The following is a 513,992-nucleotide window of genomic DNA, read 5'->3' on the forward strand; positions in this document are numbered from 1 at the left end:
GACATCTGGTCCCATCACTTCATGGCAAATAGATGGGGGAACAATGGAAACAGTGACAGACTTTATTTTCCTGGGCTCCAAAATCACTGCAGATGGTGATTGCAGCCATGAAATTAAAAGATGCTTGCTCCTTGGAAGAAAAGCTATGGTCAACCTACACAGCATATTAAAAAGCAGAGACATTTCTTTGTCTGCAAATGTCCGTCTAGTCAAAGCTATGGTTTTTCCAGTGGTCATGTATGGATGGGAGTGTTGGACTATAAAGAAAGCTGAGTTCTGAAGAATTGTTGCTTTGAACTGTGGTGTTGGAGAAGACTCTTGAGAGTCCCTTGGACTGCAAGGAGATCCAACCAGTCCATCCAAAGAAAATCAGTCCTGGATATTCATTGGAAGGACTGATGCTGAAGCTAAATATAATAATTTGGCCACCTGATGCAAAGAACTGACTCCTTGGAAAAGACCCTGATGCTGGGAGAGATTGAAGGCAGAAGGAGAAGGGGACAACAGAGGACGAGATGGTTGGATGACATCACCGATTCAGTGGACATGAGTTTGAGTGGGGTCTGGGAGATGGTGATGGACAGAGAGGCCTGGTGTGCTGCAGCCACGGGGTCGCAGAGTCAGACACGATGGAGCAACTGAAGAACAAAGAGAATAAATGTTCTCTCCTTCCTTCTTGCTGTTATTTTCTAATTATTTTAAACTTGGAAGCATCTGATTTGGGGAGACTTTTGTTATGTTTTTTAAGTCATCTAATAAAAAAGTAGTGATTTCTTTTTGTCTTCTCCTTCCTGGGTAAAATCGAACTATTTTTCTGACTCCTTTAGATGTTCTTTGAAATGGAGTCCTTTCAATTGAGCTGTTTACAATTGAAGCTGTTCCCTTCCATATTGAATAATGACCATACATTTTGATTTTAGGTCAGGATTGGCTTCCAGAAATTTCATTAGGCTTCCTAACCCCCACAAACAGCCCCCTCATTATATTATACTGAAATAGTCTGGCTCTTGGAAAAGATATTTAACATATTACAATTTATTTCATTATTCCAGGGTGTATATTCCCACAAAGTTTGCAGTAAAAAATGAAAAATGTATAAAATTACCCAGTAATAATCATAAGATAGAAGACTGTAATTTTACGGGTCTGGCACATCTACTATATCTATACTTGATCTTAGACCATGAATACAAAATCAGTCCAAAATCGAATTGCTTCACTTGGTTCTGATTACAACGACTTTAGCTATGATAAAGCCTTTATCCTGTAGGCAAACTGCTTCTGAAATATGGAACTATAAAGGCTAAGTGTTGAAAAGTACTGTATATGTGTTTGGCATAAGATTCTATAATTAATATGTTGTTTTCAGCATATTTGACTTTGCTTGTAACACAAAATTTTGCGACTTGTGAACTCAAGCAGAAACATACAATGTGTGAGGCAAATAGAAAAGGTAGTAAGATGTTAAATTTTAACCAAATATTCCAATAATTACACTAAAATTTTAAAGCAAATATTGTAACTAAAAGACAGAGGTGCTGATTCCTGTTGATGTATGGCAGAGGCCATCACAATACGCAATTATCCTCCAATTAATACAAACAAATATCTTTTAAAGAAAGGTAAAAGTTGCTAGACTGAATAACAAAAAAAGCTTAAGCATATGCCACTTAAAAAGAACGGTTTACTTTGAAAGTAAAACCACAGATAATTTTAAGGTAAAGTACACCCCTATGTTTTCAAGTGTCATTATATCGAATAAAAGAAACCTGATCTCCAAGAAACATCATTAGAAATAAAGGTGAATGTTTCATATTGAAAAAAGACATATACACACCAGAATGATAGAATAATTCTGAATTTGTTTGTACTTCAATTTATAGGCTTAAAAACATTATAGGAAACATTGACAAAATGAAAATTTCCAATCATAGTGGGAGATTTTAACATGCTTTCTTTCCAAAACTAATGAAACTGACAAAATACATAATAAGTATATAGATGATTTCAATAGCACTGTTAAGAAACTGGATCTTATAAACATAGGGGACCATGTCACCTAACAACTGCCAAGTATATATTCTTTTCAAATGACATGGGACACCACCCCCAGTGGCCACATGCTAGGGTTTAAAGAGACTGGAATCATATCAACTATACTCTTTGATGGGTATGAAATTAAGGAGAACTTAATAGTAAATAGGTAACTAGAAACTCCGTCTAGAGAAAGGAGAAAAATTAGGGAGATGGAACAAGAAGCAAGAGAGACGGGCAGAATCTAGATTATAAGAAGGCTTAAGTCATCCTAAGGTGTTCATATCCTAACAGCTTTGGGAGAGCAATAAAGGATATATATCTTGGGATTGATGTAATCAAGTTTGCATTTTAAAATGATCATTCTGGTTATGGCTGTGTTGATGGGAGATGAGGAGAGTTAGATTGAACAACGGTTTGGGGTAAAGAAATGCTAGAGGCTAGGAGGCCTGTGCGGGGGTGCTTGCTATACTATATTTAGACGAGGCTGCTTTTCTGAACTAGAACTGTGGCCTGGGACACCTCTCAGCATGACACCTTGGACCTTTGATGCTGCTTGCTTTCAGCCTCACAAGCATTTGCCCTGACCACTTGTGTGAGCACATCTTCTTGATGTTAGATTTCTCTAAGATGCTTGCTGTTACTCTTCACTGAGACGAATTTGTTCTCTACACTTCCCGATCTCCTTGTCCTCTTCCGGGTACCTGGGTTTTCTTTGCATCTCTGCCCATAAGCCTGTTTCCACTCCCAGGGTTTCTAAGCTTTGATACTTCATTGCTGCCAGATGAGCTATTCTCAGCCCTTTCTTCTGGCTCCGGACGCCTCACACCTGTATACACACTATCTTTTCCAGAATTGAATCAGACAGGAGTCCCCTTCTGAAGCACAAGTACTATTCAACAGGTATTAGGACTCATGAGCCAGCTTACAACCAGCTGAATTATAACAGAGCTCGAAACTAAGACACTGAACAGTGGACATTAGGGAAAAAGTCTTTCAATTTATTTAATGTTTAAGATGTGATCAGATGATTATGTTACTAGAGCAACAGACTATAGTAAAATATAGCCAGAAAAACTAACCAGACCATTTCACAGACTACTAGAGCAGAAAGAACTTTTAAAATTATCTACGTGGATTCACTGTGTTCTGCTCCAATATTCCTTTAATGATTACACAGCAGTCATTGTGTTGTATACTCACAAAGGAAATATGATAAGCAATAAGGAAACAACATTTTTTTAGTATAAGTAACTAATCAATTGAAATATTGGCTCATTTCCCCCACACCACTTATTGTGGTGAAATTATCAGGCATCACCATATTATCATCACCAGATGGTCAATACCAAAATCAGACATTATTTTCTTTGCAACCAAAGATGGAGTAGCTCTATACAGTCAGCAAAAACAAGACAGGGAGCTGACTGTGGCTCAGATCATGAATTCCTTATTGCCAAATTCAGACTTGAATTGAAGAAAGTAGGAAAACCACTAGATCATTCAGGTATGACCTGAATCAAACCCCTTATGATTACACAGTGGAAGAGATAAATAGATTCAGGAGATTAGATCTGATAGACAGAGTTGCTGAAGAACTATGGCTGGGGGTTTATGACATTGTACAGGAGGCAGAGATCAAGACCATCCCCAAGAAAAAGAAATGCAAAAAGGCAAAATGGCTGTCTGAGGAGGCCTTACAAATTGCTGTGAAAAGAAGAGAAGTGAAAGGCAAAGGAGAAAAGGAAAGATATATGCATTTGAATGCAGAGTTCCAAAGAATATCCAGGAGAGGTAAGAAAGCCTTCCTCAGTGATCAACGCAAAGAAATAGAGGAAAACAATAGAATGGGAAAGACTAGAGATCTCTTCAAGAAAATTAGAGATACCAAAGGAACATTTCATGCAAAGATGGGCACAATAAAGGACAGAAATGGTACAGACCTAACAGAAGCAGAAGATATTAAGAAGAGGTGGTAAGAATACACAGAAGAACTATACAAAAAAGATCTTCACTACCCAGATAATCACGATGGTGTGATCACTCACTTAGAGCCAGGCATCCTGGAATGTGAGGTCAAGTGGGCAAGGAAGCCATACTACAAACAAAGCTAGTGGAGGTGATGGAATTCCAGTTGAGCTATTTCAAATCCTGAAAGATGATGCTGTGAAAGTGCTGCACTCAATACGCCAGCAAATTTGGAAAACTCAGCAGTGGCCAGACGACTGGAAAACGTCAGTTTTCATTCCAATCCCAAAGAAAGGCAATGCCAAAGAATGCTCAAACTACTGCACAATTGCACTCATCTCACACACTAGCAAAGTAATGCTCAAGATTCTCCAAGCCAGGCTTCAACAGTACATGAACCGTGAACTTCCAGACATTCAAGCTGGATTTAGAGAAGGCAGAGGAACCAGAGATCAAATTGCCAATGTCTGTTAGATCATCAAAAAGGCAAGAGAGTTCCAGAGAAACATCTACTTCTGCTTTATGAACTATGCCAAAGCCTTTGTGTGGATCACAACAAACTGTGGAAACTTCTTAAAGAGCTGGGACTACCAGTCCACCTGACCTGCCTCCTGAGAGATCTGTATGCAGGTCAAGAAGCAACAGTTAGAACTGGACATGCAAAAACAGACTGGTTCCAAATCAGTAAAGGAATACATCAATATATTGTCACCCTGCTTATGTAACTTATATGCACAGCACATCATGAGAAATGCTGGACTGGATGAAGCACAAGGTGGAATCAAGATAGCTGGGAGAAATATTAATAATCTCAGATATGCTGATGATAATATCCTTATGGCAGAAAGTGAAGAAGAACTGAAGAGCCTCTTGATGAAAGCAAAAGAGGAAAGTGGAAAAAGTTGGCTTAAAACTCAACATTCATAAAACTAATATCATGGCATCCAGTCTCATCACTTCATGACAAATAGATGGGGAAACAATGGAAAGAGTGACAGACTATTTTCGGGGGCTCCAAAATCACTGCAGATGGTGACTGCAGCCATGAAATTAAAAGATGCTCGCTCCTTGGAAGAAAAGCTATGATCAACTTAGCATATTGAAAAGCAGAGACATTACTTTGCCAACAAAGGTCCGTCTAGTCAAGGCTATGGTTTTTCTAGTGGTCATGTATGGATGTGAGAGTTGGACTGTGAAGAAAGCTGAGCACCCAAAAATTGATGGTTTTGAACTGTGGTGCTGGAGAAGACTCTTGAGAATCCCTTAGACAGCAAGGAGATCCAACCAGTCTGTCCAAAGAAAATCAGTCCTGAATATTCATTAGAAGGACTGATACTGAAGCTGAAACTCCAATACTTTGGCCACCTGATGCGAAGAACTGACTCCTTGGAAAAGACCCTGATGCTGGGAAAGATTGAAGGTGGAGGATAAGGGGACAGCAGAGGATGAGATGGTTGGATGGCATCACCGACTCAGTGGACATGAGTTTGAGTAAACTCTGGGAGTTGGTGATGGACAGGGAGGCCTGGCGTGCTGCAGTCCATGGAGTCGCAAAGAATCAGACACGACTGAGAGACTGAACTGAACTGAACTGAACCACATTTTACTTTTTTTTTTTCATTTATTTTTATTAGTTGGAGGCTAATTACTTTACAATATTGTAGTGGTTTTTGTCATACATTGACATGAATCAGCCATGGATTTACATGTATTCCCCATCCCGATCCCCTCTCCCACCTCCCTCTCTACCCAATCCCTCTGGATCTTCCCAGTGCACCAGGCCCAAGCTCTTGTCTCATGCATCCAGCCTGGGCTGATGATCTGTTTCACCCTTGATAATATACATGTTTCGATGCTGATCTCTTGAAACATCCCACCCTTGCCTTCTCCCACAGAGTCCAAAAGTCTGTTCTGTACATCTGTGTCTCTTTTTACCTTTTATGTAGCAAAGTTCCTGTTTCTTCTTCCCCAAAGCTGGAATATTGTTATCTGGTATTTTCTAATCTTGACTCCTCCATTACCTAAAAGTTTGACCTTGGGAACTTTGCTTCACTACTCTTGGCTTCATACTCATCATTTGCAAAATAAGGACAATGACTGTACCTATTTTATTGCTAACAAGGATTAAATGTGTTCAGTTCAGTTCAGCCGCTCAGTCGTGTCCAACTGTTTGTGACCCCATGAATCACAGCACGCAGGCCTCCCTGTCCACCACCAACTCCCAGAGTTTACTCAAACTCATGTCCATTGAGTCGATGATGCCATCCAGCCATCTCATCCTCTGTCGTACCCTTCTTCTCCTGCCCCCAATCCCTCCCAGCATCAGGGTCTTTTCCAGTGAGTCAACTCTTCACATAAGGTGGCCAAAGAATTGGAGTTTCAGCTTCAGCATCAGTCCTTATGTGTTAATACATGTTAAAACAATTCAAAGAGTGCCTGGAACATAACACTAACAAAGTGTTAGCTATATTAATAACTAACATATTTGATTTTTGAAAATGACAGTTTTTTTTTTTTTTAACTCATTGCCACTGATGGAGAGAAAGTCTTTCTACAGCTAGAGGTCAAAAGCTTAAAAGTGTTAAAGCATTAGGGCGTTAACACATTGGTGTGAATAAGTTTTAGTCAAAGTGAAAATGAGGGCCTTAGTCAGTTTGCGGTTTCAATGGTATATGGAGTTCAAAGGTGGCTGAGGCACCTACAAAATGAAAGGAAATGAAACTGGGTGGGAAACGTTTGGAAAAGAGGACGCAGGAGGCTCAGGCAAACTTCAAAGAATTTCCAGTTTTTTTGGAGGTCATGGAGGGGACAGGACTGCCAGCTGACCCAGGCTCCTGACACCCTCCCTATCCTTGAAATGGACATTCTGCTCACCATGCCCACACTGGGAACTGTTTCAAGGACATAGCCTTGAGAGAGTAAGGGGCTGTTGAGACCTTTTGGAAGGAATATGTGACTGAACCCCATTAAGAACTCTATATAAAGCTTTAAGATTCTCGGGGAGGGGGGTAGTGCCTTGTATGGAAATCTACTCATTTTGCAGCCTGACAAGTTTTGCAGCTAAGTCCCCTGCTTATTCACACTGTCGTCTACCAATCTGGGGTGGTCAGCATTTTCTGCAGTCTCTCCTCGCCCTCCCTGTATGGGGGCCATGAACCAACAGGACTGTGTTCATTGCTGCTGCAGGAATAAACCAGGAGGTGTGACTGAGGCTTTATTATGAAAACACACCAAGCCTGCAACTTTGGTCCTGCCCTGGATCTGAGAAGGCTGAGACAGACGTTCAGCCCAGCGGTGAACTGTCTGGGCAGCATATACTAAGAAAACTGGCAGCAAGACAGATGTGGCGCTGAGCCAAGGATATCTGTGTAGTGTGCTGCTGCCCGGGGCTAAAAGCTCGGTGCAGGAATGGGTGTGCGTAGGTTCTAGATAAGACCAGATGGTCAAGCTTGACTGGAAAGCAGAGATGTCCCAGACACTGGGGCCACACTGTTCCCAGGCAAATCTGTCTGGGGCACGCAAAACTCTCCTCGGTGGTGAATGTGTTCCAATAACATGTGCTGGTTTATGAATTTGACTCAGGTTTGCTTCACTTTGTATTTTCAAACTGTTCTAACTCTGAGGCAGCTCACAGGTGTGTATTTAATTTCTAAGTAAAATACATTTCTCAGAAAAGGGAAAAGACATTGCTTTTTCAGGTTTTTTTGCTTAGACCTAATTTTACATGTTTGATGAATATGTGAAGATTTTCTCCCCAACTATTTATGATTTATAGACTTCTGTCTAAATACCTCACAATCATTACATGTTGATTTTTTGATGTTTCAAAATACAGGGGAAAAATTCACCAAAAAGTAGTATAACAACATCTACTGTACTCAGCTCTATTCTAGCATTTTGTCAAAATTGATTCAGATCTTATAAAATAAAAACAAAATATTACAGAAACAATCAGAATTTCCTGAGTACTCCACCACAGTAGTTCTTCCATTTTTTAAATGCAGTCATCTTTCCACGAATATTTGTGTATTGTTATATATGTATACAAAATAACTATTATGCTTTTAAAATGTTATATATAGTAAATTCTATATATAAATTTCCTTTTATACTAACATTATGTCTTGGAAATTACTCATTTTTATACATTGTTATGGTAATTAACCCGAGTTTCAATACTCAGCATAATAAGATAAAAGTTTATTTCTCCCTCAGGTAAGGTCCAATGTTGTTTACTCATTTAAACTCTGAGTAGATTTTCTCCAAGGACTGACAGGGATCAGAGCTTCTTCCATCATGTGACAACTCTATATTTTACTTCTGCTTTCTCTAGCTTCCCTGAAGTGGGAGAAAGAAAAAGAATGAAAAGCACACAGTTTATCTAGCCAACTTGGCCAAAAAGTGACCCCAAACTGTCTTCTTGACATTCTATTGCTCTGAACATGTCACAGTCACACTAACTTGAAGGGAGATACTGAGTTGCAAAAATGACAACAAATGGTTTCAGAGCATGAGTCAGGAAATGTTGCTGTTAATCATGTGCTTTAATTTGTAGAGGTCCCTCTGCTATTTATCAACATACTATTATTAGGCATTGGTTAGTTTTGCATTTTTACTCTCTCTGATGAACAAGACAGTGCTTGAGCTTTTCTACTTTATTGATTCATTCCAGTCTTCATTTGATCTCCTGCAATCTACCAGGATGTTTTTGCCATGTTCTATCACAGATAATTTTCCTGAAGGACACAACGTAGCAGAGAAATTTGTATCCAGCTACTTATGGAACTATGGGGAAAATGTTCCAATAGAGGTTTCAAGCACTGCTAAAAAACCTGGAGTATTAGGGAGAATTACATCTTGACTTTTTCAAGGATGAGATAGACAGAGAAGTGCTGCAGTGATAGAATCCAGCATGAAAGTCTTGCTTCTGTTTATACAGAAAATGGGAACAGTTCGGCGTTAATTAAATATCAAGTACAGGGTGATGAAGTGCAATGAAAGTAAAACAATTAATATAATATAGGTAAGAAGGTTGTGCATGCAGATATAGCATGTGGCCTTCAATGAAATATGATCTAGGTTGCAAAAGTCAAAGATTCTTTTAAAACACTTCACATTTTGTCCTATAAAAATTCGTATTCCTGACTACTGAGTGACAAGCCAAGCCTATTATTTCTATTATTATTCTACATTGTTAAAAATGTTCAAACTCTTTAATAATGGTTTAATAGAACTTTTTGGAAAATCATGATCAATTCAAGCCACTTTAATTGACCACTAAGATAACATAGTGACACTTAGTGAATTACAAAACTGCTTAATGGTTTTCTGAAGAAAAGGAAAGCTGAATTCAGAAATTTACCTTTTTCTAGGTGACAAACTTTCTATTATGCAGACAATTTGATGAACCAAAAGATGTTTCTTGATTGATGTGAGAACAGAATCAGTTTTAAAACCAGGTGTTAAAATATCTGATATGTTATTATTAGAAAATTTAAATCTTAATAAATAGCATGTTCAGTTTTAAAAGCAAGATTGAGAAATACCAGAATTAGTACAATTTTTGACTAGAAGAACATGTTTGGAAAGAGTGATGATTGAAGTTAACTCATCTTGAATGAAATTCTAGGTCTACAATTTACTAGATGTGTGGTCTTCTGCATGTCATATAGCTTCTATATATTTCACTATTTTTCACCTTAAAATGAGAGTGTTAGGTCAGACTCTTAAATTCCCTGCTGGTGTTAACCTCCAGTGAATCTAAAAGGAGTATTTGGCATCATGCTCTAGATATGACATAACAGTCAGAGAAAAGTTTTATGACTGTGGCAACTATTCAATATTATACACATCTTCAGTGAGACTTTCATAACTATGATGCTTTGCTGATGGTTGCATTATTCATGCATTTATTCAAAATCCTAGGAGAATTGTATTGTGAAAACCACTGTCAGAATATACCTAAGGGCTAAATACAAAGAAATAAATAAGAAGCAACTAGATACAAAGAGTAATGTGAATATGTAAAATAGGAAAGAATAAATATAAATAGCACAAAATAAAAAGCTCTCAGTTCAGTTCAGTCTCTCAGTCGTGTCTGACTCTGTGACCCCATGGACCGCAGCACGCCAGGCCTCCCTGTCCATCACCAACTCCCGGAGTTTACTCAAACTCATGTCCATGGAGTCGGTGACGCCATCCAGCCATCTCATCCTCTGTCATCCCCTTCTCCTCCTGCCTTCAATCTTTCCCAGCATCAGGGTCTTTTCCAAGGAGTCAGCTCTTCGCATCAGGTGGCCAAAGTATTGGGGTTTCAACTTCAGTTATCAGTCCTTCCAACAAACACCCAGGACTGATCTCCTTTGGAATGGACTGGTTCGATCTCCCTGCAGTCCAAGGGACTCTCAAGAGTCTTCTCCAACACCACAGTTCAAAGGCATCAATTCTTCGGCGCTCAGCTCTCTTTATAGTCCAACTCTCACATCCATACATGACCACTGGAAAAACCATAGCTTTATCTAGATGGACCTTTGTTGGCAAAGTAATGTCTCTGCTTTTTAATATGCTGTGTAGGTTGATCATAACTTTTCTTCCAAGGAGCAAGTGTCTTTTAATTTCATGGCTGCAATCACTATCGGCAGTGATTTTCGAGCCCAGGAAAATAAAGTCTGTCACTGTTTCCATTGTTTCCCCATCTATTTGCCATGAAGTGATGGGACCAGATGCCATGATCTTAGTTTTTTGAATGATCTAATTTAGTCTTTCCCAAATCAACTTATGACAAAACACCCATTCCCAAATTATCCTTACACACCTTCCGTGTCTTGGATAATGGCAACTCTCCCATCCTCTCAGCTCAGAGACTTTGGAGTCCTCCTTAATTCCTCTCTTTCCCTCACACAACGTATCCAGTCTGTCAGAAAGTTCTGTTAACTCTAGCTTCAAAATGTGTCCAGAATATGACCACCTCTCATCACCACCACCACTACCATATATTTCCCACCTGGATTAGTGATGCAATTCCTTCCACCCTTGCCCACCAGATATCTACATTACAGAGTAGCTAGAGTGATTTTGTTAAAAAGCAATTCAGACTACGTTATTCTCCACATCAGAGTCTTCCACTGACTTTCTGCCTTACTTAGAATACACTCTGTAATTCTATAACTCATCTCCTGTTGCTTTGTCTGCGTCTCACTCTGCTGTAACAGCTCTGGCCTCCTTAAACATACCCGATACTTTTTCACTTCAGTATCTTTACACTTGCTATCCTCTGTTGGAAATGTTTCTCCTCTCTAGATTTACATCTGGCTCACTCCATCTCTATCTACAGCTCTCTACCCAATAGTCATCTTTTCAATGTGATCTTCCTTGACCACCATTTCTCAAGTCTCAGCAAACACTCCCCCTCCAAAATTTTCATTTCCTAGTTTACTGTTTTTCCCCCTATAACTAACTGTCTAAATATACAGTATACTGTTCCTTTTTACTTTGCTTATGGTCCATTTTCCTCACCAGAATATAAACACTAAAATAGCTAAGACCTTTTTTTATCTATTCGGAGTTGTACACCCTGTACTTAGAATAATACTCTTGGATCATATTACACAGTCAAGAAATATTATTGAATTTATTTATTTATCCATTCCTTAGCAACTATGAATTCAAGAAATATGTATATATATTTCATGCAGACAAGATTCTAGATAAGAGGTATACATTGATGAATTAAAGAGAAAGCTTCTTTTCCTCAGAGAGCTGTATTGTGAGAAGGGACACCGTGGAGATGAACACAGAAGTCTCAGCCATGATACTGGGCCATGTGAGCGTACGGGAGATGTTGAAATCCACTGGTAATAGCAGATACCATAATGAAGCTGGAAATGGAAAGAGTTCATGGCAGCTCACACGTACGGCAGTATTTTCCGTTCCTCTGCAGCTGTGTAGATCATCAAACATGTGCAGGCTTATCTCACCGTGTCTTACCCTCACTAGACTCGACTACTGTCTCAGGTACTGCTCATCTTTTAGGGGAATTCTTCGTTATTCGTCTACCAACTTCTGGATGTTTCACTACCTAAGCCCCACATTTTCTCCATCAAAAGCAGGGTAGAATAGTAGCAAATGATACTGGTTTTGAATTTTGACTGTATAAGCTTGAATCCTGGCTCTGTCATACCTAAGCTATGTGACCAACAGCAAGTTGCTTTTCCCGTCAAAAAGTCTGAAAATTGAAGAGAGTTTTACCAGAGTTTAAAGATTTCAGGCATAAATGACTTAATAAAAGATTTGCTGGACACATAGTAAGCATTAAATACATTGTAAGTTGATTATAATTCATAATTTTTTAAAATGAAGCTTATTCAAAATATCTACTCCTTCCTATTTCATCACAACCAGTCAATGTCACAGCACCTTCTCAAATTCATGAGTGTTTAATTTCTGTACCTTTTGCCTATAGTTTCATAATAATTTCTTAACAATTACTTTCAATTTCACTGCATTTAACTTAAAATTTAAATAATTTTATTCCTTTATTTGCATATTGCTTAATTTTATGTCTTAATTGCCTCATCTTATATTGATGTTTTTGTTTTGCTGTAGTAATCCTTAGGTAATTTTTGCCTAAAGGATTTGTAGGGGACAAACTTATCAGTCTTTTTATGTCTAAAAACAAATTTATATTCTCAACACAACTGAATGCTAGTTTGTGAGAGTACAGAATTAGCACTTGAAAATCATTTTTGTTCAAAATTGTAAAAACATTGCTTCATTGATTTCTGGTACTAAATTTGTTGATAATAATTTCAGATGTGCAGGTTAATAAACTTCATTTTTATCTTATTAATAAAGAATATCTGGTACTAAATTTGTTAATAAGAATGACTAGTTATTCTCTTTTCTATGAAAATAATATTGCTTTTCTTAAGACAGTTTTGAATTTATCCAAGATGTTCTGAAAATTCACCAGAATATGACTAATTAATACTGTTTAACATTTAATAAGCTTGTCCAACAAGTAATTTTTGTCACTTCTAGGACATTGCTATTTCTTTAACTATTTGTTGCTCTCCTTTTTCTCTATTCATTTCTTATGTAACTTCTGACTCTCTTTTCAATGAGTCTTTTGTCTTTTTGCAAGGCAGTCTTGATAATTACCTGATTCTATTATCTAGTTCACTAACAAAATCTTCAGTTGTGTCATTCATCTATCAAATTTTCTTTTAAAATTTGAAATTACATTTTAAATTCCTAGAACCTCAGTTTTTGTTGTTGTTGTTATCATTGTTATTGTAGACCTTTGTTTTCACCTAACAGTTTATTCATTTTATTGGGTATTCTGTCTATACTTAAAACTTCTCAAGCTATTATAGTATAGTCTTACTGTCCACTAGGATTTAGTTTTCTGCTTATGGAATTTATTCCTTTTCCTTCATGATATTGATTTCTTTAAAGACGGGCTGCCTTTTGATTATCTGTCCACAGTTATATGTGAGGGTCCATATTAAACAGTCTGTCATTTCTGAAACCAACATAGAACTGTTTCGTGTATATGGTTAGCACGTTTCTGATTACAGGAAGTGAAGCAGCCCTGCAACCTTCAAATACCCATCCTACATTCATTCAGTTTTAGCATAAAGTTCAAGAGACTTTTTGACTCAAGAAATCATTTTGTTGCTTAAAATGTTGAATGATTTAGACTTTATCGCCAAGAGGGAAGGAGTGAAAGTGAAAGTGAAAGTCACTCAGTGGTGTCCGACACTTTGTGACCCCATGGACTATACAGTCCATGGAATTCTCCAGGCCAGAATACTGGAGTGGCTAGCCATTCCCTTCTCCAGGGGATCTTCCCAACCCAGGGATCAAACCCAGGTCTCCCACACTGCAGGCAGATTCTTTACCAGCTGAGCCACAAGGGAAGCCCAAGGTGGAGGGAGGTGTGTTGTAAATTGTTTTTGTTTTTGTTTTTTTTTACTCAGAAAATGATCCTTTAATTCACAAATGACACAGTCTCTATATCATTTGATGATTAGTCCAAATGTCTAGATTTTCCCAATTTTCCTTCAAATTCCTCTTAAAATAATTGGAAGAATCTTGATAGTAACAAAATAAAAATGATAGCTTAGTTATGTTTTAATCTCCATTTAGTAATGGCGAGTATATTTAATATGGGGCAGAAAAATAGTTTTATTTTCTAACCATATCTCCTTTTATTTCTGGTCTCTTCTTCCTTGCTTCATTATTCCTCCTGTCACTCTACTCACTCCACTCAGTGTTCAAATTATCCCTGAAATACCACCAGTTCCTTTACGGCCATAAGTTGTGTAACTTCAAGCCTTTGCTTTTGTTTCCCACCTGCCCTAACTTCTCCCAAGTGCTAAACTCTGTGAATTCAAGGTCTAGCAGAAAGCTTCAACTTCTTTGAAGTGTCTTCCCTAACACTACAGGGTATTATGAAATGCTCTTTTCTCAGTTATTGCATTTTTGATATTCAGTTCAGTTGTGTCCGACTCTTTGTGACCCCATGAACCGCAGCACACCAGGCCTCCCTGTCCATCACCAACACCCGGAGTTTACCCAAACCCATATCCATGGAGTCGGTGATGCCATCCAGCCATCTCATCCTCTGTCATCCCCTTCTCCTCCTGCCCCCAATCCCTCCCAGCATCAGGGTCTTTTCCAATGAGACAGCTCTTCCCATGAGGTGGCCAAAGTACTAGAGTTTCAGTCTCAGCATCAGTCCTTCCAACAAACACCCAGGACTGATCTCCTTTAGGATGGACTGGTTGGATCTCCTTGCAGTCCAGGGGACTCTCAAGAGTCTTCTCCAACACCACAGTTCAAAAGCATCAATTCTTCGGCACTCAGCTTTCTTTATAGTCCAACTCTCACATCCATACATGACCCCTGGAAAAACCATAGCCTTGACTAGACGGACCTTTGTTGGCAAAGTAATGTCTCTGCTTTTTAATATGCTGTCTAGGTTGGTCATAACTCTCTTTCCAAGGAGTAAGCGTCTTTTAATTTCATGTCTGCAATCACCAGCTGCAGTGATTTTGGAGCCCCCCCAAAATAAAGTCTAACACTGTTTCCACTGTTTCCCCATCTATTTGCCATGAAGTGATGGGACCAGACGCCATGATCTTAGTTTTCTTAATGTTGAGTTTTAAGCCAAATTTTTCACTCTCCTCTTTCAACTTTCATCAAGAGGCTCTTTAGTTCCTCTTCACTTTGTGCCATAAGGGTGGTGTCATCTGCATATCTGAGGTTATTGGTATTTCTCCCGGCAATCTTGATTCCAGCTTGTGCTTCTTCCAGCCCAGCATTTCTCTTGATGTACTCTATATAAGTTAAATAAGCAGGGTGACAATATACAGCCTTGACGTACACCTTTTCCTATTTGGAACCAGTCTGACTAGTAATTCATATGTGTTTACCTGGCTAGTTTCTTTTTAATCTTGTATTGTTTTATAATTCTCAAAATATTTTTTGTGTAAATGAATGAATCCTAACACTATACATTTAGGTAGAAAATTGTTCACCTGGATAATAACCTCACTATTTATAACCCTTTTGTCCTTCAGTTAATTCCAGATACATTTAACCTATGAAATAAGTAAGATGAAAAATATAAATAGTTCCTACTAAAAAAAAACCTGTAAAATCTCTACATATAGCAGAGTTATGAATGGCAACATTTTAAAATCATAGTTTAGTACAAGGCAATATCTCCCTGGTAACAACTTAATAGTAATTCTCTTTGATCTTCTTCTACCCACAGGTCCACATTAGTTAGTCAGAGGTCACAACATGCCAAGCACTTCCAGCTGACACTTTACAACATACCACTTGGGGAACACAGGTCTGTGGTGCTTAAAGAGAAAAATGTCTCTAATTCTGGCTTGTTCTAAAAATGTAAATCACTCATAACATAGAATAAACCCAAAGTGCATTTAATTGCATAGCAGAATTTGCAAAAAAAATAATCATGTAATTATATCAACAGAGGTTTAAAAAGCATTTTACAGTGGCAACATTTTTTCATAGTTAATGGTGTACTGGTGAAAAGTAGTATGGAGGGCTTCCCAGGTAACACAGTGGTGAAGAATCCGACTGCCAATACAGGAGACACAAGAGATGTGGGTTCAGTCCCTGGGTTCAGAAGGTCCCCTGGAGAAAGAAATGGCAACCCCCTGCAGTATTCTTGCCTAGAGAATCCCACGGACAGAGGAGCCTGGTGGGCTGCGGTTCGTCGAGTTGCAGAGTAGACACGACTGAGGGGCTGAGCAGGCGGAGTAGTGTGGGCTGTCATCAGACTTCCTAAATTTGAATTCTCTATCGTTTCATTGTGTGACCTTGGATGTACTGTTTGACCTTGGATATATTAATGAACTTTCTCTGTCTCAGTTACTTTATCTGTAAAATAGAGCTAATCACAGTATCACTGCCTCAGAAGAATACCTAAAATCACGAAAAATGTCCAGTGTTTAAAATAGGACTGGTAAGTAATAAGTCTATAAAAATGTTTAGCTATTCTTATTAAGCATATAAAATTAGTGTTTTTAACAAAATCAGTAACTTGGAATAGCTCTAATAATAAGATCTTTTAAAATAAGAAGTAATATATTTGAGTAGAATTCCTTTTAAGACAAGAAAGGAATACCCTTAGAGTATTCCACTTTCACTACTGGAAATAGTAGAAATATTGGAAATAGCAATCTGAGAAGAAATTTTAAAAAAGTATAAATGTAATAAAAGGGTAAAATATTAATTTATTTGCAATAGCATAATTTATAAAATTGTTAGGACATGATTAAAAAGTAAAATGAAAAAGATAAAAATATACCTGACTGTATCACATGATAGAAGATTTATTCTCAGAAGTCCACATTATAATATATGAATAAGAAGAGTGAAAAATACAAAGTAGAAAAAAAGACATTTTTCATATTAACAGCTAGAAATCTGGTAAATAACTGGCTACTAATATAGGCTGAAACACAAGACATTTTTATAAGACAATAATAAACTTTTAAAGAATAAATTCCTATGCAAAAATGAAATGAAACTATTATTAGCACAGATAAAAATGATACTTGTTAGTTAATAGATTTATTGTAATAACAAAGTTACACAGATTTTATAATCTTAATAAATTAATGTTAATCTACAAAATAAAGCGTGAATGCATAACAAGGGATATGTATTTCATTAATAGTGTGACTACCTTATAATTGTTGTTCAGTCACTAAATCGTGTCCAGCTCTCTGCAGTCCCGAGGACTGCGACATGCCAAGCTTCCTTGTCCTTGACTGCCATTCAGGGTTTGCTCAAACTTATGTCCATTGAGTCTGTGATGCCATGTAATCATCCTCTGGAGCGTGATGTGCTCTGCATCTAAGTTAAACAAGCGGGGTGACAATATACAGCCTTGTCGCACTCCTTCCCCAAATTTGAACCAGTCTGTTGTTGCATGTCTGGTTCTACGTGTTGGTTTTTGACTTGCCTACAGGTTTCTTAGGAGACAGCTAAGGTGGATGGTCTGGTATTCCCATCTCTTTAAGGACTTTCTACAGTTTGTGATGGACCACACATACAAAGGCTTCAGCATAATAACAAAGTAAAACATTTTATAATCTTAATAAATTAATGTTACTTAATCTACAAAATAAAGCGTGAAAGCATAAAAAGGATATATATTTCAAAGATAGTATGTCTACCTTAGCAAAATTCAAGCCTTACTAATAATGATTGTGATAAAACAGATCATAAATGAACATTTGGACCCTTTCACCAGTTGTAAGATGAGAAGAATCTGGGAGTACAATGTACATCATGGTGATTTGCTGTTGTTACTCTTCAGTTGCGTAGTTGCGTCCACCTCTTAGCGAACCCGCAGACTGCAGCACACCAGGCTTCTCTTGTCCTTCACTATATTCTGGAGTTTGCTCAAACTCATATCCACTGAGTCAGTGATGACATCCAACCATCTCATCCCATGTTACCCCCTTCTCCTCCCGCCCTCAGTGTTTCCTAGCATCAGAGTCTTTTCCAACGAGTTGGCTCTTTGCATCAGGTGGCCAAATTATTGGAGCTTCCCCCTCAGCATCAGTTCCAATGAATGTTCAGGGTTGATCTCCTTTAGGATGGACTGGTTTGATCTCCTTGCTGTCCAAGGGACTCTCAAGAGTCTTTTCCAGCACTGCAGTTCAAAAGCATCAATTTTTTGGTGCTCAGCCTTCTTTGTAGTTCAACTCTCACAACCATACATAACTACTGAAAAAACCATAGCTTTGACTATAAGGACTTTTTTCAGCAAAGTGATGTCTCTGCTTTTTATTTTGCTGCCTAGGTTTGTCATAGCTTTTTTTCCAAGGAGGAAGTGTCTTTTAATTTCATGGCTGCATTATAGATAATAATCATTGCATATATAATAATAATCATTATAGATGATCATTCAATAATCATTGAAATCTAAGAGAGTATATTTTAAGTGCTTTCATTGCACCTACACACAAAAAGGTCACTATGAGAGGTGATGGCTATATTAACTTGGTTGTGGTAAGCATTTCACAATGTAGACATATTTTAAATAATTATTAAATATAATTGAATGTGATATATACATAATACATTAATATAATATATATGATATATGTCTGTGTTTGTGATTAGTCACTCAGTCATGTCTGACTCTTGGCAACCCCATGGACTGTAGCCCGCCAGACTCCTTTGTTCATGGGATTCTCTAGGCAAGAATACAGGAGTGTGCTAATAATAGTTTCATTTCATTTTTGCATAGAATACAGGAATACGTACACATTAGGTTAAATCAGAAACACTGATCAATTAAACAGAATGCAAATTCCACAGGTAGATTCAGAAAATTGCATATTCCATGACAATATTACAAACTGTCCTTTAAGATAGATTGTGGTAATTTATCCTGCCCCCAAAGTGTATGAAATTATCTTTCTCCAAAACATTCATGATACTTGAGGCTAAATTTTTTTAAAATAGCAAACTAGTGAATAAAAATAGTACTTCATATATTTTTAAAAATTGTATTAATTAATTAATTTATTTATTCCCAAGGTTGATGTTTTTAATATTATTTTTAAAACTTTCTTTTGTGAGAGTCCTGTTAAAATCATTTGCCCATTTACTTATTAGGTTTATTTCTTTCCCTTATTGATGTGTTTCAATATTTTAATAATAGATATTACAGATCTATCTTCCCAATTCGTTACTTATTAGTCTTAATGAATTTTTATAAAATATTTTAAATACCTAGAAATATAGAGAGAGCAGAATCATATCTATATATATCACATGTTTTGATTAATTTGCTTGAGTTTTTTTTCTTGGATTAAGTATATATAGAGTTGAAGCATGTTTTATATCCTAAAACCTAGTACCCTTCTTATTTTGTTATTTATCTTTACAGTATCTATTATCCAAAATCTGTATTATATGCATCAAGTAATATATATTCTGATTTTTTCACTTAATGTTTTTAACTTTACTTAATGCTGCCAATTTGTTTCATTCCATGCCTAGTTCTTTTTATTTTGTTTTGTTTTTGTTTAATGTTTTATGCTGGGATTTATCTGTGTAAAAGCATATAGAATTTTTTATATATTTAGGTTTTTATTCTATTATATAACTATATATTTATTCCCAATAGATAAATATTTAGGTTGCTGCCAATTTTGTACTATTAAAAGCCACACTGCAAACAACATTCTTAGATTGCATGAATATGTCTCTAGGGTATGTTCCTGGTGCTGGAAATTCTGAGCCAAATGGTGTGTGCATCTTTGACTTTATCAGACATGCACAAATTTCTTTATAAAGTATTCAGATCCATTTATATCCCTCCTGAAAGTACTTATATGAGCATCTCTAACCAATATTTGACATCCTTAAATTTTTCATATCTGATATATTTGGAATGGTATATCATTGTTTTAGGGCTTCCCTGGTGGCTCAGTTGGTAAAGAATCCACTCGCAATGCAGGAGACCCTGGTTGGATCCCTGGATCAGGAAGATCCCCTGGAGAAGGAAATGGCAACTCACTCCAATATTCTTGCCTGGAGAATCACATGGACAGAGGGGCCCGGTGGGCTACAGTCTATTGGGTCACAAAGAGTCAGACAACACTTAGACACTAAACAACCACCACCACATTATTGTTTTAATTAGCAATCCCTCACTTAGAGAGGCTCATTGTCTTTTTTCTTTCTCACTCTTTTATTGACTTCTAGAAAATTGTTATTTTTTTTGATAATTTCTTCATACTAATATTTTGGCAGTTAAATTTGCTGAAAACACCTTTTGGTTGACTTTTCACTATATTAAAGGATCTTTTGATTTAAAGGTTATATTTTCTGTAGTTATCACTACTAGAGTTTCCTTTTATAATTTATATTAATACTTTCATTTATCTTTAAATCTTTGTGCTCAAGTGCTCAGTCATTAGCACTCTTCGTGACCCATGGACAATAGCCTTCTGGGTTCTGCTGTCCATGGAATTTTCCAGGCCAGAATACTGGAGTGAGTTGCCATTTTCTCCTCCAGGAGATCTTCCCAACCTAGGGATCAAAGCCATGTCTCCTGAGTCCCTTGCACTGGCAGGCAGATTCTTTTACCACTGAGCCAACCTGGGAAGCCCCTTGTAAGTCTTTCCCTGAACCAAAATCATAAATATATTTCTTACAAGATTTTTCTAAAGTTTTGGTTTTATATTTCAGTTATGTGTCCACCTGTAATACATTTTTGTGCAGGCAACAATGTAAAGGCTTACTTTGTTCCCCCTTTATGAATAATAAATTGTCCCCTCAGCATTTACTGAATATCTTATCCTTTCCTATCTTTCCTAAAATAGAAGAATATTTTTATGCTGTTTATTTGGCTGTGCTATTTTCTTTACTATATCTAAATGAATTTCACACTAAACAGAAACTGTTTTAATTTCAATGTCTCAAAAATCTTGATATCTCAAAGTCAAGTGCTCCCATATACTTTTTATCTTCCAAATCTTATCTTTTTTTTCATTCTTTCTGCATTTTTCACTCTTTACTCTTGCATTTATATTTTAGAACTGGTCTTAATTTTCACAATAAATGTAGAAATTTTAATTCAAATTGATTATATTTCTTATATTGGATAGAATTAATATCTTTATAATATTGACTCTCCCAAGCCACATAGTTTTCATTTAGCTAGGTCTTATGTCCTTCAAAAATATTATATAGATTCTCTAAAAGCTCTTACACTTTTTTCTGTTATTCCTAGATACATTAGAATTTTTGCTATTATTGTAATAGAATGTTTTCCATTTTATGTGTTTTTGTATGAGTTATGTACAGGAATACTACTAATATGTACTTAATGTTATTTGCTTTTGAAGTTAGAAGTCTGGTTTAACTCACTGTATTCTTATATGTTTGGAGACTTCATTGGATTTTTCTCTCTAGATAAATTTAACATATGGATATAAGGATAGCTTAATTTCTTCCTTTTTTACTCTTTTTTAAAAATTATTGTCTCATTGCAATATCACACTTCTACTATAATTAGATTGCAATATCATACCTCTATTTAATTAAGTAGTCCTATACTTCAATTGAAGTGCCTCTTAAGTATCGTGATTAATTACTTTACAAGCATATGTTTTAAAAATAACTCTAAAATGATATATTCAGCTCTATCAACATTTTCTTTTAATTGTTCAGTTTTTGTAAGCATACATCAAGAGAAAAGATGTTTAGTAATCATTCTGTAAATGCTGAATGATTATATTATAGGTACTTATCCATTATTTTTGACCTTTTGGCTAATACTGCTAAATAAAATCCTAGTTATTATTCAAAAATAATGATTGAGGTTTATAATCAACTGGAAAACATATATCCCAGTAAAAGCTATATAAACTTAAAAAATATAGCAAACACCTAACAAATAACATCTTTTACAAACTGAATTTGACTACCAAGGATAACAATTTGCAACTTCCAATAGATGGGTCAATTAACAAATTCCATGTGGAAGGAGACTCTGTATGCTTTCTTTTCCGCTGTTGTACCACCAGTATAGAGTCTGACATTTAGTAAATGTTCAATAAATATTTGAGGAATAAGTGAGTGAAATAAACTCTCCATGTATTTTATTTTCTCCAGTGCAGCTTTTGCAGCGTTGTGCAGCACAGAGGGGTTCTATGCTTCAACAAGGACCTGTAGCATAAACAAATCCTCTCACTCATTAAAAGCAGATCCACATGAATTAAAAAAGGTAGACGACATACTTTTAAGTCAATTAAGAAAATTGATTGAGTTAATGCTGGTGCCAGAAGAAAAGGCCATAGTGTTTATACTTGTCATGAGCCTCAAAGAAAAAATGAAATTAATATATACATAGAATGTCAAGATCTACACATGTGTAAATGTATGTATAATTGTTTAGGCCGCTTTCAAAAGTCTGCAAATCCTGACCTTCACAACTACTTGATGATTCTATTTCTGAAAACTTGTACTGGTCTATCACCTCCTCTCCATGCTCAACACTATCTGACTTCATTTCTTTTTGCTTGGTGTTACCGTAATAATTCTTCTTCCTTGTTTTCAGCATCTCTGGTTCTTCCTCTTGGGATCTATGCTTCATAGAATACAGCAGATAGGTCCATGGATTCTGAGTTAAAATGCTGATTTCATCATTTATTAGCAGTTTGGTATTAAACTAGTTACATTACCTTGATTTGTTCTTAGTATCATCATCTATAAAATTATAATAATAGTAATAGTAATAACATTTGGATTACTACCAGGTGTAAATGAGATCATCTATGTAATATACATGATAACCAGCAAATAGTCCACAGCTGATGAAGGTTAATCATTCTTACCATGTTTATTCTATCAGAACATTTTAAAACCTAAATCTGACCCTGACCATCGTTACTTAAAGCTGTGAGTGATTTCCAGAAGCTTAAAAGTGCATAGTGGAGAATGGAGCTTTCCTTCTGGTCTAGCCTTGGTTTCCTTTTGCTCCCTCCCTCACTCCTTTCAGCCTTTTATATTCTGCTCGGTCATTTCCAGGGTTCAGCTATTTAAGCAGACCACGGGCTTTCAAGTCTCATAGTCTGTCAAAGTCTCTTTCAAGTCTCTGGCATATTCTCTTCCCTCCTTCTGGAATTACCCTCCCTCTCTGCTCTGGCAAAAAACTTCTTTCTCCAGAATCCCTGTCTACTTCACTGTGGTAGAATTAACAACCCTCTTGCCACTATGTAAGCTATATAGAGATATATTGAATTTACATATATTTACATCCATCTTTCCCAAGAGCCTGTGAATTTCCCAGTCAGAAATCCTTTTTGTCTTTGAGTCCCAGAATTCCTAGAACATAGTAAAAGATTTAATCTATGAACAAATGCCTAGCAAAGGGATTCCTGCTTGATACATGCTCAGTGACTTTTATCGAATTGTATTGACTGAACTGAATTCAAATAGCTTTTGTTCCTCCAGAACCCCAATCTACCAGTAAACAGAGGTTAGACCCTCTCGGTGTTTCAGGGTCCTATTTTGGGTTACTGACACAAGCTTAACACTTGGCAATAAAAAAGACATTTTCTTTGCTATAACCTAGAAGAAAATGAGACCAATGACTCGAGAAAAAGAACTGCCTGTCCGAGGTGCGGGTTCATGGCTGGCTTCTCTCACCTCTCTTGCCTGGAGAGACACGAAACGGGGAGGGAAGACAGCGGGGGGGCGGGAGAGCAGCTGCGAAAGTCGACCAGCTCCTCTTCCTCCTCCTGGAAGAGAGAAAGGACACCACGCCAGACACCCTTTCAGGAGAGCCTGAACAAATAAGCCTGAGTTTCTCTGGCTCTCGCTCTCCACTCACTTCGTCCCCTCACTCCCCTCACCGCATCACTCACACACACACGCACGCACAGAACCACCTCGCCTCCAGACGCCCAGTTCAAAGATTACCGTGACTGTCAACGAAATATGCCAATCACAGACAGCCTAAACCAGATCCCTGGGAATTGAGTACAAAAATCGGTTTGGAGGCAGAAAGGAAATGAACATAGCCACCTCCAATGCACAAAGAGAGATTCGTATTCATATGCACGTAGCATCCGAAGCAAAGAAACAGCAGGATATCTTTGCTATCGGAGAACGCGGAGCACCACAGACAGGAACTTGGAAGGAACTGAAATCTGTTGCCTGCTCCACTAGGAATATTGTTTGCAAGACACCAGGTGTCTTTCGGGAGTCAGCGCCCTCTGCGCATGCGCAGGTCCATTCGGGAATCACTGCCCTGCCGCCGACTAAGTTGCATTCCTTGAATCTTCGCAGAAAAGACAATTCTTTAATCAGAGTTAGTAATGTGGACAGTACAAAATCGAGAGAGCTTGGGGCTCCTCTCTTTCCCTGTGATGATTGCCATGGTCTGTTGTGCACACAGGTGAGCAGGGGCTGTTGAATGTCTCTTTTTTCCCCCCAGGTGTTTCCTTTTTACGGGCTTGCTGGCTCATGTAGCTCGTTATTTGGGGGGTAGGTGTGCCTGTCTGTTCTTATGTCCGCTTGCAGTTCGTGCTCATTCTGAATCCGGTCCCTACTTCTTCCCTTCAGCGCCAACGAGCCCAGCAACATGTCATACGTGAAAGAGACAGTGGACAGACTGCTCAAAGGATATGACATTCGCTTGCGGCCGGACTTCGGAGGTAATGCTTCATCTTTTGTTTTGTTTTTTTTTTCAACCTGTAACCCATATCTCGTTCTCCTTTCCTGGCGAAGATAAATGTAAAAAAAAAAAAAAAAAAAAAATTAGGAGAAGCGTGTCATTTTCGTCAGCGTGCACTACGCCCTATGCTCTGGCCAAACACGCGCGCGCGCTCACACACACTCACAGACGCCGGACCCCCAGGCTCAGGTGGATGAAGCCCAGGCAGAGCCGGCCTCCCCCCGGCTCGGCATACCCTCTGCATAGTCACTGCATCACGCGGTGCCCACACCTGTTCTCGGAGGCTGCCCCCTGCAGCGGGGTGCAGGGACGGGGTGGTGGGAGCCCGCTCGGAACGTAGTAAGCGCCGGGAAGCCCTCTTCCCCTCCCCAGCCTGTGGCCGCTCTGAGCTTATGTCCACAATGTGCCCCTGTCCCCCGCAGGGCCCCCCGTGGACGTCGGGATGAGGATCGATGTCGCCAGCATAGACATGGTCTCCGAAGTGAACATGGTGAGTGGCCTCGCGACTGGCCCGGCGGCCGCGCTTACGCAGATGCGAAATGCACCGGTCCCCGCGCCCTCTGCGTTTGGTTGGCGGCCACCTCGCCCCGGCCCCGGGATCCCGCTCCAAGCGCGCTCCCTGCTCTGGCACACACGCCCTGCCGGCCCCGGTTTGTATTTTGAACACACACACGGGCTACTGCAGTGTTCAGGCGGAAACGTGCTCGGCACTATTTGGGGAAGGACGGGTGACTGGCGCCGGCGGAGCGGGTGGGGCGGAGTCAGCGGCACTTTCGCAGGGTTTCCGCGGGTGTCGCGCGGCGCAGGGCACCATCTGCCGGCGGCCGGGTGGCCTGCACCCGCGGGCCCCCGCACCTTGGCCCGCAGCAACCTCCTCGCCAGTCGCGATCCCCGCAGCGAACAAGCCGGACCCAGTCAGGGCCCGGCATCACGCACCCAAGCCCACCGGAGGTTTCCCGGCGTCCTCGCCCTTCCCAGGCCCCGGCACCCCGGGCGGCAGGTGCAACAGGCTGGGGCCGCGGCCCCTGCTGGCCTGCTAGCACGGAAGTACAAGCCGGCTTCTGGGGAGAGGCTTGCATTGCTCCCACGTGAGGGCTGATGGATTTGTCTTGCTGCATCTTGAGAGTTTAAGTTGAACCAAGCTTGGGTTTGCGTTAGACGCCGAAGCATGCGGAGGAAAGCCTGATGATCAGTGACGGCGGAACAGGGAGCGCAAGGCAGAGGGCGACAGTAACGTGTAGGGAACACAGCGCAATTTTGCATCGCGAAGAGTTAACATTCTTTTATTTCATATTGCCTCCTTCCTTCTGAAGCTGTTTCAACATCGATCGAAATCATAATGTCTCTTTCTCTATTGGCTGTTTCCAACCACTGTGGGGTAGCAGTTTTCTAGTTAGAGTTTCTAACTGTTGCTTCTTATAAGGCAGGGGGAAAAGCCTGTTGCTTTTCTAGAACAAACCACCCAGCGAACAGCTAGATCTACCTGAGAAAAATGCCATTTTCATTCCACTTACGGGAAAAAAAAATGTATTGCGGCAGTGGAAATTTAGATAGCCTTAACAATTTAAAGACTAAAGCCTTTGGGAATTTTATCACTGTGTAGCTGTAAACGCTATAGAATGATAGGCTAAATGAATTGTCAGTTCATTTCACTTCATTACTAGTGTGTCATTTTATTTTAGCATGTTAAGGCTTAAGAATTTTTTTTTTAGGGTATGTCAGGGAACAAATACATATATTTAAAATATATTGAGTTGGAGTAGATTAAAAAGTGTGACTATGACATTTTGTATTTTATAGTTGTACCTTCCCCTGCTTTAAGTAACTTGTTTTAAACAGTATTTTAATCTGATGGGGGTATTAGAAAAGCAGTTTTGAAATATCAATGCACAATGAATATTCTCTGACTTGGAAAAGGTTTTTAATAGACTCATTTATAGTATTCTCTCATATACATGTCCCTGCTACAAAGCACCCCAAATGAGCTATTTACAGACACTGGGGAATGTAATAACATGGGCACATATACAAACCATACCCAATCCATGTCATGTGACTGGATAAATTAGGCAATGAATTAGTTTAACAAGCTGTTTCTATCAGGTAGATAAATGATGAAAATATTTTCCTTTTCAGTCATTTATTTGGCACCTTGTAAGTACCCACACAGATAATTTATAAAATAGGAGAAGATTGGGAAAGCTCAATGTATTTGCTAGTGGTCTGCTTTTCAGAGTACTATGCTTTTCAGAATTTTTAAAATGAGTACTTTTGTTAACTATGTTTACAAACAACTTTTCAGTTTAAAAACCTAAACAAAACTGAACTGAATAGGAAGTTGCTATTTAACCAAAACAACCACCATAACAAAAAAGGTCTGTATAATCAGTTCAGTGGAATTTGTACAGAGGCTCAGGAAAAAAAATATATATATTGAATTTAATTGCTTTACCGTTGGAAATAGCTCTTTATTATGGAATAATATTTTAAGAAAATCGATTTATTCACTGTACCAGGTATGTACTTGACTTTTTAAAAATATTCGCCCAACGGATAAACCCTTAAAAAATATGTTCTACCAGATTACCCGTTACCTTTCCACAATGGTGTTAGAGACATGATAGGAAAATAGAAGCCACTGAACATAGAAAAATAAACCTTCATTTACTTAATTTTTCTTCTGTCATCAATGACAAAGCATTGAAATGCATAGATTGCAAATAACTCCAAAAAAAAAAAAAAAAAAAAAAATGGAAACAAGGAGGACTTCAGGATCAAGCGTTCTATAGAAACACAATCTGGATAGTTAGCCCTGATTAAGAGCACTGTCTATGACGTGCTTTGATTTTTAGACAAGACAGTAGAGTTGAAAAGTCAATGAGAAATAAGACTTATTGCTTTTATATTGAGCATATTTCAGAACCCTGATAGGCAATAATTTCTGAGATTATTTAATAGGGAATTTTCAACAAAATTAACAACAAATAAGAATGGATATTGCACATAATAAAAGTAGTTTTAAAGAAAATTTAGATTAAAATCTATTGCTAAAACATTACTCATTTTTACATTTTTTATTCATTACCATTATTACCCACCCATTTCCACAACTGGGAAAATGACATAACTATGCATTACATTAATGCTTTTGAAAACTACGTTCTGTTTGGAAACTAGGTTCTTTTAACTTTTATTCTTTTCTTATGCTATGCTAAGTGAAATATAATTCCAGATTGGTTTTTAACATTGTCTGTTTTATTAAAGACTAACGTCACATCAGGAGTATTTTTGATTCATGTCCTTCAGGATTTAAAAATATTTTTCCTAAATTTAAAAAAGAGAGAGAGAGCTCTGTTAGTCAAGAATCTCTATAATCAAGAATTGTTGGTTTTGAACAGTAAATGGAAAACCTCTGAAGAATAATTCTGATGCAGGGAAAAAAATCTATACTTGAGAGCAGGACTTTTCTTTTCAGGCAAAAATATTATTCATTAAATCAGGAAGGACTTTTTCTTTTGGCATCATGGGATAGATTGTGCTTGTGATGGCAACTACAATACTGTTATTTCTAAACAGTCATCTTTAAAAAGCTACTGATTTCCATGTGTTTTAAATTAAATCTCTCAAACCTATTTTTTTAACAATCTCTGTGAAATTGTATACCTACACACATACACAAACATATACACAAAAGGCTGATCAAAGAGGAATAAAGAGCAGTAGGAACAAGAAGAGACAGGAGCCCTCAGAACCTGCCTTGAAGTAACCACTGACATCTGCTGATAAAAGCCCAGTAAAACACAGATAATAAGCAAGTCTTAGAGTAATTGATTGGAAGGAACATGATTAAATACCTGTAACAAAAGGTTGAACCCTTGTATTTGGTTCCAATGACTAGCTGTTCCTTCTTATTAAAGAGGTAGCTCCTAATCATCAAAGGGGAGCTCAACCACGCAACTCTCTGTCTCCCATCGAAAGACATGGTGGTCTGCGAGTGGCCACCCCCAGAAGATTTGACGTCTATTTAAGCGCTAATCCAATGTAGGTCTCAACCCAAGCTGTTCCCAGGATTGGATACCTGTCGTGTGTTCATTGCTTCCTTCCTTCATACATTCATAGATGCCACAGTGACTGCTCTTATAGGCATTAAAATTGATATTAAGAACACCTCCTCAAAAAACTAAAATGAGTTTAATTGTCTAAATAATACCCCAGAGAAAAACAAATCTTATTTATGAAATACCCTCTATTGTCAAAATCCCACTCTTATTTTAATAGTTGATTCCAGACGTTTCTGGTATCCACTTCATTTGTGTCTCACTTATGTCTAGTTACCACCCTCCTGATGACACCAAACAGTAACCACCTGTCCGAAATCTCTCTCTCCCGTTTCTCTAAGCCAGTGCTTCTCATTCTTCAGTGTTTATCTGAACCAGTGTGGGATCTCAAAATGTTAAAATGCAGTTTCTTATTCAGAGGTCTGGGGTGAGGTCTGATATCCTGCATTGTTAGCAACTCCTAGATGCTGTTAATTGCTCAAACGTAGACAGCACCAGGACTGCCTGCTGGCTCAGACGGTAAAGCGTCTGCCTGCAATGCGGGAGACCTGGGTTCGATCCCTGGGTCGGGAAGATCCTCTGGAGAAGGAAATGGCAACCCATTCCAGTACCCTTGCCTGGAAAATCCCGTGGACAGAGGAGCGTGGTAGGCTACAGCCCATGGGGTCGCAGAGTCAGGCACGACTGAGCAACTTCACTTTCACTTTCAGACAGCCCTTTGAGAAGCAAGATTGCAGTACATTTTTCCAAGGCCTAGAATTATTAAGAAATGAACCTTTTATTTTCTCTTAAATTTCTCTAAGGATGGTATTTTTCCAAGGTTTCAAGTTTCAAATTAACTTCTGGGTAGTCAAACAGGTAGCTGTGCTCAAAAGCAAAAATTAGTGTAGTAATTGATGATAAGGAACAGGATAAAGACAAGAGCCTTGTTGGTAGGGCTCACTTAAAACTGATACTCAGTCCTGTGTCAGTACTTGTGAGTCATCCAACCTTAAATGATGGCTATGAAAGTGCTTCCAAGCAGAGCAACTTGCACAACACTCTCCTGCGACTTTACAGAGCACCAAGGACTCTTCCTTTTCAGAATAAAGAATACTGCAAACTGGGTTTCTCCTACTAAGAGCCTGCAATAGCTTTATAAAATAGCCTGAACATACTCTTGCTGCCGTCGGTAAATTTTCCGAGGTTATAACAGAATTCCTTTGCAAATAGAATAAATAGGTCAGTACTATTTAAAGGCATGAACAGATATCAGCAGTTAAAGATATAAATATGTTTTTCTCTTATTAACGAGGTCTCCCTTTTAGGTGCTGGGTTGCAATATTGTACCATCTAGAGAAGTTCAAAGAGGAAAAACTTCCCTTTACCTTTCCATTTGGAGATAATAGATCTTTGTATACTCTAAGCCACATCAAAGCAAACATATCCAGATTTTTTAAAGTTTGAAGTTACATTTGAAATACTATATTCCTAGGGTTACATGGCCAGACTAGGAATTAAAGTGCGTAGTACAATGAAAATAAACAGTGGCATTTATTGAATGCCGTTTGTTGAATATCCTATGTAGAAGACATGGTTATCAAATCCTTTTATCAGTAACTCATTTTGTTGTTTGTTGTTCAAAGGCTAATCCATGTCCCAGTCTTTGCGACCCCTTGGGCTGCAGCTGTCAGGCTTCCCTGTCCTTCGCTGTCTCCTAGAGTTTGCTCAAACTTGTGTCTATTGAAGGCTCTGTAATCACCATCCCCCATTATAGATGGAGAAACTGAGGTTGAGAGAGGGAGAAAGTTAGGTTGAAAGAGGTTAAATAACTTGCTCAGAAGTTACAGATCTAGTCACTGGCAGAGCCAGGAACCCAGGCAGCCTGGTTCCAGAACCTGGCTCCTATCTGTGAGGCAAGTAAGAAAACACTGCTGGTATTTAGCTTTGGGACTTTGAGTAAGTCACTTAACTTCTCCAGTTCTCAAGTTTTTCTTCTATAAAATGAAGGTAAATGACCCAGTTACTAAATCTTTTCCAGTTCAAATATCTACTGTAGAAACTTAGACTCTGTCAAAATGCAGATTCTTCCTCTCCACTGTACTCTCCTGTCAGATCTCATCTTATTCCATTCTGTTCGTCTGTTAGATGTGTCAGTCAACAAGCATTTATTGAATTACACTGAGTGCAAACTCCTGGTGTCTCCTGGGAACATTGCTGTAATGATTGTGTGCAATCTGGGGCCCCTTGGATTACTGTTTTAATTGGTCATGGCATAATAATCCATTTTTCCCTAGTTAAACACATTCCCAAGGACAACAACAAGAAATGTTGAATCAATGGTATTCAAAAGGAGATTTGAATGATGCTGGGTTTATATTGTATTGCACTTTGGAGCCAAGAGTGTATTTGAAGTGTTTCCATCCTGTGCTGTCCATCGTATTCATAAGGGGAACTTTGCTCAGCTGTTGCCAAACTAACAAATATTTCAGCACAATGTGAAACAGAAGGAGAGCTTTAGTTTCCAAGATCTGGGTATCCCAAACGATTTACCCAAATCACCTAAAATCTTTCCATCAGGTGGTCTGGGAACAAGAGGTAAAGCCAAGATGTCACCTGAACTGAACATCAATTCTATAAATATTTGGTGTTTTTGTCATGGCAGACCCCCTAAGTTCTTGATAGCACTCTCAAAACACACATGAATCAAGTGTTGCATTATCAGGGAAGGTAAAACATGTCAAAAGAAAAGTAAATGATATTAAATGTTTTTAATTGATTTGAGTTTTAACAACTCAAATGACCATTATCATACTTGAGGATAGTGGAAAGATAAATGCTATACCCTTGCAGTTGATTAAATGTTAATACAATTTCCCCATGAACTTTTCAAAACACTGAATCCTGTTTTTCATAATAGCAGGATTGACTTTTTGCATTTTAGAATACTTCTGTTTTCAGAAGATTATGCGTTTCATGAAGTCTCTTGACTTCTGGTTGTTGAGAGTAGTTATAGTCAGTAGCATAAAACAATCTATTACTCAGCACTTGACAGAAATGATCAAGAAAGGTTTTAAATTAATTCCTATCAGTGGTGATAACTTAGGAAAAAAGAGACTGGTCCTAAGATGAGTGAAAGATGAATAGGTTTTCTTTAGGGAGCTCAGTATCCCCTTCTTAAATCCTCATATTCCTCTCTGTTTTTCTGCTAGTAGTTTTTTTTTCTTCTACCCCTCCATTAAGTACTGAGTGTATTTTGTCTCTTACAATCCCAATAAAACTGTCATTGTTTTGCATATTTAAGATTAAAGGCCTTTTCCCAAAAGCACGCATTCAACCATTTTAGTGATTAAAGCACTTTAGTGATAAGGTCTCTGTCTTTATGGAGTTTATAGTCTTTAAAAAACAAACAAAGATCTCTATGCTTGAAGTAATTTTTTTTTCCTTTTTGGAAGATTTTGAAACACTCATAGTTACCTTGATTGGGGGCTGTTTTGGTTCGGCACATACTGAACAATTAGTCTTTTATCATGTCATGAACTCGGTATTAGGAATGGAAAAATGACTAGGATGTGTTCCATATCTTCAAATATTTTATGGTGTAGAGAAAAATGCAGAAATAGTGATTTTAAAACAATGTGGTAGGGGCTGTGATAGAGATTTGCATGTCCGTGTCCTGTGGAAGCATGGAGAAGTAGTTTCTAAGGAATGGTGAAGGGTTAATACTTGGGGTAAATCCTAAAGAGGACTAGTAGTGAGAGCCCTGTGTAGGCTGCAAATGAGAAGAAATAGTTTCCAAGCAAAAGGAAGGGCATAAGCATTGGCAAGTGTGCCCGCACACAGCATGGGAACTGCAGGCCGTTCACTCTTGTGAGAACCTGAAGGGCACAGGGAAGACTGTCTCAAGATCAAACAGGATGCTCAAAGCAAGATGTAGGACAGTGTTACTGAGTGTTCTTGCTTATGTAAAAAGAAGCCTCTTTAGAAGCGTGTGTGTGTGTGTGTGTGTGTGTGTGTGTGTGTGTGTGTGTGTGTGTGTAGTATATGCACTGACCACTTCTGCAAGAAGGCTCAGGAGATGAGTAACAGTGACTGCCTCTTGGAAGTAGAACCAGCACTAGGAGTGTGACTTGGAGGGATACTTAACATTCTTTATAGGCCCCTTTGAATCGTTTGATTTTTAAAACTTTTACACATTTTGCATTTTCACTTTAAAAACAAAGTTAGAGAGGCAGAGAAACAGAAAGAAATGATGGCATGTGTGCATTAAGGAAATGAGTCCTAATTCTGAAACACAGGAAACCTGCTGTGGATTTAACAGGTAGCTACATTTTATTTTTCAGATAGACCATTCTGATGGCTTCATGGAGAGTGAAGTAGAGAGGCTAAAGCAGGGGCAAACATTTCCAGTTAAGAAGCATGAGAGGGTGTGTGACACTTCATATGGATGATAAATGCCTCAAGTGGAACAGTAGCTCTAGGAATGGAAAGGAAGAGAAAAAAAGATTCAAACAGAAGTCAATCAGAGGGGTTTTGTGACTGGTCAGATATTGGAAGTTAGAGAGGCAGTGAGCCTAAGATACCCTATGGCTTCCATATTGAATGATGGGCATAGATGGCACCATCTGCCCAGGGCGGGAAACAGGAAAGGAAGTACCAGCCATCTTGTCACCACTAAAGGAGATGTCTTTACAGATTTTTTTAGGAAAAAAATCTCAGAGCATGTTGTTACAAGACTGTGGGAAGGTGCTCAGTCACTAAGTCGTATCTCCCTCTTGGCAGCTTCACGGACTGTAGCCCGCCAGACTCCTCTGTCCTTGGGATTTCTCAGGCAAGAATTTTGGAGTGGGTTGCATTTCCTCTTCTGGGGATCTTTCCGACCCAGAGATCAAACTCGGGTCTCCTGCATCTCCTTCCTTGGCTGTCTGCCTCTCTACTGAGTCACCTGTGAAGTCCCTCTTGTGGAAATACAGAGGTAGCATATTTTGGAGGTTGGCCTATCCTGAAAAAAACTAGTTTCTTGGTGACCCTTCCAGTTCAGTTCACAAATAAGGCAAGTTCTACATGGAAAAATTCTGAGCCCATACATGTGGTGGCTGAAATGACCTGGTTAGAGATTTGGAGAAATGGTGCTGGCCAAAGACAGAGAACATTCAGTGCAGTCAACTTTAATCTGTAGCAACACTGTTCTTTATCTAGGAGGACCCAGACCCTGATAAGATTGAGAACCTACTTTTCAAAATGCCCCAGAGAGGTGACCTTTGTATGCTGTTTCGTTTGCTTTTATAAAACCCTATAGGTGGGGGGAAAAAAGATTTGTGTGGAACTCACTTACACAGCATCTGCTGTCTTCTCCGTCGAGTCCCTAAAATGATTCAGAGTCCTTCTGGAACACTGTGTTTCCATGGGAAATCATATGAAAGCAGTGTGAGTCCTTGTAGAAAGTGCATTTGGCTCTGAAATGAGACGGGGTATAATAGACAGCACAAGTGGGGCCAGCAGAAGTGAAGCTTAGCTGCCAGAAAATTCAAAAGTGACTCCCAGGAGCTTTACAGAAGAGCAAAAACATTTGAATGGTTTAGTGGGGTTGATTTTAAACAACCTTGTTGAAACAAGGTTTCAACAGAGCCCTACCCCCACAAATGGTCTCCTGGCAAGTGGATACCTATTTAAGCAAAGGCGTATTTATAGATTGTGTCATTGAGTTCAGAGAAAGAAGGCAGAGAAGCAGATAGAGAAATAGACTTAAACAGAAGGGTTCAGACAGAAGGTAGCTGTTAGCAATCCCTACCGCAGTGGAAAGAGTATGCGTTAAGGTCCTTGGGATGCAACCAGGAAATTAGAGGCCTGGAGTCTTGTTCTGGTTGCTGAATGGATTCATCAGGGAAGTTGCTAAGAGAGAATCCTGTTTGAATGAGAAGGTTTATTTGGGAACCTTCCTGAAGGTAGAAGAATAGATTTATTGAAAGTTCAGGATCTCTGCCTACTCTAACCCTCTGTGACTCATGGGGAGGTTGCTTTTTTTTTTTTTTCTTTTGATCTATTATTTTCAAGAGAATGCTATTCGATTCTCTAGTCAAGAGAAATCCCTTTGTGGTTTCCATAGAGACAGTTCAATGACATTTATTTGAAATCCTACCTGTGCCTAGAACATTTTCCCATGTCAGAAGCCATCATTTCTCCCTTCTCCCACCTGTAATCTCTTTCCACCCAAATGCATCTAGATCTACTTCAAAATCCACAAGAAATCATCTTTCTTCTATAGTCTTGTCTGTAGCCACATAGAAGAGGAATCTGCTGGAGGAAGAATGTCTAGGGCATAGAAGCAAACCTCTGAAAAGTCTAAGACTCTGAAAAGACAAAAGACCCAATATAACATAATGATTTTCTTTAAGTTCATATAAAGTTTTTATTAGCCTTGTCTTCCGCCTCCTACCCCAGCACTATGTTAGCTACAGGAAGTTCAGGATTATACTCTATGCTCTGTATGTAGTTCTTAGCATATTATAGAGACTTAATAACATTTATTAGGATTATAAAAGAATTTTCCTAGACATAAAAAAGTGTTAGTAATAATGGCATTTAAAATTTCTAATTCAGAAATTAATAGTTCCTCTGTCAGGCCTACCTTATACTTTCATAAGCAATTTTCTTTTATGTTGATCGTGAATCATGAGCCATTTCCATAGAAACAACTCTATCAGGTGGCACAGCCAGTTTTAGAGACACAAAATCATTTCATGACAAATCTCAAAGTATAAATATATGCATATATATGTATACACATTTAAGTATTCATTGTCTTTAAAAATTAGTGAATTCATTTCATTTTTCAAAATGTAATCTGTGTGTTGGTACCTGGACTTTCAATATTTCTGGAAACATTTAAGAAATTACAAAGAATAACTGGATTGATGACTACAAAGTGAATAGCATTTAAATAGAAGAAAAGTAAAACATAAAAGGAAGCACACGAAAAAGGTTTTCTCAGGCATTTGGGGTGATTTTGGAGGAGCCAAGTTAAATTTTAAATGATAACCAAGGAATTTAATCAAATTTGAAAATATAAAGCAAGTGATATACCTAATTCAGAAATACATATTTACTATGGAAGCATATAATATCTATTATATCTGTCTTATCTACTTATAGCTGCTGTAAATGTATCCTTACCTCAAACATGAATGTTTGCTTTGAAACATCAACTTTTGTCTGAAACTTCCACACCCACACAGTCATTTGTCATAACCAGTAAATGTGTTAAATCAACTACCACATTAAATGGAGATAAGAGATTTTTTTTCCACTGACATCACCACTTCTCTGCTCCCCCCGCCTGCAACACACACACACACACACACACACACACACACACACACACAATTCAGCACATCCCAAAGGAACAGTCTAAGAACAAAGATCCCGGTTCAAACTGACCATGGAGTTGAGGCTGATGAGAGGAGACAGAGAAGATTCACTATGAAGATTCACGTTAGTCAACTGAAAACTTTTGGCTAAATGTGGTGGGAACTGATTCTCAGACGTTTCAGAGCTGGAAACAGAAGGAGGAGGGCAGGATGAAAAATTTGAAGAGTGAAAGGTACTCACAAAACTGGAAAGTCATATCCAGTTTGTGTGGGTTATTGGTGCATACCTCCTACATCCCTGTCTACCCTACTTTGGGAAACACCCCTACAAGCTGCGCTGTCATGAAGTGTGAAGAGAACTTCATAACCTGGTTCTCTGAAATTGTGGAAGGGAAAGACTTCCGAGACCTTACAGACGTCTGCCCTGCTGTGCCCGAAACCCCTGTCGTAGGACACAGCGTGACGTGGTGAATGGGTTTTGCCTCATTCACTTTCAGTTCAGTGCTCAGTCGTGTCCGACTTTTTCAGCCCCGTGGACCGCAGCACGCCAGGCCTCCCTGCCCATCACAACTCCCGGAGTTTACTCAAACTCATGTCCATCGAGTCGGTGATGCCATCCAGCCATCTCATCCTCTGTTGTCCCCTTCTCATCCTGCCCTCAGTCTTTCCCTGCATCAGGGTCTTTTCAAATAAGTCAACTCTTCCCATCAGGTGGTCAAAGTACTGGAGTTTCAGCTTCAGCATCAGTCCTTCCAGTGAACACCCAGGACTGATCTCCTTTAGGATGGACTGGTTGGATCTCCTTGCAGTCCAAGGGACTCTCGAGAGTCTTCTCCAACACCACAGTTCAAAAGCATCAATTCTTTGGCACTCAGCTTTCTTTACAGTCCAACTCTCACATCCACACGTGACCACTGGAAAAACCATAGCCTTGACTAGACGGAACTTTGTTGGCAAAGTAATGTCTCTGCTTTTTAATATGCTATCTAGGTTGGTCACAACTTTCCTTCCAAGGAATATGCATCTTTTAATTTCATGGCTGCAATCACCGTCTGCAGTGATTTTGGAGCCCAGAAAAATAAAGTCAGCCACTGTTTCTGCATCTGTTTACCATGAAGTGATGGGACCGGATGCCATGATCTTAGTTTTCTGGATGTTGAGCTTTAAGCCAACTTTTTCACTCTCCTCTTTCACTTTCATCAAGAGGTTCTTTAATTCTTCTTCACTTTCTGCCATAAGGGTGGTGTTATCTGCATATTAGGACTTCCCTGCTGGCTCAGAGGGTAAAGTGTCTGCCTACAATGCGGGAGACTTGAGTTTGATCTCTGGAGAAGGAAGATCCCCTGGAGAAGGAAATGGCAACCCACTCCAGTACACTTGCCTGGAAAATCCCATGGACAGAGAAGCCTGGTAGGCTACAGTCCATGGGGTCGCAAAGAGTCAGACATGACTGAACAACTTCACTTTCACTTATCTGCATATCTGAGGTTATTGATATTTCTCCCGGCAATCTTGATTCCAGCTTGTCATTCATCGAGCCCAGCGTTTCTCATGTTGTACTCTGCCTATAAGTTAAATAAGCAGGGTGACAATATACAGACTTGACGTACTCCTTTTCCTACTTGGAACCAGTCTGTTGTTCCATGTCCAGTTCTAACTGTTGCTTCCTTCATACAGGTTTCTCAAGAGTCAGGTCAGGTGGTCTGGTATTCCCATCTTTTGAAGAATTTTCCACAGTTTATTGTGATCCACACAGTCAAAGACTTTGGCATAGTCAATAAAGCAGAAATAGATGTTTTTCTGGAACTCTCTTGCTTTTTCGATGATCCAATGGATGTTGGCAATTTGATCTCTGATTCCTCTGCCTTTTCTAAAACCAACTTGAACATCTGGAAGTTCATGGTTCATGTATTGCTGAAGCCTGGCTTGGAGAATTCTGAGCTTTACTTTGCTAGCATGTGAGATGAGTGCAATTGTGCGGTAGTTTTAGCATTCTTTGGCATTGCCTTTGTTTGTGACTGGAATGAAAACTGACCTTTTCCAGTCCTGAGGCCACTGCTGAGTTTTCCAAATTTGCTGGCATATTGAGTGCAGCACTTTCACAGCATCATCTTTTAGGATTTGAAATAGCTCAACTGGAATTCCATCACATCCACTAGCTTTGTTTGTAGTGATGCTTCCTAAGGCCCACTTGACTTCACATTCCAGGATGTCTGGCTCTAGGTGAGTGGTCACACCATCGTGATTATCTGGGTCATGAAGATCTTTTTTGCCTCATTACCATTGAGCTTTCACACATTTTAAAGGATTTGTACTTTGGCTTTTGCAGAATGGACAGAGATATGTGAGCCCAACCTCAAACCAAACAAATTCCACTATTCTTTTTCAATACTATTCAATCTGACCGAGCGGAGGTTTAGTTTTGAGCAGAAATGTGGGGCCCTTTCAGTAGTTGGTTGGGGAACACCTATGGAAGATGGATTCAGAAGCTGCCTGCTTGAAATACCGTCATCAGATCTCAATAGCCTCTGTTCTGATTCCTGGTGAAAGGCAAATAACTCCCAGAGAGGCACTAATCATGCTAGTTTTTATTTCTTGTATTTGCACCAATGTGTGAATGAATGATTGAATGACAGAACAGGTTTGCTTAAGAGAAGACTAGAAAAGAATAGGAGAAAAGTGAGGAAACAGAACTTACGTCATACTTTCTCAGAATCAGCAGTTTCCTTACTTTGGGAACCAATACAAAAGAGGTCAACACAGTTGCAGAGTGAGATGTGCTGACCCAGCATTTGTGCTGTCCGCTCTCCACTCAGAAAGAATTGTGCTTTATCTGACAGTGATACTCAACATTCTGGAGCCCAAGATGGGAAATCAACAAATTCACTCCCGTTGTCTGAAAGCATAGTATCTATGCTGACGGGGCCAGGTGGCAATAATATCCCACAGTTTTAATAACCTGATGAATTGCATAGTTAAAATCAGTGTCTAATGGGCAACACACTGGCAATTTTTTAAGTCCAGACACTCCCCATCTGGTGAACACAATTTTGGTTTTTCTCCTTAAGTACATTCCCCTTGAATATGCTTCTGTCAAGTTATATTTAAATAATTTAAATCACTTTAAAATGTCAGGATGAGATTGTATTCTAATTTATACTCTCAAGTATGAATCTCATGACGTACTTAAGCCCTTTGATTCTCAGTTCCATGTAAAATGGAAATAATAGTGTCTGTTCTACTTATTTCAGGGAGTGGGAAGAATCAAAAGAGGTTAAATCATATACAAATATGTGCTCTGTATATGTGATGTAAAACTGTAAACTACTATGGATATTAAATACTGGTGTTTTTATTGTTTTACTGTTATCTCCTAGACTGGTAATGAATTTCTCCTGCTTTAATGCTAGGATATCAGGAATAACATTAATTCACATCTTGCATAATCAAACATAATGATATTTTTGTTCAGTGCTGGGATTTTCATCAGGCAGTTGAAATTCACAGTACTACTTCTCATTGTGAAACTATTCTGTGACATCTGACAGAAAAAAAAAAATGAAAAGAGTTTCTCACACCTTTCCTCCTGACCATTTTCTCTTGGTGCTCACTCTGAGACCTCTCACATTTTAAAATTTCAACCTGTGTATGGCCCCCCCATACCTCTCTAACGTTCACATTTTGTGTTACTTCCTGGTCAGTGAAAGAAATGGGTTGTGTGGTTTTCCATGGGCTTAGCCGGGGGAATGAGGGCTCTGAAGGTAACATTATTTTAATTGCAGCCCCTGTACCTACAGGCCCTGTTGCCTTAGTATTTTTTAACTCTAGAATAATAATATAATTGATTGTCCAAACATGAACCATTGAGGATGAAAAGGAGCACTACTAATAATACCTGGATCAAGAAGTGTAAACCAACACTGTCGGGAAAGCCAGGGTTTATGATCACCCCGTGCTACTCAAAACCTGAATTTCCTCATCTTTATTTATTTATCTTTTTCTTCATCTTTAAAATGGGGATAAATTATATTTTCTTCTTAAGTCATTGAAGGCTTAATGATCTATTATGTTGTCCGATTTGGGGGAAATATCAGTTATTTTCTTCTTTCTTGTTTTCCTTTTCCTCCCTCTCCTCTTCTCCTTCCCCTTCCTTCACTGAACACATATTAAGTACCAGTCACTGTTACGAGCACCTTATATGAACTTCAACAATGGACATAAGGTAGAGTAGATAACCTAATAAGAGTTTTTATACTAAAATTTGAGATAATCAAACAGATAAAAATATCATCTATCAGCTCACCTTTGTTTATCAAGAGTATTATAAGAGCAAAGAGATTTGCTAGGAATTGGGAAGTGTTATTAAAAATTGTAGGATTTACTTTATTCATTCAAGGAACAGCCAAGAATATAATTGAGAGAATAGGTTATTAAAAGATAACAATCTTTATGGGGTCATTATTGACCACAATTAACACTAAAAAAGGGCCCTAATGAAGAGATCTTAACTTATGACATCACAGAGAAAGCACTACCAAGCTGAGATGTTCAAGAGGAAAATAATCTAGGTAGGAAGGTGATGGATATTCCACATAGGGAAAATAGTACAAAGAAGTTTGTAAAGATAGTATTACCAAGACTAATCAGATGTGAATCTTAAGGCCTAGAAAATCATCTTGGAGTCTTAGTAATAATAATAATAATAATACTTACTGAGTACTTCTAAGCAAGTACCATTCTAAGCGTTTTACAAATATTAACCCTGCAGCTGCTGCTAAGTCGCTTCAGCCGTGTCCGACTCTGTGTGACCCTGTAGACGGCAGCCCACCAGGCTCCCCCGTCCCTGGGATTCTCCAGGCAAGAACACTGGAGTGGGTTGCCATTTCCTTCTCCAATGCATGGAAGTGAAAAGTGAAAGTGAATAACCCACTTAATCCAAAATGCAGCCATATAAGGGATGTCTCATTATTATCTCAGTTTTACAGGTAAAGAAACTGAGGCATAGATAGAAAAGTTAAAAAAAAAAATACTTGCCCAAAGTTGTACAACTAGTAAATGATAGAGCTGTGATTTGCACCCAGCTATCCTGGCTTCAGGGTCTATGTGTGGTAGTTAGGTCACTAAATCAAGATCATAACACACTGTTATTTCTGACAACATTTAAACTAGAGAAGTTTTGAAGATTAGGAGGCATTAATACTTGACAAAATGGGTCCTAGGATGAAATGTATTAGCAATTAATATTATTTAGTCCAGAGTTAAACTTTGTAAAGGTTAAGGAGTAGCTTGATTAATGTCTTCAGGTTTACAAAAGCATTTTAATCTGTTAACTGATTTAAATCACATTCAACCTATTTGCATGCAAGATATTACTTAAAGTGCAGTGTTAGGTGCTCATTGAAAATAAAATGAGAGCATGGATTTTATGCCTCTTCTGAGAAACTCTTAACTTGAAGAAAGAAGCAAAGTTTAAATTGGACATAAGGAAGAACATCTTGACTGAAATGAGTGAGAAGATGCTGGAAGCAGCTATAGAGAGTATCTGGGAAGTGTCCATCCTTAGAAAGCTTCAGAACAAGAAAAGATAATTATATCTGTCCTAGTTGGCTTATAGAGCTCTTCTATCCAAAGGCAAGAGGGTGACCAGAGAAATAATGCTTCGCTAAGAACCTTCCCAATTGAGGGATTTGAACTTCTAAGAGTTTTACTTGATATTAACAATCTATTGTAAGATCTTCAAAAATCCTCACATTTTGATCACCTGCTTCCCTCTTGGCTCAGATGGTAAAGCGTCTGCCTGCAGTGTGGAGGACCTGGGTTCAATCCCCGGGTCAGGAAGATTCCTGGAGAAGGGAATGGCAACCCACTCCAGTACTCTTGCTGGAAAATCCCATGGACAGAGGAGCCTGGTGGGCTGCAGTCCCTGGGGTCGCGGAGTCGGACGTGACTGAAGCAACTTCACACACAGAGTATATATAATTCAAGAAGAAGACTACAACCATACACTTAGAGGTAGTGATGGGGCACTTGACTGGGCTATCATTAATTCAGTGGCTCTTTCTGGAGCAACTAAATTATTGACTGGGCTTCCCCTTGGCTCAGCGGTAAAGATTCCACCTGCCAGTGTAGAAGACAGAGGAGACTCGTGTTTGATTCCTGGGTTAAGAAAATCTCCTGGTGGAGGGCATGACAGCACACTCCAGTATTCCTGCCTGGAGAATCCCATGGACAGAGGAGCCTGGGGGCTATTCCCTGGAGTCGCAGAGTTGGACACGACTGAAGTGACTGAGCACACACATTGACCTTATCCTACTCACATTTATATCTCAGAAAAATTTGCCTTGTCACTGACCTTCATGCTGGTTAGTGAAGGGGAGATTCAGGAGACGTTAAATCCTCAAATGCCAAGGGTGTTCTATAATGGGAGTGTCTTGAAGACTTTGCCTGATAAGTGCATTTTGCGTGGGGTAGGCTGTGTAAAATCATGTTGAACTGAATTTAAATGTAATGCATTCAAGTCTCTGTATACTTCTGTACTTTGTACAGGAAAAAAATCCTTTAATGTCAAAAATAGAAATAGTTATTAAAATGTAATGAGGGGGCTCCTCCGCTCGGCTGGCCCGAGCGCTAGGTGCCCACCCTAAAAAAAAAAAAAAAAAAAGAAAAGAAAAAAAAAGTGTAATGAAATGTATTATGTATCAGGTTCCAAAATAAATACGTGACATCAGTTTTTACAAGAGCCACCTGGGATAGGAATATTTAATATCTCTGTTCCACAGATGGGGCTTCCTTGGTGGCTCAGATGGTAAAGAATCTGCCTGCAATGCAGGAGACCCAGGTTTGATCTCTGAGTAGGGAAGATCCCTGGAGAAGGGAATGGCAACCCACTTCAGTATTCTTGCCTGGAGAATCCCTTGGACAGAGGAGCCTGGTGGGCTACAGTCCACGGGGTCAGATAAAGAATTGAGAACAGGAAAACTGATTTATTGTTTTTAGAGATCAAGCCTGTTTAAGAACCACACATCTAACCCCCTCTTTTGGGTCCTGGGACTTAATTCCAATGTGTGTGTATGGGAGGAGGGGACTGGGAGGCTCCCCAACACATACAACAAGCAATATTCTGGACACCAGCTGAGTGTGCTACAACACAACTCAATTCTGACACTCCTTATCCAGAGACAGCATCAGATTCCACAGGTTAAGTGTTCAGGTCTATAAGATGTCCCCTTCCCCACTTCAGATGCCAGCTGCAAGACCAGGTTGTTACCTGTACTCATGACTAACTGGCTGTAAATCAGAGGTTCCCACAATCTCCACCTTGGGTTTGATTATATTTTGTTAGAGCAGCTCACAGAACTCAGAGAAACATTTTACTGACTAGAGCACCAATTATTATAAAAGGATATATCTCAGGAGCAACCAGACGGGAGACATGCATGGAGCAAGGTGTGGGGAGTGGCCACAGGTTGTCCACACTCTTTCCAGGTCCAGCCCCTCCCCCATTTCCAAGTGTTCACCAACTGGAAAGCTTTGAATCCCTTTCCTCTTGGATCTTTATGGAAGCTTCATTACGTAGGAAGGATTGATTAGATCACTGGCCGTTGTAGATTGAACTCGATCTCCAGCGCCTCTCCTCTCCTGGAGGTCAGGGGAGGGGACTAGAAGTTCCAGTCCTCTAGTCACTCAGCTGGCTGTGCTGGCCATCAGTCCCCATCTTTAGGCGCTTTCCCAAAGTCATCTCATTAACATAACAAAAGACATTGTCCTCCCACCCCTCCTTGGCTTCCTTGATGGCTCAGATGGTAAACAATCTGCCTGCAAACAGGAAATCCAGGTTTGATTCCTGCCTGGGTCAGGAATATCCCCTGGAGAAGGGAATGGCAACCCACTCCAATATTCTTGCCTAGAGAATTCCATGGATAGAGGAGCTTAACGGACTACGGTCCATGGGGTCGCAAAGAGTCGGATATGACTAAGCGACTAATACTTTCACCCTTCACTTAGAAATTTGAAGGATTTTTTTTTTTTTTATGAGTTGTTTGATAAAAGTTGAGGGAGGGGTGGGGAATAGGAGGACCAAGTATATATTTCTTATTATAAATCGTAATATCACACTTCTCTTTTATATATATCTATATTTGGCATGTGGGGTCTTATTAGTTGTTCCCCAACAAGGGTTGGAACCTGCGCCCCCTGCAGTGGAAGCCTGGAGTCTTAACCACTGGATCCCCAGGGAAGTCCCTCCCCTTATCATTTTATCCAGCAATCATTTCTTTCCATTTCAGCGTTTACTCTGGTCTGAATTGTGCTGTTAAGAGACATCTCCTATTTCTTTTGGGAAGAATTCCACCAAAAAGAATCAAATTTTGAATTTCAGGCCTCAAAACAAGCAGGAGCATGAGGGGTAGTTGGTATTCTTACTCCAGTTTTGTGGAATTACTTCCCTGGACAGAACTTTACCTCTTCATTTTTTTGTGACGGAAGATGAAAGAAAAAAAAAACCACTCCCAGCAGAGGAGAGGGCTGCTTGGGGGGAGCCCAGGTCCCATTTCTCCCTCCATCGCTCTTCTTGTCACAGCCCATAAAACAGGCAACACAGCATCTCTCCTGTCAGGTTTGCTTGCAGAGGGGATTTGTTTGTTGGAGTCCAAGACAAAGACTCAGAAAATCTAAAATCTGTTACTTTTCAATTTACGAGATTTCCTGCCAGTGAAAAGAAAGAATTGCCCTCCACTTCAGATTTCTCTAAGGGGGCAGGCATCAACTGTAGGAAGGGGGAAGCATGCCGGTTGTTTCTTGGGGGAGAGTAGGGAAGCTAATTAGACAATGCGTTTCTGGGTAGAAAAGACAGAAGAGGCTCAGGTATATTTAGCTTTTCTTATTTTTCCAACTGAACACTGAGAGAGAAATCAAACAGGAATGTGCAAAGGTCACATCATTTCATCACTGTCCTTTCAGAACTGGGGAATTACATTATGAAATGCAGATGGCATCTTGAGGTTAAAATAGCAAGTTATTATTATCACATCACTTACAGGAGAGATTTTTCATTTTTCTGTCTCCTGAAGGAATATACATTTTAAAACTTTATTTAAAAAAAATTAAAGGCATGTATTAAAAAATTTTAAACTTCTGTTTCTTCCGGCTTGGTTGGAATGATGGCAAGATAACAATCACTTAGCTTGCTTCCCTATGGCTCAAACGGTAAAGAATCTGCCTGTGAGGCAGGACACAAGGGTTCGATCCCTGGGCTGGGAAGTTCCTCTGGAGAAGGGAATGGCAATCCACTCCAGTGTTCTTGCCTGGAGAATTCCATGGACAGAGAAGCCTGGCAGGCTACAGTCCATGGGGTTGCAAAGAGTTGGACACGACTGAGTGACTAACACACAGCTTGCTTCTATAGAAATATAAAGCAAAGGATTTACTGCTGAAGGACAGTATATTTATAAAGTAGAAGACATTCATGGGACATAGTTTAGGGAGAAGCAACTTGCTTGAAATAAACTATCTGGCTGTATTTAAAAAAATGCAAAGTGAGGCTGAGAGACCACTGAATTCTGCTAAAGCCATTACGGGCTTTGATTTTTTTTTTTTTCTTGGTGTATACTACATAAGGCATGGTACTGCTGATCACCAATATAGATCTTGCTGCGTTTGTTCATCCCTGGGGCTTCCCTGGTAGCTCAGACAGTAAAATAATCTGCCTGCAATGCAGGAGACAGGGTTTGATCCCTGGGTTAGGGAGAGGCCCTGGAGAAGGGAATGACTACCCACTCCAGGATTCTTGCCTGGGAAATCCCATGAACAGAGGAGCCTGGTGGGCTGCAGTCCATGGGTCACAAAGACTTGGACATGACTGGGTGACTTTCATTTGCTTCACAGGTAAAGAATAATCTGCTTTTCCACCTCAGTGGGGAGCTGAGCAGTTAACTGTCTGTGCTGTCACTAAAGACTGGGTCCCACACGGGCTCAGCCACACACGGGTCAGGTCAAGTCAGAACTTTATTGTCTTTGTTTAAGGATAAGACCAAGTTCTGGACGTAGAGGGGTGAGTGCATTACAAAGTGGGCTTCAAGAAAAGCTGTGATTTAGCTTCATGTATGCGGGGTTTACTGAGATCTGAAAATATGTAATTTCAGAGTGGCTTTCATAATTGAAATCATCAGACCAATACATTGTTCTGTAACTTCTCAACACCTTGAACTTCTGATTTTATTGGAGATTTTGTAGAAAAGAAAGATTCCTTTGTCTGTTTCTTCATTTGCTATTATTTTCTCCCAATTAAAAAGGATTAATCTCAAAAATATACAAGCAACTCCTGAAGCTCAATTCCAGAAAAATAAATGACCCAATCAAAAAATGGGCCAAAGAACTAAACAGACATTTCTCCAAAGAAGACATACAGATGGCTAACAAACACATGAAAAGATGCTCAACATCACTCATTATTAGAGAAATGCAAATCAAAACCACAATGAGGTACCATTACACGCCAGTCAGGATGGCTGCTATCCAAAAGTCTACAAGCAATAAATGCTGGAGAGGGTGTGGAGAAAAGGGAACCCTCTTACACTGTTGGTGGGAATGCAAACTAGTACAGCCGCTTTGGAAAACAGTGTGGAGATTTCTTAAAAAACTGGACATAGAACTGCCATATGACCCAGCAATCCCACTTCTGGGCATACACACTGAGGAAACCAGATCTGAAAGAGACACGTGCACCCCAATGTTCATCGCAGCACTGTTTATAATAGCCAGGACATGGAAGCAACCTAGATGCCCATCAGCAGATGAATGGATAAGGAAGCTGTGGTACATATACACCATGGAATATTACTCAGCCATTAAAAAGAATTCATTTGAACCAGTCCTAATGAGATGGATGAAGCTGGAGCCCCTTATACAGAGTGAAGTAAGCCAGAAAGATAAAGAACATTACAGCATACTGACACATGTATATGGAATTTAGAAAGGTGATAACGATAACCCTATATGCAGAACAGAAAAAGAGACACAGAAATACAGAACAGACTTTTGAACTTTGTGGGAGAATGTGAGGGTGGGATATTTCAAAAGAACAGCATGTATACTATCTATGGTGAAACAGATCACCAGCCCAGGTGGGATGCACGAGACAAGTGCTCTGGCCTGGTGCACTGGGAAGACCCAGAGGAATCGGGTGGAGAGGGAGGTGGGAGGGGGGATCGGGATTGGGAATACATGTAAATCCATGGCTGATTCATATCAATGTATGACAAAACCCACTGGGAAAAAAAATAATAATAATAATAAAAAAAAAAAAAAAGAAAAAAAAAAAAAAAAGAAAAGAAAGATTCATGTTAGGCAGTAAATATATGTATTTTTAAAAAGATGCTAATCAGAAAACCCCAAGAGGTTGGTTGGTTGGTTTGTTATGAAAATGCAGATACAAAGGGAGAAATGAAGGCCAATGAAAAAAAGTTCAGGGAAGCAAAAATAATTTTGATGAAATTTGATTTCAAGAAGAATCTAGAGACACTTGCCTGTCCTCATTGTTGGAAAGCGGCTTTGGAAATGCCTTACCAAAAGTAGAAAACCACTGGGATAAAGACTGTATTCCCCCAAATTGGCTCTTTTATGTTGAGGAACAAATTAACAGCAAATGCACCATTCTATCTCCTGACTCCTCACATTCTCTGCTTCTTATTATACATTTAAAAAATTAACATTTCCATCACAAACTCAATTTCAAGATTGTTGATAATTCCTCTTCCTTCTTCTACCTTTTCTTCTCTTCTATGCTCTTTTACCCCATATTTCCTTAATTTAGCAGTGAATAGAGACTCCTCTGGCTACCATCTGTTCTGGAAAAGCAACATGGTGGAAAAGGGATGGGTCACTACTTGGCATGCCCTGATATGAATGCTGTCTCTGTTAATATCCTTATCTCTGATGTTGGATCAAGAAAAAAGAAAAAGCATTCACACTTGCAAGCCACCTTCTTTCTCAAGCAGGGAGGCATAGTTTATGTTGGTAGGACAAAAGTCTTTGGGCCGCCCTTTGCACTTGCTGAGAGTGGGGGGGGGGAGGGGGGAAGAGAGACTGGGGTTTGAAGGTTCTACCAGTTACTCCCTGGCAGCTCAGATCATACAGAATCTACCTGCAATGCAGCAGACCCGGGTTCAATCCCTGGGTTGGGAAGATTCTCTGGAGAAAGGAATGGCAACCCATTTCAGTATTCTTGCCTAGAGAATTCCATGGACAGAGGAGCCTGGTGGGCTACGGTCCATGGGATCACACAGAGTTGAACATGACTGAGCAACTAATACCAATTGCTCTGTGATGCTAAAGGATAAAACCCAGAATAACTGACTCTTTGTTTAGGGGAAATATTAATGACTTTTAGGAATATATCAGATGTCTAGATTCAAGAAGGGAAAAAGAGCTAAAATTCTTGGAGTAATAAGTAATACAAAGAGAGTTGAGGACAGAATAGATAATAGAGGACTTGGATGAAGAGGAAGATCGGAACCAAAAATGCTGAGAAACTAGACAAAAAGTGGAAGTTCTTAGCTAATAATTCCAAGTGTTAGCGTGCCTGAGGGTCTCAAAAACAGAGATTTATTATTCAATATTATACTATTTTTCATTATTTTGATAGAAAATATCATTGCTTCTTCACTTTTTTGAAAAAATCCTATTATTTGTAGAAATATATTGTTGGAGGAGTTTATTGTGCCGAGTTCCGCATCTGGGTCATCATGGGATACAGGGGAGAGAAGAGCCAGGTGCGTAATAGCAGAATGATGGTAAGAGTTCAGAGGAAATGAGATCTGAGCCAGAGGTCACCATGAAAATGTACCTGGGCATGTACAGAAAACCCAGGGAAAACATTGGGCTTTGAATAGTACAAGGATAAAGGGCTTGGGTTAATTGATTTCATTCTCAAAGGATGCCAGCTGACATCTAGCTATACAGAAAATATCATTAAAACCACCATATGGAAAGCAGAAAATCTGGTATCTAGTGGGGGCTGAATAAACCTGAGGCCCCTTCTTTTCACAGAAACAGTATGGAAACCATGTCACCGTGGGGAAGGAATAGGGAAGACTTGAATTCAGGGCGAAGAAGGACAAGAGCGTGGTAGTAAAGCATGATCATTGTTTCTTCCTCCGGCTTCCTACCTGAACTCCCACGAAGGCTGCAGACTCGTGGGTGAATATGGATGTGCCTATTCGGATGTGGGGCTGAAGGGTTAGGGAGAGGGGCTATCCAGCAATTCAAACCCTGTAGCATATGCACAATTCATTCAAAACATATGGACCACCAATTAAAGTTGTTATACGTAATTCTCAGAAGCATAGAGCTTCTATTCCCACAATATGCCTTAAGACCCAGGGGCTTCCCAGATGGCGCTAGTGGTGAAGAACTCACCTGCCAATGCAAGAGACGTAAGAGACCTGGGTTTGATCTCTGGGTCAGGAAGACCCCCTGGAGGAGGGCACGGCAGCCCACTCCAGTATTCTTGCCTGGAGAGCCCCATGGACAGAGGAGCCTGGCGTGTTATAGTCCGTAGGGTCGCAAACGGTTGGATATGACTGAAGCGACTTAGCAGGGCATGACGTGGCCTTAAGACCCAGCTTTGCTGTGGTCTTGTACTTAAAAAAGGACCAGAGGTGGTGAAGCAGAGGAACTCTGAACCAGCCAGTGCTTTGAACGCATCAGAGGCACGAACCCTGTCCCGGGCGCCTCCTGCTGGTTCTGCTGATCCTTCTGATTGTATTCTCTGCTTTCTCGTGTTCAGCTCAGCTCCCTCACTCTCTTCTCTGACTTTATCACAGCATTAGGACTCTTCCTATCGGTGTGTTTGTCCCTTCATGGATTAGCTTCCAAAGCAGTCAGTGGACTTAAATACCATGTGATTAAAATTAGCTGTCCTGGTGGAAAGATAGCCGCTGCCCTGTGCCAAGTTTGTTGCTGAGCGCTGAGTCCCCTAGCCAGACAGACCCTATTTGACAAAGTGTTTAGGATAAAACATCTTGCATCATTCACTAGGGGATACACATGTGGACAGGAAGATGCAAAACGTTAAGATAAATCAAGGGCAGCAAGTGAGAGCTAGACAGAACACTTCCGCGTATAAACTGAACTAAGTTGAGATGTCGAGAGAAGGCAAAAGAAGGGGAGGCAGAGAGAAATTTGGGACCAGGGTGAGTTTAGAGGGTGCAGTTAACTCTGGTGGAAATCAGAAGAAATTTAAATATGAGAACAAGAAGAATGAGAGGAATAGAATGTCACCCTGGTGCAGGTTGGGTTCTCCTGAAACAAGGAAATAGAAACTTCTGCTAATGGGATATATTGAAGAGTGCTCCCAGGAACTACTTCTGTTGGGGAGTGAGGGCAGTAGGGTTGATCAAAGGGAGAGATAAAACCTAGAATTGAATGAAGATGTCATTGCTACAAATGGGTAACCAACCCCGAGGAGAACTTGGGGGCTAGGATTGTCCTTCCGAAAGATCTAGAATTGAGGTATGTGGCCTGGGTCTTCATATCCTACCCCCAACCATCCACTCCAACATCAACCAGCCATATGATATGGGCTGTCCGTGAAAAAGAGACGCGACTGACGGTGAGAAGGGCCAGTCTCCAGCTGGGAGACTGCTGAAGAGGGCCTCAGCTAAGCACATCAGCCGCCACTCCTGGAAGCTGGAAGGAGTGTGTCAGCCCCGAAAGGGATGTGAAATCTAAGCTGAGTCTCCCAGCGTCTCTCTCACAGCCCTCGAGTCAGAACGCAACTGAAAAGGCTGACCTAAAGTGACTCCCCTCTGAGACTCCATGGGACTTATTCTTGTGCTGTTCACTGATTGTTTCATGTGCACTGGTCTTGTCTTTTTACCGAAACTCTGAGCATCTGAGTGCCAGTAGCACATTTAATAGAAGGACTTGATGGGAATTGATAGATAATGCCTGCCTTGTAGGTTTGATGCCTAAAAAGCTGTTCAAAAGGAGCTTCATTTTTTTTTTTTCAGTAATTACCTTTTTATTTCTAGTTCAGTTCAGTTTAGTTCAGTCGTTCAGTTGGGTCTGACTCTTTGCTACCCCATGAACTGCAGCACGCCAGGCCTCCCTGCCCATCACCAACTCCCGGAGTTTACCCAAACCCATGTCCATCGAGTCGGTGATGCCATCCAACCATCTCATCCTCTGTCATCCCCTTCTCCTCCTGCCCTCAATCTTTCCCAGCATCAGGGTCCTTTCCAATGAGTCAGCTCTTTGCATGAGGTGCACAAAGTATTGGAGTTTCAGCTTCAGCATCAGTCCTTCCAATGCACACTCGGGACTGATCTCCCCTAGGATGGACTGGTTGGATCTCCTTTCAGTCTAGGGGACTCTCAAGAGTCTTCTCCAACACCACAGTTCAAAAGCATCAATTCTTCGGCGCTCAGCTTTCTTCACAGTTCAACTCTCACATCCATACATGACCCCTGGAAAAACCATAGCCTTGACTAGATGGACCTTTGTTGACAAAGTAATGTCTCTGCCTTTTAATATGCTGTCTAGGTTGGTCACAGCTTTCCTTCCAAGGAGTAAGCATCTTTTAATTTCATGGCTGAAATCACCATCTGCAGTGATTTTGGAGCCCAGAGAAATAAAGTCAGCCACTGTTTCCACTGTTTCCCCATCTATTTGCCATGGAGTGATGGGACCAGATGCCATGATCTTAGTTTTCTGAATGTTGAGCTTTAAGCCAACTTTTTCACTCTCCTCTTTCACTGTCATCAAGAGGCTCTTTAGTTCCTCTTCACTTTCTGCCATAAGGGTGGTGTCATCTGCATATCTGAGGTTATTGGTATTTCTCCCGGCAATCTTGATTCCAGCTTGTGCTTCCTCCAGCTCAGCATTTCTCATGATGTACTCTGCATATAAGTTAAATAAGCAGGGTGACAATATACAGCCTTGATGTAATCCTTTTCCTATTTGGAACCAGTCTGTTGGTCCATGTCCAGTTCTAACTGTTGCTTCCTGACCTGCATACAGGTTTCTCAAGAGGCAGGTCAGGTGGTCTGGTATTCCCATCTCTTTCAGAATTTTCTACAGTTTATTGTGATCCACACAGTCAAAGGCTTTGGCATAGTCAATAAAGCAGAAATAGATGTTTTTCTGGAACTCTCTTGCTTTTTCGATGATCCAGCAGATGTTGGCAATTTGATCTCTGGTTCCTCTGCCTTTTCTAAAACCAGTTTGAACATCTGGAAGTTCATGGTTCACGTATTTTTATTTCTAGTACATTTTTATTATTAGCAGTTTATAGATGACATTTCTAAAATTTGTTTCACACATTGTATTGTATTAGGTGATTTGGTTTTTTTTTAATCAATGACTATAATAGAAGAAATATACATAATTCATAATGGTTGACTCTGAACTGTTACACTGGCTTTTAGATTCTTCATTTCTATAGTGAAGGGTGGGGTGACTAAGATGATCTCATATATATTTGGTTTCTAAACTTCTTAAACATACGTTTTCAAAACTGATGTTCCCACCCATCAACTAGGGGAAATGAAATATTGATACTTCTTGTGTCTGTTTAACAAAGTGATTTGTTTTTTGGGGAAAAAGTATTACAGATGAATATGAAGCATAGAATCTGGAACAGAGATGTTTTGGAAGAATTTCAAAATGTTCAAGGAAGAAAGGCTAACCTCAACTAATTTCAGGCTGCCAAACTTAATTATGGGTTGGAATTAAATGTTCTCCATTAATGCAGTTATCCATCAGTTGATATTGAAGAAGCTCAGTAGTGGGCTTTTTAATGACCTGTTTTGGTATAGAAGGCACTCAAGTGGTAACCAAAGAGACACCATTTACATGGGCATGTACTTTCTTTAAATATTGTTTAGAATACTAGTTACTTTCCCAAAATGGAATAACTTTTTTTTTTGCTGATATTAAGTTAAAATACCCCCCCTCCCCACATTCACATACCCCATAGCAAAAGCAGAGATGCAGTGTGGAAGGTGACAGTCTCATGGTGGCAGAGCTGGGCATCATTGTTAGCATCCTAACAGATACCATTTGCCACAAGTCAGGAAAATTACCAGCTAGAAATCAGGTGACCCTTGAGCACAATTCTCTTTTTATTCCTACTTTCTGTTATCTGAGCTTACCCTTCCCATCATTTTGCAGGCACCCAGAGTTTTCATATTTTTATACCCAGTCTTCTATTAAAGACAAAATAAAAGCCTGCCTCCAAGACTGGATATGAAACTAATTTATGACCATATTCAACCCACAGAGAAGGTTTATTCTATGAGTCTTCCTAAGGGCATTTGGCTCTGACACAATGAAGAGGCTGAAGTCCTAGCATGGGTTTTTAATAGTGAAATTTCTAATATTATTGAATTGTAGGCCAAAGAATTCAAATCACTGATGAACACATCTTAAGTATCTTCCAAGGGGATGGCATTGACTATGATCTGTTGACACATGTAGATTCCATCTCTTATTCCATCCATGACTAAGTCTGGGAAACAATGGTGGCATTTTAAAAAAATTCTAATCCCTGCTCTTATTGAAAAATAGAGTTTACATTGATTGGAAACAAAGCCATAGAAACATAGGGAGAACCATTCCCTCAGAGGTCTTCAAGTCTGTCTCCTTTATTTTGTTGAAGAAAATTTAAAATCAATAAATTTATTTGTGTTCTTTTGGGAAGTTACCCTCTAACTCTTTTTAGAAAGAATTTCTTCAAAATCAGTGTTTTTACTTCACTTGAGTCCAGTTGGACTAATCGATACCGTATTTCCCAACCTTTCACAGCTGGGTTTCTGCAAGACTCCTGAGACCCTAACATGTCAGGGGATTGAGTCAGGAAGGGTGGGGTCTCTGATCACAGACGAAGATATACATGCCAACCAATTCCTTTCTCCTCACTTTAATCTTCCAAGTCAAACATGATGAGAAAGAAAACCAGAGGAAGACACATTCAAAATGGACATATTACTTGGGATCGGTGCCCAGGACACTCAAGCTTCAGTATAAACTGATAAGAAGGAAGGTTGCTGCTTAAAATAATTCACAGAAGGACTGAAAGGAAAGAAAAAGATTTGGGCTGGTATCCTAGTGTGGTCTGAACCAGTTCTGAGCTGTCTGAAATGAAGGCAGAAAGGGGACAGAGGGAGATGGAGTAGAGACTGAGAGATGGTTTATGAGTGTAAGGCGTGGTCCAGAACATGATTCTTTACTTTTATCTCCAGTCACAGTAAGAGAGAGATGAAATGAACTAAGGAACGTCATTCTCTCCCATTGTGTGTCTGATGAGTGTTCAACCTGCGAAGAAAGGATATGATTCCTTAATGACTCCAGCCCACAGGTTTTTCTTTTAAATAGTGGTCATTTTTTGGACTTTTGAAAATACCATGCAATTCATTGAAGAAAGTTATTTGTTTGTGGGGAAGAGGTAATATAGATGAATATGAAGCACAGAATCTGAAAAAGAGATGTTTTCAAAGAATTTCAAAATGTTCAGGGAAGAAAGATTAGCCTCAAATAATTATTAAGATCATGATTATTACCACTTAAAATGATTTCTCTAGAATGTTGAGGTTAGATGCAAAACAAAGGATTAAATATGAACATCTTACATAAACTTAAAACCATGAGAAAAGAACCTAGATAGGACAATTCTAGCACATTTAATGTTTGGGCTAATGATGAATTCCTTTGCATAGTAACATAATTGGAATTTTTCTGAGAAAGTAGCATACACAGTGCACATCCAGTACAATTGAAACCCAATAAATAATAAGTTTAGATATACAATTTGTCAACATCTTGCACAACCACCCTGGCTAACTGCATCATAATTAAATTTCCAGAATCCATCTGCATTCTGTCCTCATCTCTATGATGAGCTGAGAGTCTGAGGCCACTCCTGAGAGAAGTGGGTACCCTTTGTGCAAATCAGGTCAGCAGTGCGGTGATGGTCTCACCCAGCAAGTGCAATCACCAAGAGGGAAGTTATGCGTGGTGTTTTTACCCAGCAGCGTACCACCTGCTGGAGGTCGTGTGCAGAATACCAAGGACTGAAGTAGGTTCCTGATAGGTGTGACTAGCTCCGGTGGGAAAGTGACAAGGTAATGATCAAAGGCAAAAACCTGAGCAAGAGACAGGAGTCTGGAACCCACAGAATGCACAGCACAGATGTTTCATGAAAACAGGCAGCAGTAAATGCTACCAGCTGAGAAAACTGCACAGACCCGTAGGCAGGTGACTCGTGTAGGACAGAGCCTGTGAGGACAGAGAAGGCTGGAGATTCGTGAGACATAACATGCCGATAGGCTCTAGAGTTTCCATTTAGAAAACAAAACATTCACTTCTGTGCAGAAGAGTTCATCATCACTCAGGAAGCTCTTATTAATCACTGACCTGTACATAGAAGCAGGTCATTGAACAAATGAGCAAATAAGAATCTATCAGGAAAAAGTCTGTACAGTTTCTATAAGCAGAAATCACACCTGACTGAAAAACCTGAATTTTTCTCAGGCATAAGCAGATCTTTTAAAAAAAATAAACAGATGCCTTGGAGACAAGGAACTACCAGTGGAAGTAATTTAATTAGACACATAGAGCCTTTGGCAAGGTAGACCTTGAGAGATACGTCACTAGAGGGACTTTCAAAATGTTGGCTGTTCATGCATCCATGCTGGGGGATGATTCACATGTCCAGTAGAAGGTAATATTACCTAAGAATGTTCAAACTACATCCTTTGAATTTTCATGGATTTTCCCTGTGGGCCATGGATGGCCAAGGAAGGTAATGGTGGATGCTACTTCAAAAGGGCAGTTCTAGGCTTACTTTATACATTCCAATTTCTACTAAGCTTTCATTCCAGTGGCTTGAAAACAACTATCAGATTACCTTTGAAATCTCTTCTACTTTTATGAATAATCTGTAATTGTCATTTTTATCTATCCCAGTGGATATACATTTTTATTCACCAAGGAACTTGGATACATTTTTGAAACAGAAAGCTATATTTAAAGCAGGAAACAAAGCGTAGTAATAAGTGGCATATTTTCTGGGTAGAAAATAAATAAATGGTGGAGCCTCCTTAAGACCAGTGCTGAGGTCCCTCTTCTTAATTGATTAATCAGTTGTTTGTTGTATAGTTGCTAAGTTGTGTCTGAATTTTGTGACCCCCATGGACTTTCTGTCCATGGGATTTTCCAGGCAAGAATACTGGGGTGGGTTGCCATTTTCTTCTCCAGAGGATCTTCCTGACTCAGGGATCAAACCTGTGTTTCCTGCATTGCCAGGAGGAGTCTTTACCTCTGAGCCACCAGGGAAGCCCAGATTAATCAATTCACTGTATTCAAAGTGAAGATTGCAATATTCAGTTTTGAAAGTGAAAAAATGACCCCATGGGCTATATAGTCCATGGAATTCTCCAGGCCAGAATACTGGAGTGGGTAGCCTTTCCCTTCTCCAGGGGATCTTCCCAACCCAGGTCTCCTGCATTGCAGGTGGATTCTTTACCAGCTGAGCCACAAAGGAAGCCCAAGAATACTGGAGTGGGTAGCCTATCCCTTCTCCAGATGATCTTGCCGACCCAGGAATTGAACCAGGGTCTCCTGCATTGCAGGCAGATTCTTTACCAACTGAACTATCAGGGAAGCCCAATTCAGTTTTGAAGCTGAGTTTAATTTATCTTGGAGAAAAGTGTCAGTTCAGTCCCAAATATTAATGCCACTTTAATATTTATGGCTAAGCAAAATCAAGGAAGAGTGCTAGGAGATAATTAGTACTGTAGGGCTTAAAGTTCCCTACATTATGGAAGATTTAGGACTACTCTAAATAGGAATCACTTCCTAGTCCTTCCACAGTGCAGTTTTATTCACCTGAGGCTGACTGGGGTGAGAGAGCGTACTATTGACCCCTAAGTTTGCTTTGCAATATCTGACATCCTGCATTAAGATTGAACCTTTTCTCTATTTTGTGTGGTAAGTTCCTAATGTGTATGTGCGTGCTAAGTCACTTCAGCCTATCTGACTCTGTGTGACCCTATAGACTGTAGCCTGCCAGGCTCCTCTGTCCCTGGGATTTTCCAGACAAGAGTACTGGAGCGGCTTGCCATGCCCTCCTCCAGGGGATCTTCCTGACTCAGGAATCTAACCCAGGTCTCCTGCATTGCAGGCAGCTTCTTTATTGTCTGAGCCACTACAGAAGCCTAAGTTACTAGATTTTACTTCTACTAGTATAGTTTCCTGCTGTTTTAGATCTAAAAGCTATCTAAGTGTAGACCCTTTTGTGTTGTTCTAAAAATATTTTCTCAGTGCAACATAAAAACCCAAGAAAACATATAAGAAATATCATGTCAAATAAAATCTATGATGCATCGAGCCCAGTTTTCTGTCTCTGATAGCCAAAGATAAGTTGTAGAAGGCTAAGTCATCCCTCTGAAATATTCATTTTAGTTATCATATCCAATTGAAAACTTACAATAAAATCTGTGTGCTGGTGACTTACAGTTATGTAGCTCTCACCCTGACCCATCTTTCACATATCTAGTCCTTTTTTCAGTTCTCTGCTAGTCATTTCCAATTGTAAAAATGACCAATCCTCAAGTGCGCTCTTCCACAAATGGACTTAGAAGCCTTCTTTTCCAAATCAGCATTTCCAGTATTCTCGGTTTTTGTTAATGGCACTGATCAAGCCCCAAAGTGTGGGCTCAGTACCGATTGCTCACGTACGTTTTTTCTACTATCTTCTGCTATCTTCCAATAAATACACTTCAACGAAAACTCTCCGGGGTCAGCCCCTTAGGAAATGGTTCACCAACTCTGTGCTCTATAATTCATGAATTTATATTTGCCAGAGCTGTCTTTGAGAAATAAATATGACCTCAGTGGTAAACCTATATTCTACATAAGTGACAATCCATAAACCAAATAGAACATCATGCAGAAAATAAGGGAACTGGAATATAAATACAGGCCCACCAGACTCTGAATGTAAGACTGCCCCTAAAGTCATCATCACATGCTGAATCTCAGAGCAAATAAACTGTTGTTTAGTTATCCAGAAGTGAAAAGAAAAAAAAAAAAAAAAAAAAGACCCACAGGAATATCTCAGCTTCCAGGGGTTTGCCTTATAATTACAGAATGAAATCAACCCTTTGAACATTTCTGCATATACATTGGTGAGGATTATTTGTTTTTCTCTCAGTGGAATTAAATTCCACATGTCATTTTCAGTTATTGTAAATACAAGAATTATAAAGAGGGTTTGCAGTTTGGTAGAATGCATTTCTTCTTTTGATTTTTAGGTCTCTCCTGAAGCCAGTGGCATGCTTGTGACCCTTCAGAATTTCCCACCTTAACACTCATCTCTACAGGGGGCAGATTGCCAGGCTGGCGTTAGTGGATTCAGCACCTTCAATTAATTTCCAATATGGAAATGCCTTAGAATGGGTCGTGTAAACTGCACTTTAAAATGAACGTCCATGGTTAGCCCTCACCATTTCCCCATTTGTCCTTCATTACATTATTCATAGTTGGTTGGATAAATCATACTATTATTCATCTTAAGCATTTTGCTGTTAAAAGTAAATGTCCAATTCCAGGATTTTATGGTTTCAATCGAAGAATTAATGTCCCATGGTGAATCTACAATAAACATATTTAATCTTGTCTCCCATCATTATGAAACACAGATCACTAAAACATAGCTATAAATCCATTTATTCAAAAATATTTTGCTAACAATATAGTAATGCTTCATATATGCCTATTTTTCAAAAGGCTCTGACATGTGATTTGAATTTCCCTTTGGGCTGGAACTCTGTCCATCTGTAATTGAACTGTCAATTCTCCAGGGTAAAACTCGATTCTGAAAAAAATGACTTTTCCCTTATTTTTCCCTATTCCATTCATTCTAAAGCAACTAACAAGTGAACTACATGTATAGAGCTTTATTTGTTGCCTTATTGGCCTCTCCTATGAAAATAATTCAAAGGTTTAAGAAGTCTTATAGGCAAGATAAAGAGTTGACTAAAATTGTTACTTTTTGTTTGCTAGACACAAACTGTAATGGAAAAGGGAACAGGCTGGAATTTGGAAGCAGTTGGGCTTTCTTGGTAGATCCTACCAAGAAAATAAGTTGTTTTTCTGCTACTAGCTGGGTGGATTATCTGCAGTTCCTCAAGCAGTTTTGATGAATAAACTGAACTAAAAGAAACGTCATGTCTTGAGCGATGCATGCATGCTAAGTCGCTGCAGTCGCGTCCCACTCTTTGCGACCCTATGGGCTGTAGCTTGCCGGGCTCCTCTCAAGACCAAGTATAAAATGCCTTTTCTTCATTCATTCAGGAGCTACATAGAAAGCATTTAACCCAATTCTGGAAAACACCTCATCTTTCAGAGTAATTCCTCTGGGGAGGTGGTCTTCTTAGAATCTAATCTATAAACCCATGGCTTCTCCCCAAAATGGTCATCAGTCTGTGACTATGTTGCAGATAATTTCTTCTGATTCATTTTGTAATGTGCATTCAGTGGAATTTGTCGCAGGAGACTGGTTTCAGTTTAGCCCCTCTCAACTCTCAAATGGTAATACCCATTCTTATTTTTCTTTCCCACATTGAATTCTGCATTCTGTAATAGTGACAGATACGATGCTGCCAAGGTAGATCAGAGTCATATTTATCTTCTCCTTGGAGACCTTATTGCATTAGTATTATGAGGTCTTTTCATTTCTGCTGCTTTGCCCCTTATTGGGTCTCAAAGTCCAGGCCAGTTCACCCGCATCTGATGTGACACAGCTGATAACACTTGAACTGCATCACATTAAGGGGCACTCATAAGCCATTTATACCAAATTCCACTAAGAAAGGAGCAAAACCCAGACAGGGTCATTTTCGCAAAAGGATTTTTCCCTGAGCTATTCCCATCAGATTTCCATTGACTCCTTCAGGTCAAGCTTAAAGCAATGTCTTTTTTTGACAAGCCAGAGATTAATTTAGTGCTTGGTGTTTTTGCTGACATGATGGAAACCTGTTTCCACCAGAAAAATACAAAGGCTTTCTTTGGAAATTTGGCCTACCTAGAAAGTTCTCTGATGGCATGTATATTTTAAATGTCAATTTATGAAAGTAGATGAAACAATTTATTATAAATTAATTATGTGACATGTGTGGTCAGTCCGACTCTGTGATCCCATGGACTGTAGTCTGCCAGGCTCTTCTGTCCATGGGATTTCCCAGGCAAGAATACTGAAGTATTGGCATTTCCTCCTCCAGGGGATCTTCCTGACCCAGGGATCAAACGCATGTCTCCTATGTCTCGCGCATTGGCAGGCAGATTCTTTACCAGCAAGTCACCTAGGGAACCCAGATATATGACATAACTTGATTTAAATATTCAAGCATTGTATATCCTAGGAAGAGTATAATATTTTACTTTTCTTCCTCTAGAGCAAGATATTCTCTTTCCATAATATTCAGGAAATTTCCTTTTTATCTTTCTAATTATCATAGAAATTGTGTATAGAAAGAGTACTCTGCTTGAAGTCAGGAGACTTGGTGTTCTCCTAGTAAGCAATGAGTCCATGCCATATTTCTTCAACTCTGTATAGGTTTCATCACCTACCGATAGTCTTATCCAGTCCATGTCTTGAAATATCAACAGTAGTACATTGATGACAAAATTTATGAAACCAATATCTTTTGGGTGTATGGAGAACATTTCAAATTTTATATACACAAAATCTTGAGTTTACTCCAACTTCTTCCTTCCTTACTTCAACTTTTTCAATTTGAAATTGTTTTCAGTTTCAAAATATGGAACCACCATTGGCTTTGTGACCTAGGCCAAAAATCTTGGAGTAATCTATGACTCTCTCATACTTCACATCCAACCTGTCAACAAATTCTGTCAGGTATGCTTTCAGATATATCTCAGATTTGCCAACTTTCACCACATTCATGACTACCACTCATATCAAAGCTATATCATGTCCTTCCTGAATCATTGCAAAGTCGTTTAACTGGTCTCCCAGCTGCCAATCTTGCCACCCTCAAATTCATTCTCTATATAGAATCCAGAGGGCCATTTCCAAAACACCATTCATCATATTTCCCTTCTATCTATTTTTTGGGAGTATTTTTTTTTATTAAATGAAAGACTTTAAATTCTATACTGCTTTACAGTTTTCAAAAGTTTCACACACATGATTTCTTATAATCCCATAATAACCCGTTTTACATCCACCCTTACACTGCCCGTCCCCCTTCCCTCTCCCCACTGGTAATCGCTGGTTTGTTCTCTATATCTGTGTCCGCTTCCCTTTGGTTTATTGTAAAAAGAAGGCAATGTTGCCTTTTGCAGCAACATGGATGCTCTTGGGGGGCATTAGGAAGAGAGAGACAAATACTGTAAAATGACATCACACAACAAGTGAAAGTCACTCAGTCATGGCCAACTCTTGGTGACCTCATGGACCATGCAGTCCTTGGAATTCTCCAGGCCAGAATACTGGAGTGGGTAGCTGTTACCTTCTCCAGGGCATCTTCCCAACCTAGGGATTGAACCCAGGTCTCCCACATTGCAGGCGGATTCTTTACCAGCTGAGCCACCAGGAAGCCCAGTATTTAAAGACAAATACTGTGGAATAGCATCACTTATGTGTGCAATCAAAACAGTATCACTTCCCTATTTAAAACCCTCTAGTGGCTTACTCTCTTACTCAAACCAAAACCCAGAAGTTTTATACTACTTTCTGAGACCCTAAAAGGACTCTCCCTGGCAACCTCTCTCACCTCTCATCTTTCTCCCTCTCACTTTTCTCTAGCCCTGTTGATCTCTGTCTATGTAGGTGTTCAATGTGCCGAGCACACTCCCCATTCAGGGTCTAACACGTGCTGTGGGCCTGACACAATTGGGGTGATGCTTTTTACATACTTTTTGTTTAAGAAAAAGCAAAAATTAGACAAAAAAGGGAATATTTGGAATAAAAAATAAATCACTGCAATTTACAAATTTGGGTAATCTGACAAACACCCTACCAGTGTTTTTATTAAGTAACTGGCTGCCACCCCTCAGTACAATGGATGTAGGCCTTAACTTGGATTCCTACAGGGGGAAGTTAAATATAGCTTAAATCAATAACTTAAGTCAAAAGTGACTGCAGACCACACGATCCCACTAAAATCAGGCTAAAGTAGTCTCCTCAGGACCCCATCGATGCTACTGGCTACTCCAACTCTACGTGACAGGGAGGAGGGAAGGTAGAAGGAGAGGCGGGATCCAGGAGGCAGCAGACACAACCCACGGGGCCCGCATTCTGCATTGCGCAAATCTGGTAGGAAATACGCGACCCCGTGGACAGCAGGCTCGGGCCCTGCAGCAGACACAATCCACCGGGCCCGCATTCTGCGTTTGCGCAAATCTGGTAAGAATCACGCGACCCCGTGAACAGCAGGCTCGGGCCCTTCCCGAAGCGTTGGCAGCAGGATGAAGTCTTAGTCGCTCAGCAGGCCCACGCGCTAAGTCGCTTCAGTCGTGGCCGACTCTGCGACCGTCGGGACGGGCTCCGCCGCTCACAGGATCCGCCGGGCAGGAATGCTGGAGTGGGTCGCCAGTCCCGTCTCCATAATGGTACCTTAGTGAGTAAAGAGCCGCTCAGTCATGCCTGACTCTGCGACCCCGCGGACTGTAGCCTACCAGGCTCCTCGGTCCACGGAATTTTCCAGGCAAGAGCACCGGAGTCGGTTGCCATTTCCTTCTCCAATTAGTCGCTCAGTCGTGTCCAACTCTGCGACCCCGTGGACTGCAGCCCGCCAGGCTCCTCTGTCCATGGGATTCTCCAGGCAAAAATACTGGAGTGGGTTGCCATTTCCTCCTCCAGGGGACCGTCCCAGCTGTACATACAGGAGGCGTCACTAATGTGCATTAGAGGACACCCCAGGTTAACCTGTCATAGAAAACTGTCTCCTGAGTCTTTAGATTTTATGTCAGTTCTGCACCTCTGGTTGGCCTATTGTTTGTTCCTTTATTTAGGTTTTAAGGTGAATGACCTGGGGCTGTTTGTTTCCATCACCCTGATTGTGAGTCTAAAGAAACAGTGGAAATGTCTATTTTTCTTGCTGTCCTCAGAAGAGATTTGCTGCATATCTACTCTATGATTCTCATTCTTTTCAGTTTACAATACAAATAGCTTATTATTTTTTGCAACCTATGTGTTGTAATGAAGCAGTGCTGAAAAATTAAATAGAAGAAAGTTCAGTTGCCATATAGGCTATAAAAATGATTTGCTGTGGTGATTTTTAAGTTTGATTCTAAATAGATATATGAAGAAGGGCACTTGGAAGACGTGGTTCAAATTTTGCTATTTAAAGTATCTTGAAATTATAGGCTCACTCTCCCTAAAATTTCAAAAAAGTGTAGAGCTTAGGCTCTTAAGGGTATAGCAGTGATAAAAGTTTTCATAGTGATTTCTAAAAAGCAGCACTTCATAGTTTTGTCTCTCCAATGGTTCTCTAATATACTTGTAGAAGGAAGGCAACAGAAAGCCAAGAATAAAATGAGGGGTCTTAAAGCTTCAGCTCATTAGCTGAAGGTGGGCCTCTGCATTTGCTTTTTCCCTTCTTGGAATGGAATGCCTTCATTTAGTTCTCTCTTTAAATTGTCCTCGTTAAATGAGGACTTTCCATCTTCTAAATAAAGCAGCAAGCCCTGTCAGTGTCTCTTCTCTTCCCTTCCTCTTCTTCATGGCGGTCACGACGGCGGCGGTCCTACTGTGTGCCTGCTTGTTCACTCACTCACAGTTGCCTCCCCACTAGAACGGGAGCGCCAAGACTGCAAAGGCATGCTTTGGCTCGCAGATGCATCCCTGAGTCTAGGACAGTGTTTGGTATGTAATAGGTGTTCACTAAACATCTATTGAATGAAATAATGGATGCATTATCTTTCAAAATGCTTGTGAAGACCGATGGGATTAGGGTATTTGAAAATGGTATGAGAACAGAAAGGTCTCATTGTTATAAAGACGTTAGTGATTCAGTTTTGGCATTGCCGGAAGCCTGCTTCCTCCCAGAAAGGATATTTAATTGGGAAATACACAAGGAGGACTTTGGCAGTGCAAGCAAAGATTTGGCTGAGTTTTAATTATGAATTTGTTAAAATTGGCTTGTACTCTGTGAAGTGGTTAGAATGCCGTTCCCATGGTTTTACCTAGCCACTGGGAAAAACTGGTGACATTTTAAATGGCAGTAGATGTTGGAAAGACAAAATGCACATTAAAACCCACAGGCCAGTGAGCCTGCTGCCTCCAACCAATGACAACCCTTGGTGAAAACAATGTTTCATCTCTTGCATAGTGATGCTTTCTTTCCCCTTGCACTCAAATGGACACTGTCTAGTTCAGGCAGACATGTGGTTTTTTTGTCCCTTGAGCAATAGTTGGAAAACTGCCTCCTTGTTGAAGCTATTTAATTTCTCAGTTCTCCTAGGATAGCTAGGCAGCTCGTCACTCATGATGATACCTCCATTCACAAACTGACATCATAAAAACATGAAGGAAGATAAAGAAAGTATTGGGCAAAGAACTTTAAGCCAAGAGAAAAATAAACCCCTTGGATATTTCAAAATAGAATCCCAATGTACAGTGAAAGACAGTGTCTCAAAGTGAGATTCTCCTGTTTTAAACTCCTATTGATGTGAGGAATCCAAATTGTTGGGTTCACTCAAAGTCTGCCAGTCTTCCAGTTAGCCAAATACTGAATGACTCTTGCAAACAAAATATCTGAGGGTTGTTCTGCTTTGTTAGCTCTAGGCTAGAAATGACGGAGGAAAGGCTGGTCCCGTTAAATTACCTGGAAGAATGAAACCATTAATGAACCAGGGATTACAGAGTCATTTAGGCTTTTAAAACTAGGTTAACAAAATTGACACTGAAAAAGTTATTTGTTAAGTAACTTTTGTAGGGAAAACCACTAGACCATTCAGGTATGACCTAAATCAAATCCCTTACAATTATACAGTGGAAGTGACAAATAGATTCAAGGGATTAGATCTGATAGACAGAGTGCCTGAAGAACTATGGCCGGAGGTTTGTGACACTGTACAGGAGGCAGTGATCAAGACCATCCTCAGGAAAAAGAAATGCAAAAAGGCAAAATGGTTGTCAGAGGAAGCCTTTCAAATAACTGTGTAAAGAAGAGAAGCAAAAGGCAGAGGAGAGATATTCCCATTTGAATGCAGAGTTCCAAAGAATAGCAAGGAAAGATAAGAAAGCTTTCCTCAGTGATCAGTGCAAAGAAATAGAGGAAAACAATAGAATGGGAAAGACTAGAGATCTCTTCAAGAAAATTAGAGATACCAAGGGAACATTTCATGCAAAGATGGGCTCAATAAGGGACAGAAATGGTGGGGACATAACAGAAGCAGAACATATTAAGAAGAGGTGGCAAGAATACGAAGAAGAACTGTACAAAAAAGATCTTCATGACTCAGATAACCATGATGGTGTGATCACTTACCTAGAGCCAGATATCTGGAGTGCGAGGTCAAGTGGGCCTTAGGAAGCATCACTAGGAACAAAGCTAGTGGAGGTGATGGAATTCCAGTTGAGCTATTTCAAATCCTAAAAGATGATGCTGTGAAAGTGCTGCACTCAATACGTCAGCAAATTTGGAAAACTCAGCAGTGGCCACAGGACTGGAAAAGGTCAGTTTTCATTCCAATCCCCAAAAAAGGCAATGCTGAAGAGTGATCAAACTACCACACAATTGCACTCATCTCACAGGCTAGCAAAGTGTTAATGCTCAAAATTCTCCAAGCCAAGCTTCAACAGTACATGGACCATGAACTTCCAGATGTTCAAGCTGAATTTAGAAAAGGCAGAGGAACCAGAGATCAAATTGCCAACATCCGCTGGATCATCAAAAAAGCAAGAGAGTTCCAGAAAAACATCTACTTCTGTTTTATTGACTAAGCCAAAGCCTCTGAATGTGTGGGTCGTAAAAAACTGTGGAAAATTCTTAAAGATTTGGGACTACCAGACCACCTGACCTATCTCCTGAGAAATTAATATGCAGGTCAAGAAGCAACAGTTAGAACCGGACATGGAAAAGCAGTCTGGTTCCAAATCAGGAAAGGAGTACGCCAAGGCTGTATATTGTCACCCTGCGTATTTAACTTATATGGAGAGTACATCATGAGAAACACTGGGCTGGATGAACCACAAGCTGGAATGAAGATTGCCAGGAGAAATATCAAACACCTCAGATATGCAGATGACACCACCCTTATGGCAGAAGATGAAGAAGAACTAAAGAGCCTCTTGATGAAAGTTAAAAAAGAGAGTTAATATTTTGGCTCAAAACTCAACATTCAGAAAATGAAGATCATAGTATCTGGTCCCATCACTTCATGGCAAACAGATGGGGAAACAGTGGAAACCATGACAGATTTTATTTTCTTGGGCTCCAAAATCACTGCAGATGATGACTGCAGCCATGAAATTAAAAGAGGTTTGCTCCTTGGGAGAAAAGTTATGACCAACCTAGACAGCATATTAAAAAGCAGAGACATTACTTTGACAACAAGATTCATCTAGTCAAAGCTATGGTTTTTCCAGTAGTTATGTATGGATGTGAGAGTTGGACTATAAAGAAAGCTGAGTGCCGAAGAATTGATGTTTTTGAGCTGTGGTGTTGGAGAAGACTCTTGAGCATCCCTTGGACTGCAAAGAGATCCAACCAGTCCATCCTGAAGGAGATCAGTCCTGAGTATATACTGGAAGGACTGATGTTGAAGCTGAAATTCCAATACTTTGGCCACCTGATGAGAAGAACTGACTCATTTGAAAAGACCCTGATACTGGGAAAGATTGAAGGCAGGAAGAGAAGGGGATGACAGGGGATGAGATGGTTGGATGGCATCACTGACTGAATGGACATGAGTTTGAGTAGGCTCCAGGAGTTGGTGATGGACAAGGAAGCCTGGCATGCTGCAGTCCTTGGGGTTGCAAAGAGTCAGACACGGCTGAGTGACTGAACTGAACTGAACATTTAGTTATCTTTTAAAAGGGGGATTTTGTTTGGGGAGGGAAATACAATAGGTTCCAAATCATTTCTTAGTTGTGTGTCTCTACTCTGTGTTAGGGTAAGCATGTTAAGTGGTTGATATTTGTATCTCAGCAGAGTGCCTTCTATTTCTAGTCACCCTATGTAATAAATCAGCTCTAAGATTTATGGGTCAGCTGTCAAGGCTCTGCAAGCTGTTACTTACACTCCCATAACAAAGAAACCCTACATTTGGGAAGGTGAAGCAATTAACAACAGAGAGAGATGCTGAGCCTGGCTTTCTTTAAAAAAAAAAAAAAAATCACAAAGATTTCTCCAAGTTTGCCTTTTTATCCCTCTGAATTTTTGTGTCAATCTATCTCTTTTCTAATGTTGTCTTCTTTCCTCTCATCTCTATTTTTGGAGTATGCATATAATCTCCCTATGTAAGATTAATTTAGATCAGCTTTGAACTAGGAAACCTGGCATGAAATAGAATTCCAGTCTTCTCAAACCCATATTTTCCTCTTCTGTTACCCAAGTTAGAAGCATTATCAGTCTTCCTAAACCCTACAGAAACTTTGGTCTTGTCATCAAACTCCTTCTCCTCTCAAACTCTGCTTTCTAAAATTTTCTCAGATCTGTCCTATTCCTGTCTCCTAATTAAGGCTTCCATTCCTCCTCTTCAAAAATGAAGTCATTTTCTAATTATTTCCACACATCCTATTCATTCCTCCTATGTACCTTCCAATCCAAATAGTCTTTCAGAGTCACCATTAAAAATGCATACCTGTTGAAAAATCTCTGCGAAGATTTTTCTGATGTAATGCGGAGTCACATTACATCACTTATATGCTAAATTCCTCAGCCAAGATTCAGTTGTTTCTACAATTTGACCCTCACCTACTTTCTCGGTGTTATTTTTTCTTCACCCCAGTTCATATCCCCAGGAACCACGCTCTCGAGACATGTATGTTGGGATGTTCCTATTTTTGTGCTTTAAAGATGCTCTTCTGACTAGAAAGTTCGTCTTCCCAAGCCTGTCCATCATGATTCTTCATGCTGGGACTTCCCTGGCAGTCTGGTGATTGGTGATTAAGACAGGGAGCACAGGTTAGATCCGTGGCCTGGGAGCTAAGATCCCCCATGCCTCATGGCAGGGCTGAAATAAATAAATGAATAAACACACAATCCTTTGCATTGTCACCTTTTTAGAATCTTCCATTTTTACTCTCAGGCGGGGGGTGGGGGGTGGGGGGAGGGACGGGGAACTTCCCTTCCACTATTTTCCATGTAAATTTTATCTCTAATATAGTCCCACATCTCCCTTTCTCTTTTCAACAAAAATTCTTAAATATATTTACTATACCCACTACCTCCAATTTCTCCCCCAAACATTCCCTTTTGAAGCTGTTGAAATTGCTCTGCTATTCCAAGATAATTCATATCTGGATCAAGAAAAACACCCACCCTGCTGTACCTAAGCATAAGTTCCAGGACATCTTACTCAGCAAGAACATTGCATTTGCCCTTCTTCTTGAAATATTTTGCCCATCTGCCTTCCAGGATAACACTCAGCCTAGGTCCCTACCTTGTCAACTACTTCTTTTCAGTTCCCTTTGGTGTTATTCATTGTCTGCCATTTTTCAGATCTTTGCTCTTTTTAGCCTACTTCACGTAGTCTAATAGCTTTAAATATCAACTTCACTCTAAGGACTCTCGAAGTCAGAGATCTTAAGCATGAATTCCAGACCTTTGACTCAACTACCACTTGATATCTCCATATAGAAGTCTCATGTGCATCTCAAATTTAACATCCAAAAACAATCAAGATCCCCAACCCCTATTGTGACCTAGACTTCTACTCCTGCATGAGGCTGAAGCTCCAGTACTTTGGTCACTTGATGCAAAGAGCCAACTCTTTGGAAAAGACCCTGATGCTGGGAAAGATTGAAGGCAGGAGGAGAAGGGGATGACGGAGAATGATATTGTTGGATTGCATCACTGACTCAGTGGACATGAGTTTGAGCAAGCTTCAGGATATGGTGAAAGACAGGGAAGCCTGGAATGCTGCAGTCCTTGCAGTCACAAAGAGTTGGATATGATTGAGTGACTGAACAACATTTTTTAATCTCGGAAAGAAGCAATGCCATTCTGAGAAATTCAAGCAATTGCTCAGATCATCCATGGAATGGGATCATCCTTTCTTCCACATCCCATATCAGATCCACCTGCAAGTCCTAAATGCTCTGCTTTCCTACTGTGTTCAGAATCTGATTAGTTCTTATATCTGCTATTATTGTGAGTCCTGGACTATGACAAAAACTCCTGAACTAATTTCACTGCTTCTATACTAAACCTACTGATAGGTAGGTTGGTAAAGAACAGCTGATAGCTCAGTTGGTAAAGAATCCGCCTTCAATACAGGAAAGCCCGATTCGATTCCTGGGTCAGGAAGATCCCCTGGAGAAGGGATAGGCAGCCCACTCCAGCATTCTTGGGCTTCCCTTGTGGCTCAGCTGGTAAAGAATCCACCTGCAATGTGGGAAACCTGGGTTTGATCCCTAGGTTGGGAAGATCTCCTGGAGAAGGGAAAAGCTACCCACTCCAGTACCCTGGCCTAGAGAATTCCATGGACTGTATAGTCTGTGGAGTCGCAGAGAGTTGGACACAGCTAAGCAACTTTCACATACTAAACTTCCACAATCCATAGTCCTACACAAAGCAGCCAGAGCTATCCTCTTAAACCCCATGTCAGGTGATTCTCCTCTTCTGCTCCCACATTTCAGTGATTTCCCTTTTCATTAAAAATAAAATCCCAAACTGTAAGGCAGCCAACAACCTCACTCTGGCCTCACCTGATTCCCTAGTACCATGTTCCCCACTGCTCCGTGAACCCTGTGGCCCCAGGCACACCTGCCTCCGTTCTGCGCCTCAGGCATCCCATGTGCCCCTTCACAGGGCCTTTGTACTGGTTTCTCTGTCAGAAATATGTGTATCTGCATTCTTCAGTGATTTTCTCTCTCTTTTACTTCAGGCTTCTGTTCAAATCTCATTTTCTCAGTGAGGCTTTCCCTAAGTGCCCTGTATAAAATAGCACATGCTCCCCACCCAGCACCCTCCGAGCCCACCCAGCACTCCTTATCCTCATTATCTTGTTTTTACGATATCAGTGGAACTTACCATCACCTGAAATTGTTATGTATTTGCATCATTTACCTGTTTTCTTTTCCCATCTCTCCTCAGTAGACAATGCTAGCTCCAAGAGGGCAGGAATTTGTGTCTATTTTGTTCTTTGTTGTATTCCCAGTGCCTAGAACAGAGCAAAACATATGGGTGGTACTTACTAGATATGCATTAAATGAGCTCTTTTCCATTTTTAAATTCTTAGTTTTCAAGCCAACTAGTAGAAACATTATACATATATAACTGATTTTTCAACAAAGCATAAAATTCCTATTCTATTTTAATTGGGGATGATGAAGATGAGGTTAGACTATCTTGACAACCACTGAGAGATTTTAAATTACCTTAAACAGTTCTATGATGTATACAGGAAGTGAAGTCATAATTTCTCAGTCATGAGTATTTTATTTTAAAAAGCAAGTTGAAGTAATACAATATAAAATGTCATCTTGACTGGATAGAAATAGAACATGCTTTCCTGCTTTGAAAAAGATTCAAATTTCTTTTTGAAGTTGTACCCTCTCAAACAAACTTTGACTCTCAAGTATATTTATTCAATCAAAAAGGTTGCTATTACATTGTAGTACTTAAGGGTAGTATCTTCCTGTGGGTTTACCACTTTAAGTAGCTGATGACATTTACTGTAGAGATTGCACATGCACCACAGTTCTGGAAAATAGATTGTTGAGGGTTTCTTTGGTACCACAGTCTCAGGAGGAAAGTTAACAGTTTAATATTTTATAGCTCACAGTAGGTTACATGGTCGAGCTAAGCTTGTTTTAGTAACAGCGCTTCAAGCTACCAAAGGTTATTGCTATCAGAGAAAAAGAAAATGTTAGTTTGCTACTGTGACTCCCAGTAGAGTCTACCCTATAAAAGCAGCATCATAGAGGAATGTGTTATTTTATTCCTATAATATTTAGCTAAGTAAAATCTGACTCTTTGGGACCCCATGGCCTGCAGCACCCCAGGCTTCCCTGTCCTTCACTATTTCCTGGAGTTTGCTCAAACTCATGTCCATTGAGTCAGTTATGCCATCTAACTATCTCATCCTCCGTCACTCCCTTCTCCTCCTACCCTCAATCTTTCCCAGCATCTGGGTATTTCCCAATGAATCGACTTCTTTAATCAAGTGGCCAAAGTATTGAAGCTTCAGCTTTAGCATCAGTCCTTTCAATGAATAATCAGAGTTGATTTCCTTTAGGATTGACTGGTTTGATCTCCTTGCTGTTCAAGGGACTCTCAAGAGTCTTCTCCAGCACCACACTTCGAAAGCATCAATACAACTTTTGTTATGTGATATCATATTTGATATTTCTCTAATGTCTACCTGAAAATACAAGTCTACATAATGATCAGGCAATGCCATAAATTTTAATCTACTCATAAATTGGTTTCTAAGAATGGTATTTCTGCAGCACTTGGTTGTATACTGTATCACATAAAAAAAAAAGAAGATGGATTTAGTACGCTGGTTTCTGCTTTCTCTTGTGGTAGGTTTCTTGAAATCTGTGTTATTTATGTGTTGTCACCAATTTAATTAAATTAACATTCAGAAATTATACAGCCAATTTGGCAGTACTATAAGTTGATGTAAAAATTTATCTGGCGTTGTTAATGTGCTTTTAAATGCTGACATGGCACCATTACTGAATATTTGCTAAACATTTCTGTTGTTTAGCACATTTACAACATCTTGTCTTTTTAATGTAGACAGTTTTTATTGTAAACCTATACACTATGACTTATCAGAACGTATTAAAACACAGATATATACAGTTAATCTCAAGTGTCCAGAATTGAATTAAACGCATGCCCTTGACGGCAGCAGCTGTTTTAACCACCTAGACTGCTTCTTTTATCCTTGTTTGCTTTGAAAATAGGTATCTCTGACTCTCTTTTATTTTGAGATTATTATTAATTTTAAGTTATCATTGGATTATTTCCAAATTACATAGACTATGTGTAAGATAAAACTTTCTTCAGATATAATTTTATAAACAATATTGTTCTTGTCAAAGATTTTTTAATGGTATTTCAACAACAGTTTTTCCTGCAAAAATCAGACAATGAATACATTTCACATAGAAATGCATCTTTACAAGCAATATGCTAATAGTTTATTTCTTAAAACAATAGTGTATTTTTTAAAATGCTGGTATAAAAAAACCAAATTAAAGAACATATACAGTATGCTCAAATGTATCGTTGAAGCTTGTGTCTAAAAGTGGCACAAATTAAAAAGCTTAAAGTATTTTGAAGCTCCTGGAAAATAGATCCTCCATGTAGCATGCAAGGCTAATGTTGGATTTCCTCACATTAAATTTTATAAAATACTTCCTGAAAGATATCAAATAAGGAGTCATGGACTGCCAGGGCAGAGAAGTTGAAGGCAAAGCATTTTCTATAAATTAACGCTCCTAACACCACATTTCTCATAGAATTCTTGTGAAGATTAAGGCATATCATGGCTGTAAAGTGCTTAGTATGGCTCTTGGTGCATAAGAAGTGCTCAATAAATGTTAGTGATTGTTATTATTGGGCTTCTTAGGTGGCTCAGTGGTAAAGAATCTGCCTGCCAATACAGGAGATGTGAGTTTGATCCTTGGGTCAGGAAGATCCTCTGGAGAAGGAAATGGCAACCCACTCCAGAATTCTTGCTGGGATATTCCCATGGACAGAGGAGCCTGGCAGACTACAGTCCACAGAATCACAAAAGAGTCACAAATGAGTTAGCAACTAAACAACAGACAACAAGCGTCATTATTGGTACTGTTACCAGGACACATACAGCATGCAAAGAAGTCTGTGAGGCAGGAGTAGCTAATGGAAAGAGGACTTCAGAAAAGGCGACCTCCAAGTCTCATCCATAACATGAATATATACAGCTATCATGCAAAGGTGGAAAGGAGCTAATGCTGGAAGAATTGTAATTACCAAAGAGGATGCAATTGTTAATTGAATTTTGAACCACTTATCTTTTCTGTGCATTGTACCTAAAGTAACCAAGTGGCAGATGTAGCACTGGGAAAATCTCAGGATTATCTCAGCATTTAAGGGCAAATCACTTAAAATAGCTACCTTACTGAAATGGAGGAATTTCCTTCCTCTCTTGCCAAGGTCTGGTGAGGAAGAGCTGTTTTTAGATAAAGTTTCTTCCAAAATTAACAATGGCTTCCATGAGGATTTTTGCTGCCAATATGAGGCTATATAAGTCGTTTCTGTTTCACCGAGGAGCCACTAGCTCGCGGAGTGAAATTGGTTGAAATCAGAGAGCAGGGAAAGCTACTTGGGAATGTTCCTCTTGTGGCAGCAAATCAGATGCTCCTCTGATTTTTTTTCTCCCTCTGTTTCAACCACAGCAACACCCAGATTCCACAGGTACCAGCTGAATTAACTTTTACAAATGTCATGAGAATTTAACCTTAACTCTGAAACACACAGAAATGGAGACAATATGTGCTACTGTAATAGTCATTAATTTAGTGGTACAATGGGAAATAAAGCCTGCAATCCAAGTAGAGTTGTTTTCATGAATGCCAGGGGTCTATGGTTGGTCTTTCTGTCTGTCACAACAGGTGACTCAAACAAGGGAATCATGTGTTAAGTCTCTCCAAATTAATCAAGGAAGGTATGAAGCTTGCACCCCATAATCTGACCAGCATGTTTGTGATATATAGACATTTCTTTTGGGTGTTATATTTTATGGCCATTTCAGTAACAAGGGAGTTTATTTTTTGAAAGATGTTTGTTCACGGAAATCCCTATGTGCCACGCCAACATGGGGTCCTATGCAACATTAGGAAGTAATGTGAAAACAGCCTGAGTTAAAATGGAGGGGAAAGTCAGCACTTCCATGGAGGCATCTACTGGCAGAGGATACGTAATAATATTGGGATTGGGACTTCCAAGGGTTTGTCATCTCCCTTTCAAAAAATGCAGGAGTCACTGACCTGGCAGCCTGTTCCCCATGGAGCCTGCCTGGGTCAGTCCAGAAACTGTAGCTGCAGATAAAAATCCAGAAGCCAGTGAGGTCTGAAACGAGTTTTAACTTCTTTAGTCTGTGTGTGGAGGGAGGAGCTAACTCCATGTTCTTGAGTGTCCCCCAAGCCGTAAATTTGTCCTCGTCTTTATTCTGTTTCCTTGATGAGATGCAGCCTTGCATTGCTTGCTGCATTCCGATGCTCCAGGCGGGACTGCCTGTCTGCTCCAACTGACTCCAGCAATGTAATGGACCCTGACCTCCTGCCTGGGGCTGGTCCTCCCTTCCCTACTCAAAGGCACGTGTCGGTCCTTGCTCCTTCAGCCACTGGTGGAAGTTCCTAAGAAGCTCTTGACCCAGTGACCCACTTGTCTGGAAATTCCCACTGCTTTGTCTCCTAATTTAGACTGACTAGATGCCCCTTGAATACAAACCAGTTTAGATCAAATAGGAGTTCCATATGTTCTTTGAAATATGAACCCAGGCTGCTCCCTTTGGGATTCATTCCTACAACTGGATTGGTTTACCAGCCCCGGTTTAGGCTGTTGTCCAGCCTAGACCACTTGTTGGGGTGCTGGTGGATTCACTCCCAAGCAGCCGTGAATGCTGCTGTGAAGGCTCGCAGCACCTCCTTTCTCTCGAGACGTGCCCTTGCTCCAGAGGGATCCTTGCTCGAGAGGTTACCCACCACCCTCCCTGAAGCCAGCAGTCCACAGGTTTTAAAGAGGAAATTTCCTGGCCTCAAGGTGGGACCACATGTCTGGTGCAGTTTGTGTTCCAGGGTATGGGGCCGACTAAGGCTCTTCTCCACCAGAGATAACACATTTGCTTAGCTGTTCTTTTTATCAGTTCCCTGTTTTCATTGCTTCCCTTGTCTTAAAAATGTTTCTTTCCAAGAAGCCCCATTTTAGGTTCTTCGCTTTGGAAGCAGACCAAAGACCACTTCCCCTTCTGTTGGGCCGGTGCTGGGATCCCAGGCTTGAGATCAAATCATGAGTTAGCCACCTCTCAGGTCATAAGATAGGCTTATAAAATTATCTCATTGTGGCATACCACCTGCCAAGCCCACCCAGCCTATTCTTTTTCTCTCTAAATATCACCTCCTCTTTACCCACTCCTCAAGCAAACCTTGCACAACATGAAGCTTGTTGTATAAACCTAGAAGTACAATGGAATTCTATCAGAAATTGAAATGTATCCAGCTCCAAAAACTGTCTCTTACCATAGGCATCACTGGATCCTCGTTTAAAGAACGGAGTTTCTGGAGTTGATATTGGCTCACTTATTCCTTAGCTTGTCAGGAGCTGGATTTGTTTTTTGAATAGACTGGTCCTTGAAAGACTTTAGGCCACCAATTGTTCTAAGAAGTTTTACACATAAGGTGCATTAATCTATCCACATTGCAAGGGTGAGCTCCTTACCACCCACCTGGAACAGGGAACATGAACTAATGAACTAAAGTAGAACATAAATAAAATATCCATCAGTTCAGTTCAGTCGGTCAGTCGTGTCCGACTCTTTGCGACCCCATGGACTGCAGCAGGCCAGGCTTCCCTGTCCATCACCAACTCCTGGAGCCTACTCAAACTCATGTCCATCACATTGGTGATGCCATCCAATCATCTCATCCATATAATAGCTATTTTCTTATTCTATGTCATCTCTATTATGTCCCTTTGAGGCAAATATATTTTGAGTAGAATGTACAATCAGCAAGTTTTCTATTATTTACAAATTGCTGAATATATCCTGTCAAAACACTCACTAAAAATACTTCACATTCTCTCAATCATGCTAAGAAAAACACAATCACTCAAGGAAGAGTTTGCCTACAGAATATCACACCCTTTGAAATAAATTTTTAGAGAAACCATGTGAGATACTTCACTCTACTTTCTCCCTTTGTTAAAAATTAGCTTATCAAAGACCTGCAGAGCAGTTTTTTTTCAAAGTCTTATTAGCTCATGGTTTTATTAATGATGAGACATATTGCTGTATTATCAGTCACTGGAAAAAGTTAAGAGATGTTTGACTAATTGCACATAAAGATGGCTCTTTACCTTTTTTTTCTTTCACATTTTTTCTCTTATCTCATATTTTTACTCTCTCCTATCAACTGGCACTTCCACAGCCTAACTTTTCACTATTTACATAGAAAATGATCTTAATTTAAATCGTTTCTAAAATGCCATCCTTGAGCAAAGTTGTAAGGTGGGTGAAAGAGGGCAATATGTCAAGCTGGGAAGCCTGGTTTTTATTTTGGCTCTTCTTTCCTTCCTGCCTGTCATCTGGTTTGCTCCTTAGTCTTTCTTACAGCCCTCACTTGGATCATCTGTAAAATGAATCGGTAAGACTAGGGAGCCTGAGAATACCTTCCAGCTCTAACACCCTAGGATACTATAATTTCATCTCCGGATTCTCCTCAGAGAGGAGAAGACTCTTGAGAGTCCTTTGGACTGCAAGGAGATCCAACCAGTCCATCCTAAAGGAAATCAGCCCTGAATATTCATTGGAAGGACCGATGTTGAAGCTGAAACTCCAATACTTTGGCCACCTGATGCGAAGAGCTGACTCATTGGAAAAGACCCTGATGCTTGAAAGATTGAGGGCAGGAGGAGAAGGGGACGACAGAGGATGAGATGACTGGATGGCGTTACCGACTCAATGGGCATGAGTTTGAGTAAACTCCGGGAGTTGATGATGGACAGGGAGGCCTGGCATGCTGCAGTTTGTGGGGTCATAAAGAGCCGGACACGACTGAGCGACTGAACTGAACTGAACTGGACCTCTCCTCCTTGTCATCCTAGATCCAGCTTTTCTTTGTCAGTGACTTATCAGCCACTTGCTCTGGCCCAAAGTCTCTGCATGTTTTTATCCTCCAGCTCATCTTTTCCATCCTAAGTGTCCAGAGTTCTATTTCTTCAGGGTACCTACTCTCTGCACAGAAAGAGACATGATCTCTCAATAGAGATCTCGGGCCCTGATGAGCTCCGCACACATGGCAAATGGCAGACACATCCTGCTCCCATGTGTGAAATGAAATTAATAATAGTATCCTGTCAATTTTGAAATGTTAGGAGTTCAGACGATGAGAGAGAGAGGTGAGTGTGAAGTATTGAAGTGTCATAGAAATGCAGGGTATCCTGAAAAATGAACACACTAGCAGAGCCTACTGTGAAATCTCTCCTAGGTAACTCTTGTTTTTTTTTTTTTTTTTTAATAAGACCTTCAAGAGACAAATTTCTTAATCAAAACCAATGACCCTGAAGGTCTTGTGAGTACTCTACCATTCTGGAGGAGGAGGTGTTTAGGCTACTGGAGGAGCTGGAGACACCTCTCCATGGGAGTTATACTCCAATTTACAGTTTTGTGGTTAAACACAAAGGAATTTGCCTAGATGTCTGTCTTTATGGATCAAACTGCTCTAGCTATACTTAAAGTGTGAAACCCACTCAAAATGCAAAATCAGCACATCAGGTGGGCATATCATCATAGTTTGGACTGTATCCAAAAGCCAGGATGAAAGAGAAGAGGATTTAGCTTTAATCCTTAAGATTATGTTTTACAATGAATGGTGATCCTAAGGAGTGAAATATTGTGAATTAAAAATCATCCCAGCTTAGATGACATAAGGCAGCCTTTGATACCTCTGAAAAACTGTCCAGAATTAAGACCCAAAGTATTTAATGGATCAACCATAGCCAAAAAAATCAGATTTTTCTTTCTTCAGATCATTATGGAGATAAAGCCATGGGGCCATGTTCCTGCAAATATTGAGGCACTATTCAATAGATCTTAGGCCTGGCATTTAAATTCATTTTCTTCATTTGCAGAATTAAGATAACCTTCAATGAGGGAATGCATGTTAAAGAAGCTTGTAAAACTTGACACAAGGCAGGTGATTAGTCCAATTCACACACTTATTGTCACATATAAATACTTTACATTTTATTTATTTATTTTGGGTATGCTGGGTCTTGGCTGCACGAGATCTTTTCTGGCTGTGGTGAGTGGTTGGTACTCTCTAGTTGCGGTGCCCAGGCTTCTCGTTGCAGCGGCTTCTCGTTGCACAGGCTCCAGGGCGCGTGGGCTTCAGTGGGCGAGGCTACCGGACTCTAGAGCACAGGCCCGATGGTTATTGTGGACGGGCTTTCTTCTCCTGGGCATGTGGGATCCTCCTGGACCAGGGATCATACCTGTGTCTCCTACATTGGCAGGTGAATTCTTTACCACTGAGCCACCAGGGAAGCCCTATTATTATATTTGTTTCTATCTATTCTCTAAATTTTATGCAATATATTTTCTCTGTGCAGTTCTATAAATATTCCAATAAAGTGCATGGTTTTTGTGGTCAACAATCATAGGGTGAAAGCCGCTCTTATTATCCCAGAAGTTGTGCTGACATAGTCTCACTGACCCCAGAAGTTGGTCAGCATCAAACTTCTCCTGTGTGGGGTACGTTCACCTTCCAGAAACCAAGCAAATAAACAAACCCAAATAAAGCTGCCCATGATGTCATGGTCAAAAAAGAAAAGAATCATGCAATACTTTAAAAAAATATGGAATATACCTGTTATTTAATCTCCCTCTTACTCAGTGGTTGATGAATCTCATTTTCAACCCATTAAAATCCAATTTTATGGATTATTTCAGACAGAATGTACTGTAATGGCTTTTTCCTGGTATTAGATATTAGAACACATGAAAATTCAAACAATAGCTACTGGCTCTTTTGTATAACAAACTTCCCATTTTCATTGAGTGATGGGACAAGAGACCCTTTGCTGCAAGAGTGGGCTGAGTGCCAGGCAGAGTAACCTCTGGAGTAAATGAATTTAACTTTTCTTGGGGCTCTCTCATTTATTTGTTTTGTGATCATATATAGGTTGTTTTGTTTATATTTCTTTATAAAATAGAGATGCTAATGTTTGCTTATTTTACAAAATTATTAAATAGATGCAAATAACTTTAGATAGTATATGAAGTTATTAAAATACAATAATTTATAAATTTAGAGTTAGCAGTATAAATGATATTGACGTATATGGTTTCACTCAAGTCATCTGATGTCACTTTCATGATTTTTGCAGTGGCTGAGGATCATTTAAGCTATTATTTACATAATATTTTATATCAACTCTATTTTCTTATCAAAATTAATTTATTTTTAAAAAGAGACTTTCTATTAATATTACCATTGTAAATGGAAAACACCACTTTGAGAAATAGAAGTTGACTTCAAAAATAAATTCAATAAAAAATAATGTCATTAAGTTCTAGCTAGATGCTGCTGCCTACTGTGCCTCTGGGGCTGCCCTGACAGCTCAGCTGGTAAAGAATCCACCTGCAATGCAGGAGACCCCAGTTCGACTCCTGGGTCAGGAAGATCCCCTGGAGAAGGGACAGGCTACCCACTCCAGTATTCTTTGGCTTCCCTGGTGGTTCAGATGGTAAAGAATCCACCTGCAATGCGGGAGACCTGCGTTCGCTCCTTGGTTTGGGAGGCTCTCCTGGAGGAGGGCATGGCAACTCCCTCCAGAATTCTTGCCTGGAGAATCCCCGTGGACAGAGGAGCCTGGTGGGCTACATACAGTCCATGGGGTCGCAGAGTCAGACATGACTGAGTGACTAAACTCAGCCCGCATACTATGCCTCTGACCTATTCTCTTTGTTAAAATTAGCTCTCACATAGCATTAAAATTACACTCGTTTTATACAGAGGCTTTCTACTAGATGTAAACCAGAAGTATTGCAGACTATTTAAAAAGAGTAATTTTCTGTGTCATTCTCTGCTGTTTCTTAAATGACTTAAAATGATCTTACCACCCATCTGTATGGCAGGCCCCTCATTTGGAGGGAAATTAGTGCAGCAGGAAGTGTAATGAGCAACAGCCGTCTGTGCTCTGCCCCAGACCTTGGCGTGTCACTAATATCCGGGAGCTTATTTCCTGAATTTCAAATACAGGTGTTGAGATAGAGTATTTCTAATTTCTTTCCCTAAAATACTGTGCAATATCCTTCATTTGTACATGCAGAATAGATAGCGCATCATTTAGTAAATACCTGAGAATGCCTAGATTCTCATTACTAAAAGAAAGATCTTGTTCATCACAATGTTCTATCTTTATAACTAAGGTCAGTCTGAACTTCTGTCGACATCACCAATTCAAAAGATGGTCAAGCTTATGGGGAAATCAGGGAATTCACTTTAATATTGCCTGTAATGGAAGATTAGGTGAATAGAGTAAGTGAAATTATCAGATATTCATGAATAATAGGCTACTCTGATCTCTCCTGCTAAAGTGCTACAGAAAAGTCTTGATTGATAGTACACTGTTACAAAGGAAAAGAAAAAAAAATACAGATATTCCTGCTTCCTACAAGTCTTTTGAAAGCACACCTGAATAAATACAGCCCTAGATGAAGTGAGGAGACCATTAGTCTTGCAATAGATGGATTCTCAATGATTTAATGACGACCCAGGCCATGATCCCTGGAGAAGGAAATGGTGACCCACTGCAGCATTCTTGCCTGGAGAATCCCCATGGACAGAGGAGCCCGGGCTACAGTCCACGGGGTCACAAGAGTCGGACTTGACTTAGCGACTGAACCACCACAGGTCATGATACTGTCTTCAGCTCTGCACAGCGTGGTGGGCAACACCAACTACGCGTCCCGTCGCAGGTTTGACACTTTACGTTGTGAAGGCTGTCGTTAATTATGCACATGAACACACACACATGAATTATGTATAGCTACAAAGGAGTCGTAACTTGTGATTTGTAACTTCCAGCGTTTCTTAATGTCTTGTCTTGTGAAATGTGTGCTCTTCTAAAGCTGATGATTATATATGTCACCTGATTTTCCCAGTGAGTATCATAATAAAGTAATGAATGTGCATCAAAAGCTTCACATTCAGTCCTGAGATTGGAGGCTTACCCAGGCCAGTTGGTCAGGAGCTAAAGTGGGGCTGTCCTCTCTCAGATCTTCACCGTGTCTTTGGTCACCCACTCCAGAGTTGGCCAGCACGGCTTCATCACATTGCTAGCTACCCATCCCTACCCAGGATTCTTCATCTTCTTGCTTGACACCAGGACTTACTAAGAGCTGGCTTACTTGTCCTTTGGAATTTTGGATCCCACCCTGGGAATCTTGCGCCCTGTGCTCACTCTTACTACTTACCACTCAATAATTGTTCTGGATTTTCCCTAGGCCTCTATCCGTCTAGTCTTATTTTTTGATCAGAGATATACCTCAGTAGAGAGTCCGCACAGCCAGCCACCTGCATTAGGTCTCCAGCCAATTCACTCTCGTCTCCCAAGCCCAGAGTATGGACTGTAACAATGTATTGTCTCACAGGAAAAAAATACCAGCTGTAAAGGAGAAAAAAAAATTAGAAAAGGAATACAGTTTGATTCCTTTAAATTAAAACTGATTATTTTTTAATTAAAAGGAATTCTTAGAGTAAGTTATCAATGTGAATGTAAAGCAACTAAGTTTTCTTTCATGGAGGATAAATTAGATTAAAAGTCTCAAGGGCAAACATCAATAACAGCTTAAATAAATAGAATGTGTTGGACTGAAATGTCATGCCGTTTCTATTTCAGTTTTCTGTGGGAATATTTCTGCCAATATGTGGTTTTGGCTTTATAAGGCAAATACAGGGAGGCTGTTTTTTGTTTTCTAGATCTTTAACTGGTTATAAGTATAACCTAGCACCACTGAAACCTGATCACTGTCTATTTTCACATATGCCTTCAAACTAGACGTCCCTATTTCTGCATTTCAAGGTCAACATCCCATAAAAGTAAACGCAAGATACCAAAACATCTCTGATGCCTGTTCTCTTTCTCTCTCTCGATGTGTTTTAATGAACTGAATAACCAGATCTGACATCAATAATCTTTCCCTAGAGTCAGTTTATACAATTCATGGAAGCATTTAGCATAGCACTTGGCACAAAATAGAATTTTGTAATGGTAGCTATGATTAGTTTGGGGCTTCTCACACTGCCTGATTCTGAGCCTCTCATCCCTCAGGCTTAACTGTTTTCTTGTACTAAGGGATTTAGAATGAGTCATAAATAGCATAGCTCAGACACCCAGAGTGTTCCCTGGCAGAGCCAGGAAAAGTCCCCTTCAAGATGACGCAGGACAGTGACCCTCCATTTGCATCTTTAAACTGGCCTCTGTGCCCTTGGGTTCTAAATGGACAAAACTGATTTCAGCTGGCATTGCCAATTGCTAGCTTTGGGCAATTTATAAACAGTGGGTAATTTATAAACCCGTGAGTCTCTGCTTCTCTTCATTTGAGATGGCTATAGTAACTTATTAGATGACCTGGGGTGAGATGCCTAGCTGACTCTTCCTCACTTTCCTCATCACTAAAATGGAGTTGGACTTGTCACTATTAAATAATCTCTAAATTTCCATCTAGATCTAAAATTTTGTTTAATTTTTATTCACTGCCAGATGATTAAAAATACCTGTAATAAAAGTCTGTCAACCACTTATATAATATTTTCCCCCTCTTGAGATTGGAAGTTTAATGAAAATAATCTATGGTAATATTCTGTATTAGATTTTGTGGCTTTTGTATATATTTTAATCTATGAACACATTTTTGGCTTCCAAAACAAGTGAAAATAAGATTCACAAGTAGACAAAATTCACTCTGTATTAACGCAACACTTAATTTTCTGTGTTCCTTGATTCACAGATCTCTTATGATAATAAAAGCACTTTCCATATTGGCACTTGAGAGAGATGGAAACAGTATATTGAACTAGTGTAAATAACAAATTTAGAATAGCAGATTCTTTGCAAAAAAGAAAAAAAATTCTCACTTCTCAGATCTTATTTTCCAAGAGAAGGACAGATTATATTGAATTATTTTAGTTATCATTGCTGCATAACTGTCCAAAATTTGGTGTCTTAAAACAATAGTTCTTTTTCTCAAGGTTCTCTGGTGGGTTGGTGATCTGGGTAACTCTTTGGCTGATCTAATCTGGAGTCACTCCCTTGGCTGCAGTTATCTGATAACCGAATTGAAGGCTTTATCCACATTTGCAATTTGAGTTGGCTCTACCTGTCACCTCTAGCTGGCCTGTCACCTCCACAACCTGGTAATCCAGGGTTCTGAGAAAGCTAGAGCAGATGCTGGAAGCTCTCTTAAGGCCCAGGAGAGCTTGCACTATGGCTTCTGACACATCCTATTGGTCAAAGCAAGTCACAAAACTAGCATGCCAGATACAAGAAAGTGAAGAAACAGACTCCAGATCTTGATGGGAGGAGTAGCAAGTCACACTGTCAGAGGATGGGACACAAGGAGGAGTCATTTACTGTAACAATCTGTCATGACAATATGCTGTTTCCATAAAGACAATTTGGAAAGAACTCTTTTATCCCCATGGTCTTAATACCCTTGATTTTACATACCATGTTAAATGAACAAGAGTTTTTATCATTAGCGAAACTCAACTCTCAGACCACCTTATCTGACCACCTTACCTGCCTCCTGAGAAACCTGTATGCAAGTCAAGAAGCAACAGTTAGAACTGGACATGGAAAAACAGACTGGTTCCAAATCGGGAAAGGAGTACGTCAAGCCTGTACAGTGTCACCCTGCTTAATTAACTTATATACGGAGAACATCATGCAAAACGCCATGCTGGATGAAGCACAGCTGGAGTCAAGGTTGCTGGGAGAAATATCAATAACCTCAGATGTGCAGATGACACCACCCTTATGGCAGAAACCAAAGAGGAACTAGAGTCTCTAGATGAAGGTGAAAGAAGAGAGTGAAAAAGTTGTCTTAAAACTCAACATTCAGAAAACTAAGATCATGGCATCCAGTCCCATCACTTCATGGCAAATAGATGAGGAAACAGTGGAAACAGTGACAGACTTTATTTTCTTGGGCCCCAAAATCACTGCAGATGGTGACTGCAGTCATGAGATTAAAAGACACTTGTTCCTTGGAAGAAAAGCTATGACCAACCTAGACAGCATATTAAAAAGCAGAGACACTACTTTGCCGACAAAGGTCCATATAATCAAAGCTATGGTTTTTCCAGTAGTCATGTATGGATGTGAGAGGTGGACCATAAAGAAAGCTGAGCATCGAAGAACTGATGCTTTTGAACTGTGGTGTTGGAGAAGACTCTTGAGAGTCCCTTGGAAATCAACCCTGAATATTCATTGGAAGGACCGATGCTGAATCAAGCTCTAATACTTTGGGCCACCTGATGTGAAGAACTGACTCATTAGAAAAGCCCTGATGCTGGGAGAGACTGAAGGCAGGAGGAGGAGGGGACGACAGAGGATGAGACGGTTGGATGGCATCACTGACTCAATGGACATGAGTTTGAGCAAGCTCCAGGAGACGGTGAAGGACAGGGAAGCCTGGCGTGCTGCAGTCTGGGGTTGCAGAGTTGGGCACGGCTGAGTGACTGAACAACAACAACATATTCGGATAACAATACAGAGACATATTAAAGATAACTACTTTCCATTTTTCAGATGTTGAGGATTCTTAGTCAGACATTTAGTTGCTTCAAGATAAATTTGTGGTCTTTGGGAATTGGCTAGTTGTTCTCTTGTATTGCAAAGGGAATTTCCTTCCCCCAAATCTTGTTTAGTTTCCTTCAGGAAAGTCATTAGTTACATAATTCTTAAGCTGTGTTATCAAAAACAGCCCATATTTGAAAAAGAAAATTAAACCTTTAATGCATTCTTTTGTATTAGAAGACTTTTTGTGCCGTGTGCTATATGCTTAGTTGCTCAGTTGTGTCTGACTCTCTGTGACCCCTTGGACTGTAGCCCTCCAGCCTCCTCTGTCCATGGGGATACTTCAGGCAAGAATACTGCAGAGGGTTGCCATGACTCCTCCAAGGGATCTTCCCAGGCCAGAGTTCGAACCCAGGTCTCCCGCATTGTAGGTGGATTCTTTACCATCTGAACCACAAGGGAAGCCCCAGAAGGCTTTTATTTTTTTAAACACATATTTAAAAATACAGAAAGGATAGTATTGTTGAAAATGATTAGTTTATAAAGGGAAATTACAAGCATGCAGCTAATCAGAGCTCTGAACGCCATCAATGAAGAAGTTAAAAGTCACTGAAGTATCAATAATGGATGTGCTAAGCCAGCCTGAAAACTAGGGCAGAAATTCATAGCGCAGGTTTATGGATTGATACGAACGCTCCTGTACCTGTCAGATTATACCGCGCTTAATTCTCCAGCTCATTACCCACCTCTGTCTTGTGTGATGACCTGCGGTCCGCGGGGGTGTCTCACGTCATCACTCAAATAGGTTCTTATTTCTTTCAAGACAGACCTCTTAGTGATCTTTTCAGGAAGGGAGACTTTTCCCCTCTATTTCTTGCTTTCTTGTGACTGGACTAATAATAGAATTGACATATGACAGATTAAAAGAAACAAATTGTAATATGTGTGCATGGCGGTCTCATAGACATGGGAGCAAAGAAGTGGGCAAAGCAGGCAGCTTTTATATTTTCCAGACAAAGGGACAGTATGGTTGTAGGGAACTGACGGAAAAGAAAGCTGAGTTTGGGGAAGTTAATTTGTGAAGAATGCAAACAGTATTTGGGCTTAGGGTAGTAAACTGCAGGAGTAACAAATTCAGCCCCCAGCCCCCTATTTGTGGTGGTTAGAGTGTCCTTCTGCCTCCACATGCAGGAAGCGCGCCTTTCAGTGGGAGACTTATTTCCTGCTTTTAAGGAGACAGGAAGGAGGGTGAGAGTGTCCCTCTTGCATTGGCTCCTGGAGTAACTAATTCAGAGTAATCAATAGCCCCTGAGGCGCATTTTGGTGGGCAGCCTGCTCTGGGTCCTACGGTCCTCATGCCTGGGAGCCTGCTGCACTAGCCTCAGTCCTGCTTCTGACACCTCCACGGCTCTCGTGTGCAAAGTGCCCAAGTGTTCCGAGGTTTCCCTTTGTCCTCATGGTGCTGGGACCATGCCTGACCCCACGTGGAAGTGCGCAAATGCTGCTTGCATAGCCCATAAAACACTTTAGGGATTTTCAGAGTCACTTCAATTTTGGTTGTATTAATTCTCTCCGAGGGGTTTATACTTAATCCATGAGGATGGCGTAGGGTCATTGTGCTAGTCATGGCTCTCCAGAGAAACAAAGGAAAGAGGATGTACACACATAAAAGTGTGGGAGACTTCTCATAGGGATTGACTTGCACATCTGTGGAGGCCAGGAAGTGCCACAGTCTGTTGTCTGCACGCTGGTCTGGAGACCCATGGAAGCTGGTAGCAGCGTAACTCAGTCTAAAGGCCTGAGAACCAGGGGAGAGCCTTGTGCATGTCCCACAGCTCCAAGGCTCAAGAACCAGGAGCGCAGATATCCCAGGGTCGGCGGTAGACAGGGCAGCTCAAGAAGAGAGAGAATCCTCCCTTTGCCTGTTTGTTTTCTTGGGGCCCCCGTGTATTGGATGGTGCCGACCCACATTTGAAAGGGCAGATCTCTTTACTCAGTCTACTAAATCGAATGCTAACCTCTTCCAGAAACTCCTTCTCAGACACACCTAGATATTAATATAACACCTACCAGCGCTCCAGGCATCATGAGCCCAATCAATTGGACACTGAAAAGTAACCATCACAGTAATGAAACCAGGCTCTTGTTCCCACTGGCCATTTTAATCTTTGTTTAAGGAAGCACAAGAAACCCCTCTTCACACAAGTGAATTTCTTTACTAGAAAAAAGCAGGTAGATTCTCCATAAGAAAAGAGACATTGAGGAAAAATGATTACTGGTGACCTCACCAACCCATGAGAGATGCCAGAGTTTATCTGAAGTTCATTCAGTTTAGGCTCAGCTAGAACACCAGACATATGACATAATAAAACATGTTAGCATTAATACTTGATCTTCAGGGTTTCCCAGACAGGAAGGTCAAATTCTAGAATGTCCTGTTTTAAACACTGTGATTATTAATCCCACATTATCCCATAATATTATAAAACTTTCCATTGAATAAACTTTTTGAAAGTGGCTTGGAGAAACAGCATAGTATGGTGAAAAGAGCCTGCAGTCAGACAGATCTTTACAGACAAGCATTCTCTCAAATTAGCATCATGTTTTAAGGCTTGTTTTCCTCATCTGAAAAATGAGGATAATAAAATTTAATGTAGGCTTATTTGAGGGACTGAAGAAGAAAATGTGTGTGAAGCATTTAGCATAATATCCAATAGGAAATAGCTGACTTTGTCACAAAGAGCGTATCATTGTTTTTGCAACGTAGAAACCTACTTAGGGACTGGGAGAAAGAGGTCCTTTCTTGATTTTCAGTTCAATTCAGTCGGTCAGTCGTGTCTGATTCTTTGTGACCCCATGAATCGCAGCACACCAGGCCTCCCTGTCCATCACAACTCCCGGAGTCCACCCAAACCCATGTCCATCGAGTCAGTGATGCCATCCAGCCATCTCATCCTCTGTCGTCCCCTTCTCCTCCTGCCCCCAATCCCTCCCAGCATCAGGGTCTTTTCCAATGAGTCAATTCTTCACATGAGGTGGCCCAAGTACTGGAGTTTCAGCTTCAGCATCAGTCCTTCCAATGAACACCCAGGACTGATCTCCTTTAGGATGGACTGGTTGGATCTCCTTGCAGTCCAAGGGACTCTCAAGAGTCTTCTCTAACACCACAGTTCAAAAGCATCAATTCTTCAGCGCTCAGCTTTCTTCACAATCCAACTCTCACATCCATACATGACTACTGGAAAAAACCATAGCCTTGACTAGATGGGCCTTTGTTGGCAAAGTAATGTCTCTGCTTTTTAATATGCTATCTAGGTTGGTCATAACTTTCCTTCCAAGGAGTAAGCATCTTTTAATTTCATGGCTGTAATCACCATCTGCAGTGATTTTGGACCCCCCAAAAATAAAGTCTGACGCTGTTTCCACTGTTTCCCCATCTATTTCCCATGAAGTGATGGGACCGGATGCCATGATCTTAGTTTTCTGAATGTTGAGTTTTAAGCCAACTTTTTCACTCTCCTCTTTCACTGTCATCAAGAGGTTCTTTAGTTCTTCTTCACTTTCTGCCATAAGGGTGGTGTCATCTGCATATCTGAGGTTATTGATATTTCTCCCGGCAATCTTGATTCCAGCTTGTGCTTCTTCCAGCCCAGAGTTTCTCATGATGTACTCTGCATATAAGTTAAATAAGCAGGGTGACAATATACAGCCTTGATGTACTCCTTTTCCTATTTGGAACCAGTCTGTTGTTCCATGTCCAGTTCTAACTGTTGCTTCCTGACCTGCATACAGGTTTCTCAAGAGGCAGGTCAGGTGGTCTGGTATTCCCATCTCTTTCAGAATTTTCTACAGTTTATTGTGATCCACACAGTCAAAGGCTTTGGCATAGTCAATAAAGCAGAAATAGATGTTTTCTTGGAACTCTCTTGCTTTTTTGATGATCCAATGGATGTTGGCAATTTAAGCTCTGGTTCCTCTGCCTTTTCTAAAACCAGCTTGAATATCTGGAAGTTCGTGGTTCACGGATTGCTGAAGCCTAGATTGGAGAATTTTGAGCATTACCTTACTAGCGTGTGAGATGAGTGCAACTGTGCGGTAGTTTGAGCATTCTTTGGGATTGCCTTTATTTGGGGTTGGAATGAAAACTGACCTTTTCCAGTCCTGTGGCCACTGCTGAGTTTTCCAAATTTGCTCGCATATTGAGTGCAGCACTTTCACAGCATCATTTTTAGTCTTTGAAATAGCTCAACTGGAATTCCATCACCTCCACTAGCTTTGTTCATACTGATACTTCCTAAGGCCCACTTGACTTCACATTCCAGGATGTCTGGCCCTAGGTGAGTGATGATATCATTGTGATGATCTGGGTCGTGAAGATCTTTTATGTACAGTTCTTCTATGTATTCTTGCCACCTCTTCTTAATATCTTCTGCTTCTCTTAGGTCCATACCATTTCTATCCTTTATTGAGCCCATCTTTGAATGAAATGTTCCCTTAGTATCTCTAACTTTCTTGAAGAGATCTCTAGTCTTTCCCATTCTGTTGTTTTCCTCTATTTCTTTGCATTGATCGCTGAGGAAGGCTTTCTTATCTCTCCTGGCTATTCTTTGGAACTCTGCCTTCAAATGCATACATCTTTCCTTTTCTCCTTTGCATCTCACTTCTTTTCTTTTCACAGCTATTTGTAAGGCCTCCTCAGACAGCCATTTTGCTTTTTTGCATTTCTTTTTCTTCGGGATGGTTTTGATTCCTGTCTCCTGTACAATGTCATGAACCTCCGTCCATAGTTCACCAGGCACTCTATCAGATCTAGTCCCTTAAATCTATTTCTCACTTCCATTGTATAATTGTAAGGGATTTGATTTAGGTGATACCTGAATGGTGTAGTGGTTTTCCCCACTTTCTTCAATTTAAGTCTGAATTTGACAATAAAGAGTTCATGATCTGAGCCACAGTCAGCTCCAGGTCTTGTTTTTGCTGAGTGTGTAGAGCTTCTCCATCTTTGGTTGCAAAGAATATAATCAATCTGGTTATACATATATTAAAATGTTAATTTCTATATGTCATGATATTATATAGGAATATTAATATGGGTATCATTTTAATTCTTCTTTACTAGGGTTGTTAGAGGGAAGATGGAGGACAAGAAATATGAAATTGCATAAGATATCCACTCCATGAATGCACTCAAAATTCAGAAGTACTACTTTTTCTACTTTCATAAAAACTTGAGACTTAGAATTCCTTCAGCAGACAGTGTTGAGCACTAAGGGAGCATAACCCCTGCTCTCAGGGGAGGACAAACATGAACAAATGCAGTACTGCACATGGGAGGCCACGATAGGAGCGTCCAAGTCAAAGGAGATAACTGGGGAGATGGGGGCGTCTCTCTAAGGAAGTGCCTCACACTGAGATCGGGAGAAGGACTCGGTGGGAATGCCGTACATATGACATATTCATACAACCTAGCAATGTAAAGACATATGGCATATGATCATACGCATATGATCCAGAAATGTACCGATCAGGGGTGCCAGCTAGGAGAATATCCAGTGACAGATCGAAGTGGAAGAACCCGGCATGTCTGCACGGCCAGGCTTGGGAAGAAGAGAAGTGGAAGGGATGAGGCTGGCAAAGCAAAAACAGCTGTGGAAGAACGGCGTGGGCCTAGACTTGAACCCCAAAGAAGAGCTTGTTGCTTTTCTTTGCAGCCTATGTCATTAGGAAGGTCGGTTGATATTACAAGGACCCATAGCATGTGGAATTCTTATTGCATTTGGTATTTAACAAGTGATGCATTAACCACAGAAGCACCAACTGCTATTGCCCATCCAAAGGCTAAGCTGCTGACCATCATTCCATCAGCCTGCATGATTTTGAAATGAGCAATTAATTAACCATAATCTTTCCTAGCTGTAGCCAATGTTTGCAGAATCTGTCTTGGTAAAAAAAAAATAAGATTTTTGTATTTCAAGAAAGAGAAGGCAATATGGTTATCCCTGCAAAGCACAGAAATCTCTCTCTGCTCCTCCGCCTGCCAGTCCTTGCCCAGACCTCAGCTGACTTCATTGCCTCGTGTGAAAACCAGAGACGCCATCCTCTGTTCTGCTTTTCCTTTCTCCCTCTAGTTCCCAATTACCAGGTTTTGTTCTGTTTTGTATTTTTGCCGGCAGTGCTGGCTGGTAATCTTTCTTTTCAAGCCTAGATGATGAATATGGTCTTCTCCAACTTCTCTAGCTTTCTTCACTTAGTATGACAGCCTCTGGGTCCATCCAGGTGGCTGCAAATGGTATTATTTCTTCCCTTTTACATCTGAAATATATATACGTAATTATAACTATATGTGTGTGTGTGTGTGTGTGTGTGTATCTTTTGAATTAGAGTTTTTGGTTTTACTAAGTGTATTCCTAGGAATGGGATTGGTAGATGATATGGTAACTGTATTTTTTTTTTTTTTTAAAGAGCCTTTATTCTGTTCTCCACAGTGGCTGAACCAATTTCCATTCCCTCCAACAGTGTAGGGAGGATCCCTTTTCTTCATACCCTCTTCAGCATCTATAATTTGTAGACTTTTTGATAATAGCCATTCTGACCAATATAAGATGAAACCTCATTGTAGTTTTGTTTTGCATTTCTTTAACAATTAGCAGTATTGAGCATCTTTTTGTGTGCCTATTGGTCAATCTGTCTATCTTCTTTGGAGAAATGTCAATTTAGGGTCTTCTGCCAATTTTTTGATTGGGTTATTTGTGTTTTTGATATTGAGTTTTCTGAGCTGTTTGTATATTTTGGGAATTAGGCTCTTGTTGATCACGTTGTTGGCAAATATTTTCTTCGTCTTTTCATTTAGTTTATGGTCTCCTTTGCTGTGAAAAAGCTTGTAAATTTGGTTAGGTCCTATTTATTTATGCTTGCTTTTATTTCTTTTGCTTTGGGAGACTGACCTAAGAAAACACTGCTATGACTTACATCAAAGAATGTTTTGCTTATGTTCTCTTCTAGGAGTTTTATAGTTTCATGTCTTGTATTTAAGTGTTTAATCTTATATTTAAGTCTTTAATACTCCAGCTTTTCTTTCTGAGGCACAAAGAAATTTGCATGTGATTGATTCACTGCTAATCACACTGATTGACAAACGCTGGGATGGGGAAGAGGTAAAGGAAAGGTCTTTAAAAACAGATGGTTTTACCCTCCGGGGTCTCTGGTCTCCAGCTGCTTTTGTGCTACTGAGGTTCTGAGATGATTCAGTGGGCTGTGTACTTAGATTTTATTTCTGAAAGTTGAGCTCACCATTCTCCCTTCCTGCCTTAATAAGTCTCCATAATCTTACGCAGGAAAGCTCTGCCTTAGGAACCAAAGAGCTGGGTTCCAATCCAGCTTCACGTCAAAGTGCCAGTCTAAAGTGGGCTATGTGTACCTATCTGAGACTACTTTCTCATTAAAAAGTGAGAACAGTAATCCCTAATCTTTCATAAAGTTTGGAAGGAGACTATATGAAAATTATATATATATATAATTATATATATATGTTAAAAATATATAGCATTAAGAGGTTTTAAACAGAAGGTCTGAAGCATGCAATATTTTATAAATAAAGGAAAGAATTATAAATTAAGAATTTACTTATAATCAGATAGTCAACAATGAGATACATGATCAATTTTGTCTGATGGATAAAAAAGAATTATTACTATATATACTATGGTTTTTTTTAATACTATTACAATCTGGGAGGATGACAGAAACTATATGGAAGTAGGTAGTATAAAAATAAAACTGTATTAGTAATTATAGTTAAAAAATATATCCTAGGCTCTTTTCAATCATAATAAGAACAATTGAAAATATCCCAATTGTTATCAAGTTATTTGCAAGTAGTGAATTGAGAGAAGAAACCACACTTCCTCCTTTGATAATTCTAAAGAATAATTTCTGCCTAATGTCATTTTAGTTCTATCATATTTGTGAATGTTATTCCTTCAGTACATTTTTTCTCAGGAAACTGCTAATGTTATCAGACTTCTTAGTTGAACATAAAAACAATTACTGTTATGACTGGGAAAGTTATTAATGCCATACATGACCCATCTGAGGATAGGAAATTGAAAATAAGTTGTTTATTTTTATATCCTGTTAGCAAAGAAGTTTGAATGACATGCTATTAATTTTATGAAATAGAAAATGTCTAATACAATCAATTGTAACCAGCCTTTCCCACAATAGACTTATCCCATCCCATCTATTTTAAATTACAAAATTGCATAAAATTTATCATGCAGTGTCATTTTACAGTGTTTCCTTTTAGTCATCTGAAACAGTAAAAGCCAGGGATTGTGCAGAACTGGAATCTGATGGTAGGAAGACAAGGTAAAGTGAAGAAGCTGGGTGAAAATCAAACTGATGGGTATTTCTTGCAGCTGATCTGGGCAGACACAACACTGGGCAAATTATTGAGGCATCATACATCCCCAGCGGCTCAACTGTAAACAACCCGCCTGCAATGCCGGGGATGTGGCGAGAGACGCAGGGTCCACTCCTGAACTGGGAAGATGCCCTGGAGTAACACACGGCTCAGTAAACTAACAACAACAAATTATACAGCCATTGCGTATTGAAATATTTTGGAGTTGGTGTGACCCTGATTATCTTTTCTCTCCCTCAAGAATTAAGGACAGAAACATTGGCTCGTGCTGACCCTTTCTATTTTTTTAAAGTTTCTTTTTCATTAAATTTTTAATTTTTTAAGAAAAGTTTTTCGGCCTTGCCAAGCAGCACGTGGGATCTTCGTTCCCCAACCAGGGACTGAACCCATGCTCACGCATTAGGAGCATGGGGTACCAACGACTAGACCACCAGGAAAGTCCTTGGCCCTTTCTATTCATCTCAAGCCTTCAGGGAAATAGAAAGTTCTGTCTCAGTAACTATTAAAAATTGGAGAATTTAATACAATAAAAGTGTGGATATAAGCAGACTTTACCAGGGAACTTCCAAAAGATGAGTGGATGGAATAGAAAGTATGGACCAGCGACTACTCACCCCTGTGTAGTCAAGCATTGTAAATCAACCATTGATGTTGTTGTTTGGTCACAAATTTGTGTTCAACCCTTTTGTGACCCCACGGATGGCAGCCCACCAAGTTTCTCTATCCATGGGATTCACCAGGCAAGAATATTGGAGTGGGTTGCCATTTCCTTCTCCAGGGGATCTTCCAGACCCAGGGATCAAACCCAAGTCTCCTGCATTGGCAGGCGGATTCTTTACTACTGAGCCATCAGGAAAGTCCATATGTCAACTATACCCCAATATAATGTAAAAGCTTTTAAAGAGAAATCTTTCTTGTGATTCTCTCCTCTAACTAGGCTCTCGGCCTCGTAAGTGGCGCCGCTGTCCGTTCCTTCTGCCCTCAGGACCACGTCTAGTCACTGTGGGCTCCTCCCATTTCCCTATTTCTAGTTCAGCACCAAGCCCTGCAGATGTGTCCTGCTTGCCTGACATCCTCCCTTCTAGGCATAAATTATTTTTTTCCTCTGGATTTTGGCTGCGTTTAGGATAAAAGACTAAATTCTCCCGAGGCATTTCACGGCCTCTTCATGCTCCTCCCCTGCTCCTCCCCTGGGCCCACTGGGCCCCACGCTCTCCCTGGTCTCTCTGCCCGCCAACCACACAAGCCTGCCGTTGGCTTCCTGGGCTGGCATTTCCCACCTCTCGGCCTTCCTCCACACTCCAGTCTCAGTCTGAGCTTTATTTCCTTTCCCTTTTTTCCCTGATTCAATCTCACTCATCATACCTGTCTCTGTTCAGTTATTTCTTCCTCTGGTCACACTGAGTCTGTTCTCCCCATAGTCCCTCAGAATCCCTTTCTTTGTAGCACTTGTCACTGTAATTACACCTTAATTTGCATGATTATATTTGCTTTTGCTCACCATTAATCTCCAGAAATTTGGAAGGGCCTGGGATGTCTTCAGAATTTATTAAACTTCTGTTGAATGAACAAATAAATAAAGAAAATAATGTGTGAATCTGAGGTCATTTTATAGATATCAGTTGGCAAAACCAGTTTTTGACTTTACTCACAGTTTAACTGTATTCATTGCCCTGTTATTTCCAGTAATAATTGAGCAACACAAAAGGAGATCCGTGATCCACCACAGGTCTTACCATTATCTTAAACAACCGGTTTTATAGAGAATTGTTCTCTTTTGAAAACTTAATTCATAATGCACATGCTGAAGTTTGTGGAGAACTTTTTCTTAAAAAGATGCATGTTTCAACTCCATTGTAGAGAAGCTGAATTTTTTCTCATTTCTGGTGTTAAAGAAGATGTGTAATAATTTACTTGCCTTACTTTAGAGACATGTTAGTAAGAAACCTCTGAAATAGATTCCACACAGTCATCTATTTCTTAATCAAAACCCCCTTTAAATAAGAAACAAAAATACTTCTTAGAGTGCCTCCTGCATAAAACACTAAAAGTTAAGTCATTTTTATTTATTATATTTTGCTATGGCTGCCCATTATTTTCACATTACTTTTCAGGTCATCAGTTGACAATGTTCCTCATAATCAGTACTACCATCTCCCCAGTGCAAAAAACAACAGTAACAACAGACGGCTGTAAGCGTGACCTTTAGTTTTAATTCCACATGCTTCCATTTGCTAATTGTGGGAAATTACAAAGTTGTAGGCAGTAATTATTTGCACCACCATTTTTTCATGTGTACAAAAGAAAAAAAATATCTCATGTGTTATTACTTATCACAGTTCCAAATTATCCCTTAATTGCAAGGGAGTCTAAGACTCAAACATGACTTCCTTATCAAAAAGTAGGAAAACTGGAGGAAAGATAATTTGTCTTTTAATGTGTATATTAGAACCTTAAGAATTGATAATCCTTTGTAGTGTCACAAATGTGCATTAATGATTATGGTAAAATTTCTCTTAAGATACAGATGAAATAATTCTATGAGACAATTTTATGTCCTAAAATTTCTAATGGTAATAAAAAGATTTTCATGTAATCTTTTTTTAAGAATGGATACATTCCAATGAAAGAACAGCTTTATACACTTGCCACCATTTCTACCTTGATTCAGAAGCTATTGAAAAGTAACAGTCAAACTGCCTTCCATCTGTCCCTAGAGTTCTGCGGTGTGCCCTGGGGGGATGCAGGTCTGGGAGGGAGAGTGGGTGGACGCATCAAGCAGGCGAGATCTCTGTCGCAGCCCTCCCTCAACCGGAGGAGCCCAGTGCACTGTGGCTGAAAAACCTGCTGGAAACAAAGCAATTTTCAAACACTGTTTTGAAAAAGTAGGAATGAAAAAATGTTTTGTTCTAACCCCATCAGTGTTAAGACTTCACAGTTTAATTAATCTAGGTCTTTTGCACGTATACAGGTCCACGCTTTAGCCTAAGCTGTAGCTCCTAGTAGGACTGAAGGTCTGGCGTGCCTCTGCTGAGCTGGTCAAACCACGCCTGCTCCTTCAGTTCAGAGCGACCCATGGACTGCAGCACATCAGGCTTCCCTGTCTGTGGCCAGCTCCTGGAGCTTGTTCAGATCATGTCCATCGAGTCGGTGATGCCATCCAAGAATACCTGCTAGAGGCCACCTTGAATGAGGATTTGAGAAAATGCTTCAAGGAAAAAGAATATTAAACAGAAAAACTTAGCCTAGAAAAAAAAGTCCCTGATAGATCACAGGGGTTTGGTAAAGAATGGGTTTGCTAAATGTAAATTTTAAAGTCATTCCACTAATCGAAGTAAGATGTGGGGCACACTACTGTGGAACCCCTGCAAAAGACTATTTAACGGAGTTTACATAAAAAGGAGGACTAAATTCAACTTCTCGTTTTGGTAGAACTTCAAGCAGCTCTGGGAACCTGACTGTCCCGGAAGCGATGGTGGGGCTAGGCAGGGGCCAGCAGAAACACCACAGGATACTGGTGGCCGTACCTGGCGAGGGTGACAGCGATCTGGGACGGGGCAACACGTGAGCAGTTCTACAGTCCCACAGTCCCGGAAAGAGGCCAGAGCAAGAAAAAAGGAGAAGCGCTGTGCTTAATAAATGAAGACTACAGCTGGGAGGCCTGGTTCAAGTGTAAGTGTGAAAACTATTTAAGGGAGGGGGTGTCACATACATGCAAACAGGGGGCCTTTGGAACATGATGACTGCTATGAGCCATCTATACCTGCAGGCTGGCAAGGCCTGTGGGAAACACTGTGAACATTTATGAGTCATGAAATTCATAAACTGATTCTTGATTCATACTTATCTTTTAATCTTCACATTCTTCAGTCACTTTCATTAGCTGTCACTGTTGAGTTACCCTCTCTTGAAATATCACAGATGTGGATATTAATGTATTCTTTGCAAATTATGCTTAGTCTTCAGTGGAAGTGACTATTATCTTTGATAACTTAATGAGAACTTTCATTTCAAAGATCAATCACATGCATCAAATTCCATAAGCCATGGGTCATCCGAATCTGGAATTTAAATGAGAGTCCTTACTTTATATAAAACTTTATCCTGGGGAAATAAAAACATCTGATAGACTAACCATATGTTTGAGGAACAATGAAAAATCTTTGAAAGTATAAAATGTTTAGAATCGACTAGTGACTAGTATTTTACTTTGTTTTTATTGAGCCCATTTTTATTCTCTTTAAGGGACTTGTGTCATGGAGTCATAGAGCTGGAAACATATCTCCATATGCCATATAGTCGGTCCTCCTGCCTTCACACAGATGGTGGTCTAGCAGACATTCAGATATCTTCAGGGATACCTTTTTATGCTCATGCCAGTGTGAATATAAAAGTTCCTATGCATGGAGAGTAAATATAGTCTCTTATATTGATTTTAGGCCCTAGAAGTCTTTGTGGTAGCAGTGGTTTAGTCATTAAGTCATGTCCAATGCTTGCGACCCCATGGACTGCAGCCTGCCAGGCTCCTCTGTCCACGGGATCTCCCAGGCAGGAATACTGGCGTGGGCCGCCATGCCCTTCTGTAGGGGATCTTTCTGACCCAGAGGCTGAACCTGAATCTCCTGCATTGCAGGTGGCTTCTTTACTGCTGAACCACCAGGGAAACCCAGAAGTCTTTGAGATTCCATTCTTATCCTTGTTATTATTATCCATTGTTTTCTCTTCCCACTGATTAGAATGGAAACTCCAAGCTAAGTAACAGTGAGACAGGCTGGCCAAGAAGGGACAAGGCATTGGAAACAAGACATGGATCCTGAGGTGAGATAGACCCACCAAGTCTAACCCCGCAGAGAGTGAGCGGTTTTGTACAGGGAACAAAGTCCATGCACACATAAGAATAATATAAGCAAAAAGTAGATTGTGGTAAATGTCTGTGACAGGCAGAATCATGTCTCTCCACCGTTTCCTAAGATGGTGAAGTTTGAATCCTTAGAGGCTGCAGATATGTTACCTTAGGTGGCAAAAAGGATTTAGCAGATTAAGTTAAGGACCTTGAGATGGGGACATGATCCTGAATTACCCAGGAAATGCAAGCTAATCACTGGATCCTTAAAACTGTAGAACAAGAATGATCAGAGTGAGCTATCAAGAGAGATACAGCTTTGCAGGCTTTGAACGTGGAGGAAAGGTCCATGAGCCAAGGAATGAGGGCAGCCACTCGAAATTGGAAAAGACCAAGAAATGGATTCTCCCCTAGAGCTTCAGAAAAGAACCAGCCCCCCTGACAACTTGAGTTTAACCCAGGGAAATGGATGCAGATTTCTAACCTACAGAACTGTAAGATAATAAAACTGTACTATGTTAAGCTATTAAGTTTCTTGCCATCCATTTAGCAGCAGTGAAAAACCAATATGACTAATAAGTTTAGGTCTCCCTTATTCTGCCCTTGATTGCTTACATTCTGTTCTCAAAACAGCATCCAGAGTGACCCTATTAAAACAAACAACAGAGCAAGTCTCTTTTCTGATCAGAATCCTCCAGTGGCTTCCAGTCTCGATCAGAGTGAAAACAAAAACCCCCGTCATGGCCTCCAAGGCCCCATGCCTTCTGTCCCATCATGTGCTCTGACTTCATCCCCACTGTTCTCCCTCTCGCTCGACCGACCACCTTGCTCTTCCCGGAGCTCACCTGGCATACTTCTGCTTTAGGACTTCAGGACTTGGAACTTGGCATCCCAGTGATTGAAAATCTCCTTTGATAGCCACATGACTCACTTCTATACCTTGTTTAGGCCTTTGTTCCAATGCAACCCATTGAGAGAACATTCTATGATCACAAATAAATTGGATTTGAAACCTCCCACCTTCACCCATTTCCATTTTCTTGCTTTATTCTTTGTCACATCACTTTTACATATAATATACAAAACCATTCTACATAAATTGTACTTATTTACATGGTTCATCACCTATCTCTTTCCATTAGAACTGAAGACCTATTAGTTCATGGAGTTTTTTCTATTGTATTCACTGGTGATCCTCCGGTGCCTAGGATCTTGTCTGGCACAGAGTTGTTGCTTAATACATATTTATTAAATAAATGAATGAAAATAATATTAGAATTAAAAAAAAGGAATAACTTTAGATGTCTATTCTCTTCTTGATCTCATAGTGACATTTATATTCGATGGAACCCAGATAAAAGATTTTTAAAAACCACTTTTAACTCTGTACACAAATCAAGAATTTTATAGTTTATCTTGGGTTACTTAGATTTAGGATTAGTCTTTATCTAATCCAAGATATCTCAGTACTTCCAGCTTAATTCTCAAACTTAGCAATGCACTAGTGACTGTGATTATGAAATCTGCCTTGGCACACTGTTTGTATCACTCATTTGGTTTTGTCAAATTGGGATATACTTAGTGGTACATGTTCTGTATTTCCACAGCCTCTTCTTAAATTAAAATACATTGGACACAACTGCTGTAACTCACGTCTCCATCACTAGAAATTAGCATAGTAATCTGGAATGCAGTTTGTCAGCACACACATGCACATAGAATTGTTTTTCACATGAATTTATTTGTTCCTTCTATCTTTATTTTCATGTAAGCTTCATTAAAATTTTCCAAGCCTTTCCTGGAGTTGTCTCCCTGCCTCACCCCAAATCAATAATAGGTATCATTTACTTTGGAGGGCGGGCTTATTGATTCACTGAACCTAGTTCAAAGAATTTATTACTAGGTTGGCATTTTATCATAAAACTTTGCTTAAGTGAGTGTTGTCATCCTCACAGAGGAATAACCCCAAACTTCTCTGCTATCTGCCATTTGGAACTGTTTCTTTCCCTAATTAGGTTTTCTACCAAATGTTATTTTATTGCTTTGTTTATTTTTTTCCAAGTGAGAGTCCTAACAAGGTATTGATACTGATTTTGTAACATAAGGTTGAAGATGCATTTTATTTTTTTTTAATTTTTTTCTCTTTTGGCCACACCACCCAGCATGAAGGCATGTGGGGTCTTAGTTACCCAACCAGGGATGGAACCCGTATGGCCTGCCTTGGAGACATGAAGTCTTAACCACTGGGCCACTAATGCATTATATTACATAGCATCCAATGGGACCAGCTTCCAAAATGGACATTAATATTCATGATCTCACACTGTACAGGCATTGTTGTTGTTGTTCAGTCATTAAGTCGTATCCAACTCTTCTATCCCATGGGCTGCAGCACGCCGGGGATCCCTATCCTTCACTATCTCATGGAGTTCACTCAGACTCATGTCCACTGAGTCAGTGATGCCATCCAACCATCTCATCCTCTGCCATCCCCTTCTCCTCCCACCTGCAATCTTTCCCAGCATCAGGGTCTTTTCCAGTAAGTCAGCTCTTTGCATCAGGTGGCCAAAGTATTGAAGCTTCAGCTTCAGCATCAGTCCCTCCAGTAAACATTCAGGGTCAATTTCCTTTAGGACTGACTTGTTTGATCTCCTTGCAGTCCAAGGGACTCTCTCTCTAGACTCTTCTCCAGCACCACTTTGAAAGCACCAATTCTTTGGCACTCAGCCTTCTTTATGGTCCAACTCTCCATCCATACATGACTATTGGAAAAACCATAGTTTTGACTATACAGACCTTTGTCCACAAAGTAGTGTCTCTGCTTTTTGATATACTGTCTAGGTTTGTCATAGGTTTTCTTCCAAGGAGTGAGCATCTTTTAATTTCATGGCTGCAGTCACCTTCTGCAGTGATTTTGTCCAAGAAAATAAAGTCTCTCACTGTTTCCATTTCCCCCCATTCATTTGCCATGAAGTGATGGGACTGGATGCCATGATCTTAGTTTTTTTTAATGTTGAGTTTTAAGCCAGCTTTTCCACTCTTCTCTTTCACTTCATCAAGAGGCTCTTTAGTTCCTCTTCACTTTCTGACGTTAGGGTGGTGTCATCTACATATCCGAGGTTATTGATATTTCTGCCAGCAATCTTGATTCCAGTTTGAGCTTCGTCCAGTCAAGCATTTCGCATGATGTCCTCTGCATATAAGTTAAATTAGCAGGGTGACAATATACAGCCTTGACATATTCCTTTCCCAGTTTGGAACCGGTCTGTTGTTCCATGTCCAGTTCTGTTGCTTCTTGACCTACAGGCAGGTTTCTCACGAGGCAAGTAAGGCGGTCTGGTAGTCCCATCACAGGACTATACAAGCATGTATAGGTTAAAAATTGACGGACTCACTGTGAGTCAGGTTTATTTAAATTGACTAAGGTTTAACAGGGCTTCCCTGATAGTTCAGTAGTAAAGAATCCTCTTGCCAATGCAAGAAACACGAGTTTGATCCCTGGGTTGGGAAGATCCCCTGGAGAAGGCAACAACAACCCACTCCATTATTCTTGCCTGGTAAACACCATGGACAGAGGAGCCTGGCGGGCTACAGTCCATTGGGTTGCAAGAGAGCCAGACATGACTTGGTGACTAAACAACTAAACAACAACAACAACTAGGTTAAAAGATTGTTGAAGAATTTGATGTGACGGTGAGGGAGGCGAGGCACTGTGATGTACCGTATCGTGGCACTTGGTATCGTGAGACCAGTCTGGAGTTTCCCCACAAGCCGTGTTCTTTCTCTATAATTACCCCAGGCAGATGTCACGTAGTATCTTCCTATACATTTTCATTGACAGAAGCACTTCTTTCCATTATTGGCTGGTCTTATTGTTGAGCAGCTTTGTATATTCACAGGGCGAAAATCTAAGTTCCAGTGCTTTTCATTGACTGGTTCTAGTTCTGGCTTCTGGGGCAACCCAAAGTATTAATACTTCCTACTCTCCTTCACATTTGACATCAGTAAAAAGACCATATAGGTACAGCTATGTTAAATAATCTCCATCATGGTGTGACAAGTCCATCAAAGAAGAAAACATTTAAGTAAACTATAGAACGGTGTTTCTCAAGTAGTAGGAACATGCCAACATCATGATCTCAAGCCACTCTGCTAATGTGCTCGGTCCTGGCCGACTCTTTGCAACCCCAGGGACGGTAGCCCACCAGGTCCCTCTGTCCGTGGAATTTTCCAGGCAAGAATACTGGAGTGGGTTGCCATTTCCTGTACCTGGTGGGAAAGAGTTTGGTCATATTCCTCGGGTGTATTAAATAGAAGAAAGAGTGAGCGTCGCTGCTATAGGGAATGATTTCTATCTCTCCAAGGACAGAAGATGACCTATATTGGAATCTCATTACTCTGCTTTTGAGGGCTGGCAGACATGTGTTTGAAATGCTCCCGATGGCAAGGTATTGCTACCCAGGTCCTTGCTCTTTCCTAGAATTCGACAAAGACATTTACCTGCTGATGGAAGTTCGTAAGAATCAGTAACACTGTACTTCTCCTCTTTTGTTTTTATTCTTATTTATGTTTTTGGCTGTGCTGGGCCTTCGTTGCAGTGCGCGGGCTCTCCACCGCAGCGGGCGGGCTCTCCACCGCAGCGCGCGGGCTCTCCACCGCAGCTCGCGGGCTCTTCACGCAGCTCGCGGGCTCTTCAGGCAGCTCGCGGGCTCTCCACCACAGCGCGCGGGCTCTCCACCGCAGCGCGCGGGCTCTTCAGGCAGCTCGCGGGCTCTTCACGCGGCACGCGGGCTCTTCACGCAGCTCGCGGGCTCTTCACGCAGCTTGCGGGCTCTTCAGGCAGCTCGCGGGCTCTCCACCGCAGCTCGCGGGCTCTTCAGGCAGCGCGCGGGCTCTCCACCGCAGCATGCGAGCTCTTCACGCAGCTCGCGGTCTCTTCAGGCAGCTCGCGGGCTCTCCACCGCAGCTCGCGGGCTCTCCACCGCAGCGCGCGGGCTCTCCACCGCAGCGCGCGGGCTCTCCACCGCAGCGCGCGGGCTCTTCACGCAGCTCGCGGGCTCTCCACCGCAGCTCGCGGGCTCTTCACGCAGCTCGCGGGCTCTTCAGGCAGCTCGCGGGCTCTCCACCGCAGCTCGCGGGCTCTTCAGGCAGCGCGCGGGCTCTCCACGCAGCGCGCGGGCTCTTCACGCAGCTCGCGGGCTCTCCACGCAGCGCGCGGGCTCTCCACGCAGCGCGCGGGCTCTCCACCGCAGCGCGCGGGCTCTTCACGCAGCTCGCGGGCTCTTCACGCAGCTCGCGGGCTCTCCACCGCAGCGCGCGGGCTCTCCACCGCAGCGCGCGGGCTCTCCACCGCAGCGCGCGGGCTCTTCACGCAGCTCGCGGGCTCTCCACCGCAGCGCGCGGGCTCTCCACCGCAGCGCGCGGGGTCTTCACGCAGCTCGCGGGGTCTTCACGCAGCGCGCGGGCTCTCCACGCAGCTCGCGGGCTCTCCACTGCAGCGCGCGGGCTCTCCACCGCAGCGCGCGGGCTCTTCACGCAGCTCGCGGGCTCTCCACCGCAGCGCGCGGGCTCTCCACCGCAGCGCGCGGGCTCTCCACCACAGCTCGCGGGCTCTTCACGCAGCGCGCGGGCTCTCCACCGCAGCGCGCGGGCTCTTCACGCAGCGCGCAGGCTCTTCACGCAGCGCGCGGGCTCTCCACCGCAGCGCGCGGGCTCTTCACGCAGCGCGCGGGCTCTCCACCGCAGCTCGCGGGCTCTTCAGGCAGCTCGCGGGCTCTTCAGGCAGCTCGCGGGCTCTCCACCGCAGCGCGCGGGCTCTTCACGCAGCGCGCGGGCTCTTCACGCAGCGCGCAGGCTCTCCACCGCAGCGCGCGGGCTCTTCACGCAGCGCGCGGGCTCTCCACCGCAGCTCGCGGGCTCTTCAGGCCGCTCGCGGGCTCTTCAGGCAGCTCGCGGGCTCTCCACCGCAGCGCACGGGCTCTCCACCGCAGCGCGCGGGCTCTTCACGCAGCGCGCGGGCTCTCCACCGCAGCTCGCGGGCTCTTCAGGCCGCTCGCGGGCTCTTCAGGCAGCTCGCGGGCTCTCCACCGCAGCGCGCGGGCTCTTCACGCAGCGCGCGGGCTCTCCACCGCAGCTCGCGGGCTCTCCACCGCAGCGCGCAGACTCTTCAGGCAGCTCGCGGGCTCTTCAGGCAGCTCGCGGGCTCTCCACCGCAGCGCGCGGGCTCTTCACGCAGCGCGCGGGCTCTTCACGCAGCGCGCAGGCTCTCCACCGCAGCTCGCGGGCTCTTCACGCAGCGCGCGGGCTCTCCACCGCAGCTCGCGGGCTCTTCAGGCAGCTCGCGGGCTCTCCACCGCAGCTCGCGGGCTCTTCACGCAGCGCGCGGGCTCTTCACGCAGCACGCAGTCTTCTCTAGCCGCACAGTGTAGCCTCCTCCACTTGTGGCGCTCGGGCTTAGTTGCCACGGGGCGTGTGGGATCTTCGTTTCCCAACCAGAAATCAAACCTGAGTTCCCTTCCTTGGAATGCAGATTCTTTGCCACTGGACCACGAGGGATGTACCCACACGTCTCCTCTTAAATACAAAGTTCATGATAAAAATAGACTCAAAAACGTTTTTTGAGTGAATGGATTGTTCCTTGTCTGAGGCTCTCAAAAACCTTTATCCTTTAGATGCTGCAGAAGCAAGAAATATTTCAGAGCTAGATTAAAAAAAAACAAAAACTTTCACTCACCACACCTGCAGAGACATTTCTTAGGGTTTCTGGGCAGTTTTCGAGTAAGAAACTTGAGGAAATCACTACAGGATGAAGAAAGAACTGTGCGCACCTCTGCAAGTGCGTCCAAGACTCAGATACCTAGTGCTGCCAACACTCTGTATTTATTTTTAAAAAGTCAACCAAACACTTTTATGTAAATAAAATTCTAAGTTACGTGCCTTATTTCAGTTCAGTCAGTTCAGTTCAGTCGCTCAGTCGTGTCCGACTCCTTGCGACCCCACGAACCACAGCACGCCAGGCCTCCCTGTCCATCACCAACTCCCGGAGTTACTCAAACTCATGTCCATCAAGTCGGTGATGCCATCCGGCCATCTCATCCTCTGTCGTCCCCTTCTCCTCCTGCCCCCAATCCCTCCCAGCATCAGGGTCTTTTCCAATGAGTCAACTCTTCGCCTTATTTAGTGATTACAAAAAAAGCATTTAGTTCTAAGTTCACCTATATGGTTTGGTTTAATAATATTTACATTCTATTTGGCTAAACAGCGACAGCAACAAACAGCATTCTAGTTTACTCTGGAAACCACATTTGGAGATTGTGAAAAGATGAATCTGTTAAAGCAAGCGGATTGTAGAGATTTATTTCTGTAATATTTTGTATTAAGGTCATATGCTCAGTTTCAAAGACTTAAGAGGCCATTCAAGAGACTGCTATTTATATTTTGTTTTCTAATTTCAGGGAATGGGGACTTATTTCTAATTCAAGTGCAGTAAAATCAAATAACAATAAAATTATTTCTAGATGATTTTTTATTAAATAAGACATTTATTTAATAACATTTTAAAGATAACTCATGCAGGATCATGTCTAGTGTCTATTATTAATTTATAAAATATATCTAAGAGCCTAAACCCACTGATATAGGTTTCAAATATATTCTTATTTCAGGAGATTGTTTGGCTCTTTAAAATACAGGGTCTGAGCAGAAAAACATCAACAAAGAAATGCTGGTTCATGAGGAAAAGGGAAAATACAGTGTCATTTCCCTGGTCTTTTAATTAACATCATAAAGGAGTCTGAAATGTTTTGATTACCTTTGTATACAAATAATTTTTGATTTATTTAAAAATTTTGGTGCAATTTTATGTGAAATAGGTCCCTTCCTCTTTGAAGTATTTATTAATTCTTCTTCTAGAATCAATTATTCAGTTCTATGCCCCTGTAGCGTTTCATTGATTTTAGTTAGCTCTGCACTTTGTTTTTGCACCATATGTTATGGAAATCAGGGATGGGAAGAGTAAGGGAAAGAATCAATTAAAAACATATATTAAAGAATATACATATAAATAATTATTTGTGTATATATAAATAATTACATATATATAAATGTAATATATATATATAGTATATATATAAAATTACTTAAAGTATAGTAAAGGATAAAAGAGAATCAAGTAAATATTTATTATAGTGTGTATATAAATATATGTGCATATTACAGTATTTATGGTAAAAATAAATAGTAGAAAGATGAAAGTGAAAGAGGATAGTGAAAAAGGTGGCTTAAAACTCAACATTCAGGAAACTAAGATCATGGCATCTTGTCCCATCACTTCATGGCAAACAGATGGGGAAACAGTGGAAACAGTGACATACTTTATTTTGGGGGGCTCCAAAATCACTGCAGATGGTGACTGCAGCCATGAAATTAAAAGACACTTGCTTCTTGGAAGAAAAGTTATGACCGACCTAGACAGCATATTAAAATGCAGAGATATTACTTTGCCATCAAGGTCCGTCTAGTCAAAGCTGTGGTTTTTCCAGTAATCCTGTAAGGATATGTGAGTTGGACTATAAAGAAAGCTGAGCACTGAAAAATTGATGCTTTTGAACTTCGGTGTTGGAGAAGACTCGAGAATCCCTTGGACTGCAAGGAGATCCAATCAATCCATCCTAAAGGAAAGCAGTCCTGAATGTTCATTGGAAGGACTGATGCTGAAGCTGAAGCTCCAATACTTTGGTCACCTGATGTGAAGAACTGACTCATTGGAAAAGACCCTGATGCTGGGAAATATTGCAGGCGGAAAGAGAAGCGGACGACAGAAGATGAGATGGTTGGATGGCATCACCGACTCAATGGACATGAGTTTGAGTAGGCTCTGGGAGTTGGTGATGGACAGGGAGGCCTGGCGTGCTGCAGTCCATGGGGTCGCAAAGAGTCAGACACTACTGAGTGACTGAACTGATAGCAAAAGTGAATAGTAGAAAGTGTCAACTCTTAGCTAGGGGAATGCTCAACCACTCATGGCCTCTCGAGGGCAAATCTACCTAAAGATCAAAATCAAAAAAAGAAACCTTAAAAGAGTTGACACTAAGTTCAGTTTAGTGTCATATTTCAGATCTTAGTTTTCTGACTGTTGAGCTGTAAGCCAACTTTTTCACTCTCCTCTTTCACTTTCATCAAGAGGCTATTTAGTCCTTCTTCGCTTTCTGCCATAAGAGTGGTGTCGTCTGCATGTCTGAGGTTATTGATATTTCTCCCATAAATCTTGACTCCAGCTTGTGCTTCATCCAGCATGGCATTTCGCGTGATGTATTCTGCATGTAAGTTAAATAAGCAGGGTGACAATATACAGCCTTGACCTACTCCTTTCCCAATTTGGAACCAGTCTGTTTTTCCATGTCCAGTTCTAACTATTGCTTCTTGACTTGTATACAGATTTCTCAAGAGGCAGGTCAGGTGTTCTGGTATTCCCGTCTCTTTAAGAATTTTCCACAGTTTGTTGTGATCCACTCAGTCAAAGGCTTTGGTGTAGTCAATAAAGCAAAAGTAGATGTTTTTCTGGAACTCTCTTGCTTTTTTGATGATCCAGCAATTTGATCTCTGGTTCCTCTGCCTTTTCTAAATTGAGCTATGTAGGTATTATTGTGGACACAGCAGGGAAAAGCGATGATGGGATGAATTGAGAGAGGAGCCCTGAGATACATACACGCTACCATGTGTGAAATAAAGAGCTGGCGGGAAGCCGCTGTCTGCGCAGGGGGCTCAGGTCAGTCTCTGTGACGACCTGGAGGGGCAGAGTGTGGGGGGGCAAGGCTCGGGAGGGAGGGGGTGCATTTATACTTACGGTGGACTCCCACTGATGTGCAGCAGGAACTAGCACCCTGTAAAGCAATTATCCTCCAAATCAAATACTACCACTACAAATGAAGAAATAGGTCTTAAAATATCACACAGGGGTCTTGCAAGTGTTTCTGAGACACGTCAGATTGCATAAAGTTATAGAAGCATATACATATGAGGGGTTCTAAACATTGGACACTGTATCTGTAACATAGATGCATACAGAGATGGGGTTAACTGAGGCTCAAAAGTTAGGTTGCAGTGAAGTTGTTCGCAATTTCACACCCCATGCTCAGAAGTTTAGATTTATTTAATCCTGCATGTAAGGAAAGTTGTACATGGTCTTCACCTCCAGTAGAGTCCCTGAGGGTGGAGACTGCCTGAACTCACATGTTTTTGAGATCAGCACCATGTCCCAGCATATAACTCAATGCCCAGCACATGGTTAACATCCTGTAAATATTTGAATGTGTGAATCGTGCACAAAACTAGATTATTACATAGAGTTAAAGGCGAGATTGCAGGAGCCCAGAACAGGAGGAATAAAAATGCAGAGTTAAAAGAAGTTTTGCTTCGTAGATGATTTTTATTTGGAAAAAGGGGGTGATTAGAAAAGGAACTTTATATGGAAATTACCACTACTTTGTTACATTTTGGTGGAATATGTAAAATATACAGGGGCTTCCCAAGTGGCCTGGTAAAGAACCCACTTGCCAATGCAGGAGATGTAAGAGACGTGGGTTTGATCCCTGGGTTGGGAAGATCCCCTGGAGGAGGGCACGGCAGCCCACTCCAGTACTCTTGCCTGGAGAATCCCATGGACAGAGGAAGCTGGCAGGCTGCAGTCCACAGGCTTGGACAGAGTTGGACATGACTGAAGCTACTTAGTATGCATGCACACACATACAATATACAATTTCTGTAAGCCGTATTTAATTAAGATGAATAATACCTTTATTTCAACCTCCTTTCTTTGGGCTAAATTCCTCACTGCCACGGAAACCAACAGCTTCATTTAACAGTAGAACTAAAGAAAAAAAATCACTTCTGACTGAGATTATCTCTGTTCACCCCTATCTGCGATGTTTAGAAGCTATTGTTTGGTTCTCTCTAAATGCTGTATGTGAAAACCCATGCAGATGTCATGGCAGCAAGCATTGCAGCAAAATGAAGACACATTTCTATTTTAAGAGCCAAAATAACCAATCAAATGATGGGGAAACGTCCAGGTATAGAGTGTTTTATATTCTGGTCTTCAAAATTTGGTCCTTATATGTGGAATGCTTATTTCTGAAAGAGAGTGAAATAGCAGATGGGTAAACTTTTTTTTTCCTTTGAAGTTAGGAAGGAATTTTCACAAAAGCACCTCCTTCATCTCTGAGGTGTATTTCTAGACAGGAAGAGGAAGAGTGCCATTCTTTGTAGGAACTGCAAATAAACTCCAGTCTGCCATCTTAATTAACAGAGAACCAAACTTTTACTGCAGAAATGGAAAAAATAAAATTCTCGAGAGACAACCAACATTTGACAAGTTGTTACAAGGACTTGGCTATGAAGGTACATGATAAAAGAACTCCACATTTTCACAAACCTTGCTAATGCAAATTGGGAGGGAGAATTTGGGATTTTAAGTCAAAGTATAAAATTTTGCTTCTTTTGTGTGTTATTCAACCACAAACCATTAATAACAATTAACCACGTGGTATTTACCCTTAAGGATACTCTTCCAAGAGATATAAATCTAAGAATGAACAAGGTTTCACCCCTGCCCTCAGGAAATTTAAGAGATTCTTGTGGAGATGAACACGTTAATAGGTAAATTAGATTGCAGAGTGAATTACAATAAGAGTAAGATTATAGAGAGCCATAGGAGTCTCTATAAAGAGTCAAGTTATCTCAGCCAATCTCGGGTTAAAGAGTTAGGGGAAGATGCCAGAGAAGTGAAGTCTAAGGTGAGTCCTAAGGATGGGTTGGGATTATCCATTTGAGGAAGGGGAATGATGGAATAGCAGAGACAAGTGAGAAAATGGCAAGCTCTGAGAACTTCAAACTGTAGAAATGTGGCAGAAACATAAATGGTCAGAAAATGCCAAGAGATGAGAGTCAAGGAAAAAGCCGTGCATGGAGGACAAGCAGCTTAAAACATCAGAGTGGAAGAGTCACGTTTGTACTTAGCTCTACTCCTGAGACTGGAGTGAAAAAGGCCAAGACCAGGGTCAAGGAGGGTCGAGAGATTATTGCAGTAGCTTAAAGGAAGAATGATGACTCTCACTCACATCCATGGTGGGGAGATCTGCAAAAATATAAAGGAGGTACCTTGAGGCAAGGGAGAGTAGAAATTCAGGATGACTTCTAGTTTTCCTTCTTGGCAACTGGGTGAGTGGTTGTACGTTCTTAGAGATCTGGAACAAGGCGGATGAGCGTGGAGGCTAGTGTGTGGAGGTGGACGGAGATGAGGAGGGAGGGGATTAGCTGAATTTGTGAAATCTGTGGGATATCTGATGAAGAAATTCAAGACAATGAGTTTAATGTAAATAGTTTATACAGACATATGACTAAATACGTAGAAACAGATGAGGGAAAGGGGATTCTGCTTTTTTCTGAAGTTAATTCATGTGTTTTTGGCTGCACTGGTCTTGGTGTGAGTGGGCTTCCCCCAGTTGTGCTGAGCAGGGGCTACTCCGTTGCCCTGTGTGGGCTTCTCGTTGCCGTGACTTCTCTGGTCTCAGTCCATGGGCTCCTGGGAGCGTGGGCTTCAGTAACTGTGGCCTGTGGGCTTAGCTACCCCATGGCATGTGGAATCTTCCCAGACCAGGGAGCAAGGCTGTGTGCCCCGCATTGGCAGGTGGATTCTTACCCACTGGACCACCAGGGAACTCCAGGGTCCCGATATTCTAGAGTAATTATTATTACTTGTCTGTCAGTATCAAATGTGAAAACAAACCTATGGTTTCCGGGAATATTAAAGAGGTATTTTACAGTCTTTCGGTGCAAATCTTTTCCAAAGCAGTAGCTTTCTACCGGTATCGTGAAAAACTATGATGCAACTTTATTTCAACCCAGATTATCTTATTGAACTCATTTTCTTGTGTTGAATCTGTTGTGCAGTGAGTTGAATACTTATGCTCAAAAATAATTTTATTAGATTATTTTGTTACTCTATTTAGCTATATCATTGTATGTGTGGTTAAAGCAATTATCTTTGTATGATACTGTTTTTCTTCAACACAAGACAGTTTACTAGTTCATGCTGTTTACTGTAAAATTCAAATCATATTTTATATTTCTATATAGAAACTCGTCAATGGTTATGACCAAAAATCATACAAATTAAATTGGAGTAGTAATAGAAGTGTTTAAAAATATAACTTGTTTGGGGTATAAAAGAAAGCTTGAAGGAATTATACATAATTACCTTTGCAACTTCCCTGATGACTCAGATGGTAAAGAATCCTCCTGCAATGCGGGAGACCTGGGTTCTGTCCCTGGGTTGGGAAGATGCCCTGGAGGAGGGCATAGCAACTCACTCCAGTATTCTTACCTGGAGAGTCCCCATGGACAGAAGAGCCTGGTGGGCTACAGTCTATGGGGTTGCAAAGAGTTGGATACGACTGAGTGAGTAACACACACCTTTGCAACTATAACACGTAGCACATGTGCAGAGAAATAAGCCAAACTTCGGACTAGTGGTCATCCCATCCCTTGTTATGTCTTCTATTCTCTGTCACACAATGGTGATTGGTTGCTTTTTAGTAGTCAAAAGACCCTCCTGCTGGAATATTACTGAGAAAAATCCTCCCTGGGGCAGAAAAGTAAACTGTTGTTTACAAGCTAAAGAGCATGTGCCGAACTGTAAGCTTTTCAAGGCAGCCCATTGTATGTACCCCACAAAATTTGGCCCGAGAACATCAGCTCACAGAGAGATAGAATATTCCCTATTTCTTTTACTTGTGATGAATTCTTTATGCAGCTGACCATCATCAAAATTTAGTGATATACTCAGAATCTTAGTTTCTCAGAGTTAGATAGAGCCCCTAGGACCCTAACTATACCAGTTCTCAAGAGTTGATGTCTAGCATCTACCTGATGCCTCTCTCAACTACTCATCGACTTGATTACTCACCTCTGGACAAGTTCCAGTGTATTTGTTCCACTGAGATTATCAAAATATCAATTGCACTCATTTAAATTGAGAAAATTAATAAGGAATAGTATTTTCAATGGGTTCATTGTTTTCAGCTTAACTATAATGACATCTTGACTACAGTACTTTCTAGTGGTGTGACATTAGGAAAATTACTTAACCTGTGTTTATTCATCTATGAAATGAGTCAATAATATTAGTTTAATTCTTATAGTAATATTTTAGGTTTGCTGTAGGAAATACATGAGTTAACATAAATCAAGCCTTTAGAACAATGTTTGGACATAGTGATTTAAAAGAATCAGCTAATGTTTGTGGAGTAGGATGCAAATCAGTCTGGAGAAAAGACAGAAGGAACTTTCTATCAGTGATTCCAAATATCCACAGATTTTTTTCTTAAAGCTTAGAATTTTCAAAAAACTGGAAAGACACCAAATTTCATAGAAGAATAGCTTTTGGGTAGTATTGTTTTATCTTTGAAAATAACAGAGGCAACTAGAAGAAAATTAATTAAAGCTGCTAAAGGTCGAGATGCTTTTGATCAGTAAGATTTTGTTTTTGTTCTTATTTTCCACTATCTGGAAACCAGAAATTGTGTTTACAATAACCCAAATCTCCTCTTCTTTCCAATTTAAATGTACCCACTTTGAATCCACTTCAGATGCATGGTTTTATAATTTTATATTCACGACATGCTATTCATCTTCTCTGAACTTGCCTCACTACTTCTGACAATCAGAATCCCCTCAGATGAATTTCACAGACACTTGGAAATTAATTCTGCAAAAAGGTTAAGGAGGCCATTGAATTTTTTAAAGAATACTTTTAACTTAGATCTCAGTAGTCATCTGAATAATATCCAGGCTTCTTTCCCACTTTTTGAATAATAAGTGTATCCATGAAAGAGATGGGAAAGCATCAATAGAGAAGAAACTTTGAAAAACCTCTGGAGTAGATGCCTCATGGTTTTATGTTGAAATAATTCTAAAGCCATAAGCTAAATACAAATCTTACAAGAATCACATTGACATAAATAGTAGGCTATGGATTTTTGACATTTCATTGCTTCTTTAATAAAAAAAGCATTTATGTTTCTGGCTATGATTTCAGAGATTCATCCACAGTTATAATTATTAATTACAAAGAAAAAACTAAGAAAATTTTCCATCTAGTAAAATTTTAACAAATAATCGGTTACTCTTCAGCCATACTGTCATATTAATTAGTTTAGAATTACATGTTATAATCATTGTGATTATTGCTTTTGGCTTGGATGAGGGACCTTTTTATTAAGTATTAGTTTTGTTTTTTTTGTTTTTTTTTTTTTACAGGAAGTAATGAAACAATGGCATCATTTCCTTTCAGGTGTTACCTTAACAGTCTTATTTTTGGACAAGTTAATTTCTGACAAAATGGATGCATTCCTATAGTCAGGACACTAAAGGGGATTGTGTGAAAAATAAACATCATTTCCCACAGAGCTCACATGGTCTGTCTTCTCTGCTATCTGGAGAGATTAACTTAGCGGCTGGAGTCAAGTCTGATTGGCTTTTCAAACAGCATCTGCTCTCCGATGTGTCAAGTGTGAAGAAACTGTGTCTTTGAGCAGCTTTGAGTATCAAGATTGCTGAGTGAAGATTCCAATGAAATAATATGTGAAAGCTCTTTGTAAATATTAATGCACTCGAAAATGCAGTTTTTGTTGGCTTATGGTATATCATTAATATTTTTAGCAAAATGGTGATAAAATCAGATTTATTTTGGGATTTATATGAATGTAGGTTAAAGGATGTCCTATAGTGAGGGAAGACTACAGTCTGGGTGATGAGATAGAAAATTATTTGTAATAAAAACTATTGGCTTGTGAGCAACTCAATGGCAACAGAAAGGATAGGACAAATAGCATGGAGGTAGGGCGCTCAGGTGGACATTAAATTTCCTTTTAACGTTAGCATTCAGTTAGAATTTGATAAAAAAGATGAAAGAATGGATGCCTTGCCATCCATATACACATAATCTTATATGATTTTATCTGAAGCTTACAAACACCTAAACTTCAAGTAGAATTGGAGAGAGGGAAATAGTGGATGACTGAGAAGTTTAATTGCAGGTTGCTTTGGAAAAATGATGTCTCAATAAAAATAGGGATTTACATTTCTCAGAAAACAAAAAATAGAGCTACCATATAGTAGTTCTATGTGGTATAATTCAGCTATTATATTATCCAGCTATTCCACTTCTGGGTATATATTGAAAAAAAGCCCAAGGACACTAATTTGAAAAGATACACGCACCCTGGTGTTCATAGCAACATTATTTATAATTGCCAGGACAGGAAGCCACATCCACACATCTGTTAAGTGTCCACTAGCAGGTGAATGGATGAAGATGTGGCATATATATATAACAGAATGCTACTCAGACGTAAGAAATGAGATTTTGTAGCAACATGGATGGGCTTGCAGGGTATCATGCTGGGTGAAGTAAGTCAGAAAGACAGGTCCTCTGTGCTATTACTTATATGTGAGCTCTAAAAAATTACAACAAACTAGTGAATATAAAAAAATAAGAAATACACGCACAGATATTGAAAACAAAGTGGTTACCAGTTGAGAGAGGGAAGAGAGTGTTAGGGGACTATACTATACTAGCAGTATAGTGTTAGGGGAATAAAAGGCACAAACTATTAGGTATAGAATAAACTATGAGAATATATTGTAAATATTGAGAATATATCCAATATTTTACAATAACTATAATAAAGCATAACCTTTAAAAATTTTGAATAAGCTATATTGTGTACCTATAACTTACATAATATTGTGTCAACTATACTTCAGTAAAAAATAAAAATTAAAAATAGAGACTTACAAGGAGAGTTTGGGGTGTAATATAGGGAAAATGTGATAAATAAGATTTCAGGTTTTTTTTTTAACATTAGAGACTAAAAGGATATAAAAAGGTGAATATCTATCAGGCATCTTGTTCGGGGCCCTAAAGCTTATGAAGGTGGTAGATTTAGAGTGAACTCTAACTTTTAGAGTTGTCTGCCTACAGAAGATGAAAGTTGGGATTTGAAATCTTCTGGATTATTTCATGTCTGATCTTTTGAGAATTTTCTTTCTTTCAAAACCAAGAATAAAACTGGGGCTTTGTGCATTTCTAGGCCCTTATTATCAGTGGCATACTAGTTTCCAGAGCTCGTGTTGACGTGCAAGGCCCTGTGAGCTGAATCAGAGCTGCCGGAAGCGACAGAGGAGCCTGCAGTGGGAGAAGGAAGCAGGAAATCAGAGGCTGAGACCAACAGAGAGATTCGAAGTGTCAAGAAAAAAGCTGCTAGTTAAGATATAAAAATGAAATTAATTAGTTCAGGAATAGATGGGAACCCAAGGGGTCTGTAGGTTGAGGTTAATGATTCTGGACTACATCTGGGAACACAGCAGGTTGCTAGGAATCACTTTTTAAAGATAGTGGGCCAAGTCTAATAGTATAAAATATTTACTCAGATAATCAGCCAATTTTCCATCTTCCCTATTCCTTTTCAGTGTATCCCTTAAATACATTGTGAATTATGTACAAATTTCAAGAGACACTGCTAACCTTACCTACTCTTATCTCAAAGCCTTTTTCCAAAAGTAGTGGATTCATTTTCCTGAATTCATTTTCCTAAATTCATTTTCCTGAACTCAGACTATGCTCTTTTCTTTTGTTAACTGAATTATAATACAACAGTAAAGATGTACAAGGCCTAAGTGTACATATTTCAAATAATATTAGTTTTGATACGTCTTTGTCAAATCTTTGCTTAACCAAAATTATTTTAAAATATTGTGTTAATTAAACAAGTTTATTATAGTCAGTTGTAATAAACCATAGTGATATATTTTGTCCCAAAAGGCATTAAAGTGAATCTGTTTTATAAGTGAGAAATATTTTTGTTCATTGTAAATAAGATTTAATGTTCATTCAATAAAAAAATATTCTAAAGTATTAATGAAAGACAAATTTGGGAAGTCATATCTGCTTAGATATTGGTAGAGTGATGGTTTATTAAATATAATCAGTTTTATCAGTGGAATCTAAAAGATGAAACAACATTAATTCCTTATTTAGAGAAACAATTGCCAAAATATGAAAGTACGTGAGTTTCAATTTATTCAACAAATATTTGCTGAGCTCTCACCATATGTTAGGGACTTTTTAACCTATATTTCTCTATGGAAGCTGGGTGAGTTTCAATTATGAGGCAAATGAATTCTGACTACAAATGCAAATAAGGTTTACAATAAAAGATACTATAACATGAAGCAAAAATCTTTTATTCTAATAAGAACAAAAATAGATTGGATCTAGTTACAGATATTTCTCACTATGATTTTAAAAAAATGATATATTTATTTCCAGTTGTTCCTCAAAAGATTGTATGTCTGAATACTGAACTAGAATTTCTAGGTAAAAATTAGTTTTTCATTTAGTGTGTGATCTTATAGCTCTATGACTTAAATTGTGGTGGTTTAGTGTTAGAAGCTCAGTCAAATGGGCCAAAGAACTAAACAGACATTTCTCCAAAGAAGACATACAGATGGCTAACAAACACATGAAAAGATGCTCAACATCACTCATTATTAGAGAAATGTAAATCAAAACCACAATGAGGTACCATTACACGCCAGTCAGGATGGCTGCTATCCAAAAGTCTATAAGCAATAAATGCTGGAGAGGGTGTGGAGAAAAGGGAACCCTCTTACACTGTTGGTGGGAATGCAAACTAGTACAGCCGCTATGGAAAACAGTGTGGAGATTTCTTAAAAAACTGGAAATAGAACTGCCATATGACCCAGCAATCCCACTTCTGGGCATACACACTGAGGAAACCAGATCTGAAAGAGACACGTGCACCCCAATGTTCATCGCAGCACTGTTTATAATAGCCAGGACATGGAAGCAACCTAGATGCCCATCAGCAGATGAATGGATAAGGAAGCTGTGGTACATATACACCATGGAATATTACTCAGCCGTTAAAAAGAATTCATTTGAATCAGTCCTAATAAGATGGATGAAACTGGAGCCCCTTATACAGAGTGAAGTAAGCCAGAAAGATAAAGAACATTACAGCATACTAACACATATATATGGAATTTAGAAAGATGGTAACGATAACCCTATATGCAAAACAGAAAAAGAGACACAGAAATACAGAACAGACTTTTGAACTCTGTGGGAGAAGGTGAGGGTGGGATGTTTTGAAAGAACAGCATGTATATTATCTCTGGTGAAACAGATCACCAGCCCAGGTGGGATGCATGAGACAAGTGCTCGGGCCTGGTGCACTGGGAAGACCCAGAGGAATCGGGTGGAGAGGGAGGTGGGAGGGGGGATTGGGATGGGGAATACGTGTAAATCTATGGCTGATTCATATCAATGTATGACAAAACCCACTGAAATGTTGTCAAGTAATTAGCCTCCAACTAATAAAAAAAAAAAAATTGATACAAAAAAAAAAAAAGAAGAAGCTCAGTCATGTCCAACTCTTGTGACCCCACGGACTGTGGCCTGCCAGGCTCCTCTGTTCCTGGGGATTCTCCAGGCAGGAGTACTGGAGTGGGTAGACATTTCCTGCTCCAGGGGATGGTGCTATAACTGACAGATAAAGAACACTTTTCACAGCTTCTCACAAACGATTTGGCTTTATTAAAAGTTTCTGGGGGAAAACAGTGCAAAGTGAGATATGTTCATTTAAAAAAGTAAGTTGTGGTCTTCCCTGTAGCTCTGCAGTAAAGAATTTGCCTCCAATGCAAGAGACACCGGTTTGAGGGATCAGGGAAGATCCCACATGCCTAGGAGCAATTAAGTCCATGTGCCACAACTGTTGACCTTGTGTTCTAGAGCCCAAGTGCTGAAACTACTGAAGCCTGTGAGCCCCAGAAGCATGTTCCACAACAGAAGAAGCCGCTGTACCAAAGTCACCCTGTGCACCAGAATTAGAGAGAGCCCCTGCTCTTCACAACGAGAGAAAAGCCTGGGCAGCAATGAAGAGACAGTGCAGCCAAAAATAAATTAATTAAAAAACAAAACAAAACTGTGAGGGCCAAAATGGAAATGCAAATTTCTGAGACACACATCCATGTTTTTAAGAATGTATATCAGAGTTGACTTCAAATGAGAATTAATCTTTCTGAATCTCAGTAAAGAAAGTGGCAGCAAAACTGTACCTGAAATTGGTGCCTAGGCTGGCATTCCATCGCTTATCATTTCCTTCCTAGAAATTCAATGCAATCAAACAATCCCAGAGGGTTTCTACTTATAGATAATTTGAAAAATTATTTGGAATATTGGATGTCCTATTTTCTCTTGCTTTCTTCAGTAAACAGTATTCTAGTATTTTATTACTACATAGCAGAAAGTACATGACCTTTGAACCGTGTCAGGCAGGTCTTGTTTGGATTGTAAGATCCTTCCTGTGATCTTGGTCAAGTTATTTAAACTCTTGAAGCCTCATTTGTTTAATAAATACTCATAAGCCTGAGGATGAAAAGGAGATAATGCACTGCCCATAACAATGTCTGTCACTTCCTTTCCGTTTCTGTATGGGGTATCCAGTATCCATGACCCATCTATTTGTGTATCTATTTAACCAAGGAATTCAGTTTAATCAATGAACATTGATTAAAGGCACTGCACTAGGTATTGATATTTAAGGACTTCCCTGTGGCTCAAACAGTAAAGAATCTTCCTGCAATGCAGGGGACCAGGGTTCGATCCCTGGGTCAGGAAGATCCTCTGGAGAAGGGAATGGCAAGCCACTCCAGTATTCTTGCCTGGAGAATGCCATGGACAGAGGAGCCTGTCAGGCTACAGTCTTCGGGGTTGCAAAGAGCTGGACACAACTGAACGACTAACGCACATTAGGTATTGAGGAGGCAGCAGTGAAAGGTAAAAAATCCTCCCCTTAGGGAACTTATCTTCTTACTTGAAAAATGTAACTGCATCCTTATTAAGAAAGTTAATTGCAAACTTGCCTCTGAATCTATAAACATATACATTTATATAAGTTAAAAAAGCCTATTTCTGTATCCACCTTTCTTTTATCTCTAGCCCTTTCTATCTTCTCTCCAACTACAAAACTTTTTCCAATGTCTACCTCCACATTAAGTTTAGATGGAGCTGAAGAGGTGCAGGAGCAGGGAATACAGAAGAGAGAATCCCTATCCTAAAAGAAGCTGAATGTCACAGTGAGGAAAGAAAACATAAAACTGTGAGTAGTAGCCTAAGCAAGCCTGGAAAATCCCCTGGACGGAGGAGCCTGGTAGGCTGCAGTCCCTGGGGTCACTAAGAGTCGGACACGACTGGGCAACTTCACTTTCATGTTTCACTGTCATGCATTGGAGAAGGAAATGGCAACCCACTCCAGTTTTTTTGCCTGGAGAATCCCAGAGATGGGGGAGCCTGGTGGGCTGCGGTCTATGGGGTCACACAGAGTCGGACACGACTGAAGCGACTTAGCAGCAGCAGCAGCAGCCTAACCAATCCACATCATAAAGCATAACCACATGGTAAGAGATAAATGGCCATAAAGCCAATGAAAAGTCAAAGAAGGGAGAAATAATTCAACACAGTTTGTCAAAATGAACTTCAAAAAAAGAGGCGAAAATTAAGCCAACTTAAAAGATTAGTAAATTTTAATGACACAAGAGGAAAAAATAATCATGAAAGGGTAACATTTTTTTTTTCTCAGCAGCAAATGCCCAGGTTCTTAACTAGTATCATTATTCTAGTTGTGACAGATCTCAGGTTATTTATTAAAAAAAAAAAACTTGTAAATTTAGCAAAGTACAACCTGCAAACCAGGATTTTTTGTTGGCTTAATCAAAAGTAAATCCAGATTTCCCAAGTATCATTTCTGATTACTTAATTTATCCAGCCATAGAGGAGAGGGATACCTACAGTTTTGTTTTTCAAAAACAGGATACATAGAGTGTCCTTACAGCTCCTGTGGTCAGTAGGATTCACTCTCCTCAACTCTCTTTTCCAGAGAGTAAGGTCCATGGCTTTTTGGCAGTCCGTTCTGACAGCCTTCAGTCTCTCCTACTTCAGTGGTTAGGGTTGTCTACCTGAGTTAGAGATGCACCTGCAGTTTGCAGTTATTTTCCTTCTGAAATACTCTGCCCCACCTCCCCAGCAGCAAACAGTGTTCCCTGTCATCTTTACCCCATCCAGGGTGTACCAGAAGAGGTGTCCACATCTCTCTTGCCATCCTCTACTTCCAACACGGGTCATTCTCAGAATGCTTCTGGAATACACACAGTGTTTGGGAAAGACTATTTGGCTCAGAAAGTGTAGGCTCCGGCTTTAGTTCATTTTAAAGATAGTTTCTAAATATTTAGGGAAAGAAGGCCTGTTTCTCTCTAGTCTCGTCAGTCTCTTCATACCAAGGTTAAGTACTAAAGTGTCAATGAATCAAAATGTTCATCTCTACCCCTACCTATATTTTTTGTGACCATCTGCCTGACTGTAATTCTGGGCATGCAATGTTAGGTATGTTGTCCAAGAATGTGCTTTTCTAGTCATCTTCATCAAGGAGGCAGATAATTGAATTTCTGCCAAGATTTTTGGCAGGCGGCTTTTCTTCTTTATGATTTTGTCCCAATATTGCCAGTTTTTTGTCTGTTTTCTTGTAATCGTAGGTATTTTCATGAGAATTCGAAGAGACATTGATCAGTTCCTCTTCATCCTGACTGGAAAGTTATTCCAACTTTGCTTTTTGAAACTGGACCAGATACATAATTTGCAAAGGCCCAATGTAAAGTGAAAAATGCAGGGTCCCTTGTCCAAAAATTTTTGACAAAAGACCATGAAAACAGTGTTAAACCAAAGAGTGCAACCTCTTAAGTGCTAAGTGAGGCCTGCATGAGTGCGCACATCACATACCCATGAAGCTGGCCCTGATGGAAACTTCCTCTGACTTCAGGTTTGATGACATTGCTGGCTCCTGATGTTCCTTTTCTCTCTCCTAGAGCTTCTCTATTACTTGACCGACTTCTCCTATCTTCTTTCTTAAGCCCTCTAAATAAGAAGAACTCCAAGATTATGTCTTCAGTTCTCATTCTTTTTCTGCTATGTAATTCCCGGAAATCCCCACTATTTCAGTGATCTCAATTACTCCTTTCTGAAAATGGCTCTCAGCTTACTATTAATATTTCCCACTTTGATGGATCTTACCTTATTTGAGGTACAAATCTCTAATTGCAAACAGACATTTACACTAATAGCTTATATACCTAGAGTGGAATCTTTCATTTCATCTCTCAACTACTGACACTTTCATGTGAATTTTCTTTACTCTGACTCTTTGATTATTCCCTCTTCTTGGCTTCACAAATCTAAGTGACAGTTAACCTTTGATTTTTTATAAATTTGGAGAATTATCTGAATTATATATTTCCAGACTTTTTTCACTTGTTTTATTTTTCATATTGTTGGATGCTGTAAATACTTTTAATCTCTCTCTTTTTGAGAAGGAGGAAGGTAAGACTTCATATAAATAAGATATTGACAAAAATGAGTTGGAAAATCCATAGATTAAAACATCAAAAATACTGCTTTTCTTTAATAGATGTTTAACTCACATCTTCTTTGCTGCTGCTGCTAAGTCACTTCACTTGTGTCCGACTCTGTGTGACCCCATAGACGGCAGCCCACCAGGCTCCTCTGTCCACAGGATTCTCCAGGCAACAATACTGGAGTGGGTTGCCATTTCCTTCTCCTACATCTTCTTTAAATCTTGACAAATACACCTGATTTTCATTTTTGGCATTAAATTCCAGGAAACACCCCTGTTAAAAAAAATCAACTGAACATTATTGTCACATAATGCTTTTTTCACATGTTTAAAAGAAAGGCATAATTTTTATAATGTATAAATAGTGAACTGGAAAAGGCTCTTTCAGATATATCAAAAATTTTTAATCATGCAAAATTACTGTGTTAATAAGATGCCATGAAACAAAGTTATAACAAATGGAAATCTCTCTGATTATTTGGGACAGGAGTATCATTTCTCATTTCCTTATACATTAGATCCAATTTCACATTAACACTGAAACTAGCCGCACGGTGCTATGCCTTTATTTGTGTTGTACCTTCTAGCTTCTTGTTTTGTTTACCTGATTTTATTCTTACTATGAGTCACCATAACAATTGGTATGTGTCACTTTGCCAAGGACAACTTCAAAACATTTTCTACATTTAACCACTCATAACACTGGTGGTTTGTCTTGCTCATTTGAGGAAAAGCAAGCATCAGCGTATGAAACTATTTTTGCAAGTTTTTTATTTTTATTTTTTACCTTTTTATTTTATATTGGAGTATAGCCAATTAACAATGTTGTGATAGTTTCGGGTGGAGAGCCAAGAGCTTCAGCCATAGGTATATATGTATCCGTTCTCCCCTAAACTCCCCTGCCATCCAGACGGCCACATGACATTAAGCAGAGTGCCCTGCACCATAAAGTAGGTCCTTCTTGGTTATTCATTTCAAATACAGCAGTGTGTACTCACTTGTCAATCCCAAGCTCCCTAACTGTCCCTTCCCCCGCATTCTTCCCGCTGGTAACCGTAAGTTCATTCTCTAGGTCTGCGAGTCTGTTTCTGTTTTGTAATAACTGTTAAATTAATTTGAGCATTTTACAACAAAATGAATTGGCTGGGTTGGTACATTCTACAGCTAGTTACTTAAGGCAGTCTTTATGTTCTACACAAAGACAACAGTTTGCTTTGTCTTCCTAAGTACTATTTTTCTGTTCTGCTGGTGAAGTGTTTGGAAGTTCATTTTTAGCCCAAAACATTCATCTCAACTATTTGAATTGGCTCCCTGCAGATAACCCTTAATATGGAATATCATTCACTTACAAAATAGTTGCCACAGACATGTGCCAGTGCTCAGCCTGGCAGCAAAGATGTGTAAAAATCTTTTCAAATTATGTTTTTGGAGACAAAGAATATCACTGTAGTATACTGTTTAGTGCACTGATTTGTCTCCATTCAATCTCCCTACTTATCTGTTCTCCAAAGTCAGCAGAATTGTCACAGCTAAGTATTTTGAAACGTGTACTAGTGAATTAGTTTGGTTGGTAAAGTTTGGAGACTAGAAGATTCACATTTACTGATTTTTCCTTGGATTTCTAATTAGATATTATGACTCTTTGGTCCTATATTTCTTACTGTTTTGATGGTGATGTTCTAGAACCTTTATCTGGACAAGTAGAATCAAATGTAAGCTGTTCAAAAACTCAGAAACTACGCTTTTGTCTATTTTGGGAGATCACTAAAATTTTTTTATGTTTTTATCTTACGAGAGAAGTAAGCTCTCTGAGTTTTATAGAAAAACAGTTGAGTTGCTTTTAAAGTCCGTAGGCATCAAAGTATGCACATTAGAGATGGGGCTCAGTCATACACAAGTGCTTACAGACCCCATCTGGCCTGCCCCATCAGCTGTCCAGGTCTTCCCATGAGTAAGCCTTTCTGACCTGAGACTTTCTGACTGCTGGTGGGGGCGCTGTTTTTCACTGGATGCGTCATTAGTCAAAATTCTGTTCAGATACATTCTCCTCTTTGAAATCCTTTTGAATATCAGTATCTTTTTATCATCTACACATTTCAACTCTCAGACTTTTATACAGTAATCTTTTTAAGATCATCTTGAGCTCAGGAAATGACAATAGTTTTGCGATGTCTCCGGTTCTACCACTGAATAACACTAACGTTAGTAGCCATGGGGTTGCGTTTCGGTGTTAGGCTCCAGGAAATATCCCTGCTAAAGAACCACCTGATAATTCTTCGTAAATAATTAGAGTTGGTTATGAAATACTCTTGGATTATGAAACACCTTTTATATAATAAGGTTTGATTATGAAATGCGTTGGGAGAAAATTATTTAGGCTACTTATGTTCCAGATTCATCATTTGTATGTTAAGGGGAGCATATGTATGGGATTTGGAATATTTTACATTAAGAAATGTCAGAAAGCTTCTAGCATAATCAATGAATGTTCACTATGATAAAGTCACCTACCACATAGTATAGGTATTTGTTTCCATGTCTTGTGAAATTCATAAAGGTGATCCATGACTTACTCACCTGTACATTCCCTGCAACTAGAACAACACCCGGCAACCAGGTGATGCTAAATAATACTTGTTAAAATAAAATATATAAGATATAAATTATAGACCATAAGTAACTTTTTTACTACTGATTATGGGCTGAGTCCCAAAAAGATGTTTTAAATTTAGTCTTGGTATTTAAGCTTATGTGAAAAAGGATGAAGATGAGTTCATAGTGAAAAAATCTTAGAGTTAAATGCCAATGTGTTTAAAGGACATTTAGCCCTTTAAAATGTTACTTTGCTTTCATGTTCGCCTACTAACTTCAGTGACTATAGCTAAAGAAACTCATCATTCTTGGGACTCAATGAACAATTCATTGGTGGAAAGGATTCAGCCTAAGGTCATAAAATGCTGTGCTTCTTGTAGTTATGTAAGCAACTTCATTCCCTTTCATGTGATGAAAGTATTTGGTATTTTTAAAATTACTTCTGCTGTTTTTCAAAATGAATTAAAATCTTGTCAAAAATATTATTGATTTGCCAGTTGCTATATTGTTCTCTCAGATGTAACAAAAAATACTTTGTCTGAAATAAAAGCAATATTCAGCATTGTGTACATAACTCTTAGTTATGCACATGTGACCTCTTATGAAATATCCTCCCAACCTTTTCTAAGAATAAATGTTCTATGATTATTGAAGTAGTAGCCTCAGAATGCATGTAAAAACACACACACACATACACTCACACAATCACACACCCTAAAGTATACATGAAAATACATGCATATACCTATTTCCAAGCACATCCAGAAATAAGGATCAGAAACTTGTACCAACAGACTGACTTGCTGAACAGAAATATGCCAGGTGGATGATGCATTTCTAAGTCAAACACCTGCCTCAGATAATTACCAACCACGAGTTACAATTTGGGCAGGTGTCATACACACGGAAAGATAAGAAAGAGAGAGCGTTAATAAAAATAAGCCTGGGACTGACTGGAGACAAGATGGCTAGATAAGTGTTTGATAAAAAGAAACCATTCAATTTTTAGTAACCCTTGTAAGATGTAAAGGCATATGAAAACATGTACTACCAGATTTTAAAATTCATAAGATTTCTGAATTAAGACAGTGTGATATTAATCTCAGAAGAGGCAAACCAAGGAATCAAAACATTTGTATATATAAGCACATTTATCTACACATGCTTGAAAATTTGTTATAAGATAAAGATAACATTACAAATGAAAGAAAAGAGATTGAGTCATAAAAGATGCTTAGAAACTGATTATAAATATGAGATAGTATAAAATTCTATTTTAATTCATGGTGTGTGTGTTGTGTTTAAATGGCCAGACCAATGCAAAGCAATCTAGAGATTTAATGTGATCCTTATCAATTTACCATGACATTTTTCACAGAACTAGAACAAATAACCCTAAAATGTCTGTGGAACCACAAAAGGCTCAGAATTAACAAAGCAATCCTGAGGAAGAAGCACAAAGCTAGAGGCATAATCCTCTCAGACTTCAGACAATACCACAAAGCTACAGTAGTCAAGAGTGTGCTGCTAGCACAAAAACTGAGATATGGATGATAGAACAGAGAGCCCCGAAATAAACCCACACACCTGTGATCAAGTGAGCTTTGACAAAGGAGGCAAATGTGTATAATGGAGAAAAGTCTCTTCAGCAAGTGGTTTTAGGAAAGCTGGACAGCTGTATGTAAGTCAATGAAGTTAGAACAAAAATAACTCAAGACATAGAAATACCATTAAGCAAGGTGTACTTAGATATTTGTCTATGAAAATATATGTTGCATGTAGAAATGCTGCATGTAGAAATTTCATCTCCAAGGATGTATTTGTTGTTCAGTCGCTCAGTCATGTCCAACTATTTGCAAACCCATGGACTGCAGCATGCCAGTCTTCCCTGTCCTTCACCATCACCTGAAGCTTGCTCAAACTAATGTCCATTGTGTCGGTGATACCATCCAACCATTTTGTCCTCTGTCATCCCCTACTCCTCCTGCCTTCAATCTTTCCTAGCATCAGGGTCTTTTCTAATGAGTTGGCTCTTCAAATCAGGTGGCCAAAGTATTGGAGCTTCAGCTTCAGCATCAACTCTTCCAATGAATATTCAGGACTGATTTCCTTTAGGATTGTTAACTAGTTTGATCTCCTTGCTGTCCAAGGGACTCTCAAGATTCTTCTCCAACACCAAGTTCAAAAGCATCAATTCTTTGACACTCAGCCTTCTTTATGGTCCAAGTCTGACATTCATACATGACTACTGCAAAACCATAGCTTTGATTAGATGGACCTTTGTTGGCAAGGTAATGTCTCTGCTTTTTAATATGCTGTCTAGGTTGGTCATAGATTTTCTTCCAAGGAGTAAGCATCTTTTAAATTCATGGCTGCAGTCACCATCTGCAGTGATTTTGGAGCCCCCCAAAAATAAAGTCTGTCACCGTTTCCACTGTTTTCACATCTATTTGCCATGAAGCGGTGGGACTGGTTGCCATGATCTTAGTTTTTTGAATGTTGAGTTTTATGCCGGCTTTTTTACTCTCTTCTTTCACTTTCATCAAGACGCTCTTTTGTTCCTCTTCGCTTTCTGCCATAAGGATGGCGTCATCTACATAGCCGAGGTTATTGATATTTCTCCCGGCAATCTTGATTCCAGCTTGTGCTTCTTCCAGCCCAGTGTTTCTCATGATGTACTCTGCATATAAGTTAAATAAGCAGGGTGACAATATACAGCCTTGACGTACTCCTTTCCCAATTTGGGACCAGTCTGTTGTTCCATGTCTGTTTTTAACTGTTGCTTCTTGACCTGCATACAAGTTTCTCAGGAGGCAGGTGAGATGGTCTGATATTCCCATCTGTTTAAGAATTTTCCTCAGTTTGTTGTGATGTATATACAAATCAATACCCTAAAGTGTATATTTCATTATTTTATGTAAGGTAAAGAAATTTATTTGGTATATTTTGCAGTAGATTTCTTACAGTAGGACTTTATAAAAATAAATAATTATGCTAAATAAACATATCATTTGACTTCAATACATCTCAAAACATTAAATTTCTTAAAGATTCAATTTTTGACAGTTACCCTAAATTTGTTAGGCCTGATCTTCTTGTGAAACAAAAGGAAATATATATAGGCATTTTTCTCTCCTCTGGTTTTGTCATCCATTTATATGATGTCTGTACCTTCAGTTCCACTCCTCACTACTGTTTGGCTCATGGACTCCACAAACAGCCTGAAGCAAACCTTCTGGGAAAGCCCTGTCAGCATTTAATATGTGATCATCCTGTCACTGTAATATTGCCCAGAGCTGTACCTCCAAAATCACATAACTGGATTTATGCTTGAAAATGGAATCATCAATGGGCAGGGAACACTGCTGTGCAGGGGGTTTAACATTTTAGTTGACAAGGTTGAATCTCTGTTAGTTGAACTCTTTCTGGGTGAAATAGCTCTCAGACTGCTTGAGTCTTCATTTTTTTTTTTTTTTTTTTTTTTTTGCAGTCAAGGTCTTCCTTTTGAGTTTCATAATTAGGCAACTGAAAGAGTAAAAAGAGATTTCTAAGGTATTATGAATGTAATAATTTCAGGAGGCAGCTGTTACCCTCGTGGTTGGTGAAACGCTCAGACGCTTGGAGGAGGAGTCCCGTGGAACTGAAACCAGGGCCTCTGAGCCGGGGCTGGTTTCTCCTGAAGCCGCACAATAAAGCGGCTTCTACAAGTGTTGGAAGAACTGCAACGGCTGCGGTCCCAGGACAGGACCGTCACTGCCGGAGTGAAAAAGGCCCGCTGAGGTGGGGCTCAGAGGCAGCAGAATGGACCGGGAGGCCGCAGGAAACCCATGGGAAGGGCGCCATTTTCTCTTCCGCCTTGCAGCCTCTTTCTGGCTCCCTCTACTGGCAGAGTTTAAGATGAATGCGCTGGCCGAGCCGGAACGTGTTTAGTGGAGTCACAGTTTTAAGTAAGGAAAGTTGGGGTGGGAAGCCTGCTACATACTAAACCTAATATCTATCGTACTGTCCGTATCAACATACCAAAGAAGAAGGATGTCATTCCACAATGGTCTGAAAGCCAGTAGATGGATTATTCAGAATTCTCCTGACTTCTTCAAATCCCTTGGGCATCATAAGCATATTTTTTCAAATATGTTGTCATTTATTTGGATGCGTCAGGTCTTCGTTGCAGTCCGCGGGCTTCTCTAATTGTGGCGCGTGGACGTAGTTGTCCCATAGAATGTGGGGTCTTAGTTCCCCAGACAGGGGTTGAACCAGTGTCCCCTGCGTTGGAAGGCAGATTCTCAACCACTGAACTACCAAGGAAGCCCCTATATCCAATATTTTTTAATTCCCTTTTTAAAATGAAATTTATTTACAACCATTTTACAAAAGACATTATTCTGGGCTAAAGATGAAATAAACTTATTTCCTTTTTTCAAAGAAATTAAAATGTGAAAAGCAAGATAAAAATACATATGTATAAATCAATAGGAGAATGAAAAGCTATACAATCTAACTACACAGCCTAAGATCACAAGGGCTTCAACTAGGTCTATCAATTCTTTTGACTAATTAATAGAAGAGTTCAAAAACCTCACAGGTCATTTGTAAAAGACTTTGTTGAAGAGACCACGTGGTCACGATGAGTGGGTAAGAGTCTAAAATTAGCTGTTGGCATTAGAAAAGCTTTAGAGAGAGAGAGTGGCAGGTTAAATCTGGTTTGGCAGGAAAGCAAAATTTACATTTTAAAATGGCAAAAATCACTGGATGTACATTGACTATGATGTTGATGTAATAGAATATTGAAAGAGAAGTCTGGAAAGGAAATTAAGAGTCAGACTGTGGAGCTTTTTAATGCTATGCTAGGAAGTTTGTCATTTATTTAGTGGATAAGCTCCTGGAAATTTCTGAGCAAACAGGTAAAAAGCTTCGCAGGATTAGGGTAATGGCTGGGTACAGGCTGAGTCAAAGGGGGAGAGCACGCTGGCGGACATCGCAGGAAGGTCAGGACTGAGGCCGAGCCGCCAGAAAGGAGGGGTAAGGGCTCTGAGCAAAACACGAGTTTCTTCTCACCTGTTTTTTTCTGCAGTGAGCTTCCATTTCTGCATAAGCAAGATGAGATGCTAAAAATGTTTTCTATGTAGGTGGTTAGCCTCTGCTTCCACGTTCAGAATACAGCTGTCCCTTTCCATGGTATTTTTAAGAATTATAAAAATAGGCCAAAATCAGATACAGTTTGAGTAGAAAGAAAAAGAAACATAGGAATACCTTCTTATATTGTCTCATTTCCTAGTTACAGTACGTTGTATGGATTAAATATTTATAGTATTAATTATGAGAATAGAAGACTGAAGAACTTTATTTTGGTCAAGCATAAAGGGATGATAGCCATATGTTCATATTGATCATCTTTTATAAAGGTCTAGAACTGGACTGAAAAAGACTACAACACAAATAAGTATGGATCATTTAGTATTAGAATATTTGGCTATACAAATTAAATTGGCTTCAACTAGTTTCTATGACCAACATTGCCCATAAAAATAAACAGAAATACATTTAAGGAAACGTTCTCTTCATTGGTGTCATAGCTTCTAAGACCTTATCTTTTCCTTATGAATGAGTTCATTCACTGTGAAAGGATTTTAATATGTATTTTCTTTCCTCTGATGTTGTTTATATATGTTTTCTCACTAACCCTTTGCTTATGTATTGCTCTGCATATAAATTACCCCACCTAAGCTAAATTCTGTATTTCTCTTTCAGCATTTTCTTTTCCTCTTTTCATTTTCATTTCATTTCATTTCATTTTCATTTCTTTTCATTTCCTCAAGCTGTATGATCTTGAGTAAGTATATAAAGCTTTCTGTGCCTCTAATCTTTTCATCTGTAAAATGAGATTTAAAATATTGCCTCCCACTGTGACCAATTAAAGATGCACATTACACTATACAGCATCTTTATAGCAACCAATAAAAAGTTAAATGAGGATGACTAGTTAGTAATATAATACTGAAATAAGTAAAATAGAATACTAAAAATTTAATTAATTTAATGAAGGCAGGAAAAAAAACAAGGAGGAAGAAACAAATAGAAATCAAATAGCAGTGAGATTGATTTCTACTTAACCATATCATTAATCACAGTGAATATAAACCATGTCAAAACATGCCAATGAAAAGGCAGAGAGTTTCAGAAAAATCTCTATGAGAAATCTATTTTACACATAAGCATATGAATCGGTTAAAGTAGAGTAATGGGAAAACATTCAACCTTACACTCTAAAAGTAACACATCCAAAGTAGTTCTGTTTTAGAACACAAATACAAATGAAAATTCCACAAATCAAAATTTTTAAATTAGCAAAAGTAGTCCTGAGGGGGAAATTTCAAGCTTTAAATTCTTGTATTGAAACAATAGAAAGATCTTACATCAGAGATCTAGGCTGCCATCTTAAGAACCTAAGACGAGAAGATAAAATTAAACCATATGAAGTATAAGAAAGGAAATAATAAAGAGAAAAATCAGTGAAGTAGAAAAATAGTCTGTACCCAAACTAAGCTACCTAAACTAACCAAAATGAAAGATAAGACACACATTATCAATGTTAGATAATAAAAGAAGATCCATTACTTTGTCTCCAAAACATGCTGAGCAGAAGAGACAATACAAAAATTGGGTATTGTGTAATTCCATTTATAAGAAATTCTGGAATAGGCAAATCTGATCTAGCGTGTATAGAAACCGTGCCACAGAGCTGGTTTCATGAACGTGTTTCTTGTTTTACCGTACTTTAGATAGTTATCATAGTTCAATGCTTTCTCCCTTCTGGGATGTTCAGACATAACTGGGAAGTGGGACAAAAACATTTATTTCTTGGAAAGGGGAGCAGTGTCACAAATTAGTTCTTTCCATCACTATGTGGGACTCGACTTTTCTGTCTCTGTTGATTTCGACTGCTGCTAGTCTTTCCTCTCCTGTTTTTAGTCTGTATCACACCAGACAGGGTATGATTGTATTGACTTATTAGGTCAATTGCTTGAGTACAAAACTGTATATTGTTGAAAAATAATAACCTATTGGCAAAAACTAAAGGTATTAAAGAAAAACAAGATAGCATCAGCAATATTAATATATTTAATTAACTAAGACTTCTAACACGCCACAAAAATGCTGCAGTACATTTTCCCTAGCGTTTGGGAACAGAGATTGGGTCAATGTTCATAGACCAGCCATAGAATTAATGATTTCCTGATGCTGGGCATGAATTTCCCCAAGCATAGAATATGCTTTAATAGGCTAAAATATCATAGTATATGTCTCACATCTCTTATAAATATGTAGTTAGTGTTGTTGTGATGGATTTTATAGCAAAAAAAAATACTGATTTCTCATATTTTTAACAGGAAAGTCATACATGAATGAAATCTGCCTTACTCTTATAGAGGGTGACTCTGGGGGTTCTTTAGCTAAATTTCAACTCTTAGCAAAATCATCAGTTTCTGCAAAACAACCACAGCATAGCAACAGCCCTAGTGCGTGACAGTTAAAGATGGACTATCTCTGGAAGAGCTAATATGTCTCATAAACTTTGAACCTTAAGCAGAGCTATTGGTAGTGACTGGATTTTCCATGAGGGTAGCTTTGCTAAAAAGCAGATCACAGGTACACAATGTCAAAATCACTCCATAGACAGTGAACTTGAAACATCACTTATTTCCAAATATATTATTCCTACCCACCTACTGCTCTCTCTCCTCTCCCACCCAACAGTATAGAAATTAAATAGCCTCTTTGATTAACTGCAGGTCCATGCCAGTCTGCTCTCCAGAGTATTCACCTGAAAAGAAGCATGATAGACAATCACTAACAAAGCAGACTCAAAATAGCTCGGTTGGTAAAGAGTCTGCCTGCATGCAGGAGACCCTGGATGATTCTTGGGTCAGGAAGACCACTGGAGAAGGGAAAGGCTACCCACTCCAGTATTCTGGCCTGGAGAATTCCATGGACTGTATAATCCATGGAGTTGCAAAGAGTGGGACACACCTAAGTGACTTTCACTTTACTCACCAAAAAAACAAACCAAATACCAATATTCACTGTCAAAACTCCGGCTATTTCAAAGATAAATATGGATTTCAGTTCGGTTCAGTTCAGTTCAGTTGCTCAGTCATGTCCGACTCTTCGCAACCTCTTGGATTGCAGCAAGCCAGGCCTCCCTGTCTATCACCAACTCCCAGAGTTTATTCAAACTCATGTCTATCGAGTCAGTGATGCCATCCAACCATCTCATCCTCTGTTGTCCCCTTCTCCTCCCACCATCAATCTTTCCAAGCATCAGGGTCTTTTCAAATGAGTCAGCTTTTCGCATGAGGTAGCCAAAGTACTGAAGTTTCAGCTTCAGCATCAGTCCTTCTAATGAATATTCAGGACTGATTTCCTTTAGGATGGACTGGTTGGATCTCCTTGCTGTCCAAGGGACTCTCAAGAGTCTTCTCCAACACCACATTTCAAAAGTGTCAATTCTTTGGTGCCCATCTTTCTTTATAGTCCAACTTTCACAGTCATACATGACTATTGCAAAAACCATAGCTTTGACTAAATGGACCTTTGTTGGCAAAGTAATGTCTCTGTTTTTTAATAAGCTGTCTAGTTTGGTCAAAACTTTTCATCCAAGGAGCAAGTGTCTTTTTAAATTTCATGGCTGCAGTCACCATCTGCAGGGATTTTGGAGCCCCCCAGAATAAAGCCTGTCACTGTTTACACTGTTTTCCCATCTATTTGCCATGAAGTGATGGGAAAAGATGCCATGATCTTAGTTTTCTGAATGTTGAGCTTTAAGCCAACTTTTTCACTCTCCTCTTTCACTTTCATCGAGAGGCTGTCTAGTTATTCTTCACTTTCTGCCATAAGGGTGGTGTCATCTTCATATCTGAGGTTATTGATATTTCTCCCTGCAATCCTGATTCCAGCTTGTGCTTCATCCAGCCCAGCATTTTTTATGATGTACTCTGCATGTAAGTTAAATAGCAGGGTGACAGTATACAGCCTTAATGTACTCCTTTCCTGATTTGGAACCAATCTGTTGTTCCATGTCCAGTTCTAACTGCTGCTTCTTGACCTGTATACAGATTTCTCAGGAGGCAGGTCAGGTGGTCTGATAGTCCCATTTCTTTAAGAAGTTTCCACAGTTTGTTGTGATCCACACAGTCAAAGACTTTGGCATAGTCAATAAAGCAGAAGTAGATGTTTTTCTGGAACTCTCTTGCTTTTTTGATGATCCAATGGATGTTGGCAATTTGATCTCTGGTTCCTCTGCCTTTTCTAAATCCAGCTTGAACATCTGGAAGTTCATGGTTCACATACTGTTGAAGCCTGGCTGGGAGAATTTTGAACATTCCTTTCTAGAGTGTGAGTGAGTGCAATTGTGCGGTAGTTTGAGCATTCTTTGGCATTGCCTTTCTTTGGGGTTGGAATGAAAACTGACCTTTTCCAGTCCTGTGGCCACTGCTGAGTTTTCTAAATTTTCTGGCATATTGAGTGCAGCACTTTAACAGCATCATCCTTTAGGATTTGAAATAGCTCAACTGGAATTCCATCACCTCCACTACCTTTGTCCATAGTGATGCTTCCTAAGGCCCACTTGACTTCACATTCCAGGATGTCTGGCTCTAGGTGAGTGATCACAGCATCCTGATTATTTGGGTCATGAAGATCTTTTTTGTACAGTTCTTCTGTGTATTCTTGCCACTTCTTAATACATTCTGCTTCTGTTAGGTCCATACCATTTCTGTCCTTTATTGAGCCCATCTTTGCATTAAAAGTTCCCTTGGTATCTCTAATTTAGTTGAAGAGACCTCTAGTCACTTCACTCACCAAAAAAACATAAACCAAATACTGATATTCACTATCAAAACTCTGGCTATTTCAAAGATAAATGTGGATTTAATCTTGTCAAATAAGTTTTATTGTATTGCATTCATTTAACAAATAAATAGTTTTTTCATTTTATGAGAGGCTATAAGTTTGTAATACAAAATGATTATAAAATAGACATAGTTCCTGCCTTCAAGACACTTGCAGCTGAATGAGAGAAACTAGAATTAAATGAGCAATTATAAGTGAGCCCCATGACCTATCTGGTGCAATGGGAGTCACCGTGAGAGTATTCAGTAGCTATCTTGGATTTTGAGAATCAATTTAAGGCTTCCTGGAGAAAGATGTTGACTGAAAAATATAGTCAAGACCTGAAAGTAGAGAGTTATTTTATTTGGTGGGAATGTTTAGGACTCTGAGCCCAAGAGACAGCATCTCAGTAGCCCTGAGAAAACTGCTCCAAGGAGGCAGTGGGGCAGATAGGCTATATACAAGTGTGCAACAAAGGGAGCAGGCATTCTGAGCATCAAAGATCAGGCATCAAGTTAGGGAATTTAGCATTCTATGTATGGGAAGATGCAAGCCTCTGGGCTCACTGAATTCATTCTTTCACATGCACCTCGGCTAACTGGGACCAATCCTGTTTCCTTGTTCGCCTTGCTCCTTGCATTCCCCCAGCTCTTCAGTAATTAGCATGAGGGGTGGCAGCATCCGATGGATCTTAGTTTTGGGAGCCCTCATTCGCATTTGGAGGCCAGAAATTGATGGCCATAATATGTCTTGTTGTTTAATATGGCAGGAGATATTTTCATTTCACAAAGATATACTTAACTAAGGCCAAGGGGTTTCCCAAGTGGCGCTAGTGGTAAAGAACCTACCTGGCTATGTAGGAGTAATAAGAGACTCAGGTTTGCTCCCTGGGTCAGGACGATCCCCTGGAGGAGGGCATGGCAACCCACTCCAGAATGCTTGCCTGGAGAACCCCATGGACAGAGGGGCCTGGAGAGCTGCAGTCCATGGAGTCTCAAAGAGTTGTACATGACTGAAGCGACTTAGCACACTCCCAGCACACAAAGTGATTAAAAGAAAATTTTTTTTCCTGGAAAAGGATACACGAAGTGTTGTTCAAAAACACTGTCAGTCAAAAGAGATAAGCAACCTTCCAGGAATGGAAAAACATAAAAGAAAAAAAAATAATTAAATCAGGGAAATAAATGTAGAAATAGGTGAACAGATAGATATAAAGAGTCTAGCTTTACTTTTAAAGTGTATAAATATCTTTGTCTCATTTTTAAGCATCTGATTTTTGAAAAGTATATTGAAAAGCCTGCTAAAATTTTCACATCTCTTGCCTGGATGATTGTTTCCTATATAATCTCTTAACTGATGTCTTATACCTCTTGTTCCCCTACAGTTGCCCTCTCCACACCAGGCTATGGGTTTTCTTTCAAAAATCCAAATTTGATCATATCACTCCACTGATTAAACAAAGCCATGCCCTCAGGATGAAGACCACAAATCTCAGCCAGTCCTGTGTGCACTGGCCCCTGCTCACCTCTGCAGCTTGAAGTCCCTGCATGTTCTCTTCCCCATGATGTCTGGCTCTATCTACTATGGCTTTTCTTTCCGTTTCTGGGAAATGTATTGTTCCCTACTGCAACATGGCTTTTGCACAACTTGTCTTTTCATCCAGAAACCAGAATGCCTTACTTTTATTTACTCTGGCTCCTGTCAAATATGCCTTCTTTGTGAAGCCTTCCTAACACCCACATCCCACACCAGGAATGATCAGATCCTCCCATTGCATGCTTTTCTAGAGGCATGCAGCTTCTTTTTCATGACACCAAGTACCACTTCACGTATCTATTTAGCTGAGTAATTATTCATTAGTGCTCCTCTCCTGCAGTAGGTCATGAGTATAATGAGGGCAGGGACTCCATATGCTCGAAGGGCCAAGAGGACAGGGATTCTCTTATGCTTTACTCATTACCGTATCCCCAGCACGCAGCACTGTGCTTAATTGTTGCTGAGTCGATAGGTCGTGTCCGAGTCTTTGCAGCCCCATGGACCGCAGCCTGCCAGGCTTCCCTGTGCTTTGCTATCTCCTGGAGTTTGCTGAAACTCGTGTCCATTGAATTGGTGGCGCTTTTCCTACGAACCAGCAGGTGTTGGCAATCTGATCTCTGGTTCCTCTACTGATGCTCATGTTCACTCACTGAGTCTTGTCCGACTCTTTGTGACCCCGTGGACTTAGCCCACCAAGCTTCCCTGTCCGTGGGCTTTCCCAGGCACGAATGCTGAAGTGGGTTGCCACTTCCTTCTCCAGGGGATCTCCCTGACCCAGGGATCGAACCTGCGTCTTCTGCAGTGGCAGGTGATTGTTTACCAGTGAGTCACCTGGGAAGCCCCCTCTGCTTGGTACTGTCAATGAAGGAAAAAAAATGTTGCCTGGTCTTTTCAGTAAACACAAGATGTTACAGCTGTCAGGCCTTCACATTACAGATGCCCTGAAGGTGAGCCCTGAGGGAAGTCAGGATAGAAACAGGATGCCCAGCATCTAGCAGCCAACGGGTGCGACCACCCCCCACCTCTAGTGTGCGCCCTGAAGAGACTCATGATGAGAAAGCTCAGGATCCTGGCCCCAGGTGGCTGAGGTAGATATGGACGGAATGATTTCATGATCCCAGACTCTTTCATCTTCCCGTACAAATAAAAGTGCTAAATTCCTTAACATGAGATATCTGGTTTTCTTTAATTAGCAGTAATCTTTGACGCTCTGACTACCTGGTCTTTGTTGCAAACGCTCCTATATATCCTGGCCACTTCCTTCCCTCTTCAGGGCAGTCTATCAGAGCTGTCAAAGACGTGGTATCCTGGGCTTAAGTCTTTGGTTTTGTTGGTTGAGTAAAACATCGTGCTTTTTCTATTGACAGTATGTAGCTGGGGCTCAATAAATATTTCTTGACTGAAGGAATTAGTGTCATATTCAAGAAAGCTAGCTTTAAGTCAAGTTTTTAATGTCCTTTGGGATAAATTCAGGAAACAAGGTTGACCCATGGTCAGACGGACAAGTGGCCTAAAAGCAGAGGTGAAGTTTTGTCTGTTTCTGCAAAACCAGCTCCACCGCCCTGGCTAAAGCCTCCATGTGCTCACATTCACGCAGAACCCTGCTGTCCTTGGCCCTGGGAGAAGACCGGGGACTGCTTTCTGATTGTTTGAGTCCAGTCTTCCTTCTGCAGATTCTGTTATTTTTGAGTGCAAGTCAGTTTTATGTAATGTATCCATTACTTTCAATTTCATCATTACCTGTCTCTGAAATGCTACGGAGGGAGTAGGCAAATTTACCAGAGTCTGGATGTAGAAAATATTTATTATTTTCAAATAGGTCATGTGGTGTCATGATGCAATGGAAGAATCAATACCTGGGGTTTGATGGCCCAGTTTCTACTGATATTTCCATTATGCCACCAAATCTCCAGAAGCCTGTGCAAATTACTGAACTTTCGGATAAGGTTAACTATCAAGAGGGATTTCAGGCCCCTGCCTGTCTTCAAGTTGAAAAGTGCGATACCTGAAAACCATTACTGATTTCTCTGACAGAGCAAAGCAATCTTATAGCTTGCAGAATCAGAATTCCGTATTTAGATATAATGGTTTTCTTTTTTCTTTTTTTTAAAAGTTTATAATTTGATTTGACAAAAACAGCCTCTGGACTGTTACCTCAGAAATAGACGTTTAATGAGTTTTCATGTATTTAGAAGTTAGGTTTATTTTATTTGCTTTGATTTATTAAATCATATATCTATCGAACCTTTAATTATGGTGATATTGAGTAAGGGTAAAAATCAGTTTATAAAACATGGCATTGAGTTGATTTCATTGAGAAAGTACCATTCAGTTTTAATTTTTGTTTTTTTAAAAAATTTGTTTTATTTCCTTTTTGACAATATGAATCATTATTTTTACATTATGTGCTAACTTTCTCTCTTGATATTTTCCCATTGATGTGAGAGATAGCTTAATGACACAGATCCTCATCTTATCATTACTGTTAAACCCTACAATACCCTTAGGCTGACTTAGAATTTCATATAAGTGTTGCCTCTTTTTGGTTTTTTTTGAAATTGCTTTTAAAAAAAGGATTAGACCATTTTAAGAGAGGTTTTAGGTTTTTAATTTAGTTTAAGATGGTAACCTGAGCCCACTCTGTTCCTAAAGAGTTCATTAAAAATTTTTATAAACTAAAATTTCACGGCAATGAACAAAGAATGGAGTCATTAATGAACTAAAAGCTCAACAAAGTTCTGGAATGAAGGAAAGTGCATGAATAAGAATAGCTGATGAAACTAGATGGAAATAGCCACCATCTAGAATATTTTCTGAGGACGACACCACTGCATGCCTACAGAACTGTAGAGATTCCAAGGCAAGAAGGAGAAGTATCTATAGCTCCTTCAGGGAAAAATCCCATCTTGTTTTCCACTCTTGATCCAGTTGCTTACCACATGCTTCCTTTTAATATCCTTGTGTCTGCCTCATTTCTCCAAAGTCCCTGTCCAATACCTTTCTATCAGAGATATTCCTCAACCACTTTATCTAAACAGCAACCATCTCTAGCCTTTCCCTCAAACCTGCCACTCTATATCCCTCTGCTCCACTTTAATTTTCTTCACAGTACCTAGTATGTTCTAATTTGCACGATGCTTCTTTTACAAAAAAATTAACTTTGATAAGAGCAATTTGTCTGTTTGGTTAACTAATTTATATACCATCAGTACCATTCTGGGGATTGATTAAATGAATGAATGATTGAACTGTGGCTATAAATTTTTGTTGTGATCTTCACCCCAACTTCATACTTTTCCACTACAATATTTAGAGTATTTAGTAGCCAGATATTCACTCCTAATTTGGTTGTGTGAAGAAAGGGAATTCTCTAAAAAATGAATAAACTGTCAAAAGCAAACTAGCCACTGGTGTCTCCCAACAAAATGGCCAGCTCCCCATCAGTTCACCAAAGTCCACCACTGTCCCGTCATCTTACTTCTTCGTTCTTAAGCAAAACAGTCAAAACTTGCTGTATAATTGAAGAAAAGATATGGCATAATAATGGTCAAGGAAAACAAACACAAACATCTTACTCTGAAATAAATTTTAAAATTTTAACAAAAATCTAACTCATCTCCTTAAAGAGGTTTGAGAAGATATTACCTCCTCAGAATTAGGACAAAATTCTGTGAAGGAACAAAAACAATAAAAAGCCCTTAGTAATTAAAAATAAACCAGCTTTAATTTAAAAAGAAAGCCCAAACAAGGAAAAACATAAAATCAAGGGAATCCCCCAAAATATAGCTAAGAAAGAGAGGATAAAAGGTAAAGAAGATTAACCCAGAAGATTCAAGTTTCAACTATTAAAGATTCCAGAAAAGAAAATGAAAGAAATGAGATTCTTAATTTGAAAAATTAACATTCTAGAAATGAAGAAAATCATAGACCTTTAAATTAAAAAATACTAATATATATAAAGAACAAAAAATATAAAAGTATCATATGTTAAAGTAGCATGTTGAACATCACTGTGAAACTACAAAACAGTAAGAATAAAGAAAAATTCTTCAAAGCCTCCAGTGAAGTGGAAAAACAAAACAATGGCAACAATTAAAAAAAAAAGTGGTCACCACTAGAGAATGGGAATCATAAGAAATCATAAAATTCTCTTCAACAGCACAAGATTCTGGTATACATAGATAATAGACTGTACAAAAAAATACAATGCTAAAATAAAATTTGGCACAATTTTGAGTTAGTGGTGCTGTGTTGGAGAGGAGAATCCATTGAGCATTCCTTTGAATTCTGGAGATTTGATATTTGAACATGAGATAAGGAAACATAACCAGAGTATACCACTTGCCTCTGCTTTTTCTTATGAAAGAAAAGATACTGTTTTTCAGGTTTTAATTTTTAGATGCAATCCATAGACAAAGTAAAAAGATTTAATGATGTCTATTGAATGTAATGTAAATAGAATTAAATCAGCCCTGTCTAGGGAGAGCAAAACTACAACTGACAAAGGTTGGACGGTAGATAGAGGAGACATGGAGATAAACATGGTATAAACATCCCTCTTTTACAAAGTGGAGTCAAGAGACACTGTGCAGAAAGTACATAACAGAAATGTAAGAAAACACTTCAATCCCAAAGACACTAACAGAGGAAGCAATTCCAAAGTTACACTGTGAGCAAGGGGATGCGAATGTGAGCTAAACCTTCATCTACAATGGCAAGAAGTCTGTAGAGGGCATCTAAATTGATAAATTAAGAGAGGAAAAAGATAGGCATATTATTTAGAAATTAGGAAGCATCAACAAAACTGAAAATTGAAATGGTTAAAAATTTGGGAGGGAACAAGACAGGGAAAATGCTTCCGTATTCAAAACTTACATGGGTACATTTTAAATGTATTTAAATTCTGTTGACAAACTCTAATTAAAGTAAAATACAAATAAAGCATGCAAAGGCCTTTCACCAAGTGCTAGGCTACTAGAAAAAGCTAACATTCTTTAAAAAATAAAGAGAAAAATTATGATACATAAAAGGAAATATATTTGTGTAGTTTTTTATTTTGATATAATTTCAAACTTACAGAAATATTTCAAGAATAATACCAAGAATTCCTATTTTGTTTACATTTTGCCTATCTCCTCTGTTGTTTGTTCTTTGCATGTGCATGCACAAATACTTTTTTCTGAACCATTTGTGAATAAATTTCAGACATTTTGTTCTTTTACCCCTAAACACTTCAGTGTATATTTTTTTAAGAACAAAGACATTTCCTTTCATAGTCACAATACAGCTATCAAAACCAGGGCATTTAACATTGACATCTTGCTGTTATCTATCCCAAAGGTCATATTAAGTTTCCTCATTGTCACAAGTATTCCCCAATTCAACTGTTTTTCTTTGCTAACTGTATTTTTCACATTCTAGTTTAATCGAGGATCACAGATTGCAGTTAGTGATCATGTCATTTTAATATGGGACAGTTCATCAGTCTCGGTATTTCATGATCTTAACATTTTTCAAGAGGCAGGCAAGCTACTTTATCTCTCACTTTGAGTTTCTTTGATGTTTCCTCAGTATTAAATTCAGGTTATTATTGTTTTGGCAGAGATGTTACAGAAATGAGATTGTGTTCCCAGCAAGCTCCTACTGTACAGCACATGGAATTCTGCTCGACGTTATGTAGCAGCCTAGATGGTAGAGGGCTTGGGGGAAAGTAGATACATATATGTGTATGACTGAGTCCCTTTGCTATTCACCTGAAACTACCACACTGCTTGTTAATTGCCTATATCTCCAATACAAAAAACAATTGTTTATTTTACAAAATTACTTACAAAGTAATTTATTTTACAAAATAAAAAGTTAAAAAAAATAAAGAAGTCTGTGTTCTCATTGCATCCCACCTGAAGGCACATGATGTAGATTTGTTCTATTACTGGTGACATTATCTGTGATAATTTGGTTAAGGTAGAGGACTCCAGATTTCTCCAGTATAGATTAGATTTTTCCTTTCTGCAATAGCAAAATAGTTATTTGACACTATATAAATATCCTATTTCTCATCAAATTTTTATCCGCTAGTTTTAGCATGAAAAGTGTGGTATTTTACACAGAAAGAATGTAAAAGAATGTTTTGGGGAATATTAATCTTTGATTTTTATTTCTGTATTCAAGAACTTTCAGTAAGTGTCTCACTACTTCAAGAAAATTATAGGGAGATTTAAAACCACGAGTGTTGATTTCACATAATTCATTGCAATTTGTAATTTTTAAAAGGCATTTCTTCTACATGTACATTTAATAATTTAGGATTTTTCTAGCAATAGGTTAATAATCATTTGTTTCTAATAATACTCCACTGAATCACTGAAAGCTGAAAATAAATGTTATATTACAAATCTCATCTGTACTTTGGAAAGGGTTAGTGCTTTGGAAAGTACTTTGGAAAGGGTTATCTTATCAGCACAAGCACTGGGTAATTGTATCCTCTATTTACTAATAATTAGGGGGTAGATTTATATCACAAGAAATATACACAATAAAACCAGCCATAACTTAGCTTGGCTTGTGAAAAAAAAGAAAGGAAAACAAGATAATAGATTGATGTCACCAATGTATGAATTTGAGGAAAGCAATGGCGATTAAACATAAAATTCTCAAATACAAGCAACAAAACAATGATAGGTGTCTTTGGAAAAAAGAACAAACAAAATTTAAATATATAACATTAAATTTATTGTACATACACAATTGTATTAGATTCTTTTAGTAAGCAAACATCCTACAAACTTTAAACTATTCTTTCAAACTTATAGATAGATGTGATTTGACATCCTAAAAATTTGGAGTTGCCATGAAGTAGTGGTACAAAGTTTTCCACTTTCCTAGTGGGTAGCACAGTGTAGAAAAGGGCAGAGAGGGACATTAGCAAAAAGGTTTGGCTGGAAATGCAGTGAAGGACAACTAGGGCTAGAATGCTAATGGATGTGATGAGTAGCGGCGTGTGTATACATGCGTAGTCATCCGGGTGTGTCAGACTCTCTGCGACCCTTTTGACTGTCGCCTCCAGGCTGCTCTGTCCATGCAGATCTCCAGGCAAGAACACTGTCGTGTGTTGCTATTTCCTACTCCAGGGTATCTTTTCAACCCGGGGATCCAAGCTGTGTCTCCTGTGTCTCCTGCGTTACAGGTGGAGTCTTCACCCACTGAACCATCAGGGAAGCCAAAAATAGTAAAAAGAGCAAAAGATCATTCTGGAAAAATCTAGAGCATGACTGTTGGATTTTGTTTCTAATGGTAATGGTGAGATGTTGCTTTAGGGGGGAAGGTGTTGAGCTTCCTTTTATCACGGTAAGCTTCAGAAACTGGCAGCACAGTCCTGGGAGGTGGCCTACCAGCAGTTGGATAAAGAGACAGAAAGATCAGTCCTATTAATGCTGGGTCATTTCTGTGTGTGTGTATGTTTTGTTGTTGTTGTTTGTTCATTTGTTTATTTTACATGCATCCATGCTTTCTTAGATTCTTTTCCCACTTAGGCCATTACAGAGTTCCCTGTTCCATAGAGTAGGTCTTTGTTATCTATTTTATGTATAGTAATGTGTAAGAAAAGAGAATATCCACAGTTATCTGAGATGGCTATTTAAATACCTCTGCCTTTGCCAACTATCTTGGTGAAGCCAAATTTTCTTCAAATAATTCAACCAAAACAATATAGTACAACACACCAAATGCAGAAAAAGAGATGAGAACCCAGTTTTCCTTTATTTAGCCAGAACTGAAGACACAGGCAAAAATGTGAAACAATGTCAGTCTTCTCACTATTTTGGTTCATTCTTTAGAGTATAGCTAGTTTTCATTAAAAAAAAATCTAAAAAAGCACTGTCATTTTTCATGCAGGCAAATCTCTGGCAGTCCAGACGACTTCCTGGGAAACAGATATAGAAGGAGGCACAGCTAGTCTGGTATAGGAAAGGAAAAGGAGCCACTGGCTACAGTCCAGCGGTTGGGAGAGAAATAAGTCAGATCTTCGGCCACTAAAGTCCAAACGACACCCTGTTCTTGTAGCTCTCTCAGCAGTCTCTCTTCTTCATCCCTCCTCCCTGTCCTTTGGTGTGCGCCTGAATCATCTCCTGACTCGGTCAGCTAGCGGTCCCTGCCTCTAGCTTCTCTGACCTCTCTCTCTAATCTATTTTCTGCCCCACTGTGCTACCACAGTGACCATTATAAAATGTTCAGCTGACCAAAGCTTTCCTCTGGTAAAAATTATTTACTAGCTCTCTTATGCCTTCAGATTTAAATCTAAATTATGTCTCAGATGAATTTACTTCTAAAAATTCTCCAGTTTCCTCTGTCATTAAACACGCTGGATACTTTACCTGAAACAGCATCTCCTCTCTTTCTCACCTTATTAATTCATACTTAATTCCTTTTTAGGCTTACTTGGATCAAATGCCACCTCTAGAAAGCCTTCCTCTTCCCTAAAATTGGTGTCCTTGCTAAGTGTAGGCTTTCCTCTGTCCTACCTTCAGTCACGCTGTGATTACCTTGAGTGACTTGCACAGCCTGAAAAATAATAATTCTCAGTAGCCTTGTTGAATGAAAGAAGGAAGCTAAAAAAATAAAAGAATGGATGAAGGCAATCTTAGGGGGGGGCTTGAGAACAGAGGGTAATTCTGTGTTCCAGAGATTAAAAATAAAGATAGCTGATTAAAACAGAGTAAATCTAAATGACTGCTGAATTTATCTAAAATATCAGGGAAGACTATTATAGTTTTTCTGAAACGGAAAGTACAGCGTATTCTAGGGAAGTAAAAAAGAGGATATATATATATATATTATATATATAATTGATCTGCTTTGATTTATGGCAGAGACCATCAAATCATCATAAAACAATTATCCTCTAACTAAAAAAAAAAGTGTGCTAAGTTCCCTCTAATATGGCTCAATCATAAAATCTTGTTGTTTAATTTACAGATTCTTTTTTACTTGTAATAATATCACACATTGTAGCCATATGGATATGCATAGACCCATCTGTACATACTTGTCTCTCCAAACTAAAATATCAGAGCTATTTTAATCTGGTCTTCTGTGTTATCAAGCAATTGGAAATGAACAAAAAATGTTTTGTGTCTATATACATATAAGATTACTAAGAAGTACATCATGATAGTAAAGCCTAGAGTGTAGAGGGCAAAGTTTCCAACCAATTTTTCCCCCAAATTTACCACCTGTAAGGAAATAATCTAAAATTATTATGTAAAGAGATAATAGGATTAACTTTATTTTATAAAAAATGGGAGAAAGGGATATAGGGGGTTAACATGCCATGAAGGTTAATTTATAACCAAGTCCTGCCCTAGACTTAACTTGGAGAGCCAAAGCTTGGTGAACCATTCCAACATGACCTTAAGAAAGGTGAGAGAAGGAAAAGTTTCAGATAGATATCAGGAAGCGAAGTATGAAAGCATAGGCTAACCAGGGACCAAAGAGTTAGGGGAGAAGAAGGAGCAGCCGCAGAGAGGGCTCTGGAGCCCAACTGGTGAGTGCCGGGGACTTTCATGAGTGTCCACCTCAAGCCTCTGCTTGATTTTTAGCATGATGGCTGTGGGCTGACTGGACCGTTTAGAGAACTGTGATCAGAATGGACAGGTGATGAGGTATCTCAAGTAAAATTTTAGAAATAGTAGATTTTGTCAACTAGAATGGAATGTTATATTTATTATTGTTCACCAAACTGTCCATCTAATAGAGAAGTCTGTGTCCTATTGAGATACATTAAGCGGGCACCATTATCTAGAAGTTGTCATGAAGATGATTGCCTCTCTACTTGGAATCATTTAATGCTATTTGGAAATTAAACAAAATTATTTGCTAATAATGAGAAACAACATTTGATTCCTAATTCCAAATAGGCTGTGACATCCACCAAAGACTTGTCAGCCTTTCTTACTTAGTGACAAGAATTTAATGTATTTGGTTATTTGACCAATCTTCTTGCAAATTCTACTAAAATTTGAACCATACAGTAGTATGTAACCAGTAAATCAAATGGAACTTTGCAACTGAAATGAATTTAATCTATTTCAGTTCAATATATGTATGTATAAACAAAAGAATGCAAAAACTAATTTGACTCAGAAAACTACAGGAATAGAAATCTCCATATACACCAAAGCCACTGTGAATAAATTAGCCAGGTCCACTGTATTGAAGTGAGTTGTCCAGAAAAAATATTTAAATATTCCTGGAACATAAATGGTATGTAGTCAATATGGGTTGAAGTTGCATGGATAGTAAGTTGCAACTTACTATTGATTCTCTATGAAACAAAATTGATGAGACTTTATGGTCTTCAGTTTTTAATAAAATGCCTGCTGGGCACTTACAGAAGAAGTAAATTTATGGATTCAGGCCACTGAATCATGTAACACAGATGGTGTTTCAGAAGTAAAAGGAGTGTGTCTATTAATCTGAGACTGATTTGGAATCAGTGCCTTGAGGTGACCTTCACTGATTAGTATCATTAGTATCACTGAGCCAGTTCCACTGCAGTTGACATATGTGTTTATCCAAAACTCCCCAGTCTTGGGGAATCACCTGCCCCTCTGATTTGGTCGTCCTTTGTATTTCATGTGGTTTTAATAGGGCTGACAGAGGAAGGCTTGTCCCAGACCTGACCAGTCCGAATTCTTTCTCAGTCTGACCAGAGTGCTTGTCTGAGACATCAGAGTATGACTGAAGATGGACAAGTGAGAAGCTTCCTAGGGACTTTTGCCAGAGCTGTCAGGAAAAACACTCCCTTCTTTGGGAATCACAGGCTATGAGGACTTCATGTTGCTGGTGTTGCCAGAAGCCATCTTTCAAACATCTGAAGTGCTGTCATTTGAGACTGAAGACAGACAAAGATAAGCAAAGCTGAGAAATGGAGCGAGGCCTGAATCTAGCTGAGGTCTGCATAGGAAGAAATTCCTTTTGGTCCTCTCAGCCAAGAAAGTGGGTGAATTTCTTTATTTAAATTTAAGTGAGTTTGAATTGGATTTCTGTCATTGGAATTAAAGGTCTGACTAATTCACCATGAATGGCTAAATTCAATGGCTCCCAAACATTTATAGTATAACAATAATAATAATTCAAAGGTCAACTTCCTTGTACTTCATCTTCTGAAAGTGTAAGTCACTCAGTCGTGTCCAACTCTTTGCGACCCCATGGACTGTAGCTCACTAGTTTCCTCTGTCCATAGAATTCTCCAGGCGAGAATACTGGAGTGGGTTGCCATTCCTTTCTCCAGAGGATCTTCCTGACCCAGGATTAAACCCAGGTCTCCTGCATTGCAAGAAGATTCTTTACCGTCTAAGCCTGCCCAACTATTTCTACTCCTTCATTCACTTGTGCATCTGGTTTCTCTGCAAAGGTCAATTAATGTTTTCAATTGATCAGTATTGTGAATCTATCATTTTCCCCACAGACTTTGAATCCTTCATGCAGACCTGGAAGTATCACTGAGAATGGACAGTCTTCAAGACAGTGATGATTCTAAAACAGTTCCCAACAGTAAATAAATACATCAGGTCTAACATCCCTCACTTAAGCAAATCATATATGTAGTAAAGGCCTGAGACAATTGTCTCTGTCACTTGTAGGGTCCCTATCATCTCAGTCTTTTTGTTACCGAGCCCAAGTTTGCTCTGCTAACCACATTACGAACCAATGAATCAGAGACGAGATGTTGAGGCAAGGAATATGACTTTATTCAGAAAGCTGGCTGACCGAGAAACTGGCAGACTAATGTCTCAAAATAACCATCTTCTGAGGTCTGGATGCCTGGTTCTTTTACAGAACACAGAAAGGGAGAAGGTGAGGAAAGGCCGTTAATCTTGCAAGTATCTCTTGGAATGGCTAGCCTCCGGGGGAGCCTGTGTTAATTTCTTCCTTCCTGTAGCCATCTAGAGGTGGACAAGGTCATGAACTAAGGCATTTTGACTTAACCCTCAGGCAAAGGCTCAAAGTTCCCAGAGGAAAGCCATTATGGATAAATGGCATCCTTTTAGTAAACAAAAGCAATGGGAAATAAAGTTTAAGTAAAAAAAGCTGATCCCACCATGGCATCAGTTCTTCCCTGTAGCACTTTTGCTAATAACTCACCACCAATTTATATATTTACATTATTTATCCACCTCTATTTATCCATCTTAGAAAAACTGAGGAAGCATAATAGCTGTTGACGTTAAGTCCTTAAGTGGTTGACATGAATAGTTAAGGTATTTTGACAACATATCCTTGAGAAAGCAAAGATCTCTTAAGGCTTAAGCCTGTGTTTCAATCCAATCATCAGAAGAACTTAACAAAATGTAGACTCCAGGATCTCAGTCTGGCCCTCCAGGATCAAAGTCTCTGAAGCTGAGGTCTAGGAATTTTCATTTTTAATCAACTCCCCACTTGGCTTAAGTCCATAATTTGAAACTACCAGTAGTGAAACCAGTACATAACTTTGACCACCAACTTAGATAAATTTGTTAGTTTAGTCTTAATGCTCTACTCAGGTATTTTCTAATTTTAATGTCAATAAGAAACAACTTGTATTTTCAACAAGTTCCCAGGTAATGCTGATAGATTTTGTCTAGGGATATGAAAAGAATCAACAAAAATACATACAAATGAACAGAATAAGTAGCACTACTGTTTGGGATTAACATATACACATTACTATATATAAAATATATAACCAACAAGGACCTACTCTATAGCACAGGCAACTCTACTCAATATTTTGCAATAACTTATAAGGGAAAATAATCTGAAAAAGAATATACAGATATAGATATCTCAATCACTGTACTGTACGCCATAACTAACAACACTGTAAAGCAGCTATACTTCAATTAAAGATAAAGAATTGGTAAATCTGGCCTATGGAAAAATTAAAGTAGAACAGAGATAAGAATATCACATGGAAGCACAGTTTGCCCTCACGCTATGCAGTTGTAGAAGACGACTGCGAGTATATTTTCCTGGCAGTTAAGTCAAATAAGAAAAAACACATTCTTCCATTCTCCCCAGGATGCATAAAAAGCAAAACAAGCCTTAAAAAGCACACATTCTGTGAGCACTGTGAGATGAAATGTATGTTATTTAAATGATAATTCCTTTGTCTCTCTTTTTCTTACTTTACCTTTCTTATCAGGTCTCAGGGCATAATAAGGAAATGTAATTGAGAAAGAATAGTTCTATTGGAGCCAAAAATTTCTGATCAAAATATGTAATTCTCTTGTGGCTTTGCTTCATACAAACGTGAAATTTATAATAGCTAGAGAAATGGATGGGAATGCCTTCCAAGCAGGTTAGGTGCCAGGAAACTTTGGTCAATCCCAAAAGGGCTATTAAACTCTTTTTTTCTACCATGAAAAAGAGGACAGAATTGTCTTAGCACATTTGATCACATTTGCCCAGTAAAAGGTAAAAATAGTACATTGGCAGTGACATGTAAAACAAAACGGGCAATCAGATCACACAAGCTTTAAGTTATTTAGCTCTGACATTCAAGTTTCCCACTGCTTTTTTTCTTCGTTCACACCAAGAGAAGGGACCGCCCTCCTCTTCCTTGAGTTTGGGTCATGTACCAGTTCAGTTCAGTTCAGTCGCTCACTCGTGTCTGACACTTTTTGACCCCATGAATCGCAGCACGCCAGGCCTCCCTGTCCATCACCAACTCCCGGAGTCCACCCAAACTCATGTCCATCGAGTCAGTGATGCCATCCAACCATCTCATCCTCTGTCGTCCCCTTCTCCTCCTGCCCCCAATCCCTCCCAGCATCAGGGTCTTTTCCAATGAGTCAGCTCTTCGCATGAGGTGGCCAAAGTATTGGGGTTTCAGCTTCAGCATCAGTCCTTCCAATGAACACCCAGGACTGATCTCCTTTAGGATGGACTGGTTGGATCTCCTTGCAGTCCAAGGGACTCTCAAGGGTCTTCTCCAACACCACAGTTCAATATTCCCCTATTATTTCTTTTATCTGAACTGTATGATTAAGAGATCTTTTGTTCTGAAAAACCAGACCCAACTTAAGCTAGTTTATCAAAAAAGGGGCTATTTTCTATATGAATATAGAAGCACATCTGCTATTCAAATTATTTTCACATCCTTGTTCTGTAGGCTATAAATCAGAGGGTTTAATATGGGAATCATAAGGGTGTAAAAACAATGAGGTCATTTTGTCTTGATCTAAAGAGTATGACCAATCCATCCTAAAGGAGATCAGTCCTGGGTGTTCATTGGAAGGACTGATGTTGAAGCTGAAACTCCAATACTTTGGCCACCTGATGGGAAGGGCTGACTCATTGGAAAAGACCCTGATGCTGGGAAAGATTGAGGGCAGGAGGAGAAGGGGACGACAGAGGATGAGATGGCGCATCAGCGACTCGATGGACATGAGTTTGGGTGAGCTCCAGGAGTTGGTGATGGACAGGGAAGCCTGGTGTGCTGCGATTCCTGGGGTCACAAAGAGTTGGACACGACTGAGCGACTGAACTGAACTGAGAGTACATTTAACTTGGCCTGAAGTACATAAAAAGCAGGGTTCCCCCGGCCTTCTTTGCTAAGACATTAAATATTCCTCTAATGATTGTATATAAAATATTTCATCTTCAATTCCTCAGAGTGTTTGTAAGAAAGATATTTTTTAAATGGGAAAAACTGGAAGGTAGAAAACATTTAAAAAATGAATACAGCATGTGTGCCAATCACTTTGAATGAACTACAGTCATAAACAAATAGAAATTGATGCACTGATGTATTCAGGAGAACTCCAGCCTTATGAAGGGATATCAGATGCTCACCACGACTGGGCCTCCAGGAAGGAATGGAAATTGGTACTGAAAATCCATCAGGCCTCCTGCTTCATCTCTTGTAATTATTCCTGTCTACCTGCCTTCTTTTTTTCTTTTCTGTCTGTATAAGTTTCTGCTTCTTAGTCTGCAAGACAAGTAGAGGATGAACATGCACACATTCTCAAATTAAAATCTCCCACAGAACAATAACTTTTTTATTCAGATTCAGAAAGTCAGAAGAAAGTAGTTGGTCATCCTTGCTTAGGCCAGATGATTTTCTCTTAGTCCAGTCAAGTGTGGCTAGAGATGCTGATCATATTTTATTTAAAAAAAGGCTACAAAATTTCAAGTGGTTATTATGCATATTATATTCTACATACCATGAAATTTCTTTCTTGGCCTATTTTTTTTTTTTTTACTTCTTTTATCTTGATTTATTCACAAGCCTATATTGTTATTTTATAAAGTTCTACAATCTTCCCTGATTTTTCTGAAGTTGGTAATAATATCTGAGAAACACTTCCTATCTTTATTAATAGCTTTTAAGCTAGGACTGAAGAGCCCATTTTCTTGAATACATGTGAATTTCACATGAGATGCATGTTAATTTAAGTAAATACAAATTTCTATCACACTGAAAAGCATCCCAAGACCATGTGTTAATAAGTAATCAATCATTTAAAGATTGTCCTGAGCCTAAAACTCAGACAACACAGAAACAGACTCTATAACCATCTGCCCCCTTAAAAAATGACTAGTTCTGTTTGCCTGACTCGTATCTCAGTTAATTCAGGAGATAGTTCTTGAGGACGATAATTATGAGCTAAGCATTGGTTAGATGCTAGAATGAATGGCAGTGGGGGAATGTATATTATAGAGAGAAGACATTAAGGAAATAGGTAATTTCAGTAAATGTGATAAATGTAAAATGACATTAAGCTATAAGATCTCCACTCTTGTGAGGAAAGACGTGTCCCCATCACCAGTTTAGGACCAAATGATGGGAGATGGAGATGAGGCACAGACAGAGTGTAGTTCAGGGTCGGGGCAAAGGCAAAGAGAAGTAGAAATGCTAAAAGATGTCTTCAGGGTGTTAGTGAATGGAAACAGGAGCGAGATGGTATAAGAAGAGCATGATCCATTCAATAGATAAGTAAGATTTCATGACCAGAGAGTAGAGTTCACTATGGAGAAAAAAATGAGAGATGAGACTGGGCATGTAACTAGATCATACCTGGTCTAAGAAATCATATCAAGACATTTGAATTTACTCCTAAAGGCAACGGGGAGCCATATGAGAAAAGTGAGGACCCGATTGATTCTCATTGTAGAACATGATTACTCTGACAATAATGTGAAAAGAGATATGAATTTGAAAGATGGGTGAATTGTAGGCAGGAAACCAGTTAGAATTGTACAGTTATCCAGAAAAGAGGAGACTACGGCCTGAAGTAAGATTTCGGCAGGAAGTAAGAGAGAAGGGGATAGTCTTGAAGTGTATAGTTGACCTTTGCACAACATGGGTTTGAACTGCATGGTTCCACTTTTCTGTTGCTTTTTTCAGTAGTAAATGCCATGGTACTACATGACCCAAGGTTGATTGAATCCAAGGATGCAGAATGTGGATACAGAAGAACCTTGATACAGAGCATGGAATGGAAATTATATGCAGGTTTTTAATTGTATGGAGGGTCAGCATCCCAACCCCCAGTGTTGTTCAAGGGTCAACTGTGTTTAGAAGTTGTAAATGAAAGGAATTCATAATTAATTGGATTAGTGGGTGACCTGAATACAGGAAGAGAAGACAAAGTCAAGGATGATACCCAAGTAAATTGACAACAAAGATGGTGCCTGGGATGTGAAAAGTGAATACCTACCATGTGATGCATTGATGTTCAGTCTCCTTAATTAGTATTTGCTTGTACATTAGAAGATAAATACATTTCATCTTTATCAATTTCCTCCCATTAAGATCATCTCAGCTTTGTAATGACCTGTTCCTCATGGAAAGCATGATTTCTTTGACCTTCCTGATGGGAGCCAGACTTGCGATGTACTTTTCATTAAAAACTGAAAATATGCTGTGAACTGCATTCAGAAAGTCTGTACAAATACTTTTAGTAGCAATAACCTGATTGTACTTTTCTATGATGCCATGGAATAGAAGAACCAGCTAAAATTCTTCCTCCACCCAGTGTCTGGCAGGTCAAAATAGGAAGTAAGGAGGATGTCACTAAAAATAAGGATTCCACATTTTCCCTTCTATTTTAGCTTGTCAATTGAGTGAGCCATATCCTTCCAGCAGTGCTTACCTCAGGCACAACGTGAATTATATAAAATTTGTCTTCCATAGTAGCACTCATTTTCTTTGTCTGTATTATTTCCCTTCCTTTTAATTTTTCCTTTCTTTCTTTACGTTCAATTGAAGGATAATTACAGTATTGTGTTGGTTTCTGCCGTCCATCAGCTTGGATCAGCCACAGGTATACATGTTGCCTCCCTCCCACCTGCCACCCAGCCCCACTGCTCTAGGTTGTCACAGAGCCCCAGTTTGAATTCCCTGAGTCATAGAGCAAATACCCACTGGCTCTCTATTTTACATATGCTAACGTATATGCTTCCCTGTTACTCTCTCCATCCCTCCCTTCCCTTTTAGAGAGTCCTGTTCTCTAATGTCCAGGGTTTCTTTTGATTGCTCTATCTGGACAGGAGGAACACATTTACATACAAACACTTTCAGGTAAAGATTTTAGAGTAAACCATAGGGACAAAACAATGTAGTATTGTATGTTCATGTTTACTGTGACTTTTTCCCCTAAAATACTACATATAGGGTGGATATACACATGTACCTGGCACATGGATAGAGAAAATATTTCAAGATGCTTGCCACATCAGACCCCATAAGCAGTCGCCTGGTTCATTACAGCATCAGGCTGACCCTGTTTCTTGGTGTTTGCAGTTGCATATTTAAAAAAAAATAACATTGGGTTATGGACATGAGTTTGAGCAAACTTCAGGAGATTGTGGAGGACAGGGAAGGCTGATGTGCTGCAGTCCATGGGGTTGCAAAGAGTCGGAAATGACTGAACAACAATAACATTGGGTTTTGGTCAATAAATTCTAAATATACCACTTACATACTAGTTGGGTGAAAAATATTAATAACAATAATAATGTCAACTCACATCTGTTGAAAGGTTTAACAAGAGGGAGGTCTTTTTCTGTTCCTCTAGCCCACCAAGCTTGTTTCTGCCTTAGAATCTGGAACTACACATTGTTTCTTTCTGGAACCTCACTGAGAATAAGAAGGTTTTCTATCTAGTTTATTGCCACTTTAGCACCTAAAACTATTTTTGCTGCATAATACATGCTGAATATATATCTCTTAGAATATGAATGGGTACTGTTCATTAACTGTTTTATGTGTTTCATCTTTTCTCCCTGACCACACTGAAGGTAGGGACACAATAACTTCTATATTCCACATGGCAGCTAAAATCCTAGACCCTAAAACCCTAAGTACTAAAATATTACTGATGAGGCTGACAGAGTGACTACATGTATTAGTGAATATCCAAAAAATATAGAAAATTCAAAAGAGCAGATTTAGAAGGTATGTTAGTTTCCTAAACCTGCCATAGTAAGTGACCACAGTTCAGGTGGCTTGGAACTACAGAACAACCCTCAGTTCTGGTGGCCAAAAGCTTGAAATCAAGATGTCAGCAGAGCTGCGCTCCCTCTGAAAATCCTAGGAGAGGATTCTCCCTCGTCTCTCCCAGCTTCCAGCAGCCCCAGGCGTTCCTTGGCTTGTGGGCACGTCACTCACACCTTGGCTTTCAGCCTCACATCACCTTTTCCTCTTCTCCCTTGTGTCTCTCCCACGTGTGTCTCTTACAAGGACACTTATCGTTGGCTTTAGGGACTTCCTGAATAATCTAGAATGAGCCTGTCTCAAGGTCTTTAAATTAATTATATCTGTAATGTCCCCTTTTCCAAATAAGGTCACATTCTCAGGCTCTGGGAATGAGGAAATGGATGTATCTTTTCATTTGTCACCATTCAGCCCACTACAGCATGCAGGGTGTAGTAGAAAATGCACAACCTGGATGTCAGGCATGAGAGTGAGAGTCACTCAGTCGTGTCTGACTCTTTGCGACCCCATGGGCTATACAGTCCATGGAATTCTCCAGGCCAGAATACTATAGTGGGTAACCTTTCCCTTCTCCAGGGGATCTTCCCAACCCAGGGATTGAGCCCACGTCTCCCGCGTTGCAGGTGGATTCTTTACCAGCTGAGCTACCAGGGGAGTCCTGATGATGTCAGGCATACATGGATTCAAACTCGGCTCAGACGTTTACAACTAACTTGTTAAATCTCTTTCAACCCCAGTTTTCATTATCATTATATCTGCTTTCATGAGTTGCTGAGACCACTATGTGAGATATTGTATACAGAGTGAATAGCTAAGTGTCTGATCCACTGTGAATGCTCAAGAAATGTTCCCATTCCTTCTCACTTTGTAAGCTCCTTAACCAAAAGTACATCCCTAGCTTAAGGCTTTCTTCTAAATACCAGTTGTAGCTTTTACCGTTCTTTACTGGATATTTCTCCTGTCAAAATATTCTCAGAAATCCATTCCCTATTGAATCATAATCAAATTTATCAAATAATACAATCTCACAATGAAGTACAACAAACCCCTTTTATGTATGTATGTGTCACTCAGTCATCGCCAACTCTTTGTGACCCCATGGATTATATAGCCTTCCAAGCTCCTTTGTCCTTGGAATTCTCCAGGGAAGAATACTGGAGTGGGCTGCCATTCCCTTCGCCAGGGGATCTTCCTGACCCAGGAATCACACCCAGTCTCCCATATTGCGGGCAGATTCTTTACCAGCTGAGCCACCACAAGTTTGAAATCTACATTCATTTTCAGATGTCTGAAGAGAATTACAAGTGGTGGGCTTGGGCCATTGCTCCTTGGTGCTGCTGAGTGGAAAAGGATTACCAGTGTGCCATAAGTACATCACTGTGTCTTCTAAGGCAGTGTTTCAAAAGAATAGTTTCTGGGAAATATCTGAGATGCTTGCCTCAAGTCCTCATTTTGACTATCCCGAGAAGTAACGTCTGTAGACTTTACTTAGAACAAAATTAAATGAGTATTAGTGAGGTTAAAGGTTTCAATAAAGGGGCATGATATGGAACTCTGAGACACATAGAACTTCAAAAATCCTTATGTAAACACCAGATCAATTAACTATAAGAGCTTGGATGGTGGGGGAGGGGTATGTGTTCACAACTTTATAGCCAGAAATAAGATAAACTGAATCTTTATGACTGTCTTCAAAAACTTACATGTGTCAGTAAGGAATCACTCAGCACTGTTTGATCAGTTTATTCATCAGTGCAAACATCCCAGATTATTAAATAATACCTATTCTATTCTGGACATTGTGCATGATGTGGTAAACAGACACACACACACAAAGATACACATGAACACCCTTCCTGGAAGGAAGCGTCTCCGAGGGGGTACAGACACGTACATAGAGAAACGCCTTGTGGTGGAGCATAGAGGACAGAAAGCCTGGCACATAGTAACTATTCAAAAAACACTTCATAGACGAAAAAGTGATTGCCTTCCGGTAAGTTTCAAATGGTAGATATGTCAAAATAAAAAATTTTGAGATCCTCAGTGAGGAACAGTCAGGCTGTGAGGGGAAGAGTTCCTGCTATTTGAGCTGATGACATGCGGCGGCGTCTGTAACAACGGAGAGCAGTGTTAGCTCCCCCAGAGCCGGGCTTCGCTGGGAAGCGGAGCCCCGATCAGGTCCCTGACGAGCTCCGGAGACCCCGGCAGCACCCTTCCCGGGAGTCGGCTGCGTGATGTCCTTGCTCTGTGTCCAGGCTCTGTTTCCCAGCCTTCCTCGCCGGGCCCTGCCCCCGCGCGCTGCCCCCTCCCCCCGCGCGCTGCCCCTTCTCCCCCGCGCGCTGCCCCCTCCCCCCGCGCGCTGCCCCCTCTCCCCCGCGCGCTGCCCCCCGCGCGCTGCCCCCTCCCCCTGCGCGCTGCCCCTTCTCCCCCGCGTGCTGCCCCCTCCCCCCGCGCGCTGCCCCCTCTCCCCCGCGCGCTGCCCCCGCGCGCTGCCCCCTCCCCCCGCGCGCTGCACCCTCTCCCCCGCGCGCTGCCCCCTCCCCCCGCGCGCTGCACCCTCTCCCCCGCGCGCTGCCCCCTCTCCCCCGGGCGCTGCCCCCGCGCGCTGCCCCCTCTCCCCCGGGCGCTGCCCCCGCGCGCTGCCCCCTCCCCCCGCGCGCTGCCCCTTCTCCCCCGCGCGCTGCCCCCTCCCCCCGCGCGCTGCCCCCTCTCCCCCGCGCGCTGCCCCCGCGCGCTGCCCCCTCCCCCTGCGCGCTGCCCCTTCTCCCCCGCGTGCTGCCCCCTCCCCCCGCGCGCTGCCCCCTCTCCCCCGCGCGCTGCCCCCGCGCGCTGCCCCCTCCCCCCGCGCGCTGCACCCTCTCCCCCGCGCGCTGCCCCCTCCCCCTGCGCGCTGCACCCTCTCCCCCGCGCGCTGCCCCCTCTCCCCGCGCGCTGCACCCTCTCCCCCGCGCTGCCCCCTCCCCCCGCGTGCTGCCCCCTCTCCCCCAGGCGCTGCCCCCTCCCCCCGCGCTGCCCCCTCCCCCCGCGCGCTGCCCCCTCCCCCCGCGCTGCCCCCTCCCCCCGCGCGCTGCCCCCTCCCCCCGCACGCTGCCCCCTCCCCCCGCGCGCTGCCCCCTCCCCCCGCACGCTGCCCCTTCTCCCCCGCGCGCTGCCCCCTCTCCCCCGGGCGCTGCCCCCGCGCGCTGCCCCCTCCCCCCGCGCGCTGTCCCCTCTCCCCCGCGCGCTGCCCCCTCCCCCCGCACGCTGCCCCTTCTCCCCCGCGCGCTGCCCCCTCTCCCCCGCGCGCTGCCCCTTCTCCCCCGCGCGCTGCCCCTTCTCCCCCGCGTGCTGCCCCCTCCCCCCGCGTGCTGCCCCCTCTCCCCCGCGCGCTGCCCCCGCGCGCTGCCCCCTCCCCCCGCGTGCTGCCCCCTCTCCCCCGCGCGCTGCCCCCTCCCCCCGCACGCTGCCCCTTCTCCCCCGCGCGCTGCCCCCTCCCCCCGCGCGCTGCCCCCTCTCCCCCGCGCGCTGCCCCTTCTCCCCCGCGCGCTGCCCCCTCTCCCCCGCGCGCTGCCCCCGCGCGCTGCCCCCTCCCCCCGCGTGCTGTCCCCTCTCCCCCGCGCGCTGCCCCCTCCCCCCGCACGCTGCCCCTTCTCCCCCGCGCGCTGCCCCCTCTCCCCCGCGCGCTGCCCCTTCTCCCCCGCGCGCTGCCCCCTCCCCCCGCGCGCTGCCCCCTCTCCCCCGCGCGCTGCCCCCGCGCGCTGCCCCCTCCCCCCGCGTGCTGCCCCCTCTCCCCCGCGCGCTGCCCCCTCCCCCCGCACGCTGCCCCTTCTCCCCCGCGCGCTGCCCCCTCTCCCCCGCGCGCTGCCCCCTCTCCCCGCGCGCTGCACCCTCTCCCCCGCGTGCTGCCCCCTCCCCCCGCGCGCTGCCCCCTCTCCCCCGCGCGCTGCCCCCGCGCGCTGCCCCCTCCCCCCGCGTGCTGCCCCCTCTCCCCCGCGCGCTGCCCCCTCCCCCCGCACGCTGCCCCTTCTCCTCCGCGTGCTGCCCCCTCCCCCCGCGCGCTGCCCCCTCTCCCCCGCGTGCTGCCCCCTCCCCCCGCGCGCTGCCCCCTCCCCCCGCGCGCTGCTCCCTCTCCCAGTGTCCCTGTTCTGTTCCAAGCTGCTACTTGTGCCCCTTTCTCTGTCTCAACTCAATCCCCAGAGTCTCTGTCCAACACAGGGTACGCATCACGTGTAGGATGAATATTCAAGGACATTGCATAGCCCACTGTCCAGCTTTTTTTAAGTCTTTCTTTGCATCAGAGTGTCGTGGCTAGCCTGGGGAAGTCTTACGTTCAGAATACGGTCAAATAAGTATAAAAAAATAATGGCACCCTCAGAAGACTATTTTATGCACAGTATAACAATTACAAAGGGGTATCCAGTGGTATCGTGGAAACAGTTGAAATGAAACCACCTCTTGGCGGTGATTTCTGAGTTATACTTGCAGTAGTTAACTATTTGCTGAATGCATAACTGTATATTAAGTGCTGTCATAAACCTTTCCTTTTACTATCTCAATTAATTCCAAACTCATGGGGAGAAAGCAAGACCTCCAAAGATTAAGTGAACTGGTAAGAGAGCTAGCAAAAATTAAACAAATTGAATTCAGATCTATTTGACTCCAAATTCTATGTTCTATCAAATAGTTGTGATACTACATGACTATAGTTTCTAGAAGTGCAACTCAGCCATGGGTTTTAGAAAAAACTATCACCACTGACAGCACATCATACTTAACTCAAAAGAGGACTACTCAGTCAGAGTACTGTGCTCTATGAGTACGCACAGAGAGGACTCAGACACCAGCCTGTGCACATTATGACTGGCTTGTTATGTCGTGAGCAACCAGAACCCAAAGCTCCTCAGCTGGCTGTTTTCCTGAGTGAGCATTGTTTATTCAGTTCACGTTAATATATTTAAATCTAGTAAACATTTGCTGGTGTCTGCGTGCTAGATACTGCGGGCATACAAAGATGAATGAGACATGGGCTACACCCTCAGAAGCATAGAGTGGGGATCCAGGAGAAAAAGTCAAATTATGACCATTCTGAGTAGAAAAGGTAAATGCTGCCTGTAGTAGAGAAGTTAACAAGGTAACCAAGAGCAGAATGAGGGGAAGGTCAATTTGCCTTGGAGAGGGGATTAGGGAGTTCTTTGTAGAATTCAACTAGTATCAGCTTGGGTCTTGAAGATAAGTAGGATTTCGATTTTTAAGAAGAGGAAAAAGCACAACCAAAGACAGAGATATGGAAAAATACAAGAATGTTAAGGAAATAGCCTTTCATGTCAGCAGGAGGGTACACTTGAGTGGGTAGGTAGTCAAGGGACAAATGATTTTGGAAAAGTAGGTTGAGACAGATTATTGAGAACCTTGCTTGACAGTCTTGACTTCTCTTTTGAGAGGTATGGCAACTATAAGCAGTTTTGTTCTGCCAAACAGATCTCCCCTGGAATGTGAATCAGGAAACCTCACCAATGCTTCCCGAGGCGATTCCATACTCAACTACAGCATTATCTGCCTTCACATACAGTTGTCGTGTGGCAGCCTGCTAGTATTTTCAACCACTGCCTTGGAAACTAGAGCTTATGACTACTGTCTAGACTGTCCTCTTTAAATATTTCAAATATGAAGGCCACTGATTATACACATACATGCACATACACACTTATACCTAAGAAAGGGGATGGAGAAAGAGCGAGCGAGAGAGAAAGAGATGTGCTACGAGCATAGGAAGGATTTTTATAGGCTTGTCTTTCATCTTGCAGAAGAAACAAACATGATGTAGCATGTCTATTTATAGATCTCTAAAAATGATTTCTAGTCAGGTAATCTTGCAAAATCAAGGAATGCATATATAACATAATGAATATTTAAATGTAATGGGAACTTCAGATCCTCTTGAAACTAAGGTATTTCAGTGGCAACATCAGAAGGGACTGATGCCAAGGGGATGAGAATCATTACCATGGCAACTCCCAGGCTGACTCACTCATAGATAACGCCTTAAACTTGTGACATGGGAGAAACTGCTTGAGGATTTTTAACACTGTACTAAAATACACATTGCTTCATGCAGATGAGAAAATATATCAGCATAGCATCCCTCCCCCCCTACCCCACAAGGCTTTCTATGACATTTCCAGACAAGACCTCTCTTGTCCTTCAGTCTCTCCATGTTTGGGATGGAGAAAGGGCTCCAGAGGAGGTGTGGAGAATTGAAGGAAGCCTAAGCTGCTCTTCAGAAATCAAATTCTGCATTCTGCTGGCAGATATCACTTTAGTGGTCATACTACTTCCTGATCTTTGATTTCCACTCACATCTGAGCTGGGGGATTCAACTCCCAATATACTTCAGAACTACATGTTGTAGAAACAAATGTGTGAAGTCAGAAGTAAGCAAGTTGGGCGGATAGGAAAACACACGGTACCAGAAATTAAAGATAATAGAACTCTCTCCCCCCCTATTCTTCTTTTCCTCCTTTAGTATTCATGAAAATGTTTTTATAGGCAATCCTAAGAGAAGGTTCCAGGTTTACATTCCTTTTGCTGCAGTGGAAAGAGAGGACTGTAGGAAATTGACTAAATATAAAATGACATACATGGAATCAGGAACAAATTTTATAGAACTAATGGAAATGTAGACATTGTTCATTTAGGATTTTGAAGAACACTGAGGGAATATCGAGGTCACTGTTTCTCAAATTAAGATCTGAAAATTAACAGCATAATAATCTCTCCTTGAAAGCATCAATCAAAAAAATGTAGATTTCAGAACTGCACTCCTCAGAAATCAAACTCAGTGGTCCAAGCAGTCGTGTTGCTAATTATGTACATTGAGTGTGAGAATTGTTCACCTAGTCAACCTATTCATTTTACTGCATGTAAAAGCTCCCTGTCTGAGAATTTGATTTGCCAAAGATTATCCACAGGTCTAAAACTCACTTCTCCAAATCCTCAGATTCATTTTCATTAGTAAACCAAGTTTCCCACATGAATATTTTAAGGAAATGTATTACATTTTTAAAAATTTTATTTTATTTATTTATTTTTAGTGAAATATAGTTGATTTACAATATTGCGGGGGCTTCCCTGGTGGCTCAGATGGTAAAGAATCTGCTTGCAATGAAGAAGACCTGGCTTCAATCCCTGAGTCAGGAAGCTACCTTGAAGAAGGAAATGGCTATCCATTCCAGATTCTTGCCTGGAGAATCCCATGGACAGAGGAGCCGGCTGGCTGCAGCCCATGGGGTCACAAAGAGTGGGACACGACTGATGACTAACACTTTCACACTTTGACTTTCACTTTACAGCACTGTGTTAATTTCAGGTATACACTAATATGATTCAGCTTAGATAAATAGACGGATATATGTAAACATTCTTTTTTGAAAATTTTATTATAGGATATTACAGCATAATGTTTTTAATAATATAAAGTTTATTATATGACTGCATTAATACCCTTCAAATATCCTTAAAATGAATGTAATGGAGTATGATGTCACAGTTTAAATAGAATTTTGATTGACTGGGTAGTGAATTATTCAAGGAGATTTCTTTTTGGGATTCATTTTGTTGCTAAAGACTAACTTTTAAATACATACATCCCCTAGTGGGTGGATAAGGCACACTAAAAGTAAATAATATAGTTTAAAAAGTGAGTCTTAATAGTCATTTGCATCATATTTTAAGTAAGAAAACAGTTTTCACAGCTAACGATTGAAAGTTCATTATCATGGTTTGGGGATTCATCGATAGATTTTGATACTAAGACTATTCAGTGTCACTAATACCCCAGCCCCCGCTTTGTGTGATAATGGATCAGCTGCTTGGATTCATACACTGAAAGAGCATTTTGACTGTCAGCCAGTGCAAAAAGACTGATATGCACTAAGCTTATGTCTTAGGCCCTTGTCTTGCCTCAATCTCTGAATTTACTTTGATAACCTCATTTAATTTCATAGCCATGGTGTTCATGAGGATTCATTGATCTATATTCTCTATATCTTTCTACAACTTTATATCAGCTAATATATCTATACCTGCACTTCAAGTACTTCAGAAAAATATGCAATCCAAATACATCAATTTCCCCCTAAATTCCAGTACTTCTATAGTGTTTGCATTTTCCCCTCATCTCCCATATCTACAACAATGAGTTTAAATGCATTCTCTTCCCTTTCAGCTTTATCTCTACTCCTCTTTTCACCCACCCCCACATCTTCTCCCTCCATTCAGGCTGGTGGTATGTTACACCTGTATTGCAAAGTTTAACTGTTTTGTAACTTAGCTGTCTGCCTCAGGCTTTTTCCTCACTCCAATCATTCAAAAAGTAGTTGTTGGGTACTTAGTTACCTGCTGGAATAGGAAATGGCAACCCACTCCAGTATTCTCATCTAGGAAATCCCATGGACAGAGGAGCATGGTGGGCTACAGTCCGTGAGATCACAAAGAGTTGGATACGACTGAGTAACTGAGCATGCACTCACTAATCTGCAGGCCCTGGACTCAGCACTAGGGGATAACAAGATAGGTATGCCCTCATGAGACTCATGGTCTAGTAGCGGAGGAAATAGACAGGCACCAACTGGGGCATTGGAGAAGACTCTTGAGAGTCCCTTGGACTGCAAGGAGATCCAACCAGTTCATCCTAAAGAAATCAGTTATGGGTGTCCATTGGAAGGGCTGATGTTGAAGCTGAAACTCCAATATTTTGGCCACCTGATACGAAGAGCTGACTCATTTAAAAAGACCCTGATGTTGGGAAAGATTAAAGGCAGTAGGAGAAGGGGATGACAGAGGATGAGATGCTTGGATCGCATCGCCTACTCAATGGACGTGAGTTTGAGCAAGCTCCAGGAGTTGATGATGGACTGGGAAGTCTGGCGTGCTGCAGTCCATGGGGTCACAAAGAGTCAGACACGACTGAGCAACTGAACTGAACTGAACTGAAACCAATTTCCTTGTAGAATGATTCAGGCTACAATGAGAAGGGGCTATGGGAGCAGAATGGCAAACTCAGACTTCCTGGTTCCTGATTAGGGAGAAAAAGGTGTAATTTGGCTTCCAATCTAAGACCTACATCAGCTAGGGATAGTCAGGCAAGGAAGCAAGAGAGAAAGAGTGAGTGTTCTAGGCCCAGAAGAAACATCATGTGTCTGAGGAACTGGACAATAGAGTCAAAGAGGAGTCAAGTTAGAAGTGTGGCTGGAAAGTGAGGAACAGATGAGGTACATCACTTGCCCTTAGGGAATTTTTCCTCATAACATTGAGGATCCATTAAAGCTTAACTTGGAGCAATATAATCATAATTGTAATTTTTTAAAAAAATTGGAATATCCATTTCTCAGCCATAGAACAAATGATCTAGAGAAGAGCTAAATTCAGATGACTAGTCAGGAACCCTATTGCAGTAAATCAGGTAAGAAATGATAAAGGCCAAACTAGATTGATAACAACTGTAAGTAGAATATAGAGATTTTTTTTACAGAATAGAAGGACCAGATTTTATTGATTTATTTAATGTGGAAAGTGAGGAAGAGAAAAGAATCAAGACTCCTTCTAGCTTCTGATTTGGTCCACATGATAGATGACTGTACCATTCACTAGGAATAAGAATGCAGATGGAGGACCAGATTTAAGTCTGTATGGGCATGATTCCATTGGGGACCATGGATGCTTCTTTCTTTCAGCATCCTCTCATCTTGGTGCTGGAAGCGTAGAAGTAAACCATAATATCTCTATTCTCAACCAATTTATGCTCCCCTTCTCCTAGAGGGTTATCATGCACAAAATGTTAAATAAAAGATCCTTAACCTGCAGGTAATACTCCATCTTACTGCCACTTAGAAATAATTTCTAGTTTGGGAACTATATTTCTGTTGTTGTTGTGTCCGACTCTTTGCCACCCCATGGACCGCAGCACGCCAGGCTTCTCTGTCCTATCTCCCGGAGTTTACTCAAACTCATGTCCATTGAGTCAGTGATGCCATCCAACCATCTCATCCTGTCGGACCCTTCTCCTCCTGCCCTCAATCTTTCCCAGCATCAGGGTCTTTTCAAATGAGTCAGCTCTTCACATGAGGTGGCCAAAGTACTGGAGTTTCAGCTTCAACATCAGTCCTTCCAATGAACACCCAGGACTGATCTCCTTTAGGATGGATTGGTTGGATCTCCTTGCAGTGCAAGGGACTCTCAAGAGTCTTCTCCAACACCACAGTTCAAAAGCATCTATTCTTCGGGGCTCAGCTTTCTTTCTAGTCCAACTCTCACATTCATACATGACCACTGGAAAAACAGGTGGCCAAAATATTGGAACCTCAGCTTCAGCATCAGTCCTTCCAATGAATTTTCAGGGTTGACTTCCTTTAGGATTGACTGTGTTGATTTCCTTGCTATCCTGGGGACTCTGAAGAGTCTTCTCCTGCACCAGTTTGAAAACCTCAATTCTTTGACACTCAGTCTTCTTTATGATGCAATTCTCACATCCATACATGACCACTGGAAAAACCATAGCTTTGGCTAGATGAACCTTTGTTGGCAAGGTAATGTCTCTGCTTTTTAATACTCTGTTTAGGTTTGTCATAGCTTTCCTTCCAAGGAGCAGTTCAGTTCAGTCGTTCAGTTATGTCTGACTCTTTGCATCCCATGGACTGCAGCATACCAGGCTTCCCTGTCCATCACCAACACCCGGATCTTGCTCAAACTCATGTCCATTGAGTCAGTGATGGCATCCAACCATCTCATCCTCTGTCATCTCCTTCTCCTGTCTTCAGTCTCCTGTCTCCTATCCTCCAGCAACAGGATATTTTCCAATGAGTCAGTTCTTCATATCAGGTGGCCAGATTCAGCATCAGTCCTTCCAACAAATATTCAGGACTGATTTCCTTTAGGACAGGCTGGTTGGATCTCCTTGCAGTCCAAGGGACTCTCAAGAGTCTTCTCCAATACCACAGTTAGCATTAATTCAAGCATTAATTCAAGGAGCAAGTGTCTTTTAATTTCATGGCTGCAGTCACTGTCTGCTGTGATTTTGGAGCTGAAGAAGATAAAATCTGCCACTGTTTCCACTTTTGCCCCATCTATTTGCTATAAAGTGATGGGACCAGATGCCATGATCTTAGTTTTTTGAATGTTGAGTTTTAAGCCAACTTTTTCACTCTCCTCTTTCACCCTCATCAACAGGCTGTCTTTGCTTTGTGCGTTTAGAGTGGTATCATCTGCATGTCTGAGGTTGTTGGTATTTCTCCCAAGAATCTTGATTCCAACTTGTGATTCATATATATGGGAAATATAGCTGCTACCATAACTCATGACTAAGGAGGTTTTTCTTTGAAAGTGGTAAAATGCTTTGGCAGGCTTTTGAATGTGAATGCCATCCCACCAAAAGAAAATTATTCTATTTCCTGTACTTGAGGATTATTATGGAATAAACACATTGTCTTTCCTTCAGCTAACATTTGTAGACTCATCCAGGGAAGTGATGAATGACTGACTGTGTTTAGCATTCCATGGGGTTTTCAACAGCACACAGATAAGAGTAAGGCAGCTGTGTTCATTACCATCACCAGGTGATGAAGGGGAGTTCGTGGATAAAACATCAGAGAGGGCTGAAAAGTCTACTTTAGAACTGAATGTTAATGATTAATAGGTATCCATGAAAAAGCAAGGCAGAAGTTAGCCTTAGGCAAGAGATAAAAGACTTGTCCTAGGAGGAAAATTTTTTGTGCTTGTAATGCATGTTTAAGCCCTTGTTTATTATGTGATACAGTGAAAAGAACTAGGAATTTAAAGTCAGACAGATTTGGGTTCAAATTACAGCTCAAACTTTTTCTAGCAGTCATTTTGGGCATCCCTTAAACTCAGAGTCTCTGCTTTATAAAAAGGGAATATTAATTTCAGCTTCATGGAGTTCTTATGAGGTTTAAATAGCATAACATGTTGAAAGCACTTAGAAAATTGCTGGTCTTACAGCCAAACGTTTGGTAATAGATCGCTCTGTTACTCAGTGTTAGTGGAGAAAAAAATCAGTAACTTAGTTAAAGAGAAGAAAAACATGTCATAGGCATTGCATTGTCCTATAACCTGCTTTAGGCTACTTGATTTTCCTTATTTATTCAACTACAGTTTTACAGTTTTCTGGGACTATTATATACATTATTTCAATTCATCATTTCAACAATCTTGTTGACAGTTTTCTTGCCCATCACACAGGTAAGGAGATTGAGTATCAGACTAGCTGAAAAATTTGCTCTAAGATCCCAGGACTAATGAACAATGAATCTTTAACTAGATTCCAACTCTCCCAATGCTATTTTACTTGTAGATTTAATTGATGTCTCTGTTTGTTTTAACATGGTGTTAGCCTAGAGGTTTTATTCCTGAATGGATCTAGTCTATATACTTAATGCAAATCTACTAAGATATGCATGTTTGTTATAGGTTCAAGGATGATTTTGAAGTTATATAAGAGGAAAATTAAGCTTATCAAAATTATTAGCTTTAAAATTCACAAACCATTTTTTTCTGCACTGCCAAAGGAATTCTTGGAGTGTTTTTTTGGTCATTATGTGGTACAAGGTTGCCAATGTCTTCTGAAGCAATATGTGCCAAGTTACTTTTTAGCCAGATGCAGTCAAAGATTAACAGAAGTTTGGATAGATGCTCAATGAGGTTAAGCCACTGGTGGTGCCCAATATGGATATTTATGTAGCTCTTGTATTCTGTAGACCTGACTTTAAGTCCTTAGTTAATGCTTTCTATAAGTTTAAATTTAATTCAATATTTAGAAAATTTTTGTACCAAAGGAGCAGTCTATGATTTTATTTTTATTTACTTTAGCAAGTTATTATATTAAGCTCCAGAGTATGGCATCATATAATACAAAGGATGCAGTAAAACACCAGTACTTGTGGTATTTATATCTCTATCTATCTGTCTATCTATCTACAGAGAGAGAAGAGTTGTTGCAACACTATTTTTAAGTTGTAGAAGAACCTGAAACAACTTCAATTACCATTAACATAATAATGACTAATATGTTATTCTATCCTGTGTAGCCACTGAATGAAATGAGTCATGTCTTTACCCATTGATTTGGAGGAGGTTCTGAGCTGTCATTAAGAAAAGATGCAATAAACATGGATTGATTTCAGAGAGCTTTCATAAATATACATTTTAGGGAATTGAATTAATGGCATAGATATCAAAGGTAAGCTGTTTTGATTTAAAATATTTTTTGTTAAACTGGATCAGGGAAAGGAAAGCCAGCTCTCTTTCTATTTTTACCTCCTCCTTGAAAACATGGATTACAGAATTTAAGAGCATACCACTCAAACATCTCAACCAATTTATGGGTAAATTAACTTTTGAAGACTGACCTAGGAACACAACCACTCATTATTATGTTATCAGGGACATTAATGTCTGAGGTCTACATAATCTATTTACAAATGCTGTATCACAGTATTATAAACAGAGCACCAGGGAAATTTGTATAATATACAGTTTTTGCACTGCACAGACACACCTGGTCCACTGAGTGAATGATGTGGAATGTAATCTCTGCTCCCCAGCCCCTCAAGCTCTTTGTCCTACTGTGGGGCTGAGATAGCAGGAGGAAGAAGAGCTATTGTGTAATTCCTACCAATAGATTTTTTTTTTTTTACAGTCTCTATAAAGGTAGATAAATGAGTCAAAGTATAATGGAGAGTCATGGAATAGCAAAAAGGTAATTGGGAAAGAAGATAAAAGGAAAATCTATGCTTTCATGAGGAAAGGCAGATATAGATTATGACAGCCTTAAATCAGTGGTTATCAACCAGGGGGAATTTCACCTCCCCTCCTGCCATCCTGGGGACATTTGGTAATGTCTGCAGCCATCTCTGATTGTCATGGCTGAGGGGCTGGTCCTGGAATCTAGTGAATAAAGGCCAAGGGTGCAGCTAATGCTGCATCCTAGAATACACAGATGCAGCCTCCTACGTAGAGCAAGTATTCAATCCAAAATGTTAATAGTGCTGCATTTGATAAGCCAAACTCTAAATGAACACACACTCTATTTAAAAAGAGACTAAGATGTTAGGAAGGATTGAAGGTTTGCTGAAAGGAGATTGGCACTAAAATTGCATCTTGTCTGATGCATAATTCTTCCTGAAAGTTAAATATTTTATTATTGGAGCCATTGTTTCATGCTTCTCAATAAGCTGCCAAGTAATGTGTTTTTAATGTGAAAAAAAAAAATGTCTCCTAGTTCCAAAATTTTTTTCTCAAAAGTAACCTGTTTTATCTGATTTGAACTATTGTATGCCATTTTCTAAGATTTCTGCACAAATAAGAAATCTAAATCTCTGGAGAATTTTTTCTTGATATTTTGTTCCATCCATTATTTATATCAAATTGTTACTGAGAACTCTTTCCTGAACTCATAAATTTCAAAATATGGAAGTCACAGAGGATGTTGTCCAAAGATTTTCAGTTTCTTGTACAGACACAATGAATGTTTTTTAAAAAAGAATGATTCACAAAAGTGAATATAATATAACGCTATTTTTAAAAACAATGACAAAAGTTCTGGAGTCCTGGAATAGAAGTAGCAACTCACTCCAGTATTCTCACCTGGAAAATTCCATGGACAGAGGCGCCTGGCAGGCTACAGTCCATGGGGTCTCAAAGAGTCAGACATGATTGAGCAACTGAGCTTGCATGCATGTATATATGTTCCTGGATAGTTGCATCAGCAGACATAGAATGTCGCCCACCAAGTTACTAATTAGTGAAAGAAAGTACAATGGAGGAAGCAAGATTGCTCAACAATAAAAAGCAAATAAAAAAATAGCTGTGGAAAAGATAACGATGTTTATGATAAAAAGTAGGTTATATAGAATGATTTTTTTTTTCTTTTAAAGCAGACGGAAAAAAACTAGATACCAAAAGTTGATGGTGATTATCTCTGAATGCAAAATTAAAACAAAGTCCAAAACACCAATATGGTACAGAAAAAAGAGGATGGAATAAAAGAATGAATGTGATAAAGTTGACATTTGGGCATTATAATGGCTAGCTATTCTATTTTGAGAGTTCCCCAGGGACTCCCCAGAGATCATTACCTACCATCTCTTTAAGATGATAATTTGATGGAAATCAATCTTCCTGTTAGAAAAATCTAAAAATAAGGTTTCTGAGAGTGTGCTAACAATTCCTTTCCAGGAAGGTAAATTAAAGTTTTAAGAGATATCAGAAGTGCTTGATTCTAGAGATATTACTGTAGCACTTTTGAGAGTCCCTCTTATTCCACCCTATTAAATTTGAGCTAAGAGTTCCTAAGACCTCATTCTCCTCCAACAAAACAGTACCAGACCTAGAATTTTTGCTATTAACTGTGCCCTTTACACTGTCTGTATATTACAAGATCACAAATCACAGGAGAAAACTACCTTCCTAGGCTAGAAAATGCTTACAATTTTTTTTTATATCTCTAAGTCATGTGTTCTTGATAACATCTTGGTTTAATCCTGATTCCCATATTCTTGCACAGTTTAGCTCAGTTCATAGCTCAACTTTTTCAAGTTGTCATGCATACCACATGTTGATTTCTATTCTCGTCATGGATTCCTAGTCCAGCTGAGGATGGTCAGGCAAATCCACCACATTCTGCATTAGATCCTCCATGGAACTGATTTTGTTTCTACTCTTACTTCAATATTGGGGAAAATAGAAACAGTAATTCTCTTTGAACCTCTGGAACTCAAGAACTTTGAAAAACAATGTGTCATAACTCATTAATTATGTGGTTTTAAGTGTCAGTGGTTTATGAATCATTCTCCTGATAAATTAATCATTAATATAATATTTTATTGAGAATTTTGAATACTGACTAACTTGTGAATGAATTTGAAAGTTGTTCTGCATAGAGATGTATTTTTAAAGCTTTAGTATATATAGGCTTATACTTCCAAAATGACTTGTGATATAATTCAAAATATGTCTATTAATACTTTGTAGAAAGTCACTATTAATTCATTCCTAAAGAGTAAGTTTGTTTCAAATGCCATATGCTTTTATCATCTCCCAGAAATTCATCAGTTTCTAAACTTGTGGGAATTACGGGCTCACTAGGGAAGCTCACTCCGTGGTCAACCTCGAATGGTTAGAGAATGGAAACTCTGGGTTATTAATTATTTTGCCTAACTGAGAGTCTCCACGTACTTTAAAAGATTACCAATATTTCACAATTTAAGGTGAGTTTGCACTGACATACTTAGTGCTCATATCCATGCCCCAAACAGCACTGCTTAATTCATATTCAGCTAACATATCTGAGCTCTTCCTACCATTGGTGCACAAGCTGAAACCTAAAAATACAAACCTTTGCCCTTGGGGGAGTTCAACATCTAGTGGGACTGAGAAATACCTACAATATAAGTACTGCAATCAAAGCAGAAGAGGCGTGTTCTGAGAACTCAGAGGAGGCTTGGGCCCAGCACCGGATTTCCCAGGTGCCGTCCTCCTCTCGCCCTCTGCTGTCCCCGGGCCGCGCTCCGCCATTCCCGCGGCTGCACCCTTCGCTCTGACTCACCGGGCCGATCCGCCGAGCGCGGCCTTCCCGTGTTTCCTGGCTCACCACTGCTTACTCGGCACCTCCGCATGCAACCGCCGCCGGCACCACAGCCCAAAGCGGCCCGTGAATGAGCGAATGGACCACCCTCAGCCCCAGTCTCCGCCGCCCTCTACTTTTGCCCATGTGCTCGTTGGGCAGAAACCCCGCAGTCACCCCTGATGCCCTCTTCGCTCTATCCTCTCCTATCAGTGTCACCAAAGTTTGCCTAAACCATTCTCTCCCCCACCTCCGTGTTAGTACTCTGACTTCGCCATTCTCTAAGCAAATGCCAGGGCTTGTAAAACGGATAGCCTCCTGCTGAATGACCTCGTCTCCAGGGGGAGGCCACGGCCAGTGGAGCCAGGTGGAGCTCTCTGAGTGTCCGAGGGGGAGGGAGTCTCATGCAGGGAGCCGGTTACAGGGGTGACGGGAGCCCTGAGAAGCCGGGGAGGCCAGTGGGGCAGCTGGGAATGAGCGACGCTGTCTCATGGCCCGGTTTACAGGAGCTCTTTGAGGTTAGACAGGGGAAATGTATTAACATTTCCTCCTCAGCATCCGCCATAATACAGTATTTTCAATCTACTCAACAATGGCAAAATGTGGACAGAAAGAATTAGTCACTCTTATAATCTAAGATCTTTTGACTTAGAAGTTTCTAGCAAACTTGCCCCTGCTTTGGGCCCAACTTTTCAATATATCTTACAACTTGAGTTATTTGTTCTTCCAATTAATTAGCTTCTAGATAAGACATTTAAACTGTCACTGGATGAAATACAAATTTTATCATACCGTTTTTAGGAAATTGGGTTCATTGTAAAGAAAAAAAGCATTTTTTAAAAATAATTAATCTCTACAGCTTATAAAGTAGATATTAGATCACAGAGGCTGAGATTTTTAAATTGTACCGTCTCGGTTTTGTATAGTGAGAGTCTCCCGCAGTTCCTTGCATTGAAACACAAGTTCATGCTCTAGTTGTCACATGAGTGTCCTATGTGCCCAGGTTACTTCCTTAGATGATTCTCATTACGATAAACCTACAGCTCTCAGTGTTTTTGTTCACCCAGAAGATCAATTCATTCCCGGATTGTTCAGAATATACTACACAAGCCTGACAAAAATCTGACTACACAGATGGATAAACCAAATGGGGCTATTAGGATGAGACAAAGGTAAAAGAAGATTATGTTCTTTGAAGCATAGTACAAGCTGCAGTTGTTGAAAAAAATCAATAAAAAGAAAAACATGGGCTTTGAAAAAATGAGATTGTATGTATTTTAAAGATATTAAAACAAGCACAACAAATATGTATTAATAGCATAATACTAGATGATAAGATGAAAGATTAGAAATGAACAGAAAATCTGGAAATACAGTGATGCATTTCTGCTGTAGAATGTACTTAATGGTGACACTGAGACACAAAATATTCATTTAAGCAGGAGTCTCAATTAGAAACAGATGTTGTGTGATTCAATTACAACCTAAATTGGCTTATTTATCAGACAATTTTTCACTAAAGTTTGTTTTTGTGAGATGACTTTGTTTTGTTTTCTCATCCTGTTCGTTGCCATCTTATGCATTTAGTCTCCAGGTTACATTTCTTGATAATTGTCATTTTGTTTGATAGAGAATTGTCTCCATAGAAGTAAATATATATTCCTTCACTTTCCTTGCTCTCTTGGTTAATAAACAATATCAAATATGTCTCTTCCTCCTTTTTTCCGGTCATTTAATAGCTCTGAGTGTCAGATTTCTCATAATACCTCCCTTTTTCAAAATCAAGGAGATGGGCCAGATGATTTTGATTTTCTTGGGTTTTAACAATATGTATAATTATTGCTTAATGAAATTCTCATATGGACATCAACCTGCATAATCATTACAGCTTTTTTTGGTTGGAGGAAATAAAGATGGAATCAATTTAGTGCAAGGAAAGTGAAGTTTGCTGTAATGATACAAAGAAAGTTTATAAGAAGTATAGAAGTTTATATATAAACTTTATATAAGAACTTTATATTGAAGTATAGAACATTTCCAGACCTCAGGAGAAACTAGAAATAGGGAGCAAGAAGTTCTTTATGACCTTGGCCATTCGTTCTCTAACAATGTCAGATTCTTTCTCCTATGGCTCTTTTCTGCATCTTTCTCCACTTTCTTTCTTCTTTGGCAAACTGGTTTCCCCTTTTTATTCAAGCTCCCCTCTCTGACCTCATACTCACAGAGTAGCCCTAGTTCTAGGTCATGACCTTTGCACTTGGCACTACAGCTGCTGGATCAGATTCTTTTGTAGTTGTTGAGTCACTAAGTCATTTCTAATTCTTTGCGACCCCATGGACTGTGGCCGAGCAGGCTCCTCTGTCCATGGGATTCTCCTGGCAAGAATACATAGAAAACTATACAAAAAAGATCTTCATGACCCAGATAACCACAATGGTATGATCACTCACCTAGAGCCAGACATCCTGGAATACGAAGTCAAGTGAGCCTTAGGAAGCATCACAACGAACAAAGCTAGTGGAGTTGATAGAATTCCTGTTGAGTTATTTCAAATCCTAAAAGATGAGGCTGTGAAAGTGCTGCACTCAGTATGCCAGCAAATTTGGAAAACAGCGGTGCCCACAGGACTGGAAAAGGTCAGGTTTCATCCCAATCCCAAAGAAAGGCAATGCCAAAGAAATATTCAAACTACCGCACAATTGCACTCATCTCACATGATAGCAAAGTAATGTTCAAAATTCTCCAAGCCAGGCTTCAACAGTACATGAACTGTGAACTTATAGATGTTCAACCTGGATTTAGAGAAGGCAGAGGAACCAGAGATCAAATTGCCAACATCTGTTGGATCATTAAAAAAGCACGAAAGTTCCAGAAAAACATCTACTTCTCCTTTAATGACTATGCCAAAGTCTTTCACTGTGTGGATCACAGCAAACTATGGAAAATTCTGAAAGAGATGGGAATACCAGGCCACCTGACCTGCCTCCTGAGAAATCTGTATGCAGGTCAAGAAGCAACAGTTAGAACTGGACATGGAACAACAGATGGATTCCAAATCGGGAAAGGAGTACATGAAGGCTGTATATTGTCACCCTGCTACTTAACTTATATGCAGAGTACATCATGCGAAATGCCAGGCTGGATGAAGCACAAGCTGGAATCAAGATTGCCGGGAGAATTATCAATAACCTCATATATGCAGATGACACTACCCTTATGGCAGAAAGCAAAGAAGAACTAAAGAGTCTCTTGATGAAAGTGAAAGAAGAGAGTGAAAAAGTTGGCTTAAAACTCAACATTCAGAAAACTAAGATCATGGCATCCAGTCCCATCACTTCTTGGCAAATAGATGAGGAAAAAATGGAAACAATGAGAGACTTTATTTGAGGGGCTCCAAAATCACTGCGGATGGTGACTGCAGCCATGAAATCAAAAGACGCTTGCTGCTTGGAAGAAAAGTTCTGACCAACCTAGACAGCCTATTAAAAAGCAGAGACATTACTTTGTCAACAAAAGTTCATCTACTCAAAGCTATGGCTTTTCCAGTAGTCATGTATGGATGTGAGAGTTGGACTATGAAGAAAGCTGAGTGCCAAAGAATTGATGGTTTTGAACTATGGTGTTGGAGAAGACTCTTGGAGAGTCCCTTGGACTGCAAGAAGATCCAAACTGTCAATCTTAGAGGAAATCAGTCCTGAATATTCATTGGAAGGACAATTGCTAAAGCTGAAACTCCAATACTTTGGCTACCTGATGCAAAGAACTGACTCATTGGAAAAGACCCTGAGGCTGGGAAAGATTGAAGGTGGGAGGAGAAGTGGATGGCAGAAGATGAGATGGTTGGATGGCATCACTGACACAATGGACATGAGTTTGAGTAAGCTCCGGGAGTTGGTGATGAACTGGGAAGTCTGGTGTTCTGCAGACCATGAGGTTGCAAAGATTTGGACACAACTGAGTGACTGAACTGAACTGAACTGAGCCATTCCCTTCTCCAGAGGATCTTCCAGACTCAAGAATTGAACCTGCATCTCCTGCATTAGCAGGCAGATTCTTTTGTAGCCACCAAGGAAGCCCATCAGATCCTTTATCCAATAGCAAATTTTTGGGAGAGGATTCTGATTGGCCCATCTCATCTTCTTGAGTCAGGCACAAGTTTGTCAACTGCCTATAAATCATCTGGTCTTGAATTAGATATCTACTGTTCATTCCAAAGGTGGGAGGAGTGCAGAATCACGTGATATAGAACATGGTCACACTCAGTTAGTAGGAACTGTAGGCAGGGCAGTTTCCAACACAGAAGTTTCTGTAGAAGTGATGCACAGCTCAGCTACAATCAGTTTTGGAGGAAAGCAACCTAAGTTTTGGAAAAAGTGGATCTCAGAGTTCAACTAAAATGACATAAAAGTTTTATAAGGAACAGAGAGGTGTGCTTGGGACCCCTTATGATGCATAATGTGCAATCAAATCAATGAAATATAAAATACCAATGTGTGCAAGGGATATAAGTTCTCCCTCTTCACAGTTTGAAAAGGAGGGATTGCTCATATGATCCTTCTGAGTAGATGCAATATTATTAGATGTTAAATCAATATTTTTTCTCCTCACTATTGAATTGGTTTGAGTTGTGTACTGATTGTGGAGGCAGCTAATAAGAGACTTTCACTTTTCCAGGCCACTATGCAGTCTTCTTAGAGCTCATTTTGTTAAAATATATACCTCAATATATTTGCCAAAACCACATAACTTTTTCACTCTTCTGATGCTAGATAATTAAGGAATTTTTGTCAATGATTTCTTATGTTAAAGTGGCAAATTATGAACCATCTAGTGTTAGCATTCCTTACACAAAGTTTTAAGGAATATATTAAACGTTTGAGCAGACATGTTGAGGATATTATTTTACTGATAATAAAGTTATCTTACTGATACTAGAAAGGAAGATATTTTCATTTAAGGCAGAGTTCATAACCTTGACACTATTGACATTTGGAGTCAGTTAACTCTTTGTTATAGGGGATGCATGGTGCAGTGTATTAGGCTGGGGAGGACACCTGGTCACTCCCCATAGATGCCAGTGTTACCAAGTCCAAGTTCTTACTGGTCACAGCACAACAAACCAGTAAATCAAAAGGTGAAGTATTAGGGCAAGTGCTTCATTCAGAAAGCCAGAAAACTGAGAAGATGGCAGACTAGTGTCCCAAAGAATCATCTTATTAGAGTTAGAATCCAGGCTTCTTTTATACTAAAAGGGGAGGCAGTGGGACTGTTTGTTGTAGACTTCTTGATGCCAGAATCCTTTGTTTTTTTCAGCTGTCAACATAGGTCTGGTCACCATGGTTCCTGTAAACCTCCAACAAGACAATTGTATGCTCTGCTCTGCGACTTTGCATCTCAGTCTGAATGGAGAAGTGTTAAAACCTTCAAAGGTCAAGCTGATGAGGCAGATCATGAAGGGCTATTATGCATGTTTCACGCTATAGGAAACAGTCTCTTACAGAGGCGCAGAGCCAGCATGACTAAGCACCAGATTAAAGCTGAAAGAATAGATCCCATCGGAGTCAGGGCTGTTCTTCTCCGCGGTGTTAGCTGCACACACAGTACTCTCAGCTGTGACAACTGAGACTGTCTTCAGACATTGTTAAATGTGCTCTGGCTGACAAAATCATCCAGTTTAAAACTACTGCTCTAAAATGAATGTTACCCTTTTCTATCTGACTCACTTCACTAAACATAGTACCCTCTAGGCCCATCCATGTTATAAATGGCAAAATTCCATTCTTTTTATGCCTGAGTGACATTATATATATATATATGTATGTGTGTGTGTGTGTGTGTGTGTGTATCCATATCCATTTATCTGTTGATGGACACAAGTTGATTACATATCTTGGAAAGACAAATACTGTATGTTGTCACTTATGTGTGGAATCTAAAAAATGAATGAATATAACAAAGCAGAAACAGACTCACAGATACAGAGAATAAACTAGTGGTTACCAGGAGGAAGGGAGAAGAGGGGAGGGGCAAGAAAGATAGGTATAGGGGATCAAGAGGTACAAACTTCTGTGTATAAAATAAATCAGATACAAGGATATATTGTACAGCACAGGGAATATCACAAATATTTTGTAATAACCTTAAATGGAATATAATCTATAAAAATTTTGAGTCATAAATCTGAAACTAAATTGTGAATCAACTGTACTTCAATAAAAATAAGTATATAAAAAAATATTACCTTTATTCTCCAAAAGGACTGCTTTCATTTATTAGAAATATTTTCTTACTTCTTTAAGCATTTTTAGATTTAAAAAGGATGGGTTTTGGAAATTGCTGACTTGATATTGTTTATCCTGCTTTTCTTCAGTGAATCAAATTCTCTCATGCCTGAATTAGCCTGACCAATTTCGTTAGGAATCTCATACCAGCTAATCCCATTAATGTGCTTCAGTGTCAAAGAATCTTCTATGGCCCATCGTTTCTAAATATGTCACACTTTCTGTCAAGGAGTAGCTTGCCCACTTGAGAAAGGTAGTTGAACACATATCATACACCTGGAAGAAAAATGATTTTAGAGTTCTTGGGCAAAGTAGCAAAACCTTTCATTTCTTTCTGAAAACTTTCCATCCTCCCTGGAGGGCTTGCACTTTGACCTAATGAAGAATTAGTAGAAAATCTGTTGTGTTAGATAAAAAAAAAGAAAGTACAGCAATTTTAAGCCTTTCTTTTCCATCTAAAAAGCAGAATACACCAAAGGATATCTTAGGCTTTATTATATGCAGATATGACTGTTAATATTTATACTAAAGTGCAGATAGAAAAAAAAATTTACTTAAAATTCAGAAACTAGTTTCTTCAAGATGTAAACATGAATTCTCTTAGGGAGAATTTGCCTATCTCATGAGGTGGTGAGAATGAAATGTTATAATATATATGAAGCTCCATGGAAACCACAGAGCATATAGCATTTTCTAGAAGGAAATTATCATGCTTGTGGTAAAATATGCATAGGATGGAGATATTACTCTGTTTTAAGTATTGCCATATTGTGCATAATTATCATCAAAATTATCATTAGTTTCAAAAAGTTTTTTGAAGGTTATCAAATTCATGGGTCCATATTTCCATTTATCATAGAATCAGGTCCTAGGTTAAGATGATAACCCTAGAAATGCATAAGAAGAAAAGTCTTAAAAGGTACTTTTTCTGCATCACCCACTTCCTAGAGTAAAATACTAGCATCCATTGACCAGAAAGAAGGCTGAGCATTGAAGAATTGATGCTTTCCAACTGTGGTGCTGAGGAGAAGACTCTTGAGTGTCTCTTGGACTGCAAGATCAAACCAGTCAATCCTAAAGGAAATCAACTCTGAATATTCATTGGAGGGACTGATGCTGGAGCTGAAGCTCCAATACTTTGGCCACCTGATGCAAAGAGCTGACTCATTGAAAAAGACACTAATGCTGGGAAAGATTGAGGGCAGGAGGATATGGGCGCTACAGAATATTAGATGGTTGGATGGCAGCACTGACTCAATGAACATGACTTTGAGCAAACTGGGAGATAGTGAAGGACAGGGAAGCCTGGAGTGCTGCAGTCCATGGGGGTCACAAAGAGTCAGATACTACTGAGTGCCTGAACAACAACAACATAAATTTCCACTGAATGATTTCTTATTGCAAATAGACTAAATTACTGCTTTAATTGGGAAACATGGTGTGATGTTTAGTCAATATTTATTGAAAACAGGGTGAGTTGTATAGAGCAAAGATCTCAGTACATGTGTATAGGTCTTTCTTTACAGGAAACAAGAGTTTCCAGAAAGGGAAAGGGAAAAGTACACACACGCACACACACACATGCATGCACACACACGTGCACATGCACACACACGTGTGCACAAGCACACACATACACACATGCACACACATGCACATACACACGTGCACGTGCACACACACACGCACACACACGATTGCACTTAATTTATGCAGTTACTCAAGTTGATGTTATTTTCTCCTTCCACTCTCCATTGTTTACTTACCACAAGCATATTTTAATTATAACATTAGTTAATAGAATATTATTTGTCATCACAATCATTTGTACTCTACAGTAAGTTTTTCCTCATCACACAGTAAAACTTCTTTTAATGAGGAGAATGCAGTGTATGGATTCTGCCTCATGGTCTCATTGTGAGGAAATCCTCTGCGGCACTCAAGAGAGCTGGAGGTTAATGAGCATTCATTCAGCACGGGTAGTGAAACGTAACCCACTGCTGGTCATTCTGATCCCAGTGCCAATGTTTACAATAATGTATCTTGAGATAGTTATTAATTTTATTACATTGTCTGAATTACAAATAAGACCCCAACAAGACTTACAACACAGACAAGTGCTTATTTACATGGTTACTGGGGTCTTTCTGCCTACAAGTTCTTTTATAAACATCTCTTTAAAAGTGGTAATGCTTGTGAAAATAAATATGTACATTCCAAGCAGTTTGGAAGTATGATATTAATCTTTAAACAGCAGTGAACAATTTTGAAGATAATATATTTGTTTAGCATGCTAAACAAATAGTTTCTAAAATACCTGCATCCTAATTTTCCTAAGCAATGTTTTCAATAAGCCAGTAAAATGCTATTATTTTTATTTTAGAAGTGAGACATTGGAGATAACAATGGGTTAAGTTAGTAGCTCATGGTTACATAGCTCTATAAGTGGTAGACTTTGGCATCAAGATGTTTTAGAATCTAAGGCTCAGAATCTGTCCAATCCATTGTACTGCAAAAAGGTATGATGTCTACAACTTGAAGAGTATGCAAATGAGAATGTTAGCAATTGAGAAGTGTACATAACCCTGTGGGTTCTCTTTTTCTGTTAAGTGAAGGTAAGGTGGAAAAAGTTTCAGACCTATAAAAGGGATGTTGTATGAATAATAGTGAGCAAATGTCCTTCTCATTGAACAAGAAAGAATTAAATTATTGTAAGTTTGTTTCTGAGTAAACAATGTAAACATTCTTGAATATAGTGGTTAAAGGACATTGGAACTCATTGCCCAGAATAAATATTGAAGACAATATCATTTAGGATATTTCAGAAATGCATGAATATCCATATAGGGATCTAGATGAAGTAGAGTTTACCCAGATGTAAGACATGAGCAGAGTCAGTGAACCAGTGAAGTTGTTCAGTCGTGTCTGACTCTTTGGGATCCCATGGACTGTAGCCTACCAGGCTCCTCCATCCGTGGAATTTTCCAGGCAAGAGTACTAGAGTGGATTGCCATTTCCTTCTCCAGGGATCTTACCGACCTGGGGATCAAACCCAGGTCTCCCACATTGCAGGCAGACGCTTTACCGTCCAAGCCACCAGGAAAGCCTGAGCAGAGTCAGTGTTTCTCAAATCAGTTCAGTCACTCAGTCATGTCCGACTCTTTGCAACCCCATGAATCGCAGCACGCCAGGCGTCCCTGTCCATCACCAACTCAAACTCATGTCCATCGAGTCGGTAATGCCATCCAGCCATCTCATCCTCTGTCGTCCCCTTCTCCTCCTGACCTCAATCCCTCCCAGCATCAGGGTCTTTTCCAGTGAGTCAACTCTTCACATGAGGTGGCCCAAGTACTGGAGTTTCAGCTTCAGCATCAGTCCTTCCAATGAACACCCAGGACTGATCTCCTTTAGGATGGACTGGTTGCATCTCCTTGCAGTCCAAGGGACTCTCAAGAGTCTTCTCAACACCACAGTTCAAAAGATCAATTCTTTGACGCTCAGCTTTCTTTAGAGTCCAACTCTCACATCCATACATGACCACTGGAAAAACCATAGCCTTGACTAGATGGACCTTTGTTGGCAAAGTAATGTCTGCTTTTTAATATGCTGTCTAGGTTGGTCATAACTTTCCTTACAAGGAGCAAGGGTCTTTTAATTTCATGTGCTTCCCTTGTGGCTCAGCTGGTTTCTCAAAGAGTTGTATGTATATACATACATACATACATACATACATACATACATACATATATATATATATATATATATATATATGTAAAACAAAGTCAGTATACAGAGTTATGCAGGAGTTATGCTGTGTTTTCTTAATTGTTGCTAGTGCATTCAGCTAAAACTATTGACAGATAAATGTCCTTTAAAAGAAAAAGTGAACCATCTTTTTTAATGATATGGGGACCCACAACTTAAGCCTTTATGATGTTACTGTGACCTCTTATTCTTTTAATGGACAATTTGCCTGGTGGCTCAGATGGTAAAGAGTCTGCCTGCAATGCAGGGGACCTGGGTTCCATCCCCGGGGTTGGGAATATCCCCTGGAGAAGAGAATGGCAGCCCACTCCAGTGTTCTTGCTTGGAGAACCCCATGGACAGAGGAGCCTGGTAGGCTCCAGTCCTTAGGGTGGCGAAGAGTCAGACACGACTGAAGCAAATGAGCGAGCACACAGCACTCATGTCCGCTCTCAGGCCAAATGCATCTCCCCATCCACATGTTCTACATAAACTGCTTTTTACGACTGATAGACAAGGCATAATTTGCTAGAAAAATCCAAATAATGGAAACTGATAACCTTTATAAGGTAAACAATGCTATTCATTCAGATGTATTTGCAGTTTAGAGCACATCTTTTCTTTTAAGTACAGCCACTTTTAGTTATTATTTAACAAACATACTCCTTCAAAATAGTACTATAAATACAACGCCCAGGGGTAGATATTTGTGACCATAAATCTCTAAGTACAACTTCCCTTTACGGCCTTCCCCATGATTTCATGACCTTAACTCCAAAAGTTAAAATTCAATGAAATGGATTTACTCTATATTGGTACAAATGCTTCTGCATGCTCTAGTACTTCTAACCTGTTGGTTGCCTTATACTTGGAGGTGCCACTCACAGCACATTCAAATGTGACCTCACAGTAGACCTGCAGCAGGCTGAGTCTCTGGGCACCCACGTACCACATGCTATCAGGTTCTTAACAAAAAGGCTTTAGCTGAAGATGACGATGGTGATGATGGTAAAATTCTTTTTTTTTTTTTTTGGTTTCCTTTCTTTTACAGGATTATACTCTCACCATGTATTTCCAGCAGTCTTGGAAAGACAAAAGGCTTTCTTATTCTGGAATCCCACTAAACCTCACACTAGACAACAGGGTGGCTGATCAACTCTGGGTACCAGACACCTACTTTCTGAATGACAAGAAATCCTTTGTGCATGGGGTTACAGTGAAAAATCGCATGATCCGCCTGCATCCTGATGGAACAGTTCTCTACGGACTCCGGTAAAGAGCTTTTGTGCTTCATATTTTATTGCTGTTGCACATGTCGTTGTTTAACTTTTACTTTTGGAAATGGGCAGAAGGGAGAGAGGCAGGTAGGTAAACATGTAGACTCTCCAATCTTGATAATAAAAGTATATTAAAGATCAGGAAAATCTCTTTAGAACTATTTCAGCTAAAGCTAGACAACCTTGTCCATCAACGGTAAATGATTTGTCCTTATCTTTAAATAATAAACAGTAATAGGCATATGTTTTTGTTAGACAGATTTCGCATCTAGTTTATTCTTGGTTACATCTTTTTTAAGCAATCGCTTAATTATCTCAGGTCTACCCAGACTCAATGTTTCCTGGGTATTCGGTGTAGCTACTTGATTATGAAATTATTATGCATTGGGAAACAATATTCTGAAGAAACTGGAAAATATTTTGTTGGTGACTGAGAAGATTCATAGTGATTTCATTCCCTTAAATTTATGTTTTCACTTTTTTTTCATATATATGATCCACTTTAAGTTCGTTGTTCTATTTCTTATGAGGTAGGGGTTAGGGTTCATTTTTTTTTCCCATATGGCTATCCATTTATTCTAGCCTTATTTATTGAAAAGTCTTTGCTTTTCTCATTAGATTGTGTTGGTACCTTTGACTGGATAAGTGGGGTCTATTTTTAGGTCCTATTTTGTTCCTTTGTTCTCTATGTCCATCCTTAGTATCACACTATTTAATTACCATATCACACTATTCAATTACCATATCTATAAGGTAAGTCATGAAGTCACGTAAGTCTTTCAATTTTATACTGGCTAAGATTGTTTTGGAAATGCTTATACCTTTGCATCTCGCTATATAACTTCTAGGATCAACTTCTCGATTTCTATCCAAAAAAGTCTGCAGGAATTATAATTGAGATCGTATTGCATCTCTACATTAGTGCAGAGAGAATTGACAATGTAAAGTTATGAAGCTTTTTAATCCATGAATATATCTTTATTTATTTATCTTTTATTTTTCTCAGCAATATTTTTCATCACACTGTATTTGTTTATTTTGTAAAGAATCAAGTATAAAAGAGGTATTGTACACTGATAGAGGTCTATTACTAACCTTCATGTAGTTAAAAGTTTACTAAAACTTTTAGGCTATAATTCAAATCAGCTTCCAGTTTTACCAAAAAATATCTGAATTGTAACACTATTGTAGGATATGAAGTGTGGTGGTTCTTTAACCTTTGTTGTCACCTTTTGTGATCCCTTTGAGAAGCTGATGAAATTCTCCTATTGTTTTAGAGTGGTCATAAGCCCCCTAAAATCCTTTTATATAGCATCAATGCCTAGCTAAAACTGTACTTAAGGGCCAAAAGTCTACAATTAACGTGTATCTGATATCTGAAAATATATGCAAGTGAAAAGAATGCATCTGTGATAAAACTTTTGAACTTAACCTAATGGTTGATTATCTAAAAGATAGTTTTGGTCTTCCTTTGCACAGTGACATAGTATCAATTGATCCTGGCAAAATAATCTTTGGAATTTTCCCACCCTTTCAGTACCCAAGGAACTGTCAACTCCAGTTAAAAATCTCTGACCTAAAATCCTCTCAGAAAAAATGATGAAATAAACTGACAAGTCTCTTGAGTGTACTGATATTACTACAGACAAAATCTCTTAATGCAAGAGCACAGTGATAGTCATTAGTGAGGGTCATGCAGTGGAAATCAGTTGTGATTTTTCTATTACTTATGTGGCTTCCATCCTATATAATTAAGATACAAAGTGATGAATTATCCTTATAAAGTTTTCTGGGAGAATAATTGTATAACCCATGACCCAACTTAGTAGGCTGATGGGCTGCAATGTGTACATTCACTGTATGTGATTTTTCAACTGTATATAAAAAGTTGTTTAAAAAAAAAATACTAGATTTTTTTGCAAGTAGGACTGTGGGAGGTATTCTCGGTTTACAGAGTATCACTTTCAAATTTTTCTAAGTTATTGGCAGTCTCTAACAATGGCAATGCTGCAAAAGAAGAAAAATAATTGAGAACCATGAAGTTGAACATTTGAACCTCATTTTAAATTAAGAAAACTGAGGCCCAAAAGGGGAAAGGGCCTGATCTAAGGGACAGCAAATGATAGAATTAGGATTCAAGTCCAGATCTCGACTCCCGTGAGAATGGCATGCTTTTCTCACCCCACTGTCTTCCAGACACACTTAAAGTCAACGCCTTCTTCCAAGTTGCATAGCCTTGCCTTCTCCTCTTTGGAGCCAACCCATGACTTTGCAGCGAGGAGCCTGGCAACAGATCTGTCAAAAAAAGCACAAATCCTTCATCTACTACCTGGTCTCTGCTCTCTTTCTGGCATCAGTTTTCTCCATAAAAGCCTCACATCAGTTCCAATACTTTTCCCTTCCTCTGTCTTTCTATCTCTTCCCTCACAGATTAGGTTTTCTTCTCCCTGGAGGTGATAAATGTTCTGGAGAAACCATAAGGTGTAACAAAGAACGCATGGCAATCTGGAGTCACAGGCTCAAAGTTGGGTTCATTCTCTGACTGTTTGACCTTAAGTTATAAACTGAGCCTTACTTAGTTTTACCAGGTGCAACAGTGGGCTAATAACATGTGATTCATTATTGGGAAGTTTTTATGAAATAATGAATATGTTAATACATGTAAATATTAAGCTATATTTCTTTAAAGTTATTGTACCTGATATAGCCTTACTATGGTATAAGCCTTAGTGGAAAATCTGTATGGTAAAAGGGTGTTTCTCTAACTCTTACATGTGTCAGTGACAGAGATACAGTTGTTCAATTGAGAAAGCATTCACTGAGCGCCTATTATGTACAGCATACCTATTATTCTGTCCCTGGGAATAATTATCCAGAAACTGGGTAGAAATTTGTCATTGTGGCAGAGTGGAGGCACCTGGGACTTTGAGCCAAAGACACATGTGGCCTGACTAGTTTGTACCTTTCAATAAGCTGTTTCCTCTAAGAGTTTCAGATTACTCAGCCTTAAAGAGACAGGGATTGGACAAAATCATCCCTAAATTCTCTTTCAAATCTCAATTTCATTGCTTCTATGATTCTATATCATGGCTTATTCGTTTTCAATCCTCTGATATAACATTTCCTAGGCTTAGACAAGAAAATCTTCACTTTTCTCTTTGTAGTTGCCTTTTCAAGAATAATTGCCATTGTCACTTCCTAAGCCCATGCACCAGAAAATCCTTATAGTATAACATAGGTATTGACATAGTTATGACCATACCGATTCTAGACAAAGACTTGGGAGATTGAAACTTCTTGCCTTATCCATAAGTCCAGCTATAGTCATCATGAATTGAGACCACATATCACTGGGTTTTTTTTTAAGCAATTATGGTGTCAATTGGATTTTCTGAATGTACCTGAAAGGCCCTTTAATCAGGAATTCCAAAATCATAAGACCATATCATTAAATGGAATCCACATTTTGCTATATTCAAACTCAATGTGAGATGCTATAACTTAGTTTATATAAAGACACAAGAATAGAGTTAGCTGTTTGCTATTTTTGTGACCTATGTCAAATCATATTTTACACACCAGAGATGGCACACAGTTCTGTAAATCTCTAAAATGAGAGAAGTGTCTGAAGAGGTCCAGTGCTCCTGTGCAACAGGAATGCAGCAGAGAGAAGATGACTAGACTCTGTTGTGCTTCTTAAGCTCGGATTTCCCTCGCTGCAGCAAAACGTGTCACACCAAAAAATAACCCTGCAATCATTATTACTTCCTCTTCCACTTTGCCAGGAATCCACATAAAGGATGGACATCTGTGATGTGCTGTAAGATGTGGCAGGTGATGAGATTTATGCCCACGAGCCATGAGCCCTCCACCCTGCTCCTCTCAAGGCATATGTCACTTCCTTTCTTACTGAAAGTGGAGACGAAATATCAGCTGACTCAATGTCACACATCAAATCCTTAAAATTCTGTCTGTCCTCCCTTTCTTTCATTTAACTCTGAGAAAGTTTCTCTCTTCCTTCTACGGCTAATCTCTCCACGTCTGCATTTAATCTTATTGTTGGACGCTCTTCAGATTTTGCTCTCTTCTTTATTAAATCTTCCCCTTCTGGTGCCTTCACTTCTCTTTTGTCTTCAAGCACGATTCCTCAAATAGCTTTGGTTTCCTCTATTTCCTCACCATCCATCTATTCTGTAGTCTCCAAAGGCATGGCTCCCACCTGTGTTCCATTCCTAAAACTGCTCTGTCAAAAATTACCAGAATTATTGCTGGTTCTCAGTCTATAGTCTTGACCTCTTTGGATGATTTTAAGAGTATTGATTTACCTTGACTTCAGAATTTCCAAGCATAATTTTTTCATTATTCTTGTTCTTCTGTCTTTTTGCTGTTCTCTCAATGTTTTTTATCTCTGGTTGTGAACTAGAGGGGTTCCTTGAATTTTGAACAACTCGTTGAATTTAACAGCTTAAATACCTATAATATGAAATCATTGAGATTAGAAAAATATTTTTAATTGTTTGCCAAGCGTCTGTATGTGGAGGCTTGCCCTGACAGTTATTACTGACATGACCCCTATTTTGCATTATCTGTTTTCCCTAAAATCAGCTCTTCCTCCTTACCCAACTACTAACAAAAGACATCAGCCTCATAGTCAATAGACATAGACGTGTAGGCATCTTTGACTCTCAACCTCTTTTGTCCCAAGATCCAATCTGTTGCGTCCTCTTTATCTAGAGCATTGCCATGTCCAAACCGCCCATCACCTCAGTTAACAGCTCCAGTCTCTTACTCTCTGGCCAACTTCCTATTTTAATTTTACTTGTTCTCATCATTTTCATCATATTCTTCCTACTGTGCATGTCAGATCATATCAATCCCACATTAAAAAAAGATAAACCAAAAATATCTCTGCAGTCCCCATAAAATTAAGTTTTCATTCCCCTGTCTGGAAGCTGAGACCCTCTGCATATGACCTAAGTGTCTTTCAAACATTTTCTTTCTTTATGAAACCTAAACTTTTATAAAAACAACTTATTTCTCTAAACACATCTAGTGCCTTTCAAATTCAAGTAGATCCCAATTTTTTTTTTTAGATCATACTTATACAAAAACTATTAGTTCTTGACTTGAAATTCACATTTAACTGGGCACCCTGTATTTCATGTGGCAACCCTCCAGCCCTGCTGAAATGTCCTCTCCTCTTTGTTCCCATATAGCTTCCCCTTCTCCACCACTTCCTCATCTCTCTTCTTTCCTTAGAAGCCTCTCTCAAGCCCCACTTTTTTCACAAGGACTTTTACAGTATTCTCAACCAGATAAAAACTTGTTCTCATCTGATACCTTACTTCACTTTAATCTCCTAAAGGCCCATGAGATTTATAACTGTCTTAGGATGTATTATCTCTCCGTGTCTTAGAGTTATTTTCCTGTGATGCAAACAAGATTGTATATTTGTTGAAACTGTAAACTGTATTTCTTTCAGCTTTGTATCCTCTTTCTCAAACCAAATAAATGTTTGAAAAATTGAAATGAAAATTTGTAGGATGCAGTGACCTAACTCACAGTAGTGGTCAGCTGCAGCATTTCCTATGTCTAAATGATGGCTTTTAACCAAAGAGCCATCTTCACTATTAATGACCAGATGTGTTCTGCCTCTTGTCCAAACACGATCCAGCTGGCTGAAAAGCACAGATTGTCTCCGAGGCCTCACCCTGTGGGTGCTGAAAGATTGTGTTTATCTTTCCTCAAAGATGGAAGGCAGGGAACAACCTAATTCTCAGAAGACATTTAGTGGTGTATTTAACTGCCTTAAAATGCTCTTTGCCTCCCTCTCCTAGCCCTTGCCTTGGCTCTTGTTTCAGACTTCCACAATGTTATCTTCCTGCATCTCCTATCAAAGGTTTCAAGGGCTACAAGAGGATGAGGAATGGAAGGGGTCATTTAAAGTCTTCCAGCTCAGTGCTGGCTCACACTGAGACCCCATACATTGCAGAGTGTGTATGTGGGCTTGTGTGCCCCCACCGTAAGCACATACAGAGTAGGATGTGCATGTCACATCATTCTAACTAATACTGATAACAACTCTATCAGGAATTCAATGAATACCCAAGCATATACATAATTGAAATTATCCTATACGTCAAGCACTGTGCTGGAGAAGGAAATGGCAGCCCACTCCACTGTTCTTGCCTGGAGAATCTCAGGAACAGAGGAGCCTGGTGGGCTGCCGTCTATGGGGTCGCACAGAGCCGGACACGACTGAAGTGACTTAGCAGCAGCAGCAGCAAGCACTGTGCTAAGTGCTCCACCTTATATTGTCATGTTTAAGCTTTACCATAACACTGTGCACTTTGTACTATTATCATTTTAGCCTTACGGATATCAACAGTAGGAGAGCGAACCTAAGTTTTCCTGTCTCATAATTTGTTATTAACTTTTTAAAAGCAGGTCCAAACATGTACACACCTTGCATTTGGCTGGTACATTTATCTAAATTTTCTTTTGCTCTAAATGTTTCCTATTCCTTTATTTTCTCCCTAGAAAGTTTTTTTTCTTAAAGAACTGTGCTGTTTTTTGTGATTGTTTCCACTTGTTGTACATGTGTTCTTTTATGCCCCATGCTGCTGCTGCTGCTGCTAAGTCACAGCTAAGTCGCTAAGTCACAGCCCACCAGGCTCCCCCGGCCCTGGGATTCTCCAGGCAAGAACACTGGAGTGGGTTGCCATTTCCGTCTCCAATGCGTGAGAGTGAAAAGTGAAAGTGAAGTCACTCAGTCCTGCCAGACTGTTCGTGACCCCATGGACTGCAGCCCACCACCCCACATATGAGGCTTAATCAGATCCAGATTAGTTATTTTGTTGTGCTTTGGTGAGACTGCTTCATAAGCCAGGCGTATTATGCCCTTTTATCAGAAGACACAAAATGCCTGCCTGTTTCTGTTTTCGTGATGTGAATGAACTTTGATATGCTGATTTAGGCAATGACAACCTGATGTATCCATTATCAAACTTCTATTAATTTTATATAACAGGGCTGCTGTAACAAAATGAGTGACTTAGAAATTACCGTCTCAGGGTTTTGGAGTCAGACGGTTGCTTCCGACCACGGGCTGTGAGAGACGGCTCAATCCAGGCCCCTCTCCCTGGCATGCGGATGACGACTTCCGCCTGCGTCACGTCCTGCCCGCACCGCCCTGTGGCCCATTTCCTGTATGGACCCCAGTCACATGGGATTAGGGCTCACCCTGGTGATCTACTCTAATCAGACTACTTCCGTGAAGACCTTATCTCCAAATAAGGCCACTTCTGAGGGACTGGGGATTAGGGCGTCAACATACGAAATTAGGGGGACACGATGCAGCCCATAACAGTAACAGTTTCAGCAGTCACTGATAATCTTTGCCCAAACCTACTTAGAGCTTACATGATGACAATATGCTACCACTCTCTCCTTATTTATTAACTAGATTATTCTCTAAAGAACTTCCTCTCACCAACTGTTTGACAGTCTGGAGGTCAAGCTGGTTCAGTGAAGGTAGGATCAATGCTTGATGGCTCCCTCTATGTAGCAGTTTCCAAAACAAGTTGTTTCTCCAGAGCTCCCCACATATGACCACTCGGTGTGGCATTTGGTTGTTTGTGTGTTTACCACTATGAAGTCACTGGTAATAACAAGTATGTCTGTGTCAGCCCACTGCAGCGGTGGTTATTTCTGACCCTGTTTGTCTTACCTTTGGCCAGCAACAGCCCCTCTGAGTTGGCACCTGCATTCTCTCAACATGACCTCAATAGTCGATAGCTTCCTGGCCTCTGGCACGTCGGCTTGTATTGATAATTCTGTATCCCAGAAGAGGATAAAATACATCAGGAGTTCATATTGATGTTTCTAATTCAAATTTAGAATTTCAGGGCTTTTATTCAGCCTCTTTGATTTTATTTTTTGTTTCTTTTTTCTTCATTGAACACATTAATTCTTAATGTAATAACATGATTATTTACTTTGTCCTGCTATTTGTAATTATATCTATATATATATGAAAGTGAAAGTTGCTCACTTATGTCCGACTCTTTGCAACCCCATATACTGTTGCCCACCAGGCTCTTCTGTCCATGGAATTCTCGAGAAAAAAAATACTGGAGTTGGTAGCCATTCCCTTCACCAGAGGAACTTCCCAACCTGGGTCTCCTGCATCACAGGCAGACTCTTTACCATCTGTGAATAGCTAATAGTATGTAGAGTAGCTTTTAAACAGAAATATCAATTGTTACTGTCTTGTATTTAGCATTTTTTCCTGAAGATCATTTCTAGGAAGACAGTTGTCCGTAGAAGATGCTTTTGTTGCTTACCATTGTAGAAATGAAAATAATGAGAGGGGGCACACAGCAAAAATGGGAAAACTCTGCCAAGTGTGTGCGCTTTATGAAATGTACACAGCTCTGTCGGGTTCTCTCATACATACCAATGACTCCAAATTCCAAAGAGATGCTTCTTAAGCTTCAAGTTTCAGAAATGAATCAAATGTTTACCCAAAACTTGTGGCCTGATGGGGATTTTGAGAACTCCGTTGCTGTATTTGCTTACTAGCTCTACTCTGAATCGATTTTTGTGATGTTCTTGACACTCCCTGCCCATGAGCTGTGCATGAGAGTAAAATCAATGGCTACGCTTGATGAATATAAAAGAAAAGCAGAGTTTCCGACTATTCCTTGAGGGATCATCTCCTCCTGCCTTGTTTTTCATGATAAAGCCAAGTGAAAATTAGAAGCAATTATCTTGATAATATAGATTCAAAGAAAAAAAAAAAAAAAACCCACCACTATTGATTTTTAAAGCAGTTTTGGGGTCCTAAATGTTTCATATTAACTTTCTATATTGATTGTACACCCTGAAAAAAAAAATCTCTTTCTTATAGACTTTCCATGTAGAGACAGTTATGATTACATTCTAGACTCCTGGGTAGATCACACAGGGCTGACTGTGAGATAGGCTGGGAAAAAATATTGTTGAGTCGACTTCAGGGAATAAATAAGTGGGCTGATGCAGTGTTTGCAGAAGAGGACTGGTTGATATTGACAAATGCATTCTGTTAAGAGAAAGAAATGTGTTACTTCAAATGGAAGAGAGAAAAAGCAGGGCATGCATAAAGAACAGGTAGCTCACTTTATTAGAAGCAGTGCCTGCAGACTCTATAATTCCCACCAAGGAAGACAGTATTGTTATTCACCTCACAATGTGGTTGCCTTATGTTTTAGAATTTCATCAGTGGAGTACAGAGAAAGCTATTTAAGATATTCTCCAGTGAACAGGCTGTTATTTCTGCCTCTCAAAGTTTTTATTTTTAATACTCTTTATTCACTTATATATGAAAAACTTTATGATTCAATGATTTTTGTTAGGGTCTCCTTTTAAATAAATATAGTATTATGACTAATTCAAATACTAAATGAGCAATTTAAATAATTATACACTACAGATACTATTTTGTGGTCATGTGACCTGTGGCTATGCCATTATGATTAAACCTCCATCATTAAATCGATGTAAAAGATTAAGTAAAAACAGTGACCATAAATTATCTGAAAAAGAACTACTCAAGTTCTTAATCTTGATTGAGTCAGGATTAATGTGAAATAATGATGTTAGATGTGTATGCTCTGGAAAGAAGAAAAAATGAAAGAAAGAATGAAGGAAAGGGGAAGGAAGAAAGGAAAGACAATAAGAAGGGTAGGTGGAAGGGTGGAAAGGGAGACAAAAAAGGCAAGCAAAACCAAATATCTTAGAAATATGTCATGAACTTTAGATCTTTGCTATAATGTTACCAATGACACCATTTCCAAGAATGGTGAAATATTAGACTTTGACAATCACGCTTCATTTACTTTGAAATTTTCTACCTGGTTTCTTCTATTCTCTTCTCTTAATTCTATCCTGCAGCCCACTAGCAGATTTTTTTTTTTTTTAAATAAAGCACCATTGTGTAACACCTCTCTCCTGCACAGGAACTTGCTGACTTCCAGTTACCCAGCACACCACAGCTTCTCTCCAGATACTCGTGACACTGTGCAGTTAGATTACCCTTGCCACACAGCCTTATTTAAGATCTTGCCCAAGCATGAAGCTTTACACCACAGTGTGGGTTTCATTTCACCTTCCCTAATTATTAGACTGATTCTTATTTCCTAGCCTCTGGTCAGTTGTTCCCCTTCTTTTTAACTCAACAATGAAAAGTATTTCCCTCTATTTTTAACTGTGTATTGCTCATAGTCCAAGACCCAAGTGAGAGATCACTCTTTTTCTTAAATTCTTCTCTACTTTAACCCTCATAGTCTCCTTCTCCATAGTTATACAGACCTTGGAACCTCTTTCAATATAGTAATTATGAAATATCCTCTCCAATTATCTGTTGTTTCACGTGTGTTAATCTCATCTCCCCCCAAGCTGTGTAATATTTTTTTTAAATAGTCCATTTTTTATATTTCTTTCCCCACAGTGCATACAACAGTTAGCATCCACTGAGGTGGCTCAGTGGTAAAGAATCTGCCTGCCAATGCAGGAGACACGGGTTTGATCCCTGGGTCAGGAAGGTCCCCTGGAGAAGGAAATAGCAATCTACTGCAGTATTCTGGCCTTGGAAATCCCACGGACAGAAGAGCCTGGCGGGCTACAGTCTATGGGGTCGCAAAAGAGTTGGACACGAATTAAACGACATCAGAGCAAACGGCACACTTACCACCTTACTTATTTATTTACTTACTTGTTTACTTACCTAACTATGGTTTTTGTGTAGTCAGGTTTGCTAAATTTTAAGGAGAAATCTTACCCCTTATATAAAAATAGAAACAGTATGAAAATGAAATCTTTATATGAAAAACGTTAACTCTAACGCTTAAGATTCTGCTGTACCTCATGTGTAGAGGGCATCTGGCTAAGAGTGAGTGTAAAGCATGTTGAGATATAAGGAATATATACAATATTATGGGTGATATTTATTCTCTTACTGCCAACCAATAAGTATGTGCATGGATGTTTTCTCTCCAGAATTTTTTTTTAGAAAGCTATATGTATAGTCCATTCTAAGATAATGTTCAAAGTATTTTCACAACTTCTCTTTAGGAACTTAATTTGAACCCTTGTCTAAATTTAAAGTAGTAGCAAATCACTACCTTGAAGGTGATTATTAGAAATAAATAAAACTAGGAAATAAGTGAAAGTGGAGCTTCCTTTGTGGCTCAGCTGGTAAAGAATCCACCTGCAATGTGGGAGACCTGTGTTCGATCCCTGGGTTGGGAAGATGCCCTGGAGAAGGGAAAGGCTAAAAGTAGTAGCTAATCATTACCGAATTAGAATAAATAAGAGTGGGAAGTAAACTTGTGAACAATAGTGTTGGTAAAAGCTGGGTGATATACACACATGACTAATTTTTCCTGTATTTCATTAAATAGCTATAAGTAGTCAGTCAGTTAGTTCAGTCACTCGGTCGTGTCCAACTCTTTGCCACCCCATGAATCGCAGCACACCAGGCCTCCCTGTCCATCACCAACTCCTGGAGTTTACTCAAACTCATGTCCATTGAGTCGGTGAGGCCATCCAACCATCTCATCCCCTGTCGTCCCCTTCTCCTCCTGCCCCCAATCCCTCCCAGCATCAGGATCTTTTCCAATGAGTCAGGTCTTTGCATGAGGTGGCCAAAGTACTGGAGTTTCAGCTTCAGCATCAGTCCTTCCAATGAACACCCAGGACTGATCTCCTTTAGGATGGACTGGTTGCATCTCCTTGCAGTCCAAGGGACTCTCAAGAGTCTTCTCAACACCACAGTTCTAAAGCATCAATTTTTCGGTGCTCAGCTTTCTTTAGAGTCCAACTCTCACATCCATACATGACCACTGGAAAAACCATAGCCTTGACTAGACAGACGTTTGTTGGCAAAATAATGTCTCTGCTTTTTAATATCTAATTTAATGTCTAATGCTTTTTAAGAAGAGGTGGCAAGAATACACAGAAGAACTGTACAAAAAAGATCTCCATGACCCAGATAATCACAATGGTGTGATCACTCACCTAGAGCCAGACATCCTGGAATGTGAAGTCAAGTGGGCCTTAGAAAGCATCACTATGAACAAAGCTAGTGGAGGTGATGGAATTCAAGTTGAGCTATTTCAAATCCTGAAAGATGATGCTGTGAAAGTGCTGCATTCAATATGCCAGCAAATTTGGAAAACTGAGCAGTGGCCACAGGACTGGAAAAGGTCAGTTTTCATTCCAATCCCAAAGAAAGGCAATGCCAAAGAATGCTCAAACTACTGCACAATTGCACTCATCTCACATGCTAGTAAAGTAATGCTCAAAATTCTCAAAGCCAGGTTTCAGCAATACGTGAACTGTGAACTTCCAGATGTTCAATCTGGTTTTAGAAAAGGTAGAGGAACCAGAGATCAAATTGCCAACATCCGCTGGATCATCGAAAGCAAAAGAGTTCCAGAAAAGCATCTATTTCTGCTTTATTGACTATACCAAAGCCTTTGACTGTGTGGATGACAATAAACTGTGGAAAATTCTGGAAGAGATGGGCATACCAGAGCACCTGACCTGCCTCTTGAGAAACCTATATGCAGGTCAGGAAGCAACAGTTAGAATTGGATGTGGAACAACAGACTGGTTCCAAAGAGGAAAAGGAGTACATCAAGGCTGTATATTGTCACCCTGCTTATTTAACTTATATGCAGAATACATCACAAGAAACGCTGGGCTGGAAGAAGCACAAGCTGGAATCAAGATTGCCGGGGGAAATATCAATAACCTCAGATGTGTAGATGACACCACCGTTATGGCAAAAAGTGAAGAAGAACTAAAGAGCCTCTTGATGAAAGTGAAAGAGGAGAGTGAAAAACTTGGCTTAAAGCTCAACATTCAGAAAACTAAGATCATGGCATCTGGTCCCATCACTTCATGGGAAATAGATGGGGAAACAGTGGAAACAGTGTCAGACTTTATTTCTGGGGGCTCTGAAGTCACTGCAGATGGTTATTGCAGCCATGAAATTAAAAGATGCTTACTCCTTGGAAGGAAAGTTATGACCAACCTAGATAGCTGTAAGTAGCTATATTCCAAATGAGAGTTGAAAAGTGTTTTTGGCAAAGGAAGTACACAAGTCAAATAATATTGCATTTCCTCAATGGGATCAATTTTTTGAACGTTTAATTTTATTTTGCAGTGGTCAGGAGCGCACCTGCCGGTGCAGGAGACAGAGGAGACCTGGGTTTGATCCCTGGGTCGGAAGATCCCCTGGAGGAGGGCGTGGCAACCCTCTCCAGTATTCTTGCCTGGAGGGTCCCATGGACAGAGGAGCCTGGTGGGCTGTGGTCGATAGGGTTGCAAGGAGTTGGACATGACTGAAGCGGCTTACGTGTACACACATAGCCAGTTAACAATGTTATGCCAATTTCAAGGGGACAGCAGAGGAAATCAGCCATATATGTACATGCAGTCATTCATTCCCAAACTCGTCTCCTATCTGGCTGCCACATAACACTGAGTAGGGTTCCCTGTGATGTACACTAGGACTTTGTTGGTTATCCAGTTTAAATATAGCAGCATGAACTTGTCAATCACAAACTCCCTAACTATCTCAATAGGGTCAATTTAAGAGTCTAAACTTATTTATCTATTATACTCATTCCTTGCTTCCCCAGTAGCTCAGGTGGTAAAGAATCTGCCTGCAATGCAGGAGACCTGGGTTCAATCCCTGGGGTGGGAAGATCCCCTGGAAAATGGAAAAGCTACCCACTTCAGTATTCTGGCCTGGAGAATTCCATGGACTGTATAGTCCATGGGGTTGCAAAGAGTCAGACACGACTGAGCAACTTTGACTTGCACACTTTCATACTCATTCTTCAGCTCACATGATGTGATATGACCAGAACCAGATAGAACTATTCAACTTCTATCTTACTTCTATCCAATCAGATAAGATGACTACTAGAAATAGCAACTGTTCTAACAGAAATACAGGGTTCAGCACAAGGTCAGGTCTCATCTAGACTATTTTTTTCAGTCCTCAATAATTTATTTCGAGAACAACTTTGTCAATCCAGAGAAACAGTATGGCAAAGGCCTTGGTACTCTGTCAATACTCAGATAATGAGGTTTAAATATGCTTTGAAGATTATCACTCTTAGATCTTTTAATCTTTAAAGCTATAGATGAAATGCTAATATAGTCACTTGTGCTTAAAAATGTAAAAACACAGAAACTACAGTTTTAAATAACATTTGAAGAAAACAGGAGGAAAACATGGAAGGAACTAGGGAGAAAACTCATTTCCCCCACACTGAAAATAAGCCTAGATGAGGAAGAAATATGATAACACACCTGAAGTATTTGAAAATCTGCTATTTCAAAGAAAGCTTAAATTTACCATGTATTGCTTCCAACAGAAGATCAATGGCCACCATGCGAAATTTTCAAGGAACATGTCAGTTCTATTCGCCTACCTTGTGAGCCTATATGGGAAAAGTTCACTATAAGCATTTATCTAATATTCAAAAATGGAATTAATGCCATGTTACTAGTATCTCTTCAGAAGTAGGTAGGCTAGTGGAAGGAAAAGACCTTAAGCTTTAGAATCAGAAGAACAAGCCTCACCATTTACTGATTGCATGCCTTAGGACCACTTACCCAACCTCTTTGAATCTCTCAGCTTCCTCATTTATAAAATGTCTGTGGTGGTACATATTTCAGATTTTTGTGAGAATAAATATGTAAGGTGATACAAACAGTGTTTTTTGTGTGTGTGTGTTTTGCTTTTCTCTTTCCCTTCTCTCATACCAGCATCTCCTTTACTAAAAATGTTTAGACAGAGCTAAAATACAGAGCTACAATAGAGTATAAATACATGTCAAAGATACTACAAATGGGGTTCCACCCTGCGTGTGAGATTGATTAAGTGGATTCCTAGGTGTGTTATAACTCCACATTGCTATAGAACTAAGGGAAACATTATTCAGAGAGATTAAAAGTGTGGGCACTGGAGACATGCTGTCCTTGGATAGAATCATGTACTTCTCCTCACTATTTGGCCTTGGACATGTCAATCAACCTGGCTATGCCACAGTTTATCCAACTGAATTATAATATTTCTAATGGGGCATGATTGTTGATATGATTAAATGAGAAATGCATTTAAAATGCGTGGGAGGGGGGATCGGGATGGGGAATACATGTAAATCCATGGCTGGTTCATGTCAATGTATGGCAAAAACCACTACAATACTGTAAGTTAATTAACCTCCAACTAATAAAAATAAATGGGGAAAAAATAAATAAAATGCATAACAAAGGGCTTGTCATTTAGTAAGCACTCAATGAAACTGAAAGTGAAAGTGGCTGAGTCATGTCTGACTCTTTGCAACCCATGGACTGTAGCCTGCCAGGCTCCTCTGTTGATGGAATTCTCCAGGCCAGAATACTGGAGAAGATAGCTGTTCCCTTCTCCAGGGCATCTTCCCAACCCAGGGGTCAAATCCAGGTCTCCTGCATTGTGTCTGACCCACCAGGGAAGTCCAAGAATACTGGATTTGGTAGTCTATCCCTTCTGCAGGAGATCTTCCCAACCCAGGAATTGAACCGGGGTCTTCTGCGTTGCAGGTGGATTCTTTACCAGCTGAGCCACGAGGGAGCCCAGAGCACTCAGTAAATGGCACCTATTTCTGTGCAGGTTCTCTACCACTAGCGCCAGCTGGGCAGCCCATTCCTATCCTTTGGGACTGCTCCATGGGCTAAGAGCCTGTCTCTTTAAAGTCTTGTCCCATTTCCTTGGGAGGTGCTGCTGCTTTTGTGATTAAAGGGAAAACTCTTTCATGGCCCTAACAAAATCATTTGGATTAACTCTAGCGATATCTGGTCCTAGCCCTTTACAATCTAGGTTTGTTCAAACTGGACAATGAAGAGGCATTTCATTCTTTTCCATGCTCTGGGTTTTTTGAGTCATTGGATTAGTGGAGCCAGAGAAGAATGAAGCCATTATCTTCGTGCAGGAAACTGTTATTGCTCATTATTTTCGAGTATTATGTACTTTCCTCTTTTGTGTCACAGGATAATTCTGTACCAAGGATACTGTATGTGCTGAAAATATACAGTCACTTTTATTCATCCCATATAAAAAGGCAATGAGGGATGCCATTTTTAGAAAAAGATAATCTTTGAAGATCACCCTCCTTTGTGTCTTTCATCTAGAAATACACATGCCAAATGAGATGCCAAGAGATTTGGTTTCTGCTAAGAAGCTTAAGAAAATTAGGCACTATGGTTGAAAGTATATAACATTTATAGTTTAATACAGAGAAAATGTAGTGTAATGAGTTGCTTTGTTCCACGCTCCACTTTCATTTTCAGTTTTTATCTCCAACTTTATTGTCAAGAAATTTAAAGTATTACTACGACTTCATGACTGTGAGAACATAGACCATACTCTTGCTGTTTGCCTTCTCTTTTTTTTTTTTTTTTTTTTTTACATGTATTCCCAATCCCGATCCCCCCTCCCACCTCCCTCTCTACCCAATCCCTCTGGGTCTTCCCAGTGCACCGGGCCGGAGCACTTGTCTCATGCATCCCACCTGGGCTGGTGATCTGTTTCACCATAGATAGTATACATGCTGTTCTTTTGAAATATCCCACCCTCACATTCTCCCACAAAGTTCAAAAGTCTGTTCTGTATTTCTGTGTCTCTTTTTCTGTTCTGCATATAGGGTTATCGTTATCACCTTTCTAAATTCCATATACATGTGTCAGTATGCTGTAATGTTCTTTATCTTTCTGGCTTACTTCACTCTGTATAAGGGGCTCCAGCTTCATCCATCTCATTAGGACTGGTTCAAATGAATTCTTTTTAATGGCTGAGTAATATTCCATGGTGTATATGTACCACAGCTTCCTTATCCATTCATCTGCTGATGGGCATCTAGGTTGTTTCCATGTCCTGGCTATTATAAACAGTGCTGCGATGAACATTGGGGTGCACCTGTCTCTTTCAGATCTGGTTTCCTCAGTGTGTATGCCCAGAAGTGGGATTGCTGGCTCATATGGCAGTTCTATTTCCAGTTTTTTAAGAAATCTCCACACTGTTTTCCATAGCGGCTGTACTAGTTTGCATTCCCACCAACAGTGTAAGAGGGTTCCCTTTTCTCCACACCCTCTCCAGCATTTATTGCTTGTAGACTTTTGGATAGCAGCCATCCTGACTGGTGTGTAATGGTACCTCATTGTGGTTTTGATTTGCATTTCTCTAATAATGAGTGATGTTGAGCATCTTTTCATGTGTTTGTTAGCCATCTGTATGTCTTCTTTGGAGAAATGTCTGTTTAGTTCTTTGGCCCATTTTTGGATTGGGTCATTTATTTTTCTGGAATTGAGCTGCAGGAGTTGCTAGTATATTTTTGAGATTAATCCTTTGTCTGTTTCTTCATTTGCTATTATTTTCTCCCAATCTGAGGGCTGTCTTTTCACCTTACTTATAGTTTCCTTTGTAGTGCAAAAGCTTTTAAGTTTCATTAGGTCCCATTTGTTTAGTTTTGCTTTTATTTCCAATATTCTGGGAGGTGGGTCATAGAGGATCTTGCTGTGATTTATGTCGGAGAGTGTTTTGCCTATGTTCTCCTCTAGGAGTTTTATAGTTTCTGGTCTTACATTTAGATCTTTAATCCATTTTGAGTTTATTTTTGTGTATGGTGTTAGAAAGTGTTCTAGTTTCATTCTTTTACAAGTGGTTGACCAGTTTTCCCAGCACCACTTGTTAAAGAGGTTGTCTTTTTTCCATTGTATATCCTTGCCTCCTTTGTCAAAGATAAGGTGTCCATAGGTTCGTGGATTTATCTCTGGGCTTTCTATTCTGTTCCATTGATCTATATTTCTGTCTTTGTGCCAGTACCATACTGTCTTGATGACTGTGGCTTTGTAGTAGAGTCTGAAGTCAGGCAGGTTGATTCCTCCAGTTCCATTCTTCTTTCTCAAGATTACTTTGGCTATTCGAGGTTTTTTGTATTTCCATACAAATTGTGAAATTCTTTGGTCTAGTTCTGTGAAAAATACCGTTGGTAGCTTGATAGGGATTGCATTGAATCTATAGACTGCTTTGGGTAGAATGGCCATTTTGACAATATTAATTCTTCCAATCCATGAACACGGTATGTTTCTCCATCTGTTTGTGTCCTCTTTGATTTCTTTCATCAGTGTTTTATAGTTTTCTATGTATAGGTCCTTTGTTTCTTTAGGTAGATATACTCCTAAGTATTTTATTCTTTTTGTTGCAATGGTGAATGGTATTGTTTCCTTAATTTCTCTTTCTGTTTTTTCATTGTTAGTATATAGGAATGCAAGGGATTTCTGTGTGTTAATTTTATATCCTGCAACTTTACTATATTCATTGATTAGCTCTAGTAATTTTCTGGTAGAGTCTTTAGGGTTTTCTATGTAGAGGATCATGTCAACTGCAAACAGTGAGAGTTTTACTTCTTCTTTTCCTATCTGGATTCCTTTTACTTCTTTTTCTGCTCTGATTGCTGTGGCCAGCACTTCCAACACTATGTTGAATAGTAGTGGTGAGAGTGGGCACCCTTGTCTTATTCCTGATTTCAGGGGAAATGCCTTCAATTTTTCACCATTGAGGGTGATGCTTGCTGTGGGTTTGTCATATATAGCTTTTATTATGTTGAGGTATGTTCCTTCTATTCCTGCTTTTTGGAGAGTTTTAATCATAAATGAGTGTTGAATTTTGTCAAAGGCTTTCTCTGCATCTATTGAGATAATCATATGGTTTTTATCTTTCAATTTGTTAATGTGGTGTATTACATTGATTGATTTGCGGATATTAAAGAATCCTTGCATTCCTGGGATAAAGCCCACTTGGTCATGGTGTATAATTTTTTTAATATGTTGTTGGATTCTGTTTGCTAGAATTATGTTAAGGATTTTTGCATCTATGTTCATCAGTGATATTGGCCTGTAGTTTTCTTTTTTTGTGGCATCTTTGTCTGGTTTTGGAATTAGGGTGATGGTGGCCTCATAGAATGAGTTTGGAAGCTTACCTTCTTCTGCAATTTTCTGGAAGAGTTTGAGTCAGATAGGTGTTAGCTCTTCTCTAAATTTTTGGTAGAATTCAGCTGTGAAGCCATCTGGTCCTGGGCTTTTGTTTGCTGGAAGATTTTTGATGACAGTTTTGATTTCCTTGCTTGTGATGGGTCTGTTAAGATCTTCTATTTCTTCCTGGTTCAGTTTTGGAAAGTTATACTTTTCTAAGAATTTGTCCATTTCATCCAAGTTGTCCATTTTATTGGCATAGAGCTGCTGGTAGTAGTCTCTTATGATCCTTTGTATTTCAGTGTTGTCTGTTGTGATCTCTCCATTTTCATTTCTAATTTTGTTAATTTGGTTTTTCTTTGTTTCTTAATGAGTCTTGCTAATGGTTTGTCAATTTTGTTTATTTTTTCAAAAAACCAGCTTTTAGCTTTGTTGATTTTTGCTATGGTCTCTTTAGTTTCTTTTGCATTTATTTCTGCCCTGATTTTTAAGATTTCTTTCCTTCTGCTAACTCTGGGGTTCTTCATTTCTTCCTTCTCTAATTGCTTTAGGTGTAGACTTAGGTTATTTAATTGGTTTTTTTCCTGTTTCTTGATGTAAGCCTGTAATGCTATGAACCTTCCCCTTAGCACTGCTTTTACAGTGTCCCATAGGTTTTGGGTTGTTGTGTTTTCATTTTCATTCATTTCTATACATATTTTGATTTCTTTTTTGATTTCTTCTATGATTTGTTGGTTATTCAGAAGCGTGTTATTTAGCCTCCATATGTTTGAAGTTTTAACAATTTTTTCCCTGTAATTGAGATCTAATCTTACTGCACTGTGGTCAGAAAAGATGACTGGAATGATTTCAATTTTTTTGAATTTTCCAAGACCAGATTTATGGCCCAGGATGTGATCTATTCTGGAGAATGTTCCGTGTGCACTTGAGAAAAAGGTGAAGTTGATTGTTTTGGGGTGAAATGTCCTATAGATATCAATTAGGTCTAGCTGGTCCATTGTGTCATTTAAGGTTTGTGTTTCCTTGTTAATTTTCTGTTTAGTTGATCTATCCATAGTTGTGAGTGGGGTATTAAAGTCTCCCACTATTATTGTGTTACTATTAATTTCCTCTTTCATACTTGTTAGCGTTTGCCGTACATATTGCGGTGCTCCTATGTTGGGTGCATATATATTTATAATTGTTATATCTTCTTTTTTGATTGATCCTTTGATCATTATGTAGTGTCCTTCTTTGTCTCTTTTCACTTCCTTTATTTGAAAGTCTATTTTATCTGATATGAGTATTGCGACTCCTGCTTTCTTTTGGTCTCCGTTTGCATGAAATATTTTTTTCCAGCCCTTCACTTTTAGTCTGTATGTGTCTCTTGTTTTGAGGTGGGTCTCTTGTAGACAGCATATATAGGGGTCTTGTTTTTGTATCCATTCAGCCAATCTTTGTCTTTTGGTTGGGGCATTCAACCCATTTACATTTAGGGTAATTATTGATAGGTGTGGTCCCATTGCCATTTACTTTGTTGTTTTGGGTTCACGTTTACACAACCTTTCTGCATTTCCTGCCTAGAGAAGATCCTTTAGCATTTGTTGAAGAGCTGGTTTGGTGGTGCTGAATTGTCTCAGCTTTTGCTTATCTGTAAAGCTTTTGAATTCTCCTTCATATCTGAATGAGATCCTTGCTGGATACAGTAATCTAGGTTGTAGGTTATTCTCTTTCATTACTTTCAGTACGTCCTGCCATTCCCTTCTGGCCTGGAGGGTTTCTATTGATAGATCAGCTGTTATCCTTATGGGAATCCCTTTGTGTGTTATTTGTTGTTTCTCCCTTGCTGCTTTTAATATTTGTTCTTTGTGTTTGATCTTTGTTAATTTGATTAATATGTGTCTTGGGGTGTTTCGCCTTGGGTTTATCCTGTTTGGGACTCTCTGGGTTTCTTGGATTTGGGTGGCTATTTCCTTCCCCATTTTAGGGAAGTTTTCAGCTATTATCTCCTCGAGTATTTTCTCATGGCCTTTCTTTTTGTCTTCTTCTTCTGGAACTCCTATGATTCGAATGTTGGGGCGTTTCACAGTGTCCCAGAGGTCCCTGAGGTTGTCCTCATTTCTTTTGATCCTTTTTTCTTTTTTCCTCTCTGCTTCATTTATTTCCACCATTTTATCTTCTACCTCACTTATCCTATCTTCTGCCTCCGTTATTCTACTCTTGGTTCCCTCCAAAGTGTTTTTGATCTCATTCATTGCATTATTCATTTGTAATTGACTCTTTTTTATTTCTTCTAGGTCTTTATTAAACAGTTCTTGAATCTTTTCAATCTTTGTTTCCAGGCTATTTATCTGTAACTCCATTTTGTTTTCAAGATTTTGGATCATTTTTATTATCATTATTCTAAATTCTTTTTCAGGTAGATTCCCTATCTCCTCCTCTTTTGTTTGACTTGGTGGGCATTTTTCATGTTCCTTTACCTGTTGGGTATTTCTGTGCCTTTTCATCTTGTTTAGATTGCTGTATCTGGAGTGGGCTTTCTGTATTCTGGAGGTCTGTGGTTCCTTTTTGTTGTGGAGGATTAACCCAGTGGGTGGGGTTAGACGATTGGCTTGTCAAGGTTTCCTGGTTAGGGAAGCTTGCGTCAGTGTTCTGGTGCGTGGAACTTGATTTCTACTCTTTGGAGAGCAATGGAGTGCCCAGTAATGAGTTTTGAGATGGGTCTATGTGTTAGGTGTGACCTTGGGCAGCCTGTATGTTGATGTTCAGGGCTATGTTCCTGCGTTGCTGGAGAATTTGCGTGGTATGTCTTGCTCTAAAACTTATTGGCTCTTGGGTGGTGGTTGGTTTCAGTGTAGGTATGGAGGCTTTTGGACAGTCACTTATTACTTCAAGTTCCTTGTAGTCAGGAGTTTTCTGGTGTTCTCAGGTTTTGGGCTTAAGTCTCCTGCCTCTGGATTTCAGTTTTATTCTTCCTGTAGTCTCAGGACTTCTCCAACTATGCAGCCCTGATAAGAAAACTTCTAGGTTAATGGCTAAAAGATTCTCCCCCATTAGGGACACCCAGAGAGGTTCACAGAGTCACATGAAGAAGAGGAGAGGGAGGAGGGAGATAGAGATGAACAGGAGGAGAAAAAGGGGGACTCAAGAGGAGAGAGACAGATCTACACAGCTGTCTGTTCCCAGAGTGTTCTCCGTAGCCCAGTCACCTACAAAGATTCACAGAATTGGATTGGGAAGAGAAGGGGAAAGGAGGAAATAGAGGTGTTCTGAGGTAGAAAACAGAGAGTCAAGATTGGGAGAGAATAATCTTCGGTTTAAAAATAGGGCTTCTCTTCTTCTTTTTTTTTGTAAGGTTATAGTGTATTGAAAATGAAAATTAAGGAGTAGTAGAGGAGTACTAGAGGACTTTAAAAGAAATAAGAGAAAAAGAAAAATAGAAGAGAAAAAGGAAAGAAAAAAAAGAAAGATAAAGAAAAAAAAAAGAAAAAAGAAAAAAAAAATTTTTTTTCCCCCTAATTAAAAAATCGTAAAAGTCTATGGAAATGAAACTTAAGGAGTAATGGAGGAGTAATAGGAGATTTGAAAGGAAAATAAAAGAGAAAAAAGAAAAAAGAAAAAAAGAAAAAAAAATAAAAAAAAGAGAAAAAAGTAAAATTATATCTAGGAGTTTCTCTGGAGCTGCTGCGGTCAGTGTGGGTTCGGCTCAGTTTCAGATAGCTCCTCGTTCCAGCTTACGCTTCTCGATATCTACAGGCCCCTTCCGGTGTACTCGGTGTTTCCTAGAGGGATTTTAATCTGTTGCACCAGTCCCTTCTAAAGCGGTTCCCTTTGTTTATTTGGCTTCTGTTTGCCGGTCTCTTCAGAGCCTCATTTCCGCCCTGACACAGGCGGGCGGAGGTGGACTCTTATTCAGGTAGCTAGTTCCGTCGCTCCGCGGGGAGGGGCTGGCGCTGCGGGGAGGGGCTGTCGCTGTGGTGACGGGCTTGTGCCGCTGGGACGGGCTGGCGCTGCGGGGAGGGGCCGGCGCTGCGGGGACGGGCTGGCGCTGCCGGGAGGGGCTGACGCTGCCCTCTCCGTCTGCGCTGCTCAGGCTCCCGGCTGTTCTCTATGGAGCGCGCCCCGCGCTGCGCGAGGTTCCAGCCCTCGGGTGTTCCACAAAAGCGCGGAGGGAAAAGCTACGCCCGCTCTCTGTGCCTTCCCCGTCAGAGCGGTCCAGGCAGCCAGGGGCTCGGTGGGCGCACTCTCCCCAGGTGTGGCGCGCCCCCTCCCCTCCGCGGGCCCAGTCTCAGTCTCCGCCGGCGCCAGTCGGGTGCGCGCGCCTTCTGCCCTCCGCGTCCCCAGTCCCCGCCCGCGCCGGTCGGGTGCCTGCGCCCTGTGTCTCGCCGCGACCTTCCCCTCCCCCCTGCCTCCTGCCTCCGGCGGGGCTGGGCCGGTCCGCAGCCTGCGAGCTCCTCTCTGGATTTTCTCGGACTCTTTGTTCTGCCAACGGCCGGCAGTGTGTTCGGGCCGGTTAATTTACTCTCTCTCCTTTGGTCTCCCACAGTTCAAGTTGGCAACTCACAGAAGCTCCCTCCGATTGTCCTCAGGGCACTCAGGCCCGGACCCTACCCCAAGCAATGCCGCCTAAGAGCTCCCGGGACGGATCTCCGTCCTTAGCTCTTTTGTCTCACTTTTTATCTTTTATATTTTGTCCTACCTCCTTTCGAAGACAATGGGCTGCTTTTCTGGGCGCCTGATGACCTCAGCTAGCGATCAGAAGTTGTTTTGCGAAGTCTGCTCTGCGTTCAGTTATTCTTTTGATGAATTTGTAGGAGAGAAAGTGTCTCCCCGTCCTACTCCTCCGCCATCTTGGCTCCTCCCCTGTTTGCCTTCTCTTAAATGGATGTTTCACTTGTTTTCAGTGTCTGAGGAGGAGACAATAGCAAAAATAATTAGCCTATATGAGATGCCTTAAAGAAAATAGACAGGTCACGCTCAGTCAAGTAGGTGTGGTGCTAACAGTCACCTCTGGAATGCCCCAGGGTCTGAAAGGGTTTTGACCTTTAGGAGCTGCAAGAAGAGGTACCGAAATGCTCCCCAGTCTGGGCACTGATCCAGTCTTCCCTTTCCCTAGCTCTATTAAGGGAATCAAAAGTTGACATTGGGATCAAATAAACCTAGACTCTGAATCATGGTGCATCTGCTAGGACTCTGGGATCCATCCACTAAGGGAAGATCATGAGTTCAATTTCATGTTTGGAATTTAAGGAGATCGTAATCCTCCTCTATAAGCCAGAGCCACTGATGAACAACTGGAAAACAGCAAAACATGTTCCCTCCCTGTTGTATATTCTGTATTTTCTTTTTATTTGAAATGTCAAAGCAGGGTTAAAGCTCCTTATTGTTCTAGCAGCACTTCAGGAACAAAATCATAGGTACCGGTGATAATAGTGTGGCTTCCTCTGGAATTACAATAGAATACCACAGCCGGTGTGGTACATGAAGTCTAAGGTAATTCTAATTAAGTTATCTGGGCCTCTGGGGGGACCATTCCCCTGCTTATTGCTATGTGCCTACTTTCAAGAACTGGGAGGGCAGCATTCAGCAGTAATTACAAGCAAACCCTCAGCAGAAGACATGGAAAGGTTTAACCTGGCCCTGCTGCAAGCTAGGTGATCAGCTTTTGGCAATATTCTCAAACTTTATGAATCTCAGCTTTCTGCTGTGAAATGTGGAAAGTGAAAATAACAGCTACTTCATAGGGCTTTCCAGAGAATTAAAGGTGAAAATGCATATAAAACAGTATATAGCCTGGACCGTTAGTAAAAATTCAACAAATAAATATTGTCATTATCATTAGCTGGTTTATTATTTCCATCCTAAGATTGTTCAGTGGAAATAAGAGATATGGTTTATCCATTAGCTAGTCAGTTAACCTATGCATTCATTTAATATTTCACTCTCCAAATACTATTGAGAAATCACTGTACTAAGTGCTGTCATAACAAAAAGTTTCAAGATCATTAAAATGGAGAGAAAAAAGAGTGAGGCATCTTGTTTCTAGGGTGCCTCTTCATCCATCACGCAGCAGAAGAGGAGCGACGCTCCTCATGGTTAAGTCATCTCTTCCCCACAAGGAAAATGCATCGAAATCCCAAGACTGGCATTAACGTCTCTGATGCTCTGAACAGACACTCTGCTCCAACCCATGCAGTAGAGGGCAGGGACTTTTATATTATTTTTTCTTGAGAGTCAGGTGATGACAAAAAACGGCTGACACATTTTGAAAGTCTCTCTGTTCACAGACACACACAACAACAGACAGAAGCACAGGGGTTACGTCACAGCCGTTTGTTCTGCTTCAATTTTATGCAAAGAAGAGACTCCCTGATAGAGAAGCGTACTGTTATACAGGTGTGCTGTGGTCCCAGAGCGGCTGACCTAGCAGAAAAGATGTCGTCCAGCAAACACTGTTCCCAGGTAAATTTCTACTGTGGATACTCTGCTTTCTCATCGACTTACTTGGCTGGGAAAATTATTTTTTGGATATAGTAAGCATCGTGTTAAAACTGAAGCAACACATCAAGATGTTATGTGTTCAAATGGAGAAAAATACTTCTGATAAAATAATATTAATGTTAAAAAATGACAAGAATATCATAAGGTATTCATACCACAAGGCAAAAATAATAACAAATATCCTCTAAAAAGTAGCCATTTGCCTCATTATTTTCATACTCTTTCTATTCTAGAGAAGGCAAACCTCCAAACAGCTATTTGGCTGTCTTTTAAATTCTCTTTGAATCAACTTAGCATTTGGAAGTTTACATTTAAATGGGTTTATCTTTCAGAGATTTCATTTGAGTTTTATGATATCTTTCTAAATATCTTATTAAGTTCTCTATAGTTTTGAATGGGAAGTAATGACTATTACAATAGTAACAACTACTTTTACTAAGTGATATTAATTTCAAAGCACAATTATAATTTTGTTAATATTTGCACCAGTTCCAGGAGGCAATATTATGCTTTCTCTTACAACAAATAAGGAAAGTAGAGTGCAAAGAAGTTATATAACTTACTCAAGGACACTTTACTACAAAGCCCACAAACTTTACCAGAGCAGCATCTGGTCTTGCATTGGAGGTTTACCGCATTGTCTGTGAAAGTGTCATTACCTGGCTATCAGCTAGTATACGTCTGAAAGACTACAGATGAATAATTTATCATAGATATCATCCGCTCTCTTTCTAGTTTAGTTATTAAGCTATTGACCAGTATTTTCACCAGGGATTGTTAAGACCTCACACATTATTAACCTTATCAAAGTTCATTTCATCGAAGGCCATTAGCCAGCTTCTAGACTTTGTCTGTGATCAGTCACTCCAAACGCTGCTAGTCATGTATTTGGGCACTGCTGATTCTTCAGCTTATTCTTTTAGCTCAGAATTCTGAATTAAATCATCCAAAACTAAGTGTAAAGTGTTAAAAAAAAAAAAAAAAAAGGCAGTTTATACACTGTATGTCAAACCGTCAATACTCTGACAATCAAGTCTGTTTTGATTTTAGGAAAGTTTCTGAGAATAACAGTTTTCTAGTGTTCACTTTGTAAGCATCTGTGAGTGAGACATCAGCGTGGTAACAGTCCTAAGGCCGCCGCACACATTGGTTACGTTATTACTAATTTACACTGTGCTCACTCTTGCGTCTTTAAATCTGCAACTTCCCTTTCATCTTATTTTTCTTCTTACTGGAATATAAGCAGCAAGAGTCTGGTTTATACATCAGGGAATGTCTTTATTTCATCTGGTGCCTTTGGGTATAGAATTTTACTTTTAAAGATAATTTTACTTGGCACTTTGGAAGTTCTTTTCCTCTGTCTCTTAAATTGTATTACTAATTATTTTAAAAGAAAACCTCGTTCTTTCTATTATACTTTAGAATTTCTCTCTGTCATTGATTCTACACTGCTTTGACTATAATGTGCCTTGGTGTTGGGGTTTTCTGGTGATAATTTATTTCTTTTTAAGCATACTCACATTATAAGATATTTTATTTGTGTTGAATATTTTATTAATTCTAGTAAGTTTTCAGTTATTTTATCTCAAAATATTAGTTTACCACTACTCTCTTCATTCTCTCCTTCTATAGCTTTTATCAGGCTTATGATGGAGTTTCTGAATTTATTCTATTTATGTTTCTTAATATTTGTATTATTTCTGTGCTTCTATTTTTATACTGAATTCTAGAGCATTTCCTCAACTCAATTTTTTAATTTAACAGTTCAGGCCTCAGTTGTGTTCAGGGCTCTTTGGCTCATTATTGGAACTTTCATTTTAAAAACAACATATTTTTAATTTCCAGTTTTTCTAATGATTCTTTTTCATAATAATCTAAATAATTTTATTATTCCATCTATGCTTTTTCTCTTTTACCTATTTACGGTGATAATTGTGTATATATGTATACTACTTATATAAACTGAAGGCCTTTCAGGTTGCAGTAGAACACAGTGGCTAAATGTGTGAACCCAGGGCTTGGCTGCTGCATTCTAATCTTGGCTCCGCAGTTCAGAGTCTTTCCCCTCTTGAGTAATTCTCTCAGTTTCCTCGTCTATAAGAGAATTAAAGTAACAGTATCTATCTCATATTGTTGGTAGGACAGGGACACACACACGCACACACCTTTATATACACAGGACAGTGCTTGCTGCATGATTAGTGCTCACAGCTAGCCGCTATTGTGTTTATTATGGGCTTGCAAAGAGTCGGACACAACTTAGTGACTGAAGAACAACCACTGTGTTTATGATTGTGGTTATGGTTACTGCTCCCTCGAGTGGAATCTGTTTACACTATTTACATATAGTATTTGTTTTCCTCTGGTTTTTAGTTAAGTTTGATTGTTGGCTCATCTTCCAAGGAGGAGTGCTCCTTTAAGCATCCTGGGTTTGAATGACCTCACGGAAGGAGAGGCATGTAGAAGCTTCATCCCAGACTTAATAGAGGGGAGTGGCTACATCCAGAAAGTAATCACCTTTCCCTCTGGACCAGGCATGATCTGCTTCTCCTCTAAAAGCAGGGAGAAGAGGCAAATTCTTCTTCCATTCATTTCTTCCATGGAACCCCCACCAGTCCTCATTCTCCTAGACTCTGGAAATGGAGGGCCATGTAAATATTTTCCTTTCCCCCAAATGCTGCTTCTAAATGATTGGATGGCTCCTCTCTTTCTATATCTGTCTATACCATCTTTTTTCAGTCCTTACCGGCATTGACTTACATCCCCATGAAGTTATGGGTACTTTTCAACACAACTCACATAATTCACAATTATGACTTTTCATTCTATTCTACCTTCAATCCAATGGGTTCTACATCCAAATAGGTAATACTATGGACCACTTAACTTCTAAGTTTGTTGACCTCCACCTCAACTCATATCAAAAGCATACCAGAAAGTCTATAATTGATCTACATCCCTTGTTACTTTAATCTCTCCACCCAGTTGTCTACAAGTCCTCAATTGGAAGTCCTGCCTTAATAGTTACTCTAGGTCTTGGTCCCTTCCTGATTACTCACATCAGATTCTTATTCAGTCAAGATGCCATGATTCTCCACTAAACCTTCTACCCTATCCAGAAGGCTCATGGCCAACCTTGGTTACTCTAATAATCTACTTCCTTTGTTTCCATTCCTAGACACCAAACCAACTTTGGAGGAAACCACTATTTATCAACCACTTTTTCTATAACTCCCCCACTCTACCAAAACAGGAATCCTTTTACTCATTAGTCATCTCATAATATGTTACGTCTCCAACTAGATTATCCAGGTTACTGAGAGCAGAGACTCTATTTATACACATCTATACACACTCTATCTCCTTAAGAATTGGTATATTAAAATATATAATATTTTTTTAAATGAATAAATGGATGGTTACTTGGATGAATGAATGGTTGGATGAACAGAGGAATAATTGGATTTTCCTCCAAAACAATAAGAACTTTGATGTTCCACCTCACCTTGCTTCCACCTCACTGTGAGTCATGCGCAGTAGTGGTAGAACAGCTTTTAGCCCTACAGAAAAGCCTTGTCAAGCCCTGCTCCACTCAGTCCTTCCTCTGATTTAGTTTGGTTCCTTTTAACAACTTTGGTTGTACTTCTGTGAACTAGACCAGCCTCCAGAAGCCACTCCCAGTTCAAAGGGTCAGATAGAAGATAAGCTGTACTCAGCTGAGGTTACTTGGCTTGGCTTGGCTCCTTGGTCAGCAAACCTTAGGGATACAGCTTGGTATAACCATGGCTCCCAGGTGTCTGCCTTAACCATTACAATGATATAAAGTTTGGTGGCCTCAGTGGTCCATGATGTAGAAGGAAACATAAGACTAGAGAATCCCAGACATGCGGGGGTTTTGAATATCACATCTCTTGGGCAGTGCAGTTGGAGAGCATGTTAGGACTTGAAGACCCACCCTGTTACCACAATGTAGTTACTTTCCTGCACTGCAGTTGTGTTTTCACTTTTTACTTCTTTCTGAGCCATAGCTTAAGTTACAGGGCAGACAAACAGACCTGCTTTCATTCCTCTAAGCATTAGATTCATTTTTAATTTGGTTTATTTACATGGTGTCTAAAAGAATGTTCTGTTTATGTTCACAATGTTCTTTTCATTTTCTTTTGCCAAGGAGTCATTTTCTTAATGCTTATCTCTGTGCATCTCTAGTGATGACCAGTCCTTAGAACATAAAAGTTAACAAAAAGTTAACAAGATCCTTCTATTTCTCCACTGGGCACGCTTCCTCACAAAATCATTCACACTGCAGAGCTCCTCCAGCTCTTGCAGGAAAAAAAAGGGTTATCTTCCTTATCTTAACCCTGTTCCTTCCTAAGTAAAGTCCTAGAAGGAAGTAAGAATGCTGCTTCTTGGAGAATGTTTATACCTCCATTCCACTGTGGAGTAAAAGGTCATGACTTCCGTGAGATCAGTCATATAAAGGAATGAATTCAGTTTCAGTCTCAAATCTAAAGCAAAACATTAAAACTTCCTGATAATATATGGATATATAAATGGAATCACCCACTGTTCTCTCTTCTTGGTGTAAGAGATAGTGTAGTGTATTACTAAGCACCGTGATAGAATCACATAAAGCTATGTTCAAGTTTTAATTCTTATTACCTGTGAAACTTCTGAGCACAGGTTTTCCTGCTTTCTGAAAGTAAAATGTTCCTATGAAATCTCTTGTAAGCCAGGAAGCAATCACCTTATGACACATCTTGCTAATGGATGCATAAAATCAATCAAGATAAAGCACAGATGTTCACACACATAATTAAAAGTGATGGCAGCCTGATGCTGAGATGCTGAGTGTAGTTCCCAGGGAAGGGGCCTGGTGTTACTACTCTCTCTGCTCAGATGTGGCTGCCTTTATAGGCTGCTGCAAAACCTTTGCTGAATGCTGTTTTACCTTTTTACCTTTTTTTTGTAAAAGCAAAAATCATCTTCAAATTTCTTTTGGTTAGTGAGAATAGGAGTTGATGTAGATCTTTCAGGAAGTGGCATAAAATAAACCTTGAAAAAGCGGGAAATACCTGTATTCATTCTCCCAGCACTTCAGTATTCTCATCTGAGGATGCTAATAACATCAGATCACAAGATCTTATGTCATGTATCATGTTCCTTGGAAGAAAAGCTATGACAAACCTAGACAGCATACTAAAAAGCAGAGATATCACTTTGTTGACAAAGATCTGTATAGTCAAAGCTATGATTTTTCTAGTAGCCATATATGGATGTGAGAGATAGACATAAAGAAGGCTGAGCATTGAAGAATTGATGCTTTCCAACTGTGGTGTTGGAGAAGACTCTTGAGAGTCCCTTGGATAGCAAGGAGATAAAACCAGTCAATCCCAAAGGAAATTAACACTGAATATACATTGGAAGGACTGATGTGAAGCTCCAATACTTTGGTTACCTGATGTGAAGAGCCAACTCATTGGAAAAGACCCTGATGCTGGGAAAAATTGAAGGCAGGAGGAGAAGGGGACGACAGAGCATGAGATGGTTGGATGGCGTCATCAGTTTAATGGACATGAGTTTGAACAAACTTCAGGAGACGGTGAATGACAGGGAAGCCTGGTTTGCTCCAGTCCATGAGGTTGCAGAGAGTTGGACATGACTTAGTAACTGAACAACAACAACAATCATATGTAAATCATCTGGCAACTAGTAAGAGTTCCTTGAGTGGTAGTTATCAACCCCCCTTTTAAAAAAACATCAAGGGATGAAAACACTAATCAAAAACTGGCCTGCAAATCCCAGCTCTTAAAATGGCACAACAGCATTCCCAAGAGCTGACAGCAGCAGCTTGCTGATCTCTTTGGAACATGGTCCTTCTGTTCAGACATCTCAGAAAGGAGTATCATGCATGCCTATGCTGTACATAACCAAGGGGAAGCATCAACTGGTCATGACTGGCTTACAGATAGCTTTTTACAGAAGGTCCCCAAAGTATTTAACTGAATGTCTTTCAAGTATTGCATGAATCCCTAATATTGCACCAAAGCTGAGTATATCTCTCAAAATGTCATAATAAAAGGTTGTTGCTGAGCCATGAAAGATGCTGGGATTCTTAGTCTCTGGAGCAGAGGAATTCAATCTGGGGCCAGTGATGAGGCTTGATTGCTCAGAGCTTTTGTGTAATAGAGTTTTATTAAAGTATAAACAGGAGAAAGCTTCTGACACAAACATCAGAAAGGGAGCAGAAAGAGTGCCCCCATGCTAATCTTTAGCTAGATGTTGTGTAGCTACTAGCAGGCTGCTAATTAGAGAAAGGAAGTGTCTCAAAACTCAGAGTGGCACCAGACCCCTCACCCTCAACATGCATTTTGAGATAACATTGGTGCAAGGTAAGTCATCCCGGGCCATAAAATGATTGACATGAATCTTGAAGAAAGGCAGGTTTCCAAGCAAATATATGGTTTCATTAACATAGATTAGGAGAACAATTGTATGAGTGAAATGTACTGGTTCATCAAGTCGGTTCTGAGTCTTAAGTGGAACCGACTTGAAGACAGAGTCTAGGGTAAATACATAGTTCATTAACATAGCTTAAGAAAAATATTTCCAAAAGAAAAATGCATTGGTTAGCTCAAGGTTTGAGAAAAGTCAAGTTCAGGTGGAACCAGGTGTCATCATGGCAACACAGACTTTTAAGAGAAATCTTTTAATTCTGTATAGAGAAGAGGGAAAATATCTGACACTTATAGTTTGTTTCCTCCTGCTGCTTAAGAGAGAGATAAAAAAACATCTGACACTTGCAGCCTGTGTCCTCCATTTGGAGACCCCTAGCCTTCCTGCCTGTTACCCTCTCAATAACAGCATTAAATTCTATTCCAACAGTAGAATTTTTGACCAACAGTTCCTGCATGTACCTTCAGTTTTACAAAATCAAATAACTAACTGGTGGGAGAGTGTTTCAAAACATACATCACTAAAGTAAATCTGGGAAGTCAGCTCTGACCTCTCCCTTGTAATCACTGTGCTTAGATGATGGTTCAGTGATCTGTCAGGAAGTCCTGTATCCCCAGCACACCAGTTTGCTTACTAACCATTGGAACATGGACCCCAAATTATAGAAAGTTCCCTCTTTGTAATTTTCAATTTGGCTAAAATTAGAAAGGTTATTTGATGCAGGAAATTTGTCTGAAAACTTTCTGGTGACCTCAAGTGTACTTGAAAAAAATTCCTAACAATTCTGGGGGTCTCAGGTCTAATAACAAGAAACATCAATGAAAATGGTTGCAGATATTTTGGAGGTCTCATGAAATTATGCATATTTCTAATCAAGTTACTTTTATGGATCTTTAAAGAACCCCATTTTCCCCAAAGTGACAGTTATACACAGGCAATAACCATGGAGCTCAGAAAATCAACTATCATGGAAAAGTAGCTTAAAAGTAACATCCTACTTAACAATAACATTTTAACTAAAGAAGACAATATTAACTCTTTTATATTACTTATAGCAAGTCCCCTCATAAGAGAGACACTTTTGACATGGTTGTTGATTAGCTCTTAGAGATGCTTTATCCAAACTGTGAAAGCATAGTAGCTAACAACTGATAAAATATTAGAATTTATAAAATGCTTGCCATATGCCAGACACTATTAAAAAAAACATTTATTGCATTTTCATAAAATCCCTCTGAGGTGAACTAATATCCTTACTTTAAATGAGGAAATAGAGCACATCTATGAAACAGAAGCAGACTCACGCATAGAGAACAGCCTTATGGCTTCCAAAGGCGAAGCAGCTGGCAGAAGGATGGACGGTTGGAGATAGTAGATGTAAAGTATTACATATGGAATTGGTAAATAGCAAGGTCTTACTGTATAGCACAGAGAATTATTTTCACTGTCCTGTTATAAACTGCAATGAAAAATAAAATTAAAATAAGAATGTATATATGTATATAACTGAATTACTTTCCTGTATAGTAGAAATTAATACATTACAAATCAACTATAACTTAATAAAAAAAATAAACAAGGAAGTAAAGGTTAGAGGATTATTAAATAGACTTCAAAGGTTGTACATGTGTGCTAAGTTGCTTCAATCATTTCCAACTCTTTGCAACTTCATGGAGCCTCGTGTCACGCCAGGGTCCACCGTCCACGGGATTCTACAGGCAAGAACACTAGAGTGGGTTGCCAAGCTCTCCTCCAGGGAATCCTGCTGACCCAGGGACTGAACCGGTGTCTCGTGTCTCCTGTGCTGGCAGGCAGGTTCTTTACTGCAGGAGCCCCCTGGGAAGCCCCGAAATCTGCACACGTAGTGAATGTTGGAAGCGCTGCTGCGAAGACGTAGGAACTGTGAGATTCCAGTCCTTTCAGCACTGCATTCAACCTCTATACCAAACAGCTTCTCCAGTCTACAGGGCACTCTTATCTGTGGTCACACGTGTTCCTCATAACAACCTGGCTTATAGATAAGAAAGTTTATGTCAACACAGGTTGCCAGGGGTGAAGATGGACCCAAGTCCAACTTTCACATCAAGTCACTCCAACTTATTAAGAAATTGGACTTCCCTGGCGGTCTAGTGGTTAAGACTAAGCTTCCACTGCTGGGGGCTTGAGTTCAATCTCTGGTTGGGGAACTAAGATCCCACATGGCTCACGGTGTGGCCAAAACATTATTTTTTTTTAATTAAATATTAAAAAAAAAAACACCTTTAAGAAACAAACAAGCAAAAAAAAAAAAAAAAAAAAACAAGTTATTAAGAAATCAAACTAACCAAAGTCATAACCCGGGTGTCCTGCATCACAGGCGGACTCTTTGCCATCTGAGCCACCAGGGAAGCCCATCTAAATCCACACTAGGCTATAAATGCTTGTTTTTAGTGGGACCCACTGCGTATGCACATTAAGGATGGCTATAAATTAGGGATGTCCTGAATGAATCCGTCTGCATGTTGTCACGTCTCTTGCTATTCCGCTCTGGTTGGAACCGCCGTCATTTCTCACCGGAACAGGGCTTCACCCTACAGCTGAACTCCTTTAGGGCCATGGACACCTCCGAGAAGCTGGCATAAGAAATAAGCTTGGCCCTCCGTGACAATAAATGTTTATGCATTTTCACACACACAGGTGTGTGCACAAGGCAGCATGGCATTTACGGACCGTCCCCGGTGGGGGGTCCTCCTTGCGGATCTCAGCCCCCTCCATCGTCTATTAGATGCAGGGCAGCCATGGTGATGCTTGAAACAGAAATCAGGTCATGTCATTCCTCTATTGAAAACCCGCCAATGACTCACCTCACCCAGAAAAGAATCCGAAATGAGGCACCACATAATCAGACGCCACAGGTCCTCGTTTCCTGGCCCTTCCCTTCAATCACTTTAGTCCAGTCACAAAGGTCTTCTTGCTTATGTACATCAAGCTGACTCCTGACTAGCACCCTGGCACTTAGGATTCCTTCTGCCTTGAAGGCTCTTTCTCCAGAAGTCCACAAAGCTGGTGCCTTCGTCCAGATACCCTAGTTTCATCTGATCACAGAGGTCCTCTCATCACGCTGTCTCCCTTTGTCTTGATTTTTTTCTGTATGAGCAATTACAACCATTTTTCAACATATCCTTATTCATATTCTGATCTTTGTCTCTGTGCACTAGATGGCTTGGACCCTGAGTACACAGACTTTATTTTGTTTACTGCTGTAATCCCAGTAACTAGATCTTGGTTGGTATATGCTGAGCACTTGTGAAGTATTTGTTGGATGAATCATGAGCTACATAAACAACTTAATAAATAAATATAACACAAAATATGAATATAAATGAGCATCTTCACAGCAAAGTTAGCCACATTTTTAAAAAAGACACTGTTATGTATTTATCTTTAAAACTAGTTCAGAATTGATTCACAGGCCATTCAATGAGGTTGATTTCATTACTTTATAGTCACCTTTAGAGTTCTTAAAAAGTGTAAGATTTTTTTTTTCAGATTGATAACCCATTTTACACACCAGGTGTGTATCTGGTTGATTTTAAACCTGAAATCTAATTGATCTTCTAAAAAGAATATTGTATTTAGGGTACCCAGTTAAATGACACTGCTTGTTGGACTGTGATCAATAGTTCCCTCTGAAAATTCTTACATATCAAAAACTATTGTTACTCTTTTAGTTTGCTGTTTGTCAGAAGTTCAATATACTTTAGAAGGAAAGTGAAGAAATCATTTCCTCTGTTCCCTCTGCTGTGATGTGTGACATTGAAGACTTATCCGAGAGCCTTTAAAATGTACAAAGTATGCCGTTGAGCCAAGGTAGACTTTGTCAAATAATAAAATTTCATTAATTAAACATGTTTAAAAATCAGTGGTCATACCGAAATAAAACATTCAAACTTCCTTTGTGCTGAGATCAGTAACTTTCTCACTTACATAAATTCACCCACTTTGTGTTCAGGGGTTACAGTGTGTTGGTCTGTATCAGGGAAATACCCTGTGCAGTTAACCTCTGGTCATCCATCCAGCAAGCTTACGGAGAATCAGCTGTGTGCTGGCAGCATTGCCAGTCGCTGGATGCGCGAAGCTGGGTGATACACATGTTCCAGAGAGAAGGAGACTCTAGAGATGAAATAACCACAGGGCACTGTCAAAGTACCCTGGAAACGGAGAAGTACGAAATGGAATAGGACCAGAAACAAACAGGAGCCCAAGTTTGCCAAAGGAAATGAAGGAGAGCATAGAGGCTTTTAAAGAAAGTAAAATTTGAGCTTAATTTTGAAGGATGCTGAAAAGCTTCCCCCAAAAAGAAGAGGTCAAAGGAAGGAAACAGCTATCCAGGCAGTGGAAGTGCTTGGAAAATCTTGGAGGAAATGGGTGAAGTGCAGGAGTCAAGCCTATAAGGAGAAGTGCTGTCCTTAGACAAAGTATTATGGCCGTGATGAGCAATCCAAGTTGAAGAAATAGTCTAATGACTGTTTCTGAATCATTTTTGAACAGGGTCCTTTCTGGGAGCAACATGGACAATTCTGTATAGGAAGAGCAAGGCTTTGTTGGACTTTTAGTAGTCATACATTTTGAAACAGCAGTTTTGTTAGGAGCTAGACATTTTTATCCACAGACTCAAAAAAGTCTGCCTCCTGTAAAACATCAGATTATGAGTTCCTCATGGTAGAGTGCCTGGTCTCATTCATCTTTCTTTCCCCAGAACCTGGCAGACAGGAACCACAGGTGCTCAGCAAATATTTTCAGTTGAATCAGACTGTGTTTTGTTAATGCAGCGAGCTTTCAGGCTCCGTTGTATAACACACTCTAATGCGAAGATGGAGACATCCACAAGCCTTTCACTGGTGTCCAATGGCCTGTCTTTGGTAAGAAGGTCTCTGCTGGCACTCATGATCCAGGACAGCTGCACTGGAAAACGCAAGAAAGCACTTCGGTCCACCTCGCTCTGCTCTCCCTTCTTCATAGGATAAAGCCAGAACAAATGTTTCAACCAGAAGCAACTTTGATTTCCTATTCGAACTGAATCCCTTAATCTTCTCCATTTATTATGTTCAAGGAATAAAATAGCATGTATATATCTGACAAAATTTCTCCAGGAAAGCAGCTGGAGGCATCACTGGGAAAATTTAGTTAAAAAAATAATTGTATATGTCATATATGGCAGTTCTTCCAGCAGCTTACTGCAGTTCAACAACTGCAATAGTAAGTACTGCCCACTCATTCTCTGCTAACCCTGTTCAACTCTAAATTAGTTAAATTGATAGTTAATTTTTAATTGATTTAGCAAATAAGAGACATTTAACTATCATGTATTGTGCACATGCTGTAAACCAACATACATTATGTGTTAGTAGTTTTATGCATGTTATCTCATTTAGTCTTTCCAGCAGACTTGATCATTGTCAATGCCCGTACATATTCACCTGTGTGTGCTTTTGAAAGCCATCACAGCCATTTTCAAAGGGTTTTAAATCCATTAACTTTAAAGCATAATGCATATACTCTCTTGAGAACAAAAGATAAAGGATACAAAACTATAATTTAGAAATGTTAAGGTGTATAAGGCCACCTAGGTGGTAAGAAGTGGGACTAGGATTTAAACCCCAGCCAATCTGACTCCCAATCCCCCTGGTTCTCAAAACTTACCTTCTTTCTCAGTTTTATTGAGAAATAACTGACACATAACATTATATTAGTTTGCAGTTGCTGTTTTTGTTCAGCTGCAAGGTTGTGTCTGACTCTTTGCAACCCCATGGACTGCAGCACGCCTGGCTTCCTTGTCCTTCGCTATCTCCTGCAGTTTGCTCAAACTCAAGTCCATTGAGTCAGTGATGCAATCCAACCATCTCATCCTCTGTCGCCCCCTTCTCCTCCTGCTTTTAGTCTTTTCCATCATCAGGTTTTCCAGCATCTTTTCCTATGAGTTGGCTCTTCGCATCGGGTGACCTAAGTATTGGAGCTTTAGCTTCAGTATCAGTCCTTCCAATCAGTATTCAGGGTTGACTTCCTTTAGGATTGAGTGGTTTCATCTCCTTGCTGTCCAAAAGACTCTCAAGAATCTTCTCTAGTACCACAGTTTGAAAGCATCAATTCCTCAGTGCTAAGCCTTCTTTTTGGTCCACTTCTCACATCCATAGATGACTACTGGAAATATCATAGCTTTGACTATACAGACCTTTGTCAGCAAAGTGATGTCTCTGCTTTTTAATAGGCTGTCTAGGTTTGTCATAGCTTCTCTTGCAGTGAGCAAGCCTCTTCTACATGATTATGTGATATTTGAATACATTATAAAATGATTACCACAATTACTTTACATCATTCAGCTCATAATGTTGCAATTTATTTCTTGTGATGAGAAATTTTAACATCTACTCTTCTAGCAAGCTTCAAGTATACAATATAGGGTCATTAACTATAGTAACAATGCAGTACATAATATCATTAGGGCTTACTTACTTTATAATTGGAAGTTTATACCTTTGACCACCTTCAGCCCCACCAAGAACCCTGGCCTCTGGCAATCTCCAATATATTCTGTTTCTATGAGTTTGGTTTTTGTGCATTTGAGTCACCTCAGGATCTTGTGAAAATACACATTTTGACTTAGGAGTGCTATGAGCCTAAGTCGAGGCCAGAGAGTCTGGGGACCATATCTTGGTTATAAAGACTAAGCCACTATGGTTCTAAATTATACTGGACTTGAGCATAGAAAATTCAACCTGTGCCAATGCCTGTAACAGATATTTGATTTTTAGCTCTGCAAGTTCTGAATTTATACATGCAGGTTTTCCTTATCCCGACATTGTGTGTTTTATTCTGTGAATTTTCAGGTTTTTAAAACAAAATTCAGGTCTTTTTGAAGCATTAAATTCTCAGCAAAATATGATCCATTTAATGTTCTTCTACTCTCCTGGAAAGAAAGTGTTTGCATAGAAGACAATTGGAGAATTAAAGAAAAGATGATCAGATAAGCAATTTCACTGTTGGGTATATAGCCAAAGAAAATGAAAACATGAATTCCAAAAGATACATGAACCCCAATATTCATAGCAGCATTATTTACAATTGCCAAGATATGGAAGCAACTTACTGTCCATCAACAGATGATTGGATAAAGAAAATATGGTGCACATATACAATGAAACATTACATATATATATACATAAAATGCAATATTGCTCACCATAAAAAGGGATGAAGCTCTGCCATTTGCAGCAGTGTACGTGGTCCTAGAGATTAAGTACTATGTTTAGTGAACTAAGTCAGACAGAAAAACAAGCGCTCTGTTATCAGTGTCAGTTGCTTCTGATTTAAAGAAGTCATTAACTAATTCATTAATTTAATAAGTGAATATTAATTCATTTAATTTTTACAGAAATCATATGCTGTGAGTATTAGTTTTATTTCTGTTTTACAGATAAGAAAAATGAGATTAAAAACCGTTAAATAGCTTCCAGTTTACATGGCTAAGAAGCAAGGAAGCTAGAAAGTCAAAAAGAGGTGCTAAGGCTTCAGAGCCCACATGACTAACGATGTATGGAGGAAGTTTGCAATCCACAGGGTACCAGCATGGCATAAAGAAAAATGAACTTTTTATGCAATATGTGATGTTATCCCATTTTACAAATGAAGAAATTAGGACTCAGAGTCAAGTTCCATACAGTCTGTTAGCACTGACAATTATTCTCTCAAAGGTTCAGTTTCCTCATTTGTAAAATGAGCTAATCTCAAATAACTCCTAGAGTTTGGAAGGTGAATTAAAAGAAAGCATATATATATAAGGTGTTTACCAAGTAATAGATTCTCTATATATGGCCTTATATTGAAGGTGTTATCTGAGTGTCTCCCCAGGAATGTCTTCATCAAGGACCTGGGAGCCATCCCTTTGAAATTGTAATCATCCAAGAAAGAATCTGCCTGCAATGTGGGAGACCTGAGTTCAAACCCTGGGTTGGGAAGATCCCCTAGAGAAGGGAAAGGCTACCCACTCCGGTATTCTGGCCTGAACAATTCCATGGACTGTGCAGTCCATGGGGTCGCAAAGAGTCGGACACAACTGAGCGACTTTCATTTCACTTCACTTCAAGGAAGATACGCACCCTATGTCCCAGTCTCTGTGGGAGGGTGAGAGCTTACATAACTTCCACAAGTGTCAATTAGGAAACACAGATGGCTTAAACACCTTAAACAACCCCACCAAAAAGTTCCTCTCATACTTTTCCACTGATTCACCTGGTCGCTTAAAAACTCTCCCACCTTTTCTTTCAGTGGATTTATAGTCAATCTCTCTCCCCATTGCAAAAGTATTGAATAAAGTCCTCCTTGCCTGTTTAAAATCAACCAACCAACCTAAGTGATTTACATGATGAAATAGTCGACATTGAAAACATTTAGACTATATCAATATAATAGTTTGTACAAAGGGGAAACTGCATATGTGTTTGTGTATTTGTATAGTTAATTTATATTAAACTATTTACCTATTCCACATTTTTTTCATTAGAGAGTCAGGATTTTCCTTATTTGACCATAAGGCAAGATTATGCTAAATGTGATTGGTATCTCAGTGACATTTTTATGACCAAGAAAAGGTCAGCAGCTCCTTTTTATCAGCTAAATTCCATGTAAAAATGTATTATTTCACTCACAATATTCAGGAATGAGATACAACAGATGATTATTTTGAAAATGACAGCATTAAACTGCACTCATTTCTTACATTTTCACTAGTTTCTTTAACTATAAAGTAACTTCTGCTTTGACTCTGGTGCTCTCATCTCAAGCTCATTAATATACTTCTTTTATTTCTTGTGAAACTCATGTCAAACTGATTAAACCAGGACAGAAGTTCAACAATGCAGAATAGAACTGACATCATTTTATCAGATGGCCTCCTTGCCTGGAATGAGAAAAGAGCCTGAGCCATATATTCCAAATTTGGGATGTGTTTCATTAGCCAGCCTTAGGACCACACAATAATATGCATATTCTTTTAAACACACCTACACTTTTTTCATTGGCTAAACTCTATTTAGAATAAGTAGTTGTGCTAGTCTCCTTGTTTTGCCTTTCCCATCTGCCATTTCTGTCATTAAAAATGAGTGAAAATAGATAAAGCTGTCATTTGTATTTATTGTATCTCTTCTCCTCATTCCAGAAATGTTGTGGTAAACTGGCTTGCTTTATTTTAATAATACACTGAGAATTCTAAGTTCTTATGGCAAATACTATTTTTCCCATAATGAGTCATCAGGTAGGTGTTATTCAAACCAGCACATCGATGTACAAAAGTTACCAAATAGAAGTATATTCTTAAACTCTTAATAAAAATGTTTTATTGAAGATTTGCTCAAAGAGGGCCTTTCCCAGAGTCTCTGTAGAACTTAATAAATATACTCCAAAGAGAGAGGATTTGGTGGAAGTGAGAACTTGACCTGTGATTCTTTAATATGTGATACACTTAGCATCTCAAGGATATAGAGCTGTTTGAAAAGCCGCAGACACAGACTAAGAGGAGGCTTGAGACTAGGGCAGAGGCGTAGCTAGGCTCTAGGACCGCCAAAACTGTACAACTTGATACATAACACTAGGCTCTTTCTAGGGTGTTAGAAAGGGTCCAAAGAAAGTGAGCGGCCTTAAGTAGTAGTTTCGTTAGTTTCACTGAGATCCTATCTCTTGATTCTTTACCCTCTGAGCCACGAGGGAAGCCAAGGCGGGCAAAAGTGGGTGGTAATTGTGCCTCACATACATAAATTAATATCCCAAGTCATGATTCCTCGTTTTTAAATATTCCCATCACTTCCTGCTTTAAATTGTCTAAATGTTGGTAAAAATTAAAATTTTGGATCTTAATATTTAGATTCCAATATCCTATATCAAAGATCTCTATATACTTGAGATGCTAAGGGACTGTTCTCATAGAATTCTATATTCACTAGAGCTCAAGCCTCCAAACGTAACACAAAGATTTCATATATTTTGCATGAGTGAAGTGAGTGAAGTCACTCAGTCGTGTCCGACTCTTTGCGATCCCATGGACTGTAGCCTACCAGGCTCTTCCATCCATGGGATTTTCCAGGCAATAGTACTGGAGTGGGTTGCCGTTTCCTTCTCCAGGGGATCTTCCCGACCCAGGGATTGAACCTGGGTCTCCTGCATTGTAGACAGACGCTTTACCGTCTGAGCCACCAGGGAAGTCCGTGTATGCACTTACTTATGCATACATACCAACAGGGCAAGCATTAATCACATAGTAGGTTCGGGACATTGTGAAAGACTCTACCAAATTATTTCATCTATTTCTGTCGGCAATTGATGAAGAAACATGATTTTTAAAGTTTTATTGTTGAGAAATTAAGACAAATAGTTTAGGTAATTTGCTTGTGGTCATCAGTGATTTGATGGCAAACTGTCTAATGTCGAAGTCTATGGTCATGCCTTCTCTGGCCCAAAAGGCAATAGTGTTTCTGTAGTACAGAGTGGATAATGAAAGTAAAAGCAGACATTGATAGACATTCCTAGTTGTGTGGAAAGCTCAAGACGTAATAGTAGTGAGTGTTTTAAGACTTTCAGAACAAAGTTGATTGCATTGAAGCTGTTTAGGGCTTCCCTGGTAGCTCAGCTGGTAAAGAATCTGCCTGCGATGCAGAAGACCTTGGTTCAATTCCTGGGTTGGGAAGATCCCCTGGAGAAGGGAAAGGTTACCCACTCCAGTATTCTGGCCTGGAGAATTCCACAGACTGTATAGTCCATGTGGTCTCAAAGAGTCGGACACAACTGAATGACTCAGTTTCACCAAATAACAAATCCTAAGAGATTCCCCACCCCAACTCAAACTGGGATGTAACCTTGGAAAGCAAGGGACTATGGATTTAAATAATTGGGATGATAAACTATCAAATATTCATTCCCTAAGAGATAATTCTTAGGTTGAAAGTAGATGTTTTGTCAGACTGAACAACTCCTAAGTGAAATTTAAGTGAATTCTCAAAGTCTGAGTTGTAAGATCAGCTTCTCTAGCAGTTTATTTTCAAAGACTTTCAGAAGTGTGCCGAGTCCATCTAAACTCAATACTTGGGGCTGGGTCTTCACAGGCTTGTGCGCTAATCATCATGCCCACGGCAGCAGCACCCGGGAGAACTCGTACCGGTTAGATGCAGCCTTGGACCTCGCAGGCTGACACGGGGCAGAGCAGGTGGGCCTGGAGGGCTCTGTGCGCGTGCAAAGCAGAGAGCAAAATGGGCACAAAAGGAGCAGCGGGGAAGATCCCTTTTCTCTCCCAGAAGAGCCCAGATGTGTCCCCAAAGCCCCGTGGGATTCTAGCTTAGCAGAGAAAAGAGGCACCTTGGGGAGAAAAGGCGTGTGTATATGGACTAGAACTAAGTTCAGATATGTTATTAGAGTTCATGTGAGTGAAAACTGAATATTATTATTAAACATTTTTATCAGGATGCTATTATTTAAATAAAAATTTAAGTACTTTTAATCTATTAGATTTTGGTACAGTCAGAATAAATATACTCAGTATTATTTCTGTACTTGGTACATAGATTTTACATAAAGCTCATTGTAGAACACTTCTTTGTTTCTTTGTTTTCACTCCCACGGGAAGTCCTTGAGGGCAGTGTTCACAACTCCTTATTCATAGAGCTTCTGTCCTTCACATGTAAACCTTCAGTGTGTTCTCAATGAGTTACAGGCAAGAAACTGAGGCACAGTGATATACAAGTAATTTATTTGGGGTGGTAAATTAGAACTTGTTAGAACAAAGCTTATGACTCTTGGCCTGGGCTTAGAAGAGTCAGATTATTAAAAGATGACCTGAGGAAGGAGCTGGCTGTCCTCTGGAGGTGGCCAGATAGCACTAAGAAGAGCTAGCATTATCTGAAAAAAGTGAAAGTGAAAGTCGCTCAGTAATGTCCAACTCTTCGCGACCCCATGGACTATACAGTCCATGGAATTCTCCAGGCCAGAATATTGGAGGGGGTAGTCTTTCCCTTCTGCAGGGGATCTTCCCAACCCAGGGATCAAACCCAGGTCTCCTGCATTGCAGGTGGATTCTTTACCAGCTGAGCCACAAACGGAAGCCCAAGAATATTGGAGTGGGTAGCCTATCCCTTCTCCAGTGGATCTTCCCGGCCCAAGAATCAAACAGGGGTCTCTTGCATTGCAGGCAGATTCTTTACCAGCTGAGCCATCAGGGAAGTCTGAGGCAGCCAGCGTCATGAGATGTGGAAACATCATGTACTCTCCTCCACGTAGCTTTGTTGTGCTGCAAAACCTACGACTTTCTGTATTCATGCTTCTTCCATAGTTGGTTTTGCATCATTTGAGTGTATATGTTTATTGGATTTTATTCTTCCTGAATTACTCCACAGGCTCTGATCCCTTCTATTCTGCCCCCAGTTCAATGATGGCAATATGGCACAATAAGTATGCCCCATCTGCTGGCCAGTTTTTGTTGACCTAACACAGAGGCTCATTAGATCTGCTGATGGTCCTTAATATTCACAACTTAATCCATTGAAGGCAAATCCTACTAAATTGTTCATTTTCCTGGAGTGAATCAACAGGGCTGCTACCATATTACAGGCTCTAGGCTCATAACTCTATCACAGTGCTTTCCAAGTTATATTATTGATACCATATGTCTGAATATAAAAGCTATGATTTCTCCACTAAAATATAAGCTTTTGTGAAGTAAGAGATCATGTCCTGTTTACCTTATTATTCCTAAGCACTAGTCTAAGGCCTAGCCCATAATATGTATTATGTGTTTGTAGAGAAAAATTAATATCTTACTATTCTTTCCATTTATATGGTGTGCATGCATTCATGATAAGTCGTCTCAGTCATGTCCAACTCTCCAACCATTTGGACTGTAGCCTGCCAGGCTTCTCTGTCCATGGGATTCTCTTTGCAAGAATCCTGAAGTGGGTTGCCATGCCCTCCTCCAGGGGATCTTCCTCACTCAGGGATTGAATTCTCATCTCTTAACATCTCCTGTGTTGGCAAGTGGGTTCTTTACCACTAGCACCACCTGGGAAGCCCTTACATGGTGTAATTCAATACAAAAGCCTCCTATAATCTTATGAATGCTTCTATCTGAGAAGGGATCTGTGACACTTTTCTCATTCTGGGCATTTCGCTCAGGGTGCCTGTCTGTACCCACAAGCCTTAATTTTGTATAAAATATATTTTCCAATATAAAATGTCACCACTAATAAACTGTAATCACAGCACACCTCAACTCTGCTTTTTTCCCCCTTCCCGGCCTCCTATTCACATAAATCTGAATATCTGAGAGGACAAAGAGAGATGTTATCTTGAGATCAGAAATATTGCCTGGACAAGAGGGCAGGATAAAGGACATAAAAATCCCTATCTTTGTGTCACGTATATTCTATTGGAAAGGTTATGTATTAAACTATATAATAAAGTAATAATATTTTGTATAATACATAGGAGTAAATGCTCAGGAGAAACATAAAGAAAGGGAACTTGATGATAGCTAGAAGCATGTTTATTTGCAAATGGCAACATCCTGATTCTAAAGGAAAAACTGATGATGGCAGAAAAATAAGGCAGTAATGTCTTCACTGTAGATGAGGAGGGCTGGGATCCACTGCCCAAGTCTTAGATAGCTGACATATACAGATATTCTGCAGTTAGGAGGTGAGAGCAAGTCCATGGAACGAAGCAGGTGAGGAGGATGTGTGGTCTGAGAGTGTGCAGGTTCTCTTCTGATGGCTTCTAGTTACCAGGTGAATAAGTAGGTACATCATCAACTGAGAGAGAGAATTGGAGGTGAACTTTCGATGCTGAGGGAAAGAAGCAGAAAAAAGTTTGAATCATCCAGAAAAAATGGAACGTGCTTAGACTAGATAAAGAAAGGAGGATTGGTTAGGCAGCATAATTAGGCCCATTCTGTCATCATGAATTTGAAAGGAGATTGATCAACTTGGTTGTTGTTTTTCTCTATCCATTTTTTTGCTGCACAGAAGGATGCATGGAGTTAGCAGATAGAAAGCTTAACCAAAGTTCTACCTGAACCAATGCAATTCACAAAGGGAGACATTGGGAAGAAAATTTGAGATGTATGTAAAGGAATGATTATAATGACTGAACTTAAAAATTAAGCTGAGCAGAGAGGAAAATGAAGACATGGGGGAAAAAACATACTGAAAAGGATCAGGATGCTGTTGTCCTAGTGGGGTCAAAGGGTTGTTGGGGGCTTCCCAGGTGACGCAGCGGTAAAGAAGCTGCCTACCAGTGCAGAAGATGCAAGAGATGCGGATTTGATCCCTGGATTTGGAAGATCCCCTGGAGAAGGAAATAGCAACACTCCAGTATTTTTGCCTGGAAAATTCCATGGACAGTGGAGCCTGGCTGGCTACAGTCCATGGGTCTCAAAGAGTCAGATACGACTGAGCATGAACATCACATCACATCAAGTGGACGGTGGATATTTAAAGAAGATGGAATTTGAGTCTTACTTAGAAAGGGTTTAATCCAAAATGGCATAGTTTTTTTTGGGGGGGAGGGGGTTGTTTTTGTTTTTAGTAAAGGGATTCAACACTCCACAGCAAAATGGCTTGTCTTTGACTCACTTTATTTACAATTATTACAGCCAAAAGCCAAAACAAAGCTTTATATCCATAGACTTTATGTGGGAATGACTGCTGAGTGAATATGATTAATAATAGAAGCGTCACCCCTGATTTCAGAAGCTCTTTCCAAACAATTGGATGCCCAGAGCTTTACACAATGCCAGGAAGTAGCTATCCAATGAATATGTGCTATTTTAATAAAAGTATGTATGATGTACCGAAAGTCTCAACTTCAGCTAATTTTGTCTCATGTTAACCACATCTTTAGAAAGTCATCGCTAGTACATTAATTTAACATAAAGAATTTGCATAATGCAATGCACATGCTTAATTTCTCCCTGTTACTTGCATTTCAAGCAGCTAGGCTGGTTAATAATGTATTAGTCAGCTAGTATAGTCATTAGTTTTGTCATTTAAAATCATGTCTATAATTAGACATACTACATTTCAACAAATATAAATCACTGATATTTAATTAGAGAAATGTTTCTCTTACACTGGATAAAGTTAATAGGTAATCATTCTTCATAAAATACAACTGAAATCACCTACTCTAAATCATACAATATCTTTTAAATATGTTAAATCCTATGAAAATGAAATTATGCAAATTTTGGAAGGATTATAAAATACTGAATAATAAAGGAGACCATCTCATACAGCCTATTATCTTGTATTTTTTAGTTGAATTTATCAAACAGCCAATAGAAAAAAATTTTAAAGGTATTAAAATTTAAGGAGAAACTCCATCTGCAAGAAATTTAAAGTTAAGTCTGCTTTTGGACACTCACTGCTTTTGCATAGCAAAGATAACAACATGCTTATCCGGATTGACTCTCTCCAGATGGGAAAAATGACACTTTTTAACATAGAGCCACTGAAATACCATTTATTGTTTTCTATTCTTTCCTATAGACCAGAATTATGAGGAAAATAACATAGAACACACTCCTCCCAATAGTTACCTCTTAGGAAGAGACAATGGATTCACACAGGTGGCTTCAGTCAAATTGGAAATTTGCTGTTTCTTAAGCTGGGTTATGGGTATAAATGTTTTATTATTATACTGCTGCTAAGTCGCTTCACTCATGTCCGACTGTGAGACCCCTTAGACGGCAGCCCACCAGGCTCCGCCGTCCCTGGGATTCTCCAGGCAAGAACACTGGAGTGGGCTGCCATTTCCTTCTCCAATGCATGAAAGTGAAAAGTGAAAGTGAAGTCGCTCAGTTGTGTCTGACTCTTCGCGACCCCCATGGACTGCAGCCTACCAGGCTCCTCTGCCCATGGGATTTTCCAGGCAAGAGCACTGGAGTGGGTTGCCATTGCCTTCTCCGTATTATTATACTAATAATACATAAATGTATAAATAATAAATAAAGTGTGGTTTGTTATAAATATTTTTAAATATATGAATTATTTCATAATTTAAAATTGCAAAAACAAAAATAATGTAACTAAAACCCTAGACATAATAGACCAAAGAGGAAAAATACTACCCAAAACTAACACACGTACTTGTTTCTGGGGGCCTATAATGGTGCCCCTTCTGTGCTGCCTATTTCAATCTTTTGGACGGGTATAAACATCTGCTTCATCCTGCTTTAGACTCACTGGCATAGAGGAGCATCCTTGTAGCCTTGAAGGAATTGACGTGGATCCCCCCATCTAGTCTAACATGTAATGTCTTCATTCCATTAGGGCTGCTCTGTCTCTGGTCTCTCTACCCTTACCACCTTGGGTTCAAAACAGGTGGTAGAGATCAGGACTCAACCTCCATCCATTTAACAAGTATTTATTGAAAATCTCATATGGATAAGGAAGCACAGACTTTGAGATCCTTTCCATCCTATGTGGATAATCCACTTTGGGTTTAATGACTATATAAACTGTTTTAGCAGCCAACTGATTCCTGCAGAAAAATGGGACAATTGGAATACATTCTGAGAACAGAGCTACTGACAGGAAAAAGAAGCACAGGATTGACAAGCCGTGTCAAACAGGGATTTCCTTGGGTGAGGCAAGCACTTAATTTCCAAGGAGTGGTCTGCACAGCCTCTCAAACAGGGTGAGTAAAACACTTTCTCAGCAGTGGAGACACCCTGTCTTAGAACTCTCCCAGGAACTCTCAGTGTTACAGCAGCACTTGTTCTTTTGAACTGACCACCTCTTTACAAAAGGAGAGGCAGACAGTGGCTGACTGGTGGGGTGTCTGTCCGCGTGAATGGGGCAAGCCCATGGTGTCCATTAGTACCAGCGTCAAGGGCCCAAAGGATGTTACTCCCCTCCTTCTCTCCCTAACGGGACACATGTCATTGGTCTATGAAGTGGGCCCACACAAAGCTTGGAACAGAAAAGAAATGAGACCTCTGCTCATCACCCTCTAAGCAGACTTTCCTAGAAAAAAATATCCTGGTCTTGGAAGTATGTCATCCGTAGGCACTCCCTGGCAGATTATGTCATTTCAGAAAATAAACAATCCCAAACACTCCGAACCATGGATAAATTATTTTCTCTGCTTCCCCGCTCCAAGTGCTTTAATGAGCTTCAGAATCGACCCACTGTCCCGCCCTATCAGTATGGAAGCAATCTGTGTGCTTCTCCTTTTTAAGGAGTTGTTCCATCTATAAAGTCATTGTAATGCTTCACATCTGTTGGTCAAATGCCACTAAGTGCCTCTCCCTAAATCTGATCAGGGATGTCTATCATTTTTATTATTTCAGTCAGTAGCTGAGTTCTCCAACCCCAAATCCATTTCTTTGCTGAATACCACGACATGTACAATGATGATGGGGTTGGGGCAGGAGGATGAGGAGGAATTTTTGAAGCAAGTGAAGAGAGAGAGAGGTAAAGAAATGGGAATGTCTGTTTCTGCTGTTACAACCATCCTTCCTTCCCTTCAGTGACTGTGTTGGTACAGAGGTGCCCTGGTTGCTGGTGGCAACCCTCCTTTATGACACAGTGATGGCACGCAGCGCTATCTTCCCTCCACAGTCTCATGGGCACAACACCAGATTGCCATACATATTGATTTTCCTCTCATCCCGTGGAGACATCACAGCTGCCCCCTCAGAGCGTAGGTGGGAGGCAAAACCTCATTCCCCAGCAGGACAAATGCATGCTCACAGCCCTGCTTTTGGAACATCACCATGCTGCTCTGAGTCTTTCCCATTTGCTTCTTCTGGGGTTGAGAAAATGAAAGCAAAGACCTCAGAGGACCTTAGGAAGGTCTGAAGCATGAACTAAAACAGCTGGGTTGAAACCAGCTCACTTATGCGTCAGCACTTTGGACCCTCCTCTTGAAGCTATGGCTGCAGAAGACGCTGAGAAAGAGAGAATGGAGTGTGGCCTTGAGATCCAAAGGAAGCAGATGCATCTGGATTTAAGGGGTAAATCACTGTGGGCTTCTTTATGGGATGACTAAATCATCCAAAGTGGATGCTTACATAGTTAGTGTTAGAACAGGCCAGGCCTGGATCTGTGGTTGCATGCTTGGCAGCCATGTGGTCTTGTGTCTCTGCTCAAAGCTGGCTGCATATTGTGATTTCTGTGTCTGAATTTGAAGATCAAGATCAGAAGCACAGGCAGGGAATATGGTGGCAAGTGGTACTGATTGGTCAAGGCTTTCAGACTTTCCAGGGCTACAAAGTCACAGTGATGTTTGGACCTCAGACCACAGATCAAATATTTAAAATTATTTTGGGGTAGTTTTACCCTGATTAAAAGGGATCTTGAGAGGCTAATTCTTCTCCCTCTCCTTCCATGAGAAGTCCCCAAATATATCCAGCAAGAAAATTGTTCATCTCATCAAGCACAACAAATCAAGCAAGCCCTTCTCTTATCTTGGGCTTTAATCTGTTGATAAATCAATAGCCTCACACATAAGTGAATAAGTGAAGTAAATGAGCACCTGATAGACTTTAGGGACAGTTTCTCTGCATTTCCTCTACTTGCCAATTTCCATGCACACAGATACATGTGTACACACACTCAGACACACGAAGGCAGTGTTATTAGGTTGCTAGTGTATAAAATCCCTTACCAGGGGGCTTCCCAGGTGGCCCTGGTGATAAAGAACCTACCTGCCAAAGCAAGAGACATAAGGAATGCGACTTCAATCCTGAGTCAGGAATATCCCCTGGAGGAGGGCATGGCCACCTGCTCCAGTATTCTTGCCTGGAGAATCCCATGGACAGAGGAGCCTTGCGGGCTACAGTCCATAGGGTTGCATAGAGTTGAACACGAATGAATCAATTTAGCATGCACACACATACATATGAAATCTCTGTAGTTATAGACTCCACTGTTTATTCCAAGGCTTAACTTCTAAATACTCCTGAGAAAGTTAATGCAAATTTACACTGATTGATACTAGATTCATTCATGAGAATAGTTTTTATAGAAAGAAGGCTCCAAGATTACAACAGGATAGAGAAAAATGTGACAGAGAAGATAAAAGCTATTTCCTCATTTTCTAAGAAACACACAGAAATCCAAGAAACTAGGATCAAGTCATGTGTCTAGATTTGGTTTTATGTCATTTTCATAAAGTATGTTGGCTTGTAAGAATTATGAGACATCTTTGATGTCTAAGTATTCAATTTTTCCTTAACTTTTTTTTTCCTTTAATGGTTTTGTGTAAATCAAACTCTTGAACACATCTTGATACTACTTCAGATTTTAACAAGAGATCCAGTTTAAGACTTCTGTATGTTCTGAAATATCTTCTTAAATTCTACAAAATGCTTTGTGGGGATGATTCTGGAGGTTGTGCTCTGAAATTTTGGTATCACACAGCCTCTTGACCATTTTGAAATCCCAATTACCATCTACAACAGAGGCTAGCAGTTTGCTTTGTCCATTATCACCCAGATCTTCTTTTCTTTTTGAGCTTCTGCAATTTTGAGACCAGGAAGAGTAATGCGAGAAAAGAAAATATCTTCTAGTGTAGAGCTAGGCCAAACACTTTTAAAGGAGTTCTTTAGGGGAAATTTGCTAAGCAAAAGGTAATTGGGGGGGATGAGTGATTTTAATCAGAAGTGTCTACCGTTCTCCAGATTTTTGCTCACTTTATCTGTGACTGCCTCAAAAGACGAGCACAGGGCGCATTCCCAAAGCTAGCTAAGATCTTGTAGGCTTAACTATAAAAGAAACTTGGGGATTTTCCTTATAAAAGACCACGTGTGAGTGTTAGGGTCACTGGATAAAAAAAGCAACAGTGTATTAAAATCATGAATTGACCTAGAGGCTATAGGCTTTCGCTTTGTCAGGATGGGGCTTGTTCAATCTTTTTTATTCAGACACTCTGATGGAAAAAACACACAGCTAATAAAGAAGGATTAGTTAACCTGGCAGGTGTGAAAGAGGTAAGTATAAATAATTCTAGTACAGAGTGCCAAGGGTAGAAATGGATTTCTCTACACAGAAGTTGGTTGGCATTTGATCCTTTTAAATACACAATGATCTCACATGTCTTTCAAAGATATATCTAGTCCTGTTCAACTTTTACAACTATGTCTAAAGACCATGGCCAATAAGATATCTAAAATACATTTACTTAATCCTTATTTTCAAGTGCATTTTCAATAAATATTACCAATGAAAAACAAAGTAGCAAACATTGTTTTTACTGCTTCCTGGGTGCTTCCCAGGTAGTGCTAGTTGTAAAGAACCCATCTGCCAATGCAGGAGACATAAGAGATGTGAGTTCGATCCCTGGGTTGGGAAGATCCCTGGAGGAGGGCATGCCAACCCACTCCAGTATTCTTGCCTGGAGAATCCCATGGACAGAGGAGCCTGGCAGACTACAGTCCATAGGGTTGCAGAGTCAGATATGACTAAAGTGTCTTAGCATGAATCCATGCATATAAAGCATAACCTTTATAACACCAAAGATCTAGGTTTTTATTATTTTTCTCATTTAACTGAGGAACCCGAAGGATTGGGGTTACTTACCCAAAGCTACAGAGCTAGTGAAAGCAAATATACCACCCATACAGTCTAACTTACGACCAAACACACAAACATTTCAACACAGCGCCAAATAGTCCACATTTTAGTGCACTAAGAGAATAGATATTAGTTTATTGGATTGTAATTTCTATATATGTACTTCTCAGGTTACATCAGAACAAAAAGCATTCTGAATTTAAAATTCTATTCAGGAGCCTGAATGGCATTAAGCCACCATGACAACATCTTCTGTGAGTTGATTTTCCATCTTCCTTGCAACCTATGATTCTTTGAGATGAATTCAAACCTCACTCTTTCTTAACAGGGAAAGGAGGAACAAGGTTTTAATAGAGTTGATTAGAATTCACTAGAGTATACCAATTGTCCTGACAGGACATGCCAAAATTTGTTGCATCCTGACACAATTTGCACAAAGCCCATATAAGTTTAGATCATTTATCTACCTAGGCAACCCATTAACTTGACGTTAATATGGCATTACATTAACTTGTGCTTTTTTCCTCTCTCTTTTCCTTAAAATGTCAGCTTGTGAGTTTGTTTACTTATTAATATGTGAACCTTGATTAGGTAATAGGATTAAAAAACTATGCCAAGATAATGATTCTCCCAAAGTTGGTTGCTATCATTTACTTTTGCCATAATATTCTGTATCTTATACAAGTGAGAAAAGCAAATGTTATTTCTAAATTGTATGAGCTTTCACAATTCTCATACTCTTAATGCTTTTTAGGGTCTACATACAACTGACTAAGAGCTTCCCAGGTGGTTCAGTAGCAATGAATTCATCTGCCAATGCGGGAGACATGGATTTGATTTCCAGCTGGGAAGTCTCCTGGAGAAGGAAATGGCTACCCACTCCAGTATCCTTGCTTGGAAAATCCCATGGACAGAGGAGTCTGGCGGGCTACAGTCCATGGGGTCACAAAAGATTCAGACATGACTTAGCAACTAAACAGTAACAACAGCTGACTAAAAGTTGGCTAGCAGCCAACCTTTGTTTTATAAAATCTGGGTATTGCAGTTATTGAAAGTATTTTGCTGATGTTTTGATCCCATGATTTCAAATGCATGGTATTTTTACATTATTAAAGTATTCACAGCAGCCTGTTATACACATTGATTTAGAAGGGGCCTCGCTTCACCTACTTGGCCAGATATTAAACTGCATTTATGCAGCTTTCTACTATAGGTCACATCTCTGTAACACATGGCACTCTAACCCATTTTGCCCCAAAGGCACCCATATAAATTAAGTTCAGTTCAGTTCAGTCACTCAATCTTTTCCGACTCTTTGAGACCCCATGAGCCACAGAACGCCAGGCCTCCCTGTCCATCACCAACTCCCAGAGTTTACTCAAACCGTGTCCATCGAGTCGGTGATGCCATCCAGCCATCTCATCCTCTGTCATCCCCTTCTCCTCCTGCCCCCAATCCCTCCCAGCATCATGATCTTTTCCAATGAGTCAACTCTTGGCATCAGGTGGCCAAAGTATTGGAGTTTCAGTTTCAGCATCAGCCCTTCCAATGAACACCCAGGACTGATCTCCCCTAGGATGGACTGGTTGGATCTCCTTGCAGTCCAAGGGACTCTCAAGAGTCTTCTCCAACACCACAGTTCAAAAGCATCAATTCTTCGGTACTCAGCTTTCTTCACAGTTCAACTCTCACATCCTTGGAAATGACTACTGGAAAAACCATAGCCTTGACTAGACAGACCTTTGTTGGCAAAGTACTGTCTCTGCTTTTTAATATGCTGTGTAGGTTGGTCATAGCTTTCCTTCCAAGGAGTAAGCATCTTTTATTTTCATGGCTGAAATCACCATCTGCAGTGATTTTGGAGCCCCAAAAAATAAAGTCTGATACTGTTTCCACTGTCTCCCCATCTATTTCCCATGAAGTGATGGGACTGGATGTCATGATCTTAGTTTTCTGAATGTTGAGCTTTAAGCCAACTTTTTCACTCTCCTCTTTCACTTTCATCAAGAGGATTTTAGTTCCTCTTCACTTTCTGCCATAAGGGTGGTGTCATCTGCATATCTGAGTTTATTGAGATTTCTCCCGGCAATCTTGATTCCAGCTTGTGCTTCTTCCAGCCCAGAGTTTCTCATGATGTACTCTGCATATAAGCTAAATAAGCAGGGTGACAATATACAGCCTTGATGTACTCCTTTTCCTATTTGGAACCAGGTAAATTTAATTGTGTATTTAAGCTAAAGAGGTCAATCAGGTTGAGAAAATGGAGGGCAATAGAGATAGAGTCTTCAGATAGTTTTCCTGGCTATGCCTCTTCAAGGACCTTGAGAGAGTTACTTAACTCCTAACGTGTTGGGCTTCCCTGGTAGCTCAGCTGGTAAAGAACCCGCCTGCAATGCAGGAGGCCTTGGTTCAATTCCTGGGTCAGGAAGATCCCCAGGAGAAGGGATAGGCTGCCCTCTTCAGTGTTCTCGGACTTGCCTGGTGACCCTGGCAGGCTACAGTCCATGGGGTTGCAGAGTTGGACACGACTAAGCATGCACACATGCATAACCTGCTAAATCTATAGATGTATGTAAGTAATCAGATACTATTAAAATGGATTATTTTGATTTGTACAACAACATTCATAAAAGATTATTCACAAAGTCCAAAAGATAAAAACAACCCACGTATGCATTAACAGATAAAATATGGTATATACAAACCATGGAATATTATTCAGCCATAAAAATAAATGAAGTTCTAGTTCATGCAACAACATTACGAGCTTTGAAAACATAATGCTAAATACAATAACCCAGGCAAAGAAAGACAAGATATTATATAATTCAATTTCTACATTAGGCAAATTTATAGAGACAGAAAGTAGATTAGAAGTCATCAGAGGTTGAAGAGAGTGGGGAGTGAGGAATGCAGACTTAATGCTTAATGAGTAGAGTTTTTATTTGGGATTATTTAAAAATTTTAGAAATAGATAGTGGTGATGGTTACACAAAATTATGAATACAATTTTAGTGTCACTGAAGTATACATTTTAAATATCTCAAACGACAAATTTTATGTAATGTACAATCTTACATAATTTTTGTCACTCCAAACATTTTAATTTATATTACAAATGTTAATATCCATCACCAATCACTATTTTAGTTTCAAAATTAAGAAGCAAGACAATTAAGGCTTTTTTATCTCTACAGATAGGAATTTTCTTTGGTTTTAACCCTAGAGAGTTCATATCATTTTTTATGTCCCCTTGGATTGTATGTACAGTTTTCCCACACAAATATTTTTTATCATGACCATACTGCCTATATTTTAAAAAGTTTATTCCTGATCTGATTTTTTTAAATTAATAATGTCATATGCAAACACTTATTGAATTGTACACTTAAATAAATGAATTGTATGGTATGTATGTTATATCTCAATAAAATGCTTAAAGTACCAAAAAATGTATAGTTCTAAGGTTCATGTGAATGTCAGCCACTAAAAGAGTCAAAGGGGGGTGAAAGGATTTAGGGACCACATGGAGAAGTTGAAGTAGTCCTTGAGTGAGAGCTGACACAGTCGTAATCCCATAAAAGACTCGGGTTTGCCTCCAGCTCTTTTCTGGGCATGCTTTATATTCTTGTGGCATTTTCATATCTACCATCGAGATAGGTCCATTCTGGGAAGGTAATCATGACCTAACGGCTTAAGACCAACTACTTTGCTAAGCTCCTGGTACCATCCACATTATACCTTATTAAGAGTTGCGGAACTGACTCGATATTGACACCTCCTATCTCCTCAGATGTAACTGTCCTGAAAGCAAGGATAACATTGCTCAGGCTTGCCTGCCTGTCCCATCAGTTATTCAGATCTCACTTCAGACCACAGACAGAGTTGACCACTGTCGAAACCTTGACAGCATTTGTTATTATTTTTAGACCTCTCCATTTCCCCCCTTAACAGAAATATTCCTGGATACTTTATAACCTGACAGCTTCAACTCTTTTCACTAAAGAAAGAAAGTGTCCAGAGCTATTAAGTCTAATCTCATATTTTATGCATTTGGAATCAACTTTGATTCTATATTCCAAGTTGTTCAGTAATCCATTGTTGTTTCTAAGTTAACAGCACCTCCTGCCACTCCCTTCATTAGACTATTTCTATACCTTGTAACGTTCACAATACCATCATAGTACTCATCTCATTGCACAATTTTGGACATATCTGTCAGTCTCTGCTAGTAAACCATGAAATTCACAATGGCAAGGCCCATTTGCTTTTTATCTTCTCTCTTGAGAGTAATGGGTCTGTAGTAGATGAACAAAAAAATTGTTAGCTAAATGAATCCAAAATGATACAGTAAATGAATGATATTGAAAGAGCCCGGTAAATAAAATAAATTCTTTACTGATTTTAAAAAAAGGCATTTCAGTGAAAAATGTGTTCAGTTTTGTGACTACTAAGACCATGGCCTGCAGTGGTTTAGACGGGACTTGGGTTCCTAGGCAGAGACTGGGCTGGGTCATGGCAGTGAAAGCAGCAAACCCTAGCCACTAGGCCAGTGGTCAGTGACAAAGGCCTTTGGCTCTTTGGTTTTGCAGAAAAGAATTTCCACAAACTGAAAAGTAGGGAAGCAAGTAAAGTATCTATTTACTTTAGGAGGAAAAAAAGTATAGTCCGTGTGATAGGCAGACTCAGAGGGAGAGCCCTGGAGTCGTGCTGTTACAGCAGTTTGAATTATTTTATGGAGTACTTCTCCCCGGTGGCCTTTGGCCAATCATTCTGACTTGCCAGGTATGGAATCCATATTTAGTATATCTCAGGATCCTCCCATGTGTGTGCACGCATATCTTAGTCAAGATGGATTTACTGGAAAGGCACATGGGTAGGGAACATCTCTTGATGTAACACTCCTTTGGCTTCCAAGGAGTGTTTCTGCATATGTGTGGTTGGGGAGATCTCCTGACTTCAAGAATAAGAAATGTGTGCTCTGGGCAGGGCCCAGCCTCTTCGCTTAATTGTCCTTCTACTCTCATCTTGGAGTTTCAGTTGGTAGGAAATGAATCCCCAGTCACTTTATCCTGAGAGGGCCCGTCTACCTTCTGCCTTAATTTCATGGGACAATCATCAGTCACACATGTAGAGATGTGTATATATATACACACACATATACATGCTTTCCTGGTACCCCTTGCAGCCTCTGTAGCTACAACATACCTTCCTCACTGGTTGTGTATACAGATTTACAGTCCAAAGTTTGCAGTCATATTAAGTAAGAGCACTGTCTTTCAAAATAAGCATGATTTCCTGCTGATGGCATAACAAGTGGATCAAAGTCTAGTTAAGTACTTTTTTCCAGGTCCATTAATGGTGTTTACTGTACTCATTTAAGCTATTACTCAATTGATGTGCCACTAAGTATAAACCAGGAGGGACAGAATGCAGAACTCCTGATAAAATGCTTAAAAATCCTGTCACTCTTGTCTAAGAAATGCTGCATATTAACTATGTGCTCCAGATTTTTGGCCCACTTAATTCCAGTAGAAAATCTATGCGAGTTATTCAACCTTCTAGCTCGAACATTCACTAAAGCCAAGAGCTGAGATAGACACAGAGCCTGTAAAACATGTGAATGAAACAAAGCTGGAATGTATTTATAGAATGACAAATTATCCACATTAAATTTAGATAGCGGAAGGGGAGTCTCTTAGGGATCTACAGATTTTAGATTTCATATGAGCATTTGTTTGATTCTGATGTCGGGCTGTTCCATTTAAGGTAACTATTTTTATAATGTGGCATTTCCCCTGTATTATTTTTGTTCTAAAGTCTTGAATAAGACTACTGGGGACTATTAAAAGCTGTTAATGTCAACTCCTGAATGGGTAAAGTTTAATACTGGGAATAGTGATGCTTATTGTGTAAATACTGATTTATGCAATAATGATATAGACTTAACTTTAGATGTTGCTTATTATTTGCTCACAAAGAATTTATTAAATATTTATTGAATCTATTTGCAAAGCAGAAATAGAGACAGACATAGAGAACAAACGCATGGGCACAAACAGGGGTAAGGGGGGTTGGATAAATTGGGATTAACATATACACACTGCTATGTATACAATAAAAATAATGAGGACCTACACTATAGCACAGGGGAAAAAAGAAGGTATCAATACAATTTGTTCATAGGACATATATTAAGTTAACCTTGAAAATGCATTCCAATATACATTAGGTGCAGACAAATACCGTTTGATTCCACTAATACAAGGCACCTGGAACAGTCAAATTCATATAGAGTCAGAAAGTACATTAATGGATGCCAGGGGCCCAGGGATTGGGAGGGAGGTGGGTAGTTAGTGTTTAATGTGGAAAGAGTTTCAGTTTAGGCAGGTGAAACATTTGGGAGATGGATGATGGTAAGAGTTGCGTAGCAATGTGAATGTGCTTAGTGGTCTGAACTGTACAGCTAAATGTAGGTAAAATAGCATGTTTTATATTGTATGGCTTTTACCACAATAAAAAATTATTTATTGAGACTTTACTATGAACCAGACACCATGTTAGGTGTTAAGAACATGGAGATAGTGGACATAGTTTTATTCTGAAAGAAAAGAATTCACAGGGTACTGGGGAGAGACAGGTAAATTAATAGACAGTTCCAATATTTGATCAGCAAAGTGGAGATAATCATAGGAAGACTAATAGAACATTGAAAGTGGACACCTAACTCAACCTATGGATCATGGATGGCTTCCAGGAGGAGGTGGTAAATAGGAATTAGGAGCAGAGAAGAAAGCAAGGGCATTCTGGATAAAGAGACAGCATGGAAGAAACCGAGACATCAGCAAACCATCCCCAGTGGCAGAATACAATCCTTTTGGTCACTCAAGAGGTTCTTAGTGTCAAGCATTAGTTAAATCAGCTGCTGTTTTCTGTGCTTGGGTTTGATTTCTTTTCCACATCATCAGATTAATTTGCCTTTTCAGGTTTGTCCTGAGAGTCTTAATCAAATCTGTCCTTGTGATTTGGATCTGGGCCTCATATGAGCGAATGACACCTTTATATCTATTCACTCTAGCCTGATTATCTATTCCAGGTGACTATCCAAGCAAGTGACACCCAACAGAATGAAGCATGCAAAACATTTTCAATTGAAGAATCTACATCACTTTACAACTTTAAAACACGTGCTTACCTCATCAAGTCATTTGCCCTCACAGCCGTCTTGGGTGATAGGTATTATTAATGATCACACCCACTTTTAAAAGTGAAGAAAAAGGAAATTCATAGAGGTCTCTGACAGGAAACGCATGCACATTCAAACTGGGTAAATCGAGATGGTTTAACATAAAGATTACTGATAAAATGTGGACAAAGTTTAGGATCAGCAGCCAGGGAGGGCATGCCACCCTGGGCTGTGGAGGCCAGCAGGGAGCCTTTATTACCCTCAGCCTGGGCATTAGTACCCCACTGCTACTGCCGCAAATTACCACCAATGACGTGGCTTAAAATAGCATGCATTTATTGTCATACAGGTCAAGGAGTCAGAAATACAATATCATCATGCTAAGTCATGAGGTCGACAGAGACGAGCTGCTTCTGGAGGTTCTAGGAAAGAATCCTTGTTCTGGCTTTTTCCGGCCTTTGGAGGCCGCCTGCATCCCTTGGGTCAGGTCCTCACATCACATCTTCTCTTCTCCCTGTTTCCAGGTTCCCTTAGTTTCTATGGCACATAGAAGTGAGTCAGCTGCACATGTACGTATTTCCTCTCTATTTGTCAGTTTGTTTCCCCGTTTCTTACCATGGAGCATAGAGTAAAGTCCCCTGTGTTATACACTACGTTCCCATTAGCTATCTATTTTATACACAGTATCAGAAGTGTACAAAGTCCCTTTTAAGGTACAAGGCAATGGTCGTGGGTTCCAGGGAAGAAGCTTATCTTTGGGGGCTGTCATTCAGCCCACCATGACCAGAGAGGCAAGGGAATGGAAGGTGACCAGAGCCCAGAGAGCTGTGTAGAGACGTTACCTGGGGCGTGAGGTCTCTCTTCTTCAGAGAGACACAGCTGAATGTGCAGACCTTCCAAGGAGGACCTTGAAGAATAAATACCCCGTCTTCATGTGCTCCTACCTCTGACCTCCTTCCTGGTCTCCCGCTGGCCAAGCTCAACCAGTAGCCGGAAGACGGTGAGAGCCCGCTGATGGCCCTGTGCGGGCCGGGCTCTCAGATGCACAAGCCGGCGGGGCAGGGTGAAGAGAGGTCCTCAGGGAAACGAGAGACATCCAACAACCTTCCTCTTGTAAGACTCCTCTGAATTTTCACTTGCTCTTCTAAAAGATGTATGTGTGCATTAATTCAAATGCCTAACAGTAAAGAAGTATAAAAAAGAAAATAGGGGGAGGGGCCAAGATGGCGGAGGAGTAGGACGGGGAGACCACTTTCTCTCCTACAAATTCATCAAAAGAATAACTGAACGCAGAGCAAACTTCGCAAAACAGCTTCTGATCGCTAGCTGAGGTCGTCAGGCGCCCAGAAAAGCAGCCCATTGTCTTCGAGAGGAGGTAGGACAAAATATAAGAGATAAAAAGTGAGACAAAAGAGCTAGGGACGGAGATCCGTCCCGGGAGCTCTTAGGCGGCACTGCTTGGGGTAGGGTCCGGGCCTGAGTGCCCTGAGGACAATCGGAGGGAGCTTCTGTGAGCTGCCGACATGAACTTTGGGAGACCAAAAGAGAGAGAGTAAATTAACCGGCCCGAACACACTGCCGGCCGTTCGCAGAACAAAGAGACCGAGAGGGTCCAGAGAGGAGCTCGCAGGCTGCGGACCGGCCCAGCCCCGCTGGAGGCAGGAGGCAGGGGGGAGGGGAAGGTCGCGGCGAGACACAGGGCGCAGGCACCCGACCGGCGCGGGCGGGACTGGGGCTGGGGACGCGGAGGGCAGAAGGCGCGCGCACCCGACCGGCGCGGGCGGGACTGGGGCTGGGGACGCGGAGGGCAGAAGGCGCGCGCACCCGACCGGCGCGGGCGGGGACTGGGGCTGGGGACGCGGAGGGCGGAAGGCGCGCGCACCCGACCGGCGCGGGCGGGGACTGGGGCTGGGGACGCGGAGGGCGGAAGGCGCGCGCACCCGACCTGCGCGGGCGGGGACTGGGGCTGGGGACGCGGAGGGCGGAAGGCGCGCGCACCCGACTGGCGCCGGCGGAAACTGAGACTGGGTCCGCGGAAGGGAGGGGGCGCGCCACACCTGGGGAGAGTGCGCCCACCGAGCCCCTGGCTGCCTGGACCGCTCTGACGGGGAAGGCACAGAGAGCAGGCGCAGCTTTTCCTTCCGCGCTTTTGTGGAACACCCGAGGGCTGGAACCTCGCGCAGCGCGGGGCGCGCTCCATATAGAACAGCCGGGAGCCTGAGCAGCGCAGACGGAGAGGGCAGCGTCGGCCCCTCCCGGCAGCGTCGGCCCCGCCCGGCAGCGCCAGCCCCTCCCCGCGGCGCCGGCCCCTCCCCGCAGAGCGACGGAACTAGCTACCTGAATAAGAGTCCACCTCCGCCCGCCTGTGTCAGGGCGGAAATGAGGCTCTGAAGAGACCGGCAAACAGAAGCCAAATAAACAAAGGGAACCGCTTCAGAAGGGACCGGTGCAACAGATTAAAATCCCTCTAGGAAACACCGACTACACCGGAAGGGACCTGTAGATATCGAGAAGCGTAAGCTGGAACGAGGAGCTATCTGAAACTGAGCCGAACCCACACTGACCGCAGCAGCTCCAGAGAAACTCCTAGATATAATTTTACTTTTTTCTCTCTTTTTTTTTTTTAATTTTTTTCTTTATTTTCTTTTTTCTTTTTTATTTTTTCTCTTTTATTTTCCTTTAAAATCCCCTATTACTCCCCCATTACTCCTTAACTTTCATTTCCATAGACTTTTATGATTTTTTAATTAGGGGGGAAAAAAAATTTTTTTTTCCTTTTTCTTTGTTTTTTTTTCTTTTTTTTCTTTCCTTTTTCTCTTCTATTTTCTATTTTTCTTTTTCTCTGATTTCTTTTAAAGTCCTCTAGTACTCCTCTACTACTCCTTAATTTTCATTTTCAATCACTATAACCTTACAAAAAAAAAAAAAAAAGAAGAGAAGCCCTATTTTTAAACTGAAGATTATTCTCTCCCAATCTTGACTCTCTGTTTTCTACCTCAGAACACCTCTATTTCCTCCTTTCCCCTTCTCTTCCCAATCCAATTCTGTGAATCTTTGTAGGTGACTGGGCTACGGAGAACACTCTGGGAACAGACAGCTGCATAGATCTGTCTCTCTCCTCTTGAGTCCCCCTTTTTCTCCTCCTGCTCATCTCTATCTCGCTCCTCCCTCTCCTCTTCCTCATGTGACTCTGTGAACCTCTCTGGGTGTCCCTAACGGGGGAGAATCTTTTAGCCATTAACCTAGAAGTTTTCTTATCAGGGCTGTATAGTTGGAGAAGTCCTGAGACTACAGGAAGAATAAAACTGAAATCCAGAGGCAGGAGACTTAAGCCCAAAACCTGAGAACACCAGAAAACTCCTGACTACAAGGAACTTGAAGTAATAAGTGACTGTCCAAAAGCCTCCATACCTACACTGAAACCAACCACCACACAAGAGCCAATAAGTTTTAGAGCAAGACATACCACGCAAATTCTCCAGCAACGCAGGAACATAGCCCTGAACATCAACATACAGGCTGCCCAAGGTCACACCTAACACATAGACCCATCTCAAAACTCATTACTGGGCACTCCATTGCTCTCCAAAGAGAAGAAATCAAGTTCCACGCACCAGAACACTGACGCAAGCTTCCCTAACCAGGATATCTCGACAAGGCAATCGTCTAACCCCACCCACTGGGTTAATCCTCCACAACAAAAAGGAACCACAGACCTCCAGAATACAGAAAGCCCACTCCAGATACAGCAATCTAAACAAGATGAAAAGGCACAGAAATACCCAACAGGTAAAGGAACATGAAAAATGCCCACCAAGTCAAACAAAAGAGGAGGAGATAGGGAATCTACCTGAAAAAGAATTTAGAATAATGATAATAAAAATGATCCAAAATCTTGAAAACAAAATGGAGTTACAGATAAATAGCCTGGAAACAAAGATTGAAAAGATTCAAGAACTGTTTAATAAAGACCTAGAAGAAATAAAAAAGAGTCAATTACAAATGAATAATGCAATGAATGAGATCAAAAACACTTTGGAGGGAACCAAGAGTAGAATAACGGAGGCAGAAGATAGGATAAGTGAGGTAGAAGATAAAATGGTGGAAATAAATGAAGCAGAGAGGAAAAAAGAAAAAAGGATCAAAAGAAATGAGGACAACCTCAGGGGCCTCTGGGACACTGTGAAACGCCCCAACATTCGAATCATAGGAGTTCCAGAAGAAGAAGACAAAAAGAAAGGCCATGAGAAAATACTCGAGGAGATAATAGCTGAAAACTTCCCTAAAATGGGGAAGGAAATAGCCACCCAAATCCAAGAAACCCAGAGAGTCCCAAACAGGATAAACCCAAGGCGAAACACCCCAAGACACATATTAATCAAATTAACAAAGATCAAACACAAAGAACAAATATTAAAAGCAGCAAGGGAGAAACAACAAATAACACACAAAGGGATTCCCATAAGGATAACAGCTGATCTATCGATAGAAACCCTCCAGGCCAGAAGGGAATGGCAGGACGTACTGAAAGTAATGAAAGAGAATAACCTACAACCTAGATTACTGTATCCAGCAAGGATCTCATTCAGATATGAAGGAGAATTCAAAAGCTTTACAGATAAGCAAAAGCTGAGACAATTCAGCACCACCAAACCAGCTCTTCAACAAATGCTAAAGGATCTTCTCTGGACAGGAAATGCAGAAAGGTTGTATAAACGTGAACCCAAAACAACAAAGTAAATGGCAACGGGGCCACACGTATCAATAATTACCCTAAATGTAAATGGGTTGAATGCCCCAACCAAAAGACAAAGATTGGCTGAATGGATACAAAAACAAGACCCCTATATATGCTGTCTACAAGAGACCCACCTCAAAACAAGAGACACATACAGACTAAAAGTGAAGGGCTGGAAAAAAATATTTCATGCAAACGGAGACCAAAAGAAAGCAGGAGTCGCAATACTCATATCAGATAAAATAGACTTTCAAATAAAGGAAGTGAAAAGAGACAAAGAAGGACACTACATAATGATCAAAGGATCAATCAAAAAAGAAGATATAACAATTATAAATATATATGCACCCAACATAGGAGCACCGCAATATGTACGGCAAACGCTAACGAGTATGAAAGAGGAAATTAATAGTAACACAATAATAGTGGGAGACTTTAATACCCCACTCACAACTATGGATAGATCAACTAAACAGAAAATTAACAAGGAAACACAAACCTTAAATGACACAATGGACCAGCTAGACCTAATTGATATCTATAGGACATTTCACCCCAAAACAATCAACTTCACCTTTTTCTCAAGTGCACACGGAACATTCTCCAGAATAGATCACATCCTGGGCCATAAATCTGGTCTTGGAAAATTCAAAAAAATTGAAATCATTCCAGTCATCTTTTCTGACCACAGTGCAGTAAGATTAGATCTCAATTACAGGGAAAAAATTGTTAAAACTTCAAACATATGGAGGCTAAATAACACGCTTCTGAATAACCAACAAATCATAGAAGAAATCAAAAAAGAAATCAAAATATGTATAGAAATGAATGAAAATGAAAACACAACAACCCAAAACCTATGGGACACTGTAAAAGCAGTGCTAAGGGGAAGGTTCATAGCATTACAGGCTTACATCAAGAAACAGGAAAAAAACCAATTAAATAACCTAAGTCTACACCTAAAGCAATTAGAGAAGGAAGAAATGAAGAACCCCAGAGTTAGCAGAAGGAAAGAAATCTTAAAAATCAGGGCAGAAACAAATGCAAAAGAAACTAAAGAGACCATAGCAAAAATCAACAAAGCTAAAAGCTGGTTTTTTGAAAAAATAAACAAAATTGACAAACCATTAGCAAGACTCATTAAGAAACAAAGAGAGAAAAACCAAATTAACAAAATTAGAAATGAAAATGGAGAGATCACAACAGACAACACTGAAATACAAAGGATCATAAGAGACTACTACCAGCAGCTCTATGCCAATAAAATGGACAACTTGGATGAAATGGACAAATTCTTAGAAAAGTATAACTTTCCAAAACTGAACCAGGAAGAAATAGAAGATCTTAGCAGACCCATCACAAGCAAGGAAATCGAAACTGTCATCAAAAATCTTCCAGCAAACAAAAGCCCAGGACCAGATGGCTTCACAGCTGAATTCTACCAAAAATTTAGAGAAGAGCTAACACCTATCTTACTCAAACTCTTCCAGAAAATTGCAGAAGAAGGTAAGCTTCCAAACTCATTCTATGAGGCCACCATCACCCTAATTCCAAAACCAGACAAAGATGCCACAAAAAAAGAAAACTACAGGCCAATATCACTGATGAACATAGATGCAAAAATCCTTAACAAAATTCTAGCAAACAGAATCCAACAACATATTAAAAAAATCATACACCATGACCAAGTGGGCTTTATCCCAGGAATGCAAGGATTCTTTAATATCCGCAAATCAATCAATGTAATACACCACATTAACAAATTGAAAGATAAAAACCATATGATTATCTCAATAGATGCAGAGAAAGCCTTTGACAAAATTCAACACTCATTTATGATTAAAACTCTCCAAAAAGCAGGAATAGAAGGAACATACCTCAACATAATAAAAGCTATATATGACAAACCCACAGCAAGCATCACCCTCAATGGTGAAAAATTGAAGGCATTTCCCCTGAAATCAGGAACAAGACAAGGGTGCCCACTCTCACCACTACTATTCAACATAGTGTTGGAAGTGCTGGCCACAGCAATCAGAGCAGAAAAAGAAGTAAAAGGAATCCAGATAGGAAAAGAAGAAGTAAAACTCTCACTGTTTGCAGATGACATGATCCTCTACATAGAAAACCCTAAAGATTCTACCAGAAAATTACTAGAGCTAATCAATGAATATAGTAAAGTTGCAGGATATAAAATTAACACACAGAAAGCCCTTGCATTCCTATATACTAACAATGAAAAAACAGACAGAGAAATTAAGGAAACAATACCATTCACCATTGCAACAAAAAGAATAAAATACTTAGGAGTATATCTACCTAAAGAAACAAAGGACCTATACATAGAAAACTATAAAACACTGATGAAAGAAATCAAAGAGGACACAAACAGATGGAGAAACATACCGTGTTCATGGATTGGAAGAATCAATATTGTCAAAATGGCCATTCTACCCAAAGCAGTCTATAGATTCAATGCAATCCCTATCAAGCTACCAACGGTATTTTTCACAGAACTAGACCAAAGAATTTCACAATTTGTATGGAAATATAAAAAACCTCGAATAGCCAAAGTAATCTTGAGAAAGAAGAATGGAACTGGAGGAATCAACCTGCCTGACTTCAGACTCTACTACAAAGCCACAGTCATCAAGACAGTATGGTACTGGCACAAAGACAGAAATATAGATCAATGGAACAGAATAGACAGCCCAGAGATAAATCCACGAACCTATGGACACCTTATCTTTGACAAAGGAGGCAAGGATATACAATGGAAAAAAGACAACCTCTTTAACAAGTGGTGCTGGGAAAACTGGTCAACCACTTGTAAAAGAATGAAACTAGAACACTTTCTAACACCATACACAAAAATAAACTCAAAATGGATTAAAGATCTAAATGTAAGACCAGAAACTATAAAACTCCTAGAGGAGAACATAGGCAAAACACTCTCCGACATAAATCACAGCAAGATCCTCTATGACCCACCTCCCAGAATATTGGAAATAAAAGCAAAACTAAACAAATGGGACCTAATGAAACTTAAAAGCTTTTGCACTACAAAGGAAACTATAAGTAAGGTGAAAAGACAGCCCTCAGATTGGGAGAAAATAATAGCAAATGAAGAAACAGACAAAGGATTAATCTCAAAAATATACAAGCAACCCCTGCAGTTCAATCCCAGAAAAACAAATGACCCAATCAAAAAATGGGCCAAAGAACTAAACAGACATTTCTCCAAAGAAGACATACAGATGGCTAACAAACACATGAAAAGATGCTCAACATCACTCATTATTAGAGAAATGCAAATCAAAACCACAATGAGGTACCATTACACGCCAGTCAGGATGGCTGCTATCCAAAAGTCTACAAGCAATAAATGCTGGAGAGGGTGTGGAGAAAAGGGAACCCTCTTACACTGTTGGTGAGAATGCAAACTAGTACAGCCGCTATGGAAAACAGTGTGGAGATTTCTTAAAAAACTGGAAATAGAACTGCCATATGACCCAGCAATCCCACTTCTGGGCATACACACTGAGGAAACCAGATCTGAAAGAGACACGTGCACCCCAATGTTCATCGCAGCACTGTTTATAATAGCCAGGACATGGAAACAACCTAGATGCCCATCAGCAGATGAATGGATAAGGAAGCTGTGGTACATATACACCATGGAATATTACTCAGCCATTAAAAAGAATTCATTTGAACCAGTCCTAATGAGATGGATGAAGCTGGAGCCCCTTATACAGAGTGAAGTAAGCCAGAAAGATAAAGAACATTACAGCATACTGACACATGTATATGGAATTTAGAAAGGTGATAACGATAACCCTATATGCAGAACAGAAAAAGAGACAGAGAAATACAGAACAGACTTTTGAACTTTGTGGGAGAATGTGAGGGTGGGATATTTCAAAAGAACAGCATGTATACTATCTATGGTGAAACAGATCACCAGCCCAGGAGGGATGCACGAGACAAGTGCTCCGGCCTGGTGCACTGGGAAGACCCAGAGGAATCGGGTGGAGAGGGAGGTGGGAGGGGGGATCGGGATTGGGAATACATGTAAATCCATGGCTGATTCATATCAATGTATGACAAAACCCACTGGAAAAAAAAATAATAATAATTTAAAAAAAAAAAAAAAGAAGTATAAAAAAGAAAATAGAAATCCTACCCCCAAACCTGCACCAACACCCTCCATACCCACTTCCTAACTCAGCCTCCAGGGGACAGGGGACACAGATGTCTGTATCAGAGGAAGACTAGGTATGAAAAAATTGATTACATACATAAAATCTTCTACCTTGTTGCAAAATATGCAACAATGCTGTTCTTTCTGCCTGAAGTTCATCTCCCTCATTATTGTCTGCTTAAGTCCTACCCACCTCTCAGGTCTCATCTCAAACACTGCTTCTTCATGAAAGCTGTGCCTGACTTCCCAGTATAGACACCCATCCGTATACACTTTATACTCTGTTTCAGGATCTGGCATTTTCCTTTAGTCCGTAAAGGTATTTTTATCTGTCTGTTCAATTGATTAATGCAAGTACGGTTATCCCCCTGTCGGTTTCTGAGCTTTAGGAGGCCAACACCCTGTAGCACCAGCAGTGGTTGGCATGTACTAGAAATGAAATGCTTTATGCCTGTGTGTGTACCTTAACTTAAAATTTCACATCCACAGCAAAAGTTCAAAGTTAAGTACAAGCAAACTCATCAATATTTCACATATTTTCACATCTGTTCTCTCTCTCTCTCTGGCTTATTCCCTCTTCCTTTCCCCCACCACAATTTTTGTCTCCTTCTCTCTCTTTTTCTCTCTTCTTGTTGATTTATGTTCTGAATATCTTGATTTCTAACTCATACTCTATTTTGGCATCTGAAAATGTTAAATAATACTTAGACTGGGAAATTTTCTTACTGTTTTCTTCTGCATCATGGTGGGTTTTGGGGAGACTGTTTATCAGCTGACATTGAATGATTCGCATTTCTGTTTTCTTCGTATGTTAGCTTTGATTGCCATCTTCTGTTCATTGTGAAATGTCTTCTATTTTTCTGGGCCAGAGAAATAGTGGTGTGGGTGGCTGAGCTGAAGAGAGCTTTTTCTGCCCGTCTGGGGAAGCACGGTTTCTAAAGTCAGTAGTGCTTTCTTTTGCTCTTTATGGCAAGTCTCAGTGCATCTTCTTACTTGGTGATTCTTTTGTATTTTGGTAGGACTCTTGATTTTCATTGTTTTCTTCCCTTTTTTCTCATCAGCAAACCTTCAATGCTGCTCCTCACCTGCAGACGGTGTCTTATGAGACTCCCGCCTCTGGTCTTGTGTACGCTTTCGGCCTCCCTCCCTTCAGTGCGGCGAGCGGTCAGTCTCGGTCCGGTCCTCAGCGCCCCTCGCGGTGGGACGCCTTCTGTCCAGTTAGTGACCCGCGTGCTCCGCCAGCCCTGTGCCGCCGCCGCCGCCCTGCCTTGCAGCCCTCACACGGCTCTCAGCTGCGGCATGGGCTCCGTCGCTGGCCTGGAGCTGTTTCCCTACTTACGTGTAAATGGTGGTTGCGGCGTTCTCTGTCTCCAGTCACATTATAGCCATATTCTGAGTCATTTTCTCTGTTCTCCTTGGGAATCTGTATTGTTTTGGGGGAATGTCTGGAGAAATTTGGATTTAGAAGCACTCCTTGTATCATGGGAAATGAGAATTTCAATTGTGTTTTGAAACCACAATTTGAAAAAATAGATATTAACAGCCGCTTTAATGCCAAATATGACCATGAAATCAGACTTTCTTGATCATTCAGTTGGTAAAGAATCTGCCTGCAGGAGACCCCCGTTCGTTTTCTGGGTCAGGAGTATCTGCTGGAGAAGGGATAGGCTACCCATTCCAGTCTTCCTGAGCTTCCCTTGTGGCTCAGCTGGTAAAGAATCCACCTGCAATGAGGGAGACCTGGGTTTGATCCCTGGGTTGGGAAGATCCCTTGGAGAAGGGAAAGGCTAGCCACTCCAGTATTCTGACCTGGAGAATTCCATGGACTATATAGTCTATGGGGCCACAAAGAGTCAGACACAACTGAGTAACTTTTACTTTCACAAGGCCAGGGAAGTATTCAAGTATCAGATATTGGGTTAACTCATATTTTTATTAGTAAATTTAAAAAACCCTTTCCCCCAAATTGATCTCTACCTAAAGGCCAGCCACATCAATAGCAGTATCTTCTCCAACCCTTATTTTTTCTCCAACCCTTACAGAATTTCTCTGTAATAGTAGAGAGCTAATCAGTGTTGTTGAGACTTGTAAAAGTCCCCACATATCTGCTCTTTACTTCCTCTTTGGGAATGGAAGCCTGCTTTAGCTAGGCATGTGTCTGTGCCAAGTAAAGACTACCCTTCTTAGCTTCCCTTTATAGCAACATAGGGTCATAGAACATGTACTCAATGGTATGTAATTGAAAATATCATGGTGCGACTTCTGTAGAGATCTGTAAAAGAAATGGGTACACTCTTATTTAGCTTTCCTCATTTCTGCTGGATGGAATATCAACATAATGGTTGGAGCTCAAGCAGCCATCTTAAACTAGGAGGTGAAAATCCCACATGTTCAATATAGAAGAATTACAAGATAGAAATAACATGGTTCATTGATAATTGTAGAGATGTCTTATCATTTTAGGAATGCTAAATTGTAAATTGCATTTAAGGAAGGGAAAACTAAGTATCTGTGATTTTAAGCCACTATAATTTTGTATATCCTGTCATTTTTAGTGAGACCTAATTCTAAAAGTAAGCTGGAAATCTAAAAGTAAGCAGATACAGACAACCACTCTGTATCAGCTGTAGCTGCTAAATACAGTACTAAAATTACCTTTGGCTCATATAAGTGCAGTTGGTTTCTGAGTCATCGAATAGCATTGCTTCATCTATGCATAGAACTGTTTATATTACGTATAAATCTTCTCCATCTTCTTGTTTATGAAATTGATTCTATAAGATACTTGACCTATTATCTTTAACTTATAATTACCATAATTTCTCAAACTTTGTTTCTTTAAAAGGCTCATGGATATTTTGTAAGATTGAGTCTTAAGTACTTTATAGTATATGTTTCCAGTGAAAATGAATGCTTTTTTCATCTATTTTATAATTAGTTACTTATTGCTGTTGCTTTGTATAAGTTGGTTCAATATCCAACAACCTCGTTAAACTTTCACATTAATTCTAAAAGTTGCTTGTAAATAACTCAATTCTGTTTTTAAAATGTTTAGGAAACATCACTATTAAAAATAAATTAATTTATTTTCTGTGCAACAGCCAGTCCAAAAGACTAAACTAGGTCAATGGAGAAAATTAAAAAATGGATAAGTAAACAAGCTATACCCTGAATCAGTAAAAAGTTAATATACTTAAATGCACCATAAGATACTGAATTTCTCTATTTTTATAAATGAGCATAAGAATAAAAGAATCAGTCATGTCCTTAAAATAACCATTAATTTTTATTCCTCATAGATTTCAATAAACTGATCAACTTAATTTTTAGAATTCCTTTAGGTCAATACAGCAGCTTATCTATAAGGAATAAGCCCACTTTAGAAGTTTTGTTGAAACTGGATAGATGCTCAAATAGCCTAAAATAGTCTTGGTGAAGAAATGAATACTAGCGCTTCAAAAGCCAGCTCAGTCAAATTCTTCATTCATATTGGATGACACAGTTCCTCTAAAATTACTCACACAGGAGATTTGCAACAGCATAAATTATTTTAAGTGGCTGATATCACATTCTATGAAATCTTTTACCTTCAATGAATGGCTGGTGTGCCTGTCTGCTCTTGATAAATGAGAATGGAATATGTTAGTCATAAAGAAGAATAAGCTCTCCAAGTTAAAAAATGGAAATAAATAAGAAAAGCAAATCATGAATAAATATCAAGCCTTGAAAAGAAAGTTGAAAAACTCTGCCAGATTTCATGAGAAACTTTTCTCTGTTTTACAGTTCAAAACAAGTCTTTTCAGTGATTCAATTGTTTTACACCCTTCAACTCACTCAGAGTCCATTTTATTATCTTATATTGTTAATTTAATTTTACTATATTTTATATTTTAGCATTGCTCTAGCAGAGAGGAAAAGGTATCTTTGGCTTGTGTCTGAGACCAATCATAAAGTGACATACCATTGTTTTATATTCCATTAAGAAAAAAAATTCATGGTGATTGTAGAAAACATGTGATGCAAAGTAATCACTCATCTTCTAAAGCAATTTTCCTTAGAATTAACCTTGGTGATAATGTTGATCTGCAGAGGAACCACCTTGAGCCTCATTCAACATCAGTGTTTTTTGGAAGGTATAATGTGTAATCTGCTGCTATTTTTCTTCATATAAATAATTAATTATAATAATAACTGTGATCAGAATCATATCTAGGTCAGGAGTCAAAAATCACTCATAGATTTCTAATGAAAATTAGAGAATTCCAATGGCAGGTGGACATGCAATAAGAAAGTCAACTCTGCTGGTAACTGAGGAGTTAACATTTTACATCCACTTGACTGATAAAGTTTTTGAAAAGTCTGACAATAATATGTTGGCAATAGAGACTCTCAGGCATTACTGAAGGGGATATACCACTGGGACAACCACTTTGATAAGCAACTAATTCATACCTAACAAACTGAATTTATGTACTCAACCCATGAATTCTAGCCCTAAATTTGTATTCTCACATATGTTTAAGAGCAAGTGCAAAAAAATCCTTATCACCAAACTGTTTAAATAGTGAAAAAAATTGTAAACAACCTCAACATCCATCAACAGGAGACTGGAAAAACAAAAGTGTGATATAATCATACAAAAAACCAGTGCACTAAATAATAAACAAGCCTAAACAGATAAACAAGCTAGGTTTACAGATGATGATATGTGTAAATATTATTTTAAAAACTCATTGTAAAGAATATGTATAATATGAAACAATTTTAATATAAATTTTAAAAGGAAAACAACATACTAAAGGTTGTGATTGTATAACTTGAAAAATGACGACATTCTAGAAAATTATAGACACCAATTCCAGCAATGGATAAAGAATATCAATGTGATAGAAAAAAGTATACAGGAATTTTCAACTCCTGTAGTATGACACATCTTATATATCAAATGAATGAATACATGCTTGTTATTCTCTATAATTCCTCATATTTGATTATAATTATAATAATTCACATACCCTTTATACCTCAAGCTGATAAGAAGCAGTATACATCTCAGAACCCTGTACCCCACTGAGTAAGGAATAGGGTTTCTTTTTTTCTAATTAACTTTTATTGGAGTATAGTTGCTCAGCAGTCTTGCGTTAGTCTCTACTGTACAAAAAAGGGAATCAGCTTCTTTGGATTTCCGCTCTTCTTTGGATCTCCTTCCCAAGAAGGAGGTTGCCAGAGAGAACTGAGTAGTTTCCTGAGCTAAAGGACATGTTCTCATGATTCTTCTATGTTACATGTGGTATCAGTAGTGTGTATATATGTCAGCCCCAATCTCCCAGCTCACCCCACTCCTCCTTCCCCTCTGGGGGCCCATATATTTGTTCTCTATGTCTGTGTTGCTATTTCTATTTTACAAATAAGATTATCTGTACCATCCTTCTAAATCCACATATATGCATTATTATGTGATTTTTTTTTTCTCTTTCTGACTTACTTCACTATGTATGATGTCTCCAGGTCCATCTACATCTCTGCAAATGATCCAGTTTTGTTCCTTTTTATGACTGAGTAATATTCCATTGCATATATGTACAACAACTTCTTTATCCAGTCCTCTGTTGATGGACATTTAGGCTGTTTCAATGTTCTGGCTATTGTAAAAAGTGCTGCAATGGACATTGGGGTGCATGTGTCTTTTTGATCTATGCCTTTCTCTTGGTGTATGCCTAGTAGTAAGATTGCTGAATCAAATGGTAATTCTATTTTTAGTTCTTTAATGAGGTCTCCTGAAGACCTCCCCCTGGAAGATGAGAATTCCCAGAGGAAAGGAGGGGCTATTACTTATTTAGACTCTTCTACCAGCTTAGGCCACTCTCTAGAATCTACCTAGAAACTTGACTTAGAAGCAACATAGGAACACCATAAATTCCATGCTTGAGTCCTAAAGCTCAAGAATTACTTCTATAATAAATAGTAGGAATTTTCCCCATGCCTCTCTGTATTTCCTCATTTCCATCTTTGGATAACTCGCTTTCATATCTGCTTTACTTACTATGACAGGAAAGAGTGGCTTTTATTTTCTCTATAGATGTGATATGTTTGGGCATAGAGAAATTTTTGTCTTTGCGCACTCTGTTTTTCTAAGGTAGAAGGAAAGTACAGTCTATGGTCAATAGAACTGGTTTCAGAACTTGGTGCTATATGTGATTAATGAGCTGAGTGATTTCTGAAGTTTTTAACAATGTCTTATCCTGCTTCCTTTTACAAAGAAGAGTAGGAAATTCTACTCAGTGTTCTGTGATAAACCTGTATGAGAAAAGAATCTGAAAGAGAATAACTGTATGTCTAGGTACAACTGAATCTCTTCGCTATGCAGCTGAAGGTGCCAGCACATTGTAAATAAACTATACTCTGATAAAATTTTTGAAAACTTAAAAGGAGTAGTATTTGTGGGATTCTTATGAGAATCAGAAGAAATCAGACAAGTATTTATTAGAGAATATATTTTAAAATATTTTATGGTACCTTGTGTAGTTGTGGTGACCATGTTAAAATCTGATGATACAATACTGAAGTTCAATTCACTGAACACAATTTTATAAGAGTCCAGCTAAGCTAATAGTCATATGGCTTTCCAGAGTTCCACAAATATGACGTTCCCATACTCCCTGCAGAAGTTAGGTACATAAATACTTAGCCTAGTACCCAATTAGGTAGAGAAGTTCCTAGCTTGAGCTATGTATTCCACAGATATATTATAAATATGAAGCACAGAAAGAAGTTATAAGTTGTTATTATTTTCACTCCTCTCTCTTGCTCTTGTTAACTGCCTTGTAAACCTTGTGAGCTATCAGGCCTAAGCTCACTCGTTACAGCCGGCCACTGTGACGTCTTTTGGATTTAGTGGGACCACTTTTGGCTTATGATCCTCTCCTCAATTGCCCTTTACTAATGGTCTTAATGGCTTCAACAGGCATGTTCCTTCCCTAAACCCTGATCTCAGTTCTTCAATCTAGTGTCTGTCATCTCTATCCCATTTTATATGCACATCAACATACCTGGAATTACTCTACTTCCAAAACCAAAACCTAAGAAGTCTCCTCTCTGAGTCAACCCTCAGGCTATAGTTTTTATTTCTTTTTCTTGATCTCACTGAATCTACTCCTTATCCCCAGTGTGCCTTTGATCTGGGGCTCTTTCAGTTCTTTCAGACTATCCCATCCATCAAGAATTACTTATCTTCCTACCCCAGCCTCAGTTTCATGATCAGTCATTTCAGAATTGCTCTCATCAAAAACATAGAGTTCTTTATAATCTTCAATTTTTGTCATGCCAACTTTCCACTTCCTAAATCTGATTAAACCCACTATGTTATTCATCCTCCTCTGTCCCCAAAATATATCTTCTACCCTGCTTCTGAAGGAGTCACTTTCCTAAAGAAACTTCCTCAGTTGAGCTGCCATACTGTTTTTTTTTTTTTATTAGACACCAAATGTTTCTCAACCTGTTGCAATCTGACCTCTCATTCCAGTATTGTTAAGCCTACTTCTTTATGGTTTTCAAAGACCTTGTACTAATCCAATCTTTCCTGGGTAAACTGTTATAACTTGACACTTTCCAACTTTTTGGCTATCTTTTACTTTGATGCCTCTATTTCACATTCTCCTGCTTCCTTCTGTTCAGTGAAGGCATTCTTTATACATGTACTCTTTATACTCTTCTGCAATTGCTTCAATTTTGCAGATCATCTGTAATCATGGTCTCACTAACTGCCTCTCAGCAGATGGTTCCCAAATCTCTGCCCCCAGCATAACTTCTCCTGAATTTCCTACTTCTTAATGATTCTTTCTTCCTAGAGTTCTACTAGCGACACAAATAAGCATCCCCCTCCAGATTCTGAAACCCTCCTAAAACCTTGTCTTCCCAACTTCAGTAAATGCTGAAGTTGAGCCTGTTATTCAGATAAGCCCAGAGCCTCTTGCTTATCTTTTATTACTCTCCTATTCTACCTTTCATCCTCAGTTTGTGCATTAAAACTCTCCAATGTCTGTGGAATTCTCACCCTTCTTTTGGGTTCTAATGCCCCTTTTATCTCTTTATCTGGCTTTTAGGATAATATGCTGTTTGCTCTTTTCCCTGACCCTCTTGTGGAAACTTCTTGCCAATTACATCTAATCCAACCTCTGCCAAAGGGAACTTTTGATCAAAGCGTGGCTCTGATTAGATTACACCTCTACTCAGAAATCATCAGTTGTCTATGTATTACAGTTGACTTTATTGTATGGAATTGAAAACCCCTCATGATCCAGGTCCAACTCATCTTCTGTGGCCTCCTTATGCAACTCCTCCCTGAAGTTGTTGTTCAGTTGCTAAGTTTTGTCTGACCCTTTGCAGCCCCAAGAACTGCAACACGCCAGGCTTCCCTATCCTTCACTGTCTTCCAAACTTTGCTCAGACTCATGTTCACTGAGTCAGTGATGCCAACCAACCATCTCTTCCTGTCACCCCCTTCTCCTCCCACCCTCAATCTTTCTCAACATCAGGGTCTTTTCCAATGAGTTGGCTCTTTGTATCAGGTGGTCAAAGTGTTGGAGCTTCAGCTACAGCATCAGTCTTTCCAATGAATATTTAGGGTTGATTAACTGATTTGATCTCCTTGCTGTCCAATAGATTCTCCAAAGTCTTCTCCAGCACCACAATTTTAAAGCATCAATTCTTCAGTGATCAACCTTCTTCATGGTCCAACTCTTATATCCTTACATGACTACTGGAAAAACCATAACTTTGACTAATGGACCTTTGTCAGCAAAGTGATGTCTCTGCTTTTTAATATACTGTTTAGGCTTGTCATAACTTTTCTTCCAAGGAGCAAGGATCTTTTAATTTTGTCACTGCAGTCACTGTCTGCAGTGATTTTGGAACCCAAGAAAATAAAATCTGTCACTGTTTTCACTTTTTCCCTTTATATTTGCCATGAAGTGATGGTACCAGATGCGATGATCTTAGTTTTTTGAAAAGCCAACTTTTCACTCTCCTTTATCAACTTCATCAATAGGCTCTTTTGTTTCTCTTCACTTTCTGCCATCAAGTGGTATTGGTTTCAGTCTTGGCTCTACTACTTCACTGCTGTCTTAACGTATTGATCATATTGATCAACTCCTTATAGTGCTCCAGAAATTATTTGGGGAACTGGAAATACATGAGTGAGCAAGAATACAAGGTTCCTGCTCTCACAGAACTTGTACATTCTTTCAATAAGTATTCATCAGGAATCTACTGTGTGCCACAAAGGTCTGTTGTTATTTGGGCACAGGGATACAGCTGTGAATAAAACAAACAGATAGGTAAATAAATAAATGAGTGGCTGAATATACAAACACAACTATATAATGTATAAATAAAAATCATTATAATTAGTTTCAAGATTTGATACATTTAGGGAAGGCCTGTCCAAGCTGCTGACACTTGGGTTGAAAGCTGGGGAAAGAACATTCCAGAAGAGAGATTAGCAAGTGCAAATGCCTTTGGCAAGAATGTCAAGAATGAGCTTGGACTGATTAGAGAAATAGGAAAGGATTATGTGGGGGAAGGGTGCTGTGACTTTAGGCAAGCTATACTCTGTCTATGCTTCTGATCCTTCACCTCTGCAGGGATACTGTATTGAACTGGTACCAATACTGTACTCCATCATTTTTCAGTGAGGATAAAATGAAATAATACATGTGACATGCTTAAAAGGTGGTACTAACTGCTCAGTAAGTGGTAATTGTTACCACTTTTGATGCAACCACTGCACCAGGACTTCATGATACAGTCACCCCTCCCAAGTGCTCCAAGCTTCCTCTCCCCATTTCAGCACATCTTTTGTTCATGATGTTCCTTTCTTTAATACAGAAATTTCATTTTCCCTCAACTTTGTTTATGAAAATACCATCCATAGTTCAATATCATCTCTTCCCTGAATCCTGCTCTGGTTTCACCAGCCAAATGCATTTCTCATTTCTGGGCTTCCTTAATACTTTGTGAACCTTCTTTTCTAGCCCAAATCACATTCCCCACTGCCTCACTTCCTTCACTGGATTCTGAGACTCTTTAGGATAAAACCAAGTGTTCAATGCTGTCCTTAGCTCTAACACCTACACATGACATTACTTTGCCCAGTTTTGTAAATGCCTCATAAATATTTATCAAATTGATTTGGAATTGAACTAATTCAATTCACTTTGGGCTTGTCACTCGATCTTTTTCATTACTGCATAATTTATCAAAAGTGATTTATGATTCATACTTTTCTTAGAAATAATACAGGCACACTACACTAGATAGGAACTAATGGTGGCTATGTTCTGTAAAGTTCTGCAAATACCTGGTTAGCAAACACTGAGTCACTGCTCCTAGAAGTTTTATAGGGTTAGGCTCTTGTGTCTCTCTAGCTACAACATTTTTGTCAGCCAGTTAGTGCATAAATTATTTAATGTGGACTGATGATTAAAGACACCATAGCGAATATGAATTGTTGGCTCATTAACATTCAACTCACAGCCAACAACACTATAATGCATACCTGCATGAAGTTTCTCTAGCGTACCTATTTTTTCTGTAAACCACCTCACAGCCTTCTTGCATTTAGGATTACCAGACAGCTCTTCAGCTGTATAATTGAGGACCATGTTAAACAGCGACATCACCAGCGAAACACAAAAACATGAGCGATATGACACTAAATATATTACAAAAAAAACACAAAAAAACACTTGTTTACAGCATGAGCTGAAATGAAAAGACAGTTCATTGACTTATTGAACCTAAGCTGGGACTCAAATTTTTCTCTGTTCTGCACCAGTCCACAAATGATCATGAAAACACTGTGAGTTTTGATTTGGTGGTTACAGACTTTTGCAAGTAGGCAAGTTCACAAATGCAAAATCCATGAAAAATGAGGTTTGACTAGATTGCCTCTGTGATGTGTCCTTACAGTCATGGCCCCACATTAATTCATGTGAAGGAAGCAGGACGATAGCCTGGAGAGGAAGGGCAGCACCCCACAAGACCACAAGTGACTGCCGTGTGTGAGTCACCCAGGACACCCATAGCAGAGCTGAACAGCTCAGACCCTCGTAAACTGCCGAGTCACAGACTGCAAGCAAGTGAAATGGTGGGAGCTCCAAGCCATTAACCATTGCAATAAGTTGTTAAAAAGCTATTTGTAATAGATAGCCTGTACAGCCTCTATATTCCTCAAATCTATAATTTTATAAGATTTTTTAAATTGCATATTTCAAAGAAATCTGAAGTTTATTTGCAAACATCTCAAATAATCTTAAATAATTTACTTCTCTCATATGTTGCATATTAGAATGATTCCTTCTAGATTTTCAAAGAAATCAAATGACATTTTGCCATCCAGATTCATCTTAAGCAATGTGATTGCCCAGGTTTCCCATAGTTGGCAAGGAGAGCAACTTCCCCAAGGCAATCACTTACTCTTCTGATATCTCCCACTGGGAGCATTTCTGCAGTAAAGACTACATCCACCCTTCTTCTTTCCTTCTTCCCTCCCTCCTTTCCTCTTCCTCCTCCTCCTTCCCATCTCCTCTTCCTCCTTCTACTTCTCTCTCTCTCTTTCTATCTGCAACAGTAAGCCAAGCCTCTCTGACTTGTAAGAGCTTTTCTTTTTTAACTTTCTTAACTCCCATTCAAGTTACATTATTAATTATAAAACTAAAAATGTCTTATTTTACTATAGGACTTCCTGCAGTGCCTACATTAATGTTTTTCATTTGTTATGGATGCATGTGCATGTGTACACAATAAAAGTTAAGAGGAAAAAAGATCTAGGACTTCCTTTTCAAAAATGGAATTTAGAATGTAGGTTGCTAAGAGGCTGCTGCTGCTGCTGCTAAGTTGACCCCATAGATGGCAGCCCACCAGGCTCCCCCGGCCCTGGGATTCTCCAGGCAAGAATACTGGAGTGGGTTGCCATTTCCTTCTCCAGTGCATGAAAGTGAAAAGTGAAAGTGAAGTCACTCCATTATGTCTGACTCTTCACGACCCCATGGACTGTAGCCTACCAGGCTCCTCTGTCCATGGGATTTTCCAGGCAACGGTACTGGAGTGGGTTGCCATTGCCTTCTCCTGATAAGAGGCATTGTGACATAAAATATATACATCTATATCTGACCATAATAGTGAACTGTTATTTAAAATCTTGCTTGTAAACTGTTCATAATATTTTCTTTATTTTGACTTTTTAAAATTCTTTTCTATTAAGCCTAACAAACTACAAGCCATACTAAAGACTGCTGTACTTTTATGCTCATATCTTGTAAAGAAAGAGCTATGGAGGGAATTAGGAAGGACATGATGTTTGGAACACTCAAGAACAGACTTGTAGACTTTGGAATTTCAGGACTCTATGAGAAAATGCCCATGGTATAGGAGGTTGGTGTTCTAGCCCATGTAGTTATGGATTCATTTTTCTTTTAATACTCTATGTGTTTAGACTATGACATTTAGAAGTCAACTCATACAGAAAATGGAGAAGAGAGAAAAATTATAGAAAATAAAATATCAGGGACAGACAGAGAGGTCTGCCCCTGATAGGAGTTTCCTTTCTAGTAAAGCAAGACATGACATTGTAATCCATTACAAATTTCTCATTAATCTCTCCTCTGTAGTCACTATCTTATAGTTTTGAGAAGAACATTTGAGACTTTAAAAAAAAAATATCTCCACATAATTTCTTCACAGATTGGCTAAATCTATAAAACTTGGCTAAATCTGTAATATTGAAAGTTGAATATGCATAGCAACAATTTAAAGACTTCATAAATTGAAAATATGGAATGTACATGAGTCCTGTACTTCCAGAAAGGAACAATCATTAAGAAATCTCCCCATCATCATTTTGCCTTCTAAACTCCTCTCACCAGTTTTTGCTTCAGGAAATGGTCAGTGAGAAAGAATCCCTCCCCACGTGACTCAAATAAGACTCACTGTCCACTCTTTCTCATGACTCCCTAAATACTCCAGATGACTCCTTGTTTAATCTGCCTATTTTTGAAGAAAAAAAATTTCTTACACTTATTAAGATAAAACTTTATCACAATAGGAGTCAACTTGATTGTGATAAGGACGAGAGATTGTGCTCAACTCTAATTCCAAGAAGGATTAAGGGAGATTGGCAGCCAAGAAGCAGGGTGAGAGTATCAGTAAATGTAAAATTACTAAGAGGAAATAGCAAGGGTGGGGGGATTCATGGGGAAAACTGGCCTAACAGGATTCTTGCCAAGAACAAAGCAATGACTTATGCATCAAAGGTAGGATGAGAAACTTGGTCAGATATCAAGGGTGCTCTGATATCTGGGTTGAGATATTCTGCTTAGCTGACTTAGCAGGATTCTTAGTAAAACTGGACTCAACAATAGCAAACACAGAGGCAAGATCAAGAGTCTACTTAAGAGGGCTCAGAGGAGCCTAACTCAAGTTTGGTCAAAGAGTATTTTTGACACCATACAAAACTCCAGACTGCCCTTCCTTTTCTTTGAGGCATATCTCATTAGTGAAATTTCTCTACAGTATCATAACCTGAATAAAACCATCTCCCTGATCTTTCCATTCACTTTGTCTTTAATGATAATATTGGTGTGTTTATCTGTTTGTATTGGAGCATCTTCACCTTGGAGCAGAGGTTCTCAACTCCAGCTCAACTCCAGTCCATGGCTGCGGAGCTAGAGACTGAACTATGGGAAGATGCAAATTTGGGCCAGTAAAGATGTCATGCATAGTGTTCATCAAATTTTGAGACAAATGTGTGTTTCCATAACAATTTAAGAAATACTGATAGATGCTTTTTTTATGTTTTGGTGTGAGTGTGGGATGGAATTAGTTCTGTGTGATTTAACTCGGAATGGAAGAGATGGGTTCCCTTTCTCCTCAGCAAGGCTCAAATTCGCAGGTATCTCTTTTCTCTTTTATGGAGGAAAAAAATTGAAACATTGGGTAGGAAAATAAGTTAATTGCAGAAATTCTAGGTGTCTCAGGCACAGAATTAATGTGTATGCTTAGTCACTCAGTCTTGTCTGACTCTTCGTAACCCCATGGACTGTAGCCTGCCAAGCTCCTCTGTCCATCCTCCTCCTCCTGGGGATTCCCCAGGCAAGAATACTGGAGTGGGTTGCCATGCCCTCCTCCAGAGGAATCTTCCCGAACCAGGGATCGAAGCCAGGTCTCCCATATTACAGGTGGATTCTTTACTGCCTGAGCCACCAGGAAGCCCAGAATTAATAACTCTGTGCTAATTCTAGGAGGTTAAATAATCCTCATGAAATACAGTTTAGGTGAAGTGAAGGTGAAAGTAGCTCTCTTCAGGATGCTAGACAATAGAATCTCACTCCATGTGTACCCATCACCCATTTAAATCCTCACTGGTCCTGTTAGTCACTGTAAACTCTTCCAACACAATAGTTCTGTGAATTTATTTCACCCTTCCACATAAGGTTCTCCAACTCAATGTTTATGCGGTGGGTCTCAGTATACAACCACAAATATTAATCATGAAAAACTGTCAAATATTTTGTTTTATTTAAATCAGCATAAATCTTATTTAAACCCCCATCCCAGTGGACTGGGTGAGGATTCAGCCTTGTACATTTCCAGGGCTGCTCTCACTCCCCAGGGATGGACAACAGTGCAGGGATTATGTCCGTCTATTCAATACCTGCAATTAAGCCTGCTACCAAATATAATGTAATCTTCACTATCCAGCACTGCCTGTTCATGAAATACTTTTTCTCCATGGTATTTTCAATCTAACAATACCATATACTTCACTTATTTTTATGATCTATTTCCCCACTCTTGAAATGTAATAACCCCTGCATTGTCGTCTGTCCTCAGAAAGTAGAGATAGCCCTCTGAATGTATGAGTTTGAGTTCTCACCCAGAATCTGACTACAAATTCAGTTGCAACAGAGTAATTAGTTCAGCTCATGGAGCCCTGGAACTGAGATGGCCCTGAGTTCAGATTTGTCCAGAGTCATTCCAGTGGGTTTGGGCCTTTGTACCTCCTGGTAATTGAAAGACAGATGGTGTCTTAGTTTGCTAGGACTGCTATGACAAAATACCACAGACTGAATGGTTTAAATAACAGAAATGTATTTTCTCACCGTTCTGGAGGCTGGCAGTCCAAGGCTGAGGTGTCGGCAGGTTCGTTTCTTCCTGATGCCTTTCTCATTGGTTTGCAGGTGGCTACCCTCTTACTGCCTCTGTAAGTGGTCGTTCCTTCTGTACATACGTGTGTGTGCGTGTGCGTGTGTGTGTGTGTGTGTGTGTGTGTGAGATAATCTCCTCTTCTTCTTTGCCCCAGATTGGATTATGGCCCACCCTGATAGCCTCATTTTAAAATGATTACCTATTTACAAACCCGTCTCCCAAAACAGTCTCTTTCTGAGGTACTGGGAGTTTAGGGCTATGACATAAGAATTTGAATACAATACAATTCAATCCATAACACTCAACCATGTGCACTCCCCAAATTCACATCCTTCTCACATGAAAAATAAATTCATTTTATGCCAACAGCCCAAAATCTTAACCCATTCCAGCAACAGTAAGTCTGAAATCTCACCTAAATGTCTAAAAGGATGGGGGAGACCCATGATTCCTCTTGAGGCAACATTCTCCAGCTGTGAAACTTTGAAACCAGACAAGATATCTGCTTCTAAAATACAATGATGGGACAGGCGTAAGAGAGACAATCTCACTCCAAAAGGGAGAGACTGGAGAGAAGAAAAAGAGGCATGGTTCCCACGTGTGTGGAATATGTCACTTCCAGAATGCAGGAAAGCCTACCAAGTATTTCCCTTCTTTCTCAGTGATGAGAAATGTGAGATCAATAATCCCTCTTAGGTTGGAGGGGATGTCCTTGCATACTAGACTAATAGACCCTTAAAGCTTCACTGATGTGGTAGCTCCCTGGATATTTGTAAGTCTGTCAATGACCCTTTGAAGGGTGCGTATCTGATGAAAGTCTCCGAAGTACTCGCTTCTTGTCACTGGTTAACATGACATCATAAAATAGGACTGGGCAGAGGAGCGAGTTGAACTGCGAGTGGGGCAGTTGCAAGAGAGGCTTCAGCTAACTCCGCAGGATGACCAGTGTTGCGTGGCCTTCAGAAGTGACTTGTGTCTTCCCATGGTGGTGAGCAGTAGGTAGAGGCTCCTGGTGAGGGTGGTGGGACCTTGGGTCACCCAGTTCACTTTCTGAAGATCAGTTCCTGGTGAGGGACCTGTGGATGAGTCCCTTGGTCCTAAAGGAAGACCTCTGTGATGTAAATGTATCCAGTACAACGTGGATTCATGCTGTTACTCTTTATGGTCAATGTGAGATAACAAACCGTCATTTTAGTGAGGCTAAATAATTTGTCTCAGGCTATGCAACTAGTAAATGACAGAGTTGAAATCAAGCTGGGAGATTTACACAAGCTTCATTACCCCTGAGCCTTCCACTCTAATACCTGAAAAAAAAGAAAAAGGAAAACAGAACAAAGAGGGTACAAGGATCAGGTGTTAAAAGGGAAAAAGAAAAATGACCAGAATGTGTGTGTGCCCAGTCGTGTCCAGGTTTTTGCCTCCCCATGGACTGTAGCACACCAGACTCTGCTGCCCGTGGGATTCTCCAAGCAAGAATGCTGCAGTGGGATGCCGTGCCCTCCTCCAGGGGGTGTTCCTGACCCAGGGATTGAACTCACGTCTCTTGCATCTCTTGCATTGGCAGATAGTTTCTTTACCACTAGTGCCACCTAGGAAGGCTCTCAAGGAGCGTACAAGGACCAGGTATTTAACTGAAAAAAAAAAGAACAATATTTTTGACCTATTCCCACCATAGTGTTTTCACTATGATGAATATTTTTACATTATTTCTCCTCCCACCTCAAACACAAGATCCTTTTTCAGATCGAGGCTTAGGGCTGAGCTAACATATTTCTGTTGTAGACATGGTTTTATTAGGCTGTATCTCAAGACAGGGAACACTGGAGATCAGAGGATCTTCCTTCAAGCCAAGAAATCATCTGAAAATCCAAGGCCCCTGCTCCACCCTCTGGAGCAGCAAACACTTAGATAGCATTTAAATGTTCTGTGTCAGTAAAGATAGGAAACAGCACATTCAATATAGGTTATTTGTAGAGTTTAACTGAGGGACTCTTCAAAGATGAGGCAGAGTTAAGGAATGTGTTAGTCGCTCAGTTGTGTCTGACTCTTTGTGACCCCATGGACTGTAGCCTGCCAGGCTCTTCGGGATGGCTTTATAAGAGGGCATCTGACACCGTCACCCAGGGAACCCCACGAGGAAGGGCTGGAGTGATGCATGCCCTGGCTGCCCTGCCCTCTTCCAGGCTCCTGCTGCTGCTGCCCCTTAACCAGACCTAGAAAGAACCCCAAGGGGCTTGGGAGCCCTCTGAACAGTTCATGCAGGACAGCATCCTGGAGCATGGAAAAGAGTAGCAACTGCATTGGGAGGAGCAAATGAAAGCTATCAAACACGCTTTTTAACTCTGTGATAATGTGCCTTAAATATCATCAGTTTGGGCATAATGGGTCTTACAAGCCTAATCCAAGTGGAGACACACCTGGAATTTTCTTATGGCCAGCATAGGGAGTGTAGGAAGTATGAAGGAGATGAAGAAGAGCAGAAGGAGGCATCCAGAACTCAAATACACTATACTAAGGGGAGAACTGAGATCAATGTAGGCTTCATTCAAGAACAAGTGTCTGATCGCTTTTTTAAGGGAATTATCCTTGACCAGAGATATTTATGTAACTCTGTGATATCATATGATGTAACATAGGTTCTTCTGGTCCTTGGACTGCAACCCACAGAAACACTCTATCAGTGATGTTGAGTCTTAACGAGATTCTTCTGGAGTGATGCAGTGAACAGAGCAAAGGTTTAAGGTAGACCCCTCTGGTAAAATGTTTAAGGTAAGATTAAACAGATCACTTAACCCCTCAAATGAGCCCAATTCCTTCTCCAAACAAATGTAATAACAGCAGTCACCATGTATACGGCATAGCTAAGCACATTGCTGGAGGAGTGGGTGTTCATATGTTCACCTTACACATGAGAAAACACACTTGCAAAAGTGAATTAATTCCCCCCTGGCTAGTAAAGGGTGGAGTCAGGATTTGAATACAGTCTGTCTGACTTCAAAACCCTAGATCTTTTTTTTTTTTTAATTTATTTATTTTAATTGGAGGCTAATTACTTTACAATATTGTGGTGATTTTTGCCATACATTGACATGAATCAGCCGTGGGTGTACATGTGTTCCCCATCCCGAAACCCCTTCCCACCCTCCCTCCCCATCCCATCCCTCAGGGTCATCCCAGTGCACCAGCCCTGAGCACCCTGTCTCATGCATCGAATGGGACCTAATTAAACTTAAAAGCTTTTGCACAACGAAGGAAACTATAAGCAAGGTGAAAAGACAGCCTTCGGAATGGGAGAAAATAATAGCAAATGAAGCAACTGACAAAGAATTAATCTCAAAAATATACAAGCAACTCCTGCAGCTCAATTCCAGGAAAATAAATGACCCAGTCAAAAAATGAGCCAAAGAACTAAACAGACATTTCTCCAAAGAAGACATACAGATGGCTAACAAACACATGAAAAGATGCTCAACATCACTCATTATCAGAGAAATGCAAATCAAAACCACAGTCAGGTACCATCTCATGCCTCTCAGAATGGCTGCTGTCCAAAAGTCTACAAACAATAAATGCTGGAGAGGGTGCAGAGAAAAAGGAAACCTCTTAAACTGTTGGTGGGAATGCAAACTAGTACAGCCGCTATGGAGAACAGTGTGGAGATTCCTTAAAAAACTGGAAAACCCTAGGTCTTAATCACTGTGCTGAACTCTGGTTCAAATGGCTTTGGGGAAGATTAAGTGAACTAAATTTTTTCAAATGCTTGGCTCAAACCTGACATGTGATTGATGTTCAATACATGTTTGCGAAAAGAAATTTAATGAATGAATGGAACTCACACTGAAAGCCCATTCAGTATTGTTATAGTTTATTCAATAGGAAAGGCCCAATGCATGACAAGGAAAGTGGGCAGAGAAAGTAATGTTTATTTAGCACTCATTGTACCACATGCATTAGATATGTGCAGTTTATTGAAAGATTGGTGGGACCCAAGTGTCAAATAATTCTGTATTGATTTCTGGCAAGAAAATATGTCCAAGTAAAAATGGACTTTTGGTAACCATAATGTCTATGGTAGGCTGCAAGTAATGCCCCCTCAAAGATACAGTCACTTCCCAATCCCCCAAACCTGTGAATATTGCCTTATATGGCAAAAGAGTGAATATCACCTTATCTTGCAAACAGTGTAATGAAGTTAAGGATCCAGAGAGAAATTGTTTATCCTGGATTATCTAAGTGGGCCTGAAATGCTATCACAATGTAGCCTTATAAGGAAAGAGACTGGGAGTTTTGAGATAAACACGCAGGGGCAGTGTGAAGAGAGGGTGATGATACCGCAAGTTAAGGAACACTTGGCTCCCAGAGCACCAGAAGCAAGGAGACACAGGGAATGAACTCCTCGCTAGAGCCTCAGCGGGGAGTAGGGCCCTGCCGCCACTTTCATTTTGAGATTCTGGCTTCCAGGAAATGCAAGAAGACGGGTTTCTGTTGGTTTAAGCCACCAAATGTATGGTAATTGGTGATCACAGCAGTAGGAAACTAATACACTGTCTTTACAAGTGATTAGACTGTGCTAGCTCTCAAAGGTAATATTTGGCAAAATAAATTATTGTCACTATAATAAAGACTGAATTCTTCAGAAAATGTATTATGAATTGCTACAAAACATAGAAAACTCAAATATTTTGTTGAACAACTGCTTTTCATTTCCCCGAAGCTTTGAGGCTCACCGAGAAAAACAGGGTGCTCCCTGTGAATTACACAAGCATGTGGGGGGGAGGCTTAGATGACAGGAAGGCAGGAAGTGGAGTCTTAAGGTAGGCAGGGCCAATGGGGGCTAAATGGAGGGGGTTGGACATAAAATCTTTCCAAAAACCATGGCCAAGAGCTCAATGCTGTGGTTATCTGTGGAAAGTGACAAAAAGATATTGGCCCATAAAAACAGACACTTCCTGGTTGATATCTGAGACTAACCCCCAGCATGGTAGGTCAGGGGAGACCAAGGAGAGAAAGAGGCAGACCGCTCAGATCGGTAGGTGACAGTGCTAATAAGCAAGGAAACTTACTTACGAAGCAAGTCTTAGACAGCCACAAAGGGAGTACACGTCTGCACCTGTCCGCCAGAGTCTTAAACATTTGTATAGAGGTCTTAACTGCGTTCCATCGCATATTCAGTCCAGATGGTCCCAACAACCCCTTGCTCTCTCAAAGCTGCATCTTTGAAAATGCAAATGGTGAGAAGAACAAGCATTTCAAGGTGGGGAGTGGGAGGAGTCTCCGCACGCCTGGGTCAAGTTCATGGGTCACCCAGCAGCCACATCCTCTCAGACTTCCTCCAACAGAAGGCCACCCAAATTCATGCAAAGAGATAAGAAGAATCTCAAGCTTTTCAATGATGGCAGATGGGAGCTCGGGGAGATACTCTGTCAGTGACTCTGATGACACAGTTTTAATTCTGATCTGAGCAGAGAGACACCATTTGAAGGAAGTTGACCAGGGGCACAGTTTCATGGGTCAAATCAAAGAAACCTCGTATACCAGTGCTTAACATTGAGCTTGCTGAGTATTTTCTCTCATGAGCCTCTTGATCCCATATCAATGTGAGGACTGCTCTCCATTCCACTGGTTAGACCTAAAGTGAAGTGAAAGTCACTCAGTTGTGTCCAACTGTTTGTGACCTCATGGATTGTAGCCCGCCAGGCTCCTCTGTCCATGGATTTCTCCAGGCAAGAGTAGTGGAGTGGGTTGCCATACCCTCCTCCAGAAGATCCTCCTGACCCAGGAATCAAACCCAGGTCTCCCGCATTGCAGGCAGATTCCTTACCATCTGAGCCACCAGGGAAGCCCTGTTAGAAATACCAGTGTCTAAAACAAGGCTTGGAACCTGTAAGCATTCATTAATTATGTGCTGATGGAATGAACTTCCAATGGAATCCATTTTGGGAATTTGTGTTACTGGGATGGGGGAGGAGGTTCTAAAAAGAACCTCAAATGAGGGACTATTATCTAGAATCCAGCCTTTATTTTCTTAAGAATACCTGCTGAATAGTCAATAGTCAATGGAAGGCAGTCAAAGTGCTGTCCAATTTCATATAATGGATCCTCATTTTGAGGGTTTTGTCAAACTAGGACTCTTATCAGGGCTAGATTTATAAGGTAAAAAGTCTTTAAGATTTCACATTCCTACCAGTTCAGTCTATTGTTAAAAAACAGAACCTCTAGAACCAGGGATATACTTCGGAATGCTGAACCAGAAGCCAAAGTCCTTGAGTCCCAATCCTTCACTGAGTCCTAGAGCCCCACTTGCATTGGTGAGGCCTCAGAAGCTCCTGGAAAATTACTATCAATTTACTAATAATTAAGGCCTTTTATGTTAAAACAACAGGGCATGATGTTTAGTAAAACTGACTTTTTTCTATAAGAGAAGTTTAAAATAAATTACGTATTTCAAGAGACTTATAGAAATATCGTATGCTTAATTCATATCACAGTAATGCTCTGTGTTCGTCATTTAATTTCTTTGGATTTCAGTTCTTTCACCCATAAAATAAGGAGGTTGAAAAAATAATCATAGCCATATTAATAGTTGCCAATGGTCTAGAATCTATGACTCAATCACTAAAAGCTGGAAATATTCTGCTTTTATGATGATAACTCACTTCCTAACTGCTGTAAATATACTCAGAAGGAAATCAGAATTTCTTGGACGGCAGCGGAAATTAGTCCTTTATGTGGTGCTTTTTATTATTTAACAACACAAAGTGACAAAGTAATAGTTATGTGAGAGGCGTAAGCCTGGGAGACTGACAAATCCAATGATTTGGGGGACTGGGTTAGCTTTTCATATTGACCAGATAAATACCATGAGCTCTTTGAGAACTTGAACCATGTCTGCAACATACCTGAAACATAGCAGCATGTTCACTATGAAAGCCTATTGTTAGACGTTATTTCCAGGCACAGGCATGATAAGGAAAACTATAGTTTCTTACAAATTTTTGGCATTGTATCCATGCACCACACTGTTTGAGCTGTAATAAAAGTTTTCCATGACAACACATTAGGTCTTCCCTGGTAGCTCAGCTGGTAAAGAATCCACCTGCAATGCAGGAGACTCCAGTTCAATTTCTGGCTTGGGAAGATCCACTTGAGAAAGGATAGGCTACCCATTTCACTATTCTTGGGCTTTCTTGGTGGCTCAGCTGGTAAAGAATCTGCCTGCAATGAGGGAGACCTGGGTTCAATCTCTGGGTTGGGAAGATCCCCTGGAGAAGGGAAAGGCTACCCACTCCAGTATCCTGGCCTGGAGAATTCCATGGACTGTTGCAAAGAGACATTGATGATGGTCATAATTTTAGCACATTGTATTTTTTTAAATATCGCATCCAAGTTCCAAGTATCTTCAAGCTCTATGTGTAGAGAATCTTATTTTTCCAACAATTACCGGGAGAGTAATGGGTATTATTCTTCTAGTCTACAGAAATGGAGGAATCAAGCTTCAAACAGAACTGTGAGTTTAAGTTTTGTCCATGGTGCTGAAGTTAACTGAGCTCTCATCTGTCACAAAGGCATCAGTGCTAAATGCCCTCCTGGTGCTTTCACCAAACGTTCAGCTCTAAGACCCCATAACCAGAACCACTTCCCTCCAACCTTTAACATAATAGTCATCAGCTTGGTCCTTAAAATGTGATAAGACTGACTTCTGATAATTCTTTCACTGAGGTCACCAGGGACTCTTAATTTCCAATCCAGATAACTATTTTTAGTTTTCATTCTTTTAGGCATGTTTTAGACATTTACATATTTATCTATTTTTACCATTCTTTGGCTTTTCAGGTAGAACTTTCCTATTTCTTTACTTTATTGCCTATTCCTCATCCTCTAACAATCCCTCAAATATTAATCTTCTCCAGATTTCTTACCAACTCTCTTATCTGAGCCCTCTAAAATCACTCACTTCTGTGACTTTAAAAAATCACCTTTTTGCTAAAAGTTCTGGTCTGTCATATGAACCCCAAACTTAATACACATATCCCCATCTGGATTCCTTGCCTGCATTTCAGATTTAGCACTTGATGTACATTGTAAGTTCTAAGATGGAACTCTTAAGTTTCTCCTGCAAGCCTGCTCCAACTGCAGCAAAATGCACCTCTAATATGAGTACCCACCTCTATCCTATCTTCCAGACATCTTCATCAGAAAACCTCAACTCCTCATGGCACATCCCATGGACAATCAAATTTTTCAGATTCTACCTCAAAAATTCTTCTCAAATTGCTTTTATTGTCTCCATCCCCACTTCCGCTGCTGTAACTCAGATGATCGTCTCTGCTTTTGTTTCGATGACCTCTGCCTCCTTCCCATTCTCTCGCTGTTCTCTTGACAGTTCTCCATGCTGCTGCCAGTCACTGTTCTACAAGATGAAGCCAATGGCATTAGTCTCTTACTCAACAACATCATAGAACCTTCAGTACTTTGGAATAAAACTCTTCTGCTCTTGACGTGTGAGGGGTTAGCGGGCTGGCCCCACCTCTTTCTAGCACCTTCTTTTGCTGCTCTCTCAAACAGAACTACTAAGATTGAACTTTCACTTTCCACTCATACACCAACTTTTTCAAGTTCTACTTTTTTGAACAAAGTCTTTGTTCATGATGCATCCAACTTCTCAGTAGAGCATTTTCTTATTATTTGGGGAATGATCAGTTGCTCCTCTAAGTTTTCAGAGCTTTTTTAGCTCTTAAATATATGTACATGCTAACTCACCAAATTTTACTATAATTTTTTCATTTATGTCAACTCACATGAGTAAATACTGTTAATTTATCAATGTCTATGTACAAGATTCTTGACAAATCTAAAAAGTGAAATCGGATATGGAGTATGTTTTAGAAATTACATGCTAATTACATTTTATGGTGTTTTAAAAATACTGTGCTTTCAAATGGGACCTAATTGAACTTAAAAGCTTTTACACAGCAAAGGAAACCATAAATAAAATGAAAAGGCAGCTTATAGAATGGGAGGAAAATATTTGCCTACAATATAACCCATAGGGGTTAATTTCCAAAAGAATCAAACAGCTCATATAATTCAATATAAAAAAAAGTGAAAAAAATGGTCAGAAGACCTAAATAGACATTTTTCCAAAGAGGACATACAGATGGCCAATAGGCACATGAAAAGATGACCAACATCATTAAATATTAGAGAAATTAAAATAAAAATCACAATGAGGTCTTTCCTCACCAGTGAGAATGGCTATCATCAAAGCATCTACAAATAATACTTGCTGGAGAAGATGTGGAGAAAAAGGAAGCTTCCTGTTCTATTGGTGACAACGGAAATTGGTGAAACCACTTTGGAAAACAATATGGAGGTCCCTTTAAAAACTGAAAATAGATGATAAAAATATGATCCAGCAATCACACTCCTGGGTATATATTGGAGAAAACTATAATCCAAAAAGATTCATCCACCTCAGTGTTCATAGCAACACTATTTACAATAGCCAAGATACTGAAGGAAACTCAATGTCCATTGACAGATGAATGGATAAAGGAGAAGTGGTGTGTATATATATTTATATTTATGGAATATTCAGTCAGTTCAGTTCAGTCGCTCAGTTGTGTCTGATTCTTTGCGACCCTATGAATTGCAGCACGCCAGGCCTCCCTGTCCATCACCAACTCCTGGAGTTTACTCAAACCCATGTCCATCAAGTTGGTGATGCCATCCAGCCATCTCATCCTCTGTTGTCCCCTTCTCCTCCTGCCCCCAATCCCTCCCAGCATCAGGGTCTTTTCCAATGAGTCAACTCTTGGCATCAGGTGGCCAAAGTATTGGAGTTTCAGCTTCAGCATAAGTCCTTCCAATGAACACCCAGGACTGATCTCCTTTAGGATGGACTGGTTGCATCTCCTTGCAGTCCAAGGGACTCTCAAGAGTCTTCTCCAATACCACAATTCAAAAGCATCAATTCTTCGGCACTCAGCTTTCTTCACAGTCCAACGCTCACATCTATATATGACCACTGGAAAAACAATAGCCTTGACTAGACGGACCTTTGTTGGCAAAGTAATGTCTCTGCTTTTTAATATGCTGTCTAGGTTGGTCACAACTTTCCTTCCAAGGAGTAAGTGTCTTTTAATTTCATGGCTGTAGTCACCACCTGCAGTGATTTTGGAGCCCCCCAAAATAAAGTCTGACACTGTTTCCACTGTCTCCCCATCTATTTGCCATGAAGTGATGGGACCAGATGCCATGCTCTTAGTTTTCTGCATATTACTCAGCCATAAAAAGAATGCAATAATGCCATTTACAGCATCGTGGATGGACCTTTAGTGAAGTAAGTCAGACAAAAACAAATACCATATGATATGACAGTTATATGAAATTTAAGCCATCTTATTTACAAAACAGAAACACTCATAGAAAATAAACATAAGATTTCTCTGGTGGCTCAGTGGTTAGGAATATACCTGCCAATGCAGAGGACACAGGTTCAGCACCTGGTCTGAGACGATCCCACGTGCCTTGGGGCAAGTAAGTCATGCACCACATCTGCCGAGCCGCCTGACCACTGCTGAAGCCCAGGCACCCCAGCGCCCGTGTTCTGCAACAACAGGGGCCCCGCAATAAGAAGTCCACGCGCCAAACCTGGAGAGCCCCCGTGCTCACCACAACTAGAGAAAGACCAGGTGCAATGACAAAGACCCAGCTTAGCCAAAAGTAAAGAGATAACTTTTTAAAAGAAAACAAATTTAGGATTACCAAAGGGGAAAGATGGGGACGGATAAATTAGGAGTTTGGGACTCACATATACACACTACTATATATAAAATAACAAAGTCCTACTGGATAGTCCAGGGAATTATAGTATCTTTTAATAACCTATAATGGCAAAGAATCTGAAAACGAATATAAAACTGAATCACTTTGCTGTATACCAGAGGCTAACTCAACATTGTAACTCAGCTGTGTGTGTGTGTGTTCATCCAGCTAGATATCAACTTAAAAAATACTATGTTTTCAAATAGTGTGATTAATTTATTAGACATTTACAGCTTATAAACCTCAGACAAAAGTATTTAATGGTTAATCAAGAAATTACATTTAACATTACTAATGTACTCTTAAAGAATAAACTCCATTATCTTCTTTTTTTCTGAAATATTTACATTTTGAAACCTATAATTGCTACAAAATACTACTTGAAGTGTGACTTAATAATAACATTTTAACCATAGAACATCTTATTCCCTGGTTTTGATAGAAGATTTCTTTGAGGGTTATAAATTACTTTGAATGCTAACTGCAGTTATTCATAAGAACATAATAAAACTAAAAGTGCTGAAGCATAATGCAATGTGTCTTCACTCTAAAACATGACAGAAACTCCATCATTTAAGGTTTGCTTTGCTGATAGAAGTTCAAAAACAAATGCTCTATTTAATTAATAGGCTTCATTTAAAAAAAAAAAAGAAGAAGTCCATTTTCTATTTCTGCAAAATTTTTTCTTTGCTTTTTCTGTTTTGTATGACATTGTTGATGGTAAAATTGCTGGTTTACCCTTAAGTTACCTAATTCAAAGCATCTGAAGAGGAAGAAAAATTTTTCCTTTACCCCCATTAACATCTTATATTGGAGAATGTGTTTTGATATTGCCAAGATAAACATCCAAAGTCACCAACAGATGATTGATGATAGATTGACTCTCAATTTTACAAAATATCTCAATATTGTAATAGAACCCTACATGCTGTTAGACTTTAAAAAATGTTTAATGGAGGAAATGTTTAATGGAATACGAATCAATATTTTAAATATATTTATTCTTTTATGAGCATTTCAGCAAAATTAACATAGCAGTGAGTAATATTACTTTGTAGTGTTTGTGTAATTGAATATTCATATGGAAAGTAATTAATCTGGATTCATATTTCACATCTTACATTACAATAAATAACAACTGAATAAAAAACATAATTTTGTAAACTATAGAGGGAAATACAATAGCATGCTTAAATGATAACAGAAAAAAGAAAAACTCAGTCTATTCCAGACATGAAGATTATTAGAGGTAAAATTTATATGACTGTACATATAAATTTTTTGTAAGGCAAAATGCCATAAAATAAAATAACAGAATGAAGAAATCATAACAGGTAAATATAGTTGGCAAACTTTCACTATTCAAAGTATAGAGAAAACTGAGATTAATATGTGTGGTAAAAAAAATCTTTTTAATAAATGATAAAAAATAGTCCATTAATGAGAAATACAGAACTGTAGCTTATAAATATTACCTATGACAGCATGAATGGAGCCAACTCTTTAGAAGTGATATAGCATTAAAGCAGACTCTCAGAGTTCACTTATGACCTTTGTCTGAGTAGCTCTGCGTCAGAGAATATATACCTAAAGAGACAGCTGAGAACAGAAGACCAATGGCATCTGTTTATTCTGAATGAAAAATTGAAACACTGTAATAATAGAATGGTCAAGTGATGCATAAGAATGTGTGTGTTTGTGTGTGGTATGTGTGTGGCATGTGTATATGTAGGTATGTAGACATAGGTATGTACACACACATATATGTATATAGATATACATATATGTTTGAAAACAATTATTTTAAAGAATGTCTATACACAGAAATAGGCTTCCCTGGTGGCTCAATGATACAAAAAAGTCTGCCTGCCAAGCAGGAGATGCGGGTTTGATCCCTGGGTCAGGAAGGTCCCCTGGAGAAAGAATGGCAACCCACTCTATTAGTCTTGCCTGCAAAATCCCCTGGGACAGAAGAGCCTGGTGGGCTACAGTCCATGGGGTCTCCAAAGAGTCAGACACGACTTAGCAAAGCAACACAATGACATACAGACAGTAAAATGCACACATACAGTAAAGCCAATATCAAGTGTTTGGCGTGAAGCAGTTTTACAGATGCAAATGTCCATATATCCACACTCAGATCAGGATATTGAATGTTTTCAGCACTGTAGAGCATGCATGCCTGTAACCCTGCCCAGACAATACTCCACCCAAAGAAGTTCCACTATTTTGGCTTCCAGCATCACTGTTGGTTTTGCTTGTTCATGAGTTACTTAGATGCAATCATATAGTCATTAATCCTTTGCATTTGTTCTCTTTCAAATCAGCATGTCTATGAGAGTCATTCATATTATTGAATGCATGGGTAGTTCATTCTTTTTCATGGCTGCTTAATATTTCATGATTGTGTATGATTATACCACATTTTAAAAATCCATTTTACTATTAGTGAACGTCTTTGGGTTAGTTCCAGGTTTTGGTGATTATGAATAAATCTGCTTTTTAAATGCTTTTGGTGAACATAAAGACATATCTCTTGGATATTCACTTAGGATATGCTTAGGAATAGAGTGGCTTAAATGAGAGTTAGGTGTATGTTTTGATTTAGTAGTAACTGGTACATTGTTTTAGGGGAAAGAATTAGCAATATTGCTAATAAATAAATTGCTAATGGAGCCCATTGCTAACTGGCATTACTTTATTTATTTACGGGTCTCTTTTTAATAGTTTACTTATATTGCTGGATCAAAAAGGCTTTGAGCTTGTAATTCCTAATAGAGAAATAATTTAGCACACTGATTTACCTGAACTCATAAGCACCACATTTTCAGTGGTAATGGCTTCTAAGTACTTCAGTTTGAGAAAAGTAAATTTTTCCAAATGTAGTCAATCCATCTTCTCGGGAGCAAGGTTACCTCAAAGACAAGAGCAATGGTTGTTTTCACATTCCCAGCGATGCGCGCAGAGGAGATGCAGTCCTGCGCTCCAGAGCCAAGCCTTCCTGCTGCAGCTCTGCCCGGCCTTCACTCTACTGGGGCACTCACCGCCTGATGGGCCAGCCCAGCCGGCCTCGCTCACTCTGCACTGCCACGGGGCTCAGTCCTTAGGCCAAGGCAATCATCTTTGTGCACATTGCTACTGCAAGGATCTTTCCTTTTCTTGTATTTCACTTAATAAAATTAGTCACCACATATGGTGGATTATCAGCAACAGCAGCTCTGCTTCCTTGGATTTACATGAATTTATTCTCAGTGGAGAGATCAAGAGGCAATTTATTCATTTCTTGGCCTTGTTAGGAGCTGTCATCCTGTCATCATCCAACGTTGCAACTCTGTCTGAATAGCACGTTTGTGATTATTTATTATGTGGAATGATGATTCCCACTTTATCAGGCAATCATTTCCAGATACTAAAATTTTCTAAGCTATTTTTATCAGAGGAAGAGGGAGCAAGAGCATAAGAGGGAAAAGTTTTAAAGAGTGGGCTAAAATGTCAAAAATTTGATCCCAAAACACTTCTGGCAGTCTCTATTTTTGCCAAAGTGACTATCAAGATATTTCTCCGAGTGATGGCAGCTGTTTTCAAATAGACAGTGTCTATACCCCATGCATGAATATTTAATAAATGGGAAATTCAGCCTTTCAAGAGTGCTAGATGTAAATATTGTATAGCTAAAAAAAGGAGCAGTCCCCCTGAATGTCTACAGGAGATAAGAACTAGACGGGAAGGAAAAGGTGATAGAGCATCCCTCTCCTTTCCTCTTGTACACCTAAAGATATTTCTGTAGTGAAAAGAGCTGGGTCTAGAACCACCAAGGACTAGATTATAGAGGTGCCTCTCCTTTCACAACTTCAGAATACACAGAAAGGCAGCAAGTAATTTAAATTTTGGTGCCTTACTCTTGTCACATGTGTGTGTAGAAATAATACCAACCCTACAGAACTGATGGAGATTAGATGGGGTTGGACCTTTCAAGGGCAGAGCCAGGCCCTGGTGCTTAGTATATTCATAGTCTGATATTAACGTAATGTAATGTCATTAATGTAATGTTAGCTGCCACTATTCTTGTGACTATAATTCTCCTTGCCTTTCTTTCCCATCCCCCTCCGCCCGTTTCTGTTCCTCCTCTTCCAGTCTCCAGTTCCTACATAAAAGAACCATGAATTGTACATACTCATTAGAAAGGTATGTCTGACTAGAAAAAGCCATGGACAACCCAGATATATAGACTCTAGCTTTGGTGGGTATATAATGAATCCAAATTCTTCGTATCCCTTCAAACCAGTTTCAGACTTTTGCAGTTCAGAAAACTGTTACTTTCCTTCTTGTGTTTTAGCTCTCCAGCATTATTTATGGTTTTACAGATTATCTTTCTAGTGAAAGGGACTGAAAATCTGTGTACAGTGATTTCTGGTGGTGGGTGGCAACAATAGAGCTTTCATGTTGAAAATGGCATTTTATTTTTCAGGAGTAATTTGGGATAAGAGGAAAAGTGCTAAAATGTTGTAGGATGGCGTTGGCATTTTCATTCCTTTTCCCTTCCCCTCAGAGTGTGTTAGCCAATTTAAATGACTATTGTGTGCTAGCCCTGGCTGATGAGAGGAGTGTTCAATTGTACAGCCCTGGCCGCAATTCTATGGAAGGCCACATGTGTCCCCACCTGACTGTGAGGTCAGCGGCTGGCACAGATAGGTGTGACCTCACCCTGGTGTGCACCGTCTCTCAGCTTCCTTTATCTTCATCCTATAAAGTATCTTTGCTTAAGAGCACAGAGTCTGAATCCACACAAGTTCTAGCTTCAAATCATGGTTCCCTGCTTCCCAGGGGTGTGATTGGAGGCAAGTTATTTAACCTCTTTGTGCATCACTTTGCTCATGTGTAAAGTGAAGACGGTAAAACTTTCTGAGGTTACTGTGAGCATTAAATAGTCAATGTATATTGACTATACTAATGTATACTAAGTGCTATGAAAGTGTTTGCTATTATGAATAGTTTTTATGACATTGTCTTTGAGTTTCTCCAAGGGATTTCTAAAAATCTCCGTTTTTAAATTTTCAGTAAAAATAGTATGTGGACATGGTAAACAATATGAACAATAAGAAATATGCACAATTTTAAGCAAAAGCAACTACTGGTAATAGTTTCTCAGATATTCTTCCAGAGTGGTTCTCTGCTACTTTTTTCTTGCTTTCTGCCTTCCTTCCCTTCTTCCTTCTTTCTTCCCTCCATACATCTTTCCCTTCCTCGCTTCTTCTTTTTTTTTTCCTCCTTCTCTCTTTGCTTACTGTACAGTAATGGAGATAAAAGAAGACTGAAAGGTGATGATTTTCATCCTTATGCACATGAGGAATTTAAAAGGGAAGGAAAATTTATTGGCTGTTTTTGTCCACAGAGAACCACACTTGTAATACATGAGCTCTAATTAAAGCATAAACAAATAAATTTTATGTATGAAAGAATTTGTCAGTTGAAGAAACTCTGGAATGGCAAACCAAGAAGGTGACTATGAAAACATAGCTTTTTTATTATTAAAAAAAAAATCTCTGTAGAGTAATTGCAGTGATTAAACTGCCCATTCTCACCATTATCATTGTCTTTTGGGGGAAGCAATGTGCCTCATCTTCAAATTTCATTTCCTTAGTTTTATTTACAAATTGTTTCCCTCCAATGATCAAGTATATTCAAATGCCTTAAGGGATAACATCTCAAACATTACCCACCTTACTTTATTATAGAAACAGTTTCATTTGATTGGTCCCATTACTCTTGCAAGGATGAAATTAAGATGATTAAATAAAACATGTAAAACAAAATCATTAGGATAATCTATGTCAAGTACACATGGGAAAACTAATGAAGGGATATTTGAAGCTCACTTTTTTAGGACACAATTTTCCAGTACATAAGGAAAAGGCTATAATAGTCATGTTTTCAAAAAACATGTCATAATGAAATTTATTTAGTAAAAGAGCTAATGGAGTGGTCATTGTCTGCTTTACTGAATATACTTCTCATTAATGTGAGCCACAAAATGAATAGTATCTGACTTTATTGAGATTTGAGTAGTGAATGAGCTAACAATGTTAAATAAAAACACAGACTATTGCACTGACAGTCAGTTCAGTCACTCAATCGAGTCCAACTCTGAAACCCCATGAACCTCAGCATGCCAGGCCTCCCTGTCCATCACCAACTCCCGGAGTCTACTCAAACTCATGTCCATCGAGTCAGTGATGCCATTCAGCCATCTCATCCTCTGTCATCCCCTTCTCATCCTGCCCTCAGTCTTTCCCTGCATCAGGGTCTTTTCAAATGAGTCAGTTCTTCTAATCAGGTGGCCTAAGTATTGGAGTTTCAGCTTCAGCATCAGTCCTTCCAATGAACACCCAGGACTGAACTCCCCTAGGATGGACCGGTTGGATCTCCTTGCAGTCCAAGGGACTCTCAGTCTTCTCCAACACCACAGTTCAAAAGCATCAATTCTTTGGCACTCAGCTTTCTTCACAGTTCAACTCTCACATCTATACAGGACCATTGGAAAAACCATAGCCTTGACTAGATGGACCTTTGTTGGCAAAGCAATGTCTCTGCTGTTTAATATGCTACCTAGGTTGGTCATAACTTTTCTTCCAAGGAGTAAGCATCTTTTATTTTCATGGCTGCAGTCACCATCTGCAGTGATTTTGGAGCCCAGAAAAATAAAGTCTGTCACTGTTTCCACTGTTTCCCCATCTATTTGCCACTAAGTGATGGGACCGGATGCCATGATCTTAGTTTTCTGAATGTTGAGCTTTAAGCCAACTTTTTCACTCTCCTCTTTCACTTTCACCAAGAGGCTCTTTAGTTCTTCTTCACTTTCTGCCATAAGGGTGGTGTTATCTGCATATCTGAGGTTATTGAGATTTCTCCTGGCAATCTTGATTTCAGCTTGTGCTTCCTCCAGCCCAGCATTTCTCATGATGTACTCTGCATATAACTTAAATAAGCAGGTTAATAGTTAAATAAGTTAAAAAGTTTAAAAAAGTTAAATAAGTACACCTTGACATACTCCTTTTCCTATTTGGAACCAGTCTGTTGTTCCATGTCCAGTTCTAACTGTTAGGGGACATCTTTTTTTTAGAAAGAGGAATGTATTGAAACTCTAAAGTTTTGCAAACATGATAGATCATTTCCTCTTCTGATTTTCTCCAGAGCCCATGATCAAGATGGTTGAGTCATGCCATTTCTGCACCAGAGAAGGTACCACCAGAGAATCTCCCTGCCTTTAGTGAGAACATAAAACTGAGCGAGGTTTTCTCTATAACCCTGGCATCCCTGACCTCCACCCTACTGTACACTCTCTGGTTCTGTCACATCATACCTGACATTCTTCTCTTGCTGGAACAAATGAATGATGGATTATCCATATCCACAGTGATGGATGCTGTTCCTACACCCACAGATTGGCTGTAATTTTTGCACGATACTTTACCCAATACCTATGCTGCCATCTTCTCTTTTTTTCCCTTTACAAAAACATATTGAAATGCAACAATCCGGGAAAGACATTATTTTATAGATAACCTTGAATCTTTCTCAATGTATATAAGGATAAGTCAGAAACAAAATCTATTATTTTAAGTATTTTGTGTAGGAAATCTTGTATGTAATCATTTGAAAGAACTAATCTAAAAAAAAAAGAAAGAACTAGTCTGTCCTGACACCGAGAGAGAACTCAGACTAGACCATATCTTAACAAGTTACCATGTGCTTAGAAATCAACTGGAGCCATAATCCACTGCCTGCAAGAGAACAGTGTTCTCCTTTCTCTCTCTACTTTGCTTGAATTAAAAAAAGGAAGCCTTGAGAGAAAAATGGAGGCAATTTCTCTCTCTGTATTCAAAGATAATGTGTTTAAATACCTGATCTTGGAGGTCAGAATCCCTGAGTTCCAGTCCTAGCTCTGCTTCTTGTTAGATTTGTAATTCTGAACAAGTTACATAACCCCTCTGAGCTTCAGTTTCTTCATCTATAAAATAAGGCAAATTAAATAGAGTTCAAACCATTAACTGTTATTAGTAAGAAAAAGAGTAGTTATTCATCATTGTCTGGCATGTTTTCAGAAGAAACCTGATTACATAAAAGCTCCTTCCTTTTTCCTAACAAATGTATCAACTCTTCTGAATAAATATTTGTATAAAACTATTTGCTTAAAAAGTTACCATAAGAGTTAGGTTCATTCTTTTTAAGCACAAGCATTATCTGAACAAATTATTTCGATTCAAGGGAACTAACATTAATTTGTTACCAACCAATGAGTAAGTCAATCCTGGAGTCTTTGATATCTGAAATAAGTCCTGAACCTGGAGTAAGCAGAATAGACATTCCAAGAAGAGATTACGAGCATGACCCAAGAGTAAGAGGCGTGGCAGAAGCTCTTAAACCCAGAGGTACACCAGAATCACCTGAATGGCTCCTTAAAACACAGCTTTCTGGGCCTATTCTCCAGAGTTTCTGATTTAATAGGATTCAGAGAGAGTCCGAGATTTTACCATTCTAACCCTGTAGCTGATTTTGACACTGGTGGTGGGGATAGCACTCAGAACCGCTGGAGCAGGGTGATGCGTGGGGACTGCTGGGACTGTGGTTTGTTACTGATGAGGCAGTGCAGTGAGCACGTGGCCAGCGGTGAGCTAGAAAAGAAAGGACCCAGATCATCAAGCAACTTACTGAAGTGGGTGTAAGCTTAATCCAGTTTAAAAGGATCAGTACTGTAGGAATGCATTGGGGAATGGGAAGTTGGAAATCCAATTGACCCATTGAGAAGTGGGCGTAATAATCCAATGGAGAGATGACAAAGACTTAGTTAAGTCAGAGTGGGGATGAAGAGGAAAAAGAATTTGATGATGTGTGAAGTAAAAGGACGGAAGAAGCATAGCTTGAAGATACTCTTTGAGGATTCAAAGTGGACTCAAACTCCATAATAAACCATATTAAGTATAAACTTTCTAATATACATTACACAGTAAAATTGTGTTGAATTATTTACCATATTTGAATTCATAATAAAATAGAACAGGTTTGAAAGAATTTACTAGGCTCCAATCAACTACTGACCACTTTGATAACTTTTGTCCATTTGGTAAAGAATTCCCAAAGGATGAGAATGATAGTTAATGAGAATTCAGTACTTGCTTTGCACTAAGAACTGTACCAAATACTCTAGTCTTAGTATTTTAATTAATTCTCATTTTATAATGTAGGTCCTATAGTTAGCTCCACTTTACAGACAAAGGGGTTTCCCTTGTGGCTCAGCTGGTAAAGAATCTGCCTGCACTGTGGGAGACCTGGGTTCAATCCCTGGGTTGGGAAGATCCCCTGGAGAAGGGAAAGGCTATCCACTCCAGTATTCTGGCCTGGAGAATTCCGTGGACTGTATAGCCCATGGAGTCCCAAAGAGTTGGACGTGACTGAGTAACTTTCACTTCACTTCACTTCACTTCCAGACAAAGAGACTGTGACTCACAGATTAAATCATTGGCTGTTTCTTCCATTTGTCCTTCCAGATATACTTTCCATTTCTTTCTGCCTGCTCTCTGCCCCAGGAAGCTGACCTGTGTGGCCAAGCTTCCAGTTGGATCTAGCCAATGAGAGGACCCAGCAAGAGGCTAGAGATAGGACACAGAGAGGTCATTTTATCTCCTCCTCAAACGTTGTCTCCCACGGCTGCACTGCCCAATAAAACGCCGGGGGGCCTCTGCACACGGCCCTGTCCACACAGCTCTCTCCTTCCTAGCTCCAGGAACCAACTCTTCCCTCCAGGGACATCTCTTCTGTTCCTAGGCCTGGGGCACTACACTGTCTCTCATGGTTTCCTTACAAGATGCACCCTTTTAATATCAGTCCCTTTATGAATTTCTCATCAAATTATTCTACCTTGAGCTTTGAGTGTATTCTCTCTTTCCCACTGGAAGCCTGCCTGATGTAATTGCTCAAAGAGCACAATGAAAGGGTAGGGGAGGTAGGGGTTAGAAATCCCACTGTCTGACGCTGGACACCGAGCTTCCAGAAGTCTGAATGGGGACAGGAGAGGGGAAATTAGTAGCTCTACCCTCTTTTTGGACGAGTACAGAGGAGGTCAAACAAGGATCATCCAGCTAAATGGGTTTCTGCAAATTAAGAAAATCTAAGCTTCTGAAAAGATACTGGTGAAAATCCTCTTTTTGACCTCTTGACCAGTTCATCCTAATTGGGAAAAAAAAAAAAGAAGAAGACTGTCTACTCAGCCCTCAGCACCTTTACATGAGAATAACAGCCTGTGTGAAAATAGCGGGGTCTGAAGCGCTGCCACTGGGAAGATGGGAAGCGTCAGCCCTCGCTTTTCTCAATCTCACACCTCGCTCGGGTGCCTGCCCCTTCCAGCAGCAAGACAAGCAATTAAAATAGTGTGGTGAGCAAAATGAGGCAGGACAGAGTCAAAGCTTCCGTGAGGTTTTTGAAAAGGCTGTTTAAAGTAACAACCTGTATATGAGGTAGGTGGCGATTTTTTAATGAGTGGAAGTACAGTTAGAGGATGAGAAGCAGCACTCTGGATTATATCTGTTTATTCTCTCATGTTCACGTCCTGTTCAGTTCAAAGAACTCATTTTCTTGCAGCGTGTGGCATCTTATTCTCGATTATGGAGCATCACATACAGTGATATATACAGTTATATGGAACAAAAGTTAATATGCACAAAATCATCAGAAAACAGATCAATGTTCAATTTTCCAGAACTGATTAGAACTGTTTATCAGAGTTCAGAGAGGAGTGAGGGCAGTCTCAGCCAAGATAACTGTTCCACAGGTTTGTGATAGGTTTTGTAAGAATATAATCCTGTTCGACCCATAAATAAGCTTAGGTTATGTGCCTACCATTCTGCATTTAAATATATTAGTTCTTTAAGCTATGAGGATGTTGCTGTAAAGTTAAAAGTTAATATTGGAAAATGGCAATTGTGACTACCATTGAGAAAATGATAAGGACTTGAGAAAATGAGAACAGATGAAAGTTACTCAATGTAGATAATCTAATTTTTCTAAGAAAATTGTGAAGTGACAACAAATATATATATACGAAAGAAGTTCAAAAATTAAAAATTCAAAAGAATGGCAATTTAGTAGTCCAAACAATTTTCTAATGAGTTACAATATTTAGCACTTTTTTTTGCACAAAAAATTCAATTTTCTACCAAAACACTGTGATAATCACTATATATATATATGTATATAGTCATAAATAGTATATGTATGCATATAGTCATAAATATTGGAGAAGGAAATGGCAACCGACTCCAGTGTTCTTGCCTGGAGAATCCCAGGGACAGAGGAGCCTGGTGGGCTGCCGTCTATGGGGTTGCACAGAGTCGGACACGACTGAAGCGCTTAGCAGCAGCAGTCATAAATAGTTCAATGTTTTTTTCTCAGAAAGCATCTTGTTAAATTGGAAATGAGTGATAACCAGTGCACCATTAACATCTAGATCTTGATCTCTTGCTTTCTATTCTATTTCTATTCTAACAGATAAGACAGAAACAATTAACAAAACGTCTTGGTTCCCATATCTTACTTAATTTTCTGCCTGTTCCCCTAGTTTTAATCAAATGAATCTATTCCATGTCATGCCCATATGCAGCTAGCTTAAGTGGACCGCAGCCTTGAACATGACTTCCATTGCTTTCACCACTGTGATCAGTTCAGTTCCCAGAGCCAAACTGATCATGTAGCAACAGACGTCCATCTCTGAGACAGCCACGTTTAACACCTCTAGCATGCCCCTGTTTACTCTCAGTCACAGATAAGTCTGACCCTCACAGTGGGCAGGAGGTTTATGTAGGCAGGAGAGATAGATGCAGAGTTGCCCCCAAATTCTGAGGTTAATAGTTTGGATGATCTACCATGTTTATAAACATAAACATGGCAAATGAGGGGGAAAAACACAAAAATTGTAAGAACAGTGAGCAAACCAAATCTGGTCTCTGAAGTAACAAGTACATTTTTTTCTGCAAAACTTTTAAGGTATGTTTGTAGATTAGAAAGAGCTAATATACAGTGTACCCTTTTGGGGGAGTTTTGTCACTTATAAACTGATCCAATTTTCTCAACATCCTAATGTTTTTCATTGTTTCATTCAGCCTGCTCAACAGCCTCCAAAGGAGGTATGATCAGCACCCATGTATGTTGGGGCTAAAGGAAGGTTGAATAATGCGCTCAAGGTCACATAAGCGACTGGGACTGGATTTGAACCCAGGTCTGAACGGTGCCAGAGCAACACTGGGTTTCAGTGCTGCAAGCCTCCCGTCGGCTGGGGTCACCATGCCTCCGCCTGCGGTGACATACACACCACTGTTCGTGGCTCACCTTCTTAACACTCTCAACTCCAACTCCTACCAAGCCTTGTAGAAAGGTTGGAGTTTAATCCAAATTTTAAATAAGGGGAAGAACATAAATGATGAGTAAGATTCAAATTTTTAAGGCAAAATTAAGTCTGGTGTGAAGCCTGCAGAGCGAGCTTTAATGGAGGGAAAGAGGAGATCCTTGGATAGTTAAAGTGCCCCATTGGGTGGCCTTCTTCTCTGGTATGAGGACAAGTAAAAAGGTCACCAGGAAGGGAGGATGATTGATATTCTTGAAAGGACAGAGAGCAGTAAACGTGTGTGTGACTCAGCACTTCACTTTGAAGACGCCCTAAACATCAAACCACTTCTGTTGTTCTTCAGTCCATCAGCTGCCCGACTCTGCCCAACCCCGTGGACTGCAGCACCCCAGGCTTTCCTGTCCTTCAGCATCTCCCAGAGCATGCTCAAACTCATGTCCATTGAGCCAGTGATGCCATCCAAGCATCTCTTCCTCTGTCGTCCCCTTCTCCTCCTGCCTTCACTCTTTTCTAGCATCAGGGTCTTTTCTAATGAGTTGGTTCTTATCACCAGGTGGCCAAAGTATTAGAGCTTCAGCTTCAGCATCAGTCCTTCCAATGACAATTCACGACTGATTTCCTTTAGGATTGACTGGTTTGATCTTACAGTCCAAGGGACTCTCAAGAGTCTTCTCCAGCACCACAGTTGAAAAGCATTAATTCTCTGTGCTCAGCTTTCTTCATGATCCAACTCTCACATCCATACATGACTACTGGAAAAACCATAGCTTTGACTAGACAGACCTTTGTTGGCAAAGTGATGTCTCTGCTTTTTAATATACTGTCTAGGTTGGTCACAGTTTTTCTTCCAAGGAGCAAGCATCTTTTTATTTCATGGTTGCAGCCACCATCTGCAATGATTTTGGAGCCCAAGAAAATACTAAATCATTTCAAAAATGTGGACTTTCCTTTCAAATTCTGGTTAAATATGGAGAATGAATACTTGAATCTACTTCTGCCTGCTCTTTTAATATCACCAAAATGAAAGAGGAGAAATAAAAGAGTAAAAATCTTCAATGACAATGTAATAAAAATCCAGAGAGGAGACAACAGCAGGAAGGAAGGAAAGAATATGGACGAATATTTTGTAGGTAGGAGGTTGATGAGAGATAGCTTACTGGCTTAGCTGAGAAGAGAAAGCTAAACTCTGTGTGTCTGTACAAGGAGATAATGATGAAGCAAAATATACAAGCCCTTGGAAGCCAAAATGGAGCTCAGTGTCCCATTAAATGTCAGGTAAAGCTGAGGGCTGAAGAGAGCAGAGTAGGTGGAAAGCCTTCATAAAGAGTTAGACCTAGATTTCTTCCTGCAACTTTTGCAACCAGTCAAATATTCATTTCTCAACTCTCAAAGGCCAGAAGAGTTTTAGTCTCTCAAGAACATGAACCAGAAAATTTAGACTCAAGATCCCTGTGTGATGCCATAGCAAGGTGCTAAACAGAAAGCAGGGAATTAAAACGAAAGTCTCACAGCTTCATGCTAGAACTCCCAGCTCCATCCTCACACCTCTGTGCATAGGCCACTGGCCTCCCACAGTATGTACACTGCTTAAAGGTTTGTCTCTGAAAACATTCAGAGAACACTTACAATTAGTAACATGTAGAAGGGTGTCTGAATCCAAAAGGCAAGTCTCATATGTAGACCATTTGCTGAGAAGCCTTGGTTTTAAAATGAACAAGCAGCAAAGAATAAGAGAGCAATATGAAGAAATTCTTTTACATTAGAGACAGAAGAGAGAAATGGAATTTAGAAGAAATAGGCAGCACAAGGGACAGAAAATAGTTACAAAAAGAGAGGTATTTAAGAAGAGATTGTACTCATAAGACAAGAATGAGGGGGCTGTTTTTTAAAGAACAGAAAATAATAGCTAATATAAAAATTGTGCAGCTCTTGGGAAAAAATACCAGTAAAAGAATAGAAAGAACATTCATGAAAACCTCAGAGAAAGTGGAATACAAAGCAAAAAAGAAAAAGGAAAAAAATGGACAATAAGACAAAAAGAAACTCAAGTATTGGGGTCAATCATCAAAACAATTGTTCCATAGAGAATGAAAAAATAATGAAGTGAAGAAAATTATCAAATTAATTCAGGAAAGTTTCAAAGACTAGAAAAAAATAGTTTTCAGTTCTCCCAAATCCCCAGATCAGTAAACAAACAAAAAAAGATGAATTCCAAAGCCCACAAGAATGAAATTACAGCCTCCTGACGCTAAATATAATCCCTGAGAGTTCCCATGAAGGAAGTTTAAGTCATGTGCAAAGAATAAGAATCAGAATGACATCTGGCAGGTATCGTCTATGGGGCCGCAAAGACTTGAACCGAGGTGCTGACACTTTAACTCTCTTTAGATAGTTGCTGTAGCTCCACGCTTGCGTGCCCAGTCGCTTCAGGGCTGTCTAACTCTGTGTGACCAGACCAACTGTAGCCCGCCAGGCTCCTCTGCCCATGGGATTCTCCAGGCAAGAATGCTGAGGTGGGTTGCCATGTCCTACCCCAAGGATCTTCCCAACCCAGGGATCGAACCCTCATGTCTTAGATCCCCTGCATTAACAGACAGATTCTTTTCCACTAGCACCAGCTGGGAAACCCTAAAGCTCTTGCTATGGTGAAGTGAAATATCTAAAATGATAAAATAAAGTGCTAATGATAATATAATAATGGCAATAGTGGTAAAAATGATAATAATCATTTAAAAGAAACACATGCAATATAAGTGAGATAATAGAACCTGATAGGAAAGACTAAATGAAGTATGAGAAGTCTGAAGACGACTGGTTTGTGCCAAACCTGGAAAGCAATTGGCCTACACTGAAACAGAAAGAGCTGTGAGAGGGACTGACTGGGATGTGGGCATGCAGAGGGAAGTGCTATTTGAGTTTTTAAAAATAGTATATATATTCATGGGGCAAATAGCAATGGAATTTTAAAAAATATAAAAGCAGAAGAATTTTTTTTAAATGAGGCAATTAATAAATCAAAGAAGAACACAACTTGTACAAGCAAAGAAGTGAACAATATTTTTATAAAAATAATGATAATACAAACAGTAACCTCTAATTTAAATTGATTTTATATATATATATATACACACACACACACACACACACACACACACACACATCAGTTTAAAAATAATGGAGGTGGGTATAAAAGCTAAATAGTCAACTATGATAAAAGGAAAAAAATAGAAAATCAAATAGTATAAATATTTAAAATATATTATACCTAGTAATTGCATAAAATAATGGATAAATATGTAAATATAAATATTCAGCCAGTAAAGAATCCACCTGCCAGGAGACCTTGGTTCAATTCCTGGGTCAGGGAGATCCCCTGGAGAAAGGACAGGCTTCCCACTCCCGTATTCTTGGTCTTCCCTGATGACTCAGATGGTAAAGAATCCACCTGCAATGCAGGATAGCTGGGTTTGATCCCTGGGTTGGGAAGATCCCCTGGAGAAAGGAAAGGCTACCCACTGCAGCGTTCCTATCTGGAGAGTTCCATGGACCAAGGAGCCCGGCAGAACACAGTCCATGGAGTTGCAAAGAGTCGGACATGACTGAGTGACTGTTTACTTCAGGTGATAGACGTGTCTTTTGTTACTCATATAAAGCCTTTTTCACTCATCCCTGAGTTTATGCTAATTAGACGGATTTCCTAAATAGCTTCGAGATGGGGCTGGTTGGCATTAAAAAACAGCTAAGTAACTAGAGCACTAGAACTTTCACTCCCATCTCACGACCTCCAGAAACAGTTCAGTCACATGACTAGTGACATTAACCAGTCATGCTTCATAAGAAAACTCTGATAAAAACTCGGGTTAGTGAGGCTCCAGGAGCTTCTGGGTTGGGGACCACGAGGATGTGCTGGGAGGGTGGTATGCAGAGACTCCATTAGAAGAGGGCGTGGGGACACTGGGGCCTCCCTCCACAAGACTGCATCCTGTTCCTCTCCTCCATTTGGCTATTCTTGAACTGTAGCCTTTATAATAAAGCTGCAATTGCAAGTATGACACTTTCAGTCGATTCTATAAGCTCTGTTAACAAATTTTCAAACGTAATGGGGAGTTATGACACTCAAATTTGTGGTCAAATAAGAAGTGCAGCGGGCTTGGGGACATCTCCAAGTGGGAGCAAGTGAGAGCAGTTGTGTGGGAGCGCGCCCTTCAACCTGCATGAATCCCAGACTTAACCGAATTGTGAGACCTTAAATCGACACCAGAGAACTTCCTCTGGAAATGCAGTGGTAGAAGTATAATGTTTAGAATATGAAAGTTAGTACCAGAAGAAAAAGATAAAATGGTTCAAAGTTATCTCTCAAGAGAGCTGAGTTAAAGGATGGAAAAGAATGGGCAGAGGCTGCTTTATTTCCTTCAAATCTTTTCATTTGTATTCACTACGTATGTATTACATTGATAAAAAGAAAGTTTGATTTAAACAAGAAGTGAAAGTATCATTTCTAAGAAGTGAGAATATCATGTTATTATTCACTAAGCTCAAGTCATAATGCTTATTACATAGCCTTTCATTCATTCATTCATCATACCATATTTATTACCTGACATTCTGTGCTCAGTGGGAATAAGGAGATTTGAGGAATGTGTAATATGATTTAGAAGAACCATGTGAAAAAAGTAAGAGAATAAATGCAGAGTATATAATAAATTATATACTATAATATTATAACACATTAATACCATTAATTATTATTATTATTATTATTAGCACATTATCAACTGCCAGGAGTAGGCATTTTTTTCTACCCGGAAAACTTCCCTAACATATATTAACATAGCATGATTGATTAAGTCATGAATAAAATTTGCATTATATAGATTATAAATTATTATTATACAAAAGTCTTCAAAAATTATCAGAATGTGTTTATGAAAAATCATTTGATGAGTATAGGACAACTTATGTTTCATAAAAATCATGAACCCAAGCTATTTTATTCTCATGCCTAGCTCCTCATTTAGCATCCTCTTTTTAGTTTTATGGGCTTCCCTCATAGCTCAGTTGGTAAAGAATCCACCTACAATGCAGGAGACTGCAGTTTGAACCCTGGATTGGGAAGATCCCCTAGAGAAGGGAAGGGCTACCCATCTGAGTATTCTGGCCTGGAGAATTCCATAGACTCTGTAGTCCATGGGCTTGCAAGGAGTCAGACATGACTGAGCGACTTTCACTTTCACATTCTTTTAGTTTTATATATTGAAATTGTGATTTGTGTTACAATTTGTTTTGATGGTTTCCAAAATCATTGAATTTGATCTGGTTTTGTGCACTCTTCAAGGTTACTCAGTGACCTTTATGTTGCTTTCTTTTTTATCCATTTGTATCAGTCAATTTGTTACTTTTAGCTTGCAAGAATGTACAAATGTATTTTTCTTCACTGTTTAAACTCCCAGAAGAAGTATAACTCTTTTATGATGAGGCTGAAACTCCCTAATCCCAAATCTCTCCTGCCCCATTGAGATAGTGGTTTTCTTATGCTCTTCTTTGTCACCTCAAAGTGTCTTTGGCTAGAGTACAGACAGGCTTTCAAACACTCAGGAACACAAAGCAGATCATGAAATAATGGGTAACAAATAAATAATGGAAACCACTGTGTTAGTCCAACAAATTTTCTCAACTTGTCTCATTTAGTTGCATCCAGTAAGAAGAGATGGGATGCAGTGGGGTCTAGAGCTGGGGCAGAAATTTGGGCAACGTCCAACGGTTGAGGTACCTGGTAATGACACTGCCTTATGGCAAGATGCACCTCATTCGTCCACAGTCCTTTCCCTCTCTTTGTTTTCAATACTATCTTTTTTCTTCTTTGTTTCCTGTTACTCCTGTTTTCCCCTACCCCCAATACCTTTATCCTGCCAAACATTTCAGTTCAGTCACTCAGTCGTGTCCAACTCTTTGCAACCCCGTGAATCGCAGCACGGCAGGCCTCCCTGTCCATCACCAACTCCTGGAGTTTACCCAAAGTCATGTCTATTGAGTCGGTGATGCCATACAACCATCTTGTCCTCTGTCGTCCCCTTCTCCTCCTGCCCTCAATCTTTCCCAACATCAGGGTCTTTTCAAATGAGTCAGCTCTTTGCATCAGGTGGCCAAAATATTGGAGTTTCAGCTTCACCACTAGTCCTTCCAATGAACACCCAGGACTGATTTCCTTTAGGATGGACTGGTGGTCAGGGCTGATAAGGAGTATATATGTATTAACTTATTAATCTTCACTACAGCCCTATGGAATAGGTGTTATCGATTTTCCATTATACTGATGAAAACAAGAGATTAGATGAACTCCCCAAATTCATGTATCTGGAAATCTCGCATTCTTGATTATCATGTGTGTGTGTGCTCAGTCATGTCTGTTTGTGACCCCAGGGATGGTAGCCCGCCGGTCTCCTCTATCCATGGAATTTTCCAGGCAGGAATACTGGAGTGGGTTGCCATTTCCTCCTCCAGGGCATCTTCCTGACCCAGGGATCAAACTCGTGTCTCCTGCGTCTCCTGCCTTGGCAGGTGGATTCTTTCACTGTTACTTATACACTGCTTAACAAGCCAGATATTGTAGGGTACCCCGTCAGCTCCTTCCCCATATATACACAAGGCTGTCTGTGTCTGGGGGCACTTACAGAAACCCAACAAATTCCAGTTTAACTAGTTCACTCAAAGTGGTCGGTCCTTTCCTACAGTGCTGTTGTTAGTTTTCCAATCTGTCTCTGGATTCTTAGACCACTTCTATCTTCCGAAGCAACGTGATGAGCTATTACAGACAAATAAGAAGTCAAGTTTGCTGAATCTGAATTTACCGATGTGACGTGGCTGTTTTGGTTTTAGCCTTAGGGTGCCTATTTCCTAAAGCTTACCTGTGCTTTATAAGCTAGTGTGGGCAGACTGTTGCTCCTAAAATGACGAATAATTCCTGCCTATTAGCAAGTGAGTTTACTCCAGGAAACCATTGAAAGTCAGTACAAATCAGAAGAGTTTCGGCAGGAGTCTAAATTAACCTGCAGGAGTCTTTGAGAGCTGTGAGCGGCATTACTGCCAAGCACAACAAGGTCAGCCCAGTCATGATTTTGACTCCGCTTCTAAAGTGGGAATGATTTTTGAAAGAGAGCTTGCCTGTTGCTTTATGTTGTGGAAAAGAAAAAAACATTAAGAATATGTGACTAATCAAGGGCTAGAAGACTTGAAAACAGAAGTTTTCTGATTAGTAATGCAAAGCTGGGATCATGTCTTTTTGTATTTGTCAAAGTGGGGAACATAAAATCCTGATAACCTATTCAGCTAGCTAAAAAGGTTTCCATGACAACTGTGGGAACGTGGAACATTCAGTACTCTTGTCTTCAAAAATAACCTTTCCTTATAGGCAAGAGATCGTTAAAAGCACTAACCTACTTCACCTTTCTAGTCCAAGGTACCTACCTGACCATCACATTGGTCTCTTCCTACCCTGGGAAAACTTCAAATGTTCTGTTTGCCCTACAGCACAGGGATAAAAATTCAGATAAGTCGCCCAGGATAAGCTGTGTTTAATCTCAGTGGGTTATAGCCTTTTATAATGCACTGATTAGTGTTTCTGGGGGGAAGTGAACTTACTTCTGTGCAAGGTTTTGTAAATATAAAGGTTGTTCCTTCTCTCCTTTAAAAGTCAATCAAGATGACAATAGAAAATATATTTATCTTTTTTTTCATTTATTTTTATTAGTTGGAGGCTAATTACTTTACAATATTGTAGTGGGTTTTGTCATACATTGACATGAATCAGCCATGGATTTACACGTATTCTCCATCCCGATCCCCCCTCCCACCTCCCTCTCCACCCGATTCCTCTGGGTCTTCCCAGTGCACCAGGCCTGAGCACTTGTCTCGTGCATCCAGCCTGGGCTGGTGATCTGTTTCACCCTAGATAATATTCATGTTTCTATGCTGTTCTCTTGAAACATCCCACCCTCGCCTTCTCCCACAGAGTCCAAAAGTCTGTTCTGTACATCTGTGTCTCTTTTTCTGTTTTGCATATAGGGTTATCGTTACCATCTTTCTAAATTCCATATAAATGTGTTAGTATACTGTATTGGTCTTTATCTTTCTGGCTTACTTCACTCTGTATAATGGGCTCCAGTTTCATCCATCTCATTAGAACTGATTCAAATGAATTCTTTTTAATGGCTGAGTAATATTCCATGGTGTATATGTACCACAGCTTCCTTATCCATTCGTCTGCTGATGGGCATCTAGGTTGCTTCCATGTCCTGGCTATTATAAATAGTGCTGCGATGAACATTGGGGTGCACGTGTCTCTTTCAGATCTGGTTTCCTCAGTGTGTATGCCCAGAAGTGGGATTGCTGGGTCATATGGCAGTTCTATTTCCAGTCTTTTAAGAAATCTCCACACTGTTCTCAATATTGGCTGTACTAGTTTGCATACCCACCAACAGTGTAAGAGAGTTCCCTTTTCTCCACACCCTCTCCAGCATTTATTGCTTGTAGATTTTTGGATAGCAGCCATCCTGACTGGCATGTATATTTTTGGCTTGTATATTTTTGAGATTAATCCTTTGTCTGTTGCTTTGTTTGCTATTATTTTCTCCCAATCTGAGGGCTGTCTTTTCACCTTACTTATAGTTTCCTTTGTTGTGCAAAAGCTTTTAAGTTTAATTAGGTCCCAATTGTTTAGTTTTGCTTTTATTTCCAATATTCTGGGAGGTGGGTCATAGAGGATCTTGCTGTGATTCATGTCAGAGAGTGTTTTGCCTATGTTCTCCTCTAGGAGTTTTATAGTTTCTGGTCTTACATTTAGACCTTTAATCCATTTGGAGTTTATTTTTGTGTATGGTGTTAGAAAGTGTTCTAGTTTCATTCTTTTACAAGTGGTTGACCAGTTTTCCCAGCACCACTTGTAAAAGAGGTTGTCTTTTTTCCATTGTATATCCTTGCCTCCTTTGTCGAAGATAAGGTGTCCATAGGTTTGTGGATTTATCTCTGGGCTTTCTAGTCTGTTCCATTGATCTATATTTCTGTCTTTGTGCTGGTACCATACTGTCTTGATGACTGTGGCTTTGTAGTATAGTCTGAAGTCAGGCAGGTTGATTCCTCCAGTTCCATTCTTCTTTCTCAAGATTACTTTGGCTATTTGAGGTTTTTTGTATTTCCATACAAATTGTAAAATTATTTGTTCTAGTTCTGTGAAAAATACCGTTGGTAGCTTGATAGGGATTGCATTGAGTCTATAGATTGCTTTGGGTAGTATAGCCATTTTGACAATATTAATTCTTCCAATCCATGAACTCGGTATATTTCTCCATCTGTTTGTGTCCTCTTTGATTTCTTTCATCAGTGTTTTATAGTTTTATCTTTTATAAAAACTTTTTCCTGAAAAACCAGCAATACATGCTCATGATAGATAATATAAGAAATATACGAAAAAGCTAAGGAAAAAATAAAGCACCCATTCTCTCACAACCTAGAGAGCCTAACCATTGCTAATTTTTTTTTACATATTTTCTTTTAGTAGTTATATCATATCTCATCTCTATTTTGTTTGTTCACTGTTTTAACTGAACTGTTCTTTAAGCTAGACCCACAAAGATAACGGAGGGTTTATTGCAAAAACAAAAAGAAACACATAATAGATGGTCACTTGGATGGCAGTGCCTCTGAGACTGACTTCTTTAAAAAACCAAACCAATAGTTTTGTGAATACTCAGATGTAAATAACATATCTTATCTGACGAATGGCACTCGTATTTCTCTAGAAACAGGTTCTAATGGTCCCTTGGCTCTTATCCAGTATGGACTATCGCTCTCTGGTTTATTCCATCCTTGTCCAGATCACTTGTTTAGTGTCAGATAAAACAAATGGCCCACGCTCCAGACAACTGACGGACCATCTGAGACTTCCTTATGCAGAAGGGAGATGCCAAGGCTCCTTCCCAGTATATCTTATATACAATTTTATATCCCTCTCCCCCGTGAGGTTTATCATCAGTGGCATTTCAGGAGTGGAGCCGTAGAAGTGGTTCACTCAAGGTGCTGGCAACAAGGGAGTGGGGAGGGCATAACAGAGGGAATAAAATTAACATTTAATAAATAAAACCTACTAAAGTTTCAGTCAGTTCAGTTGTTCAGCCATGTCTGACTCTTTGTGATCCCATAGACTGCAGTACATCAGGCTTCCCTGTCCATCACCAACTCCCAGAACCTACTCAAACTCATGTCCATCGCATCTGTGATGCCATCCAACCATCTCATCCTCTGTCATCCTCTTCTCATGTCTTCAATCTTTCCCCACATCAGGGTCTTTTCCAGTGAGTCAGTTATTCACATCAAGTGGCCAAAGTATTGAAGTTTCAGCTTTAGCCTCAGTCCTTCCAATGAATATTCAGGATAGATTTCCTTTAGGATTGACTGGTTTGATCTCCTTGCAGACCATGGGACTCTGAAGAGTCTTCTCCAACCTCACAGTTCAAAAGTATCAATTCTTCAGCAATCAGCTTTCTTTATGGTCCAACTTTCACTCCATACATGACTACTGGAAAAACCATAGCTTTGGCTAGGTGAACCATTGTCAGCAAAGTAATGTCTGTGCTTTTTAATATGCTGTCTAGCTTTGTCATAGATTTTTCTTCCAAGGAGCAAGCATCTTTTAATTTCATGATTACAGTCACCATCTGCAATGGTTTTGGAACCCAACAAAATAAATTCTGTCACTGTTTCAATTGTTTCCCCATCTATTTGCCAGGAAGTGATAGGACCAGATGCCATGATCTTCCTTTTTTTGAATGGTGAGTTTTAATCCAGGTTTTTCCACTATCCTCTCTCACTTTCATCAAGAGGCTCTTGAGTTCCTCTTCACTTTCTGCCATAAGGGTGCTATCATCTAGGTATCTAAGGTTATTGATATTTCTCCCTGGAATCTTGATTCCAGCTTGTGCTTTATCCAGTCTGACATTTCGCATGAGGTACTCTGCATATAAGTTAAATCAGCAGGGTGACAATATACAGCCTTGACATACTCCTTTCCCAATTTTGAAGCAGTCCATTTTTCCATGTCCAGTCTAACTGTTACTTCTGGACCTGCATACATATTTCTCAGGAGACAGGAGAGGTGGTCTGGTATTCCCATCTCTTTCAGAATTTTCCACAGTTTGTTGTGAACCACACAGTCAAAGGCTTGGCATAGTCAATAAAGCAAAAATAGAAGTTTTTCGTGGAACTTTCTTGCTTTTTCTATAATCCAACAGATGTTGGCAACTTAATCTCTGGTTCCTCTGCCTTTTCTAAATCCAGCTTGAACATCTGGAAGTTCACAGTTGACATCCTGTCGAAGCCTGGCTTGGAGAATTTTGAGCATTACTTTGCTAGCATGTGAGATGACTGCAATTTTGCAGTAGTTGGTTTCTGTCCTTTATTGTGCCCACCTTTGTATGAAATTTTCCCTTGGTATCTCTAATTTTCTTGAAGAGATCCCTGGTATTTCTCATTCTGTTGTTTTCCTATATTTATTTGCACTAATCTCTTAGGAAGGCTTTCTTATCTCTCCTTGCTGTTCTTTGGAACTCTGCATTCAGATGAATATATCTTTCCTTTTCTCTTTTACCTTTCACTTCTCTTTTCTCGGCTATTTGTAAGGCCTCCTCAGACAACCATTTTGCCTTTTTGCATTTCTTCTTGGGGATGATTTTGATCACTGCCTCCTATACAATGTTATGAACCTCTGTCCGTAGTTCTTCAGGCACTCTGTCTATATCTAATCCCTTGAATCTATTTGTCACTTCCACAGTATAATCATAAGGGATTTGATTTAGGTCATACCTGAATGGTCTAGTGGTTTTCCCTAAAGCTTAGCCTGCTTTATATTATCACAATGATTCAGCAATTCTAAATATCAGGAATAAAATACTTCTCCCAAAATATGTTTTGTTGGCCTAATTTCTAAAGAATTAGTGAAGACAAGGGTGGATTTTGCTTATATAATATATACTTAAGCTTCAGATTAGCACATTTTAGTTCTTACACTTTAATTAACTTTGTGATCTACATGGGAGTTAATTCAAAGGATTCCCTGTGTGGTCCGTGACAGAGAATTAGCTACTATGCTCCTCTCCTCTCAAAAATAAGTGTTATAGTGTTCATAATCATTCAAGCTCACTTGGAGGGCAGTAAATGCATTCAAGTTTGCATTCAGTCAATAGATTTAAAATTAAAGGTTGTAGCATAATGGCTATAATAGTAAAGTAACAGAACTTAAATTACTTCCAGTCTGCCATTCTATGTGCAAATCATCCTCTGAAACAAGGAATTCAACCCTCTGGAAGCATTTCTCCATATACTTTGCCCACTTCCTTCCAAAAAATAAAACTTTAAAATTATTAATTTATTACTTTTTCTTCTTTGTACTATAATATTCATTTTAAATTATATTTTACTCTGCTTTCTACATTGGGGTATAATCATATAAGTGTTGATATTAGAAGAATTTTATTATTCATATTTCTGGCCATTGTTATTGTTTGCTACACTTTATGATTATTACTGAAAATAATTTTGTCCTATAGAGGAGGAAAGGTATTTAAAATGATTCACTGCAGATGTCAGGATATTCCATTGTCTATCATATTTTAAGCATTTAATATTAGGTTTTCATTATAAACACTATTTTATTATAATAATATTCCTTTATCCAGAGATGCCAAAACTTATTTATTAATAATAATTAATTTATTATTGGACAGTTAGCTTGTCCAGGTTTCACTTTTATAAATAGTTCTATATTGAATATCTCTGTGCACATTTTATTTCTACCTTCTGCCTTTGCCTCAGTCTAATTTTATGGACCACTTGTAGACAGTAAACAGCCAAAAACCAGGACAAGAGGCCCACAATCGATTATCCTCAAACTAGATGATATGACTCATCACTGCAGTGAACTCTAGCTTATTCAGTAGTTAATTATCCACAAGCTTAGTATCCATAATTCATATGACCTACCTACAGCATCCTAGAAAACAGCAAAAATATAAAAACAAAACATCTGATGGTGTATTGTCTCTAAAAAGCCTTAAGAATCTCCCTTTTTTTGTTTACACATCTATTATTTATGTGCAGTATTCTTGAGCATTTCCATCTATCATGTTATGCAGAGATTCTGCCGAATAAAATCCTCCCAGGCAGCTCCTAGTCATCTAGGGCATCCTAATCTGCTCTATTTATTCATGTTTTGATGCACATGCTAAATAAGAAATTGGCAAGATGATGCAAGAAGCTATGGATACTTGGCTTTGTTCTTACGCTCAGAGTCAGGAAGCATTTCTCTGGGTGGTTTATTCCCTACCAAACTTATGTGAAGAATATAAGGAGAATCTGATTTACACCCACACCAAAGAAGCAGCCATGCCCTAAAACCACTGTTCAGTGCCTTCAGGAGAGGACTGTTCTGTGAGAGACATGGCCAAGTCATGGGTAAGTTTGGCTGTAGTGAGGGATTGCCTGAGTTTGAATCCCATTGGCTGGTTGAGTGACCCTGGGCTAGTCAGGGGCTGTACTAAGCTCTGGGATAAAAGAACAGACAAGTTATACGCCCTGCCTGATGGAAACTTACAGTTTGGAGAGAGAGTCAGACAATTAAAAAGGTCATTGTATAAGAGACTGCAGTCATTTCATCCCTCTGGACTCAGGATATCTGCCGTTATTATTACATTGAGATTGACGTTACCATCCACAGATGATTAAATCTCATTGAAAGCAGACCCTAGATTCACAAACACTGAAGATAGCTCTCCTCTCTCCTTTTCTCCACGTACATGCTGTGCTTAGTCGCTCAGACTCTTTGCAGCCCCGTGGATTGCAGCCTGCCAGGCTCCTCTGTCCATGAGAACTCTCCAGGCAAGAATACCGGAGTGGGTTACCATGCCCTCCTCCAGGGGATCTTCCCAACCCAGGGATTGAACCCAGGTCTCCCGCACTGCAGGCAGATTCTTTACCATCTGAACCACCAAGGAACCCCCAAAATACTGTAGCTTATCCCTTCTCCAGGGGATCTTCATGACCCAGGAATTGAACCGGGGTCTCCTGCCTGGCAGCTTGATTCTTTACCAGCTGGGCTATCAGGGAAGCCCAAACTGGAGTAGGTAGCCATTCCCTTCTCCAGGGGATCTTCCCAACCCAGGGATTGAACTCAGGTGTCCTGTATTGCAGGCAGATTCTTTACTGCCTGAACCACCAGAGAAACCCTGAAGCTCTATGTATATATATATTTGTACATATATGCTTGTGTGTGTACATACATACATATTGAAGACAGAGTCTCTCTACACATGCACATACACTTGTGCACATTTATATACATATACACTTTTATATGCATACAAGTATTTACATACATACAAAAATATATTTTTTTCTTCAGGAAAAATGGATGAATGCTCCCACCATCCCCCTTTACTATGTGACCTTCTTATTCATTATTTTTTCCCTTCTTGCTCAACCAAGAATACCTGACTCAAATCCAAATTTGGCCTCTTGACAGTTTTCTGACTTCTGCTAAATTTATATGACTTTACAAAGCCTCAGTTTCTCCATCTATAAAATGAAGATTAAAGCAACATCACCTCATAAGGATTTAATGGAGATTATAAGCAATAATATATATATAAAACGTTAAGCATAATGCCAGGCACATAGTTAAGAATTCAACTGATGTTAGCTGCTTTTACAATTAGTGTGTAAATTACTTTAGTCAGTATAAGATCATCCATAGACTTGGGCTCATTATTATTACCCTCCCTCTGGGAACTTACACTTACTGGAAAATAGTTATTGAGCATTTAGAGGGAATATAAAACTATCTATGCATGGAGGATATTATCCTCAATGACTGTTTATGATTTATTAGATGTCACACACTGGTTCCAATCACTGCACATTGCCGAGACAAGAAGTTTGTTTCTCCATGCAACTTCATCACCCCTTGAGCGTCACATGATGTCAGTGCTCAATTCCAGCATGTGGAGAAGATTTTCACCCACTCAAGTTAGCCAAATGGAGGGGTGAACACATCTTAGGGCATAGGCAGGCATCGCTCCAACGGGACATTTAAGACAGTACACTGGCTGCTCTCTCTCTGGAATTCTCACCAGTAGGAGATGAGAAGAGGAACCGAAAGCCTGTGTTTTGTCCAGGTCCACTCACAAGGCCATGGAGTCTCACCGCCAGTGCTGCTGGCTAACTGTACCCACTACGCAGAGTTTGGCGATCCTTCCTTTTGGACTGACCAAATGGCTACCCTCATTCAGCCCAAGAAGACTGCTTTTTCAGTCTGAGGTAGAAGTTCAAAAGCTAGATTATTGTTTTCGAATAAGTTGTCAAATCATTTTCACGTTGTACTTGAAATAAAGTCTTGAAAAGTCCAAGAGCTAAAATTTATGCAACTTTGTTGCATAAAGGAAGTTGACAACTTCCTTTAAAACCAATGAATGGTTGACATCCAGCTACCTGGCCAAAGAGGTGAGGAAAGACTAGGGTACAGGTCAGTGAAGCGTGAAGAGGAGAAACCACGGAGGGTGCTCCTGGTGTTTATTTCCTCTTCGCATCCAGCTACCCTTCGAAAGAACCAATCACTCCATAGTGGTCGAGCCCCTTGCACCCTTAGTCCAGCTGCAAATGCAGCCCCTAAACGTCACAGCATTGCTGGGGCAGGGAAAAGACATAGGGGGAGATTAGGAGAGCTGATCTCTAGTAGTGGGTAAGACCATGTACTTTCAAACCAAAAAGATCTGGGTTCGAATCCTCCTTCAGCTCCTTACAAACTAAGTGACCTTGGGCAAATTACTCAACGTCTGAGCTATGGCTGCCTCAGTTGATAAAGTGGTGATAGTTCTGACTTCACACAGTTATTCTGGGAACTAAATAATAATAAAACCTTGGCATAAGGAAGCCATCAGCAGGTGCTAGCTTCTGCTACTCTTAAGGGAGGTGGAGAGAGATTAAGTCAAGAAAACTTTACAGCATCTGTGCTCGGCCGTGTCGACTCTGTGTCATTAAGTTTCTGAGGTTAGGAAACCACTGGATGCCTTGTCTAATGTCAGCAACTCATTTTTGTTGTGCAAAATTCACATTCGCAGACCTCCCAGAAACCTTTACAGAATGAAGCACATAAAAGATTCACTCGCATTCGGCAGTTACCTCCCCGATAACACTTCTCAGGGGATTGATTAAGGAATTTAATTTAAACCAACAGAACCAGTGGTATTTCTGCTGATCCCTGTGTAACTGTCTTAGTGAACATAAATATACATGGACGGGCTTTGGGGAGTCTGTGATTCTTACAATTATCTAGTTCAAAGGAAAGCCAACTGATTACCATATGCATGAAAGGCAGAAACAGAAAGTTCTGTTCTGTGTCAGTGCTAGGGAAAAAGGTGGTTTTGAAATATGAATGTCTTGCTACTTTTATTTGATGTGTTTCCAGAGCTTGTAAAAGAAAATAATCACCAAAATATGACAGATGGAAGCAAATTCAGAGAGTAGGTTTCTTCTCAAGTTGCTGTGTTCAAACTTTGACCAAAAGTAATGCTAGCTAACGTAACCCTTGCAACAGTATGTGAATCCAAGGGATTAAATGCTAAATAAATGATCCTTTTTTTATATTTGGTTATCATGATATATTTCATAATTATGTCTAGCATCATATTGAAAATAGTTTTTCAATAATATCTTTCACTGAAGCGTAATACATAAAATTTTTAAACAGCTGAAATTCTCTTGTTCAACTGTAGGTTAGAGGCCTGAAATTCTGGCCTTGTAGCCTCCCCGTAAGTCCTCAGCAGTTTCCCCTGAAATGACCCTGTGTGATCCAAAGACTCTAAAGGACATAGTTTGAAAACAACGTGAGTGATGCTTTACCTTATTACACACCTTCACACAATTTTAAACTCTCAAAAGTCCTATGATATAAATCTTAACACCTTCATTTTACAGATCAGGAAGCCAGATTCATAAAGGAAATATCGTTCAAAATCACTCAGTTTATGAGTTTCAGCATTTAGACTCAACATTTAGACCAAATCTTCATGGTCAAAAGCATGTTTGCCGCTGGATAGCTCTATGTTCTATGGGGCATCCTGCACACCACAGAATACTGAACGCACCTTTGGCCTCTATTCACTGGAAATCAATAGTCTACTCTTCCTGAAATGCCAATCAAATATATCTCCAGACATCACCAAAGGTCTCAGACACTGGGATGAGGGGACAAAACAGCCCCATTGGAGAACTAACGCTCCTAATCTAGTGTTCATGGACCCTGGAAGAGCCCATGGATAGGACTCTAGGGGTCCTTGAACTGGGTGGGAAATTTGAATTTTATTTTCACCAACCTTTATTAGAAATTTAATATTTCTTTCCATAATATATGTAATTAACAGACCTTAATTTTGAATTATCAAATATAGAATTATCAGTATATGTGAGTTTTAGCCAGATAAAAAGCACTAATACACCAGATTTTGTAACTACTGTTAGTACAGGTAATTCAGAAAATTGGGGTAAATGTCATGGCGTACTCAGTGGAACAAAGTAGTTTTCAAAGTATACTTTAAAAGCATTTTGTGAGCAGTTATACAGCAGTGTTAATCGTTTTCTCTGAAAGATGAGATTATAGATAAAATTTCCAACTTCAAGAGTTTTGTATTGCTTGAGTTTTAAAACAAGAATGTATTAAGTATGAAAAATCAGTAAATTGTTTCTATTTCTTGAAAAATAGGCTTAATGGCTCTAATTACTACTTCAAAATTATGCTAGATATTTGACCCTCTGCCTGGTCTTATTTAAAATATTACCAAAGAAGTACATATATTACTATATTTCTTAAACTTTGCTAATTATATTTTACAATGATTGTTTTGTAATTCTTTCTTTGCATTTTTGCACCTATACCTTTTCTGAGAAGGTGTCCACAGGTTTAACTTGACCATGAATAAAGCCCACGACACAGAGTTTACCAAGTCCTACTCTAAAACTTCTGCACTTTACTGCTTATATTTGGGAAGACGTGTGTCAAAGTTGTATAGTGGCTCAGAGCACAGGCTCTGCTCTTCTCACACTCAAATTACTGGCTATAACCTTAACCAGATTAAGCAACTCTCTAAACCTCAGTTTATTCATCTGCAAAATGAGATTAATATTAGTATGTGCCTTATACCGGCTTTCATAAGGTTAAGTGTTTAGTAACACTGCCTGGCACGTAGTTGACACTTAATAACTGCTGGTTATTATTATTACTGCTTTAGTATCTTACAACATGGCCTCTTCAGAAATAATTGTCTAGTAAGTATTTTGCCAGAGGCAGGGGCATTGACAAGGCACAGAAATCTCTGAAATATATGTCAGGGAATATAAAATACTTAGTCTCTCTCCTGGCCAGTGGTGCTTAGCATTTTTCATTTGTAGGAGATATATAAGAAATTCATTTTCTTTAAGAAGGATCTGAAAGTGCTCAAAATTTCATTTGTTCCTGGACACTGTGAGGATGGAAACAGCATTATTTCACAGTGTAGGGCTCGAAGGGTAAGAACGCAGCAGGAACAAGAAGACAGAAGTCAGCTGGGAATTGCTGGGCCGGGTGAAGCTTCAGTCCCCAGGTTTCTGCCTTTTACCTGCCCCTCAGTGCCAATTACCAACAAACCCCACTGATCACACTTTTCCATCCCTGCTCGATTCACACTTGAAAGAATTTCTTTTCCCATGTGATGCCAATTCATGATAAATGCTCACAAAGGCATGACAATTTCAATTGCCAGACCATCTGGCTACTGGATATTTTACCGTGGTTTTTAGAGCCAAGAGCTTTACCAGTTTCCCTGTTTCTAAGGAAACAGAAGCTATGGTAACAATTCGTGACTTAGATGAACTGTCTCATTGTTCATTAAAGACAGCCTCTGGGGGTCAGCAAGCACAAGCTGTAGGCGTGTTCCTGCAGCCAGAGCACTAGGTACTACATTGCTTGTTTTCATTATTCTTATTTGCATCTTCTTTTCTGAATCACTTGCAGAACTAAGCTGAAGTGTGATCTGAGCATAGAAAAGTCCGTATTCTACCCAGTTTTTCTGGGATCTTTGGTTGGGTGGATGAATAGATGGATGTAAGGATGGATGAATGGTTCAATCATTCATTCAGCCAGTCAACAAATACTGAACATTTGAGTATCAGGTCACTTCTGTGCTTAAACATTTCAGGGTGTCTCTTAGTTTAGTAATAAATAAACAAACAAAACCTAATGTGGGTCAAAACACAGCCACTCATTGATGAGTCATACGGATTTAATTGGTGACGAGAAGCGTTTTTACGAATGAGAGAAACAGGCTAGGACAGAATAGAGCCGAGTGCATCGTCAGTATTAAGGGCAGACGTTGCTTCGTGACACTTTTCTTAAATGTGTCTTGTGTGTTTCACTGAATTGGAAAGTAAAGTGCATTTCTTATTAGAGAGTCGTCATGAAAAAATTTGAGAGTCACTGACTACAAAAGCCCTATTCCCTGCCTCCCAGCCCCATCTCTAATTGCTGCATCAAAACTCATTTTCTAATCATGCTGCACTGCTCTGGTTCTCTAAAAGCACACTTTTTTTTTTTCTTTCGTAAATCTCTTCAATGTCCATCTTAATAGAATATGGTTGGATTCTCAAACTGCTTCTTTTTTAAAAGTTATTTATTATTTGAATTTTAAAAATGTATTTTATTGAATACATTTAGTTGATTTATATACATATAGTTGATTATGTATATATTATATACATATGTATGTATGTATGTATGTATATGTATATACATATATACACATATATGATTATGTATATATTGTATACATATAGTTGATTTATAATGTGTTATTAATTTCTGCTATACAACAAAGTAATTCAGTTTTGCATATATATATATATATATATACTCAATTTCATATTCTTTTCCATTGTGGTTTATCACAGGATATTGAATATAGTTCCCTGTGCTATACAGTAGGACTTCGTTGTTTATCCACTTTAGGTATAAGAGTTTGCATCTGCTCATTCCAACTCCCAAGTCATCCCTCCCCCATCCCCACCTCCCTGCCCCTTAGCAAACACGAGTCTGTTCTGTGTGCCCGTCAGTCTGTAGACTCACACACTCTTGTGCGGCTCTAGACGCTTGCACAGTGCACTTTACGTTACAGTGAGCTCCTGCCTCGCTGTCCTTCGTCCCACCTCCTCAGGAAGCACCTCTCACATACCGCTCCCCCTCCACCACCCAGCCTGGAAGTTTGTAAGATCCTCATGCATACCTTATGAGTGATGTTGGCTTGTCTTTCATCTTTTCAACTATATGTCTCTTAGAAATCACAACTAAGTATAATTGGTTGTTGGAGCTGAAAATTTTAACTTCCAAAGGTGAGCCAAAGTGCAGACAAGCCGAGAGACAGTATCCAGGTCAATGTCGTCAATGTGTGAGCTGCTTCTTAGTGGTGGTAGACGCTGCATGACTTTAGTCTGAGAGTGAATTCTAGAACATTAAAGGACAATAATATTAAATAGTATTGAAACACTCAGGAAATCTTCCCTCTGCAAGACTTACCCATCTTTTTGATAACAAAAGGGAGAAAAATCTGCTTGATGTGTTGAAGGACAGATTTTATAAAATGTAAAATGATGACTCTTCTACCAATATAAATGATGTTTTCAAACTGTGTGCTGAAGACTCTGGAAAGTCCCTTGGACAGCAAGGAGATCAAACCAGTCAATCATGAGGAAGATCAACCCCGAATATTCACTGGAAAGACAGATGCTGAAGCTGAAGCTCCAGTATTTTGGTCATCTGATGTGAAGAGACGACTCATTGGAAAAGTCCCTGATGCTGGGAAAGATTGAGGGCAGAAGGAGAAAAGGGCATCGGAGGATGAAATGGCTGGACGGCATCACGAGTGAAATGAAATGAACTTGGGCAAACTTCGGGAGATGGTGAGGAACAGGGAGACCTGTCGTGCTGCAGTCCAGGGGGTCATAAAGAGTTGGACTCGACTGGGCAACTGAACACCACCACCACCCCCAGTATAAAATGAACATATGTGAAAGATTTAACTTATTGATTAATAAGGAACCAGTCAGATGCTACAACCGGTTCAGAGGAATGTTCAAAGAACTCCACATATATAGACAAATAAGGAGTGCTGAAATGAAATTACAAGTAGAAGCAAAGTGGGTCTGTTCACTAGGCAATAATCAATTTCAATTTGCTCAACACAATCAATTTATGTTTCTGTGAATCAGAATTATTTGTATAATCATCATTTTCTACAACTTATTAAGTTGTGAAGTAACTGAAAGAACAATACCAGGCTGAGATAACACAGAAAGGTTTTCTTTTTGGCCCATTTCAGTCTTTCGTAATTTTTCCCAACCTGCACAAATCTTTCATCTCCCTCCAACAATTGCTAATCTTTGTAATATGTAAAAAGCAAGCCACTCTCTCTGAGCCTTTGGTGTATAGCATTGACTAGCTGCTGCTGGTGAAGATTGAAGGCAAAAGGAGAAGGTGACGGAGGATAAGATGGTTGGATAGCATCACTGACTCAGTGGTCACTCAAGTGACTTTAATAAGCTATTTAAACTCTCCATGCCTCAGTTATTTTACCTGTGAAATGTATTTATCTGTAAAATGGACACAATTATAGTATCGACCCTGGTAGCTCAGCTATTAAGGAATCCGCCTGCAATGCAGGAGACCCCAGTTCGATTCCTGGGTTGGGAAGATCCCCTGGAGAAGGGAAAGGCTACCCACTTCAGTATTCTGGCCTGGAGAGTGAACTATACAGTCCACGGGGTCACAACAAGTCAGACACAATTGAGCAACTTTCAGTTTACTTTCATAACATTATGGTGAGGATTAAATTATTTAAAGTTTAGAATAGTATCTGCATATAGCAAATACTGAATACAAATTATCACTATTATTAATTTTATTATTATAATTATACGGCAAAAAATGTGAAGATAGTATGCATGTGACTATAGTTTGGGAAATACTGGTATCTATAGCAACAACCAGTTTATAGGATTTTGTCTCTACCTGAGAGTGCTTCTGAAGGGCATCAAACTTTTTAGAGTTTCTCTCTGCTAGTTAACAGAGTCAGTAACCTTATATCTCTCTAATTCCTCCCAGCATTCCAATAAAAACTCTTCAGTAATCAATCTCATTGACCTTCAAATTCATTGACCCTCCTCCCAACAATGAACTCAATTTGCTTCTTACCAAGCTTGGAATTCATTTTTCATCACTCTGATCATTCATTTACATGTGTACTCAACTCCCTTATTTCTGTTCCATAATATTTGCCTAGAAAAATCTCTAACCTTGAATAAACACGATTACCCCCATGCCAGTATGAATGAAGAAACATGACTTAGAGGGAAAACCTAACAGTGATAACCAAATTATAAATGTATAACCAAGCTCTAAGAAGCCTTCAGCACCATCCAGCAGTCCTACTACTTTTTCTAAAATGACTCTTCATTGCTCTGAGACTACTATTTCACGTCTTTTCTTCTCTCCTCAAGTACTCAATATTCACCCACTTGTAGCACTTCTTCTTGCCTATATTTCACTGATAAACGAAGTTAGAAAACAATGACCACATTTTTTCCAGCAGCAAATTTACCAAGTCTCTGGAAACACTCACACACAGACTGACGCCCTACAGCTATGAGGGATGAAGAGTATCCGCTTCAGTCATCTGAAGACAAGGGCTCGCATCGGCACTGGCTCCTGTCCCCTCTGTTACTCACGGACTTTCATTCTACAGTACCCCCCTTTTCTACATCACTGACTTTCCCTTTTTCTACTGGACTACACCTTACATGACGCAGAATGCTGTAAAATATTTTTGACTCCCCGCACACTCCAACGAGGACCTCATACCGTATAGCCAAAACCACTGAAAGAGTTGCTTCCACTTCCTCTGGATATTCTACTCACCCACAATCCACTTATCAAGGTGATAGTGAAACTTCGTCTTAATGTCAGTGGAATGCTATCCATCTTCTTACTAGACCTCTGAGGAGCATTTATTCAAACTCTTTCTCTTAAAACATTATATTCTCTTGCTCTAAGGATGTCACACCCTCTAACCTTTAACTGTATCTTTATAACTGACTGACCACTTCTCAATATCCTTACTGATTCTGTGTCTTCTGCCAGATCTGTGAATATTGAATTCCCCTCAGTGCTAAACATTGTTCTCAATCTACAACCAGTTCCATTCATGGCTTGAAATATCATCTATATGCTGATTTTTCCCAAATTTCTCTCTCTAACCCTCACCTCTCTCTGAGACCCAGATTTGATGATTCACCAGTTTATCTCAAATCTCTACTTCAGTGTCAATAAGCACCTCAAATCAATATGTCCAAAATCATCATCATCATGATCATCATCTCTGATTAATAAAGATACAGATTAGATTCATGTATCAAATAAACTCAAAAATATACAGCCTTAATCAAGAGAAAGTTTATTTTTCTCTCACATAAAAGTCCAGCTAGGTGATGATGTCAAACAAAGTATAAACAAAGTTATGAGTATTTGGAAATAAGGGGTTTATTAAAGGAATAAGACCTTATTCATTTCAGAGATGGAGAAGGCAATGGCAGTCCACTCCAGTACTCTTGCCTGGAAAATCCCATGGACGGAGGAGCCTGGTGGGCTGCAGTCCGTGGGGTCACTAAGGGTCAGATATGACTGAGTGACCTCACTTTCACTTTTCACTTTCACACATTGGAGAAGGAAATGGCAACCCACTCCAGTGTTCTTGCCTGGAGAATCCCAGGGACGGGGGAGCCTGGTGGGCTGCCGTCTGTGGGGTCGCACAGAGTCGGACACGACTGAAGCGACTTAGCAGCAGCGGCATTTCAGAGAGATAGTGTGGAAGTTAGATTCTAGATGGGAATGCCAAAGCATCACAAAAGTCTCTAACAGGGTCTCCTGAAGCACTACTTGAGTTGACAAGTTGAAGATCACTGGGGAATCTGGGAAGCCAGATACTTTCAGAAGCCAATGTGGGACAATCAAGAGGAGCTGGTGGAGATGAGACCGAAATGTTACTTGTGCCAAAATATTACTTCTCTAGTTCCACACACAAGTATTTAGTGGTGGGCCTGTGGCCACTATTGGTAAATACTGCCATTAGTCAGGAAGAATAGCCAAATGCAGGGCAGAGGAGAGCAAGTGGAAAATCAGATCTACCCCTACTTAGAGAACAGATGTGTACAGGGTGAGCTGTGGGCCTAGGAGGACACTGAGGACAAGGTCATCATTTGAGGAACAGAAAAAACAGTGAGTTCACTGAAAAAAACAAAAAAGAAAAGGGAAAGTCAGAAAGATGGGAGGAAAACAAGAAGAAAGTGGTAGAATGTAAACCAAGAGAACTGAGCATTTTGTGAAGCAATGAGTCATCAAGCAAGTCCTGTCCTTCAGAGAGATTCAGAAGGTAAGAACTGGAAAGTGGCCTTGGATTTGGCAGTAAGACAGTCAGTGGTGACCTCTGAGTGCAGAAGGCCAAGGGCAGTGCTTGAGTTGTGTGTTAGGAGAGCTACTTCTTCCAGCTGAGAAGACAGTCTTCCAAGAAGGGTAGGAAGGAGAGGAGGCAGTGGCTCGGACAAGAGGCATGGCCAGGAGAATGGTTTTGTCATCATTATTTGCAGGTGTTTGCTTGTGTGTCTATTTGCTTGTATTGCAAAGCCTGGAACATGTTTATAGGACATAATGAAGGAACTATTTCAGAAAAGGTCAAGTAGAAATCTGAAAGACAGGATAAATAATTGACTGATTGAAGCCCTGGCATTGGTGAGAGGGGTAAGAATTCTGGAAACAATTGAGGGTTTCACCTCAAGCAAATAACTAAAAATGAGTATGCAAGCATTGCAGGGGAAGGGAAGAGGATCCCTTTTCTGGTTGAGACTATCTGATAGGCAACATCCAACATGTAGTGGCTATCATCCAGGGAATTTAAGAATTAAGAAGATATGCAATAGCCGCTTGAATTCAGCAGGAGGGAGTTCACCAAACATAACTGGAAAGAGTATAGAATGGATTCATGGTCTGACTGAGGTTGACAAAACTGTGGTGGAACTGTAGTGAATAATTATGCCACACCGTCCTTCAGCATTTGGTCAAAGTGTGCAGATGGATCTTCAGTCCAAGACTTGTGTTCTTCTCATGGTGGGTTCAGTCAGTTGGGATGGATTCTTCTTGCAAGAAATAGAAAATTGAACTAGGTTTTTAAAAAAGGGAGTCTATTTTTCTCACACAATAAATCCTAAAGGTAAATGGCTGTGGACACTGGTTTAGCAACTCAGTGAAGGTCCTATGACTGTTCTCTGTAATTCTTTCTCCTTTTTGACCACATTTGCATTTGATCCAGAAGGAAAAGAGTGAAGGTGCCAACTTATCAGTGCCTTTTGTTAGGCAGACAAAACTTTCCTAGAAGTCCCGGGCTTGCTGCATCCCACTGACTCTCTTAGAGGAACTAGGGTACCTCCAGTGAGTCAGGCAGAGGCTGGCAACAGGCTGTGTGCCACCAAGCCATGTCTACTCTAGGATTCAGAGAGGCTGAGTCTAGATGGAAAAAGTCATTCAAATGATAAGTCATAAGGTCTGGATAAGGAGAGAGGTGGATAGTACCTTAACCAAGTGATCTCACTTAGCATCAAAAATAATAATATAAATTTATACTGAGTGAGTTTTAGTTTGAAGCAATGGGAAGTACATATCCCTCAAGCTGTTTTCTTACTAAGAGTGTGAAAGCTGTATGTAATCTTGCAAAACAATAAAGTCAATCCAGATTGTGAGACAGTCTATAAAAAAGCTGACCTGAACTCTTCAACTATTCCAGTGTCCAGAAAGGAAAAAAAAAAAGGGGGGGCGAAGTCTTAAACTAAACTTAAAAGACTAAATTGTTATGGCAATAAAATACAATATCTGATCCTTGATTCAATTCTGAACTGTTCAAAAAAGCAACAGGTATAAAAGTTTTGGAGTAACTGGACAATTTTTAGTACAGATGAAATATATTCAAAGTTTATTTCAAAAAAAACCAATAAAAACAAAGTTAAATTTCTTGGATGTAATAATGGTTGTATTATTTTATTATAGTGTTAAATATATTTATCCTTAAAGGATTCGTGCTACTGCCTTTAGGAGTAAACCATCATGAACACTGCAAGTACTTTCAAACTGTCCACAGAAATACTATATATATTGTATGCTTATACACGTGCACACACACACACAGGCATAGAGAGAAAGAGAATGAGCAAATGTGGTAAAATGTTAACAATTGTTGAATCTGAGGGAAGAGACCAGGTGTTTGTTGTACTGTTTTTTTTTTAACTTTCATATAGCTTTTTAATTTCTCTAAAGAAAGCTAGAGATAAAAGAGAAGAAAAGAGCATTTTGGAATTTCCAATTTATTATATGGAGTGCTACTTGAACTATTCTTGTTGTGAGCATGAGTGTGAGTGGTTTAAAGTAGAAGTAAGTGTCAAGAGCACTTATATAAAATATACTCAGGCCATAGGTCTTAGGTTCAAATCCCAGTTTGGCAACTTTTGCTGGGAAAACTGGACAGCTACATGTAAAAGAATGTGATTAGAACATTTCCTTACATCATATATAAAAACAAACTCAAAGTGGATTAAAGACCTAAATCTAAGACCTGAAACCATAAAGCTCCTAGAAGAAAAGAAAGAACAGTCTTTGACATAAATTGTATGTTTTTTTGGATTTGTTTCCTAAGGCAAAAGAAATAAAAGTGAAAATAAACAAATGGTACCTAATTAAACTTGAAAACTTTTGTACAGCATAGGAAACCAGGAACAAAAGAAGACAACTAATTGAATGGGAGAAAACATTTGCAAATAATATGACCAATAATGGTTAATATTCAAACTATATAAACAGTTGAAAACAAAACCAAAAGAAAAAAACTGATTTAAGAAAAGAGCAGAGAACCTGAATAGACATTTTTCCAAAGAAGATATACCAACGGCTAATGGGCATATAAAAGAATGCTCAACATCTCTAATTATTAGAGAAATGCAAATTGAAACCACAGTGAGATATAACCTCACATCTGTCTGAAAGGGTATCATCAGAAAGAAAACAAATACCAAGTGGTGAGGATGTAGGGAAAAGGAGACCCTTGAACACTGCTGGTGGGAATGCAGATCAGTGCAGCCTGTGTGGAAACCACGTGGAGGCTCCTTAGAAACTAAAGGTAGGACGACTGTATGGTCTAGCCACTCCACTTCCGGGATATGTTTTAAAAACCTGAAAACACTAATTTGAAAAGATACATGTACCCCAATGTTTGTAGAAGCACTATTTACATTTGCCAAGATATGGAAGCAACCTAACCTAAGAAGATGTCGGTCTGTCAAAGTTGGGATGTGAGTGTGTGTGTGTGTGTATGCAATGGAGTATAATTCAGAGAAAATGAAATTCTGCCATTTGCAACACAGACATATTAAAGAGTAATATGCTTAGAAATAAGTCAGACAAAGGAAGACAAATACTGTAGGTTATCACTTTTATGTGGGATCTGAAAAATAAAACAAAGGACTGTATATAATAAAACAGAAACAGACTCACAGATATAGAAAAGTAACCACTGCATACCAAAGGGGAGAGCGTAGATGGGGCAGGGGCAAGATAGGGGTTTGGGATTAAGAGATACAAACTACTATGTATAAAATAAATAAACAACAAGCATACACCATAAAGCACAGGGAAATATAGTCATTATTTTGCAATAATGGATCATAGTCTATAAAAATTACTGAATCACTATGTTGTCTACCTGAAACTAATCTTCCGAGTCAATTATACTTCAATATAAAAAAAAATGGTGTCAGATTTATAATGCAGTAAGTTATCCATAACTGTTGCCAAATTCCTTTTTTAAAGGTCCCAACTGTAGGTCAGAGGGTAAGAGGTGACCTTACGGCACCTCGTGACAGCCTGCATTGTAACTTTCACAAAGACATCCAGGTCCTCATCTCCATGACTTATACATCTAGGAATATGTCACCTTCCATGACAAAAGAGATTTTATAAATGCAGTACAATTAATTTTGGAGAAAGAAATGGCAACCCATTACAGTAGTCTTGCCTGGGAAAACCCATGGACAGAGGAGCCTAGCAGGCTACAGTCTCTGGGGTCACCTAGAGTCAGACACGACTTAATGATGAAACAACAGTGACTGAATTTAGTTCAATATCCAACCTGCGGAATCCATGATGATTATATGTTTGTCACCCAGTCGTGTCCAACTCTCAGGACCCTGTGGACTGTAGCCTGCCAGGCTCCTGTGTCCGTGGAATTCTCTAGGCCAGAATACCGGAGTGGGTGGCCATTCCTTTCTCCGGGGATCTTCTCAACCCAGGGATCGAACCCAGGCCTCCTGCATTGAAGACAGATTCTTTTCTGTCTGAGCCACCAGGAAAGTCTCAAAATTCATACCAGTCCTCAACACCCTACTATTTAGGCAAGAATATCTATAATTTTTATTTCTTTTCTTCCAAACAGGAACTCATTTTGCCCTTTTGTCTGTATAGCTTTTGTTTCATATAATTCTGGATGACTAATATTAATTTTCTTGTACCATTAATGTTGCTTTTTCTAAGAAATTCTAAAGACCAGAGCTAAAGTGGTTTTCCAGCTATTTTCTTCTGTTGAGGTCTTACAGCTTGAGTCAGGGAGCAACTGTACTTGGTATTCCCTCTTGTTTCCTGTCAGTTCTTTGAATCTAAATCTCATGATGATTGGACTGTGAAAGCACAAAATAAACAGCCTTGTAATTACACATAGATTTTCTTAGAGCAGACTGCTCCCAAAGGCTACATAAGACTTTTGTAATGAAGAAAAGAGTTAATTGGCTTCAAAAATACTTAACCAAAATGTATGAAACAATGGCACTTTGCAAAATGTGTCATAGGGTAACATTTTAGAATGGACAACAGAATTTGGAGGTTGGCATCTCACCAAACAAGGATTTCTACTATCAGCATGTGTAAGTAGGTCTCCCTCTTCCTGAAAATATCTTGTAAATATTCTGACACAATGTAAGAGCAGCTGCAGAGAGGATTTTGTTCTAGGCACTAAACTAAAAGCAGCCTAGGTTTTTCTTTTTAATTGAGATTATAAGGTCTTCCCTAATAGCTCAGTTGGTAAAGAATCCGCCTGCAATGCAGAAGACCCCAGTTCGATTCCTGGGTCAGGAAGATCCGCTGGAGAAGGGATAGCCTACCCACTCCAGTATTCTTGGGCTTCTCTGGCAGCTCAGCTGGTAAAGAATCTGCCTGCAATGAGGGAGACCTGGGTTCAATCCCTGGGTTGGGAAGATCCTCTGGAGAAGGAAAAGACTACCCACTCCAGTATTCTGGCCTGGAGAATTCCATGGACTGCAAAGTCCATGGGGTTGCAGAGAGTCTGACAGGACTGAGCGACTTTCACGTTCACGGAAAGAAATGACGTACAGTAAAGCCTGGGACTCTCCCCAGCATAAGAGCTGTGGCTGGCTGGTGCGGTGCTCACTGCCATCAAAGACCCTTGGCTTACACAAGAGACAAAGGGTCCCCAGTTCTTAGAAAGATAAACGCTTGCTCTTCTCCAGATCACATTCCCGTAAGAGTCTCATGTTTACTATGCATAGCTTTCTAACAAGATTTTAACTGAAGTTCTAGCTCTTGTTTTACAGATTTTTTTTACTGCCTTGGAGCTCACTAAGATGGCTTTAAAAATCAATGGTTACATTTCCGTATACATCATATGAAAGATTATTTCACAATGTATTTATAAGCATCTTGTTAATTTTACTTTTGTCTTTCAGTTTATATAAACCTTTTAATAGCCGGCCACCAAAAACATTACTTTCTTAGACCTCTTCACCTTCTCTTCACTTCCACTGCCAGCACCAACTGTGGAAGGCTGTTTTCACAGGGATTAAGGGCTGGACTCTAGCATCAGACTAAGTCCAAATCCCTACTCTTGCATTTCCTGATTCTGTGATCTTGGCCAGTTCACTAGATCTTTTCCATCTTCAGATTCTTCAGCTGGTTGTGAGGATTAACAAGATATACAACATCTTAATACACCTGGTACATAGTTAAAAGTGTTCAGTGTTTTTGGAGGTCCATCTTTTACCTACCCACCCCCAAAATAGTTTTGCTTTACTTCAGTGAAAATAGTACTTTGCATTCAGATTCCATTGCTAGGAGAAAGAAGAAGTCAACTAGTCAGAGTCACTGCTTAATTTATAACACACGTGACTTAAATTTGGGCTACATTAGAAATTAACAACTGGAATAAACCCTTGTTATTTCTGGGGAAAGTGAAGTCTCTCAGTCGTGTCCAACTCTTTGCAACGCCATGGACTGTAGCCTACCACACTCCTCCGTCCGTGGGATTTTCCAAGCAAGAGTACTGGAGTGGGTTGCCATTTCCTTCTCCAGAGGATCTTCCTGGCCCAGGAATTGAGTCCAGGTCTCCTTCATTGTAAGCAAGACACTTTACCATCTGAGCCACCAGGGGAGTCTTCTGGGGGAAAAAAGTCAAATTCCAAAGAAAACAAAGACAGAAAACCATGATGGAACAAATTAGAGGGTTATTTACAGAAAGAAATAGATAGAAAGATGAAAGTCTTGATCATCAATTGACAACTACAATTTACAATTCCCCCAAATTTGCCACCCAATAACACTTGTTTTGGCCCCACATGTGCCCTATTCAAGAAATACAAATAAAACCCATGGCTGGTCAAGGAGCTAATTGCCATGACACAGTTGTAGCAAGACACAACCACGGAGATATATATGTTCTGCATCTCTCCCTCTATCTCATTGGCCCAGAGTACCTTCTGAGCACGACCTTGCTTGTGCCTCAACTCTGCTCCTCATAGTCACACCACTAGTGGGGAAATCTGAGACGGCAAAGGGAGAGGGCATACATGAACATTACATGTTCCATAACTCAGATAGTGAAATTCTTACACTTACACCCTAAGTGTAGGTTGCCCCATTTCTTTCCCTGTGATTTTCACTTTTATTTTAAATTGACTTAATATGTCATGTAACTTAAGTATTTTAATTTAGCTATTCTATGACCTCTGGGAAGTTTTCTTATTAGCAAATATCAAGATAACCCCTCACATGATATCTGATCACATAACATTCTTTCATATGCTTTTGTGAATGTTTTATTCTCAACACTAAAATGCTTCTCCCCTACATCTTTTTGTGAATTAATATCACGTGCTTTAAAACCTAGATCATACTGGCCTTACATTTAAAGTCTTTCCAGCTCTGATTTTTGTTTCAGCACTGTACTCTGTGAAGACATTCTCTAAAAGGAATCTGAGTGAGTCTCATTTCCTAGTAATTCACATCATGTATAATTCCCTTCCCTTGAGTATGGCCCTACCAAGTAACTCCTGTCAAAGATGGAACATAGCAAACGTGGTAAGATGTAGGTTTCAAAGTAGGATTCAAAAAGACTTGCAACTGTCCAGCTGGCCCTTCTTGCTATTTCTCACTTGCTCTAAGGGAAACCAGTTGAGAATTACCTCATGGGAATGTCTTTTTGACAAAGAACTGAGGGAGTACTCCTCTATGAACAGCCAGCAAGGAACCAAAGCCCTTGATCCAGGCTTAGGTGAGGAAACTGAATCCTACCTGCAACAATGTGAGTGAGCTTAGGAGTAGCTCCTCCTTCAATTGAGAAGACCTAAGTCCCAGCCAGCACCTTTATTGCAACCTTGTGAAAGGCCTAGAAGCAGGCATTAAGCACAGATTTCTGGCCCAAAAAATCTATGAGATAGCAAATGTTTGTTGTTTTAAGGAACTAAGTTTTGGGGTTATTTGCTATACAGCAAGAAATAGCTAATATATTCCCTATGCAGCAGACCTAGGTATGGCATAAGCCCTCTTGGAGGAGGTCTCCATAAACTCCACCACAGAGCCACCAGAACTTACACAGGACAGAGGAAACAGACGCTTGGCGGGCACAAACAGAATCTTGTGCACCAGGACCCAGGAGAAAGGAGTAGTGACCCCACAAGAGACTGACCCAGACTTGCCCGTGAGTGTCCGGGAGGCTCTGGCAGAGGGGTGGGTCAGTGGTGGCTGACTGCAGGCTTGGGGGCACTCAGTGTAGCTGTGCCTGCAGGGGACCTTTTGAAGGAGGTGACATTATCCTCATCACCTCCACCACAGTTTGGCCTCAAGTAAGTAACAGGGAGGGGACACAGCCCCACCCATCAACAGAAAATTGGATTAAAGATTTACAAAGTATGGCCCTGCCCATCAGAACAGACCCAGTTTCCCCCTCAGTCAAGTCTCTCCCATCAGGATGCTTCCATAAACCTCTTATCCTTCTCCATCAGAGGGCAGACAGACTGAAAACCACAATCACAGAAAACTAACCAATCTGATCACATGGACCACAGCCTTGTCTAACTCAATGAAACTATGAGCCATGCCCTGTGGGCCCACCCAAGATGGACGGGTCATGATGGAGAGTTCTGACAGAATGTGGTCCACTGGAGAAGGGAATGGCAAACCACTTCAGCATCCTTGCCTTGAGAACCCCATGAACAGTATGAAAAGGCAAGAAGATAGGACACTGAAAGATGAACTCCCCAGGTCGGTAGGTGCCCAACATGCTACTGGGGATCAGTGGAGAAATAACTCCAGAAAGAATGAAGAGACAGAGTCAAAGCAAAAGAAACACCCAGTTGTGGATGTGACTGGTGATGGAAGTAAAGTCTGATGCTGTAAAGAGCAATATTGCATAGGAACCTGGAATGTTAGGTCCATCAGTCAAGGCAAATTGGAGCTGGCAAGAGTGAGCAGTGAACTAAAATGGATTGCAATGGCTAAATTTAACTCAGATGACCATTATATCTACTACTGTGGGCAAGAATCCCTTAGAAGAAATGGAGTAGCCATCACAGTCAACAAAATAGTCTGAAATGCAGTACTTGGATGTAATCTCAAAAATGACAGAATGATCTCTGTTCGTTTCCAAGGCAAACCATTCAATAGCATAGGAATCCAAGTCTATGCCCCGACCAGTAATGCTGAAGAAGCTGATGTTGAATGATTCTATGAAGACCTACAAGACCTTCTAGAACTAACACCCAAAAAAGATGTCCTTTTCATTATAGCAGACTGGAATGCAAAAGTAGGAAGTCAAGAAAATACCTGGAGTAACAGGCAAATTTGGCCTTAGAGTACAGAATGAAGCAGGGCAAAGACTAATAGAGTTTTGTCAAGAGAATGCACTGGTCACAGCGAACACCCTCTTCCAACAACACAAGACAAGACTCTACACATGGACATCACCAGATGGTCAATACAGAAATCAGATTGATTATATTCTTTGCAGCCAAATGTGGAAAAGCTCTATAACGTCAGCAAAAACAAGACCAGGAGCTGACTGTGGCTCAGATCATGAACTCTTTATTGGCAAATTCAGACTTAAATTGACGAAAGTGGGGAAAAGCACTAGACCATTCAGGTATGACCTAAATCAAATCCCTTATGATTATACAGTGGAAGTGACAAATAGATTCAAGGGATTAGATCTGATGGACAGAGGACCTGAAGAACTATGTACAGAGGTTTGTGACATTGTACAGGAGGCTGTAATAAAAACTATCCCCAAGAAAAAGTATTGCAAAAAAAAATAAAATGGTTGTCTGAGGAAGCCTTACAAATAGCTGAGAAAAGAAGAGAATTGAAAGGCAAAGGAAGAAAGGAAAGATATACCAATTTGAATGCAGAGTTCCAAAGGATAGCAGGGAGAGATAAGAAAGCCTTCCTCAGTGATCAATGCAAACAAATAGAGGAAAACAATGGAATGGGAAAGACGAGAGATCTCATCAAGAAAATTAGAGATACCAAGGAAACATTTCATGCCAAGATGGGCTCAATAAAGGACAGAAATGGTATGGACCTAACAGAAACAGAAAATATTAATATGAGGTGGCAAGAATACACAGAACTATACAAAAAAGATCTTCACAACCCAATCACAATGGTGTGATCACTCACCTAGAGCCAGACATCCTGGAGTGTGACGTCAAGTGGGCCTTAGGAAGCATCACTACGAACAAAACTAGTGGAGGTAATGGAATTCCATTTGAGCTATTTCAAATCCTGAAAGATGATGCTGTGAAAGTGCTGCACTCAATATGTCAGCAAATTTGGAAAACTCAGCAGTAGCCACAGGACTGGAAAAGGTCATTTTCAATCCCAAAGAAAGGCAATGCCAAAGAATGTTCAAACTACCGCACAGTTGCACTCATTTCACATGCTAGCAAAGTAATGCTCAAATTTCTCCAAGACAGGCTTCAACAGTACGTGAACTGTGAACTTTCAGATGTTCAAGCTGGATTTAGAAAAGGCAGAGGAACCACAGATCAAATTGCCAACATCTGCTGGATCATCAAAAAAGGAAGAGAGTTCCAGAAAAAAACATCTACTGTTGCTTTATTGACTATGCCAAAGCTTTTGACTGTGTGGGTCACCACCAACTGTGGATAATTCTTAAAGTGATAGGAATACCAGACCACCTGACCTGCCTCATGAGAAATCTATATGTAGGTCAGGAAGCAACAGTTAGAATTCAACATGGAACAACTGACTTATTCCAAATCGGGAAAGGAGTATATCAACCCTGTATATTGTCACCCTGGTTATTTAATGTATATGCAGAGTACATCATGAGATACACTGGGCTGGATGAAACACAAGCTGGAATCAAGATTTCCAGGAGAAATATCAGTAACCTCAGATATGCAGATGACACCATCCTTGTGGCAGAAAGCAAAGAAGAACTAAAGAGCCTCTTGATGAAAGTGAAAGAGGAGAGTGAGAAGTTGGCTTAAAACTCAACATTCAGAAAACTAAGGTCATGGCATCTGGTCCCATCACTTCATGGCAAATAGAGGGAAAAGCAATGGAAACAATGACACACTTTATTTTCTTGGGCTCCAAATCACGGCAGATGGTGACTGCAGCCATGAAATTAAAAGACACTTGCTCCTTGGAAGAAAAACCTATGACCAATCCAGACAGCATTCTAAAAAGCAGAGACATTACTTTGCCAACAAAGGTCCATCTAGTCAAAGCTATGGTTTTTCCAGTTGTCATGTATGGATGTGAGAGTTGGCCATAAAGAAAGCTGAGGGCTAAAGAACTGATGCTTTTGAACTGTGGTGTTGGAGAAGACTCTTGAGAGTCCCTTGGACAGCAATGAGATCCAACCAGTACATCATGAGAGTACATCATGGAAAGGAAATCAGTCCTGAATATTCATTGGAAGGACTGATGCTGAAGCTGAAACTCCAATACTTTGGCCACCTGATGCAAAGAACTGACTCATTTGAAAAGACCCTGATGCTGGGAAAGATTGAAGTAGGGAGAAGAAGGTGACGACAGAGGATCAGATGGTTGGATGGTATCACTGACTCAATGGACAGGAGTTTGAGTAAACTCTGGGAGTTGGTGATGGACAGGGAGGCCTGACGTGCTGCAGTCCATGGGGTCGCGAAGGGTCAGACACGACTGAGAGACTGAACTGAACTGATATACGTATCCACTATAATACTAATCACAGAGCACTGATATTATATGGCTGTACAACCTATGGTATTATTTGTACCTGAAAGCTAAGCTTTCCATCTTTGTGATATTTTCCTAGGGTCTAGCAGTTCCTGGAATGTATTAGGCCCATGACTGAGATGTTTATGATTTGGAAGTGCTTGTGGTAAATAATTTAATCATAACAACAATAACAAGTATTTATTGAGTCCTTCTAGAAGAGGAAATGACAACCCACTCCAGTATTCTTGTTTGGACAATCCCATGGACAGAGCAGTCTGGAAGGCTACAGTCCATGGGGTCTCAGAGTCAGACATGACTGAGTGATTGAATATGCACACATATTCATCCTTGCCTTTCAACGCAATTCATCAAGTATTGTTTATCTGATCCTAATATTAAACCAGCTTCAAAAGAAAGAAACGGAGTCACAGAAAAGTTAGGTAACTTGTAACTTGCCCAGCATCAAAAGCTAAAGGAGCCTAGATGTAAAAACTGGCAATCTACCTAGAGTTCACATTCTCAACCACAAAGATATCTTATATTTCTAATATTACATATCCTTTGTATACATCTTACATGTTTTTATTTCACACACATTCACCAACACAATGCCTTGCACTCAGTCATGTCTGACTCTTTGTGACCCTGTGGACATTAGCCTGCCAGGCTCCTCTGTCCATGGGATTCTCCAGGCAGTGGGTTGCCATGCCCTCCTCCAGGGGATCTTCCCGACCCCTGATGAACCTAAGTCTCTTACATCTCCTGCACTGGCAGGGGGTCCATTACCACTAGCACCACCTGTGAAGTCCCAATATCTTCCATAGAAAGGATCAATAAAACGAGTGAGTGAAGAAATCAATACCAGAAATTTTCTGTTCTGGTTCCTTTTTTATCTTCTGAGCCAAGAAGACATCAGCCACAGAGGAATTCTCTGACTGTTCCCTGAGGATCCATTATCATCTGTGATGATGTGAAATAGAGACCAGTGGTCCACAGAAACCTTTTCAATTCCCCATTCTGTCTGAATGGAAAACTAGAGAAATGCTACATTTTTTCACTAGCCTTTATTTCTGTTCATTTTCCATCCTGAGACCATTGCTTTAAATGAACTCATTCAGGAAAAAACAAAAATGCATTATCTCTGAAAAAAGATGCAAGTGCCATGTAGCAATTTCATTGCATCATAGTTACAAGTCAAATCTGAAGTGGTGGAAATGACAAATCGAAAACTTTTGCTGTTACTGTTCGGGATGGGGACAGTTTCTCATAGACTGTAACAGAGCAAATGTGTGCAACCCACGCATTCTGTTCTCAACCTTCATTCTGGCTGCTGCTGCTGCTGCTGCTAAGTCGCTTCAGTCATGTCTGACTCTGTACGACCCCATAGACGGCAGCCCACCAGGCTGCCCCATCCCTGGGATTCTCCAGGCAAGAACACTGGAGTGGGTTGCCATTTCCTTCTCCAATGCATGAAAGTGAAAAGTGAAAGTGAAGTCGCTCAGTCGTGTCCGACTCTTCACGACCCCATGGACTATAGCCTACCAGGCTCCTCTGTCCATGGGATTTTCCAGGCAAGAGTACTGGAGTGGGGTGCCATTGCCTTCTCCTTCATTCTGGTAGTCTGGGAAATTAAACTCCACCACAAGGAATTCATTTTCTGTTGCTCTTTTATCTGTGACCACTATGGTAAATTGGCTACTGCCTAAAATAGTATATGCCTTATTTTTAGTAGTTCAGTTTACCAGTTAGTAGATGCAACTGTCAAAATTATGGAGAAATACTAAATGAGTGATGGAAGCCTGGCCATGTCATATGACAGCTTACTGGCCTCACTGCTTCTCTGAGTGGGCTAGGTCGGTGAGTTTGATCATAACAAGAGACAAAGTACCTGAAAACCTGACCCCACCAGTGCTTTAATTCTTTTTGTTTTGAGATTTTTTTTTAAAGATATCCAATTTGAACTATGCTACAGCTTTGCGTTACCCAGAAACAGAAATGAGACAGCAATGAATACTGGGAGCCTTCAAGGAATGAGCCTTCAGGGAACGGGACTCAGTTGTGCTGAGATTGGGATGATCTGCCTGGGGGGTATCTGGCCTCCAAATACAGTGGGAAATGCAGAAAGACTGTCATCTCTACTTGACAGTTTTGTCTAGGAGAACATATTCATAGCACGTGCAGAATCAGAATGAGACCTTACTATCTAGAAGATGTTTGATTAAAATTAATGAAGGAAGATCGTGGAAAAGTAAACACTTGTAAATAATACTTGAAATTGTGACTGAAAATACTAAACTTTTGTTATTTAATATCTTCAGGCAAAGCACCATCAGGACTCTGGTAAAAGTAGGAAAACTAGAGAGAGCTATTTGGTAAGAGCTTTAAGTAGTGTTTCTCCTGAGGTTGATATATATTATGGAAAGTGAGGGCACTGACAAATTTCCAGGGTCTTACCATAAAGCCTGCAGTTTCTGAAATATTTATAGTAATAACATTTTATCTGTAAAAATTTAATTGGGGGCAGAATTAGAATATCCTGTTACTTGAAAACTCTTCACATGTGATTCTTACAAAATTACTCAGTGGTTTTTTTCAGAGGCCCTCTGGGGAAACAAGATAGTTTTGCATGTAAAAGATTAGATACAGGCAGAGAGGATACAGATATAGACTAGTTTACATTATATAAAAACATTAAATCAGTAAGTCAAGTCAGCAAACCTATCAAGATCAGTCAAACTGCTAAAATTGTATTACATTTCACAGCTTATTTTCAGACTAAGGTATTATGAATAAAAGCAAATAAAAATCACTTTTTGAGTTTTCATGCTCTTTCATTTTCTGGAGTATACATAGAATTCATTTTAGTATGGTGCTTCTTTTTTTGTTTGTTTTTTCTTCTTTCTTTTTTATTTTTTTGAATTATGAAAGTAACATAACAGATAATTATCAAGAGACTTGGAAATTACAGAACAAAATTACATGTAGTTCTACTTTATATGACCGCTATTTTTTAAGTAGATTAACTAAGAGTTTATAGTTGGAGTTTTAATATCAAACTCTAAAAAATTAATAGAATGAATGTACAGAAAAATAGAAGAATATAGTAGACCCGAAAAGCACTATGAACCAATTCAACATAATTAAGATTTATACAATTTTCACACAATAGTAGGATCCAAATTCTATTCAGGTTCCCATAGACTATAATCCAGAAGACACTGGAACATATATGGGAACGTAAAATAAGTTGCATAAATTTCATGGTCTAAAAGTATTGCTGGAGAAGGAAATGGCAACCCACTCCAGTATTCTTGCCTGGAAAATCCCCTGGACAGAGGAGCCTGGTGGTTTACAGTTCATAGGGTCACAAAGAGTCAGACAGGACTGAATGACTGAGGACATGAAAGTATTGAAATCATACAGAGCCTGTTCTCACTGTGGAATTATGTTAGAAATCAATATCAAAAGATATTTTAAAATAACCCACATATTTTCAAGTGCTGTGTGACATTTACCTAGAGAGATCTTTGACTTAACCATTGAAAGCCTCAGTAAAGTCAAAAGAATGAAAAAACTCAGAGAGTGATTTCAGAGAAGAAAGCATTTAAATGAGAAATTGATAACAAAGATACTTTAAAAACCCCATGTATTTGGAAATTAGATGTCCATTTTTAAATGATAGGTGTATCTAAGAAGCCATAGCAAGGAAAATTAGAAAATATTTGTAACAGAATAAAAATGAAAGGAGAATTTTTATGAGAATTTGTTGTAGCTGAAGATGCTCAATGCAACTAAATACAATGTGGAATCTTGACTAAGGTATGAAAACAAATAATGGGCCCTAGCATTTCACTTTGTGAAATTTGAACAAAATTAGTAGAGTGCTTCTTTATCAAGAGGTCTATACAGTCAGAACTATTCTCATAATAACGCCAAAATTTTAACATGCAATGCATTCATCATTGCTCATGAATCAGTAAATGTACATTAAAATTTCTCTTAGTTTTAATTTCAACTATAGTAAATATTGATGAGGTTTAAGAGTGTAAATGGATCAGGAGACCAAAAAATTTGAGTACCATGGCTTTAGGATAAAACTTATTTTTTCTTAAATAAGACACACATATACATGTGCATGTCTTTGTCACTATTATTCCTAGAATAGTCTCAGCAATCCCTATAAATCATAACTTTTAACTCAAGGAAATGAGGTTGTATTTCACAAGGAAAAGTAGGGAGCAGAAAGTTGACAGCTGTGTGTAATTTAAAATGACTACAGCAGAGTAGAGAGCTCATAAACACATGTAATACAACTTTTACAAACATTTACATTCTCTTTAACACTGAAGAATGGATGCTTTTGAACTGTGGTGTTGGAGAAGACTCTTGAGAGTCCCTTGGACTGCAAGGAGATCCAACCAGTGCATCCTAAAGGAGATAAGTCCTGGGTGTTCATTGGAAGGACTGATGCTGAAGCTGAAACTCCAATAGTTTGGCCACCTGATGCAAAGAGTTGACTCATTTGAAAACACCCTGATGCTGGGAAAGATTGAGGGCAGGAGGAGAAGGGGACGACAGAGGATAAGATGGTTGGATGGCATCACCGACTCTATGGACATAGGTTTGAATAAACTCTGGGAGTTGGCAGTGGACAAGGAGGCCTGGCCTGCTGTAATTCATGAGGTCACAAAGAGCCGGACATGACTGAGCGACTGAACTGAACTGAACATATTTTTAAAGTGGCAAAAATGAGCACATTTATTAACATCCCCAAATCTATAGCCACTCCATTGCACAAAAAATAAGAAGCAGAGGCGTGCACTGCGCTACGCTAAGTCGCTTCAGTCGTCTCAGACTCTGCAACACTACGGACTATAGTTCACCAGGCTCCTCTGTCCATGGGATTCTCCAGGCAAAATGCTGGAGGGGGTAGCCATTTCCTTTTCCAGGGGACCTTCCCAGCCCAGGGATCAAGCCAGTGTCTCCTGTGGCTCCTGCATCGCAGGATTCTTTACCGCTGAGCCACCAGGGAAGCCCTAAGCAAAGGTATATAAATTTTAAATTATGCTTAGTAACCAATGTTTAAGTATTTACTTAGAAATTATATGGGTATTCAATGATTACTCATTAATTAGCTCAATTTAATATCAATCCAAGGTTTTAAGCTAGAAATCATGAAAATTATCTCCAAGCTGACATATTACAGAACATAATGGCTGTTGAAGAAAAGTTTGTCAGAATAATGATACAATTTATTTCAACACAAATTGCCATTTTTATAATCACATTTAAGATGTACTGTGTAGTGTTAATGTCAGCATATTTGATCTGGATAAAATGTATACTTGTGTTGTATTTAATACTGATAAATTGAAAAAGACATGGCCGTTTTATATTAAACCAAAATTATTAAACCAGGTCTATTTACCAATGGTTTATCTTAGGTAGGTGAACTTGCATCTTTAATACATTTCTGAGTTAGCTTATGTAAGAAATATTTTATTTAAGTCTAGAACATTTCAAATATTTGAAATATGGTTCTCCTTTCTTCTGGGAATTTAGGAGCATTTGATTTTTATTAACACTTATTTATCTAAACAAATAAATTAGAATAGAGCACTATCATATCAAGACTTTGTACCCTAATTTATTAATACTCTCATGCAATGAGTGATAAAGCCCTTTCTGAATTATAGGCACAAAGACAGAGTGTTTATAAATTCAGATCTACACTTTTGCCACAGGTTGAGAGCAAATATAGAAACACAAAAAGTCATGGTCCAGATATGAAACAGCTGCTTTCCATTCCACTGGACACAATACTCTTAATTGACTTGAGCGCAAAATGGACAAATAGATAAAACAAACTAAAAAGACTTAACAAACCAGACTCTCTGTCATCTCTCATCCAACAGAGTATAGAACTCTATCTAACTCTATTGTTCATTAGCCTATTTACAGAAATCATTGAATGGTCAGACCATGAAATCAAATCCTCAATCATTGCTGTCAACAGTGGGGAATAACTTACTGGCTGTAAGCAAACAAGAAACAAAAACATCGGGGCTGGGGGGCGGGGAGAGAGTAAAAAATCAGAGACGTTATCTGCTTGGGTTTCACCTTAAAATCAACCAATAGATATTGAAATTATACCCCTGGGAACAAAGAAAAGACATGCTTAAGTGACCCATAAGGTACACTTCTCTGGGAATACATTTTCAGTTCAGTTCAGTCGCTCAGTCGTGTCCGACTCTTAGCGACCCCATGGCCTCAATATATTTTATCTGTCTCTATTTGGTAAATTCATCGGGCATCGTGATAGATTATCTCCAAAACTATTTAAAGGCAATCATTCAAAAAACGATAAAATCATGTAAAAATATAAAACTAACGTGGGTCAAAGATTTCAGTAACTCATTAATTAATGAGAGAACGAGTGAGATGTAACTAGTTTCAAGGAGAATCTAAGGAGTGAAAGTTAAAGTTTTTCAGTCGTGTCCAACTCTTTGCGACCGCATGGACTGTAGCCTTACCAGGCTTCTCCGTCCATGGGCGTTTACAGGCAAGAGTACTGGAGTGGGTTGTTATTTTCTTCTCCAGGGGATTTTTTCCGATCCAGGGATCGAACAGGGGTCTCCCGCATTGCAGGCAGACGCTTTACCCTCTGAGCCACCAAGGAAGCCCCTGGAGTAGATACACTGAAAAGGTATAATATAGCAAAACTATATCACAACTAGACGTAAACTGGCAAAATTGGTCAGTATCCACAGGGCAGTATCAATACCATTGCAATTCTAAGAGTAAGAATTATTTGCATTACCATCACTTTCCTACAGTGCACAGTATTGCAAAACAGGTCTCAGACAATGAAAGGTGAGATGACCCTAACCAACAGGCAAAACTTCCAGTAATCTTCCTGATTCAAGTGTTAGTCACTCAGTCATGTCCAACTCTTTCTGACCTGATGGACTGTAGCTCGCCAGGCTCCTCTGCCCATGGAATTCTCCAGGCAAGAATACTGGAGTGGGTAGCCCTTCCCTTCGCCAGGGGATCTTTGAATCCCAGGGATTGAACCCAGGTCTCCTGCATTGCAGGCAGATTCTTTACCATCTGAGCCACAAGAGTTCATTTCAAAATCTTTCACAATTTTCTCTACAAAAGGAGAGGAAAGTCCTTTCTGAATTATAGATACAAACACACATAGAGTGCTTATAAATTCAGATCTACACTTTTGCCACAGGTCAACAACAAACTTAGAAACACAAAACTATGGTCATAATACATTTGCCTCCTTTGACAGAACAGGTTTCTCTTCTGAACCCCAAACAATTCCCAACATTGAGGGATATTGTGAAGACCTGAAGAGACATATATGCAAGATGGCTGTGCTGTTCTTTGCACTCTCATATTTCTATTTGCACTATTAAGTGTGCATTAAATTTCTCTATTAAATATAGCAATTTATTTGTGGAAACTTGAAAGTGAAATTTAAGAAATGATTCTTAAGAGGAAGCTGTTACGTATACCGTCTTCTATTTACATTTGTTGTTGTTCAGTCGCTAAATCCTATCCGACTCTTTGCGACCCCATGGCCTGCAGCACACCAGGCTTCCCTGTGCTTCACTATCTTCCAGCGTTTGCTCAAACTCATGTCCATTGGGTTGGTGATTCTATCCAACCATCTCATCCTCTGTCGCCCCCTTCTAGTGGGCTACAGTCTGTGGGGTCACAAAGAGTTGGACATGACTGAGTGACTAACACTTTCATTTTCTATTTACATAAGTGATATTAAAAGTTGTGAATGTTTTCAAATGCACCACTTACTATGTTATTGATCATTAATTAGTACAAAATTCAGAAATAGTAAGCCAATAAATTGTAAACATTTAAAAATATATAAAATTCAAGAATTATTTACTATGAGGCATCATGTTGTCTAAACCTGTATTATTGTACATATGAAATATTCAAAATTAGGTTTTATATGTTTATTGCACAATATTTTCTTAATGAATAATCAGAATTTAAATAGAAGATTTATTGGGTGTAGCATTTTGAGTTTACTCAGTAGGATATGGTCTCTACTAAAATGCAGTTCTAATCTGCACAGTTTATAATAGGGATAGTAAGACTGTACCTTTTGTCTATTCATTTAAATGGTCAAGGTACCAAAACAGCCTTTGTTCGAGTAACTAATTACCGAAGTTAATTGGAACACTTAGGTTTTCCATAAACCTGAAAATGGTCATAATGAATTTCATTATTCTCGAGGGTAATGGTGACAGGAATTACTTTGTTTAATGTAACATAGGCAAAGATCTATATATCATTTCCCTTATTTAGGAGAATATATTTTAACTTCAACAATCCATATATATTCTCATGTATACTTCCTGAATAAAGCATATTTAGAGGGGTTTTGTTTTGTTAATTTTTAGTTTGTGGGGTGGTGATGGAAAAGGAAAGATAAGAAGAAATTTACTTTTATTTACTCTGAATTTCTAGTGACTAAAACTTTCTGTGCTTAAGAGGGGACTACTCTAAAAATGTAGGTAATTCACGGAATTATACAATTTGCTTACACCTGCCTTAATTTAACCGTACTTCAAGCAGCTTCATAACCCTAGAAATTACCTAACTGACAATAGTCTGTGTCTGTTTTTCTAGCAAATACACTCAAGATAATCTCTAGTAATAAACTGAATTAGGTAGAGGAAATGGATCTTTATCTTAAATCTATATTCCAAGCAACACTGGCGTAGTTTTTTAATAAAGGCAGCACTCTGTTCTTTTTCTGTTGTCTTTAGGGAAGTAATGATTTCACTGCTTCCTTAAGTTACATATTAATATCGTTAATTTACACATTAATTCTATGCTAGACACTGAGTTGGACACTGGTGAATGGCTCGTTGTGAGATTGCTTCTCTTGCAGTACTTCCATCTATTCAAGAAGCACACAAGAGCAAGTTATCAAACAGATAAATATATAGTTGTGATAAGATATACATATTTCTATATATGTATATCATTTATAAGGAATGATACATATATATATATAAGGAACTATATATCATTTTCAAATACCAATATCCATCCTGTTTCAGCAATTTAGGAATAAATCTGACCAAGGAGGTGAAAGACAGATACATGGAAAACTATAAGACACTGGTAAAGGAAATTGGAGATGTTTCAAAGAAATGGAAAGACATTTTGTGCTCTTGGATTGGAAGAATTAACAATGTTAGAATGCCACTCTACCCAAACCAATCAATAGATTTAAAATAATCCCTATCAAAATACCCATGACATTTTTCACAAAATTAGAACTCATAATCCTAATATATAGAGAGAACCATGTAAGACCCAAATTGTCAAAACAATCTTGAAGAAAAAGGACAAAGCTGGAGGCATAACCCTTCCCGACTTCAGACATTATTACAGAGCAATAGTAATCAAAACAGCGTGGTATTAGTATATACCATACAGATCAATGAAACAGAATAGAGAGCCCAGAAATAAACCCAGATATCTGCAGTCAATTAATCCACAAAAAGAATGCAAGAATATAAAATGGAGGAAAGCCAGTCTCTTCCACAAGTGGTGCTGGGAAAGCTGGACAGGTACATGTAAATCAATGAAATTAGAAAATTACCTAACACCATATAAAAAAATAAACTCAAAATGGTTTAAAGACCTAAATATAAAACATGGCACTATTAAACTCCTAGAAGAAAACATAGGCAAAATATTCTCTGACATAAATCATAGCAATATATTCTTAATCTCCCAAGGTAAAAAAAAAAAAAGCAAAAATAAACAAGTTCGACCTAATCAAATTTAAAAGCATTGCACAGCAAAGGAAACCATCAATGAAACAAGGAAATGACCTGCAGAATGGGAGAAGATATTTGCAAACTGATGGAACGGAAAACCCCATAAATGTCCATGATGATGTAGTTTTCCACTGAAAAATGTGCAGTCCTGACATATTAAGATTCAAAGGGAAGAAGAGAGAACCCTAAACATGCTTACAAGCATACAAAAGTCCCACAGCCATTGGGAAGGGGCGATGAAAGTATATATACCACAGTAGTCATATTAGGAATAATATTTCCCTACTAATTTCAAAATATTTTTAATGTTTACTTGTTTAAAGAGAAAAAAAAGATCTCACAAACCCTGCTCTTAATCTCATGGGGGAGCTGGAAATGTCACACAATTTATGCTACTGCCTTACTTGTATTTATTGGAGAAGGAAATGGCAACCCACTCCAGTACTCTTGCCTGAAAAATCCCATGGATGGAGGAGCCCACTAAGCTACACTCCATGGGGTTGCAAAGAGTCGGACACAACTGAGCGACTTCACTTTACTTTACTTGTATTTATGTGGTCTGTTTTGTTCCTCTATAAAAAGCCATTGCCCTAAGACAGTGCAGTATTTTAATGTTCTATCTCTCTTGAATCTTATTTCACTCCTTCGATAATTTTTGGAAGTTACTTTGATTACCTTTCAGTAAATGTGTCAATTCTTTGTTCTGAGAGAAATCATCATGTGGCAGAGCAACAGAGCAGTTTTGCAAATAAGCCAAAAAAATGAAGAGCTGTGAAAGAAGACCCATGTATTTGCTTTATCTCCTAATCCTGAGTCCTTATTTAACTATCCTGCACTTATCGATTTCCAAATCATGGCATTCCATCAAAAGTAAATGTTCTCTTTGAATCTGACTTTTACTATAATTTCTAAGTCCATTTCACTTGCAATTTAAGGGCTTATTATTTTAATTGCTCACAGTTTGTCCACTACAGATATTGCTGATTATCAAGATAATGACAATAAAGATGTTATAATTTAGAAGAGGTGACCTTGTTTTTTCTGCCACCTAACACATATCTCAACTAACTGTTACTAGGAAACATTAAGCATGGTAGAAACTTAACATATGCCTTTATACTTCACAGATACGTGAATATAGTGATATAATTTGGGGAAACTAGTCTATTTTGAATTCAGCAATACATCTATGCAAAACATAACTGAGATTATCACTAGGTCTTTGACAAGGGTCTATTAATTACTATTGCCCTGTGAGTACTTTCTGTTATTGCTGTTCCCCTGCCCCAGGCTGCTCTGATTTATGAACAGCTTTTCATATTCACAAAGTGGCTCATGAATCACTCTGGCCCAACAGAAATGAATAAAAATGAGCCCATTTACACAACATTTGGTATATAGCTAATTACCTGAAAATGACTGCTTGGGATTGCACTGAGAAGAGTGTCATTAACATTCAGCACAAAGAGTACAAAACAGAGGGAGAAAAGAAAGCAGAATCAAAAAAAAAATATATATATATATATAAGAGGATCAGCAAGAATGCTGTTGACCCAGTGTGAGTGAAGTGCTAGCCGCTCAGTCCTGTCTCACCCTTTGAACTGTCGCCAGCCAGGCTCCTCTGTCCATGGGATTTCCAAGGCAAGAATACTGGAGTGGGTTGCCATTTCTTTCTCCAGGGGATCCTCCTCACTGAGGAATCAAACCTGCGTCTCCCACACTGCAGGCAGATTCTTTACTGTCTGAGCCAACAGGGGAGCCTTCAAAGCATCACCAGAGAGGACCTGATGGCATCATCCAAGAGAGGAGCAGTTAGTAAACAGCAGTAAGTGTAAAGGTTAAATACAGTGTAAGTTCAACTTTATTAAACAGTGTACTTAGAAAAAAGGAAATTACTAATCAGATTGTGGCGATGAGACTGTGGGTCATCTTTATTCTGAGTATAGTTTTCTGTTTTTCAGATGTCTTACTATACTGTTGCTTAATCACTCAGTGGTGTCCAACTCTCTGCCACACCATGGATTATAGCCCATCAGGCTCCTCTGTCCATGGGGTTTCCCAGGCAGAAGTACTGGAGTGGGTTGCCATTTCCTTCTCCAAGAGATCTTCCTGACCCAGGGATTGAACCCACACCTGTTGCCTGACAGGCGGATTCTTTACCACCGAGCCTCCTGAGTCTTTTTTTCACTATGACCCTGCATTAACCTTACAATGTACTGGTGTCAGTAATCTTACATATTATTGTTGTTGTTCCGTCACTAAGTCACGTCTGACTCTTAGACACACCATGGACTGCAGCACACCAGGCTCCCCTGTCCTTCACTATCTCCTGGAATTTGCTCAAACTCTTGTCCATTGAGTTGGTGATGCTATCTAACCATCTTATCCTCTGCTGATCCCCTTCTCCTTTTGCCTTCGATCTTTCGCAGCATCAGAGTCTTTTTCAATGAGTCGTCTCTTCGCATCAGGTGTCCAAAGTAGTGGAGCTGTAGCTTCAGCATTAGTCCTTCCAATGAATATCTTATATGTATGTATGTATGTATTTAGAAGCATACAGTTTAAAAATTATAATGGGGCTTCCCTGGTGACTCAGATGGTAAAGAATCTGCCTGCAATGCAGGAGACCCAGATTTGAGACCTGGGTCAGGAAGAGTCCCTAGAGAATGGAATGGCTACTCCTTCCAGTATTCTTGCCTGGAGAATTCCATGGACAGAGGAGCCTGGTTAGAGTTAACTGAGAGATTATTATATACCAAGCATTGAATTTGATTATTCATATGATAACTCTCTTCTTCTTGCCTGTTCCATTCTATATTCACCTACATAATCTCATCAGTTTGTGGAATACAACAAACTTAAGGCATCCAAAAGCTAACCAAACGCACCAATCAAATATGAGTAGGATTGAGCCATCCCCTTCCTGAGTGATTGTCATGCTTTTGTGATAATGTATACATTTGTCTAAGGTAATATATTTGTATTTCTAGAAAAATGGCAGAGCTAGTAGTCCCAATTGAGACTTAAGCATATTCTCCCTAGCTTTTCATTAAATCAATAGACAAAGGCCCTGTCTTCTATCTTCTGCTACCTGCCAGTATTGAACAACCACAAATAACTGGGACAGCAGAAAGGTGCAGCTGGGTGTTTTAACTACTCTAGCTTCCATGCTTACAGTGCTGCCTGATTCCTGCTAAGTCTCTATTGTTTTTATACCCATTACTGAGCGGATAAAAGATGCCCTGAATTAGTGATAACTAAATGAATACTAAAAACATATAGTAAGGTCAACTCTTGTTTAATATGTTTTACTGCTTATAGGAGAAATTTTACTGAACCAATTGTTCTCTGCTTAGATTTATCTGGCCTAAATATAATAACTGGAAATACAATAAAAGTTAGCTCCTGAGTCTAGAGTATCTGAATTTGAATCTCCTTTACAGACTGTGTCAACTTGGAAACATTTTCTAACCTCATCAGATAACAGTTTCCTTACCTTTGAAACTGGCATAAAATGGCATCAGCATAATCAGGCTTTCATAAATAATAAATTAAATAATGCTTATGTGGTAGTCAGAATAACAGCACTCTACAGAACTCTAGGTCCTAATCTCAGGACCTGTAAATAATGTTTCTTTCGGTTTCAACAGAGATTTTGCAGATAGGATTAATGTAAGGATTTTGAAACAAGATTATCTTGGATTATCTGGGGTGAGCCCAATGTAATCACTATAGGGTTCTTATACAAGGAAGACAGGAGAGTCAGTGGGTAAGGAGATGTGAGGACAAAAGCAGACACTGAAATGATGGAGGCAGATGGAGGAAGGGGACCTGAGCCAAGGATGCAAAGCGGCCTGCGGAAGCTGGAAAAGGCAAGGAGATGAATTTTTCTGGAGCCTCCAGAAGGAGCGCAGCCCTGCTGAAGCCTTGATTCTAGAACTTCAGATCTCTAGAATGTAGGAGCATAGGTCTGTGCTGTTTTAAGCTACTAAATTTATGGTAACTTGTTTCAAGAGCAATAGGTAACTAATATAGTAAGTATTGTTCTTAGCACAGTCCTGTCATAGAAGATTCTAACATAGTATTATCTAAGATCACTCTGCCTCTTAAAATCTAAGTAAAAGTGGTTTAAACACACAACCCATTACTTGTGGGAGTCCAACACCTTCTGCAGGGTTGCTGAGGCTTCCCAACGGGCTTCCTGATCTGACCATGTCTGGCTTTAAAGTTCTGGTTTGGCTGAATTGATTTAATTTATAGAATACTGTTTCATGAATGTTATCGAGATATGGAATTCAGTCACTTTACAAGAATGAAAATAAAACATTCACATAAGACTTTACTGGGCTGGGAGGAAACATTTATTGGGGAAAACATTTATTTAGGTAAATAGAGAAAAAGTTTATTATAATAGCAATGTAAAAATCTTAAAGTTGAATACTGTCCTATAAAATGCTTTGCTACTCCATCATTTTGCTTTTCCATACCTAAATTCCTCATAAATCTCGCAGCAGTTTACCTCCTTTTGCTTCTTTTTCATTCATGTCTTTTTTTTCTCGGGATTTCACCTTTAAATACCAAGATATTTTCCTAAACATAATAGCTTAACAAAAGCAAAATTTGGTGCCAGTTATGAAGATAATATATACTTTTCGCCACTCAGTAAGTGTTAGCTACAGGGAAAAATCTATGCACACATTGGTCATAACTTAGGCTAACCCATCCCTCATCTTTCACTGGTTTCTTTGGGTGATGAATCTAACATGGACTAAGGGTACAGCCTAGAGGCCAGAGGCAGTCATGGGACATTCTCCAAACAAACTTGACAGCGTGATACGGATATCAATCTTATAGTGCTACTCACTATCAATCTCAGCAATCTTAGGAGTATGATTAGGAAGCAGAATCTTCAGGCTTTTTTCCTGTCTACTATTTCATATCCCTTTTATATGTGCATGCTGAGTCACTTCAGTCGTGTCTGACTCTTTGCAAACCTGTGGACTATAGCCCTCCAGGCTCCTCTGTCCGTGGGATTCTCCAGACAAGAATACTGGAGTAGGTTGCTGTACCCTCCTCCAGGGCATCTTCCCAACCCGGGGACTGAACCCGAGTCTCCAGCATCTCCTACACTGGCACGTGGGTTTTCTACCACTAGTGCCACCTGGGAAGCCTCCTCTTATACAGATTATGTTAAGTTGCACAGTTATGCTCTGCAGAGATCATGTTTAAAACCTGGAGCTCCTCCCTATAAGATTGAAGACTATAGGAAAATCTCAACATAACTTATTCATTTACTGAAGTCTCCATTCTTATTTGCAAAAATGCACACTCCATATGTATATATGTATACGTGCTTGTGTGTGTGTGAGTGTGTGTGTGTGTGTGAGTGTGTGTGTGTAGCTAGGTTTTAAGCTACTTAAGGACCAGGACTTCCTGGATGTCTTATCAGCAATGAGAGTCATGCTGCTCTTGGACATCAAATATACATGAACTGTGATTACAGTGATTCTTAGGGTAAATGACCATGCAGCACACAACTTAATGCATAAATACTATAGCAACGTGATTTCCGTTCATTCCAAGTATCATGGGGCCATAGTTTCTAACTAACAGCCTATCATAGTGTTCTGACCTAACCTTCAAAATGTCAATAAATTGGATTATAATGTAAGTCATTCTAAATGTCTTTGAAAGAAGACAGATGAATGTTATGCCATCATGAATCTGTACCTCTGGAAAGTCTGAGTTCAGAAAAATAATCATTTGATACTTTTGCCTTTTGCTGGTTCTACCCTATTGTACTTTCATTTGCTGATAGCCAATAGTTATATCTTCACACACTGAGAATGAATGATTGAGTGTGAACATTTAAAAAAAAATTTTAAATGCTTCAGTTTCGAAGCCCTCAACCTATCCAGTTTTGTGATCTTTGGCACCTTTAACTCCATAGAAGACTTTTAATATCAGACTGCTTCAGCCACAATGTTGGGAACATTTCCATGAGGATGTGTTAATTAGTTGTAGAGGTGACTTAACCACTGCTGAGCAACCGCAAACAAATGGAAACAAAGAGAACAGTCATTCTTCAAGATGTTCATTGTTGCCTCACACCCAGAAGACAAGAGCGGGACAGCACTCTGCCCAACGAAATGACATCATTTTGTTGATGCTCCTGAGAATTCTTGCTGAGTAATTTTTCTCACAGAGAGCTCAGGATAGTCAACTCACTTAGCCATATGTATTACAAAATCTAGAGACACCAAGCTCTTAAATTAGCAGAGACCGACGTTCTGTGGCATAAATTTCTGTGGGTCACAACATGAATTTATGAGTACCTGCTTGTATAGGGGTCCTGTCTGAGTTTTAGTAATTCCTCTCTTCTTAGGTGAGAGACCCTTATTGGTCCCTGGTGACGATATTTGTTTGTGCCTCACTTTCTTTCTTGTCCTTAACAATAATTTAGGGAGTGTTGGCACATAATCCAAGTTGAGCCAGTGAAATCCTCTTGAGAATTCAAAATTTGGAACATGTAGATTCAAAGAAGGAAGTTGTTTCACTAATGTCCATGCTCTGTAGAGAAAGTCTGGAATTTTGCACAGTTAGCATTCCGGAAGCTGCCTTGATCACCTCTCTTTCTGAATTGTGATGACTCAGTTCTCTGGTATCTTAACAGGATTTGGGGCAGGAGAAATGAACTCACCCAAGCAATCACAGCTGAAAAATCATCAGGTTATAGGCAGAGTTCTGGAGTGGTATACAGATTTCCTATGTGATATCAAAAATTTCTCATATTTATTGATAGCTGAATGGATTGATCATGACAGATAGCAATGGTCAATTCCATTATGCTTTCCAAAAGCCATTTTTTTATTACTCACAACTGTAGCACCCATAAGCATGAGACATGTTATTCATTTTACCGACAATGCTTTGTTAGCTTTTCAAATTGTTTTGTAAAACCTCCCCAGCCTTACAATGTGTGAATCAGTGGTTCAGCATGTCCCGATGTTGATATGATGTGGTAAACTAACCATATGACATGTTGAAAAGTGAGGTCAGTTAAGTTAGAAAAGCTGACAAAGGGGTTCATGCAGTGTTCTTAAGTATCCCCAAAGTTGCTTTGTTCCACACATATCTTATTTCAATTTTACTTAAATATTATATTTATTTTAAACTATAAGCACGTACACTATAATGTGTCCTATGCCATGTTTTAATGCAGCCAAGGCCATCATAATATCAGCCTGTGCTGCCAGGTTCATTTACGTGGAGCAGGGGACACCAAGTAAAGTTTCCATTTTTTTGTAATTGGTGGAAACTTGCTTTACAATATTGTGCTGGTTTCTGCACACAACACCACAAACCATATATGCACATGTGCATCTGCCCTCCCTCTTGAGCCCCCTTCCCTTCCTCCCGTCCCAGCCCCTCGTCATCATCACAGAGCACCAGGCTGGGCTCCTTGTGACGTGCAGTAGCTTTGCCCGAGCTCCCTGTTTTACACATGACACTGTATATATGTCAATGCTGCTTTCTCAGTTCATCCACCCTCTCTATCAGTTGCTAAGTATCTATCAGAGATCAACCACCTATGAATGTATCTAAAACATTTGCAAAGGTGTCATTGATTATAGAGGTGGTTACAAAGCAAATGGATATTTTTTTCTCCGAATTCAGGGTAGCCCATGACTGGTCATGTAAGGTTTTAGAGGCAAGTGTTTCCATATTTGTAAGGATTTTCTCAAAACCACACAAATAAAATAAAAAACAGAAATAACTGATGCTGAGGAAGATTGAAGGCCATAATTCTCATAATTCCTGCTTTCATGTGTGCTCACATTAAGATAGATGTCAACATTTGAACTTATATAATAAATCTGCATTAACAACATATGGCTTTCACTTATTTCATTTGTATTTTATATATTGAGGTTCTCTGTAAGTTTCCATTTTGTTAAAAGTCTCCTTAGAGGAAAAATGTTTGAAAGCACCATTGGAGCAGGGTTTTTCCACTGTGGCATGACCAACATTTTGAACAGATCATGGTTAATTGTCGGGGAGGTACTGTGCGCTGTGGGATGTTTAGCTGCATCCCTGGTCATACCCCTGCTGGATACCAGTATCAACCCTCCACCCCAAGCCTGAAAATCAAAGCTGTCTCCAGATGTTGTCAAATGTACCCTGTTGGTACAAATAATTCCTGGTTGAAAATAATTGGCTAAGTCATAGGATCATAACGATGGCCGCACTTTAGTAATTCCTAGAGAACATTCACATTTTCACAATCCTTTGTATTCATAAACAACAGTTAAACAAAGAATATGGTAGAGAGATGATGTTTTTAAGTGCTTTTAAATATTTATTGTGTTGTCTTATTGAGGATGTTTGAAATACTTAATGTTAGTTTCTCAGTTGTGTCCAACTCTTTGCAGCCCCATAAACTATATCCCCCAGGCTCCTCTGTCCACGGAATTCTCCAAGCAAGAATACTGGAATGGGTTGCCATTTCCTCCTCCAGGGGATCTTCCTGCCCCAGGGATCAAACCCCGGTTTTCTGCATTGCAGCCAGATTCTCTACCATCTGAGCCACCGGGGAAGCCCCCACTATGCAGACCAAAAAAAGAATGTGGTGCAATTGTACTTTCAGACAATGAAAGCTATTCATGATATATTGTGAAATAAGAAAAATCAATCAAGTCACATGATTACGGGAGCAGAAAGCAAAAAGTAATCTAAGTGAAGTGAAGTCGCTCAGTCGTGTCCAACTCTTTGCGACCCCATGGAGCCTACCGGGAGCCTACCAGGCTCCTCAGTCCATGGGATTTTCCAGGCAAAGATACTGGAGTGGGTTGCCATTTCCTTCTCCAGGGGATCTTCCCGACCCAGGGATCGAACCCAGGTCTTCTGCACTGTAGGCAGACGCTTTACCGTCTGAGCTACCAGGGAAGCCCTAAAAGTAATCTAGTAAAACCCTTTTATGTGTTAATTCTAGAATACAACCAATCTTTAAACTTTTGTAGAACATTTGAAATTCTTTAAATTAAACTTTAAAATTCCTTTTACTCTTGCCTAATACTCAAATAAATCTGATTAACTGACCAACATCTTATCTAAGAGAAGTTTAAAAAGAGATCTTTACTTTTAACTTTCACAAAGAAACCCAAAGAAAAATTAGGAAGGTCTAAGGTTTATGCCTAATACTAATACTGTTTTTAGGAAGAAGGTGCCTGTTAGTTTAACACAAATCACCAAAACAATAACTTGCCTTGACAACTTCACAAAGCATAGGTATGAAAAAAACTTTGTCAAATTTACATACACTGTTGATGGCAGCAATGTTGCAAAATTTAAAATGCATGATTCCCTTTCTGGAAATAGCAGGTCAACATACTCAAGTATTGTAGACTATACCAGTATATTCAGAGCATCTTTATTTATAAAAGTAAATAATATTAAGTAACATAAATACCCACTAGAGGGTGATGAGGAAAATAAATGATGGTATTTCCATACAACTCAATACATTGTAGTGAATTTTTCACAAATGGCTTATTATTTACTAATATAGAACCAAATCCAAAATCCGTCATCAATGAAAACAAGCTAGGTTCAGAACAGGGTGTGCAGTAGTCTTCTAACAAAAAAGTTCCCCCACAAGAAGATATCGTTGGACTTCTATTTATATTTGGGAAGTTTCCAATGCTGTAGCTCCTGGGCCTTAAGGTACAAAGGAAGCTTATTACTAAATTTGAATTTTGAATTTAAAAAAAAATTATTATTACACATTATTTTGTGAAAGAGGACAAGATAATTCGCTTTTTTAAGAAAAGTATCTTGTCAATCCCAAAGCGATATCAAATGTTTGTGTGAATGGACTAGCCATAAGATTTAAGTTCCTCTCAAACACTCAGCAAGTCCACGAAACCAGCCCGGCCATAAGAAAATGGAGGGATCGTGGAAGCCCAGGTAGGATATCTCGAGTCAGGATCCCTGGGTTTGCATAAATACATAAGCCAAACTGTAGTTGGTAAGTAGGGTGTAAGCACTAGGATGGTATTTCTTTACTGGCTTTATGCTGTGGGCCAGGGACTCGGAGACGAATCTAACAAATCTCTCTAATAGCGGGGAGTGCGAGGCCTTAAAAGTCATGAAGGACAAATTTTGTTGTTTTTGTTGCTTTTGCTGTTTTATCATTAGGTTGTAGCAGGAGAGAGAGGTAGGCTTTGATGCATAACATAGATAGATGTTCTCCTCCTTGTAAAGCCAGCCTTGCTGCAGATATTGACAAAGACATTGCTAGGATGCTAGTGAAAATAGGAAGGGCTGTGGGATAATTTATAGCTATGATAACGGCCATCCTTCATGGGGCACTTACTAAGTATGAAGCACTGGGCTAAGAGCTTCGTACCCACTATCTCTTTTAATCCTCACAGCCATTCTATGCAGTAGGTTTTTTATTTATGGGTGGACTGAGGCTCCTGGAGATATATTAACTAGCCCAACCTCACATAGCTAGTGAGCAGCAAAGAAAGACTCAAATTCAATCTGCCTGTCTTCAACTTTTATCTTTTATTTACTTTTATTTTTTCAGATCATTTTACTACATTTCTTTTTTTAATTTTTAATTGGAGGATAATTGCTTTACAATGCTGTGTTGGTTTCTGCCATACAACAACACAAATCAGTCCTAACTATATATATATATATATATATATATACATACACACACATACAGAGAGAGAGAGAGATCTCCTGCCTGTTGAGCCTCCCTCCCACCCCATCCTCATCCCACCCCTCTAGGTTGTGACAAATCACCAGGCTGGGCTTCCTGTGTTATATGGAAACTTCTACTAGCATATATATGAAATCTAGAAAAATGGTACTGATGAACCTATCCCAGGGAATGAAAGGAGATGCAGATTTAGAGAGTGGACTTTTGGACACAGAATGGGAGGGAGAGGGTGGAACAAATTAAGAAAGTAGCATTGCCGTCTTTAAAATTTTTAATCAGAGTGTTGATGCCATCTAGTAGGCATGACTCAGGGTTAGAAAGCCTGGAAATGAGAGTCACCATCTTTACAACGTTCTTTTCTCTCTCTCACCCTGACAGGATCACAACCACAGCTGCGTGTATGATGGATCTACGAAGATACCCTCTGGATGAACAAAACTGCACCCTGGAGATTGAAAGTTGTGAGTTGACTTGGACAGTGGGACAAAAAAGAGGGATGTTTGCTTGACCTAATTAAGTGCAACCTTGTACTGAGTAATTGGCACCGTGACATTTTCAGCTGCCTGCCAACTTTTCAGAGGGTTCACAGTCTAGTAACATTTTCCTCTATATTGGCAGTTATCTTTTTGAATCATTAAGGAAAGTCCACTCCTTTTAGCTGGACAATTTATAAATTCATGCTTTCTCCTTCTCAGAATCAAGTTTCTTCCAAGACCTTCCAATACCCAAGCTACATTAAGAGAGGGGAAATATTTAGTTTGAAAAGACTTTGTGAGATTGTCTTTGGTTCTATAGTCTCTCTGCCTGAAGGACTGTAAATTGTTGTCTAGAAAAACACTATGGTAAAGTCTTTCTTCATGGAAGAATGAGATGATAAATGGTATTGTCCATTTCTCATCTTGTGGCTTGTAGTTTAGGTTTGTCCTCTTGGGCTGTTTTTCATTGATTAACAGTTAGAATATTTTAGTCACTAAGATTTAATCTGATTGATTATCTTTGTTTCATTGTTTCTCAGTCATCAACACGCAGACATTTGATCCCATTTGTTATGAATACACGGCCAAGGCCATTTCCTGGTTTTCAAGGGCAGAGAAAGTGCAGTAGGTAATTCAGAGCATTGTAATACTACTTAATGTAATGTAAGAATAGACAGATATTTATTTAGATCATTTAAAATGCTTTCCAAAAAAAAAAAAATGCTTTCCAAATCTAAACTTCAAAATGGTAAAGAAAAATGGGAAAATTCCAGGTGATCCTCTAGTATTATTGAACAATAACTGTATTCACCATTGTCTGACTATTGAGTAATTACATTCATTTTCTAGTTTTACTGAATACAGACATATAACTAGATAAAGAATGTTTATGTAGATATAGATTCAGATGTAAACATTGATCTATTACCCCTAGAATCTGGAATGAATAACATTCATCAGCTATTCTTTAATTAATATTCTAATTTTTAAATATATAAATATGTTGGCTGAAAGGTGTTAATATATGAAAGCATTAATAGTGACTTTTGGTTTAAATGCCAATGACAAGCAAATTCAAACTATAGGAACGAAATATAAACCCAGTCATTTGTTATTGGCTAATAATGTTTTACAAATAAGACAGAACTTTCGCTAAGCAAGTAACTCGTTAGTTCTTGGAACTGACATGGAAAGAGAAAGATGCTCATTTATATAGGTAGCCTTTTACCCTCAGTCTCCTTCCACTGATGGTGATTTTTTTACCTTTGCTTCTGCTGGACCACATTAGGATATGGCAATATGTTAAAATTCTAACATCTTATGTTTACAGCATGCACTTAAAGAAGCAAAGAATTTTGACAAGTACTGGAATTGATTCTGTGGATAAATTGCAAGTGCTAAAGTTATCAACATTCTTTCCCAAAAAAGTTTATTTTATAATGCATATTGAGTCTTTCTATTATTAAAAGTTTACATTTTTCTTTAAGTAGGCAATGTCCTTTATTTCTATTTAGAAAATAGATTGCTTTTAGGACCATTTATCATATCATACAACAAGCCAAACCAAAACTATAAATGAAGCAGAATTAACCATAACTTTTGTGTGGCAAGGATTGGGGAGGCCCAAACAATCAGAGAGTCTGAAGTTATCATAAGATATGATGTCAGGCAATAAGTAGTGACCCAGGCATATTATAATCATTGAGGCAACTCAGTAAGATGCAATCAGTTGTCTGGGTAGATGGATGAGGCATGGTAACTGGGACCTGAAAATCGGTTAATATATAGGATTGTACAGAATTACCATCATCAAAAAAATCTACAAACAATAAATGCTAGAGAAGATGTAGATAAAAGGGAACCCTCCTACACTGTTGGTGGGAATGTGAAGTGATACAGCCATTTGGAGAACAGTATGAAGATTCCTTAAAAAACTCAAGAATAATCTACCATATGACCCAGCAACCCCACTATTGGGCATATATACCTGAGAAAACCATAATCAAAAAAGACACATGTACCCCAATGTTCGTAGCAACACTATTTACAATAGAAAGGACATGCAAGCAACCTAGATGTCTCTTGATAGATGAATGGATAAAGAAGGTGTAGTAGATATATACAATGGAATTATATACATATACACTCAGCCATAAAAAGAAAGAATTTGAGTCAGTTCTAGTGAGGTGGATGAAGCTAGAGCCTGTTGTACAGAGTGAAGTAAGTCAGAAAAAGAAAAACAAATATGGATATTAACACATATATGTGAAATCTAAAAAAATTAGTATTGATGGACCTATTTACAGGGAAGGAATGGAGATGCAGGTGTAGAGAACGGATTTAGGACACGGTGGGGAGGGAGAGAGTGGGACCAGTGGAGAAAGTGGCATCAGCATACACACACTGTCAGGCGTAAGACGGGTAGCTTGTGAGAAGCTGCCGCGTGGCACAGGGAGCCCAGTCTAGTGCTGGTGACGATGTGGAGGGATGGGGCGTGGGAAGGGGCCGGAGGCGACGGAGGGCGGGCAGGTGTATATAACTGTGGCTCGTTTGCATTGCTGTATGGCAGAAACCCGGCTTCCCAGGTGGCGCTAGTGGTAAAGAACCCTCTGCCAATGCAGGAGACGCAAGAGGCAGGTTCGATCCTTGGGTAGGGAAGATCCTCTGGGGGAGGGCATGGTAACCCACTCCAGTATTCTGACCTGGAGAATCCCATGGACAGAGAAGCCTGGTGGACTACAGTCTATACAGTTCGCAAAGAGTCGGACACGACTGAAGCGACTTAGCAGGCATGATGGCCGAAACCAACACAACTTTGTAAACAAATTTTTAATATTTAAATTAACAAATAGAAAAGAAAAAAACAGAAATAGAGTCACAGATGTTAAAAAAAATGAAAAGCTTAAGCTTACCAAGGGCAAAAGAAGGTTAGGGATAAATTGAAAGGCTGGGATTGACAGATACAGACCACTATGTGTAAAATAGATAACTAGTAAGGACCTGCTGGACAGCTCGAGGAGCCCTGCTCAGTGCTCTGTGATGACCTTCATGGAGACGGAATCTTAAAAAAAAGAGCAGACACGTGTATGTGTATAACTGGTTCACTTTGCTCTACAGCAGAAGCGAAGTCAGCATTGTGAATCAATTGTACTTCAGTAAAATTAAATATACACACATAGGACCGTGTGGGCAGAGTGCGCCCATCATAAAGTGATCCAACAGCAGGTCATAGAACTCTAGTCCCTGAAGATGTTTACCTAAAGCAAAGAAGTAATTCAGTCAGTAAGAATTTGTGTCATGAGGGGATCTATGGAGTCAGGAACTTGGGAGAAAGGGCAAAAAACAGGGAACTGCATTCTATTTTCCAGGCAAAAGCTAGGTGTTAATCTAACACCTCCATGGCAGAAGATAGACCTATTATCTTAATGAATAAAGGTCTATCTCTAACAACATTTGAGAGATAATGTGAGTTTTAGAGATGTCAAATAACTTCCCCAAGGTCATAAGGCAAGAATAGTGGTGAAATGGAAATTCAAATCCAGGTAATCTATTCTCTACAATAGAATCCTGCAATTAACAGCTGAGCAAGGAAGCAGAACATCAATGATTAGAAGTATAGCACCAGTCAGAACCACTCTCAGTTAGATTGAGGGAGCTAAATCAACCAAAGACGGGTCAAAATTATAAAAGTTAAAGTCGATTCCAGAAGCTGAAACAGAATTTAGCTCTTTGGTCAAGGGTCAAGTGATTGCAGCTGTGGAGAAAGCATAGTCTGTGGATTCAGGAAACCAAGTACTCCTGATTCCATTGGTGTTATCCCCCAAAAAAACTAAAAGCCTCAAATGACAACATTGCTTAGCTCCCATACTTTCCTTGAAATGTATCTCTTTTTAGCAATAGATAAACCAATATAAAGAGATCTTAAGAGGAATAACTCCCAGCGACAAGGTACCATGTGGCAATAATACAGAGTCCAGATGAGCCTCGCTTGTTCCTGCCGTCAGCATGTAGTCGGTGTATACTGAGCGTTAATAGATGCTGAATCCATCATCTGGTTTTCAGCTCTTCAGGAAGAAATAGGTGCTGCATTATTTACTGAAACAGATCTCCCTGAATTGTCATTTTATGAAGACCATAACAGAACTTTATTCATTTTTTAAAAATGTAACATTGTCATTTTTTAGTATCATTAAGTATCAAAAAAGTCATTAATTAGTATCAATGATAATGATTCCTTATATTCTTAGATATCCCATACATTATTCATGTCTCCTTTGAATGATATATGGGAAAAATCAGAGGGACAAGTTTTTATGTAGTGACTTATAGGAAAAATAGATTACTCATTAAGATAATAGGTGAATGTTAAATGGAGGCATTGTTGCTTCACTGTTTATTTTTCCTGATGGTTTGTTAGGCTTCTTTACTGTTTCTTTTTTTTTTTAACAACTTAATGTCTTCATGTGAAGTTGAGGGTATAATGAGTGTGAATTTCAGTATCTTTACTGGATATATCAATACCTTAATTGGAAGTTCAGCTCATCATAATTTATGTGGCCTCTTGTACTTAATTTTTCATATGGGTTAGTGCATCATGAAGCTAAGTAAAGAATTAATAATTCCTTCTTAGAAGTCATAAGTGATTTGTTTTGCTTATTAAGTCTACTGCTAGAAAAGTGGGATACTTGTTATTGGTCCCTAAATATTTTTCCTTGAATATTAAAATCTACTTATTTTATATTAGCTTCTTTGACAAATCATTTTCTGTTATCTTTAGTTTTCTTCACTTCCCAATGTGTTCCATTTATTAATTCACTCACTGCATTACAAAAGGTGTGATCAAGACTACTAACACAGATAAACCATTCAGTTTGAAGCTTCTACTTGCCAAAATAAATCACTGCAGATGGTGACTGCAGTCGTGAAATTAAAAGACGCTGCTTACTCCTTGGAAGAAAAGCTATGACAAATCTAGACAGCATATTAAAAATCAGAGATATCACTTTGCCAACAAAGGTTCAAATAGTCAAAGCTATGGTTTTTCCAGTAGTCATGTACGGATGTGAGAGTTGGACTGAAAAGAAAGCTGAGCACCAAGAATTGATGCTTTCGAGCTGTGCTGCTAGAGAAGACTCTTGAGAGTCCCTTGGACTGCAAGATCACACCAGCCAATCCTAAAGGAAATCAACCCTGAATATTCACTGGAAGGACTGATGGTGAAGCTGAAGCTCCAACTTTGGCCACCTTATGCGCAGAGTTGAGTCAATGGAAAAGACCCTGGTGCTGGGAAAGATTGGGGGTAAGAGAAGTGGGTGGTTATCATCTCATATACATTAATTTGAGCAATCTCCAGGAGATAGTGAAGGGCAGGGAAACCTGATGTGCTGGAGTCCATCGGGTTGCAAAAAGTCAGACACGACTTAGCAACTGAGCAACAAAAATGCTGCTTTCTTCTGATATTTCAGGGGCCTAAGCCAGAAGAAGCCCAGACTTTAGGACAAAGAGACGAATAACCTAGCTGTAGATCTTGTATTCTCTAGTTTATGGTCTTGTAGTCCTGACTGAGCTTTAAAGTGATAACAAATGAAAGGGTCTAGTGTCAGTTGGGGAACATGAATGATAAAATAGACATTTCACCAGTGTAAGACTGAATTAATCATATTTTTATGACCAATAGAGTAGAAATTTTACCTACCTTACAACATTTACTAGTTCGTATTTTCTTCCATTACAATCACAAAGATGAGGAAATGTTTTCCTTGGTTAGGTCCTTTGAGACAAATTAAAGATGTTTTGTTTTTCTTTAATGTCATCTAATTGAGTAAAATTAGGAAAGCCATAAAGCCTTGTTAAATTTAAATTTTATTTGAACTTGGAGTACATTAATGAGCTCATAGCCCTGGGATGCTTCATAGCCCTGGGATGCTACAAAATGAGTTAATGGCACATGGAGAAAATAAAAGAATTTAGTATTAGGAGGATTTGGAATTTGAAATCAATAAAGCTACCACATGAAGGTTTGAAGCCAGATGGAAATATAGAAAGGCTTCGGGAGAACAGTCATGAAGGGTCTAATGCCTTTTGCAATGTATTTCTGGCAACAACTGTTGAAGAAAATCAGCCCTAACCCCACCCTCTGCCAGCAGACGGTGCCAACTCTCACTGCCTGCCCTCCCACCCCAAGTAGAAGCCGTTTCAGGTCTGAAATCTCTCGGCAGACTCACCCTTTTCTCTAAATGTCCTTGTATCCTCACCATTCTAAGTTAGGCCCCTGTATTTAAGAGGAAGAGGTATTCCTCTTTCTTTTACGGACGGATCCTGGCCCCTGTACTCGGGACTTTAATTTCTTCCTTCCTTCTCTGGTAGGTGACTTTCCCCAGTTAATACACACCTCCACCCCTGACGCTTCAGATCCTCAGCCTCACCCTGTCTGCCACCTCTTTGTTCAGCTTAAAACACAAGCTGAAAACTCACAAAACATGCTACTCCACCTTCCCCACTCCCCTTAAGCTTTTCCCAATCTCCTACTTCCTTTTTCTCAAAACTACTTGAAAGAATGGTCTATCTCTGTTAAGATAATAGGTCCTTTATTGTGCCCATCTTTGCATGAAATGTTCCCTTGGTATCTCAAATTTTCTTGAAGAGATCTCTAGTCTTTCGCATTCTCTTGTTTTCCTCTGTTTCTTTGCAATGATCACTGGGGAAGGCTTTCTTGTTTCTCCTTGCTATTCTTTGGAACTCTGCATTCAAATGGGTATATCTTTCCTTTTCTCCTTTGGTTTTTCCCCTGAACTTTAGACTGAGACTTTCAATTGTAAACTTGATTATTTCCACCTAGAAGTCTATTTAGAATGTCTAAAAACTTTTCCGGGCTTTACCTGATGCCGTCCTCAATTCAGTGGATGGCAAGTCCATGCTTCCATTTTCTTAGAATTTTGATTCAGAGAAGATCATTCACTTATAAGGGTAGATCTTTACTGTCTAAGAAAGAACGTTTCACAAAAAAGATGCTTCTCGTGTGAATTTTGGGGCCGATATGTAAGTCTCAGAGCTGGTGTTCCATGTCGTCTTCGTCATGTTTAACCTTCTGTGTGCATTCACGCCCCCAGTGCACTCAACATACGGCTCACCCTGGCCCAGGTGGGCTGCTCTCTTCATGGTCTAAATTTTGGCAGGTGCGTGCGGTATCTGAGGCATCATGTCTCAGCACTCTCTGCTTTATATCCTAGCACTTCTAGTCTTATTAGTAGTAGTAGCAATCATTATAGTATTCAGTTATTATTATCCTTTGATTATTATTATAGTTCAGCCCCAAGTGGAGCAAAATATGGAATTTTAAATAGTGTATATGCATAAGATTCACTTCAAATGGGAGAAGGCGAGGGTGGGATGTTCTGAGAGAACAGCATTGAAACAAATATACTACCAAGGGTAAAACAGATCACCAGCCCGGGTTGGATGCATGAGACAAGTGCTCGGGGCTGGTGCCCTGGGAAGACCCAGAGGGATGGGGTGGGGAGGGAGGCGGGAGGGGGGATAGGGATGGGGAACACATGTAAATCCATGGCTGATTCATGTCAATGTATGACAAAAACCACTACAATATGGTAAAGTAATTAGCTTCCAACTAATAAAAATAAATGGAAAAAATAATAATAAAATAATTACCAAAAAAAAAAAAAAAGAAGAAGAAGAGTAACTATGACCAGGTATCACAGTAGCAGGATACTTCTTCCTAAACTTCATGTGACCTAGGAAGAAAATTTAATTTTATTATAACCCTACATGCTGGTTAGGAAACTGAAATTTTACCAAACTCGGGCTTGGCCCTCTGACTGTGCTGTTACAGTTTTGAAGTAAATAATCAGTAGGACAGTTGGGAGAGTATTATTTTACATTTCTTTGGGGAGACACTTCCTAAAACTTCCCCTCTACAGTCAGATGACAATTATGCAAAGTACCTTCCCTCTAAAACCAATGTACTGTTTTGGCATATAGAGCATGTAAAAATTCAAAGAGGAAGAGAAAAAATCATGGCAGCGCCAGTGAGAATAGGGTATTAAACGTAAACAAACCTGTGTAACTCAGTAAGTGGACAGTGTGTGAATGCAGATGACCTCAGAACGCATCACTGTGGCCGTCAGGATGAAGGAAGTGGTGAAGGGGTGACGCTGAGGACCTAGATAATGGCTGAGACTTTGAAATGAATGATTCACAAAGAGCTATTACTGATCCCTAATGAAGAGGCTGTGTTACCTAAAATGAGAACTCTGCAAGGAAAACACCTTTTTGAGCTGTAAAAATACACCTAATTGACTAAAGATGTACTTTTTTTATTGACACTAATTATGTAGAAAGGTGCCCTCATCACACCATCAAGGAAGACACAAAAATGTAGGTCTTAAATTAAGGTCATGGTGAGGATCAAACTGCAAGTCCTTATACCTCCTTTTTCCTGAAATGAAGTTAGAGCTTCAGCACATCATAAAAGATAATCAGTTATGACCCCGAATCATCAGAAAAGAATAAATGATTTTAGAACTCTCTAATGGGAAAAGTTTGCATCAAAATAACTAAAATAAAGTCTAGCAAACTTGGGTTCCTCAGAATGACTGGTTAAATCTCAGATCTCTAGATAGTGAAGGCATAACTATATGCTCCTTCCATGAAAACCTCTAGTTTGCAGAAATGAAAATCAAATAGAATAGTTTTCATCATTTTTTCCTTCATTAAAATTAAATCCTAAGTGAAAAAAAATCTTCAACAAATTTTATTTTTAATGTGGGCTTAAAAGTACTAATGACCTGTTATATCTGGGGATCTTCCGTATATTAAAGAGTCAGCCAGGAATGTTACATGCCCAGGGTGACTACCAGCAACTCAGCTGTGCAGACTCCAGTGTATGGGAATTATTCGGGTCATGTGAGGTGGCTCTTCTGCCTCAGTTAATTGAAAACTTAAAACTCTTGAATTAAGTGCTGAGCCACTGTCACAATGGCTAATTATTTAAATTTCAGTAAATTTCAGCAAACGGACTGGGAAAGAAGATTGAGGAGGGTTCAATCCCCAGGTCAGGAAGATCCCCTGAAGGAGGGCATGGCAACCACTCCAGTATTCTTGCCTGGAGAATCCCACAGACAGAGGAGCTTGGAGGGCTACAGTCCATGGGGTCGAAGAGAGCCGGACACGGTTGAAGTGACTTAGCACACGCGCGATGTGTATATATGTCACTCCCAATTTCCCGATTAGTCCGCCTCCCCTTCCTCTCTGGGTATCCATAGTTTGCTCTCTATACTGATATCTCTGTTTCTGCTTTGCAAATAAGTTCATGTGTACCCTTTCTCCAGATCCCACATATAAGCAACATTATATGATATTTGTTTTTCACTTTCTGACTTATTTCACTGTATGACAGTCTCTAGGTCCATTTATGTCTTTGCAAATGGCACAATTTCATTCCTTTTTATGACTGTAATATTCCATTGTATATATGTACCACATCTTTTTTTTTTTTTTTAATTTACTGCAGATTCCTACTGCTCAAAGTGTGGTCCATAAGCCAGTAGCTCTAGCATTACCTGGGAACATGTTAGAAATGCAGACCCTCAGGCCTCAGCCCAAGCTCATTAAACCAGAATGCATCTTAACAAGATCCCTGTAAAGGCATGGCCATTTGACAAGCACCTCAGGGAGCATATCAGACAACAGATGGGTTTCCACTCTGATAGTTTTTAAGGTAAGAGCAGGCAGCCTTTTGGCTCCACTCAGTGAGATGGCTTGTCTGAACTGTAGGTTTACATACTCTCAGTACTTGGGAACACAGACTATTTGGAATCAATGCAGTCATCTAGTTAGTGCTCTGTGACAAATGTGCTTGTTCACACAATCAAATGAGGACAGTCAGCGCCTGTGAGACGGGGTGTGGGAGAGGAAGATGAACACCAAACTTGTTATTTCATTTTTTAAGTTTGAAAGAAATAGACTTTGCTCAATTTTGGTTTGTTAAAACTGTTCCTGTAAAAATCACCATATGATATTGCTTATCATGTAAAATCTAAAAAAGTACAACAAACTAGTGAATAATTCAAAAAAGAAGCAGCCACACAGATACGGAGAACAAACTAGCGGCCACCAGTGGGAGAGGACAGGAAGAGGGGCAATGTAGGGGGGAGGCAAGGAGGGTTACTATGAGGTTATCTGAAATCATGTATGTGAAACTTTTGAAAATTTTAAAGCACTACAGAATTTTAAAAAACCTTTCACCTGATTAAAAGGATAAAATAAAGGACAAAACTAAAACTATTTCTGTATAACCTGTTGCTATGTATTCATTCAAGAGTAAATTGTGAAGTGTTGTAGCTTATCTTTTGACATGATTGATAATGTTATGAAAACAGGTGATGCCCATGCATCTCTTTCCCAAGTAGACAATTCCATTTACCACAGCATCATAATACAAATTAAAGTTTCAGTGATTGCATTCGTATCAACATGTGGTATATATATATCAGGGCTTTTAAAATAGAGTAGCGTCTTGCAATAGCTTATTATTACATGGATTTGAAAATCTGATGGAAGCACTTCATTCCAGTGAAAGGCACGGTCTACTGGTCTACCTATTCATTTTAAGGCACATACTTTGAAAGAAAAATATTGGAGCCTTATGCCTGAGGGAATAAAGGAAAGAAAAGTTTAAATTGTTTCCTTTGATCATTTCAGTGATTTTTTTTCTTTGAAAGAAATTGTGCTATTTTCTGTTCCTTGCTGTACTTTCTTCTTTCATTTCTATGTTTCCATTCTGTTTCCCATTTAGACTGGGTCTACTAGAAGCGATGGTGAAAGAAAAAGAGAAAAGCAAATATGTAAAGCATGACAGCTTTAAAGCAGTGACTGTTATACTTGGGGAAAATTAAAATTAAAATCACCTGGGGAGTTTAAAAAGTGCTGGCAGAAGGGCTTACCTTCTATAAATTCTGATGTTATTGGTCTGGGGTGGGGTCTTAGTAGCAGTAGTTTTAAAAAACCTCCCTTATAAAATCTTTGATCTTAAGAATAAAGCGATTTAAACGTGGATATTGACACTGAAGTGTAGTCAGTCAAGCCTAACAGGATTTTGGGAAGAGTATCTGTAGCCATTTGGAAGAGAGAGGATCTGACTATTGTATGATCTATTGCAATTGTAGAAGTGACCTGGTAAAATAAGAGTTGTTCTTAAATTATATATCAGCATTCCATTTCATTGGCAGAAATCTCAGAAAATAAATGCTCACAAGGAACTGAGTTTAGACTGATTCAGTAGAGAGGGGAAGGACCAATTAAAGCCTGCTTTGTTCTCAGGTGGCTGCTTTGCATTCAGATATAGCATATTCCCAAATCACCCAACTCTCACATTTTGGAAGTTAGAAGAAGAACACAAAAATTGTTATTTCATTGTTCTGTTCTGAGGACACTATGGGGTGGGGTGGGGGGGGGTAGCTGGTAAATCTTAGAGGTTCAAGTCAGATTGCTTGAGTTTAAATTCCTTTTGGACCACTGCAGTTTTGTGACCTGGGCGAGTAACTACCATGGTCCTTTGATTTCCTTCTCTATAAAATGGAGTAAAGCAATAGGGTTTTGGTGAATATTCTATAGGAAATTTCTGTTAAGTGCCTGATCCATAATGTATAGTCAGTAAATATCAGCAGTTATTATTTTCAAGTTTGGATTCTAAGTGAACCAAAGCCTTTGGTTTAGCATGGGTGTTCAGTTCTAGATCAAAGTTCCATTCAAAATTGTGTCTTTAAATGTTTGGTTAATACCTAAAACCTTTAGACAAAACAATGCACTGTATTTTGACTTCCTCTAAGGAAGTTGGAAGCAAAATAGTCATCCATCAGAGCATCAAGAAGAAACTTATGAAAATCTAATTCTAAATCTGAGATCTCTTCATCTATCTACATAACTACTTAGCTATGCAAGGAAAATAAATGGTCTATAGGGTAGAAGTGAAGAGCTATAAGGCTAACTTTATAGACAAGTTGATTGTGAAACCAATTTTCATAAAAGGAAGTCCACTTCCCACCCTTTTTATTTTCTAACTTTTAAAGATCAGAGAGTTTTCAGAAAGACTGCTTTTCCACAGTTTCAGAAAAGCAGCCTGGAAAAGGGAATAAATTAATTCAGGAAAGATTCCCTTCTTCCTACACCCACCACTCTGCAGATCAAAAAAGCTACAGGCACTAAAATTCATTAACATTTCTATGAACATAAATGTGAAATATTCATTTTCATTAAGTAGTCTACTGAATATAGCAAAATCAAATTTATCTAAGGAGATACCCAATGCTGCTAATTTCCTTGACAATGGGGACATAAAGCAAGGGAAGCCATGAATCATTCATGAAGTTCAATTTACTTCTGTTATTTTGGGTGTTTAGCATCCATGAATAGAAAGTGTGCAGCATGTTGTAGATGCTATTTTTAAGTTATTTCAGATCAGAATTAATGATTTGGCAGGCAGCAATAAAGTAAGAATGATTCAAAGGCTTTGCTTGTAATTGTCCTATATTGCATATTTTCTTGTGAGTATATGTTCATGTATTCATAACTTTTTTATTGGTCCAATGTCCTTGATAAATCAGAATCACTTTATAACGAGTCCTTTGGGCAAGCAGATAAAGTAATTTATTGGTAATGTTAGTAAATTAAAGAAACTCATAGAGTTCTGGATTTTAGGGGTGAAAGAGATCTTGAAGGTTATATAATTAACAGCCCTCTGCATTAAGACTGGTAGGTGGCCATTTACAATTACTTGAAGTGTCCCTGTAGGAGGGGAAATCTTTCTCAAGGAGGGACTATTTCCGTGAACAGGCCCTCCTGCTCAGCGGGTAGGACTTCTCTTACCCCACATCTGCCTTCTGGACACTTCCGTTACCCGTCAGCTTGGTCGCTGCTGTGCTACCAGAACTTACTCATTTGCATACAGAGTAGCTTGTGGTCGCCACTTAAACAGTGCTCTTTGAACTGAGTGGGTTCAAGTCTAGCACTCTGGTATGATGACCCATTTTACACGTCAACTTGGCTGGGCCATAGGATGCCCTGATATTGGTCAGGCATTGTTCCGTGTGTTCCTGTGAGGCTGATTTTGGATGAGATTAGCATTTAAGTAGGTACTCTGAGTAGCTTGCCCCCTAATGTGGGTGGGCCTCACCCAGCCAGCCAAATGCCTGAATTAAAAGGAAAACACGGACCCACTACCAAGTAAGAGAGACTTCCTCATGCCTGTCTGTCTTTGCACTGGGACTGCCAGTTCTTTCCTGCTTTCAGACTCAGATTGAAGCATCCACTCCTCCTGAGTCTCAAGGCTACTGGCCTTCAAACCTGAACTGTATCAGTTCTTTAGTTTGCTGACTCATCCTGCAGATTTATGGCTTATCAGCTTCCATCATAATACGAGCCAATTCTTAAAATATATCTTGTTTTCTCTATATATCCCATCGGTTCCTTTTCTCTGGAGAATCCTGACTAACACACTGGAAAACACCAAACATAAGATTTCTCTTTTATGATAGCATTTAAAACATTCAGAAATGGTTATTATGCCTCCCTAAAATTATCTTCCAAGATATCTTAGTCTCCTTCTCTGAAGCAAATTATCTTTATATGGCATTATATGTGAGTTTGATCCCTGGGTTGGGAAGATTCCCTTGGAGAATCTTCCCTGGAGATCCCCATGGACAGAGAAGCCTGCTGGGCTACAGATCATGGGGTCACAAAGAGCCAGACAAGCATTAGCATGCATGCACACAGGAAAGGACACAGTTCTCCATGTGTGACTTTACAAGGGCAGACTTCTGTAGAACAGCTCCTGCCTCATGTCTGGACACTATACTTACTTTATTTTCAGGTGATAAGGTAATACATTATATAAATAAAAATTAGCATTTCAACTCTGTAAATAATACATTGTTTTTCAGGGAGTTTTCTATAGTTAAGTTAGACCTATTTTCATTCCGATCCCAAAGAAAGGCAATGCCAAAGAATGCTCAAACTACCGCACAATTGCACTCATCTCACAGGCTAGCAAAGTAATGCTCAAAATTCTCCAAGCCCGGCTTCAACAGTACGTGAACCGTGAACTTCCAGGTGTTCAAGCTGGGTTTAGAAAAGGCAGAGGAACCAGAGATCAAATTGCCAACATCCGCTGGATTGTCAAAAAAGCAACAGAGTTCCAGAAAAACATCTATCTCTGCTTTATTGACTATGCCAAAGCCTTTGACTGTGTGGACCACAACAAACTTTGGAAAATTCTTAAAGAGATGGGAATACCAGACCACCTGACCTGCCTCTTGAGAAATCTGTATGCAGGTCAGGAAGGAATCGTTAGAACTGGACTTGGAACAACAGACTGGTTCCAAATTGGGAAAGGAGTATGTCAAGGTTGTATATTGTCACCATGCTTATTTAACTTATATGCAGAGTACATCATGAGAAACGCTGGGCTGGAAGAAGCACAAGCTAGAATCAAGACTGCCGGGAGAAATATCAATAACTTCAAATGTGCAGATGACACCACCCTTATGGCAGAAAGCAAAGAACTAAACTTTGTTGATGAAAGTGAAAGAGGAGAGTGAAAATGTTGGCTTAAAGCTCAACATTCAGAAAACTAAGATCATGGCATCTGGACCCATCATTTCATGGCAAATAGATGGGGAAACAGTGGAAACAGTGACAGACTTCATTTTTTGGGGCTCCAAAATCACTGAAGATGGTGACTACAGCCATAAAATTAAAAGACGTTTACTTCTTGGCAGAAAAGTTATGACCAACCTAGACAGCATATTAAAAAGCAGAGACATTACTTTGCCAACAAAAGTCTGTCTAGTCAAAGCTTTGGTTTTTCCAGTGGTCATGTATGGATGTGAGAGTTGGACTATAAAGAAAGCTGAGTGCCACAGAACTGATGCTTTTAAACTGTGGTGTTGGAGAAGATTCTTGGACTGTAGTCCCTTGGACTGCAAGGAGATCCAACCAGTCCATCCTGAAGGAAATCAGTCCTGAATATTCATTGGAAGGACTGATGTTGAAGCTGAAACTCCAATACTTTGGCCACCTGATGTGAAGAGCTGACTCATTGGAAAAGACCCTGATGCTGGGAGGGATTGAAGGCAGGAGGAGAAGGGGACGACAGAGGATGAGATGGCTGGATGGCATCACTGACTCGATGGACATGAGTTTGAGTAAGCTCTGGGAGTTGGTGATGGACAGGGAGGCGTGGCATGTTGCAGTCTATGGGGTCACAAAGAGTTGAACATGACTGACTGACTGAACTGAGAAGTTCAGTGTGGAACTGAAAGTTGAACTGAAAACTGAACTGAAAGTTCAGGGTAGAGGTCCTATCTGGAAATGTAAATTTATAATCCATGAGTTTCTAGATGTATTTAAAGTCATGCATCTAGATGATATCACCAAGGTAATTAGTGTAGCTAGAGAAGAGATCCTAGTGCTGACCCTTGGCCAAATTAATACTTAGAGTTTAGAAAAATGATAGAAACACAGGTATGGCAATTACTATGTACAAATATGTTGCATATAATAATTCATTTAATCTCAACAATGACTCCTTCATTAGGTACTATTATTGTACCCATTTTACCAATGAGGAAACTAAATCACAGCGGCATTACCTAATTTGTCCATGTTCACATCTAGTAAGCGGGAGAATCACATCACTAAAGGAGGCTAAGAGCGGTGATCAATGAGGCAGGAGGAAGCCTAAGAGAGAAGAGTGTTTAGGAATCGAAGTAAAAAGTATTCTAGAAAAAAAGAGGTGATCATCAGAGTCAAATACACATGATAAAACAAGCTAACTAAGAACTGAGAGCGGACTATTGCATTTGGCATCATGAAGGGCTGGGAGTGAAAATCTAAATGCAGTAGATGTAAAGGAGGATAGGAGAAGAGAACGTGGCCTTTCATGTAAAGTGCTTGGTACAGGGCTTAGCATAGTTTTACTACTCAATAAAGAGTAGTCACAACCATCATCAAAGTACAGAGCAATCAGCTATTTGCTCTCAGAGAATTCTGAACTGCTCGACTTTTGTACCAGTTGTAAATACTCTTTTCTTCAGTTTTGTCACATTTGTCATCACTGTTATCACCGCTGTTGTCAAAGTCATCATCACTTTCCCTTCTTCATTTCCAACCATTTTCTCCCACCTCTTGGTTTCCACCTTAAAAGCTGATTTTGTACATCACCAGCCAATCAAAGCTCTCTTCTCCTCTCCTCTTGAGCTGATTGACGACAGGGTGCCAGGAACAACTGTGTGTCCCCTCCTGTTGGCTCTATCTGTCTCTTTCTAGGTTCTTAGAGGTTTCTGATTCTTTCATCATATCCAAGTGTTTATTGTTCACATACCATTCCTGACACTGTCGGTACTTCCAGGATGGCAAGAAGACTATATCATAGTCCCCCCCAAGGCTCATTCCTAAAGTAGCATTTGTATAAATGCATGAATGCCATTCTTGGGAGTTTTAGATTATTAATAGAAACTATATCATTCACCAGCAACATTCTGTTGCTATTCTAACTTAGCATTAAAGTCCAATGCATTTTTTGTCAGATTCATAGTCCAATGACTCAATTCCTTTTAGGCTAAGTTGGGATCCCTTGAAAATACTCTGTGGCCACCTCTGTCTCTGACATTGGCAATTTAAACACAGCTACTGATTTCAGCATACTCCTGTGACCCTCATTGCTAAACAAAACATTTTTGAACTTTCTTTTGTGTGAACTATGGAGCACCATACAGATGATTTATCAGCCTGCTTTACAGACAAGGAAGTGATGTGGCAAAGAATTTGGCCCACAGCTCCTCTCCCTAATTCTCAGGAAGGAAATCTCCATTATCTGTTGCTTTTGAAAAACTGTGGCCCCCGTACAGCTATAGGCAGAGTCTCCATTTCCTTAAGAGAATAAAGGGGGGGCCCAACCACTGGTAAACTTTCCGAAAATGTCTTTTTGTTGGTTTAACAGTCTTTACCTAAATGTTTGAGGAATCAAGCAGAACATCAAAAACGCTAGGTTAATAATTCAAATGTTTATTCACCCACACACTTTCATCAACTATCCCAGGCAGAACAAAGTCTCTCTCCAGATGTCCCTTACAATAGATTATAGAAGGATGCAGAAAAAATCAAAACAAAGTCACTGATATAAAATATAATGCAGGAGTATGATATGCTGTGACAAGTATGCTGAAGAAGAGAAAGATGGGGTGGAGGGATGGAGAGGCATGTGAAGAGAGGCAGACACATACACGTGCTGTTTGTGGATCAGGAGTTCTGCAAATCTAATAACGTCAGCACAAGGAAAGTAAACCAGAGTGTATCTACATTTCATAGGAACAGGTGTTGAAAGATCTGTTCAATGCCAACAGACACTCAGCCATTACCAACCTTGGGCTTCTGTCTTCCCCTGGCTCTTGTCCATTGCCCTGTCTTGCCTCATTGCAATGAATTAACAGGGTCCACTTTTAATAATATGCAGAGTACATCATGAGAAATGCTGGACTGGAAGAAGCACAAACTGGAATCAAGATCGCAAGGAGAAATATCAATAATCTCAGATATGCAGACACCACCACCCTTATGGCAGAAAGTGAAGAGGAATTAAAAAGCCTCTTGATGAAAGTGAAAGAGGAGAGTGAAAAAATTGGCTTAAAGCTCAACATTCAGAAAACTAAGATCATGGCATCTGGTCCCATCACTTCATGGGAAATAGATGGGGAAACAGTGGCACACTTTATTTTTGGGGGAGGCTCTAAAATCACTGCAGATGGTGACTGCAGCCATGAAATTAAAAGACACTTACTCCTTGGAAAGAAAGTTGTGACCAACCTAGATAGCATATTAAAAAGCAGAGACATTACTTTGTCCACAAAGGTCCGTCTAGTCAAGGCTATGGTTTTTCCAGTGGTCATGTATGGATGTGAGAGTTGGACTGTGAAGAAAGCTGAGTGCTGAAGAATTGATGCTTTTGAACTGTGGTGTTGGAGAAGACTCTTGAGAGTCCCTTGGACTGCAAGGAGATCCAACCAGTCCATCCTAGGGGAGATCAGTCCTGGGTGTTCATTGGAAGGACTGATGCTGAAGCTGAAACCCCAATACTTGGGCCACCTCATGCAAAGAGTTGACTCATTGGAAAAGACCCTGATGCTGGGAGGGATTGGGGGCAGGAGGAGAAGGGGACAACAGAGGATGAGATGGCTGGATGGCATCACCGACTCGATGGACATGGCTTTGGGTTGACTCCAGGATTTGGTGATGGACAGGGAGGTCTGGCGTGCTTCAGTTTATGGGGTCTCAAATGGTCGGACACGACTGAGGGACTGAACTGAACTTTCAATAAATCACATGTGTGAAATCCTAACCATGATCATTCAATAATTTCAGGATAGCATAATTACCAGTAAGGATGGAAAATTAAAAGTTATCTCATTGGTTTTGGGAAGCTGATTTGATGTATTCCTTCCCAATACTAAAGAGCAAGTATGACTACAGCAATGACCTTCCGAGTGGAGAGCAGCTTGCACCTCCATTCTATGGGTCTGAAAACCATCCTATGCTGAAGCGATACAGACTTTGTCAGTTGTTCCATGGAGTCTCAGCCCCACAATATGACACCCTCTCTCAGTCACTGCCTCATCTGTTGACAACCATATTGGGTTAAATCTCCTAGAGGTGGGTGTGCATATGATCACCATGTTTACACTCAGGCATAGTAGAAAGGCTTTAGTTCTCTGCAAGTTACTTTTATTGAACTTTTATCAATCTCCATTCTTATTTGCATTTGACTAGTATGTGAATGTGAGTCTAGAGAATGATGACATATATACACAATGCTTTCATACATTTTCATTTGAGTCCCCCAAAGACTACATTCCTAAAGTAGCATTTGTACAGATGCCTGAATGCCATTCTCAAGGGGTCTCAAGAAATATAAGATAGACGTCATGACTCCCGTCATGGTGATACAGTCACCAAGCCCAGGAGAAGTTAAATGAATTTGCTAAATATGCAGGGCTAAAAAGCAACCAAGTCCAGACTAAATTAAGGACAATATGAGTTGACAATCTGTTCTTTTCACTCCGGGAAATTGTGCCCTTTAGAACCGAGTTCTTCTAAGAGAGCAAAATAAGACACTTTGGAAAACTTCATCAACTTTCTTAGGCCTCAAAGGTATTGCTGAATGTTGAAGAGCAATTATTTACTAAATAATGCCTACTGTTCAGTTGCTCAGTCATGTCCGACTCTTTGCAGCCCCATGCACTATTATAGCCCACCAGGCTCCTATGTCCATGGGCTTTTCCAGGCAAGAATACTGGAGTGGACTGCCACTTCCTACTCCAGAGGATCCCCAGGGATTGAACCCACATCTCTTGCATCTCCTCCACTGGCAGCTGGATTCTTTACTAGAGCCACCAGGAAAGCCCAAATAACACCTAGATGCCTTGTTAAAAAAAAAACTCATGGTTTCCCCCAAGGTGCTAACTATGTATATAAATGCACTTAGTTGAAGCTTGAAAGTGAAAGTGAAGTCACTCATTCATGTCTGACTCTTTGTGACGACCCCATGGACTATAGCCTACCAGGCTCTTCTGTCCATGGGATTTTCCAGGCAAGAGTACTGGAGTGGGTTGCCATTTCCTTCTCCAGGAGATCTTCCCAACCCAGGGATTGAACCTGGGTTTCCCACATTGTAGGCTTTACCTCTTTACTGTCTGAGCCACCATTCTCAAATTTAACATTTGAGATTCTATTTCTAGTCAAGTTTCTATTAAGAAAACACAAGAGCTATCCAATGTATTAAGATAACATAGGTTTTAACATAGAGAACTAAGAGCATACATGAAGACTGGAAAAGCTGGTGGGCCAAGGTGAAAAAAATCAACTGCAGCAACTTCAGCCTGGAGCACCCAAGCAAAAGAAGGTGTTGCAAGACTCAGTCCCTCTAGGGCGACCCCACCAATTATCTCTGACTCTTTATCAAAGTAGAGGTACTCAAGAGCTCCCCAGCAAGTCACTGAATCTCACATCTACCCATGAATCTAGCAGCAATTGTCCCCAGAAAATAATGGTCTCTCCTCCTCCGTCTTCCAGTACTGACACGAATGCCTCTCTTCGGTAAACTCTAACCTGGATAAGAAGATTCTGGGGAAATCGTTCTAGCTTCTCTTCTATGATACTTGGTGTTATGATGTCAACTTGACAACAAATGAACAAACACTGGCATTTCAAAGTGATCTCAGAATCCTGTGTCTCACTATGTATAAGTTTTCTGAAACACAACCTGGAATCCTGTGCCCTAACTGACATAGGAAAGGAGCAAGACACACAGCCATGGAGGGTACCTCATCATTCATCCAGCTTCCCCTCCATGTAATCAACAGATATTTGACTTGATCTTTTATGTCCAGTGAACAAAATAGACATGGACCCAGACCTTGTGGTGCTTATATCTTGATAAGACTTTGTCCTCAACTCCAGTGAAGTTGCATTGGGAAGCGGAGAGATTTATATGTTGTTGAGTCATTCACAAATTTAAGAAACACCAAGAATCTGAGATTGGCTCAGCTATCTTAACCACCAACTTTGCAAAATCATCCAGTTTAGCCATAAAGGCAATCCAAAAATACTCACTGAGTCATCAGAGGTCATCTCTTGCCCCATGGCCATTCACACATATACAAATGAATATAGCACTTTGTACTTATTGAAAGGGGTTATCTAGCATTGTTTTGCTTGACCCTCACAAATCATCTTGCAGGTATGGGCAGATAATTTTTCTCTTTTCATTACTGAAAAATCAAGGGCACAGAGACAGGCAATGCACTGTTTCTTTAATTAGTGACCAATGTTGGACTTGAAACTGGGTCTCCATTTAGGGACCCTCTGCAACATCCCCCTGCCTCTTTTCTACTAAAAGAACTGGAATCTGCACTTTCTAGGTGTGAAACTGCATAATTAAAAAGGCCTAGGCCTTCTAAATCATTTTTATTACCCATTTGTAATTGTTCTTCCAGCTTAAATTCTGAACCAAAGTGTCTGGAAGTGTCCTCTTCTTTGTTAATGAAAAAGTGAGTAAATCTCCCTTAGACAGAGCCCTTCTCTTTATGGACATCTTCTGCAATAAATAGGTCACTTGGTCATATCCATATCTGTGAGTAGTTTATTAAGTCAGACCTGTCTTAAAATATCTTGTGTCAAAAACTCATGCATACAATTGTGACAGAATCTTAGGACTAGAAGAGGGCATTGAAGATCATTTCAGGCCAATTCTGTCAGATACAGATGAAGAGAATGAAATTCCACAAGTCTCAATGACATTAAGGTCGAGATCACACAGCTAGTTACCTAGAAGCAGACCTTTATCCAGAAGTCTGATTTAAAGATTCAATGAGCATATGCTATGGTGCCAGTGTGTGGTGGGGTTAGGGGAGTTTTAAGTGCCGGAGCCTGCAGGCAAACGAACTGGTCAAGAACGCAATTACCAGAGTACCTAGGAAAAATAAGACTCAGAAAGAGAAAGATGGGGTTGAGAGGGACGGAGTCCGCTTGCGTCTGACTCCGCCAACTTTATTGGAGAATACCACGCCTATATATATGCTAACAGGAGTTACTAAGAATAGATCGAGGGTTTGCATACGTGCAGAGCTACAGATGTTTTAAATTCCCACACTTAAGATCAGTAAAGCATTAATTACCCTATCGCCCAACATGATTAAGATCATTAGAACAGTAGATAGAAAACAGGTTTCATCAATAGTGCATTAGATGAAAACAGGCTTCAGGCATGATGAGCTTATCAGCACCAGAAAAACAGGCAAAAAGGTCACCGGTGTGCTTTTTCCCTGAAGGAGACAAATGCCAGTCTATACTTTAACAAGAAGGGGTGGCAGGACAAAGAGAGACCTTTTGATCTCTCTTAGAGCCGTAAGGGGCCTGTACATTCAGGCCGGCTCCCTGCATTAAGAATATAATCGGGATTAAAACCAAGTTATGGAGACATAAAACAATGAAAGAAAAATACAAGTCAGGAAATAATTGAAAGATAATCATCTGTAAGTTATAATTGCTATAATTCCCTAGAGGAACAGGTCAAGAATTTATTTTTAATCTCCACCTTATTCTACTAAAGATATGAGGCACTTAAGAGAACACATTTTTGGTGTAAAAGGATTAGAGTGAACAGCTGTGGTGACCAGGACAAAGAGAAACTATGGGTGGGAAACTAATAAAGTAAAACTTGCTACTGAGGTGGACCATACAGTTGAGGGAAATGAACCCCAAATTTATAGGTAAGGTTTTTAATGGCTAAAGCAAAGAAACACAATCAACTTATAAATTTCAAATTGTCCATAAAACCAAACCTAATTTACTATTCTGTAGTATTTCTCCAGTAGATATTCAGAACAGAGGCTCAGAGATTTATCTAGTTCTTTCTTATGCAATTCATCAGTGTGGTCTGCTGGCATAACAACAAACTACAACTCAGTAAGGCAATTCTATTATATCTAAAATGATGCTGCTAAAGGATCCAGCAGTCTTGTGGTGTGGCTTGATTCAAAGGCATCGTTTAGGGCATGTAGAAAAATGGATCAGTTACTTGACTCTGTAGTATTTCTTCCATAACATATTTATGTGACATGGAGAGCAGCGAGCTTATGGTCTATATACTATTTGTCCAGAGCCGCCGGTGTGTTTAGTCTGTCGTACTGGTTGATGGATGCCTCACGAGCTAGTTAATCAACTAAGCAGAGTTTAGTGTCATTAAGAGCATCTGTGAAAATGGAAGAGACGAATTATGTTTAATGCCTTGTATAGAGCCAAATAAAGTCAAAACCACACTTAGAAAAAGATATATTATATATGTATATAATATATATATATATATACACACACACAGACACACACATTTATATAAATGTCCTGTTCTGGGTCAAGAGCAAAGCCTTGTTTATGTTTATGTTTGTTATGTTATGTTAATGTTATGTATGTTATGTATGGTATGTTAATATTATGTTTATGTTATGTTTAATGCCTTGTACAGAGCCAAATAAAGTCAAAACCACACTTAGAAAAAGATATATACTATATATATAAAGTATATATACACACACACACACACACATTTATATAAATGTCCTGCTCTGGGTCAAGAGCAAAGCAGACCCGAGACCAGGGATCAAATAATTTAGGAATGGCTTACTAAAGGAAATGGGACTTCAGACTTGGATGGACAGAGAGGAAAAGTGAGGAAATTTTAGACTGAAAGAATCACATGATCACATGGTGAGGGGGTCACAGATAGGAGATGAGTTGACTTGCCATCAAAATTTGTGACTTTAAAATGTAGCAACAACAGAGCCAATCTAAAAATAATTTAGCTTCATTTTTTTATGGAAATACTGCGAGTAGAAAGTGCTTTATTTTAATACAACAGCACTGGTTTGATAGGATTTCGAGCCAATGAATTCAGTAAGTGGGTTTGTTTTGATGACCTTTGCTAATTTGTTGAATGCCATGGAAAATCCCCTGCAGACTCTCTAACGGTTCCAAAACTAAAAATAATGACCTCACTGAAGATTCTGTCAGCTGCTCTGATTCAGAGAATGGCTAAGAATGACTGATAGACTCTGGTTGCAAAATGAGGCTCAGAAATTTGCAGCCTAACACAACTCATGGATACCAGAAAATGAAGTCTGTCTTACTGGAGAGCAAGCGTAGGGTCAGAGGAGCCATAAGTACTCTCTCTTTAAATAAAAGTTGTAATTACATCAGTGCTTCATTGTAGGCTCTGTACCAAGTATTGTGTTTCACATGGATTATGTATTTCATATTATCCTCACAATATCTCCATGAAGAAAGAAGCATCACTAGCTTCTAGAGGTAGTAACAAAGATTCATAAGCTTAAAAGTAACTTGCTTAAAATTACACAGCTCATTAATGCCAAAGGTTTTGAACCCAGGTCTTTCTGATTCAAAAGCTAGTGTTTTTCACCTCTATATAATATAGATTCACAGTCTTGTAGGGGTTGTTGGTTTAGATTATATCACTAAAGCACTTTGTTTGGAAGTGTAAGGCATAAATTAAAAAAAAAAAAATCCTTGGTGAAGAATCAGGGAATTTGAAGGTTAACTAAGGGCCTCTAGAATCATTAACACAATCCTCTAATGCGGGATTTGAGACACCAAAGGGTAATACCCAGTGTGAGCTGTCAAGAAATGTGAGGGCTTCTCCATTTCTAAATGGGCTTAGGAGATTCACATGCTTCATTTCCAAAATGTTTCTGCAGAGATTCAGTTGACCTAAAAAAGATGGCAGAGTAGAAAGACATGTGCTCATCTTCTCCTGTGAGAACCCCAAAATTGTAACTAACCACTGAACAACCATTGACAGGAGAATGTTGGAGAGGAAAGGAAAGAAGTTGCTCAGTCGTGTCCAGCTCTTTGTGACCCCCATGGACTGCAGCTGACCAGGCTCCTCCGTCCATGGGATTTTCCAGGCAAGAATAGTGGAGTGGGTTGCCATTTCCTTCCCACCCAAAAAAGATATCCCACATCCAAGGACAAAGCAGAAGCCCCAACAAGACAGTAGGAGGGGCAAAATAGTGTTTAGAATCAAACCCACACCTTCCAGAGACACTCAGAGGGCTCAGAGAAAACCTAGCGTGCACCAGGAGCCCCTCAGAACCGGAGCCACACCTGCCTCTGCGTGTCGTGGGTCTCCTGCGGAGGCGCGGGTCAGCAGGGCCTGCTGTGGGGATGGGGCTCCGGCTGCAGCAGGCCTCGGGGCGAGGCATGTGACCTAAGTGCTCTTGGAGGAGGTCGCCAGTAGTCCTGCCACGAGCCCCTAAGCAGATGACCCCCAAAGTGGGGAACAATTCTACCAAAGGACTTCTCCCACTATTGCAAAAGTTCTAGGGCTCACAACAGCATTCCCAACCTGGGGATTCAGGAGAGGGACTGAGAACCCCCCGGGGAACGTGACTTTGGAGGCCAGTGGGGCTTGGTTACAGAACGTCCACAGGACTGGGGAGACGGACTCTGGGAGGGCACACCGGGACCCAGGAGAAAGGAGCAGCGACCACAGAGGCCGCCCCAGCCTTGCCTGTGAGTGTCCGGGAGTCTCCGGTGGAGGCTTGGGCTGACAGTGCCCGGCCTGGGGTCAGGGGCACGGAGTACAGCAGTCCTTGGAGCCACAGCATGCTGGCGTAAGTCGTTTTGAAGGAGGTCACCATTACCACCATTACCCCTACCATAGTTTGGCCTCAAGTCAAACTACAAGAAAGGAACAGAGCACCACCCATCATTAGAAATTGAATTAAAGATTTACTGAGCATGGTCCCACCCATCAGAGCAAGAACCAGATTCCCCTGCAGCCAGGCCCTCCCATCAGGAAGCTTCCATGAGCCTCTTATCCTTCTCCATCAGAGGGCAGGATGAAAACCACAATTACAGAAAACTAACCAAACTGATTACATGGATCACAGCCTTGTCTAATTCAATGAAACTACCCACTCCAGTACTCTTGCCTGGAAAATCCCATGGATGGAGGAGCCTGGTAGGCTACAGTCCATGGGGTCACAAAGTGTTGGACGCTACTGAGCGACTGCACTTCACTTCACTTCACTTCACATGAGTCATGCCATGTGGGGCCAACCAAGACAGATGGGTCATGGTGGAAAGTTCTGACAAAACATGGTCCACTGAAGAAGGGAATGAAAAACCACTCAGTATTCTTGCCTTGAGAATCCCAAAAACCATATGAAAAGGCAAAAAGATATGACACTGAAAGATGAATTCCCCAGGTTGGTAAGTGTCTACTATGCAACGGGAGAAGAGTGGAGAAATACCTCCAGAAAGAATGAAGAGACTGAGCCAAAGCAAAAACAACACCCAGTTCTGGATGTGACTGGTGATGGAAGTAAAGTCCAATGCTGTAAAGAACAATATTGCATAGGAACCTGGAATGTTAGGTCCGTGAATCAAGGTAAATTGGAACTGGTCAAGCAGGAGACAGCAAGAGTGAACATCAACATTTTGGGAATCAGTGAACTAAAATGGACCAAAATGGGTAAATGGAATTCAGAGGACCATTGTATCTACTACTGTGGGCCAGAATCCCTTAGAAGAAATGGAGTGGCCCTCATAGTCAACAAAAGAGTGCAAAATGTGGGACTTGAATGCAATCTCAAAAACAACAGAATGATCTCTGTTCATTTCCAAAGCAAACCATTCAATATCACAGTAATCCAAGTCTATGCCCTGACCAGTAATGCTGAAGAAACTGAAGTTCTATGAAGACCTAAACAACCTTCTAGAACTAACACCCAAAAAAGATGTCCTTTTCATCATAGGAGACTAGAATGCAAATTAGGAAGTCAAGAGATACCTAGAGTAACAGACAAGTTTGGCCTTGGAGTACAAAATGAAGCAGGGCAAAGGCTAACACAGTTTTACCGAGAGAACACCCTGGTCATAGTAAACACCCTGTTCCAATAACACAAGAGACAACTCTACACATGGACATCACCAGATGGTCAATACCGAAATCAGATTGATTATATTCTTTGCAGCCAAAGATGGAGAAGCTCTATACAGTCAGCAAAAACAAGACCAGAAGCTGACTGTGGCTCAGATCATGAACTCCTTATTGCAAAAATCAGACTTAGAGAAAGTAGAGAAAACCATTCAGGTATGACCTAAATCAAATCTCTTATGATTGATTATACAGTGGAAGTGACAAATAGATTCAAAGGGTTAAACCTGATAGAGTGCCTGAAGATCTATGGACAGAGGTTCAAAACATTTTACAGGAGGCTGTGATCAAAACCATTTCCAAGAAAAAGAAATGCATAAAGGTAAAATGGTTGTCTGAGGAGGCCTTACAAATAGCTGAGAAAAGAAGAGAAGCTAAAGGCAAAGGAGAAAAGGAAGGATATATGCATCTGAATGCAGATTTTCAAAGAATAGTAAAGAGAGATAAGAAAGTTTCCTCAGTGATCAATACAAAGAAATAGAGGAAAACAATAAAGTGGGAAAGACTAGAGATCTCTTCAGGAAAATTTGAGATACCAAGGGAACGTTTCATGCAAAGATGGGCACAATAAAGGAACAGAAATGACATGGACCTAACAGAAGCAGAAGATATTAAGAAGAGGTGGCAAGAATACACAGAAAGTGAAAGTCACTCAGTCATGTCTGACTCTTTGCGACCCCCATGGACTATACAGTCCATGGGATTCTCCAGGCCAGAATACTGGAGTGTATATAGCCTTTCCCTTCTCCAGTGGATCTTTCCAACCCAGAGATCCAGCCCAGGTCTCCTGCATTGCAGGCAGATTCTTTACCAGCTGAGCCACAAGGGAAGCCCAGAATACACAGAAGAACTATACAACAAAGATCTTAATGACCCAGATAATATGATAGTGTGGTCACTCACCTAGAGCCAAACATCCTGAAGTGTTACGTCAAGTGGTCCTTAGGAAGCATCACTGTGAACCAAGTTAGGGGAGGTGATGGAATTCCAGCTGAGCTATTTAAAATCCTAAAAGATGCTGCTGAGAAAGTGCTGCACTCAATATGCCAGCAAATTTGAAAACCTCAGCAGTGGCCACAGGACTGGAAAAGGTCAATTTTCATTCCAGTCCTAAAGAAAAGCAATGCCAAAGAATGTTCAGACTACCGCACAACTGCACTCATCTTACACGCTAGCAAAGTAGTGCTCAAAATTCTCCAAGCCCGGCTTCAACAGCACCTGAACTGAGAACTTCCAGAAGTTCAAGCTGGATTTAGAAAAGGCAGAGGAACCAGAGATCAAATTGCCAACATCTGTCAGATCATAGAAAAAGCAAGAGAATTCCAGAAAAACATTTATTTGTGCTTCATTGACTACACTAAAGCGTTTGACTGTGTGGGTCACAACAAACTGTGAAAAATTCTTCAAGAGATGGAAATACCAGACCACCTTACCTGCCTCCTGAGAAATCAGCCTGCAAGTCAAGAAGCAACAGTTAAAACCGGACATGGAACAATGAACTGGCTCCAAATTGGGAAAGGAGTACATCAAGGCTGTATATTGTCACCCTGCTTATTTAATTTGTATGCGGAGTACATCATGCGAAATGCTGGATTGGATGAAGCACAAGATGGAAGCAAGATTGCCAGGAGAAATATCAGTAACCTCAGATATGCAGATGACACCACTCTTATGACAGAAAGCAAAAAGGAACTAAAGAGCCACTTGATGAAAGTGAAAGAGGAGAGTAAAAACGCTGGCTTAAAACTCAACATTCAAAAAACTAAGATCATGGCATCCAGTCCCGTCACTTCACGGCAAATAGATGGGGAAACAATGGAAAGAGTGATAGATTATTTTCTTGGGCTCCAAAATCACTGCAGATGGTGACTGCAGCCATGAAATTAAAAGATGCTTGTTCCTTGGAAGAAAAGCTACAACCAACCTAGACAGCATATTAAAAAGCAGAGACATTATTTTGCTGACAAAGGTTCGTCTATCAAAGCTGATTTTTCCAGTAGCCATGTATGGACGTGAGACTTGGACCATAAAGAAAGCTGAGTACCCATGAATTGATGCTTTTGAACTGTGGGGTTGGGGAAGACTCTTGGGAGTGCCTTGGGTAGCAAGGAGATCCAACCAGTCCGTCCTCAAGGAAATCGACCCTGAATATTCATTTGAAGGACTGACGCCAAAGCTCCAATCCTTTGCCCACCTATGTGAAGAGGCAACTCATTGGAAAAGACCCTGATGCTGGAAAAGATTGAAGGCAGGAGGAGAAAGGGACGACAGAGGATGAGAGGGTTGGATGGCATCACCGACTCAATTTACATGAGTCTGAGCAAGATCTGGGAGTTGGTGATGGACAGGAAGCCTGGTGTGTTGCAGTCCTTGGGGTCACAAAGAGCTGGACACTACTGAGTGACTGAACTGAACTGACTAAGCCGTCCAGAGTTCTGCAACTGATTAATCAGGCCATCCAATTCACAACACAGTGCTCCGGATTTCTGGCCCCTGCTGTCTACTCTGGGGCAGGTCAACAGTAGTAAAACAAGAGAAAAGAAATGAACCTGAGTGTAGAGGGAAACCTAAGCTTTTACCATACTCAGGTGCCACTGTCTAGTGTTATATGGTTAGAGTATTATATGGTTTTTATGGTTTTTATATGGTTAGAGTACTACAAGCTGGCTTTCTGCCTTTTTACTGAAAACACCCTGAGGACCCAGAGAATACTAAAGGATAATTGTTAATAATTTGTTGGGGGGACTCACATACGGAGAATCTTATGTAACCAGGTTAAAATCAAACTTACTGATCTGCTTCGGGCCTCCATGTCTTTGAACTCACCAGTGAACATGAGCATAAGTGCTAATTTTCATGGTTGGACTGAAAAATTCTTAAAATCCTCTAAAGTGTCAGTAGAGTATCTCCAACCTGCTCCTGTTGCTCAGCATTCTCCTAAGTGTAACCTTCAGCATGTATATAGTCTTTCAGTGCCTGGTGAAGCTTTTATCTACATTATTAAAATGTACATCTGATCCTACCAAAGTACATGACTTCCTTCCTTCTCTGAAAATTGAATATCTTCTCTTAGAAGCACACATAGTTTCTAAAGTTGGTATCAAACAGTCAGAAATGTTTGGTTAACTAGTAAATTATTTCAGTAATCCATTCAGCAAGTGAAGCACCCTGGGTGGTACCCAGCCCTGTGCTAAATGAGGCATGCCTGCTAAATCACTTCAGTTGTGTCCAATTCTTTGTGACCCTGTGGACTGTAGCCCACCAGGCTTCTCTGTCTATGGGATTCTCCAGGTAAGTATACTGGAGTGGGCTGCCATACCCTCCTCCAGGGGATCTTCCTGACCCAGAGATCAAACCCACATCTCTTACATTCATGGTGAGCAAAAGTAAAGATTGTCCCTACCCTCCCTAATGCAGCATCCAGGCAGGGGAGGGAGAGGGCAATAGTTACTTTTATTGCTGTGTTTGGTAAATGCCTATGCGCTAGTGGTACTTTATGTTATTAGAGGGCAAATGAGGGGGGATGGACTTTTGAAGGTCAAGAAAGTTTCCTTGAGGATGTGTCTATTGTTTATAGGCTGAGTAAGGAAATGACAAGGGTTTCTTTGGTGGCTCAGTGGTAAAGAATCTGCCTGCCAATGCAGGAGACACTGGTTGGATCCCAGTGTCATATTCAAGACTCTGTAGCAGGAGGAATGCCGGCAAACACGGTGCCCAGAAGTACATTTATTGTGGCTGCAGCAGCAAAAGAAAAAAGACCACGGCCTGAGTGGAAGCTGGAAATGTGGGTAGAGGACTCACCTTGGAGGATCTTATATTAAAAAAATTTTAAAAAAGAGGTTTTATCTTTATCCTGGGAACAGTGGATGACTGGTGGATTTTTGACCAGGGGAAGGAGGGCTGATATGGTAAGATTTGTGCTTGGAGAATCACTCTATCTGTAGTATTGCAAGCAGACTGAGGCAGGTAGAGGAAAGACGTATGCCGTTGTGAAGACTACCAGAGTGGATCAAGGAGAGATGCCAGCTTGGATCAGGATGGAAGTGGAAAACAGTACATGGATGCAAGGGAGAATTAGAAGGAAAAACAGATGGGATTTAGTGAGAGAGTCAATATGAATGAGAAAGAGAGGAATGAAAAATGACTCTTATGATTTCCAAGGATGTTTGCTTGGATTAGTACGTAAATGAGGGTGTCATTCACCCAAAATGAGAAGAAGGAGAATGTTTTAGGTTCTGTGCATATGCGTGAGTGGTCAGTCACTTCAGTCGTGTCCGACTGTTTGCAACTATAGCCCACCAGGACCATGGACTATGGCCCACCAGGCTCCCCTGTCCATGGGGATTCTCCAAGCAAGAATACTGGAGTGGGTTGCCATGCCCTCCTCCAGGCAATCTTCCCAACCCAGGGTTTGAACCTGCATTTCCTGTGGCTCCTGCATTGCAGGTGGATTCTTCCCATCTGGGAAGACTTTAGACGCTGAGTGGGGGGCAAGGAAGAAAACACATTTAATTATGATTTGTTGGTGTATGATACAGGTCTGGATCATACAGAGAGCTCTACCCTGAAGATATAAATTTGTGAATCACTTGAATATTTTGGTAATTGCAACTATAGGCATAGGTGAGGCTCCATGAAGAGTTGATGCAGAGTAAGGAATGAAGACTTAGGAGGCCTGAGAAACTCCAATATTTAATGACTGGGTCAAATAAGATGTGAACAGAAAAGAGACAAGAAAGGAATAGCCAGAAAAATAGGAGGAAAACTTTGGAGTGTAGAGCTGCAGAAGCCAAAGAAAGGAAGTAAAGTAAAACCTGGGCTCAGCAAACTCTGATCTAAAAAATATATATTTATATGGTACATATGGCTTTGTCTCATTAGGAATGCTACACAAACTTCTAGTCAAGTTCAAAGTGGAATAGAGCAAAGAGGGTGGATTTGTAATCCCAGTTCTGATACTCTCAGACACTTCAGTCTTTGTGACATATTTCTCTCACTGGAATTGTGAAATATTTCAGAATATGTTTACGCAAATACCCACACCTTATAATCCTCTCACATATACAGACCTTTGCTTCTGTAAGTTGTTTATCGACTTTAGAAATACTTCTGACCTTGTGTTCATGAAAGTGCTAAGGATGGAATATAATAAACTATACTTTTCAGAATATAAGAAACTCTTTTGCAAGCTGGCTGCAATATGCTTCATTGGTCTCACCTAACTTAATGCTTGAAAAAATATATTTCACTTATTAGTTTATATCAGTTCTTAGGTTTTCACTTAAAATGTTTCACTCTTGGGCTTAGATTACATGTATACATTATGTAATCTAGATTACATTACATATATATATATGGGCTTCCCAGGTGGTGGTGGTAAAGAACTTGTCTGCCAATGCAGGAGACACAAGAGACACAGGTTTGATCCCTGGGTCAGGATGATCCCTTGGAGAAGGAAGTGGCAACCTGCTCCAGTATTCTTGCCTGGAGAATCCCAAGGACAGAGGAGCCCAGTGGGCTACAGTCCATAGGGTCATGAAGAGTCGGACGTGACTGAAGTGACTTAGCAAGCACACACAAACATATATATATATGTATATATGTGAAAATGAGATTTTAAGGCAAGAGTATATATATCTAAGTCTTCTAAAGATAAGGTTTTCAATAAACATTTCTTTTTTAAACACTTCATTTTATATTACTGTGTTTTAACTGTGTGCTCACTTCGGCAGCACATATAGTAAAATTGGAACAGTACAGAGAAGATCAGCATGGCCCCTGCGCAAGGGTGACATGCACATTCGTGAAGCGTTCCATATCTTGGGGGCTTCCTTGGTAGATCAGCTGGTAAAGAATCCGCCTGCAATGCAGGAGACCCCGGTTTGATTCCTGGGTTGGGAAGATCTGCTGGAGAGGGGATAGGCTGCCCACTCCACTGTTCTCAAGCTTCCCTGGTGGTTCAGTTGGTAAAGAATCCACCTGCAATGTGGGAGACTTGGGTTCAGTCCCAGGGTTGGGAAGACCCCTAGAGAAGGGAATGGCTACCACTCCAACATTCTGGCTTGGAGGATCCCATGGACTGTATATCTATGGGGTCACAAAGAGTCAGACACGACTGAGCGACTTTCACTCACATAGCCAATTAGCAGTGGTGAGATAGTTTCGAGTGAACAGCAGAGGGACGCCGCCATAGGTGCACATGCGTCCTCTCCCCCAAACTCCCCTCCCATCCAGGCTCCCACCTGTCACTGAGCAGAGTTCCCTGTGCTGTGTAGTAGGTCTCCCAAACTCCCTAACTATCCCTTTTCCCACTTCTTCAACTAACTTAAACTTTTGTGTATAATTTCAATGTATCTGGGCTTAATTTATTACAAAGACCACAAGCCCTACAGGCCAACTCCTACAGATCATAGTAGAAAGGCATGGGATAAGAATCAGACATCACTGGGTTTCAGCCCAGATTTGCTACCCGGACAGGTTGTCAGTATTCCACTCTGTGTACCATTTGCTTCTTCTGTGAAATATGGACAATAATACTTACCTCATGAGGTTGCTGTAAAGAAATGTCTGCAACATACAAGTACTCAATAAATGTTAATGCCTTCTTGACATCACAGTGATAATATGTGCTAGAGTAGTTGCCACCTGAAATCATAACAAATTAAGACTGTAGTGTAAGCTGTGGACTAGCATACATGTCATCCAGAAAAGCAATCACATGTTTTTCAATTATATTCAGAGTGCTATGAACTCTGATGACATAAAAATTACAAATCAACCCTGGGTTTATGGTCATCTCATAGCTTATGAATTGAAACATTTCATGATCCTTGTCAATGTAGAGAGTTAACTTCCCTATGATTTGAGAGAAAAAAGAGATGATTTCACCTGTACTAGTTTTTAGTAAAAAGATGCCCAACTAAGAGGCTTTCACAGAGAGTTCCTTCAATACTGATGTGCTGAGTGAACGAGTAGAGTAAAATGGAAGGAGATAAAAGTTCATTTTCATATTTTAGGAAATGTATTGAAATTAGAGATTATGATGCTTTTTGCCAATTAACAGTTCTCTGGAGGAATTAGTGTTATGCTGGACTCTCAGTCATTGGTTTACTCGATAGATAAGGTACTTTCCTATGCTGCTATGATATTAGGTGCTATGATGGTCAAGAAAAGAGTCATGTCTATAGATCACTGCCCTGCAGATTTACAGTGCCAGACAGGAAAATCATGAGCCAGATAATCATGAGATCATTTCCAAAACTGGTCAAATAAAGTAGTCCCCTCATCTAGTCTTCATCTAATCCTTCCATTTAGGCCAAGAGTGTCTGCTGTTTCCCCAACAAAACAATATTCGATCCAACCAAACCAAAAGTCAAGATGAATTGTTGATTTTATTTCTTTTTACTTCACCATGTGTATCATCTTCTTTAAAACATAGTTTTCTTCTAGATTCTGAGCATATACATACATTCTAATTTGCCTATTGCCTAGCTGTTATATTTACATTCACATTTTGTTTTGGCTTGCATGTTTGGAATTGCTTATTTTGGATATTTTGTTTATTATGGTAGTAAGGGTTTAATGGGGAGAAAATATAGATGGTTCAGAGATCTTTCCTGTCGTACTTCTCAAACCAGTTTCTTTTCAATGTTTTTTATTTAAGCAAAAACTACTAAAAATATAAAAATGTAATAAGGAATTCCATCAAAGTTCCTCCCACTTAAGTATTTTTTCCCAATAGTGAAGTGAAAATACATTTCGGGAGGTTTCATGTTAAGTGATTCTTTTGATATATCCATCACAGGAACATAATGTAGTTATTACTAACTTATTTTAAGGTGACTCAAGATCAATCTTCAAGTGAATGCTTTTGCAAGCCTTCTAGATATAAATGCCTTGAATTTGTCTTCTAATATGTAAAAGAATATTCCCTTTCCTGCCTTTATTGTCAGTAAAAATAAAAATCTGTCTGCACTGCTCTCATCTTAGGATCTCCATTCAGATCATCTTAAGGATTTCTTGTCTATCTTTTGCATTGGAGCTTCTGTTTTCAGAGATTCACAGCATCTTCTTCCTTAATTTACATCTTAGTGGAGGCTTCTCCTGTAGCTTCCTGTGCGTGGCTGAGGGGAGATAAATATTCTGAGATCTTGCATGTCTAGCAATGCCTTTACTCACTCTTGACAATTGAATTTTTACGTATATATACTCCTGTGTAAGCAAACAATTTCCCTTGGGTTTCCTAGGGCAACATTTCAGTGTCTTCTAGCTTTGGATATTGCTCCTGAGACGGGCAATGTTATTCTGATGTTTGAATTTGTATATATGAATAGTTTCTAGCTTTGTGACATTTTGGGATATTCTCTGCTTCCTAAGATTCTAAATTTCATAATGGTAAACCTTATTATGAACCTCTTTGATCATGTTAAGTATCAGATTGGACTTCCAGTGTTGACACATCTAAAATGTCATATGCTTGGAATCATAAATATTTTAGTCCTTTGGGTTGCTTTAACAAAATACCATAGACTGGATGGCCTATAAACAATAGAAATTTATTTCTGACATTCTGGAGACTGGGAAGTCCAAGATCATGATGCCAGCTAATTTGGTATCTAGTGAGGGTCTGCTTCCTGGTCCAGGTGGCCATCTTCTCTCTGTGTCCTTACGTGATGGTAGGGTCAAGGGAGATCTTTGAAGCATCTTCTGTAAGGGCACTAATACCATTCATGAGAACTCTGCTTTTGTGGACTCATCACCTCCCCCAAACTCCACCTTCTCATATCATCACATTGGACATTAGAATTTTAACATATGAATTTTGCAGGCACACAAACATTTAGCCTATAGCCATATAACATGCAGCCTTTCCAAATCTGCTTCTTTTACTTAGCAATATTGGCTTGACAGCTCATCTCTTTTTAGCACTGAGTAATATTCCATTTATGAACATGCCACAGTTTATCCATTTACCTACTGAAGGACATCTTGGCTTCTTTCATGTTTTGCAATTACAACTAAAGTTGCTATAAACATATATGTGCAGGTTTTGTGTGGACGTAAGTTTTTAGCCCATTTTGGCAAATACCAAGGAGTGCAATTTCTGGATAGTATGGGAAGAGTATGTTTTGTTTTGTAAGAAGATACCAAACTGTCTCCCAAAGTGGCTGGACCACTTTGCCCACTAGCAGCGACTAGAAGCTCCTTTGCTCCGTATCCTCACCAGCATTTGGTGGTGTCACTATTTTGGATTTTAGCCATTTCAGTAGGTGTGCAGTGGTATCTCACTGCTGTTTCAGTTTATAGTTTTTTAATAACATATGATGTTGAGCATCTTTTCATCCGGGGCTTCGCTGGTGACTCAGATAGTAAAGAATTTGCCTGCAATGTGGGTGACCCAGGCTCGATCCCTGGGTCAAGAAGACCTCTGGAGAAGGGAATAGCTACCCACTCCAGTATTCTTGCCTGGAGAATTCCATGGACAGAGGAGCCTGGTGGGTTATAGCCCATGGGGTCCCAAAGAGTCAGACAGGACTGAGCATGAAACTCCTTATCTTTTCTTACATCTCTATGCCAGCTGTGTTTCTTCTTTGGTGAAGTCTTTGAGATCTTTTGCTCATATTTTAATTGAGTTTTCTGGTTTCTTAGCATTGAGCTTCAGGAGGTCTTTATGTATTTTAGACCACTCCTTTATCAGTAATGCTGTGTACCACTTTATTTTCACATTTTTAAAATAGCAATGCATTTACATAGCTAAAACATAAAGATGAAATTAAAAGGTAAATATTGGGAAGTCCCACTGCTCCCACTCCTTCCAAATTCATCCTTTTCCTTCACCATTTTTGTTTCTGATTTATCCTTCTCAGGTCTCTTTATATTGTGCTATGCTGTGCTTATTTGCTCAGTTGTGTCCTACCCTTTGTGACCCCAGGAAATGTAGCCTACCAGGCTCCTCTGTCCATGGGGATTCTCCAGGCAAGAATACTGGAGTGGTTTGCCATGCCCTCCTCCAGGGGATCTTCCCAACCCAGAGATCGAACCCAGGTCTCCCCCACTCTAGGTGGATTCTTTACCATCTGAACCATCAGGGAAGCCCTCTCTTTATACAAGTACAAGCAAATACAAATATACACTTTACTTTTCCCATTTCTTAACAAAAGTGGCATTTCATGTACATTATTTTGAACCTTGATTTTTCACTTAACACTGTTACATGGATATCTTTCCATATCTTATCATAGAGCTCATCCCTATTTATTTAACAGCTGTATAATGTTCCATTGTGGGGATATACCATCGTTCAGAAATTCCTTGTTGCTGGACACTCATCACCCTGACTTTTAAAGGTACCTGGTGCTCTCAATCTATGAGATTTTTAAGGCTCTATACTGAGAATTGGGTGCTTCTTGACTTTCTCCCATTGCCACCTTAGGTTCTGGTTTCTTACATGTTATAGGACCCTTTCCACTTAACTCTCTGCTTTATAGCTTGCAGAATTTATTTTGTTTACCACTTAGTAGCATAGCAGTATCATCTTCAAACTGAAGGAACAGTCCCTTGATTATCTAGAGTCTGTAAGTCAGTCCTCGCTTACCCTGTATGCTTCTACTGTATCTTTCCAGACCTCAGTCACACCCTTTCAGAATAGACACTCAGTTTTCACAAATGAAAATAATCTTGGAAAGATCTAGAAGGTGGGACAAAAAAATTGTTTCCTTTTTCAGAACCCCCCCCCCAAAAAAAAGAAAAACAGTATGGCCTAAAGATCTGGAATCATTTAATAAGGCAATGAATTTCTATGGTTTTTTCCTCCCTTCTATGGAGGTAACTATTACAAAAGCATTTCTGTCCCTGGATTTCAACTTGGTAGGCCTGATGACTATTTTCCTAATTTACAGACACCATTAGCACCATCAGTCCTGGTACATCAAGGGGCCCTGAGGGGTCAGCAGTTCTCTTGCTGTACACTTCAGCTGATGTAGTCATTTGTTTCATCAACTGTGTGAGTCACAAGATGGACCTCTCTTGTAAGGCGGTAAAGCAATGATAGAGATTTGTGCCCTTCACTCAGAGAGCACCCACAACTATTCCACTTTCTAGTTATGTAACCTTCAGCAAGCTATTCAACCCTTCTAAACCTGAATTTCCTCATCTATAAAATAACGTGCACTTCATAGGTTTGTTGTGAAGATTAATCACATATAAAACATCTGGTACAGAGCCAAGCAATTCTCCAACACCAGCCAATGTCCTACAACTCAATTCTGACACTATTTCCCTGGAGATACTGCAAATCCCACAGATGAGAAGCTCCTCAACACCAGTCCTTTCATGTTTTTTTAGAGGCTTCATTACAGAGGCATGACTGATCAAATCATAGGCATTAGTGATTGATTCAACTTCCACCTCTTCTCTTCTGCCCAGAGGTGGAAGGATGGGACTGCCTGAAATCTCCAACCCACTAATCTCATGGTTGGGCTTCCCTGCTGGCTCAGACGGTAAAGAACCTGCCTACAATGCAAGAGACTCGCATTCGACCCCTGGGTTGGGAAGACCCCCCCTGGAGGAGGGCAAGGCAACTCACTCCAGTATTCTGGCCTGGAGAAGACCATGGACAGAGGAGCCTGGGGCTACAGTCCGTGGGGTCACAGAGAGTCAGACCCAACTGAGCGGCTCACACTTTCACTTTCCAGTCTCATGGTTGGCTGCAAGGGCAACCTGTCTCCATCCTTAGGTGCTTTTCCAAAAGGCGGCATGCTAACAAGAACCCAGCTTTAGAACTGTCTTTTGTAAATAAAAAGACACTCGTTTCACCTTTAGGGTTTCAAGAACTGAGGACTAAACACTAATTATTATAATAAAAGATGCTCCCACGGCTCTTATCACTCAGGAAATTCCATGGCTTTGGGGAAGTATGAGCCAGATGTGAACCATGAACCATGACACAAAAATATATGAAATATATTTTGGTCATTTGAATGATCAAATATGCATTTCTTATAAAACATTATTGTCATTTGTTTTCCCGACTGGTCTAAAAACTCTGTGAATAAAGAGATACTGTCTGTATTCCTCCTTTTGTCACCCAGGTGCCGAGCGAAGTGCCTGGTTCATAGAAGAAATTGACAAATACTCATTTAATGACTCTTTCAGTAAAGGAATAAGTAAATAGATATGTCTTGTTCACATTAATTCTCAGGATACAAAAAAAAATTTTTTTTCAAGAAAACTATGGAGTGCATGTATATATTTAAGAAAGTCAGTTTGCTCTTTTAGGAAGATCTTCTATTCCCCCAAATTGGTCTGCAAACCGTCTTCCAAGGTGTAAATTTTAAGGAAATATTTCTTGACTGACCATGGCCTAACAGTTACCCACTTAGTCTTGTATAACATGTCCTCTCTAGCTTCATTTATGCCTAAGACAAAAAGACAAATGGGAAAATGTTGTGTTTAGTAGTTGGAAAGTATCTATCATAGGTAAGATGACCTTTGTGCTGGTTTGACTTGGCAGGGGACAGTGGGTCATAAACCTTAATAAAAATGCCTTGGGAGATGTTGATCTAAATGTTGATCATTTATTTTTTAAATGGGATTTTTAACCAGAAAGATTCCATCATGGAATGTTCAATAATAATGCCATCCAGACAAAAAAGAAACCACTCAAAATAATTGACATTTGCTTTGTCCTTGTCTTGTGGGTCAAAATCTGATAAAATCAGATTAAAAATATTGTTTCATTGGCCTTTTTGATACTCCTGAAGGCTGAAAATCATTACAATAGGTCCTGTTTTTGCCCAGTCCTACATTGCATGATTATGTCTGACTCTCACAAACATCCTTCAAGATCAGCAGTTAACTGTTATTCCTGTTTTACAGATAGAGAAACGGAGACCCAAGGTTTAAAAACTTGCCACTTAACCATTATGATGCTAAGCAGAAAGGCAGGATACAAACCCTGTTCTTTCTGACTCCAAAACTCATGCTTTTCAATACTTTCTCTCTTGCAATGAGGTGTTTTTCCCTAGCAATCACAATGAAATATCTTTATAGGCCATAAAATAATGTTAGACCCCTTCATGTTACCATTATCACAACAAATTTCCTAAACCAAGTCAACACATACAAAAAAGATAAGTTTAGGAGTAAGAGTTTGGGAGCTGTCATAGGTGGTAGCGGTTATAGAAGGAAACAGGATTAGGAAAGCATTGTGAAAATAACAGAAGAGTTTCTGTGATTAGAGGTCACTTGATTGTAATGTCCATTCATGTGTGGTGAATGTTCGTCACTTTTTTAATATCCAGCATTCCTATGTCTTGTGTATCCCCCCCTCCTGTGTATCAAATAGAGCTTGTCTCTCACTATCTAAACAGAAAACACCTGATACTTTTCCAGGCCTCCTTGCATCTGGGCATGAGACAGAGATAGGTTCCTCCACTCATTCACTCGTGCTTATGGCAACCATAGGCCAGAAGTTAGTGATGCAAAGAAGAAAGGAGCACAGAGAAGCCCACCGTGAGAAGACCAGCACCACGACAGCTGATGGAGTGGCTCTGGTCTCCAGGCTCAGCGCCGTGGACTGCAGGAGTGATGTTGGGGTAGAAGAAGCAGTGGGGCCTCAGAGAGTCAGTTCTACAGCACTGATTTTGGCAGTGGTTTCTAGCTTTATGACCTCAGAGCCTGGATCCCCGACACTCTCAGGGAACCTGTGAGGTTCCCATCATTCTTTCATTAAATTACTTTTTATTTAACTTAGTTCCTACTGCCTAAGAATCCTGACTGGAAAAAAATGTATAAATAATAATAATAATGACAGTAACTAGCATATCTTGAGAGCTTATGATTTAATTCTGCTAAAAGCTTCAAAAACATTTTACTCCTTAAATTCTCACCACAACCCAGTAATTCCTATATTACAGAAAAAGAAATTAAGAGATTAAGTGGCTTGCTCCAAGACATCTTGCTGGAAAGTAGAAGAGTCAAGATTTGATCCCACCATCTCTATCTATCCCTGGGTCAGGAAGATCTCCTGGAGAAGGAAAATGGCAAAGCACTCCAGTATTCCTGCCTGGAGAATCCCAATCCACGGGGTTGCAAAAGTGTCAGACATGACTGGGCAACTAAACATCAATTATAGCTCCAAAACCTAGTCGGTCAGCCACTAAACTTGAATGTGTAATTTAGGAGTAGTTCGTACTGTTTTTTTTTTTTAGAATATAAACATCCAAAGGTAGTCGTTTGAATGTTTTCCAAAGAAAACAAACTGGATGTGTGTACATATATAAAAGAAAGAACTGGTTTTTGAAATTTTGAGGGCTATCAAGTGTGAAATCTGCCAGACAGACCACCAAGGCCAAGGCCCCAGGAGAGGATTCATATTGCAGCTTAAGTCCAGAGGTGGTTTGGAGCAGAAGTCCCTCTGGAAATGTCTATATCCAAATCCCCTCTTCTTAGAAGGACATCAGTCGTATTGCAGTAAGATCCACACTAATGACTTCATTTTAACTTAGTTACCTCTGTAAAGACCCCTGTCTCCCAAATACAACCGCATTCTGAGATACTCAGCACTGTAGGATATGAATTTTAGTGGGGACATAATTCAGCCCCTAACAGTAGTAATTTCAACACAACATTTTAGAAAGTGCCCTGTATGTACCTGTAGTCTCAGGGACTTTCTAAGTTTGTATGACACATCTGTAGAGTATTTGGGGGCCTCTTCAATTTTTAAAATACCAGTCCTGCCCATAGCCAACATCAATATGGTAACCATAATATTATCTGTAACCAAAGTCTCTTATGTCTTAGCTTAAAGAAGATGATACCCAGCTACAAGGAAATTTTAGGTTGTGTTTCCCACCAGAAGTACAAGAACTGGTTGCACTACAGTTTCCTAGTATTTAAACTCATCAGAAGAATCAAATAAAATAAACTGCTCACTGGTAAAGTGAAGCAGCTCCTAAAAATATTCTTCTCCTTCAAGGACTGATGGCTTTTGGCTGTACTCACAGTTTTTGCAAAGATTTCAAACCTCGAGGGGGCCAGACAGCACTGTGAGGTCTGCAGTGTGCCTCTCAGCAATGAACATCATAATGGGAACGCTTGTCATTTTTTTCACCTGGAGATTTGCTATTCAATGGTTGAAAGTGAAGGTGAGTGCTTGGAAAAGCCATCTTAGCTCCTCCGTCAGTTATTTAACAGTAGTCACACCATCTTGCATTTGTAGAACTCTTTGTACTTCTGAAAGTACTTGTACATGGTTTAGTTCATTTCCTCTGAATGGTCCTTGATTGGCCTAAAATTTAAATCAGCTTCCCAGTGTGCCTAGCAATCTTAGCACTTTATGAGCTGAAAAAACATGACCCAAAGTGGAGAAATTGCTCTGAAAGCATCCTGTAAAATCAAGGCACCGTTATTCTACACATTCATAAATAGTGAAGCTAACTGAGTTAAATCCTTAAAGGAATTGTGGGGATTATCCAAAGATTTTCAATCCTTTCCAGTTTACTTTGTTTTTAACACCATTTTCTGTAGGGCTAAGCTCTTAAATCCAATGTTACCTTATTAAAAATTCCAGACAAAAACATTCCTCCATTTTCATTCTGTCTTTCTCTTAAGAGTCAAATGTACATATTCCCTTTAAAGAAAAACTGAAGGCAATTTGTTGTCAAAAGATCCTGAACTAAAAATACATGTCACAATTAGACAGGGCCTGAATAGTTCCTACACAGAGCAGATGGTAATCTCTTTTTTAAATAAAATGGTGATCTGCGTTTCTGACTGTGTGCCTTCTGCATCAGGCATGAAGTAAAAATGAATTTCTATTTTGTTTCACTCTGGGAGCCTATTACATTGACCAACATGGATGGTGGGGAGGGGGGGAATCACCTAATTTGTTCAAATATAATCACACAGTGACAACAAGAGCAGTGGCTGCTTCGACTCTGCAGGAAAGCTTTTTAAAAAATGAACAGACGCAGAATAATCTTGAGAATGCTCTTGTTATTCTGCTGGTAATGTCTGTAGTTAAGGAGACATCTGTGATGGGGGATAAAGAAGAGCACTTTCTTTTCTGAAGCACAAAGTGTGGAGTAAAAATATCATTTTGGGGGATTTAAAACCTAAGAAATAAACCTGATTCTTTACCTATATGTTTTTTAAATGATTGATTGTAGGAGTACTGCAACTCAGAGTTGATCTTTTCCATTTATATGGTGTTGGAAAATTAAAAATGAAACTCAATCTCCTAAAATATGTAAGGAAAGAGCTAAGTTCATGTAAGAATGTGGAAGACACTGCCTATGCTAATAGGATATAATGATATATAATGTTAATATAAGATGATGGTGGTTTGGTTGCTAAGTCATGTCTGACTCTTTGTGACCCCAGGGACTATACCCCACCAGGTTTCTCTGTCCATGGGATTTTCCAGGTAAGAATACTGGAATGGGTTGTCATTTCCTTCTCCAGGGGATCTTCCCCACTCGAGGATTGAAACTGGGTCTCCTGCATTGCAGGCAAATTCTTTACCGACTGAGGCAGCAGGGAAGCCCATGACGTAATGACAGTAAGATAATGACAATATAATGTGTCTCGAATCCTGTTCTAAATTAGGGTGTGCAGCCATATTTCTATTGAGGCAGGAGTGCAGATATAACCTAGCTTCAAAGGTATTTTCTGCCTGTGTTTTGATTATACGGTTCTATGGAGCAAACCATAGTGCCTTCACAGTTAGTCCTACAAATAGCATCTCTCCTGTGTTTTCATTTTTGTTGGAATATAGTTGCTTTACAATGTTGTTAGGCTCCTCTGTAGAGCAAAGTGAGTCAGTTCTATGTACGCACACATCCCTGTTTTTAGATTTCCTTCCCGCTTAGGTCACCGCAGAGCATTGAGTCAACTTTCCTGTGCCACACAGTAGGGTCTCCTTATTTATCTATGCATACACAGCACTACTGTGGGGAGAGAGCGAATTAGCCAGACGGTGTGCTCAGGCTCTCTGAGCGCGTTTGTAAACACTGACGGTGCAGCAGCTGAGACCGCCGGCAGCCCTGCGCCTCACAAGACGCGCACTTGGCCGTGGGTCACTGCGCAGCGCGCGTGGCAGTCCCACCCAGAAAGCGGCGGCGTCACCGCTGCGTCGCGGCTGTGTCCACCCTCGGCCGTGAGAGCAGAGACCACGGCTGTGGCTGCTGCGCCGGCCAGGAGAGGATAAACGTGTCTGTAATTCCTAGGGCTCTCTGTGTCTCCTTCCAGCCTCTTAGCTCGTGCATTGCCTGCCCTGGATTCAACAAACAGTGCGCAAAGTGTGAACAGCAAGACAGTTGGCATCATGAACAGGATAAGCAAAGAAGCATATATATGTCAATTCCAGCATCCCAATTCATCCCTCCCCTTACCCGCCTTGGTATCCCTAAGCTTGTTCTCTATATCTGTGTCTCTGTTTCTGCTTTGCAAATATGTTCATCTGTACCATTTTTCTAGATTTCACATATAAGTGATATTATATGATATTTGTTTTTCTCTTTCTGACTTACTTCACTCTGTATGACAGTCTCTAGATCTATCCACATCTCTGCAAATGGCACTGTTCTTTTCCGTTTTGTGACTGAGTAACATCCCATTGAATGTATGTGTCACATCTTCTTTATCATTCTTCTGTTGATGGACATTTAGGTTGTGTCCATGTCCTGGCTATTGTAAATAGTGCTGCAGTGAACACTGAGATGCATATATTTATTTAAATTATGGTCTTCACCGGGTATATCCCTAAGCGTGGGATTGCTGACTCCATATGGGACCTCTATTTTTTAGCTTTTTGCGAAATCTCCATACTGTTCTCCATAGAGGCTATATCAGTTTACATTCCTGCCAGCAGTGTAAAGGATTCCCTTTTCTCCATACCCTCTCCAGCATTTATTGTTTGTAGATTTTTTTATGATGGCCATTCTGACCAGTGTAAGGTGATAGTTATCACATTACAGTTTTGATTTGCATCTCTCTACTAATTAGTGATGTTGCACATCTTTTCATGTGATTGTTGTTCATCTATATGCCTTCTTTAGAAAAATGTCTATTTAGATTCTCTCTCCATTTTTTTTTAATTGAGTTGTTTGGTGTGCTTTTTTTTCTTTTATATAAAGCTTCATGAGCTGTTTGTATATTTTGGAGATTAATCCCTTGTCAGTTGCTTTATTTGTAAATATTTTCTACCATTCTGAGGGTTGTCTTTTTGTTTTGCGTATGGTTTCCTTTGCTGTGCAAAAGATTTTAAGTTTAATTAGATCTCATTTGTTTATTTTTTGTAATTTTTATTATTCTAGGAGGTAGACCAAAAAAGATCTTGCTGCAATCTATGCCCAAGAGTGTTCTGCCAATGTTTTCCTCTGAGTTTTAGTGTCCAGTCTTACATTTAGGTCTTTGATCCATTTTGAGTTTATTTTTGTGTATGGTGTTAGGAAGTATTCTAATTTCATTCTTTTACATGTAGTTGTCCAGTTTCCCACACCACTTATTGAAAAGACTTTTCTCCACTGTATACTCTTGCCTCTTTTGTCATAGATTAGTTGGCCATAGGTGTGTGGGGTTACCTCTGGACTTGCTATCCGATTCCACTGATTTATGTTTCTGTGTTTGTGCCAGTGCCATGCTGTCTTGATGACTATAGCTTTGTAGCCTGGTCTGAAGTCAGGGAGCCTGATTATTCCCACTCCGTTTGTCTTTCTCAAGATGGCTTTGGCTATTTGGCTTTTTGTGTCGTCATACAGTTTGTAAAATTTTTTGTTCTAGTTTTGTGAAGCATCTCTCCTATTTTAATATAAAATATCTATCATTACAATAGGGAATCAAATGTATTTCCTTAGAAAATTTGAATTATTTTGAATAATTATTCAAAATAATTTGAAAATTTGAATTTTAATTATCAAAACTATTTATCAAATACTATACATGTTATTACATGCAAAGTATAATAGAGCTTTGAGCCAAGAATTCATGCATTGAAACCCAAAAGTCATTTTCACATGAAGCACCCTGGCAATTCAGGCTATGCTGATATCAGTTCAGTTCAGTTCAGTTACTCAGTCATGTCCAAATCTCTGTGACCCCATGGACTGCAGCACATCAGATTTCCCTGTCCATCACCAACTCCCAGAGTTTACTCAAACTCATGTCCATTGAGTCAGTGATGCCATCTAACCATCTCATTCTCTGTCATCCCCTTCTTCTCCTGCCTTCAATCTTTCCCAGCATCAGGGTCTTTTCCAGTAAGTCAGTTCTTTGCATCAGGTGGCCAAAGTATTGGCGTTTCAGCTTCAGCATCAGTTTTTCCAATGAATATTCAGGACTGATCTTTAGCATGGACTGGTTGGATCTCCTTGCAGTCCAAGGGACTCTCAAGAGTCTTCTCCAACACCACAGTTCAAAAGCATCAATTCTTTTGGCACTCAGCTTTCTTTATAGTCCAACTCTCACATCCATACATGACCACTGGAAAAACCATAGCCTTGACTAGACCGACCTTTGTTGGCAAAGTCAAGTCTCTGCTTTTTAATATGCTGTCTAGGTTGGTCATAACTTTCCTTCCAAGGAGCAAGCATCTTTTAATTTCATGGCTGCAGTCACCATCTGCAGTGATTTTGGAGCCCCCCCAAAAATAACACTTAACAGCAGCAGCAAAAAAAACATCTTTCACTGTTTCCATTGCTTCGCCATCTATTTGCCATGAAGTGATGGGACCAGATGCCATGATCTTAGTTTCCTGAATGTTGAGCTTTAAGCCAACTTTTTCACTCTTTTCTTTCACTTTCATTAAGAGGCTCTTAGTTCTTCTTTGCTTCCTGCCATAAGGGTGCTGATATAGGAAATATCAGCTGATATACAAAATAATAAAACTACTAATTTTTATTAAGTATTTGTAATGCATCAGACACTATTTTAAATGTTTTATACCTGTTAATGTATTTACTTATCATAACAACCATTTGAGAATAAATATTGTTTCTGGGCTTCCCAGATGGCTCAGTGTTAAAGAATCCACCTGCAATGCAGGAGATATGGGTCAATTTTTAGGTCAGGAAGATCCCCAGGAGAAGGAAATGGCAACCCACTTTAGTATTCTTGCCTGGACAATCCCATGGATCAAGGAGCCTGGAGGTCTACAGTCCAGAGGGCCGCAAATAGTAGGACAAATCTAAGCAACTGAGCACCCACTCATTATTATCTCTATTTTATAAATGAGAAAATAAAATCATAGAAATATTAAGTAACTTGACAAAAGTCAAACAGCTAGTGAATACAGGAGCCAGAATTCAAACCTAGTTTATTTAGTTCCAGAACCCAGGCCAGTAACCATTACCCAGTGCAGACAATGTGAGAAGCTAGTGGCAGCGAGTAAGCATGGTACATTGCATGATTCATCATGTCTGTAAGATTAAAATGAAACAAGGATATGGAGAGAACTCCAATGATTTTGGGGAGAGGAGGGCTTAATAGCCAAAGAAACTTCTCCTGGGGACTTAATGAAAATCTTCCTATGAAAATATCTTATGGCTTGATAGTAACCTAGCCAATGGGACCAGTAAAAATATTGCAGATTCAGGTATAAACACCAGCATGTGTGAAGGACCTGTGGCAAGAAGAAACGAGGGTGTTTAAGGATCTGAAACTGAAGCCAGAGGGCTGGAGGCAGAGTGAGGAGATCCTTAGGAAGAAGAGGCTGGAGAAAGGGGGAGCATTTCACTCAGGGTTTGGGGGCTATGTTAATGGCCTTGGCCTGTGTCCTGAGAGAAGTAGGAAACCACTGAGAGAATTTAAGCAGAGGGCAAACGTGAACAGATGTGCATTTGAAATTGGTCACCTGGCTGCCACCTTGGAAAACAATTTGGAGAAGTCTAGAGTAGAAGTTGGACTTCCTTCATAGCTCAGTTGGTAAAGAGCCTGCCTGCAGTGCAGGAGACCTGGGTTCAACCCCTGGGTTGGGAAGATCCCCGGGAGAAGTAAATGGCAACCCGCTCCAGTATTCTTGTCTGGAGAATCCCACAGACAGAGGAGCCTGGCAGGCTACAACCCATGGGGTCGCAAGAGTCAGACACGACTTAGTGACTAAAGAGAGAGAGAGTAGAAGCAAGTAAACCAGGTTTAAAAATATTGCAGTAGCATTAGCTGAAAATAATAAAAGCAAAGGTATGAGTGGGGATGGAGAAAACTGAACTGATTCAAGAAATGTTCCTGTGTTAAAATTTTTAAATGATGACAAATTAGATATTGGAGATAAGGAGGAAAAGGTCAAAGATGACTCTCAAATTTATGACCAGTGCAACTCTGTGGATGATAGGTTTAGATGAGGAGGCTAAGAGGTCCTGTTGAAGATACTGAACTTAAGGTGGCTTTAGTTATCCAATGAAGTCAAGTTCACAGTGATACTATGGGTCTAAAGTTTAGAGGAGAGGTCTAGGCTATATGTGCACATTTGGAGGTTATCCAGGCAAAGAGAATTGTTAAAATCCACTGGCCTGAATACCTCATCCAGGGACAAAATACAAAATAAGTGAGAAGAGAGAAATGCCTAAGACCCATTCTGGGGAGAAGATAAGTCTACAAAGAATTATAAGACAGAGCTTCCAGATAAGTAGGAGCATGACCAGCAGAAATGGCATTAGGGAACTTAAAGAAGTAGAATTTCAAGAAAGAAAAGAAAGACACTGGGGTCAAATACTGCTAAGAAATCAAGTAACAGTGAGGACCGAAAAAGTGAATATAGCAAAGTGAGGGTAAGGGTCATGGTTGTACTAACAACTGTTTGGAGGTGATGAGGCTGGCAGTCAGACCAGAGTGGGGTGAATGGAAAGCAAAGCGATGCAGGACAGCTGTGGACAACTCTAGAAACTATGCTGTGGGCAGAGAGAGGGCCTAGAGCGGCATCACGAGGGAGATAATGGGATACAGAGAATGACCATAACCACCAGAGAAGTGGCCAGAAGAGGCTTTACTGCTGTCGATCGCTTTCTTTCTGAGAATTCTGGAGTGAGGCTTTGGGGGAGGGTTATCATTTAATGAACTGAGAGGTCATTAAGGGGTATTAATAGTAGAAAAGTAGCTGCAGGGAAGAAAACCATTCAGCTTATTCCATGGGTTTCCTTCATGTTGCCAAGCTTCTTGCCTTCTTGCGATGACAAAAGCAAATTACAGAATAAAGTAAGATGAAGAAGAGGAAGAGGAAGGGAGAGGAAGAAGTTGGAGAAGAAGGAGAAAGAGAAGGAGGAGGAAGGAGAAGAGAGGAGAAAGAGAACTGATAACATTACAGTAAAATGATGAAGGCAGAGAAGGAATTTCAGGGGCAAATCAGAGCATGAAATTAAGTCTAAGAATAAAATTAAAAGAATAAAATAAAGGAAAAATTAGCCTAAACAATATAAAGCTCAACAAAGATTAAAGGCTAGAAGGAAAGAAAACCCAAAACCAGTGAGATTTTTTTTTTCCCAGTGAGATTTTTTAAAAAATCAAAACATGAAAATAAGAGGGATAAAAGATTAAAAATAAAACCAACATAAACAAAAAAACATAAAAGGGCTAGAACCAGTGAGATAAAAAGCTGAGAACATGAAAGGCAGAGAGTTGAAAGATAAAAGCTAAGACAAGTAAATCCAAGTTAAAAGGGTTACTTAGAAGTTGAGCATAAAGTTCTTTTAAAGACTGTTGAAAAGTTATTTTCTTCTTAAAATAGAAAAGAAAAAAGAATTTGAGATAGAAAGTGAAGACAAGGGAAAAACAAGAAACCTAAAGAATTAAGCAAAACAAACTAAAATAGAAATAGGGAAAAATTAAGTAATCAGCATATACCATGGCAACAAGACATTCTAAAATAATATTGAGATACTGATTTATACCTCAGCATATGCTCCTGATATAATAAGGAAATAAAAGTAATCAGCCAAAGAGAAAAATGCAAACTTCTGTAACCACACCTCTGAAAATTTATTATTGGTTCCTGTCCATTCCTCCACCTCTCAAGTCCTCATCTGAAAAAAAAAAAAAAGTACTATTTTTTTTTAATCTTCAGCTTAGCCTTCACATCTGCTTACAATAAGAAACACAGACTGCTGAAGTATGGCTAGCCCTAGTAAAATCCCAGAATATAGTCTGTTTTGTTTTTTATTTGTTGATACTTTCAATACCCTCCAGTCCTTTAATCTACTGTTTATTCTTTCATTAGTTACCACTTAGCTTGAATTACTTTATCATTTCCAGGATAACTTTCACTTTAAAAGAAGGCCCATTGGATAGATATTTTGGACGAGTACCCCTCCTTCTTATCCTGGTTTTTGGTGACTAGCAGCACCACAAAGATTTATGTTAGATGTCTTCCCTTTTGCTTTGCCCTCAACACCCACTCCCACCCTCATTCTGCAGGCTCTCTCTGCCCTCTCCACTGTGCTGTGTGCTCTGGGAGACCGACTTTTATGGACAGTTTCCATGGATTTGCTCACTCTCAGCCTCGTGGCTGACTTTCCCAGTGGGAGGCATGGGCAGGCTATCAGAGAAAGAGAGGAGAGTGAGATGGAGGTGCTTACTCCCGTGGTTCCCTGACTGCCATGGATTGACCCCACTCTCCTGCCAGCCCACAGCCCACAGCTCCCCTACAGTGCCTCCCTCTGGATTCCACTGCACTTTCTAGAATGTGTCTGACTTCCTCCTCCATCTAGACTCACCTGTACATGCGTGCTAAGTCGCCTCAGTCGTGTCCAACAGTTTGCGACCCTATGGACAGTAGACTGCCAGGCTCCTCTGTCCATGGGGTTCTCCCAGCAAGAATACTAGAGTGGGTTGCCATGTCCTCCTACGGGAGATCTTCCCAACCCAGGGATTGAACCCACATCTCTTACATCTCCTGCATCATTTCTTTACCACTAGCACCAGCTGAAAAGCCCCAAAACTTATCTGAATATTGAGCCATTTTCCTAACACCCAGATCTCTTTGGCATGTAAGCTGATAAATCCATAGAACTAATCTCTGCCAGAAAATGAATTTTTCTCTTATCCAGGTAAGCAGAATGTTTCCTAATGGCCTTCAAATTACCTCGGAGTGAATTATTGCAAAAAAAATTGTAACTAGCATTTCTTCCTTCAGTTTTGTCCTCCATTCATTTATTCTAAGCAGTGAAACTGGATTAGTTTCTCTATAAAGACATTCTCATTATGCTCCCCACTGATTTTAAAAGCCTCAGTTGTTTCTCATTGTCCATGGGATAAATTCAAGCATGTAAGATCCATAGTCTGGCTCCAACCGAATCTTCAACTTCGTCTATCACTACAGAGCATCCTAGTGTCTACTCTGAATAGAATAAGGTGGGGATAGGAAAGAATCTGAATATCACCCCCAGTTCCCCCAAACATTTTCTCCTTGTTTTCTTCAATAACAGAAGAGTAATATGTAGCAGGGATGGACTCCTCCATGAGATGGCATTCATAATTTTTCTTTGACTTTAGTTTCTATCATGAAGAAAAGCTGTAAGGTTTATACTGCCATGGAGCAATAATACTGAGTCTTCTGCTTCACAGTTTATCTAACTGATTCCATGTACTATCAAGTTCAAATTATATTGGTTTTTAAACTGTTTTTTATTAACTGTTTTCTGAGATTTCATGATATTAGGTTGGCATTATACAGGAATTATAATCTGTGGTACCAAGGTTGTGTGATGTCTCCCAAACCCACCACTGCATAAAGTCTTCTTTCAGCAAAACCTGGACATACCTATTAGGTACATTCTGACATCCTTCCTCCCAAGGCATTAGCTCCATGAGCTCAGGCCTAATAACTCCAGGCCTGTTGCTCAACCAGAGCACTTTTGCGTGCTGCCCTCACCCCCCGCCACCCCCACCAGGGGACATCTGACAGTGTCTGGAGACAATCTGTGGTTGTCATAACTGGAGAAGGAAAGTACTACTGACCCAGGAGGTTGCTCCTACACATCTTACCATATATGGGAGAGCCCCCCCAACCCCCGACAAAGACATATCAAGCACAAAATGCCCATCAGCAGAAGAATGGGTAAGGAAGCTGTGGTACATATACACCATGGAATATTACTCAGCCATTAAAAAGAATTCATTTGAATCAGTTCTAATGAGATGGATGAAACTGGAGCCCATTATACAGAGTGAAGTAAGCCAGAAAGATAAAGACCATTATAGTATACTAACACATATATATGGAATTTAGAAAGATGGTAACGATAACCCTATATGCAAAACAGAAAAAGAGACACAGATGTACAGAACAGACTTTTGGACTCTGTGGGAGAAGGCGAGGGTGGGATGTTTCAAGAGAACAGCATCGAAACATGTATATTATCTAGGGTGAAACAGATCACCAGCCCAGGTTGGATGCATGAGACAAGTGCTCGGGCCTGGTGTACTGGGAAGACCCAGAGGGATCGGGTAGAGAGGGAGGTGGGAGGGGGATTGGGATGGGGAATACTTGTAAATCCATGGCTGATTCATGTCAATGTATGACAAAAACCACTACAATATTGTAAAGTAATTAGCCTCCAACTAATAAAAATAAATGGGGGGGGGGGGGGCGGTGAAAGGCAATGGTGTCAAGGCTGAGAAAACTTGAACCAGGATAATTCTGATCTTTCCCTGAAATCTTACAGGGAGCTAGGCCCGTGTTCCCAGCACCGTAGATTCTTATAGCTGGCAATGTGCTTCTTATCCACACTATGGCCTGCCTTTCTCACCATACGTTGCTTCAGACTTTCAGTCTAGGTTCTTACAAGAGCTAATAATCTCAGTGGTCTACAACAACAGCTATAGTGTTTAAGTAGATCCTTTTTAGTGAAATAAAATTGTATTATCTCTTAGGGAATATTAAAATTTGTCCTTGGGGCTAACAAAGAAGGAATAACAGTTTGGTTAGTGGATAGAGCACAGGTCTGGGGGCCAGGTTCTTGAACTCATTCTTCTATGAACCAGCTAAGTGATCATGAGCGAAGCGTAGTCCTTCTGAGCTTACATTTTCCCTTTGAGTGAAATGAAGGGTTGGACTCATTTAAGACATCAAATTATTCTTATAGTATCTAGTCCCCAGTTGCAATAATTACCTCTTCACATCTCTTTATTTTCTATTTACACACACACACATCCTATTTTCTAAAAAAGAGGTTAATTTTCTCAGTTAAGTTTACATCCCCTAAAATTAAACCAGCAGCAGTTTGCAACAACAGTTATTAAGGCAACAGGCAAGGCTACCCATATCCTCATCTGATTTTTCTTTTTTTCTAATTTCAAACTTATCATTCCTTAATTTAATTGTGTGAGCTCAGTCAAGTCCTAATTCTCTCTGGGCCTTGGCTTCAGTGAGAGAGTTAATTTCCAAATTCCCTTCTAGTTCTAATATATTTCTCCTACCCAGAACTACTTCTGGCTTCACCCTGCACCCTCTTAAGTATGTGTGATGATTAGTGTCGTGAAAATATAATAACACCAGTGAAGATAGCAGCATTCTATAAAATGGTAATAGAAAAAAATGCTTATTTTTCATAACTTTAAGAATAAAGACTGATCATAAGCAGGCAAAAAGAGGAAGCTATTTTGTGACTTGATCTTTTCAGTTTTTGTTTTCCTTTTTACTGTATTTTACAGCCCACACTAAAAGAAACAGCAAAAATTCAAATTTGAGTACAGACATATCTTAGAGATGCTTCTCTTCAATTTCCTAAATAACTCACCCAAAACTGATTTCCTGTATCATAAAAAATGACACACATATAATTTTATTTTTGTCCTCAAGCTACACAAAAACAGTTGTTTCAAATTTGGAAAATAAATCTTTATGCATCCCAGTAACTCCCCTTTAGTTTGAAGCTATATCACCAAATCCCTGGGTCAGGAAGATCCCCTGGAGAAGGGAATGGCAACCCACTCCATATTCTTGCCTGGAGAATGCAGAGGAGCCTGGCAGGCTATAGTCTATGGGGTCACAAAGAGTCAGACACGACTGAGTGACTAACAGTTTCATTTTTCATATCACCGAAAGCTTCAGGTGATGCTAGGAATAATAATAAAGTAAAGGTTAAACTGGCTTAAATTAAGGCTAATGACAAAAGAAACGTCACAATATTTGTGACATCTGGGTTTCTAGGAGGTTTCTGGATACATCTGGTAATGAGCAGGTGTGTTCTGAACTCCAAGGTGGGTAAACATCTGGGACCTTACAAACAGACAGCAGTGCTTAACAACTTCTCTTCCAGCTTGTCTTGGTCCAGAAGAATTAGGTTGTTGCCTCTAAATTTGGGGGCTTGACCTCCCAAGGACAACAGCAAGCTGCTTATAAGTGGGTCATAATCAGTGGACAAGAATGAGTTCTCAGATGTTCCCCTAAGGAGAAGACAAAATTTCTTCCACATTCCACTGATTCCATTAAATTCACTTCATGTGATGCAACCCAGGCTATCACTTTAAGTCTGCTTAGGTGCCTAGTTAGATGAACAGACAGAACTTTATAGGATACAAAGGAGAAGTTCTATTTTTCCCCCCAGTCTAATAAAGCTCTCTTTCCTATTCTTGCATCTCAAGCCAGATCCGTAACCTTCCAGCCACTTTCAGTCATTTACCAAAAAACTCAGTCCTGTTTACAATTCCAATCCTCTCCCCGCTCACCCCACTTTTGCGTGCTGTAGCTCAAGGAACTGCAAGGGAGAAAGGGGTGAGGTCTGTCGGCTTGCCTTCCTCCCAGGACTGCAACCATTTTCGGTCCCATGGACTACTCCAGGCAAGAATACTGGAGCCTGTTGCCATTTCCTACACCAAGGGGATCTTCCAACCCAGGGATCGAACCCTCATCTCTTGTGTCTCCTGCATCGGCAGGCAGATACTTTACTACTCCTGCCGCCTGGGGAGCCCCAGAGGAAGACAACAGCCATTGCTTAAAGGCTGAGTGATGGCAGTCCGGTGCCAGACACCAGAGCTTCTCCAACTAACCTGTCTGATCAAACGTGCCCTCTGTATGGCAGGCCCCCGAGGACTGGATCTGTCTTTAGGTAGGTGGGTGAGCTCTGGGCAGGGGTGCAGCTTCCTCATCACACAGTTTCCTTATATGAAGATGAACAGCTATTGCCACCAACTACCACCTTCCCCAACCTACTCCACACACACACACACACACACACACACACACACACACACACACACACACTGACCCTAGGAATCACCAAACTTCTTTCTACTGAGTCCACTTGCTCTGCAGGGCAACCTTCATAGATGGACCCCTTAAGCTGCTAGACACCCAACATTGCCAAATAGTGGAGGGCAGGCTCCTCCCCTGCTGCGGCCCTCTTTCTTTCTACCAGGATAGCAAGCTCACAGCCTTTTCCCTGCCAGCACAGGGGCGTATCAGCGAGCCTGTGCCTAAGCAAACAATCACTACAGGGAAATGAGGTGCAGAGTGTCCCTGACTTGCAAGTATTCCCAATCTTTAAATGATTTTCCCTTTTCTCTCCCTAACGAAGTGAAGAGAAAGCCAAAACTTCTTTATAAGCTAACTCACACTCTGGCGACGTTCTCAGTCTTTCCTTCCCTCCTGTACCTCCTCTCTCTTCATACCCTCTTTCTTCTTCCTTTCATTCTGTTTATTTGAGCTGGTGCAGCTATGGTGATTAAAATTACAATCAGCCGCCTCCCAGGAAACCCAGGAACGGACATGCAGTCCCAGCTGCTTGCGGTTATCTCCAGAATGTAAGATCCTTTGTTCTTCTTTTTGCCCCAGTTTCAGATTTCATTCACCAACTTGGGGACAAAGGGAAAGTCTCATTTGCATGAGTTTTATTCTCACCAAACCATTTGGCACATCACAGACTCACTGACGGGGCAGGTCATTCATCTACATATAAAGATCACAGTCTTAAGGGATGTACCTGGGCCATGATCCAGTTCTGCCTCTTAACATGTTGTGTGGTCTTAAGGCAGCTTGCTCAATTTAGGTTCAAATCCCTCATCTCTAGAACAAGGGACAGTGCCAACCTTGTGGAGCCTTGAGCTGTGGCTTGTAAAAGTGCTCAAAAGATATGTTATTTAATACTTTCATCAGATTCACAAGCAGCATTGCAGCAAAAAGGTGCAAGTACTGGGTAAGTAAGGTCTGGTGTCTGACATCAAGGAGTTCACGCTCTAATATAGAGACCAACACATAAAGACACAGTCATTTCTCCAAAGAAGACATACAGATGGCTAACAAACACATGAAAAGATGCTCAACATCACTCATTATCAGAGAAATGCAAATCAAAACCACAATGAGGCACCATTTCACACCAGTCAGGATGGCTGCTATTCAAAAGTCTACAAGAAATAAATGCTGAAGAGGGTGTGGAGAAAAGGGAAACCTCTTACACTGTTGGTGGGAATGCAAACTAGTACAGCCGCTATGGAGAACAGTGTGGAGATTCCTTAAAAAACTGGAAATAGACCTGCCATATGACCCAGCAATCCCACTCCTGGGCATACACACCGAGGAAACCAGATCTGAAAGAGACACGTGCACCCCAATGTTCATCGCAGCACTGTTTATAATAGCCAGGACGTGGAAGCAATCTAGATGCCCATCAGCAGATGAATGGATAAGAAAGCTGTGGTACATATACACAATGGAATATTACTCAGCCATTAAAAAGAATACATTTGAATCTGTTCTAATGAGGTGGATGAAACTGGAGCCCCTATACAGAGTGAAGTAAGCAAGAAAGAAAAACACCAATACAGTATACTAATGCATATATATGGAATTTAGAAAGATGGTAATGATAACCCTGTATGCAAGAGAGAAAAAGAGTCACAGATGTACAGAACAGACTTTTGGACTCTATGGGAGAAGGCGAGGGTGGGATGATCTGAGAGAACAGCATCGAAACATGTATACTATCAATTGTGAAACAGATCGCCAGTCCAGGTTGGATGCATGAGACAGGTGCTCGGGGTTGGTGCACTGGGATGACCCAGGGGGATGGGATGGGGAGGGAGGTGGGAGGCGGGTTCAGGATGGGGAACACATGTAAATCCATGGCTGATTCACGTCAATGTATGGCAAAAACCACTACAATATTGTAAAGTAATTAGCCTCCAACTAATAAAAATAAATAAATAAATAAAAATTTTAAAAAAAGACACAGTTACCATGAAATGTGGTAAGTCTAAAGAAACATACATACAACGTGCTAATGGGGCCAGACTGAACTAGATGTGAAATACGATGTACAGGAAGGTCTCTGCTTTAACCGCCTCCTCGTCATTCTGTTGGCAAGGGAGATGTGCCTGCACTGGGGCGTGAACATGTGGCGTCTGCAGAGGACCGGAGCCACAGCAGCTGTCGGTCAGTCACATGGGGAGGACACCATATGCCGTGCAAGGCTACACGAGGATTCCACTCAGGGGCACAGTGAACCAACAGGGGCTGTGGGAAGCAGGCTTTGCAGTATTAACAGGGTGAGATGCCCCTGGTCTCCACAGGGTGGGCTGGACATGATTGGCTTGTTTGAACGACTCTACAGGCTGGCCAGGAGCCACAGCCCATGACTCAGGGTCGTGTGGGACCTTGCCTGGTCCCCATGATGAAGAGGGTTTTTTGTCTAGGGGACCTTATCCACAGGAGTAGATCAAAGCCCTCCTGATCTCATGAGATGTCAAGGCAACACACAATATGGAGCCTTAATTTCAGGTCTTACATGATATCTTCCTGCAGCAAACATCCTCTAAACTCAGTGTGAAAGACTAACCATGAGATATGTGAGTGACTGGCATGGGGTTTGGGCCACCATGTTCCAGGTGAAGTAAATATCACTGCCAAATGCAAACTTCTTCCATGGACAGTATGTGCAAGATCTGTACACATTCAAAGTTGCTGAAACATAAACAGTGCAGCAGAAGGTGGTAGAAAAAGACCCTCAAGGCACAGACAGAGGGTGATCATAAAAAGCCTTGAAGCCAAGGGAAGAGCTTAGATAATATTCTGCTACTCTGATGCTAGAAGGTATTCTTCTGAAATGACTAGGGGCTCCATAATTGGGGGAAAGGACTATTGAAAACAAATTATACTGATGTCTTACTTCACGATATTTTAATATCCTACTGCAGTACATTTGTAAACCTCTGAGATGATGTGCATTACCATACAATCTTCTTGAACCTGGGGACATAGTCTTTTAGAAATTTTTTTTTTCCAGATACCAATTAACTGTTCCAGGGAACAAATTTTTAAATTACTGTTATAAGTAATGAGGGATCATTAAAAGATTCAAGCTGCGAGTGATATTGTCATATTTGTATTTTAAATTAAGCACCCTGGTATATGTGTTGAAGATGAATCTGAAAGGATAAAAATTTGACTATTTAGTGAAGCCAGCTAGGAGGCTGTGGAAGCTATCCAAGAAAGCAACCATGAATAGAAGTAAGGTGATAGAGACAGGAGAGAGGAAATCTGAAAGAAGTTTTTATGTATCAGATGAGGTAAATGTATCAGTGGGAAAGCTGGGTCATGCTGCAGTCAGAAACACTCATGAAAATTTCAATGACTCACAGCAAAGGTGTCTACTCTGTTTACATTGTCCATCACAAATTGATATGGAGGAGGGGTTCTGCTCCACAGAATCACTCAGGGACCCAGCCGATGGAGAGTCTATGATCTTGTAGCAACACCATCTTGAAGAGAATGCTTCTTGGGTCATTACAGAAAGGGAAAGGCCATTGAGACACGGGCTTTGGCCTGAAGAATACGTATCATCTCTTTGATCTTGTTGGTGTAGCCCACTGATGAGAAGTAGTCACGTGGCCCTGACTAATTGCAGAGGGTCTGGGAAATATGATCTTCCCTGTGTCCAGGAACGGACAAAAACAACAACAAATATTCATAGGGTCATTCACAGTAAGTGACAAAACAGAATGAAGGATGGCTCCCACAAGTGACCAGTGCCTTGAATGACACTGCCTTGAACTGGGAGTGGGGGGTGGGGGGCTACCAGCAGGGGGACAGAGTGTTTAGGAGATGAAGTGATAAACATTTTGAGTTTTATGGGAGGAATTTTCATCTGAGGATGACACGTGGATTGTTGGAAATTTGAAGTCTAAGTCTCGAACAAGAATTATATCCTAGAAATATTTAAGGGTTAGAAATCATCATCAGTAGTTAAAACCAAGATTGGAAGTATTACCCAAGAAGACTAGGATGTTCCCTAAAGAACATCATAGTTTTTGATTTGAGAGAAAACCCCAAGAGGGAGAGAAACTGTCAGAGGCAGACAAGAGAGCGCAGAAATGTTTTTTAAAAAAAATTGAGAAAAAGTGAGGTTCGGAGAGAAAGTAAACAGCGACAATACATACACCTAAGAGAACAGGTAAGACAGAAGCTTAAAAGGGCCCGGTTGATCTGGGAGTTAGGCCATTAATCCCATGTGTAAGTGAGATCAGGTGATATTTGTCTTCCTGTATCATTATTTCACTTAGCATAATGTCCAACCAGTTCATCCTGCGCTCACAACTGGCAAACAGTATCTGAGTGTGTGTGTGTGTGTGTTTGTGTGTGTATACAGTGAATGTGGGAATGCAGATATCCCTTTGAGATAATGAGTTCTTCTCCTTGGATAATACCTGAAAGTGAAATTGCTGGATTGTAAGGTATTTTCTTTTTTTTAATTTTTTGAGAAAACTCCATAATATCTTCCATTACATATGTATCAATATACTTTCCCACAAAATATACTTTTCCACAGTGCACAAGAGTTCTTTTTTTCCCCCTATACCCTCACCAAAATGTGTATTTCTTTTTGATAATAGCTATTCTAATGGGTATGAGGTGGTATGTCCTTGTGATTTTGATTCCTGATTCCCTGATAATTAATGATGTTGAACACGTTTTCATATACCTGTTAGCCAATTCTATGTCTATGAGAAAATGTGTATTCAGGTTCATTGCACAATTTTTTAATGGGGTTATTTGGCATTTTGCTATTGAGTTGTATTAATTCCTTGTATATTTTGGATATTAACCCCTTATCCTGATTATGATTTGTAAATATTTTGTCCCATCCTGTAGGTTGCCTTTTTTGTTCTTTCATTTTCTTTGCTGTGCATTTGAAATATTTTCCAGTCTTGCCAGTTTAAAATCATACCAGGAATACATTTTTCTTCTTTGCTGAATTACCATAAAACATAAAACAAGCTATTGCAGAAGGAAGTCCATAAGAGGAGGAGAGAGACACCAGTTAGGCTGACATGTTTGACTAGCGAGAGCACAGTGAGGATATGAAAGAGGCAAAGAAGAGTTTTATTCCCAATCTTCTTCCTCAGCATCCATGAATCCTTCATTTATTCAACCAATATTTAGTAAAAAGCTTATTAGAGTATGAACATTCAAAATCACTGCAAATGGTGAATGCAGCCATGAAATTAAAAGACACTTGCTCCTTGGAAGAAAAGCTATGAGAAACCTAGACAGCATATTAAAAAGCAGAGACATTACTTTACCGACAAAGGTCCATCCAGTCAAAGCCATGTTTTTTTCAGTAGTCATGTGTGGATGTAAAGAGTTGGACCACAGAGAAGGCTGAGCGATGAAAGATTGATGCTTTTGAACTGTGGTGTTGGAGAAGACTCTTGAGAGTCCCTTGGACAGTAAGGAGATCCAACCAGTCCATCCTAAAGGAGATCAGTCCTGAATATTCATTGGAAAGACTGATGCTGAAGCTGAAGCTCCAAGACTTTGGCCACCTGATGCAAAGAACTGACTCCTTGGAAAACTCATTGGAAAGATTGAAGCCAGGGGGAGAGGGGACGACAGAAGATGAGATGGCTGGATGGCATCACCGACTCGATGGACATGAGTTTTGCAACCTCCGGGAGTTGGTGATGGACAGGGAGGCCTGGTGTGCTGTGATTCATGGGGTCGCAGAGAGTTGGACCCGACTGAGTGACTGAACTGAACTGAACTGAATGGAACATGAACTTTCCACACTCAGGTTGCTCTAGTGGATGGCTGTTACATTTCCTCCTTGCTGCTTCTGTAACATTTTGTACATTCCATTATTTTAGCACTTTTAACATTATATTGTATCTATTTATTTCTCTTATCTCTGAAAGTGATGAACTCCTTCAGGATAAAAGGCAGAGTAAAGATTTTATTGATCTATGTACACCAAAAACTCATCCCAATGCCTGGGCATAGTAAGCATGCAATAAACACTTTTGTTTTTAATTAAATTTTTCAGTAATTGCATCTCTGTGAGATCATTATGATTAGACTCATTTCTCAGAAAAAGTAGCTGAGATTCAGCATGGCGCCACCCTAGGAGAGGTCAGAAGCGGTAAGTGGCAGAGCTCAGACCAGAATTCCATGTCTGTTTCTCTCTGCCAAGTAAGAACTGCTCTGACGTCTTTTCCTTCTGGGGTGATGGATTCAAAATGACTTATGCATATCTTTTCAATTCCTCATTCTATTCAAGATTACAGATTAGCAGTACAATCTGAAATACGAATGGGGTGATAGAGCACAACCCGTCCACAGACTCACACTTTTTTAACTGAGCTGAGCCACTGCATGCTGTACTATAGTAAGATTACACACAGGAAATTGCTGACTTTGGTCCGTAAAAGGTCAAATATGAGCACTTTCATAAGCTTCAACTAGTGAGGTGCAGAGTCATTCTCTCTATAGCATAGGACTAGAAGTATGAATTAGTAGTATAAATTGATAAGAATGAAACTAGGCAGTGTGGTAGGGAAGAAAGATTTTAGAAATGCTGCCCTAACATGGTTTGTTACTGTGTTCCCTAAACAGACTAAACCTCAGCATCCTAATGATTACTATGGACATAATAATTTCTTCCTAACTGGCTGTTGTATGGGTTGAATGACGTGTATTGCTTGCCTCAGAATTAAAAGCTCTTACTACATGGAACATCTAATTAGGTATCAACAAACAGTTGCCTACTAATACTTTTTTAGTAAAAGGTAATCTTCAACAAGAAAAAAATAGGCAAGCTGTGGGGTTTTAAGATTAATATCGATATGGAATTTCTCAAAGAATTCTCAGGAGGATAGACTGGTTTCATCTCTAGAAAAAATAACCCAGCTAAAGACTTCCTTTTGAATGAAAATTAATAACCAGAGTACCTGCTTAAAAGCAGTCTAGATCAGTGGACACCATTATCTTCAGTTTCACGGTCCCTTGGGCAGCATCATGTGGATTAAACCAAAGTACAGCTGAAAAATCTGAAAGTGTGGCATAAAAAGACTATGCTAAAGGATTCTTCTAGTACAATTTTAAAATACGTATTTTGATAGCATGAACTTCTGGAAATTGAGCACCGATTCATAAGATTGAAAATATCCAAATGGAGATTCTTTGGAAAGAAAATTTCACCCATCCCACTGTTACAGCCCCAGCTATGTTGTTTTATGAGATGCTAACTGTGCATCTTTTTGCTCAAGTTCTAATATGGCCTTTAGATATTGTGTGGAGAGTAGGGGCAAGACGCTAGACTTCGTAATCTCTGTACTTTTTCCCCCATAGATACAGCTAATATAGGTAAGAATTTCAATCTATAAACTAAAATGTATCCATTTAATTTTTAAACTGTGTAAATTTAAAAATTTATTTTAAATTTAAATTACTCTCATAATTTCTCCGTAATCTCCCAAGTTCAGCACTTGCTCAGACACTCAGGTGTAGACTCGGGAACACCAGGGCTGTTTCTTTCTTCTGCTCTTCCCCGGATGTTACCGGCGCGCTCAGAGGACACCAGAGTAAATGCCGGGGGAGTGGAGGGGACGCGACCTGGTCTGTCGGCAGCGTCGCTCTTTTGTGCCGCTGCTCTCCCAGGGCTGATCCTAAACTCTGGAAGTACTTAGGGTGCATTGCGCAAGGGGGTCAGAGAGGAGCTGTTCTACTTTCATGCTCCATCCGCTGGGTCCTAGGCCAGCCTCTGACCTCAGAGATAACGTCTCCTGTTTGCATCACAGCACAGGTGGAATCAGGTCTCACTCTGATGGCAACGAGGCACTCTGTGGGTGCCGGCCCAGGTCCCGCTGAATACTTGCGGCACTAGCGACGTGCACAAGACTTAACTGGGCCTTTGAGCCCGGTCCATGCTGTATCCTTCCAATGAGGTAGCGCTGAGATGTCTTCCTCGACCACAAGTTTTCTCCCAGGGCACATCTGCCAACCACAACCCTCTGGAATCCTCCCTCACTATTAAAAACCCACAAGAAACTCAGATGGAGCTGTCTCTAGCACTCTGCAGCTTTAAGAAAGCAACTCTTGTCATAAATAGTGGGATGAATAATGCTTTCTGCAATACTTGCTTGCCTTCAGCATAAAGCGCAGGCTCCACTCCTACCCAGAACCTTAAAGCAGCTGTCTAGCTTCATGCCCCACCACAGAACCCAGCGTGAAGGCGCAGAGGCAGCCGGGGCCCCCAATTCACGTCTGATTCTTCCTTCCTCTCTGCTCTCTTACCCCTGTTCCCTTCCTTGGAGTGTTAAATTATGTTATGTGTTGGGAGAGTTGAGGGTGAAAAGAATTCTTCAGAAAGTTTGTATATGGACATCCTTCTTTCAGGCCAGTATCTTCTAAACCAGAGTCAGGAATTTGCCATGCTTGTTAGGCAGGTTCCCCAAGGGGTCAATTTTCCCTCTCCCCAGCCTCAGGTAGCATGTAATCACAATCTTACTGTCTTGGTCTGAGGCCCTTAGATTATAAGAAACTCTATTTGTGATTTGAGGACAAAACAAGCCTATATCTTCCTTTCATGGAATATCTGTCTGCTTAGAATGAGATCTAAGTAAATTATGAACCACTTGCCATAACGCCAATACAAATAGCCTTTTCTTTTTTTACCTCTTAAGAAACTTTATTATTAGCTATGTGCTAAACAGTTCTATTTTTTTATTCCTTTTCAAATTCTTTTCCTGTCTTAAGTTAGTATTAATACATACTATTGAGCAGAGTTCCCTGTGCTACACTACAGGTCCTTTTGGTTATTCATTTTAAATATAGCAGGGTGTCTATCTATCCAAACTCTCTATCTATCCCTCCTCTCCCCCATAGTCTTAATATGACCTTCTACCAACCACATTCTACCCTCTAGCTATGGACCAAAGTGTCCCAACATCAGCATTACTGGAATGCTGGGCTGGATAATTCATGCTGAGCACTGCCCGGACTACTGCAGAATGTCAAGCATCATCCCTGGCCTCTAGTCACTAGATACTAGTAGCATCCACCCCTCAAGTTATGACAGCCGAAAACGCCTTCAGGTGTCCCCACATGGCCCCTGGGCAGAGGAAGCCACCCTTGGTTGAGAACAAGGCTACAGACCTATCCGGAAGCAACAGGTGATGCCTGTGTAATGCTTGTAAGTATTTTGAAGATAGATTGCTTCTAAGAAGCACTCTGTAGCTGTAACTTGTTTATCTTCCCTGTGAGTCAGGTACTGCAGATTACTGGCCCCTTTTCCACAGATAGAAACTTGGAAGCATTCAGCTTTCCCAATCAGGTCATGGAAATCTGTACTTCCATTTCCCTCCTCTGAAAGTGAAAATGATGCTCGCTGTTTTCCTCCCCTGGCCTGAGATCAGGCAATAACCGTAGGACAACACCCTTTCCTACCTGCTGCTCTCAGACTCCTATGTCAAGCATCTTCAAAGATAAATTATATTTGCCTATCTCCCTATTTCATGGACATCAGAAATAAAACCCTGAACATAAATAAAATGGCAGTGAGCCACATGTTTCTACAATGTAACTGCCAAGTTACAGGGAGTGAAAAATCAATTCCAGCAAAACCAGTAATGATCTGATAGGTTTTTTTTCCCATCATGCCCAGACACAATGCAATTTTTAAAACACAGATATTAATGTGCCCAACAAGCCTACCACAATAACCTCCATGACACCAATCTAGCACTTGGGAATGAGCACAGATAAACTGTAGATACAAACAACTGTGAAGTGTCAGCTCTTCAACATTCTATTCACGAGGACTTCAAAAGCCAAGAAATTATACAAAAACATATAATAGTTTGTGAGCCACAAAAGCGCATGGCCTCCTAGTTGCTAGAGCTATCCAGCTTGATCCTAAAGGAAATCCAAAAGAACACGGGATATTCAAAAATGGTTGAGAATTGCAAGTTGAAAAAAGCTATATCTCGCTGGAAAATAAAGCCAACCACTTTTAGATACTAGAGCTTGGTTGTTCTTGTTCAGTTGCTCAGTCGTGTCTGACTCTTTGCACCATGACCTCTGCCCATGGACTGCAGCATGCCAGGCTTCCCTGTCCTTCACTAACTCCCGGGGCTTGCTCAAACTCATGTCCATTGAGTCGGTGGTGCCATCCAACCATCTCATCCTAGTCGTCCCCGTCCCCACATGCCTTCAATCTTTCCCAGCATCAGGCTCTTATTTCTAAAGAGTCAGCTCTTCACATCAGGTAGCCAAAGTATTGGAGCTTCAGCTTCAGCATCAGACCTTCCAATGAATATTCAGGATTGATTTCCTTTAGGATTGATTTCATTTAGGTCTTCCTTTAGGTTTGATCTCCTTGAAGTACAAGGGACTCTTTAGAGTCTTCTCCAACCCCACAGTTCAAAAGCATCAATCCTTCATCACTCAGCCTTCTTTATGGTCCAACTCTCCCATCCATACATGATTACTGGAAAAACCATAGCTTTGACTAGATGGACCTTTGTCATCAAAGTAATGCCTCTGCTGTTAAAAAGCTTGGTCAAAGCTTTTCTTCCAAGGAGCAAGCATCTTTTAATTTCATGGTTGCAGTCACTTTCTACAGTGATTTTGAAGTCCGAGAAAATAAAGTCTGTCACTGTTTCCATTGTTACCCCATCTATTTGCCATGAAGTGATGGGACCAGATGCCATATTTGCTTTTTTAATGTTGGGTTTTAAGCCAGCTTTTTCATCTTCCTCTTTCACTTTCATCAAGAGGCTCTTTAGTTCCTCCTCACTTTCTATCATCTGCATATCTGAGGTTATTGATATTTCTCTCAGCAATCTTGATTCCAGCCTGTGCTTCATCCAGCCTGGCATTTTGCATGATGTACTCTGCCTAGAAGTTAAATAAGCAGGGTGACAATATACAGCCTTAACATACTCCTTTCCAAGTTTTGAACTGGTCTGTTGTACCATGTCTTGTTCTAACTGCTGCTTCTTGACCTGCACACAGGTTTCTCAGGAGGCAGGTAATGTGATCTGGTATTCCCATCTTTTTAAGAATGTTCCACAGTTTGTTGTGATCCACATAGTCAAAGGCTTTAGCATAATCAATGAAGCAGAAATAGGTATTTTTCAGGAATTCTCTTGCTTTTTCTATGATTCAATGGATGTTGGCCATTTGATCTCTGGTTCCTCTGCCTTTTCTAAATCCAGCTTGAACATCTGAAAGTTCTTGGTTCATGTACTATTCAAGCCTAGCTTGGAGAATTTTGAGCATTACTTTGCTAGTGTGTGAGATGAATGCAATTGTGTGGTAGTTTGAACATTCTTTGGCATTGCCTTCCTTTGGGATTGGAATGAAAACTGACCTTTTCCAGTCCTGTGGCCACTGCTGAGTTTTCCAAATTTGCTGACATATTGAGTGCAGCACTTTCACAGCATCGTCTTTTAGGATTTGAAATAGCTCAACTGGAATTCCATCACCTCCACTAGCTTTGTTCATAGTGATGCTTCCTAAGGCTACTATATTTATTACTGTATGTTGTGTGCAACACATTTGTGAAAATCCAGGCAGGGACTACATACTTTTCATTCACAAATGTAGAAGGCATCATTTAGAAACTGAATGGAATGGGTCTCAGTAAACGGTATCTGAATGTGATTGATATGGTATATGAGATTAAAAGACATAGCTTATAGATAAAAGAAATTAGGAACTAGGCAAGTTAGTCAATATAAATTAAAATTAACTTTGACCTGAGAGAAGGCTGATTTTTAGCTCAATGCATTTCATTGCTACCAGTTGCATAATAATAATGAGAGACGTGAAAGATGGGTCCATTTTCTTCACATAAATGTTTGTTAATTCATATGCATGACTAAACTAGCATAGTCTATACTTTTGAAGATGTAGTGAGATTACAACTTAACCATTAAATATACCAAAACAAGTCATTTGTTATAGTCATTCTAGTAACAATTAGAGTTGTATGTATTCAAATACAAATAGATATTTCTAGCTAAAAATATGAATCTGTGACTAGATATATTAATCAGAATTGTTCTAGTGTTATTTAACATAAATGAATTTTAAAATAAAACCTTGTGGGAATCAGTGATCCAAAGCTAAAATAGTCAGGAAAAATGTAAAACTCCTGCAGTTGAAAATAATAAACTGTTCAGACAATATCCTGTCTCTGCCTGTAAGTCTGGAAGGTCTTGACTGCCCTCTACAGGGCATACAAATAATTTTCACAGATTTGAACTTAATATTTAGGCATTTTTTAGAACATAAAAAAAAATAATTTACTGGGGTTCTATTTTTAAGATTTTTACATATTCACCACATAAATTTTTTAAAATAAAAAATCCATGGTCAGCACATAAAGAGATACCACTATTAACTACATTGAAATTAATGTAAGTTAAAAAGAGATGGATAAGAATTTTTTAAGATATAAAATATTCTCCTTTGACTATTAAGACAATAAAATGCAGATGGCTAGTAGTTGTTTGTACTGAGTAACTTCCATTGGTAAAAAAAAAAACACATAAGGAAACACTTAATAGCAAGGTTTTAGCGTTTCCAGGTGTGATTGTCTTTTACTTCACCACTGATTTTGGACATACAGCACCCCTGTATCTGATCTTTAACCGATAATTTGCCTAAAACATATGCGCCCACATATATTAATTCAATATCGCTCATTAGCTAGGCATTGTGAAGGGAAAGTTATTATCATGAGCCTACACACCATTAGTACACTAAACAAGTCTTAGTGTTGACAGAATGGAATACACCACTCAATGTTCCAAAAGGTTAGAAAGAAATTCAAAGACACTTAGGCTGATGAGGCTGATTCAGTCTGGGAAAGATTCTAGCCCCGGATCCCATAGAAAAGTTCTCAGTAATCCACAGAAGCAGCTTGATTTCTCCAAACACAAGTCAAAATAGACTTGATACTGATACATATGGAGATACAAACTCAAAGCTAAAACTGTTAGGTGAATATTAAATGAATAGATGATGGTGCCACCCTGCAAAATGCTGATTAAAGATTTTTTATATCAGTCTAAGGTAACATTGCCAATAGACTATAACAGATCTCTATCTTTGTCTCTGACATCCCACATTTGTCTTAATCAAGAGAATAATGATAAAAGGTTATCTTTATCAAATTTGAAGAGAACATGAAGCACAGGTGAGCAAATAAAGATTAAAAAAAAAAAGCCTCAACAGCAAGTTAAATTGAATAAGATAACATTTATTGGGGACTATATTAGATCCTCGGAGAAGGAAATGGCAACACACTCTAGTACTCTTGCCTGGAAAATCCCATGGATGGAAGAGCCTGGTGGGCTGCAGTCCATGGGGTCTCGAAGAGTCAGACACGACTGAGCGACTTCACTTTCCCTTTTCACTTTCATGCATTGGAGAAGGAAATGGCAGCCCACTCCAGTGTTCTTGCTTGGAGAATCCCAGGGACGGGGGAGCCTGGTGGGCTGCCATCTATGGGGTCACACAGAGTCGGACACGACTGAAGTGACTTAGCAGCAGCAGCTGCATATTAGATCCTAAGTTTGAATCCAAGGGAAAAAAATAATGTGACTGTCAAAAAGCTCACTTAAACTTGTGCTGCTTTAACGGATGACTAGAATAAGAAAAGTGTTGCTCTTTGCTAGCTAGCTATACCAAGAATACTGTGATTTGGACAGGTATGGCAGAAAGCATGTAGGAACTTCATAAGTGTGAGGCCAGAAAAGATGGTAGAGGCAGGAGGTCAGACAGGGTCAGACAGAGGCTCGGCCTCAGGGGGGGCACCTGAATAACCCACGGGGACGGCTAGTGTGTGCAGTCCAACCTGCCGGACAATTTCATCTTGAGAAATCCTGGGTGGGAGCCAATTTAGGTGTCAGGACAAGCCACAGTCAGGATCAGAAGATCTGATGATGGCAGCAGAATTCCCACCAGCGGTAAATTTAGGAGAAACTGGATATATTTCAAATAAAGCATAGAAGGAGATCTTAGGCAGTGTACTAGAACCCAGTTGGTATCTAGGCTCCAGCAAAATCATTTCTCCATCAAGTACTATAGGCAAATGTCTACATACTCTGAGTTTATCAAGGATCTTAAATTATTGGATCCAAGATACATAAAGGAAAAGTGAAAGTGAAAGTCACTCAGTCGTGTCCAACTCTTTGCGACCCCATGGACTATAGAGTCCATAGAATTCTCCAGACCAGAATACTGGAGTGGGTAGCCTTTCCCTTCTCCAGGGAATTTTCCCAACCCAGGGATCGAACCCAGGTCTCCTGCATTGTGGGCAGATTCTTTACCAGCTGAGCCACCAGGGAAACTATAATATTAAAACAAATATAACATGATGTTAACAAGTCACCTGCATTCCAGTACTTTTATTCAGTTGTCACTCAGTCATGTCCAACTCTTAGTGACCCCATGGACTGCAGCACGCCAGGCCTCCCTGTCCATCAACATCTCCCAGGGTTTAGTCAAACCCATGTCCATCGAGTCAGTGATGCCATCCAACCATCTCATCCTCTGTCCTCCCCTTCTCCTTCCACCTTCAATCTTTCCCAGCATCAGGGTGTTTTCCAATGAGTTAGTTCTTCGCATGAGGTGGCCAAAGTATTGGAGCTTCAGCTTCAGCATCAGTCCTTCCAATGAACACCCAGGACTGATCTCCTTTAGGATGGACTGGTTGGATCTTCTTGCAGTCCAAGGGACTCTCAAGAGTCTTCTCCAACACCACAGTTCAAAAGCATCAATTCTTCAGTGCTTACCTTTCTTCACAGTCCAACTCTCCCATCCATACATGACTATTGGATAAACGATAGCCTTGACTAGATGGACTTTTGTTGGCAAAGTAATGTCTCTGTCTTTTAATAGGCTGTCTAGGTTGGTCATAACTTTCCTTCCAAGGAGTAAGCATCTTTTAATTTCATGGCTGCAATCACCATCTGCAATGATTTTGGAGCCCCAGAAAATAAAGTCTGACACTGTTTCCACTCTTTTTCCATTTATTTGCCATGAAGTGATGGGACTGAATGCCATGATCTTATTTTTCTGAATGTTGAGCTTTAAGCCAAGTTTTTCACTCTCCTCTTTCACTTTCATCAAGAGGCTCTTTAGTTCCTCTTCACTTTCTGCCGTAAGGGTGGTGTCATCTGCATATCTGAGGTTATTGATATTTCTCCCAGCAATCTTGATTCCAGGTTGTGCTTCCTCCAGCCCAGCATTTCTCATGATGTACTCTGCATATAAGTTAAATAAGTAGGGTGACAACATACAGCCTTGACGTACTCCTTTTCCTATTTGGAACCAGTCTGTTGTTCCATGTCCAGTTCTAACTGTTGTTTCCTGACCCGCATACAGATTTCTCAAGAGGCAGGTCACGTGGTCTGGTATTCCCATCTCTTTCAGAATTTTCCACAGTTTATTGTGATCCACACAGTCAAAGGCTTTGGCATAGGCAGTAAAGCAGAAATAGATGTTTTTCTGGAACTCTCTTGCTTTTTCGATGATCCAGCAGATGTTGGCAATTTGATCTCTGGTTCCTCTGCCTTTTCTAAATCCAGTTGAACATCTGGAAGTTCTCAGTTCATGTACTGTTGAAGCCTGGCTTGGAGAATTTTGAGCATTACTTTGCTAGCGTGTGAGATGAGTGCAATTATGTGGTAGTTTGATCATTCTTTGGCATTGCCTTCCTTTGTGATTGGAATGAAAACTGACCTTTTCCAGTCCCGTGACCACTGCTAAATTTTCCAAATTTGCTAACATATTGAGTGCAGCACTTTCACAGCATCATCTTTTAGGATTTGAAATAGCTCAACTGGAGTTCCATCACCTCCACTAGCTTTGTTCGTAGTGATGCTTCCTAAGGCCCACTTGTCTTCACGTCTAGGATGTCTGGCTCTAGGTGAGTGATCACACCATCATAATTATCTGGTTCATGAAGATCTTTTTTGTATAGTTCTTCTTGTATTCTTGCTACCTCTTCTTAATATCTTCTGCTTCTGTTAAGTCCATACCATTTCTGTCCTTTATCGAACCCATCTTTGCATGAAATGTTCCCTTGGTGTCTCTAATTTTCTTGAAGAGATCTCTAGTCTTTCCCATTCTGTTGTTTCCCTCTATTTCTTTGCACTGATCACTGAGGAAAGCTTTCTTATCTTTCCTTGCTATTCTTTGGAACTCTGCATTCAAATGGGTATATCTTTCCTTTCCTCCTTTGCTTTTCACTCCTCTTCTTTTCACAGCTATTTGTAAGGTCTCCTCAGACAACCATTTGCTTTTTTTGTATTCCTTTTTCTTGGGGTGGTTTTGATCCAAGTCTCCTGTACAATGTCACGAACCTCCACGCATAGTTCATAAGGCACTCTGTCTATCAAATCTAGTCCCTTAAATCTATTTCTCGCTTCCCCTGTATAATCGTTACAGATTTGATTTAGGTCATTCCTGAATGTTCTAGTGGTTTTATGTTTTTATTAGTGACTTTTTTAATTAGTACTTTTATTAGTGACACATAAATTAAGTTTAACAGGGAATGTGAATACATTTTTATATATTGAAAATGAAGTGGGAAGCTGTCTCCAAAAGCAAAGATACTTGGGATCTAAAAGTCTTTAAAAGGGGATGACCAAGTATAGACAACATTAATGGATTATGCAGTATTAAACAATCAGATATGAATGAGCAGGTCTTTTGGAAAGTCATTCTGGAAATGTACACATTGGGCAAACATAGGAACTGGCCAGGTTTGACCAGCATGAGAAGAAGACTGAGAATCCTGACTCTGCTTCTTGTGCATCTTAGATCTGGCTGGAAATAGTGGAGGACCTCTCAAGGAATGCTTAGGAAACCAACAAACAACCCTGGACTTGAAGATTTCAAACTTAAGGATGTGACATAATTCCAGATCTGATGCTGCCGAATTTCTAAATCACTCAGGGGTGGCTCAATGACCAGGGCAGGTTTAATCTTGGGGGTGAGTCAGTACAACAGGAAAAGTTGCCAGATAACACAGGAGGAGGGGTGAGACCCCAGGTAGACGTGGCCACCTCTCAGTGTGGGGTCCCGTGGCTCACGGAGTGTACCAGCAACCTGGGGACCACTGAGAGGAGGTTTCATAGGCTGAGAACGTCCTGGGGAGGATCAGACCTACAGAAGGAAACAGTGAAAGGGATGACGAGACGTGTGCTCAAACATAAGAGATACTGTCATATAAGAAATGCACTTGGCTTGCTTTCTATTGGCACAAGGGGCAGATAAAGATCAGACGGTGAATGCTCTTAGAAAAGATGAATTTTTACTTATTATACAGACATATTTTCTAATGATTACCTAGAAATACAATTAACTGTTGAGTTGACTAAGAAAATAACGATAGGGCCATCCCTAGGGACAGGATGATCACTCAAATGGTGAGTCATCAGGTGGGAGTTGGTTATAAAGTGACTCATTGCCTAGATTTGTATCTACAATTTCTTAATACTTGTGAGAATGCTTTAAAAATCTGGCTTCTGTGGTTGCTTTACTGCTTCTTAGGATACAGAGATAAGTGAGAAAGGAATCCCAAGTAGCCTTTAGAGTAAGTGTTACAGTAGACTTGGAGCCACTTAAAGGATTAGATCCAACTAGCTTTCTAGTAGTTTAGATGGTAAAGAATCCGCCTGCAATATGAGAGACCTGGGTTCAATTCCTGGGTTGGGAAGATCCCTTGGAGGAGGGCATGCCAACCCACTTAAGTATTTTTGCCCATGGACAGAGGAGCCTGGCAGTTTATGGTCCGTGGGGTTGCAAAGAGTTGGACATGACTGAGCGACTAAGAACAGAGACAGGCTTCTTATCTGCTTCAGAGATGCACCATTACAAATATCTAATAACTTTGTAATAGGAAGGATCTACACAGCTCCTAGACCAGAGATATTGATAACTTTCTAATATTTTGGCCCTCATGTGGAAGGTAGCAGAAAGGGGCAGACTACTAAATCTATTTCAATAGGTCAACTAAAATCTTGATCATGAGTGCCTTCAATTAGGAGCTAATAATTACTGGCATAAACAAGAAGGGAAGAAACCGGCTTTCATAGCTAGACTGGACACTCTCCATTGAGCATTTCTTGTTTACCTACAGTTAAAAGAGAAAGGGAGAACTTTTAAACACAACCTTTAAACACAATTCCTAGCTTTCTCTAGGACAGGACCAACTTGGGTCACATGCCTATTTCCAAGCAAAAGAGGTGGCCAGGAGACTGCTATAACCTAATTGTTTTAGACATGACTTATTGCTTAACCCTGAGCCAATCACCATAGCAAAGAGGATGGAGTTTTAACAATTGGCTTAAACCAATCAAGCCCTTGAGATAAGGCTGTGGCTACAGAGGGAAACACATTTACTTGTGTCCACTTGTGGATTAGAAGCTGAAATCTCTCTATTCTCTAAAGCACAGTTCAGTTCAATTTTAGACCATCCTCCCAGCTCTGTTAAGCACAGCAGGGAGTAATTTTTATTTCCAAGTTAGAAAATGCATCCAAAATAGAGTGTTTCAAGAAGTGAAGGAAATACTAGCATCCAGTTCTTTGTACATTTGTACTGGCTCCATGCATCTTATCCACTGACATCAACTTAATTTTATCTGTACTTTCTGCACCACTAAGAAGTCCCCAGGGGCTGAGAGGAAATTGTGAGAGCTTCTGTGTAGTTATTGTTGCTAGGAAACAATATCCTTGGTATCCAAGTGTTCAGGCTTTGAGACACTGTGTGAAGTCACTGGTTCATAAAGGGAACCTTTGGTAAATAGGTTGTTTGGGTGTGAGTAAATTGATGTTCGCTCTCTGTGGCAAAATGTTCTTGTGTAATCTTTGAATAATAGCTTATTTCTAGGCCTCTCTTCTTTCCTTTGGATCCAGCTGCCATTATTGTTCCCATGAGAACTCACACTTCTACCTAAAATGGAGTGAGCATTATTTTTTCCCCCAAATCATCTGTAATTATCTCAGTGGCTTGAACACTAAGCCAACGAGGTTTTAGTTAACAAAGTCAAGTGAGCTTGGGAATACAGACCCAGACCACTGACTGTATAAATCATTAAATCCTATTAAAATTCACAGTGATTGACAGCCGTGCTCCTGCCCTGCTATTGGGTGTGGCCCTGAAGGGCTCTGCTGCCCTGCAGAAGCGGGGCAATGAGAAGTTTTAAGCTCACTACTATCCTCTCCCCTCTCAACCCCAGAACCATCTCTGGTCCTTCAACTCTAGATATTGCTTACATATTTCTCCCATAGAATCCCACAACTTGAAGATCAGCCTGAGGTTGTAATTTATCACCTAGTTACTCAGTAAGCCTAAAATTAATAAGCACCTTTTTCCATTTCCTTGGGGCCCAGACCCACCAGTAAGGCTCCTGTAGGCAGAATCACTGTAATCAAGAGTGTATCTGGCTCAAGAATGCTACTAAATAAATTATATATCAGGTTACCAGTTTGAGACAATAAATTCAGACCCCTAAGCAGCAAACAACATTCATAAATTCATTTATTCAGAAATATATATATTAGATGCATAACTATGGGCAAAATATGTTCTAGGCATCGAGAATTGTTTTAATGATTAAAAGAAGGTCTTTGCTTTCAAAAAGTATACAATATAATGAGAGATGGAGGAGACAAAAGGCAGAGATAAACACAAAACTATGTAAACAGGTAAAATATTTTCACAATAAGATGTACTGTGTTGACAGAAACTCAGTGGGAAAGCAGAAACCACTCAAGGTTTTTCAAAAAGGAAATGAGGTGGATGAAACTAGAGCCTGTTATACAGAGTGAAGTAAGTCAGAAAGAAAAACACCAATACAGTATATTAACACGTATATATGGTATTTAGAAAGATGGTGGTGATGACCCTATATGCTAGACAGCAAAAGAGACACAGATCTAAGGACAGACATTTGGACTCTGTGGGAGAATGTGCGGGTGGGATGATTTGAGAATAGCATTGAAACATGTATTTTCCATATGTGAAATAGACAATCAGTCCAAGTTCGATGCATGAAACAGCCGGTGCACTGGGATGACCCTGAGGGATGGGATGGGGCGGGAGGTGGGAGGGGGGGTGCAGGATGGGGGACACATGTACACCCATGGCTGATTCATGTCGATCTATGGCAAAAACCACTACAATATTGTAAAGTAATTAGCCTCAAAATAAATTAATTAATTTTTAAAAAGGGGAACGTAATAGAGAGAATTGATTACAAAGACTGGAAGAGCTGGAAAAGCAAAAGAGAGAAAGAAGAAAGGGGTGTTAAGGGAGCCAAAGCCAGAAGCAAGCGCCCATGAGCCTGAATCTGTTGGATCCTATTAGAAATGCTGTCCTGGTTGTTTGTGGAGGTGCCAAAAGAGGTGCTGTGAGAGCTGGAATCACCCCCACCGTCCGGCAGTGATTGTCAGCAACAGCAACCCTGCCACCTTGTCAGAGACAGAATCCAGGGCCTTGCCTTCCCCTTCTACCTTCTAATCTTCAGCCCGTTCTTCCTACGGGCATCTAAAGGAAGCAAGAGAGACAGAGAGTCCAGCCCCAGAGGTACAGAACAGAGTTTAGAAAGCAGGATGTAAGACACAGAAAGAGCAAATGAATGACCAGCAGAGGCCACAGCAGAGGTTTTAATGAAAAGCTCTGGTAATCCCAAATCTGGAGGAAATAATTCTTCCCTAGCAGAGAAAGACAACAGATCGATCTGGATTTTTGTTGCAGAATTGTTATAGAAGCCCATTTGGCAACAAGCAGAAAGAGATTTAATAATGAAGTGCTGCTTACAAAATTAAAAAGCGGAAGTAGTAGGCTCGTCTAGCCCGGGCAACTGGAGATGACTCCCAGCACCGCAGCGCAGACTGGCCCCACCATGGGTACTGAGCGCTTCACCGCACCAGGAAGCTGGTGATCAGCTAGCTCCTGCCATCATGTTGACTCCAGGACCTCAGAAAGTTAAAACCAGGATTCCTGGTTCCAGAGCCCCCTCTACAATGTATGAGCTGCACCAAAATGAACGCTCGAATATCACCTTGACATCACTTAAATTCATTTAATAAGGGTACCTAAATCTTTACCTTGGGAACTGTAGTTTTTAGCTTTCCTAAATATTAGAACATGTACGAAAGGAAGCCAATCCACACAGAAAGATTTAGAAAGGAATTTTGTGCTGAAATATGTAACATTTTACATGAAATATGCAATCTCCAAGAGGGCAGAGGCCATGTCAGTTTTATTCACTGCTGTAAACATGGCGACTTTCCATTCCCAGCACATAGTCAATAAATACCTACTCATCCAGTGAGTAACACACACACACATAGGTTAGTGCCTGGCTGTCAAGCTAAGGTTAGCAGCACAAAGTCAAGAGTCTTAATTTTCACAGTTGTCTTAGATTGTCTAATCTGTTTATTTTAATTTTAGAATCATTTTTGTCTAGTCCCCCCCACCCCCAAAAAGAGCCCATTGGTATTACTAGGCAATCATATTAAATTATAAACGAACTTATGATGTTGAGTCTTCCTATTTGAAATATGGTATGCCTTTTTATTTGTTCAAGGCTTCTTTTGTGCTTTTCAAAAGTGTTTCAAATATTGCTTCATGTAAGTCTTGCCTGTGTTTCTAAGTTTATTACTAGATATTTCTTCTCTATTTTAAAAACAGTCATTGTAAATTTTTGTTTTTACATATGAAAACCACTCATTTCTGTGTAGTAATTTTGTACTCCATAATCATACTAATTCTATTTTTGTAATAGTCATTCAGTTAATTCTTTAGGGCTTACTGGATATGCAATTGTATGATTAATCTTAATACTTTAATCAGCAGTTTTCCAACTTTATAGTTCAAAATTTTCATTCACTTACTTAATGGTTAGTGTTTCCAGAACAATGTTAAAAATAATAGCAATGACAGTGGACACTCTTATTTTGTTCTTAACTTTCATGGGAATAGTCCACATTTTCCACAATAAGCATGATTCTGGTTTTGAGACTGAGAAAGTTATATCTTACCACATTATGGAAATATCCATATAGTCACATTTATTGGGTGGTGTTGTTTGTTTTGTTAAAAAAACAGACTGGCTATTAAATTTTGTCAAATGCCTTTTTCAGTTCAGTTCAATTCAGTTCAGTCGCTTAGTCATGTCCGACTCTTTGCGACCCCATGAATCGCAGCACGCCAGGCCTCCCTGTCCATCGCCAACTCCTGGAGTTTGCTCAAACCCATGTCCATCGAGTCAATGATGCCATCCAGCCATCTCATCCTCTGTCGTCCCCTTCTCCTCCTGCCTTCAATCCCTGCCAGCATCAGGGTCTTTTCCAATGAGTCAACTCTTCGCGTGAGGTGGCCAAAGTATTGGAGTTTCAGCTTCAACATCAGTCTTTCCAATGAGTATTCAGGACTGATTTCCTTCAGGATGGACAGGTTGGATCTGCTTGCAATCCAAGGGACTCTCAAGAGTCTTCTCCAACACCACAGTTCAAAAGCATCAATTCTTTGGCACTCAGCTTTCTTCACAGTCCAACTCTCACATCCAGGCATGACCACTGGAAAAACCATAGCCTTGACTAGATGGACCTTTGTTGGCAAAGTAATGTCTCTGCTTTTTAATATGGTATCTAGGTTGGTCATAACTTTCCTTCCAAGGAGTAAGCATCTTTTAATTTCATGGCTGCAATCACCATCTGCAGTGATGCCTTTTTAACACCTGTGTATATAATCATATGCTTTTTTTCTCCTTCGATCTGTTAATATAATGAAGTACATTACTAGATTTTTCTAATATTGAATCATTTGCACTCCTGAAATAATGTTGTTTATTTAATTATGTTATGCAATGTCATTTAATGTCCTCCTGGATCTTGTTTCACTAATATGTTCTGTTTATGAAAATAATTTGGAAGTTTTTATTCATAGCTTATACTTTGGAATTAAGTAGAAATAGAATTATCAGTTCTTAAATGTTGGAATCTGGTGCTTGTTTGTAAGGGGTAACATCAAATTTTTTGTTTGTTTAATTAAATTTTTTTATTTTATGTTGGAGTATGGCTGTGATAGTTTCCATGGACAGCAAAGGGACTCAGCCACACATATACATGTATTTTGATCTTCTGTCTCTCCTGATTCAAGCTTTAGCTAATGCTTTTCTTATAAGAAAATTATCTGTTTTATTCAAATTTTCAAATGTGTTTCTATAGATTTGAGCAAAGTTGTCTTAAAATTCTTCCCAGCCCCCCTGTTTCCAAAGTGCTTTCCCTAATGATATCCTGATTCCTTTGTTTGACTGGAGTCCTCTGTAGAATAGTTTCCTCAAATAGGTCCCTGGGTAATGTTCTCGGATCTTCATGTGTCTTCTCTGGAAGGAAGTGGTATTTCGGCGAGAACCAGACTCTTGCATCTCAGTTGCTGCCCTTTTGCTTTCACCCCAGCTATTATGAATTGTTGTTCTATAATCCCTTCCTTTCTAATCCCTTCCCTATAATCCCTTCCTTTATAATCCCTTCATTTCTAAAGCTGTATGTCTGAGTCCAATAGCTTTTCCTGTGAAAACACCCTCCACTGTGTCTGGAAGATTGTAAAATTATTATTTTACCTTGGAGTTCAGGAATGATATCAGGGTTGCCCAATATAATGAGCCCCTCAATAGACAAAATAGTTTAGTTGTTAAATTCAGGGAAATTTGTATTTTGTTTTTGTGTGTTACAGCTCCTCTTCTTCTTTCACTTATGCCCACTATTCATATATTAGCCCTTATTGTTCTGCCCGTAGTCCGAGTCCCCGGTCGGGAAAGAAGACTCCTCCAAACAATGCAACTCGCAACAGGGGAATTTATTACTGACTCGAGCCAGGGCCTCCCGCCCTCACCAGGTGTGTGAGGACGAAAGGCCCCGAGCCCCAGTTCTCTCGGGTATTTATTAGGTCAAAATAAGCAGCAGGTAGTTGGCACAATCGGATTGGTTACACAGTGGGTAGTTGGCGTAAGCGGATTGGTTACACAGTCGCAAGGTAATTTTTGTTGGCCCAACAAGTGGGGCTTTCAGCTTTCCCCTGATAGGTTCCCTTTTCTCTGGCTAGGCATATGTTGATTGGCTGGCTCCAGGAGGCCTGATAATTATGTTACCCCGGGAAACCAGGCCTACTCCTGATCTAGGCTGCCTGCCATGGCGTTAGCCGTGACAGCCTCACACTTATATTTTCCACTTCTCTGTAATTTGTTCAAACTGTCATCCAAGCCACTAATCTGGCCTCATCAGTGGCATCTTCTCATCAATTCATCTAACACACTTTTTTATTAAAACCTATGGGCTTCAGAACAAGGAAGTAAGGAACTTTTCCCATGCTAATCATATATCCTTATGTGTTCTCAAATTTTGAATAAGGGCGGGAAATGAGAAGTTCATACTCTTGTCTGCTTTCTCCCACAGTTCTTCTCATGAGATGATGTCTATTTTGAATGTTCTGCTTGTTTTGCTTCCCTAGGATGACTGGGTTTCCTTACAAATATTGTGTTTTTCTTGCATATCCCTTGGGGTTTGGACCCAATAGCCAGAGCACCCTAAATGGAAACACTGTTCTAGGTGGAAAGCATGGTGGGCCCCAGGGAAGCTGTCGTTCCCCTGCTGATGCACCGGAGGCGCTCATCTCTCTCTCCCCCCACTTTTAAAATTCTCCTACATCTTATTAAGGGAATGGCTCAAACGGTGAAGAATCTGACTGCAATGCTGGAGACCTGGGTTTGATCCCTGGGTCAGGAAGATCCCTTAGAGAGGGAATGGCAATCCTCTCCAGCATTCTTGCTGGGAGAATCCCACGGACAGAGGAGCCTGGCAGGCTGCAATCCACGGTGTCGCAAAGAGTCGGACACAACTTAGCAACTAACACGTTCATGTTACATCTTATTAAGGGCTTCCCAGGTGGTGCTAGTGGTAAAGAACTTGCCTGCCAATGCAGGAGACGTAAGAGATGTGGGTTCGATCCCTGGGTTCAGAAGATCCCCTGGAGGAGGGCATGGCAACCCACTCAAGTGTTCTTGCCTGGAGAGTGCCATGGACAGAGGAGCCTGGCGGGCTGTGGCCCACAGGGTTGCAAAGTGACTTAGCACACACACACACCTTATCAGGGGCTGTGGAAGCAGCAGTTGCTCTAGTCACATAAGTGCTAGCAGCCTCTGTTAAATAGGCCCCACCAAATCCCCACCCCAGCTTTCTTCCTTAATCGCACTGTTCTAACCCCCATCCAAGTACCAAAGCTTCTAGTCCCCGGTTCTCTCCTTTTTAAATGAAGAAGAATTTGACGCTTTTTTATTTGAGGTGAATATAAATAAAAAAATTAACTTAGCAAGTAAACAGATTTATACACAGACCCCTCTCCACCAAAAAAAGCTCAGGAATTGCCTAATTAAATAGCTGCGGCAGGAGGCATGAAGGTAGGACTATTAACAGGAAATCAGAGAGTCTAAGCAATTAAATCTCCAGACCCCTAGCCCCACACCTCCACGCCATGAAGACCAGAGGCTTCTCCCCTGAAGAGGGGAGAACAGCAGGTCCTTGGGATACGCGGATATCAGTGCAGAGCTTGAAGATAAGAATACAGGCTGAAACAAAAGGATTGAATAAAAAAGAAAAGAAACTTAGAAAGACCCTCTTGGTCTCTAGAAGATAGAAACATACAAACATAGCCTCTCTATGTCTTAAGTGAATTTTAGACTTTTAGATATATCAATTCATTGTTTTTATGCAAGCTATTCTAATATATGATAATATATGTGTCTATATATTATTAATATATAGACTATATTAATAATATATGTCTATTCTATAAATTTAAATAGACTACTGGCAAGTGGGAGCAAAAATAAAAGGGAGAATAGATTTCAGGATAGACCCTTCTGTCACAATCTATAATCCTCTTCATATTCTCCTTAAATTACTTAAAGCTCACTCTCATAAGTATTAAGATATAAAAATATCATCAAAAAATCATATAGTTCCTAAAATTTTCACATATACATTAGCTATAATCAAAAGATATAAATAGAAGCTTGCCTAAGTTTATTTTTTTTTTAAAAAGAGACTGCTATCTTGAATGTCTTGATCATTTAACAGATCTGTACCAATTTGTTCTTTCATTATACTTCATCCATTGATTCTTTCTATAGCTCTCTTAACAAACATGTGCTCTGTTATTATACTTGTTGTGATTAAATGTTGTTCAGTCACTAAGTCGTGTCCAGCTCTTTGCGGCCCCAGGGACTGTGGCGCACCAGGCTCTTCTGTCCTTCACTGTCTCCTGGAGGTGCTCAAATCCACGTGCGTGGAGTCGGCGATGCTATCTCACCATCTCATCCTCTGCTCTCTCCTCCTTTTGCCTTCAATCTTTCCCAGCATGAGTCTTTTCCATTGTGTTGGATCTTTGCATCAGGTGGTCAAAGTATTGGACCTTCAGCTTCAGGATCAATCCTTCCAATAAATATTCGGGTTGATTTTCTGTAGGATTGACTGGTTTGATCTCCCTGCAGCCCAAGGGACTCTTAACAGTCTTCTATGCCAAGACACCTAGAATCCAGGCGTCCTCCAATCTAATCAAAGAGTCCCCACTGGCAGACACAATGAGAATAAGCACGCAGCGAAGCTCACAGAGCTTGTGTTCACCAGGCCAGCTGTGCTCATCCGCCCAGTGCAACCACAGCCAGCCTGTCAGAAACAGCACTCAACAAAGCTCTTTTGTCATCCTGATTTAAAACATCATCTTATCATCAATCGCTGGTATTTTTTTCTCAGATCCCCGACTGTCTTCAAAGTGAATTTCTAGGCCAACTGAACCCTTATCCAACTCTGCTGTTTCTTCGTTTCAGATGGCTACACCACCGATGACATTGAGTTTTACTGGAATGGAGGAGAGGGCGCGGTAACAGGCGTCAACAAAATTGAGCTCCCTCAGTTTTCAATTGTCGACTACAAGATGGTGTCCAAGAAGGTGGAGTTCACAACAGGTGAGAAGTTTCCCCCCAAATGGACTAGGGGTGCTGAGAAAGAAGATGGAGCCCACCAAATGACCATCTGATGTTTTCTTTTATTTTTTTCCATTCAGGGGCATACCCACGACTGTCACTAAGTTTTCGTCTCAAAAGAAACATTGGTTACTTCATTTTGCAAACCTACATGCCTTCCACACTGATTACAATTCTGTCCTGGGTGTCGTTTTGGATCAATTATGATGCATCTGCAGCCAGAGTTGCACTAGGTAATGCATTCCAGCGCCCCAGAGGGCTGGTGGGATTTCGCTTCAAATAACAACCAGTGAGAAGCACTGCGGGCAAGAGCTTCTCACATAGAGAGCCAAAGGGTGAGATTGCCCTAAGGGTGCTCGGTGATAAAACATCTACATGTAAGCACTTAACAGAGTGCATGTTTTACAACATAACGTCCTTTTATCACTTTACCAAAATTAAAAAAAATAATATTGCAGTGCATTCAACCCTATATAAGTGCTTCTTAGAGCATATTTTAAAATTCTCATTACACTAATTTTTGCTAACTTTGTGATTTCTTCCTTGGTTCCTGCTTTCTTTGGTGGAACACATTATTATATTATTTTCAAATGGACCTGAAGAAAGCTAAATCTTGTAACCATTCACAAGCTATGTCAATACTATCTTTTGAATATTAAATGTAGTTAAATTTTATCTATCTGAATCTCCCTTAAATGGAGCTTCTTGCACTTGAGAAAGGTACAGATAGTCATCAGCTGTATTAATGATCTGTGATAAGGACAGAATAAAAATGGTTTCTTTCCTGAAGAACAAAATTCAGAATTAATCTTGCCATGACTGAATAATTGCTGCAAACTGAAGGGCTGTATTTAATTTTAAAGGATTCCTTGGAAAGTTAGAATATGTAAGATCTGTCTGATGAATCTGGGTTTGTGTGGGTTGGCCTTATTATTTGACCCAGAGCCATTTCATTTATCATCTTCTGGGATTATTCATGCACACACACACACGCATGCATCTGTGCATGCAAAAGAGCACCATTCGTGACTAAGCTAGCATACCTAGCTAGGTACAGGCCTAACATACCTAGGTCTGTTGAGACTACAGAACTGGATTAAAGAGTCAGCATAACCTTTCACCCCTAGACTAGTCATCATGTCTACAGCTCATTTCTATTGGTTGAGTATCTAAGGCTCACAAAGTCAAGTGCTAGCAGCCCCTTATCAACTTTTGAACATTCAAAGACTAAGAAAACTAGACCAATAGTTTATCATATTATACGTATGTATGTGCACATAATATGTGAGTTTGAACATGAATGCGTACATATGCCGTGGTTAAAGAAAAATATTGGACAATGTCCGCAGCAGGGAATATGAACCATCAAGGTCATGAATTGTGGTTCTTTTTTACACATCTATCCTCAAAGCTAATGATATTTTGATTAGAGATGTCAGCATATAAAGATAATGAATAAAATAAAACTGTCTTTTGAAATGTAAAACCTAAGGTAGTTTAAAACCTACTCAAGTAGAAAAAAAATTTATTTACCAACCCCCCTTACTTAAAAAAATTCAAGCCAAGGAGTAAGAGCAGAAGTGGAATTGATGTATTTTAAATTAGTTGTTTGTTTCTGTACCAGAGGTTAGATAGGATTATATTACGGGAAATTTAAAATGTTATTCAAAAAAGTAAACACTACCACTCTGAGGGCATTTCATATCAGTCCGGACATTTAAATCCATCACTGATGTCAACGATTTAAACTTTTTATACAGTGGTTCTGACTCCCTCTGTTCTCCTAAAGCTGGGTGGTCAAATCAGGGAATCCAAATAGAATAATCTCACTAGCAAATGATGTTGAAACTATTTTATTCTCTTACCATTTTCGAACTTCTATTCCCTTTGCCAGTTTTCCTTTGTCTTTAGTATCCATTTTATGTTTTTTGTCTTTATTTGTAAGGAACTCCATCCAGTTTTAGGTTTTCCTTTTATTCTAAATGCCTTTGCTTCATACCTCCTTGCTTTTTTGCCCCTAGCTCAGTGATCTACAGTAAAATAGCTAATCTCAGAGTCTGTTTACTTAGATATAAAATGGGAACAATATACCTGTCCTGTCCCACTCAGCAGGCTGTTATGACTGCATAGAATCCAGAGATGTGTTCACAACTGTAAAATCACTATGTGTGTATATTAGTCACTCAGTCATGTCCAACTCATTGTGACCCCATGGACTATAGCCCACCAGGCTCCTCTGTCCAGGCAAGACTACTGAAGTAGGTAGTCACTCCCTTCTGCAGAGGATCTTCCCATCCCAGAGTTCAAACTTGGGTCTCCCACACTGCAAATTCTTCACAGTCTGAGCCACCAGGGCAGTTCTATACAGGTGTGTAATATTAGTATACAGCACATTTTAGGACTCAATAGGAACATCACTTCTTATTTTCCCCAATCATCATTTCATTGCCATCATCAACACAAAATGTTATACAGACACACAAAAATTATACTGTTAAGAATGATACATTTAACAAAGTAGACAAAGCAAAAATCTTCCTTCTAAAAGACTACAGTCTTAAATTTCTTTAACAAGTTGAATTTTTAGGAAGCCTTTTCCTGACTCCTGGGAGCTAACTCACTCTAGTCTCTGGAATCAAGGAAATAGAGGTAATATTTGAGGGGAGAAAGTCAGTAAGATTTTATTATATTTTAAAATCCATATATCAAATACTTGATGCAAATCATGAACTTTATTAGTTTCTTCTTTCCATGTCAACTCACGATGAATGTTGCGTTATACTTTTAAAAAGCAGTATTGACCTTATGACCTGGACATATTAGTTTCATGCAATGAAATAGGTCTCCTTAAACTGGCCACTGACTTCCAGTTCGGTAGTGGCTGCCGTAGGGATTAGTATTACAAGAACAGAGTTAGGATGGACGTGACAGATGCTGAGAGAAGGAAGGAAAGAAGGTGGCATGTAGCAGAATGAGGGACATAGGACAGTAAACTGGGTGAATCAATGAGATTTTAATATTTCCATCCACCTTTCTTTCTCCTTTGTGCATTATTTTTTAAAACACAGTTTTCAACCCAATACTCACAGAGCTTCCCATTTTATGATTCATTCATGAACTACGTAAGGAGCCTGCAGCTTTGTCTTTTAAATGGTCTGCCCTTTTCGCCTCGTGGTTTATTGCATCACTACCATCAGTCTGGGATACTAACAAGAGGATGGTATCTGTCATCTGTCTTCAACAGGAAACTCAGTAAGTGCATTCAGCTCAGCTGCGTTTTCTGTTTCACAGGCATCACCACCGTGCTGACCATGACCACCATTAGCACGCACCTCAGGGAGACCCTGCCGAAGATCCCGTACGTCAAGGCCATCGACGTCTACCTGATGGGCTGCTTCGTGTTCGTGTTCCTGGCTCTGCTGGAATATGCCTTTGTGAATTACATCTTTTTTGGAAAAGGCCCTCAAAAGAAAGGAGCTGGCAAACAAGACCAGAGCGCTAATGAGAAGAACAAACTGGAGATGAATAAAGTCCAGGTAATCTATTAAATAGGGCTTCCCGGGCAGCTCGGCTGGTAAAGAACACACCTTCCACGCAGGAAACCCTGGTTCGATTCCTGGGTAGGGATAACGGACAGGCTACCCACTCCAGTATTCATGGGCTTCCCTGGTAAAGAATCTGCCTGCAATGCGGGAGACCTGGGCTCGATCCCTGGGTTGGGAAGATCCCGTGGAAGAGGGCATGGCAGCCCACTCCAGTGTTCTTGCCTGGAGAATTCCCACGGACAGAGGAGCCTGGCAGGCTATAGTCCCCGGAGTTGCAAAAAGTCAGACGTGACTGAGTGACTAAAGACAGCACAATCTATTAAATATTCCTAACAATCTTATTCTGCAAGTTAGCAGCAGTCTGGTACTCAGAGCTCCCACAACAGAATAAAGTATCATAAAGTATTACTTTATGTTCAATAAGGCTCAAACTGCCCTTCATTGTTGCACAACTGGAAACTGAGAACTGGAGATGTTAGGTGGAATTTTACGTAAATAACATGCATGGGCCTGCACCTCACCTGCAAGTCCATGGTTCCTTATTCTAAACTATATAGCTGTGAGACTATATGCAAGGTAGTTCCAGATCTACTTTATAAATAAATGAAAACTAAAGAAGTAAGAACCAACTCTTACTCCTAAGTGGCAATGAGGTTACATCCACAGAATGGAATCAAACTGCTTGGGGTTAATTCCCAGCTCTGCCACTTACTGGCTTTAGAACTCCAGGCAAATCAACCTGTGTTATTCCTTATCTAACCTGTTCTCGATGTTATCAACCAGAAAATGATGACTATAATATACCTATCTCTCAGTTACCGTAAGGACTAAATGAGTTTTGGTATTTTTTTTCAAAGTCTAGTATTTGATAGTTTATATTCTAGTATTTTTTAAGTCTAATCTAGTACGCAGTAAATACTCAATAAGTATTAAAGCTCCAATACTTTGGCCACCTGATGTGAAGGGCTGACTCATTGGCAAAGGTCTTAAGGCTGAGAAAGACTGAGGGCAGGAGAAGGCAGGGAGAGAGGAGGAGATGGTTGGATAGCATCACCAACTCAACGGACAAGAGTTTGAGCAAACTCCAGGAGATAGCGAATGACAGGGAAGCCTGGCATGCTGCAGTCCATGGGGCTGCAAATAGTCTGATACTACTGAGCAACTGAAGAGCAACAATTATTATATTCAAGGCACTGTCAATATTTGTCCTTTGACTTTCACTGGTAGGTCCTATGACCTGTGCTGTCACTATGTAATTAAATTGAAAATAATGCTTTGTTTATTCTTTTGAAAAATCCCTGTAGTCCCTACTTTCATGCCATTTATCACTAAAACCATTTGAAAATTATGTGCATTGAAACACTGGATCCATGACAAATTGTTTTGAAGATGGCACACAGGTGGCGACTCAATATTCATTCATGGTCCTGAGCATTGAGGACACTACTGTTAATGAGAGGGGTCTCCTTGCCCTCCTGGAGTTTAGACGCTAAAATGGGAAGACAGGCAGGACGCGAACAGCCAACTGTTGAGAGAACAGTTTCAAGCAAAAGGAAGTGCTACAAAGAAAGGGGGCTTCCCTGGTGGCTCAGCTGTTAGAGATCCTCCTGCAGTGCAGGAGACCTGGGTTTGATCCCTGGGTTGGGAAGATCCCCTGGAGAAGGGAAAGGCTATCCACTCCAGTATTCTGGCCTAGAGAATCCCATGGACTCTATAGTCCATTGAGTCAGCAAGAGTCAGACACGACTGAGCAAGTTTCACTTTCATGAAGAAAGTGAAACAGAGTAATGGGCAAGAGAATGTTAGGGCTCACGTTCAAGGGAATAGCAAATGTTGATCAGGTGATCGGGAAAAGCTCTCTGAGGAATTACCATTGGATCTGACAGCTGGGTGATGAAAGTGGCAACCATGCCATGTCCACTCTAGGCAAGGATTTGCATGACGTGTAAAAGTACTGAAAGAAGACCAATGTAGCAAGAGCATGGTAAGTGAGGGAGAAATAAAGTATTATGTGCTGTGGCTGAAGAATCAGGCAGAAGTCAGATTACTAATCCTCAAGGTGCATCTTCGTGCTCTTTAGTAGGATATCAACATTTGACAAACACTGTCAAGTAACTAGAAAGCTATAAATGAAGAAAACCTACAGATTCAGCCACATGGTCAAAATTCAAAGCAACACACTCAAGTAAAATTTTACTTCTGTGTAAAATACTATATTCAATTCTACAGGAAAAGGGGTTGTCATGATCCTTGCCCTCAAGAATCTTCTGATCTGGCTGGAAAGAAAACTATGATTGAATTATAAAATAAGACAGGAAAGCATTTATCTTGGATATATCTGAAAGGAAAAGCTTCCTGCTATCTGATTGTAGCCAGACCAGCTTTAGAAGTATCTTAGCAGTGGTTTTAAAAGCCACCTCTTTTCTACTCCCACTCCCCATCTCAGTTACTTCTAACCTACTGGTTGGTCCTCTGCAGAGCTTGAAATGTGTATGAGCTGATTTATCATGAGTAAAAACCCTACATAGATAAGATGGCTAGAAAAGCAACATTCTCTAGAGAGAGTAACTAGATGGATAAGTCAAGCAACCTGAAGTCAGATTATTCAGAAAAAAGAAAAAGATTATAAAACAAACTTTAACACACTCTGCCTTGATTCTATCCCGGGATATCAAAGAATTTTCTAAGGTGCTAAGGCTTCCCAGGTGGCTCAGTGGTAAAGAATCCGCCTGCCAAGTAGGAGATATGGATTCAGTCCCTGGGTTGGGAAAATGCCCTGGAGATGGGCATGGCAACCCACTACAGTATTCTTGGCTGAGAAATCCCGTGGACAAAGGAGCCTAGCAGGCTACAGTCCATATGGTCCAAAAAGAGTCAGACACAACATAGCGACTAAACAACAACAAACGGACAAATAAAAGCTGGCAGAAAGGCTCATATGCCATATCAGATCTAGAGGTATAACATATATTGCTCTAAAGGGGACTTGCTGACTAGCTAATAAATAAGTGCAACGTTCCCATCTAACTGATCTTTATCTCATAAGCAGCTGTTTTGAGCAACACCGGGCTTAAACAAAGTTAAATTTACGTTGGATCTCAAATCAACAAATGTTTATTTGATTTTTAAATTGACTTTTAAAATTTAACTTCCAAGAGAAATTACAGAAAATTCCGTCAGTTGTCAGAAGACGAAACATGTAAGGAAAATAAAGATGTATTTTTATCCATGAAAGCTAGACTTGGAATGCCATAGATGCTTTCTAGAAACACAAGTAAACACATTTATGCCAAAATTCAAAAAGAGAGCATGTTAAAACATGGCAGAGTTATTTAAATCAAATTGATGCTTTGATAGATTAAAAATCATAAATCCTGAGAAAAAATTTTTTAAAATCTGCTTGAAGACATGAGAGTGTAACTGAAAACAAGCAGAAACCAGGAGAGAATCAAACGCCAGTGAAGTGCATCTCACTGCGTAAATGAGTCTTTATACAGCTTCTCCCTGAGGTCCACTCCCCATCCTGGAAGATGCAGGGCAGGGAAATATCAGCAAAAAACTGCAGTTTTGTTGATCTGATAAATCAGAGCATGGAGTTTGGTGCTTCCAGAGTTCCTAGAAATTTTAGGAAGAAGTGAAGCCACAAGAGAAACCCAAAATCTAAGTATAAACTTCCCATGAATCCTTGGATGATCCTTGAGTTACAAATATAGGTAAAATGCCAAGAAAGCCAGAGAGAGAGAAAAAAAAAAAAGCAGCTGAAAGGCTGGGAGAGGGAGAGATGAACAGAGATTTCAGCTGTTATCTGCCATATGGAAGTCAGGTTGGAGTCTGAATCCAGCCATTTAGGGCAGGTTGGTAAATACATTAAGCTTTCCATTAAAACCCCTAAAAAGATCACACCTTAAAAGTAAAGACTAAGTCACAAGAATATGAAATTCCCCTTGAGTTAAGGGAAAAACTAAAATAGACTCACCCAAACAACACATAAAACCAAGTCTACACATTCTTGGGGATCTGTTAGTGATTTAACTTAATTTCAAAACAAAACTCAAGATTTGTCAGGGAAGATAACAAAATCCAGTCTCTATGGTATATCACCAACATGTCTAGTTTAATAATAAAAGATTTCTGGACATGAGAAGAAATAGGAAAAATAAATGCCCGTAGTTGAGAGAAAGAAACTTAGTCAATAAAACAGACCTGCAAATATCCCAGATGTTGGGTTAAAAATGATGGTTATAATTAATAATAATGACTATAATTAATATATTTATAAGTTCATAGGAAACAGCCAAAATATCCTATAATACATAAATGGTTGGGCTTGCCAGGTGGCACTAGTGGTAAAGAACCCACCTGCCAATGCAGGAGACGCGAGACATGTGTTCGATCCCTGGGTCGGGAAGACCCCCTGGAGGAGGGCATGGCGACCCACTCCAGTGTTCTTGCTTGGAGAATTCCAAGGACAGAGGTGCCTGGTGGGCTACAGTTCATAGGGTCGCAAAGAGTTGGGCACTGAAGCAACTTAGCGCGCATACAGGTGAGTGGTCAAACAAACCATTACATTCGCACTGTGAAGTGATAGCTGATAAAAAGTAATGAATCACTGATAGAGGCAACAACTTGGCTGGATCTCAAGGGCATTATGACAAGTGAAAAAAGCCAATCTTAAAAGATTACATATGTATGATTGTGTTTATATAATGCTTCTAAAATGACAACATTACAGAGTTGAAGAACAGATTAGTGGTTTCCAGAACTTAGTGAAAGTGGTGGGGAGGGGTCAATGGATGCGACTGATTATAAAGTGGGAGCAGAAGAGAAACCTTTGCCGTGGTAGAAGACTTTTTATATTGATTGCAGTCATGATTACATGAAGCTAATGTGTAATAAAATTACATAGAACTATATATACTTTTCCAATGAGTCAACTCTTCGCATGAGGTGGCCAAAGTATTGGAGTTTCAGCTTCAGCATCAGTCCTTCCAATGAACACCCAGGACTTATCTCCTTCAGGATGGACTGGTTGGATCTCCTTGCAGTCCAAGGGACTCTCAAGAGTCTTCTCCAACACCACAGTTCAAAAGCATCAATTCTTTGGCACTCAGCTTTCTTCACAGTCCAACTCTCACATCCATACATGACCACTGGAAAAACCATAGCCTTGACTAGACGGACCTTTGTGGGCAAAGTAATGTCTCTGCTTTTTAATATGCTGTCTAGGTTGGTCATAACTTTCCTTCCAAGGAGTAAGCGCCTTTTAATTTCATGGCTGCAGTCACCATCTGCAGTGATTTTGGAGCACCAAAAAATAAAGTCTGACACTGTTTCCCCATCTATTTGCCATGAAGTGATGGGACCAGATGCCATGATCTTAGTTTTCTGAATGTTGAGCTTTAAGACAACTTTTTCGCTCTCCTCTTTCACTTTCATCAAGAGGCTTTTTAGTTCCTCTCCACCTTCTGCCACAAGGGTGGTGTCATCTGCATATCTGAGGTGATTGATATTTCTCCTGGCAATCTTGATTTCAGCTTGTGCTTCTTCCAGCCCACTGTTTCTCATGATGTTCTCTGTATATAAGTTAAATAAGCAGGGTGACTCATTGAAAAAGACCCTGATGCTGGGAGGGATTGGGGGCAGGAGGAGAAGGGGACGATAGAGGATGAGATGGCTGAATGGCATCACCGACTCGATGGACATGAGTTTGGGTGAACTCCGGGAGTTGGTGATGGGCAGGGAGGCCTGGCGTGCTGCGATTCATGGGGTCTCAAAGAGTCGGACACGACTGAGCGACTGAACTGAACTGATACATACTTATATTAATATTAGTTTCCTGGTTCTGATATTGTACTACAGTTAAGTAAGATGTATTCAGGGGGAGAAACTGGGTGAAGAATACACTCAATCTCTCTTGCAAAGTGCTATCTTTGCAACTTTCCAGAAATCTACATAATTTCAAAATTAAAAGTTTAAAATAAGGGCCATAGGAAAAGTTTAACATAATACATGAAGAGACGAAACGTATTAATTTCTCAGACTCTCTTTGTGACCCCATAGACTGTAGCCCGCCAGGCTCCCGTCCATGGAATTTTCAAGGCAAGAATACTGAAGCAGGTTGCCATGCCCTGCTCCAAGGGATCCTCCCAACCCAAGGATCAAACCCTGCTCTCCTGTATTGTAGGCAGATTCTTTACTGTCTGAACCAAATAAAGAAATGGGAAGTATCCAGGTAGGAATTAGTTTATGTTGATGCCCTTGTGATTTGTTCTCATGACATTCTGTGCTTTTCCGCCTTAAGACTTACCACAATATTGAGTATGTGTATAATTAATTTATTTGTGTAATTATTTTTATAACCTCTGTCTCTTTATTAGACTCCAAGCTTCCCTTGGATAGACACCAGGGTCCAGTCTACTATGTCTATTGTTCTTTCCTCAGTGGCTCGAATTGAGAAAATACCAAATAAGCACTTTTTGAACGAATGACTGCCAGAGAAGCCTTGTCCAGTAAGATGAGCTCTTAGTTACCACACAGGGCGCTGAGTGTTACATCACAGTGTTTTATGAAATCCTTATGTGTTTATAGTAAGCAAGAAAAAGACACTATCTGTGGTTCATTTTAGCTTCTCCTCCAGACTTACTGTTTCTATCAGTTTGATTTTTAACAGTTCTTCAAGCGTACTTTCTACCAATCTCTGCTATTCTTTCCGAATCACAATCACATAACATGAGAAAAATAGACTCTTCAAATGAGTGTTATGGATAAGATTTTATAAACTTCTTCAGATTTAAGTGGAATAATAATAGGCCAGTACTATCTCAAGGAAATTATAGGCATCCCTGTGGCTACTTGGGTTTTCCAGTTCCTGACTTCCTTGTCCTCTTCTAAAATGGGCACAGGCAGACAACGTGTCAGTAACAAAGCAAGTGTATCACGTCGTCTGTTCAGCGCGTCATCTCCAGCAGTGATGTTAATAATACAACCTGTATGGTATTTTAAAATGCTACCCCCTGGTTAAATTTAAAAAATAGAAAATATTGAGATTTTTCCTTTAATATAATGGTTGGATGATCTCCCTCTTTCCTTTTAGATGCTTATAAACAGTTGCATTCAAATGAACTATATAGTCTAGTCCCAGACAATGTTTATTTAAGGGATCCTTAATAATGGCCTTGGTACCCTAGAGCATTGATAGGCAGTGATCATTTATCACACATTACTGTCAGAGTCGTGGCTGGGCAGTAGTATCAAGGAGTATCTGTATTGAAGCTTCAGAAGTACATGCTTTATCTTGATTTATATCTCTACCTCTGAACTGAAGCATCTTTTCATATGAGTACATTCAATCAAGACATTAGGAGAGTTTCAACCTGTTAGGCAGTAAAGACTGCAGATTCATAAACCCGTCAGACATCATTTGAAATAAGAGATGGTATTTAGAATTTTGAAGGATAGATTTCTCAGTACAAAGAAGTTGTAAGTAAACTACTTCGGAGCCACTTTTACACTAACTTGGAACAAATACTGTTATATTGCTAGCCACAATGCCCATTTGCAAATAGATCCAGCCAAGATGGAATGATTGCATGGGTGGTCTTTGATCAAAGACTGACTCAGAATCATTAGAAGTCATGGAGGACACTGGTGGAATCTGCCAAAGAGTCATGCCCAGTGGCAGGTGGAACCCTAATCAAGAAAGAATTTTTCCCTTCACAGCCAAATGTTGTTACTGTAACCTGGCTTCTTTCCTCCCATTCCTATTCTCTACAGTTAATCACCTACACTTTCAGACCACTTTCTAAATGTAAATAAGCTCTGTATTGCGACTAATTCCAGAATATCAACTGCATGTGAAAATAGGCTTTATAAAGGTAAACAGCTCTCCTTAGACCAGCTTGATATGCATATATTAGCCTTTGAGCCAGGGCCCCGCCCCACATCACTGCCTTGCCCTCAGCCTTCAATGAAAATTTAACTATTCCAACTTAGCAGCTTGGATTCTAGAGAAATCCAGATAGGGCCTTTGATTTCTGACAGTTTGTATTAACAGTTCGCAAACTTCTTTACCCCTCAGACCCTTGCCCAAATCTGGTGTGGTCCATATTTTGTTCTCTAGTCTTGACTTGACATACCTAATCACCAGAGCCTTCAGCAGTTTAACAGTCTAATTTTCTCCAGAAATCTCAAAATCTCTCTCTCACACACACCTTCTTTCTGGCATCTAGCCTCCAATTTCTTCTATACTCAAACAGCTAGGATTCTTCTGTGAATGAGAGAGAAGTCTATCTTACTGGCTTAAGAAAATCTAACTGGCTAAAAAAAAAAAAGAGGTCAGAGGACTTTGGGGGCCCACACAACTGGAAGGTCCAGCAAAGGTTTTAATTTTACATGTGGCTAAGTCCAGATGTTTAAACAATGTCATCAGAGAGCATATCTCTTCATATCTTAATGTTTCTTTCCTTTATGTTAGTTTTATTTTAGTAGATCCTTCTTTCATGGTGTCCCCAAAGTTTATAGTATCAAAGATCTTCAACCTCAATGCAAAAGTACTTTCTTACACCAGATAGTTCCAACCAAAAAAAAAACAAAAGTCCCAGGATTGAGTCTTTTGGGACCAACTTGAGTCACAGTCTCATGCAGAAATCAATCCCTCAGGAAGATACGAAATTAAATACCCAGGTCTGTCCCCAGAGCCTAGAAGATGCAGTCAGGCCCTCCTCAGTCACACGCAACAAGTGAATGTCCAGGCCGTGTTGTCAGAGGAAGGTGAACGGACCCAGACAGGTCAAACCTACAGGCACCCAGCAGACCCATCTGGAGCCTTTGCCTGAAGAAAATATCCAGTCTCCTCAATGTGGAGTCCAGGCCCACTGTGGTCTTCTGCTTCCCTCCCCTGCCAGACTTCTCTTTCCTCTCCCGTCCACCGACATACTCTTTGCTGCAGAAGTTCAGCTCACAGTTTTTCCTGAATGCCACGTTTTCACTCTTGGGAGTCTCTTCATGACTTGCTCCCTAGTGAGCTCCTGGCTGAAGTTTTCCTCATTCCCCAGGCGGAGTCGGTTCCCCTCTGCTGTCTCTCCACTGCACTTTACACTTACCTATTTTTTAGAAACAAACATGTTTTAAAACAAATGTTTTATGTAATGACTTTATACTATATGAATACTCTGTGCATTGGGGATATAGTCAGCAATGAATAAAACAGAAGCCTGCATTTGGATGAGGGAGATAGGTAATCTCACACACACAACTATATCACCCATCAACAGTGAACATTACACACATAAGGAAACACACACAATGCCAGGTAATCATAAATGCATAAAGCAGAAAAGTAGGCCTTGATGCAGACACTGTGTCTTCTGTCTTTGATGTTCCAGTGCTTTTCACAGAACCTGCACAAAATAGGCGTTTAAATGACTTTTAAAATAATAAGTAAACTAATAAATTCATTTTAAAACCAAATAGGCATGACCTTAGAATTCATGTGTAACTCGTAACTTTTTTCCTGTTATATTCCAATGACTACAAAAACAAAAATTTAACCCTTTCCCAATATGAGCACTACTTGGTACTTTGTAGAATTTATATATATATATATATATATATATATATATATATATATTTAAATGAAGGACCTTTATTCTAATGAAGGACTGTTATGTTAGTGGTAACAATAATGTATGGTATCAGTGGATAATATGGACCTGTGTTGATACTTTAGTGGCCCTAACAAATCTTTTCCCAGCAATTTTCTTCTCCTGAAGTCCTTATTTAGAATCCAAGCTGATTGACAACTCCACACTGCCTTTCTTCCATTGTCTTCTCTGAATGGGAGGACTAAAGTGGAGAAGTGGTGGGTTGATTGCCTTAAGCAGCCTTGGCTAATGCAGTAAGAGGATTCTATCTGATGAGATGCAGTAACAAGGACTTGTCCACTTAGATGACATATCCACAAATTCCAAGATGTTCACACACATATGGACACTACACACTCTAAATATCTCCTTTACAGCTGTGTGAAAAACAAGTATTACTCTAGCCAAAACCACTCACTCACTCTCTTCTATAACTGAAGAGTAAAATACTACCCTTGACATTTTAAATGAGTATCTAAAGGGGTTTCACTGAAGATGAATTTTAAAAAATGGCCCTTATTTGTATCATTCAAAATTGACTGAATTTGCTGGTTATAAATAATTTTATATTTAATTGTAAAAAGCAATCATCTCAAATACTGGGCCTCCCTAAGCAATCAGTGAACACTTTATCTAGGTATAAAATGCTTCTATGTATAAAATAGTTTCTACTTTCTTGTTTCCATCATTTTCCACTCAAAGCTCAATAAATTCCCACTAACATCAGCTTAGGAAATCAATCCCCAACCTTCATATCACGTATCCCTCAGGCTTGAACCATGCATATCTGCGTGCTAAGTCACTTCAGTCAAGTCCGACTCTTTGCAACCCTATGGATTGTAGCCCACCAGGCTCCTCTGTCCATGGGATTGTCAGGTAAGAATACTGTAGTGGGTTTCCATGCCCTCCTCCGGGGATCTTCCCAACCCTGGGATTAACCCGTATCTCTTGCGTCTCCTGCATTGGCAGGTGGGTTCCTTACCACTCCTCCCACCTGGGGAGCCCACTGAACCATGCATATCTGTAATTAACTCCTGGTCACCTGGAAATAAAATAATTTCTGTGGGTTATCTATCTGCCAAGACTTCAATTAAAGCCAGGTACACAAGAGCTAACTAGGACCCTTGAAATGTGTGTGTGAAATGCCGATTGGGAAAGTCTAGTCTAGAACAAAATGAGCTCAAACTCATAGTTTTAACAAGTTTCCCAATGGATTTGAATGCACAGTAATGTCTGAGAACCACTACTCTAGAGATTCTAGCCACTCAAGTGTCCTTATCCACTGAACTCAAACAGAGCTCAGAGAGTTTCTCATTCATTTACCTAGCCCCTCCTTAGGACTATCTAAGGTTCCGTTCTGAAAAAGCAAGGAGGATATACGTAATGACCAATAGCAACAGAAAAGCAGCTATTCTCCTGGAGCTTACATTTCAGCTGAGATTACTGACAAATGTGTATATAAATGCATGATATAATGGCAGATGATAATTATGGTGAAGAAAACGAAGCAAAGCTAGCCAGGTAGCAATCTAAGCAACAGCACGCCGGGAGGGAGGAACAGCAGGCGACAATGGCCCGAGGGCTTAGGAGCTTAAACGGCAGCCAACCAAAGCCGATGTGGCTGGAGCAGAGAGCTAAGAAGCAGAGTAGCAGGCAATGAGGGCAGGGGTGCCTGTAGTAGCCAAGTCACATGGTGATTTGTGGATCTGAATGAGAAAATTGGATTTTATTCCATGACTTTGGAAGTTGCTAGAAGATTCAAATAGAAGACAAGTTCTGTTTTACATTTGAAAGAATCACTGCAGCTGCTATGTAGAGAAAAGACCACAGGGTTTTGGTCCTGGAAAAAAGGAAGATAAATTATGTGGCCAGAGGTGATGTGGAGAAGTGATCATGATCAGGATGCATTTAAAAGCAGAGCCATTACAACCTGCTCACACACTGGATGGGAGAAACAAGGGAATGAAAGGAATTGAGGATAAAATTTATCAACTGAGTAATGTTCTGGAAAATTTGCCAAGTGTTTCCTTTGTTCCTATGAACAAATTACATAATGTTCCCAAATTACATAATGTTTAGATTTATGTAGGTTCATACCTAACCTTCTATTGCTTCTTGAAATGATATTTCCACTTCAGCCACTATATCATCAGAAGAAGCAAAGAGATATGCAGATCATCTCCAGCAAAGCTCCCATCCCCCAGCTCCCCTCAAAGAAAAAATGTTACAGGAATTTGAGACCAAAGGACTGGGGTTTGGCAGCTCTGGTGAGAGCTAATGGCTGACAGTGATATCGTAACTGCGGTTCGTTATCTGAGCAGGATCAGCAATGCGAGGGTGTAGCTGCAGGCTCTCCACGCTCTGCAGGCGAAGGCAGCGAGCACGCCGGACAGCTTCATTCAGTCGACTGGAGGCTTCCAGTGGGCAGCCCACTCTGTGGCCAGCATCACTTCTCTTGGCTTCCTCCCCTGGACTTCAGAACCTCTCAGTAAATGGAAATCTAATTGAATTGGTTAATAGCAAGGAAATCACTTTCTGTTTGCAAAGTAGATTGAACCCAGAGGTATTTCTTAAAGATTTTAAAATTGCCACTAAAAACAAGATTACACTTTATTCCAACTACACTGTAATGAGTTCAGCTACTGAAAACATCCTAAACAGTTCAATTTAGTTAGTGGCAACATTTTTAACAGCCCAAAGGACTCTTTGGGAATGTTGGGGGCAGAGAGAAGCAGAGGGTGAATGAGATGAAAGGGGCAGAATAAAGGTTGAACCTGAAACTTGTGCATTCACTTGGGGTTTGTGCTGAGAGGGAACACAGCCAGCAGGTCAGTGTTCCCTGGGCTACAGCCCCTCCTGATTTTTGTCGTCCCTTTCGTATCACTCAGGGTTCTCCAGAGAACTGGAACCAATAGAAACAGAACCAGCATACTTGCAAAAAGAGATTTACTTTAAGGAACTGGCTCATGAAATTGTGGAGATTGGAAAGTCCGAAAACAGTAGAGTGTGCTGAAAACTCAAGCAGGATTTCTGTTTCAGGTTTGAGACAGAATTTCTACTCTGAGAAACTTCTGTTTTCACTCTTGAAACTTTTAAGGGATAGGATAAGGCCACCCAGATCATCAGGCTAAATCTTATTTAACAGGAGCTAGATGAAAATGGCAGTCACACTTACAAAATACATTCACAGCAACATCTAGACAAGTGCTTGACCAAATAACTGGACACTATAGACCAGTCAAGTTGACACATAACATTAACCATCATGACCTTTTATCCCCTTTACTATCATCCATTCATTCAGTAGGTATTTACTGACCATGTGTGTAAGTGCCAAGCACTTTTCTCAAGTCTGGAGAAATAAAGAATAAGACAAAGTCCCTGCCCCCCTGGAGTGATATTCTAGTGGGACATTGGGTGGGGGTAGCCAGTTGGATAAGAAGAGAGAGAATCAAGAGTTCTGCTCTAGCCTGAGATGCCTTTGAAAGTGAGAGTGGAAATCACTCAGTCGTGTCTGACACTTTGCGACCCCATGGACTACAGAGTCCATGGAATTCTCCAGCTCAGGATACTGGAGTGGGTAGACTTTCTGTCTCCAGGGGATCTTCCCAACCCAGGGATGGAACCCAGGCCTCCTGCATTGCAGGTGGATTCTTTACCAGCTGAGCCACCAGATGAACCTAAGAGTGCTGGAGTGGGTAGCCCATCCCTCCTTCAGCAGATCTTCCTGACTCAGGAATCGAACCAGGGTCTCCTGCATTGCAGGCGGATTCTTTACCAGTTGAGCCACCAGGGAGACCCTTTAGACATACATAAGCTACCCTATGAGGAGGGCCTGGCAACCCACTCCAGGATTCTTGCCTGGAGAATCCCATGGACAGAGGAGCCTGGGCCACAGCCCATGGTGTTAGACACGACTGAGCGACTATCACTGTGACTTCACAGGAGACGGGGGCCAGTCACAGCGTTTGTAAAGGAGAATACAAGATTAAGGAGCTTTGTTAGTAAAGATTTTTAAATTCTAAAATGTAGGGTGTGATGCTCTATTGCTTGTGGAGGAACTGATTCCTTCATCAGTGTCTGGAATAGTGCCCAACACAAAGTAGGCACTCAACAAACATTTATTAGATAAAGAGCACGGTAATGTTGATTTAACTATAGAGTAATCGAATCTGCTTTCAAGGGGTAGTTACAGAAATGGTCTCAATATTTTATATGTCAAACCACTTAAAGCTATGATTTCTAGCCAATAACAGAATACTTAAGGGATTTGCACAAACTAATAAACATCATGCAATTTAAAAGTGTTAATACTTTTGAGTTTGCACCGAGGTTAACAAAATATCTTAATAAAATGTAACTTGTTTGCTGTGACTTGTGCTTAATGAGCAGCATCTGTATGCTTCACTGGCTGATTCTAAATTCTAGAAACTTGTTTACTTTAAAGGGATTTCATAATAATGTAACTTAATGATGCATACAATACAGATCAAGTGATAACATTTTACAAAAAAATTTTTTTTAGAATGCTGTATCTTCTGCCTGGAATATTCTCCATAATCAAAGTTTGTAAAAAATTAGAAACAAGCCGTGAGATAACCTAGTGAAAACCTCTCATTTATGGATGAGGAAACTGAATTAATAACAAAACCAAGATGAGAACAGTTTTCAACTTCTAGTCCTTTGCTCTGTCTTCTCCCCACCCTCTAAGATTCAATACAAGCCCCAGGTCCTCATGAAGCCTTCTGTGAATCCCAATGATTTCTCACTTTTATGAACCCCTAATCATGTTCTCTACTATACCACTGAGCATTTGCTTAAAAACTTTTGTCACTTTCAATATTATGTCTTATTCTTGTATCTCTAAGGAGATTATTATCTCAAGGACAAAATGTATGTTTGATGATTCTCTTGACTGTTTCACAATCAAATCACATGCATTACCTTATCTTCTAATGTACTTGTCCCTTCTTTAATGAATCCAAGAATTTTCTCCTTGTCACTTCAACCCTGCTATCCTCTTTAGTATCAGAAACTTCCACATGCATGACTTTTTCCACCATAAATTTACACTATATTATACGTGTGTGTGTGTGCACGCGTGTGTGCACGCATCCTTGATGCCTAGCACTGTAGCTGGCACAGAGTAAGTAATCAATAAAGGTCGGGAGAGAGGGGGACAGAGAGAGCATGCCTGAGGTTACTATCACAGCTACACAGAGGAAGTAAAATTTAAATTGAGCCTTGAAGAAAAGAGAGTTGGATACGATTTTGTGACTGAATACCAACAACAATCTGTGAAGAGGAGAGAAAAATGATATTTGAGATAAAGAGTATTCTGTTTTAACTCCAGATTGGTTACTTATTTTTTGTTCAATCTTAGGTAATTTACTTAACCTGAGTCTCAGTTTCCCCATCTGCTGAACTAGAATAATGTTATATATTTCATAGTGTTCTTAAAAATACTGAGGTAAGTTACACAGTAGGATTTAATAGATAATAGTTACTAACAACAATATCAAAACATAATAATAATTCCTTGAATAAAGAAACCAATAGATGTCCTGGGTGAGGGCATAGTGGGGAGCCTCATTATTACAGCAAAATGCCTCAGAGAGAAGTGATGACAGATGAGAAGGAGAGGGAAACAGAGACCAGATTCAATCACCATTTCTCTCTCCGACCAACTAAACGCTTAAATCTATCAACTGCATCACTAAACTCACTGCAGGAGGTGATGATGGCCAAGGGCTGTGAAGTGGTTCATTCTCAGCAAAAACCACATAAACTCTGAATCAGACAAAACGTGGGTTGTCATCTCAGGTCTGGCACCTACCAGGATGTAAACTTGAGACTGTGTGTTGTTGTAAGAATAAATGAGTAATATACGTGAAGCATCTACCATAATGCTAGGCACATGGTGAACACAGTAAATCCTGATTATCTTGCCTGTGATACGCCGCGATCACATCTCACCTTCTGCACTTTTCTTCTTCCCGTTTGTCTCTGCCTCTCCCCAAGGTTCTCTCTCTCTTTCTTCATCACCAGGTTCACTGCTTGCCTACTAAACCCTTTCAACAGTGTTACTGAGATCAATGTCATTGATGGAACATTTATAGAGCACTGACTATAAGCCAGGCACTGTGCTAATAACTCTAGAGTTTTTATTTATTTAGTTACTTAATTTATTATTTTATTTATTTACCTGCTATATTGTCCTTGGAGGTACTTTAGACTCATCTGCATGAATGAGCCATGTCCCCTTCAGGTAAGTTAGTTTGCAAGTACATCAGCTTAAAGTTAAAGCCACAATGTGTTAGGCCAAACGTACTCAGAATTCCTGTAGTTCCAAAAGTGTGTGTCTGGGCATAGCATAGAGAAAACCCAGGAAACCTGGATTAGGTATCAGTGGAACGCTAGGAAGCAACAATGAACAACAGTGGAGAGATAAAAATCAAAGTATAGTCAAGCATATCCTTCGGACCAATGAATCCATTCCACTTCTGGCAATTTAGTCTGGGGAAATAACGATGGGTATGAACAAAGATTTAGCTAAAAGGTGTTCTTGCAGGCTTATTTTTTATTTATTCATATTTTATTGGAGGATAACTGCTTTACAGTGTTGTATTAGCTTCTGCTGCACAACAGTGGGAATCAGTTAAGTGTATATGTACACCCCCTGCCTCCTGGGTCTCTCACCCGACCCCGCCACCCCAGCCCGCTAGGTCATCACGGAGCACCAAGCTGAGCTTCCAGTGCTGTGCAGCAGGTTTCCGCGAGCTATCTATTCAGGTTTGTTTATTTAATACCATGAAAGCAAAGCAAGCCGTAACATCTAAAGAGATTGATTCAGTTATGGTTTATCCATATAGGCTACGAATACCTTATGTCACAGAGGAATATTTATTAACATGAAAAGATGACCAGCTTATACTCTTAACTGACAAAAGTAGATTACAAAACAAAATATGCTAGCTGAGCTTGTCTGAAGCATAAATGGATTAAAAAAAAGACCAGAGGTTTAGCAAGATATTAAAGATAACAGACACTGAAGGTGAAATTATGAGTTTTTAATTTGTTTCCTGATTGCTTTCTAGTTTTGAATGTTTCCATGTATCACTTTTGTAACAAGGAAAAATGCCATGTACATATACACATATATGGTATTTTTTCACATACATATGGCATTTTTCATTTTATATGTAGTGTATTTCTATGGATTCAATGAATAGTAGTTTTGAAAAACAAAAATTACATAATCTATATATAGCATATAAATTATATATAATATATATTCCATACACACATACTGTTTTGTGAGTGCAGATAAAAGATGGATGGATGGATGGATTAGATTAATCATAGATGCACGATGGATCATAGACAAACTGTAGATTAGATTGATTGATAGATGATGGATTAGATAAATAGATAGTAGACAGACAACAGGTAGGTAGAGAAATGATAGATAGATGTGCTAAATAGCTTCAGCTGTGTCTGAGTCTTTGAGACCCCTTGACTATAGCCCACCAGGCTCCTCTGTACATGGAATTTTCCAAGCAAGAAAGAATACTGGAATGGGTTGCCATGCCCTCCTCCAGGAGATCTTCCTGACCCAGGGATCGAACTGGTGTCTCTTAAGGCTGTTGCATTGGCAGGCGGGCTCTTTACCACCAGTGCCACCTGGGAAGCTTAGATAGACAGATGGATACCGAGGGGACAGGCAGAACCAGCTGTCCAGCAAGACGGTGTAATGAGCCCGACGCAGTATCACCAGTTGCAGGTTAACCCAAACAAGCCAATGTCCTGGCAGCTGTGCCTGAGCCTCTCTTTCTCGGCCAGGTCGACGCCCACGGCAACATCCTGCTCAGCACCCTGGAGATCAGGAACGAGACGAGCGGCTCGGAAGCGCTCGCGGGCGCGGGAGACCCCAAGGCCGGCATGTACTCCTACGACAGCGCGAGCATCCAGTACCGCAGGCCGCTGAGCAGCCGCGAGGCCCACGGGCGCGCGCTCGGCCGGCCCGGCGCGCGCGGCAAGGGGCGCATCCGCCGGCGCGCCTCGCAGCTCAAGGTCAAAATCCCCGACTTGACTGACGTGAACTCCATAGACAAGTGGTCCCGAATGTTCTTCCCCATCACCTTTTCTCTTTTTAACGTCGTTTACTGGCTTTACTATGTGCACTAAGGTCTGTCCCGATGGTTCCTAAACGACTTCTTTCCTCCTCTTTCGGTTTTTAACCCCACAGGTCCCTCGCAGCGATGCTGCTGTGCTTTTTGAGGTAAGAGGTTCACCGTCCAGTTGGTTTTAGGTCTTGCACATCAATTTTATCACTGCACCATGTTTACTTCAAAAAAAAAGAAAAAAAACCTATTTTTTTCCAGTCTACTGTGGTCCAGGTTATCGGCTCTTTCAGAGCTTCGTTAATTGCCATGTTTACAAACACACACACACACACACACAGAGAGAAATTAGATAGGTAGATCTTTAGCAGTTCTAGTCGCCCTGGATTTTATTGTTTTTTAAATGCAAATGAAAAGAGGGCTCTGCCCTCGGTGTGCATGGCCTCCTGGTGAGCTGTAACAACCTCCTGCTGCCAAAAAACAAGACAATTTCCAGGATCTCAGAAGAAAAAACACAAAGCCATTGATAAGTTACAGATCTCCAGGAAGAAGGGAAAACAAAAAGGAGCCTAGAAGAGGAAGGAAGAGTCCTTTCCACTCTCCATCTTCCCCAGGTCCATTGTAGGAGTCCCTGCTCCACAGAGAAAGGGAGAGATAGGCAAGCTGGAACCCAGGTTATACAAACTCAGCCTGCCATCTTCACTCCACCTTTAAGCTGGATATTCTGAAAAATGCTTCTTTCTCAGACTTCCAGGGAGATTTTAAAATTAACATGAGAATCCAACCTGGTGGCCACTGGGAACATTTTTCTCCTCTTGTTAAGAATGAGCTTCGGGGGGCAGTGACTAATTTTGTAAACTATTTCAAATGAGCAGCCCTGGACTTATTTTCTTAGCCTGGAATCACTTGACTTCATGCCATGAAGCCATGGCGTCACATTGTCCCAGTTCCTCCTTCAGAGATTAAGAGAAAGGGGGCTGGGGCAGGTGGGCTTTGAAGAGAGGAGTGGAAAGAATTTTTGCTTTAGAAAAATATTGCCCTTTCCATGAGGAAGGCAAGACGTATGTGCTGTGAAAAGGGTGCCTGGGCAGTTACCGGAACTGCCAAATCTTTAATCAAATAGTATATATTTCTTAGCCTTGCAGAGAGCAGTGTCTAATGGTGACACACTGGCTGCATAGCGCTAGTTTCTCAGCTAGCACTGTATGCCTCTGCTCTCTGAGCTCTGGATTCCAACATGTGAAACGAATGTGTCAGGAAATGCACACATAACCCACTTTAGTCTCATTCCCCTTCAAGGCCAGATCTCTGTTTTAAAGAAAACCTTCAAAACAGCAAAACCACAGATAACAGCATCACCGAGCCTTCAGATATTTACAACAGCCCGTAGATGACAGCCCTTCTCCACCATCATTACTGCTTCTGCCTTATCTCTGCTCATGGGTTACTTTGCTCATCGTAGTAGGAGTACTCCCTCAAGAGCTCAACACACAATTCTAATCAAATCCAACCAACTACCATTGAGATTCATCTCATTTATGTCATTAAAGCCTCATTATTTTTGTGCAGTGTGTGTTCAGCCTGAGTATGTATATAAGAATTCTACATATTCATTTGCAAGATGGCTGAGTGAAACCCAAAGTTGACCGACTAGTCATAAAGGCAATTTGGGACCTGATCTACAAATGTGGTATGAATTGAGGTAATAATAGGGAGGTTTGCCTCATTTGATGACCTGGCTTTCTTCCTAAGGCTGATGAGGGCCCCTGTTTACAATAGCATCAGCTGCTAGAGATTATAATCTTAATTGAAAAGAGGAGGCTGAATTTGCACTGATAAATCCAAGGAGAGAGTTATAGTGTTCTTTTAGAAAGCAAGAGGAAAAGAGAACCCCCAAATTAAAAAATAGTTATGCTATAGATAATATATGTTAGTAAGAAAATAAAAACACTGCTTTAACTGGACAAATCATTTCAATAGTTTCATGAGAAATGAATCAGGCATGGGGACCAAATTTCATTTGTTTTCAGTTGTACAATCATACTTCCCTCGTCAAGGAAATCTCTACCCTCTGGGGATGAAGCGATCCATTTCAGAACTCTGATTAGTTAGTTCCTTGACAGGGTGAGATGCTTTTCCGTAGTGAAATGCCCAAACAGAGTGGGATGTAGCCATACCCGTGATTGTAAGGTTAATATTCCCAGTGACCACCCAGGAGCCACCATGTAGTCATTTATTTTAAACACAGGATGGAAGACTTTTGGCTGATACCTAACAGGAATGAATCATTTTGATGTAAAAACTCTTTTAAAAAGTGTTTAAGGATGAAATGCTAATTCAGAAATGAAGTATCTGTTGATCCGTGTTCCATAGCAAAACAATTTCTCTTTATTTACTTGTGTAGCTCATTCTTCTTGGAAAAGATTGAGTAATTTATAATTTTATTATTATTATCTTGCCTTAAAAGTCTGAAGAATTTGATGCTTGTAGTTTTAGATGTAAAGCATCTCAGAGAGAAAAAGAACATTCTGAATTCTTATCTCTTATCCTTTGTAAAATGTAAAACTAGTAAGCCTGAATCCATTATCAGGTACAAAATGGTGTCACGGTGTGCCCTTCTGGATGTAGACAGGCACAGCAAGTAAGACACAAATCCTGTTCAATATCTCTGATTTTAGAGGCAGTGACAGCCAGAAAAATTGAAAAGCTGCCTATTTCTAATTAATAACCTCTGTCCCCACTTCCTTCATCTGGATACTTCCTAGCCAAATCCTCTCCTCCTTGGTCCCCACCCACTCTTTTTCCAGGATGAAAAGTACACAGAAAAAAATTCTTCTCTGCCTGTCTGCCTTGTCTCACCCCAACTGATGGACATAAAACATAAAAGTTGCTAGACTTTCTCAAGTACCCTCAAACTGGTCCCCATTCCTGAAAGATTCAGATCATTACCTTCTAGAGGTGTTACTGTTTAAAGGTTGTTTTCTTTTAGCCATGAAAATAGCCATAATCTCCTAAGTTATCCAAGTGGCAGTGGAGGCTAAATATTGCATGGACTCACTCTCTCATGCCACAGTCATGTCCCAGGGACCCCATGTTCACAAACTGTGATATAAACTGTCATAGACTTAAGCTGTGTGGACCCAGCAGAAATCTCATCATTCATTTGACAATGATGACTACACACTCATTTCTACCAGTCAAGTTTCTTGACTTAAAAAATACCAGGGGTGACGTGTGCATTATACTCACCAGCTTTGTGAGGCAAAGACCCAGGTAAAGATGTATTTTGGGCTTGAATTATCCAGGATTGTTGCCTCCACCCTCTCCATTGCCAAATAGCAACAGCAGACTGGTTGGTGATTCTGTTGACTAAATGATATGTGTTTTCATATACGCCATGTTTATTGTGCATTACAATCAATGAAGGATCTTGAAAATGCAAAGAGAAAATGTGGTGCAGAGAATAAAGTTTGGTTTATGGATCCAAGGATAGGCTTTCCTTAAAAAGCACTATGTACAATACACAGAAATGTTGACTAAATTCCATCTTTCTAAAATCAATGACTACTTTATAAATATTCATTTCAGAAAGAGCTCAATCAAAATTTGCCAAGTGAAACAAAGAAACTAAAAAAAGATCTATTTATAATGCTAGAAGGAAAAGATCTCCAAGATTTCTTATATGGACCATTTTGAATAGTATTTTACAAAGGGCGATATGCCACAGTTTTTTTTTTTTTTTTCCTTTTCTGAACAAAATGTAATCAAATATTTATCCCAGGAGCTAGGGTAAAGAAACGGGCAAGCATTTGTTCACGTTGGTTCAATCAGCAGTTACTGGGACGAGGAGGACAGAAAAACAAGATCAGCAAACAGTCAACACAGAGGTGAAGTTGTTAATGGAATGTAGAATATTATGTAAACTTCCTTGTAAATTCTGTACATAGTTCATTGAAATGTTCCTTGTGGCGTGGTGATCCTCTGCTTCTGGGTGGATGTCTGAAAACTCTGAGCATTGTAAATAATGTCAGCTTAAAAGGCACTTGCTTTTTTTTCATGAAGTGAAATGACTAGTGATTTGGGCCCAAACCAGAATCCTTTTAGCTCTTGCTCCTTCTCTGCCCTTGTGTGTGTGCAGTTGTGTAGTTCTGCCAGGGGTCTCTGATCACTGCCTCATGCTCCAACCCCACTGACAGGGCCTGGGGCTGCCAAGAAGGCTGCACCCTGCGGGCCTGGGAACAGCACACCAGCAGAACCTTAGCGAGCCGCCCCCGGAACTATGCCATGAAAAGTAGACGTGTTTTTATCACTCATCTGTGGCTATTCATATATTCAGATGCTGAATTACCCAAGCTCTTGAGGGGGTCAGGAATGGAAGATGTGGTCAAAATCCGCAGGGAATAGAAAGCTTCATTTGCACCAATAGCTTTAGCTTCTACCTTCTTTCCTTCCACAAGGTTTCCCAGAACTTTTAACAAGAATATAAATGGATGGATGGTTGATTAGGGTAAACAGTCAAATGTACAAATGATGGGAAGGAGAAAAGGAAGAGATAGCCAGTGACATTGATAACACCAACTGGTTGACTCAACCCTGAAAGATCCAGAGGTAACCATGTCACTGTTTTTGAAAGGTAAAAAGAAATACTGGTATAAATGGACTGGGTATTAAGACAAGTCTTTTTAAACTGAGTGTCAAAGATATGTTTGGTATGTACTAGTCAAATTTAAGAGAGAATCTGGTAATTAAATGTTCTCAAATATATTTCTCCCAAGTCCTGGTATTCTTGAAAAAGCCTTCAGAATGGTGGGATATTATGCCATAAGATGTGTTTCCATGGATACTGGCAGTCCCATAAAGTGTGATGGTGTCTTCAGAAATTCTGAGCAAGGAGGAGCATAATTTGGTTTCTTGGCAATATTTGAGGGCAAACAACATTTTTCTTGCAGGTAGGAATTTAGCAAGGTAGGCCTTTTATTGCCAGCATTTTGAGTGCAAGGAGCTGTCGTGAGACATTTTGACTCCAAAATGTGCCACCTAGGATCCACCATCAATGGAGTAAGAAAAATGTCCTATTGAAATTAATCAAGTCAGTTTCCAGGTCCAGAATACATTATGATTTTGTCTAAATCCTGCTTTTTCCAGATAACTGAAATCAACTGAACTGTCAGAAAACTTCATTATTAGAGGCTGCCATTTCACAAACATTTGAAAGGAAATCCTTTTCCATAGACAAATTGCAAACTAGAAAATACTAAGTGCCTGGAAGGATAAGCATCATTTTGTGTTTGTTTTTATTTTTCCAAAGCAAGAATTCCCTTATTCAAACTGAAGAAGTCTAACAGTTCTTTGTTTTGTTTCATTGTTCGTACTTCAAAAGTTCTTGGTACATCAAGGGACTGGCAACCATTCCTAGTTGGCCTCTGTACTTTGCACACCCTAGAGCAATTAGCACTCATCACCAAGGTTTCAATAGGAATTCAGTGTGGGGAAAAAAGTATGTTTCTGAATCAGTTGGGTTAGAAGTCAAAGGATAAATAAGAGCAATCAGTATTGCAGTCTGACTCCTACTTCTCCCCGGGTTTCCTTTTGAAGAAAAGCAGGGAAGGGGGAACATTTTCTTCTATAATTTTTTAGAGGTAAAAATTATTCAAATATGATATGTTTATGCATTTGCAAGTCTGGCAATGAAAAGCAGATTACCTCTTTTGTGTCCATTCCTTCCCAGTGCCATTTGCCATCATGTTGCATGCCTTAACCCAATGAATTCAGTTCATTTATTTTTCCTTTTTCATTTCCAAATCCTCACAAGCTGTCTTGTCTGTGAATAGCAGAAAGCTTAAGCTTCTTTGGACTTACACTGCATATCTTCAATGAAATCTACAGAAGTAATGAATGTCAATAATTTCCCCAAATTCTGACTCTTATTGGCTTTGACAGGGCTGTAGAGGTAGGCTGCATAATCATGGCAGCCTCTCCTGAAATGCCTTGGATCATTTCTCTTTTCTGCTTTTCTGCCCCTTATATGAAGAGTACACATGTTAACCTAACCCTTCTCTCTCCCACGCTGATTTAAAATAAACTGTAAATAAAAATCATTAGCTCAAACCTAGAAAAATTACACCAAAGTTTAATGATAAGACCATCTCCTTACAGTTGTAATGTGGTGAATTCACACTATAGCAATTCTTTTTTAGTATTTATTTATCTGGCTGCAGTAGGTCTTAGTGGGCGGCACTCAGGATCTTTGCTGCATCATGCGGGATCTTCCCTTGCAGTACGAGGACTCGTGGTCGTGGCATATGGACTCAGAACTTGCGGCGTGATGGCTTATTGCCCACAGGCATGTGGGATCTTAGTTCCTGGGCCAGGGATTGAACCCGCGTCCTCTGCATTGCAAGGCGGCTTCGTAACCACTAGACCACCAGGGAAGTCCCTGTATCAATTCTTTTACACCAAACTTGTTTATTCATGTACTTCTTCAGTCTTAATTGTACACCATTTAAACATCTATTATTATTCCTCCTAGAATGTCTAAACATTTACATAGCATACCACCAGTTACAGGCTATTCTCTAGGAATTTGACCTACTTCCTCCCTTCTGTATCTGATTCCCATTACAAATTTCCACTTCTATGTATTACCCTACCTTCAGCCTTCTAGCAGACATTAGATATAGTTAGTAATTGGACAGGTCATAATGCAAACTGTCTAAAGCGGCCTGATAAAATATGTAGAACATCTTTTTCCTCCAGACAACATTTCTACATTTCGAGAACAGAAAGTTCTCCAAACATATACCAAGTGATATATAGCCTAACATTAAAAAGTTAAGTACAAATGAGCTGCATGGTGGGGAGAAGGAAATTATAGTGAATGGAAAATACCTTGGAGTTAGGATTTTGTGACCTTGACTTTATGCTGTCACTATTATAGCCCAGCTGTGTAACTTTGGACATATCACCAGATGACCTCCCATTCCCCTTCCAGAACTAAATTTCAAAGGGAATTTTGGGGAGGTGCATTTGTACAGGAGGTTACCAGAAAGATAAAGGAGTCCCGTGGCCCCTGCTAACACAGTCCGACAAATTTAGTAATATTCCTTGTCTCATGTCTTTGGGAGTAAGCTATCTGGTGTAAAGTGAACTGAATTCAAAACTTGATATTCCTCTAAATATATATAGAGAGAGAATATACAGTTAAATTTTCAGGCAAGTGGCAAAAAAATATTTTATGATTTTAGTAATCATCTACACTACAATATTGCCCTTTCATAGCACTGGAGAGTCTCAGACAACATAAATCACCATGTTTTCTATTTTCAGATATCTGGAAGATGTTGACTCCTTAGACCATTCTTTCTAATTCAGTCAGGAAGTGGTCATGAAATGACCCTCCTGAGTGGAAAAGCCAACTTCTAAGCAGCATCTGAGCAGAAATACTGTCACAGCGCCCATCAATGTCCCTTCCCCTCCCAGACACTGTCCCTGTCCTGGAAGGGGAGTAAGCAGATAGGGTGGAGTTCTCAGGCGAGAAACTGCTGCTCACCTGTTGGAAAAGATTTCAGGTCTGTTATCCACTCTCTTTGCCCCACTTCTCCCACCTCTTCCCACCCCCCACTTAAATACTTAAATCTGCCAAATGTTTTAGGTACAGCCATGGCAAAACTGAAAGTTTACTTACCAAATTGCAATCAGCATTTCTAGCTATTCACATTTTTTAGAGCATACATCCTTTCCATTCCAGTCTCTGAACAAGATCCTCGTTGAGCTCTCTGCACCAGGATGTTCTTAACTTTTTTCCCCCTATTTTATAAGATAACTTTCCACCTCTCAACTTCCCTGATTCTCCTGAGAGCCCCTGGCGATTTAAAACTGTTAAGACTGCCTAGAAATTCTTCCCTTCCATCATAGGCCAGTCTATGAAGGAGACAGTCTCTTTTTTGTAAAGTTAACTTAATATTCTGCCCCTCAACCTCACATATCCTATAAAAATTTCCTATGTGCAGGTGTACTCATCACTGGGGCTTCCCAGGTGGCTCAGTGGTGAAGAATCTGCCTGCCAAGCAGGAATTGTGGGTTCAATCCCTGGGTTGGGAAGATCCCTCGGAGATGGAAATGGCAACCCACTCCAGTATTCATGTCTGAACAATCCCATGGACAGAGGAGCCTGGCGGGCAACAGTCTATGGGGTCGCAAAAGAGTCAGACGTGACTTAGGGACTAAATAACTACAACAACTCATCACTCCACTTAAAGAAGTGAGTAAATACTACTTTTTCTGGTTTCCCTACTTTTTACCTAGAGATGGTTTCAAATTTAATTTTATCTTTTTCAAAACAGAAAAGCAATCCTAAATCTTCACATTTTCATCAAGTTGAGATTAGTACTTATTAACATATATATCAATTAGAATTCATTCAGAAGCAAGTTAACAAAAGATACTAAAAGTAACTTTAGCAATCAAAATGTTATCTCATATAACACTAAGTTAGAAGTAAGGTAGTTATGGCTGCAAAGTGGCCACACTCATGCATTCATCTCAAGGGGAAGAAATATAGGAGAGCTCTGCTTTGGGTTTCTTTTTAGGAGCAAGGACATCTTTCCCCAAACACTCCCCCAACAGTTTTCTCTCTTGTCCCACTGGCCAGGGTTTGAGTACACATTCATTCCTGGACTGTCTCTGGTAAAAGGAATGGGATTATCATGACTGGTTTACAACATTAACCACTCCACTCCCACCCCCCCTCCTCACCCCCTGCCCCACCCCTGTCTGGTGCCTGGGGCAAAGGGGTGGGATGGAAAATATTTAACAAAAAGATGGAAGAATGGCTTTTGGCTAGATACCTAATGACTGTCACACATTGGTCTAAGGCATCAGAAAGTACTTTCCTACCCATAATTTCCTAATATGACCTTCACTACAATGTTGTGAATATGATGACAATACCAGGATCTGGAAATAGAGGATCAAATAGGCTAAGTGATTAACCCAAGATCTGATAACTAGTTACTGATGGAGTTAGTATTCAACCTGTTTTTCTTGGCTCCAAAGGCAAAGACTTTTCTACTCACTACACTGTCTGGAATTAATCTTTTTACCGTGATGATCCAGGTTGTGGGCAGTCCAAAGATAGTGGAGAATAGGGGAAAAGAGAGCAATTTCCCCTCTCAACAGCTCTATACTGTGCCCAGTAAACATTCTTGCTCTTTTTTTTTTAATCCTTCTCCTCCATCCCTCACACAAAAGCCTTTCATTATTCTCTCGAGGGAACATGCAGAAGGACTGGTTTGTGCCACACCTGAGTAGCCTGAAGTGTGCCCGTTTGCCTGAGATAGTGCCAGCATAGAATTATTAATAGATCATTTCACTCTCAAAACTGTCCATTGAGATGAGCTATACAGTCATACTAATTATGAAGTCTCGTAATTCCCACATCTGGAGGGTATGGGAAATATTAATGTTAACATTAACACCTTGGAGAAAATGTCCTGGCTCCTTATGAATCCTTCATTCATGATTGGCCTCAGTCTTCTTCATCACTCATTTCATTTCTCACCATTCCCCTTCCTCAGCTTCAAGCAAGCTAATCCTCAGGCTTTCCCTTCCTTTCCACAGCAATGGTCACCTGTCATCCCAAAATGTTCTTGTTGCTGTGCTTGAATTTTTACATTTTGCCTTCAATACCCAAATTTGCCTCCTCACAGCTCCTCCCTTATGTTGGAGTATGAATCAGGCCAACATCATCCTACCATCTGTCCTACCGTCTGTCCATGGTAGAGTCTGTACCTGCTTATTTAATAACTTTATGTTGCTAAATGCAGCCATAGAGAAGCACATTTCCATAATGGATATTACTTCAGGATTATATACAATACCTGTGAAACACGTGTCACCTACACCCTCCCCCAGGTTACTTTTAGTCCCATAGAGCCTGTGTCTACAACCTCTAAATGGGTTTTTTAAAATGCAGTCAAAGTTGCAGTTGAATCCATGTTAGGCTCTGTGCCAAGTGGTCACTGAGAATTTTTTCATTGCTTATGACTATACAAATCCTAATGCCACCATTCTCGATCCCAGTCTAGCAGGTCTTGACTTCCTAGGCTAATTACTGCTGCTTTTCCTTTATGGAAAAAGAAAATTTTTATTCAAAGTTTCATTTTCCCCTAATTTACCCAAGTCTGGCTTGTTAAAACCTTTGAATTTAGATTCTACGAGGTGTTTACTCTTGAAGCTGGGACTATACTGCATAATCAGAACATTACAATGTGAATTCTAGAGAATCCTCCCAGAGTATGGCACACCAAATCCCAAGAAATAAATAGAAGGTTTAAAACTATCTAAGGGGGATGGGCAGTTCTTGACATGCACCACTGTCCCTCAAGACTGCATAAAATAGATGTGCAGAGAAATACCTTTTCTGCCCCTCTCTTTTCAATTGTTAACTTCCCTGGTCTCCTGTTACATATAGTATTTACTATTTCATAAAAATATCATCTGCAAGCCTTACCTCAGAGTGGCAACCAGCCATCCCAGTTTTACTAGATAATGTATTTTTCCACTTGATATTTCCCCAATTACATTGAATTGCAGTATATCCGCTTTTTTTTTTAAGCTAATCAATTTCATGTTAATATGTTTCTTACATCTTTTTTAAATACTCACTGGATAAAGCTTGAACTATTTTCTATTTTGCAACAATGTCGCCAAGACATTTAGACGGAAGCCCCTTGATTACACATATATTCATTGACTGTGTTGCTCAAGTCCTTATTTTAGAGAGGATCAATAACTCCCTTGATAAAAATAAAGTGGCATTCTTACAAAGTCAAGATTGCATGAGGGTTTTGGATATCCCAAATAATATTAATGTTTACAGGGACTTTTTTTTTTTTGACATCTTTAAGTAAGCTTTTTGTTTTTGACCACCAGGCAGCATTTTGTGCCATTGTGATGGAATCTTACTAACTAATGTGAAATAATGTGTCATGTCATTTAAAAGGTTAATGAAAATGTAAAGGGGAAGCTTTAATACTGTCTCAATACAAATAAAACTGTTTTTAAGAGAAACTCACCTCGGTTAGGGTGGCTTGCTTGAAAATTCTCCTGGCTGTCAATCATCTCTGAATAATTGTTTCACTCTGATTTTATCCAAGGAAACTCTTAAGGCAAAGATCTTTAGATGATGACTCAAGAGGTTTGGGAAAGCAGGACTCACTAGGCTAAAGATTGGGAAAATAACTATCTTGCCAGCAATGGAACACCTCTTTGGCTACCACCCTACCTAAAACTTGATTGACTCCAAACATAAGCTGAACTTTCCTGCTATCTTAATTCACAGCACACTGTACTACATAACTGGATCTTTCAAAAGCAGGTGCTACGTGTATACAGAGAGAAATGCATACCTTCTTTTGCCTCTCAAAATCCATTATGCTAAACTCACCAAATATGTTAAAAGATGTTGAATGTTTTGTTCCTTGTGCTTTTTTAGTCTCCATTAATCATTTTGTTGAATTGTCTACTACCCTCCTAATTGAACAGGAATTAGCTAATTCATTTCCTGAATGGTATTACAGTTCTTGTAAATAACCCCTTTCTCCATCTCTATTTTTCAGCTGGCAGAACTTTATTTACAAAGGTATATAAATTATACTATTTTAATGTTCTTTTGCTCTTTCGACATAAGCATATGCTTTCATACATAAGCAGATATTTTGTATACCTACCAGACCACTAAAAGGCTGAATGGCAAGAATGAGTATTTCTGGAAACTTATAAAAATCTTAATGCAACGAGACAGGTTTAACTAATGCCAAGAAAGAAAAGGTAGACTCCTTACTTTTATAATTCAACTTTCTATTTTGTATCAGTATATGCTGTATTTTCTGATTGAAACTGCTGTTCTAACGAAACTTGTGATTTTCTGTAGTTTGCTTTATACATTTGAAATCAAACTTTCATACAGTGTGCTTTGTTTGTACCCTTTCTGTTAGGGATTTGATTAAATCCCTAACCATTTCCTTAATTCCTTTTTACATGCTTAAAGTATTTGACATTAGGCTCTCTCAAAAATGATCTCTGGACAAAATCCATGAAGCCTGTAGACTGATTTATACACATGGAAGAAATAGGTTTTCCTCTTAGCAATGAATCAGTGACGAAGAAGTTCAGTGTCTTCTGATTCCTGACCCTTCTACCCTCCATGGCCTTTTTCTATTCATCACTCATTGAGTAATCGTGTATTCTTCTAAAATGCAAACTCAACTTCATGCAATCAGGTATGGACACAAGAAATGCTTGTGCTCTCGATTTCAGGACTAACAGTCTCATACCCTAGCAGTCACGGGACTGTAGTTTACTCAGTATTTTGTTAATAATGTGGCTTTGCTATAAAATAAGTTGCTGTTTTCTTTGCTTTGGTACTACAAGGTTTTCAGTGTTGCAGCAAATGAAAGGAAGAAAACATGTTTGAAGGCTGGTGTCGAAAACCATCAGCTATACTTAACAAAGGCCGTTGTGCAGCTTCTGAAATGTAGTTTACTGCTGTAAATATGTACAATTTATGTTAGCCTGTTAATCCTAAAACACAAATAAAATTTTTTTATTAAAAATGCCTACATATAAAAAGTTTACTTTGTACTGTTTAAAAACATGCAAGATTTCAGGCATATCTTTTTATAATCCTTAAAAATGTTTAGAATTCTGAATCTATTGTTTGGGAGCTTTTATTATAAAATTTAATACAAAACAAAATCCCTTTATTTGGAAGAAATTATTTGCAGTATTATCCAACAATTGGGGAAAAAAATACCAGCACTTTTCCAGGAGCTTATTTCTATACCACTTTGATTTTTTTTTTAATATTCTTTAAGATAACATGCCTTACAAACATTTGAACATATGAAGTGTTTATATATTAGGGAATTAAAAAGAAGAAATGAAGTTTCCTTGTATTTGAAAAATGATGCCTAAAATGAATTTTAATAGCATCCATTTGTGAGGTGCATTATGTCATTTTTCTTTTAAAAATCTCCACTGTAAATAAGAATAGTAGAGTCGGCCTATTTGTCAGTCTTTCCTAATTTGAAGACTTCCAACCTCTGAACTCATTCTCTCCCTTCACAAATAATAATATGTTGACAATAAAATAATGAACTGACAAAAGGTGTGAAGCTCATTTATCCATTAATTGGTGATTAGTAGAATAGCTTTTCAGTAAGAGTCTAAATTCCAGCCTAGAGATGGCTTTAACTTCCATCCAGCAAAAACTGAGAATCTGCACTTGTATCATCAGAGATTTGACCTGCAGAGTAACAGGGTTTAGACATTCAACACCTAGCTACTATTTCCAGAGGATGACATAATACAATGGAGGAAGTAAATGGCCACCCAGTTTTAAACTAGAAAATAATGAACATATATGTAGCATGTTTAGGAGTTATGATAAGGATTATAGATATAAGAAGCTAGCGGAAGGTAGGGTGTGTGTGTGTGTGTGTGTGTGTGTGTGTGTGTGTGTTGTCACTAGTACCAGCCCAGGATACGGAGAAATTGGAACCCTTGTGTGCTGTTGATGGCAATGTAAAATGATGTCATGGTTATGGAAAATGGTATGGAGATTTCTTAAAAATGGACCTACCGTGTCATTCAACAATCCCATGTCAAGGTATTTATCCAGAATTGGAAATAGACTCTTGAAAAGACATCTGCACTCCTATGCTAACTGCAGCATTTGTCACAATAGTCAAGAGGTGAAAAGCCATTTAATTGTCCATTGATAGACTAATGGATTTTTTTAATGTGGTATATACATATAATAGGATATTATTCAGCATTTCAGAAAAGAAGGAAATCCTGGGGACATTATGGTAAGCATATGAAATATGCTAGCTATAGGAGAAAGGCTGCATGATTCCACTTATAGAAATACCAAAAGCAGTCCAATTCTTGAAGCAGAAAGCAGAATGGGGATTGATAAGGACTGGAGGACGGGGAAGTAGGGAGTTGCTGTCCAGGGCTAGTGTTTCAATGCTCGCAGCAGTGCATGCAGAGTTAACAACATGTGAAAAAGTGAGTCCCTCAGTCGTGTCCAACTCTCTGCAACCCCATGGACTGCAGCCCACCAGGCTCCTCGGTCCATGGAACTCTGCAGGCAAGAATACTGGAGTGGGTAGCCATTCCTTTCTCCAGAGGATCTTCCTGACCCAGAGATCAAACCTGGATCTCCCGCATTTCAGGCAGACTGTTTCCCATCTGAGACATGTATTGCAAGCTTAAACATTTGTTAAAGAGAGTAGACTTTTTGTTTATGTTTTTAACCACAATTTTTTCTAAAAAAAGAAAGAAATGCAAAGTGGTATGGCCACTTTGAAATAGTTTGACAGTATCTTACATTAAATACAGTTGTGCAAAATGGTCCAGCAATCACATTCCTGGGTATTAGTTTGAAAACTAACGTCCACATAAACACCTGCCTATGCATAGAACAACAGCGATATTCATAACTGCCCCCAAATGGAAAGAACCAATTTCCTTCAACAGGTGACTATAAATGGTGGTATATCTATACAATGAAGTATTATTCAAAAGGAAAACAAATGAATTATTGAGGCAGAAAGACCTAGAAGAAAAGCATACTGCTAAGTGAAAGAAGCCAGTCTGAAAAGACTATACACTGTATGATCCCAATTACATGACATTCTGAAAAAGGCAAAACTATACAGACATTAAGAAAAGTCACTAGTTGTCTGGGGTGCAGAGGAAGGTGGAGAGAGATGGATAGATAAAAGCATTTTTAGGGTGTTGAACTATTCTGTAGAGTCAGAACATGTGTTAGTTCACAACCTCAAATGCCATCTGAAACCAGCCCCCCAACTCCCATCCAAACAGGGCAAGGAGATAACTAAGAAAGAGATGAACCGCTCCAGAGTGGCAGGTGGTGGCTTTAACAAACAAGGCAATTGACGAGACTTATCTTGGGCAACTAGATCTCTGCAACCCACCCAAATCTTAAAAGTTAACACAGAAGCTTTAACTGAGTTTAGTCACATATACCATCTAGGCAGTCTCAATACCTCATTATCATCTCTAGGCAGGATCCCAGCTTCTGGGAGTGGAAAAAGCAAGCCGAATGCATATTCTAAGGGCAGGGGTGGGGGTAAGGAGCCTCTTGTTTCCTGGGTCCAGCTCTCAGGCCAACAGGTGGTCACATCCTCTTGATGACCTCCCTCAACAACATGACATCAGGCATTTGTCACAACTCAGAACCGTTCAACACAAAGAATAAACCTTAATATGTGCAAATTTAAATTTAAGAAGTTGGAGGATCCCAGTAAAGAAGACAGATTATGACGAAAAAAACTCTAACCATATTACAAATGTATACATCATATTACAAATACATACACCATATTACAAACATATACAATCACCTCAGGAAGGGAATGGGAAGAAAAGGTATTGACCTCAGGGACTTAGAAATGAGTGAAGTCTGAAAGCGGAGTATATCCTCCTAAAAAACAGTTCTCCCCACCAAAGGGGTACAGATGAATAATTTGGATACTGCTATGTACACTCTGGAATTGAACAACTAAGCAAATGGCTGGTGGATGGTGGGAGTCAGGTTTCTCACGGCTGGAATGTGAATTTATAGATGAGGAAGGCTAGCCACTAGAACCACCCTGTGGTAATGAATCAGCGTTGGAGGCATCAGGGTGAGCTCACATGCCGCTCACTATAAGATGATGAAATAGAGAAATGTGTCTAGATACGTGCACATACATGGGTTAGTTTACACGCATGCATTTCTTGTTCGTCAGCTAAGAGGACCCAAAGGAAACAACGAGCACACACCTACTTCGGTTTCTGACACCAGGCTTCAGTGAACTGAACCTGTGCTTTTGGAAGAAATGGCTGATTCTGGAACTGAGCAGGACATTGACAAGATGAATGTGGCGCATCTTGCATTGCCCGAAGGTTAAGGAAATGACATAAAACAAATAAACTCCACCTCCACTGACAGCAGTATGTCAAAGGGACAGAGGAACCAAGTGGAGAGCTTCAAATGGCCAATGCTGGAAAATATAAGTAATAAAATAAGTAACACTGGATTATAACCCAAAGTATAAAATAAATATCCATGAGTCCATACTATTTAAGTAAATGATCAAATCAATAAATAGGAGGGAAGAGACAAATCTATGTAGAAGAAACCCAAAAGATTTATGTAAATATTCTGACTCAAGGAGAGAGAGCCCAATTCCTTTAGTTTAAGCAACAGTGACTTCCTTCTAAGAAGATAGTATAGAAGGAGGAGAAATAAAGAATAAGTTAACAGTGAAAAAAAAACTTAACAAACACTACCTCAGCCAGGTGATCAAGGTCAATGTCAAGTAGTAAATATTATTAAGAACATATACTCTTGAAATGATGTGACATAAATGGCATTTTACCTCTGTGATCTTCCTCCCCAAAACTCATAACTGCAGTGTAAATAGGAGAAACATTTTAAACTCCAATAGAGAAGCATCCTGCAAAGTATCTCAGCCACATTCCTCAAACTGTTGAGGTCATCAAAAACAAGGAAAGTATGGGAAATTATCACAGCAAGCGATGCCTAAGGAGACATGAGAAACATGAAAAGGAATTCTGGAACAGAACAAGGATATTAGGTAAAAGCTTAGGAAATCTGAATAAACCATGGAATTTAGTTAATAATAATCTATTGATATTAGTTCATCAACTATAACAAAAAGTGAAAGTCACTCAGTCGTGTCCGACTCTTTGTGACCCCACAGACTATACAGTTCATGGAACTACCCAGGCCTAAATACTGTGGGTAGTCTTTCCCCTTTCCAGGGGATCTTTCCAACGCAGGGATCAAACCCAGGTCTCACGCAATGCAGGCGGATTCTTTACCAGCTGAGTCACGAGGGAAGCCCAAGACCACTGGAGTGGGTAGCTTATCACTTCTCTAGAGGATCTTCCTGACCCAAGAATTGAATCGGGATCTCCTGCACTAAAGGTGGAATCCCTGAGCTATCAGGGAAGCCCAACTACATCAAATGTACCATACTACTATAAAATGTGGATAATAGTGGAAACTGGATGTGGGGTATATGAGATCTCTTTGCAACATATGCTTGATTTTTCTATATATCCAAAACTATCCTAAAAAAACAATTAGAGAACAAGATGGCGGAGGAGGAGGGGGATGTGGAGTACATCTCCACGGATACATCAGGGATACACTGTCAGACACAGAAACTCATGCAGAACACCAGCGGAGAGCAGACAGGAGGACCTGACCAGAGGAAAAGAATATATAGAACCACGCAAAACTTGGTAGGACGAAGGAACCAGGGGGAAAAACAGGAGAGTTACTAGAACTGGCCCTGCCCTCAGTGGGTGGGGAAACTGAAGCAGGGGTCCAAGCCCCACATCGGGGCAACTGTCTGAGTCAGAGGAGAAACATTTAAGTCTGAGAGTGAGGCTGAGAGTGAAACAGCTGATCTGTGGCAGCCTAGATGCAATGAAGATCAGACGGTCCTTGCCGCAGCCACATGTACCTAGGGATGCAGGGCCCCTAGAAGGCGCAGCAGCGGCTAGGAGCTGGAGCTTAGAGATTGAGGAGCAATCCCAAGGCAAAGGCTACTGTTGACTGCTGAGAGACAGACTGAGGGGATGTGAGGGAGGAGATCGTGGTGGGAAATGCCTGTGGAGGAGACCGGGAGCCAAGGAAGCAAGGCAATACTGCTGAGTCATGTGTAGAGGGTAGAGCCATCACCATAGCCTCTCCATCCCCACATGCCAGCACTGGCAGCTGGATAATAGAGGTTGGTCTATCAGGCGTCTGATGCACCCAACTACAGAGTAGGACCCCACCCAGTTTAGTTCAGTTTAGTTGCTCAGTCATGTCCAACCCTTTACGACCCTATGAACGGCAGCATGAACCCTGTCCATCACCAACTCCCAGAGCTTGCTCAAACTCACGTCCATCTACGGTGATACCATCAAACCATCTCATCCTCTGTCCTTCCTGTCTCCTCCTGCCTGCAGTCTTTCTCAGCATCAGGGTCTTTTCCAATGAGTCAGTTCTTCACATCAGGTGACCAAAGGATTGGAGTTCCAGCTATAGCATCAGTCCTTCTAACGAACATTCTGGATTGATTTCCCTTAAGATTGACTGGTTTGATCTCCTTGCAGTCGAAGAGGCTCTCAGAAGTCTTTTCCAAACCAAGTTCAAAAGCATCAATTCTTTGGATGTTCTTTATAGTCCAACTCTCACATCCATACATGACAACTGGGAAAACCATAGCTTTGACTAGACAGACCTTTGTTGGCAAAGTAATGTCTCTGCTTTTTAATATGCTGTCTAGGTTGGTCACAGCTTTTCTTCCAAGGAACAAGTGTCTTTTAATTTCATGCCTGCAGTCACCATCTGCAGTGATTTTGGAGCCCAAGAAAATAAAATCTCTGTTTTCCCTGTTTCCCCATCTATTTGCTATGAAGTGATGGGACTGGATGCCATGATCTTAGCTTTCTGAATCAGTTTTAAGCCAACTTTTCACTCTCCTCTTTCACTTTCATCAAGAGGCTCTTTAGTTCTTCTTCACTTTCTGCCATAACGGTGGTGTCATCTGCATATCTGAGGTTATTGATATTTCTCCCGGCAATCTTGATTCCAGCTTGTGCTTCATCCAGCCCAGCGTTTCTCATGATGTATTCTGCATATAAGTTAAAAAAGCAGGGTGACAGTAGACAGTCTTAACGTACTCTTCCGATTTGGAACCAGTCCTTTGTTCCTGTCCAGTTATAACTGTTGCTTCATGACCTGCACACGTGACCTGAGAAATTTCTCAGGTGGCAAGTCAGGTGGTCTGGTATTCCCGTCTCTTGAAGAATTTTTCACAGTTTGTTGTGATCCACACATTCAAAGGCTTTGGCATAGTCAATAAGGCAGAAATAGATGTTTTTCTGGCACTCTCTTTATGTTGGCAATTTGACCTCTGGTTTCTCTGCCTTTTCTAAAACCAGCTTGAACATCTGGAAGTTCACGGTTCACATACTGTTGAAGCCTAGCTTGGAGAATTTTGAGCATTACTTTGCCAAAGAGTAATTACTTTGCCATGAGATAAGCGCAATTGTGTGGTAGTTTGAGCATTCTTTGACGTTACCTTTCTTTGGGATTGGAATGAAAACTGATCTTTTCCAGTCCTGTGGCCACTGCTGAATTTTCCAAATTTGCTGGCATATTGAGTGCATGCAGCACTTTCACAGCATCATCTTTTAGGATTTGAAATAGCTCGGCTGGAATTCCATCACCTCCACTAGCTTTGTTCATAGTGATGCTTCCTAAGGCTCACTTGACTTCACACTCCAGGATGTCTGGCTCTCGGTGAGTGATTACACCATCATGGTTATCTGGATCATGAAGATATTTTTTGTACAGTTCTTCTGTGTACTCTTGCCACCTCTTCTTAATATCTTCTGCTTCTGTTAGGTCCCCACTATTTCTGTCCTTTATTGTGTTCTTCTTTGCATGTAATATTCCCTTGGTATCTCTAATTACCTTAACAAGATCTCTTGTCTTTCCTATTCTATTGTTTTCCTCTATTTCTTTGCATTGATCACTGAGGACATCTTTCATATCACTCCTTGTTATTCTTTGTAACTCTGCATTCAGATGGGTATATCTTTCCTTTTCTCCTTTGCCTTTTGCTTCTCTTCTTTTCTCAGCTACTTGTAAGGCCCCCTCAAACAACTGTGTTGTCCTTTTGCATTTCTTTTTCTTGGGGATGATCTTGATCACTGCCTCCTATACGATGTCATGAACCTCTGTCCATAGTTCTTCAGGCGCTCTGTCAGATCTAATCCCTTGAATCTATTTGTCACTTCCACTGTATAATTGTAAGGGATTTGATTTAGGTCATACCTGAATGGTCTAGTGGTTTTCCCTACGTTCTTCAATTTAAATCTGAATTTCATACCCTTTTAGAGCACTATTATTTCCTGCTGCTGAGCAGCCAACTCCCTTGAGTACCTAGATCCCCTGCGACCCAAGGAGCTGCACCACCTCCACACCTGGCTCTCACTGGGGCAGACCCAAGTCCTCCAGGGCAGTCTCTGGAGCAAACCCCATTGGATGACCCACATGCAGAGGTGAAAATAAAACCACAACTGAAACCCAGGTGCAGTGTGGCTAAGGATGAAGACCGAAAACCTTCCCACCAGCTGCACCAGCTGCAGATTAAATCCACATGATCAACTAGGCACACTCTGTGTTTACAGAATATATAAAAGGACATTGAGAGCTCACACAGAAGAAAATGCACTAGTTCTCATAGCTGTGCACGATGGAGGCTAGAACACACAGGAGCAGGACCAGGTTAGAACCTGAGCTGCCCCCATAGCCGGTCCAGAGGCAGCAGTGCTGGAGGGCATCCTAGGGAGGTGAGGTGGGCTGTGACTCCCAGCGAGGGAAAGGATCCTGACTGCAGTGACTCAAGAAAAACATTTACTATTCTTTTGACTTGTTCTGTAGTTTCTTTTAGATTTTTTTTCCTATTCCCCCCACCCCCTCTGTTGTACTTGTCAATTTTATCGGCACTATGAAATCTAATTGAGCCTTTGAGGTTTTCTTTTTTTTTTTCAGTCACACGTTTTATTGTTGTTATAAAGCTCTGCCTCTACGTTGGGCTTTTGTACTTTTGTAGCATTTTTTTTTTTCTTCCCCTCTCTAATTTTTTCAAACCTATTATATTTTTACATTTATTCCGTTGTTTGCTTTTCCTATTGTTCTTTTCCCCTTGCAGTTAATCTTTTATGTATATAAATCTTTATCTAATTCTATTTAACTTTGCATATCTATTCTTTCTTTTCTTTCTCTCCTTTCTGCTCAACATATTTGTTAGTTTTGCCTTCACTGCTTTATTCCCCACTCAGCACCTAGCTTTAGTTTTGTTTTCCAGTTTGTGCTTTAGTTAGTTTTGTTCTTAACTGGTATATGTAAATTTTGGTTTCCTTTGTTTGCTGGATCAATCTATTGTACTTTATTTTCGTTGGTTGTTTTGATTTTGCTTATGGATGTTTATGTGTATATTCCGTTATTTTAATTATTATTTGCCTGATTTTGTAACTGTCATTTGTCTGGGGTTCATCTTTGGTTACTCATTTTTGGGTATGTGTTTTAATCTCACTTAATGCCAAAACAAACCATTTATGGAATCCTCGTACCTGACCAGAGATCAAGCCCTGACCCTTTGGAGTGCTAGCACTAACTCCAAGACCCTAGACTACCAGAGAACTAATCCTAGGGAGTATCAAATAGTGAGAACTCATACAAATGAAACTACTTGAATACAAGACCCTGAATAACCCAACCACCAGTAGCACCCTGTACAGGACGCCTCATCCAAAGAACAAACAAAACAAACATACAAACCCAATTAGCAGCAGACAGGATTACCACCTAATTCAGCCTGGCCCATCAAGACAAAAAACAAAACAAAACAAACTCAGCATAAATCTCACCCTATAAGAACCTTACACAAACCACTGCACCAACCTTCAGTTCAGTTCAGTTCAGTCGCTCAGTCGTGTCTGACTCTTGGTGACATGTTTCGCAGCACACCAGCACTCCCTGTCCATCACCAACTCGTGGAGTCCACCCAAACCCATGCCCATCGAGTCGGTGATGCTATCCAATCATCTCATCCTCTGTTGGCCCCTTCTCCTCCTGCCCTCAATCTTTCCCAGCATCCAGGTCTTTTCAGATGAGTCAGCTCTTCACATGAGGTGGTCAAAGTATTGGAGTTTCAGCTTCAGCATCAGTCCTTCCAATGAACACCCAAGACTGATCTCCTTGCAGTCCAAGGGACTCTCAAGAGTCTTCTCCAACACCACAGTTCAAAAGCATCAATTCTTCGGCACTCGGCTTTCTAAATAGTCCAACTCTCACATCCATACTTGACCCCTGGGAAAAACATAGCCTTGACTAGATGGACCTCTGTTGACATGGTAATGTCTCTGCTTTTTAATATGCTGTCTAGGTTGGTCATAACTTTTCTTCCAAGGAGTAAGCATCTTTTAATTTCATGGCTGCAATCACCATCTGCAGTGATTTTGGACCCCCCAAAATAAAGTCTGACACTGTTTCCACTGTTTCCCCATCTATTTGCCATGAAGTGATGGGTCCAGATGCCATGATCTTAGTTTTCTGAATGTTGAGCTTTAAGCCAACTTTTCACTCTCCTCTTTCACTTTCATCAAGAGGCTCTGTAGGTCTTTTGCACTTTCTGCCATAAGGGTGGTGTCATCTGCATATCTGATGTTACTGATGTTTCTCCCAGCAATCTTGATTCCAGCTTGTGCTTCTTCCAGCCCAGCATTTCTCATGATGTACTCTGCATGTAAGTTAAATAAGTAGGGTGCCAAAATACAGGCTTGACGTACTCCTTTCCCAATTTGGAACCAGTCTGTTGTTCCATGTCCAGTTCTAACTGTTGCTTCTTGATCTGCATACAGGTTTCTCAGGGGCAGGTCAGGTGGTCTGCTATGCCCATCTCTTCCAGAATTTTCCACAGTTTATTGTGATCCACACAAAGGCTTTGGCATAGTCAATAAAAGTAGAAATAGATGTTTTTCTGGAACTCTCTTGCTTTTTCGATGATCCAGTGGATGTTGGCAATTTGATCTCTGGCTCCTCTGCTTTTTCTAAAACCAGCTTGAACATCTGGAAGTTCACAGTTCACATATTGCTGAAGCCTGGCTTGGAGAATTTTGAGAATTACTTTGTTGGCACATGAGATGGAACGCAATTGTGCTATAGTCTGATTATTCTTTGGCATTGTCTTTCTTTGGGAACAGAATGAAAACTGATCTTTTCCAGTCCTGTAGCCACTGCCGAGTTTTCCAAATTTGCTGACATATTGAGTGCAGAACTTTCACAGCATCATCTTTTAGGATGTGAAATAGCTCAACTGCAATTCCATCACCTGCACTAGTTTTGTTCATAGTGATGATTCCTAAGGCCCACTAGACTTCATATTCCAGGATGTCTGGCTCTAGGTGAGTGATCACACCATTGTGATTATCTGGGTCGTGAAGACCTTTTTTGTACAGTTCTATGTATTCTTGCCACCTCTCCTTAATATCTTCTGCTTCTGTTAGGTCCATACCATTTATGTCCTTTATTGAGCCTATCTTTGCATGAAATGTTCCCTTGGTATCTCTAATTTTCTTGAAGAGATCTCTAATCTTTCCCATTTTATTGTTTTCCTCTATTTCTTTGCACTTATCATTGAGGACATCTTTCTTATCTCTCCTTGCTCTTCTTTGGAACTCTGCATTCAAATGTGTATCTCTTTCCTTTTGTCCTTTGCTTTTCACTTCTCTTCTTTTCACAGCTATTTGTAAGGTCTCCTCAGACAGCTGTTTTGCTTTTTTCCTTTTCTTTTTCTTTGGATGGTCTTGATCCCTGTCTCCTGTACAATGTCATGAACCTCCATCCATAGTTCATCAGGCACTCTGTCTATCAGATCTAGTCCCTTAAATCTACTTCTCACTTCCACTGTATAATCATAAGGGATTTGATTTAGGTCATACCTGAATGGTCTAGGCACCAACCTTAGGAGGGCAGAAACCAAAAGTAAGAAAGAATTCAACCCTGAAGCCTGGTAAAAGGAGACCTCAAACTCAGTAAGTTTAAATATATATATATATATATGTATAGAAAAGTCAGAGAAATACTGCACAAATGAAGGAACAAACTAGAAACACAGAAGTCCAAATAAATGAAGAGGAAACAGGCAAACTACCTGAGAAAGAATTCAGAATAATGAGAGTAAAGATGATCATAACCTTGAAAACAGAATGGAGAAAACATAAGAATCAATTAACAAAGACCTAGAAGGACTGAGGAATAAACATACAGAGACTAACAACACAATTATTGAAACTAAAAACACTCTAGAAGGAATCAAGAGCAGACTATCTGAAGCAGTGGAACAAATCAGTTGAGCTGGAAGATAAACTGGTGGAAATAATTTCTGAACAGCAAAATAAAGTAAAAAGAATGAAAAGAACTGAGGGTAGCCTCAGAAACCTCTGGGACAATATCAAACACATCAACATTTGAATTACAGGGGTCACAGAAGAAGAAGAGAAAAAGAAAGGGTATGAGAAATTTTTTTAAGAGATTATAGTTGAAAATTTCCCCAACGTGGAAAAGGAAATAGCCAATCAGGTCCAAGAGGCACAAATAGTCCTAGACAGGATAAACACAAGGAGAAACACGCCAAGACACATAGTAATCAAACTAACAAAGACTAAACACAAAGAAAGAATATTAAAAGCAGCAAGGGAGAACCAACAAGTAGCATAGAAGGGAAACCCTATATGCTTAACAGCTGATCTTTCAGCAGAAACTCTGCAGGCCAGAAGGGAATGGCAGGATATATTTAAAGTACTGAAAGGGAAAAAGCTACAACCAAGATCACTGTACCCGGCAAGGACCTCATTTAAAACTGATGGAGAAATCAAAAGCTTCTCAGACAAGCAAAAGTTAAAAGAATTCAGTACCACCAAACCAGCTTTATAACAAATCTTAAAGCAACTTTTATAGTCAAGAAATACAAGAGAAGAAAAAGATCCACAAAATCAAAACCCCAAACAATTTACAAAATGGCAATAGAAACATATATATCAATAATTACTTTAAATGTAAATGAATTAAAAGTTCCATCCAAAAGACACAGACTGGCTGAACAGATACAAAAACAAGGCCCATATATATGCTGTCTACAAGAAACCCACTTCAGACCTAGAGACACATATAGACTGAAAGTGAGAGGAAGGAAAAATATATTCCATGCAAATGGGAAGCAAAAGAAAGCTGGAGTAGTAATCCTCATATCAGATAAAATAGACCTTAAAGAAGTTTACAAGAGATAAGGAAGGACACTACATTATGATCAAGGGATCAATCCAAGAGGAAGCCATCACAATTGTAAATATCTGTGCACCCAACATAGGAGCACCTCAATACATAAGACAAACACTCACATACATAAAAGGAGAAATTGACAGGAACACAATAACAGTAGGAGACTTTAACACCCCTCTTACACCAATGGACAGATCATCAAAACAAAAAATTAATAAGGAAACATAAGTCTTAAATGATACATTAGATGAGATGGATCTCTGATATCTTCAGGACTTCCATCCAAATGCAGAAGAAAACACCTTCTTCTCAAGAGCACATGGAACATTCTCCAGGGTAGACCACATCTTGGGTCACAGATCAAACCTCAATAAATTTAAGAAAATTGAAATTGTATCAAGCATCTTTTCCTACCACAATGCTATGAGACCAGGTATTAATTACAATTAACAAAACTAAAAAACATGAACACATGGAGATGAAACAACACATTTTTAAATAACAGGTTATTGAAGAAATCAAAAAGGAAATCAAAAAATGTCTAGAAACAAATGACAATGAACACATGACAACTCAAAAACTATGGGATGCAGCAAAAGCAGTTCTAAGAGGGAAGTTTATAGCAACACAATCCTACCTACCTCAAGAAACAAGAAAAATATCAAATAGACAACCTAACTTTATACCTAAAACAACTGGAAAAAGAACAACAAAAAAACCCCCAAAATTAGTAGAAGGAAAGAAACCATAAAGATCCAAGCAGAAATAAATGAAAAAGAAATAAATAGTAAAGACTAATAAAACTAAAATCTGGTTCTTTTGAGAAGATAAAGAAAATTGACAAATCTTTAGCCAGGCTCATCAAGGGAAAGAGAGAAGAATCAAATCTACAAAATTAGAAATGAAAAAGGAGAGGTTACAACAGACAATGCAGAAATGCAAAGGATTATAAGAGACTATTATGAACAACTATATGGCAGTAAAATGGATAATCTGGAAGAAATGGACAGATTCTTAGAAAAGTTCGATCTTCCAAGACTGAACCAGGAAGAAACAGAAATTATAAACAACCCAATTACAAGCACTGAAATTTAAGCTGGGATCAAAAATCTCCCAAAAAACAAAAGCCCAGGACCAGATGGCTTCACAGGAGAATTCTATCAAACATTTAGAGAAGAGCTAATACCTATCCTAAAACTTTTTCAAAAAATTGCAGAGGAAGGAACACTTCCAAACTCATTCTATGAGGCCACCGTAACTCTGATACCAAAACCAGCCAAAGACAACACAGAAAAAGAAAACTACAGGTCAGTATCACTGATGAACATAGATGCAAAAATCCTCAACAAAATTTTAGCAAACAGAATTCACCAACACATCAAAAAGCTCCAACACCATGATCAAGTTGGGTTTATTCCAGGGATGCAAGGATTCTTTCATATACATAAATCAATCAATGTGATACACCATATTAACAAATTGAAAGATAAAAACCATATGATTATCTCAATAGATGCAGAAAAAGCCTTTGACAAAATTCAGCACCCATTTATGATTAAAACTCTTCAAAAAATGGGCATAGAAGGAACCTACCTCAACACAGTAAAAGTCATACACAATAAGCCTGCAGCAAACATTATTCTCAGTGGTGAAACACTGAAAGCATTCCCCTAAGATCAGGAACAAGACAAGGGAGTCCACTTTCACCGCTATTATTTATTATTCAACATAGTTCTGGAAGTCCTAGTGACAGCAATCAGAGAAGAAAAATTAACAAAGGGAATTCAGATGGGAAAAGAAGAATTGAAGCTCTGTCTGAAGATGACATGATACTGTACATAGAAAACCCTAAAGATAGTATCAGAAAATTACTAGAGCTAATCAGTGAATTCAGCAAAGTTTCAGGATACAAAATCAATACACAGAAATCACTTGCATTTCTATATACTAACAATGAAAAATCAGAAAGAGAAATTAAGGAATCAATCCCATTCACCATTGCAAAAAAAGAATTAAATATCTAGGAATAAACTTATCTAAGGAGACAAAAGAACTGTACACAGAAAAATTATAAGACACTAATGAAAGAAATCAAAGATGACTTAAACACATGGAGAGATATTCCATGTTCCTTGGTACAAAGAATCAATATTGTGAAAACAGCTACACTACCAAATGCAATCTATAGATTCAACGTGATCCCTACCAAATTACCAATGGCATTTTTCACAGAACTAGAACAAAAAAATTTCACAATTCATATGGAAACACAAAAGACCCCAAAGAGCCAAAGCAGTTTTGAGAAAGAAGAATGAAGCTGGAGGAATCAACCATCCTGAGTTCAGATTATACTACAAAGCCAGAGTCATCAAGACAGTATGGTACTGGCACAAAATCAGAAGTATAGACAAATGGAACAAGGTAGAAAGCCCAGAAATAAACCCATGCACCTATGAGTACCTTATTTTTGACAAAAGAGGCAAGAATATACAACGGCGAAAAGATAGCCTTTTGGGAAAACTGGACAGCTACATGTAAAACAATGAAATTAGAACACCTTCTAACACCACACACAAAGATCAACTCAAAATGGATTAAAGACCTAAATGTAAGACCAGAAACTATAAAACTCTTAGAGAAAAACACAGGCAGAACACTCGAAGACATAAATCAAAGCAAGATCCTGTATGACCCACCTCCTAGAGTAATGCAAATAAAAACAAAAGTAAACAAGTGGAACCTGATTAAACATAAAAGCTTTTGCACAGCAAAGGAAACTATAAGCAAGGTGAAAAGACAACCCTCGGAATGGGAGAAAATAAAGCAATGAAACAACTGACAAAGGATTAATTTCCAAAATATACAAACAGCTCATAAAACTCATTACCAGAAAAACAACCCAATCAAAAAGTGGGAAAAGGCCTAAACAGGCATTTCTCCAAAGAAGACATAGAGATGGCTAATAAACACATGAAAATATGCTCAACATCGCCTATTATTAAGAGAAAAGCAAATCAAAACTACAATGAGATATCATCTCACACCAGTCAGAATGGCCATCATCAAAAAGTCTACAAACAATAAATGCTGGAGAGTGTGTGGAGAAAAGGAAATGTTCTTGCACTGTTGGTGAGAATGTAAATTGATACAGCCACTATGGAAGATGGTATGGAGATTCCTTAAAAAACTAGGAATAAAACCACCATATGACCCAGCAATCCCACTCCGAGGCATATACCCTGAGGAAACCAAAATTGTAAGAGACACATGTATCCCACTGTTCATTGCAGCACTATTTACAAAAGCTAGGACATGGAAGCATCCTAGATGTCCATCGACAGATGAATGGATAAAGTTGTGGTACGTATACACAATGGAATATAACTCAGCCATAAAAAGGTACGCATTTGAGTCAGTTCTAATGAGGTGGATGAACCTAGAACTTATTATACAGAGTGAAGTTAATCAGAAAGAGAAGGATAAATATTGTACATTAATGCATATATACAGAATCTAGAAAGATGGTACTAAAGAATTTACTTGCAGGGCAGCAATGGAGAAACAGACATAGAGAATAAACTTATGGACATTGGAAGAGGGGAGGAGAGGGTGAGATGTGTGGAGAGAGTAATGTGGAAACTTACATCACCATATGTAAAATAGACAGCCAACGGGAATTGCTGTATGGCTCAGGAAACTCAAACAGGGGCTCTGTATCACCGTAGAGGGGCGGGATGGGGAGGGAGATGGGAGGGAGGTTTAAGAGGGAAGGGACATATGCACACCTAAGGCTGATTCATGTTGAGGTTTGACAGAAAACAACAAAACTCTGTAAAGCAATTATCCTTCGATTAAAAAATAAATAAGCTATTAAAAACAACAAAAAAAAGATAAGCCACAGATTAGAAGAGAGTACTTAAATATTTTCAAGGCGTATATGTGATAAAACTTATATTCACACTATATAAAAAAATTCCCCAAATTCAAAAATAAGAAAACAATCAAATTTTAAAATGGCAACAGATCTGAACAGAGACTTCACCAAAGATGTACAGATGACAAAAAAGCACATGAAAAGACATTCAACATCATCAGTCATTACGGAGAAGAGTATTATTAAAACCACAATGAGATACTGCAACACACCTATCAGAATAGTTGAAATTAAAAAGACTGACCACACCACGTGTTAGCAAGGAGGTGGAGGTGGAACTCTCACAGACGGTGGCGTGGAATGTAAAATGGTAAAAATTAGTTTGGCATAGTTCACAAGTTTCTTGAAAAGATAAACATACGCCTACCACATGATCCAGGTATTTCATGCCTAAGTATTTGCTTCCAAAAGAAAGTATATGTCCATACAAAGACACATGCAAGAATGTTCACAGCATTCCGTGTATTTTAACAGCCAAAAATTGTAAACAACCAAAATATCCATTAACAGGTGAAGAGATAAAACAAATGATGGTGGGATTCTACAACAGAATAGTTCTCAACAATAAAGTGGAAACCAACTACTGATAAGTGTTGTAATATGGATGAACTCAGTAATGAAAGAAGCCAGATTACACACAAAAAGAACATGCTGTAGGATTCCACTTAAACTCTGGGAAAATGTGAACTAATCTACAGTGGCAGGAGGCAGATCAGTGGCTGTCTGGGAGCAAAGCGGGCAAGAAGCAAGGATCACAGTGAAGCAGGACACTCAGGAGTGACTCTCTGCTCACCATCCCGATTGACGCGATGCTTTCCCGTGCTCAGGTGCTCTGTCGTCTCCAACTCTTTGCAGCCCTGTGGACTGCAGCCACCAGCTTCCTCTGCCCGTCATATTTCCTAGGCAAGAATACTGGAGTGGGCTGCCATTTCCTACTCCAGAAGCTTTCCTGGGTATGTACATGTGAAAACTGCTCCGACTGTCCACTTTAAACATGTGTAGTTTATTTCAGTCATATTTCAATAAAGTATTTAAGTCTGCTAATCTAGTGATAATGTAGTGAGAGAAAGACTAAGAAGAGTAAGGTTTTTTCCTTCTCAAAGGAAGGACTGTGTGGAGCTCTGAAATTCAGAAGGACCCCAGATCAGCCAGTATTATTGGAAGTGCCTGTCTGCAAGCTGTTACTGGTGGTGGTGGTGCTTCAGTCCCTAAGTCGTATCCGGCTTTTGTGACCCCATGGACTGAAGCCCACCAGGCTCCTCTGTCCATGGGATTCTCCAGGCAAGAACACTGGAGTGGATTGCCTGTTCCTTCTCCACTGTTACTGGTACACAACAACATAAGGAATTTGCACAAGAAGGTAAACCAACTACTACACCTCCCTAAGCACACTGGTTAGTTCAGCTGATTTTTTTTTTTTTTATGGCCAAAATTTCTCAAGTGAAAAAAGCAGTATATTGAAGAACATTCTAACACAAACTCCACATCTAATCACCAAGCTGTAACAAACAGTTCACAGAGTGGCATTATCTAGACCTCAGTCACATTTATCAATCTCCCTAAACCTATATACTCATCTGTATAAGAATAACAGGGATTGCTCTGGACACCTCAAGTAACAGTCTGATGCTCTAAGGAGATATAAAGCTTGCAAAACAGCAGGTACCAATGATGCATCATACTGCATTATGAAGGAATTAATTTGAAAATACAGCAAAACATAAATATATTTTTATTTGCTCAGAATGCCTGTTTCTAAAGGTCACTGAAATTAAAAATGGTTTGCTTTCCAATGAAGTTGTTACCATCCAGAACTCCATTAAGTTGACAACAAATTAAGAATTTACAATAAATAGGGACCTATATAGTCTCAGCAGATATTGGAGTAATAAGGTACACACTATACAGTGACACATATTTTTTATCAGAGCATAGTCTCCTGAATAGACACAGAAATGCAGAAGTAACAGTGTTGTTTTCACTTTTATCTATGCTCAAATATAATATTTTCGTTCCTAGAATTCAAAATTCAAAATTGTTCACTCAGATTTAGTTTTTTTTTTTTTCCTTCTAGTTAAAGTCTGGAGAGCTTCTCTATAAAAGTTTACACTTTATAACTTTTCCTTTGAAATATGAGAAAAGCATGGGATCTCCTGAGTTAAATGCAGCTTATACATCCTTTAAAAATTATTTTTAAAAAATATCACAAGTGAACCACCACATATATCCATAATAAACATCCTTGCTATTCACATAGTTCTTTAAGCAATAGTCAAGTATATTTGTGCTTGTATGTTTACATTACTTTAGAGTCTATTTTTAGCTTACCATAAAACTGTATCTATAAAGCCTTTTCAAATAGTTAATAAATGAAGCAAAGCCATTATGAAAATATAAACTGTGTTTACAGCCTTTTCATCTTTCATGTTTTCATGCATTTCCTGTCAACCATAAAATCTCCTTTTCTTTAGGGATGCTGATCAATTGTTGTCTTTGTAACCTCAACACTGCCGCCTTCTCAGCTGGCCATTCAGCTTCTGTGAACACGTGGCATTCTCTCTGTGCATCAGTTGTACCAGGGGAATCTGATAATGTTGGCAGTCATCATTTCCAGCTATTTCAACTGCAGGACCACCTTCAAACACAAAATGGAGGAAGGGCAGCAATCAGATTATACCAAAGATGCCAGTATATGCTGAATGAGATGCTTTGAAGTCTCTGAAGAAGGGCCTGGAGAACTGACAAGAATAACACAAAAAAACACAGGCCTGCAAGGATCCACGGTTCAGACTCATTCAACATTTACACCAGAACCTGCCACATACCCCTTCAGACATGCAGCCCCATCAAAAGGCAAGCCAGGCTACCCGTTTATTACTGGGCACGTGGACGAGTCATCAAGGCACTGGGGTGCCCAAGTGACTGCAGAAGATGAAGGGTACAGGGGTTTCAAAGAGATGGAGACAAGATGGGTTAGCGTCAAGAGAGGGGTTAAGAATAACTGACGTTAATCCTTGAGACACAATCACTAGAGATGATGCTCAGCAACAGGGGAGGGAACATGCACAATGCAGATAATTATTTTTTACGTCTTCTTCACACAGTGTTTTCTAGTGTTTAAATATCATTTTTCTCATTAAACACTCAGAATTATTACTGTTATTTAGCCATTCCTTTGTAAATGCAAGGCTTTTGGTCCTTCATTAGTTTGTCTCAAACTGATATTTTCATAACTATAAATGATATTTTGTCTCCTGAACTTAAAGAAATTTTCTACCATTTGTCCAGTTAAATAATCTTTTCTTCAGAATCATAACTATGTTTAGTCATTAAATCTCTTCAGAATTAGCTAATTTCACAGCCCCAAGATAAAAAGAAAATGTTATCATTAATGGGGACTAGAGCAAAACAAATTTAGCTGTTATTCCTTAAAATATAACTACTTGACAAATTATGTTCTATTAATGCAAATCAGTAATAAATGTAGTATCTAAAATGAGAGATGCAGAACACATCAACAAAGCATCTTCTGTGCTTGACATAAAATATCAGGAACAAAACCAACTTTAAATGTAAATAATTAGCTTTCCTTATATTGCTCCAGTAGAATCAATCAAAACTTAAACACTTTGAAGCACACAACAAAATTAAAACACATACCTTATTAGCTGCTTCCAAGGAGTTTATTAGATTCTGCAGCTCTTCTTTACTCATTTCAACAGAATATGGCTTGACTTCACCATTTTCTTTTACATCTAGATGAAGGCTTAAAAGTGGCATTTGTAACGAAGCAATCTTGTCACTAGAAAGTGCAAGCTGTTTAAAATGAGAAAAATAGTAATTAATAAGTAGTTTTAAAAAGGAATATACTAAATATGCATCAGAGCTTACAAACAACACATTAAAGAAAAAAGAGTACTCTTGTTTGCTATGAAGTACAGGGAAATATGAAAGGAATAAAAGAAATTAAACTCATGCCAAACCAGCATATATCTGAACAGAAAAAGAAAGGAGAGTGAATGAAAGCAAGAACGTAGTTTAGGGACAACTAGTTGGGATTCTGCAGTAGGAGTAGACAGCCAGAGCAGTGCTATGGCTCAGAAGAACCAAATGGGTCCAAGAAACAGAATTCTTAAAGAAGTGTAATGACACCAAGAGGACAAAAGTCCACGTACAAAGATAAAACGAAAAACATGTGCAGCTCAGAAATTAAGATGCCTAAATAACGAGCAGTTAACTCTCCATTAAACTACTGACAAATGTTATCAAGATACCACCTTCAATCAGAGTCAGTCAACAAACACAGGACACTTTTCCCTCTGACACTCTCTTTCTAAAATCAGCAGCTGAGAGGAAATGGAAGAACCCAATGTTTATGATACTAAAGCTTTTTGAAACAAGCATCATAGCTTCACTGGCAGATGGCAAAAAGAAACTCAGTTCTCCTGGAATTTGAGCCAGGAACCCCATAACTACTGAATTTTGGAGTGCAACCACTTGTAAAAATCGACTGGGGCAACGGCAAAGGACTCCTTCTCCGTGGCACATACACTACAGAACCACACAAACCTCCACCCATCTCCCCCATCTGCTCTCCAAAACGCAGGGCTCACCGTATCTGAGACTTGAAAGTAGCACATTCAGGGTGCCCACCTCACTGTTAACTCTCTCCAGCATTTCCAGTAAGTGGTTTCTGAGCCTATGCTTGAGTACCAGTAATGAGGAGGAGTGTGTTAAGTCAAAAAGAGGTTAGAATAATTTTCGGACTCTCATAGGGGTTAGATTATTACTTCTTAGGTTGAAATTAAACCTATTTCATTGCATATCATATACTTTATCCTTGTCCTATCCCCCAAAGCCACAAAGCACATATCTATTCCTTCATCCACATGTCTTAAAACTTCAGTTAATTAAATTCATTATAATTGTAATATTATTATATGTGGTTTAGATGTCTGCAGTGCAAGTTAACACAAAAGATGTAATTTTAATTATCTTTGATATTTTTATGAAAATGTATCTCAAGAACACATTTTAGATACATAATATTACCAAAAAATAATGTATTCAAAAAGTGAAACAGAAAGTATTCTCCTCCTGAAAACACTCCTGTCCGACTCTTTGTGACCCCAGGGTCTGTAAGCCCACCAGGCTCCTCTGTTCATGGGATTCTCCAGCAAGAATACTAGACTGGGTTGCCATTTCCTTCTCCAGATAAAAAATATAAATACTCATAAATAAATATATTCTCACCTTTAACTGCCAATCAAAATCCTGTAGTTGTGCAGAGGAAATATCAACTATTTCTTCCAACAGAGTCTGCTTGATTTCATCTTTCCTGCTTTTTAAGCATTTCATGATAGCTTCTTGATGAGATGAATTCAACTGATTCAACTGTTGAGCTATCTATGAAAATAAAAATAAACGGTTAGAAAATGAGTTAAAAGGCCTTTCTGTTTAAAATGTAAACAACAGTTACATTCTCCTTTCACATAACCTCTAAAATGGTAGTAAATGGGCAAAAAAATACTGCTAGAACTATAAAAAGAATAAGACAAGGATGCATAATCAATAAACAAGAAGTTTTAATACGGTTTTGCAAAACAGAAAGGAAAAAGGCTGATTGATGAACCAACATAGGAGTGAATACATTGGAAACCACTAAAGCTGATTTACCTATATTAATATATTAGACAAAACAGACTTTAAGGCGAGAAGACTTACAAGAAATACAACAAGATAGTAAAGGGGTTGTTCAAGAGAAATACACAACAGTCATAAATTTGTGTGCACCTAGTAACATGTCTTCAAAATATATAAAGCAGCAAAACTTGGCAGAAAAAGCAAAATGGGTAAATCAACTTTCATAGAGATGCTAACATACCTCTCAGTAACGGATGGAAAGAGAAAGCACTGTAAAGATACAGCACTGAGAATTTCTACTTAATCTACCTACACATAGAACACTATACCCTACAACTGAAAAATACACATTATCTTCAAATATATATGGACCATTACCCAAAAATGAACCATATGCTGAGCCATGTCACAAATCACAACAGATTTCAAAGAACCGGAATCATATTAATTATATTTTTGGTCATTGTGTGATTAAATCAGAACTGAACAAAACTTTTACAAATATTTGAAAATTAAGCAGCATGATAACACAGTACTGGGTGACAAAAGAAGTAAATCTTGTATAAACTTTTTCATAGAAAAAGGAAAAGAAAAGAAAACAAACAACAAAAACAACAACTTCCTAATTCATTCCACAAGATGGGAATAAAACTTGATATTTTGACAAAAACATTACAGGCAAAAAATTATGGGCCAAGATTACTCAAACATAGATGAAAAAAATCCTAATGAAGTATTGGCAAATCAAAACAAATTAAAAAAGAATAACACATCATGACCAAGTTGGATTTATTTTGGTAAGGTTAGTTTAACATTCAAAAATCAATGTAAGGCATCACATTAACAAAATAAAGGTGAAGATATAAATTCAGGAAAAAAGAATTTTATAAAATTCAATACCTATTAATTCTCAGCAAAGTAAGATTCAGAGGAAGCTTCTTTAATCTAATCATTGATACCTATAAAATCATACAGCTAACATATTAAACTGTGAAATAATGAACACATACATTCTCCCTAAAGTCAGACAAGGCACTGCTTTTTTTCTTTCTTTTCTTTTATAAAACTGTCCTGAAGACATTAGGCAGTGCAATAAGAGGGAAAAAAGAAATAAAAGGTATTAAAATTGAAAAAGAAAATGACTGCATACCAAAAAACTCCCCCCCAAATTTATAAACCATTATATATAGTAGACATGGGCTTACATGGTGGCTCATATGGTAAAGAATCTGCCTGAAATACAGGAGACTCGGGTTCGATCCCTGGGTCAGGAAGATCCTCTAGAGAAGGGAATGGTTACCCACTCCAGTATCTCTTGCCTAGAGAATTCCATGGACAGAAAAGCCTGGAGGGCTACAGTCCATGGTGTCGCACAGAGGCGGACAAGACTGAGCAACTTACACTTCTACACAGTAAATAAATTTAGAAAGATGGTTGGACACAGAGTAAGTACACAAACACCAACGGGCTTCCACATACCAGCAATATGCAATTGGAGAACAAAATTTAAGAACATCTGAAACATCAGTTACTTAGAAATAAATACAACAAAACATTTGTGAGACCTCTACACTGAGAACTACAATATATGAGAGAGAAACTGAAGCTAATCTAAATAAATGGAAGGTAATACCAAGTTCATAGATCAGAAGGCTCAATACTGTTGTCCATTCTCTCCAAAACAGTCTAGAGACTCAGTGCAACCCACACTATGGACTTAATGTCCCCTCAAAATTCATATTAAAACTCTGACCCTCAAGATGATACTGAGAAATGGGGCCTGTGACAGAAAATCAGGCTTAGGTGAGGTGATGAAGGTAAGACCCTCATGATGGGATCAGTGCCCTTGTAAGAAACATCAGAAAGTCTGCTCCCTCTCTCTCTGCACCTGCCCCCCTGCCCCCTCAGCCATCAGAGGACACAGTGAGAGACAAAAGTCTTCGGCAAGGAAAAAGCCCTCATCAGGGACCAGAATCAGCCAGTGCCTTAATTCTGTACTCCCTGAACTCTAGCACTGTGAGAAATTAATTCCTGTTATTTAAGCTACCCATTTTAAGGTATTTTGTTATGGCAGCCCAAAGCTAATACTCTCCATCAAAATTCCAGCAAGTGTTTTGGTTAAAACTGACTGATTTTAAAATGTACCTGAAATTATGGAGGATATAGAAAAATCAAAGCTATCTTGAGGAAATACAAGGTTGAAGGTCTTCTACTATCAGATATCAAAATTTAATGTAATGCAGCTCTAATTCTACTGTAAATTAAGCCATTGTGATATGGGTAAATACAGGCAAACAGACTAACAGAATAAAACAGAGTCCAGATACAGGCCCAAACATGTATGGTCACCTGCATTTCCAAGAAAGGCTGCGCAGCAATTCTATGGGGTAAGGGTGCTCATTTCAACAAGTGAATGTCATATGGAAAAATCTCAACTTGATCCTTACTCCATATACAAATAGTAATTCAAATATATCACAGACATAAATAAAAGCTAAAACAATCAAACTGCTACGAAAAGTATATATGTTTTCATGATTTTGGCACAAACATTCCTTAAACACAATATTAACATCACTAACCATCAGAAGAAAATATTAACAAATTGGACTTGATTAAAATTCAGAACTTCTATTCTCCAAAAGACACTATTAAGAGACTAAAAAGACAAGAAACATAATAGAAGATATTTTAAAAATATATATCCAAGAACTCATATTCAGAATACCATCCAAATCAAAATGATAAATATATATAACTTCATTTTTCCCCAAGTGGGCAACCTACACAGTTCAGTTCAGTCGCTCAGTCGTGTCCAACTCTTTGTGATCCCATGAACCGCAGCACGCCAGGCCTCCCTGTCCATCACCAACTCCCGGAGTTCACCCAAACTCATGTCCACTGATGATGCCATCATGGCATCATGGCATGATGGTGATGCCATCCAACCATCTCATCCTCTGCCATCCCCTTCTCCTCCTGCCCTCAATCTTTCCCAGCATCAGGGTCTTTTCAAAGATACCCCGTGACCCTGCAGTTTTACTTTAAGATGTCTATTCTAGAAAAGCTGACCAATTTGTGTGTAACAAGACACATACAAAATGTTTGCAGCAACATTATTCATAATAATGAAAGAGGCAATGATCCAACTGGTCATCAGCAGGGAGACAGAAAAATAAGTCTTACTAATGCCTATCATCAAACATTACAAGGAGGTGAAACACATAAACAAGATCAATACTTTTCAACATTGATAAATCTAAAACACAGTATTGCTGAAAAAATTATAAATGGATACATACATTAACAAGTTACACATTTAAACAAATAATTGTATATATTGCTCAAATAATTGTGTGTATTGCTTAAAGATGCAAACATTCATACATTAGAGAATACAAAACATGCATACAAATTCACTAGTGGTTTTTTTCTATTGGGAGGGTGATATTTACGTGCATCTATAATTCCTTGTTTCTAAAACACACAAACCTGAAATACATAAAGTAAAACATTAGCAATTGTTTAATTGTGGTAATGGGAATATAGGTATCAGTTCAGTTCAGTCGCTCAGTCGTGTCCGACTCTTTGCCACCCCATGAACGGCAGCACGCCAGGCCTCCTTGTCCATCACAACTCCCAGAGTTCACCCAATCCAAGTCCATTAAGTCGGTGATGCCATCCAACCATCTCATCCTCTGTCATCCCCTTCTCCTCCGGCCCTCAATCTTTCCCAGCATCAGGGTCTTTTCCAATGAGTCAGCTCTTCTCATCAGGTGGCCAAAGTATTGGAGTTTCAGCTGCATACCTTTTAATTTTCTTCCACATGATTTAAATGTTTCACAATTTAAAATAAGACAACCAATCAGAAACAAGAGTACAAAAACCCAAACCTCCACAGATTTTTCCACTTACTCACAATTACTAGGTTTTTATTGCTATCGCAGAGAGTCGGACACGACTGAGCGACTGAACTGAACTGAGTTTATACACTTGGGCCTCCCAGGGGGCTCAGATGGTGAAGAATCTGCCTGCAATTGGGGAGATTCCCGGGAGAAGGGAATGGCCACCTACTCCAGCATTCTTGCCTGGAGAAGTCCACCGACAGAGAAGCCTGGCAAATTACAGTCCACGGGGTCACAAAGAGTCAGATAGGACTGAGTGACTAACACTTTCACTTTTCATTATACACTTACTGAGGATGTATTACATGGTACCCTAAACAGCAAAATAATAAAAACAAATCTGAACATGAATTATCAAGGTATCAAAATCTAGAGCAAAGTTACCTCTTCATCAGATAAATTTTTACCAACTACAGCTTTGAAAAAGGTGGTAATGTCTTCTAGAACATGCATCCATTCTGTTGAATCCCAAACACTGTGATAATCCTGGTAGAGAGGATAAGTCCGGCCACAAATGCCATCAATTACTTTGTGAAGAAGCTAGAAAGAGAGAAAAAAGAGAGAGTAATAAATGCAATTATAAGTAAAATTATAAAACAGATTTACCTTTTTTGTAGCAAATAAATGTTATTGGCAGAAGTTCATGCTATCTGCAGAAGCAGCTGAGGCTGAAAAGCAACTATCTTTAACATTATTTTATTAACTAAAAGTTAGAGCTACACACACACACACACACACAGACTTTCTATAATTTTGTCCACCTTCAGAAACTGAAATAATTTTGCAGATATGCTGTTGTTTCTCCAGTGTTCCTAAAAGGAAGATGGTGAGTGCAGCAGTTTCTCCTTGGGATTCTTTAGACTTCATATTTACACCAATAACCAAAACACAAGGTAGGAGTCTTAGACCAAAGTCTTTCGCCTGTAGATCTACAAACCCCTTCTCTCCGTTTTCCACAGCATCCATGCTTACTTCTTCCGGTCCACTCCAAAAAACCCCTCACTGACTTACTTTCTCTTTTTCACATTTCTTTCTCTCTACCCTATCTTAATGCCAGCAATGGAAATCCTAACACATATATAACTGAACATGTGACTAAGTCTATGATTTTTGGAACACAACTGGCTGGTCTCAATCTTATTCCCACAATTTACTAGTTTTGCCAAGTTACTTAAAGATTCTTCGCTGGTTTCCTCATGTGTAAAACGAGGATATCATCTATGCCCATAATGTTGTTTTAAGGACTGAAGAAGGCTACATGCAAATCACTTGGCACACTCCTGACATTAGACATTGCTTCCCATTGTTATCCTTCTTCTTGTTACTAGTTCTAAGTATCATCATCACTGTTACTACTGGTACTATGTTCCACACCTCTAATATATATAACTGAGTACCTACTGTATCAGCATTACTCTAGGCAAGTGATCAATACAGTTTTCTTTCTCAAGAGATATTTGTGTGTCGTAAGACGAGTACCTGAATCCAAACAACTTGGAAATGGATTTAAACAGCAAGAAGGCTTCCAACTCTTTTCTCCTGGATCATGTTCCAGTGCATTTTAAGCAAAAACTTCTCTGTAACACCATACATACTGGAACAGAGATGAGTAATTGGTGACCCTAATCCCAAACGATGGCTAATGCACTATGTGAACAGAACTTTTATTTACCATAAATTAACCAACAACATTTTCAATTTGTAATCATTCAAAATTCTCTACCTACACTTCACCTTATCCCAAACTGTCCCCAATGCTAAAGTAAAACCCAGAACTCAAATTGAAAACCAAGAGCACTATGTTTTTGGAATATAGTCTTTTAAAATTAATTCACAAATATGTAATGAGCACTTCATTCCAGTTATTAAACAGGTTAATGTAAATACAAAGAAAAAATAACTATAACAGCTAGCATTATAAGCCCTAATTATGTACCAAACACTGTGCTGATCTTCACTACACCCTGTTTAGTTAGTCTTGCTATTATCCCCGTTTTACAAACGAGGAAACTGCGGATAAATAAGACAAGGTCCTATCACATCAGAGCCTCAGGCCATCAGAGGAAACTAATATAATCAGTAAGTATATACAATTTAGGATGATAGGAGTTATAATTCAAGTTTACAGAGGGTACAAAGGAGCACAAAAGGGAAAAGTATGTCTTAAAAGAATGGATAGTTGGCCCAACAGGAGCAGGGTATGTCTAGTCACAACAGTCGCGCACTGACAGGATGAAAGTGCTAAACCACAGCGCGATTTGGGAGCTGGCAGCAGACAAAGCCGGGAGCTGGCAGAGACCTAACCACAGCGGGCCTCGTACACAATGCAGAAGAGCCCAGACTGTGATCTGTGTTCAACAGGTAAGCAACCTAGTCACACATCTGCATTATGGTTCCATAGATCTGCCAGCAGGTCAGGAGATGTAAGGAAAGAAACGGGCAAGAGGGTGAGTCCAAAGACCCCCTTACTTCCATTTACTTACCAGCAAGAGATTAAAAGGGAGATGATAAATTGTTAGGGACACTCAAACTGGAGACAGCAGAGAGGTAAAGGAGGTCTGAAAAGGATGATACTCAGAATCTCAGGTTGAATGACAGGAAGTGGTGGTATCACAAACCAAATTTGAGGCTACAGCCACAGAAGGAGAAAGTCAGGGAGAAGGACAAGGAGCTAAGCCAAGTATACACTGAATTTGAGGTACCTGTGGGTGTATCTAAGCAGAAGGCTGATACTCAGAAGAGATTTTTAGATCCAGAGATTCAGGAGTCATCCACATACCTGGCAGTGAAGGTTATGGGCCTATCTAAGTAGTATGCAGGTAGGATGAAGACAGGAGCAGAAAACTAATACAAGACTCAGAGTCAAAAGATCTGAGCATCTGTTTCCACTTTGCCACTTACTAGTTTGACAACTTTGGGTACGTGACCCAAATCCTCTACAGACATTTCAGTTTTCTCATTTGTAAAGTCAAAGAAAAGATCTTTTTTTTTTTTTAATCCTAGCAAGGTAAGTAAGTTTATTACTATCTCCTCCACACTATTCCCATTATAAATGGAACAACGAAAAAAGAAAGGCAGAGATTTGGGGCTTATAAAAGCTGCCTACCACATAGCCCTCTATCACATTAGCAGGCTAAGCCCTCGTCTCCAACCTTCATCCACTGTAAATGAAACAGATTTGGGATTTATTCAGAATTACATATCATAGAAACTAAAAGCCGGCCCACCAGAACCTGGGATCCAGATCTTGGTCGCAATGATAAAGCTGAATTTAGTAAACATTAATCGATCCCTTCCTTTAGTAAACACTGCTTAAGAACCCACCTGGGGCCAGACAGAATTCTCAAGAACCGGGTATATGAACAAAGTATCTACCCTGAAGGAGTTCAGAATGAGACTATTGGCAAGAGGACCAATTAGGAAGTTGTGTTCAAGGAAGGCTTGATTAGGCTGGAACTGCTGGGGAACAGAAAAAGATGGGAGTAAGCACAGTAACATATTAATTATAACACAAAGTCAGTTCTCTGAAGTCAGAGGGCAAAGGACCACAGCTCCTGGAGCTCCGGCTGAAAAGGTTGCCTTTTTTTTATAGGGCTGGCAAATTTCTTTCGAGTCTCATACTTGGGGCACCAAGGGTTTTTTAACTTGAAAGTTCAGGGAGAAAAAACACTTCTCAGTTAGACTTCCCTCTTACAGTAACCATTGGGTGTTCTTCCTTTCACAGTTCACAGACAAAATTTCGTTTTATGTATTTACTGTCTCCACATTTCTCTCACCCTTCAAACTAAAAATGTGATGCTGTCAAAAACAAAATTATAAACTGCCAGCACCTTTGGTATTAAGGCTAAACCCAGGAGTACAGTACACAGAAGCTCCTGACTGCTGCTCACTTGTTCAGCCACAGTCTCCCTCCTCCACTTCTCACTCTGAACTCTGGCCTCTAACACTACAGCAGGCCCTGAGGCTCCCGGGGCTGCCTTCCTCCCAGTCTTCATGAGTGCTGTCCCTTGGCCTGAAACACTCTCCCCCCAGCCCATCTGGTTCCTACTCATCCTTCAGGAACTCAACCTAGAAACCTAGGCAGATGCTCTGGAAAACGTTTCCTTGCCCGTTCTAACCAGAGTTGCTACCCCTCCTACAAACTGATCACTGGATAACTCATTCATCCAGTTTCCACTTATTCAGTTTGGTTTCCTCATTAGTTGACAAGGTCCACCAGGGTATGGGCTGTCTCATTCACCATTTTACCTTATCCCATAGGGCATTAAGCACATAGTTCAGTGAAGAGTTGGCTGAACAAGTGAATAAGGCTGCTTTTTTTCAGATACTCATAAACTAGGTTCCTTCTTAGGCTGGAGTGGCCAACGTCTATATGTCATGTCTTGAAGTAAGGTCCACCTTGGACCACCCTACCTGCAAGCCTCCCAGTTTTGGGTAACACTTATCATTTTTTTTCTGCCGCCCACAAAGAATTACGGTCTGCCTCTCTAGGTCACCAAGGTATTCCCATCACCTAGCACCACTGTTCCTTGTGCATAGGGAATGCTGTGGCGGTTTCGTTGCTGAAACAGTGAATGAACAAATGAAACATGTACAAGAGGTTGTAAACCAACCCCTCCAGCTTTCAAGCTGGCGACTGCGCACTCCCCAGTCCAGGGTCACTTGGTCTCGGCCGCTCCCGGGAACGGATGGGTGGTCCCAGCTAGGGTGCGGGCGCGGCCGGGCGGGCGTCTGCATGCAAAACCCCTGGAGGGGCCACTGGAAGCCGGAGCACGGCGGAGGCGCCCCAAGCCTCGGACTTCTCCACTCTCCAGAGAACACGGGGTGGGGCGAGGGAGCACCCAAAATCACACCCGGTCCTCTTCCCCTCCCCGGGCAGCCGGCGCCAGCCTCCCAAAGGCAGCGGGATGAGGCCTACCCCTCACGCCAGGCCTTCTAGGAGCCTGGCCCGCGCAGCCGGGCCCTGCGCCCTCCTCACCTGCAAGCCCCGCTCCGCGGGAAGCTTCTGCAGCAGCCACAAGGGCGTCCCCTCTTCCGGCTCCATCCCTGCGGGAAGCTAGGGGCTGGGTCACATGACCAGTCCCGGCGTCTTCAGGGCCCCCGCTCGTCCACGTGACCAGCGGGCCGCGCGGGCGGGGCGGGCTTGGAGGCGCCGAGCCCTTGTGCGCATGCGCAGAGGTGGAGGCTTCGCTTTCTCCGTAATCAAGGAAAAGCTTTTCCGCCTGTTGGCAACTTTGGTTAAACACCCTTCTGGTATCACAATGAAGGTGCGTTCGCAAATCTCTCAGAGCAATTTGGCAACTTTATTCAAAGTTGTATTAAACTTTCTCTGCACACTTAGAACGCAAAATAAGGGTAACTATATTTGGAATGCGCGGGGGCCATTGTCCTGGAGGTTTGGAGTAAGTTTTAAGCCTCCTGATTTGGAAGGCAAATTGATTTGGAAAGTATCCTGATTTGGAAGGTCGATTTGCCTCCTACCATGCGCGAGGTTCTTTATAGATTATCCTATGAAGTTACTGTTTTCATCCTTATTTCCAAATAACAAGACCAGAGAAGTTACTAGGGTTGTCAGATTTAGGAGTCGCCGAAATCTTGGTTTTTTTGATAACCGATTAAAGTCTTTGCCAGTACCTCCTCCAATTCGCTATTTTGATAACTCAGGTTTAGGCCTTTGTCCAGAAGAACAAACTGCTGAAGTGGAGACCGAGGATCCCCAGCCAGGTCCTTGGCAAATGTAGTCGGGAAAAGATGTGCCAGAGTGCAAGACTCAGTGGACTCCGCTCTGCCAGTTTTCTGGCGGCCCCGCATTCCATGTTTGGAAAGGTCTATGTCTTTATGTGTCTATCCCTGGCGGTCATGTCACAATCCAACTTCAGTTCAGTTCCCACTTTGACACTAGGATTGGAAGATGAAAGAATGGGATGCATTCCCATAATCTAGAATGGTGATAGCAATATACCTTCTTCTTAAACGTGGTAATCCTTTAGAAGTTGAAAAGTTTTATTTATTTATATGTTTTATAAAGAATAAAATTATTGAAGGAAATTTCCAATCTTTACATGTATACATAAAATATATATTTTTATTAATATGAAGTTATCCACATATGACTTAGAGAGTTCCAAAGCATTCATAAATTAGTATACAGTAGCATTTGATTAACAAAAAAAGAGTATTCTTTACCTGAAATTCAAATTTAACCAGGCATCTTGTATTTTATGTCAACCCTAAAAGTCCCCCCAAAACCCGAGCTAAGAGCTCAGCCTGAAGTAAATGAAATCATTCTAGAGCCAGACTCAAAGTTGGACTAAACCTAAAAGCCAGAGCGCCTGTGATTACTCATTATAGCTTCTAGTTCACTTAGACGCTGGAGAATTCCGTAATAAATAAGATAGCCTCTGCGAGCCGGAAGTTTCCAGGATCACAGTAAATGAGAGACAGAAACACGAATTAACGATCTAAACAATAGCAAAAGTGGAGCAAGCTGCTCAAGCACCACCGGGAAGTATTTCCGTCTGTGGTTTACACAGAAAAAGAACTGCTCAATGACATCCTTCAAAGGCTAGCGCAAAGGCTCTTTCTCTACTTTATGCCCACCTCTTGAATTTCATGGCTGTCTTCTCTTTCAAAATTTACCACTTCCTAGTTCTTTGTGTCCCTGGAGAAGGAAATGGCAACCCACTCCAGTATTCTTGCCCGGAAAATCCCATGGACAGAGGATTCTGTTAGGCTACAGTCCATGGGGTCGCAAAGAGTCGGACACATAACCTTCATTGTCCTAGCTAAAACATAATTTATCTTAACACACTTTGTCTTTATGTATAGGTGCTCCCCAAGTAATAGTTAATAAGTGAGAAAGAATCTGGAAAACGGACTCATGTATGTCAATTAGTAAATCTCGTGAGGGCAGGGTCTGTTTTCTTAAAAAAAAAAAGACTAAATTTTATATGTTGTAACAATAAAAATATTTATCAAGCATCTACTGTATGCCAAAAAAATTATATATTTCATCTTATTAATCTTCCCTACAACTTTGTGTTGTAGATATTCTCCCAGTTTTAGAAATGAGGACCCAAGATTGGTGATGTAATGTCAACCCTGTTCAAGGTCACAAAGGTGGTACTCATGACCTATTTTGCATCCATGGACTGATAAGTCCTATGACTTTGAGTTATAATCCTAACGGCAAAGAATAAAAAGCAAAATTATAAATATAAAATATCAGTGAAACTTTGAAACAGCATTCCCACATATTGCTGTTGAAAATATACAATAGTGACACTTTTTTGGAGGGTTGTGATTGCATATATAAAGCCTTCAAAATGTACCTACTCTTGGACCCAAGAATTCCAGTTTTAGAAATATAAGACAGAAATGTTTCATGCTGAGGATATTGGTCTGTTGGTTACTATAGTAATAAATTATTGGCTTATTAATTTATAATATAGCATAAAAATCCACAAAAAGTGATTATGTAGAAAAATATTTGGTAAACTTGCTTGCTCTACACTACTGGGAAAGAAGTTTAGTTTCAAAACTACTTGTACTGTACAATGGTATGGTATGTACTGTATATGGTATGGCATGGATACTTGTAGTGTATAAATTCCCGGCATAGGCGTATACTAAATATTAGTTATGGTGATCTTTCATTTTGGGGATTATGGGTGACTTTCACTTTTAGTTTTTCTAAACTTTTATTCAGTTTTATTTAAAATGTTTTAAAGGTAACTATGACAAATTATATTTCCATCTATTCCCTTTAATTTTGGCTTGAAAATGAGCCAGATCTTACCAGAACTTATCCTCTTCTTTCAGCATCTTGCTAAATACCACCAATATACCTTGATAGTAATGTTTCCCAATCTCATTGCCTAGAACAGTCTCAGTTGGCTCAGATTCTGCCTTCCAGATTTTCAAAGGCACTGCATAACATGAATCGTAGCTTTTCAGCCTGCCGCCATCCACTAAGCATTAATCTAATATTCTAACTTACTTTGCTGTGCCTCCAGGGTCTTCCCAGGTGGTGCTACTGGTAAGAACCCACCTGCCAGTGCAGGAGACATAAGAGACTCAGGTTCGATCCCTGGATCGGGAAGATCCCCTAGGTGAGGACATGGCAACCCACTCCAGCATTCTTGCCAGGAGAATCCCATGGACAGAGGAGCCTGGCAGGCTACAGGCCATGGCGTCTGAAAGAGTGAGACGTGACTGGAGCGACTTAGCACACACGTGTAGTACTTCCCACTCCTCATAACCGATGTCTGCCTTTGTCAGAGTAGGTTAATTACTTTAACAAAACAACACCAAAAATTTAGTAGTTTATCATAATATTTATTTATTTCTTCCTAAGTGTATGTCAGTTTAATACAGGTATACATAGTTAGGTGGCTCTTTCATTCTCCAGGACTTCAGAGTTCTGTCTATTCAGTCCATGGGGAAAGATATAGCATATGAAAGATCATAAAGGAAATTTTTATGTGCCAGATTTAGAAATGGGAAACATCATTTCTACCCGTTTCTATTAGCCGGAACCCACCCAGTTTCATGGCAACAGTTAACTGTAAGAGAATCTGGAAAATATAATTTAGCTGTGTGCCCAAGAAGAAAAAGAAACAGAGCTTGGCAAACCATTTCTCTCTGCTACATCATGCTTTTTAAAAGACAGCTGAAAATTTCTAATAGATATATCAGTGGTGTTATCATTCTCCTTCACATTTTTGTTTGGAACAATCATGCTTGATGGCTTCCTGTTAAAGTGGAATATAAAGCCAGGCTCCAACTGGCATCTTTACCTGCCTCACATTAGTGTGGATTCAGGTTCATATTAAGAGGAGGATCTGAGAGGTTAATAATTCAATCGACCCCTTTTTGTGTTATTGCCACAATCAGGTTAGATTTAAATCTGTGATTCTAGAAGTTATATCTGAGAGAAATCAAGGAGGTGAAACTGACTAGTTGGCTATTAAGGTAAAGCTCCGCGTTATACTTATTTCGAGTTATTTCAAGAAAAGGTCCAGTCTTTGAATTTTTTAGGTCCCCAGACTGTATTTTGTCTTTTCACTCAGAAGATACTGACTTACTCTAACTGAACTCTCAAGAGACTGATGCATCAGAATGTTACACAATAGGAGTTCGTTCTCCTCGGCGTGTTCTCTTGAAAATTTTTTTCTTTGGATCGTCTTTCCATTAAATGCCATACCCTTATCATTGCTTCTTATAGACTCTTAGCCAAGATTTAGGAAATACTCTGTTTCGACGGTTACTCTGGGAATTTCTACTCCCCATCATTGTGGGTCAAATCTTACTGGTAAGTTTCAAATAATAACTTTCCATTGTCCCTAAATTCTGAACTCCCTACTTTTCACCCATGAACTAACATTAGCTTCAATAATTACAATTCCTGAAAAGTGTTTGAGAAATCAAGAAAAGCAATTAACTCATTATCCAGAGTTGAAGGCATCCTTATCCTGTAATAATAGACATTGTAGTTTTCCACATCTATTTCTCAGCTCATACCTGCTTTTTGAGTTATCCTATGCCTTGAAGTTGACTAATTTGTTCATCTTAATTAAACGTGTTGCAGTATAGATGTGCTTAGTGATTTGCATTGCAGTCTGTGTAAAATTATTCCTGTTCATAAATTGCTGAGAGCAAAGAGGCTTCACGTTTAAATAAGTTTAATTACTACCTTGTAACTATACAGGAAATATTTAACTGTTATGTTGGTATTGGTTCTATTACACTGAAAGAAGTTATAGATAGCTAATTTGTAAAGATTTGAAAGATACTGGATTTCATTTTGTCTCTATAAACTCAGATTTGACTGCCAAGAAAAAGTTTCTTGTAACTCAACTCAATAAATGTCTCATTTCATTCTGGTGAATGAGCTTAATAAATGGAAAGTGTCTTTCTTTTTGACCTTTAGATAATTAAGAAATGCTTTTTTGTGTTACTCGGTCTGACTCTCTACAACCTCATAGACTGTAGCCTCTGTGCATGGAATTCTCCAGGCAAGAATGCTGGAGTTGACTGTCATACCCTTCTCCAGGGGATCCTCCCCACCCAGGGGTTGCGCCTGCTTCTTTCATGTCTCCTGCCATGATGGGCAGGCTCTTTGCCACTGGCACCACCAAAGAAATGCTTTTGTGTGTTAGTCACTTAGTGGCATCCAACTCTTTTCAACCCCAAGGAATGTAGCCTGCCAGGCTCCTATGTCCATGGAATTCTCCAGGCAAGAATATTGGAGTGGGTTGCCATTTCCTTCTCAAAGAAATGCTTTTAACACTTCCTTATAACATATTTATCAAAGAAATATTCTTGTAACTTAAGCCATGAGTTCTCCATTAAAGTGATCTTTGAAACAAACAGACATTTCATTTGAAAAAGGGCAATAAAGATTGCACATAACAGTTATTCCAGCATAGCAGTAAAGGATACAATAGACAAAAAGCTCTGAAATCATTCTGCTAAAGTGAAGTATTTGAGTGAACTGCAATTTTGAAACTTAGATGTAATACGCTGTAACCCACGCTTTGTCCTCAAGGGTTGGCAGCCTTAGAATGGCATGTCGAGGGCTCCATGAGTCTTTCTGATGAAGCTTCTGTGCCTGCAAGAGCTCCTCCTCAGTTGCCACCTCTTTTAATCACTGTGCTGAAAGCCTCCACATCTGGGAGCTGTTGTGACTTTAGCCAATGGTTGTTAATCAAGATAGCTCGTTAGAGTCACCCTGGAGAATTTTTGAGTGATGCAGTTTTTACTTTAAATGTGCTATACTTTTGTTTTTAAAATAGCTTTGTCACTTACATACTATAAACTTTGCCACTTAAAGTACAGTTCAGTGAGGCTTTCCAAATTTATACAGGTCTGCAATCATCACCACAATTTAGTTTGAGAACACTACCATGCCCCCCCCCCCCCCCCAAATGTCCTTTGTGCCTGTTTGTAGATAATCACATCATGTGTGCTCCATCACTTCAGCCCGAGCTGGACTCCTTGCGACCCTGTGGACTGTAGCCCTTTAGGCTCTTCTGTCCATGGAATTTTCCAGGTGAGAATATTGGAGTGGGTGGCCATTCTCATTTCCAGGGGGTCTTCCTGACCCAGGGGTCGAACCTGGATCTCTCGCATTGTGGGCAGATTCTTTACCATCTGAACCACCAGGGAAGCCCCAGAAAGTGTAGACATGACCCCATTCTAACCCAGAGGTCTGGCCAGCTTAGACCAATGTCGTCTCAATAAAAGCAGCAGCACAGTAGCAAAAACTTTTAGAACATCAAGGGACAGGTGGTTTTTTTTTTTTTTATCACTCTCATTTTGTCTTTTTTTTTTTCTGTTGTTTAGTTCGCTTAGAATCTTCTCTCCATCCACCTGCAGCTCCCTCCATGCATATTTAAGTGCACAAGATGAAGTCAGACACATTCCCCAGAGAATTTTAATTGCTGCCTCCCCTGTGTTTCCATAACTCATTTAACAAACTTTGATTATCATCTTTTGCATTGCAATGCAGCTGTTTGTATATAGTCTGCTTCTCCCATTGTTGTTCCCAGAGCTCCTTGAAAAGCAGAGGCCGTGACACATTCATTTCCATATTCCAGACAGTGTCTGGCATAAAGCAGACTCCGCATAAGTGTTTGTTGAATTCAGAATAGAAGAGGAGATTAAAAAGAGAAAGTGCTAAAAGCTTAGGTTGTGATTCAAGTGAACCTTGACTGCAAATTAGAATCAACCGAGGAGCTTTGCAAACTCCCTACAACCAGATTGCACCCAGACAATTAAGTCAGAATCTCTAGGGAGGGAACTGCCTGTTCCCCCAGCAGTATTTTTTTCAGCTGCCCATGTGATTCTCCTGATGTGTAGCTGAAATTGAGAACATAGGTTAAAGACTTAAAGCAGCAGTCCCTAACCTTTTTGGTACCAGAAACAGGTTTCATGAAAGAGAATTTTTCAACAGACCAGGGGTGGGTGGAGGGAGATGATTTGGGGATGATTCAAGCACAAAATATATTTATTGTGCAATTTGTTTCTATTATTATTACATCAGATCCACCTCAGATCATTAGCCATTAGATCCCAGAGTTTGGGGACCCCTGCCTTAAAGGATGGTCCAAAATTGACCCCTTGACCAAAATAGTCTGCCCCCTTGCCAGAGATGCTTAAAGTATTTGCTGCTAGTTTACCAGAAGAGAGCTCAGAAATATAGGTGGATTAATAGATATCTGCTTAAACTATATAAAAACCCCTAGCATGCCCAAGAAAGAACACTGGGATTCATATAAATTACTAAAGTCTGAGTACTTCCCACCTGACATCTCAAGAACCATTATGAGACATATAGGAGTCAACTTGCGTAGAAAATTGAAAGTGTCAAAGCAAAAATTGCACAGAACAATGTTGAGCAGGCAAGGAAGACTTTATTCAGGGCTCTTACAATCAGAGAGGGAGAAACCAGAATTCAGCTCCGCTGACACAAGGGCAGGAGCATTTTTAAGTGCTAGAGTGTGAGTCAGAACACAGGACATTTTACCCAAAGGAAAAGTAAACTTTCTTGTATCTTTGCTACAAGGGGCAGTTTTCAAAGTTGGATTCCTACCCTTTTACAGAGAAGGAGAGATAGTAATACCGTCTCTTTTAATGATTACATCCCAGAGAGATGGCTCACAAGCTCTTGAGAAAGATATTACTAAAATGTAAAACTGGCAAGAGACTTTTACTTATTTTAAATTACATCTCAAAGGGAAGAAAGAGTAACTATAATAACAAGTTTTCTAAAGAAAATTCTCTCTGAAAGTGGAAGTCAGGGGCTTCCTCAGGAGGAAGCCTCTCACAAGCTTAGTCAAGCTGGGAAATTTTAAGGCAGTCTTGGTCAAAAGACAAATAGATCACTTTGAAACCTGGAGAGTGAGAAGCCCAGAATGGCTGCCCGAGAAACGCCTCCACACAGAGCTTGCAGTAGCAAAGTGTAGCAATGAGAGTGTTGGACAATCGGAAGAACCAGGGGAGGTTTCCTGGTGGCTCAGGCAGTAAAGAATCCACCTGTGTTGCAGGAGACCTGGGCTTGATCCCTGGGTTGGGAAGATCCCCTGGAGGAGGGCATGGTTCTGATTATTTCCCATCTTCTGTCCTCCTGCTTCTCCTTCCTCATGGATGGTTCATGATACTACTGATACATACTCTCTTCTGCCTGAGAACATTAGTTTTTAACCTTTAATCAGCTTAACTCAGCATTCCTCAAACCCAGTTGTATGTCTTCAAGTGTATAACCTTTTAAGCCAATTTCCTATTCTTTTTATTTGCACTTAAAGATATTTTCTCATTTTAGTTCAAGCTAGATTTAGTTAGGGATTCCCTGGTGGCTCAGTGGTAAAGAATCTGTCTGCCAATGCAGGAAACCTGGGTTTGATCCCTGGATCAGGAAGATCCCCTGGAAAAGGAAAGGGCAACTTACTGCAGTATTTCTATCTGGGAAATCCCATGGACAGAGGAGCCTGGCAGGCTACAATCTATGGGGTCATAAAAGAGTCAGACAAGACTAGCAACTCAACAACAACAAACAACAAATTTAGTTAAGGAAAACACTATTTTTGTTTTTCTTCCTGGGAAAAATAGATTATTCAGCATATTTTTAAAACTCAAGGAATTGCAGTAGGAGAGTTTTTCTTTTGTTTTGTTTTAATGAACTAATTACCACAATGTAAAGGGCACTTCATCAACAGAGGAATTATACATTAAATAATGTATAGTCATACAAGAGAATGCTGTATGTACTTAAAAAAAATGAACTTATTTATTACATCAGTGAGAATAAATGTAGATTTTAAAAATATAATGTTCAGTTGAAAAAAAAGGATGTGGAACTTGTTTATATACCACATAACCATCATTTACAGTAAAGTACAAAAAAGTAGCAGCATATATATATATAAAAGGATTTGTAAGGTTACATAACATATACATGTAGCTTCTGGAAAATTAGACTTCAAGTAATGTTAAAAAGGACTTTAGTGATCACTATGAAAAGAACCGAGATTGGAAACACATAATCCAAAATGGTAATTGTAATTCATTCTGAAAGGTAGGATAGGTAAATTTGTTCTACAACCTTTGTATTTTTCTAGATCACTTAAATTTTACAAAAAGAAAACCAAAATGAAAACAGAGTTCACATGATGGATCTAAGCCAGGAGCTCAGAAGGAGGGAAATTCACTATCAAGATGACCAGAGACATCCTGGTAATGGAATAAGCAGAATTTGAAAGATGGATTGACTATCCACAGGCAGAAATGAATGAACACAGCAATTTGGTTGCAAGGAATTATATGAACCAAAAAGGCAGATAATAAAATCCCATGTCAGTCTATATCCAAAAGTTAGTCACTTTTAAATCAAAATTTGATAGTAAAAATAAAGAAATTTCTATATAGAGTATTAGGAATATTTAGGTCCAAAGTGAAGCAGATAATTTTCTAAGCTAAAACTTCTGTTGGCTTTGTGGCTAAATTATAGAGCAGAGTAAGAGGAAACAAGAGCTCAGATAATTGTAGTGTTAGAAGCCAAACCAACCTTGGAAGGCGTCTAATGCAACTTACCTTCACAAAAGAGGGAGCGGAGGCCTTAAGAAGTTCAAATCACCCAGGGGTCCAGCCCAGTACAGACTCAAACTGTAACACCAACGTCAACTGCACACAGCTCAGTAAGGCTGATCGTGTCTTGACTGTCTTTGATGGTAAAGCAGTTATCTGCTTGACATGCTGGAATGTAGGGAGAATGGTATGCCATAGACAGTAAGTTTTAAAGGTTTATGGATAAAACACAGACACTTTAATAAATTCATTTTTGTTAAATTCACTTTAATCTATTTTAGGCAAAGAAAGATCATTTTAAAATTCAAAGAGATTTTAGCATAGATTAAATTATGTAAATTGAGAGAGAAAAAAGGGTCATAATATAAACCCTCTGTCTTAGCATCTATAATAGCTCATTTAATGGAATTGTGTACATTATACAACATTTTTAAGAATTCTTATAAAAACCCTAACCTATGACAGCAGATGGATTTTATGCAAACAGTAATAACCTATCACGGCTGTCCTGGTGGGTCAGTGGTAAAGAATCCACCCGTAATGCAGGAGACGTGGGTATGGTACTCAGGTTCCATCCCTGGTTGGGAAGATCCCCCTGGAGAAGGAAATGACAACCCACTCCAGTATTCTTGCCTGGGAAATCCCATTGACAGAGGAGCCTGGCAGGCTACAGCCCACAGTGTTGCCAAGAGTCAGGCACGACTTACTGACTGAATCACCAGATGACCTATTGAGGGACCGTGTGAACGATCGCTCAGAACCCAGCAGGCCTGCAAGGCTCCCTGACATCATCAGTGCCTTCTTTTAAGAAAAGAAGCATTTAAAAATCCGATGTTGTAATAGGATTCATCACCAGGCTCCTCTAGTAATGAACTTCCTAGGGTATTTGAAATAAAATTTGACATACAGAAATTCAATAAGCACAATTTTTAAGAAACATTGTTTTGATAAAGAAATAAATATTTATCTTTCTCTGTACTCACCGTGGGTTCAGTATGTGTCTCCTTGATGACAGATGGTTCAAATTAGTCTAACGTGAAACACTATACCCTGGGTGGACTTAAGCAGTAACCATTTTCAGAGGAGTCATCAGTGCCAGCTTGTGTCAACAGAAGCTGTCTCAGGCCCAGCAAGGGAGTGAGCCCCTTGATGGTCTAGCTAGCTAGCTAAGTCACTTCAGTCGTGTCTGACTCTGTGCGACCCCATAGACGGCAGCCCACCAGGCTCCCCCGTCCCTGGGATTCTTCAGGCAAGAATACTGGAGTGGGTTGCCATTTCCTTCTCCAATGCATGAAAGTGAAAGTGAAAGTGAAGTCCCTCAGTCGTGTCTGACTCTTAGCGACCCCATGGACTGCAGCCTACCAGGCTCCTCCATCCATGGGATTTTCCAGGCAAGAGTACTACTGGAGTGGGGTGCCTTTGTCTAGCCAGCCTTCTTTCTGCCTCTCAGTTCTACCTACAAAGGCAATTGTTAGGATATTTTTTAGATTCTTCCCTTGCCTTCCACTAATATTTCAGCAGATGCCCTGAACCTCCAATTGGTAGCTCATTAACAACCTTTTGAATCAATTAGAGATAAAATAAGGGGCCAGGTCCAGCACGTGAGAAGACAGCAGGCCTGCCTGCTCTTCTGTTTTAGTAGTGCTTGTTTACATACCTGACCCCCTTGCATTCCACAGGGTCCTTGATTTGCATATCTTTAAAGTCTATTTTCTAATTGTTGGCCCACAGGGGCTCTCACAACTGTCTCGGCCAACCTTAAGATCTTCTGTTCCAAACTGTAATCTCAGTGTCCAAGAGGAAGAAAGATACTGATTTTGTTTTACTTTTTAATGTATATTTACAGTTTAAAAGCAATAATAAAAGGAAGACCCATATACCCACCTGTTATAGTAAATTTTATGTGTCAGCATGGCCAGGCCACAATACCCAGATGCTAGGTCAAACTTTATTCTAGGTGTTTCTTCCAAGATTATTTTTTAGATTTGATTAACTTGAAATCACCTTACTTTGAATGAAGCAAATTAACCTCCATAATGTGGGTGAGCCTCATTCAATCAATTGAAAGCCTTAAAAGAAAAACACTGGTCTCCCACAAAAGAGAGAATTCTGGAAGCAGACTACCTTTGGACTCAAACCCCAACGTCAACTCTTCCCTGGATCTTTGGCCTGCCAACCTACCTTGCAGATTTGGGATTTAACAGCCTCCACAATCACGTGAGCAACTCCTAAAAATCTTTCAATCTCTCTCTTCCTCTCATTATGTATTTATATCCATTGTATTGGCTCTGTTTCTCCCAGGAATCCTAATACAGCTCATGAGTTTAAGAAACAATAAAACATCCTCAATACCTTTGAAGTCCACTGTGTGCCCCCCCACCCCAGTTTTATTGACTTTCTGTTGTAATTTTGCTCAGTAATGGAAATTTTTTTAAAAAATATATTTAATTTTTGGTTGTGCCAGGCCTTTGTTGCTGCATGGACTTTTCTCTAGTTCTGGCGAGTGGGGGCTGCTCCCTGGTTGTGGTTCGAGGGCTTCTCATTGTAGTGGCTTTCCTGCTGCAGAATATGCGCTCCAGGGCACAGAGGGTTCAGTAGCTGCAGCGCTGAGACTGGCAGGTGTGGTTTGCGGGCTCTAGAACACAGGCTCGGTAGTTGTGGAGCACAGACTTAGCTGCTTCGTGGCATGTGGAAGCTTCCTGGACCAGGGACCCAACCGGTGTCCCACCCATTGAAAGGCAAATTCTTAACCACTGGCCCACCAGGGAAGCACCAGTAATGGAGATTCTTGATCAGCAAAATCACTCAAGGAAGGAATTTGCTAGTTATCCAGTAGACGACAGGCATGTCACAAGACTCAGCTTGGAAACTTGCACTGTTTAACAATATTGTGTTAGTTTCAGGTGCCTAGCAAAGTAATTCAGTTACACTTATACAAGTAGATATTCTTTTTCAAATTCTTTCCCATTCAGGTTATTACAGAGTGTTGGGCAGAGTTCCCAGTTCTATGCAGTAGGACCCTGTTGGTTATGTATTTTAAATATAACAGTGCATACATATCAATCCAAAACTCCCAATCTATCCCTAGTCCCAACTTCCTCCCCCCTCACCATAACCAAGTTAGTTCTCTAAGTCTGTGAGTCTGTTTCTGCTTTGTAAATAGGCTCATTTGTATCATGTTTCTTAACAGATTCTGCATATAAGCAATATCATATGATGCTTGTCTTTCTGTCTGCCTTATTATAGTAATCTCCAGGCCCATCCATGTTGCTGTAAAGGGCACGATTTCATTCGTTTAATGGCTAATACTCCATTTTAGGTATGGACCACATCTTCTTTATCCATTCATCTGTTGATGGACATTTAGGTTGCTTCCAGGTATTGGCTATGACGTTTCTGCAATGAACATAGGAGTGCGTGTATCCTTTGGAACCATGTTTTTTTTCTGATGATAATGTCACCTTTTAATCACCACTTAAGTTGTATGTTATCTGTCAGACCAGAAATTCAGCAGCTAGGATTCTGCTTGTCAGCCTGCCCAGGTTGGGGTTCTTCCCAAGGGCTCAGGACCCGCTGAATGACCCCATTTCTCAGAGCAGTATCATTCCTGCAGGCCACACAACGTCAATTGTCAGCTGGAGCTCTGCTCCTTCTCATTTTTCTCGTAACAAGAAAGACTTGAATGCACCACTTCCTTTCCACACCACTTCCTTGTTTCAGGCCTCCATTTCATCTCTCTCACTCTGCAGTGTCTCTCCTGCCCATCACTTTTAGATCAGCTTATTATAACACAGGTGTGACCACATCACTCACTCTTCTTGCAACCTTCACAGTACAGTCCGAATTCTCTTCCTCCCCTTCTCTACTGGTCACATAAACTTAAAAAAAAAACACCACAAATGTGCCATGTATGCCATTGTCTTTGTGTTTTTCCTCTTATTTGCTTTGTATTTTGTCAGAGGAGGCATTCCAACTCATGAGATCCATTCATATGACATCCCATATAAACTTTTTGCTAGTTCCCTATCATTTACACTCCCATAACACTTGAATCATACCTCCGTTACAAACACTTATTCTATTAGCACCTTGCAAACTGGTGTTAAAGTTCTGTGGTGGTATTTAAAGGGTGAGGGTAGAAGATGACCCTTAATGAAAAACATCATGCTCTACTTGGAATTATCCAGCCCTTACAAGGGTTTATTTTATTTTATTTTATTTTTTCCTAGGCCAATCAAGTGGGCGTGGAATTTTCTTTTCTAATGATTAGTCCCAAGAGGTTCCAGGGTCCCTTGCTAATCAGCTTCTAGTGCGCTGCCCCACTAGTTGCCAGAGCTGCCTTGACATGAGTGAAGCCCAGCTGTGAGCATCTCAGAGCCTGATAAATATACGGGAAGGAGAAACAAAGTCAGCAGGGTAGAAGGAAGGGAACACAGCCTTGGAGGGACCAGGATGACTTTGCCAGCAGGAAGAAGTGGTGGGCTGACAACTGGAAATGTACATATAAAGCTCAGTAGAGGGCAAAAGAAGTTCGGAAGTCCTCAGCCTAGAGACCAAAACTCAATTCATGAAAATGAACGAGATTATCAGAGTAGTCTTTAGAAATATCACTTTGTTTTTGTTGTTGTTGAGTTTCTAAGTCCTGTGTGACTCTTTGTGACTCCCATGGACTGTAACCTGCCAGGCTCTTCTGTCCATGGGACTTCCCAGGCAAGAACACTGGAGTGGGTTGCCATTCCCTTCTCCAGGGGATCCTCCTGACCCAGGGATCAAACTCATGTCTCCTGCATTGGCAGGTGGATTCTTTACCACTGAGCCAACAGGAAGCCCAGAAATATCACTTATATCTAGGGTAAAAGAAGATGAGCCAAACAAGTCTAAATTTTTTTCTTTAAAGCCAGAAAGAACACCAGAAACTCCTTGGGGGAGGAGCTCCTGTAATGTGGAATGGTTATCAGTGAGTTCTGACAAGGGAGACTTTGAGAAAGACAGTGAATTGGACAATTGGAATTGTGACCTTGGATAAGTTTCAGGGGAGAAAAAAGAAACCAGACCACAAGGGCTTAAGAAGTTAGGAAGTCTTTGAAGCATGTTCCAGTGAACATTGGTAAGGTAATAAAGAGATTTTAAAAAGAGATAAAAATCATAGTTTGTTCTGAAGGAATAGCAGAGTTAAGTGATTTTTTTTTTCTCTCTTCTTTTAATAAACTTCCTGCCTTCTTTTCCTCTTTCTTTCTTTTTTTTTCCTTTTTTCTCCTCTTCCTCCTTCCCCTCAATATAGAGAACATATATATTCCACCTCTAAATTAAATATTTGTAGGCTGATAGGAATAATCCAGAGGAAAAGTAGTGATTGAAGGAGAAATAATAGCTGATAACATAAATCCCTGGCCAAGAGCTGACAGCCAGAGATAGTCAACTTCTTTCTCTAAATAAGGAAGGATGGCTTACATTGAAATCTAGGAATCAGTAAGATTCACACACCAAGGTGTCTTGGATCCATTTCAGTATGTTGCACAATTGCCTGTCATGAATGAAGGTGGTGAGACTGGGTTTAGACTTGTGCCTGGGACTTGATGTTGCTCAGTAAATATTTGTTAGAAGAGGAGGGCTTGGCTCAGAATGTAATAAGGAATTGTTCGAAGATAAAAGCCAAACCAAAAGAGTGTGGATTCTATTGAGTTAACTAAAGTTTTCAGAGGAGCCATTTGGCTTATTTTCATCACATTCTCTTGCAACACAACCCAGAATCATACAGGGAAAAGCAGCTGGTAGAGTCTCCCCAGGGTGGAGGACTGACAAGGTAGATTTGTGGCAAAGAAGAGGGGTAGTGGAACCAGGAGCTGACTGTGATCCTGTAGGAAGTCCTTGCGATATGGAGCCAAAACTGTGAAACCATCATGGAGATGACCAAATTTGTCAGACCAAAGTCACCAATACCTGTAAAAATATCCATGCTGATCACATGAAGATAAATCTAAGTCCTGAATATGATGACCATTTAACCTCCTGAATGTGTCCTCTATCTGAAACACCTCCTCTTATTTCTCCTTTTGTTTGGCTGATTTCTTTGCATCCTGCAGATACCAGGTTAGGTATCATTTGCTCCAGGAAGTCTTACCTGCCCATATCTAGCACATAAACTTTTCCCATCATAGCAGTTTTCATAATACATTACAATTGGCTGACAATTGCTCTTGTTTTTGATGAGGCTACAAAGTCAATGACATCAAAGACTTCTCTTACTCTTGGGTCCTTAGCACCTAGCCAGCCACATAGTAAGCTGTTGGTAAGTATTGAATGAGTATACAAAGCCCCTGCACACTTTTGCTAGCTAGAAAAGACAGTCAGTGCTAGGCTCCCAGAGAGGGAAATATTCTAAACCAGAAGTAATCAGATAAGAATTATGAGGTTCAGACATCCTCCTGGATTGTGGCTTAGTCTCTGGCAGTGTAAAAGAAGAGCTCTTCCAGGGTAATAGACTCCAACACAGAATTGTATAAAAGAAGACCACTTCCAGGAGGTCTCCAACATGGAATTGAAGTCCATTTTTCCATTTGCAAAGTGCCCATCTCCCAGTGGTAAGTATAAGAGCTTGAGTTTGAAGAACAGGGAATCCCTGTTAACCTCACAAAGCTTCAGCCTTGTCAAGAAAGCAAGGGGTATGACTGAATTTGGTCATCTTTCTCTCCTGCTAAAAGAGGGATTACCTTGCTATACCTCATTTGTAAAAATTCTGGTATTGAGGTATACAAATATAAGTCAATGTATCTGGCCCTCTGTTTCATTTCTGAGCATCTAATTTAAAAAAAAATCTCAAGATGTCTGAAATCTACATTTGTCCCCACAATACTTGTGCTTTGAATGTGTCATTGAACTGCCTGATGAATGTCTAGGCTGGGAAGCAAGTGAGGCTCTCAAAAGGTTAATAGGGAGCAGGATATATGAGTCTGTGGCTAAAGAGGGTGATTTTCAGAGTTCCAGAACTTGGATCTTTCCACCTCCAATATTGACAGGATGATGGAAACTAAGGCATACAAGGGTGACACTTCCGCAAACTTCTCTTTGAACTTTGAAATCATTTTTAAATTTTGGTGTATTTTACAAGATTCAGTAAAGATAATAGGTTTAGTTGCTAAGTCATGTCCGACTCTTGCAAACACATGGACTGCAGCCTGCTAGGCTCCTTTGTCCATGGGATTTTCCAGGCAAGAATACTGGAGTGGGTTGCCATTTCCTTCTCCAGGGGATCTTCCCAACCCAAGAATTGAACCCAAATTTCCTGCATTGCAGGCATATTCTTTACTGACCGAGCTATGAGGAAAGTCTTAAAGATAATTAAAGATTGAAGTATTTCTTAACTTACTAAAGTACATAAATGAGAGATAGAAAGCAAAGTAAAAATTTACAACTATATAATAGGCAATCCCAGCTGGTGACATTGCCTCGTGTTTACCATCTTTTCTCTGGTCGCCTCCTCTCAGGCATAGATGTTCTTCTTCAATTCCTCTAATTCTATTAAAATAAGCCAGTGAACATAACAGACTTTTTTTTTTAAATAAAGTTTGGAGGATAATACAGTACAGATTTTTGTCACTTTTCATATGTTGCATCACAGAAAATAATACTTGTACAGCCTAATGAGATAAAATAATTTGATCTACATAGGGCTTGGTATGAACTTCCATTGCATTTTAAACTACAACAGAATCATAAAAGTTTTTAAAATTCCAAGTATTGGGGAAGATTTTTAAGACTTTGACTTTATATCAAATTTTTATGAAACATTTAAAATTTTTATTGAGTATCTCTTGCTTGAGTTGAACCTTTTTTTCCTTGTAGATTTGTTTTTAGTTGGGGTATAATTCAGGTAATATAAAATTCACTTGTTTAATGTAAATATCCCTTTTAAGTATTTTTAGTAGACTCATACAATCACTATCACTGTCTATTTTCAGAACATTTTTTTCACCCCAGTTAGAACCCTTGTAGTCATTAGCAGTCACTGCCTATTCTCCTCTCTTCCCAGGCCCTGGCAACTACTATTCTACTTTCTGCCTCTGTGGATTTACCTATTCTGGGCATTTCATAAAAACAGAATCATGCAATATGAGGCCTGTTATGTCTGGTCTCTTTCTATGAGCATTTTTACAGAAGGTTTTCTGTTTGAAATGGTTACATATAATTTTGGATAAATGTACAATTTCTTCAAATTCTTGATAATTGCCATCAGTGAGAAACTATTTTTAAAACCATATCAGAATTTGTAAGAGTGGAAATTATATTTCAAGGCGCTGATAGTTCTTCCTTTAATAAGTCTAACCATATGAAATTGCTATTTTAGGATGTCAAAACTGGTTGAATATTGGCAGTTGCATATGGATCAACCTTGTATTTCACTGGATAATATAATATTGAAATTCTTTGTGATAATGTGAATGGATTTTGCATCCAGTTCAGTTTTTCATATCAAGCTCTGATTTGCAGAACATACATCTTAAGGACCACATGGGCCACACCTTGTCTAACTCAATGAAACTATGAGCCATTCCATGTAGGGCCACCCAAGATAGATGGGTCATGGTGGAGAGTTCTGACAAAATGTGGTCCACTGGAGAAGGGAATGACAAGCCACTTCAGTATTCTTGCCTTGAGAACCCCATGAACGGTACGAAAAGGCAAAAAGATAGGATACTGAAAGATGAACTCCCCAGGTCAGTATGTGCCCAATATGCTACTGGAGATCAGTGGAGAAATAACTCCAGAAAGAATGAGGAGATGGAGCCAAAGTGAAAACAGTGCCCAGTTGTGAATGTGACTGGCGATGGAAGTAAAGTCTGATGCTGTAAAGAGCAGTATATCATAGGAACCTGGAATGTTAGGTCCATGGATCAAGGTAAATTAGAAGTGATCAAACAGGAGATGGCAAGAGTAAACATCAACATTTTAGGAATCAGTGAACTAAAATGGATTGGAGTGGTGAATGGAATTCAGATGACCATTATATTTACTACTGTGGGCAAGAATCCCTTAGAAGAGGTGGAGTTGCCCTCACAGTCAACAAAAGAGTCCAAAATGCAGTACTTTGGTGCAGTCTCAAAAATGACAGAATTATCTCTATTCGTTTCCAAGGCAAACCGTTCAATATCAGAGTAATCCAAGTCCATGCCCTAACCAGTAATGCTGAAGAAGCTGAAATAGAATGGTTCTATGAGACCTACAAGACCTTTAAGAAATAACACCAAAAAAAGATGTCTTTTCATCATAGGGGACTGGAATGCAAAAGTAGGAAGGCAAGAGATACCTGGAATAACAGGCAAATTGGGCCTTGGAGTACAGAATGAAGCAGGGTAAAGGCTAATAGAGTTTTGCCAAGAGAATATGTTGGTTAGCAAACACCCTCTTCCAACAGCGCAAGAGGAGACTCTACAAATGGCATCAGCAGATGGTCAATACTGAAATCAGACTGATTATATTCTTTGCAGTCAAAGATGGAGAAGCTCTACACAGTCAGCAAAAACAAGACTGGGAGCTGACTGTGGCTCTGATCATGAACTCCTTATTGCCAAATTGAGACTGAAATGGAAGAAAGTAGGGAAAACCACTAAACCATTCAGGTATGACCTAAATCAAATTCCTTACAATTATACAGTGGAAGTGACAAATAGATTCAAGGGATTAGATCTGATAGACAGAGTGCCTGAAGAACTGTGGATGGAGATTCCTGATATCGTACAGAAGGCAGTGATCAAGACCATCCCCAAGAAAAAGAAATGCAAAAAGGCAACATGGTTGACACCACCCTTACGGCAGAAAGTGAAGAAGAAGTAAAGAGCCTCTTGATGAAAGTGAAAGAGGAGAGTGAAAAAGCTGGCTTAAAACTCAACATTCAGAAAACTAAGATCATGGCATCCAGTCCCATCACTTCATGGCAAATATATGGGGAAACAATGGAAACAGTGGCAGACATTATTTTCTTGGGCTCCAAAATCATTTCAGATGGTGACTGCAGCCATGAAATTAAAAGACGCTTGCTCCTTGGAAGAAAAGTTATGACCAACCTAGACAAGCAGAACCTAAAAAGCAGAGACGTTACTTTGCCAACAAAGGTCCGTCTAGTCAAAGCTATGGTTTTTCCAATAGTCATGCATGGATGTGAGAGTTGGGCCATAAAGAAAGCTGAGCACCAAAGAATTGATGCTTTTGAAGTGTGGTGTTGAAGAAGACTCTTTAGAGTCTCTTGTATTGCAAGGAGATCAAACCAGTCAATCCCAGAGGAAATCAGTCCTGAATATTCTTTTGAAGGACAGATGCTGAAGCTGAAACTAATACTTTGGCCACCTGATGAGAAGAGCTGACTCACTGAAAAAGACCCTGATGCTGGGAAAGATTGAAGGCAGGAGGAGAAGGGGACGACAGAAGATGAGATGGTTGGATGGCATTACTGACTCAATGACATGATTTTGAGCAAGCTCTGGGAGTTAGTGATGGACAGGGAAGCCTGGTGTGCTGCAGTCCATGGGGTCATAAAGAGTTGGACATGAATGATGGACAGAACTGACTGACGTCTTAAGCAACAATGGGCCTCCACATCTGAAAATGGAGAGAGATATCAAAAGAAAGAACTGGGAACAGGGCTATGCTTCCTTACCCTCGTCACCAGCATGACCTAACATTCCCTTAGGCCAGCTGCTGTGTTTTCTGAACCTTGAAACCAGGATACCCTTTCATCAGCTCCTTGGGTTCCTAGTCCATGATGAGTTCTAGACCCTATAGGTCTCATGGAGCGGCTCAGGGGCTGAGAGATTATCTTGCAGTACAACCATAGCCTATTGTCTGGGGAGCTCTGATTTGTAAGGTATATAGCACCACAGCAAAGGAAACAGCTTACTAGTGGGTTTTAGATATCACTTCCTTAAAGTCCGTCAGTCACAGCTGCTCAGGGAATTTGTCATTGGCCTTCTTACACATCTGATTCGAAACTGTATGCCATTCCTTAGAGACCAGATCCTGTCTTCTTTCCCTCTGGGTGGAGTTACTGCTTATCCTCTTATCTTTCCAAAGCCCTCATGCTCCTACCTGGTCTGGCCAGTGGGGGAGATACATCATATTTAGAGAAATGTGTATGTACTTCCTTATCTCAATTACATCTAAATTCAGAATAAAGCTCTGGAGCCAGCCTTTGTCTAAGTAAGGAACTGAGGAATTTTCTTTCTCCCACATTGCAGGTGAATTCTTTACCACCGAGCCACTGGGAAAGCCCAAATTAACTTTCTTAAAGTAAAAGGCCATCAATCCATGTGAAGAATTCTGCTACCCTCCTATCAGGCACTCATCACATTACAAACAGGTTCCAGAAGGAATTAATGGACATGTCTAGAAGTCTGAGACCAGCTTGAATCTCTGCCATTATGGAGATCCCCTTGTTGATATTCTGTATGATTACTGCATTTCAAGGCTTTTTATAAGATGAAAAGCCAATGTTCTCCTGTGGAACAAAGTGATTCAGCTGGTGAAAAGGGAAAGTGAGCGTGTCAGTCGCTCAGTAGAGTCCGACTCTTTGCGACCCCGTGGACTGTAACCTGCCAGGCTCCTCTGTCCATGGGATTCTCCAGGCAAGAATACTGGAGTGAGTTGCCGTTCCCCTCTCCAGGGGACCTTCCCCACCCAGGAATTGAACCAGGGTCTCCTGCATTATAGGCAGATTCTTTACCATCTGAGCCACTAGGGAAGCCCATGTAAAGGGAAGGAAATTTAATTCCTCTTTTTAACAAATGCACAAATATAAAATTAAGGCATAAGTTTACCATCAGTA

The 513,992-nt window shown here is 39.9% G+C and overlaps 2 protein-coding genes and 1 non-coding gene across 3 annotated transcripts; 2 read left to right on the forward strand and 1 right to left on the reverse strand.

The window, feature by feature from the left end:
• Nucleotides 1-23,911: 23,911 nt before the first annotated feature.
• Nucleotides 23,912-454,160, forward strand: GABRB1 (gamma-aminobutyric acid type A receptor subunit beta1). The gene is made up of 9 exons (XM_061164681.1): nt 23,912-24,472; nt 24,640-24,731; nt 25,174-25,241; nt 181,871-182,091; nt 345,907-345,989; nt 427,699-427,836; nt 427,935-428,087; nt 431,146-431,390; nt 448,883-454,160. Exons 1-9 carry the CDS (start codon nt 24,393-24,395, stop codon nt 449,225-449,227), a joined length of 1,425 nt encoding a protein of 474 aa, XP_061020664.1. The 5' UTR covers nt 23,912-24,392; the 3' UTR covers nt 449,228-454,160.
• Nucleotides 378,302-378,408, forward strand: LOC133071984 (U6 spliceosomal RNA). The gene has a single exon (XR_009696597.1). It is a non-coding gene; the product is annotated as a U6 spliceosomal RNA (small nuclear RNA).
• A 24,330-nt stretch (nt 454,161-478,490) lies between the features above and the next one.
• Nucleotides 478,491-492,704, reverse strand: COMMD8 (COMM domain containing 8). Its single transcript, XM_061164682.1, has 5 exons — nt 492,570-492,704; nt 487,976-488,131; nt 483,297-483,449; nt 481,704-481,859; nt 478,491-480,678 (listed from the first exon to the last, which is right to left on the reverse strand). The coding sequence occupies exons 1-5, from the start codon at nt 492,633-492,635 to the stop codon at nt 480,658-480,660; spliced, it is 552 nt and encodes a 183-aa protein (XP_061020665.1). The 5' UTR covers nt 492,636-492,704; the 3' UTR covers nt 478,491-480,657.
• Between the last annotated feature and the right edge of the window lie 21,288 nt (nt 492,705-513,992).

This window comes from Dama dama, chromosome 17 (assembly GCF_033118175.1).
Source record: "Dama dama isolate Ldn47 chromosome 17, ASM3311817v1, whole genome shotgun sequence".
Classification (NCBI taxonomy): domain Eukaryota; kingdom Metazoa; phylum Chordata; class Mammalia; order Artiodactyla; family Cervidae; genus Dama; species Dama dama.

Excerpts from the sequence above, each read along its gene's own strand:
- COMMD8 (XM_061164682.1), bottom strand. The coding sequence starts at position 492,635 with ATGGAGCCGGAAGAGGGGACGCCCTTGTGGCTGCTGCAGAAGCTTCCC. Across the intron at positions 488,132-492,569 it reads CCGCGGAGCGGGGCTTGCAG|CTTCTTCACAAAGTAATTGA; the intron begins GTGAGGAGGGCG and ends CTCTCTTTCTAG. Across the intron at positions 481,860-483,296 it reads ATTTTGATTGGCAGTTAAAG|CTTGCACTTTCTAGTGACAA; the intron begins GTGAGAATATAT and ends CATTTTAAACAG.
- GABRB1 (XM_061164681.1), top strand. The coding sequence starts at position 24,393 with ATGTGGACAGTACAAAATCGAGAGAGCTTGGGGCTCCTCTCTTTCCCT. Across the intron at positions 428,088-431,145 it reads TGCAGCCAGAGTTGCACTAG|GCATCACCACCGTGCTGACC; the intron begins GTAATGCATTCC and ends TCTGTTTCACAG. Across the intron at positions 431,391-448,882 it reads TGGAGATGAATAAAGTCCAG|GTCGACGCCCACGGCAACAT; the intron begins GTAATCTATTAA and ends TTTCTCGGCCAG.